The 512,110-nt window shown below is 31.3% G+C and overlaps 8 protein-coding genes and 1 long non-coding RNA gene across 42 annotated transcripts; 4 read left to right on the top strand and 5 right to left on the bottom strand.

Moving 5' to 3' along the window:
- The first annotated feature begins 2,443 nt into the window (after positions 1-2,443).
- LOC130893129 (patched domain-containing protein 3) lies at positions 2,444-17,606 on the top strand. Its single transcript, XM_057798943.1, has 16 exons — positions 2,444-2,650; positions 6,631-6,904; positions 7,460-7,674; positions 9,395-9,576; positions 9,632-9,819; positions 9,931-10,089; positions 10,170-10,370; positions 10,428-10,559; positions 12,408-12,714; positions 12,897-13,116; positions 13,943-14,152; positions 14,220-14,430; positions 14,488-14,757; positions 15,648-15,801; positions 15,854-16,090; positions 16,152-17,606. Exons 2-16 carry the CDS (start codon positions 6,631-6,633, stop codon positions 16,363-16,365), a joined length of 3,174 nt encoding a protein of 1,057 aa, XP_057654926.1. The 5' UTR covers positions 2,444-2,650; the 3' UTR covers positions 16,366-17,606.
- A 32,745-nt stretch (positions 17,607-50,351) lies between these two features.
- On the top strand, positions 50,352-89,551 carry LOC130892778 (dorsal-ventral patterning protein Sog). 2 transcript variants are annotated; one of them, XM_057798387.1, is made up of 10 exons: positions 50,352-50,645; positions 74,902-75,005; positions 77,261-77,393; positions 84,134-84,202; positions 84,275-84,581; positions 84,643-84,964; positions 86,876-87,266; positions 87,323-87,804; positions 87,865-88,539; positions 89,244-89,551. In XM_057798387.1, exons 1-10 carry the CDS (start codon positions 50,528-50,530, stop codon positions 89,436-89,438), a joined length of 2,796 nt encoding a protein of 931 aa, XP_057654370.1. In that variant the 5' UTR covers positions 50,352-50,527; the 3' UTR covers positions 89,439-89,551. The 2 variants fall into 2 exon arrangements, with proteins under 2 accessions (XP_057654370.1, XP_057654371.1); XM_057798388.1 differs by having other exon boundaries at positions 50,368-50,645; positions 84,137-84,202.
- A 5,228-nt stretch (positions 89,552-94,779) lies between these two features.
- LOC130892245 (Ca(2+)/calmodulin-responsive adenylate cyclase) lies at positions 94,780-189,860 on the bottom strand. 11 transcript variants are annotated; one of them, XM_057797507.1, is made up of 24 exons: positions 189,583-189,860; positions 162,079-162,454; positions 161,745-162,021; positions 159,866-160,015; positions 159,352-159,470; positions 158,316-158,427; positions 146,910-147,196; positions 146,704-146,848; positions 137,945-138,127; positions 131,250-131,327; positions 130,328-130,408; positions 125,093-125,278; positions 115,112-115,390; positions 114,650-114,906; positions 113,601-113,841; positions 113,002-113,383; positions 103,806-104,111; positions 103,523-103,745; positions 102,305-103,465; positions 102,016-102,222; positions 100,404-100,539; positions 100,316-100,336; positions 99,992-100,250; positions 94,780-99,071 (listed from the first exon to the last, which is right to left on the bottom strand). In XM_057797507.1, exons 2-24 carry the CDS (start codon positions 162,354-162,356, stop codon positions 98,737-98,739), a joined length of 5,703 nt encoding a protein of 1,900 aa, XP_057653490.1. In that variant the 5' UTR covers positions 162,357-162,454; positions 189,583-189,860; the 3' UTR covers positions 94,780-98,736. The 11 variants fall into 11 exon arrangements, with proteins under 11 accessions (XP_057653490.1, XP_057653491.1, XP_057653494.1 ...); XM_057797508.1 differs by having other exon boundaries at positions 113,002-113,368; XM_057797511.1 differs by having other exon boundaries at positions 137,945-138,103.
- On the bottom strand, positions 187,693-192,172 carry LOC130892246 (uncharacterized). Its single transcript, XM_057797519.1, has one exon. It carries the CDS (start codon positions 192,104-192,106, stop codon positions 191,531-191,533), a length of 576 nt encoding a protein of 191 aa, XP_057653502.1. The 5' UTR covers positions 192,107-192,172; the 3' UTR covers positions 187,693-191,530.
- Positions 192,173-193,103: 931 nt separating this feature from the next.
- LOC130892822 (inositol polyphosphate 5-phosphatase OCRL) lies at positions 193,104-212,506 on the bottom strand. 6 transcript variants are annotated; one of them, XR_009059113.1, is made up of 17 exons: positions 212,194-212,390; positions 211,946-212,126; positions 211,759-211,893; positions 211,610-211,698; positions 211,426-211,547; positions 211,174-211,344; positions 209,444-209,606; positions 209,213-209,385; positions 208,980-209,127; positions 207,141-207,267; positions 206,826-207,088; positions 202,899-202,995; positions 202,161-202,372; positions 199,168-199,339; positions 198,960-199,087; positions 196,959-198,892; positions 193,104-196,725 (listed from the first exon to the last, which is right to left on the bottom strand). XR_009059113.1 is itself a non-coding variant. In XM_057798473.1 (17 exons), exons 2-17 carry the CDS (start codon positions 212,263-212,265, stop codon positions 198,644-198,646), a joined length of 2,502 nt encoding a protein of 833 aa, XP_057654456.1. In that variant the 5' UTR covers positions 212,266-212,359; positions 212,468-212,482; the 3' UTR covers positions 193,104-198,643. The 6 variants fall into 6 exon arrangements, 4 of the variants coding, with proteins under 4 accessions (XP_057654456.1, XP_057654458.1, XP_057654455.1 ...); XR_009059112.1 differs by having other exon boundaries at positions 193,104-198,085; positions 198,318-198,892; XM_057798473.1 differs by adding an exon at positions 212,468-212,482 and having other exon boundaries at positions 193,104-198,892; positions 212,194-212,359.
- Positions 212,507-212,867: 361 nt separating this feature from the next.
- On the top strand, positions 212,868-238,219 carry LOC130893051 (uncharacterized). The gene is made up of 7 exons (XM_057798818.1): positions 212,868-213,011; positions 213,071-213,192; positions 214,933-215,079; positions 215,255-215,425; positions 219,131-219,343; positions 237,277-237,394; positions 237,909-238,219. The coding sequence occupies exons 1-7, from the start codon at positions 212,900-212,902 to the stop codon at positions 238,217-238,219; spliced, it is 1,194 nt and encodes a 397-aa protein (XP_057654801.1). The 5' UTR covers positions 212,868-212,899.
- On the bottom strand, positions 228,463-436,523 carry LOC130893243 (CUGBP Elav-like family member 2). Of its 17 annotated transcripts, none has more exons than XR_009059173.1 (10): positions 357,210-357,469; positions 355,329-355,540; positions 355,067-355,254; positions 305,224-305,531; positions 299,632-299,714; positions 289,869-289,917; positions 256,295-256,474; positions 255,729-256,235; positions 245,428-245,861; positions 228,463-228,708 (listed from the first exon to the last, which is right to left on the bottom strand). XR_009059173.1 is itself a non-coding variant. In XM_057799175.1 (9 exons), the coding sequence occupies exons 3-9, from the start codon at positions 355,234-355,236 to the stop codon at positions 245,590-245,592; spliced, it is 1,569 nt and encodes a 522-aa protein (XP_057655158.1). In that variant the 5' UTR covers positions 355,237-355,254; positions 355,329-355,540; positions 357,210-357,469; the 3' UTR covers positions 242,237-245,589. The 17 variants fall into 17 exon arrangements, 9 of the variants coding, with proteins under 9 accessions (XP_057655158.1, XP_057655154.1, XP_057655156.1 ...); XR_009059174.1 differs by having other exon boundaries at positions 357,339-357,469; XR_009059175.1 differs by having other exon boundaries at positions 355,329-355,433; positions 357,339-357,469.
- Positions 251,772-265,125, top strand: LOC130893244 (uncharacterized). Its single transcript, XR_009059179.1, has 2 exons — positions 251,772-252,081; positions 264,984-265,125. It is a non-coding gene; the product is annotated as an uncharacterized LOC130893244 (long non-coding RNA).
- Positions 436,524-447,401: 10,878 nt separating the features above from the next.
- Positions 447,402-457,444, bottom strand: LOC130892595 (uncharacterized). Of its 2 annotated transcripts, none has more exons than XM_057798070.1 (5): positions 457,166-457,444; positions 456,882-457,109; positions 452,715-452,912; positions 452,304-452,657; positions 447,402-447,746 (listed from the first exon to the last, which is right to left on the bottom strand). In XM_057798070.1, exons 1-5 carry the CDS (start codon positions 457,386-457,388, stop codon positions 447,451-447,453), a joined length of 1,299 nt encoding a protein of 432 aa, XP_057654053.1. In that variant the 5' UTR covers positions 457,389-457,444; the 3' UTR covers positions 447,402-447,450. The 2 variants fall into 2 exon arrangements, with proteins under 2 accessions (XP_057654053.1, XP_057654054.1); XM_057798071.1 differs by having other exon boundaries at positions 452,304-452,645.
- Positions 457,445-512,110: the final 54,666 nt, after the last annotated feature.

The raw sequence follows: 512,110 nt of genomic DNA, 5'->3' as shown, positions 1-512,110 counted from the left end.
GTTTTGTTATCATTTATATGAATCATGACACCGTGTTTGGGGTAGGTCTGAAATTCGAAACGTGCTAATAAAAAACAATTACATACTTTTTATTCTTTATTTATATCTAAACGAGCTCGACAAAAATAAACCACAGAAGAGTTGAATCGATTACTGGTATGCAATTATAAAAATCGATTATGATTATAGAATAAAAATAGAAATAATTCATTATAATTAAAAACTAGTTTTTTTTTTAATACGTGTATCATTAATTCTTATTTTTTTTTAATCAGATTCTTAGTATGAATAACTAGTATAAATGTATAAATAGATCCAATTCAATCAGGTATACTATTCTAAAAACAGATTTGTATTGAGTATTGCCTATCTATAATTAGGAAAAGATAAGTTCAATGCACTACGCGTTTATTGTTGATATGAGACGATAAAAAAACATTATTTTATTGATCAGTAATGAGGCATATTAGTTTTTAGAATTATTAAATAAGGTTCACTGTAAAAAACTATATCTAGAAGACATTATAGTTTTCATTCTTCATGATTATTAGATATTGGTACTTAGATGTCGATACTACCGTAAATAACTAGAAATTTTTATCCTTTTATTGTTTTCATGTGTAATTATTGATAAAATATCATTTTTTATTAATTCTTGAAAGGTAATATATACTGTTAGCCGTATATTATTTTAGTTTAATAAATATATAGTCTTAAATATAAAAATTCCATTTAGATATTAGTTCTTCTATTAATTTGGTGATGGCGCTACAATAGTAATTGAAATGGGCATTTTCTATCCCCTATTAAATAAATTCTGTATTTAGTTCATCTATTAATACTTAGATGGTGGTGTAATCAGAATAACATATGGGATACATTTTGTATTAATTCAAGTACGATTTTTTGTGTAACTGAATCAATCATTAAAACTTGCATTGTCTCCAAATTAGGTAAAGACATTGTGGTTTTTGTTTTTATCTTTCGTATATTTATAAATAAGTTTCAAACAATTAACAATCGAAACCACATAAATTTATTGATATATTAATGTATTTAAATAATCACAAGGTTTACTAGTCAAATTAGGATATTTGTTGTGTACAATTTGTCCTTAATACACTTCCATGTATTTTGATGATTATGTTTCACAATACAAACATGGCGATTAGATTATAATAGTATTCAAATTGATCTCTTTTGATAAGTTAAATGACCATATTTTTTTGATATTAATCTTAGTCAAAAAAAAATTATTGTGAACAGGAAATACATTACAGGAAATAATATTATTTTTATTAGGGAACAGACTTTTCTATAATACTATAATCGTAGTAAAAAAAAGAGTTCTTGGTATTAGATTTTATCTGCAGGTGTTCCTAAGTCGTACAAATCTGGTTTTTGTATTGAAAAAGACATTGAAAGAAAGTTGAATATAAAACGTATCGTAAATTAACATCGAAGGGTCACTATTCTTTGTAAAATGCTTACCTGTGTCTTTTTACCTGCGCATCCCTTACTTATAAAATTGAATTGGGATTTCCAATAAGAGGGTTTTTATAGTACTGCATTCCTAGATATTTAAATGTCCTACTAGTAGATTTCATTTATTGTAAAGCTGATTTAGAAATTAAAATTTCATATACGAGGGTTTTAAAAAAGTTTTTTCTACTTAAATTTAAAAAATAATTACAATTTGATTATACAGGGTGAGTCGTACGATCTCTAGTAGGTAAAAGGTGACATTTTTCAAATCTCGTAGCTATTTAAAAGATCTAAAATCACTTTAATAAAATTTTAGAGTTTTTAATACGAAAAAAAATTAACGGTAACAAATTCATTCTAAAATTCTAGTTTTTCCGTATGATCTAGTTGATGTTTATCAATATATGATACATCCTGTATATTCCACTCGAATTTTTATAATTCTCGCTGTCTACAGTGAAATCAAAAGTGCTCTTCGCATCAGCATTGTCGTAATCATCGAAGAAGAGAGAGAGAGAGAGATAGATAGAGCAGTGTTGCCAGAGCTAGTACAATTGTACAATTTTAGTGTATTTTATACGCTAGTACATTTTTCCTTTTTTCTAATACATTTTCCCTGCGTTCGCAAATATAAAGTTATTTTATATTTTCGTTTAATAAAATAAACTAGAAATTGTACTAGATTGTAACAATAATTTATATTTAGATCGTGAGATTTTTGTACTGCATTGCTAATTTTATCGGTAAACTTTATATAAATTTTCCATCCTTAAAATAATAATTGACACAGTCTATAACATTTTTGGAAAAAAAAAATTTAATTTAAACTTATGTTTATACATCTTTCTATAATTTTATTAAATTTGTTTGAAGTTGGTACAATCTAGTACATTCAATTTTTACATTCAGCTTTTAAATTGTGGCAACACTGGGGATAAGTGAGACTCCAAACAAGTGGGACTCTGAGTAGTATCTAGTATGAAGAAGTTGCTGTTGGTTAGTAGTACGAGCACGATCTACCGGGCGAGCGAAATATACGGCATATATAACAGGTGAAACGTGGGTGATTTTTTCGGTTTTTTTTTTTCGTTTATCGAGTCAAATAAGTGCGTTTTGTATACCGTGGGTTTCGATACTTACTTAGGATTAATATTTTTTTTTAAAGGTATGTAATTTTTAATTAATTTAATTGAATTAGGGCACGGGAGAAATAAGGATAAAATAATGAAAGGGTATTAAAAAAAATACGATTTTATTTATAAATAAATTTTATTTGTAATTAACTTGATTATAATTTTGAAAATCGTTTATTAAAAAAGAGATTTTTCAAAATATTTCTTAGTTTATAACAATTTATTAAATATAACTCAAAATTTAAGTGAAAATTGTAGCTTTTTGGCGGTTTTTGTACCTAAAAACAATCATTAATCACTGAGGACCAGATCTGGACAATTTGGATCGGATTTGAAACCAAATTAACCCCATTTTTCTAATTAAAAACTGTTTCTTATTGTATTAAACATCCCTCGAATGATCAGCGTTAGAATATTTATATATTATGCAATTTTAATCTAGTGAAAGTTATACATACGTCATACAGTGCGAAAAAAATTATATTACGAAAAATTCTAAACGTAATTTAAGCCCTAAGCGAGTTGGCCAAGAATTAATGAAGGCAATAAGATGGTGACTGGATATTGTACTGTACAAATACTACGAATAGTGTAAAAAAGAAGAAGAGACGCTCGAAAATATGTCCTGCGGGTGCCGAATGTTGGGGGACGACACACTAGATTGCATCGAAGATATAGAAAGATAATACAGTGGTTATCTAGTTATCCACGACCAATTTAAATCGAGGTTACTTAACCTAACCTTAAAATTTTCTAATTTCCTTAAATAAATACCTGGTACCTGACTTCCACGTGACGTATGAACCTGAATAGGTGTAAAAAGTTGAATTTATATCATTAAAACGAATTTTGACAGTGTGATTAATTGAATAATGTATCGTGTTTATGTAATAAACGTTTCACTAGTGAATAATGACCATTTAGTTGGATGAATTTCCTGCTAGACCATCAAGTTTATTCAACTCAATTATGAACCCTTCTCGTGTATTATTTTTAGTATATTACGTAGTTACAGGGTGAAATAATTGATTTGGTTCGAAACACGTTTTTCTTAAATTATTTTATTATCATTTTAATCGGATTTTTTATTGGGGTTATTTAACGATTATTGGGGACATACTGTATATACATCGGAGCAGTAGATCTAGACTGTATCTGACCACATTAAATAACGATTTCGTTGTTTTTTTGTTTCTAATCTAATTATTGTTTTAATCACATATACCGTTTTGAAAAAAAAAAACAAATTGCAACACCGAGCAAATATTATTTTCTCCGAGATAATTAGTGAATGTAGTTATTCCGAAATCGATTTTAACGATAGATCGTAAACATTCTCTTTCGAGATTAAAAATATTCGTTCCTTAAATCTCATTTTTTCTTGTGTAGATTCGGTTTCGAAGAAATTTTGAACTTTCTCTGTAATTTGTACAACAAAATTCAAAAATTATGATTCACGATTATCCACATTCTTTTTAAGAAAAAACGCGCTCGAAAAGTATGTCGAAATTAGCATACGTACCAAATTTTCAGTCTCAAATTAACTATAATATTACTAATTAAATCATATCAATTATTAATTTGTTATATTAAATAAAATCCCCATTTTGTGGGCAATAATATTAATATGCTTGATATGTGCTATCTATAATAACCTTGGTTAACAATTATTGATTCAGTTCGTCAAACTTCACAAGTTTTAGGAAAGGATTTCGTAAAACATAACCAATAAAACGAAAGTGAATTAAACCGTGTCGCGTTCTGTCGACGAGTTTATTATTTTCACTCGATTACTTAAATTATATGGCCTATTATTGTCGTAGTGTCATAAAAAGTGATAAAATACTTTCTAAATCCTCCCTGTATTATTCGTATTCGAAGAAAATAATATACTGTTATTACCAAACTAACGTTCCCATCTCTAGTTATTATATTTTTATTATTTAGACCCTAGCAACACTGCAGACGATGTTTTGTCTACCGGTCAGCGTTGCCCAATTTATTATTTGAATCTGCGTGATATAATTTAAGATCATACGCTTCCTGTTAACTTCAAAATGTCATACTTTTCTTATTATTATATATAAAACGATAATAACTGTACGTTAAGTATTTACAGCAATTGATTGTTGCGAAAAAAATTTAATTAGGCAACCAACATGTCATGCTTGTAAAGACTTCGAAATAATTAAGGGGTGTAACGGTTTTAAGGTTATTTATGGAAATATAGATTAGGTGAAATTTTATTACGAAAATAGAATGTGTGATTTTTGTTATTTATCGAGTTTTATTACGATTTTTGTAAAAGTAGAAATATATTACTAATTTAATATATTTTCATAATCGCGGCCATGTTGTATAGATTTTTTTTATATTAGCTGTCAGTTTGTACACGCCCACATATTGCCAACTCAAAATGGCTGACGCAGTTATAGGGTGAAACGATTTACTATATGCACGTAAATCGTTAATTTATAGCAGGCAGTTATCATTATAATAGATTTATTGAAATAACTTATACAAATTGAGATATTTATTACAGTAAAGTTTGTTTATTATACAGTCCTAGACTACGAGGAAAGTTGTTGGTTGAAATGTGCTTTCAAGGTAATTTTAAATTAGTTTTATCGTGAACTATATAATTAGATATTATTTTATATTAAAAAAAAAGAAATAAATGTGCTTTTATATTGTTATAAAAATACTTCCAAATCATTTTTTCGTAACTATCACATTTATATTATACAGAATGTCTCTTATCATTATGGTCGGACATATTTGATTGGATTCATTCTTGGAACGGTCTCGACATGATAATTATAGAAAAAAATTAACTGAAATGTAGACAAAAATGTCGTATAAACAAAACTATGATAATGAGAACCTTCGCGTCCTAGATTTCAATGAAAGTAACTATCAGCATTCAAATACGTTTTACCCGAAGGATATTTGTGATACGAATTAATTAGGTACGTGTATACAGATGAGAATGTTACAAAAAAAATAATATTTTTTCATAAATCCAAGGTAATTTACCCAATAACTAGTTTTTAATTGTAGATTTCCTAAATTTGAGGTTAAACTAAATACGTATTTGATTCAAATATAAATGTTTCCGTATGACGTTTCTTTTTTGGCCTCTGTATACACGCCTAACCGATTATATTCTGTAACTGTGTTCATGATTGTAGTTTAGATTCTTTTTGTGATGATTTTAGTTTTAACATGGATAAAAACAAAAAACTAAGGGTTGAAACATCTAAATATAAGGGGAAGTTTAAAAACTCCCTTTAACCAGTGTCACACACGACACTGGTTGGTTGAAATGGGTATAATTTCAATAGAAATCGCCCAAGCAGGAAAACAATGACACTTATATTTATTTTATTACTTTATGGTTACCAAATCGTTTAAAAACGTGTTTTGATTAATAATTTTCAATTACTAATATTGAAATAATCGATGTATTCGTTTGGAATAATAAGATAATGACGATAAAAAAAAATAGAGATGGATACGTTACAACGATATAAGGACGCACCAACTCTAGTCGAGTAAATGAAAAGGTAGTTCGAGTACAGGTTACCTAACCTAAATTTATTTCTCTACCTGTATAATAAACTTAGCAATACGGTTCACGCTGGTATTACGGATAAATTTTCTTGCTTTTACTTTTATTTTACATAAATATGTCTTACTATATTCACTTCCTAGATATTAGTAGGTCTTATAACTAGGTTAGTGGCAACCATCAACTCAGTGATATAATTGCAGTTACACTTAACGTGGATTCCGTCAAACTTTATTTAATTAATGAAATAATTAATTTATAAAAATCTATAATCACGTTTACTACTCTTTTAAGGATCACCCTGTATGTTTTATTTAGACAACAAACTAAATTAAAACTGCATAAAAAGTTTAACACATTCGTACAACGTTGCCAGTTCGATTCAAGTTAAAATTTAATCGGACAATAGACCTGTCAAATTCTATCGAATTTTTTTTTTAGATGGTCGGAATACGTGTAGTGGACAAAAATTTAAATAGAGCTTTCTATAAATTGGGATATTTAGTTGGAAAACATCCTGGTTATTTTCTCATCATTCCAATTCTTCTAACTCTACTCGGTATGACTGGATACCAAAGATTACACAATAATATCGATCCTGAATACCTTTTCAGTCCATTAAACGGACCAGGAAAATACGAACGAGCTGTTGTCGAAAGTTTTTTTAAAGTAAACTATAGTAGTCGATTCAGCGTGTCGAGAATAACTAGAGCAGGTAACTTATTAAATTTAATACGATTTTAAAGTTTAAATTTTCGAACCACCCTCGTATATTAACTGTATCTAGTAAAATTAAACACTTATTAATTTTCATAAAGTAATTACACTGCAACTTATTAAATTTAATACGATTTTAAAGTTTATATTTTCAAATCACCCTCGTATATTAACTGTATCTAGTAAAATTAAACACTTATTAATTTTCATAAAGTAATTACACTGCAACTTATTAAATTTAATACGATTTTAAAGTTTATATTTTCAAATCACCCTCGTATATTAACTGTATCTAGTATAATTAAACAATTATTAATTTTTATAAAGTAATTACACATTATTATTGAACTAATTGTATAAAAGTAGTACAGCATCTGGTAGACGTTCCTATAGAATTTTTCTTTTTGTAAAATCTAACATTTTGAACTAAATTATGTCGACTAATATACTTTATTTGTAATTTTTATTTAGAAATAACCAATTTAAAAATAACATTTATAAAAAAACTTGCAGGATAACAATTAAAATGTGAATTTTTTCATTTCGTTTTTAGGTCGTTTTGGAAGAGTGATTCTAACCTCAAAAGATGGCGAAAAAAATATGCTACGAGTAGACGTTTGGAGGGAATTGAGATTATTAGATGGTTATATACAAAATATGACAATTTCATACGAAGACGAATACTTTACATATCAAGATATATGCGCTAAATGGTTAACAGATTGTTTCAATAATGATATTCTCAATCTAGATTATATAATGGAGGATGTAAGTACATTTTTCTCAATACCACGATATAAATAATTTTGTTTTCAACTTGGAATTAGGTTATGTAGTGAAAAACGTGTTTATTTACGCAATTAATTTAATATTAGATTCTAACCTTCAAAAAGTATTTAAATTTTTAGATATTGCTATCAATCTATCAAAAAATTGTGTTAGAATTATTAAGTTTATTTAATTAATTATCAACTTATTATGAAAATCAATTTAGGTCATTATCAAAATTGTTTCTAAATCAAAGATTTTACTTACTTGTACAAATACCTATTATTCAGTTATAATAATTACCACTTGAAGGCAAAATAAATAAAATTCAGTTTAAATTTCAACTAATTTTGTCTTTGGGACACTTTGAAATCTATCTTTTCAGTATTAAAACACTTATTACACATTTCGAACCACATAACCTCAACTATTTTTGCAATCTACTCTGCTAAGATTCTTCTGAATTAAAATATATACATCACATTATATCACAATTAAAATAATCACAAATTGAACTTGAAAAACATAAAATATATTAATATCTTATTCCCATTTAAATTATTATGCTGGACTCGTTGATTAAAGTTAATTCTGGGGTGTGTTCGCATATTTCCCGCGTGTTTGAATTGCGACGTTGACTAATTGTGTCGAACAACAATTTAAAATTCTGATTGACATCAGAATTTTGTTAACGATATTTCACAATACGAAGATGTTCCAAATAATGTATTATATTAGTTTCATTTGTGATTATAAATCGATTCAAGTTCTAGTACAAAAAAATAATAAAAGCGTTAAATTACTTGAATTACACAGGGTGTAAAAACATTTCAATCAAAACGATTTCTCTTGTTAACTAATTTTTTTAATGACAAATATGTCATTTACTATTTTCTTTTCTGTAAAAGTGAGAAAGTTATTGTAATAAAACGGATAGAGTACGGAATTAATAAACATTTCTATAGTTGACCTTCTTTACTGAATTACTATTAAACAATACGATTCATAATAAATCGGTAGCGTTTCTTTTATTTCAACAAAGTTGAATGAAATCCTTTCTAAATTTTCATGAATTTAATAGAAATATGATTATTTCAAATAGGTTTGGCAACACTGCACAAATGATATTTCACGCATTGAATTGACATAAGTTTAAATGTAACAGAGATGTTGGTTGCCTAGTAATCAGGCTATTTTATATAAACATATTTAGGAAATTCCCATATTCTAGTCAATGTTTGACCTTTCGTAATATATTCATTCACGATATGAACCTTGAACCTCAAAGTATGTTATTTTCTCTTAAAATTTCAAATTAGAAGATGTGTGAGAATAATAAATAATCGTGAGAAAGCGTCGTGTTAATGACAATGATATTGTTTATGAATGGAAGAAAGTGTAAGCTTTGTTTTTAAAGACAACGCTTATTACATATTTTTCCTTTCTACTATTTAACGTGAAGTTTGCCTTAATCACATGTTGAACGAGATCTTCTTTTATTTATATATTTTGATTCTCACGTTTCACGTTAATAATTCATGATACTCTTCTTCTTTTTTTTGTTTTTGTGAATCATGGCGTATATTCAATGTATACAAGGGGCGTTTTAAAAGTATATAAAAAATTTACATAATAAATCAAATGAGGATGAGTATGTTTAGATGGGGGAGAGTAGTTAATTAAATAGTTGTGGTATATATTGAATTTGAATATGTTACAGGTTGAAAAAAAAGCTATTAATTTGACTTTTCCGCTAATGTTTAATCCTGTTACTTGGGACGCCCATGCGTTTCCGGTTTTTTTCGGCGGTACGGAAGTTAGCGAAGACGGACTAATAATAAGTGTACCTTCTGTACAACTCGTTTATTTCGGAAACGCAGACACAAAAAAATTAGATAAAATGTAAGTATGTAAAATGTTGTTTGAGAATTTTTTTTTATTTTTATGGTTTTGTTAGTGGTGCAGTATGGGAAGATGAATTTCTAAATTTGATTGAAAAAATCCAAGATAAAGAGAATGTATTTAAACATATCAGGATAGCCAGATTCGCTTCGAGAACTTTGGATCACGAACTCGAAAAAAATGCTAAATCTGTGATGCCTTATTTCACTTCAACGTTTGCTATTATGGCCATATTTTCAGTCGGTGAGTGAAATTATTCAAATTTTCTAAATTTCCCGTATTTCCATACTATTATCAAAGTTTGGCAACGTTGTCTAACTATATTTATTAAAATTGAAATTATTTCTGTTACAGTGACGTGTATGATGTGTGATTGGGTGAGATCTAAACCTTATTTAGGACTTTTAGGGAACTTGAGTGCCGCTATGGCAACACTGTGCGCATTTGGAGTATGTATGTACGCCGGAGTCGATTTTATAGGGCTGAATTTAGCGGCGCCTTTTTTAATGATTGGTAAGTAGCTCGATTAGAGGAATTATCGTGTGAAGAGAAGCGGTGTTGCCAAGAATATAAAATTTACCGAATTTCTTTAGGAATTGGTATAGATGATACGTTCGTGATGTTGGCGGCGTGGAGGCGTACTTCTATCAAATCACCTGTACCGGTACGAATGGCGGAAATGTTGAGTGAAGCAGCCGTATCCATCACGATCACATCAGTTACAGATTTCTTCAGTTTTTGGATCGGTATATTCAGTCCTTTCCCTTCGGTTACAATTTTTTGTATTTATTCAGGTAAACAAAACTGAATAATATTTTTTTTTATTGAAATTAAAATATTCTTATTTCCAGGCGCCGCTACCGTGCTTCTTTTTATTTGGCACTTGACGTTTTTCGCGGCGTGCGTCGCCATTTCCGGATACTGCGAGCAGAAAAATTTGCATTCCATATTTTGTTTTCGAGTGTTACCGAAATCAAAATCTCGTAAGTAAAATTGCATATTTTTAAATATACCCATTTTTTTGTATATAAAAAAAACTTGACAACACTGCAATTTGTTATAACTACAACAGTTCATGTTTTAACGGCGCCATTTAGTTTACATGTTGCCAAATTCGAAGAATAATTAAATTTGATCATATTGCTGTTATAATTTTATTACGTCATTTATTTTACTATTTATTAATGTCATTCCACTCCTATTTGAAAAATTTTCTATTTTTATATCATCGAACATTTGAAAATTCGATAATTTTTTTAGCTTGGCAACGCTGTAAATGTTTCTGTCTATTATAAACACGTCACTTTATATTGTAACCAAGCTGCCGTATATTAAATGTTGCCAAATTTATTTATAATAATTCGAATTCATCAAACTGCAATATTATTTTAATAATATATTTTTTTTTTCAAATATTCTACTACTTTTTATGTCGTTCTATTCCTGACACATAAATTTTCGATGTTCTATTTTTATATCATCGAACTAAACTGTATATTTCAAACTTCAATAAATTTTATTGCTTGGCAACGCTGTAACCACTTTATGTTGTAACTGCGCTGTCGGATATTAAATGTTGCCAAATTTATTTCTAATAATTGGAATTCATCAAACTGCAATATTATTTTAATTATATATTTTTTTCTCAAATATTCTACTACTTTTTATGTATCGGGAATTTATCTATTCCTGATAGATAAATTCCCGATGCTCTATTTCTATATAATCGAACTATACTGTATATTTCAAACTTCAATATATTTTATTGGCTTGGCAACGCTGTAACCACTTTATGTTGTAACTGCGCCGTCGGATATTAAATGTTGCCAAATTTATTTCTAATAATTCGAATTCATCAAACTGCAATATTATTTTAATTATATATTTTTTTTTTTCAAATATTCTACTACTTTTTATGCCATTCTATTCCTGACAGATAAATTCCCGATGTTCTATTTCTATATCATGGAACTAAACTGTATATTTCAAAATTTATTATATTTTATTGGCTTGGCAACCCTGTAATTGATGAATTCACGAATTTAGGTTTTAACTGCGCCGTCGGAGTTTACACGTTGCCAAACTTGATAATTCGAATGGTATCACGTTTATAGTTATGCAATTCCTCTTAGATAAATTGGCGACGTTCTACTTTTAATTCATCGTTAGTAAAATACGTTTATATAATTTCCTATACATAAAAAAATGCACTGAAAGTTTGTAATAGTAACGAATACATTAACCTAAAAATAACCAGTAGAAATGTATGTTGAAGAAACAGGATAGTACTTAAGTTGATAACATATTTCATAATGCACAGAATATGATTTTTTTTTCAGTATATACAGTTATTAGTAACTTGAAAACAAAAAAAAAAAGTTAAAATCGGAAGGATTTTAAATAATTTTGATAAAAATAACATATGTTTATAATTTATGTAGGAATTTTGAAACCGATGCCACGTCCGTTAAGAATAGAAAGTGAACCATCAGGTTAAAATTAACATTCCCAACATATATTTATTATTCTATTAAGTAATATTATTCACGATAAATTAATTAATATTGTCCTAGTCCCCATTACTAATTAAAAAAAATAATAAAATAAATATATTTAACCAATTAAAAAAAATCAGAATATCAATTTAAAATATTTACGGAATATTTCTAATAGTTGGCAACAACGCAATAAAGTAGATAGTTATGATGACGTATATCAGACAAAGATAGAAAAAGCGCATGTTTGGAAAATAAGATCTTTGTTTATACAGTGCGTCCTATTAGAATTAAAAATAAAAATATGACTAATAGTTTTTTTTTGTTCTCGTACAGACAAAAAGAATTTCCTGTATCGTTGGTTCTGTAGCGGAGGAGTCGATCCGGACGACATCGACAACCCGGAAGATAATAAAGAACACGGCTTCATGGTATTCTTCAGAGATTATTTCGGAGCAATGTTGAACAACGGATGCGTAAAATTTTTAATAATCGTTGTTTTCGCAGTGTACTTACTAGGAGCGTGTTACGGTATAACTAAAATTCAAGAAGGTCTCGAAAGAAGAAAAGTGGCTAAAAACGATTCGTACGCTATTGAATTTTTCGATAGAGAAGATGATTACTACAGGGAGTTTCCTTACAGGTGATTAATAAAAAAAAAAAATAAAAAAAATAGTAGTGGAGGCGCCGGGTATCGATCCCGGTACCTCTCGCATGCTAAGCAAGCGCTCTACAATCTGAGCTACGCTCTCTGTTTAACATATCAATATAGAATTAATCGATTAAATCGATTCAGTCGAATGTAAGGAATGTTTAATTTTTTAGGGTACAAGTTGTGATTTCCGGTCAGTACGATTATTCTGATCCTAAAATACAAGGGCAAGTCGAAGAGTTGACGCAAACATTCGAAAATACTTCTTATGTGTCAAATACTTTATATACGGAATCGTGGTTGCGCAGTTTTCTTCAATACATCGAACGAAATCAGGATTATCTTAATTTAACGATTAATACGAAAAAAGCGTTTACAGATGCTTTGAAAGAAGTGAGTTATTATTTAAATTTAATTTTGTATATTATTGTCGTGTTATTTTTTAAAAAAAATATTCAACATTGATTTTTTCTAATTTTTATTATAACTGAAAAAAAAATTTAATATACGAGGTGTGTTTGTAAAGTAATGACATGGTTTAATAATTTTTCGAACAATAATACAAAAAAAAGGGAATTAAATTGAAATTTCGTATTTTTTCGTAAAGTTTAAAGATTTAAAATAATATTATACAGGGTTATTCCATATTTTCATTAATTTTAGAACCTTGTACCGGAAGATCCGGAATCGCGGATAATATTTTATAAATTTATTTAAAATCTACTACGAGGCGAAAAAAAAATATAAATATATATACAGGGTGTATTAAATTTATGATAAAATTCAGTAAATACGTTATTTTTAGAAATATGAAGAATAATCGTGATTTTTTCAATTATATGAAATCAAATATGTTTTTTTACGTTATACAGAGCGTTTTAGAAAGTACGAACTCGTTTCTTTAAAAAAAATTGAATTAACTCAGGGTGGACCAAAACTATAAAATTTCATTTTGTTTCTCATTTCGAACGGAACGCCCTGTATTTTATAACAGAAATAGATTAGAATCAACTACTACAACATTTTTTTGAGATGTAAACACTTTTAAGTTTAAAAAAAAAAGTATTTTCGTCCATATTTCGATCAAATCGACGTTTTATACAATTTCTAGAATATTCGATTTCTCGGAAATCTCCATATTCGCCGTAAACAAATGAAACTTCAGTATAGATTATAACAGGACCGGCTTAGGGGTTAAAATTTAATTTTTTCTTTTTAGTTGTGGTTAGCTCCCAGTAGTTCTTTCTCTCTAGACGTCAAATTCGACGAAAGCGGCGACAATATAATAGCGATGAGATTTCTAATACAAGCCGTCAATATATCCGGTACCGAACACGAAAAAGAAATGGTCAGAGCGTTACGAAAAATATGCGACGAGAGTCCTTTGAACGCAACAGTTTTCAATCCTTATTTCGTCTATTTCGATCAGGTACTAATACAATACCCGTCGAGTGGTATAGACGGACGTGAAATTATTTTTTTTGTCTATGTTCCAGTTCGAGTTGGTGCGACCTCTATCGATCCAAAATATGATACTGGGAGCTATAATAATGATGTTGGTGACTTTTATTTTCATTCCGAACGTCCTGTGCTCGTTTTGGGTGGCTTTTTCCATTATATCTATAGAAACTGGGGTCGTGGGTTATATGGCTCTTTGGGGCGTCAATTTGGATTCCATATCGATGATTAATTTGATAATGTGTATTGGTGAGTAGGTAATTTCGATCGATTTAACGTATTTTGTATTTTTTTTTTCCTTTTTAGGTTTCAGCGTCGACTTCACCGCCCACATCTGCTACGCTTACATGTCTTCCAAAGGTCGAACTTCGGAAGAGAAAGTTAAAGATTCTCTGTACGCGTTGGGTCTGCCCATATTCCAAGGTTCCATAAGTACCATATTGGGGATGATTGCCCTGTTATTGGCGAATAATTATATTTTTTCCGTTTTTTTCAAAATGGTGTTTTTGGTGGTGTTCTGCGGCGCCATGCACGGTTTATTTTTGCTACCTGTTTTGTTGTCCTTATTTGGACCAGGTGAGGACATCGTTCATTTCCAATATCCCATTTTTCATTTTTTTTCCACTCCGCTACATTCCATATTCAATCTTATTTTAACTATTTCAATTTAATTCCATTTTATATCATTTTTTTGTTCAATTTAGATTCTTTCAAGTACATTTCAACCCATTTGGTATAATTTCAACCCATAAAGTTCCTTTTCACTCCATTTTATTCAATCGAATTCCGGTTTAATTCACGTTATTCAATTTCAATCGTTGATTTCATTTAATTGGTTTCGTTCAACTGAATTTAATTAGTTTATGGAAATTTCACGCCCATTTTATTCATTTTTACCGAAATTTTCCTTCACTTCATCCAGTTTATTTCCATTTTACTCCAATTTTTCTAAATTTTATTGAATTTAGCCCCATTTTACCCCCTTTTCAGTTTTATTCCACTTTATTCTTTGTTTGACTTCATTCAGCTCCATTTTATTCTAATTTGACTCCATTTTATCCAATTCAGCTCCATTTTATTTTAGTTTTACTGCATTTTATTGTATTTTACCCATTTTTCTTCAGTTTGCTGCAGTTCTACTACACTTCAATTAGTTTATTCTTTGTTTGTTTGTTTGATTCCAGTTTTACTCCATTTCGTTAAATTTTAAACAGTTTATTACAATATTATTCGATTTTATTCAATTTTAAGTGCATTTGGGCCAATTTTATCCAATTTCGGTTCAATAATTTCTATTTTTCTTCCTTTAAACCCATTTTATCTTCTTCCAATCTGAATTCTTTTAATTACTTTCCAATATTTCACGTTTCTTATCATTTCCTTTTCAATTATTGTTATTCCACCTTTGTTTTCAAACCGAAACAGCATATATTATAATAGCGTTTGAAATTGTATTATTTTTTCAGGTTCCTGTACAAAATACAGACCGGAAGACGATATTAAATTGTCCAAAATAGAACAATCACTGCCACATCCGTATTGCATTCCCCATCCGCAATTTACCTTGAACGGAAACAATTTGGGAAGCGCTTTAAAAGGAAATACGCCGATTTTGGAAAAGTAAGTCATATCTACATGAATATATCACATTCGTAACTATCCATTTTTCCAGATACTCAAACAAAAATTCAAAACTCTACCCGGACACGGATAAAGATCTCGGTTTAGGCACCTCCGAAGAAAATTCCAGTGAATCTTCGATACATTCGCAGAAAAAATCGGACGACGCAGCTTTGGAACGTCGTTACAGAGACGCTTGGAGAAGGAACTCAGAAGCAGCCATCTCGGGATTCAGAAATTCCCAAGTATTGGACATATTCGGTACAGATTCCGAAGCCGAATATTTCAGGTAAAAACGCATAAAAACATCGTAAATAAAATTGATTTTATCTATTTTATATATTGTTTAGACGTAAAACTAAAGTTGCGGAAGCAACTAATCGAACCCTAGTTGATAAACACACCAGATATGAGCCGAATAGAAGATATTCACCTCCCCAAGAAAGATATCAACCTAGACCAAATAATGACCTAGTCAGATCTAGTTCTTATCATAATATTATCCATCCTAGGTTTTTAAAAGAATCAAATACTAGATTTGTTAGAGAATCTAGGTTTTCATAGGTTTAAAATACCTAACTGGAAACTGAAGATTTGTTTTAGTGATTCCAAAACATTTACTTATTACAAATATTCGTATACTGTTATTGTAGTTCCAGTTAATTCATTGTTATTTATTCAATAAATGTACATATTTTTTAATTAACAATAGTTTAAATTGTGTTTTTTCTTCACAATTTACGTTAAATTGATATTATTACTCTAAAAACAATAAATTTAATAATTTTGTTTCGTTTTTTATCTAGTGGCTCAAATAATCGTGAAATAAGTTTTTAGTACAAACATTCCTGCACCTTGTTACTTTATTTCATAAAAAAATCTCCCATAAATTTGTTCTAATATCATTATTTCGTGTATATTACTTGACATGATCAAATCATATAATAAAACTGAACAAACACTATAAATTTCTCTATCTAAACAAATTTCTTATAAAGTACTTACCGAAAACATATAAAATATTAATAATTAAATCATAAATGAACCGTATAATACTAAATTATATTCAATATAAACACAAATCAACCATTTTGACAAATATTAACTATATACCACCTTACCAAGCATCTAATGTTATACTAACGTTAAATACAGAACTTTCCGGAAGCTGTCATCATATAACAATTAAATCACCTATCAACTGATTACTGATCTTAACCCAAAACGAACGTCACCAGTTAAATTTTAAATTTATAACTCGTAATTTTTTGTCATTTTTCATATTTCAATTGATTTTTTCATAATAATGAATCATGAATAGGCGTATATGGGGTATAAATAACTTTAATAATTAAAAATAAAAAAACAAAAAAAAACGCCTTTTACTGATTATAGTTATCACCTAATCACTTCGTTGACGTTTCGAACGACATTGAGCATCAGATCGATCTGATCCAATAAGATCAATAACAATAATAGCGATAATAATTAATCTAACAATGAAAATGAACTTCAATTTAAAAACAGTTTTAATATTATTGTTTATGATATATAAGTATATAAAAACTGATTATAGTTGAAAAATAAACAGGGTTATGGAATGTATTTTACAAAAAAATTTCACAATACTAGTTTTATCTTCTACTGACAATAACTTACACTGAAAAAAATGTTTTCTAATGTTAAGTTTTCTCTATTATATGAAGCATTGCTCAAATAATGTTTATAATGTACCTGTAGTTAGTAAGTTTGTACAGTTTTGTAAGATATTTTTGAAATTATACAAATAAATATTAAAAAATAAATTGATTTGTTTTTATTCCTTCACTGACATTCTATGATTATAACAGGGTTGGTTTCGAAACAATAGGAAAGTTAGTTTCGAATCTTTTAAATATCAAATACAAGGTTCCTGTGTTATTGTAACTTTTTTATCATGAAATACACCCCGTATAAAGGGTATTCTTAGATTTATTTACTGTTTCATAGCCGAAAATTTTGTTTATGAATATTTTTCAATATATTGTGGACGTGGCAACGAATCACCCTATATACTGAACTAATAATTAATGGCGGTTCAAGTCATTATTATTTTTAACTATTCTGTAACACGACATATGCGTCAATACTCAGAATAATCGTTTAAAAATTGATTGAATTGTATTCAAGAGGCCTGAGTATTTTTTAAATGACTTACCATCCTACTCAATATTAAATTATACATTCAGAAACGTTTATTTGACGCTAAAAAAAGTTATATAATACTATTTAGGTTATAATTGCTGACATAAACAATAAAGTTTACGGAGCTAATGCTATGCTGCCAAGTTTAACTGCATTTCAGAGACATAAATAATTATTGATAAGTTATTACCAAGTGAGAACTTTCGAGTACACCCACTACTTATTTTGTTCTGAGGAGTTCGATGGCGTTTGGAAACAAAATCAAAATCATAGAACTATAGTGTGTATTTTATTGTAAAAGTTCGTGCACGAGAAAATAATCATAGATCTACACGTTTAAAAAGTGACGATTCCGAAAGAATTCTATACTGTATTTAGTAGACGTCAAGTGGGATTTTCCATTTCCCACGTTTCAATAACAGATGTTCTAATATCAACGGCGATGATCTCAATAGACTAATCGTCCGTGAGACGTTATTCAATGTCCAACATTGTTAGTCACCATGATTGATGGGTTTGTTTCGAGAAAATTAAATATTCAATAGTTATTTTAATAAAAAAATAATTATCTGTGTTGGTGGGACGAATTTATAACAATACAGTATTTATTTCGATTGTTACCTTGGTTGCTGATAATTTGTTCGAGAGCTGGCAACACTGACGTTACCAAGTTCAATTCGAAATGTCATTGAGTGTAAACAGTGTAAAAAATCGGTTGCAGAATATTAGATATTTCATTCCTCAGTAATATAGTAAATTTCACGAATCTGTTATGGGATTTCATTTTATTTTTCATTAATCAAGAGACAACTAGAAGAAATACTACCTTTTCTTTTATTAAATTGAATATTTCGTATGATTTATAGCTGTAACAAATCTAATTAAACTTAATTTACCTCTACAGACGCCCCCTACTGGTCGATACTGCGCCAGAAAAAAAGTATAAAATTTAAATAAAAAGTAGCCGGACCGATGGCGAGTGTTATTTGAACAGGACCGGACTCAGATATAACGATATGAATTAATTCAAAATTAAATAAAATAATTTTCACACGTTTAATCTATCGCAGTGAATTATTAACATTGGACTACTACGTGAAATTTACGAGGGGTGTTTAAAAAATTTCAACGTGATATTAAGATATTAATTTTATTGTTTTTGAAAAACTATATGCTTACGCAATTTGAAGAAAAGTTGGACGATCTTTCGGGACATTGAGAAGAGGCTTTTGTTATGTTCAAAGAACGTATTTGCTATGTACTATCTGAAGAATTATGTATATGTAAGTTATCTGTACTTTGGGTGCCGCGTTCGCTTACTTTAGACCATGAGTACATAAAAAATAACAAAATAAGTCGGATTTATAAATTTGGATGGAAGGTGGATCCGCTACAACACCTCTGAAACGAAAAAAACAGTCAAGACAACGGATTGCAAAGGAAAAACTTGACCTTCTTTGGGTTAATCATACCTTGTTTCTCAATTAGATAGGAAACTTCTCGAATAACCCTCGTATATACGTACTTACATAGAAATTACGATTAAACATAAAAATTGAAATTGAAACTTTCAAAATTTTTATTATTTCACATAAAGTCCGGCTCTGATTTCGTGGGGTATGGGTTCGATAAAAAAAATTACGATTAATCATCATTTAATTAAATACTACAAAGATAAGTGTGATGAAGACGGGCCATAAACACATAAATCTACGAGAAACTTGAATGAAATTATTGTTTTCTAACACCCACAAAGGTACATAGGCGTCTGCTTTTTAATTTCATTGCCACTAAATTTTGACTTGTTAAAATATGAATTTCATTTAATAATTAATTAAAATTAATATAATAGATCCAATAAATTTATGTTCAGCAGTGTATTAATCATCTAAAACCCATTTTCCACTCGCTCATCGTTGACAATAGAAATTGACGTTAACCTCTACTGTATTAATTTTTCTATGAATGGATTTGACCTTGAAATGAAAATCGATTCTTTAATTCGAGTTATCCTTTTGTGAAAACAAACTCGTTACTTGAATTGTCGTTGAACAAAGAAAATTTTAAGTAATTTTCTTTGGAAAATACTGAAGTTTATTTATTTCTAATTAAATTTCTTATCGATTATATAGAAATAGTTTACGGAAGTCATTGAAAATTACTAGATGAAAAATATATATATATATAGAAAAAGGCCGGAAAATAAACAAAAAAAGAAGAATAGGTTAATTTTCAAATTGTTATAAGATAAAACTAAAAAAATTAATAAGAATTCGTTTTTTTTTATGTATCGATAAAATATTCTGATTCTTTTATTAACAACGTCGAAAAAAATGTGTCCTTGAATATATCCTTTTAACATATACATTCTCGATGACCAATATTCATAACTCTTCATCAGAAACGTACATAATCCTTCTGATATTACCACAAAAAAAATAACGTCGCTACGGGACAGTGTTGAATGGGACGTTCTCGGAAGATAACAAAGATGACCGTAGACACCTCGTGGACCTCCTGTGGATGTCCGTCGGGACCCGCCTACCGCGATTTTCATATAAATCTATCCTTCATTTGCTCATTTTTATCGGACGCTAATACGCCTACGATTGCTAGCGAATAGGGTGATCCTTTAACGTTAATGATTATTTTTAAATCACTTTCCAAACAATCAAAACATAATACAAATACAAAAAGAATTTTTCTATTGCACAGTGTGTACCGGCCCTTATATATTCTTATTTTCGATATAATTGTGTCATTTACGTTGTTGTCAGATGTCTTCTTTCATAAATATAATCAACTTTAATTAACGTATTTACAACATCATAATATCTCCTCTGAATTTGTTCGGATTACAATCATTCATACGTCAATTATTCCGACCAATCACGTCTTGCCCCTATTATAACTTTCCAGATTCCTACGCCTCACTTGCAACGTTAATATTATATATTTTATTACTATATATATATATATATATATATATATATATATATATATATATATATATATATATATATATATATAGTAATAAAATCTTTTTCTAATTGATTTATTTAATTTTTTGTAAATAAATTAGTGGTAAAAATAATAATTTCCGGCACTGATTTCACGTACCTTATGGTATGGCGCTGTTCTTTACAATTCACGAAGCGAGACAAATAGAGAAAAAGAGAAAGAAAGAAAAGAAATGCCGTCGCGTTATAGCAACGAAAACAGGCATAACCTGTCATTTTATTCGAGATAAAATCTTAAACGAATCCTTTTTTGCTCACTTTTATTTATGTAACACCATGAAATAAATTCCTGGGCTATAGAAACCAGCCGGAACGCGCGTATACCGAGATGGACAGACACACATTCGAGATTATAAAATATCAGAAGCGCTGCTGAAACATTTAAATACGGGAATATACGTAAAAAAATATTGTGGTACGAAGATTCCTCATGAGCGTACAAATCAATAGTTTCGAAATATTATTAATAGCTTGGTATTTTGTTTATTTGAAAAATATAATGATTTTTACTGTTCGTATTTCTACGTAGTTAACTTTTATTAAAATATCAACACATTTGTAATGTTTATGATATTCTAACTATTTACTTTTTTTTTATTAGTTTGTTAATTATTAAATAATAGACGGCGCCATTTCTAGCAACGGCAGGCGGCAGTATACCTGTGATGAGAGGCTTTACGTCATTTAAGTTATCTATGATTTAATGACGCACCGTTCTGGAGATTTCCGGTATACGGCGACTATCATACAGCAGAACACACATTTCTTCTTTTTCTAATTTATTCGAACTGTGGTTATTCTTCTTTTTCTGATGATAATCCAAGAAGTGTCCACAAAATTGTTAATAATTATCGTTTAGTACGGGAGCTTCGCTTATAAAATAAACAAAAATTACGAAGAAAATGGATTTTATCACAGATAGTTTTAACATCAGAAATATACAAGGTATGATGAAAAAATTGTTAATAATTATTGTTTAGTACGGGAGCTTCGCTTATAAAATAAACAAAAATTACGAAGAAAATTGATTTTATCACAGAAAATAGTTTCAACATCACAAATATACAAGGTATGATGAAAAAATTGTTAATAATTATTGTTTAGTACGGGAGCTTCGTTAAAAAAAATTAAATATTACGAAAAAAATTAATTTTTTTCACAGAAAATAGTTTCAACATCACAAATATACAAGGTATGATGAAAAAATTGTTAATAATTATTGTTTAGTACGGGAGCTTCGTTAAAAAAAATTAAATATTACGAAAAAAATTAATTTTTTTCACAGAAAATAGTTTCAACATCACAAATATACAAGGTATGATGAAAAAATTGTTAATAATTATTGTTTAGTACGGGAGCTTCGTTAAAAAAAATTAAATATTACGAAAAAAATTAATTTTTTTCACAGAAAATAGTTTCAACATCACAAATATACAAGGTATGATGAAAAAATTGTTAATAATTATCGTTTAGTACGGGAGCTTCGGTATAAAATAGTTAAAAATTACGAAAAAATGATTATTTTTTCACAGGAAATAGTTTTAACATCAGAAATATACAAGGTATGATGGAAAAATTGTTAATAATTATCATTTAGTACGGGAGCTTCGTTATAAAATAATGTAATACGAGGTATGATAAAATATATGTGAGTTTTGATGAATAAATACGAATATCAATATTTTTGTTGGTGAATAAATTGTCAAATACATAATTCTCTAATATATGAAAGAAAATTTATAATACTTCGTCGCCTTGTAAAATAATCTAGTAAAATCGACTCATTTTATCATTATTATTAATTAGAGATATATTAACTCGTTCAGCGCGCTCTTTCTATAGCTCAAGTTATAGTACAGGTGATCAAAAACATTGTTATATATATATAATTTGATAAATTTAGTACGTTCAGTTCGGTAAAACGCGTTGTATTGTGGTTAGATGCCGAGTAATATATTATAAATCGACTGCATCAGTTCCAATCGTCGGCCAACAGAAGTGGTTTACCTCGTGCGGGTAAAACAGTCCCGTACTGGCCCCAATAACTCATGATTACAATTTTTTTACCATTGCTAGTATCGAAATTGTTTTAATTAATCTCCCGTTCTATAAATACTGGTAGTTGTAGATAAATACTAATTTATTTATCGTAGCGAATAGAATTAATCGGTTCGTGGCGTCTTGCAACACCGCACAGAAACATTGTAAACAAAAATCGGTCTCCTCTTTTATCATTACCAATTCAAATTCGTATAAAACTTATATACTATTTTAATTTTCCCAGGAAATGCGTCTGTTGTATTTAATTGACGGTGTTTTTATTTAATATCGAGCGAGATCAGATGGCGACTGGTCTCGTCGAAACTACAGGAAGTAATATTCGATTCCGATCCCTATTTTTTTTTCTTTTTAAAAATTACGTTTCAGCATTTCACAAGATTTGTATAAACAACATAAATTCGGCGCCGAGATTTCCATAATTTTTTTTATTTACAACAATTAAATATAGAATAAACTTGAACATAAAAAACCTACTAAATATTATTTTAATATCGTTTCTATTTGCAAAATTCACCTGACGTAAATAATTAATCTCAAAAACCAAAAAAAAAACATTCAGAAGATCTCGGATGGTGTGATTCAGCCCCCCCCCCATGCATCCGCTACTGATTTTCTATTGTAGACAATCCTTATTTCCGTTTCTTGTAATGGTACAAATAATTATTACCAGTTGTATTTAAAGCACCGCATTCCGTCGAATTTCATTCATTCATAAAAAAAGTCAAATACCTGCTGTGAAAGGTGTGATATTCTACAAGAAATCGGCACCTAAGTTGATGGAAAAAAATCTGTTACAACACTGTTGATGCCTAAATTACCAAAATTTCGTTTTACAGTCACCGTACCTAACCTAACTTATGAATAAACATAGACGTACTGTTAGAATCGATTTAGGGTATAAATATGTAAAATTGAACGAATTATTAATGGAAATTCAATTATTTTGAAACAAAAAAACAAAAAATGTGAATCAAAAAATTTATCTAACGTATTTCTATTTGTAATTATTAATTAGGAAAGGATGAACCCTCGTTTTTTTTTAAATAAATGATTATTTTCGAAAATGATGGTTTTAGAGAAAAAAGTTTCAAACAAAAAATGAAGCTAATAAAAAGCTCTACAAAAAAGATTATGTACATTTTTTACGTAAAATTATTATTTTGGCTGGTATGACCCAAAATATCTCGGCAAAAGTCATATTGATTAATCTAACCTAACTTTATCTCTTTAATGTGTATGAGCAGGTTTTTTATGATCAACTGATATCTTTTTCGAACTCCTCGTATCAAAAAACCACTTTATACAGAAATTCAACAAAATCTGAAATGACTTTTTCTTCTATTTTGAAATCTGAAATTTTTTTTCATAACTTCTAACTTTATGCCAGATAACTTGCTTTGTATAATCTGGACTGAGCTGTAGTATTTTTTCTATGATAGTATCGACGTTCCTCTTTCGATTTTCTTGTATTACAACGTTGCCAGTTCGCAACTGTAGGTACTACAAATTTATATAGTGTAATTTTTCGAAAAAACATTTACTTCAACTTTCACCCTGTATATTTTTGAAAAGTATAGATTTTAAGTAATATAATATAGATATTCACTTAGATGGACATTTTCTCAATTGATTTATGTCAAAAATAAATCGATATTCCGAATAGTTTCGAAAATATAGAATTTTTTATACAAGCATGTTAATTTTTTTTTGAAATTTCTAGATTTTTTGACATAATAGTTGAAAATACGTTTTAATAGTGAAAGTATGGTAAAAATCATGGGATATTATGTATTTTTTTCCGAAAAATCCCAAAATCGTGTTAGTTTTCAGAATAAATGTATAGTTTTCCGGAAAATTCAATTTTCATCACTTTTCCTCAATTTTCCGACTATAATAATTTTTTCTTTCGAGTAACTGATATCTTTTTCGAACTCCTCGTATCAAAAAACCCGTTTATACAGAAATTCAACAAAATTTGAAACATTTTTTTTCTATTTTCAGATCAAATTTTATTTCATAACTTTATGCCATATAACTTGCTTTGTATAATCACGACTGAGCCGTAGTATTTTTCTATTATAGTATCGACGTTCCTCTTTCGATTTTTTTATATTACAACGTTGCCAGTTCGCAGCTGTAGGGACTACAAATTTATATATTGTTATTTTTGCGAAAAAACATTTACTTCAACTTTAACCCTGTATATTTTTGAAAAGTATAGATTTTAAGTAATATAATATGGATATTCACTTAGATGGACCTTTTCTCAATTGATTTATATCAAAAATAAATCGATATCCCAAATAGTTTTGGAAATACAGAATTTTTTATGCAAGTATGTCGAACTTTTTGGTAAATTTCTTCTGGAATTTTCGTTATAACAATAAAAAAAACACGTTAATAGCGAAAATATGCGAAAGCTATTATATTTTTTCCATAGCACCAACGTTGCTATTCCGATTTTTTTGTATTACAACGTTGCCATTTGATAACTATAAATATTATAAATTAATATAGTGTAATTTTTGTTCCCCCCCTGTATACTTTTTGTTTCACATAAATATAACGATAAACCTTCGAAATTTATGTTATAATTAAATTACAAATTATTCAGTACGCTACTGAGTACTAGGTATCGAAATAACAATGAAATGTGGTTACTAATGATTCATCTAATTTCTAATTCCTAGTAGACCGCTTGGCGACAAGTTCTTTTACGAGAGAAACAAATTCCGATTACGATTAGGACCAGTTTTTGGAACGAGTGTCATTCTTAAAATTTCTACGCCACTTTTAACCAACGCCGAACCTTTTTGTTTACAAAAAGAGACGGTGTGAGGTTCGAAATTGAAATGTAAAAATCTATTTTAAACACCTTCAACAAAAACTAAATATAATTGAATAATTTTGAACGAATATATAATAACTTTATTATCTCTTAAGTTGATTTTAAGTTGGCAACAAGTAAAATCTCTTTGGTGTACGTACAGTGTTGCCTATGTGACTTTTACGTTGTTAGTTGAATCCATCCAAATTTTTTTAATCTCCTTCATTAATTATAGAATAATGATGAGGATTTAGTATTTATATTTATTTCTATATATTTCACATTATTTTCTTATTATAATCTCCAGTGTAAATTGTAATATTTTCCCTACGTATTTTTTTTTAAAACGCATTGTTTCTAGTAGAACGTCTACTGTCAAACAAATTATACTTCACCTATCAGTAACAGTGTTGCCAGATCTTGTTATATGAATAATGACCTTGTAAGAAAGCTGACTGTAATAAAAAAACAAGCAGTCTTCAGCAGAAATATAAATGCGCATTGCCAACGAATTTATCTGATGTATCTCTACACCCAAATGGATTTTAGAGATGAAATAAAAATTTTAAAATAATTTATGTACAGAATACACAGTATAATCTTTATATACATATGAATACAGAGTGATATATACAATATACAGAGTGAGATTTCTATAACTGGAAATTTTTAGATGAAGTTTTATTTATAACCTAGAAATGTCTCGACAGGAATTTCATTAACCTAACTTAGCTACCAGAATTCTTCTTTTTTTATGTAAGCAATGATTTGAAGATGTAATGATTTAGATATATTTAACAGAATTAATTTACTTTCAAAGAAGAAACAATGAATAGGAGCATTAAAACTTATTTAACTTCACAATCTCCTTCAATTAATGTTCTGTTTGAATATAGTTACAATTTTTGAACTTAATTGGCGCAGTCATTAGGATAGATGTGCAGTAAGAAGTTTTTCCAATCGAATGATGAAGAAAAGCTTCGAAAAACAATCTAAAAAGGAAAAATAAAAACCAAAACTCGAGTTAGAGTCACTCTAGGCCCCAAGGATGATTCTTCAGAAGCATGGAAGACAATAAAGACTTTATATTTCAGTCAATTGATGCTCTGTTTGAATAAACTTTTAATTTCATTGTTATATTGGTATATGTGAATCAATATTCAAAGTTTTTGAAATTAATTGGCGCAGTCATTAGGATAGATGCACAACAAGAAATTTTTCCAACGGAATGATGAAGAAAAGCTTCATAAAAGCACGAAATACGACGAAAGCCTTACATTGAACATAAACATACATACTTTTATCTTAATCAGTTATCTGTATTACGTATATAGCAATACATAACCTCACTTTTAACCTGAATAATTACGTGAACGTGTACGCCTATGTATTTAAAATGTGTGTCTAACCCACGACATCCGGTCAATCTATGAAGGCGGCAAAAAATTCTTAATAGCTCCCACCTCCGTTTATTGTACATTTCCAAAAATGCAAATGTCTCTTCGAGAGAGGATGAAAATAATTTACCGATTTTATTTGATAGAAAGTCTTAAATATGGCGTCGTCTGACCATTTGCGAGAAACTAATATGTACACGGCTGTTTGTATCTTTATATTTTTCTTTTCATTTTTTTCGTATTTCATCTGTGACATACTCTTAAAGAAAATACGTAGGCAGACCTGTACACGTACTACGTGCTTTAGAAAATATTTTATTAATAATATTTGAATAAGTTCACGGATAATTTAAATTTCGGTTGATCGACAATGGAAAAATCAAAATAAAATCCTCAAATTCGACCATAAAAACATAATTTAATTTTGTTAGTATTAAAGATTCAGCATCTTGGGATGAAAGATTTATATATATCACAAAAGTTTAACCTTAAATATTCATAGGCGTACTTGAAAGTTTAAAAAAGGGAACAACGACGAATCGGGAAACATCTAGAATAATCCAGTTAGGTTTAGAACGTCATAATAACACAGTGATGTCAAAATGGACTCGAATTGTGAATATTTTTTAGTATATAAGGTTATTTTTATAAATAAATAAAATAAATCAAAAACGTGCAATTCTAGTCGATTAACAAACACGTAGGAACGTTCGATTGAATAAGACGAAATTTATTATATATAGAATGATTCTAATATCAATTGGTATACAAAAACTGATCTACATCGACCAAGAAGTGCTGTCGAAGAATCTATAATCAATTTTACGAATTTTTTTATTTATTTTGTAACGTGGAGGACTCACTACCACCCCCTAACTAGGTTGTTACACCAGAACGTCGTTTAAAAAAAAACGATAAATCAAAAACGTGCAATTCTAGTTGATTAACAAACACGTAAGAACGTTCGATTAAATAAAATGAAACTTATTATAGATTGACTGTAATGATATCAATTTTGAATGATTTAATATTGATTAGATAAATTCGATTTGTATTCGATGCAAATAGGTATACGAAAACTGATCTACATCGACCAAGAAGTGCTGTCGAAGAATCTATAATCAATTTTACGAAATTTTTTATTTATTTTGTAACGTGGAGGTTTCACTATCACCCCCTAACTAGGTTGTTACACCAGAACGTCGTTTAAAAAAAAACGATAAATAAAAAACGTGCAATTCTAGTCGATTAACAAACACGTAAGAACGTTCGATTAAATAAGATGAAACTTATTATAGATTGACTGTAATGATATCAATTTTGAATGATTTAATATTGATTAGATAAATTCGATTTGTATTCGATGCAAATAGGTATACGAAAACTGATCTACATCGACCAAGAAGTGCTGTCGAAGAATCTATAATCAATTTTACGAATTTTTTTATTTATTTTGTAACGTGGAGGACTCACTACCACCCCCTAACTAGGTTGTTACACCAGAACGTCGTTTAAAAAAAAAACGATAAATCAAAAACGTGCAATTCTAGTTGATTAACAAACACGTAAGAACGTTCGATTAAATAAGATGAAATTTATTATATATAGAATGATTTTAATATCAATTGGTATACAAAAACTGATCTACATCGACCAAGAAGTGCTGTCGAAGAATCTATAATCAATTTTACGAATTTTTTTATTTATTTTGTAACGTGGAGGTTTCACTATCACCCCCTAACTAGGTTGTTACACCAGAACGTCGTTTAAAAAAAATGATGAATCAAAAACGTGCAATTCTCGTCGATTAACAAACACGTAAGAACGTTCGATTAAATAAGATGAAATTTATTATATATAGAATGATTTTAATATCAATTGGTATACAAAAACTGATCTACATCGACCAAGAAGTGCTGTCGAAGAATCTATAATCAATTTTACGAAATATTTTATTTATTTTGTAACGTGGAGGTCTCACTACCACCCCCTAACTAGGTTGTTACACCAGAACGTCGTTTAAAAAAAATGATGAATCAAAAACGTGCAATTCTCGTCGATTAACAAACACGTAAGACCGTTCGTTTAAATAAGATGAAACTTATTATAGAATGACTGTAATGATATCAATTTTGGATGATTAAAATTGCATATTAGAAAGAAACTACACCCTGAACAGAAGTTGGGGTATTTAGGTAAATTATTTTTTTTAACGCGTCTCTTCTTGTTAATCGTAAATACCTAACTCACGGTCCTATTCATATATTGAATGGTAATTCACTTTTATATATTGATTATAGAGGATACAACAAACCGAAAAATTCTATAGAAAAACCCATAACCGAAAATAAATAACGTCGGTTCTCACCCTCGACAACAGGTACCTAACATACGCCACAATGAATCTTTTAATACGGAATTATGTGTGTAGAGTATTTATTGTAGTATACTTTTACTATTTTTCAACATAATCGTGCAGAATACAAAGAAATTTCGACAATATCCCATAAAGTTGGCGCCTGCAAGGCTGAACTTGTCTGGTTATTTGTCAAAGGAAAGGTGTTAGTTATTGGAACCGAATATTTACCTTCCTTCAATACAACTGTGATTCAATATACGTGACACGACAGAAATTATACAACTAAGTACCACCCAAACGGAAAAAAATTATGTCCAATTCGTTTGAAACACTTCCGACTTTAATTTATTGAAATCTACAGTGACTCACAGCACAAAAACCAAAAGATAAAACAAAAGAATCAAGGTCATGCAATTCGTCACATGATTTGCACGTCTGGACAAACGTTGCGGACGGGATAGCGGCCGGCGCGGCTACGACAAGTCTCGACGCCTGTAGGAAGCGCACAAAGAGACTTAATTGGCGCAGTCATTAGGATGGATGTACTACAAGAAGTCTATCCGATAAATTGGTAAAGATCTTCGAAAATAAGAAAAAAAAACATAGAAGAAGGAGAACTAAAAACCATTTACCACGTTAGAGTTACTTAATGAGTCTACAAAAGCATGAAAGACAATAAAAACGTCATATTTCCGTCAATTCATTCCCTCTTTTGAATAAATTGAAATTTTATTGTTATATTTGTATATGTACATCCATATTCATAGTTTTTGAGTTTAATTGGCGCAGTCATTAGGATAGATGTGCAGGAAGAAGGTTTTTCAATCGAATGATGAAGTACAGCTTCGAAAAACGATCTAAAAAGGAAAACTAAAGACCAAAACTTGAGTTAGAGTTACTTAAGGCCCCAAGGAAGATTCTACAGAACCATGGAAGACAATAAAGACTTCATATTTCAGTCAATTGATGCTCTGTTTGAATAAACTTGAAATTTCATTGTCATATTTGTATATTTACATCCATATTCATAGTTTTTGAGTTTAATTGGCGCAGTCATTAGGATAGATTTGCAGTAAGAAGTTTTTCCAACCAAATAATGAAGTACAGCTTCGAAAAACCATCTAAAAAGGAAAACTAAAAACCAAAACTTGAGTTAGAGTTACTTAAGGCCCTAAGGAAGATTCTACAGAACCATGGAAGACAATAAAGACTTCATATTTCAGTCAATTGATGCTCTGTTTGAATAAACTTGAAATTTCATTGTCATATTTGTATATTTACATCCATATTCATAGTTTTTGAGTTTAATTGGCGCAGTCATTAGGATAGATTTGCAGTAAGAAGTTTTTCCAACCAAATAATGAAGTACAGCTTCGAAAAACCATCTAAAAAGGAAAACTAAAAACCAAAACTTGAGTTAGAGTTACTTAAGGCCCTAAGGAAGATTCTACAGAACCATGGAAGACAATAAAGACTTCATATTTCAGTCAATTGATGCTCTGTTTGAATAAACTTGAAATTTCATTGTCATATTTGTATATTTACATCCATATTCATAGTTTTTGAGTTTAATTGGCGCAGTCATTAGGATAGATTTGCAGTAAGAAGTTTTTCCAACCAAATAATGAAGTACAGCTTCGAAAAACCATCTAAAAAGGAAAACTAAAAACCAAAACTTGAGTTAGAGTTACTTAAGGCCCTAAGGAAGATTCTACAGAACCATGGAAGACAATAAAGACTTCATATTTCAGTCAATTGATGCTCTGTTTGAATAAACTTGAAATTTCATTGTCATATTTGTATATTTACATCCATATTCATAGTTTTTGAGTTTAATTGGCGCAGTCATTAGGATAGATTTGCAGTAAGAAGTTTTTCCAACCAAATAATGAAGTACAGCTTCGAAAAACCATCTAAAAAGGAAAACTAAAGACCAAAACTTGAGTTAGAGTTACTTAAGGCCCTAAGGAAGATTCTACAGAACCATGGAAGACAATAAAGACTTCATATTTCAGTCAATTGATGCTCTGTTTGAATAAACTTGAAATTTCATTGTCATATTTGTATATTTACATCCATATTCATAGTTTTTGAGTTTAATTGGCGCAGTCATTAGGATAGATTTGCAGTAAGAAGTTTTTCCAACCAAATAATGAAGTACAGCTTCGAAAAACCATCTAAAAAGGAAAACTAAAGACCAAAACTTGAGTTAGAGTTACTTAAGGCCCCAAGGAAGATTCTACAGAACCATGGAAGACAATAAAGACTTCATATTTCAGTCAATTGATGCTCTGTTTGAATAAACTTGAAATTTCATTGTCATATTTGTATATTTACATCCATATTCATAGTTTTTGAGTTTAATTGGCGCAGTCATTAGGATAGATTTGCAGTAAGAAGTTTTTCCAACCAAATAATGAAGTACAGCTTCGAAAAACCATCTAAAAAGGAAAACTAAAAACCAAAACTTGAGTTAGAGTTACTTAAGGCCCTAAGGAAGATTCTACAGAACCATGGAAGACAATAAAGACTTCATATTTCAGTCAATTGATGCTCTGTTTGAATAAACTTGAAATTTCATTGTCATATTTGTATATTTACATCCATATTCATAGTTTTTGAGTTTAATTGGCGCAGTCATTAGGATAGATTTGCAGTAAGAATTTTTTCCAACCAAATAATGAAGTACAGCTTCGAAAAACCATCTAAAAAGGAAAACTAAAAAGTGTTAGAGTTACTTAAGGACCCAAGGATAGAATAAAAGAAGACGAGGAAGACCCTCAAGGGATTGAGTAGACCAGATGTTCAAAAGTTTCTGTATATTGGAAATACTAGTTAGGTTAGGTTCCTAGAGCTTCGATAGCACTTTTTAGTGGATATAAATCAGTTTTTTACAGTTATTAGATCCGCCATAAATCAAATTTAACTTCTACATAGTTCTAACTAAACTAATTGATTAAATCAACCGAAAGTAGTCGTTCCAAAATGAATTTTACGATTTTTAGTGTTGTGTACGATTCCCAGATATGATTTTTAACCGAATTAATATCTACAGGGTCCACCGAAAACATCAACAGCGGATAAAACGGCATTTCGTTTTAAAACCCCTGAAAATTTCCATCGGTTTCACTTAAATGAAAATTAATTGTTTTAGTTGACTCAATACATATTTTTAACTCGTACTAGTGGCGATTGACTGTAATTATTCACGATAAATTGACTTATAATTTCAACATGACATCACATCTTTTATTAAAACAATTTTAGAATAATTGAAAGTGCAACAATTGATTTCGATACGAAAATATAACAATAACTATTCAAATAATAACAATATAATCAACCTTGATTATACAGTGTGTTCAAAAACTGAACTGATCACTAATAAATCGATTGGATGATTGGAAATGGATTAAAAGAATTAAACGGACCTTCGAGAACACCACTGAGCCCCCACCGACACAGCACCGGCCGGCTGTAGGACCACGGGATTAACGCGTCACGCTGTCAATCCGATGTTGTAGTCGGTTTGCGGCGGTAGACGGCCGAACAAAGGACGAAACTTCGGAATGCGATTTAACAAATGACAAATGCATTTCTCGCTTCACAATCGATTCTCTTTTTCTCTATTTCATCTGACGCACACAAAAGAGCTCGCATCACACTTTTAGGTTAGGTGTATGACAATGGCGAGCGGGCGCCATCTTTCATTCACGTTTTTCTTTTTTTTTTTTATATCGTGTCGGTCGTTACTGAATATCATTGTGTTTCTTTGTAATGGAAATAAATCTACCAAACCCCGTATAAAACTAATAAATGAAGAATTTTTATTAATAATAATTTAGTTTTCTAAATTCGGTCATTTTTGTGCAACTAACATTTTAGGTTGTAGAATGTGACACCCTGTATTGTTAGAAGTAATACAAAGGACTTTCCGGATATAAATTAGAATGTATATACATTTCGAGATGAAAAGGTTCGTAGAGGGCCGAGTTTTGTTGTACGACAACGTGAATCACCGACACAAAATGTGGCAAACATAAATTTTAAAGGGATTTAAATTTGTACTCGAAATTTGTAGGTGTACCGTTTGTTGTGTAAATTTAATACCCCGAATATTGCGATGTTTCATCCACGTTAATATCCGCCCTACTCAATTTAATGCTGTTTCAATCTTTTTTCCCCAATATTATGATGTTTGTACCACGTAAATATCGTATTTACTCAAAATGTAATGCTATTTTTAACTATTTTCCCAATTTTGCGATGTTTGTCCCACGTAAATAACCATATTCCTCAATTTAATGCTGTTTCAATCTTTTTTTCCCAATATTATGATGTTTGTCCTACGTAAATAACAATATTATTCAATTTAATGCTGTTTCAATCTTTTTTTCTCAGATTTTTGATGTTTGTCCCATGTAAATATCGTATTTACTCAAAATGTAATGCTATTTTTAACTATTTTCCCAATTTTGCGATGTTTGTCCCACGTAAATAATCATATTCCTCAATTTAATGCTGTTTCAATCTTTTTTTCCCAATATTATGATGTTTGTCCCATGTAAATATCGTATTTACTCAAAATGTAATGCTATATTTAACTATTTTCCCAATTTTGCGATGTTTGACCCACGTAAATAATCATATTCCTCAGTTTAATGCTGTTTCAATCTTTTTTTCCCAATATTATGATGTTTGTCCCATGTAAATATCGTATTTACTCAAAATGTAATGCTATTTTTAACTATTTTCCCAATTTTGCGATGTTTGTCCCACGTAAATAATCATATTCCTCAATTTAATGCTGTTTCAATCTTTTTTCCCCAATATTGCGATGTTTGTCCCACGTAAATAACAATATTACTCAATTTAATGCTGTTTCAATCTTTTTTTCCCAATATTATGATGTTTGTCCTACGTAAATAACAATATTATTCAATTTAATGCTGTTTCAATCTTTTTTTCTCAGATTTTTGATGTTTGTCCCACGTAAATATCGTATTTACTCAAAATGTAATGCTATTTTAATCTATTTTCCCAATTTTGCGATGTTTGTCCCACGTAAATAACAATATTCCTCAATTTAATGCTGTTTCAATCTTTTTTTTCCCAATATTGCGATGTTTGTCCCACGTAAATAACCATATTTTTCAATTAAATGCTATTTTAATCTATTTTCTAAATATTGTGATGTTTGTCCCACGTTACGAAGAACTCAACGTACTACAACAATTTTCGTGTTCACGCTGTATATTTAATATAAATACTGACATACCAATTAGCTGCAACGGCAAGTACCAAAGTACTGAATCATGTACCAACAAGATTACAGATAGAAAAAGGTAGAAAAAAAAGTGGGGATTTAATGATGATTGATGGCGTAAACGAACTGCGTCTCGGAATTGAAAAAAAAATCGTTTAATGACTAAATATAACATTAAATATCACCCCAAAGAATCCAGATTTATTTAACCTTGTCTGACCATTTGCGGTTTATTTATAATAATTAAGAGTCTAGACCTGGAGACGAGTTCGATTTAATGACGAGAATTGTGCTACTGGGGTATTTTATATAAAATAAACGTAACATCAGTTTTATTATTATTATTTTTTTTTTAATGTGGGGTTAAACACTGATTTACCTCGCTCAGAAAAACCGGAAAGAAGAAACGCGAATGATTATTCACATAACACTTAAATTGCTGTCACTTTTTTATGACTAATCGAAATGTTATAAAATTTTACGCGGAGTATTTTCAAAGTTGGTACTTCTTAAACGTCATACGCATTTGACAATGACAGCGTCATCTGTATGTCAGACACACGAATCATTATTGAGTGATGCGCGGTTTCATTTTTAAATTACGAGGTGTGTTCGATAATATTTGATTAGAATATAATTATTTTTGCTTTTCTGACTGGACTAAATTCGTAAAACAAAATTAACGACTCTTTCGCTTATTAAAGAAAGTTTAAATAAATAAATTTACGTTAAATAGGATCAAATAAACCGAATTATTGACATTCGACATCCTGTATAGCCCGTATCTATGGTATACACCCAATAAATAAACAGGGTGAGTCCAATTTACATAAAAGAAAATTATTAATGTAATTTTAAGGCTAGCCTTGTTCATAGCTCACGATAAAGTGATTCCAACGAAGGACATTCGACATATTTCAATGGAATGTTACTTTTACAAGGTGGTACTATTAAAATAAAAATAGATTGTAGTATTTACAGGGTTAAATCGAAAGTAATACCTTCTAAAATAAATATTATTTCGACGGGACGTCTGTATTAGTCTGGTTGGGAGCCAGGGATAATTAAATGGTATTATTAATTTGAGAAAAAAAACTATTTGATGAATTTTGGCGAGCTTCATTGGCGCCAGGGCGCGTATCAAAAGTATTAAATATTTTAGTTTGATGTGTTTTTTTTTAAATACAACATGTCTCGATAAAAAAAATCAAATTGGATCAAAATTGAATGGAAAAAGAACACAGAGGCGTGTACTTATTTTGGGGAGGAGAAGAAGAGGTTTTTTTTGATACGAGGAGATCGAAAAAGGTGTCAGTTACTCGGAAAATTTATAAAAATTGGATTTTCCGGAAAACTATACATTTAATTCGGAAACTAACATGATTTTTGGATTTTTCGGAAAAAAATACATAATATCCCATGATTTTTACCATACTGTCACTATTAAAACGTATTTTCAACTGTTATGTCAAAAAATCTAGAAATTTCAAAAAAAACTTTGACATGCTTGTATAAAAAATTATATTTTTCCGAAACTATTCGGGATATCAATTTATTTTTGACAAAAATCAATTCAGAAAAAGTCCATCTAAGTGACTATCTATATTATAATCCTTGAAATCTATAGTTTTCAAAAATATACAGGGTGAAAGTTGAAGCAAACGTTTTTTCGAAAAATAACACTGTGTAAATTTGTAGTACCTACAGTTGCGAACTGGCAACGTTGTAATACAAAAAAATCGAAAGGGGAACGTCGATACTATCATAGAAAAAATACTACAGCTCAGTCGTGATTATACAAAGCAAGTTATATGACATAAAGTAAGAAGTTATGAAAAAAAAATTTCAGATTTCAAAGGGGGGCCTTTTGCCCTACAAATAGACAAAAAATTTTGTTAAATTTCTGTATAAAGGGGTTTTTTGATACGAGAAAATCGAAAAAGATATCAGTTACTCGAAAAAAAAAATTATTATAGTCGGAAAATTGAGGAAAACTGATGAAAATTGAATTTTCCGGAAAACTATACATTTAATCCGAAAACTAATATGGTTTTTGGATTTTTCAGAAAAAAATACATAATATCCCATGATTTTTACCATACTGTCACTATTAAAACGTATTTTCAACTGTTATGTCAAAAAATCTAGAAATTTCAAAAAAAAATTTGACATGCTTGTATAAAAAATTCTATATTTTCGAAACCATTCGGAATATCGATTTATTTTTGACAAAAATCAATTCAGAAAAAGTCCATCTAAGTCACTATCTATATTATAATCCTTGAAATCTATTGTTTTCAAAAATATACGGGGTTAAAGTTGAAGTAAATGTTTTTCGAAAAATAACACTGTATAAATTTGTAGTACCTACAGTTGCGAACTGGCAACGTTGTAATACAAAAAAATCGAAAGAGGAACGTCGATACTATCATAGAAAAAATACTACGGCTCAGTCGTGATTATACAAAGCAAGTTATATGACATAAAGTAAGAAATTATGAAAAAAAATTTCAAATTTCAAAGGGGGGCCCTTTGATCTGAAAATAGAAAAAAATTTGTTTCAAATTTTGTTGAATTTCTGTATAAAGGGGTTTTTTGATACGAGAAAATCGGAAAAGATATCAGTTACTCGAAAAAAAAATTATTATAGTCGGAAAATTGAGGAAAACTGATGAAAATTGAATTTTCCGGAAAACTATACATTTAATCCGAAAACTAATATGGTTTTTGGATTTTTCGGAAAAAAATACATAATATCCCATGATTTTTACCATACTGCCACTATTAAAACGTATTTTCAACTATTATGTCAAAAAATCTAGAAATTTCTTAAAAAATTTGACATGCTTGTATAAAAAATTCTGTATTTCCGAAACTATTTGAGATATCGATTTATTTTTGACATAAATCAATTCAGAAAAGGTCCATCCAAGTGACTATCTTTATTATATTCCTTAAAATCTATAGTTTTCAAAAATATACAGGGTGAAAGTTGAAGCAAACGTTTTTTCGAAAAATAACACTAATAAATTTGTAGTACCTACAGTTGTGAACTGGCAACGTTGTAATACAAAAAAATCGAAAGGGGAACGTCGATACTATCATAGAAAAAATACTACAGCTCAGTCGTGATTATACAAAGCAAGTTATATGACATAAAGTAAGAAGTTATGAAAAAAAAATTTCAAATTTCAAAGGGGGGCCCTTTGATCTGAAAATAGAAAAAAATTTGTTTCAAATTTTGTTGAATTTCTGTATAAAGGGGTTTTTTGATACGAGAAAATCGGAAAAGATATCAGTTACTCGAAAAAAAAATTATTATAGTCGGAAAATTGAGGAAAACTGATGAAAATTGAATTTTCCGGAAAACTATACATTTAATCCGAAAACTAATATGGTTTTTGGATTTTTCGGAAAAAAATACATAATATCCCATGATTTTTACCATACTGCCACTATTAAAACGTATTTTCAACTATTATGTCAAAAAATCTAGAAATTTCTTAAAAAATTTGACATGCTTGTATAAAAAATTCTGTATTTCCGAAACTATTTGAGATATCGATTTATTTTTGACATAAATCAATTCAGAAAAGGTCCATCCAAGTGACTATCTTTATTATATTCCTTAAAATCTATAGTTTTCAAAAATATACAGGGTGAAAGTTGAAGCAAACGTTTTTTCGAAAAATAACACTAATAAATTTGTAGTACCTACAGTTGTGAACTGGCAACGTTGTAATACAAAAAAATCGAAAGGGGAACGTCGATACTATCATAGAAAAAATACTACAGCTCAGTCGTGATTATACAAAGCAAGTTATATGACATAAAGTAAGAAGTTATGAAAAAAAAATTTCAAATTTCAAAGGGGGGCCCTTTGATCTGAAAATAGAAAAAAATTTGTTTCAAATTTTGTTGAATTTCTGTATAAAGGGGTTTTTTGATACGAGGAGTTCGAAAAAGATATCAGTTACTCGAAAAAAAAATTATTATAGTCGGAAAACTGATGAAAATTGAATTTTCCGGAAAACTATACATTTAATCCGAAAACTAATATGGTTTTTGGATTTTTCAGAAAAAAATACATAATATCCCATGATTTTTAGTATACTTTCACTATAAAAACTATTTTATCGAAAAATCCAGAAATTTCAAAAAAAACTTTGACATGTTTGTATGGAAAATTCTATATTTTCGAAACCAATCGGAATATCGATTTATTTTTGACAAAAATCAATTCAGAAAACGTCCATCTAAGTCACTATCTATATTATAATCCTAAAAATGTATAGTTTTCAAAAATATACGGGGTTAAATTTGAAGTAAATGTTTTTTCGAAAAATAACACTGTGTAAATTTGTAGTACCTACAGTTGCGAACTGGCAACGTTGTAATACAAAAAAATCGAAAGAGGAACGTCGATACTATCATATAAAAAATACTACGGCTCAGTCGTGATTATACAAAGCAAGTTATATGACATAAAGTAAGAAGTTATGAAAAAAAATTTCAAATTTCAAATTTGATCTGAAAATAGAAAAAAAATTTGTTTCAAATTTTGTTGAATTTCTGTATAAAGGGGTTTTTTGATACGAGGAGTTCGAAAAAGATATCAGTTACTCGAAAAAAAAATTATTATAGTCGGGAAACTGATGAAAATTGAATTTTCCGGAAAACTATACATTTAATCCGAAAACTAATATGGTTTTTGGATTTTTCAGAAAAAAATACATAATATCCCATGATTTTTAGTATACTTTCACTATAAAAACTATTTTATCGAAAAATCCAGAAATTTCAAAAAAAACTTTGACATGCTTGTATAAAAAATTCTATATTTTCGAAACCATTCGGAATATCGATTTATTTTTGACAAAAATCAATTCAGAAAAAGTCCATCTAAGTCACTATCTATATTATAATCCTTGAAATCTATTGTTTTCAAAAATATACGGGGTTAAAGTTGAAGTAAATGTTTTTCGAAAAATAACACTGTATAAATTTGTAGTACCTACAGTTGCGAACTGGCAACGTTGTAATACAAAAAAATCGAAAGAGGAGCGTCGATACTATCATAGAAAAAATACTACAGCTCAGTCGTGATTATACAAAGCAAGTTATATGACATAAAGTAAGAAGTTATGAAAAAAAAATTTCAGATTTCAAAGGGGGGCCTTTTGCCCTACAAATAGACAAAAAATTTTGTTAAATTTCTGTATAAAGGGGTTTTTTGATACGAGAAAATCGAAAAAGATATCAGTTACTCGAAAAAATAAATTATTATAGTCGGAAAATTGAGGAAAACTGATGAAAATTGAATTTTCCGGAAAACTATACATTTAATCCGAAAACTAATATGGTTTTTGGATTTTTCGGAAAAAAATACATAATATCCCATGATTTTTACCATACTGTCACTATTAAAACGTATTTTCAACTGTTATGTCAAAAAATCTAGAAATTTCAAAAAAAACTTTGACATGCTTGTATAAAAAATTCTATATTTTCGAAACCATTCGGAATATCGATTTATTTTTGACAAAAATCAATTCAGAAAACGTCCATCTAAGTCACTATCTATATTATAATCCTTGAAATCTATTGTTTTCAAAAATATACGGGGTTAAAGTTGAAGTAAATGTTTTTCGAAAAATAACACTGTATAAATTTGTAGTACCTACAGTTGCGAACTGGCAACGTTGTAATACAAAAAAATCGAAAGAGGAGCGTCGATACTATCATAGAAAAAATACTACAGCTCAGTCGTGATTATACAAAGCAAGTTATATGACATAAAGTAAGAAGTTATGAAAAAAAAATTTCAGATTTCAAAGGGGGGCCTTTTGCCCTACAAATAGACAAAAAATTTTGTTAAATTTCTGTATAAAGGGGTTTTTTGATACGAGAAAATCGAAAAAGATATCAGTTACTAGAAAAAAAAAATTATTATAGTCGGAAAATTGAGGAAAACTGATGAAAATTGAATTTTCCGGAAAACTATACATTTAATCCGAAAACTAATATGGTTTTTGGATTTTTCGGAAAAAAATACATAATATCCCATGATTTTTACCATACTGTCACTATTAAAACGTATTTTCAACTGTTATGTCAAAAAATCTAGAAATTTCAAAAAAAACTTTGACATGCTTGTATAAAAAATTCTATATTTTCGAAACCATTCGGAATATCGATTTATTTTTGACAACAATCAATTCAGAAAAAGTCCATCTAAGTCACTATCTATATTATAATCCTTGAAATCTATTGTTTTCAAAAATATACGGGGTTAAAGTTGAAGTAAATGTTTTTCGAAAAATAACACTGTATAAATTTGTAGTACCTACAGTTGCGAACTGGCAACGTTGTAATACAAAAAAATCGAAAGAGGAACGTCGATACTATCATAGAAAAAATACTACAGCTCAGTCGTGATTATACAAAGCAAGTTATATGACATAAAGTAAGAAGTTATGAAAAAAAAATTTCAGATTTCAAAGGGGGGCCTTTTGCCCTACAAATAGACAAAAAATTTTGTTAAATTTCTGTATAAAGGGGTTTTTTGATACGAGAAAATCGAAAAAGATATCAGTTACTCGAAAAAATAAATTATTATAGTCGGAAAATTGAGGAAAACTGATGAAAATTGAATTTTCCGGAAAACTATACATTTAATCCGAAAACTAATATGGTTTTTGGATTTTTCGGAAAAAAATACATAATATCCCATGATTTTTACCATACTGTCACTATTAAAACGTATTTTCAACTGTTATGTCAAAAAATCTAGAAATTTCAAAAAAAACTTTGACATGCTTGTATAAAAAATTCTATATTTTCGAAACCATTCGGAATATCGATTTATTTTTGACAAAAATCAATTCAGAAAAAGTCCATCTAAGTGACTATCTATATTATAATCCTTGAAATCTATTGTTTTCAAAAATATACGGGGTTAAAGTTGAAGTAAATGTTTTTCGAAAAATAACACTGTATAAATTTGTAGTACTTACAGTTGCGAACTGGCAACGTTGTAATATAAAAAAATCGAAAGAGGAACGTCGATACTATTATAGAAAAAATACTACGGCTCAGTCGTGATTATACAAAGCAAGTTATATGACATAAAGTAAGAAGTTATGAAAAAAAAATTTCAGATTTCAAAGGGGGGCCTTTTGCCCTACAAATAGACAAAAAATTTTGTTAAATTTCTGTACAAAGTGGTTTTTTGATACGAGGAGTTCAATTACTCGAAAAAAAAAATACCTACTATTACCATAGTTTTCGAAAATCGGTAAAAATTTAAACAACTTACTTGGTTATCAAGTAATACCGAATGTTTCCCATTCAGTCAAAAATTCAACGACCCCAATTTGATTGCTCAACAATAAGAGTCATTTCATACAATCTCGGCATTCAAATTTAGTACACGAACGTCAAAATTTTCGTAATTTCTATCGAGTTTAAAACCCATTCGGTACTTTGCATGGCGCCAAGAAACGATATTCCAAATCATTCATAACGCCATTAAATATCATTAAATGACACATACAAACATATATTAATAAATTTTCTTGTTACATTAATATTTGACCTTTGATCCTAGTTTGTTCTATAATTATTACTAAAATTCGTTTTATTGTTACAAAATTAATTTCATACGAATACTTATTATCGAGATATCAAATTTATGACTTATTAATATCTATCTAGCTTGATAAGAGATTTTATTATATAATCTTACGTCGAGAATTAGACAATACCCACCGTGACATTTGTAAATTATTTTGATGTACGTCAATAAATTAACGCAGTCACGTAATTAGTATTATTATTATTTGTTAAACGTTTTTTCTTGGGTTTCTCGTATAAATAATCGGCAACTACTCGCCACATAATTTAAATTTCATTCAATAGCGTGTGCAAAATATTTTTTTCGCTAAAAACTAAACGTAAATAGACGATTACAACACCGGACCTTTCCAGAAACGAACCGAGCATCTTACGCTCGATACATCACCGGAATTTGGATATGGGGATACTAGAATATCCCGCCTATAGTCCGGATTTATTACCAAGCGACTATCATGTTACCAAACTAGCCAATTATAGTTAGTTTTAAGAAAAATTGACTTTTTTGTATTCAGTTGAACAAAAATTGGCTTTTCTGAACTTAATTTTATCGAAAATTTGGTTTTACGATAATAATTGGCATTTCTAAGCTCAATGTTGACGAAAGTTGTTGGGTCTGAGTTGAATTTGACGAAATTTAGCTTTTCTAAGTTCAATTTGACTTCAATGGCCTTTTCTCAGCTCAATTTTGTCAAAAAATTGCCTTTTATGAGCTCAATTTTTTAAGAAAATTGGTTTTTATGTACTCAATTTTGACGAAAATCAGTTTTGCTGGTTTCAATTTGTAATAATTTGCTTTCCCAAACTTAATTCTGACAAAAATTAGTTATTCTATATTTAGTTTCGACAAAATTTGACTTTTCTGCATTCAATTGAGAAGAAATTGGCTTTTCTGAGCTCTATTTGACAACAATTGGCTTTTTTGAACTTAATTTTGTCAAAAAATTGCCTTTTCTGAGCTCAATTTTGACAAAAAGTATGTTTTTTGAGCTGAATTTTAACAAAAATTAGTTTTTACGAGTCCAATTTGACGATAATTGGGTTTTCTGATCTCAATTTTGAAGAAAATTGGTTTTTATGAACTGAATTCTGACGATAATGAGGTTTTCTGAGTTCAATTTGTAATCATTGGCTTTCCCAAACTCAATTCTGACAAAAATGAGTTATTCTATATTTAGTTTTAACTAAAATTGACTTTTCTGCATTCAATTGAGTAAAAATTGGCTTTTCTGTGCTCTATTTGACAACAATTGTCATTTCTGAGTTCAATTTTGACAATAATTGGGTTTTTTGAGCTCAATTTTAAGGAAAATTATCTTTAAATTGGTTAATTTTGACAAAAATTGGCTTTTCTGAGCTCAATTTTGATGAAAATTGTCTTTTCTGAGCTCAATTTTGACTAAAATTAGCTTTAAATTGGTTACTTTTGACAAAAATTGGCTTTTTTGAGCACAATTTTGATGAAAATTGTCTTTTTTGAGCTCATTTTTGACAAAAATTATCCTCAAATTGGTTAATATTGACATACATTGGCTTTTTTGAGCTCAATTTTGACTAAAAATAGCTTTAAATTGGTTAATATTGACAAAAATTGTTTTTTTTGAGCTCAATTTTGACTAAAATTAGCTTTAAATTGGTTAATATTGACAAAAATTGGCTTTTTTGAGCTCAATTTTGACTAAAAATAGCTTGAAATTGGTTAATATTGACAAAAATTGGCTTTTTTGAGCTCAATTTTGACTAAAAATAGCTTTAAATTGGTTAATATTGACAAAAATTGGCTTTTTTGAGCTCAATTTTGACTAAAATTAGCTTTAAATTGGTTAATATTGACAAAAATTGTTTTTTTTGAGCTCAATTTTGACTAAAATTAGCTGTAAATTGGTTAATATTGACAAAAATTGGCTTTTTTGAGCTCAATTTTGACTAAAAATAGCTTTAGATTGGTTAATTTTGACAAAAATTGGCTTTTTTTGAGCTCAATTTTGATCAAAATTAGCTTTAAATTAGTTAATATTGACATAAATTGGCTTTTTTGAGCTCAATTTTGACCAAAATTAGCTTTAAATTAGTTAATATTGACAAAAATTGGCTTTTTTGAGCTCAATTTTGACCAAAATTAGCTTTAGATTGGTTAATTTTGACAAAAATTGGCTTTTTTGAGCTCAATTTTCACTAAAATTAGCTTTAGATTGGTTAATTTTGACAAAAATTGGCTTTTTTGAGCTCAATTTTGACTAAAAATAGCTTTAAATTGGTTAATTTTGACAAAAATTGGCTTTTTTTGAGCTCAATTTTCACTAAAATTAGCTTTAGATTGGTTAATTTTGACAAAAATTGGCTTTTTTGAGCTCAATTTTGACTAAAAATAGCTTGAAATTGGTTAATATTGACAAAAATTGGCTTTTTTGAGCTCAATTTTCACTAAAATTAGCTTTAGATTGGTTAATTTTGACAAAAATTGGCTTTTTTGAGCTCAATTTTGACTAAAAATAGCTTTAAATTGGTTAATTTTGACAAAAATTGGCTTTTTTTGAGCTCAATTTTGACCAAAATTAGCTTTAAATTAGTTAATATTGACATAAATTGGCTTTTTTGAGCTCAATTTTGACGAAAATGAGCTTTAAATTGGTTACTTTTGACAAAAATTGGCTTTTTTGAGCACAATTTTGATGAAAATTGTCTTTCCCGAGCTCAATTTTGATCCCCAGACCTTCAATGCATCAGGACTGATTTCTTTGGAGAAGTGCAACCCTTCCGAATAAGCTACAAAGGCAAATCTTTCCATAACACTTCAAGCTAACCAGGAACTTTGACATAAATCTCTGAACGTCACCGGATTTCTCCAAGAATCTCGTTAACCAAGACTTAAATCTACTCACGATTTTCATTATGCTTCTTATTTATCTTTTGTTTGTCGTTTTTCCTTCCTTCTGTCACATCTTCTGTTTGTTTCTCGTTGATCAGTTTTCCGAAATGTTTTTGATTCGCGTTTTTCCTGCAAATTCTTCGGAACGTTTTCCTCGTCGATCATACCAGATCTAATTAATTCACTCAATGAAAATGATTATTGAGAAAAATTATGTGAGAATGATCGGCGTTTTTAAATGAATGGATTATTTTTAGAAAGACGATTAATAGCATTGCGATGAGTCACACTCTCTAAAGCATTATTCAATCACATAATTATTACGAATTATTCTTTTCTGCCAGATGTGCGCTTTAACCGAAATCTACAAATACGAGGGTTGTCTACGAAGTTTCCACAATCGAAAATGTATTTGAGAGTCGCGGCGCCAGAAACTGCAATCTCAGCAGCCCTGTGCCGTTTTAGGACAAACCTAGCGCTGCCTAGAACAACCGTTAAAATATTTCGAATTCGAAAGCTCAATGTTTGATTTGATTTTTTTGCTACTAGGGGACTGAAATGTCCAAATATAAAAATAAATAGTTTGATGTTCGTATTTTGGCCGGCGAATTTATTAAATAAATAAAGTTTTTTTTTTCTTTTCGAAATGGATGTTTCCATAAATCATCTTTTCCGAAAATCTGCAATTTTTCATTTCGAGCGGCAATATTTTGACAAGTTATGTCTTGGAATTTTGGAATGAAATCAAAAACGAAAGTTTCGCAGTAGCGCGAATTTATATTATTAAATTCAAATAAATTATATACGACAACGTAAATACGCGATTAAAACTTTTTATATACAGTGTGAGTAGATTTAAAAACACATCCGCTCTATATATTTCATCCCCCGTATAATATTCAGAAATATATGAAATAACTTTGAAAACATTGAAATTGTCTACATTTATTTTGGTTAAAATTGACATTTCTGAGTTTTTCGATTTTATTGAAAATTGTTTTTTAAAACCGTTGTATTCGAAATTTGGTTTTTCCAAAAATAAATTATTCAATAATTCGGTTTTCTGAGTTACGTTTGGCCAAAAATGTTTATTTGTTCAATTTTTTTTTGAAAATTTTTCTTTTTTGAACTCAATTTTGACAAAAATTGATGTTTCTGTTTTCGGTTTAGCAGAAATCGCCTTTTCCGAACTTAATTTTGACGCAAAATATATTTTTATCAGTTTTGATAAAAATGGCCTTTACTAGGTTTCAAATCATCAAAAGTTGGCTTTTTTGAGTTCAATTTTGACAAAATTATCTTTTTATTGGTTAATTTTGACAACTCGCATTTCTGAAATCAATTTGACGAAAATTGGCTCTTCTGAACTTAGATTTCAGGAAAATTAGCTTTAAATTGGTTACTTTTGACAAAAATTGGCTTTTCTGAGCTCAATTATGAGAAAATTAGCTTTTCCTTGGTTAATTTTGACGAAAATTGGTTTTTCTCAGCTCAATTTTGCCCAAAATTGTCGTTTCTGAGCGCAGTTTTGTCGAAAATTGGTTTTTGCGAGCTGAATTTTGACGAAAATTGGTTTTTCTCAGCTCAATTTTGCTCAAAATTGTCGTTTCTGAGCGCAGTTTGGTCAAAAATTGATTTTTGCGAGTTGAATTTTGACGAAAATTGTCGTTTCTGAGCTCAATTTTGCCCAAAATTGTCGTTTCTGAGCGCAGTTTTGTCGAAAATTGATTTTTGCGAGTTGAATTTTTACAATAATTGTCGTTTCTGAGCGCAGTTTAGTCGAAAATTGATTTTTGCGAGTTGAATTTTGACAAAAATTGTGGTTTCCGAGCTCAATTTTGCCCAAATTTGTCGTTTCTGAGCGCAGTTTTGTCGAAAATTGATTTTTGCGAGTTGAATTTTGACAAAAATTGTCGTTTCTAAGCTCAATTTTGCCCAAATTTGTCGTTTCTGAGCGCAGTTTTGTCAAAAATTGGTTTTTGCGAGTTGAATTTTGACGAAAATTGTCTTTTCTGAGCTCAATTTTGCCCAAATTTGTCGTTTCTGAGCGCAGTTTTGTCGAAAATTGATTTTTGCGAGTTGAATTTTGACAAAAATTGTCGTTTCTAAGCTCAATTTTGCCCAAAATTGTCGTTTCTGAGCGCAGTTTTGTCGAAAATTGATTTTTGCGAGTTGAATTTTGACAAAAATTGTCGTTTCTGAGCGCAGTTTTGTCGAAAATTGATTTTTGCGAGTTGAATTTTGACAAAAATTGTCGTTTCTAAGCTCAATTTTGCCCAAATTTGTCGTTTCTGAGCGCAGTTTTGTCAAAAATTGGTTTTTGCGAGTTGAATTTTGACGAAAATTGTCTTTTCTGAGCTCAATTTTGCCCAAATTTGTCGTTTCTGAGCGCAGTTTTGTCGAAAATTGATTTTTGCGAGTTGAATTTTGACAAAAATTGTCGTTTCTAAGCTCAATTTTGCCCAAATTTGTCGTTTCTGAGCGCAGTTTTGTCAAAAATTGGTTTTTGCGAGTTGAATTTTGACGAAAATTGTCTTTTCTGAGCTCAATTTTGCCCAAATTTGTCGTTTCTGAGCGCAGTTTTGTCGAAAATTGATTTTTGCGAGTTGAATTTTGACAAAAATTGTCGTTTCTAAGCTCAATTTTGCCCAAATTTGTCGTTTCTGAGCGCAGTTTTGTCAAAAATTGGTTTTTGCGAGTTGAATTTTGACGAAAATTGTCTTTTCTGAGCTCAATTTTGCCCAAATTTGTCGTTTCTGAGCGCAGTTTTGTCGAAAATTGATTTTTGCGAGTTGAATTTTGACAAAAATTGTCGTTTCTAAGCTCAATTTTGCCCAAAATTGTCGTTTCTGAGCGCAGTTTTGTCGAAAATTGATTTTTGCGAGTTGAATTTTGACAAAAATTGTCGTTTCTGAGCGCAGTTTTGTCGAAAATTGATTTTTGCGAGTTGAATTTTGACAAAAATTGTCGTTTCTAAGCTCAATTTTGCCCAAATTTGTCGTTTCTGAGCGCAGTTTTGTCAAAAATTGGTTTTTGCGAGTTGAATTTTGACGAAAATTGTCTTTTCTGAGCTCAATTTTGCCCAAATTTGTCGTTTCTGAGCGCAGTTTTGTCGAAAATTGATTTTTGCGAGTTGAATTTTGACAAAAATTGTCGTTTCTAAGCTCAATTTTGCCCAAATTTGTCGTTTCTGAGCGCAGTTTTGTCAAAAATTGGTTTTTGCGAGTTGAATTTTGACGAAAATTGTGGTTTCCGAGCTCAATTTTGCCCAAATTTGTCGTTTCTGAGCGCAGTTTTGTCGAAAATTGATTTTTGCGAGTTGAATTTTGACAAAAATTGTCGTTTCTAAGCTCAATTTTGCCCAAATTTGTCGTTTCTGAGCGCAGTTTTGTCAAAAATTGGTTTTTGCGAGTTGAATTTTGACGAAAATTGTCTTTTCTGAGCTCAATTTTGCCCAAATTTGTCGTTTCTGAGCGCAGTTTTGTCGAAAATTGATTTTTGCGAGTTGAATTTTGACAAAAATTGTCGTTTCTAAGCTCAATTTTGCCCAAAATTGTCGTTTCTGAGCGCAGTTTTGTCGAAAATTGATTTTTGCGAGTTGAATTTTGACGAAAATTGTCGTTTCTAAGCTCAATTTTGCCCAAAATTGTCGTTTCTGAGCGCAGTTTTGTCAAAAATTGGTTTTTGCGAGTTGAATTTTGACGAAAATTGTCTTTTCTGAGCTCAATTTTGCCCAAAATTGTCGTTTCTGAGCGCAGTTTTGTCAAAAATTGGTTTTTGCGAGTTGAATTTTGACGAAAATTGTCTTTTCTGAGTTCAATTTTGCCCAAAATTGTCGTTTCTGAGCGCAGTTTTGTCAAAAATTGGTTTTTGCGAGTTGAATTTTGACGAAAATTGTCTTTTCTGAGCTCAATTTTGCCCAAAATTGTCGTTTCTGAGCGCAGTTTTGTCAAAAATTGGTTTTTGCGAGTTGAATTTTGACGAAAATTGTCTTTTCTGAGCTCAATTTTGCCCAAAATTGTCGTTTCTGAGCGCAGTTTTGTCAAAAATTGGTTTTTGCGAGTTGAATTTTGACGAAAATTGTCTTTTCTGAGCTCAATTTTGCCCAAAATTGTCGTTTCTGAGCGCAGTTTTGTCAAAAATTGGTTTTTGCGAGTTGAATTTTGACGAAAATTGTCTTTTCTGAGCTCAATTTTGCCCAAAATTGTCGTTTCTGAGCGCAGTTTTGTCAAAAATTGGTTTTTGCGAGTTGAATTTTGACGAAAATTTTCTTTTCTGAGCTCTTTTTTCACGAAAACGAGCTTTTCTGAGTTTAATTTGACAAAAATCGGATTTTCTGTAACCCAAATGTCTCAATTTTGAGTTCTTCTTCTCGTTTCCATGTTAATAAATTACGTTAGGTTAGTTTTTTCCACGTGTTTGTGTATCCCATTTTTCCTCACGCGGTTCCTTGATTGTTTCATATCGTTTCTAAATTTCACTCCCAACACCTCCTTATCGCAAACTACTCCGGTATTTGGTTTCTTCGAACGCTTTTTCGACGTCAACAAAACCGAAACCGTCTCGATTTAAACACGCGATCCCCATAAAACAAACACGCCAATAATTTCCGACGATCACACTGTATATCTTTCGCATTAACCTTTTTTTTTTATTGTTTCTCCGTAAATATCGTAGATAAAACGTTAAATCGCAAGGATTAAAATTAAAAACCCGCAGCGCTATTATTTTATCTGTTTTTCTGTCGAAATCGAAACACTACGTCCTTTCCTTCGACCAAACCCATGACCCCATCCGCACCGCCCCATTGGTCCATCTTCTAACGCTGTCCCATCGTCCATCCTGCCGTCGCTATCCTCCAGGACCAAAGGAGTAGGGAGGAAAAACACAAACTGATGATCGGATTGACTCAGACGTTCGACGATGTGTTTCAGTTCACTTTCCGAGGTGTCGGCGCGCGGTTACGTCGAAAATTTTTTGCTGTTACATAAAAAACGAAACTTCGTTAATATGATTTTGATTTTTTATTTTTGACGAACGAAAATTGTGCGGTGTGTGTGCAGTGGATAAACTATTTAAAATATATTTATTTATATATATATAAAAAAATGAAGGTTATATTATTATTTGTGTTGTTTATCGCCCTTTTAACCGGCTTGGGGGAAGCCAGAATCAAATCTCCTTTATTGGACGAAGATTTACCCAGATCTAGGAACAAAGCTGCCGGTTAGTCATTTTTTTTATATATAAAAAAATTTTTTTTTAAACGTACCAAACATTTACGTATTTTTTTTTTAATTAATTAATATCTGAATTAATTTAGATTTCATGTTAAAATATATATAATTAATATACTCAATTATCCAAAGGGCTATTCGATGAATTATAACTATTCCTATCGTATTTAATACTATAATTTATCTACAACTTTCGAGAAAAAACATTACGATAAAATAATTAATTAATAACTTTGATTTATCTCGATTATTTTCACAATTTGTCTTGTTATTTATGTTGTCGTCGGTACCTGTATTTGATTTCCAAAAACACGATCTACAAGATACTGTAAATCACTTAATCGCTTTTGTACATTTAAACGTTCAAATTTCTTGATTAAATTTTGAAAATACATCGACTTTTAGTAATTTTTTTTTTTAAACGAATTTCAGTAAAAATATATTTGCACTATATTTTTTTTTAACTAAAATAGACTTTAATGCATTCAGTTTAGGAAAAATGGGCTTTTCTGAGTTCAATTTTAACGAAAATTAGGTTTTCTGAGCTCAGTTTTGTCCAAAATTGTCGTTTCTGAGTTCGATTTGGCAAAAATTGGTTTTTTAATTCAATTTTGACAAAAATGAGTTTTTCTAAGTTCGATTGCATTTTTTTGGACTCAATTTTAACTCATTATATTTACTGGGTTCAATTTGACAATAATTTGCTTTTCCGAACTCAATTCTGACAAAAATTAGTTATTATAAATTTAATTTTAACTAAAATTGAATTTTATGCATTCAGTTTAGCAAAAATGGGCTTTTCTGAGTCCAATTTTTCCCAAAATTGATTTTTGCGAGCTGAATTTTGATGAAAATTATCTTTTCTGAGCTCAGTTTAGCGAAAATGGGCTTTTCTGAGTTAAATATTAAGAAAAATTGATTTTTCTGAGTCCAATTTTTCCCAAAATTGATTTTTGCGAGCTGAATTTTGATGAAAATTATCTTTTCTGAGCTCAGTTTAGCGAAAATGGGCTTTTCTGAGTTAAATATTAAGAAAAATTGATTTTTCTGAGTCCAATTTTTCCCAAAATTGTCGTTTCTGAGCGCAGTTTTGTCGAAAATTGGTTTTTGCGAGCTGAATTTTGACGAAAATGGTCTTTTTTGAAATCGATTTGACAAAAATGAGTTTTTCTAAGTTCGATTGCATTTTTTTGGACTCAATTTTAACTCATTATATTTACTGGGTTCAATTTGACAATAATTTGCTTTTCCGAACTCAATTCTGACAAAAATTAGTTATTATAAATTTAATTTTAACTAAAATTGACTTTAATGCATTCAGTTTAGCAAAAATGGGCTTTTCTGAGTTCAATTTTGACGAAAATTGATTTTTCTGAGTCCAATTTTGCCCGAAATCGTCGTTTCTGAGCGCAGTTTTGTCGAAAATTGATTTTTGCGAGCTGAATTTTGATGAAAATTATCTTTTGTGAGCTCAGTTTAGCGAAAATGGGCTTTTCTGAGTTAAATATTAAGAAAAATTGGTTTTTCTCAGCTCAATTTTGTCCAAAATTGTCGTTTCTGAGCGCAGTTTTGTCGAAAATTGGTTTTTGCGAGCTGGATTTGGACGAAAATTGATTTTTCTGAGCCCAATTTTGCCCAAAATTGTCGTTTCTGAGCTCAGTTTTGTCGAAAATTGGTTTTTGCGAGCTGAATTTTGAGGAAAATTGTGTTTTCTGAGTTCGATTTGACAAAAATTGATTTTTTAATTCAATTTTGACAAAAATGAGTTTTTCTAAGTTCAATTGCATTTAATACTATAATTTATCTACAACTTTCTAAAAAAAAAACATTACGTTCAAATTTCTTGATTAAATTTTGAAAATACATCGACTTTTAATTATTTTTTTTAACGAATTCAATTCTGACAAAAATTAGTTATTCTAAATTTAGTTTTAAACGAAATTGACTTTAATGCATTCATTTTAGCAAAAATGGGCTTTTCTGAGCTCAATTTTGCCCAAAATTGTCTTTTCTGAGATCAGTTTTGCCCAAAATTGTCTTTTCTGAGCGCAGTTTTGTCAAAAATTGATTTTTGCGAGCTGAATTTTGATGAAAATTACCTTTTGTGAACTCAGTTTAGCGATAATGGGCTTTTCTGAGTTTAATATTGAGGAAAATTGGTTTATCTGAGCCCAATTTTGCTCAAAATTGTCGTTTCTGAGCGCAGTTTTGACAAAAATTGGTTTTTGTGAGCTGAATTTTGACAAAAATTGTCGTTTCTGAGTTCAATTTTGCCCAAAATTGTCTTTTCTGAGATCAGTTTTGTTCAAAATTGTCTTTTCTGAGCGCAGTTTTGTCAAAAATTGATTTTTGCGAGCTGAATTTTGATGAAAATTACCTTTTGTGAACTCAGTTTAGCGATAATGGGCTTTTCTGAGTTTAATATTGAGGAAAATTGGTTTATCTGAGCCCAATTTTGCTCAAAATTGTCGTTTCTGAGCGCAGTTTTGACAAAAATTGGTTATTGCGAGCTGAATTTTGACAAAAATTGTCGTTTCTGAGCTAAATTTTGCCCAAAATTGTCGTTTCTGAGTTCAGTTTTGTTCAAAATTGTCTATTCTGGGCGCAGTTTTGTCAAAAATTGATTTTTGCGAGCTGAATTTTGATGAAAATTACCTTTTGTGAACTCAGTTTAGCGATAATGGGCTTTTCTGAGTTTAATATTGAGGAAAATTGGTTTATCTGAGCCCAATTTTGCTCAAAATTGTCGTTTCTGAGCGCAGTTTTGACAAAAATTGGTTTTTGCGAGCTGAATTTTGACAAAAATTGTCGTTTCTGAGCTCAATTTTGCCCAAAATTGTCGTTTCTGAGTTCAGTTTTGTTCAAAATTGTCTATTCTGGGCGCAGTTTTGTCAAAAATTGATTTTTGCGAGCTGAATTTTGATGAAAATTACCTTTTGTGAACTCAGTTTAGCGATAATGGGCTTTTCTGAGTTTAATATTGAGGAAAATTGGTTTATCTGAGCCCAATTTTGCTCAAAATTGTCGTTTCTGAGCGCAGTTTTGACAAAAATTGGTTTTTGCGAGCTGAATTTTGACAAAAATTGTCGTTTCTGAGCTAAATTTTGCCCAAAATTGTCGTTTCTGAGTTCAGTTTTGTTCAAAATTGTCTATTCTGGGCGCAGTTTTGTCAAAAATTGATTTTTGCGAGCTGAATTTTGATGAAAATTACCTTTTGTGAACTCAGTTTAGCGATAATGGGCTTTTCTGAGTTTAATATTGAGGAAAATTGGTTTATCTGAGCCCAATTTTGCTCAAAATTGTCGTTTCTGAGCGCAGTTTTGACAAAAATTGTTTTTTGCGAGCTGAATTTTGACAAAAATTGTCGTTTCTGAGCTCAATTTTGCCCAAAATTGTCGTTTCTGAGTTCAGTTTTGTTCAAAATTGTCTTTTCTGAGCGCAGTTTTGTCAAAAATTGATTTTTGCGAGCTGAATTTTGATGAAAATTGTGTTTTCTGAGCTCAATTTGACAAAGATTGTTTTTTTCATTCAATTTTGACAAAAATGAGTTTTCCTAAGTTCAATTGCATTTAATACTATAATTTATCTACAACTTTCTAAAAAAAAACATTACGTTCAAATTTTTTGATTAAATTTTGAAAATACATCGACTTTTAATTATTTTTTTTAACGAGTTTCAGTAAAAATACTTTTCTTCATCCTTCCACAATATTTTTTTTTTAATATCTGTGATTGTAGACAAGATTTTTGGCTTCGTTTCAGAATTATAAGTTTCAGATAACCCTCGTACGTATTTAGTTTCCCCTCGTAATATAAATATTACATAATTTTGTTTAACAATCCGATTATTATAGTACATAGACACACATATATTTATATATATATTAAATATGCAATAATTTAATAATTTTAAGAGTACGAATAGAATGTTTAGTTTGATAAGATTAAAAAAGATAAATTTATTTTTCTTTAAGAGCGTGGCGTCAAAAAGATGAATTAGCGCTTAAAAAAAAAAACTAAACGAAAAATATATTCGATACAAATTTTATTCCTATTGAACCTGATTGACAAACAAAAAATTTTCAAATGACGTATGCCACCGGATATAAGTCCGTGTCTTTTGGCAGCAACGCCAAAAACAATCCAACTAACACCTGATTATTTTTCGAATTATGTAATTTTAAGTATCGCGTCATTTCCTTAATAAATTCGGATATACCGAATGAATCAAATTATATCATCCTAACCAAAAATCGTTTTTTGTGAAACAAAACGATTCGCCGTTCCGTTAAAACAACGCAGAACTGTCAATTGTCGAAGCTACGTCAATCACAGAACGACGAATCATTCTCCTACAATCGAAACGTTTTCGAACAGTCAAAACATCGATTCGACGGATCGTTTTCATCGGTAGATCAGTGATTGACAGATAATTGACGAATCTCAATACAGGACGTCACCAACGATGATTTGAGTTGATATTTTAGAACAGGGATTTCCCGGAAAGGCTCAGCAAGGAATAGGATTATGAAAACTGACTTATGAGACACCCTGTATAGTATTAAACCCCTGAAAATCTAATTTTTCTTTAATTAAAAGTTAGAGGAGTAATATTCCATGGAATTTATTATTGAATTAATTATTTTTGAATATTTGGAGACGGCGGAATTTTTTTTTTGTTACGTATTGTCATAAAACCAAATTCAAAGCACAATTATATGTAATTAATTCAAATTTTTTATTATTTAAACAAATCAAATTATATAATTCAAACTATAATTATATAGGGTGGGACAAACCTTGGCGTTAAATAATAATTTAAACAATAACACGTTTTAAATTCATTTTTTTTTTTGGTATTGTCTTTTATCAAAAAGTTGTTTAACGAAGTGTGTGATTTATCTATTTTCATTAATTTGTTTCAAGTGTTCTGTTTACCTAATTTCTAAATAACTAAGTGTCTGGCCTACATTACAAATTACGTCATTATATGGATAATACACTTCTTCGGAATACCCCACCTCTTCTCCGCTCGTAGAAATATACAAAAAAACAAACAAAATGAATAATTACAATTTGCGATATTTTTTTTCGGAATGTTTCTTTAAAGCGAACGGTTTTTATGACCTGTACAACGATCTATATATCCCCTAGGTCATAAAAATTCGTTTTAGATTATATTGGGTGTCCCTGTAAAAGTTACGGATCGTTAACCATTGGGCATGAGCCGCCCCTGGCTTTCAGATTATTTATTTTATCAAAACACACTGAACGGACGTACGTAATCGTCCAATAAATTTCGCAGCATTATTTCGACAAATTCTAACCAAAAAAAGTCAAATTGACAGTAGAGAAAGTTGGTTATCGTATTAAATAAATACGAGGGTTGTACTGAATACGTTTATTCGATAATAAATTCTGCAGAATCAGTTTCTTTTTGATTAGATTTTAAAATCGTTCGGTTCGCAGTAAGTGACTTATTCAAACGTCCATCTTGATTGTTTATATACGTCGAAAATACATCTGGTTGGAATTACGGTCGAAAATTTGTAAATAAAACGCTTCGACTGCAATAAATCATAAAAAGTATTTGACTTTGTACGTGACAAAACAAAACGTCAACCCTGCTATAACCGTAAGCTGAATTATGGGGTTTTTATAAAGGTGGGTTTTTACCAAAGTCGAAATTCTTCGATACCAACATCGGTATATTGAAATTTCTAGACGGAATGTCGTAGAAAGAAAAAACTATAAGAAAAAATTGATAATTCACCAGATTAATTTAAAATATTATTTACTTTATGTCCTAAAACCCAATATACGAGGGGTATTTAAAAAATGTGATGAATTTTCGAAAATTAGTTCGTAAATTTTTATGAATTAATTAATTATATGATACGAGGTTGGTGTGAAAAGTTTACGATCTCAATCTGAAGATGCCAATTATTGAAATTTCGGCCATTTTGTCTGTTTGACGATCGTATATTGTAATGAACTAAAATTTGTTAATAACGATGATTGAAAAGTGATTGAATAAAATGTACGGAAGATAAATCTATATTTGTCGAAATTATTTAGTCCAACCCTGTATTAGTGAATAACCTTTACGTTTTTTCGAACGTCCTTGACTAATTTTACGGTAATACACTCCACAACTTCATGATTATCATCGAGTTATCACCAATTTCGCAATAAAAGTTCAATAAATCGATTAGGTATAAACAAATAAATATTTTGTACGCTTTCAATTATTTCCACCTTAGTTAGTATGTAAATTTTCATTACATAATGTTAAACTGTTGAGTTATTTACACCAAATTTCATAATACAGATTTTAAAGACGATTTATAAACGCCGTATTCCAGATTAATTTTGACATACTATATATAGATATAGATGCAAATTCTGCGAGCCAACCCTGGAGAAAGCAGAGATCTTAAGTACTTCGAAGAAATACTCTTTGGAAAGATTAGATGCGAAGTCGAAAAAATATTATTTTAAACGTAAAAAATCTTCATTTTTGATTGTAGAATAGACTTGCTGTACTCAAAGTCTAAATCCGACCCTGTATTCGAGATCTAACAAGAAATTTTCATTTAATTCAATTGTCCACTCTGTATCACATATTTTATATAGGAATAAAGTCAAAAAAATATTATTTTAAACGTAAAAAATCTTCATTTTTGATTGTAGAATAGACGTGCTGTACTCAAAGTCTAAATCCGACCCTGTATTCGAGATCTAACAAGAAATTTTCATTTAATTCAATTGTCCACTCTGTATCACATAATTCATATAGAAATAAAGTCAAAAAAATATTATTTTAAACGTAAAAAATCTTCATTTTTGATTGTAGAATAGACGTGCTGTACTCAAAGTCTAAATCCGACCCTGTATTCGAGATCTAACAAGAAATATTCATTTAATTCAATTGTCCACTCTGTATCACATAATTCATATAGAAATAAAGTCAAAAAAATATTATTTTAAACGTGAAAAATCTTCATTTTTGATTGTAGAATAGACGTGCTGTACTCAAAGTCTAAATCCGACCCTGTATTCGAGATCTAACAAGAAATATTCATTTAATTCAATTGTCCACTCTGTATCACATAATTCATATAGAAATAAAGTCAAAAAAATATTATTTTAAACGTGAAAAATCTTCATTTTTGATTGTAGAATAGACGTGCTGTACTCAAAGTCTAAATCCGACCCTGTATTCGAGATCTAACAAGAAATATTCATTTAATTCAATTGTCCACTCTGTATCACATAATTCATATAGAAATAAAGTCAAAAAAATATTATTTTAAACGTGAAAAATCTTCATTTTTGATTGTAGAATAGACGTGCTGTACTCAAAGTCTAAATCCGACCCTGTATTCGAGATCTAACAAGAAATATTCATTTAATTCAATTGTCCACTCTGTATCACATAATTCATATAGAAATAAAGTCAAAAAAATATTATTTTAAACGTGAAAAATCTTCATTTTTGATTGTAGAATAGACGTGCTGTACTCAAAGTCTAAATCCGACCCTGTATTCGAGATCTAACAAGAAATTTTCATTTAATTCAATTGTCCACTCTGTATCACATATTTTATATAGGAATAAAGTCAAAAAAATATTATTTTAAACGTAAAAAATCTTCATTTTTGATTGTAGAATAGACGTGCTGTACTCAAAGTCTAAATCCGACCCTGTATTCGAGATCTAACAAGAAATTTTCATTTAATTCAATTGTCCACTCTGTATCACATAATTCATATAGAAATAAAGTCAAAAAAATATTATTTTAAACGTAAAAAATCTTCATTTTTGATTGTAGAATAGACGTGCTGTACTCAAAGTCTAAATCCGACCCTGTATTCGAGATCTAACAAGAAATATTCATTTAATTCAATTGTCCACTCTGTATCACATAATTCATATAGAAATAAAGTCAAAAAAATATTATTTTAAACGTGAAAAATCTTCATTTTTGATTGTAGAATAGACGTGCTGTACTCAAAGTCTAAATCCGACCCTGTATTCGAGATCTAACAAGAAATATTCATTTAATTCAATTGTCCACTCTGTATCACATAATTCATATAGAAATAAAGTCAAAAAAATATTATTTTAAACGTGAAAAATCTTCATTTTTGATTGTAGAATAGACGTGCTGTACTCAAAGTCTAAATCCGACCCTGTATTCGAGATCTAACAAGAAATATTCATTTAATTCAATTGTCCACTCTGTATCACATAATTCATATAGAAATAAAGTCAAAAAAATATTATTTTAAACGTGAAAAATCTTCATTTTTGATTGTAGAATAGACGTGCTGTACTCAAAGTCTAAATCCGACCCTGTATTCGAGATCTAACAAGAAATTTTCATTTAATTCAATTGTCCACTCTGTATCACATATTTCATATAGAAATAAAGTCAAAAAAATATTATTTTAAACCTAAAAAATCTTCATTTTTGATTGTAGAATAGACGTGCTGTACTCAAAGTCTAAATCCGACCCTGTATTCGAGATCTAACAAGAAATATTCATTTAATTCAATTGTCCACTCTGTATCACATAATTCATATAGAAATAAAGTCAAAAAAATATTATTTTAAACGTAAAAAATCTTCATTTTTGATTGTAGAATAGACGTGCTGTACTCAAAGTCTAAATCCGACCCTGTATTCGAGATCTAACAAGAAATTTTCATTTAATTCAATTGTCCACTCTGTATCACATATTTTATATAGAAATAAAGTCAAAAAAATATTATTTTAAACGTAAAAAATCTTCATTTTTGATTGTAGAATAGACGTGCTGTACTCAAAGTCTAAATCCGACCCTGTATTCGAGATCTAACAAGAAATTTTCATTTAATTTAATTGTCCACTCTGTATCACATATTTTATATAGGAATAAAGTCAAAAAAATATTATTTTAAACGTAAAAAATCTTCATTTTTGATTGTAGAATAGACGTGCTGTACTCAAAGTCTAAATCCGACCCTGTATTCGAGATCTAACAAGAAATTTTCATTTAATTCAATTGTCCACTCTGTATCACATATTTTATATAGGAATAAAGTCAAAAAAATATTATTTTAAACGTAAAAAATCTTCATTTTTGATTGTAGAATAGACGTGCTGTACTCAAAGTCTAAATCCGACCCTGTATTCGAGATCTAACAAGAAATATTCATTTAATTCAATTGTCCACTCTGTATCACATAATTCATATAGAAATAAAGTCAAAAAAATATTATTTTAAACGTGAAAAATCTTCATTTTTGATTGTAGAATAGACGTGCTGTACTCAAAGTCTAAATCCGACCCTGTATTCGAGATCTAACAAGAAATTTTCATTTAATTCAATTGTCCACTCTGTATCACATATTTTATATAGGAATAAAGTCAAAAAAATATTATTTTAAACGTAAAAAATCTTCATTTTTGATTGTAGAATAGACGTGCTGTACTCAAAGTCTAAATCCGACCCTGTATTCGAGATCTAACAAGAAATATTCATTTAATTCAATTGTCCACTCTGTATCACATAATTCATATAGAAATAAAGTCAAAAAAATATTATTTTAAACGTGAAAAATCTTCATTTTTGATTGTAGAATAGACGTGCTGTACTCAAAGTCTAAATCCGACCCTGTATTCGAGATCTAACAAGAAATATTCATTTAATTCAATTGTCCACTCTGTATCACATAATTCATATAGAAATAAAGTCAAAAAAATATTATTTTAAACGTGAAAAATCTTCATTTTTGATTGTAGAATAGACGTGCTGTACTCAAAGTCTAAATCCGACCCTGTATTCGAGATCTAACAAGAAATATTCATTTAATTCAATTGTCCACTCTGTATCACATAATTCATATAGAAATAAAGTCAAAAAAATATTATTTTAAACGTGAAAAATCTTCATTTTTGATTGTAGAATAGACGTGCTGTACTCAAAGTCTAAATCCGACCCTGTATTCGAGATCTAACAAGAAATTTTCATTTAATTCAATTGTCCACTCTGTATCACATAATTCATATAGAAATAAAGTCAAAAAAATATTATTTTAAACGTGAAAAATCTTCATTTTTGATTGTAGAATAGACGTGCTGTACTCAAAGTCTAAATCCGACCCTGTATTCGAGATCTAACAAGAAATATTCATTTAATTCAATTGTCCACTCTGTATCACATAATTCATATAGAAATAAAGTCAAAAAAATATTATTTTAAACGTAAAAAATCTTCATTTTTGATTGTAGAATAGACGTGCTGTACTCAAAGTCTAAATCCGACCCTGTATTCGAGATCTAACAAGAAATTTTCATTTAATTCAATTGTCCACTCTGTATCACATATTTCATATAGAAATAAAGTCAAAAAAATATTATTTTAAACCTAAAAAATCTTCATTTTTGATTGTAGAATAGACGTGCTGTACTCAAAGTCTAAATCCGACCCTGTATTCGAGATCTAACAAGAAATATTCATTTAATTCAATTGTCCACTCTGTATCACATAATTCATATAGAAATAAAGTCAAAAAAATATTATTTTAAACGTAAAAAATCTTCATTTTTGATTGTAGAATAGACGTGCTGTACTCAAAGTCTAAATCCGACCCTGTATTCGAGATCTAACAAGAAATTTTCATTTAATTCAATTGTCCACTCTGTATCACATATTTTATATAGAAATAAAGTCAAAAAAATATTATTTTAAACGTAAAAAATCTTCATTTTTGATTGTAGAATAGACGTGCTGTACTCAAAGTCTAAATCCGACCCTGTATTCGAGATCTAACAAGAAATTTTCATTTAATTTAATTGTCCACTCTGTATCACATATTTTATATAGGAATAAAGTCAAAAAAATATTATTTTAAACGTAAAAAATCTTCATTTTTGATTGTAGAATAGACGTGCTGTACTCAAAGTCTAAATCCGACCCTGTATTCGAGATCTAACAAGAAATTTTCATTTAATTCAATTGTCCACTCTGTATCACATATTTTATATAGGAATAAAGTCAAAAAAATATTATTTTAAACGTAAAAAATCTTCATTTTTGATTGTAGAATAGACGTGCTGTACTCAAAGTCTAAATCCGACCCTGTATTCGAGATCTAACAAGAAATTTTCATTTAATTCAATTGTCCACTCTGTATCACATAATTCATATAGAAATAAAGTCAAAAAATATTATTTTAAACCTAAAAAATCTTCATTTTTGATTGTAGAATAGACGTGCTGTACTCAATGTCTAAATCCGACCCTGTATTCGAGATCTAACAAGAAATTTTCATTTAATTCAATTGTCCACTCTGTATTACATATTTCATATAGAAATAAAGTGATTTGGCATTAAATACTTTTATTTAAAATGGAGTTAAATTTTTGGTAAAAACTTCTGAGTATATTTTTTGAAAAATTTCAAAAACTGCGCATCAAAATTTGATCAAAAATAACAAATAAGATCGAATTAACGAATAGGTTGATGGGTTACGGTACAGATAACTTATCAGAGCTATTGTTAGAGATAAAATTAGTCATTTCTTATTGATTGAATAATCGAGAATCGTTTTCGAAATTGCCACATATTTACACAACTTTGAATAATGACAGGCGCCATGTACACTTTAATACCTATATAGGGTGACAAAGAAATGAAAAAATACCCTATTTTTACGTAAGAAATTATAAAAAAAAATTAACATTTTATGAGTAACCTCGTATACTACTGAAAAATTTTGATATCTGATAACTGCATTTTAAGGTTAGGACCATTCAGAACCTTTTATGAAGAATAACTTTTTTTCGAAAACTTGAAAATAAAAAAGATATAATACGTTTGTGAAAATAAGTACTTTCTGGACAACCCTGGTAGCCTCATCAACAAAATCAACCTGCCTAAAATGACTTTTAAGCTCAATAAGTCATATCAGAGGATAAACTATCAAAAATGTTTTAAATTCCGTCAACAATTGTCTCATGATTTAATAAAATACAAAATGGTGACGACGCCAGCTTTTCCTTGTGATGTAAATATAAATTTGAAGCATTTTACATCCCTCTATCTAATTATTATATTATAATTAACTAAACGAAAACGGAAAATCAACATGACTACAACATTACGTTAAGATTTTTTTAATAAAAACGTTCCCAAAACTTTAAAATAACCTCAAACAATTACGCATCGTTCACAACCATCTTTATATATCATAAACTATTCGCATTAACCTGTTGTTTGGTTGTGATGTCAATAAAGACCTCGAAAATTTGACAGACGCCGTCCTTCCGCTGATTAATAATGTCAGTTATAAAACATAATCGAATTGTTTTGACCAGAGTTTCGATTATTTTTAGAAAATGTTGAACTATAAAAGCACCCAATAAACATCAAAATATTTCACACAGCCGTACATTTTGATTTAGGTAGTGACTACTCGTCCGTTCACATAAGAATGTAACTCAATTTATCGATATTATTTGTCAATCGGCAATAGGCGATTTTTCGCGAACAAATTTTATACAACGGTTTTTTATTATTAGAAAACAGGTCCGTATTATGAATATTTGGAAAAATATATACCGATTGGTAAAAAAAAAACAATTTTAAGTATGTCGAGTCGATCTATAAGAAATTTTTAGAGGTTGTGTTATCTCTACGACCTTAATTAAATGCTTTTATCTTTGCAATCCTATTTTCTATTGATTGTGAATATTCGAAATGACTCGATTTTGAATAGTCGTTGGAGTAGTAGTCATTTCGTTTGTTTTATAATGTTTTGTGTTGAGAAAGGCGAGTAGATGACCTCAATCGAGTGCAGCCTCAAATAGAACCCGCGACGGCTAGCGGCGCGACGCTACACTTCAAACTATATTTTTGGTTGTGGCCCGTCCAGACGCTCTTGCCGATGTTCGAACGAAAAACCGCCAAAGCGAATTTCTAAAGAGGTATTATATCCTATTAAAATTCTTCGAACCGCCAACTTTTGTTGACGTCCCGAATATTCCACCAACGATAAAAAATTTGAAAACGCCATATTGAAAAAAACGTTTTAAATCGTAGATTTATAGGTTATAACCTCCAAAATCGCACGGTTTGTAGGCGTATTTGGTAGAAAAAGACGATTTACTGTTAATAGTCTAATTCTAAAAGATATATCGCATCCATGTTTTCAAAATGTGTACGTAAAACGTGCAAACACCTAAATAAATATCTCACATAGAATATAATCTTCAATTTGTGCCACTCTTGAGCATCAAAACAACTAAAAAGATCATCATTGCAATTTAATTCAAAAATTTCAAATGATAATAATAAATTCAGTCAACGTATGATACTATACTATGAAAGAAATAAACATATTTATCAATTTTTGAGGTTATGTACGTGGTTAATGTGAAACAACGCCTAAAAGCGAAATTAATGATGTTTTGATACTTATTATGACAACCTAGAAGTTTTAAATTAACGTAGAGACGAATAAATATCGTTTTTTTTACGAATTATTGTCTTAAACTCACTTTTAAGTTTTTACTTCGCTGCTTATATACCCCTACATCTCGTCGAAACTTATATCGAGTTGAAATTTATCTCGTTGTATAATACAGTGTATTTAGGCGATTTGAACGTATCGAAAATCGTTTTTTTTTTGTTTTATCACTTCAAAGAGACCGAATTAACATAACGCGACCATCGAACCGACTTAAAAATGTCGGAACACTTATTGTTGAATGCTAATGTGCAAGGAGTTCCGCCTTTAGAATGAAATTATCAATGTGGGCGTTTGTGTGAGACATGTAAAAATCTCATCCATTGTTGAACGACGAAAAATAGCGAACGGTTTTGCTGTCACGCTCATTTTAAAATAAGATGGGAGCGGTGGACGAAATGTCACCGAAGCAGTGTCAAAAGCGATGTTTTTAATCGAAAAATGTATAATTTCGATCCATTATAATAGATAACAGTCGAGAAAACATGAAATCATACAAGTATCAAGCGTTTTAACGATAGAGCGAAGCCTGAAGTATGGTTAACTTATGGTAAGATATAACGGATCGTGTTAGTCTTGATCAAGTGTTTGTACAGATTCCATATTGTAAAAAAAACGACTTTACCGCACTACAGGCTTCATTTGCACACGCCCATAACCTAACTTTTGCTTTTTTCCCGTTCCAAGAGTGGAATTTTTATTGGAGTCCGGCCCTGCTATCTAATACTCTGTAATGTAATTTTCCATTTAAATTTCATTTTTATCGGAGTCCGGCCCTGCTGTCTAATACTCTGTAATGTAATTTTCCATTTAAATTTCATTTTTATCGGAGTCCGGCCCTGCTGTCTAATACTCTGTAATGTATTTTCTTATCTTTATTCGTGATAATTTAAATATTCTACTTGAATTTTTGTAGAGTTTTTAATTGTATAATAGTATGAAATATGTTTAATTTTCTATATATTACATTAGACATTCCATATTTAGAATTTAATGATGTTATTATTAAAGTTGACGTCTTGAAAAAATATGAGTTTTTAATGAAAATAAATCTCTATTTTTAATTAGACCCTGATTAGACTTGTCCTTTTAATTTAATTTATTAAATTGAAATTTATCGAGGTTAAATAGATGGATTTCTTCGAATTTATTAGTAACAAATTTATATACATGGTATAGTTCTAAATTAATGTAATTTATACTTTATTTTTATTGTAACTTTCTATCATATATCGACACATTCAGTCTCTTTAATTTGACAGTTAAACAATCACTTGATCAGTGAGTATCGATAGAACTGATAAACTTTGTGTTTTGTACTTCTTTCTGATGTATTCTGTGTTTTGTGTTTTGACAGTTGAGAGAATGAATAGATTTGTGATTGTTAAATTCCATCAACTAGATCCCTAAAGTCATTATTATACATTAAAAAAATATCTGTCGAGTACATTTTCCTATGTATAAAAATTTCATATTAATAAATCAAAAAATAAAAAAAAATCCCTCGCCAAGGTGATTCAGTTAATAAATAAATGAACGAGAAGAGAACGAACAATCAATTAATAATTTAATTAGTGATAATTATTATAAATAAACACGAATTTTGTCAAAATAGGCTGCGACGTATGTTTTTTATATCAAAAATGACTAGTTAAAACCTGTATCTTCGATTGAACTCCTATAAAAATCACATTTGTTGCTAAAAAACTTCCAAACCGCATCTACTGAATTTAAAACAAGGTTGACTATTAACCGTCAGTTGCACCATAACACTAACCAAACAAAAAATTTAGTTTATACCCTATGCTTGAAATAAAATAAAATTACGAGAATTAAATAAAATCAAGTAGACTTTAGAATTCTAATTAAAATTTTCTTTTTGATTATTAATTAATCTTTATATGAATTTAATAAAAAAAAAAACAATTTTGGAGGTTAGCTTAATCTATTTCCAATTTTTCCTAGTTTTATGTGAAATTTCACAACAACCCCTATATAAATGAAGGCCACGGCTACACAGGTTTGTCCAGACACGGTAGACATTCGAAAGAATAGGCTTCAGACTAAACAACTGACGGTCATTAACCTTTGCGGTATGCTTACTTCATCTGTAAGTAAGTTAGTCTTGTTACTTAACAGGCACACCTCGTATATTAATAAATATTTGAGAATCCCTTTAAAAATGATATATACTCTAATTTTTAGACCATTTTATAAGTTTTTCATATTGATTTTTGGTTTGTTTTTGTAGAAAATTAGTTGAAAAAAACATGTAAAAATTAAAGTTTCGACCTATTTCGGTGTTTAAAAAAATAAATTTAATTTTATGTTTAAATTCAAAGTAGAATAATAAACTCACATGTTATGGTGCAAACGGCGATTTAATACCGGATTTTATGACATTTATATAAAGGATAATAGACAAGTGTTTGTGGTAGAACGGAACGAATTTTTTTTAAAGAGCAACGGATGCAAAATATCTGCCTTTCCGACTATGAACGTAGATGATTTACTATATTTTTATCAAAAATAAAAGCAATAAGAAGATGAGATATTCACAGTATTTATAAAGAGCTGTTTATTTATCGTCTATCTTAAAGTATATTCACGAGTAAATTACTTGCTTTTAAGTTTTGCAATACCTAGTACATAATATCGTTTAATAATGTTTTCAAGGATTCTATATCACTGAAATAATGCATTTATATGTATTAATATTAATAATACGATGTTAAATGGAAATATTAACTATATTTAGCAGCTCTTCTTCTTTTTTAGTTTTTTGCAGTTTGCACCTTTATGGTACTACGTAATTAATTGATAAATCAAACTAGTGCATTTTTTTATTTTATGGCAAAGTTTGTTTTTTCTATAAAATAATGTTAGTTTTTTTAATTTTGGTAGCAAATAATTATACATAGATGGATAAAAAGAGAAATGGAAACATAAAACTTGCATTAAAAGTAGACGGTGACTTACGTCACTGTACAACAATATGACTTACGTCAGACCAGTGACGTGTCATTGAAAATTACTATAGTCATATACAGGGTGTTATCAAATTAAAGTATAAAATTTATTTAATTCGCTTTTATAACTTAATTAAAAATATTATAAATACAGTTATGGTGATTAAGCTATAGGAATGTTATGAAAAATACGGGGGTTAATCGTAAATTTATTTACGATGATACAAAATTGTTTTTTATACAAAAGATACACAAATAGAATCCCATTACCGAAAGTTTCGATACATTAACTACCAAAACCGTGTTAAAAAAAAATAAAATACTTTTTTTTTGGCATATTGCTAATTTAATGTAACATATCATATTATAAAAGTGACTTCAAAGACGATCCCAAAATTTATTTATGCGTAAAACTTCTTTCATCTTCCTTTCTTCAAAGTTCATTGTCCTGACAGAAATAACTGATCTGAATTAATAGGGTGATCCATCTAACGAGTTTTTAACTATAATTTGACCCCATTTGAGATAAAACGTAATTTTTTTATCAGTTCCTAGTTGTAGATTCGATAAAGAACCAATACAAATCGTCAATTGGATTATATCTCTTGAATATGACAGTAAATTATACCCCGAGGGATGTGCACTTACTGAACATGTATTTTATGAAGGTTTTTCTATGGAATAACAGAAAATACACGTTGTAGATTCGATAAAGAACCAATACAAATCGTCAATTGGATTATATCTCTTGAATATGACAGTAAATTATACCCTGAGGGATGTGCACTTACTGAACATGTATTTTATGAAGGTTTTTCTATGGAATAACAGAAAATACACGTTGTAGATTCGATAAAGAACCAATACAAATCGTCAATTGGATTATATCTCTTGAATATGACAGTAAATTATACCCTGAGGGATGTGCACTTACTGAACATGTATTTTATGAAGGTTTTTCTATGGAATAACAGAAAATACACGTTGTAGATTCGATAAAGAACCAATACAAATCGTCAATCGGATTATATCCCTTGAATATGACAGTAAATTATACCCTGAGGGATGTGCACTTACTGAACATGTATTTTATGAAGGTTTTTCTATGGAATAACAGAAAATACACGTTGTAGATTCGATAAAGAACCAATACAAATCGTCAATCGGATTATATCCCTTGAATATGACAGTAAATTATACCCTGAGGGATGTGCACTTACTGAACATGTATTTTATGAAGGTTTTTCTATGGAATAACAGAAAATACACGTTGTAGATTCGATAAAGAACCAATACAAATCGTCAATCGGATTATATCCCTTGAATATGACAGTAAATTATACCCTGAGGGATGTGCACTTACTGAACATGTATTTTATGAAGGTTTTTCTATGGAATAACAGAAAATACACGTTGTAGATTCGATAAAGAACCAATACAAATCGTCAATCGGATTATATCCCTTGAATATGACAGTAAATTATACCCCGAGGGATGTGCACTTACTGAACATGTATTTTATGAAGGTTTTTCTATGGAATAACAGAAAATACACGTTGTAGATTCGATAAAGAACCAATACAAATCGTCAATCGGATTATATCCCTTGAATATGACAGTAAATTATACCCTGAGGGATGTGCACTTACTGAACATGTATTTTATGAAGGTTTTTCTATGGAATAACAGAAAATACACGTTGTAGATTCGATAAAGAACCAATACAAATCGTCAATTGGATTATATCTCTTGAATATGACAGTAAATTATACCCTGAGGGATGTGCACTTACTGAACATGTATTTTATGAAGGTTTTTCTATGGAATAACAGAAAATACACGTTGTAGATTCGATAAAGAACCAATACAAATCGTCAATCGGATTATATCCCTTGAATATGACAGTAAATTATACCCTGAGGGATGTGCACTTACTGAACATGTATTTTATGAAGGTTTTTCTATGGAATAACAGAAAATACACGTTGTAGATTCGATAAAGAACCAATACAAATCGTCAATCGGATTATATCCCTTGAATATGACAGTAAATTATACCCCGAGGGATGTGCACTTACTGAACATGTATTTTATGAAGGTTTTTCTATGGAATAACAGAAAATACACGTTGTAGATTCGATAAAGAACCAATACAAATCGTCAATCGGATTATATCCCTTGAATATGACAGTAAATTATACCCTGAGGGATGTGCACTTACTGAACATGTATTTTATGAAGGTTTTTCTATGGAATAACAGAAAATACACGTTGTAGATTCGATAAAGAACCAATACAAATCGTCAATTGGATTATATCTCTTGAATATGACAGTAAATTATACCCTGAGGGATGTGCACTTACTGAACATGTATTTTATGAAGGTTTTTCTATGGAATAACAGAAAATACACGTTGTAGATTCGATAAAGAACCAATACAAATCGTCAATTGGATTATATCTCTTGAATATGACAGTAAATTATACCCTGAGGGATGTGCACTTACTGAACATGTATTTTATGAAGGTTTTTCTATGGAATAACAGAAAATACACGTTGTATATTCGATAAAGAACCAATACAAATCGTCAATTGGATTATATCTCTTGAATATGACAGTAAATTATACCCTGAGGGATGTGCACTTACTGAACATGTATTTTATGAAGGTTTTTCTATGGAATAACAGAAAATACACGTTGTAGATTCGATAAAGAACCAATACAAATCGTCAATTGGATTATATCTCTTGAATATGACAGTAAATTATACCCTGAGGGATGTGCACTTACTGAACATGTATTTTATGAAGGTTTTTCTATGGAATAACAGAAAATACACGTTGTAGATTCGATAAAGAACCAATACAAATCGTCAATCGGATTATATCCCTTGAATATGACAGTAAATTATACCCTGAGGGATGTGCACTTACTGAACATGTATTTTATGAAGGTTTTTCTATGGAATAACAGAAAATACACGTTGTATATTCGATAAAGAACCAATACAAATCGTCAATTGGATTATATCTCTTGAATATGACAGTAAATTATACCCTGAGGGATGTGCACTTACTGAACATGTATTTTATGAAGGTTTTTCTATGGAATAACAGAAAATACACGTTGTATATTCGATAAAGAACCAATACAAATCGTCAATTGGATTATATCTCTTGAATATGACAGTAAATTATACCCTGAGGGATGTGCACTTACTGAACATGTATTTTATGAAGGTTTTTCTATGGAATAACAGAAAATACACGTTGTAGATTCGATAAAGAACCAATACAAATCGTCAATCGGATTATATCCCTTGAATATGACAGTAAATTATACCCTGAGGGATGTGCACTTACTGAACATGTATTTTATGAAGGTTTTTCTATGGAATAACAGAAAATACACGTTGTAGATTCGATAAAGAACCAATACAAATCGTCAATTGGATTATATCCCTTGAATATGACAGTAAATTATACCCTGAGGGATGTGCACTTACTGAACATGTATTTTATGAAGGTTTTTCTATGGAATAACAGAATATACACGTTGTATATTCGATAAAGAACCAATACAAATCGTCAATCGGATTATATCCCTTGAATATGACAGTAAATTATACCCTGAGGGATGTGCACTTACTGAACATGTATTTTATGAAGGTTTTTCTATGGAATAACAGAATATACACGTTGTAGATTCGATAAAGAACCAATACAAATCGTCAATTGGATTATATCCCTTGAATATGACAGTAAATTATACCCTGAGGGATGTGCACTTACTGAACATGTATTTTATGAAGGTTTTTCTATGGAATAACAGAAAATACACGTTTTTAGAAGGAATTCATGTTTAACTTTTTAACTACTTATTTTTTTAATTGATTTATAACTTAGACTCATAGTAATTATCAAAAAAAAACGATTTGTCATGTAAAACTTTTTGTATAATTAATTTTTTCATTATTACTTATCGATTATAGTTGTTTTTTCGATTAATTTGAAAAAATGTATTGGATTTTGGACTCGATTAACTGAGTTTTGAATTTGCGATTTTTCGATTTCGTGATTTTTCGGCGACGTCATAAACATTCCACATCTTGGAATATTATAAATGATAAAAACAAGTCAATGGACTGGTAATGTTCGTACAAGGACGTTTTATACCATCTGGAAACCTTCTATATATACGTGGGTGGTATAAATAACGGTATACGGTTTATAATTTTATTTTCATAGAAAAAATGATTAAAAAAAAGTCAAATTTTCGCGAGAAATAATTTATTTTGGACTATATTACATCCCGATGTACATCGAGTACTTTTTTGACCAAAAATTTTGACGAAGTTTCTCTTTCTTTTTGATTCGAGTCCAAACAACTTTTAGAACCGTCCTCGTACATGTACAAATAATAAAAATGTTTCCCGGAAGGAGATTCGATCGTCCCCCCAGGAAGAACCCACTTATTATCATTATTAATAATTATATATTCCTGTGGTGATTGTTTGGAACCCATGTTGGATATTTATCTAGAATTATTTCCAAGTTTTATCAGTTTTAATTCGAATTGTCGTGAGATTAAGATAACCAAAGATAGCAAACGAATATACGACACGTTCGGTCTTAATATTTCATTATTTGAACTTTGAATTATATAAAATGCACTCAAAATAATTAAAACATGTTAAAATTTTGTATTGGAAAGACATAGTTCAGTAAAAATATTCACGACGTCAAACCTCGTTAAACTAGCTCTAAAATTGAGGTTAGAAACCTTATAAATCCTCTAAATATTGACCTTATAAATCCTTTCAAGGTTTTTTGGTACCTTGGAATATCCTAACTCGATGGAAACATCTTCGAAATGCCGTTTTTGTTCCGATGGTGAGTGAACGTGGTGGCGTCCATCTTGTTCACGTCGACGATCATCCAGGACCGGCCTGTGGATTTTCTTCAACATTTCCGTTAATAATATTTCAAACTTAATTGTCAAATAAAGACATTTTTTGAGATATAATTATGGAATTTTAATAATTAGGAGATTAGTTAAAAAATAATCAATCAGGTGATCAAATTTATTTATATCTAATACACAAGTGGCTCGATTACAACAAGACGACATATTTTCGTTGGTTGCATAATTTAAAATTGTAATTTGTAAATGGGTTAATGAACTTTGGAATATGAAGGTCGCAATTCTTGTGGATTTTGAAGATTTAATCGTTTTATCTATTGCCTATTCGTCTATGGTCTCGAAATTTGTCGAAATTTTGCGGGGTGGATTATAAGAAACCGAGATTTATCGTCTTCAGATATGAAAAATACTTATTCTTGTCTAAAAATGCTTTCCGTAATTGTGTTTACAAAAAAAAACTTCCACGAATTGGTTAACCACTCTCCATATTCACCAGATTTACCATCAAGCGACTTTTTCCGTTTAAAGTGTCTGAAACTTTCTATACACCCCTCGTAAGTTACATTGTACCATTAGTTTCGTATAAAAACATTAAAAACATTTTTTTAATAGTAAAATTTAGTTGTAAATAATCTAGAAAATAAAATATTGTAGTTTATATATAAAAATTCTAGTCGAGTTCCAAAATATGTCAATACTGTTGTAAATACGTCAATGTCATCATAAAGTTTGACATTATCAACGATGATGTGTCGTTTGAACCGACTCGTCGCGTTTAAAGTGTTCGGAACTTTCTATACACCCCTCGTAAGTTACATTGTACCATTAGTTTCGTATAAAAACATTAAAAACATTTTTTTAATAGTAAAATTTAGTTGTAAATAATCTAGAAAATAAAATATTGTAGTTTATATATAAAAATTCTAGTCGAGTTCCAAAATATGTCAATACTGTTATAAATACGTCAAATCTGTCAATGTCATCATAAAGTTTGACATTATCAACGATGATGTGTCGTTTGAACCGACTCGTCGCGTTTAAAGTGTTCGAAACTTTCTACACACCCCTCGTAAGTTACATTGTACTATCGGTTTCATATACAAACTTTAAAAACATTTTTTTAATACTAAAACTTAGTTGTAAATAATTTAGAAAATAAAATATTGTAGTTGATATACGAGAAGTGGAATTCTATTTTTAACAAATGGCAATACTGTTATAATTACGTCAAATCTGTCAATGTCATTATAGATATTTGACATTACCGTATTCGGTTGTTCGAAACAATCAACTTTCGTGATAAAAACAAAGTGTATTGATCTTAATGGAACCCCCGTACAAACTTATGAAGTATTTTACAACATTCTAATGTTAAGTATTGAAGCGAAATGATTCTTATACGGCGCTTCTAGATAAAATATAACTCCCCAGAGTAGAACAGGTTTCCAATATTTTTTCAACTCGTCAAATATGGAAAACGAGCCTGTCCGCTCAATATCATTGACTAATAATTTCAGTTTACTTCTTTACTTATTGTTTCTTTTTGTTTTCGAAAGAAATCACCTCGGTAGCGATGACACATTTTTTTTATCGGTTACTTCGTCATGGAATTAACGAAACTCCTTTCGTTATCAACTTTTTCCGAATTAATTATTCTTCGCGTGCGTTTCGACGGAAATTTTTTCTCTAAGTGAAGCAAGGCCGTCGTCTCGATCTCCCCGTTTGAAAAATGTGCCACAGCTAACTTTGATTTTGAGTGCATAGCAATGACCAGACGGAATTCTTGAAATAGCGATGATCTTTTCATAGTAGGCAAACTACTTCTGTATTTGGTTAACTTTAACAATAAACTGCGCACAATGATATTACTATATAAGCGCAAAGGCCTTCTCATTATATTACGAGGATCGAACCGAAAGTTTAGCAAATCTACTAAGCGGTAACTAATGATTAAATAATGCAGTTTCGACGGTCTAAAACAGTATATTATAATCGATTTCGTGGGTTTTTAACTTAATAAATACAAAAAGTAGTTGTGTAAACTTGGAAAGTATACGATAAAATTGAAAGTCGAGTTGAATTAATACGTCGATTACGAGACAAAAAGTCTAGCTGGTTTGTTGGCGACCGAAATGTTAGCAAAGGTCATTTTGAAATAAAATTAGTATGTACGTAAGTGCAAGCTGCATTGTTGTGTGATAATTATAAACATTAAAAACCGACATGATCATGAACGTCACCGCCGGAAAGTGTACCTAGATAATACAATTATAATAATAAAATAACAAATTAGTTATTATCAAGTTTTAACATAATTTGAATTGACAAAATGAAATAATTTAATCAAATGAATTTACAAAATATTTATTAAATATTCCGAGTACGCTCCTGTGTAATTTAGCTTTATTTATAAGTCTTTTACATAATTATACAGTATGTCAGTTTTAAATGACATTAAATCGATACGTCATCGTTTAATATACGGGGGTTGATGCTGAATTACTTGGGAAAAGTAAATTTGGGTTAGAATAAACTTTTTCTAGTATTTGATCGTCGAGCGCTGCTCAACACGATCCATTTAGCATCCTCGAATTTGGAATTTATCTATGAACGAGTTGAAAATGAAGGAAAGTTATATTTTTTTATTAATTCGTTTAAATCTTGCGATATTTTTACAAAATTTTTGTTTTGGTATCAAAATCTTAACGGAAAATCGCATTTTTAAAAATTTTTTTATAACAATTTTAATTTGTACGTAATTTTTAGATTGTAAATTTAATATTTTTTTAAATATATATTAAAATGAATCTGCTGAATCGATTTTTGTTTCAGAATGTATATTTGGTAAACAAATAAGGGAATTGGGATCGCAATGGATACCAGATTTGGGAGTTCCCATAGGAGTTTTATACTGCATGAAATGTGAATGCGTACCGGTGAGTTGAATCAAATATTTTCCATATTTCAAATACAAATTTCCCAACAATATTTCAAACAAATCTATTTATTTAAAATACATATTAATTATCTTCGATAGGACACTCTGTATATATTAAAAATTTTTCGTACCTTTACATTCATTCATAAACGTCTAATTTCGTAAAATATAATTCTATTATAAACTATCAGATGGCGTTGTCTAAATGTCAAATCTAGTAACAAACTTGTATCGATTATATCTATGATATTATAATCGATTTATGTCATCTAATATTCAATATACAGAAATTGCCCGACTAAATACGTATTTATTATCTTCAATAAGACACTCTGTATATATTTACAATTTTTAGTACCTTTACATTCATTCCTAGGAGTTTCGTAAAATATGATTCTATTATAAACTATCAGATGGCGTTGTCTAAATGTCAAATCTAGTAACAAACTTGTATCGATTATATCTATGATATTATAATCGATTTATGCCATCTAATATTCAATATACAGAAATTGCCCGACTAAATACGTATTTATTATCTTCAATAAGACACTCTGTATATATTTACAATTTTTAGTACCTTTACATTCATTCCTAGGAGTTTCGTAAAATATGATTCTATTATAAACTATCAGATGGCGTTGTCTAAATGTCAAAATTAGTATTTAAACGACTTGAATCGTTTATAAAATCATAGATGGCTTCGTGAAACTAACTGAAATAAATCGATTATAATATCATAGATGGCGTTGTGGAAACGTCAAATTCAGTAGAAAGGTTAGTACAAATTAAGTATAAAATAATTTGATATTTATTGTTTTTTTTTTCTACGCATCTGACTACGTATATAAATATGACTTTAAACTTAAACTGACAAACTCTAAAATGATTTCAAACTATTTTAATATAGATATCGACGTACAACATCGAAGATGTTTCTATTGTATAATATAGTCCAGTCAAATTATTCAAGTAAATTAATCGGTGTGTCTGACATTTTACTGGGAAAATATAAATATGGATACAGAAATTACAAGGAAATTAATATAAACATGACTATATTGGTATGTTGTACTTTCCGTTGCGTTGAGTAGATAAATCTTCTAGTTATTTTTCTCACTGATATGAAGGTCATATTGTGTGAAAATATGCAGTTGAATAATTCATTAGATTTTAAAATTCTGTAGCGCTAACTGGTGTGTATGTGCACAAACGGTGTCTGCGTCTTTTATGTCTTTCAGAAAAATTGTAACACCTGTACGCGATTAAAAAAAAAAAAAACGATGCGTCATTTTCGTAATATAAAACTAATACGTATTACGAAATTATTTCAATTAGATTCAATTTAAAAATTGATTTATATCTATAAAGGAAACTGCATTTCCAGGTATTTTGTTATAATACAGGGCGAGTCATTACTATCTAAATGTCCCTAATAGGTAAACCATACAATCATACAGGATGTCACAAAAGTAGTTGAAACAATTAGATTTTCGATATTGTAGGTAATATACAGATTGTCTCCATTAAAATAACATATCAAGTACTAGTGACAGGTACTTCTGGATTGCTTGTATACGGGTAGATTTCGAATTTTAACCATTCATATTCATTGTTTACGTTGAAAATCGATATACGAGGTTGGTTCCGAAAGTACTTGGCCTTCTTTTCTCAGCGATGTTTAATAAGTTCGATACCGTTTTAATAATAAGAATCGTCAAGTTCCTAGGAACAGTAAATAATCCGAGGAAGCTAAATCTGGTAAATAGGGTGCGTGAAGTAGAAATTCATTGATTTTGGTCGTTTCAATAACAGATTTGGTGCAAACAAAACTTTATTCTCAATCGAATGCGGACGTTTTTCTTTCCATGTTTACAAATTCACTAAAAACGTTCACTATTGATGGCATATAATTTCGGGACCATCCTCGTACACCGAAACTGAAAAGCCCCTTCGTAAAAAAGGATATAATCCTTTGGGATTACTTCCTTTTTATGTAAGTAGGCCTTAAAAGCGGGTTTGTCGATTTATTTAAGTCGGTTTCATGAAAAATTCAAGTAGGTCGTAGAAAATTCGGCAACATTGCTTTTAGGAATTGAACAGTGTCGAAATCTTCGATTAAATCCACGAAAATACGATTTTTCAAGGTTTATATCTAGTCATTTATAACTTTAAAAGGTAAATAATTCAGGATCTACTATATAAATATTCAACAGACAAGAGAAAGGACATCCTGAATATTTGATATTTCAGTTTCAGAGAAAACGGAGGATCGTGGCTAGAGTCCAATGTAGAAACATCAAAAACGAATGTCCTGAACCGACCTGCGAAGATCCCGTTTTATTACCGGAGAGATGCTGTAAAACGTGCCTTGGCGATAATAAAAGTAAGTCTGAATTTCACAACTAAACCGCACGAGATTAAATATAAAAATGTTTCAAGTTACGTGGATCCGATTTGAAAATATGAAAATTGTATCTATGATTATAACCCTAAAACAGAAATTTTTTGATGATACCTCGTACATAAATTACGCCAAACTAAATTAGTATATTCGGAACAATTCGTTTATCCCCCGTATTCGAATAAGGTATCGTTGATATCAATGGCGATAAAAATGGTTGGCGCCAAACAATTTCGAACGTAATATGCAACAAACAATTGGTAGGAAACGCGCCCACAAGATATTTCATTGTTCTAAATAAATAGCAGTCTAGATATTTTATGAAATAATCCGTAAAATATCTCTATAAATAACATAATATTATGGCGTTTGTAAGTAGAATGTAAATATGACTGTGTGTACGCAGACCTCACATCTAGACAGAAAGAGAATTATTTTGTTGTAGAACGTCTGTAGAGAAATATTTATACTGGCGCCACTTATTATAGCAAACATCATGTTCGTAGTGCGTTTCTGTGTGTTTTTAGCTAAATAAATAAAATTTTATTAAATCAAAATTATACTTATATACAACAAGTTTAGTTTTACGCTACGTTAAATTGAGAGAATTTCGTTAATGTCGCATTTTGAAAGACAAAAATTATTGTATAAAACATAAAAATACGTCGAATCGTATAATTAAAACCCTTTTTTATCAAAAAAAAACTTCTTATAATGAGATAATAACCTTAAAATGCGTCTCTGAATCTTCTATAATTGACCTTGACATGAAATTTGTGGGCTTGGGTGCGTAGACTTTACGTTTATTTTGTACCTATTTTATATTTAAATTTTTATTTTAAAATTTTACGTAATTTTTATCTAATATTAAAAAAAATATCTATCAAAAATGTTAATTAGAATATTATAAATCTGTAATTAAATTGTTTAGTAGTTGTTGAATTTTGTGACTTTTATACATAACCTCAAATATGAGCGTTATTACTTTTTCGAATTAAAGATTGTTATAAAACTGATTAAAGTCCAGTTATGTTTATTTACGTTAAATGTAATTGTGTAATTTTAAATATTTCACTAGCGAGTCGTCGCTCGTTTCAGTTGTTTATTTCAAATAATCGGCGCCTTCGTAAGATTTAGATTACACAGACAATTCAACGAATTTACAAAAACAAACTATCAGTACGTTAATCGTTAATTTCAGACATTTTATTGCTACGTCTATTTATATTTACGGTTTTGATGAAAGTAAACTACCGAAATTTTGTAAATAATACTCACTATATACGTAATTCATACAGGTCAATATTAATTGTTATCATTTTTTACTAATATTATACCGAAAAGCTTTCGATTGGGATAAATGTCCTACGACACTCCCCAAGCTTTTAGAATAATGACATGTCCTGCAATTTTCCAATTTCCAATAATCATTTTGTTAAATCATATACAGGGTGATTGATTAATATGATAAAATTCTTCTTCTTTTTCCATTGAAATATCAATTTGAAAATTTGACGGATTATAATCGTCATTGATCTTCATATTATATACAGTCTCACAGGGTGTTCAAAAATATACGTGCCATATCAAAGTTAAATTTTTTTAAATGAAACTTGTAACAAGTTTAATACCCTGTATAATGTAAAATGAAGTCAATAATGGATATCTGTTGAGAGCAAAGCATTCGAATAGTAATGAAAATTCTGTAGAAATATGTATTTCGTTAATATTAATTGAATCTGATACAGGATGAATCAAATTACTAATATATTATTTTCTCGGTTTGTTAAATGAATCACACTGTATTTTATGTGAGCGAATTTTTAGAATGTGAAGACTAATGATGGAAAACTTTATCTCACTACTGAATCGCCCTGTATATCGTTTGAACACCATTTGTATACAAATTGGCTAAGAAAACTAAGGTCACAAAATCAGTCTAATAGAATCTTTTATAATAAGTTATTTTATTTTAACGTACCTAGGTAGTATATTTTGCGATAAGTATTAAAAAGTTAAGTAATTATTTTTCATTGTCTGATATGGGTACAATGACAGCAATTTGCAAGGCCATCTGGATAGAGTAATAGATTAAGGCGCCAAGTCTCGACCTACATACAGAAAAGTGTTATTATGTTGACTACACTTTTATGCAATGTTACTACGTTTGAATAATCGACGTACGAACGATATCAGCTTGCCAAATTGAAAACATATACAAGATAACAAAACGGATTAAGTTACAGGGTGAAAAAATAAATAAAACTCACAATTATTTAACGAAGAACGCGATAGACAAAATTGAAAATTAAAAACGAAGACGAAATCGACGTCACACTATTTACAGTGGTTGACGTTTACTAATTAAAAAAGAAGAAAGAATAATACATGATTAATATATTACCGAGTATTTTCAGAAATAATATTTACTTTTTGTATACTTATATACATGTAGAACTGACTGGAATGAACTCGATCCATGCATCAGTTATTTTTAGGCTCGACAGATAATTACTTTATCGACCCTGTATTCGACCGAACATATTTAATTAAAAATTACTGGCAATGTCTTTGTCTAGAATGACGTTCGCCATTTTGTGAACGTATTGTTTACAATTACAATATTAATGGGTTAAAAAATAGTGTTGATGTTATAATTATATAAATTAGTTTATTAATAGTGAAACTAAATTTTCAAATACTCCACGTATCATCATCATCAAGGAACAACATATTTCAGAATTCTATGTATTTAAATAATGTTTTTTTGTACTTTTCGTTTGTCTATGACATTTATTTCATTTCATATTTGTCGGTAATGCAGTTTCCATTATAGTTTTCTTCTTTCAATGAATGTAACTATTGTCGTCTTCCGTTTTTTGTCCAGATACAAAAAGTTCATTTCGCCGTGTTATCATTTCAAATAAATATTTCGAGAATACTAAATGCGGATATATAACCGATAAGGTGATTTCCACAGGCAGGCCTCGATCCTAGCTTATAATATAAGATAGTTGTGCTAAGGTGTGGGCGCCCCATCTTACCGAACACACACCTACACTAGATGGCGCCACAGACATATACATTTTTCGTCTGCATGACTCATACACGTAGATATGATAATTTACTATTAGAATATTGGATTTTATTACATAAAAGTACGGTAATATTTAAATTATTGATATTTCGTTTTCTGTAAATAAATTATATTTTCTAATATTACAAATTTTACATATATGTATTATTTTTCTTGTGTTTTGGTCTATGCGCGCCGATGTTTGTTTGGTACTCCCACTCAGTACGATTTTTAAAAGGTGAACACATGATTTTCAGACGAGCTGTCTCTAAAGAAAAAACGAAATTGGGTTCAATTTTAAATGGAAGACTACAAAACAATGAACTAACATAGTTTAGGTGTTATTAGATTTTTGTTAATAGCACATATACATATATAATGATATACGAGGGATGTCTGGTATATTATACGAGGGTGTTTCGCAAAATTGTCGTAAAATATCTCGTGGAAAGTAGCTTATATTATACGAGGGTGCTTTGATAGAATGTGTATAAGTGATAAAAATGAAGTTTGTTTATAAAAGAATCCATATTTATCGAAATGGAAGTAACAATCGTTCAATTATTATCAATTCTATATTGTATTATAATTTTTCTTTGGAAATCGAGTTTCGTCATCTTGAGTAGACGTTTTTTTTTTTTAGATTTTTAGATAATAAAGATTATTTAAAAACCCTAAACCGTCTGGACAAGCTCGTAATCCTAATTTTAAAAATCTATTTTTGGAAATTCCACGAAAAACGGCGAAAAAAAAAAACATTTACTTGGCAAGATTCGGATTTTTTCATCGCTTCGATATTGAATTATTTATTATCGAATCTTTCGGCGTCGCCGTCCAATAAAACACCGACAACATTTAATTTTTCTTATATATAAAAGAAAAATGACGAATTATGAATAAAATATTGGTTTTTTAACCTTATATACGCCCGAATTATTCGTTATTAAATTTCGTATAGTTGCAAGAGGGGTGTTTTTCCTTTCCGATGTTCTAAACGTCACGTAAAAGATCTGTAATTAAATCTGGCGAATAGGGTGGTTGAATATGTGACCTGGTGCATTGTTTTGATTTTTTTTGCTCGAACGTTGCAATTTTTATTAACAGATGGCGTTTAAAATAATATAAAGTGTTACAAAATTGTACGTAAACATTTTAAGTAATAAAAATGATTATTTCTATAAAAGGAAAACAGAAAATCAGTTTCGTCATTATTCGACGACGTATCGCGAAACTTCAACTTTCCAAAAACGTAGTTATCAATAAAATATGGCGATACCAATTTTATATCGTACCAGACTGAGTATGTATATATACTTGAATCGATTCTAGCATAATCAATGAACATGTGGACAAGCTGTTCAGATGAATACCATCTTAGTACGACCTGAGTGGCGCCCACAAAATGAGATAGTACTTTCTGACATAGACGTACGAAAATTATTTACCTAAATTACAAAAATCGAACTAATCGAACGATTCCATAATGGTACGCGGTTCGTTAATGTCAGTTTCCTGTCGAATCCTGTCCACAATATTCAAAGTTACAATACAATAGAATTTAGTAAATACGCCATTGTCATCATTTCTTCTAATCCTAACCATTATTTTCTTCTTTTTTATCAATTACTTCCAATATCGTGTGGAACTTGCTTTATAAGAAATGACAATTGACAGTGACAGATGTTTCACGTCGATTTTTATAATAACGTTTTGATTTACTTCGATTTGATTAGTTTTTTGATTTTTTAGTCACTTATTTTATAGAATTTATCGAATTTTTCCCCTACATAAACCAACGAATAACTTTGATTACGTTATTCGTTCGAAATGATTCCAAAAAATAGGTCAAATTGCAACATAAGGTAATAATCAACGAAGCTGGATGCCTTATATGCACTTGGTAGTTGATTTTTGAAACTTTCTCATCTCTGACCACGCAAAAACTGAAGTAACATATAGAGATGGCGTTTTAACGTTACGTCCAAACCTTTAAACTAAATAAATTACAATCATCGAGATGAAACTTGAAGTTTATCGATATATTCGATACTAAAACAAATTTAAAATGATAAAGATATTATTATAAATACGTTTCACGATATAAAAATTGAATTTATTATCCATAATACCGATAACAGTTCTTTTGGAACTTAATACGAATACCACCTCTATATTTGGTACGGTCACAATCTAGCGAGACGCCCTCGCGCTCAACGGTCCATTCAGTGTGTCTTTTTCATTGATAGGAAAAATTATACACTAATGTTTATTAACTCGAAAAGAACAGGGGCGTACTTAGCTAATCAGCTTTTATTTTCTATATTTTTCATATTGCGATATGGGGGTAGTACAAGATGAATAAATCCGATATGAGGTACTTAATTTACCATATGAGGTAATACGAGGTATATAAATCCAATATAAGGTATTTAAATGAATTGAAAGTACTTATAAATGTTATGGGGTGTAAAAGAGGTGCCATATGGGGTAATATTATGTGAATAAATCCGATATGAGGCAATTAAATTAATTAAAAATGTCTATAAATGTTATTGAGTGTCAAAGAGGTACCATATGGGGTAATACGAGGTATATAAATCCAATATAAGGTATTTAAATGAATTGAAAGTACTTATAAATGTTATGGGGTATAAAAGAGGTACGATATAGGGTAATATTATGTGAATAAATCCGATATGAGGCAATTAAATTAATTAAAAATGTCTATAAATGTTATTGAGTGTCAAAGAGGTACCATATGGGGTAATACGAGGTATATAAATCCAATATAAGGTATTTAAATGAATTGAAAGTACTTATAAATGTTATGGGGTGTAAAAGAGGTGCCATATGGGGTTATATGATGTGAATAAATCCGATATGAGGCAATTAAAATGAACTCAAGATATATTAAAATAAAACTGATGGGAAATATTCATGATGGAGACGTTTAAATGTTCCCAAAGTGACGTTTGATATTGATATATGTGCTATAGGGGCTAATATCTCCGATATGAGGTATCTAAATGGATTAGACATACCTAAAAATAAGTTTGAAGTTAAATGGGGGTCGATATAATTATATTAACTCGATGTGGGGTATTAAAGTTTCCCTTAAATTGTGTTGAATATAAAATAAGTGCTGTATGGGGTAACGGGCGTTACTTAAATCCGATATGGGGTAATTAACTCAATTAGAAATTAGTATAAAAACCATTTTTGATATGGGGGTAGTTGGGCGGTCTTGAGGTACCTGACGATTATTTACAGGGTGATTAATGGTGAAGAAATATTAATAATAAATCGATTTTGATTGAAAACTTCGTCGAATGCTTTATTATAATCGATGAAAATCAAATTAATAGACACGCGATATTCTCTGGAACTTTGTCCAAATATCGAATTGGCGGATTTGTCGAATTGGAAACGATTTCGTATTTTTTACAGTGTTGTCGCGTTTATTGACATGTTACACCACTGTAACATTATTACGAATGTGCCAGTTTCAATCCTCACCATATTCGATGGGTAGTATTGAACTTTTAATTAACATCATATATGACCGCCCACTTTTCAACTGATACACCTACAAATGGTCGTAAAATTAATTTTTTCGACTTTTTTTTTTTTTTTTTTATTTTACCAGATGAACCCGACGTTATAAAAGATATCGTCCCACAAAACGTCGCCGAAGAAGAAGAGAAAAGAATCAACCGTAAGTACTTTCAACTATTACGTAAAACCGAGAATATACAGAGTGTCTTTATTGGGCGTTGGTTTTTAACAGATTTCGCGGCCCTTCTCACCGGCAGATCGTCTCTGGACCTCCGAAACGACACGTCGCCGAAAGATTTGAATAAAAGCACCGTGGTGGCGACAGGAAGATTCACGTTCCACAAAAGGAACCTCCATTATTCGTTTTATATATCGGAAAAGGCGGCCAGACCTAGATCGTTGCATTTTATGGACAATCAAGGCAACATCCTCGAGGAGTTCACTTTATCTCACGCCGGAGGATTGGTCAACAGTCTTTATCAGAACGCTACGAGAAAAGTTTGCGGGATATGGAGAAGACTCCCGAGGGATTACAGGAGGTTCGTAATAAACAAGCAAAAAAAAATGTAAATTTCCATTTTTTTTTTTTTTTTTTAATAGATTATTGAAACAAGAAAAAATGTACGTGGTTTTAATATGGGGTACTAAAGATACGGAATTCACCCTTAGCGGAAAATTAACTAAATACGTAGCGCTCGGTAGCGAATTATTCAGTTCGCTTTTGGAACCAGCTCCCGGTACCGACTCGACTAGAATGGCGGGTTCGGGTGGTACCGCTATAGTATCGACATCGTCAACACCCTCGCCCTCCGTACATATCGCTATAGTATTTAACGGCTTATTCGACGATCGAGAATCCTCGGGGGTGCCCATAAACGTAATGCTGGCCGTCGACGAAAAAAAACAAATCATTCTCGAAGGGGTAAGTCAGTTTTTTTTCTTTCCCCCCAACCTACTATATCGATATAATGGTTTCTGTACCTTATGTCGATATTTTTTTCTTAATGTAACGATAGGTGGCGCGATCACTGAATAAAAACTATTTTTATTTAAATTACGATCAAAATTAATTTTAACATGTAACTATAATTAAATAGTTATTTAAAACAAGAATTTTTGTTATGTATTTACAATATCATTACATCGAATTAAATACAACTTTTAATTCTTCGAGTAAAACCGTTTCAAACTATTAAAAACAGATTTCTATAGTTCACTTTAACATCCTTTTATTATTAACCGATAGATGGCACTACCGTATTTTGTTATTATTCAACAAAAGTTTTCTGTACGTAATTTGTAGTTACATCACTAGATGGTACAAGTAATTTTAAATCAAATTTTTCACGTTACGTAGGCGTAGGTGTAAATTTTAAATAAATAAAATTTAATATTAAGGACAGAGAAAAAAAAGAATAGTTTAGATTTTGTATACTAATATTTTATTATCGACTGTAGTCATTTAAAATTTTTGAACGCTACATATTTCGTTCTATTCGAGAGAGGTCATTCAAATAAGACGGACGGAAGACTGAACTGAACGATCATATGATATCTCGTCCGACAGGAGCGGCGTTCTGGTCAAATTGTGAATTATAATTTACCGTCTAAAAGCGGACTGTTTTAAAACTAAATTCCCATATGAGATGGTACTTCTTACCTCTACCCTTCATAATTGATAGTTTCATGGTCCCGTATTGATCCTGAATTGGTTGAAAATCGATTATAATTCAATATGATGATAAAACTGCTTCAAACTTTAAAAAATAGATTTCTATAGTTCACTTCAACATCTTTTTATTATTAACTGATAGATGGCACTAATATATTTTGTTATTATTCAACAAAAGATTTCTGGGCCTAATTCAAACACGCTTTGTAGTCACACCACTAGATGGTACAAGTAATATTAAATCAAATTATTTACGTTAGGTAGGCGTAGGTGTAAATTTTAAATAAATAAAATTTAATATTAAAGACAGAGAAAAAAAAATGATAATTCACAATAATTAATTAACATTCAGCGTTATCTCACAGTAGTTTTTCTAGGTTTGTATTTACAAAATTGTTTTGTACCTCGTGAATAGTTTAGATTTTGTATACTAATATTTAATTATCGACTGTAGTCATTTAAAATTTTTGAACACTGCATATTACGTTCTATTCGAGAGAGGTCATTCAAATAAGACGGACGGAAAACTGAACTGAACGATCATATGATATCTTGTCCGACAGGAGAGCCGTTCTGGTCAAATTTTGAATTATAATTTACCGTCTACAAGCGGACTGTTTTTAAACTAAGTTCCTTATACCCCTTCATAGTAGTTCACTTTAACACCCTTTTATTATTAACCGATAGATGGCACTACTATATTTTGTTGATATTTAATAAAAGATTTCTGTACCTAATTCAAACACGCTTTGTAGTTACGTCACTAGATGGTATTAGTAGTATTAAATCTAATTTTAAATAATAATTGAATCTTTCTTTTATCAGACATTCGAATTACCTGTAAAAAATATAACGTCACCGAGAAATAGATCTTTAATATTTAGAGTATTGTGCATTGTGTGTGAATGATTTTATTATTTTTCTGTTTAAAAATGACTTTAAATAGGTTAATAATAATATTTCCATATGCAAACTACTTTTCGTATTACATATACGGGGTGGGGCGTAGCTTATTAATCGAACCATCGTTACTAAAAAAAATATACACATGCGCTAAAGTTTAGTATTTCGATATTAAACACAATGCCCACAGTTCTATTTGATTCATAACCTATAAACTCGTTAAATTTCGCACCTAATTTAACCTAACCTCAATTTCAGAATATAAAAGTGAATTTGCCGGCACCGGATTTGAATTTCGTTGAAATAAGCACTCCGATATCCCTATCGGAACTACGTTCCTTATCTAGAGGTAGAATACTGTTAACAGTATCATCAGTTTCGGATCCGAATAATTTACGACTCAGCGGTAGCGTTATAACGAAGGTAACGTGCGAGATCTTTCAAACGATCTTGACAGGGGAAAAAGATCTAACCTCAATTACCAGCGGTTTAGCTTGGATGTACCTGAATAATCAAGGGGCTCTAATATACAGTATCCAAGTGGATAGTATGGATCAAGAGCAATTCCACACAGTTACTTTGACCGATACCACCGGAAAGAAAAAAGCGGAAGTTCTGACGCCGGCTTTTCACGACGGATGGGCAAACGGTAATAAACTTGATTTGATTTAAAGGTAAACGTGTATTATTTTTCGTTGATTTTAGGTACGGAAGATAGGATGGTTCATAAAATTTTAGAGCCTCTATATAACAGTAGATTAGATATGAGAATAGCCGTGGGTAATGGTAGTTTACACGGGCATCTTAATGCTAAATTAGTAGCTGACGCTAGAGACGCTCCGGCTCCGTTGTTGCTTAAAAGAGAAAATTTCAGTCTACCATCATCGGTAGTGGGTCTTGCTTGGATTTCTGTTGATACCGATTGTCATATACATTACGACGTTTCCGTTTCCGGATTGGGACACGAAAAAAAATTGCAGTTATACTTGGAAATGTACCCAATTATAGCACCCGGTGCACCGGTTCTGATTAAAACTTTGGAAGAATTCATCGGTAATCAAGTAGAAGGTAGCCCCATAGACGTTCTTACCAAAGAAGAATTAGATATGTTAGATAGCGGAGTAAATTTCGTTAAATTAAAAGATTCTTTATCTAATTTAGTATTATTATCAGCGACATTAACAAAGGTAAAAACATCAAAATTAATATTTTAATCAAATTTACTAACATCGTATATTAAATTATAGGTCAAGTTGCCGATATCTTGCAGGCCTTCCCATAGAGATAGAGATAACATAGTTCCAGTTATAAACGATATACCGGATGGAGCTCATCCAACGGAAGATTGTTTTTTCGAAGGAAAATTCTATAAAAGGGATAGCACTTGGGTATCTAAGAATCCTTGTCAGATGTGCTTCTGTCAAGACGGTCAGGCGTCTTGCGACCGTATGACTTGCCCGGATTTAACATGTACCCCTCATAACAATCTAACAACCCCCGGAGAATGTTGTCCCGTATGTGGGGACACGGAATTATTGAAAAGCAATAGAAAATGCGTTTTCAACGGTATGACTTACTCTTCCGGTAGTAAATTCCATCCGTTTCTAATACCGATCGGCTTCGACGACTGCACCATATGCACTTGTGATCCTGTTGATTTGGAAATAAAATGTAGAAGAATTGAAAGTAATTCAGCCAAATGTGGTAAAGGAGCTATTACGACACCGGAAACTTTAAGCGAAGACGATATTAGAAAGTGGTCTATAAAACGAAAAGAAGAAGTTTCGAATACGGAATTAATCATAAAAGAAGGTGGTTGTAAAAATTATAATAACCCCGAGAAGCCCTACAAAAACGGCAGTTCTTATCACCCCTATATAGCGTCGCTCGGAGAATATAAATGTGTCACCTGTAAATGTCAGGTAAGTTTGAAATTAAATTCACTGATAATTCTGTCATTTTACCTTTGTATAAACCTCTGAGATATAATCCAATTTTTCAATACAATAACCGTATTTAATATAACCACTATAACTTAATTTATAACTACTACACTTTTAAATTCAACATTTACTATAAATTGCATATATTACTGAGAAATAAAAACGTTTACAACAAAGTTTTTTCATTACATAAACAAACAAAACAAATATGCTCTGGTTAAGACAGTTCTTCTTTTTTATTGAATTGTGTGGCCTCTTATATTCAAAGAATTGCTTAGATTTACGTAATGTATTTTGTGACAATAGTGAAATAGATCATTATCTATACAGCGTTGCCATGAGTTATAAAACCTATGATGTTTTAATAAATTATTTATGTTTTTATAATAAATAATTTAATTTCTCACTTCTTAGACCTATTTTATATAGTTTTGTTGATAAATTAACTAGATTATGTGTTTCTTTTAAATTATTTATATGTATTACTGGAGAGTGATTATTTCATAAATGATATTTAATCAAACTACATTGTGTAGTTGCCACATTTTACAACTTTACTGCTATATATTTTGGTAATTATGAGTTGCTAAATTAAAATTGAGATCGGACAACACTGTAAATATGTCAAAAGAGGATTATTATTATTATTTGATATATTTTAGATAATTATTCATTTTTTTTAGAATGGTACACAAACTTGCGCCAGAGAACGATGCGAATGGAAAAATTGCAAACTGGTTTTCGATTTACGAAAAACTAAAACAAAAAACAACAAAAAAATGCCTGTAACTTTCTCGGACTACTGTTGTTCTTTAAAAGAATGCCGGAAAATTAGGCACAAGAAGAAAGTGGAAGAAAGGGCTTCTCACAAACAATGAAAGACGGTTTTTTTTTAAAAACACTTTCTCATGTTTTGGAATTATTTATCCTAAGTTTTGGAAATTCTTAAAAGGTGGATTTTTTGAGTCCTTGTTACCCCTTAACCAAAGAAGACTGAGGCAGCTTAAGAATGGCGATGATGAAGAGAGAGAGAGAGATAACGACAGATAGACAGCTGCCAAAAGTATTTATTTACAATTAGGTTTTATTCTTAAGGGTAGGAATATGTAGAGAATCAGTCATAAATAAACAAAAAATCAATATCCAAATTAAATCACGGATGTTATTTTCATAACAATAAATATTCTCAAAATATGTTTTATACTTCTCTTCAAATTTTTTTTAATCGAGACATTTTGGAATGACGTTGTAGTAGGCGGAGCAATTACCGCCATCTTGACATTACGTGTTAGTACATTCAGTATGCAGCCAGCAGAGGTAGCGTGCACTTCGTTGCTATTGTACTTTGTACATAATGGAGTATTTCAAGTGAAAATCGAGTCAATTGCAAAGTACTGTGATAAGGTTTTAATTGTAAAAAAATTTACACGTGTGGCGGAACACTCGACGAAAAAATTCTGTTTTTCTCATACTCAACAGATCTGCAATAATCTTGACGTTACTAGTCATGAAGACTTGGCAACGCTTTATCTTTGAAATATTAAAAACGTGTAAATAATTGAATGTTTTTCTGTGATTTAATACTCAATTTCCGAAAATAATTTATAATTTTGTGTTTATCAATCGAAATATCAAAGTTTAAATTATTATAAAAAATTTCAAGTAATAATAAAAGGTTTTCATATAACCTCAAAAATTTGACGAATTCTTGCAATATTTCTCCCTTGTATATTTGTATATATAGTTCAAGCACTTGAAAGCAAAGTCAAATTATAAAGTTCGATATTTTCTTTGAGAATTTAAGGCATATGAGATTTTATTTATTTATATTTTTGTAATATTTTTCATAAGAACGATTATTTGACTGTGCTTATATAATTAACTATTTATTTGACAAAAATATTGTTTGTAAATGATTCCACAGTTTGTACAATATAACTCAAAGGGATTTAATTAAAGTACAGTCTTGCAATAAGACAAAATGTAACATTGATCCTATCCAATATACTATATCATTAAAAGTATAATTATTTTTGTGTTGAAAAAGTCTGGCAACAATCAATGAGCTATAAAAATATGTCTGCAATATCAAATCAAACTAGATCTGTCAATTCAAGGATTGGTATAGAATCGATTATAATTGTGACTCACATTATTGTTTTCACATCGAGACGAATTAATTTATTTCAGATCTTTGAGTTATACTACAAACATTTGAGAGAATTTTTTCTCAATACTCATTATATTAGAGAAGAAGGCTGAAAAGAATGTTTTTCGGGGAAAGTTCAAAGATATCTTGGACTGTATAATATTTATACTAATTAATTTTCACTAATAAGATTTTATATAAAAATTTTAAGTGACGTTTATCGTTGAGTTTTTCCCGCGTTTGTGAATGATATATATCTAAATATTATCAAAAGAAAAATTAAATGGTGCCAAAATTGGATATTAAGATTATCTTAATGTTGTCAACAATGAATTAGTAGATTCTTCAAAACTTTTCCAAATTTGATGAACATAATATAAGAAATTGAGGTTAGGAACTGTTTAAATCATCACAAACAATTTCAATAGCAAAAACAATCTAACTTGAAAGGTAAAAAATTATCTAAATGTAATTTCTGCGAAAATTTACTTTTTTAAACTACCTGGTAATATTTTCCTCGAAAATTGTGGAGTTTCTACTAATACATAACTTAAATTAAGGGTTTAAGGTGCAGTATTTTCATTTTTAGTCCTCAAACAAATTATAATTTTCTAATTTGACCAATTTTATATCGATTTATTAACTCATTTCTTAAGAAACTAATATTTGTATAATTAGTTTTTCAATGAATCAATAAACTTAAATTTGGAAACAATATGCAACAAAAAACATAATAAACAAATACATTTCTATTTATAAAATACTATTTACCTTTTATTATCATTATTCTTTTCATCAAAATGATGTATATTATCAACATAATTGACAGAGACAATTGACAACGTCTTCTTTTTTAACTAGTTTGACGTTGAGATATTCGTAATCGCGTTATAAAACAAGAAGATTTAAGTTCGAGGCCATAAAATTTAATGAATAAGAAGAAAAGAGAAGTTGGATACGTAATGTTTCCAATAGGTAAATCGAGATAAAATTAAAGTTTGGTATTTCCGTGTGGAAAATTTGATTTCTTATATTAGTTGTATATTTTGTATATACGTAAATTGTATATAAATTTAATTTAATAATGGGTGCATTAGTTTTAATCGAAAATAATTGAAACCGATTTTGGCAACCATTTTGATTATTAGTAGAACATATCATATTTAGTGCCATTATTAAGACAAAACTTCAAGTACTTAAACTCATAGACGTATGATGATGTCATTAATTTCTTCTTCTTTATATAATTATTGAATTATATATGTTCCAAACTACCCATGATACGTCTGTGATTGATTTGACGCAATATTAATATTACTAATGGAAAATTATAGTCTATATTAAAGCATTTGTGCGGGGTTGCCAATTCGAAAAAATCGTTTACAAAAGTAATAAATATAATAAAAACAATAAACATTTTTATTTATTTTATAACACGGCACATATGTCGTTTTGTGATTATTGATTGATTTTTGGTTTTTCACAATACACTGAGAAAAATTAAATAGGTTAAAACACTTTCCATTGATATTATGGAAGCATTCGGTATAAAAAAATTATTGCGAGCAATATTTTTTGAATTTTCGATCGATTTAGTGACCAAATCTTTCAATTGAAATTGAAATATTATACAACAAAAAATCCTTTTCAATATGGACCAGATTTTTGAATGAAAATGAAATTAAACAAATTATTATCAATAAAATTATTGGAATACTTGCCAAATATATAATTTTGATTCAAATTCAAGTAATCTTTCATATACTAAATTTTAGTTCCAAATTCTTGATATTAAAAGAAATATTTAAATTATGGCAACACTGGTAATGGTTGTTTGAATCCATAACAGTAACCAGACAATGTTGCCAATTTTTATACTGTTACAGCAAACTGAGAAATATTTGATCTCGTCGAAAATATCAAAATGAATTATGTTTGAACTGGATCATTTGAATAATTCTGAAAATTTCATAGATTATTTAAATGACAATTATAATCTGCTCATTGGTTAGAAGTAGATAGGGAGAGCAGTCGCAAGCAACCCCTTTTTGTAGTTATAACCTCATATCAACTTTCTAGTAACTTTTAAATATCATAATATGCATTTATATCGATTATAAATTAAATAGAAGCTTAAATTATTATGATTCATAGAAATTAGAAAGTATTATAAGTGAATAAACTAGTTGGGTTAATTATTTTGGTACACCTTGTATATAATTGTTTGGAATCTCCCTATGCGATACTACCAGTATTTTGGTAAATAAGAAATAGTATTTTCACTAGAAATTGTGATTTTTTTATTAATTATTTCTGAATAGAAATAAATAAACGGTTTTTTTTTTCTATAAAAAAATTGCCCCGGGCGCTTCGTAATTCACGACTGTCCAGTCACACCAAACATTGAATTTCGGTATAAATAGTCACTGTAAATATATTTTTTAGTTTAAGTAGATAGTAAATAATTATTACGACTAACTTAAGATTTAATATTCGCTGAAATGCATTTGAAAACAGGTCAGTTACGTAACAAATTTGGAATTGGGAGTAATTTGAAAATTGGGAATTGATTACCAACAATAATAATCTAATTTTGTTTCGAAATCGAAGTATCAAGTTAACTGTTAATTTTAATTTAGGAAAAAGTATTTTTTTAATGTCGTTGACGCCTTCTAATGTCGTTATTCAACAAAATGATACCTATTTTGAGAAATTCGTTGCTGAATTTCCAATTTTTAACATTACATTTAGTACAATTTTTTATGTTACTGAAACATTCACAGAAATTTAAATGAATTATGCGAATGCAGTAGTTAAACAGTAAAGCTGTCAATGGGTATTTATATAATCGCTTTTTTCTTGTAATAACATTATTGAACATACAGATAATTTTGTTATTTCAGAATTAAGTTAAAATAAATATTCCGATTTCTATGTGTACCTGCTAGCTGGAAGAATATATGCTTCATTAATACATTCTTTTGTGTTTGATTTAAGAATATATACCCAACATAAAAATTAACACTATCCAAATTATGTTCAAAAAACACGAAATTTAAGACCTCTAGGATTTTTTGACAAGAAATGCCACAACATCGCTTGTAGATCAGCAGATTTATCTCAAACGAATTAAAAACTTGAATCGAAACTTTCAAGATGACTAATATAACGAATACTAATGTATATCTTAGGTTTTCGAGGTAAAAAATGTGTTTTACGTTACAAAAATTAAATAATTTTATGCTATCAATAATAACAAAAGCTTTTTTTTTTATATTTTCAGCTTGAATATGTTTTACAAAATTAGAATCATGAAATATCTATGAAGACCTCTTAATACTTAACTATAATATAAAGCATGCTAAACTGGATTTTATTTATGGAATTAATCACTGAGAGATTCAATTTTTTCCATAACGAACACTATAACAAACAACTCTTAACAGAAACCACTTTAAAACACAAAATGACACAATAAGAAATTAAATTATTCATCTACTTTTAAAATCTTATAACTAATTTCATTATTTCTCAAAAAAACTTTGAATATAATTTACACCATCAGTAACGTTATAATAACCGCGTTTTACTAAAAAAAGCCGGGATGTCAATATTCGTATCGATAGTTGATGTTCATATTGTACAGTGTTGCCTATTTTTAAAAGATGTATTTCATCACATTTAATGTGTTTGAAATGTTGTTATAAATCAATTAGAGTCATCGCTTTATATAAATTGATCAAAAATAAAGCAGAATCACAAAAAATTAATAATGCATTAAATAATATGATACATTAATATATTGAAAATTGAAAAAAAAATTACGTCTGGCAACTTTGTTTCTAAGTGACGTGTACCATTATAAAGAAGACTTTACCATCAATCAATATGTATATAACAAGATTCATATAAAAATATATGGTGTTATATCCGAAAAGCTGTAAAAATATTAAAAAGATATTACAAGAAAAACCATTAATCATACTTACCTACGGGAAACTGTTTTTATGTAAGTTGCAGATGTTTTACAGCGTTGCCACGTTGTAAATTGGCGAGGACAAATAAAAAACGATTTGTTGAATACCGTAATTTTTTATTATGTATTCAATAATCCTTAAGCATTCAATAAATTATTAAAACATTTCTCTTAACATACGCTATATATATAATATTTATACAGGGTAAAAGTAGAAAAAAGTTTATTAATACAACAAATACAATTTACGATTATGTATAAACAAAAATCAAAATACGACCATGAAAATCCGTCTAATTTCCCAATTCTTTGATCGTTAATTGAGGAATTGATAGAATTTTTCATGTAGTATTTATAAAAAATGTAACATCAAGATTTATATTCGAACATTTAAGAAAAATAGAAATATTTGTATATACACGCCACCAATATCATTCGAGCATGTTTATTCTAATGAATGGTGATCACAGAATAAATTTAGTGTATAGTCACAGAAGTTGAAAGTAAACCTAAGTCGAAAACAATGATGAAATTGCTTCCAAATCCACTATATTATCCAGATCTAGCCCCCATCGAAAAAACAATAAGAAACATTAATCAAATTATGAAATTATTGTTAAAATAAAGATGACAATTAAATGAAAACGGTGTAGAAAGCATTGGACTGGTGGTATCACTTTTTTTAGAATGAAATTTGGTTAAAAAAACTTGTTTTTTTGTTAACTAAACCGAGGATATAACGATTAAAGAGTATTATAATTTTTTAAATAACAAAATGGAACTTTTGGGCTGGAATTTTCTACAAAATCAATTTTTAGTAACAAAAACATAGGTCTACATTTTTTTTTATTTATCTGTAACGTATACACTACAAAATCAACTATTTACATCATTTCAAACATACCAGTTAATGCAGATTTAAAAAAAATTGAATTAAACACGTAATATATTTATTATTATTAATAGTACAGGAAGATTGTATGAAATTCTAGTTTTATTCTAAAAATTTTCACGTCTTTTTCACGTCTAAATTCAACTGTCAACGATATTCAATCATAAAAAGTCTTTAGAGCAGTTTCAATGCACTGCAGTAACCGTATAGGTAAAGACCAATTTATACGAAAAAGAAGAATAATGTATCTAACGTCAGAACAATTCTGGTGTATTTCAAAATATTTATAAATATGTATCCGTATATGTAAAGGCCAATTTATATGAGAAAGAAGCAGAATGTATCTAACATCATTACAATATGTTTTTATTGTTGAATCAGTGTTGTCAGATGACACAATAATAATCAGATTTTGATATATTTCTATTGAGAAAAAATAATCTATCAACACTATTTGATAATTTTAACATAAGTGTGTAGTACTTAAAACTGTGTATTTTCCCGAAAAAATTCTGTTCCCAGATTATAACAGAGCCCATGGAGAAGTTGCGTATTTTTTTTTTTTCTTTTCGTTCCATTGGTATAAAAATGGTTGTTAATGTAATAAAAGTGATCAAATCAAATTGAAAAAATGTAATATATAGTTTATATCAAATATTGTTGTGACTACAAATTCAATTTATAAGAAAATGTTTCCCGAAATTAATATCTGATAGATCTGGCAACACTGCACCATGATATCATCGATGGCACCTGGTAACAACGAGTTGAATACGACGCGGAGCAGACAATTTATTTTAAAATTATAGTAACGTTGTAAATTATTAGATATATGTTTGGAATGATGTATTAACTGGTAATAAATTGAGCTGTAATATTTCCGAATCTACCGTAGTTTGAGTTTATGTTGTATTATACAGTGTGAATCAACCAAATATAATTGAATCCTAAAAAAGTATCTATAATACCTCAATTTTTAATTCCAAAACGTATTTACTGAATCAACCTTCAGCTACAACAATTTTTATACAGGAAAGACGTTATGAGAAATTGTATTTCAGAATATTTTTAGAAAATTATCGAAAATACTATTCCATTAAGTTGTTACACACTGTATAAAAGATGTTTAGATCAAAATTATAAAAATGACAGACTGAAAAATGTTTCAATCATCCCTTAATAATTTCAATTTTATAAAAATGAATAAGAATTTGATTTAAACAAAAAAAGTATAAGTACAAAGAAATACATAATAAGCAGATAATGGATGAACATAACAACTACACTTTAAGTAAATATTTGTAGAAAAATTTATAAAAAAAAAATGTATAGTCAAGATTCTAATTTTTTTTAAATAAACAATAATTAGACATTATTTAAATATGTATTGAGTTTTTACGAGTTTCATAGTGGAAACGACCATATAAAATCTGAATTATATCTATAATATTGGCTATGGATTTATTAAATATATTTTTTTGTCCACAATTACGTATTTATGTTCCTAAAAAAGTATTTTAGTTTGCTACGAAAAGTAAAATTAATTTTACATCTACGTTTCCACACTGTATATAATATTTCTTGTAAAAAAAATTTTTGAGTAATTTTTAAATTAATAAATTTTTAATTACAGTAACTAATATCATAATAATTTTGGCAAATATACAATAAAAATATTCAAAACAGAAAAACTATTTCATTTTTTCAAAATTTCAATAATAAACAAATATTTAAACTTTTCGAGTATTCCCATCCTATTATATAAAAAATTTTGAAAAATACCTTAAAAAAAACATTTAGTAGGGTCACTCTGTTTATATAAATTAATTCTTAAATAACACGTTTCATTTAAATTCGCCCTGTATACTATTTCCCCGAAAGAATTAATTCCTCGCAGAAAAAAAATTCGACCAATTTTATGGAATATGTCAGTAGACTACCAGCAGAGGCAGTTTTATCGATTGCATCTGAAGACAGCTTTAGAGAGCCATATTTAAATCAGATCGTTAGTAATTCAATGTAAAAAGCACCATTTTGAAATATCTATACCACAAATAATATCCAGTATTAACTTTTCATTTATATAAATAATATTGCACTATTTACGTAAACAACATAATCCATTCTAAAACTATTACTCAGACACGGATAAAAAGAATATCCAAAAGTAATAATAAACCTGAGTAAGTTGGAAAAAAAATGGCCGACATAAAGTGTAAAAAACGTGTCTAGATGTAGCTAAAAAAAAGTTTCTATTGCCTCGCCATCACATTACTTTTATAGTCCAGGAAATAAATTACCAAATTTACAAATTTCTAAACAGTTTGACGGTTTAAGATGCAGTAAAGTGCATTAGATTCGGGAGACAAAAGAAATGAAAATTGCATTTGTAAAAACGAATAATGCATTTTGAAAAGTGCATCTCGAATGATTTAAAAATTATAATCTCGGGAAATATTACCGGAAATGAGTTCAATTTCACAACATGGGGGTTTTCGAAGTAGTTAAACACGAAAATAAGGACAGAAAAGATCTATGAGGTACCTGGTGCCAACGGTGGACGACATCTACGTCGTCTACTAAAATCCCGTGGAGATTCGTTATGAAAGTTATCGAATATGTATAACATGGGAGTTTTCGAGGTCACTGAACAAGAATATCACAACAGAAAAAGATCTACGAGGTACCTGGTGCCAACGGTGGACGACATCTACGTCGTCTACTGAAATCCCGTGGAGATTCGTTATGGAACTGATCGAATATATATAACATGGAAGTTTTCGAGGTCACTGAACAAGAATATAACAACAGAAAAAGATCTACGAGGTACCTGGTGCCAACGGTGGACGACATCTACGTCGTCTACTGAAATCCCGTGGAAATTCGTTATGAAATGGACCGAATATATGTATGTACAACGACCTCTAAAACCCCCTGTCAAAATTGAATTTTTTAACCATTCAAGATGCACTTCTCATTCATAATTTTTTTTTGCACAAAGTTTCCTTTCCCCGAATCGAATGCACTTTGTTGTATCTTAATCCGTCCAACTCAGATATTCCTGAGTTTTGCCTCTCATTTCCTGGACTATCAATTAAAAAAACGTACGTTTTTTTATATATTCAGTCTCCGATTCGATATCAATTTATATATATAAAATTAAACGTCGCTATCGGCGTCCGTTTCGTTTTTCGGTTGACCGAAATTTCTGGTAATACTTTCGCTCATCGATCTAATATTTGCCAAATGTACGTCGTCAGTCGGTACCGAAAAATAATTTAATCTATCTAAATCTGGCAACGCGTTTAAATCGTCATCGGTACGATAGCAGTTGTCGTATTCGGAATCGTAGAGGGCGCTGAGCGAATCTAACGACATCATGGCGTCCGAATCGAATATTCTCGATGACGCTCGTGACGACATTGAAGTATTGTCGTCCATATCGGGATCGTGATTCGGGTCTATATATGCGGAATTTACGTCGCTTAAAGCTCCTAAATAGAAAAATATTAATTGTTTATAATATAAAACGAATAAATAATAGAAATCTTGAAATTCTTAATATTCAAACGGGACGTTAAAATAACGACAACGTTGTAACAGGACGAAATGTGTCATGTGTCAAGTGAATTCAAACATTTTGAATTTGTGATTTGTTCGGTGTTTTCAAGTTTTAATTAGATTTATTAGTGTTTTTCAGTGAGTTAAATGTGTTGTCTTTTTTAATAGTGTTATAGGATGAGGAATTTTACTTACCAAACAAATTCACATATAAACGTATATGATTATATTTTTAAGGTTAGCATAAAGATTCTTTAATGTATCATTCAAAATATCGGTTTTGTACCTGATATTTAGTAAACTGTTGTTATTTTACAACTTTCGAATATGTAAAGTAATGGTTTTATACAATTTTTTATATTGGGAAGTAATTATTTTCTCTTAATATCAATATATCGTGGAAATAATATTTGAAGAGATTTTTTTTTTGTAATAGTCCAGGAAATATATTCTTTATTGTGTAAAAAGTTACTAAAAATAGTTGATATAGTGAAAATAAAAGTTTTATTTATTAAGAAAATATTATGTTTTTTTTATCTTAACAGATAATATAATGTATTAAAATTTAATTCAACATAAATATCCTTTTAAAGTCCTTAAAAGGAATATTAGCCATTCTTGGGAAGCTTTTCTGATCTTTTACTTAGATTTTTATGTATTAAAATTTAATAGATCTTTGTAAAGTGATTCATCATAATGTACTGGTATAAAAATCAATTTTTATATATCCTAAAGCTTTTAAAAGTTCAATAACGTTTTTTTATAATAATTACTAAAATAATCATTATTTTGCAAAAAAATACTTTTCTATCAAGTGTAAAGATCATCAAAGTAAATTTTAATGAAATCTTACCTTCTGCATCCGTTAGCCCAGTTTCATTGATCATGGAAATATTTTCTAAAGCTGGATCGTCTGTAGTATAACCAGTAGATTCTCTATCATTCAATAATGGTTCCGAAGCACCGCCATCCTCGTCTTCAGACCATTCAGAAGGACTTGCTTCTGCAGCGGTAGACGTCCTGTCCTGTCTTTGAGGTTCTAAAACGATATTTTCAAGATTTCGTAGTTTTTCTTGAATTTTTTCCTCCAAAAGCCGTTTCACTTCCGCTTCCTTAAAATAAAAATATATAATTTAATGAAATATATAATAATTTTTAATAATTAAATATATATTACCAATTCTCTATCCACCGAAAGCTTATGGAATAAAAATAAATTCATATATCAATAAAAAATATTAATTTTGATGGTTTAATGTTTATACCTTTGCGGCTTCTTCTTCCATTAGCCTTTCTTCGCGTTCGAAGCTTTCTAAATCGGTATCGTCGTCCTGTCGATGGATTTCGCGCATATCACAGTCTAAATCAATATCTTCTTCTTCTTCGGCAGTACGTGGACACCTGTAGAACGATTATTTTCATTTCATTTACGATTATTGTCGTACTACCCTCGTATATAATTTTTTTAACTGTTGTAAATAATAATAAGAAAGATTTTATTTTTGTTTGATAAAAAAAAAATGTGAAAAACGACAGGCAGTTGAAACTGAACGTGTATGGATCCCTTTTAATTGCTTAAACTCGCCGTTTTGTGCTGAAAGGGTGGTTAATGAAAAATGATTTGCAAGCGTGATTGGTGCTTAGAGCTGAGCAAGCAGCATGGATGTTAGAATATCTAAATGATTGTTAATATTAAAATCGAATGTGTTATTGAAAAAATGTTAATATACATATACAAATTATACAGGGTATATCGAAATGAGTTGTCGTATAAACCGGACTAATTTTTGAAAAAATTTATTAAATTTTTCCTAGTTTTCAATATAAAGAGCCATTTTAAAGTTGAGGTATCGATTAAAATCGATAATAAAGTGAAATTTTGTTGTTGCTACCTAAAAAGAAAATTCCTGAAAGTTTAGGTCGTTAATTATATCTTATACTGAGGTATGTAAATATTTCAGCTTGTAAAAATACAGAAAGTGATTTTTTTTTTAATTAAATGCTCTGCATAGGATTTTCAAGCTGTAACTCAAATCTTGATATAGTACGGGCCTTTAAACTTGATTTTTCCACGAAATAATTTTTATCGAAAATATTTTCTTTTAAATCAATTTCTTATAGCATCTTATAACCTCGAAGAAAACGAAAAAACAACGTGGAAATTACTGATAGACATAAAAAAGTTTCAAATTTTTTTGAAAAATTAATACCGGTTGATTTCGGTTCGCGTACATTACCCTGTACATGGTTAGTAACTGAATTATCTGTACTGAACACACTATTTACACTGGTACTACACCAACACACACACAATTACACCATCTAATATGAACGTTTCGTTAACCAAGTTGTCATCTTCAGAGACTAGAGATGAACTATTTACTTTGAGGATCTGAAAATGATAACTAGGTAATCGAAACGCTCATATTAGACTGTCTAAAACGAGTTTCGATAACCTAGTTGTCATCTTCAGATACTAGAGATGAACTATTTACTTTGAGGATCTAAAAATGATAATTAGGTAATCGAAACGCTCATATTAGACTGTCTAAAACGAGTTTCGATTACCTAGTTGTCATCTGCAGAGACTAGAGATGAACTATTTACTTTGAGGATCTAAAAATGATAATTAGGTAATCGAAACGCTCATATTAGACTGTCTATACAGAGTTTCGATAACCAAGTTGTCATCTTCAGAGATTAGAAGTAAACTGTTTACTTTGGGGTTTGTTTACTTCTAGTTTTTGAAGACGATAACGTGGTTTTCGAAACGTTCATATTAGATGGTGTAATAGCGAGTGTCGTTGTGCGTGTACAGGGTGTTGAGAGTATGAATTCGAACTTGGTAAATTAACCGTGTGACGCGTAATTTAGTACCTGTCGAGAGGTGAGACCTTGGCCAATTTAACGGCGTCTTGTCCGGGAGTTCCGGGCGAAGCGCCCCTTTTAAGCGACCCTTCCTTGCTGCTTGCTCTCGGCGAAGGTGACGTGTTGTTGGTGCCGTTGTTGGCTCCTCGTAAACCTAAAGCGAGCGCTTGAATTGCCGCCAGACCGACTTGATGATTGTTATTGTTAGGCGCGTACCTTTACAAAATATCATTAAAAAGAAAATAATAAAAATATAATCAACGATAAAATATAAAAAAGAGAAAAAAACGAAACTCACCTGACTAACGGTTCCAGCGCTAGTTCTTTCAATTCCAATTTCGGCGGTATGTTTTGCAGCAAATTTTGTTCGTCTAACAATTTTTGAATTTCCCTTTCGAACGGTATGTTACTGATTTTACCGACGGGGCTTTTTACTTTTCTCAAATCTTTCTTGTCAGTTTGACAGCTACCGTCTTTTTTCGTGCTCTTTTCGCTGCTCGCCGTCGCAGTTTTATCTTCATCATCTTTCGACGATAATAATTGTCGTATTTCGTCGGTTTCTTTGAAACTGGGCGACCTTTTGAACGAAGACGTTAATTTGTTACATTCCAAAATCGAATCGCTATCGTTTCTAATTCGGTGTCTATCCAAATTATTCGATATCTTTTTCGAGGCGGTACTACCGCCGCCTCCTCTGGCACCTCCGTTGCTGCTGATGCTTCTAAATAACGGTTTTTGATATTCGAAACTGGCGCAACTTTCGCCCCTACAACTTTCTTCTCCGTCCAATACCGGCGGACTGGTTACTACGGAGGAATCGACGGTATTGCAAGCACCGGCTAATGCTAATAAAGCCGTAGGCGGCAGATTGTTCCTTTTAACGTCGTTGGCGGTATTTCTTAGAGAACAATTCGGCGGGATGTAATCTAGCGAAGCTCTAGGGGACACTTCCGGCGACGATAGAGGATTCACTTGAATATCCGAAGGGAATAGAAATTGTTGGGCGTCGGCGGGTAGAGGTGGCGATACGCAGGGACTAGCGTCGGCGTCGGTGGTTCTGCTGTAACTTTCGTCCGAACTACTTATGCTCGGCGAATGATTCAAAGAACTAATTTCGTCGGCGGAAGAATGGATCCTTTGCGGTATACCCGAAACGAATACACCCCCCAAGCTTTCGTCTGAATAATGACGTTGCAAAGGGTTGTGGCGAGTTTGGATTTTATTTCTAATCGGTTCCGGTGGCGGCGTCGGGTGTTTCCTGTGGTGTTTATTGGGCGATTCTTTGGCCGGTACTTTCGGTAGGGGTTTCAAATAAGGTTTGGTATTATCGACCGGTACCGGCCATGGTGGATTGTATCTCATTTCCGGCGTACCTTGTCTTTGATTATTGTTTTTGTGCGGCGGTAAAGGAGGCGGCGGTAGATTCTCTTCTAACGGTAACGATTTCTTTTTACCGCTTCTGAAAATTATTAATAAAATCACAACGCGAATATATTTGATAATCGAAAAATACTACCTGAAATTTGGCAACAGCGGTTCGTTTTCGCAACTATTTACGTGATGTGAGGCGGCGGTTTCTCGTAGAGGCGGTAATCTCATGACGTTCCTCGAAGTTGTATAAGAATCTTCCCTTATAGATTGACGGGGTTGTACGGGATTATGTTTGGGGCGATTATTTAAATCGCTATGATGTAAAAGGGCGAGCGGAGTGGCTACCCCACCGTACATATTATTAATACCTACAAAAAAAGCGAATATTTGATAAAAAAAAATTTACTTTCGACTCGATTTATACTCACTATTCAAATTATTAGGAGTCGATCGGATATTATTTAATTCTTCTACTCTCAAAGTTCCCGGTTGTTTTCTGTCTATCAAAAAATATGTCGTCATATCACCTTTACCTTTAACTTTGACTTTACCGCGACATTGAAATTCGTAAGGGTACGATCTGAGTACTTGGAATACTTCTTCGGTAACTTGAGTATGGTTCGGTAGTCCCGTCGAATCCATACGACTCGCTACGTTTACCGTATTACCCCATATGTCGTATTGGGGTTTACGAGCCCCTATAACTCCGGCTACTACCGGACCGATATTGATACCTACGAATATTGTTGAAAATGGATGTTTATCGCTATGAAAAAGTCGTTTGGTATATAAAAAAGAAGAAGAATCGTGAATATAACGAAGATTTTGACATATGATGATTGAATTTACAAAAAAGAAGAAGTATTCGACGCGTTGATGACAACTACTTACGAAACAATGTTTATACCAACGATTTTTCTTACAAATGGTTGTTTTTCCTCATAAAAAAGACAGTTGGTATATAAAAAAAGAAGAATCGTGAATATAAAGAAGATTTTGATATATAATGATTGAATTTACAAAAAAGAAGAAGTATTCGACGCGTTGATGACAACTACTTACGAAACAATGTTTATACCAACGATTTTTCTTACAAATGGTTGTTTTTCCTCATAAAAAAAGACAGTTGGTATATGAAAAAAGAAGAAGAATCGTGAATATAACGAAGATTTTGACATATAATGATTGAATCTACAAAAAAGAAGAAGTATTCGACTCGTAAAATGATAACTACTTACGAAACAATGTTTATACCAACGAATTTTCTTACAAATGGTTGTTTTTCCTCATAAAAAAGACAGTTGGTATATAAAAAAAGAAGAAGAATCGTGAATATAAAGAAGATTTTGATATATAATGATTGAATCTACAAAAAAGAAGAAGTATTCGACTCGTAAAATGATAACTACTTACGAAACAATGTTTATACCAACGAATTTTCTAAACAAATGGTTGTTTTCCTCATAAAAAAAGACAGTTAGTATATGAAAAAAGAAGAAGAATGGTGAATATAACGAAGATTTTGACATATGATGATTGAATTTACAAAAAAGAAGAAGTATTCGACTCGTAAAATGATAACTACTTACGAAACAATGTTTATACCAACGAATTTTCTTACAAATGGTTGTTTTTCCTCATAAAAAAGACAGTTGGTATATAAAAAAAGAAGAAGAATCGTGAATATAAAGAAGATTTTGATATATAATGATTGAATCTACAAAAAAGAAGAAGTATTCGACTCGTAAAATGATAACTACTTACGAAACAATGTTTATACCAACGAATTTTCTTACAAATGGTTGTTTTTCCTCATAAAAAAGACAGTTGGTATATAAAAAAAGAAGAAGAATCGTGAATATAAAGAAGATTTTGATATATAATGATTGAATCTACAAAAAAGAAGAAGTATTCGACTCGTAAAATGATAACTACTTACGAAACAATGTTTATACCAACGAATTTTCTTACAAATGGTTGTTTTTCCTCATAAAAAAGACAGTTGGTATATAAAAAAAGAAGAAGAATCGTGAATATAAAGAAGATTTTGACATATGATGATTGAATTTACAAAAAAGAAGAAGTATTCGACGCGTTGATGATAACTACTTACGAAACAATGTTTATACCAACGATTTTTCTAAACAAATGGTTGTTTTCCTCATAAAAAAGACAGTTGGTATATAAAAAAAGAAGAAGAATCGTGAATATAAAGAAGATTTTGACATATGATGATTGAATTTACAAAAAAGAAGAAGTATTCGACGCGTTGATGATAACTACTTACGAAACAATGTTTATACCAACGATTTTTCTTACAAATGGTTGTTTTCCTCATAAAAAAGACAGTTGGTATATAAAAAAAGAAGAAGAATCGTGAATATAAAGAAGATTTTGACATATAATGATTGAATCTACGAAAAAGAAGAAGTATTCGACTCGTAAAATGATAACTATTTACGAAACAATGTTTATACCAACAAATTTTCTTACAAATGGTTGTTTTCCTCATAAAAAAGACAGTTGGTCTATAAAAAAAGAAGAAGAATGGTGAATATAACGAAGATTTTGACTAGAATGTTTTTTCTATAGTTAATTAATCGGTAATGAAGATTGGGAAAAATAGTAGCGTGTAAATAAATCAGGCTTAAACCGTTGGGCCACGATCAGTTGTTATAAAAAGAAGAAGAGAACAAAAAAAGAAGAAAAATCGTGTTAATTAGAGGGTGAGTCAGCTCGTAGATTGATGGGAATCGTTTCCCCAGGAGTATCCACAGCTTTCAAAGTCGTTTTTGGTGGTAATAAAAACCATTCGCAACAAAGAACAAGAAAACTGGGAAAAGCCGAAACCAACAGTGAAAAAAATAAAAAGAAAATAACGAAAAAAAAAAAGAAGAAGTGTCACCTATAGGAAGGTCTAATACTATTAGTGGATAAATAAAATTTTAAGCAGGGACAGTTTTAAGAAGTGCATCAACTCTTTGAGGTTTTGGTGTTTTCCATTAAAACAGAAGAAGAAACTGGGAAAATACGTGTCAATAGCTCAAAAAAAGAAGAGGATAAAAACTCTGAAGTTTATTGGAGAGTAAATGAAAGAAAAATTCACTCTAGTAAGAAAAATAGAATCAAAAAAAGAAGAAGGATGATTTTTGAAGGGTCTGACTACACCGATACACAATTAGAACATTAAAACAGAAGAAGAAACTGGGAAAATACGTGTCAATAGCTCAAAAAAAGAAGAGGATAAACACTCTGAAGTTTATTGGAGAGTAAATGAAAGAAAAATTCACTCTAGTAAGAAAAATAGAATCAAAAAAAGAAGAAGGATGATTTTTGAAGGGTCTGACTACACCGATACACAATTAGAACATTAAAACAGAAGAAGAAACTGGGAAAATACGTGTCAATAGCTCAAAAAAAGAAGAGGATAAAAACTCTGAAGTTTATTGGAGAGTAAATGAAAGAAAAATTCACTGTAGTAAGAAAAATAGAACCAAAAAAAGAAGAAGGATGACTTTTGAAGGGTCTGACTACACCGATACACAATTAGAACATTAAAACAGAAGAAGAAACTGGGAAAATACGTGTCAATAGCTCAAAAAAAGAAGAGGATAAAAACTCTGAAGTTTATTGGAGAGTAAATGAAAGAAAAATTCACTGTAGTAAGAAAAATAGAACCAAAAAAAGAAGAAGGATGACTTTTGAAGGGTCTGACTACACCGATACACAATTAGAACATTAAAACAGAAGAAGAAACTGGGAAAATACGTGTCAATAGCTCAAAAAAAGAAGAGGATAAACACTCTGAAGTTTATTGGAGAGTAAATGAAAGAAAAATTCACTGTAGTAAGAAAAATAGAACCAAAAAAAGAAGAAGGATGACTTTTGAAGGGTCTGACTACACCGATACACAATTAGAACATTAAAACAGAAGAAGAAACTGGGAAAATACGTGTCAATAGCTCAAAAAAAGAAGAGGATAAACACTCTGAAGTTTATTGGAGAGTAAATGAAAGAAAAATTCACTGTAGTAAGAAAAATAGAACCAAAAAAAGAAGAAGGATGACTTTTGAAGGGTCTGACTACACCGATACACAATTAGAACATTAAAACAGAAGAAGAAACTGGGAAAATACGTGTCAATAGCTCAAAAAAAGAAGAGGATAAACACTCTGAAGTTTATTGGAGAGTAAATGAAAGAAAAATTCACTGTAGTAAGAAAAATAGAACCAAAAAAAGAAGAAGGATGACTTTTGAAGGGTCTGACTACACCGATACACAATTAGAACATTAAAACAGAAGAAGAAACTGGGAAAATACGTGTCAATAGCTCAAAAAAAGAAGAGGATAAACACTCTGAAGTTTATTGGAGAGTAAATGAAAGAAAAATTCACTGTAGTAAGAAAAATAGAATCAAAAAAAGAAGAAGGATGACTTTTGAAGGGTCTGACTACACCGATACACAATTAGAACATTAAAACAGAAGAAGAAACTGGGAAAATACGTGTCAATAGCTCAAAAAAAGAAGAGGATAAACACTCTGAAGTTTATTGGAGAGTAAATGAAAGAAAAATTCACTGTAGTAAGAAAAATAGAATCAAAAAAAGAAGAAGGATGACTTTTGAAGGGTCTGACTACACCGATACACAATTAGAACATTAAAACAGAAGAAGAAACTGGGAAAATACGTGTCAATAGCTCAAAAAAAGAAGAGGATAAACACTCTGAAGTTTATTGGAGAGTAAATGAAAGAAAAATTCACTGTAGTAAGAAAAATAGAATCAAAAAAAGAAGAAGGATGACTTTTGAAGGGTCTGACTACACCGATACACAATTAGAACATTAAAACAGAAGAAGAAACTGGGAAAATACGTGTCAATAGCTCAAAAAAAGAAGAGGATAAACACTCTGAAGTTTATTGGAGAGTAAATGAAAGAAAAATTCACTGTAGTAAGAAAAATAGAACCAAAAAAAGAAGAAGGATGACTTTTGAAGGGTCTGACTACACCGATACACAATTAGAACATTAAAACAGAAGAAGAAACTGGGAAAATACGTGTCAATAGCTCAAAAAAAGAAGAGGATAAACACTCTGAAGTTTATTGGAGAGTAAATGAAAGAAAAATTCACTGTAGTAAGAAAAATAGAACCAAAAAAAGAAGAAGGATGACTTTTGAAGGGTCTGACTACACCGATACACAATTAGAACATTAAAACAGAAGAAGAAACTGGGAAAATACGTGTCAATAGCTCAAAAAAAGAAGAGGATAAACACTCTGAAGTTTATTGGAGAGTAAATGAAAGAAAAATTCACTGTAGTAAGAAAAATAGAATCAAAAAAAGAAGAAGGATGACTTTTGAAGGGTCTGACTACACCGATACACAATTAGAACATTAAAACAGAAGAAGAAACTGGGAAAATACGTGTCAATAGCTCAAAAAAAGAAGAGGATAAACACTCTGAAGTTTATTGGAGAGTAAATGAAAGAAAAATTCACTGTAGTAAGAAAAATAGAACCAAAAAAAGAAGAAGGATGACTTTTGAAGGGTCTGACTACACCGATACACAATTAGAACATTAAAACAGAAGAAGAAACTGGGAAAATACGTGTCAATAGCTCAAAAAAAGAAGAGGATAAACACTCTGAAGTTTATTGGAGAGTAAATGAAAGAAAAATTCACTGTAGTAAGAAAAATAGAACCAAAAAAAGAAGAAGGATGACTTTTGAAGGGTCTGACTACACCGATACACAATTAGAACATTAAAACAGAAGAAGAAACTGGGAAAATACGTGTCAATAGCTCAAAAAAAGAAGAGGATAAACACTCTGAAGTTTATTGGAGAGTAAATGAAAGAAAAATTCACTGTAGTAAGAAAAATAGAATCAAAAAAAGAAGAAGGATGACTTTTGAAGGGTCTGACTACACCGATACACAATTAGAACATTAAAACAGAAGAAGAAACTGGGAAAATACGTGTCAATAGCTCAAAAAAAGAAGAGGATAAACACTCTGAAGTTTATTGGAGAGTAAATGAAAGAAAAATTCACTGTAGTAAGAAAAATAGAACCAAAAAAAGAAGAAGGATGACTTTTGAAGGGTCTGACTACACCGATACACAATTAGAACATTAAAACAGAAGAAGAAACTGGGAAAATACGTGTCAATAGCTCAAAAAAAGAAGAGGATAAACACTCTGAAGTTTATTGGAGAGTAAATGAAAGAAAAATTCACTGTAGTAAGAAAAATAGAACCAAAAAAAGAAGAAGGATGACTTTTGAAGGGTCTGACTACACCGATACACAATTAGAACATTAAAACAGAAGAAGAAACTGGGAAAATACGTGTCAATAGCTCAAAAAAAGAAGAGGATAAACACTCTGAAGTTTATTGGAGAGTAAATGAAAGAAAAATTCACTGTAGTAAGAAAAATAGAACCAAAAAAAGAAGAAGGATGACTTTTGAAGGGTCTGACTACACCGATACACAATTAGAACATTAAAACAGAAGAAGAAACTGGGAAAATACGTGTCAATAGCTCAAAAAAAGAAGAGGATAAACACTCTGAAGTTTATTGGAGAGTAAATGAAAGAAAAATTCACTGTAGTAAGAAAAATAGAACCAAAAAAAGAAGAAGGATGACTTTTGAAGGGTCTGACTACACCGATACACAATTAGAACATTAAAACAGAAGAAGAAACTGGGAAAATACGTGTCAATAGCTCAAAAAAAGAAGAGGATAAACACTCTGAAGTTTATTGGAGAGTAAATGAAAGAAAAATTCACTGTAGTAAGAAAAATAGAATCAAAAAAAGAAGAAGGATGACTTTTGAAGGGTCTGACTACACCGATACACAATTAGAACATTAAAACAGAAGAAGAAACTGGGAAAATACGTGTCAATAGCTCAAAAAAAGAAGAGGATAAACACTCTGAAGTTTATTGGAGAGTAAATGAAAGAAAAATTCACTGTAGTAAGAAAAATAGAATCAAAAAAAGAAGAAGGATGACTTTTGAAGGGTCTGACTACACCGATACACAATTAGAACATTAAAACAGAAGAAGAAACTGGGAAAATACGTGTCAATAGCTCAAAAAAAGAAGAGGATAAACACTCTGAAGTTTATTGGAGAGTAAATGAAAGAAAAATTCACTGTAGTAAGAAAAATAGAACCAAAAAAAGAAGAAGGATGACTTTTGAAGGGTCTGACTACACCGATACACAATTAGAACATTAAAACAGAAGAAGAAACTGGGAAAATACGTGTCAATAGCTCAAAAAAAGAAGAGGATAAACACTCTGAAGTTTATTGGAGAGTAAATGAAAGAAAAATTCACTCTAGTAAGAAAAATAGAATCAAAAAAAGAAGAAGGATGACTTTTGAAGGGTCTGACTACACCGATACACAATTAGAACATTAAAACAGAAGAAGAAACTGGGAAAATACGTGTCAATAGCTCAAAAAAAGAAGAGGATAAAAACTCTGAAGTTTATTGGAGAGTAAATGAAAGAAAAATTCACTCTAGTAAGAAAAATAGAATCAAAAAAAGAAGAAGGATGATTTTTGAAGGGTCTGACTACACCGATACACAATTAGAACATTAAAACAGAAGAAGAAACTGGGAAAATACGTGTCAATAGCTCAAAAAAAGAAGAGGATAAACACTCTGAAGTTTATTGGAGAGTAAATGAAAGAAAAATTCACTCTAGTAAGAAAAATAGAATCAAAAAAAGAAGAAGGATGATTTTTGAAGGGTCTGACTACACCGATACACAATTAGAACATTAAAACAGAAGAAGAAACTGGGAAAATACGTGTCAATAGCTCAAAAAAAGAAGAGGATAAACACTCTGAAGTTTATTAGAGAGTAAATGAAAGAAAAATTCACTCTAGTAAGAAAAATAGAATCAAAAAAAGAAGAAGGATGATTTTTGAAGGGTCTGACTACACCGATACACAATTAGAACATTAAAACAGAAGAAGAAACTGGGAAAATACGTGTCAATAGCTCAAAAAAAGAAGAGGATAAACACTCTGAAGTTTATTGGAGAGTAAATGAAAGAAAAATTCACTGTAGTAAGAAAAATAGAATCAAAAAAAGAAGAAGGATGATTTTTGAAGGGTCTGACTACACCGATACACAATTAGAACATTAAAACAGAAGAAGAAACTGGGAAAATACGTGTCAATAGCTCAAAAAAAGAAGAGGATAAACACTCTGAAGTTTATTGGAGAGTAAATGAAAGAAAAATTCACTCTAGTAAGAAAAATAGAATCAAAAAAAGAAGAAGGATGACTTTTGAAGGGTCTGACTACACCGATACACAATTAGAACATTAAAACAGAAGAAGAAACTGGGAAAATACGTGTCAATAGCTCAAAAAAAGAAGAGGATAAAAACTCTGAAGTTTATTGGAGAGTAAATGAAAGAAAAATTCACTCTAGTAAGAAAAATAGAATCAAAAAAAGAAGAAGGATGATTTTTGAAGGGTCTGACTACACCGATACACAATTAGAACATTAAAACAGAAGAAGAAACTGGGAAAATACGTGTCAATAGCTCAAAAAAAGAAGAGGATAAACACTCTGAAGTTTATTGGAGAGTAAATGAAAGAAAAATTCACTGTAGTAAGAAAAATAGAATCAAAAAAAGAAGAAGGATGATTTTTGAAGGGTCTGACTACACCGATACACAATTAGAACATTAAAACAGAAGAAGAAACTGGGAAAATACGTGTCAATAGCTCAAAAAAAGAAGAGGATAAACACTCTGAAGTTTATTGGAGAGTAAATGAAAGAAAAATTCACTCTAGTAAGAAAAATAGAATCAAAAAAAGAAGAAGGATGATTTTTGAAGGGTCTGACTACACCGATACACAATTAGAACATTAAAACAGAAGAAGAAACTGGGAAAATACGTGTCAATAGCTCAAAAAAAGAAGAGGATAAACACTCTGAAGTTTATTGGAGAGTAAATGAAAGAAAAATTCACTCTAGTAAGAAAAATAGAATCAAAAAAAGAAGAAGGATGATTTTTGAAGGGTCTGACTACACCGATACACAATTAGAACATTAAAACAGAAGAAGAAACTGGGAAAATACGTGTCAATAGCTCAAAAAAAGAAGAGGATAAACACTCTGAAGTTTATTGGAGAGTAAATGAAAGAAAAATTCACTCTAGTAAGAAAAATAGAATCAAAAAAAGAAGAAGGATGATTTTTGAAGGGTCTGACTACACCGATACACAATTAGAACATTAAAACAGAAGAAGAAACTGGGAAAATACGTGTCAATAGCTCAAAAAAGAAGAGGATAAACACTCTGAAGTTTATTGGAGAGTAAATGAAAGAAAAATTCACTGTAGTAAGAAAAATAGAACCAAAAAAAAGAAGAAGGATGACTTTTGAAGGGTCTGACACACAAACAGAACATTAAAACAGAAGAAGAAACTAGAAAAATGCCGTAAGCTACAGGAAAATCAGAGGGGAGATGAGGTGATGGATGGGTGGTTGTTTTTGGACACTATAAATCGAATATTTTGTGATATTATGGGGTGATGTACAGATGGGGATGCCCGAAACGCCATTTTAAGTTTGTTATATGTTGAAAAATGTCTACTTACCGACTCTCAGCATAAAATTATTATAAGAATTTTCATTAATGTTCAAAAGTCTGTCCCGCATGGCGAAAACGAATTCCACTAAAGTACTGAGATGCGTACCGGCCGTATGTTCATCGTCGTCCAAAATTCTCAGATCGGGCATCAAACCGACGGCCGCCATATAAGTAGAACCTACAGTTTTAATTTTATCAATAGCTTTGAACCTTTCTTCGGATAACAAATCGTCGAAATCCGCTATGATTTCGTTGAGTAAACGAAGGCATTCGACACCCTGATTATTCCCGTCTAATTCCGTATAAAATTCGTGGTAGTTCGTAATCGAAGCGAAGACGACTCCAACGCGCGAGTAGCTTTGATGGTAGAGTTCCTGCGATAGAGTAGTCTGTAAGAAAATTTCGAGGGGGTGGGTTTTAAACCTCGGATGTGCAGTCAACATTTCCTTTTGAGGGATGAACAACGTTCTCACGTAATAAAAAACGAAATATTAAATTTTAATATATAAAAAGAAAATTGTTCAACCTCCGAAGAACGACGACAACGAAACTAATAACACAAATGTTGTCTACACGAACACAATCGACGTTTTTTCTACGACTTACCATGTTATTTCGAAATTGATTATCTAAAAAGTGCGTGGCGACGTGCGCCGGAAGTAAATTGAACAGTATCCTTTTATTCGAATGTTGCAAAGCGTCCATTTCCCTTTTTTCTTCGTTGGCTTGAATCTGCCACAAGAAATCCAATCTGGCCGTCCATTCGACTTGTCTACCGTGCAGTAGAACCGCCAATACGAACATCAACACTTCCACAACGCTCAAAACGTGAAGCGGAATTATCGAACTGTAAAAAAGTTCCTTAACTAACTTTTAAATGTTTTAACAATTTCTATCAACCTTGGCCTCGCATTGGTTCGACTTAGTTCATTTTGAAAGTCGGAACGGTGCCTTACAAACCAAAAATTAGACAAGTCAGAACCTGCATGTACCGGCTGATTTGTTTATAATTGTAGTTTAGTCCCATGCGAGGGGCTGCGAATTATGTTCGTCCACGAAAATGCGGCAATGAAGAAAAACGTCAAAATCAACAATTAAGGGGTTGAAAAGTACATAAAAAGTTTTTGGGGCTATGAAAAGGGATGTTTTGGACTGGCGACGTGGTAAAAATTGAAGGCTAAGGAATTTTAGAAAAGAAAAAAATACAAAATCAATTTTCGGGGTGATATATCTCGGAAAGGGGTGGATTGAGACAACCCATCTAATCTAGCCTCCTGAATTTTGTCGCGTATTAAAAATCCCGTAACGATATGGACTGCGAAGCAGGTCCTGTTCTTTCATAATCTAAAACTTGACGTATACGGAATTCTCAAAAATATTATTTACATGTTATACGTCCAGGATTTGTTATTATGGTGTTTATAACTATTTTACAGTATGTTATTACTGTTTTTTTATAAAAAATTTGCACGAAGACCTATTTATTTGTTTACTTTCTAAAACCGAATTATCGAGAAATCCTTTTTGTATAAATAGACGCTTGTTGATCCCGAAAACATCGGGATAGACAAATAAATAGTGTGTTTAAATAAATTAGTATAGTAAAAAATTAGATTTTTAGTGCAAGTTTAGTGAATAGTAGTAGTAGTACTCACCTTACTCTAATATCGTAGCAAAAAAACAGCTCAATATGAGATAATTCGATATGCAAGATGTAAACGGTTGACATTACGACAAGTAAGGAAGCCTTAAGTAATATAGGTAGCCTTAAAAAAATAGCCACAGCCAAATATCCAAGGGCACATGATAGGACGATGTATTGAGGTAAAGGGCAAGCCCTGTGGTCCCTACCGTCTAAAGTGATGTTTACAGTAGAATGAGGTATGCAATTTGTATCCGGCAGACAAGTAAACTAAAAAAAAAAAAAAAGTAAAAATATACATTTCAATTATGAATAAAGAACAAGCTCGCGAAATGGGTCCTTAGACCGGCCCTGTCCTGCTACAATGGAATTTTAAAATTCGGCGAATTCGCGCGGCGCCTTTGATCAACTTTTTATTATAGAAAACGGTTTATTAGAAAGTAAAAAGATATTGTACAGATAGTTTTCAACTTACCACATTGACTTGTGCAACCGTATACACTAAAATGATGGTGAATACTGTAATGGCTAATCTGAGAATGAAACTCTGCGAAATATCCCATAGTATCCAACGTAGTCTTACTGCTAATAAAAGCATGAGTACTACCGCTATCCATACGAAAGAAACGAGAAATAAAATGAAGAGAATGGTGGTTCTTGGTAGTACTATAGCTTGGAGGGTGCTTAGAAGTACTAGTAGAACCAAGGCACAGGCTAAAGTCGAGCTGTAACCCACATCTACGTCGTGGTGGTACTTAAAGAAAAATATCGATGTTTATAATTCATATAAAATCAATTCCGATATCATGAATTGTATTCCAGATTGTTTTAATAAAGATAACTTTCGAGGTCAAAGGGCAATGAACTCTAAAAAGGAAGTAATCGTTAGAAACTGTCATTTTATTATCCCAAATTATTTTTTTTTTCGAACAAAAAAACCTTTTATGCAAAAAATTATTTTTCAATTTTCAAATCACATTTTGTTTCATAACTTCTAACTTTATGTTATATAACTCGCTTTGTATAATTATGAAATAGGTGTCGTATTTTTTTTATGATAGTATTAACGTTTCTCTTTCGATTTTTTTGTATTACAACGTTGCCAGTTCGCAACTGTAGGTACTATAAATTTATTAGTGTTATTTTTCGCAAAAATGTTTACTTCAAGTTTCACCTTGTATATTTCCTAAAAATATGAAATTGATGAATACACACATATGAAGTCACTTAGACACACATTTTCTTAGTTGATTCATGCAAAAAACAAATCGATATCTCATATAGTTTCCGAAATATTAATTTTTTTATACAAGCATGTCAGAAATTCGTAATTTTTTTACCAAAAAAAAATGAAAATATGGATTTATAGAGAAGATATGTGAAAAATTATGTTTCCTTATGTATTTTTTCCAGTAGAAACCAGAAATTTCATCAATTTTCAAATCGAAATTATTGTTTTCCGGAAAATTGAGGAACAAAAACGATTTTTTCAATTTTCAAAACAAAAATATTAAATTTGATTTTAAAAATTTTAATTTGATGCTTTTTAACTCGCTTTGTATAATCACTAGGAAGTTGTTGTATTTTTTTAAAATAGTATCAACGTTTTTCTTTCGTTTTTTTTTGTATTACAACGTTGCCAGTCTACAACTGTAGATATTATGAAATTTTATAGCGTTATTTTTCAAAAAAAAATTATATCGACTTTCACCCTGTATATTTCCCACAAATATAAAAATGGAGGAACTTTATATGAATAGTAATTGAGATACATGTATTTTCAATTGATTCAAGCAAAAATCAAATCGATATCTTACATAGTTTCCGAAATATTAATTTTTTTATACAAGCATGTCAGAAATTCGTAATTTTTTGATAAAAAAAATGAAAATATGGATTTATAGAGAAGATATGTAAAAAATTATGTTTCCTTATGAACGTTTTTTTTGTATTACAACGTTGCCAGTTCACAACTGTAGATATTATGAAATTTTATAGCGTTATTTGTCAAAAAAAATTCATATCGACTTTCACCCTGTATATTTCCCACAAATATAAAAATGAAGGAACTTTATATGAATAGTAATTGAGATACATGTATTTTCAATTGATTCAAGCAAAAATCAAATCGATATCTTACATAGTTTCCGAAATATTAATTTTTTTATACAGGCATGTCACAAATTCGTGATTTTTTTTTCCAAAAAAAAACAAAAATATCGATTTATAGAGAAGATATGTAAAAAATTATGTTTCCTTATGAACGTTTTTCTTTCGTTTTTTTTGTATTACAACGTTGCCAGTTCACAACTGTAGATATTATGAAATTTTATAGCGTTATTTGTCACAAAAAATTCATATCGACTTTCACCCTGTATATTTCCCACAAATATAAAAATGAAGGAACTTTATATGAATAGTAATTGAGATACATGTATTTTCAATTGATTCAAGCAAAAATCAAATCGATATCTTACATAGTTTCCGAAATATTAATTTTTTTATACAGGCATGTCACAAATTCGTGATTTTTTTTCCAAAAAAAAACAAAAATATCGATTTATAGAGAAGATATGTAAAAAATTATGTTTCCTTATGAACGTTTTTCTTTCGTTTTTTTTTGTATTACAACGTTGCCAGTTCACAACTGTAGATAATATGAAATTTTATAGCGTTATTTGTCAAAAAAAATTTATATCGACTTTCACCCTGTATATTTCCCACAAATATAAAAATGAAGGAACTTTATATGAATAGTAATTGAGATACATGTATTTTCAATTGATTCAAGCAAAAATCAAATCGATATCTTACATAGTTTCCGAAATATTAATTTTTTTATACAAGCATGTCAGAAATTCGTAATTTTTTGATAAAAAAAATGAAAATATGGATTTATAGAGAAGATATGTAAAAAATTATGTTTCCTTATGAACGTTTTTCTTTCGTTTTTTTTGTATTACAACGTTGCCAGTTCACAACTGTAGATATTATGAAATTTTATAGCGTTATTTGTCACAAAAAATTCATATCGACTTTCACCCTGTATATTTCCCACAAATATAAAAATGAAGGAACTTTATATGAATAGTAATTGAGATACATGTATTTTCAATTGATTCAAGCAAAAATCAAATCGATATCTTATATAGTTTCCGAAATATTAATTTTTTTATACAGGCATGTCAGAAATTCGTGATTTTTTTTTTCCAAAAAAAAACAAAAATATCGATTTATAGAGAAGATATTTAAAAAATTATGTTTCCTTATGAACGTTTTTCTTTCGTTTTTTTTGTATTACAACGTTGCCAGTTCACAACTGTAGATAATATGAAATTTTATAGCGTTATTTGTCAAAAAAAATTTATATCGACTTTCACCCTGTATATTTCCCACAAATATAAAAATGAAGGAACTTTATATGAATAGTAATTGAGATACATGTATTTTCAATTGATTCAAGCAAAAATCAAATCGATATCTTACATAGTTTCCGAAATATTAATTTTTTTATACAAGCATGTCAGAAATTCGTAATTTTTTGATAAAAAAAATGAAAATATGGATTTATAGAGAAGATATGTAAAAAATTATGTTTCCTTATGAACGTTTTTCTTTCGTTTTTTTTGTATTACAACGTTGCCAGTTCACAACTGTAGATATTATGATAGGTTATAGCGTTATTTGTCAAAAAAAATTTATATCGACTTTCACCCTGTATATTTCCCACAAATATAAAAATGAAGGAACTTTATATGAATAGTAATTGAGATACATGTATTTTCAATTGATTCAAGCAAAAATCAAATCGATATCTTACATAGTTTCCGAAATATTAATTTTTTTATACAGGCATGTCACAAATTCGTGATTTTTTTTTCCAAAAAAAAAACAAAAATATCGATTTATAGAGAAGATATGTAAAAAATTATGTTTCCTTATGAACGTTTTTCTTTCGTTTTTTTTGTATTACAACGTTGCCAGTTCACAACTGTAGATATGAAATTTTATAGCGTTATTTGTCACAAAAAATTCATATCGACTTTCACCCTGTATATTTCCCACAAATATAAAAATGAAGGAACTTTATATGAATAGTAATTGAGATACATGTATTTTCAATTGATTCAAGCAAAAATCAAATCGATATCTTACATAGTTTCCGAAATATTAATTTTTTTATACAAGCATGTCAGAAATTCGTAATTTTTTGATAAAAAAAATGAAAATATGGATTTATAGAGAAGATATGTAAAAAATTATGTTTCCTTATGAACGTTTTTCTTTCGTTTTTTTTGTATTACAACGTTGCCAGTTCACAACTGTAGATATTATGAAATTTTATAGCGTTATTTGTCAAAAAAAATTCATATCGACTTTCACCCTGTATATTTCCCACAAATATAAAAATGAAGGAACTTTATATGAATAGTAATTGAGATACATGTATTTTCAATTGATTCAAGCAAAAATCAAATCGATATCTTACATAGTTTCCGAAATATTAATTTTTTTATACAGGCATGTCAGAAATTCGTGATTTTTTTTTCCAAAAAAAAAACAAAAATATCGATTTATAGAGAAGATATGTAAAAAATTATGTTTCCTTATGAACGTTTTTCTTTCGTTTTTTTGTATTACAACGTTGCCAGTTCACAACTGTAGATATTATGAAATTTTATAGCGTTATTTGTCAAAAAAAATTTATATCGACTTTCACCCTGTATATTTCCCACAAATATAAAAATGAAGGAACTTTATATGAATAGTAATTGAGATACACGTTTTTTTAATTGATTCATGCAAAAATCAAATCGATGTCTCACATAGTTTCCGAAATATTAATTTTTTTATACAGGCATGTCAGAAATTTGTGATTTTTTGACCAAAAAAATGAAAATATGGGTTTATAGAGAAGATATGTAGAAAATTATGTTTCCTTATGAACGTTTTTTTTGTATTACAACGTTGCCAGTTCACAACTGTAGATATTATGAAATTTTATAGCGTTATTTTTCAAAAAAAAAATTATATCGACTTTCACCCTGTATATTTCCCACAAATATAAAAATGAAGGAACTTTATATGAATAGTAATTGAGATACATGTATTCTCAATTGATTCAAGCAAAAATCAAATCGATATCTTACATAGTTTCCGAAATATTAATTTTTTTATACAGGCATGTCAGAAATTCGTAATTTTTTTACCAAAAAAAAATGAAAATATGGATTTATAGAGAAGATATGTGAAAAATTATGTTTCCTTATGTATTTTTTCCAGTAGAAACCAGAAATTTCATCAATTTTCAAATCGAAATTATTGTTTTCCGGAAAATTGAGGAACAAAAACGATTTTTTCAATTTTCAAAACAAAAATATTAAATTTGATTTTAAAAATTTTAATTTGATGCTTTTTAACTCGCTTTGTATAATCACTAGGAAGTTGTTGTATTTTTTTAAAATAGTATCAACGTTTTTCTTTCGTTTTTTTTTGTATTACAACGTTGCCAGTCTACAACTGTAGATATTATGAAATTTTATAGCGTTATTTTTCAAAAAAAAATTATATCGACTTTCACCCTGTATATTTCCCACAAATATAAAAATGGAGGAACTTTATATGAATAGTAATTGAGATACATGTATTTTCAATTGATTCAAGCAAAAATCAAATCGATATCTTACATAGTTTCCGAAATATTAATTTTTTTATACAAGCATGTCAGAAATTCGTAATTTTTTGATAAAAAAAATGAAAATATGGATTTATAGAGAAGATATGTAAAAAATTATGTTTCCTTATGAACGTTTTTTTTGTATTACAACGTTGCCAGTTCACAACTGTAGATATTATGAAATTTTATAGCGTTATTTGTCAAAAAAAATTCATATCGACTTTCACCCTGTATATTTCCCACAAATATAAAAATGAAGGAACTTTATATGAATAGTAATTGAGATACATGTATTTTCAATTGATTCAAGCAAAAATCAAATCGATATCTTACATAGTTTCCGAAATATTAATTTTTTTATACAGGCATGTCACAAATTCGTGATTTTTTTTTCCAAAAAAAAACAAAAATATCGATTTATAGAGAAGATATGTAAAAAATTATGTTTCCTTATGAACGTTTTTCTTTCGTTTTTTTTGTATTACAACGTTGCCAGTTCACAACTGTAGATATTATGAAATTTTATAGCGTTATTTGTCACAAAAAATTCATATCGACTTTCACCCTGTATATTTCCCACAAATATAAAAATGAAGGAACTTTATATGAATAGTAATTGAGATACATGTATTTTCAATTGATTCAAGCAAAAATCAAATCGATATCTTACATAGTTTCCGAAATATTAATTTTTTTATACAGGCATGTCACAAATTCGTGATTTTTTTTCCAAAAAAAAACAAAAATATCGATTTATAGAGAAGATATGTAAAAAATTATGTTTCCTTATGAACGTTTTTCTTTCGTTTTTTTTTGTATTACAACGTTGCCAGTTCACAACTGTAGATAATATGAAATTTTATAGCGTTATTTGTCAAAAAAAATTTATATCGACTTTCACCCTGTATATTTCCCACAAATATAAAAATGAAGGAACTTTATATGAATAGTAATTGAGATACATGTATTTTCAATTGATTCAAGCAAAAATCAAATCGATATCTTACATAGTTTCCGAAATATTAATTTTTTTATACAAGCATGTCAGAAATTCGTAATTTTTTGATAAAAAAAATGAAAATATGGATTTATAGAGAAGATATGTAAAAAATTATGTTTCCTTATGAACGTTTTTCTTTCGTTTTTTTTGTATTACAACGTTGCCAGTTCACAACTGTAGATATTATGAAATTTTATAGCGTTATTTGTCACAAAAAATTCATATCGACTTTCACCCTGTATATTTCCCACAAATATAAAAATGAAGGAACTTTATATGAATAGTAATTGAGATACATGTATTTTCAATTGATTCAAGCAAAAATCAAATCGATATCTTATATAGTTTCCGAAATATTAATTTTTTTATACAGGCATGTCAGAAATTCGTGATTTTTTTTTTCCAAAAAAAAACAAAAATATCGATTTATAGAGAAGATATTTAAAAAATTATGTTTCCTTATGAACGTTTTTCTTTCGTTTTTTTTGTATTACAACGTTGCCAGTTCACAACTGTAGATAATATGAAATTTTATAGCGTTATTTGTCAAAAAAAATTTATATCGACTTTCACCCTGTATATTTCCCACAAATATAAAAATGAAGGAACTTTATATGAATAGTAATTGAGATACATGTATTTTCAATTGATTCAAGCAAAAATCAAATCGATATCTTACATAGTTTCCGAAATATTAATTTTTTTATACAAGCATGTCAGAAATTCGTAATTTTTTGATAAAAAAAATGAAAATATGGATTTATAGAGAAGATATGTAAAAAATTATGTTTCCTTATGAACGTTTTTCTTTCGTTTTTTTTGTATTACAACGTTGCCAGTTCACAACTGTAGATATTATGATAGGTTATAGCGTTATTTGTCAAAAAAAATTTATATCGACTTTCACCCTGTATATTTCCCACAAATATAAAAATGAAGGAACTTTATATGAATAGTAATTGAGATACATGTATTTTCAATTGATTCAAGCAAAAATCAAATCGATATCTTACATAGTTTCCGAAATATTAATTTTTTTATACAGGCATGTCACAAATTCGTGATTTTTTTTTCCAAAAAAAAAACAAAAATATCGATTTATAGAGAAGATATGTAAAAAATTATGTTTCCTTATGAACGTTTTTCTTTCGTTTTTTTTGTATTACAACGTTGCCAGTTCACAACTGTAGATATGAAATTTTATAGCGTTATTTGTCACAAAAAATTCATATCGACTTTCACCCTGTATATTTCCCACAAATATAAAAATGAAGGAACTTTATATGAATAGTAATTGAGATACATGTATTTTCAATTGATTCAAGCAAAAATCAAATCGATATCTTACATAGTTTCCGAAATATTAATTTTTTTATACAAGCATGTCAGAAATTCGTAATTTTTTGATAAAAAAAATGAAAATATGGATTTATAGAGAAGATATGTAAAAAATTATGTTTCCTTATGAACGTTTTTCTTTCGTTTTTTTTGTATTACAACGTTGCCAGTTCACAACTGTAGATATTATGAAATTTTATAGCGTTATTTGTCAAAAAAAATTCATATCGACTTTCACCCTGTATATTTCCCACAAATATAAAAATGAAGGAACTTTATATGAATAGTAATTGAGATACATGTATTTTCAATTGATTCAAGCAAAAATCAAATCGATATCTTACATAGTTTCCGAAATATTAATTTTTTTATACAGGCATGTCAGAAATTCGTGATTTTTTTTTCCAAAAAAAAAACAAAAATATCGATTTATAGAGAAGATATGTAAAAAATTATGTTTCCTTATGAACGTTTTTCTTTCGTTTTTTTGTATTACAACGTTGCCAGTTCACAACTGTAGATATTATGAAATTTTATAGCGTTATTTGTCAAAAAAAATTTATATCGACTTTCACCCTGTATATTTCCCACAAATATAAAAATGAAGGAACTTTATATGAATAGTAATTGAGATACACGTTTTTTTAATTGATTCATGCAAAAATCAAATCGATGTCTCACATAGTTTCCGAAATATTAATTTTTTTATACAGGCATGTCAGAAATTTGTGATTTTTTGACCAAAAAAATGAAAATATGGGTTTATAGAGAAGATATGTAGAAAATTATGTTTCCTTATGAACGTTTTTTTTGTATTACAACGTTGCCAGTTCACAACTGTAGATATTATGAAATTTTATAGCGTTATTTTTCAAAAAAAAAATTATATCGACTTTCACCCTGTATATTTCCCACAAATATAAAAATGAAGGAACTTTATATGAATAGTAATTGAGATACATGTATTCTCAATTGATTCAAGCAAAAATCAAATCGATATCTTACATAGTTTCCGAAATATTAATTTTTTTATACAGGCATGTCAGAAATTTGTGATTTTTTGACCAAAAAAATGAAAATATGGGTTTATAGAGAAGATATGTAGAAAATTATGTTTCCTTATGAACGTTTTTTTTGTATTACAACGTTGCCAGTTCACAACTGTAGATATTATGAAATTTTATAGCGTTATTTTTCAAAAAAAAAATTATATCGACTTTCACCCTGTATATTTCCCACAAATATAAAAATGAAGGAACTTTATATGAATAGTAATTGAGATACATGTATTCTCAATTGATTCAAGCAAAAATCAAATCGATATCTTACATAGTTTCCGAAATATTAATTTTTTTATACAGGCATGTCAGAAATTTGTGATTTTTTGACCAAAAAAATGAAAATATGGGTTTATAGAGAAGATATGTAGAAAATTATGTTTCCTTATGAACGTTTTTCTTTCGTTTTTTTGTATTACAACGTTGCCAGTTCACAACTGTAGATATTATGAAATTTTATAGCGTTATTTGTCAAAAAAAATTTATATCGACTTTCACCCTGTATATTTCCCACAAATATAAAAATGAAGGAACTTTATATGAATAGTAATTGAGATACACGTTTTTTTAATTGATTCATGCAAAAATCAAATCGATGTCTCACATAGTTTCCGAAATATTAATTTTTTTATACAGGCATGTCAGAAATTTGTGATTTTTTGACCAAAAAAATGAAAATATGGGTTTATAGAGAAGATATGTAGAAAATTATGTTTCCTTATGAACGTTTTTTTTGTATTACAACGTTGCCAGTTCACAACTGTAGATATTATGAAATTTTATAGCGTTATTTTTCAAAAAAAAAATTATATCGACTTTCACCCTGTATATTTCCCACAAATATAAAAATGAAGGAACTTTATATGAATAGTAATTGAGATACATGTATTCTCAATTGATTCAAGCAAAAATCAAATCGATGTCTCACATAGTTTCCGAAATATTAATTTTTTTATACAGGCATGTCAGAAATTTGTGATTTTTTGACCAAAAAAATGAAAATATGGGTTTATAGAGAAGATATGTAGAAAATTATGTTTCCTTATGAACGTTTTTTTTGTATTACAACGTTGCCAGTTCACAACTGTAGATATTATGAAATTTTATAGCGTTATTTTTCAAAAAAAAAATTATATCGACTTTCACCCTGTATATTTCCCACAAATATAAAAATGAAGGAACTTTATATGAATAGTAATTGAGATACATGTATTCTCAATGGATTCAAACAAAAAACAAATAGATATCTCTTATAGTTTCGAAAAAATAAATTTTTTTATACAAACATGTCAGAAATTTCAAAAGAAATTATCAAAATCGAGTTTGACCCTGTATATTTTCTACAAATATGAATCTGAAGGCTCCAAAAATTTCTTCACTCACTTGATCTTCTTTATGTCTATCCTTAAAACAGAGAGTGACTAAGTTGACGTGCGTCGATTTTTCCCTATCGATACTCCTTGCCTCGATGGCCTGACCCAAATATTTATTCACCCTATTCGAAGGCTGGTGATAGACGCTGGAATGTCTCTTCTTAAAAGGCCTCTTAAATTTTTCCGTCACCTTATTCTAAAACAGAAGACGAATTAGTCGATAAACCATTAGCATATTGCAGAATTAACCAACTAAAAAAAAAAAATTGTTTCAGTACTAATTTAAAAGTGTAATTTAACAAACAAAATTTCTGAATATATTTTGAACATCTACTTTCTTTTTTTTTAAATTGGTCAAGTCTTTGAAAGTATTTGAAAGCAAAAAAAGCGTGACTACAATTTTACTGCGAGATGTATGTGCAGAAATATTTTTTGTGTCGAGGGATCCAAGCGATTGAACTAGCAACAACAAACCAAGCCGAGGTTATTAGTGCATTTTTTCAATATAAAATTTTATAGTATGTGCAGTTTTTTTTTAAATATCCTTTCATCAAAATATTATTTAAGATATATATGAATTCAAATAATTGTTTTATTGAAATTATAAAGTGACAAAAGTTATTACTAAATTTCTATAATTTATCATAATTTCTAATAATAAGCGCGGTTGCCAGACTAACTATTTTTCCTTGTAACTAATATTTTTAAAACGAAAAATTAATTTAATAGAAAACACTAAGTCAAAACGAGATTTACTACACATTAGGGTTAGTAAAAAGGCATTTTTTTTTATACGTAATGTGTCGTATTATACAGTGAGGAAAAAAAAACGACATTTTCGTTATTTTAAGAAATTCTGATTTTTATTTTTAAAAATTAAAAACTGGAATTTATACCAGGGTTAATTCGAGTTGGCAGGATTGTAGGACCATAAAAAAGATACCGTCAGATGTAGTTATACAGGGTGGCGCAATAGAACGTGTATATTTTTTTCGCGAAGGGGAGGGGGAGGCATGAGTCGTTTCGACGAAAAACGTCTCGCTTTTTGTGTTCGCACTTTTTACGACAACGATCGTTCAGCAAAGGAATTATTGGCCATTTCTTCTTTGAACAACTAATTTCTCTAAGGGGTGATATCCCTTGGCCCCCGCGTAGCCCCGACTTGACGTTTATTGATTTTTTTTTGTGGGGACACGTCAAACATGAAGTCTACATGAACAATCCGAGGAAAATCGGTCAGCTAAAGGAAAATATCCGCCAAGAAATGGCAGCAATTACCCCAGATTTATTTTTTTTGCCTATACTTAATAAATGCACGTTCTATTGCGTCATCCTGTATATAATCCAGTTACAACAAGCCGTGATTCGGTTAAATTGTTCAAAATATAATTACGAATGAAATTTTTAAATCCCCCACCATTCCAATGTGTGTAAAAAAATTAACTAAAGGTCGAAGGTAAAAAAAATTATTATTTCTTCATTTTTAGCAAAATTGTAAGTTTTATCAAAAAAATACCTCAGACGAAAATTGTAGATTATAAAATTATCTATAAAAAACGTACCGAAATTTTTTTTCTACGAGCCACCGTTTCTGAGATATAACGATTCAAAAAGTTGTAAAGGTAAAAAAAATTAGTTTTTCGCGATTATCAGCAAAACGGTGAGTTTTATCATAAAAATATTTCAGATGAAAATTGTAGATTATAAAATTATCTATAAAAAACGTACCGAAATTTTTTTTCTACGAGCCACCGTTTCTGAAATATAAGGATTCAAAAAGTTGTAAAGGTAAAAAAAATTAGTTTTTCGCGATTATCAGCAAAACGGTGAGTTTTATCATAAAAATATTTCAGATAAAAATTGTAGATTATAAAATTATCTACAAAAAACGTATAGATACTTTTTTTCTTACGATCCACCGTTTCTGAGATATAAGGATTCAAAAAGTTGTAATGGTAAAAAAAAATTAGTTTTTCGCGATTATCAGCAAAACGGTGAGTTTTATCATAAAAATATTTCAGATGAAAATTGTAGATTATAAAATTATCTACAAAAAACGTATCGATACTTTTTTTCTTACGATCCACCGTTTCTGAGATATAAGGATTCAAAAAGTTGTAATGGTAAAAAAAAATTAGTTTTTCGCGATTATCAGCAAAACGGTGAGTTTTATCATAAAAATATTTCAGATGAAAATTGTAGATTATAAAATTATCTATAAAAAACGTACCGAAATTTTTTTTCTACGAGCCACCGTTTCTGAAATATAAGGATTCAAAAAGTTGTAAAGGTAAAAAAAAATTAGTTTTTCGCGATTATCAGCAAAACGGTGAGTTTTATCATAAAAATATTTCAGATGAAAATTGTAGATTATAAAATTATCTACAAAAAACATATGAATACTTTTTTCCTTACAATCCACCGTTTCTGAGATATAGGGATTCAAAAAGTTGTAAAGGTAAAAAAAAATTAGTTTTTCGCGATTATCAGCAAAACGGTGAGTTTTATCATAAAAATATTTCAGATGAAAATTGTAGATTATAAAATTATCTATAAAAAACGTACCGAAATTTTTTTTCTACGAGCCACCGTTTCTGAAATATAAGGATTCAAAAAGTTGTAAAGGTAAAAAAAAATTAGTTTTTCGCGATTATCAGCAAAACGGTGAGTTTTATCATAAAAATATTTCAGATGAAAATTGTAGATTATAAAATTATCTACAAAAAACGTATAGATACTTTTTTTCTTACGATCCACCGTTTCTGAGATATAAGGATTCAAAAAGTTGTAATGGTAAAAAAAAATTAGTTTTTCGTGATTATCAGCAAAACGGTGAGTTTTATCATAAAAATATTTCAGATGAAAATTGTAGATTATAAAATTATCTATAAAAAACGTACCGAAATTTTTTTTCTACGAGCCACCGTTTCTGAAATATAAGGATTCAAAAAGTTGTAAAGGTAAAAAAAATTAGTTTTTCGCGATTATCAGCAAAACGGCGAGTTTTATCATAAAAATATTTCAGATGAAAATTGTAGATTATAAAATTATCTATAAAAAACGTACCGAAATTTTTTTTCTACGAGCCACCGTTTCTGAAATATAAGGATTCAAAAAGTTGTAAAGGTAAAAAAAAATTAGTTTTTCGCGATTATCAGCAAAACGCTGAGTTTTATCATAAAAATATTTCAGATGAAAATTGTAGATTATAAAATTATCTACAAAAAACGTATCGATACTTTTTTTCTTACGATCCACCGTTTCTGAAATATAAGGATTCAAAAAGTTGTAAAGGTAAAAAAAAATTAGTTTTTCGCGATTATCAGTAGAACGGTGAGTTTTATCATAAAATATTTCAGTTAAAAATTGTAGATTATAAAATTATCTACAAAAAACATATCGATACTTTTTTTCTTACGATCCATCGTTTCTGAGATATCATCATTCGAAATGGTGTAAAAAAATGAAATTGATCAACAACACGTTAGAACCAGTTGAAACTGTCGAAAAAAACTACTGGAGACAATTTTTTGCATAAAGAGATTGCAAAAAATTCGGAATGCATTGTTTTTTGGTATATACAGAGCGTCTAATGTTGAATCACCAAATAAAGATTTCCATACGATGATACATCGCTTTTGATGCACTCAGAATGAAGATTAAGAAGAGAAGGTACGAATCTGAGTAATGGATTGTTATCCGGACTCTTCTTCATCGAAAAGAACCATTTTTTATAGATTTGCTGAATTTAAACGTCGTCGTACAGACACCGATGATGTTGAACGTTCTGGTTGTCCAAAAACAACGACGTGTTGATGATTCAAGGCTGTATAAATCAGTTTTTTTGCGTCGATATGTGACATGGATCCATCACTTCACTCCCAAATCAAAACGATCATCATCTGAATGGATTACAGCCGGTGAACCACGTCCAAAGACATAACAATCAACTGGGTCCATTAATTTGGGAATTTCGTTCGTCGATTATCTCCAAAAGGTAGAGATAATTAATAGCGAACGCTACTTAGAGTTATTGGATCGTTTTAATGTAAAAAAAGGCTTCAAATGTCCACGGTTTCACCAGGAAAATGCGCCGATTCACAACTCGATGGCAACGGTGATCAAATTGCTTCCTCATCCACCGTATAGTCCAGACACGGTCCACAGTGACTCTCTGCACGACATCGAGGAGTTAGAGAAGCCTTAGAATGATTATATTGTTCTGGAGGGTGATTAAATTGATGAATAAAATCGATTATTGGCAAAAAAACTCGATGTTTATACAACTTTTACATTGTAATATCTCAGAAACGGTTTCTCGTAGTAAAAAAACTGTTTTTCTTATTACTTTTTACCTTTAGTAAAATTTTTTCCGTACACGGGAATGGTGGGGGAGCGAAAAATTTATTTACGATTATATTTCGAACAAGTGGTGTCTAATTTGACCGGACTAATAGACGATTTAAATCAGGATTTTATATTTCGAACAAGTTGTGTCTAATTTGACCGGACTAATAGACGATTTAAATCAGGATTTTATATTTCGAACAAGTTGTGTCTAATTTGACCGGACTAATAGACGATTTAAATCAGGATTTTATATTTCGAACAAGTTGTGTCTAATTTGACCGGACTAATAGACGATTTAAATCAGGATTTTATATTTCGAACAAGTTGTGTCTAATTTGACCGGACTAATAGACGATTTAAATCAGGATTTTATATTTCGAACAAGTGGTGTCTAATTTGACCGGACTAATAGACGATTTAAATCAGGATTTTATATTTCGAACAAGTTGTGTCTAATTTGACCGGACTAATAGACGATTTAAATCAGGATTTTATATTTCGAACAAGTTGTGTCTAATTTGACCGGACTAATAGACGATTTAAATCAGGATTTTATATTTCGAACAAGTTGTGTCTAATTTGACCGGACTAATAGACGATTTAAATCAGGATTTTATATTTCGAACAAGTTGTGTCTAATTTGACCGGACTAATAGACGATTTAAATCAGGATTTTATATTTCGAACAAGTTGTGTCTAATTTGATCGGACTAATAGACGATTTAAATCAGGATTTTATATTTCGAACAAGTTGTGTCTAATTTGACCGGACTAATAGACTATTTAAATCAGGATTTCTTGGAATAGCGAAAACACAAATTTAAAAATTCTCGGGAATGAAAGAAAAGATCAAAAAAAAAATTAGAATAGAAAACCAAAGTGAGTTTTAACTCACGTTAACGTCGTTTTCTTGACAGGGAGCGATCTCTTGACGGGGTGAAATTTCTCTATGAAGAACCCTTTGTAGTTCTAGCACCTATAAGCCACATTTAAATACTAAACTAGCTAGAATCGAAGCAATACTACTACTATGGTTAAAAAAACATGTAACATTGAACGTAATCGGAAAAATTTCGTTGAAAATTTCCCAATTATCGTTTAATACTAATTGTATATCCTTCATCCATCAAATGTACCCTTAGGGAAGGAAGAGAATGCTCAAGATTTCCTAATTAATTCGCTTGCAAGTTTTATAAACAAATTTTCAGTTCAGGTCGAAAACTTTTCGTTCAATTCTCGTATTTTTCATTATTTTATTAATAAAATTGGTGTACCCCTCGTAACGAAAGGTGTCAAAATTTTAAAAGCAAATCCCGTTGTATTCGGGGATGTTTTTTTGTGAAAAAAACATTTTTAATTTCAACCAAAAACCTCAATTTTTTCATTTCTCAATACGAAATCCTCTACCTTCCCATAACCACATAAAAATTCATTAAAGAATATCCGTAATTGTTATTTTTCACCCTTAAAACTATTTTCACACGACAAGCCCAAAAAACTCTCGTTTCATGTCGTGAAATTTCCAAAATTTTCGGGGCAAAACGTGAAAAATCATTTTTACGTTTAAAATGGCTTCACCCCCGTTTTACCCCAGATGAATGGAAAACTTATGGAGCTAATATTCCAAGGGGTGACTCCCTACATTGACAATCGAATAATTAACGGCAAATTTTGCATAAAATGACATTTTTTGAGGTTTTTTTTGGTCCGCTAATTTTTTTTTCGCGGAGAAAAAATTTCGAGGGTGAAAAATAAAAATAACGTGAATAAGAGGGGTGTGTGTGTGCCGATTAAGCTTTACGGTGTTTGGAACTCACTTTGCTGGTACTCTGCGCCTGGGCGCCACCCTCGCAAGTCGAAGTATCGGCGTGTAGGGCCCTTTGGAGGTCTAGTACCTACAAACCCACAATTACAACACCACGGGGTGTTTTTTTTTTCTACTCTTTTATTATCTGTGTTTGTGTTGGGTTTACTAAGGGTGAATTTTGAATCTACACTAAGATTGCTTCGAAATAATTACGTTTTTTCTATAGACATAAACTTGACAACACTGGAAAATTGATTTTCATTTTTATATTTACGATTTTTGTTTTATTTCGAAGCAATACCAAAAATTCGTGAAAACTACTTGGTGCTGTGCAATTTGGTGAGTCAACTAAACAAATTCGAGACATTTGACACTGTCTATACAAGAAATTAAAACAGATAAATTAAAAAAACTCAATAAAATTTTGTTTATAAAAAATAAGTTCGCGTAATTTTGAAAATTTGAAGAGTACCCCCAAAACTCTCTCGTGATAGTGGGAGATGAAATTTTCAAAATTCCCACCCGCGAACCTAGTTTTCGTAGTGGGATTGTGGCAAAATTAAACACCAAAGTGTACTAATTCTAATATATTTTTACATTAATTAATTGGGAATTTCGGTGCGTTTTATGGAATATATTTTGATAAAATAACGTCGATATTTTTACCTGTCTAATTTTAAAACAGTAGAGACCTAAAATCAAGACGATTTAGAAACATAATCATAGCAAAAGGTGTGAAAAATAAGAAATTAAATTAATTTTTTTTTATTATTACGATGAAGTATTCGAAAGATCGGAAATATATTAGAATTAGTACACTTCGGTGCTTAATTTTACCACAATCCCACTAATAAAATCCTCTTAATACATGTATACAGGGTGTACTATTTAAAAATCACGTTTATAGGTTGTTTTGAAAAACGCTGTGATTTTATCACTGTTATTTTGCGATTGTATAGACTGTCCCTAAATTTGTTACAGTTTATATACAGAGCGAGACTAAATTAAAAAGTAAATTCATTATTTTGTAAATAAGTTGATTTCTAAAATATTTCTAAAAAATGCTTCAAAAAATATTATTTTTTCGATATTAAATTGAAAAAAAAATTCAAAAAAAAGTTTTTAAATCGTATTTTATTAATACCGAAACTACTAAAACGTGAAAAATTAATTTTTTCATCCCCCGGAAACCCCCAAAATATCAACAATCATTATAATATTTCATATAACCAATTAACTAATTGAAAAAATATAATTTTTTGAAGCTATTTTTTTTTTGGAATTTTTTTTTAAAAATACGTATATTTACTTACAGTTTTAGAAGTAGTTAAAGACAGATAAAGACACTTACCGCATCCTAAAAATGCAAAACAACACCGTCATGCAATAATTACAACATTCAGCGAAAATATAATAATCAAAATGCAAAATTAAATAAATTATTGACATTCCTTAATTTTTATTCAAACTATTTACATCAAATTTCAATGTTAGCAAAATGGATTCTACTCAGGTACGTTTAATTATAAATAAAAAAACATTTTAGACCTAAAATGGTTTCGTCGAGATGTCGCCGGCTACTTTGGGTACTCAGTTAAAAAAATAGAGATGAGGAAAAACGGATAACGCTATAAATAAGTAACTGTTTACATCTAAATTTTTTTATTATCAATATAACGAGATCGTGGGCATTCCTGGGTCATGTCGTGTTGATAAAGCGCCGTTTCGACGAGACAAGACACTAGTACACACCAGAAACAGCGATTATTAACCGTGTTTCGTGGGTTTCATAGCGTGCAAAAGATTGAAACGGTTACAGGGTTCAGCAATTTAACTTTTGCCACGGACAAATCGCGACATATTCTCTAGATTTAGCGACGTGCCACTTTTTATTAGTTGGTTTTCGTAGTTTAGGTACTTTTTAGACTACCCTCGTAAAGCCGATTTTGAAATAGAATTCCAAATTCGTTCTGAATACGTATTAGATTGTATTTAGCTAATGTTGAGTGTAAATCAGTGGAAAAACGTGATTTGGATGAATTAGAAAAAAAAAAGGGGGGGACCCAAATTCCTCCGATTTTATTGCGAGCGTCGTAAAATAATTTTCAGATTGTTTGTATCCGTATTTTGATTTGAACGGTAATAAAATCGAACGGGAACCAATTAAACAGAAATTATCGGAATCGGCGATAATTTTTTTTTTAATTAAAATGCGGAAATTTCTTCCGAATTTCATATTTTCCACCGAATAATAATCGAAATACGTAATTTTTCGAGAAACAACATTTTCTTTATTAATATTTTTATAACGGAAATTGTAGTTAATTTAATAATTTGTATGAAAAAAAAAAAAATTGACATAAACTTCAACTGTCATTATTTTGAAACTACAAAAATTTCCAATGTAATTTTCCTTTCAAATAATTTGAAGTAGTTTCAAACTTCAATAGACTCTTGACGCGTTTCCCAAAGCTTCAATAGACTCAAGGCGCTTTCCTCGAAGCTTCAATAGACTCAAGGCGCTTTCCTCGAAGCTTCAATAGACTCAAAGCGCTTTTTCTAAGGATTTAATAGATTCGAAGCGCTGCCCCAAAGCTTTAATTGCCTTTGGAGCGTTCACCAAAGATTCAATAGACTCAAGGCGCTCTCCCCAAAGATTCAATAGACTCAAGGCGCTTTTCACGAGCTTCAATAGACTCAAAGCGCTTTTTCTAAGGATTTAATAGATTCGAAGCGCTGCCCCAAAGCTTTAATTGCCTTTGGAGCGTTCACCAAAGATTCAATAGACTCAAGGCGCTCTCCCCAAAGATTCAATAGACTCAAAGCGCTTTTCACGAGCTTCAATAGACTCAAAGCGCTTTTCACGAAGCTTCAATAGACCCAAAGCGCTTTTTCTATGACTTTAATAGATTCGAGACGCTGTCCCAAAGTTTTAATTACCTTTGGAGCGTTCCCAAAGCTTCAATAGACTCAAGGCGCTTTTCACGAGCTTCAATAGACTCAAAGCGCTTTTTCTATGGCTTCAATAGACTTAAAGCGCTTTTTCTATGAATTTAATAGATTCGAGACGCTGCCCCAAAGTTTTAATTACCTTTGGAGCGTTCCCAAAGCTTCAATAGACTCAAGGCGCTTTTCACGAGCTTCAATAGACTCAAAGCGCTTTTTCTATGGCTTCAATAGACTTAAAGCGCTTTTTCTATGACTTTAATAGATTCGAGACGCTGCCCCAAAGTTTTAATTACCTTTGGAGCGTTCCCAAAGCTTCAATAGACTCAAGGCGCTTTTCACGAGCTTCAATAGACTCAAAGCGCTTTTTCTATGGCTTAAATAGACTTAAAGCGCTTTTTCTATGACTTCAATTGATTCGAGGCGCTGCCCCAAAGCTTCAATGGACTCATTGCACGATTCCCAAAGTTTTTATGAACTTATGGCGCTTCCCCAGAGCTTTAATGACCTTTGGAGCGTGCTACAAAGCTTCAATGGACTCACGGCATGTTCCTTAAAGCTTCGTTGGACTTATAGCGCGATTCTTAAAGTTTTAATGAACTTATGGTGTATATTTTTAGTGTCGAAAAGAGCAGAAAGACACAGGGAACCAAATCTGGGGATTACGGAGGCTGAACTTTAATTCTCGATTCCGGTTTGGCAAAAAAATTGCTTATATGGATAAGGAAAGTTGTTTTTTCATTTTTGCTTCGGAATATAGTAAAATTATCACTTTTACGCGGTTTATTTTAAACGTTTGTCACTATTAAGATGTATAATTTCAATAAAACCTATTTTTGTACCTCTGATAAGGGTTAGTAATTAAATTCGAAGGCGTTTGTGTGAAGTGTTTGACATCGACTTAATCTATACATCGAATTGAAAACCGTATGAATAATTTTTAGATCTGAGAAATTAAAAAAAAAAAAAAAAAACAAAACATCAATTTTTCCGGAAACGAAATTTGAGTTTATCTTTTTTATTTTTGGTCGTACAAAAAATTTGTAGACATCAAAGTTGTAGGTAATTTCGTTTCCTATAACATGACGAAATTAGATTTCCCAAAAAAAATGTTTTTAAGCCTTTAATTTTCAAAAAATTGATAAAAAATTTGTTTATGTGAAAAGTGTAGTAAAAATAACTGAATCAATTTGATATTATATCAAATTATTGAAGAAACGTTCACGGAAAACATTTTTTTTTCGAATTTCCGAAACTTCCATTATAACCGAACAGGACCGGCTTGGCGATTCGTGTCGTGGACCATGCAAAGTTACTCGTACGGTTTTCGATACTATTAACACACTCTCTATCTCTATATATATATATAATACGCAAGTGCTAGTGCCGTTTAAAAATAAAGTGCTTTCGGGTGATTTAGACGCACCAAATCCGTTTGATCGGAAGCCTGCAAGCCAACACAATAAAATCAAGTGCGACTTGTGCTTTAAAGTTCCAAGTGCATTGTTTTCTTAGTGTAGAAACAGTAATATTTCGTCGTAGCACGTCGGGGTTCCAAACAACCCCTATTCTGTATTACTTTCGACTTATTATGTGTATATGAAATAATTATAATTTATTTCGAAATGTAAACTAACTTTCCGAGTCTCTTTAACGATTTATTTACGATAATACAAAATTTTTTTGTGACGCACCCTTTTTTTTCGGTAGTACTACCCTTTTAACTATACTCATATCGTCCCTTCGGACAAAAATAAAATAAAATGTTTACTTTTTGACATTGGGGGTGAGTTTTATAACGAAAAAACGTTTTTACCTACCGAAGAAAGGGTGCGAAAACTCGAGGGGATGCATAAATAATTAAATGTTAAAATCAAAGAAAACGACGTAGCAAATGACTTTGTAAATCATGAAATAATCATCTGCAAAGTTGCCAAGTGCAGTAGATCGTGGAAACGACTTCGAACTTTTTCAAAATCTCGAAATAATTTTCAAATCCTCCTCGTATATTTCACAGATGTTGTTGATATACCAAGCGAGAAGACGTTTACTTTCTACGTGTCCCTCGTACATACGGAATCCACACGATATTAGAAAATTGAAATTTATAATTTTAAATGAATGTAATTGAGGAATTTTATTGAAAAAATTAAGTGCTTGTTGTCGTTTCTTCGTGTAGGAATTGAAATTGACATTCCTTGGTAATTAAAAAGTTCTCGGTGTTGTAATTTCTGCTATAAAACGAGTTTTTTTTTTAAATATCGAGTGAATTAGTTAATTGTACTTTATATAAATTTTGTAATTACTAAATTATTTATCGTAGTTTATTTTTGCATCCGCAAATCAGATATTGAAAAAAAATGAGGCAATTATTAAATAAAAGGTTCGAAATCGTGTTTGAATTAACGAAAATTCGTAATCGGTAATTTTTTAGAATTTTTTTTTTGCTTTTTGAATACGATCTGCTGAAGCTAGACGCGAATTTTGAAAATATCGCGGATTTTGATATTTTTAAAAGGAAAACAAACATTTTCGAAATTTTCTTACAGCCGATTCTTTTTATTTGAAGAAAAAATGATGAAAAATCAATTAAAATATTTCGAAATCGTGTTGGAATCGTCGAAAATTCGTAATCGGTATTTTTTGACATTTTTTTTTCATTTTGAATACGAAATGCTGAAACTAGAAGAAAATTTTGAAAATATCGCGAATTTTGATATTTTTTTTAAAGGAAAACAAACATTTTCGAAATTTTCTTATAGTCAATACTTTTTATTTGAAAAAAAAATGATGAAAAATAAATTAAAATATTTCAAAATCGTGTTTGAATTATCGAAAATTCGTAATCGACGTTTTTTTGACATTTTTTTTTCTTTTTGAATACGATCTGCTGAAACTAGAAGCGAATTTTGAAAATATCGCGAATTTTGATATTTTTTTTTAAGGAAAACAAACATTTTCGAAATTTTCTTACAGCCGATTCTTTTTATTTGAAAAAAAAATGATGAAAAATCAATTAAAATATTTCGAAATCGTGTTGGAATCGTCGAAAATTCGTAATCGGTATTTTTTGACATTTTTTTTTCATTTTGAATACGAAATGCTGAAACTAGAAGAAAATTTTGAAAATATCGCGAATTTTGATATTTTTTTTTAAGGAAAACAAACATATTCGAAATTTTCTTACAGCCGATTCTTTTTATTTGAAAAAAAAAATGATGAAAAATCAATTAAAATATTTCGAAATCGTGTTTGAATCATCGAAAATTCGTAATCGGTAATTTTTTGACATTTTTTTTTCTTTTTGAATACGATCTGAAGCTAGACGCGAATTTTGATAAATAATAACAAACATCTTTGAAAATTTCTCTTTTTATTCTGAAAAAAATATGCAAAAATTCTTTAATCGGTATTTTTCAACATAAAAAAATTTTATCCCCAAGAAATAGGCATTGCACTTTGAATTAACCAAAAATTTTCTATGAAACTTTTAGAGGAAATTTTTAAAAAACAATTTTGTACCTGGCACTGCACTTTCGAGCTATTTTCATAATAGTTTTAAATGTATCTCGAAATATATTAATCCCGATATTTTTTAAAAAATTTCGAAAATTATTTTTTTCGACCTTATAACGACCGCGACGCAACCCAGACCACCACGTACGTTTCGATCTTAATAACCACACAAAAATCGCCTCATTTTTTTCCATATATATAAATATAAAATTATTTTAACCGTAAAAATAAAAATTCGCTCACCTTCCTAGCGTTTGTCGCTTTGAGATCCGTCTGCAACGCCATATTAGAAAACGGCACTTCCATGGAATATTTGATGGAATGGAGCAGCTGCACCACGACGTTGGAGACGTTCTTGAAGGATAATTTCCTTTTCTGCGCGGCACCCAAAGCCGATCGAACCTGCAGCGTGTTGAACAACATTGGCTGAAAATAACCACCGGGAGGTGCCGGGGAGGGTACTAGGTTAGTCACGAGGGGTTAGATCCATCATGCGAACGGGCAAAAGCACTTTTAGCGACCATAAATTCCACGGAATGGTTCATTCAAACACATATAGGTTAATTTAATTACGTAATTTAATACATTCGAAACGAAAAAAGTCGATTGAGTTTGTAATAATGTTTAAAACAAGTCGGATATTCACGATTTTATCATTATTTCATTAAATTATATTTAGATATTCACCATTTGAATAATACGTGATGTCAGCGAAAAATTTGAGCGTTTCGATGGTTTTTTTGATACTAAAAGTTTCGAATCTCGTTCTTCAATGTCGACATCCGGTAAAACGATCGATAAAATGTGAATACGGACCTGTACGTGTAAGTAAAGTCTAACAAAGTAAACAAGAAATTAATCAGTTACATTATAACTACTAAAACAAAACATTCGATAATAGGAAACGATAATTTATTTGAAATTTAATTGGGGATTTTCAGTATTTTTAGCCTACTACAAATGGTGGTTTTTTTGGTTTTTTTGATACTAAACGTTTCGAATTTCGTTCTTCAATGTCGACATCCGGTAAAACGATCGATAAAATGTGAATACGGACCTGTACGTGTAAGTAAAGTCTAACAAAGTAAACAAGAAATTAATCAGTTAAATTATAACTACTAAAACAAAACATTCGATAATAGGAAACGATAATTTATTTGATATTTAATTGGGGATTTTCAGTATTTTTAGCCTACTACAAATGGTGTTTTTTTTTTGGTTTTTTTGATACTAAACGTTTCGAATTTCGTTCTTCAATGTCGACATCCGGTAAAACGATCGATAAAATGTGAATACGGACCTGTACGTGTAAGTAAAGTCTAACAAAGTAAACAAGAAATTAATCAGTTAAATTATAACTACTAAAACAAAACATTCGATAATAGGAAACGATAATTTATTTGAAATTTAATTGGGGATTTTCAATATTTTTAGGCTACTACAAATGGTGGTTTTTTTGGTTTTTTTGATACTAAACGTTTCGAATTTCGTTCTTCAATGTCGACATCCGGTAAAACGATCGATAAAATGTGAATACGGACCTGTGCGTATATGTAAAGTCTAACAAAGTAAACAAGAAATTAATCAGTTACATTATAACTACTAAAACAAAACATTCGATAATAGGAAACGATAATTTATTTGATATTTAATTGGGGATTTTCAGTATTTTTAGCCTACTACAAATGGTGGTTTTTTTGGTTTTTTTGATACTAAACGTTTCGAATTTCGTTCTTCAATGTCGACATCCGGTAAAACGATCGATAAAATGTGAATACGGACCTGTACGTATATGTAAAGTCTAACAAAGTAAACAAGAAATTAATCAGTTACATTATAACTACTAAAACAAAACATTCGATAATAGGAAACGATAATTTATTTGAAATTTAATTGGGGATTTTCAGTATTTTTAGGCTACTACAAATGGTGATTTTTTTGGTTTTTTTTGTTACTAAACGTTTCGAATTTCGTTCTTCAATGTCGACATCCGGTAAAACGATCGATAAAATGTGAATACGGACCTGTACGTATATGTAAAGTCTAACAAAGTAAACAAGAAATTAATCAGTTAAATTATAACTTCTAAAACAAAACATTCGATAATAGGAAACGATAGTTTATTTGAAATTTAATTGGGGATTTTCAGTATTTTTAGGCTACTACAAATGGTGATTTTTTTGGTTTTTTTTGTTACTAAACGTTTCGAATTTCGTTCTTCAATGTCGACATCCGGTAAAACGATCGATAAAATGTGAATACGGACCTGTACGTGTAAGTAAAGTCTAACAAAGTAAACAAGAAATTAATCAGTTACATTATAACTACTAAAACAAAACATTCGATAATAGGAAACGATAATTTATTTGAAATTTAATTGGGGATTTTCAGTATTTTTAGCCTACTACAAATGGTGGTTTTTTTGGTTTTTTTGATACTAAACGTTTCGAATTTCGTTCTTCAATGTCGACATCCGGTAAAACGATCGATAAAATGTGAATACGGACCTGTACGTGTAAGTAAAGTCTAACAAAGTAAACAAGAAATTAATCAGTTAAATTATAACTACTAAAACAAAACATTCGATAATAGGAAACGATAATTTATTTGATATTTAATTGGGGATTTTCAGTATTTTTAGCCTACTACAAATGGTGTTTTTTTTTTGGTTTTTTTGATACTAAACGTTTCGAATTTCGTTCTTCAATGTCGACATCCGGTAAAACGATCGATAAAATGTGAATACGGACCTGTACGTGTAAGTAAAGTCTAACAAAGTAAACAAGAAATTAATCAGTTAAATTATAACTACTAAAACAAAACATTCGATAATAGGAAACGATAATTTATTTGAAATTTAATTGGGGATTTTCAATATTTTTAGGCTACTACAAATGGTGGTTTTTTTGGTTTTTTTGATACTAAACGTTTCGAATTTCGTTCTTCAATGTCGACATCCGGTAAAACGATCGATAAAATGTGAATACGGACCTGTGCGTATATGTAAAGTCTAACAAAGTAAACAAGAAATTAATCAGTTACATTATAACTACTAAAACAAAACATTCGATAATAGGAAACGATAATTTATTTGATATTTAATTGGGGATTTTCAGTATTTTTAGCCTACTACAAATGGTGGTTTTTTTGGTTTTTTTGATACTAAACGTTTCGAATTTCGTTCTTCAATGTCGACATCCGGTAAAACGATCGATAAAATGTGAATACGGACCTGTACGTATATGTAAAGTCTAACAAAGTAAACAAGAAATTAATCAGTTACATTATAACTACTAAAACAAAACATTCGATAATAGGAAACGATAATTTATTTGAAATTTAATTGGGGATTTTCAGTATTTTTAGGCTACTACAAATGGTGATTTTTTTGGTTTTTTTTGTTACTAAACGTTTCGAATTTCGTTCTTCAATGTCGACATCCGGTAAAACGATCGATAAAATGTGAATACGGACCTGTACGTATATGTAAAGTCTAACAAAGTAAACAAGAAATTAATCAGTTAAATTATAACTTCTAAAACAAAACATTCGATAATAGGAAACGATAGTTTATTTGAAATTTAATTGGGGATTTTCAGTATTTTTAGCCTACTACAAATGGTGGTTTTTTTGGTTTTTTTGATACTAAACGTTTCGAATTTCGTTCTTCAATGTCGACATCCGGTAAAACGATCGATAAAATGTGAATACGGACCTGTACGTATATGTAAAGTCTAACAAAGTAAACAAGAAATTAATCAGTTAAATTATAACTTCTAAAACAAAACATTCGATAATAGGAAACGATAGTTTATTTGAAATTTAATTGGGGATTTTCAGTATTTTTAGCCTACTACAAATGGTGGTTTTTTTGGTTTTTTTGATACTAAACGTTTCGAATTTCGTTCTTCAATGTCGACATCCGGTAAAACGATCGATAAAATGTGAATACGGACCTGTACGTGTAAGTAAAGTCTAACAAAGTAAACAAGAAATTAATCAGTTAAATTATAACTACTAAAACAAAACATTCGATAATAGGAAACGATAATTTATTTGATATTTAATTGGGGATTTTCAGTATTTTTAGCCTACTACAAATGGTGTTTTTTTTTTGGTTTTTTTGATACTAAACGTTTCGAATTTCGTTCTTCAATGTCGACATCCGGTAAAACGATCGATAAAATGTGAATACGGACCTGTACGTGTAAGTAAAGTCTAACAAAGTAAACAAGAAATTAATCAGTTAAATTATAACTACTAAAACAAAACATTCGATAATAGGAAACGATAATTTATTTGAAATTTAATTGGGGATTTTCAATATTTTTAGGCTACTACAAATGGTGGTTTTTTTGGTTTTTTTGATACTAAACGTTTCGAATTTCGTTCTTCAATGTCGACATCCGGTAAAACGATCGATAAAATGTGAATACGGACCTGTGCGTATATGTAAAGTCTAACAAAGTAAACAAGAAATTAATCAGTTACATTATAACTACTAAAACAAAACATTCGATAATAGGAAACGATAATTTATTTGATATTTAATTGGGGATTTTCAGTATTTTTAGCCTACTACAAATGGTGGTTTTTTTGGTTTTTTTGATACTAAACGTTTCGAATTTCGTTCTTCAATGTCGACATCCGGTAAAACGATCGATAAAATGTGAATACGGACCTGTACGTATATGTAAAGTCTAACAAAGTAAACAAGAAATTAATCAGTTACATTATAACTACTAAAACAAAACATTCGATAATAGGAAACGATAATTTATTTGAAATTTAATTGGGGATTTTCAGTATTTTTAGGCTACTACAAATGGTGATTTTTTTGGTTTTTTTTGTTACTAAACGTTTCGAATTTCGTTCTTCAATGTCGACATCCGGTAAAACGATCGATAAAATGTGAATACGGACCTGTACGTATATGTAAAGTCTAACAAAGTAAACAAGAAATTAATCAGTTAAATTATAACTTCTAAAACAAAACATTCGATAATAGGAAACGATAGTTTATTTGAAATTTAATTGGGGATTTTCAGTATTTTTAGGCTACTACAAATGGTGATTTTTTTGGTTTTTTTTGTTACTAAACGTTTCGAATTTCGTTCTTCAATGTCGACATCCGGTAAAACGATCGATAAAATGTGAATACGGACCTGTACGTGTAAGTAAAGTCTAACAAAGTAAACAAGAAATTAATCAGTTACATTATAACTACTAAAACAAAACATTCGATAATAGGAAACGATAATTTATTTGAAATTTAATTGGGGATTTTCAGTATTTTTAGCCTACTACAAATGGTGGTTTTTTTGGTTTTTTTGATACTAAACGTTTCGAATTTCGTTCTTCAATGTCGACATCCGGTAAAACGATCGATAAAATGTGAATACGGACCTGTACGTGTAAGTAAAGTCTAACAAAGTAAACAAGAAATTAATCAGTTAAATTATAACTACTAAAACAAAACATTCGATAATAGGAAACGATAATTTATTTGATATTTAATTGGGGATTTTCAGTATTTTTAGCCTACTACAAATGGTGTTTTTTTTTTGGTTTTTTTGATACTAAACGTTTCGAATTTCGTTCTTCAATGTCGACATCCGGTAAAACGATCGATAAAATGTGAATACGGACCTGTACGTGTAAGTAAAGTCTAACAAAGTAAACAAGAAATTAATCAGTTAAATTATAACTACTAAAACAAAACATTCGATAATAGGAAACGATAATTTATTTGAAATTTAATTGGGGATTTTCAATATTTTTAGGCTACTACAAATGGTGGTTTTTTTGGTTTTTTTGATACTAAACGTTTCGAATTTCGTTCTTCAATGTCGACATCCGGTAAAACGATCGATAAAATGTGAATACGGACCTGTGCGTATATGTAAAGTCTAACAAAGTAAACAAGAAATTAATCAGTTACATTATAACTACTAAAACAAAACATTCGATAATAGGAAACGATAATTTATTTGATATTTAATTGGGGATTTTCAGTATTTTTAGCCTACTACAAATGGTGGTTTTTTTGGTTTTTTTGATACTAAACGTTTCGAATTTCGTTCTTCAATGTCGACATCCGGTAAAACGATCGATAAAATGTGAATACGGACCTGTACGTATATGTAAAGTCTAACAAAGTAAACAAGAAATTAATCAGTTACATTATAACTACTAAAACAAAACATTCGATAATAGGAAACGATAATTTATTTGAAATTTAATTGGGGATTTTCAGTATTTTTAGGCTACTACAAATGGTGATTTTTTTGGTTTTTTTTGTTACTAAACGTTTCGAATTTCGTTCTTCAATGTCGACATCCGGTAAAACGATCGATAAAATGTGAATACGGACCTGTACGTATATGTAAAGTCTAACAAAGTAAACAAGAAATTAATCAGTTAAATTATAACTTCTAAAACAAAACATTCGATAATAGGAAACGATAGTTTATTTGAAATTTAATTGGGGATTTTCAGTATTTTTAGCCTACTACAAATGGTGGTTTTTTTGGTTTTTTTGATACTAAACGTTTCGAATTTCGTTCTTCAATGTCGACATCCGGTAAAACGATCGATAAAATGTGAATACGGACCTGTACGTATATGTAAAGTCTAACAAAGTAAACAAGAAATTAATCAGTTAAATTATAACTTCTAAAACAAAACATTCGATAATAGGAAACGATAGTTTATTTGAAATTTAATTGGGGATTTTCAGTATTTTTAGCCTACTACAAATGGTGGTTTTTTTGGTTTTTTTGATACTAAACGTTTCGAATTTCGTTCTTCAATGTCGACATCCGGTAAAACGATCGATAAAATGTGAATACGGACCTGTACGTATATGTAAAGTCTAACAAAGTAAACAAGAAATTAATCAGTTACATTATAACTACTAAAACAAAACATTCGATAATAGGAAACGATAATTTATTTGAAATTTAATTGGGGATTTTCAGTATTTTTAGGCTACTACAAATGGTGATTTTTTTGGTTTTTTTTGTTACTAAACGTTTCGAATTTCGTTCTTCAATGTCGACATCCGGTAAAACGATCGATAAAATGTGAATACGGACCTGTGCGTATATGTAAAGTCTAACAAAGTAAACAAGAAATTAATCAGTTACATTATAACTACTAAAACAAAACATTCGATAATAGGAAACGATAATTTATTTGATATTTAATTGGGGATTTTCAGTATTTTTAGCCTACTACAAATGGTGGTTTTTTTGGTTTTTTTGATACTAAACGTTTCGAATTTCGTTCTTCAATGTCGACATCCGGTAAAACGATCGATAAAATGTGAATACGGACCTGTGCGTATATGTAAAGTCTAACAAAGTAAACAAGAAATTAATCAGTTACATTATAACTACTAAAACAAAACATTCGATAATAGGAAACGATAATTTATTTGAAATTTAATTGGGGATTTTCAGTATTTTTAGGCTACTACAAATGGTGATTTTTTTGGTTTTTTTTGTTACTAAACGTTTCGAATTTCGTTCTTCAATGTCGACATCCGGTAAAACGATCGATAAAATGTGAATACGGACCTGTGCGTATATGTAAAGTCTAACAAAGTAAACAAGAAATTAATCAGTTACATTATAACTACTAAAACAAAACATTCGATAATAGGAAACGATAATTTATTTGATATTTAATTGTGGATTTTCAGTATTTTAAGGCTAGTACGAATAAAAATACAAAAAATTATCAATTGGAAAAAGATTTGAGATGCAAATACAATAGATAATAGATTAGAAAGAAAATGTGATAAAACATAATAAAGATGCCCAAATAATACTAAATCGGGAGTATCTGGTGGCTGCCAATGAATAAACGACTCAACGTCGTATTTATCATAAGATTTTACTGGAAAAGGACATCAAGAAATAGTCGAATTAGTATGAAAAAATCCCGTAAAGGACTTTGAACAAAGAGAAAGAAGCGGAACTAATTATTTTTTTTTATATCGATTTTGTAGCTGATTAATTTCCATTGTACTTTGTTAGATTTATAACAAGCCGCGTACTAAAGCGAAAAGCAACATAAATAGTGTACTAGGTCTTACTCAGTAGTTGGTGCAGTGGAAATATGTGGCAGGCGAAAAAAAAAAACATACAGGGTTATTATAAACGACGGAACCAATTTTGAAAATTCAGTTTTATCGTTTCATCAAGCGTTTAGGTTAATAATTTATTTAAAAACCGATTTTTTGAAATTATAGGAATTTTGAAAAACGGATCGATTATTTATTATAACCCTCGTATAGATAAAACCAGTGGTGTAGGTAAAAAGAAAATACGAAATTAATTTTTTTTTTTTAAAATCGTAGTATAAAATATATTATATACAGGGTAGGGTGTATAAATAACGTTTTCTAAAACGTAAAATTAAAATATACGAGGTCTGATTAATAATAAATGGAAATATTAATATAGGATGTCACTTGAGGGGTTGTTTTACGACATTTATGATTTTAATTCAACTTTTTGCAAAAGTACGAGTTTTATTTTAAAGCAAACTAGATTTTTTCACACAATTTCTTTAAAAACGTCTCAAAACTTGTAAAAAAATCGATTTTTTCAATCGCCCCCGTATATTTAAGATCCATATGTGTGTGAATATTGCGTTTCTTTGCCTACACCACCGATACAATCGTTCTTTGTTGAACAATATAGGTAGAAATGACACAAAAAGGAAAACAAAGCATCGTATACCGGCGAACGTATTTTCCACGGGATTTTCCGAAGTTTATTGTGGAAATACATAACGAATGAAATTTAACCTAGAGGAAAATACGTTTGCACGTTTCAATGATGCCTTTTCGCGAACACAATTTTCACATAAATGATTAGAAAACGCCTCTAGGTTTATTATTACGAGGGTGGATCGATAAATTAAATTACACGTATATTCTTCGACGAAAAGGCGTTTCCGTCTCGACGTTTTAACGGAAAAAAATGAAATACCTTTCGTCTTCTGGCAGGAGGTACTATAAAATAAGTGGTGACGCAATGATCGCGCAGGTACTGGTTCCTCAAAGTACCATTACCGGGTTCGACTTCGTATTCGTTGCCCAGATAATCCAAAGTGGCTTGTGTGACGTGCACCCTCCTATTAATAATTAAACGAATGAAAAAATATAAACGGACGGACGTATTTGATTTAGTCGTACCCGGGTTCTCCGCCCGCTTCCATGTTATTGGCGAGCGTGACGTCGTTGGACCAAACGTCGTACTGCCATTTTCTGAGTCCGAGTACGCCGCATAATACTCTGCCCGAATGTATTCCAACTCGCATGTTCAATTGGACGTCGGTGGCTTCTACGACGCTGGCGATAGCGTCGATCATGTCCAAACCCATTTCGACGGCGCAATGAGCGTGATCCGAACGCGGTTCCGGTAGTCCAGAAACGCAATAATAACAATCGCCGAGGATTTTTATACGCAAACAGTGATTATCCTGGAATTATTAAGGAGATGTGCGAAAAAGTGTTTTTGGTCCGGTCAAAATCGATTTCGGTTTTTTTTTTTTTTTCAAAAAGGGCGGTTTCTGATGTCAATTTTTGATTTATTTTCGAGAAAGGGCAGTTTTTTTAATAGAGAAAATGTCGTTTTGGTTTGGAAGAAGGGCAATTATGAAGGGAAATTTCGAAAAAGGCAATTACTTAAGACGAATTTCGATTTTTTTTGGAAATAGGGCAATTTATGGAAAAAAATTTCAATTTCTTTTTTGGAAAAGGCAATTTTTTAAGACAAGTTTCGATTTTTTTTAAAAAAGGGCAATTTCTAAAGGCAAATTTCGATTTTCTTGTGAAAAATGCAGTTTCTGAAAGAAAATTTCAACTCCTTTTTTTGAAAGGGCAGCTTCTAAAGACGTAATTCCATTTGTTTTTGAAAAAGGGCAATTATGAAGGAAAATTTTGAAAAAAGCAATTTCTTTTAGACGAATTTCGATTTTTTTGGGAAAAGGGCAATTTCTAAAGGCAAATTTTGGCTCCTTTTTTCGAAAGGGCAGCTTCTAAAGACACAATTCGATTTGTTTTTGAAAAACGGCAATTTCTAAAGGCAAATTTCGATTTTCTTGTGAAAAATGCAGTTTCTGAAAGAAAATTTCAACTCCTTTTTTTGAAAGGGCAGCTTCTAAAGAAATAATTCCATTTTTTTTTTTGAAGAAGGGCAATTATGAAGGAAAATTTTGAAAAAGGCAATTTCTTAAGAGGAAATTCGATTTTTTTGAAAAAGGGCAATTTCTAAAGGCAAATTTTAGCTCCTTTTTTCGAAAGGGCAGCTTCTAAAGACATAATTCCATTTTTTTTTGAAAAACGGCAATTTCTTAAGACAAATTTCGATTTTTTTTGAAAAAGGGCAATTTCTAAAGGCAAATTTCGATTTTCTTGTGAAAAATGCAGTTTCTGAAAGAAAATTTCAACTCCTTTTTTTGAAAGGGCAGCTTCTAAAGAAATAATTCGATTTGTTTTTGAAAAAGGGCAATTATGAAGGAAAATTTTGAAAAAAGCAATTTCTTTTAGACGAATTTCGATTTTTTTTGAAAAAGGGCAATTTCTAAAGGCAAATTTTGGCTCCTTTTTTCGAAAGGGCAGCTTCTAAAGACACAATTCGATTTGTTTTTGAAAAACGGCAATTTCTAAAGGCAAATTTCGATTTTCTTGTGAAAAATGCAGTTTCTGAAAGAAAATTTCAACTCCTTTTTTTGAAAGGGCAGCTTCTAAAGAAATAATTCCATTTTTTTTTTTGAAGAAGGGCAATTATGAAGGAAAATTTTGAAAAAGGCAATTTCTTAAGACGAATTTCGATTTTTTTGAAAAAGGGCAATTTCTAAAGGCAAATTTTGGCTCCTTTTTTCGAAAGGGCAGCTTCTAAAGACATAATTCCATTTTTTTTCGAAAAACGGCAATTTCTTAAGACAAATTTCGATTTTTTTTAAAAAGGGCAATTTCTAAAGGCAAATTTCGATTTTCTTGTGAAAAATGCAGTTTCTGAAAGAAAATTTCAACTCCTTTTTTTGAAAGGGCAGCTTCTAAAGAAATAATTCGATTTGTTTTTGAAAAAGGGCAATTATGAAGGAAAATTTTGAAAAAAGCAATTTCTTTTAGACGAATTTCGATTTTTTTTGAAAAAGGGCAATTTCTAAAGGCAAATTTTGGCTCCTTTTTTCGAAAGGGCAGCTTCTAAAGACATAATTCCATTTTTTTTTGAAAAACGGCAATTTCTTAAGACAAATTTCGATTTTTTTTAAAAAGGGCAATTTCTAAAGGCAAATTTCGATTTTCTTGTGAAAAATGCAGTTTCTGAAAGAAAATTTCAACTCCTTTTTTTGAAAGGGCAGCTTCTAAAGAAATAATTCGATTTGTTTTTGAAAAAGGGCAATTATGAAGGAAAATTTTGAAAAAAGCAATTTCTTTTAGACGAATTTCGATTTTTTTTGAAAAAGGGCAATTTCTAAAGGCAAATTTTGGCTCCTTTTTTCGAAAGGGCAGCTTCTAAAGACACAATTCGATTTGTTTTTGAAAAACGGCAATTTCTAAAGGCAAATTTCGATTTTCTTGTGAAAAATGCAGTTTCTGAAAGAAAATTTCAACTCCTTTTTCGAAATGACAGGTTCTAAAGACATAATTCGATTTGGTTTTGAAAAAGGGCAATTATGAAGGAAAATTTTGAAAAAAAGCAATTTCTTAAGACAAGTTTCGATTTTTTTTGGAAAAGGGTAGCTTCCAAAAGTTAAATTAGATTTTCTCTTGAAAATAGGGCAATTTATGGAAAAAAATTCCAATTGATTTTTTGGAAAAGGCAATTTCTCAAGAAAAACGTCGGTTTTGTTTCAAAAAATACAGTTTTTTAATACAAATATTGTTTTAGTTTAGAAGAAGGGCAATTATGAAGGAAAATTTATGAGTTTCCTTTAAAAAAGACAATTTCTTAAGTAGAATTTCGATTTTTTTGGAAAAGGGCAGTTTCTCAAGAAAAAATTTTTTTTTTGTTTCAAAAATGGCAGTTTTTTAATACAAATGTTGTTTTGGTTTAGAAAAAGGGCAATTTTGAAGGAAAATTTTGAAAAAAGCAATTTCTTAAGACGAATTTCGATTTTTTTTGAAAAAGGGCAATTTCTAAAGGCAAATTTCGATTTTCTAGTGAAAAATGCAGTTTCTGAAAGAAAATTTCAACTCCTTTTTTTGAAAGGGCAGCTTCTGAAGAAATAATTCGATTTGTTTTTGAAAAAGGGCAGTTTTCCAAGAAAATTGTCGGTTTTATTCAAAAAGGATAGTTTCCATAGACAAATATGAGTTTGTTTTTGAGAAAGGGCAGTTTCTAAAAGAAAATTCCGGTTTATTTTTAAATAAGGGCAATTTCAATAGACAAAATATAGTTTCTATTTAAAATAGTATATAAACCACGTATATATTTTTTATTTATATGCAAATTAGAATATAGAAGAGAATATGGGGACAAAAAAAACAATATAAATATCGGAAAAAGCTGGAGGCGTTCTATGCGAATTATTATACCATAGAACTCTAATTTGACTGGACTATTTTTGTGTCTGAACTTTGTATATCAAGTTCAAGGCGAACTATTGAAAAAAAAAACTGAAATCAATTAGAAACATGTAAAACAGTTGATGAAACTCGTTAAAGTTTATGGGATTTATCTAATTTTAGAAAATAATTCCGTTTGGAAATCGGGAAAATAACGGAACTTAAACGGTTTCCATCGAAGGTTAGATAAGGGTTCAATTTGTATAACGTTATGGAACTTATAGTCCAAGGGTTTTTGTGTAAAACCATGTTAATGGTTACCAGTCGTTGCATCAAAAAAAAACCTATCTTGGTCTTTTTTGACTCCTATTTGTCCAGAAAAACCCTCAGTTAGTTGTGGAAGATTCGTATTTTATCCCAGAAGTGTCCGCGCTTGTAGGGACTCAACGAAACTAACAAAGCACTCGTCCTTTATGAAAAGGGCAGCTCTCAAGGACAAATATCGGTTTGTTTTTGACAAAGGGCAGTTTCGAATGACAAATTTCGGTTTATTTTTGACAAAGGGCAGTTTCGAATGACAAATTTCGGTTTATTTTTGACAAAGGGCAGTTTGGAATGACAAATTTCGGTTTATTTTTGACAAAGGGCAGTTTGGAATGACAAATTTCGGTTTATTTTTGACAAAGGGCAGTTTCGAATGACAAATTTCGGTTTGTTTTTGACAAAGGGCAGTTTGGAATGACAAATTTCGGTTTATTTTTGACAAAGGGCAGTTTCGAATGACAAATTTCGGTTTATTTTTGACAAAGGGCAGTTTGGAATGACAAATTTCGGTTTATTTTTGACAAAGGGCAGTTTCGAATGACAAATTTCGGTTTATTTTTGACAAAGGGCAGTTTGGAATGACAAATTTCGGTTTATTTTTGACAAAGGGCAGTTTGGAATGACAAATTTCGGTTTATTTTTGACAAAGGGCAGTTTCGAATGACAAATTTCGGTTTGTTTTTGACAAAGGGCAGTTTGGAATGACAAATTTCGGTTTATTTTTGACAAAGGGCAGTTTCGAATGACAAATTTCGGTTTATTTTTGACAAAGGGCAGTTTGGAATGACAAATTTCGGTTTATTTTTGACAAAGGGCAGTTTCGAATGACAAATTTCGGTTTGTTTTTGACAAAGGGCAGTTTGGAATGACAAATTTCGGTTTGTTTTTGACAAAGGGCAGTTTGGAATGACAAATTTCGGTTTATTTTTGACAAAGGGCAGTTTGGAATGACAAATTTCGGTTTATTTTTGACAAAGGGCAGTTTCGAATGACAAATTTCGGTTTGTTTTTGACAAAGGGCAGTTTGGAATGACAAATTTCGGTTTGTTTTTGACAAAGGGCAGTTTCGAATGACAAATTTCGGTTTATTTTTGACAAAGGGCAGTTTGGAATGACAAATTTCGGTTTATTTTTGACAAAGGGCAGTTTGGAATGACAAATTTCGGTTTATTTTTGACAAAGGGCAGTTTCGAATGACAAATTTCGGTTTGTTTTTGACAAAGGGCAGTTTGGAATGACAAATTTCGGTTTATTTTTGACAAAGGGCAGTTTGGAATGACAAATTTCGGTTTATTTTTGACAAAGGGCAGTTTCGAATGACAAATTTCGGTTTGTTTTTGACAAAGGGCAGTTTGGAATGACAAATTTCGGTTTATTTTTGACAAAGGGCAGTTTCGAATGACAAATTTCGGTTTATTTTTGACAAAGGGCAGTTTCGAATGACAAATTTCGGTTTGTTTTTGACAAAGGGCAGTTTCGAATGACAAATTTCGGTTTGTTTTTGACAAAGGGCAGTTTGGAATGACAAATTTCGGTTTATTTTTGACAAAGGGCAGTTTCGAATGACAAATTTCGGTTTGTTTTTGACAAAGGGCAGTTTGGAATGACAAATTTCGGTTTGTTTTTGACAAAGGGCAGTTTGGAATGACAAATTTCGGTTTATTTTTGACAAAGGGCAGTTTCGAATGACAAATTTCGGTTTGTTTTTGACAAAGGGCAGTTTCGAATGACAAATTTCGGTTTGTTTTTGACAAAGGGCAGTTTGGAATGACAAATTTCGGTTTATTTTTGACAAAGGGCAGTTTGGAATGACAAATTTCGGTTTATTTTTGACAAAGGGCAGTTTGGAATGACAAATTTCGGTTTATTTTTGACAAAGGGCAGTTTGGAATGACAAATTTCGGTTTATTTTTGACAAAGGGCAGTTTCGAATGACAAATTTCGGTTTGTTTTTGACAAAGGGCAGTTTCGAATGACAAATTTCGGTTTGTTTTTGACAAAGGGCAGTTTGGAATGACAAATTTCGGTTTATTTTTGACAAAGGGCAGTTTGGAATGACAAATTTCGGTTTATTTTTGACAAAGGGCAGTTTCGAATGACAAATTTCGGTTTGTTTTTGACAAAGGGCAGTTTGGAATGACAAATTTCGGTTTGTTTTTGACAAAGGGCAGTTTGGAATGACAAATTTCGGTTTATTTTTGACAAAGGGCAGTTTCGAATGACAAATTTCGGTTTGTTTTTGACAAAGGGCAGTTTCGAATGACAAATTTCGGTTTGTTTTTGACAAAGGGCAGTTTGGAATGACAAATTTCGGTTTATTTTTGACAAAGGGCAGTTTCGAATGACAAATTTCGGTTTATTTTTGACAAAGGGCAGTTTCGAATGACAAATTTCGGTTTATTTTTGACAAAGGGCAGTTTCGAATGACAAATTTCGGTTTATTTTTGACAAAGGGCAGTTTGGAATGACAAATTTCGGTTTATTTTTGACAAAGGGCAGTTTGGAATGACAAATTTCGGTTTATTTTTGACAAAGGGCAGTTTGGAATGACAAATTTCGGTTTATTTTTGACAAAGGGCAGTTTCGAATGACAAATTTCGGTTTATTTTTGACAAAGGGCAGTTTCGAATGACAAATTTCGGTTTATTTTTGACAAAGGGCAGTTTGGAATGACAAATTTCGGTTTGTTTTTGACAAAGGGCAGTTTGGAATGACAAATTTCGGTTTATTTTTGACAAAGGGCAGTTTGGAATGACAAATTTCGGTTTATTTTTGACAAAGGGCAGTTTCGAATGACAAATTTCGGTTTGTTTTTGACAAAGGGCAGTTTGGAATGACAAATTTCGGTTTGTTTTTGACAAAGGGCAGTTTCGAATGACAAATTTCGGTTTATTTTTGACAAAGGACAGTTTGGAATGACAAATTTCGGTTTATTTTTGACAAAGGGCAGTTTGGAATGACAAATTTCGGTTTATTTTTGACAAAGGGCAGTTTCGAATGACAAATTTCGGTTTGTTTTTGACAAAGGGCAGTTTGGAATGACAAATTTCGGTTTATTTTTGACAAAGGGCAGTTTGGAATGACAAATTTCGGTTTATTTTTGACAAAGGGCAGTTTCGAATGACAAATTTCGGTTTGTTTTTGACAAAGGGCAGTTTGGAATGACAAATTTCGGTTTATTTTTGACAAAGGGCAGTTTCGAATGACAAATTTCGGTTTATTTTTGACAAAGGGCAGTTTCGAATGACAAATTTCGGTTTGTTTTTGACAAAGGGCAGTTTGGAATGACAAATTTCGGTTTGTTTTTGACAAAGGGCAGTTTCGAATGACAAATTTCGGTTTATTTTTGACAAAGGGCAGTTTGGAATGACAAATTTCGGTTTATTTTTGACAAAGGGCAGTTTCGAATGACAAATTTCGGTTTGTTTTTGACAAAGGGCAGTTTGGAATGACAAATTTCGGTTTATTTTTGACAAAGGGCAGTTTCGAATGACAAATTTCGGTTTATTTTTGACAAAGGGCAGTTTCGAATGACAAATTTCGGTTTGTTTTTGACAAAGGGCAGTTTCGAATGACAAATTTCGGTTTGTTTTTGACAAAGGGCAGTTTGGAATGACAAATTTCGGTTTATTTTTGACAAAGGGCAGTTTCGAATGACAAATTTCGGTTTGTTTTTGACAAAGGGCAGTTTGGAATGACAAATTTCGGTTTGTTTTTGACAAAGGGCAGTTTGGAATGACAAATTTCGGTTTATTTTTGACAAAGGGCAGTTTCGAATGACAAATTTCGGTTTGTTTTTGACAAAGGGCAGTTTCGAATGACAAATTTCGGTTTGTTTTTGACAAAGGGCAGTTTGGAATGACAAATTTCGGTTTATTTTTGACAAAGGGCAGTTTGGAATGACAAATTTCGGTTTATTTTTGACAAAGGGCAGTTTGGAATGACAAATTTCGGTTTATTTTTGACAAAGGGCAGTTTGGAATGACAAATTTCGGTTTATTTTTGACAAAGGGCAGTTTCGAATGACAAATTTCGGTTTGTTTTTGACAAAGGGCAGTTTCGAATGACAAATTTCGGTTTGTTTTTGACAAAGGGCAGTTTGGAATGACAAATTTCGGTTTATTTTTGACAAAGGGCAGTTTGGAATGACAAATTTCGGTTTATTTTTGACAAAGGGCAGTTTCGAATGACAAATTTCGGTTTGTTTTTGACAAAGGGCAGTTTGGAATGACAAATTTCGGTTTGTTTTTGACAAAGGGCAGTTTGGAATGACAAATTTCGGTTTATTTTTGACAAAGGGCAGTTTCGAATGACAAATTTCGGTTTGTTTTTGACAAAGGGCAGTTTCGAATGACAAATTTCGGTTTGTTTTTGACAAAGGGCAGTTTGGAATGACAAATTTCGGTTTATTTTTGACAAAGGGCAGTTTCGAATGACAAATTTCGGTTTATTTTTGACAAAGGGCAGTTTCGAATGACAAATTTCGGTTTATTTTTGACAAAGGGCAGTTTCGAATGACAAATTTCGGTTTATTTTTGACAAAGGGCAGTTTGGAATGACAAATTTCGGTTTATTTTTGACAAAGGGCAGTTTGGAATGACAAATTTCGGTTTATTTTTGACAAAGGGCAGTTTGGAATGACAAATTTCGGTTTATTTTTGACAAAGGGCAGTTTCGAATGACAAATTTCGGTTTATTTTTGACAAAGGGCAGTTTCGAATGACAAATTTCGGTTTATTTTTGACAAAGGGCAGTTTGGAATGACAAATTTCGGTTTGTTTTTGACAAAGGGCAGTTTGGAATGACAAATTTCGGTTTATTTTTGACAAAGGGCAGTTTGGAATGACAAATTTCGGTTTATTTTTGACAAAGGGCAGTTTCGAATGACAAATTTCGGTTTGTTTTTGACAAAGGGCAGTTTGGAATGACAAATTTCGGTTTGTTTTTGACAAAGGGCAGTTTCGAATGACAAATTTCGGTTTATTTTTGACAAAGGGCAGTTTGGAATGACAAATTTCGGTTTATTTTTGACAAAGGGCAGTTTGGAATGACAAATTTCGGTTTATTTTTGACAAAGGGCAGTTTCGAATGACAAATTTCGGTTTGTTTTTGACAAAGGGCAGTTTGGAATGACAAATTTCGGTTTATTTTTGACAAAGGGCAGTTTGGAATGACAAATTTCGGTTTATTTTTGACAAAGGGCAGTTTCGAATGACAAATTTCGGTTTGTTTTTGACAAAGGGCAGTTTGGAATGACAAATTTCGGTTTATTTTTGACAAAGGGCAGTTTCGAATGACAAATTTCGGTTTATTTTTGACAAAGGGCAGTTTCGAATGACAAATTTCGGTTTGTTTTTGACAAAGGGCAGTTTGGAATGACAAATTTCGGTTTGTTTTTGACAAAGGGCAGTTTCGAATGACAAATTTCGGTTTGTTTTTGACAAAGGGCAGTTTGGAATGACAAATTTCGGTTTATTTTTGACAAAGGGCAGTTTCGAATGACAAATTTCGGTTTATTTTTGACAAAGGGCAGTTTCGAATGACAAATTTCGGTTTATTTTTGACAAAGGGCAGTTTCGAATGACAAATTTCGGTTTATTTTTGACAAAGGGCAGTTTGGAATGACAAATTTCGGTTTATTTTTGACAAAGGGCAGTTTGGAATGACAAATTTCGGTTTATTTTTGACAAAGGGCAGTTTGGAATGACAAATTTCGGTTTATTTTTGACAAAGGGCAGTTTCGAATGACAAATTTCGGTTTATTTTTGACAAAGGGCAGTTTGGAATGACAAATTTCGGTTTATTTTTGACAAAGGGCAGTTTGGAATGACAAATTTCGGTTTATTTTTGACAAAGGGCAGTTTCGAATGACAAATTTCGGTTTGTTTTTGACAAAGGGCAGTTTGGAATGACAAATTTCGGTTTGTTTTTGACAAAGGGCAGTTTCGAATGACAAATTTCGGTTTATTTTTGACAAAGGGCAGTTTGGAATGACAAATTTCGGTTTATTTTTGACAAAGGGCAGTTTGGAATGACAAATTTCGGTTTATTTTTGACAAAGGGCAGTTTCGAATGACAAATTTCGGTTTGTTTTTGACAAAGGGCAGTTTGGAATGACAAATTTCGGTTTATTTTTGACAAAGGGCAGTTTGGAATGACAAATTTCGGTTTATTTTTGACAAAGGGCAGTTTCGAATGACAAATTTCGGTTTGTTTTTGACAAAGGGCAGTTTGGAATGACAAATTTCGGTTTATTTTTGACAAAGGGCAGTTTGGAATGACAAATTTCGGTTTATTTTTGACAAAGGGCAGTTTCGAATGACAAATTTCGGTTTATTTTTGACAAAGGGCAGTTTCGAATGACAAATTTCGGTTTATTTTTGACAAAGGGCAGTTTGGAATGACAAATTTCGGTTTATTTTTGACAAAGGGCAGTTTGGAATGACAAATTTCGGTTTGTTTTTGACAAAGGGCAATTTCTAAAGGAAAATTTCGGTTTATTTTTGACAAAGGGCCGCTTTTAAAGAAAAATTCTGGTTTACATTTATAAAAGGACAGTTTTTCAAGACAAATGTCATTTTTTTTAAATAGGGTAGATTCCATAGAGAATTATTGTTTTTATTTTTGAAAAAGAGCAATTTAAAAAACAAATTTTGGTATATTCTTGAAAAGGGACGATATCTAAAGACAAATTTTGACTTGTATTTAGAAAAACAAAATAATAAAAGCAAAAATCGATTTGTTTTCAAAAGTTGTATCTTCTGAAGAGAAATTTTGGTTTCTTTTTCGAAAAAAGAAGCTTCTAAAAAGAAATTTTGGTACATGACAAATTTCGCTTTGTTTTAAAGGGCTGTACCTAATGTCAAATTCCAGTATGTTTTTGAAAAAGGGCCGCTTCTAAAGACATGTCTTTTTTTTGAAAAAGGGCATAATCTATAGAGAAATATTAATTTTTTTTTTGGAAAAAGGCAATTTTGAAAATAAATTTTGGTATATTTATGAAAAAGGGCAATTTATAAAGACGAATTTTTGTTCTTTTTGCATAAAACTGTTTTCTAAAAACAACTGTCAGTTTGTTTCTGAAAATTGTACTTTACAGAGACAATTTCGGTTTTTTTTTAAACAGGGGGATCGCGTAAAAACAAATTTCGATATATTTTCGAAAAATTAAGACCTTTTGTGTTATAACAATAATAATATATTGCGATTTATTACTTTTGAATCAGCAATCACTCATTAGAAGTTTAAATATACAAGAAAACTTCCACCTGTCACCATATCTAGCATTATACAGGTTTATAAAAAAAACATCAGCTCGAAAAAACAGACAAATTCGGTTTGTTTTTCGATTAAACAAGATTTTATCACCTCAAATTTATTCTAATTAGTTTTAACAGCATTCAAAGTTGTTAAACATGTTGAAAACCAAAAAAAATAGTGACTCACACTCGATGCAAATAACAAATGATAACAAGCCGCCGTACTAAACGAACTTGTGCGTGTTTTTTCCCAATTATAATCGGTCTTAATGGTGGAAATGGCGGTTTTACATCATCCTTTTTTTTTTCGCCATAAAAACGCTATAAATGAACGTATCGGTGTTGAACACCAATTTTCTTAATCACGAAAAACATTTTTGCAGATTAATGCAGAATTTAATAGATTTTTTTCTAATGAGATTTATCTTTTTCAATCCTCGAGCGAATTTAGAAGAAAATGCAACACAATCGTTAAAAAAATATTCGTAAAAGTTTAACTTACATTAGCAAGTTGATCGAAACGTCCGAAAAGTTCATTAAGCAGTCGTACCAATTCCTGCGCTGTACATTGAGACGCCAAAACAGTGAAACCAACTATATCGGCGAACAATATACTAGAATAAAGAAAAATTTGTCGAAATGACACAATTTTGCCAGAAGTTTTGTAAAAATATCAAACTACGACGTCAAAAAACGTTTATATCGTCGAATAAAATAAAATTTGACTCAAACTCATGATTGTCACGTTTGTAAACAATTCGAATAGCCCTCGTACGACAACACACGTCGTTTTGTCAAAAATAATATCAACGATCCTCGTATAATTATGGATTGTTTGAAGTTACGTCCATTTTCTCGCATTAAACGTACAAAATGGCGCCCACTGTGCTGATCGTTGCGAGCCAGCTCCGGTTCGAAGACGCTCGCAATCGGCTAGTGTGACAAGGCCTTTATCAAATAACGACGTCAAAAAACGTTTATATCGTCGAATAAAATAGAATTTGCCTCGATCTCATGATATGTCACATGATTTTAGACGTTTTTCACGTTTGTAAACAATTCGAATAGCCCTCGTACGACAACACGTCACTTTGCCAAAAATAATATCAACGATCCTCGTATAATTATGGATAGTTTGAAGTTACGTCCATTTTTTCGCATTAAACGTACAAAATGGCGCCCACTGTGCTGATCGTTGCGAGCCCGCTCCGGTTCGAAGACGCTCGCAATCGGCTAGTGTGACAAGGCCTTAAGTGTTTAGTGACGTGATTTGGCCTCGAAATATAAATCATGGAGCTATTCCCCATAAATTACCCACACTTTATAATTGATTCTAGAAAATAATTTCGTGATTTTTAAATATTATCAAAATGCTATGAAAAAAAAAATATTTTCAAACGATATACCCTGTATAATGTGTTTGTTATTGATAAATAATAATTTATTAGAAAGTTTTTAATCGTTATTTTTAAACAATTAGTGCAATAATTCAAGAAACGTCGTAATGAAAATGAATTTTAAATATTTCGAAAACCTACCTGACATTTTCATGTTTCTGTATATAAATTTTATGGAATTGCCCTTCGACTGGAGAAATTATATCATTTTTCATTTCCATCGCCACGTGTTGGGGTAATACGGACAAAAGGAGTCTTTCCTATCAATAAATAATAAAACAATTAAATAAATTCTAGTGTAGATTCAACAATTTTTTTACCGATTCGGCAACACTGTTTTCTACAATTATCGATACACAGACGCGCCATATGACGTCACGTTGGAATCAAATATCAAGTTTTATTATGATACCAAATATTTGATTCGAAGACATGTCTGTGTACGAGGGTGATTCCAGAATTACCTGACCCGACGATACTTTTTTTATTATAAGAATCGACAAGCTTTCCAAAAAATAAGTTCGGGAACAGAGAATAATCCGAGGGGCTTAAATCTGGCATCCATCTTGCCCATCTCTAGATCAGGCCAGGTATTTCTGGGACCATCCGGATAATATTGTAGAAAGTGCGTGGAAAAGTTGACGAATAATTTTACCAGTTTTTCGTTTTCATCTTCCATTTCCAATCTGGCGGCTATGCAATTCCTTGTATCCAAAAAGGCTTTTCTCTGCGCGTGTTCCATCAAATTATGCATAAAAACACCGACAATGTTTACGCATAAAAAAATTACGACGTTTGCAATCAGCTGCAACGAAAATTAGTCATAAACAAACAATATTTCAATCTAAATCGTTTTATTTCGGTTATTAAGGCGGTTTTACGCCAAACGGCAAAACGGCAACATCGTCGACGACCGGAAAGATCGAAATATTCAATTAATTTCAATAGATTTTTCGTAATTTTGTTTTATCCAAACAATTTTCATAAAGCACGCCTACGGTACAACGGATATTACTTTTTATCCAATGATACCAACATACGAATGGCAATTTTGACATTTAACAGGTGTACCAACAACAACAATCAAATTTCCCCATTACACAGTATGCTTTAATGTCGATAAAGTCTATTGTACGCTACCAGGAATTAATTAACGAAACCGGACATGTCGGGAACAATTAATTCCATTGAAATTAATTGCAATCTGTGGAGAGAGGATTTCTTGTTGACCCGGAAGGAAAATCCGTCCAATAAAGAGGATGAGAAACATCTTAGTCGAGTGCCAACACGTATAGAACACGGTCGAAAATGCCGTGTTCAATATTTTTATTTCCGATCATAATTTACAACTTTAACAGACTATTTTATACATAGATACGAATTTAATATACAGGAAGTCCCATTTAAAGACTTTGGTTTCCAAGGAAAAATCGATATTTCGAAATAAGTCTTAAAGAAGCGTTTCCAAAAAGAATTATTTATGACACACCCTATATATATATATATATATATATATATATATATATATATATATATATATATATATATATATATATATATATATATATATATATATTCGTTGATTATCGAAAAGCAAACACAAACAAAATATTATGATTAATAACGTCGTTTCTGATGATAATTTGTTCAAATTCGAATGTTTTTATATATGGACAATATAGCTTGTTAATTTCATGTTTTATTTGTTACACTTGAATAATTATTTCACTGCGTTAATGTATGGAGACGAAAAACCTTCATTCGAAGTTGAAAATATCGACAAACAAACTAATCAGAATTTAAATTCGCTTGTAAATAAACACAAAACAATACTATTTGCGTAATTGTATATTTTCTTTGAAATAGACGTTAACAACGATAATTTTGGATTCAACTTTTGTAATTTACAATTTTTTCGATCGGGATAAAAAAAAATCGACACTAGAATATCGCAAAACAACCGAACACAACCTCAAAATGACGTTTTTATGCTTTTAAAATGTCAAATGTCAAACGTCAATCGATTCGCATCTCCGCTGTTCAAGCTACAAGGTCAGTCTGTTGTTTCCAGATTTTACCGAGAGCCTCTAAGTGGCGTTCAAGTCTAACTAGATCTCGGAGAAACTCGAGGAATGGTTGAACAGTTAGAAGAAGACTTAAGACAGGTAAACTTGAGTCGAAACCACCAGCTACTAGCCCCAAATTAACCCCCACCCCTACCCAACTGATGATTAATGGGGATCCGGTCTGTTTTAAAAGTATGTCTGCATGGTAGCGATGGAAGACTAGAGAAGACCTGGAGAACCTTTTGGAGGAGGTGGAGCGGGAGGATTAACGGACTTAGAGGACAATACCGCGTCGAAATTGGACTTAAATCTAATTGGGATGAAGATCGGGCTGAATTTGATGCACCAGCGACGAAATTAGACTGAAAATCGAAACAAAAATGTTTGTGATCGTTCAAAATTCCTTTGGATCGATATTTTTTGCTTACGATTGTAGTTTTTTTTTGTTTATGTGTGGAGATATCTTACCTGTTGCCATATTAGATCGTGGAATTCCGTCGAGAAAATGGCGGCCACGGCCATGTGAGCGGCGCACAATACGAACCCGAATACGGCGGCGACGTAACTCTTCAAAGGCATCATGGCGTAAGCTAGAAACACGACGAACACCACTTGCCAGGTACCTTCTGCGGCCACTTTGGCGGCCGATAACGTCGGATAAAGCGGCAGAGCTAAAGCGCAAAAAGTCGCCAGGAAAAATAGAACGACGTAGCAGACCCATAAAAGATAAGCGTCTTGCATGAATCTACGATTATAAAATATACAATAATCGATACGTAATTTCGATCGATTAATCGATTACCTTGTGTGCAAAAACCCCAATAACAACGCAAAAAGTACACAATGCGCGGCATGGTATACGTTCTGCGCGGTGGCCGCTTGCGCATACCCCAATCCCAGGTTGGCCAACAGAAACGTCAATACGACGAATAACGCGACAACGGCCGCGACGCTGCTATGTTGCAATTTACAGATGTAGCGTTGGTACAATTGTTCGAGTTCGTCGTTTTCGAAACGGTGCGGATTCAACAATCTCGATAAAATTCGAGGAGAAGTCATGGCTTTTACACTGTGATCCATTTTGGTTGTTTTGGGGTTCCGGTGGATACAATAGGGGAAGTTTCACGAAAGTTTGACGATAATGGATTGTTCGGGCGGTCTTCGACGGCGTGCCATTGCTGGAACAAATAAAATAAGACCCGTTCAGCATTAAGGAGAAAAATTAAAACGATTAATAATAGTGGAAACAAAGTTGAATTGACCTAGAGATGGCGGTAGTCGTCGCTTGGGAAAATATCCCAATCAATACACGGGATAAGTTTGAAGACGTTTAGTATCAGTTTGGCGACGATCGATATGAAATCTGGACTAAATTCTACTCTTGTTGATACTATTCGTTCGTTATCAGCAGTAAAATATTGGGTAGCAAAGTTTAAACGAGACCGTACGATTTGCGAAGACCAACAACTCAGTGATCGACCAAAAAACTTCTAGCCACTTTTGAGTATACTTGTTTATTGCTAGCAACTGTATCTTGAAAAAGATGATTGGTATGGTCCACAAATGCAAAATCCAGCTCTTTGCGCTAGCCTTCAATCATCTGTATACAAGAGAGATACATTTTGAGGTTTATTGGTCATTAATTACCATTTCGAATCGGATATCTAGATCCTTCATGCTGTTCTTGATGAGTTGGTACGACCATCTTAACCAGACAATTACTAGTAATAGTTTTTCTTTAGACAACAATTCCAAGATAATTAAAGATCACTTTTAGGCTTCTATTATAAATATTTTTGACTTTTTTCTTTAAACAATGAGTCCACGATGATTTTTGATCACTTTTAGGCTTCTATCATAAATATTTTTGACTTTTTTCTTCAAACAATGAGTCCACGATGATTTTAGATCACTTTTAGGCTTCTATTATAAATATTTTTGACTTTTTTCTTTAAACAATGAGTCCACGATGATTTTTGATCACTTTTAGGCTTCTATCATAAATATTTTTGACTTTTTTCTTCAAACAATGAGTCCACGATGATTTTTGATCACTTTTAGGCTTCTATCATAAATATTTTTGACTTTTTTCTTTAAACAATGAGTCCACGATGATTTTTGATCACTTTTGGGCTTCTATTATAAATATTTTTGACTTTTTTCTTCAAACAATGAGTCCACGATGATTTTTGATCACTTTTAGGCTTCTATCATAAATATTTTTGACTTTTTTCTTTAAACAATGAGTCCACGATGATTTTTGATCACTTTTGGGCTTCTATCATAAATATTTTTGACTTTTTTCTTCAAACAATGAGTCCACGATGATTTTTGATCACTTTTAGGCTTCTATCATAAATATTTTTGACTTTTTTCTTTAAACAATGAGTCCACGATGATTTTTGATCACTTTTGGGCTTCTATCATAAATATTTTTGACTTTTTTCTTTAAACAATGAGTACACGATGATTTTAGATCACTTTTAGGCTTCTATTATAAATATTTTTGACTTTTTTCTTTAAACAATGAGTCCACGATGATTTTTGATCACTTTTGGGCTTCTATCATAAATATTTTTGACTTTTTTCTTCAAACAATGAGTCCACGATGATTTTTGATAACTTTTAGGCTTCTATTATAAATATTTTTGACGTTTTTCTTTAAACAATGAGTCCACGATGATTTTTGATCACTTTTGGGCTTCTATTATAAATATTTTTGACTTTTTTCTTCAAACAATGAATCCACGATGATTTTTGATCACTTTTAGGCTTCTATTATAAATATTTTTGACTTTTTTCTTTAAACAATGAGTCCACGATGATTTTTGATCACTTTTAGGCTTCTATCATAAATATTTTTGACTTTTTTCTTTAAACAATGAGTCCACGATGATTTTTGATCACTTTTGGGCTTCTATCATAAATATTTTTGACTTTTTTCTTCAAACAATGAGTCCACGATGATTTTTGATCACTTTTAGGCTTCTATCATAAATATTTTTGACTTTTTTCTTTAAACAATGAGTCCACGATGATTTTAGATCACTTTTGGGCTTCTATCATAAATATTTTTGACTTTTTTCTTTAAACAATGAGTCCACGATGATTTTTGATCACTTTTGGGCTTCTATCATAAATATTTTTGACGTTTTTCTTCAAACAATGAGTCCACGATGATTTTTGATCACTTTTAGGCTTCTATTATAAATATTTTTGACGTTTTTCTTTAAACAATGAGTCCACGATGATTTTTGATCACTTTTGGGCTTCTATTATAAATATTTTTGACTTTTTTCTTCAAACAATGAATCCACGATGATTTTTGATCACTTTTAGGCTTCTATCATAAATATTTTTGACTTTTTTCTTTAAACAATGAGTCCACGATGATTTTTGATCACTTTTAGGCTTCTATCATAAATATTTTTGACTTTTTTCTTTAAACAATGAGTCCACGATGATTTTTGATCACTTTTGGGCTTCTATCATAAATATTTTTGACTTTTTTCTTCAAACAATGAGTCCACGATGATTTTTGATCACTTTTAGGCTTCTATCATAAATATTTTTGACTTTTTTCTTTAAACAATGAGTCCACGATGATTTTTGATCACTTTTGGGCTTCTATCATAAATATTTTTGACTTTTTTCTTTAAACAATGAGTACACGATGATTTTAGATCACTTTTAGGCTTCTATTATAAATATTTTTGACTTTTTTCTTTAAACAATGAGTCCACGATGATTTTTGATCACTTTTGGGCTTCTATCATAAATATTTTTGACTTTTTTCTTCAAACAATGAGTCCACGATGATTTTTGATAACTTTTAGGCTTCTATTATAAATATTTTTGACGTTTTTCTTTAAACAATGAGTCCACGATGATTTTTGATCACTTTTGGGCTTCTATTATAAATATTTTTGACTTTTTTCTTCAAACAATGAATCCACGATGATTTTTGATCACTTTTAGGCTTCTATCATAAATATTTTTGACTTTTTTCTTTAAACAATGAGTCCACGATGATTTTTGATCACTTTTAGGCTTCTATCATAAATATTTTTGACTTTTTTCTTTAAACAATGAGTCCACGATGATTTTTGATCACTTTTGGGCTTCTATCATAAATATTTTTGACTTTTTTCTTCAAACAATGAGTCCACGATGATTTTTGATCACTTTTAGGCTTCTATCATAAATATTTTTGACTTTTTTCTTTAAACAATGAGTCCACGATGATATTTGATCACTTTTGGGCTTCTATCATAAATATTTTTGACTTTTTTCTTCAAACAATGAGTCCACGATGATTTTTGATCACTTTTAGGCTTCTATCATAAATATTTTTGACTTTTTTCTTTAAACAATGAGTCCACGATGATTTTTGATCACTTTTGGGCTTCTATCATAAATATTTTTGACTTTTTTCTTTAAACAATGAGTCCACGATGATTTTTGATCACTTTTAGGCTTCTATCATAAATATTTTTGACTTTTTTCTTTAAACAATGAGTCCACGATGATTTTTGATCACTTTTGGGCTTCTATTATAAATATTTTTGACTTTTTTCTTTAAACAATGAATCCACGATGATTTTTGATCACTTTTAGGTTTCTATCATAAATATTTTTGACTTTTTTCTTCAAACAATGAGTCCACGATGATTTTTGATCACTTTTAGGCTTCTATCATAAATATTTTTGACTTTTTTCTTTAAACAATGAGTCCACGATGATTTTAGATCACTTTTAGGCTTCTATTATAAATATTTTTGACTTTTTTCTTTAAACAATGAGTCCACGATGATTTTTGATCACTTTTGGGCTTCTATCATAAATATTTTTGACGTTTTTCTTCAAACAATGAGTCCACGATGATTTTTGATCACTTTTAGGCTTCTATTATAAATATTTTTGACGTTTTTCTTTAAACAATGAGTCCACGATGATTTTTGATCACTTTTGGGCTTCTATTATAAATATTTTTGACTTTTTTCTTCAAACAATGAATCCACGATGATTTTTGATCACTTTTAGGCTTCTATCATAAATATTTTTGACTTTTTTCTTTAAACAATGAGTCCACGATGATTTTTGATCACTTTTAGGCTTCTATCATAAATATTTTTGACTTTTTTCTTTAAACAATGAGTCCACGATGATTTTTGATCACTTTTGGTCTTCTATCATAAATATTTTTGACTTTTTTCTTCAAACAATGAGTCCACGATGATTTTTGATCACTTTTAGGCTTCTATCATAAATATTTTTGACTTTTTTCTTTAAACAATGAGTCCACGATGATTTTAGATCACTTTTAGGCTTCTATTATAAATATTTTTGACTTTTTTCTTTAAACAATGAGTCCACGATGATTTTTGATCACTTTTGGGCTTCTATCATAAATATTTTTGACTTTTTTCTTCAAACAATGAGTCCACGATGATTTTTGATAAGTTTTAGGCTTCTATTATAAATATTTTTGACGTTTTTCTTTAAACAATGAGTCCACGATGATTTTTGATCACTTTTGGGCTTCTATTATAAATATTTTTGACTTTTTTCTTCAAACAATGAATCCACGATGATTTTTGATCACTTTTAGGCTTCTATCATAAATATTTTTGACTTTTTTCTTTAAACAATGAGTCCACGATGATTTTTGATCACTTTTAGGCTTCTATCATAAATATTTTTGACTTTTTTCTTTAAACAATGAGTCCACGATGATTTTTGATCACTTTTGGGCTTCTATCATAAATATTTTTGACTTTTTTCTTCAAACAATGAGTCCACGATGATTTTTGATCACTTTTAGGCTTCTATCATAAATATTTTTGACTTTTTTCTTTAAACAATGAGTCCACGATGATTTTAGATCACTTTTGGGCTTCTATCATAAATATTTTTGACTTTTTTCTTCAAACAATGAGTCCACGATGATTTTTGATAACTTTTAGGCTTCTATTATAAATATTTTTGACGTTTTTCTTTAAACAATGAGTCCACGATGATTTTTGATCACTTTTGGGCTTCTATTATAAATATTTTTGACTTTTTTCTTCAAACAATGAATCCACGATGATTTTTGATCACTTTTAGGCTTCTATCATAAATATTTTTGACTTTTTTCTTTAAACAATGAGTCCACGATGATTTTTGATCACTTTTAGGCTTCTATCATAAATATTTTTGACTTTTTTCTTTAAACAATGAGTCCACGATGATTTTTGATCACTTTTAGGCTTCTATCATAAATATTTTTGACTTTTTTCTTTAAACAATGAGTCCACGATGATTTTAGATCACTTTTGGGCTTCTATCATAAATATTTTTGACTTTTTTCTTCAAACAATGAGTCCACGATGATTTTTGATAACTTTTAGGCTTCTATTATAAATATTTTTGACGTTTTTCTTTAAACAATGAGTCCACGATGATTTTTGATCACTTTTGGGCTTCTATTATAAATATTTTTGACTTTTTTCTTCAAACAATGAATCCACGATGATTTTTGATCACTTTTAGGCTTCTATCATAAATATTTTTGACTTTTTTCTTTAAACAATGAGTCCACGATGATTTTTGATCACTTTTAGGCTTCTATCATAAATATTTTTGACTTTTTTCTTTAAACAATGAGTCCACGATGATTTTTGATCACTTTTGGGCTTCTATCATAAATATTTTTGACTTTTTTCTTCAAACAATGAGTCCACGATGATTTTTGATCACTTTTAGGCTTCTATCATAAATATTTTTGACTTTTTTCTTTAAACAATGAGTCCACGATGATTTTTGATCACTTTTGGGCTTCTATCATAAATATTTTTGACTTTTTTCTTCAAACAATGAGTCCACGATGATTTTTGATCACTTTTAGGCTTCTATCATAAATATTTTTGACTTTTTTCTTTAAACAATGAGTCCACGATGATTTTTGATCACTTTTGGGCTTCTATCATAAATATTTTTGACTTTTTTCTTTAAACAATGAGTCCACGATGATTTTTGATCACTTTTAGGCTTCTATCATAAATATTTTTGACTTTTTTCTTTAAACAATGAGTCCACGATGATTTTTGATCACTTTTGGGCTTCTATTATAAATATTTTTGACTTTTTTCTTTAAACAATGAGTCCACGATGATTTTTGATCACTTTTGGGCTTCTATCATAAATATTTTTGACTTTTTTCTTTAAACAATGAGTCCACGATGATTTTTGATCACTTTTAGGCTTCTATCATAAATATTTTTGACTTTTTTCTTTAAACAATGAGTCCACGATGATTTTTGATCACTTTTGGGCTTCTATTATAAATATTTTTGACTTTTTTCTTTAAACAATGAATCCACGATGATTTTTGATCACTTTTAGGTTTCTATCATAAATATTTTTGAATTTTTTTTCTAAACAATGAGTCTACGATTATTTTAAATCACTTTTAGGCTTTTGTTATAAATATTTTCGACTTGTACGTACTACTACCGTTACATAGATTCAAATCATGTTAGATTTAGTCTAAATATAACCTTATCGTGTTGGTAATAACGCCCTATACCTAATTTATCTATTGGAATCATGCAAATGTTTATCAACGTAAAGTTAATAGTCTAAAATCCAATGTAATTATGATGAGAATCTTTATTTCAACCACGTTAGGAGCATAACGGTTAAAAATAGTTATGAATGACCGTCAGTGATTGATTTTCAAGCTCGAATTGTTGGCATGCTTACAAATATTTGTGTAATAATTCAAAAATTTGATAGCTAATTGTTTTTCAGACGGAACGAAAATACTCTCTCATCGATATATCGATATTTTCATCAATATATACTGACGAAATCTTCTTCTTTATATCAAATTACGTTTATATGTATTCACATCCTCTTGTTAACTTCCATTTTCACGGCCTTTGTCAACTGATATCAATCAAAGCCACTGTTTACATTCAGAGGTCAGTCGGCGTTGTGCCACAGCCACGTAAACGTGTCCGCCATTATGGCTGCTCCCTTCAAGTGAAAAACTTCATGATTGATGGTGTTTCAATGTTCGAGCTTTTCCACAGATATGACAAACGTCTCAATGTCTTTCGGAAATAAAATTATTGTTTTATACGAACTTGCTTTTTATTTATACCCTGTCGGAGATTGAGAAAAAAAAAACGGTTCTCGTATTTGACGATAACGAATTCTCTATAAAGCCGGATCTGATGTAATTAAAATCATTTTTTATCGAGTAGTTCGATTGAATGAAACATAACCTATACACGAACTATAAATAAATCTGGTATCATTATATCACAGTCAAGCCATAAAAAGTGACACAAAATAATTGCTTCTACAAATCAGTCAATACCTCGTACGATAAGAATATGCGTATATACGAGGTCTGATCGGAAAATATGCTATTGAAATTTTTTCTTACGAGGATGGTCCCTGAAGTGTTATTTTGTATTGGTATGAAAAAGGCTGTAGAAAATCGTCCTTGAAAAAATACTAATTCAATTATATCCCCTAAGGAAACTTAATTGTATCCAAATGAACACGAAATTTTTTTATAAACAGTAAAAACTCGATTATCCGGCCCTCAATTATATGGAATCGCGATTATCCGCCCCTCGGTTATATGGAATCGCGATTATCCGGCCCTCGGATAACGAATTCGCGATTATCCGACCCTCAGTTATACGGATTCGCGATTATCCGGCCCTCGGTTATACGGAATCGCGATTATCCGGCCTTCGGTTATACGGATTCGCGATTATCCGGCACTCACTTATACGGATTCGCGATTATCCGGCCCTCGGTTATAAGGATTCGCGATTATCCGGACTATCAATTGAGTCACTTGTGATCAAGGCTTTCAGATTATGTCGGATGACGAAATATTGCAGATAAATAAACAGGAAGGAATACAAAAAGATAAAAATCGTGATTTTCGATTATCCGATTCCCCAACGACAACAATTAGTCCGGTTAATCGAGTTTCCGCTACATTTTTATAAAAAATTCTTTTTTTATTGATTTTTTTCGGGTTTTTGAAAATAAAAGCTGTACAATCAATTATTTAGAAAGCTCTATAATTTCAAATTGAAATACATCCCATTAATTTTAATATAAAATCGAGCCTTATAATTAATTAGATTTGTATACGAACTAAATTATATCGACGATGCTTTTAGAAACAATGGGAATTCCAAATTTAATAAATTCCTACATTAAAATTCGTTTAGTTCAGATTTACATGGATCCTATACAAAATAACGAAATATACTACTAAATTTTGAGATATGGCAACACCGATGGTGAACGAGTGGTCATACGAGTGTTATTCGAGTTGTTTATAGAAATTCGAAACATCTTTCGACGCGGATTAAACTAACGATTCGACTTTCGGCGTTGAAGCATCATTTCGAACTACCCAGTTTCGCTGGTTTTGAATTTCCTGAAGATCGACGTTAAAACTCGAGTGACAACCCTCGTATACTAAAATATCTGTCTGGAATTTTTCTACGAAATATTATTTTTTGGATAACAAATCATTTCGAATATAAATTTAAATATCTGTAATAATATTTTATTGAGATTATCAAAACCCTTCGTTAATAACATTTCGGTTTCGTAATACCAGGCATGTCGTTTGCGTTTGTCGTTTATTTTTTTATATTGTTCGGTTATGAAAACAAGTTATTTACAGTAATCATTCAAACCTAGAAATCCGTCATACAAACTCGCCGTAAAACTGCGAGAAACAAGTGTCTTTGCTTCAGACAGTTTTTGCCAAGTGCCTCAAAATATTCCACCAAGAAAACAATTTAACGAAATTGAATCAATCTCGTATAGACCCAGCGGTAACTGTTTCAAATAATACATAGATGACGCTATATTTTTGACAGGCGGACAGGACCGGATCGAGATTTATAAGGCCCGGAGCTAAAGTAACGAAGGAATTCGTAAAACCGAAAAAATTGGAAAAAATTATATCAATAGTTTGTCAAATGATGGGGCTCTTTTATTTGGCGATAATGGCAGCTGGATTATCCTTTATTGAAGAAGTTTCAGACGAAAATGAATCATTAAAAAGCGAGGAAAAACTTGTGAAAAAAATTTAAACGATTCATTTTTGGTAACCCTCGTATTATATAAGTTACATTTTTGGTAAAAACTTTAAAGGCAACCCTCGTATTATATAATAAACGGTAGTAGTTCTTCGTATCCGCCTTATTCACCAGTTATTGTTGATTTTGATATCATGTTACACAAATTCAAAATATAAATTAATTTGTGGTGGAATGTATTGAGGTTGTTGATAGAATGAATAACAAGCCGTCATGTCACTTCGAATGTGCCGAACTGATATACGACAACACCAATAAATTTATAAAGAGAGACTTATTGCAATAAGTCTGCTAGTTGAAGTTGGCAATTCAAAAAAAAAAATTACATTATAATTTATCGCCGTAGAAATGTGGGTTGTGGATACTAGAATTAATTGATGCAAATGAATGGTTATTATTTTAAAATCGAGTTCCACAAATGGAATTTTGTTAATTTGTATCAGTGGTACCGAAAAATTTTCCCCCGTGAAACATCTTCAAGATAGTACTGGCTTCGATAAACCTCCTGCTACGTATTCCCGAAACTCGTCAACAAATCTAAAAATTAATAGAATTCACCTGGACTATTTTTAGTACAGACAAATTAGGTGATTTTAAATTGAAACCTTTTGGTTTTGATTTTTCAGATTCTGGAAAGTTTTGAAATAATGAATAAGTTTAGCAAATCTTAAAAAATTTACGGGTACGGTTTTCGAAATTTTAGAATTTGAAACTCAAAAAAATTTTGGAACGCGAATAACTCGCAAACTATGAGGAATTCCAAAAAAGTGTCGAAACAAAAAATGTAAAGTACAAAATTCTCTACAAAAAAGTATCTCAGGTATTTTTACATAACCTCAAAATTTCCATAATAAAATGGGTTTTAACGCTCATATATATTTTGAATCACGAATAACTCGAAAATTATTAGGAATTCGAAAAAACTGCTTTAACAAAAAATGTAAAGTACAAAATTCTCTACAAAAAAGAATATCAGGTATTTTTACATAACCTCAAAATTTCCATTATAAAATGGGTTTTAACGCTCAAAAATATTTTGAATCACGAATAACTCGAAAACTATGAGGAATTCGAAAAAACTGCTTTAACAAAAAATGTAAAGTACAAAATTCTCTACAAAAAAGAATATCAGGTATTTTTACATAACCTCAAAATTTCCATTATAAAATGGGTTTTAACGCTCAAAAATATTTTGAATCACGAATAACTCGAAAACTATGAGGAATTCGAAAAAAGTGTCGAAACAAAAAATGTAAAGTACAAAATTCTCTACAAAAAAGTATCTCAGGTATTTTTACATAACCTCAAAATTTCCATTATAAAATGGGTTTTAACGCTCATATATTGAATCACGAATAACTCGAAAATTATGAGGAATTCGAAAAAACTGCTTTAACAAAAAATGTAAAGTACAAAATTCTCTACAAAAAAGTATTCCAGGTATTTTTACATAACCTCAAAATTTCCATTATAAAATGGGTTTTAACGCTCATATATATTTTGAATCACAAATAACTCGAAAATTATGAGGAATTCGAAAAAACTGCTTTAACAAAAAATGTAAAGTACAAAATTCTCTACAAAAAAGTATCCCAGGTATTTTTACATAACCTCAAAATTTCCATTATAAAATGGGTTTTAACGCTCATATATATTTTGAATCACGAATAACTCGAAAATTATGAGGAATTCGAAAAAACTGCTTTAACAAAAAATGTAAAGTACAAAATTCTCTACAAAAAAGTATCTCAGGTATTTTTACATAACCTCAAAATTTCCATTATAAAATGGGTTTTAACGCTCATATATATTTTGAATCACGAAAAACTGGAAAATTATTAGGAATTCGAAAAAACTGCTTTAACAAAAAATGTAAAGTACAAAATTCTCTACAAAAAAGTATCCCAGGTATTTTTACATAACCTCAACATTTCCATTATAAAATGGGTTTTAACGCTCAAAAATATTTTGAATCACGAATAACTCGAAAACTATGAGGAATTCGAAAAAAGTGTCGAAACAAAAAATGTAAAGTACAAAATTCTCTACAAAAAAGTATCTCAGGTATTTTTACATAACCTCAAAATTTCCATTATAAAATGGGTTTTAACGCTCATATATTGAATCACGAATAACTCGAAAATTATGAGGAATTCGAAAAAACTGCTTTAACAAAAAATGTAAAGTACAAAATTCTCTACAAAAAAGTATCCCAGGTATTTTTACATAACCTCAAAATTTCCATTATAAAATGGGTTTTAACGCTCATATATTGAATCACGAATAACTCGAAAATTATGAGGAATTCGAAAAAACTGCTTTAACAAAAAATGTAAAGTACAAAATTCTCTACAAAAAAGTATCCCAGGTATTTTTACATAACCTCAAAATTTCCATTATAAAATGGGTTTTAACGCTCATATATTGAATCACGAATAACTCGAAAATTATGAGGAATTCGAAAAAACTGCTTTAACAAAAAATGTAAAGTACAAAATTCTCTACAAAAAAGTATCCCAGGTATTTTTACATAACCTCAAAATTTCCATTATAAAATGGGTTTTAACGCTCATATATTGAATCACGAATAACTCGAAAATTATGAGGAATTCGAAAAAACTGCTTTAACAAAAAATGTAAAGTACAAAATTCTCTACAAAAAAGTATCCCAGGTATTTTTACATAACCTCAAAATTTCCATTATAAAATGGGTTTTAACGCTCATATATTGAATCACGAATAACTCGAAAATTATGAGGAATTCGAAAAAACTGCTTTAACAAAAAATGTAAAGTACAAAATTCTCTACAAAAAAGTATCCCAGGTATTTTTACATAACCTCAAAATTTCCATTATAAAATGGGTTTTAACGCTCATATATATTTTGAATCACGAATAACTCGCAAACTATGAGGAATTCGAAAAAAGTGTCGAAACAAAAAATGTAAAGTACAAAATTCTCTACAAAAAAGTATCCCAGGTATTTTTACACAACCTCAAAATTTCCATAATAAAATTGGTTTAAACGCTTAAAATCTAAAAATTAATAGGATTCACCTGGACTATTTTTAGTACAGACAAATTAGGTGATTTTAAAATGAAACTTTTTGGTTTTGATTTTTCAGATTCTGGCAGGTTTTGGAATACTGAATAAGTCTAGCAAATCTTAACAAATTTACGGGTACGGTTCTCGAAATTTTGGAACTTGAAACTCAAAAAAATTTTGAAACGCGAATAACTCGCAAACTATGAGGAATTCGAAAAAAGTGTCGAAACAAAAAATGTAAAGTTCAAAATTCTCTACAAAAAAGAATATCAGGTATTTTTACATAACCTCAAAATTTCCATTATAAAATGGGTTTTAACGCTCAAAAATATTTTGAATCACGAATAACTCGAAAACTATGAGGAATTCGAAAAAAGTGTCGAAACAAAAAACGTAAAGTACAAAATTCTCTACAAAAAAGTATCTCAGGTATTTTTTCCTAACCTCAAAAGTTTCACCGTAAAATGTGTTCATGTACTCAAAAACATTTTGAATTGCGAATACCTCGAAAATTATGAGGATTTCGACTCAAACTGCCAGGACGAAAAATGTTAAGCATAAAATTCTCTACAAAAAAGTATCCCGGGTATTTTTTCCTAACCTCAAAATTCGTGGAATTCGAAAAAAAAGCGCCAGATCCAATGCTTACTAATTAAATAAATTGACAAATTTCTTAATAAAAATAAAAAGTTAACAATTCCGAATAATGATGTTTTTATTAAAATTGTCTATTGGAGAAAAATCAATTTGATAAATTGGAGAGCGTAGAGCGATCATTTCACAGCCGGCCGATCAAACAGTCTCAACGACCGCTGCATCACCCACCACCTCTTACACCTGAATTGGTTCCGATTTCGAAATGGAGGAATTTATTGGTTAAATCGGTTACTCCAAAGGGGACTTTTTGTATCAGTGATCGATTCAGAGTCGGCTCTAATGAAACACGTATTCAAAAAAACAACTTTTAAAACTATATTCAAAGTTTTTGCTCAATACGATCCGAATATACAACTGAAGACGACATTAATATACGAGGGTGGTCCCAGAAGTAACTGGTCTGACATTTAAAGTTTGGAGACGCTACAAAAAAAAAACTTCGTGAAGATATTTCCATCCAGGGGTTTGGAAATGGATGAAACGTGGGTCCATCACAATAAAAACAATGGACTGAAATGGAAGAATCAGCTCCGAAGACGGCAAATACCGTTCCATCAGCAGGCAAGGTCATGGCGTCGGTTTTTTGGGATAATTTCCATTGACAATTAACATCGAGTATTATTGGAACGTTTCGGCGAAGAAATCAAGCAAAAACGGCCGTATTTGGATAAAATTTGTAAAATTATTCGATGATCAAAGATTTTCCAACAAAAAAAAGTTATTTCGGCAGTTAATGCCTATTTTGTGGAAAGGATTGTGCTGATGAGAAACATTTAGCGTAGAAACCGTTAATAATTTCATATACAGATTTTGCGACGCCTTTTCTGTCAGTCTTCAAATTTTGAGTTTTAACCTCAATTTGTGACATATTTAATGACATAACCCTATACTTTTAGTTATATCTTCCAAAATATTGATTTTAGAGCCTCAATAATACTATTTTTCGATTCAGATCGAATCATTTTATAATCTGTGTTATATTTAGTCCATCGGTTCTAATATTTTTTGAATTATAGGCCTTCAAAGTTGATAGTTATTAATTTAATTTCAAATTTTGTTATTTTAACTTTAACCTATTATATCTCGAAATTTTAAACCGTTTGCAATCTTCTGATTTTTCTACTCATAGATTGATCTTTTCAGAATAATCATGTATAATTTGGGTTCAATATTCACATTTTTGCCGATTGTACGATTTTTTAAATAAAACTGTTTTTCGAAAATTCTAACCTTCTTTTTGAAGATGAATTTCTCATTTTTTTTTAATAGAAACATTAAACAAATATAAATACTATCACTGATCAATCTCAAATAAGATAATCTGAAACTAAAATTTATTTTGCAACTTCAAATTTTGAGTTTTAACGTCAATTTGTGACATATTTAATGACATAACCCTATACTTTTGGTTATATCTTCCAAAATATTGATTTTAGAGCCTCAATAATACGATTTATCAATTTAGATTGAATCATTTTATAATCTGTGTTATATTTAGCCCATCGGTTCTAATATTTTTTGAATTATAGGGCTTCAAAGTTGATAGTTATTAATTTAATTTCAAATTTTTCTATTTTAACTTTAATCTATTATATCTCGAAATTGTGAACCATTAGCATTCTCCCGATTTTTTTACTCATAGATTGACTATTTGAGAATAGTCATGTGGAATATGAATTCAATATTCACATTTTTGTCGATTGTACGATTTTTTAAATAAAACTGTTTTTCGAAAATTCTAACCTTATTTTTGAAGATGAATTTCTCATTTTTTTTTAATAGAAACATTTAAAAAATATAAATACCATCACGGATCAATCTCAAAAAAGATAATCTGAAACTAAAATTTATTTTGAAACTTCAAATTTTGAGTTTTAACCTCATTTTGTGACATATTTAATGACATAACCCTATACTTTAGGTTATATCTTCCAAAATATTGATTTTAGAGCCTCTATAATACTATTTTTCAATTCAGATTGAATCATTTTATAATCTGTGTTATATTTAGTCCATCGGTTTTAATATTTTTTGAATTATAGGCCTTCAAAGTTGATAGTTATTAATTTAATTTCAAATTTTGTTATTTTAACTTTAACCTATTATATCTCGAAATTTTAAACCGTTTGCAATCTTCTGATTTTTCTACTCATAGATTGATCTTTTCAGAATAATCATGTATAATTTGGGTTCAATATTCACATTTTTGTCGATTGTACGATTTTTTAAATAAAACTGTTTTTCGAAAATTCTAACCTTCTTTTTGAAGATGAATTTCTCATTTTTTTTTAATAGAAACATTAAAAAAATATAAATACTATCACGGATCAATCTCAAATAAGATAATCTGAAACTAAAATTTATTTTGCAACTTCAAATTTTGAGTTGTAACCTCAATTTGTGACATATTTAATGACATAACCCTATACTTTTGGTTATATCTTCCAAAATATTGATTTTAGAGCCTCTATAATACTATTTTTCAATTCAGATTGAATCATTTTATAATCTGTGTTATATTTAGTCCCTCGGTTTTAATATTTTTTGAATTATAGGCCTTCAAAGTTGATAGTATGTATGTAATTATTAAAGGGACGAATATAATAAATATTTTAACCCAATATTTGTTCAAAAATTTATGTTTCAGACCTCGTATCGGCTATATTTGAAATAATAAGCATCTCTTCCAGTTATTTTCACAAAATCTGTGCAAAAACGTGTGGCTAAGTGTATAACTTTCAACTATACAAAGTCTGCCTTCTACTTAATATTTGATTTTATCAGTATTCAATAGGGAATATCAAAATTTAACGAACTTGCAATATAGTTCAGAATTTGTGTTATTAAAGAGGTTAGGGAGTTCGAAATATGAAACAAATTTCGACTATCAATATATATACGAGGCGTGAATGAATGAAATTTAACCACTTTAAGGACCTGACACGTATCAGAAATTATTTATACATAATCATATTTACTTCCACATAAAAACGTAATTATATGTATGAACGGACTATATTTAATATGATATTATGCAGTAATAAATAAAATATATAATATTATGTTATATTTTCGATTTTTATAATGTCGAGACGGTCCTGTTTCAATGAAGCCATCACTGAACGTCACATGGTTACCATAGAGAAAAGCACCATGTTTTTATGCTTAAATGAACATTTGAATAAAAAAAAATCGGGTGTATTTATAAAACAGATGATACTAGGTCACGCTAGTTGTTTAAGGCAGATTTTCGATTATTTTAGAGACGTCAAATAAACAATTCGATTTACATATATAAACAAAAACAAATTTCTTTTTTATTATTATATAATAATTATTTAATTAAACAGCTTTGCCATATCTGTTCACATGTACGTGGTACACGTTTATGACAGCACGAGATATATCACGCAGCGTTGCCAAGTTTTATTTTTTTTAATATATTAACTACTAGAGGAATGTATACGAAGATTGCTACTAAATTTTGAGATATGGCAACACCGATGTACGAATATGAATATAAATATGGCAACATTATGAATGAAACAGTCCCCGTCAAGGCTAAGGATGTCGTAAAAACTATTACAGCCACGTTAATTTTTTTTTTAAATCAATTTTCCGATCGTTATCAATCCAATAATGGCGAATCGAATTTAATTAGAATTTATTATAAGATGACGTATAGAAAAAAAAAATCTAATCAAATTTTATAAAAACCTCGTTGACAACTTATCGTTGTAAAGATACTGTCAACATAGGACAGACATCACAACACTAGGAAAATAGATCGAGGGAACATCAATGCGATATCTAGCTTTTCCTGATTAGATTTTATAATTTAGATCGAATAATTTGAATGCAAAACATAAATAACCTAATCTAACCTCACAATTTGTACAAATATCGTAAAAAAATGATATTAGATATACGAACGTGCTCTGCGCGTTCTTTCCATGAACAACGATGACCCACGTTCTATTTTCTACGACCTACAAGCAATTTTTTTTATTATTTTGACGAATTATAAAATAAAAATTACCAAATTTCAATTTAACGCTTGTTCACGTCAACTTTGACGCACGTAAATCTAAAAATAATAAATATTTAAACGAAAAGAGAAAATACGTGGGCGTATACTGGCACCTGTTAATCGGTTGTTTGATAAGTAGTCGAAACGCGTCGTTTAATTCGAATTAATCCGAAAATTTCGTTTTTATAGTCGCTAAATTGAAAACTGAATTTCAACAACGTATATAAAGAGTGTCCCAAGTTGTAGCTTTACGTTCACGAATAATTTATTAACCAGACCTCGTATATAAAATAGAATATTTGCCATTACGTTTTATAGTCGAGTCTAGACATTCAGACGCCTTGCTTTTGTGAAAAGGCTAATGGATGATGGTATTTGAATGATTTATTTTTGTTTCCTCGATTAGGATGGCAATTTACCGATAAATGTTAGGTTAGGTTAGTTTTTAAACAATTTTTTCATTACGTTTACCTCACAACGTATATTTCTACTTTATTTGAATGAATTTTAAACGTTTACACACATGCACGTCTTTAGTTAGTTAATCGTTTATTCAATTTAGTGTGAAAATAAAAAAATTTCCATGGACAGAAGCAATCCGACTGCCATCGTTAAAACTTCCTTGAAATAAGGTTAATAAGAATGTTTTCATAACGACAGATGGCGTTGGAGTAGAAAAAATGTTTAGTTTTATATTCAAATCTAGAGATATTTCCAGCAACGTTGCCGACGTTTAAATATTTTATAAATATACACTTTTGTTAAATAAATTACGTCATAAACTATAAAATCAATGAAATAAACCGACTGTTATCAAAAAAGAAGAACAAAGTATTGAATTATTAATTTTTTCTTACGTAATGGCAACGCTGTATCGGTAAAATCGTAAACTACGTCGTCGTCCGCCATTTTGTGTAAAACAAGTGTATGCGTTATACGCAGCGATCAAATTATGACGTGCGCGTGAAATACTAAACGCGACGTTGCCGCATCGGCGACACAGAAATAATTGTTTATATGCACAAAGGTCTAAATGTATTTTTCTTTTAATGATCCAATATGAATAATAATATCAATTTAACACATTAACTCAGTTGATTTTTGTTTTGTTTTTTATCTATAAATAAATCTAATAGCAAATGTATAATAATCCCATACAAAACATGGTTTTTTCATTACTTGATTATCGATTTTACGTTTAATTATAATATGTAAATAATATTAGGTATACACTGCTCAAAATAAAACAAGTTTTAATAATTCAATCAAGAATAAAATAAATATCTCTTAATATGAAACAAGTCTACGACATTTGGCAACACTGGATTCAGTATCTGACGAAGATCGATTGCTCATAGAAATGCAAATTTAATTTAGTCATGATATAATTAACATTTAGCGTTATATATATACAGTTTGTTGCAAAATTTATTTCAATTTAATTAATTCGAAACATTAAGATAAATAATTATAAGTGAAAATCAATGATTTTTACACATCTTTAGATTCGTTCAATACATAATACTGAACAAAACATTTATGTGGTTACGGGAAAATAATTTGCGATTCTGTTAATAGACGGCGTTGAAGTTGTACGAACTATTCCATGAAATGTTTGACAGTCACTATTAATGGCTGCCAAATAAACTTTAAACATATGCATATATAGATAGTACAGCCATCTCTAGGTCAGGCCGGATACTTCTGGGACAATCCTCCTATGAATTTCCGATCAACGGGTTTACGCACCGTCTTTGACGGAAATACCCGAGGAATGAATGATGTGATTAATGGCGTTGTTGCCGATAACTACGAACTCGGTTTTCGTTTTCAAGTTTAAAACATTATTGATAGTAGTTAATATTTTTACAGGGTCACTCTCTATATTATTGTGGTTTTATATCTCTGTTCGCTTTTAGTACAACCGTTATTGTTGATTTAAAAATAGAAATTTACGTTTTTTTTTCCGAAATTAGTCATCAAACAATTTACAGCATTTTAGAATTCATACTGTATTAATAGCGTTTATTTTCGGTTATTTGTCATGTCCACTTATTTATATCGCTGATTATACGGTTCACGAATAATTTATAATGTACAGAGCGTTCTGGAAATATGAGACCACAAATATTTAATATAAAAAATTGTTTTCTATTATAGAAAGTGAAAAAACAAAACTTTGAAATTGAATGTGATAAATTTTATGTAATAGTTATCTTTATTATACGAGGGTCGCACCGAAAAAACTGTATATGTTTACATTAAACATAATAACTTTATTTGAGGGGACATTATGTATAATATTTGCCTTGTTTTTACCTCGTTCGCCTACGTTATGTAAAATAGTCGCCAACTGAATTATAAATATTGAGAATATAAAAAGTATTCGCGTTTTTTTTCTTACAAAAATAAATATATTCAAAAATAATAATTGGAGTAGCAGTTGCAGTTGTATCGGTGTCACAACCGCAGCTGTTTCGAGAAAATACCAAAACTCACTATTACCAACCCAAAATCGATTCAAATTTAAATAGAAAACAAAATCCCCTATTTCGATAATTTTTTTTACGAATAAATATTTGTTTTAAACCACAATTTGAGTTTGTTTCATAAGATACTTTAATTGGGGTTAATCATAACGATGATTTAGGTCACGTTTAAAAGTATATACCGGGTGTCCCTAATAAAATAACTGTGATTCATATATAATAAACCGATTCTCCCACTTCGGTGAATAGTTTTGGATAGTATGGGGAACGTTAGTTTGTGTTAACCGACCAAAAATTTTGAAAACGAACGCGTTTTAGCTAAGAATCCATCCGTGTCGAAGCTGTGGCCACGCAGTCTTCGTAAAAGACTCCAGTCACTGCTTTAACTTGTAGTACCCACTCTTTAATGTATTAGAGCGAATTTTCTGGCTGAAAATGCACACAAAAACAACCCTAAACTTCCATACACGTGTTGTTTCCAACTCTGGTACCAATTCTGGAAGTTTGAAGATGTTTACCTCGTTAAAACTGCGGTACTATGATGCCAAATCAATTCCCTCTCGATTTACGAAACAAACGGAACCAAATCTGGGCTGTACAGAGGATGTTAACTGCCAAACAGACTCCAGTCACTGTTATAACTTGTGGTACCCACTTTTTAATGTATTATATCGAATTTTTTGACTGAAAACTCATTTTTAATGTTACTTGATTATAAAATATCAAAATGCTACGTTTTAAGTAGCAAAAACAACCTCAAAATTCGATATACGTGTTGTTTCCAACTCTGGTACCAATTCTGGAAGTTTGAAGATGTTTACCTCGTTAAAACTGCGGTACTATGATGCCAAATCAATTCCCTCTCGATTTACGAAACAAACGGAACCAAATCTGGGCTGTACAGAGGATGTTAACTGCCATACAGACTCCAATCACTGTTTTAACTTGTGGTACCCACTTTTTAATGTATTATATCGAATTTTTTGACTGAAAACTCATTTTTATTGATACTTGATTATAAAATATCAAAATGCTACGTTTTAAGCAGCAGAAACAACCTTAAAATTCCATACACGTGTTGTTTCCAACTTTGGTACCAATTCTGGAAGTTTGAAGATGTTAACCTCGTTAAAACTGCGGTACTATGATGCCAAACCAATTCCCTTTCGATTTACGATACAAACGGAACCAAATCTGGGCTGTACAGAGGATGTTAACTGCCAAACAGACTCCAGTCACTGTTTTAACTTGTGGTACCCACTTTTTAATGTATTATATCGAATTTTTTGACTGAAAACTCATTTTTATTGATACTTGATTATAAAATATCAAAATGCTACGTTTTAAGCAGCAGAAACAACCTTAAAATTCCATACACGTGTTGTTTCCAACTTTGGTACCAATTCTGGAAGTTTGAAGATGTTAACCTCGTTAAAACTGCGGTACTATGATGCCAAATCAATTCCCTCTCGATTTACGAAACAAACGGAACCAAATCTGGGCTGTACAGAGGATGTTAACTGCCATACAGACTCCAATCACTGTTATAACTTGTGGTACCCACTTTTTAATGTACTATATCGAATTTTTTGACTGAAAACTCATTTTTAATGTTACTTGATTATAAAATATCAAAATGCTACGTTTTAAGTAGCAAAAACAACCTCAAAATTCGATATACGTGTTGTTTCCAACTCTGGTACCAATTCTGGAAGTTTGAAGATGTTAACCTCGTTAAAACTGCGGTACTATGATGCCAAATCAATTCCCTCTCGATTTACGAAACAAACGGAACCAAATCTGGGCTGTACAGAGGATGTTAACTGCCATACAGACTCCAATCACTGTTATAACTTGTGGTACCCACTTTTTAATGTACTATATCGAATTTTTTGACTGAAAACTCATTTTTAATGTTACTTGATTATAAAATATCAAAATGCTACGTTTTAAGTAGCAAAAACAACCTTAAAATTCGATATACGTGTTGTTTCCAACTCTGGTACCAATTCTGGAAGTTTGAAGATGTTAACCTCGTTAAAACTGCGGTACTATGATGCCAAATCAATTCCCTCTCGATTTACGAAACAAACGGAACCAAATCTGGGCTGTACAGAGGATGTTAACTGCCAAACAGACTCCAGTCACTGTTATAACTTGTGGTACCCACTTTTTAATGTACTATATCGAATTTTTTGACTGAAAACTCATTTTTAATGTTACTTGATTATAAAATATCAAAATGCTACGTTTTAAGTAGCAAAAACAACCTTAAAATTCGATATACGTGTTGTTTCCAACTCTGGTACCAATTCTGGAAGTTTGAAGATGTTAACCTCGTTAAAACTGCGGTACTATGATGCCAAATCAATTCCCTCTCGATTTACGAAACAAACGGAACCAAATCTGGGCTGTACAGAGGATGTTAACTGCCATACAGACTCCAATCACTGTTATAACTTGTGGTACCCACTTTTTAATGTACTATATCGAATTTTTTGACTGAAAACTCATTTTTAATGTTACTTGATTATAAAATATCAAAATGCTACGTTTTAAGTAGCAAAAACAACCTTAAAATTCGATATACGTGTTGTTTCCAACTCTGGTACCAATTCTGGAAGTTTGAAGATGTTAACCTCGTTAAAACTGCGGTACTATGATGCCAAATCAATTCCCTCTCGATTTACGAAACAAACGGAACCAAATCTGGGCTGTACAGAGGATGTTAACTGCCATACAGACTCCAATCACTGTTTTAACTCGTGGTACCCACTTTTTAATGTATTATATCGAATTTTTTGGCTGAAAATTAATTTTTTTCCCCTCAACCCACAGTTTACTCGGTCTCCAGGTTTCCGAGTTATATTGGAAGATCCTAATTTCATCGAAAGTCTTGTTAACTAATTTTTCGCGTTTCTCATTTTGCTGCATTTGTATAATTAATTTTATACACACCGTTTTCGTGTTATAGAGTGTTTTCGAGACGGTTTATTATTTTGTGTTAAATAAATTGCAATATTGAGGGAAATGAATACAAAACGAACATCGTTTGCAATCTATTTTTAGAATGTTAGATTTAAACAGATCTCGACACCACTATTCAAATACTTTTTCAGCAAACGTACAAGTAAACAATTTAAACAATCTCATCTATTAACAGAAACGTAAATAAAGTAAAACATTACGTATAATTGAGTGAATTCTCGAAAATTTTGGTTTTATTTCAACGACAATTAAAAATTCGGACAAAAATGTGTTTTTTTTTTGGAAACTGTCTATCAAAACTGCCAAAAGCTTTTACCAATGTGCCAAATATCAAATTTATACGAGGATTGTCCCAAAAGTACCTGCCCCAACAAAGAAAACACGAAAATTTTGTGTATTTTTCGACGTTTCAGCTCCGTAAACTTTTACAAGGGATGTTCGATAACTTCGATAACGTTTTTATATCAAGCTCTTCAAAATAACCATTAACCGACGGTATCATTTATTTATTGTTTTATACATACTGGAATTTTCGTGCGAAATGTCAAAATTTCTAACCTCAAAACGAGAAGTTTCGCATCTCGTCGAGAGATGACGCCAAATACTCCAGTAACAAATGTCAGTGTTGTTACTATGTTAATAGGTTCGGAAAATCGTAGTTTTCCCGTAATTGTCTCCTATTTCAATTTTCGGTTCGGTTCCTTGTTGCTCCTTTGTCGGTAAATATCCTTTTTCTCTATTAGAAATTTTTATTGCTTGTCAAATTGGTAAACAGAAAATTATTGCCGCAACAATTACGTTTGTTTAATTTTTTAGTTAACACATTTAAAAAAATATCAGAATACAAACAAAATATTTTAGTCAGATATGTACGAGGGTGGTTCAAATAAAAGAAAAACCCCTCAGCAGATTTTCTGATGCTTTTTTCGTACAAATGATTCAACCCCCGTATTTCTTTCGCATATTTCAATTGATCGAATTAATGATAGTCGCACGGCGGTAAATCCGGACTAAAAGGAAAACGTTTTAGTGTTTTTTTTTTAACCAAATCGCGTGCAAAATTCCCAGCTTGTGAATTTCTGTTCAAAATTGAGTCTTGACATTCTTTTGTGCATTTTTCGCGCGGTTCATTTGAAAATTTGAATCAATTCCACAGTATTTTGGAAAAATATTATTGATTTTTTTAAATATAGACGTTTTTTAAGTATCAAAACATAAGTTAAAAAGTAATTTGTATATATATAGTTAATTTAGGCAAGAAAGTCAAATATTCCAATTGATTTATCGTTCCAAACAAAATGATTAATAGATTTGACTCGTAAAACCGATAGAAAACTGCACGAAAATTATTTTTAGAAGGCGTTTTCTGGAGTCAAAGAAGATCTGTTTAAAAGTACATTGACATTTCATTAATTGATGTCTCAATTATTAACGCCCATACTAAAATACCGATCAAATTTTATTAGACTGAGCTTGAATAGAAAATTCGTTATTGCTAATTGACTTTTGAAAGCTCGGCTTTATTAGATTTCAAATATAAACTTGTTGAACTACAAATTTTGACATTGACAATTTGTTTTCTCGACGGCGTTGCCAATTTGGTCAATTTTTATCGTAATACCGGAACTTGCAGCTCAACTCTTGTTAGTACGGCGGATTACCTACCAATTCGACGTTTTGACTGTTCAAAAACGTTTTTGTTTGAGCTGATGTGTTGGAGAATGATTCGTCTTTTCCCATTGGTTCCTTTTAACATTTACGTTGTTCTAACAGAACTGAAAGCGAGTTTATCGGCGCAATACTTTTGGTTTTTTTCATATTTAACTATAAACTGCGTTGAATTATCTCCCAGTGTATCTCTCGGTCTTCTCTTATTACTTTTTCAGCTTTTTTGTTCCAAGTTGGAAGTTTTTTTTCTGTTTGCTCCAAATTCTTGTTCTAAATCGTTTTTTATTTTGTTTTTTCTACCACTTTTAACATAAATTATCGTTTGGTCTACTTCTGGTGCCTTCCCTAATTCTAGTTTCCGTATTTCTTGGATTTACGCACGACACCATCAATCATAAAGTTTTTTCCATACACACGACTCATTCTCCGATGGATTTATGCACCACTACGGCCTCCAACATGTAGAAAACGATTCACACTCGTCGGGAGCATCAATAATGGCTGTAGCACAACGCCGACTGACGCCTGAATGGAGTTTGTAGTGCGAGAGCTTCGCAGTCGTCTACAACGCATGCACGGAGCAATCGGAGGTTGAAAAAAAAACGTCCCTCGTATATATCCTGTCCCAAATCTCGTCCTGGTTTCTATTTTTGTTTCTTAACTGATCTTTAAGTTCTGTTCTTGATTATTTTTTTTTTAATTTTTCTTATTATGATTGTAGATAAGTGGAAAATACGTTGAATGTTGGTAGATTTAATTGAATCAATTAAATGATTTCAAAACAATTAAAAACATTCTTGAAATTCTACACACCCTTTCCAAACCGATACAAAACGCATAAAATTCCGACTACTTTCTAAATCCATTGGAAATACATAAAAAAAATGTACATCAATTAATACAAAACGCTTGTAAACAACCAGTAAACTATAAATAACTTCATTTTATGAAGATTTCTTGGATTATATTTATAGAACGACTTGGAAGTTTTATTTAATCATTGTTTAATTCAATTAATGCGACGTTTTCTTGTGAAAATACCGCGACAAAAATTATACATTGGGAACGTGGCAATGAAACACCAGAATGTACTAATTCTAATATATTTCCGGGATTTCGAATACTAATGCATTCATGCAGTCTGGGAAATAATTAATTGAGGTTTGTAGTGGCTTTAAGTTGTATAAATTGTAAAAATCTAATGAATTTAACATTTTTACAAGAATTTACACAACTTAAATCCACTACAAACCTCAATTAATTATTTCCCAGACTGCATGAATGCATTAGTATTCGAAATCTCGGAAATATATTAGAATTAGTACATTTTGGTGTTTCATTGCCACGTTCCCAATAAGAAAACGATCATAATATAAAGATTTTGTCGTAATTATTTTTTTTTCAAGTATTTGTAGGCGGTTGTTGAATTAAAATTGGAATAATACACGGAAATGTTTGTTTTTCAAAAAAAAAAACTATAACAGCCACTGTTTTTCGATGATTTTCTTCGCTTCGCTACAGAAGGAATTTCGAAAAAGTCGTCGAAAATCGGCTGATATTGCATGTGCATTTTTGAACATCGAATCGATAGCTAATCCGCCGTACTAACACAAAAATAAAATTACGAGGTCGACGTTTTTCTACACCTAAAGATTCGACAATAGTTTGAGACGCATTCAAAAGTGTATTTCGAAAAATAATAAAACCGTATCGAATTATAAATATATAAAATTTGATAAAATAATTTTGGAGATAATCCAGGACACTTTAACTTGACACGAATTTCCGAAACGCGCAAGGCGAAGTTCTACTTGGGACCGTCACGTTTGATGGACTTGTCACAAACTATTTTCGTAATCGGGGGACCTTGACATGCACACGTTTCGGAGTTTCACCTACGGACTATTTGTTTTCAATAACATATTATCTGTTCTGTCATATTTTTTTATTTTATTTCAAACGCAGTGATAATCCACCTCAACGTATCCGTGGATTTTGTCGGTTTTTTACTTTCGGCGTTCGAATTTGATTGTCAAAGTTGTTAACCTTGAATTCAAGGGTTCTAATTAACTTTAAACAAGTCGTAATGTACGATTAGATAACGACGAAGATTAAAAATGCATGTAATGAGGTTACGAAGGTTATTTTTTCATGAATTTTTCATAAGCTTGTCATATTAACAACGGCGAGTTTACTGGAATATTTACCATCCGTAATTTTGTTATTTTTCAATCTTTTTTTCTTCGAATTTCAATTATTTTTTCTTACAATGAATATTAACTTTTTTTTGTTTCGCCCTGTAAGTAACATTAACGATCCGCCGCTCCTCTATCATTTTCCATAATCCAATTTCGTATTTTCTTTCCATCAATTCCATTTTCCATATTTTTAGCTTTCGAATCTAACGAGATTTATAGTTAGAAATTTTGTAAATTCATTCACCAACACGGTGGTTCCAGTTGATGCTTCATCACCAAAATTCGAAACGTTTTGATCGACATTTTGTTGTCGAAAGTAAAAAAAAATGATGGCACGAAAATGTCAAATTTAACATACACAAATCAGTGTTGCCATAACTCAATATTTAACTAAGAATATAATTAAACTATATACAACATCGATAAAATCACCAATATACCGAATAACGATTAGTTTTACGAGGGTTGTTCGATAACTTTTCAACATCAATCTGAATATTCAAAACTCGAAATAACCAGTTTAATTTTATACGAAAATGACAGATATGACATGGCGTTTCGCGTTGTGTGACGTCACGCTACCATACGCTACACTAATTATTTACCAGAAATATTATTAATCTTTTAATAAAAAAAATTTTTTTTAATGTCAATAATTATCCTATTTATTCAACAAAAAATCTATATTGAGTACGGTCCTGTACATATTCCATCCGTCATTCTAGTATGAATAAAGTTCTTTCAAAAACAGGAATTATATAAATAAAAACGTAATGTATAACTGTATTATTCAAGAACGATTTATTTAAAGTTTTAATCTTTAATCTTCATTATAATTAAAAGTATATTTGTATTTTGATATGAAATAGGTTTTTAACGACGTGGGTGTAAATAGAGCTTAACACTACTGTGTACCCAACTATAATAATCTATTGTTTTCTTTGAAATAAAAATGATAGTTTCGAGATAATGACTCCCACAAGAAATGATTGTTCAATATATGCCACTGTGGCAGTAATGGATTTTAAAAATAGTTTTTACTTTCCAGTTACGAGGATGATTCTAACCTAGATTTGAATACGTATAATTTGAAAACTAACCTTTATAAACCCATGGAAGATAATGCTTCTTTCACATACAGCCAAAGCTGTGGAAAATTCACGAATAACAAAAAACTTGGTTATAGTAAAAACAAAATAAAGCAAAAAAAAACAGAGGCGGGTGTGGGTCAAAACAAACAAAATTCACTTGTCTCACATCACGCAGTCACTTTATTTACGAAAATTATCACTGAAACAATAATCCAAACGTATAAAATATTAATTTTTCATAAAAAAATGACAAGTATTATAAGTTTTCCGTCAAAATTCGAGGTTGGAAGACAAAGGACGTAATATTACAAAGTCCAAACCTACGATTGCTCGTTGAAAAACAAACTGAATGATGTTGAGAACACGGAAAACCAAAAGCCGGGTGAATGTGTGCTAGACAAGGAAGGCACTTCGACATGCGTATTGAAACACGAAAAAAGTCGTTAAATGCTTATTGGTATGAGTAACACCATCTACGGATGAAAAGAGGAAATTTAAATTACAGAAATTCAATAATATTAATAATTATACCGAATTAGTATCAATAATATATTATTTTTATTAATATTAAAACGGTAATGCAAGGGATATCACGTAAAAATTACATGTATTAAATTAATAAACAAGTTAATAAGTAATCAGTTAGTTTCCTTTATACAGGACCGGTTTTAGAAACAATTTATTTTTAAAAGAAAAAAAAATTAATGTAAAAAATATCGAGCTGATAGTTGTCGGTTTTTTGACAGGTCAAAGATAATAGGAAACATTTACTATCCCCAAAAAATAGCTATAAGATATACAGTCTTGTACAAAATAATTTCAAGGTATAGATACAGTAAAGTGAATGCAAAACGAAACAATGTAGAGTAAGGGGGGAGAATGCGGTATAAACCAGAGATACTAATGCCGTAATCCGCCATTTTAATCTTAGTTTTGGCGCCATATTTGAAAAAATGATAATAATTTAGAGGCTTTAGACGTTACTTCTGGTTTTACATCAAGAAAACTTTTTTTTAAATCTGTAATAACTCGATAATACTCTTTTCACATTATAAAATTATAATCATTAATTATTATTTTGGCACTATTTATGACAACAACCCCTTTTTGGAACAAAATACATATTTTTGTGAAAATTGCCTAATTTTCACATCATAATTTCAAGCAAATACTTGATAACTCTCTAACTCATGCAAAGATCAAAATGGAGGCATTCCTCGAACTTTAAATGTCGCTCACCTATTATTCTCTCCTCCAAATTTATTATACGAAAAGAGAAATGTTTTATTCTGAAATCTTGTGCATCCATGGAGAGCCTCAATTTCTTCAATCGCAGTTCGGAGGTTGGGAAAGGTGCGTGAGCCTCTTGATAAAAACGCGATCCTTGAGAGGGCCCTACAAGAAAAAATTATAGGGTATCCGGTCACCTGATCGTCACGTCAACCTTTCATATAACATCTGCCATACACATAACGTGTAATTCATCGAATCTCCAACACGCATGAAATGACAAATGTTTGTTAGGTGAGCCTCAAAAAAAGACACACACACACCTCAGGCAGGTTTAATTCTTGTTCAATGAAGATGTGAGGAATCTGGTCGTTTCAGTATGTGCAGTTGCTTCATTCGATTAAAAAATAGAATGCAGGAATTGTGGATAATCCTAACTGCATACGAGGTACCATTCCAATTGAAATCATTCTCGAAATGCAGACGGTAAACTCGAGTGTGTTTTAGAATTTGTCTTAAAGGACAATCGTATATTTGTTTTCAGATTGGTTCTGTTAGATTAACACCAGCGCCACTTTTTCCATATTTTCGATAGTTGTTACACAGTGCATTGGTAACAGAGTCCGTTTATAAGAATTTCTGGTACTGTCCGGTAAACAAAAAACAATGAAAATAAGCATAAAATCGAAATTTTAATTAAAATTAGATTATTATAAATTACAAATATTTATTCTTGAGAAGTTGACCATTTATTATGTCCTTCATAGTTTTCAATTGTAAGTGATTTGCACCTTCTAATTTTCACACTGATGCTTTCTTCTTCACCTTTTGCAGATAATATTTCGATTCTAGCGACGGTTAACAAATCGGGGTTATTATTATTTTCACCTTTAATCACATCAATTTCGTCTCCTTCGCCTACACCGATACTTTTCTTGGGAATCTTTTCGCCATTCACCCGTATTTTACTTTCGTAGAACATCACTTCTAGTTTATTTCGAGAAATACCGAGTCCCGCTTTCAATAAAGTATCGACTCGCATTGAGGGGACGTGTACTAACATTGTTTTGGTATGTTTATCTTTGATATCGTTGAAAATATCTTCGTCTTTAATTTCATCGCTAGTTTCACTTTCGGATACCCGTTGTGGGATTTTATTTTTGCTTCCTTTACTTCTATATCTAGTGAAGTGAATGTTGGGATATTGGGAAGTTGTTATTTCTGGTAACTGTTGGATAGAAATGTTATCTTTCATTAAATGTAGAATTGTTCTTTTGCATAATCTTCGTATTAAATAGGACATTATTTACCAAATAAAGTATCTTATTTAATTTTACCATAACCAAATATCAATGATATAACCTCTGAATGTTTGTTATGACTTTAAAAGGATCGACCACAGAATTAGATATTAATCGACATGGAAATGTCATATAGAATTGAAATTTAAATATAATTTTTGGTTCTATTTCCATTTTATTTACGTATTTAATATTAAAAATATTCAATTGAGAATATATATATCTGAATTAAAGAATATAGACATCTGTATTTGTTAAATTTCAAGCAAAACGTTTTTAGACAGAACGAACGTACTTACTTTTTTATTTAGATGTAATTTAAGACATGCTTTGTGCAATTTCTCGATATTTATTTCTATGGTACGTCAAATCCTCTTCTTTTACACTAGTGTAGTGTCTCATGCATTGAGGTTATACAGCCAGTAATGAATTTCTATTACGTATTAATTTCTATTTATCTTTCATTAATTTATCGATTTTTGTGATGTCAGTTCGTCTTTTTTTTTATTAGTATAGGGTCTCAAACAATAAAGTTCTGTTCATTGAAATAGCAGTCTTTGGTCGGGTTTTTTGAAATTTTTTAGATGTGTACATTTACTTGACATTTGTTGACATGTTTACCAATATTAAGTACATCGCTTCTTCACTCGCATTAAGACCTAGATGAGTTGCCAGTCTTCTGATAGACTTTAAATAAAGGCGATTTAGAAACAAAAATTAATCTTCTTTATTAGTATAGCGTCTCAATTAACAAGATTATACAAGCAGATAATAAATCTATCAATTTCTATGGTACTCCAATAAATCTTCTTCTTTATTAGTGTGGTGTCTTTAGCAATGAAGTTATACAAACAAATAAGCTGTTCAAATTCGATGCTGTCAATTCATCTTCTTTTTGATTGGTGTAGTGTCTTGATTATCAAGGTTATACAACCAGATAATGAAGAGTCTGTATGATCGTAATTGCTTGGTGATTGAGGATGGGATAAAATGAAAGACTTAGATTGTAAATTTTTATTATAAAAATATCTCTAGAAATATTGAATTGATTTAAATTAATTTAAAAAATACATTTTCAATTAATGATATTACGTCAACTAAAGAGAGGCTTTATCATTTCCACTTATTATGTAAGTTTGCTATTTTTTATGTCTATTAGTGTATTTTTTTTATAAATAATAATACTAATGAAGTACATTAAAAAAATCTAATGAACATTAAGCGAAATCTACAGGTATGCTGCCTGTTCTAAGCTACAGCCACATTTTCACCCCCTAATCTCCCCCATTTCGTGAAATTAATTAAAAAATCGATAAAAATCTACCAAAAAAATATGAACACCTTTCTCTTTCTACTAAATTTTTTAACGTAAACGCGTCCTTGTCTACGATTTATCCGATCATAATTATGTTTAAGTTGGACGATAATTCAATGTTGCCAAGTGTTCAAATTTTCCGATATTTACGGATTTTGAAAGCTAATTAACATCGTTGTAAAAAGGTTCAAAATTTAAGAAAAAAAAATTGAAATAAAATGAAAGGTCGATAAATTTTGTTTAAATATCGTTTCATGTTGCCAAGTTTTTGAAGTAATCGTGATTTTAATGATTTTGAACGTTCAATGACTTCATTATTTTGACAATTAGACAATTTCTATTATATAATTATTATTTTTACTTCAAATATCGACAAATCGACCACTTTTTGACAAAATTTCCAAAATTTCTTGGATTTTTACCATTAAGGTGATTTTTTTTGAAAAAAGAAGAAGAATAACGATATAAACCCTTAATTACTTCAGAAAAGAAAATTTTATCAAATCTTAATTATCATTTTGATTCAAATATGGACAAACACTTCGAAAAATATGGAGATTCAAGAAAAAACACCTAAAATAAAACAGTAAATCGATTGTTAACAAGACTTTGTTCCAATGTTGACAAATTTTTTAAAATTTCTTGGTTTCTAAGGATTTTTAACATTCCTTGACACCAAAGTGAATTTTTTTAAAAAGGAGAATAACAATTTAACAAAATTTGATCAAATTTTGATTCAATTATGGACAAATACTTTGAAAAATGTTCAAATTTGAAAAAAAAACGCTAAATAAAATATTAAATCGACCATTTTTTGACAAAACTTCATTTCAGTGTTGCCAAATTCTTCGAAATTTTTTCGTTTCTGGGAATTTTAAACAAATCTCATCCCAAAAGCGATTTTTTTGTAAAATGAGAAAAATAATGATTTTGAACTTTTAATTACTTCAAAAACTTGAAAATTGGATTATTTTTTAAGCTTTTATTATCATTTCGATTCAAATACCGACAATTATTTCGAAAAATCAAGAAAAAAACTCAAAATCAAATAGTAAACCGGCCATTCTTCAACAAAGTTACGTTGCGACGTTGCCGGATTCTCCAAAATATCATGGTTTCTAAAAATTCCAAATACTTTTCACCATATTTTGAGTCTAAACCTTTTTTTTTAGAAAAAGAAGTAGAATAACGATTTTATAACCTCAATTGCTCCATAATTTTGACAATTTCAACAGATCCAATCATCATTTTGATTTAAAAACCCACAAAAACTTTTAGAATTAACCCCTATCGACCATTTTTTAACAAAGCTCCGTTGCGACGTTGCCGGATTCTCCAAAATATCTTGGTTTCTAAAGATTCCAAATACTTTTCACCATATTTTGAGTCTAAACCTTTTTTTTAGGAAAAGAAGCAGAATAACGATTTTATAACCTCAATTGCTCCATAATTTTGACAATTTCAACAGTTCTAATCATCATTTTGATTTAAAAACCCACAAAAACTTTTAGAAATAACCCCTATCGACCATTTTTTAACAAAGCTCCGTTGCGACGTTGCCGGATTCTCCAAAATATCTTGGTTTCTAAAGATTTCAAATACTTTTCACCATATTTTGGGTCTAAACGATTTTTTTTTTAGAAAAAGAAGTAGAATAACGATTTTATAACCTCAATTGCTTCATAATTTTGACAATTTCAACAGTTCTAATCATCATTTTGATTTAAAAACCCACAAAAACTTTTAGAAATAACCCCTATCGACCATTTTTTAACAAAGCTCCGTTGCGACGTTGCCGGATTCTCCAAAATATCTTGGTTTCTAAAGATTTCAAATACTTTTCACCATATTTTGGGTCTAAACGATTTTTTTTTTAGAAAAAGAAGTAGAATAACGATTTTATAACCTCAATTGCTTCATAATTTTGACAATTTCAACAGATCCAATCATCATTTTGATTTAAAAACCCACAAAAACTTTTAGAATTAACCCCTATCGACCATTTTTTAACAAAGCTCCGTTGCGACGTTGCCGGATTCTCCAAAATATCTTGGTTTCTAAAAATTCCAAATACTTTTCACCATATTTTGAGTCTAAACCTTTTTTTTAGAAAAAGAAGTAGAATAACGATTTTATAACCTTAATTGCTTCATAATTTTGACAATTTCAACAGATCCAATCATCATTTTGATTTAAAAACCCACACAAACTTTTAAAAATAACCCCTATCGACCATTTTTTAACAAAGCCACGTTACGACGTTGCCGGATTCTCCAAAATATCTTGGTTTCTAAAGATTCCAAATACTTTTCACCATATTTTGAGTCTAAACCTTTTTTTTAGGAAAAGAAGTAGAATAACGATTTTATAACCTTAATTGCTTCATAATTTTGACAATTTCAACAGATCCAATCATCATTTTGATTTAAAAACCCACACAAACTTTTAAAAATAACCCCTATCGACCATTTTTTAACAAAGCTCCGTTGCGACGTTGCCGGATTCTCCAAAATATCTTGGTTTCTAAAAATTCCAAATACTTTTCACCATATTTTGAGTCTAAACCTTTTTTTTAGGAAAAAAAGCAGAATAAAGATTTTATAACCTCAATTGCCTCATAATTTTGACAATTTCAACAGTTCTAATCATCATTTTGATTTAAAAACCCACACAAACTTTTAAAAATAACCCCTATCGACCATTTTTTAACAAAGCTCCGTTGCGACGTTGCCGGATTCTCCAAAATATCTTGGTTTCTAAAGATTTCAAATACTTTTCACCATATTTTGGGTCTAAACGATTTTTTTTTAGAAAAAGAAGTAGAATAACGATTTTATAACCTCAATTGCTTCATAATTTTGACAATTTCAACAGTTCTAATCATCATTTTGATTTAAAAACCCTCAAAAACTTTTAGAATTAACCCCTATCGACCATTTTTTAACAAAGCTCCGTTGCGACGTTGCCGGATTCTCCAAAATATCTTGGTTTCTAAAAATTCCAAATACTTTTCACCATATTTTGAGTCTAAACCTTTTTTTTAGAAAAAGAAGTAGAATAACGATTTTATAACCTTAATTGCTTCATAATTTTGACAATTTCAACAGATCCAATCATCATTTTGATTTAAAAACCCACACAAACTTTTAAAAATAACCCCTATCGACCATTTTTTAACAAAGCCACGTTACGACGTTGCCGGATTCTCCAAAATATCTTGGTTTCTAAAGATTCCAAATACTTTTCACCATATTTTGAGTCTAAACCTTTTTTTTAGAAAAAGAAGTAGAATAACGATTTTATAACCTTAATTGCTTCATAATTTTGACAATTTCAACAGATCCAATCATCATTTTGATTTAAAAACCCACACAAACTTTTAAAAATAACCCCTATCGACCATTTTTTAACAAAGCTCCGTTGCGACGTTGCCGGATTCTCCAAAATATCTTGGTTTCTAAAAATTCCAAATACTTTTCACCATATTTTGAGTCTAAACCTTTTTTTTAGGAAAAAAAGCAGAATAAAGATTTTATAACCTCAATTGCCTCATAATTTTGACAATTTCAACAGTTCTAATCATCATTTTGATTTAAAAACCCACACAAACTTTTAAAAATAACCCCTATCGACCATTTTTTAACAAAGCTCCGTTGCGACGTTGCCGGATTCTCCAAAATATCTTGGTTTCTAAAGATTTCAAATACTTTTCACCATATTTTGGGTCTAAACGATTTTTTTTTAGAAAAAGAAGTAGAATAACGATTTTATAACCTCAATTGCTTCATAATTTTGACAATTTCAACAGTTCTAATCATCATTTTGATTTAAAAACCCTCAAAAACTTTTAGAATTAACCCCTATCGACCATTTTTTAACAAAGCTCCGTTGCGACGTTGCCGGATTCTCCAAAATATCTTGGTTTCTAAAAATTCCAAATACTTTTCACCATATTTTGAGTCTAAACCTTTTTTTTAGGAAAAGAAGCAGAATAACGATTTTATAACCTCAATTGCTCCATAATTTTGACAATTTCAACAGTTCTAATCATCATTTTGATTTAAAAACCCACAAAAACTTTTAGAATTAACCCCTATCGACCATTTTTTAACAAAGCCACGTTACGACGTTGCCGGATTCTCCAAAATATCTTGGTTTCTAAAGATTCCAAATACTTTTCACCATATTTTGAGTCTAAACCTTTTTTTTAGAAAAAGAAGTAGAATAACGATTTTATAACCTTAATTGCTTCATAATTTTGACAATTTCAACAGATCCAATCATCATTTTGATTTAAAAACCCACACAAACTTTTAAAAATAACCCCTATCGACCATTTTTTAACAAAGCTCCGTTGCGACGTTGCCGAATTCTCCAAAATATCTTGGTTTCTAAAGATTTCAAATACTTTTTACCATATTTTGAGTCTAAACCTTTTTTTTAGGAAAAGAAGCAGAATAACGATTTTATAACCTCAATTGCCTCATAATTTTGACAATTTCAACAGTTCTAATCATCATTTTGATTTAAAAACCCACACAAACTTTTAAAAATAACCCCTATCGACCATTTTTTAACAAAGCTCCGTTGCGACGTTGCCGGATTCTCCAAAATATCTTGGTTTCTAAAGATTTCAAATACTTTTCACCATATTTTGAGTCTAAACCTTTTTTTTAGGAAAAGAAGCAGAATAACGATTTTATAACCTCAATTGCTCCATAATTTTGACAATTTCAACAGATCCAATCATAATTTTGATTTAAAAACCCACAAAAACTTTTAGAATTAACCCCTATCGACCATTTTTTAACAAAGCTACGCTACGACGTTGCCGGATTCTCCAAAATATCTTGGTTTCTAAAGATTTCAAATACTTTTACCATATTTTGAGTCTAAACCTTTTTTTTAGGAAAAAAAGCAGAATAAAGATTTTATAACCTCAATTGCCTCATAATTTTGACAATTTCAACAGTTCTAATCATCATTTTGATTTAAAAACCCACAAAAACTTTTAGAAATAACCCCTATCGACCATTTTTTAACAAAGCTACGCTACGACGTTGCCGGATTCTCCAAAATATCTTGGTTTCTAAAGATTTTCAATACTTTTTTTTATAAAATTTGCAAAATCCCACCGAATTTATGAAAATATATCAAAACGACCCCATTTACTTTCGTAACCTCAATTACGTGATTGTTTTCTGTATGAAAGCGGCGAAATGGATCATTTGGGAGGAGCGATCGAGGAACTCAAATCGTTGACTAAAAAATTATAAACGAAATTCGATTTTCCTCTCGAAGCTTGCGGTTTCGAATTGCGTATTTGATCGCGCAACAAAATATCACCGAAAAGCGAGGCAAGAGTTTTGGCGTCGTAACCGTTGTCGTTGTGATATTTGAGGAAATCCTGCAGGAACATGCAGACGTAGAGGAACACGTTCCGGTGAAGATCCGGTACTTTTTGTAGAATAATCTGCAAAAATTCAACGTTTTTCCTCGAAATCCAGTTAAATTAAAGAGAAAAAGAAAAAAAAAATCACCTGTTTGCAATTTTGGTAATTACTAGCGGCGGCGATGCAGTTATCGTGCAATTCGTGCGGTATCACGGGGTCCTTGGTGTAGGACAGAAATAATAGTAAAGTTTCCGCTGCCGCTTGTACACTACCGGCTAAATAAAGAAACGTTAAGAAACAATACGCACAATAATAATAAAAAATCATTTTTTTTTTTTCAATTTTCAAAGGATACGGAAAGGATCTAACGAACCGAAATCCAACCAATCTCTTATTCTAATTATTTCTTCGTGAAGGGCGCTAGATTCGAACAGTTCTTTGGTTTTCATTCCGTGTCGGTATATATGATCGATCAAGAACCACAATTCCCGAGGAACTGAATACAAAACGGCCGATTCGCCCTTTTCCTATAAAAAAAAAAAAAAAGAAAAACGTTAATGAAAACGATCCATTTTTAATCATAATTATTGTTTCGAAATCATCTCCGCCCTAGAGCCGGTCCTGCTTGCTAATAGTTTCGTTTCATAGCAGGCGGTTTATTTACATTGTTTGTTTTGAATAATTTTTTGTGTTTTGTTTATTTTTATAGAAATTCTAAGAGTTTCGTTCGGATATATATGTCAGTTTATAATAAATAGTCGTAGTGAACCGAACTAATTAGCAAAATAATCGAAAAATTTTAATAAAATAATTAAGTGATAAGTGAATTATTATAAGTTAGTTAAGTGTAGTGTATAGTAATTAAATAAATGAACAATTTAAAAGACAGGGTATACTGATTAACCCCACGAATACAAATCGTATAAATTAATTAGTAAATTTGTTCAAAATAGTTATTACGATCAAAAGTTTATTAAACGATAATTTTTTTTATTGAAAAATCGACTTGAATTATTAAATTTGATATAATAACATGCTAATGGACGTTTTTTTCGTATATTTATTATTAAAAAACATTTTATAAACACAAATAATTATAAAACACAAACTTCATAAAGAAAAACTTTTATAATTTTTAGGTTATATTCTTAGTTTCATTGTATATTTCAATTATTTCTCGTATATTTTATTTTTAAATATTTATTGATGGAAAAATATACAAAAAGCTTCTATACATTCATTTTTTTTTCGAATTTACATTCTAAAATATCAGAATAAAATTGCTTTGTTTTTAATCAATTTTTTGGTTTAAAAAAAAACTGTTTTTGTGATAATCAAGACAAAAATATCTAAATAGTTTATGTAGTGAAAAAATTCTTAATAAATAAGCTCCTGGGTGTGTTCAAACAAGTCGAATAATTAAAATTAAGTTTGGGATGTGTACCAATAAGTCAAATGTTCGGAATAAGTTTATGGATGTGGACCAACAAGTCATATTTTGATAATTTTCATTTTTTCAAAAGAATTTTCTACTGAAAGAGACTTGAAATCGAAACGATTTATCAAAAAAATCATATTGAAGGTCCAAAAGCTATTAAATTGAAGAAAATCTTGATAAATGATCTCCCGATAAGTGCAAACAAGTTATATTTCGAAATTGGTTGAAATGTTTATTTTAACTGTTTTTCGACACTAATTTTTAATCAAAATGGACCCATAACGAAGATGATTTATCAAAAAAATTAAATTTGGACGTTCAAAAAGTGAAAAATTGAGAAATTGTTGAAAAATTATCACCGGATGTGAGCCAACAAGTCAAATGTTCGGAAAAAGTTTATGGACGTGGACCAACAAGTCATATTTTGATAATTTTCATTTTTTCAAAAGAATTTTCTACTGAAAGAGACTTGAAATCGAAACGATTTATCAAAAAAATCATATTGAAGGTCCAAGAACTATTAAATTGAAGAAATTCTTGATAAATGATCTCCCGATAAGTGCAAACAAGTTATATTTCGAAATTGGTTGAAATGTTTATTTTAACTGTTTTTCGAAACTAATTTTTAATCAAAATGGACCCATAACGAAGATGATTTATCAAAAAAATTAAATTTGGACGTTCAAAAAGTGAAAAATTGAGAAATTGTTGAAAAATTATCACCGGATGTGAGCCAACAAATCAAATGTTCGGAAAAAGTTTATGGATGTGGACCAACAAGTCATATTTTGATAATTTTCATTTTTTCAAAAGAATTTTCTACTGAAAGAGACTTGAAATCGAAACGATTTATCAAAAAAATCATATTGAAGGTCCAAGAACTATTAAATTGAAGAAATTCTTGATAAATGATCTCCCGATAAGTGCAAACAAGTTATATTTCGAAATTGGTTGAAATGTTTATTTTTAACTGTTTTTCGAAACTAATTTTTAATCAAAATGGACCCATAACGAAGATGATTTATCAAAAAAATTAAATTTGGACGTTCAAAAAGTGAAAAATTGTTGAAAAATTATCACCGGATGTGAGCCAACAAGTCAAATGTTCGGAAAAAGTTTATGGACGTGGACCAACAAGTCATATTTTGATAATTTTCATTTTTTCAAAAGAATTTTCTACTGAAAGAGACTTGAAATCGAAACGATTTATCAAAAAAATCATATTGAAGGTCCAAAAGCTATTAAATTGAAGAAAATCTTGATAAATGATCTCCAGATGTGTGCAAACAAGTTATATTTCGAAATTGGTTGAAATGTTTATTTTAACTGTTTTTCGACACTAATTTTTAATCAAAATGGACCCATAACGAAGATGATTTATCAAAAAAATCATATTTGGAGATCCAAAAAGTAAAAAGTCAAAGAAACCCTTAATTAATAAGCTCTAGATGTACTATAACAAGTCAAATATTTAAATTCGACTTTTTGGATGTGTGCCAACAAGTCATATTTCGATGAATATCGAAAAATGGTAAAATGTCAATTTTTATTTGTTTTTACATGATAATTTTCAATCAAAATACATAAAATTCATCAAAAAAATCAATTTAAAAATTTCAAGAAGGTAAAAAATTGAAAAAAATTCTTAATAAATGCGTTCTGGATGTGATCAAACAAGTCAAATACTCAAAATCAAATTAGGGAAGTGTGCCAATAAGTCAAATGTTTGAAATGAAATTTGGGACGTGTACTAACAAGTCATATTATGATAAATACTGAAATAAGTTAAAAAAAGACCTAAAATGAAGACAATTAGGAAAAAAAATACAAAAATATCTAAAAAGTAAAAAAGTTGAACTGTAATTTTGAACAACCTACAAAAAATCGAAACGAAATCGTTTTTTACTTACCGCTAAAATCCACTGCTCTGCAGGCACCTGCATGATCGGTATTGGGATCCTGCACAGTGACGAAATGGAAGCCGTAAAACTGGATTTTTGACAATCGCCGCTCACGGTTATGAATATATCTTTGCCGCCTTTCAAATGCAACACTAGTATGTCGTATATTTTGGGTAAATCGGTTTCTAAACTGACCTCCAATTTCACGTCGCATTTTTCACCTATCAATATCAATACTTATCAGCTCAAAGTAAATCGAACAAACGAAACAAACAAAATGGCCGATCAAAAACGATGACATTTAGAACGTCACACGTCAAATTACGTCACCGATTCAAAGGTTATGTTAATGGTTATAAAAAAGAAAAATAAATTTAATGAACAGTGTTGCCAAATTTATAATATTCCCTAAATATAGAGAAAAAAAATTTTTTTCAAAAGATAGTATTTTAGGCACTATAAAAAGAGAAGAAATAATTATTTAAAATACATTTAGGGGAAAAATTATAAAAGATTACAAGAAATATAGTCGCGAAATGAATAAAAATGAGAGTTTTAAGGGGACTGAACTGTAATTAGAGGTTATGTTTAATATATTTTATATTAACTGTCGATTTGGCATATTTTTGTTAAAAATCAATTAATAAAATCACTTTATTATCCTCCTATGGTTTATTAGGAATAATTTTAGTAGTTACGAGTCACATTAAAACAATAATCGATTAATTTAGAATCACCTTTTCTTACCTGGATTAATGCTACCGGAATAAGGAATTATTCTCAACCAATTTTTACAATAACTATTCTCATCCAATTTTTTTATAAATTCGAATTCGGCTGGTACCTAAAATAGCATTTCATTCAACTATTTAAGGGATAATATCAACGTTTTATCGAAAATTATTTACATTTTTGGTTTTCCTTTGTTTGGAACGTCAACTGTTCAATATTAGGTTATGATATTGCTTATAAAAAAGAAGAATTCCACATAGAAACCGAAATGACAGGTTTACTAAAGAAATAAGAAATCTAGGTTATGTTATTGCTTATAAAAAAGAAGAATTCCACATAGAAACCGAAATGACAGGTTTACTAAAGAAATAAGAAATCTAGGTTATGTTATTGCTTATAAAAAAGAAGAATTCCACATAGAAACCGAAATGACAGGTTTATTAGAGAAATAAGAAATCTAGGTTATGTTATTGCTTATAAAAAAGAAGAATTCCACATAGAAACCGAAATGACAGGTTTATTAAAGAAATAAGAAATCTAGGTTATGTTATTGCTTATAAAAAAGAAGAATTCCACATAGAAACCGAAATGACAGGTTTACTAAAGAAATAAGAAATCTAGGTTATGTTATTGCTTATAAAAAAGAAGAATTCCACATAGAAACCGAAATGACAGGTTTACTAAAGAAATAAGAAATCTAGGTTATGTTATTGCTTATAAAAAAGAAGAATTCCACATAGAAACCGAAATGACAGATTTATTAAAGAAAGAAGAAATCTAGGTTATGTTATTGCTTATAAAAAAGAAGAATTCCACATAGAAACCGAAATGACAGGTTTACTAAAGAAATAAGAAATCTAGGTTATGTTATTGCTTATAAAAAAGAAGAATTCCACATAGAAACCGAAATGACAGATTTATTAAAGAAAGAAGAAATCTAGGTTATGTTATTGCTTATAAAAAAGAAGAATTCCACATAGAAACCGAAATGACAGGTTTACTAAAGAAATAAGAAATCTAGGTTATGTTATTGCTTATAAAAAAGAAGAATTCCACATAGAAACCGAAATGACAGGTTTACTAAAGAAATAAGAAATCTAGGTTATGTTATTGCTTATAAAAAAGAAGAATTCCACATAGAAACCGAAATGACAGATTTATTAAAGAAAGAAGAAATCTAGGTTATGTTATTGCTTATAAAAAAGAAGAATTCCACATAGAAACCGAAATGACAGGTTTATTAAAGAAATAAGAAATCTAGGTTATGTTATTGCTTATAAAAAAGAAGAATTCCACATAGAAACCGAAATGACAGATTTATTAAAGAAAGAAGAAATCTAGGTTATGTTATTGCTTATAAAAAAGAAGAATTCCACATAGAAACCGAAATGACAGGTTTACTAAAGAAATAAGAAATCTAGGTTATGTTATTGCTTATAAAAAAGAAGAATTCCACATAGAAACCGAAATGACAGATTTATTAAAGAAAGAAGAAATCTAGGTTATGTTATTGCTTATAAAAAAGAAGAATTCCACATAGAAACCGAAATGACAGGTTTACTAAAGAAATAAGAAATCTAGGTTATGTTATTGCTTATAAAAAAGAAGAATTCCACATAGAAACCGAAATGACAGGTTTACTAAAGAAATAAGAAATCTAGGTTATGTTATTGCTTATAAAAAAGAAGAATTCCACATAGAAACCGAAATGACAGATTTATTAAAGAAAGAAGAAATCTAGGTTATGTTATTGCTTATAAAAAAGAAGAATTCCACATAGAAACCGAAATGACAGGTTTATTAAAGAAATAAGAAATCTAGGTTATGTTATTGCTTATAAAAAAGAAGAATTCCACATAGAAACCGAAATGACAGATTTATTAAAGAAATAAGAAATCTAGGTTATGTTATTGCTTATAAAAAAGAAGAATTCCACATAGAAACCGAAATGACAGGTTTACTAAAGAAATAAGAAATCTAGGTTATGTTATTGCTTATAAAAAAGAAGAATTCCACATAGAAACCGAAATGACAGATTTATTAAAGAAAGAAGAAATCTAGGTTATGTTATTGCTTATAAAAAAGAAGAATTCCACATAGAAACCGAAATGACAGATTTATTAAAGAAAGAAGAAATCTAGGTTATGTTATTGGTTATAAAAAAGAAGAATTCCACAAATATAGCGAAATAACAGGTTTGTTAGAGAAAGAAGAAGAAATATCAACATCACCTCTTGACACATAGGTTATGTCATTAGTTAGGAAAAACAGGACTCAACAAAAATGGGAAAGAAGAAATTTGGGTTGTCATTGGTTATGAAAAAGAAAAATCATCAAAAATTGATGGTTTATTAGAGAAAGAAGAATTTTAGGTTAAGTTATTGGTTATAAAAAAGAAGAAGAAACATCAACATCATCTCTTGAAAGAAGAAATTTGCTGTTACACCCTGTTGAAAGTAAGGGGTTACGAAAAAGAAGAATTCGTCGAAATGACAGAATTATAAAAGATAAAAAGAAGAAGAAATACAAATTAAATCAAAATCAGACACAACGAGCGGCAACAGCTGTCGTGAAATAGTAACATTGATGCCAAATCGGGATTATTTTCCTTAAATTTAGAGACTATTATTTAAAAGATGATTTTTTCACGCAGATTAAAAATAGAAATTCTAACCTCACTTATTAAATCGTGTTAGAAGACGAGTTAAATGTAAAAAAAAGGTTACGCCCTTGAAAGTTAGGTTAATGTATATGAAAAAGAAGAATTACACGCAGATCTCTAAATGACATATTTATAAAAGAAAAAAAAGAAGAAGAAATAGTAAATAATTTTATACGAAAAAAGAAGACGTTGTTGCCAAATTGGAAGGATTTTTCTTAAATTCAGTAACAAATATTTGTAAACCGATTATTTTACGTTAAATTAAAAATAGAAATTCTAACCTCACTTATCAGATCTTGCTAAATAGAAATTGAACCAAATCAAGTTCAAAGTTTATAAAAATGTTATAAAAAAGAAGAATTCCACAAAGATCTCCAAATGACATATTTATAAAAGAAAAAAAGAAGAAGAAATAGTAAATAATTATATAAACAACATTAGCATTGTTGCCAAATTGAAAGAATTTTTCTTAAATTCAGTAACAAATATTTGTAAACCGATTATTTTACGATAAATTAAAAATAGAAATTCTAACCTCACTTATCAAATCATTCTAAACAGAAATTAAATCGAAAAAACGTCATATGCCCTTTTGAAAGTTAGGTTGATGTATATGAAAAAGAAGAATGATTCCACGAGGATCGCGAAATTATTTATTAGACAAGCAACAGCAGCAGTGATGCCAAATTGGGAGATTTTTTTTTTAAATTCAGAATCAAATATTTGTAAACCGATTATTTTACGATAAATTAAAAATAGAAATTCTAACCTCACTAAATAGAAATTGAATCAAATCAAGTTGAAAGTTAGGTTATAAAAAAGAAGAATTCCACAAAGATCTCCAAATGACATATTTATAAGAGAAAAAAGAAGAAGAAAAAGTAAAAAATGAATATTTTCAATAATAAAATTGATTAATAAAAATTGGGATTAGTGTAATTAGATTTTTTTATCGAGAATTTTTTCTTGTTGAACAATTTTTTACTAAAATTCCAAAATTTTAAATAATTTTTATAAAAATCGCAAAATAACTAAATAAACTTTTTTTTCATTCAATTTTTTTCAATCTTTATCCATATTTCATTAAATAAAAAAAATAGTTTCAATTAATTTGTTTTTTCAAATAATTCCAAATCTAACATAAATCCAAAAATATAATTTTCAATTTGTAACAAAAATGATTTATGAATCTCCCTGTACAACACGACGAAATATCAATTAAAACAAACAACATTTATTAAAAAAAAAACAATTAATTCCATAAATAAGTGAAAACTCACCATTCCGGTATTCGCTATGGTAGTTTCCCTGCTTTGTGTTTCCCGGAACTTAATCAAATCGTATACAATTTCCGTTGGCTCGACTGTCACTTGCGGTAAATACTCGTTTTCATATTTATCCATCTTCTTGAGTAATTCTTCGTGTATTTTCCTGTATTTCAAAGGATCCACTACGCTTATTTCAGATTTGAAAAGGGCACTAACGGGTTTATGGTCGCTTATACGCAAATCCATATGACTCCGATACTTCACTTGGTATATACCTGAAACATATATCGAAATTACGAAAAAAAAACGGAAGAAACGGCCATTCACCTCTTCCTCTCCATAGTATTCGGTCAGTCCATGCTGGTGGTCTCGCCTTTTCGCTAGTATCGAACGTATCCGTGTTCAAATCGTACTTGTACGTAGGTGGAAACGTGATATCACCTTCTTGATAATCCTGAAACCGAAACCCGTAATGAACACACTGTACCACTACACCAACACTCGCAATTGCACTTAGTTTACCTTCAGTCTCCGAAGACGATAATTCAATTCGTTTCGTTTACCAAGTTATCGTCTTCAGAGCCCCAAAGTACACAGTTTACTTCTAGCCTCTGAAGACTAAAACTTGATGATCGAAACGCTCATGTCAAGTCAGTGTAATTGCGAGTGTTGTATTAAAATAAACGATTCTTATATGCGAAATTAGATTTGTATACGAAAAAAATAAATATTTGTAATTGAATTCACGCGGTTAATAGTTTTTTTTCTCACACTGTATGTTTAAAAATCTCTAAAAGTTTTTTTCCGATTCATTTATCGGGATATTCGAAAATTTTATTTGTCATAACCTCAAATATCGTTTTATGTAATAAAAATCGACTCGTACGAAATGATTTACACAATTTTTTTTTGTTTATTAAACGGAAACACCTGCGCGATTCGAATGTTTGTCACAGACTAATTTTAAATATTTGAATGCAAATAATAACAATCGTTATTCATTCCATTATCTTGTATTTACCACCATAGTTTTTCGTTTTAAATGTATTGTTATTGTTGAATAATCCAAATCGTTTTGTACAAGGTCGTCGAGGACGATTGTTATACGAGGGATGATCGAATGGTATTCAACTGTCAATTGAAAAAAAAATTTTTATTTTTGAAAAAATAAATGCAATTCATTGCTTGAAATCAAAACCAGAATCATTAATGAATAGTTCAAATTGTCTTTAACGAAATCACTGAAATGATACATAAGAAATTTGATCGTTATACGAGGGGTAAACAAAAATAATTCGAATTTTCGAATTTTGGCAATAAAAACTGAAATTATTTGTTGGAAAATATAAAAAAAAAACATTATTATTGATTAGTCAAAATTATTCATTGAAATGATGCATGAAAATTGTGATTTTTATACGAGGAATAAACAAAAATAATTCGATTTTTGAAAACTGGAATTAGTTGTTTGAAATTGGAAAAAAAATCGTTTTTTAATAATCTAAATTGTCCTTTAAAAAGTCATCGAAATGATAAATAAAAAAAATTTGATCGTTATACGAGGGTTAAAACAAAAGACATCTAATTTTAAAAAAATTGCCACTAATTACTTGAAATTGAAAGCAAAATCATCATAAATTAGTTAAAATTCGTTTTAAAAAGTTCAATGAAGTGATACACGGAAAATTTGATCGTTATACGGGGGATAAACAAAAATAATTCGATTATAAAAAAAAACAGGAACTAGTTGTTTGAACTTATTATTATAATCATTATAAAATAGTTTAAAGTGTCCTCCAAAAAGGTTAATAAAGTGATAAATAAAAAAAAAATTGATCGTTATACGAGGGATAATCAAAAAGAAACCTATTTTTTTCAATTTTCACTAATTAAAAGCGAAAAATCATCATAAATTAATTAAAATTGTCCTTCATAAAATCATCGAAATTATATATATAAAAAAATGTTTTTATTATACGAGGTATTATCAAAAAATTCATTCAATTATCCATTCGAAACTCGTTACTGAATTTTTTTTGTGATATTATCGAAATGAAAATCCGAAAACCGAAAAATAACATCAACATACGAGGTATAATCACAAAATATGAAATTTTTACCAAAAATTTCGGATAAATTAAATAAAATTTAAACGGTTTTACTCACCAAAAGTACATTTCCCTTTTCTTTTTGTTGATTCAATTGGTCTACTTTCAACAGGTCGGGCATTTCGTTTCTCGTCAATAGAGTTTTGACTTGGGAAGTCGTAAGATCCGTTATACGGTAATTTAAATCTCCCAACCAATATATTTGTCTGAAATTAGCATAAATATATAGAAGACAGACATTAGGCAAAAAATATAACGCCAAATTAGATAAATACGAAGAAAAATACACACTCGTGATCTTTGATGGCTTGCGGACTCCTCTTGAAATTCATCCTGGCGTTTATATCCTTGTAATCCTGATTTCTTCGTTCGTATTCCTCGACGTGAGCCGCCAAATGACAATTCACGAAGCACAACGACGTATTATGTAGTTCCAAACGTACCCCGACGCCTCCTTTATTACCCTGAAAATCGAAAGGGGTAATATCGAAACGTCGTACGTTTATTCGATTCGAAATTTACCATTTTTCCTAATAAACCCGTTCCGACAGTGTCTACTGATATATTTCTTACGTAATGGTAATGCTGACTGTTTACCATGACTATTAATTGCATACCGACTAGTCTTGTTAATCCTACCAATTTGTATTTGGCTTTAGGATGAACGCCATCGGTGACGAATTTACTGAAAATGTTATTTTTTTCATATTATGACGATTCGAAGCGAAAAAATCACGATTGTTAGTAATTTTTTTTAATAAAATGTTGCTAATTAGACTTCAAATCTGACTAGCAACAAAAAAACTGTATTTTTATCAATTTCTGATAATAAATTCCAGTTTGAATATAAAATTTGCTATAAATTTGATTTAGTTTTGTCTCACCCTGTAAACATAATTTGAAACAAAAAATAAATCATATAATTATAATTTTTGACAATATTTGATTGATTTTTTGATATATTTTTTTATTTTAATACAATTTTTACTTTGTTTTATCATGTTTTATGATGAATTTTAGTGAAAATATAATTTTTTTTCAATAAAATAAATTAAAAACACAAAAAAATTTCATGAAACATGGAACTTCATCCGTCTGTTTCTATTTATTGTTAAATAAACTCCAATTTTGTCTATAAATCAAAATTTAGTGAAGAAAATTTACAAAAAAAAATGTTTTAGTTTTGTCTCGCCCTATAAAAAAGATTTTACATAGACAAAACTTCATATAAACGCGATTTTTCATAATATCTGACTGATTTTTAAAAATATTCTTCATTATAATAGATTTTTGAGCTTAAAATCACATTTTATGATGAAATCTGGTAAAACCGTGATTTAGTTCTGTCTCACCCTATAAAAAGTATGTAAAACAAACAAAACTTCATTTAACCACGATTTTGATTCAACAAAACAAGCGAAATCAACAGAAAACTTCATGAAACCTCAAGAAAGGGTTTCAATTTGCCTATAAATTAAAATTTAGTGGAAAAATTGATTAAAAAATGATTTAGTTTTGTCTCACCCTATATAAAGAATGTAAAACTTGGAAAACTACATATAACCACGATTTTTGACAATATCTGACTGATTTTTCAAAATATTCCTCTTCATTATACATTTTCAGTTTAAAATCACATTTTACGATAAAATTTTGTAAAAATATGATTTACTTTCGTCTCACCCTATAAAAACAATTTAAAACAACCAAAACTTCATATAACTACGATTTTGATTCAAAAAAACAAATTAAATCAACAGAAAACTTCATGCAACCTCAAGAAAGGGTTTCAATCTGCCTATAAACTAAAATTTAGTGGAAAAATTGATTAAAAAATGATTTAGTTTCGTCTCACCCTATATAAAGAAGGTAAAACTTGAAAAACTTCATATAACCAAGATTTTTGACAATATCTGACTGATTTTTCAAAATATTCCTCTTTGTTATACATTTTCAGTTTAAAATCACATTTTACGATAAAATTTTGTAAAAATATGATTTACTTTCGTCTCACCCTATAAAAACAATTTAAAACAACCAAAACTTCATATAACCACGATTTTGATTCAAGAGAACAAACTAAAAACCTCATAAAAACCCCCATGATAGGATAACCTGTGTATAAAATCAAATTTAGTGGTAAAATGAAAAGAAAAAAAAAGAAAAATGATTTAGTTTTGTCTCATCTTATAAAAATAATTTCAAAAACACCATGGAAACCAATTATATATCAATTAAAAAAAAAAACTTACTGCCATTCGGCTTCCCTGGGTGTATCGTTGAACAAAAAAGCCTCTTTACTCAAATCAATTTCTTGAAAACCGATTGCATATAAATCCGGGGGATCTTCGTCACAACTTAACCAATTTTTTAGAGACACACTCGGCGGTTGCCCGTTCACATTCCAAGTACCTACGAAAATTCTAAAACGACGAAACTATTTGATTTAAAAAAAAAATACATTCAAAATACCAATTTTACATAAAATATAACAAATCACTTACGTAAATTCTTGTTTTTGTGTAAATTCCGGTTCCTTCAACTTCAACTGATATTTGAACATAGATTCTCTGTTAATAGACGTTTGTCCTTGAGCTATTTTTTGTCTCGTAACAGGAATATCGTCCTGGAATATTAACCGATATAAAAATTTGGAATTTTCGATAAAAAAAATCACGAATTAACTACCTGGTCGATATCTATATGGCGGCTAGACTGGCTCATTGTACCTAAGTATTTATCTAACCATACAAATATCGGTTTGTTGTACAAAGAAACTGAAATTAATTCATACCGTAAATACAAACAAATATTGAAAATAAAAATTAAGTACATACGTTCTTTTGATCGGATTACTTCTGAAGCAAAATTAGAACTTTCTACGCCAATTTCAATTTTGAAAGCTCTCCTAATTTTCTTATAAGTGATAATAAAAATAATATGATTTTGACTGTCTTCTATCGGTTCCGTATCTGAAAAATTGATTAACAAAGTCGTAATTTTATATAATTATTTCATAATTACCACAAGAGAAAAATTCATCTATAGGTGTAACTGTTTCTATAGAAAGATCGGATATACTTGTCGGTTTAATTTTTGATGAAATCAAAACGAATAAAGCGAATGATTTGTTGTATTCCACTAAAGCTAATATCCGATTTTCGTTTGACCAAATCTCGTCGAGCGTGTAGACATTTAAATGTATCTAACTATAATTAAAGAAATATAAACTTAAATATGATATACACAAATTAAGTTATTGTAAAGGATACACTTTTTACTACCTCTGCAGACAGAAACTTCGCCTGCACAATATTGACGACATCTCTATGAACGGCTAACATAATATTTATATATAAAATTAAATCATTTTGCGTAAATATTTGGTTTTAAATTTAAAAATATGGGCGATACTTTCTCAAATGTCATAAACATAACCTAAAATTGTCATTGATTTTGACTGCAAAACAGTGTTGCTATATTATTCATTTTATAATATGATATTTTTATTTAATTATGATATAATTTTTATTACTCAACTCATACCTTTCGAAATTACATCAAAAATTATTTTTAATACACAAAAATTGACTAGTTGGAAGATTTTGATAAGTAACCAAATCGGATTTAACACGGTTATTGTTCAACAGATGACGCAGGCAGTAATATGTTTTAAAACCTTCAATTTATTAATAATACAAAAACGAAATATCTAATTTTTATTAATTACAAACAATATTAAAACATAAAATATATTTTTGTTTATATTCATAATTTAATACGAGAAAATTTTTTATTTAATATAACCACAGAGTTAATACTAATAGTAAATAGTATTAATTCTGTGGTATAACTTGGTGTTTAGTGACTAAATTAGTTTAGGTTTGCTAACCTGTCAAGTTTGAACTAAAACGAAAGCCTACTTAGTTTTATTTTCTAATTATTACTTATTTAAGCTTCATTCGATAATATATAAAGATGACGGACTGGTTGCATTGTAATAAATGTTACATAAAAGTACAACCAGACATTAAGATGTTTCTAGTAGAATGTGCTCATATATTTTGTGAAAAGTGCATAAAAAGAGTTGGTAAGTTGTTAAATTATTATTGTCCCATTTAATTTATACGTAATGTCGTTGTTATTCAGGTGATGAAAAATGCCTCATATGTCAAAAATCCAATAGTTTTATACTTATTGATAAAGATATGAATGCATCTGTTCAACCCTTCTTCATACCCGTTGATGTTCAAATTAAAAAAATATTGGAGGTAATTTTTCTAATTTATATATTTATATACAATACAGACTATTCACCAAGATGTCGGATTGAATTTGACTAACATTGTTTAATATATTTTCAATATAATATTGAAGATTCGTTCTAGTAAATAATTTTATATTTTTATTTGAGTATTTTGTTCTAATATGAACAAGTTATAACGCAAATTATATACAAAAACATTTAAGTCTAAATTACGTTATAAAAAGCAAAAATATACACGAAAAAAAGTTTTTAATCAGATTTTTTTTAAATACGTTATTAATTAACCTCCAAATTTCAATTTAAAATTTACGTTTAAACATTGAATCTAATATAAATATTATATAAGTAATAGTAAGGCGTCGATTTTTCTGTTGAATTCCCTAGTAAAAATATTATTTTGTATCTATATTTGTCACAGTCTAAATATGCTTTTTCAAATTTTTATTAATCAAAGTCCCTGTATTGGAAAGTTTGGACACGAGCTAAAACGCCCCCTCCAAGAAGAAAATGGCGTCCGCGCTTGCGCGCGGCATTCGTTTCTCCTATAATGTGATCTGGCGAATGTAAACAAAACAGACGAGACTTGCATTTGTTTGGGATTTCATTATTTACGTCTATACATGTTATTTCCCTCATAAAACTTTAATAATTTGATTATACATCACAATAATCAATAACATTGTTCGATCATTTTAACAGACCACACTATTTCGCGAGCTTTTATTATTAGAGCCGTCATGAATTTCTTATAGTCCAGGAGCAATCGGCGTATGAGTACCGAAAACGATTCCACCTTAATTTTTTTACACGATCCTCTTCAAATTACCTTACTGATGATACAATGTTGCCATTGGGCAAATAATTGCAAGAAATAGTTATTCATTATATTCTTTAGTGAAATACAAATAAAAATATCTCAAGTTAATATTTATAGAGATATGAATGCCGAGAAATATTAGACCTATGAAAAATATATTTTTTTTTTTCGACTCTTCATACAATAGTTGATAATATTCCTAATAGAGATTTAAAAAAATTTCAGTCTTCACACCTATTTTTTAATTGTTAATTTCGGCGCTAATAAGAATACGTTCCTCACCTTTAAGTATCGCCGCCTCTCTCTAACGCATGCGCTGCATTGGCCTTTCTATGTGCCGAATCATTATTTATCATTTATCTTAAAAACTATCAACTTTATCAAAGTTGTTAGAGAGAACAATTAAATTGTTCACAACTTGTTTTCAACAAATTTTTTTCTGGAATCAATTTCAACAAAGTTATAAGAATATTAAAAATTTTATCTAGTTGAAGAGGATCGCATAAAGGTACTAATGCGCCGATTGCTCCTGGACTATTAGCTCGAGGACAATCAATCGCTTAAACCACATCTCGTGTCTGTTAATTTCACAAAAGCTCCCTCTATACTTATTTAACTGTTACTTCGTAGCAGATATCTTTTTGCAGTTTCCTATAATACGAAACAATAATTTTATTCGGTTTGGAGCTTTACATATAGATGGCGCAACTGAAAACATTTTAATATTTATAGTATTAGTGATGATTAGACGGTTCTTTAAATGTATATAATGTGAATAAATATGAAATTATTTACGTGAAACCAAAATATTTTGCTTCAAATTCTTTCCGATATGTACAGATTGAATTTTTTTAATTTTGTGAATTTATATTACCACGATGGAAACAACTAAGAAAAGGAAATGGGTTATAGCAGTTATGTTTGCAGGTTTACAATTTTCAAATGATGCACAAGCAACGTTTGAATCAAGCACAAACTGAAAAATATCAATACGCTAAAGGACAATTATTTTCCTGTTATAATAAATTAAAAGGAATCATGAGTGAGAATAAAATGATGAGGAATATGTTACTGGTAATTTCTCATCACGATATTATTAATCATCACATTTTCCAATCGTTTTTTTTTTAAATTATTTTTCCTAAATTTGAGGTTAGGTTTCGGTAATTTCAAATATAATCACTCATTTTACTTTGTCAAAATTCTGTTCTCTCTAAATTGAGGTTAGGTTCGATTCTAACTCTTTTAGAACAACAATAGAAGTTGTCATTCAAACGCAGGCGCTTTTATGACTAGTACGCCATCTGTTACTAACGATGGCATGTCAACATTTACACCTATCGTTCCTAATACTAAACAAATACCTGGATATGCCCAAAGATTACAGACGTTTGATATCAGAAGAAATCCCGATCAACAAGTGAGTCAAATAATTGTTTTTAATGTTGTTTTGGTGTTATAATGAGTTTTTTTGCTACTGTTTTTAAATTGTTCTTATTTTTTAAGTATTCAACTTTCAAAAACTGTCGTGGAAATACATTGAACGATTGGTTTTCGAATTTTCGTCACTATTTTCGAAAATATTTTATTGGTTATTATTGATTTTTACAATTTTTCATTTCTTCAAACGTTTTTGGTGTTAAATTGAATTTAATGACGTTGTTTTTATTTTTTATTCACGCGCACAAAACATTTCGAAAGAAATTTTCATAAAATTAAATCTGGAAAACTCATTTCGTTCATTTTTATACAATTTTGTCACAATCAATTTTATAATTTTCCAACCCACCCTGTATATTATGATTGTTAGTTTTAACCAACACTTCCATCTTGTCGTAAATAAAAAAAAATTCTCTCGCATTTAGATTAATGATGGATATGAAAAAAAAAACACCTTGAAACATCGTATAACCTCAAATATGACCGAATTTAACTATTAAATATTACGCGTTTCAACGTTTGCATCAGTTTTTTATTTCTACCCTTTTATGGACGTTTTTCGTTATGTCAATGCCGCCTAACAGAATAGATACCGTAAATTCACCATAAAACGAAATTAAAAAAAAAACTACCCGAGTTGTTTTATTCAATTCAACATTCGTAATGAACCCTTAAATCCCTCGTAATCTATTTATTCTGGAAGGTATAAAAACAAAAAGCCCGTTATAATTGATTCAGAATGAAACACGTGTATAAATTGGATTTTATTATGGATTAGTAGCTTTGATACTAAATTTCGCTTTTATATATTTTTGCTTTCATTCGAAAAGCACCTATTGAAAAAAAAAGAGAGAAATCTAATTTAAAACACAATAATACCACCTCTACAGTTATTTAAATATGGGACGACGTTGTTTATATTTATACGAAAGTATGCAACCGGGTATACAACATGTCGTACACAAATTCAGACATCGAATGTTTAAAATAATTAATAAGTGATAAGTTTTCAATTGTGAAATATCTTTTCTCGTTTTCCCGATCTCATTTTTCATCTCGTCTAGTTTTTCTAGATGCGAAGAATCGTATTATAGTGATCATTTTAAATTCGTTTTGTTTGAATTAAGATGGTATCGGTGTTTTCGTGCTTGGATTGCAGGAAACAAAATACGTGACGCTTTTTTAATGGTTTCCTTAAGATTCACTAAGGTGTTAGAACGTTGTCGGCGTTGCCAAATGTATATAAAAATATATGTATGTATAAAATAAAACGATTTAAAAAAAATAATCGTTGGTCAAATGGTCAAAATTTTTCCGTGAAGATCAATGTAATTTTATGCATTCATTTAATATTAGTTGATTGACATTATATTTACTTGTTGTATTCAATATTTTTTCTACGGTTGTTTCGTTGTTTTTTGACGTTATTTGAGGCTCTAATTAGGCAAATTCGAGAGATAACAACAAATATTGTGTGTCGTCGAAATGCATGTTTAAAAATTTGGGTTTTAGCTTACGAGGGTGAGAGAAAATGTGTTTCATTTTTCTTTTATACCAATTCGAGGTGTATTCTAACAAAACACAGATATAACAAATTTTGGAATTATTAATCACAATTTATACAGTTTACGTGGGCGAGAAAAAATGTATTTTGTAGAAATTTGTCTTTCCTTCTCTTATAATTGCAATTCAATATACGTTCTTCTGAAATTTTATAGAAATGACGATAACTAAATATATTGAAAAAATTTATACTAAAAAATGCCAATTATAACTTACGAGGGTGAGTTTTTTCAAACATTTTTACATATATTCGCGAATAGTGTACGAGGGTGTGAAAATAAGTGGTTTTAAGAAAATTTTTTCACATTTTTTTCTCGTATTTCCAAGAAAAATCAATATCTGATTGTATTAATACAATTTACACAGAAAAATTTCGTATCTTCTCTACGAGGGAGATAGAAAATGTATTTTTCACATTTTTTCATTCTATTGATACATATCTATATATATTTTGATAATATTTTTACGAAATGCCAATAATCAAATGAATTAATATACTTTTCACAAGAAATATCGCGTATAACCTACGATGGGGGGGGGGCGAGAAAATGTGTTTTTATACGATTTTTTAATTTTTTCTCTTTCTGTGAATGCAATTTAAGATTCTTTTTAATGAAATTCGTAAAAAAATACCAATCGCTCAATGTATCAACATGATTTATATAAAAACTTCGTTTCTAATTTACGAGGGTGACGGAAAATGTATTTTTTATAACATTCTCCCACCTTTTATACTCCTACGAATAAAATTCGAGATGTTTTTAGTGAAATTTCCCAAAAATACTAGGAACTAAATGTTTTAACACAATTTGTACAAAAATTTTTGCATCTAGTTTACCAGGGTGGCAGCATATATATTTTTTAGAACATTTTTTCATCTTTTATCTTCGTATGATTGAAATTTAATAAGTTTTTTAGTGAAATTCCTAAAAAAATACCAGCAACTAAACGTTTTTTAACGCAATTTATATCAAAATTTTCGCTGCTAATTTACGAGGGGGACAGCAAATATTTGTTTAGAAGATTTCAACACTTTTTCATGTTGTGTTACATGAATTTTAAAGAAATTTCTAATAACGTCAATAACTAAATTTATTAACATTATTTATGCAAAAAAATTTCATATCTAGCTTACGAGGGCGACATGAAATGTATTTTTTATGACATTATCCCACCTTTTATTCTCGTACGAATAAAATTTGAGATGTTTTTAGTGAAATTTCCCAAAAATACTGGGAACTAAATGTTTTAACACAATTTGTAGGAAAATTTTTGCATCTAGTTTACGAGGGCGGCACCATATGTACTTTTAGAAATTTTTTCACATTTTATCCTCGTAAGATTGAAATTTAAGAAGTTTTTTGGTAAGATTTCTCAAAAATACCAGCAACTAAAAGTTTGAACGCCATTTAAATCAAAATTTTCGCTGTCGGGGGACAGCAAATATTTGTTTAGAAGATTTCAATACTTTTTCATGTTGTGTTGGATGAATTTCAAAGAAATTTCTAATAACGTCAATAACTAAATTTATTAATATTATTTTTGCAAAAAAAATTTCACATCTAGCTTACGAGGGTGACATGAAATGTATTTTTTATGACATTATCCCACCTTTTATTCTCGTACGAATAAAATTTGAGATGTTTTTAGTGAAATTTCCCAAAAATACCAGCCTCTGAATGTATTCACATAATTTATACAAAATTTTTTGCATCTAGTTTACGAGGGCGGCACCATATGTATTTTTAGAACATTTTTTCACATTTTCTCCTCGTAAGATTGAAATTTAAGAAGTTTTTTGGTAAGATTTCTCAAAAATACCAGCAACTCAAAGTTTCTTAACGCAATTTATATAAAAATTTTCGCTGCTAATTTACGAGGGGGACGGAAAATGTACTTTTTAGAAAATTTACCCTTCCAGTGACCGCAATTCAAGCCGTGGATCAATAAAAACACAAAAATATATTAATACAAATATTACTAACAAATTTCTTTTTTAACTTACGAGGGCGAACGAAAAAGTCGTACAATTTTTTGACCTTTCATCTTCCTGTTTCTTCATTTAAAATTAACAATAAGATTGAGTTTGTTCATAAAAGAAATTTGTTCGTATAACTTTCAGAATATTAATAGAAATATTCGTCCGAATGTAAATTTGATATCGGAAAATGCTGCCGCTATGAACGATGACGTCATATCGCAAGATTACGGAATCGATGTTTCGTTACAACTCCAAACACCGATTCTCGATAAAAATAAAAAAATTCACGGTTATCCCCGCATATATCACGGAAGGGGTGGTTCGAGAGGTATGCCGATACCGCACAATCAACCGGTAAGTACAAAATAATCAAATTTTATCGATATTTAATTGGTGTTATTAATAAAAGTGCTCCAGGCGGCCCCCAGGGGGTCTGGTTTAAATAAATTTTTCTTTTTCAACGATCAATTTAACGGATTAACTTCCACCTCTCCCACGAGGGAGAAAATTGATCATTTATTCATCGGCGTTTTTCAGTTTTTCTTCGATTTTCCCCCAATGTGTGTCGCGTTATTTCAAATTCGGGTCAGTGAAAATTTTATTAGATTATTTTCTATACATTTCGTTTTATATCATTTTTTCCGCGAATTATTCGAAAATATTCAATGAATATGGTAGAATGGACGCGTTAAATTCTCGATTTTTCGTTAGGTGAAGGCGTCTCTCGAAAATCTAGCGACAATTTATAGCTTTACGGGTGATCAACGCGCGTTATGCGTGAAAAAAATCGACGAAAATTATCAAATCATGGGTTAAAAATAAATATGGCGGCGGAAAAGCATTTTTTTGAGCGTTTTGGCGACATTTTAACGTGTCAATAAACAAAATTGTAGATTTTGTGGTGGATTTAACGAGTTTTCGCGTGTCCTTTTCGCAGCCCAGATCTATGTCCAACTGATTTCTTTTTATGGTTTTTTTTTTTTCAAAAGTAGAGTACCGAAATAGTACCTCTTACAGAAAGTTCTAAGGGGCAGGTTTTAGGAACTCTAACAGCGATGTTTTTTCAATACAATTTCGAAAATTCACAAATTTATGTATTTCTTTTAGTAGATTGAAAATTTTCCGTTCAAAATTGTATAAAATAATCGTATATTAATTTATTTCAATTTTGGAAAATTCGGGTCCTTCCTCAGACCCGCCCCTTCACGTTATATCACCCTTAAAAATGGAATTTTCATTTTCTTATTAATCGCTACCTTTTAAGGGTGATATTTTAAAAATTCTTCGTTATTCATCGCCTTTTTTATATCTTCCTACCAACTACATTAAAAAATTGTTGGTTGAAAACACTTACACACCATTCACTATTACTTAACAACTAATTTATTCAAATTAACTAGTTACTTCAGTTGTCACTGTTTTTCTATACCATAATCACATTCTGGAATATCGTATTTCCGGGAAATCTCTAGTTTGCCGTAAATAAAACCCCGGCGCGTTCACCAAACTTTAGTTTCGACAACATTTTAGAACAGGACCGGCTTCATGCTCTACATCAGTAAACGAAATGTATCACTTGTTAATTTTTTAAACGCGATTGTTTATCATGCATAAAACCCTGAAGGAAACTCTTTTAAAGTATTCAATTTAGGCGCGTTACTCCATATAATCCATTTTGATATTAAGAAACAACTTTTCTAACTATAGTCAGTTTTCAGCACGATTCCGTAACTAAGGAAACAACCCTCGTATAATTTTATATTCGTTTCAATATTCATGCGATAAATTACTCCGTATTCCTCCTATTGAATGAATCAAAATTTATTTTCGAAGACATTTTTCTATCATAGAACAAGATTAGATCGAAGCGATAACATTCCGTATTAAGGAAAACGGTTTTCCAATGACAAAATTCCAATATTGAAGTATCTATGTCCTTTCCGTGAATATGCAATAAAAATTTTTATGTTCAAACATAAGAAATTATCTTTGAATTGCCAGTTGTAAAATCAGGATTGGATATTCCGGTTGAAAAATAGTTTGTAACACAATTTTCGGTCCACCCAACCGTGTAGGGGGGCCCAAAATATGACAATTTACCTCTATACCAAGTTGCTTTCTAAGTGGCGTTGAAAATTTCGAATTTTTTTGGTTTAAAAATGCCCAATTTGGTTCACGATATGGAGTACCTCAAGTAATGGTTTTAGAAAGTTAATTGGGGGTTAATTAGGGATGATTTAATCTCTAAATATCGCAGGTTTTCCATTTCTTAGTTGATTTGAAAACTTTTATTCATAATTTTTCATAAAACTTGTATCTAATAATAGTAATTCCTATATCGGGGCCAAATTAGTCTCAAGATGAAAAATTTCCCATTTCTCTATGTTAGTTTTACGAAAAAGTTTGAAAATCACCACCAAATAACTCCCAGAATGGGTTAATCGCCTTTTATATACCATTACTTTTCATATTGAAGGGTTCGAAATTGTTATTCGTAAAAAAGTTCCCAGTGGTCGACCAAATGTGGTGACAACAATCCAAAAAGTGCAAGATGGGTGCTCAAAATCGTACAAAAACAACCTCGTTTCCATCGAATGTTTACTGAGAACCGGTTCCAAAGAAGACAATCAATTTTTCGCACCCTATTCGCCAGATTTAAGCCCCTCGGATCATTTTGTCTTCCCAGACTTGCAAAAATGGTCGAAGATTTCCCAACAATCAACAGTTAATGATTTGGACATCGCTGGGAAAAGTATTTGGAGCTGGAAGGAGAGTTTTCGTGTGTCGGATACTTTTGGAACCGTCCTCGTATATACAAACGAAGTCTAATTTGAAAATCAAATTGTATTTCGTCGCCTCGTTGCAACGGTTTTCCAAAAAAGAAACACTTTGTTGCTCAAAGTTAGAATTATACTCTTAGCGAAAATATGAGCAGCGGGAAGTCGTAGATTTTATAACCTGGGGAATGAATAATAGTCGACTCGTCCGACACGAACAAGCAACAACCGACGACAACCGAAACTATTAAAACAAACACAGAGTAGTACAAAAAAAAAAAAACATCGTACGTTCGTTTCACTACATTTGCATGTGTGGATTTCGTTTTTTCCTTTTGGTTACCGAGTCGAAACGAAAACGGATGTTTTCTTTGTTAAGATTTAAAAACCGTCAAAAAAATTGACGTTTCGACTTATTTCGATCATTTATTTCTATATTTTAAAAGTCAATTTTTATCGGAAAAAAGACGATGACAAATCAATTTTACAAAATTTTCGCCCCTTCTATCGCCATGCGTTTTTTCCATTGATCCAACCAGTGCTGGAAGTCTTCTTTGGTGAGGGTCTTCAGGAGCTCTACTTTATCGCTTCCATAAACTCAAATCAAAGCAGATCTTTTTCTATCTTTTCAAGGAAATCTGACCAGACCCGTTGGCGCAAAAAACTTTTGGTCGGGAGTACCAGCTTCGCATAGACTTTTGTCACGTGTAATTCCTCGTCTAATTTTTTTATAACCGTTTCTTTATCGGCGGATGCTTTGCACGCTCAATTTGGTTGATTTTTGTCACTGTTTCCGGAGTTGAAGCAGTCACAGGGCGACTTGGGTGGTGGTCATCTTCAGTACCTTCACTAAAACCCTTACGCCATTCAAAAACACGTTCACGACATAGAGAATTGTCCCCTTAGCCTTAGCCACCACCAGATTCGATCACCTCTTTGATTTCGCGTAGCTAGTAACGGGATTTACTACGGATTCAGGTTATTGAAGCTAATTAGTGTTCGTTGGACACAAAACCGGGGGTTGTTGGCCTCTTAGAAGCTTCACCTGGACCTTCGTGATGGAAACTCTGGGTAGAGACCGGTTGGAAGTCGAGGTAACCTTACGATCAGGAGCCTTGACCATTTTTTTACCTCAGCACTACTGATGTTGCGGGGTTTAAGCCAAAAACACGAATTAAACCCTCGATATCGATATTTTAGGGGTAGTAGGTGCCGTGATTCCAATTTGTTCAAAGTCCTCGGGAAGAAAAGGACGATTTTTCTATTCCATACTAAAAATAGTCCTTTAAATCTTATATACTTGGTTGAAATTTATGAAAACGTTCTCATTTCGTTCGAGATTTTCGAATTCTTACTATTCCCACGCCCCTTGTATGTTTATAATTATTTACGTAAGTATCTAAACGTGTCGTTTGGTATGTTACGGAAGTGTATCGCTTTCAAAGACTTGAAAAATGCTAATGAGGGTTAGTAACGGCCAACAATAACACTTATTCTTATTACGCGACGTAACTATTGAAATTTAAATGTTTTTGCATATAGATCGAACAAAAAAAATTAAAACGGAATTTGAGATATCCTTATATAGAAAAAAAAAACGAATCGTTATTCGTTAGTTTCGCTATAAATTTTTGAACGGAACCATAATATTTGACATTTGACATTTGACAACCAATTAATATGGCGATCCATCGATACTTCAGACAAAAAACGAGTCAACTGTCTTTACTTCGATGATCCTTTGCGATTTCAAGTTTTGTGATCTTTTGTGTGTGATTTTTCCAACAAACACTTGTCGAAAATTGGAAATAATAAAGTGGCCGTGGACACCTCGACCGGATTCATCACATTCCCCACAAATTTCTGTTTAATCACAGAGTCAAAAAAGGAGCTTATTCAGAATTTTCTTCCGGGACAGTTGGTTTCCTTCAAAGCAGTCAACTATCCCACGGAAATGTTAAACTCACTGGAATGGCCTGAATCACCACCTACTGAGTGTTGGTGTTAGTTCCAGATATTCCAACTTGGATTGTGCAAAGGAACAAGACTGGCTGTGGAAAAAATGATGAATACCGTAATCAAAAATCTTAAAGGGAAAATACCAAGGAGTGGATGTCTTGATCTCGATGATTCCAACGGACTTACCATTCGATTTTGAACGTTTACAATTTCCGGTACGTCTGGAGTTTGCGATCACCAGAAATAAATCGCAAGGCCAGTCGTTTGGTTTTTCCCGTTTCGAGTATAAATAATTATAATAAAATAATATTTTTATTTGTTTTAAATAAAAAAAGAATTCCTTTTATATATTTGAAGTTTTTTTGAAAAAATCGACTATTTCTTAATTTTTTTTAATTTTTTTGTAATCTTATCGAGTTTCATTGATACTTCGTCGTCTTGTGTGGAACTAGATCCCTTATTTTCTATTGTTTGCATCGTAATTTTTTCTCGAATGTGTGTCAATTCGACGAGACCTCAACTATTTCCGATCTAACTTTAATTGTTAAACAAAAAATAGTTAAAAATTAAAAATTCACTTTCAATTTTCTGAAAACCTCGCGTGGAAATTTAAATAGTCAAAAGGTCGTTAATAAAACGTGCAAAAAGTGCGAAAACATAAATACACAATCGATTGCCGGCGCTGGCAACGGTTCTGTCATCGAGCACAGACCGGACGGGCAATATGGGATTATTTATGGTCCAATCAATCATTAACGATGCTAGATTAGCGAATATATTTTTGGTGAAAAAGGTCGATAATTCAAATACGAAACACGGGATAGAAATCGATCCAAATTAACCGACGATAGAAAAAAATATTCAAAAATGTGTCAATTTTTGTAAAAAAAACTCTTCCCTGTACAGCCGAAGTTTACCAGTTCGGCGAAGCTACTTTTTCATGGTCAAAAGTGAAAGTTTGTTGAAACGGAATCAACGTTTTTTCAAAATATTGACACTTACGAAAGTAAGTTTCGAAAAAACCTCGACAAAATGGCTGAGTCTAGAAAATATAAGATCCATGATTATTTGTATCTTGATAGTCCTGTCCTGTACATTCCCTCTTCATTTCGAAAAAAAAATTATAGAAAGTTAGTAAGAAATATGATGTTGTGGAAGTTTCCGAAATAACATTTTTATTTGCCTTGTATTTTCCTTGAAACATTGTGTGTAAATGTACTATTATTTTTTTTTTTTTCGAAAAATACACGAAACCTTAAAAGGACATTTATATTCAAATGGATAGATATATATGTAAACTGTATAAATTCAACATTCTAAAAACGAGATAAACCACAAGTTTGAGAAAGAATGACAACAACAACAAAAAAGTTATTGGAATAGTATATTTCGCAACTAAAATCGGACACGTCATGCGGATTGATACAAGTCGTCCTATTTTCCGTACACGTCCCATGTATTAGGTTAGGAAGTAGATTCAAGATCATCGAATTAAGTGTCAAAAAATGTCAATTGTCACTCGTCAGTCATAAATCAGATAGATAATCAGTCTATAACGTCAAAATTTTGGGGTTACTTTCCCTACAAATAGCAAAAGCAAACACCAAGTTGCCAAATCTATTCGATAGAATGTATCAGCATTAAAAAATGGATTATAGGAAAATATTCCCATTCGAAATGTCAAACAGCCGCTTCGCATAACCTATTAATAACAAAAACTTATCGGAATGGTTATTTCAATCGATAGTTTTCGTATTAAACTCCGAGAGAAAGAGAGATAGAGAGCGGGAAAAAGATGGAAGCAATTAAGAAGGTTATTTATTGGTTTGTTATAGTTTTCATCGTAAATTTCGACATTACGTTCCGTTAAAGAAAAGAAACTATTTTAATTAAACTTCTAAAATGCAATCTCTACTGTAAATTCTATTCAACGCTTTCACGAATAGTTCTGACTTTTCGATATTTTATCGCCAAAAGGTAAAAGTCGTCGTATCGAAACATTGAGCAACAGAACTTTAGCTAAAAGACCTTCCGTCACCCCGAGGTTAATACACAAATCAATACGTCAACTAGTTTTGTTCATTACGAAAAGTTCCTTAGTTATTTTATCATTTAACGACGGGATCCTGACAGGATATCGTTCCTCCTTTCTCTCCTCTTAATTCTACGATAGATTTCAGTATATGCCGAAGAGGGTCCGTCTGATTTGACGTAGCTAGCACCGGACCCAACTGCAACCGCAGTTCAACGACTTTTCGGGGTTTTGGTCTCTTATCAGGGGTGGAGGTCGAAGTAACCTTAGGATAAGCCTTACGCCTTAGTTTTCCTTCTTTATTTTTGCCATATAAGCTTCGACATTGGAAAAAATCGACGCTTGTTTGCTCAGAGCCCTCGGGGGGACGAGAAGTCTCTGGAATTTCCTCGTACAATCTTTTGCTCTGGATATCTTCCGCATTTCCACGTAGACGCTCCCGCTGGCTCCTCTAAGCAACGTCAAGATCCAGCGTTTCTTTAGGGGGTGCCATACACCAAAATATTGATGAATTGTTTACTGTCTGTTACGTGGATTTATTGGAAGACTCTGGAAGATGTGCACCAGCAACTTTTGTGAAGATTCGTCAAGTTAAAACGGAGTTTTCTCAAAGAACATCGGATTTTGGTCAAGTGGGGCACTATCTGAAGGCCTATAAGCTCAACGGCTGCACGTCTACGAACTATGAACTCTAAAGCAGAGCTTGTTAGCCAACCGATAGAGGAGGATTTAGTAATGATTTAATGACGGTGAAAAATAAACGAGGAACATCAGGACTAAATATATTTTTGGTTGAAAGGATTTGAATAATTACACGAATAGTTTCAACAAACAAAAACATGTTTATGTTAAACATAGGGCGCACATTCATCAGTTGATGATAAACCCCAAAACAATATTATTCAAACATGAATAATGGACGCGTACATTCAAATAACTGCCGTACCAGGAGGCGTTACATGCACAAAACGGTTTAATGTGTGTTTATGTGAAATTTTTTTTTAAATAATTGTTTGTTTACATTACACAATAATCTAATGGTTAATGTTTTATGACGGGAGAGAACAATGAACAATTTTGAATCGATAATATCGTTATAATTAGGAAATAAATGCGTTGTACGAGAGTTGCGAGGGAAGTTTTCGACGTTTACTTTGAGTTTTTATTTATTTGAAAGACTTTATCCCCTAATTATCAACGATTTAATTCCCCAATATTGATATCTCAATAAAGTGAATACGGTTCTGTGTATATATCTCGACGAATCCCTCGGTTGCCAATTATTTAAACCATAAAAAAACTTGCTGCATCATTAACTGCTTATGCGTTTGAATCGAAATCTAAATAAATATTCATTCGCAAGTATTTTGTGGTAAATATGGATTTTTATTAATTTGAAATAAAAAATTAAAATAAGTATATTTAGTGTAGGAAGCCTTAAAGATACTGCAATTCTCGTATAATTGGCAACGTTGCGTGTTAAGTAAGCAGTCGCGACTCATGCAATGATATCGCGATGACGTAAGGAGTGATGGTACCGGTCTAGTACAGGGTCGGCTTAGAACAATTATACATTTGGATTTTTTAATTTTTTTTCTGTTTTTTCACACTAACATTACGTACTATTATACAAAAAACAATATGGTAATTTCGTGTGTAAAATAGATCGTCTATTTATGATAATTAACTTTATAAAATTATACGTTTAGGGAAAAAGTGAAGTAATATTAGAAAATTGTTATTCGTGACGCGATATCAGATCGAGATTATCCTGTAGTGTATAAAAAATCGGCAAAATATACACGGTGTAGTATCAATAGATTGAAATTTTAATTTAATTCGAAAGCAGCTATCGATTTTAATGGACAGAAATCATAAATGGTTTAAAAACGATTGTTGTTGGTTTATAATGGGTAGTTTGTCACAGTAAGGCGATAATTACATTAGAATTTATAAGGTAGACATCGGTAGGTAACCTTGGACGTTATTAGTAGGTTACATTATCGAAATTGTTGGTAATAAAGAATACATAAGTATTATTTTACCTTGAAGTTTTTTCGTATTGGAAACTAGAAAGTGTGAGATATCACTAAATGCTATAAACAAAATCCGACAACGTCATTTTCCTTTATACAGGGTGGGCCATAGAGGCGTACGATTTTACAAACTCCCTCGCGTTTGAACGCGTTATAAGAGGGAGTTGCGCGGGTGGTGGGGATGAGTAGCTCGGTTCTCGGAAATTTTTACAAAAATGTCGATTCGTTTGACTCTTAATCAGAAGAAACATAAGTCACAATTCAAGAAAAGACACGAAAGTTGGCGTTCTTCAAAGAACCTTGGAAAATACTGCTTTGGGGTTGAAGCAAAATCGATTTGGAATGTCTCTCTTCTAACTTTTTTTCATCCATTTTAATCGTATGGTGCTAAATCGGGCGAATAAAGTGGATGTATATAAATATTTATCGCTAATTCATTTTGCAATCTTTCTTTTTATAAAATTTGGAACTTGGATCTCCTATACGCCTGCTACAAATGATTAAACGACGCGCCTCGTATAATTTATAAACGTTTTCACTCGTATTTAAATGAAACTAATCTTTTAGTACCCATCTTATACTTATATTGGTCGCGTTAAGCTGATGAGACCCTACGGCAGCTAAAACACGTACGATAATTGGAAAGAGGTTTAGAAAAAAAAAAACTAATAAATGTCAAAGTGGTGTTTTATTTTTCGCAAAATTATAAAATGTGTCAGTATGTCAAATATATATTTTTCAGCATTTGAATAGTGGTGGTGGTGGTGGTGGTATGCTTTATAAACGGTCTGAAGACGTGACAGCCTCTCAACATTTAGCCCACAATCGACGTCTCAATATGGTTGGCGTTCATCGCGACCATATGCAGCAGCCCAACACCGCCAATTCGATGAGGGAACTTCACGGTAAAAGGACCTAAGACAGAAATTATTTTGAAATATTTTTCATTTAAGTGTTAAAAATCGTATTTTCGTTTATATAATTGGACGATTAGAAGGATTCGAATACGTTTTATTACAAGGTGCGATCGATAAATAGTCGTGAAACGACAAAATAATCGTTTTATTATTTATTATAGAACGTCCGAGATAATATAGATTCGATCAAATATTTGTCCCAATATCCTGTAAATGTGTATATGGATATTAATTACAATCTAACAAATATTGGAAGTTGGAGTATATTATAGTTTTGTCCAATTTATACATTGCCGATTGTTATTACGTTTACCGAACGGAAATTCCGGATACAATGTGTATAGTCGAACTTCAATTTTACGAAATTAAATTACACGGGGGGTAGAGTCTCTCCTATAGCGGTATCTATCGGTTTTTATGTTATCGTCGATGTTTCCCGCAATTAACTCTGTTTTTCATCTTATTACGTACGAGTTAATTTCAAATCTTTTTTCATAGAAGATTCCAGTTAAAAATTGGCTTGGTTTCGATACTTATTCGATCTTTAATCGAAATATAAAGATCGAAATAGATTGAAAAGTCAATTTTTACCTGTTTAAACAAACGATTCCTTAAGAATTACATCGATTTTTGACAAAATATGATGGTTTTCTCGCGGAATTTGCCATATGTTCATAATACACTGTTTTTTTTTGTTTCTTAAGAAAAGACACGGTTTTTTACACAAAATTTTCACATAATATATCGTTTTTCATACACATTTTTCTTTAAAAAATACATTCAAATGATCAAATTTACTGTTTTTTCATTCTGTACACTATTTTTTCTTACATAATTTACTGTTTTTGTCAGAAAATCTTGTTTTCTTTCCTCAAGTCGATGTTTTTACGTAAAACAGTGTTTTTTCATTCTGTACACTGTTTTTTCTTACATAATTCACTGTTTTCTTTCCTCAAGTCGATTTTTTTTATATAAAACAGTGTTTTTTCATTCTGTACACTGTTTTTTCTTACATAATTCACTGTTTTCTTTCCTCAAGTCGATTTTTTTTATATAAAACAGTGTTTTTTCATTCTGTACACTGTTTTTTCTTACATAATTCACTGTTTTCTTTCCTCAAGTCGATTTTTTTTATATAAAACAGTGTTTTTTCATTCTGTACACTGTTTTTTCTTACATAATTCACTGTTTTCTTTCCTCAAGTCGATTTTTTTTATATAAAACAGTGTTTTTTCATTCTGTACACTGTTTTTTCTTACATAATTCACTGTTTTCTCTCCTCAAGTCGATTTTTTTTATATAAAACAGTGTTTTTTCATTCTGTACACTGTTTTTTCTTACATAATTCACTGTTTTCTTTCCTCAAGTCAATTTTTTTATATAAAACAGTGTTTTTTCATTCTGTACACTGTTTTTTCTTACATAATTCACTGTTTTCTTTCCTCAAGTCGATTTTTTTTATATAAAACAGTGTTTTTTCATTCTGTACACTGTTTTTTCTTACATAATTCACTGTTTTCTTTCCTCAAGTCGATTTTTTTTATATAAAACAGTGTTTTTTCATTCTGTACACTGTTTTTTCTTACATAATTCACTGTTTTCTTTCCTCAAGTCGATTTTTTTTATATAAAACAGTGTTTTTTCATTCTGTACACTGTTTTTTCTTACATAATTCACTGTTTTCTCTCCTCAAGTCGATTTTTTTTATATAAAACAGTGTTTTTTCATTCTGTACACTGTTTTTTCTTACATAATTCACTGTTTTCTTTCCTCAAGTAGATGTTTTTACGTAAAACAGTGTTTTTTCATTCTGTACACTGTTTTTTCTTACATAATTCACTGTTTTCTTTCCTCAAGTCGATTTTTTTTATATAAAACAGTGTTTTTTCATTCTGTACACTGTTTTTTCTTACATAATTCACTGTTTTCTTTCCTCAAGTCGATGTTTTTACGTAAAACAGTGTTTTTTCATTCTGTACACTGTTTTTTCTTACATAATTCACTGTTTTCTTTCCTCAAGTCGATGTTTTTACGTAAAACAGTGTTTTTTCATTCTGTACACAGTTTTTTTTTTTCATATAATACACCTTTTTCATGACAAAACACTGTTTTTTGTGTAATACGCCGTACTTCCATACAATACACTGTTTTTTTTAACGGTACACTGTTATTTTCGCAAAAGAACTCGACTTTTTCACATAAAACACTATTTTTCAACAAGACTGATTGTTTTTTCTCATAAATTACCCAGTTTTTCTACAAAATACACTGATTTTCTTACATAACCCTATTTTTTACATAAAGTACACTGTTTTTTCTCACACGAGACACCATATTTTCACTTATTACACTAATTTTTCACATAATACACTATTTTTCTTAAGGAAAAACCGAATTTTTTACACAAAACGGTACTTATCTAAATATCAGATCAAGTTTTTATACGTAATACTTGAGTTTCTAACATAATATACCGTTTTTTATATTCCAAATTGAACTTTTAATACTAATCGTATCATTAAACAAAAATATCTCGTCGCTTTGATCAAAAATTCAATAAATATTCAATTTTTTGTATTTGTTCCAGTAAGAATTCCAAATGGGACATCCTTTATAAAATATCACCTTCGATTCAAATCCTTCTAATAAACAAAACGAATTGTTAATAAAAGCACATATTCAACGTTGTTTCCCAATAAATTTGCAAGTTCATAAAGAATTATCGATCTTTCAATTATTATTATTATTATTTTTTTTTATTCGTTGTGTCTTGGGAATTGTTTCGTAATAATGGATGGAATTATCGATTATATTAATAATGGAACTCGTTCCACTTATTGAATTTCGTTCGTTTCATTGCCGTCGAAGACTAATGGAAATATTTACTCGGTTCCTTCGAGGTGGATTCATTAAAGTGTCCGACAAGATCATTAAAAAAATATTATTTAACCATTAGGTTTCTATATTTCGGTCGGATATTCCATCAAATGGGAAATACTATTCATATTTTTCAAAAGAATATTGAATTGCATTAATTTTTCTGTCTCGCAATTGACTTTTTTAAAAAAATTCATCTTCTGTTCATTCATTCATCTTAATTTTCGATTTAACCCTTGTATAAATGATAAATAACTCATTATACAGTGAAAAGAATAGTTTTTTTTTTTGAAAAATATTTTACCCTGTATTATTTTTTTACATACCCGTTTTTTAAATTTCAATTTTGTGTATTTATTTTCCTTAAAGGAAATTTTTCGGCAACCCTCGTATGGTAAAAAACCCATTAACTGAATTGAACTGTTTTTGAAGAAAATACAATTTCAAAATAGAAAAACGATCAAATGTATAAATTTTTTCATGAGATCATTTTTCTAATTTCAAATCTACCCTCGTATAAAATATATATAAAAAACCTTGTTGATTTTTCTCATCGAGAATCTTTTCCGGCGACCCCCGTATGATAAATTTTTCATCAATTTTGAATTATATCGTAAAATAAATCAGTTTTTGGAAAAAATACAATTTCAAAATAGAAAAATTCCAAACCTACCCTCGTATAATGTATAAAAAAAACTTTTGTTGAATATTTTTCATCGGGAATCTTTTCCGGTGACCCTCGTATGATAGAAATTTCATCAATTTTGAGTTATACCGTAAAAATTCAATTTTTGGAAAAAATATAATTTTAAAGTAGAAAAATTCCAAACCTACCCTCGTATAATGTATAAAAAAAACTTTTGTTGAATATTTTTCATCGGGAATCTTTTCCGGTGACCCTCGTATGATAGAAATTTCATCAATTTTGAGTTATACCGTAAAAATTCAATTTTTGGAAAAAATATAATTTTAAAGTAGAAAAATTCCAAACCTACCCTCGTATAATGTATAAAAAAAACTTTTGTTGAATATTTTTCATCGGGAATCTTTTCCGGTGACCCTCGTATGATAGAAATTTCATCAATTTTGAGTTATACCGTAAAAATTCAATTTTTGGAAAAAATATAATTTTAAAGTAGAAAAATTCCAAACCTACCCTCGTATAAGATATAAAAAAAACTTTTGTTGAATATTTTTCATCGGGAATCTTTTCCGGTGACCCTCGTATGATAGAAATTTCATCAATTTTGAGTTATACCGTAAAAATTCAATTTTTGGAAAAAATACAATTTCAAAATTGAAAAACTCCAAACCTACCCTCGTATAAGATATAAAAAAAACTTTTGTTGAATTTTTTTCATCGAGAATCTTTTCCGGCGACCCTCGTATGATGAAAATTTCATCAATTGTGAATTATACCGTAAAATAAATCAATTTTTGGAAAAAATATAACAATCGAACGTTGTTTTTAATGACATAGATATTTACGATATATAAAATGAACTTTTCACAATCATTATTTTCCATCAACGAATCAACTGTACAAAATATTCATATTCAGCTTTATATCGGTAGCAGATCACAAATTTCTATCATCAGCTATCGGCCCTATACAAACACAATATGTCTGTATGCATATATATCAAAATATAAAACTTTTGTTCATCGAACTTTGAACTTTAATTGAAATTCCGTATATTTTAAATACTGACAGGGTATTTATTCGCAAAAAAAATATATACGGACATATCGAATATCAAAATAAACTTTTGTTTTAAACAAAAATCAGTACGACGTAAATTTATATTCGAGTTTTTTTTTTCGCCCATTCAAAGACAACATTTTCTATTTTCGAATTAACCCCGTATATAAATTTCCAAATCAAATCAACAGACGTTGCATGATTTACTCATTTAACAACATTTTACAGATTTTTAATAAGATCAACGTATTTAAAAGTTTTTCTATTGAGAGATAGATGGCGGTAACTGTATTAAAAATTATTAACGCCACTATATATGTTCACTAACTTCAAAAAAAAAAAACGAAAATGGAATAAATGTAAATCCGGCAAGATATTTGATGAATCTACGTATACCAATACGTGCTTTTACGATGAACTTATTTCTAAAATAAATCTTATAAATTCAATTATCGACAAACATTTGACGGATTGTTAAAAACTATTGACATTATTAGGGTTAGTACAATATTTATTTACATTGATAATAACTGAAATATAGTTCAAATGTCCCCCGGCTATCTCGTCATTTCTCTTTCCTCTAGTTCTTCATTTAATTTCCAAATATTATAATAGCGAAACGTGTGTGCCGTTTAGTCTCTGGGCCAGAGTTCAATTTACACAAAATGTATCATATCATAATTAAAACACATATAACTGTCCCGATATTTAAATAAATTACCTTTCTAAAGACTAGTAGCTGTCACCAGTGTTGCCACATTTATGTTTCCAATAAATAAAATATAATTATTGTGATTAAAAAGTTGTTTTTTGATTGGTTTTATTTAGAATTTTGGATTTGGATTTTGGAAACTTTTGAGTGGAATTTTTCGGGAAAATATACCATCTTTTAATATATAACCTCAAAATTTTGACGCGAGTTTTTAATATTTTACCCTCTACAGATTGAGGTTAGAAATTCAAATTTTTTTCTTGAAATTCCTCCACAAAAAACTGTCAATTTTCAATACATAACCTCAAATTTTTACGACGTCATTTTGCTTAAAATTTTTGACGCGAGTTTTTAATATTTTACCCTCTACAGATTGAGGTTAGAAATTCAAATTTTTTTCTTGAAATTCCTTCACAAAAAACTGTCAATTTTCAATACATAACCTCAAATTTTTACGACGTCATTTTGCTTAAAATTTTTGACGCGAGTTTTTAATATTTTACCCTCTACAGATTGAGGTTAGAAATTCAAATTTTTTTCTTGAAATTCCTCCACAAAAAACTGTCAATTTTCAATACATAACCTCAAATTTTTACGACGTCATTTTGCTTAAAATTTTTGACGCGAGTTTTTAATATTTTACCCTCTACAGATTGAGGTTAGAAATTCAAATTTTTTTCTTGAAATTCCTCCACAAAAAACTGTCAATTTTCAATACATAACCTCAAATTTTTACGACGTCATTTTGCTTAAAATTTTTGACGCGAGTTTTTAATATTTTACCCTCTACAGATTGAGGTTAGAAATTCAAATTTTTTTCTTGAAATTCCTTCACAAAAAACTGTCAATTTTCAATACATAACCTCAAAATTTTTGTGTAACAGCCAATCTCAACTTATTATTTCGTATAAACTTGTTTCTGATTAGCGATTTGAATGAATTTTAAAAATTAGATCATCAATTGGCTCAGTAACTATATTTTTATAATCAAATTTATTTTATTTTTAACCAAAGTTTCTAAAGAATAGAATTTCAAATTTATTGTTTCAATATATAATCTCAAATTTGCTTCCGGATTGATAGGCCCAGTAACTAAATCCGTTATTACCGATTTTTAATATTTCAAAATCAATTTTTGGAATTTTTATTTCGAAATTCGAATTCGTCTAATAGGGAATCGAAAAAACCCAATCGGTTAATACATAACCTTAAAATATTGACTTATCATGTTACGTAAATTGTTTAATTTCAATATTTTCTCGAAAACGATTAAAATATTTTTCGGATTGGCCCCGCGACTATATTTGTTAATATTTATTTTTGTTAACGTTTTTCAGTTGATCAATTTTGGCACTTGAACGTTTATTTACAGAGCCCGTGAACGTGTGCAGGCTTTTTATTGAATTTCAGTCTTTTTTTTATTAGCTTTTAATATTCCGAAATGTAGGACACGCATTTTATGATCAAATATTACAAATTCCTCTTTTTTTATATATATATATATATATATATATATATATATATATATATATATATATATATATAAAACGATTCCATTTTTGACGTACAACAAAATTATTACCAATATTACTTCGAGAACAAAAAGAGCATCGACACGTAAAATTAAATCAACAAAAAAGTTTTTTTTCTTTCATCATCGCTCTTTTTGTTAAATTCTATTCTCGACTCGCGTGTAAGTGAAATAAGTTTCGTAGAATTAGTAGAAACACGGCGTCTGATTGAGATAGCGTCTACCGAAGGGACATTCGACTTCCGTTCATCCTATCGTATAAAAATATCTGATAAGGGAACGGAGATAAGGTACAAAAGGGTTGAAAATAATTTATTTGTACGCTGGTATAGTGGAAATAAAGGTTAGAGGTAATATCGTTTTACCAGGGACTAACTATATTTAAGGAAACCACTTCAATTTCCGTTAGTTCAAAACTAATTGAATTTTTATAGACAGATATCGATCGCCTTGAAACCTTGACCTTTTTTAACAATCGACTACCAATCCTTTCTATCCTGAGCTTGGTTCCTCAAACTCCAAACCCTAAGCTGAATCAGATCCGCCTCAACTAGCAAAAGCATCGTCCTCCAGGAATTCCATATATGTTTCTACGCGGGTATCGATCAGGAAGCATCCTCTTCACCTGTTCCACGCCACCAGATCTGGCTCGCCGTACATCTGTCCCAGGTTAGCAGTCCTCCATCGTTTTCGCAAACAGGGTCAAAAATCTTTCTTCCCAGCAGTTCAAAATCGGATCACTAGTCGTTTCAGTCCATGTCTCGGATGGAGAAACATCTGTATCTTCAGTTATCAAGTTATTTGAACTAATGGCGCACACAGGGAATCGATGTTTTGGTTCTCCCAGAGGATCTAAGCGGTTTCCTGTTCACTGATTTTGAGTCCTCCCGCTCCAGCTGCTCGTTGTAACTCCCCAATCGCAAATTTTTCTCTATAAAGGTGTGAATTCAGAAATTTGACGTGCTTATCGATTCGTTTTTGATATGAATGAATTGAGAAAACGTGTGTCCAAGTGACTGTTTCCATTTTTCAGGTTCACACTGTATAGTACTTTATACAGGGGTGAATTTATAGTGAAAATTTGATATCGTTTCATTTTTTTTTTTTTGAAATAAACGAGGTTTTCCTCAAATATAGTTAGCAGAGGCGGAGCTAGCTTAAAAAAAATGTTAGTAGATGATAGCCACTTACTGTAGATGAAGACAAAACATTAGTAGACAACAGACAGAAGCCACGCCACGTCACTCATCAGACCGAGGTAGATAAAGTAGAAAAAAAACATAATAATAAAAACTGGTAGACACTAGATGTGATTTACAGCACTATAGCACTAAAAAAAATTACAGCAGCGCTACACTAAATTAAAAAAAAAAAAAAAAAGGTTGTAAGTATCACAAATGGCGGTAGAACGAACGCAACTCGGTTTTTCCATTTTGTAAATGAATTAAATCGACCTCTAACTACATTTTTTTATCAAGAATTTTGTTTACAGCTACATTTTTTCAACTAGATTTATTATAAAATTTATTTCATGATATTTTTCAATTATACCCAACTTACGACTATTAAATATTGGCAAATTGAAAGTTTAGGGACTCAAAGTACAACTGCGAATAAAAAATTTGATGTCGAAGCATAAATTTCTGCTTGGAAAATGCTTGTTGTGTAGTCCAGTCCGTCATTTGCGGCTTAGTATTGAAGCTAAGCTATTTCGTTGCCTGTCCCAAGTTTGGTCGTTATTTAGAGACGGTTTTTCTTTGGCGATCCCGTCTCTGAACATTCTAGTACCACGCGGATATGTTGGAGATCGAGAATCACTTCTAGTACAGCTGTTGGACACGATTTCTTGGCACCGGTTGCACGTACGTAAGCCAGTCTGTACCTTCGAGAGATTGTCCACCCTGCGGAGTTCCAGCAGTTTGTTCCAGAAAAGTTTTTACGTATTGAAAAATGTAAAATATTGATTCGTACGTTGTTATATTATTAACCAGACGCGTTTTAAAACCACTCGAAATTCCAAACGTATCCTTGATACATAAATACACGTACACCTTTTTGAAAAAAAAAAAAAAAAACTCGATTATGACGCGATATCTCGATGCAACCATTTATTTTGTCTTCGAGATATTTTACTTGTATTAAATCGGATTCTTGGCAAGAGCACAATTAGTTATTTCATGAAACCGAAACACGTCAGATAATTAGTTCATTCTAAAATAAAACCGTGCAACGAATTTTCGGTAATGAAATTTTGAATTATTAGAAAAATCGAAAAACGTTTCGGCCCATTGTCCACTTAGAAATCGTCACAAACATTCCACTTCCAAATCATGGAATATTAAGGGTTTTTTGCGCGATTTGGGGTGAATTGGTAAGGCTCGGATAACAGAGCTGCCATAGTGGCCTCAACGGCCGAAAAGGTGCTGCAAGATCCAGCTCGTTTGAGTAGGAACGGCGAACTCACCGATGGACCTAGAACCCATCATTGGTGTAGCTTCAACGGTCCAAAAAATATAGTAAATAGGCACGAAATCCGATTAGTAACTGGATACTGTCGTTTAAGAAGCCCTTTCCACACCAAGGGCATCACGGACGATCCTTTGGTGCATGTCCTTGCCCGCCCACAATGTACTCGATTAGAAAGAGCTACAACATTAGACAACCACGTCCAAATAAATGTTAGATAACCTAGCTAATCTCAAACAACTTTATTCAGAGCTCTGGTTCATTATTTAGAGTAGATAGAAACGATAAATGAAGCAGGTATTTGGGTACAAGGATAATAAAGTCAATTCTGTCATCGCATGTAACGTTTTTTTTGTTGGCGTGACCACTGGAAACGGAAAATTGGTTCTATATGATGGTACAGAGCAAACGGCGTTGATTATTTCCAACTGAATCACCAGAAAGTACTGAAAAATCCTCTATATTTCTAGTTCATTATATAGGACAAATCAATCTTCCAAAATTATGCTGCCATCGTTAATAGAAATGACGTTATTTTGTAAAAATTAATTGGAGTTGGAGTAACTGTCTCACTAAACATTCTCACCCTATATTTGACCTTCGGATTTCCATTTAATCCATTTAGCGGAAAAAATATTGATACTAATCTCGGAATATTTAATTTTCATCGACCCGGTATAAAAAATTTGCTACCAGATAGCACCGTTTCGTAGACAACTATCATTATATCATTAATTAAAATTATTAAGTTCCCAAAATATTTTTTTTCAATTAAAATTATATACGTCGTAGAAAAAATATATAATACAATACGTTTTATTACATTTTATTCCTTTTCAGTGATATTAATATTTTATTCAATGTTTAGTACACACTTAACATTGTGCGCTTCAAGCATCGTAATAAAATCATTTTTAATAAACTAGTTTGTGAAGTTGGCAGTTATTCAAAAAGCTGTCAAAAGGTTCTATTAGTTTTCGTCTGTCTTCGCTCATTATGTTTGTCTTGCCCATTTTTAAAATCGGTCGTCGATCATAAACGCGCGTACAAATTATTTCCGAAAGGTCACAATTTTCCAAAAAATACAAATTCAACAATATAAACATAGTTATCATTAACTTAGAAATTTCAAGTTGGCAACATTGGTTTAATTGACATGACAGCATAGCAGCTGTCACACGTGTCAAATTACGTGGTACGTTCTTTATACCATACCTTGTATAATAATTTATGATATTTTTATGCAAGAAAAACTTTAAAATCTATTTAATTTTTCGTTATAAGTTGGCCCCAATTACGAGTTTACAAATTTAAAAAAATTGTAGTGAAGAATTTATTAATTTTTTTTTTAAATGGGACATTCTGTATATTTATCGAAAATATGTCCGTATATATGTCGAAATTTATGAACCACCTAGTAAGTTCTATATTTGGTTTAAAAATTATAGTGCGGGATAAGTCGAAAAAATTATATTGGTACTTATAGAAGACGAAAATTCTGGAATATTTTCATAAAAAGTTGTAAAAAAAATAATTCTTGTACTGAAAATATCGAAAGAAATGAACTTAAAGACGTACACAAGCCGAAAAGTTGATTTTTCAACCGAAAATAATTTTAAAAAACCGAAAAAAAGTTACGTAAATATTATCAACCGTTCGAGAAATGATTTGTGAGTGATTTTCGTCAACAAATGCTTCTAAATATCCTTAATTTCAAGTCTCTTCTCTTCTGAAAATATTTTTTTTAAAAAAATTGACGTTTCTCTAAGTACGCCCCTGGTTAGTGCACCGTGGCACGGTAGTACACTCGTAAGACGTCTATTTTTAATTTCGCATGAATCACGGAGTTAATTCAAGAACAATACTGTCGTAAATTACGAAAAAAATTCTTGTGTCAATCAAAAAAAAAAAAACCAAAATGTTGGGTTTCGAAACAAAATTAATTTTAAGCGCGGAATTATTTTATCGTAAGCAATTTAACGATTAGAAATTTCTCTAATTGACGATCTATGTATAAACTAACAAAATTTAACGTAGATTTCATTAGATTCAATTGTAAAATTAGTATAACATTATTTCTCCATTAAAGGAGTATAAGGACGTAGTTTCAAAGTTTATAGTTTACCGTAATTTTCCACGGCGGAATCATTATTTCGCGCATTCAGCACTGGAAATGTATAAAAGAATTTAGTTGTAATCAAATAAAAAATTTTTATAGTCTCGTAATAAAATTCGAAATTAAAAACTAGAATAAAAGTTATGAGCAATAGAATATTCCGTTTTATAAGGGTCGGTTTTAAATAATTTCATTATAAAAATTTGTATACCGATATTATTGAATTTTTAATTCTCAGACATTTTTACATATTTTTTCATAAATCGTCTTGATTCTACGTCAATTTCGATCTTTATCAAAATATGACTTGTCCGGACACATCCCAAACTTTTTTTAAGAATTTGACTTATTTGATCACATCCATAGTTTATTTATTGATAATTTCTCCGATTTTTTACTTTTTGGACCTTACAATATGATATTTTTTTATAAATCGTCTTGATTCTACGTCAATTTCGATCTTTATCAAAATATGACTTGTCCGGACACATCCCAAACTTGATTTTAAGAAATTGACTCATTTGTCAAGAATTTCTTCAATTTTTTTTAATCCTTAGATCTTTTTATACGATTTTTTTGATAAATCGTATCATTTTAAGGTCTATTTCGATACAAAATTAATTTCGAAAAACAATAAAAATTGACGTTTCAATCTATTTTCGGTAATTATCAAAAAAATGACTTTTTGGCATCCATTCATAAATTGTTTTCGAGCATTTGACTTGATGGCACACATCCAAAACTTGATTTAAAGTATTTGACTTGTTGGCACACATCCAATCCTATGTTTTCAAGAATTTCTTCAATGTTTTCACTTGTTGAACTTTCTAAGTTGATTTTTTTTGATAAATTGTCTTCATTTTCGGTCTATTTCGATTAAAAACAAGTTTGAGAAAACAGGTAAAATTGAAGTTTCAATATAGTTCGACCTTCATCAAAGTATGACTTGTTGGCACACATCCATGAATTATTTTGTAGGATTTGACTTGTTGGCACACATCCAAAACTTGATTTAAAGTATTTGACTTGTTTGCTCACATCCAATGTTCAGTTTTCAAGAATTTCTTCAATGTTTTCACTTTTTGGACCTCCAAATATGATTTTTTTGATAAATCTTCTCCATTTTCGGTCTATTTCGATTAAAAACAAGTTTGAGAAAACAGGTAAAATTGAAGTTTCAATATAGTTCGACCTTCATCAAAGTATGACTTGTTGGCACACATCCATGAATTATTTTGTAGGATTTGACTTGTTGGCAGACATCCAAAACTTGATTTAAAGTATTTGACTTGTTTGCTCACATCCAATGTTCAGTTTTCAAGAATTTCTTCAATGTTTTCACTTTTTGAACCTCCAAATATGATTTTTTTGATAAATTCTCTTTATTTTCGGTCTATTTCGATTAAAAACAAGTTTGAGAAAACAGGTTATAATTGAAGTTTCAATCTAGTTCGATCTCCATCAAAATATGACTTGTTGGCATACATCCATGAATTATTTTGAAGGATTAGACTTGTTGGCACACATCCAATGTTCAGTTTTCAAGAATTTCTTCAATGTTTTCACTTTTTGAACCTCCAAATATGATTTTTTTGATAAATTCTCTTCATTTTCGGTCCATTTTGGTTAAAAATAAGTTTGAGAAAACAGTTAAAAATTGACGTTTGAACCTGTTTAGGTAATTATCAAAATATGACATGTTAGCACACATCCATAAACTTTTTTCAAACATTTGACTTGTTGGCACACATCCCAAACTTAATATTAATTATTCGACTTGTTTGAATACACCCAGAGCCCATTTTATAAGAATTTTTTCAATTTTTCACCTTCTTGGACCTTTCAATTTGATTTTTTTTGCCAACCACAATCTTTGAGGAATAAAGTATGACTCGACCCTTGTTGTATTAGAGGGTGACTGTGTGTGATACATATTAAAAAAAACCGATTTAAACCGCCAATAATTCATAGAATTATTTTTATATTTAGGTGTTTGTTGCAAGTTAAAACTTTATAAAATTCAAATCGACGGATGTAGCTGTAAATTTTTTGGAGTTGCGTTCGTTTCCCGCCACTTACATACAGTCCCTGCGGTGGATTAACACAAACAGCGGTTGATATATTTTTTTTTGGTCTGTACTTTGGTTTAATCATTAACAATAAAAAATAAAGGTACAATTCAAAAAAGTTCATGCTCCAGATGTTTCACTTGTTCATATAAATTAAAAAGAAAAAGAAACGGATATTAATAATAATAATAATAAAAACAATAACTATTCGTCCGACTAACGTGAAAATAAGCCGGCTGGAAAAATAGTCACTACCAACAAACTAGGTAGACTCCAAAACAAAAACGAAATTAATCACTCAACGTTATTTTCACATATATATGGCCTAGATTTTTTTCAAAATTTTTTTATATATGTAAATAAACAACATAGGATGTGCTTTACGCGCTAGAAGCCACGAACAACATAAAAATAAAAGAAAAACTTCGTCGAACCAACACGACATAAATAAACCCCATTAAAAGGAAAAAAAAACAAGAAAATAAAAGAAAAAATCGGTTTAGATTAAACGGAGTTCTGTGAAATAATGTTAGCGGTAAGCTAATTTTTTAAACGGTAAAAATAACAAAAAATACCATCAACTTTTTAATATATACAGGGTGTTTATACGAGAAAACATAGAAAATGACGACGAACATTTTTTTTTCGTTTTTTTTTAACATTCTCTAAACATTTACAATATTTTTGGATGAGGTAATTTTTCTTTAAAATCAAAGCTTTTAATAAAAAAATTCAATAAAATCAATTTTTTTATTTATCGATATTTTTTCCTACTCAATTTATCAGTTTCAAAAAGAAACTTTGAGATTATTTTTTTTTAAATATGCAGAATTTACAAGAAAAATTTCGAAAATAAAAATACCAATACTTTTGAATATATACAGGGTGTTTAAACGAGAAAATATAGAAAATGGAAACTCGAAATTTTATTTTTCGTCTTTTTTTTAATATTATTTAAAATATTTTTGGATGTCGTAATTTTTTTCCAAAATCAACAGTTTCCCTAATAAAATTCAATAAAATCAATTTTTTTAATTTATTAATAATTTTTTCTATTTAATTTATTAATTTAGAAAAAATTTAAGGTGAAATTTTTTTCAATACATTCGAAAATAAAAAGAATTGATATAAAATAGGTGGGGAACGTTGAAAAATATCCGTGGTTAATCGTAAAGAAATAAATAGATTTTTTTTAATTTTAACGAAATTATTTGGATAGATTGTGACAATTGAAATTTATCAAAAAAAATTCATATACAAATGGATCAAATAAATTTTGTCCCTTTGTATAGAGTTTATTTTAACAAAAAACCAGAGCCATGATGGTCTCCAAAAATTGCAAAAAAAATATTTTATTCTAAATGATTGATTTTAACCTAATAATGATTCTGGGAATTAAATTATTTTCCATTTATTTATTAGAATTACGTCGTTTACGATTATATTTTTAAGAATTATTTAAATTTTTTTTATATATGTTTTGACCCCCTTTACAACAAATTATCATATTTAAAAGCAACTAAAATTTCATAAAACTATAAAAAATGATTTATTTTTGAAAAATTATTTACGTTTTATTGATCACAATTTTTTTAAACGAAAAAAAAACTGGGAGAAGCGAAAAATTTTTTTTTCTAAATTTAAAAGCCCCATTTTTTGTGAATATAATAAAATTTGTATTTTCATATAAATGGACGACAAACTGTACAGTTTGAAATTTTCACATATAAACAAACGATAAACAACAACAGGGCGAATCATCAGGTACGTACAGGGTGTTCCAAAGCAACAATACAAATTTATATATTTTTAATGGAACCACCAGTGTTTCATTTATTTTTAAAGTATTTTTTTCAAAAATTCCGTTTTATATTCATTTTTTTATCATTTTTGATAATAATTATCCGAAATAAATTTAATTAATATTCGTTTTATTGCAATTTATTAACAATTTAAAAATTGGACGTGAAAAAGAGAAAAACGAAAACGCGAATCAATTATTTGAAATAGTAAAACTCCCCTTGGGTTTTTATTATTAAAATTATAAGAAAAAAAAATTTTATGTCAATTAATTAATTGTGAAAAAAGTCATATAAAAGAAGAAAAATTGAATTAAACACATTAGCGCCCCCTGATTTTTATTATTTGAATTATAAAAATGTGATTTTCATTTCAATCAATCAACAGGGTAAAGTTGGGCAAAAAAATAGAAAAGAATGTACGCCCCCTCGCGTTTTTCTCACTGAAATTATGAAAAAATTCTTACTATTTCAAAAAATAAAACAAATATAGAGAGAAAAATATTTGGAAGGGAGTAACCCCCCTGAGGGTATCATTATTGGAATTGATTTCATTTTAATGCCCTTTGCTTTTTATTATTTGAATTATGAAAATTCGGAAAAGTCTTTTAATAATTTAAGTGGCCCCCTATTTTTGTTATTGAAATTATAAAAACGAATTTTAATTGCAATTAACGAAAAAAAAGTAAAACTCGATGAAAAATTGGGAAAAAAAATACAGAAAAGGCAAAGTTTCTTGTCACATTGATGCTTTTTTCCAAATTACAAAAATACGATTTTTTATTGCAATTAATTTAGGTCTAAAAATTAGAAAAAAATGAAAAAAAAAAAAAAAATGAACCAAGTATTCCATATTTGAAATTAGGGGAATAAATACGAATTCGATTAGAGAGGAATGTAAAAAGGCGAAGTTTTCTGCCACATTGAAGCCCCCCCCCCCTATTTCTATTATTCAAAATTCGGGAAATGATGAAAAACATTCTATTTTTGAAATTGGGGGAAAAATATGAATTCGAATGGAGAAAAAAGCAAAAATATATTTCAAATAGATCAACGCCCCCCTCCCCTGTTTTTCCCACTGCAATTATAACAATAATTATTAAAAAATATGATAAAAAATGTAGATTAATTTTAAAAATTTTAGCAAATTCGATTAATAAACTTTAAAAATAAAATTATATAGTTTCGTATTTTGTTTCGGCCCACAATTTTTTTTTCAGTCGTATGTTTTTTTTTTTGGCGTTTCTAGCTGACGTAAATTTTACTGGCCATTCACTTTACCAAACCGCTAGCATTTTGTTTTTTTTTTATTTTTTTCAATTTTTTCATTTTTTCGATCAAAATCTCCGTTTAATCCAAATAAAGTCGAACATCCTCGTCATATACATAATTTTGAATTTATAAAGCGGCGTTTCGACCGCAGTTAACTATTAAAAATATCTCACAGTTCATAAAAATAGCAGCTAGATCCTGAGACGCACTGCACTGGCACTGTGCTGGATAGTAGACTAGTCGGACAAAGCCCCCCTTAATACCTTTTCATATGACGAAATGTTTGAAATAATTCCCGGGCGTTGTCTGACTAGGTTTCCTTTCCTCTTCTTTGGCTAGTAAGGTTTCGAGGCATCCTTGGCTCTTTTCAATTGTACTTTTAGCCTTTTGGTGCCTATTTGGAATCCGTTCATCGCCGATATGGCTTGTTGGGCCGAATGTCCGTTATCGAATGACACGAAACCGAAACATTTCGACAGATTCGTCTGTTTATCTATAAACACCTTGGCAGATATGACGGGACCGAAAGGAAGAAACGTCGACGCCAGGTCAGTATCGGTAAATTCTTGGGGTAAATGATAGATGAATAGATTGCAACCGTCCGGACCTGAAACAAACAGAATTTTATCGTTATTATCACTATAGTTGTAAAAGTAACGACATTTTTCGCGAAAATTTCTCGATTTTAACAAATCGGGACTATAAGTAGGTTGTTCCATCGTAAATCGTGCCGTATCGAGTCTTTTTGATCTATAAACAAGTTTCGTCGTGTTTTTTAGGAGGTTATTACAAAATTATTTGTCCATAGCTCGTTGTTTTCGTGTCTGTTACTTTTCCAAGTTTTCCGAGTTTTCTTCGTCACCACTTCCCTTACATTCGAAAGGAAAAATCACTTTGACGAAATTTAATTTTTTCAAAAATTCCGACTTATATTTGAATCACCCCCGTATAATTGCTAACCAAGTGTAAAATGAATGAACTAAATTAATTTTTAATTAGGGTATACAATGGAAATAACAAAATTTCGTAAATATTAAACTTAAATATATAAATTATATTTATTAACAAAAAGCTTTATCAATATTAATAACGTTTATTATTAGTCCGGGAGCCAGGTGAAAATTCGGTTAATAATTTCGAGATGTATTAGAGGTTATGTAATAAAGCCTAGTGAACGTCAGCTGCGGCTCGGCGGGTGGGATGAGATGAGAAAAACCAAAAAAATTTAGTAATTTCCTCATAGGAAAACCTGGACTTAACTCCTACGTAAAATTTCCAAAATATCACATCTACATATAAGCTTTCATCAAAAAAAAAAAAATTATTTAACGGGAAAACACTGAAAATATAATTTTTTTTCATGTTCTAGTCAGCTGATTATTTTGTTTCCTCGAGATATTGGAAATTTTTAGTTGGCTAGATTTGTCGTGTATTTCTGTATCTGGCTCCCGGACTATACGTTCAACACTTCGTATAAAGCAATTAAACGACTTGTCTACCAACATTGCATTAAATCATAGTAAACAACCGTATAGTATAAGTGAGAATCATAATTTTATTTTCGACTAGGCTGATTGATACTGACAAATTTAATGCTTGACGTGGGCGAAAGTTTTCTGCTCGAAATATGTTAATTTCGTAAAAGACGCGCGCCTTTAGAATATGTCGAATTTTTCTTTTGAATATATTCAAAAGAAACTCGTTCCGATTTTTCTTTGTAAAACATCATGTACGTCTGAATCATAAAAAGAAAATAAAAAGAAAGAAAAAAAATGAAAAAAGCTGACGCCGTCAGGTGCGGTTTTCGTCTAATCCAAACCTTCCAATTTTGCTGTTCCATTCAGCGGTCCCATCGACTCAGATGCCGCTCCAATAAAAACGGCCTTTACAAGGGAAAAAGATGCCATCTCCAAGGACGATATTAATTTAGCATAAACATTTCGATTTTCCTACGAAGGCGACATACTAATAAGAAAAATGTGTTTCTTTTCCATGAAATTATTATAAAAAATAAATACGTCAAATACGGGGCGTCCGCCAAAAGATCAAGAACAGAACAAAGTCTAAGGCGCCTAAAATTTCGGAAAAAAAAACAATTTCTATACAGTGTATGAGATTATTAAAGGTATTAAGTAAATACAACGCGACTGAATCATTCCAAGGGGTTGATTAGGGGTGAAATCCACTGTTTGCTAGAACGAGAATTTTCCACAATAACTACAATTTAGTAGAAAACATATTTTTGGTTAAGTATTTGACTTCTCCTTGAGAATGACATAAAAAAACTTCTTCTTCTTCTTCATTATCGTACGTTAGGATTTAGTGTTTGCATCAATGGTTGTCCAATTGCAGCTGGGATGATGAAGACTACTTTTCATACCATCTTGTAGATGGTCGAGACGTATTCGGTTTTTCTTCCTTTGCAATTTTTCGTCCGTTTCACTACATCCTGGATTATCACATATTCCCCTTAACCTAACCTAACTATTACTGGTCTCACACAGTATATTCTGATTTTGCTCCTGGTAGTCATATATTTATCGCATCTTTCTGGTATCCTGATATCACTGACGCCGTTGTTGTTTGACTTTTCTCTTCATTTAGATTTCTACTACTATTTCTGGTATCCTGATACTAATCCATAACATACTATCTTTATTTATTTGCTGGTTTCACACAAGTCTCGTATATTCTGATTTTGCTCCTGGTAGTCATATATTTATCGCATCTTTCTGGTACCCTGATATCACTGACGCCGTTGTTTTTGACTTTTCTCTTCATTTAGATTTCTACTACTATTTCTGGTATCCTGATACTAATCCATAACATACTATCTTTATTTATTTGCTGGTCTCACACAAGTCTCGTATATTCTGATTTTGCTCCTGGTAGTCATATATTTATCGCATCTTTCTGATATCCTGATATCACTGACGCCGTTGCTGTTTGACTTTTCTCTTCATTTAGATTTCTACTACTCTTTCTGGTATCCTGATACTAATCCATAACATACTATCTTTATTTATTTGCTGGTCTCACACAAGTCTCGTATATTCTGATTTTGCTCCTGGTAGTCATATATTTATCGCATCTTTCTGGTACCCTGATATCACTGACGCCGTTGTTGTTTGACTTTTCTCTTCATTTAGATTTCTACTACTCTTTCTGGTATCCTGATACTAATCCATAACATACTATCTTTATTTATTTGCTGGTTTCACACAAGTCTCGTATATTCTGATTTTGCTCCTGGTAGTCATATATTTATCGCATCTTTCTGATATCCTGATATCATTGACGCCGTTGTTGTTTGACTTTTCTCTTCATTTAGATTTCTACTACTCTTTCTGGTACCCTGATACTAATCCATAACATACTATCTTTATTTATTTGCTGGTTTCACACAAGTCTCGTATATTCTGATTTTGCTCCTGGTAGTCATATATTTATCGCATCTTTCTGATATCCTGATATCATTGACGCCGTTGTTGTTTGACTTTTCTCTTCATTTAGATTTCTACTACTCTTTCTGGTACCCTGATACTAATCCATAACATACTATCTTTATTTATTTGCTGGTTTCACACAAGTCTCGTATATTCTGATTTTGCTCCTGGTAGTCATATATTTATCGCATCTTTCTGATATCCTGATATCATTGACGCCGTTGTTGTTTGACTTTTCTCTTCATTTAGATTTCTACTACTATTTCTGGTATCCTGATACTAATCCATAACATACTATCTTTATTTATTTGCTGGTCTCACACAAGTCTCGTATATTCTGATTTTGCTCCTGGTAGTCATATATTTATCGCATCTTTCTGGTACCCTGATATCACTGACGCCGTTGTTTTTGACTTTTCTCTTCATTTAGATTTCTACTACTATTTCTGGTACCCTGATACTAATCCATAACATACTATCTTTATTTATTTGCTGGTCTCACACAAGTCTCGTATATTCTGATTTTGCTCCTGGTAGTCATATATTTATCGCATCTTTCTGGTACCCTGATATCACTGACGCCGTTGTTTTTGACTTTTCTCTTCATTTAGATTTCTACTACTATTTCTGGTACCCTGATACTAATCCATAACATACTATCTTTATTTATTTGCTGGTCTCACACAAGTCTCGTATATTCTGATTTTGCTCCTGGTAGTCATATATTTATCGCATCTTTCTGGTACCCTGATATCACTGACGCCGTTGTTTTTGACTTTTCTCTTCATTTAGATTTCTACTACTATTTCTGGTACCCTGATACTAATCCATAACATACTATCTTTATTTATTTGCTGGTTTCACACAAGTCTCGTATATTCTGATTTTGCTCCTGGTAGTCATATATTTATCGCATCTTTCTGATATCCTGATATCATTGACGCCGTTGTTGTTTGACTTTTCTCTTCATTTAGATTTCTACTACTATTTCTGGTATCCTGATACTAATCCATAACATACTATCTTTATTTATTTGCTGGTCTCACACAAGTCTCGTATATTCTGATTTTGCTCCTGGTAGTCATATATTTATCGCATCTTTCTGGTACCCTGATATCACTGACGCCGTTGTTTTTGACTTTTCTCTTCATTTAGATTTCTACTACTATTTCTGGTATCCTGATACTAATCCATAACATACTATCTTTATTTATTTGCTGGTCTCACACAAGTCTCGTATATTCTGATTTTGCTCCTGGTAGTCATATATTTATCGCATCTTTCTGGTACCCTGATATCACTGACGCCGTTGTTTTTGACTTTTCTCTTCATTTAGATTTCTACTACTATTTCTGGTACCCTGATACTAATCCATAACATACTATCTTTATTTATTTGCTGGTCTCACACAAGTCTCGTATATTCTGATTTTGCTCCTGGTAGTCATATATTTATCGCATCTTTCTGATATCCTGATATCACTGACGCCGTTGCTGTTTGACTTTTCTCTTCATTTAGATTTCTACTACTCTTTCTGGTACCCTGATACTAATCCATAACATACTATCTTTATTTATTTGCTGGTTTCACACAAGTCTCGTATATTCTGATTTTGCTCCTGGTAGTCATATATTTATCGCATCTTTCTGATATCCTGATATCACTGACGCCGTTGTTGTTTGACTTTTCTCTTCATTTAGATTTCTACTACTCTTTCTGGTACCCTGATATTATTTTTTTGTTTCCCGTCCGGTATCGTGTTTCAAAAAAAAAATTGCGACCCTAATCAACCCTCCAAAATAATTCGATCGTTTTCTACTTATTTATAAATTTATTTCATTTGTCTGCATAATGATAATTAACCGATTAGATCGTCAAGTTTGGTTGTAATTTCTAAACCGCCTTTATGGGGATTGTACCGTATTTTAATTTCCCTATTCTGAATCCAGAATTCGCGTTTTTCGAACCCTCCAACGTAATACAATTTCGGGTTTATGTTTTACCACTTCCAAACACCAAATCGCGGTCTGTAATTCGTAATTTGAATTGATTTCTCTCTATAAAAGGCAAATTTTAATTACGGCTACGTAATTTTTTTTTTATTTATATTAATATCATCTGGAAAATAATAATTTTCGGATATATTGGGGCTTGGTTTCCACGAGGTTTACAATTTTCATATTAATCACCTTTCGTATGGACTCGTGTCATCCAGATTCATGTAAATAATTGTTTTTTCATCAAGATAATCAATCACGCATCGCTAATACGTCAAAATCCATTCGAATGTATTTGAACGGCAATGGATTGATGAATTTTCGACGAAATTAATCACTTACGACAACGTTTATTACGAAAACGTATTTTTCTATAACGATTTAATCCGTACAAATTACCCACACTGTATTATCGTTTTTTTTTTTTTTAAATAAAATCCGTGCGATCGAAACTCGATTTTTTTCAACTTAACCTCAAATTCATTTAAATACACCGCCGAGTTGTTGCAGCTGCCGAAATTTCGTCTGATATACTATAACCCCATTCTAGAATATCCGATTCTGGGAAATCTCCAGTTTGATATAAACAAACAAAAAGTTTTACTTAAAAAATTGGAACAGGACCGGCTTTACGACTTAAATCAGCGGGCGAATTCTTGATAATACGTTTAGAAATTCACTCAAGGGTTGTTTGCAAGTTTTTGACGGTGGATTTGTCGGTTCTTGGAAGATTTAGATGGTACGAATGTTTAATAATTATTATTTAGTACCTACAGGGATTGAAATGATTAAATATTCGCAATAACTTTTCTATAATCACATTCTTACGTATTTACGTCACGAATCGTCGACTTCCATTTACATACATCCTGTATATATACATACTTCAGTCATTAAATAACGCTTAGTCATCGCAACCGTCAATATCCGATTCCAATAAGACACAAAAATATTAAAAATATATTTGATGATACGATTTATAGTTTTACAGCTCCAAAATAAACCGCGTTTTCGAAAAATACGAATCGAATAGCTAAAAGTTATTTCGATTTATAGTTAAGTAAGTATTGTACTGCGCTGATACGATACAATATTACCGAAACCGGTCATATAGGTATCGGTGGTTTTCGACGTTTTTTTTTTTAGAGAAAACGAACCGGGAAAGTTTCTTTTCGAATAATTAAAATTCGTATCAATATCGTAGGTGTTGGTTGTTCGATGCGCGCTTCGCTGTATTTGAAACAAATCAAACATTACATATTCATGCGGCGTTATCAAAAAAAAATTTAGTGACGAGGCAGTTATACCGTACCTATGGGTATAGAGGTCGAGTAGAGGTCGAACACCTTGGTTGGTGTTTGTGGATATCGCAAACGCGACAACTGTACGTATTAAGAAACACAAACAATCGACGATAAGCGCATATACATACTACTATCTACTTAAAAAACAAAAAAAATTCAAACTATAATGAATATTTCCAACTATTTTTATCACGAGAATAATAGGTATTGTTTGCGAAAAATCGGGTAGTAACGCGAAGTTTATTTGTAAATTCATTTATCGAGCCCCCCATTTTTTAATAATAATTTATTTATTTATTCAAAATTATCAAAAAGTAGCTCGATTTCAAGTTATTTCTTATTTTTTTCTTCTCGTTATCTTGTCCCCCTTTTGACTATATCATTACGTAATTGGAATACGAGGGTTATCTGAAAAATTTTATACCTAACAAAAAACATTTATTATCATAATTATTTTTTGAGGTAGCTCCAAAACATGTAATTTGACGCATCAATCGTTTCTTCAGGTGTACAAAAACGTTTATTTTCCATAAGAAGAAATCATTTAGTGTTAGTACGGCGGATTACCTGCCAATTCGACGTTTTGACTGTTCAAAAACATTTTTATTCCCGATTCCGAAACAGTCCGTTTCAACATTGCTCTAATCTCTAAAAGAACGGAGAAGACGTATCCAGTTATTTAGACGACCAATTGCTTCGAAAAATACAAAGAAACACCTCCTAAGACTCCATGGAGAGACCATTGGACAAGTGTCTTATCTAAAGATACCTGGACGCGCTCGTCAACCAGCATTGGGACCAAAAACTCTAAATCAGATCAAGAATTGAGCCAGCGCGGGAAATTCTGAATAAGATGAAGACACTTCTGGCTAAACGCAACCTCAGCCTGGAGCCTAACCAGACCAGAATGCTTAGTAGTTACATTATTTTGGACAGAGAAGAAAATTCGTTCGAAAAGTAAGCCTACAGGCTTATGCTGTAGATATATTGGACAAAAATACAGATCCAGCAGCAAACTTTAAGATTAGGAAAAATATTCTGGTCGAGTTTGCAAATTATGTAGCGAATCATCTATAAGAGAAATTTTGTACGTGTACCACACTTTTCCTTAGTCACATGTCGCGTAAATTAATGTTTTACTATACGGTTTGTCCGGCGTCAAAATACTTCGAATCCGGCGACTTGGCAGGACGAATTTCTCAATTCAATTTTCGATATAAAACGGCGTGACTATTTTTTGTTAAAATTGTAATTCTAAACGGCCAAAACAGATATAAAACAGACGTGCTTCTAAAAATAGTAAATCTAAGTGGATACGCAGATAAAATGAATTATGATAATTAGAAACAGTCAATAAAACATGTTGTTGCACGTTATAAAACCCGCTTTTACGTAATTTTTCAATTAGATCGTAGTTTATTGGGCTCCTGGTAAACGGCCAATTCTCCAAAACACTAACCGGCACAATGGACAGTTCGATACATGCCAGTAAATTAAAATTGGAGAATCCACTTTTTAATAACACGCACAGACAGAAGGAAACGAAGAAGAAATAAAAAAAATGAAACTAGAGTCGATGTTTATCGAAAAAATAATGTCTTCTAAATCGTTTCTAGTTTTCAATATCTCCTGTTATTTTTTTCTCATCTCCCATGTCTCTTCCTCAATCTATTCGTCGTTCTCGACCGAGCACTGTAATTTCGGGAATCGAATAAAGTCGTTGAGCACGTAGACCTTCCGATTGGCGCTTCGGCTTGAACCTCTTGATGTCCTTTGGGCAAACTATAAGTGTTTAACAGTTTAATTCTCCTCCTTGCACCAGCGGCACTCCGCATCATTCGCGATGCCCATGGTGTGGAGATGGCGTCTTTTAGCTACACCAAGGATGGGTTCCGGATCCATAGGTGAGTTCGCAGATAGAATTCGTTCCTCTTGGAATAGAATCTTGTCAACGTCATAGCTACAGACGTGACCAAACTTTTGGTGCCATTTTTGGTTCCGATAACATTACAGTTTCCTTTCCCTATGATCCCTAGTTTTGTCTTGTGTTTTCAAAGAGGTTGTGACTCCGAGGACCAGCTCTCATTCCAGCGCTTTGGTGGTCTACTTGTATTGGGTCTCTCTTCCTTTGCGATTTTCGCCAGTCGATCGTCGTCCATTCTATTGACATTATTATTTTTTTGATATCCTTTCACAAAGTTTTCGTTCCCGATGTAGATATTTCCGATAAACGCGTCTATTTCTAATTATTCCCCGACCAAATCGAAACCATTGGACTGTTAAGTGATAGCACACAAGTGACGGAGATCGGGGAACGCATTATCTTCGAATATAATTATTCGAATGTACAGATATTCCACAGAATTGAACACAACTCGATAATCGTATATCCGGACACAAAAAAAAGGACTATTAGATAAACTATTCGTTCTCTATTATTAAATGTGAGTAATAATCTTCCAACATCTATCGATGCGAGTACATCATACACCGTACGTACGTTTCCTAAATTTTCCGAAGAAAATTTTTGCCAAAAACAACCAACTGGTTTTCTCAAAGTCCAATAGGAAACTTCTATTCTATTCCCGCATTAATTTGAAGATTTTTCCGAAAAGTATCTCGCCTTCCTTGACAATTAACCCAACGCCAACTTTCTCCCGGATCCCTCCTCATCTATCGACGACCAAAAGATGTCCGTGGATGGGGAATGATGGTTAACAAATTCTGGTATAACTCCAGCTCTGCAGACGACATTTTTCCTATATAATATCGATTTATGCTTGGAAATATAAACGAACGAATTTTATATAATAAATTACATCGACAAATTATTTAACGAGTGCTTTTATCCTACCGACTGCGCCAGTTCTTCATTATTTTTGTCTTAGATAATCCATAATTTTAGCGAATGTAATTTAAACGGCTACTACAGAAGATTAACTCGGTGAGTTTTATGCGAGTCGTTCGTAATGAATGCAGTAATTCGGATTAGGTCGTCATGACTAATAGAAGCGAAAGAGAATATTATATAGTATCCCTTTTGTCTGTTATATCTCTCCATTTTAGCGGTTTAGGAATTAATACAACGTAACGTTGTAATTGAAATAATGATTTTGATGTAGGAAAATTATATGGGAAACCGCGAGTTGTACCGACGAAATAAAAAAAATATAAATAAACGGCGTGGTATACTCGATACCGACATATTTCGGACGAATTTGAATAAGATACGGGGTGGCGAATTCATTTTCATCGATTTCCTTTCTTTTGGAAACTCCCCATAATAAAACTACCAGTTCGAATGCGAAATAATCCAAAATAGATCGGGAAAAAGTTGGGGAAAATAATTTTTCGAAAATTTGACGAAAATTCCCGTTAAAACTATAATAAACATAATGGAAACAATTTCGTAATCGCAATGAGAGGTTTTTAACCACTGACTAGTTTCGACGTTATCGCGTCTCATCAGATTGGTGTAACAAACGTTTAGGCTAGAGACCCGAACGTTACCCGACGGCGCCATCCTCACATCTACTTTCGAAATTCAATCGGCCGTTCTTCAAATGAGAAAACAACTACTTTCCTGGCTAATACCTCGACGAATTTCGAAATTACCTCTCCTTGGAATCGATAAATTCGATTTTTTTCAATAGAATCGACGTAATATATTAAAATTAGTCTATTTTGAACATTTTTATAAATTTTCGTAAATACCGATTCGACTTACCTTCGATTTGTTTTCCCGCCGCCGCCAGCGCAGCCGCATTAATCGTAGCGTTACTAATCAACGATCCGTACGACGATAAATCGGGCGTCGAGATCGCCGCTGGATGTAAACTCGCGTTAAGCGTCCTTTCGACCCCCGCGCCCTTACCCAACAAACTGGCCATACACAGAGGGGCGGTAGCCGCGGTAGCCGGTTGCGACATAGCCGCCAGAGTCACCAGATTTTGCATCCCTATCGGAGCTAATAGATTATCCGTACTATTGAGGAATTGTTGTTGTAATAAACCGGCGCCGCCCATAGCTTGAAGTAGTTGCAACGACGCCGTTTCCGTCGGTAGGACCGGAGAAAATTGCTGCGGCGGCGAAGCTAGAGTCGGAGCAGCGAGAGCGTTCCAAACGTTAGCTTGCAACTGTTGTTGCCTTTTCATTTCCTTTTCTTTTTGCGTATCGGCGAATTTCACCACCAACGGCGCCGAACAACCTTCCATCGTTTGGGATTGGTGAAGACCTGCAAGAAAATTTTTGGTTTTTCGATATATCGAACGATTTTATTGTTTGTCCATTTACCTTTTATGGCACTTAAGGCGGACTGTTTCGAAGCGAAAGTGACGAAGGCGCAACCGCGAGAATTGCCGGCCGGATCTCTCAAAACGGTGCATTCTTCGATGGTGCCGTATCCGTTGAAGATGGCGCGCACGTCGTTTTCGCACAGTTTCTTACTCAACATACCGACGAATAATTTTCGTTCTGAAAACAACATAAATGATTAAAACTCGCTGCTTATATACAGCCATCTATCGGTCAGTAGCTCAAACTTATTGTCGGTAATTTTTTTTTATATTCATTAACAATTAGTTCTGGTAGGTGCGCGTTATTACGTAAAAAACTTTTAATTAAATTAACTATTGTTAATGTAATCGTTGTTTATACGCGACTTTGGCACACATTTCAAGGTAAATGTGAAGAATGTGTATTGAAAGAATGTTTTATCATATATCTTATTAAATAATTATATTCGTTGTTGTTGAATCCTTACTAATAAATACTAAACAGATCAAGATAAAAAATTCTTGGCCTTTCGATGTCAAAATATTTTATTACTTCCCTTAATTGGAGACATTTATTTACAGCCAACTTGCAACGTCTCTAGATTTTCTTCTTGCTCTGCAAACCAGACCTCCGCAGCTTTTATTACCTCCTAGTTACCGAAGAAAATTTACGACCTTTTAGTTGAGGAAAGAGAAAATCTGGTGAATAAGGGGGGTGTTCTAGTAATTCAAACCCTAAATCACGAATTTTTTGCATGGCAACATGAGATTTGTGTGCAGGGGCGTTGTCCCGCAAAAAAAACTCCTTTGGATACCTTTCCGCGTCTATTCTCTTTTAATTTTTTCCCGTAGTAATGTCGAATAGTAATCTCCAGGTATTGTTCTACCCTTATCCAAAAAATCAATCATGATTACTCCATGGCAATCCCAAAAAACCGAAGCAACAACTTTTCCAGCAGATTTTCTGACACGAAACTTCTTAGGTCTTGGAGAACCAGAGCGTCGCCATTCCATCGATCGTTGCTTTGTTTCTGGATCGTAGAAATCTACCCAAGACTCATTCATAATAACAATTCGGTTTAAAAAGTCTACATCGTTTTCAAATCGAGCACAAATCGAACGCGATGCTTCTATCCTTCCACGCTCTTGGTCAACGTTCAAACATTTGAGAATCCATTTTGCAACAAGTTTTCTCATGTCCAAATCGACTTGAACTACACGATGAACGCGTTCATATGAAATATTCGGTGCTTTAGATCAGATCCGTTTTAGCCCAAGACACAAAAACTGGCCTTCCCGATCGGTCGTCATCTTCAATGGAAAATTCATTCATGGAATCTATCTTCGTATGAAAAAGAAAAAACTGATGGAAGGCAACGTCGATGCGGATACAATCGCTAGAATCGGACCGGCGAATTAACCAACGGGTCCAGAATCCATCCTTGGTGTAGTTTAAATGGTCTACTGGTAAAGCGGGCTCGGTAAAGATGATAGAGACAATCCAAGGTTCAATAGATGGAAAAACAACTTTCCTAATGACGTCAAAGGATTCAAACCGAAGCTCCTGATCGGATTCTTAAAGGAAATCGGCGTTTGGTAATGCCAAATGGAGCCTATCTGAAGGCCTACGTGTTCAACGGCCCCTTAACCGCCCGCAATGTAACTAACTAACAAAAAAATAACAAAAGTAGTGTTTAAAAAAAAGATGCAATCCATTTAGATTGATTAAGCGACAAAAAAATGATGGTTATACGTATTTTTATTATTTCTTATTGATAATCAATCATCTTCTTGGTCTATTTTTATATTTATATCAATTATCTCAAGTGCAGCTCGTACGGCCCTTCCTGCACCAAGAAAATTTATTTTTAGTATCCATTTAATGCGGTTGTTTCCCAACCAGAATCCCATACGGCGATAAGTGAAGCCGGCAAACGTTTAACGCGACACATAGTCGTCGAAATTTTCATATATTTATCGAGAGACACATATTTTTCTCAAAAATAAATAAATTACGTGTTGCAGTTATTCCACCGTGTGACACATGTTAAAATAATAAACGTCTCGCCACCCCAAGCGCCACATTAAAACCCTCTGAGGGAAAATCAGTTTAGAGCCTTTCAACATCTCTAGTACAGGTAACCAGCCGCGTTCCTGGTACCTTTAGAACGTTGCAAACGAGCCTTTGGTTAGACCTGAACCCTTCTGTAGTATCAGCCGCAGAACTGGAGAAATCACTGGAAAAGAAGTTAGATAGGATGACCAGAATAGATCTGTTGAATGTTTCAAACTAAGTATCAACAATATTAACGGGAGTCTCGATGGAAAGACGTTAGATTACGGCGTGCAATATCGTAGCAAGAAAAAGGGGACCCAATATCTGCTAAGACAAGCTAAAGGTTAATCTAGTCTTTTTCAAGTACCATACACGTTGCAGCGTGTAGATGTTTTCTTGTCCAAAACTTGTAATCTATTGTCTGAAGACACCCCTCTTCTGCACGACGAAAAACTGTTACCGCACCCTGAATGTCGCACCGTTATCTCATATTCCGTAGCCAGGAATGTAGTTTACGCCCTGGTCGATCTTTCCCGTCAGTATGAGCTTGAGAGTTGATAATTTCGGTCTATCAGTCCATTCCAAGTATTTATATCCAGTAATATGATAGCATGGTCTCTGGTATATCCATCTGTGGTGATTTTATGAATCAGTTTCTCGTTGTTGTCTTCTATAAAGATCGAGAAGAAGTTTATGAAGCTGCGGGGGCCATTTCGGAGGGTACGTTCCGGATCCATCTCGCTCACCAGAACAATAGTTTGTTTGAGGGCGAGCCGGCTCCAAAGGAACCCCTGCAGCTTAATATATCTATTAACAAGATCACGATAGAATCAAAAGACAATACTTTCAAGGAGATTTATTCGAGTTTCCTCGAATTATACAACGGACGCTTATGTGCGGAGCACATTCAACAGTTTTTTTTTTTTTTGTAATTTCTGCGAGATCTCTTATTACAGTTAGATAAGTCTGCTTATAAGGCCGACGGATGTACGGAAGAAATAACGTAAATAAGTAGATCTCATTGAAAATGTGTCACAGATGATGCGAAAAGAAATAAAATTAAAGATATATTTGTATCGACTTTGTTATTTAGGTAAAAACATATTCGGAAATATCCGTAATCCTCATTCCCGAATTTATAATTTGTAGAAAAACGGGTATACGTCGCATTATTAGATATGGAGAAAGCTTTCGGTAAAGTCCACTTCATATTCGATTCCGACATTGATATGGAACAACTGGAACCAAATGTCGACAAACTCGTAGAACGAGGCCATTCAATTATATAAAAAAGAAGAAGTTGACGGGTGAATTTGGCACAACGGAAATTAGATTCCTTAGAGAAGTGTCATATTTGAAAAGATTTGACAGTTGAAGTCATTTGGTGATGGTACAGGGTCGGATTAAGCTCGGGGGGGCTATAACTCCGGGCCCCATCATTTGGAAATCATTCTATATATTAATTTTTTCAATTTTTTCATACAAAAGTGGGCCCCGGCTTATTTGAGAAAGTGAAATACCAGTAAAAACAACAACACGCCAGGAAAAATGTTTAAAAAACGTCGTGGATCGAAGCGAAAAATTCGACGCCACATAAATGGGATTGATAATTTTTTATAAGCAATTATCTAAATAATAAAATTAACTTTAAGGGTGGAAAGGGAATGCGCGGCTATTGGAATTGAAGCCATCGTCTTTTTTACTTAAACTATTCTCGTAAAATCAGCGTATTGCACGAACGAGGATGTTTCAAGAAAGAAAAACATGACCCGACAAAAATTGTGTAACGCACATTTCGAGAAACGTAAACAAAGTACAAAAAACGAGTTTTTTATTCTCGTTAATTGATTTACGGTTTCGTCACATGACTAAAGAATACATGCTAGTATTTACTCAACCTTGAAAATTGAAAAATACCGCGTATATACGAGGGTCGATAATAGTTATACGAAATTTCCTAAATGGGGACTTCACGGACAGTACAAACTTATTTTACTATGTTTTAACAATTTAAAACTTTATTTCTTAATAAAAATCTCTCTTTCCGCTCATCCCGTAAAGGTTCTATCGGATTTAGGTCAGGACTGAACGCTGGCCACTCCATAACCCGATAACCGACTTCTGCAATATAATCTTACATGCATAAAGGTAAATTCGTCTTTAATGTAGTCGACGTAAGGCTGTTTCAACGATACGATTCTTTCCACGACTCGCGCGAATCCTACTGACTGCGCCAATTACGTTTTTTCGCTATGAAACGCTACATATAATAAATTAAACGCTTAAAATGATTCCCTGGTCCCATAAAGGTAAATTCGTCTTTAATGTAGTTGACGTAAGGCTTTTTCATCGATACGATTCTTTCCACGACTCGCGCGAATCCTACTGACTGCGCCAATTACGTTTTTTCGCTATGAAACGCTACATATAATAAATTAAACGCTTAAAATGATTCCCTGGTCCCATAAAGGTAAATTCGTCTTTAATGTAGTCGACGTAAGGCTTTTTCATCGATACGATTCTTTCCACGACTCGCGCGAATCCTACTGACTGCGCCAATTACGTTTTTTCGCTATGAAACGCTACATATAATAAATTAAACGCTTAAAATGATTCCCTGGTCCCATAAAGGTAAATTCGTCTTTAATGTAGTTGACGTAAGGCTTTTTCATCGATACGATTCTTTCCACGACTCGCGCGAATCCTACTGACTGCGCCAATTACGTTTTTTCGCTATGAAACGCTACATATAATAAATTAAACGCTTAAAATGATTCCCTGGTCCCATAAAGGTAAATTCGTCTTTAATGTAGTCGACGTAAGGCTTTTTCATCGATACGATTCTTTCCACGACTCGCGCGAATCCTACTGACTGCGCCAATTACGTTTTTTCGCTATGAAACGCTACATATAATAAATTAAACGCTTAAAATGATTCCCTGGTCCCATAAAGGTAAATTCGTCTTTAATGTAGTTGACGTAAGGCTTTTTCATCGATACGATTCTTTCCACGACTCGCGCGAATCCTACTGACTGCGCCAATTACGTTTTTTCGCTATGAAACGCTACATATAATAAAATAAACGCTTAAAATGATTCCCTGGTCCATCACAGCCTATTTCTTTTTTGAATAATTAAAAAAAAAAAATAGTTATTTCTTCATAAATCCTAATAGGATTACGAACCCACAAAGGATCAACAACGGATGAATCGTTTGTTTCCCAAGAATATTTATGAACGAAAATTATTCAGAATTAATTTGGAAAATGATCGACAAAATTGATGGGAATCGTTCCGACAAACCTGCTACTTTGTAGATAAATAAATGTGTAATACGCTTTAAAATTTTAAAGTGGTTTTTGAAGCGAGATAAAGCGATTGAAATATATTTTCATAAATTATTATTTTAAACAACAAAATCGAAATTTGCGAAAGCCGATTTGAACTTTGTTTATAGAAAATCCGCATCAATAACGAAAAGCGTTCGAAGTAGATTTTGATTTTTTTTTTTTTTTGGTTATCTTTGACCACATTTTGAATTACTTCAGTTGGGCCTTTGAAAGAATTTCTGCGTTTGGGCGAACCACCAACATTTCTTAAGATATCTCGAAACGTAAAAACGATATCGTCTTGCAGATTTCGCTATTCCGATATTAATTTAGTTTACTTTTGAAAAACATACTTTAACTTTTATGAATATATGAAAATTGTTTAGAATTTATATATTTTGTATTGCTGGATAAAAATTCTTTCTAACAACACCAAGTTTATGAAAATCGGGTAAGTGGAACCGGATTTATAAGCATTTTTTCAAAACAAAGTTCCCACTCTCCCCCAGCTCGTATTTGTAGAGATAAACTATATCCATTGGAATGAAAAATGTTGAAAAAATCGACTAACTTACTTCGACAACCTTACCAATTACAGTGTTACGGCTCGATACAAGTTTCGACGAGATGTATATAAGCAGCGAAGCCATTATAGTAAACTGGGAAGTTAAAAACAAGTTTTTTTTTCAATAAGCTTGAAACAATAATGAATAAAAAATAGTAATATTAATATGAAAAAAAGTGTACGGGAAATAATAAATCGTCCCACGTTTTTTTTCATAATAATACTATTATTCATTGATTATTGTTTTAATCTTATTTTAAATATTATGATGTATTTTAAAGGCGTGTTTTTTCGTATTTTTAAATATATATATTTAATTTTTTATTTTCAAACAGGCCCCCTTCAATCTGAATGTAATTTCAATTAAAAATTGATTTAAATAACTTTAGTGTATTTTACGAATATTTTTTTATATTTTCGGAAAAATTATGAAAGAAATTCAACGTCATCGGCAACAAATTGACCGTACCTAACCTGTAAAATTCGACTTAACCTATAAATCACTCATAATTTAACCAATTCCCCCCCCTAACCTAACTTAAACAATATAAGTTTTCGTTTTTTTTTTATTTTTATAATTTTTTTCGTAAATCCGCCGTAAAAACGAAGATTTCAGAAAGAAATTCTTGACTAATTAAACATTTATATTGTACTTGACCATATTTTCAGTCCCAGATGCAAATATTCGAAAACTAGGAAATATATTATAGTTAGTACACTTTATTGTTCAATATTACCACAATTCTACTACGAAAAATAATTGATTTACCGATAATATAAGACACCCCTCGTAATTTGTGTTTATTTAATATTTGACATAACCCTCGTATGAAACCAAAAACGAAGTTTGTATTTTCAATTGTCCAATTGATTAATTACAACAAAACATGCAACTCTGGTTGTAATAATTATATTAATGAAATCGTAAAGCCCTTTGGAGTATGCGTTGAATTATTTGTTTCGAGTTATTTTTGAAAATTAACTAGTCAATGGCTATTTAATTACGTAGTCGTTAGTCATTTACGACGAGGTCATTCCAGGAAATGTAAAAACTCGTTCTTGATGAGAAATCGACGATTGGGGACGTCGCCATTAATATAAATAGATTTTAGAAAACAATAAACTAAGAAAAATTATTTATCTCGGTGGTATCGGTTAAAAAGAAAATGTACACTTATTCGAAAATAAAAAATTATACGATAGGTGCTTTTATCACAGACGTAGTCAACTTTTAAATATTTATAAGGGTATTATATGCCGTTGTTTGGGGTATACAATAGGCCGACGCATTTCAATTTCAAATGAGGAAGAATACACTCAGGGACATTTTTAACGGCGTCAATAAAGTCGGTGAATTATGATTCGGAAATTTTTTTGCTGTGACTTATATTCCCTCGAAAAAGTAGTTTACATAAATAACTTTATATTTTTCGAAAATAAAACACCAGAACACATAAGTCCCCACTTTAATATACCATATCTCGGAAAATAACGCGGTGTGTACCGAATTTTTACAAGACACTCGAAACAGAAATTAATTTAAAATTTTTTGAAACAACGTATTCACGTAGAATTTTTATTTGAATCACATCGATGATTTCTTAATCTATTTCGTATATACTGAGATGTCTGTCCTAACTAAATGCCAAAACTGATTAATTTCGAACCAGCACTACATACAAAAACATCACGTGGAAATTTATTCGATTTTATTAAATTTTGAAAAAAATTTTACTTAGAAAACAACTGAAGTTCTAAATAAGATGCTTACCCACAAATTTGGAATTTTCTTCAAGGTTTTGAAAAAATCCATGTGGTTTAATATAAATTTGAGTATGAGTATTTTTGGATTGATTAGGAAATTGCTTTATAGAGAAGCCAGGTTTGTTGGATTTGGCCCCGATGTAGGAATTACTCCTCTGCAGGGCTGGGATTGTGGTGATTGGTTTTGATTATGCCGTCTAGGACAAAGTAGAAACGATTATCTCCAATTTTGAATACATATATTGTAATATTTTTGTATTTTTTTTCGTTATTTTTCCTTGTTGGGGGTCGGGTATAACTTCGTAAGTAAAACAGTGTCTAATAGAGTGAATGTATGTTTAATTCACGTACGTACGAGGGTAACATTATATTTTCACGTCATTTTTCACTGATTGTGTCAATAAAAAATCAAAAAGTCCAAATAAATGTTTCTAAACCCATAGATAACGAAAGTAGATTCGAAATGATGAATCATTTGGACTCTCTTGTCATTTAAAGGATATAAAAACTAGTATAAAAGTTTAGGTTTTGTCATTTTTTTCGAAATAAAAACAAATCTGATAATACGCATCCCCGAATCAACGAATTTTGTAAAAATTAAAATATTTTGTATATAAAATTTTATGTTATCTGTTTTCTGTCATTCGAAACTGAAATTATGTTAAAATCAAGCAGGGTTGGACTCCAAAAAAATGAAAATTTAAATCGAAAATGTTTTATTGTTGTTTTTTTTTATTTAGGGACATAATATATAAAATTATATACATTACGACCTAACCTATAAAAAAATATATAATTTATGATGCAATCAATAAAAATTCACCGTCATTCAAATTAGATATATTGAAAAAAACAATTTGAATAGCAACAAGAATCAACTAACTAATTTTTTTAATATTGTTTCATACTTTTTATAAATATTTTAACAAAATAATGGAATTTTACAAAGATATTCGATGAATATTTTTGGATTGATTAGGAAATTTCTTTACAGAGAGCAAGGTTTGTTGGATTTGGCCCCGATGTAGGAATTACTCCTCTGCAGGGCTGGGATTGTGGTGATTGGTTTTGATTATGCCGTCTAGGACAAAGTAGAAACGATTATCTCCAATTTTGAATACATATATTGTAATATTTTTGTGTTTTTTTCGTTATTTTTCCTTATCGGGGGTCGGGTATAACTTCGTAAGTAAAACAGAGTGAATATCTGTTAAATTCACGTACGTACGAGGGTAACAATAAATTTTCACGGATATTCACGTCAATAAAAAATCAAAAAGTCCAAATAAATGTTTCTAAACCCATAGATAACGAAAGTAGATTCGAAATGATGAATTATTTGGACTCTCTTGTCATTTAAAGGATATAAAAACTAGTATAAAAGTTTAGGTTTTGTCATTTTTTTCGAAATAAAAACAAATCTGATAATACGCATCCCCGAATCAACGAATTTTGTAAAAATTAAAATATTTTGTATATAAAATTTTATGTTATCTGTTTTCTGTCATTCAAAACTGAAATTATGTTAAAAATTCGTTTTTAATCAAGCAGGGTTGGACTCCAAAAAAATGAAAAATTTAAATCGAAAATGTTTCATCTTTTATCGTTGTTGTTTTATTTATTTAAAGACATAATATATAAAATTATATACATTACGACCTAACCTATAAAAAAAAATATAATTTATGATGTAACCAATAAAAATTCACCGTCATTCAAATTAGATATATTGAAAAAAACAATTTGAATAGCAACAAGAATCAACTAACTAATTTTTTTAATATTGTTTCATACTTTTTATAAATATTTTAACAAAATAACGGAATTTTACAAATAATTTCTATTAAAAAAGCAATTTTTTAATTGAAATTTGTTCATGATTATTCGTTATATAATATAAACGTTTCCCAATACGTTTCCAAATAGATTCTATCGTTAAAAAAAAAAGAATTTTACGAAACTTAAATACTCTATATGCTAGTAAGTATGTAAAGGTTACTACAAGTAAAAGTTTTACAATAATGGTCGGGGTATTTCTTAATGTTTGTCAACTCCGAACTACCGACGGAGATTACTCGTTTTACGGCCGACGTTCATAAACTCTACATTGTTATACGATCTACTTAAAAGAAAGTTTTCCATCCATCAACCGATAATTTCAAGTGACAATACAGTAATTTAACGATCCAACGTGTAATTTATTACATTTTTTTTATTTTCTATCGGTTCAATATTCACGTCCAACATTATACGATGTATAAACACGATTCAACTTCCGTGGTAGTTGCAATGATTCAAAAAAATAATTTGGAACCCAAAATTCTCGCCCAACACTTCACTTTTCGTAAGGGATAGTTACGAGGGAGCCCAAGCAAATATTGACGCCTCGAAAACTCATCTGAACCAAAGTTTTAAGAGTGTTATGGGGTCTTAACCCATGATGGAATGTAAAGATCGTATATTTGAACCACTCCAGTGGTACAAAATCAAAGAATTGAACCTAAAACTGATCCCTGAGGTACGCCATCACCAACTGTTATATTCAAAGTGAGATACGAACCATGTTGGAGAACATCTCGGATGCCACGATCAACATAGTCGAAGGCCTTAGCGAAATCACTAAAAACCGAGTTGTAATCAAATTGTTGAGCTTTCGGGATTTCAAGTTTTCGACACCTTTGTGCAGGGCAACAATTATAACCCCTTTTCGTTGATTAAAACTCGAAACTTAGCTGACAACCCATCGATGTCGCTGGAAGTCTTGGGTCGAGGGTCATTTTTTTAAATCTCATAATTTTTTTTCGGTTTGAATTAATTTCTAATTTCAAAAACGTCATTTTGACTGGACAATCTGATTTAGACCCACTTGTACAACGTCAAACGTCACATCAAACCACAAACTTCCGGTTTAAACGTTTTACCGGCAATTTGGGTGTAGTTTAAATTTCGTTTTAACACGAAACAAACTTTTTCGAAGATTGTATGAACCCGAACATTATCGACGGACGTTTTTTAAATTCGTTGAAGTTCTACCTTTGTATTTCTTCAAGAAGTTAACCACGATCGTTACGAACGAAAGTTTGGTTATATTTGTGACAACTGACAGTATTGAAAATATTGATTTAAACTATAGTTTAATCTCCAGTCTCCAGTGTCAACCTACTGAAATATACTTTCTGATTAACTTGCAAATACAAAACGTCAACGTTTCTTTCGTAAACACATAATTCTCGAGTCAGTTGAAATGTTTATTACTACAAAATGTATACAATCACTTTTACTTACTGGTGTATTCGTGTTAAAGATGGGAAAGTAAATGAAACGTTATTTTGTAACGGAAGGAATGACCCCAATACAAAATATCGAAAACGATACCTAAATGCGTTTTTAATGATATATTACAATTATTTTTAAATTATCGTCACATTTAAAAATCGATTTTTCAAATTTTTGGTTCAAACGCCCCGCTAAAACGCTCATTATCAATACGGCGGTGCCTCCAAGTTGAATGTTTACTATTTAGTGACGTCATTCGTAACTGATCCGTCGTTTTTCTAACCCAGTCTTCACAATACTACTTTTATCGAGAGAAACGATGAATTAATTCAAAATTTTAATTTTACTTAAGTCGGATTCTTTTCCCAAGTCACTTCAATGTTTAAAATTTATGACACCACTCAAGAAATCGCGTAACTGACGTCAATTGCGTGATACAGAGATATCGGAAGACGATGTGTTTACAATTATAACCACGAGAAAGTTTTTTTCAAAATGGGCGCCGCGGTTAATCAAAAACAACAACGTGTCGATGATTCAGAACAGTGTTTGGGCGTGTTTACACGTAATAAATCAGATTTTTTGCGTCGATATGTGACAATAGATAAAATGTGAACCAATCACTTCACTTTTGAATCAAAACGATCATCATCTGAATGGATTACAGCCGGTAAACCGCGTCCAAAGACATAACAGTCATCTGGGAAGGTTATCGCTTCATCAATTTGGAATATCGTTTATCGACTATCTCCAAAAGGTAGAGACAATCAATAAAGGAGAGTACATAGAGTTGTTGGATCGTTACAATGTAAAAAATGCCTCAAATGTCTAGGAAAATGCGTCTATGATTGAATTTAACGAATTACACTTCGAATTGCTTCCTCGTCCACCGTATAATCCAGATCTGGACTCCAATGACTCAAATGAAAAAGCAATTTTGATGCAAAAGACAAATCCTTCTACAAACACGGCATCGAGAAGTTAGAGAAGCTTTAAAATGATTGAATTGCTCTTGAAGGAGATTAGATTGATAAATAAAATCGATATTTAGCAAAAAAAAAAAAAATTCACCCATTAAAAACAGTAATTCGATTGTCTAAATTTCAGAAACGACACCAAATTTTTCTATTACGTCCAAATTTTGAAATATGGGTTAATAAAATATTAGTTTACGGACGGTTCCGACTAAGGAAGACAGAATTATAACGATTTCTCTATCCTCCGAGGTTCCAGATCGGTTCCGCGCATTCTCGAGCATGCGCAGTATACATAAAGTGCCCCGAACGAAAGAGAAAACGATAAAAACTTATAAAAACGATAAAATTTATATATATGAAATATTAATTAGTAAAAACACCGTCTTTTATGTACTTTAACCCCATTTTTTATTATATATATGGTGGTGAATATACTATTAAAATAAAAAGTTTACTTTTGAGTACCACTGACATTCAGAAAGTCGCGACATAGTAGATGTATAAACCATTTTATAAAAAAGAAACCAAAATAATCGACATTTTACACACGACTGTGGAATAGATGGGTATTAAATAAATGCGTAAAAAAATATTTGTCCCGACATTGAGTTTCGTCCATCTTTGAATATTTTTACTGCTAGTTGTGTGGATAATTAGAAAAATAAACTCAACAACGAGGCGTTGTTGTTATTGGGATTGGTAAAAATGAAATTCTTTCAAGAGAACAATGTAAAGTATTATGTCATCGAGTTGTAATTACAAATATATATACATAAAAAATCACTAAAAGTGAAATAATTTACGATCAAACGTCTATTTTCGAAAAGTCCCAAGGTACTAAATCTGACTCACGAATTAAAAGCGATTCACGACACAAACTTAACCAGATCATCGTTTCGAGAACATTTCTGACGTCTTCAGTGCTTGGATTTAATGGAATTTATTGATGAATTATTTTAGTCACCCAAATAAAAAATTAATTTACAAAAATTCTCAGTTTTTCCGATTTAAACTTCTCCGTTTTTGTATTGATGCCGATTCTAATAAATGAGAATCTGTACTGGTGTTTACGTGAAGATTTTTGTGTGAATTTTTTCCAATAAAATCAATTGTTATAAAAAATATACTTCATACGCGACACGATTTTTTTTTAATATCACATCAATATCAAATGAATGACATTATAGAATACAGAACGTGCGATATCAAATTTCAATTTCTAGTTTAATTTAATGTGTAATATAATACCAAAAACACTAAGCCGCCCATCTGTTTAATGGCCTATGTTAGAGTTACAATTATTTAAAAAAAATGAGACATTCAAGGTTCATTTCAACGACCAATATGATTTAGAAGTTTTAAAAAGTATCCCTGATCATAGAGATTTTTTTATCTATATAAATAAGAAGATTCGGGAGAAAAATTAATAAGCTCAGATCATAATTTCTATTTTTTTTATTGAATATTGTGATCCTGAATGTCATGAGCTGATAATAATTATTTTGGTTCAACCCCCGTACATATTGATTCATAGAAATCTAATTTTTTTAATAAATAAATATCCAAGGATGATTCTGGTGAAGAATGAATAATTTTAGGACACGATTTACATTTCTTTTTTGGCAACAAAGTGATCCTGAATGTCATAAACTGATAATAATTATTTTGATACAACCCCCGTACATTTTGATACTATAAAATCTAATTTTTTCAATAAATAAATGTCCAAGGATGATTCTGGTGAAGAATGAATGATTTTAGGACACGATTTACATTTTTTTTTTCGCCACAAAGTGATCCTGAATGTCATAAGCTGATAATAATTATTTTGATACAACCCCCGTACATTTTGATACTATAAAATCTAATTTTTTCGATTAATAGATATACAAAGATGATTCTGGTGAAGAATGAATAATTTTAGGACACGATTTACATTTCTTTTTTGGCAACAAAGTGATCCTGAATGTCATAAACTGATAATAATTATTTTGATACAACCCCCGTACATTTTGATACTATAAAATCTAATTTTTTCAATAAATAAATGTCCAAGGATGATTCTGGTGAAGAATGAATGATTTTAGGACACGATTTACATTTTTTTTTTCGCCACAAAGTGATCCTGAATGTCATAAGCTGATAATAATTATTTTGATACAACCCCCGTACATATTGATTCAGAGAAATCTAATTTTTTCAATAAATAAATGTCCAAGGATGATTCTGGTGAAGAATGAATGATTTTAGGACACGATTTACATTTTTTTTTTCGTATCAAAGTTGTCCCGTATGTCATGAGCTGATAATAATTATTTGTAAACAACCCCTGTATATATTGATTCTGAAAAATCTAATTTGTTCGTTTGATAAATATACAAAAATGATTCTGGTGAATAATAAATAAGTTTAGGTCACTATTTCTATTTTTTTTCCTATCAAAGTGGTCCTGAAAGTCATAAGCCGGTAATAATTATTTTGATACAACCCCCGTACATATTGATTCAGAGAAATCTAATTTTTTCAATAAATAAATGTCCAAGGATGATTCTGGTGAAGAATGAATGATTTTTGGACACGATTTACATTTTTTTTTTCGCCACAAAGTGATCCTGAATGTCATAAGCTGATAATAATTATTTTGATACAACCCCTGTACATATTGATTCAAAGAAATCTAATTTTTTCGATTAATAAATATACAAAGATGATTCATGTGAAGAACCAATGATCTTAGGTCACGATTTCTATTTTTATTTTCGTAACAAAGTGGTCCTGAAAGTCATAAGCTGGTAATAATTATTTTGATACAACCCCCGTACATTTTGATACTATAAAATCTAATTTTTTCAATAAATAAATGTCCAAGGATGATTCTGGTGAAGAATGAATAATTTTAGGACACGATTTACATTTCTTTTTTGGCAACAAAGTGATCCTGAATGTCATAAACTGATAATAATTATTTTGATACAACCCCCGTACATTTTGATACTATAAAATCTAATTTTTTCAATAAATAAATGTCCAAGGATGATTCTGGTGAAGAATGAATGATTTTTGGACACGATTTACATTTTTTTTTTCGCCACAAAGTGATCCTGAATGTCATAAGCTGATAATAATTATTTTGATACAACCCCTGTACATATTGATTCAAAGAAATCTAATTTTTTCGATTAATAAATATACAAAGATGATTCATGTGAAGAACCAATGATCTTAGGTCACGATTTCTATTTTTATTTTCGTAACAAAGTGGTCCTGAAAGTCATAAGCTGGTAATAATTATTTTGATACAACCCCCGTACATTTTGTTACTATAAAATCTAATTTTTTCAATAAATAAATGTCCAAGGATGATTCTGGTGAAGAATGAATAATTTTAGGACACGATTTACATTTCTTTTTTGGCAACAAAGTGATCCTGAATGTCATAAACTGATAATAATTATTTTGATACAACCCCCGTACATATTGATTCAGAGAAATCTAATTTTTTCAATAAATAAATGTCCAAGGATGATTCTGGTGAAGAATGAATGATTTTTGGACACGATTTACATTTTTTTTTTCGCCACAAAGTGATCCTGAATGTCATAAGCTGATAATAATTATTTTGATACAACCCCTGTACATATTGATTCAAAGAAATCTAATTTTTTCGATTAATAAATATACAAAGATGATTCATGTGAAGAACCAATGATCTTAGGTCACGATTTCTATTTTTATTTTCGTAACAAAGTGGTCCTGAAAGTCATAAGCTGGTAATAATTATTTTGATACAACCCCCGTACATTTTGATACTATAAAATCTAATTTTTTCAATAAATAAATGTCCAAGGATGATTCTGGTGAAGAATGAATAATTTTAGGACACGATTTACATTTCTTTTTTGGCAACAAAGTGATCCTGAATGTCATAAACTGATAATAATTATTTTGATACAACCCCCGTACATTTTGATACTATAAAATCTAATTTTTTCAATAAATAAATGTCCAAGGATGATTCTGGTGAAGAATGAATGATTTTTGGACACGATTTACATTTTTTTTTTCGCCACAAAGTGATCCTGAATGTCATAAGCTGATAATAATTATTTTGATACAACCCCTGTACATATTGATTCAAAGAAATCTAATTTTTTCGATTAATAAATATACAAAGATGATTCATGTGAAGAACCAATGATCTTAGGTCACGATTTCTATTTTTATTTTCGTAACAAAGTGGTCCTGAAAGTCATAAGCTGGTAATAATTATTTTGATACAACCCCCGTACATTTTGTTACTATAAAATCTAATTTTTTCAATAAATAAATGTCCAAGGATGATTCTGGTGAAGAATGAATAATTTTAGGACACGATTTACATTTCTTTTTTGGCAACAAAGTGATCCTGAATGTCATAAACTGATAATAATTATTTTGATACAACCCCCGTACATTTTGATACTATAAAATCTAATTTTTTCGATTAATAGATATACAAAGATGATTCTGGTGAAGAACCAATGAGCTATTGATTCCATTATTTCAGAAATTATTGAGAGCCGCTGGTTTTGAATACAAATTATACGGAAAACGTTTTTATGTGTTTGTCTACTGGATTTGAGGCGAGTTTTTTTTCATAAAGCTGTTTCTTTTTCATCTACTGTTACTCCGATCTCGACTAGTAGATATTATATATATTGTTTCTTTCTGAATTTTTTTCTATTCAACAGAATCTACGAGAAACTTTATTTAATTACAAGTCAACCTTTCAACTATTGGAGAATCGAATAAAATCGTTCATTTTCACATGGAAACGATTCGATAAATCAACTTGGATATATTTGTAAATGATCAAATTTTGTTTGTACAAAAAATGAATGAGTACCTTTTCAGTTTTCGTAATTCAACGACTACGTACAATCTAAGGTAAATACAAATGTCTAACGGACATTCTAAAATACATAAAGATAACTAAACACATTTTTGTAGACTTTACTTCGCTATCGGGGCGTTGATAAAATTTTATAAAAACGTAAAAGTAAAAACTGAACGAGAAATAAAAGTGTGTATCTGTCCCAACGGTAAACAAAATTTCCAAGAACGAAAACACGTAAAATGTTTCAATGATAAATGCTTTATATTGTCATTGTCGCGTTGATTGTAATGGACTTTATTTATTTATATAATTCTCAAACAAAAGAACGTCGAATGTCTACTGAAAAATGGACGACGAACTTTCGATTATTTACATTTCTTTTATCGTCCATACTAATTTTAACTATATCTTGAATATTAAAAATTAAACGAAATCAACTCCTAGTTATTTCATTTTTCAATGGTTGGTAGAAATAGTTCTGTATTTGAATACACTGTTTACACCAACACTACACCGTCTAACAGAGACTGCAGTTAAAACAGAATCAATTTCCATAATAAAATCACACATAGAGACAGAATATTATCGTTGAATCACCCTGTATAAGGTAGAATTAACTCTTCGGTTATTAAGATGATATAAAGGTGTATGCAGAGTATAAAATTTTTTTTGATTACTTCGCTTTTTGGTCTGCGATCGTAAATGTGATGACACGCGAAAAATACCCTCTAATCAGCATTACCCTTTATTCGGTTTTTCTGATTATTTCGAATCAATATAAAATCACGTTTTTGTTTCTGGTAGTCCTTAGTCATCATTATCACGACCCGAAACGAAGAAATTACATAAATTCGAGTGGCTCCGAGCGAATTTTCAAATAGGCAAACATCGATCCTTTTTTTTTCACGAAAAATAATATTTAATTTGCGTTTTAGGCATTGTATTAACATTATTTTAATGACTTATTTATTTATATCGCGACATCCTAAGTAGTTACTCACTTTTAAATATTAAGAAGTATTTTATCAACAAGTAATTGCTAGTTAATGACCATTTCAAACAAGTTAATTATAGTAGTCATAATGACTTGTGTTTCAATGATAAAATTCATTATATGTAATACATTTTTCTTGTATTTATTATATTAAACAGAAGCAATTTTATTGTATTGTCTAAATTCAACATCTAATAAAAGTAAAATTATAATCACTTATGTATATATATATATATATATATATATAAAAATAAGAAAAAAACTCGTGTCTTGATTCAAATAAATATAAAATCATTCGAGTTTCCTTGGAATTACAGTATCACGTGATGAATCATATGTACATAATATTATTAAAAAAAATTATTCAATTGTGACTTCGTAAACGTTATTAATTATTCATTGTTTTAAAAACAAAAGAAAATGTTATTTTTATCTATTTATTCGTAGACGAGTTGTATTTTTCAAATCGGCACATTTCGCTTTTTATTAATCCATAAGTAACTAATTGTTAATAACATTTGAAATAACGTAATTATTTATTTTAATAACTCGGCCGTTTTTAGGCGCTTAAAACGTAACATAACCTCTAATAAACAGCCATTTTGAATCATTTCGTATACAATCCGTAGAAGAAGAATAAAAAGAAATCGATCATTTAAAAGTTTTAGAATTTTCAACTAGAAAAAATCGTTTTCCATATAAAAATATTGTACTTTCGACTAACCTGGCATAGCATAAGGTGCAGGCGTAGGAGCGGGCTGCCAATAAGAAGAACTAATAGCAGGATAAGGAGCCATAACGCCGTTTTTCATTCGACTCTTCATGACACAAGTCATCTAACAAATATCACTAATAACATCACAACATGAAACAAACACCAGAAAAATTTTCATAAAAATATTTACACGATAATTATATATATATTTTTTCCAAATTGCAATCAGTCAATCAAACATCGATGCACACCTATTTACTCAACGCGCAGGATACAAATGAGTCGCGTTTGAAAAACAAAACTGTGTCGTCGTCCGCCGTCGTCCTATCGCTCAACGCGCCGCAATTCGTCTGAGTCAAGTAGGCCTAGTATAGCCGGCAGTCATGGCTAACTTATGTATTATGAATTGGGTGTGCGGGATGGGCATGGGTTGTTTGGATTTGCGGTAAAAGTGGGAAAAATAAGTAGAGAATAGAGGTCGGCGTGATGCCGCCCGTCGAACGTCATTTGTCACGGCGACGTTCAGCAACGGGCGCGTTCTTTTACCTGTTAGTACGGGCGATCACACCGAAATAATTGATTATACATATTATAATTTTACAGTTGAATGAAAAACAAAACTATTTGCAGTTGTAGAAAATTTTAACCAAGTATTTCTTTAAATATTGTTCGTTGAAAAAAAAAAAAAGACTTTTGGAAGCTACTCTACTGAATTTATACATTCAAATCAGGTTTATCCAGTTTTTTTCGTGTAATTTCGGATGTAACTGGTATATATTTGGGATATGGTATATGGATTCAGCAAAATTTTGTTCTTTATTGTTCTTCCTTAACGACGATATTATATTCCGAAACAAAATCAAAAGTTTTTTCTTTTCGAAATGATTTTATTTTTATTTTTTTTCCTTGTACGACTATGAAGTCAAAATCGAATTAAAACATTATTAAAACTTGTATTTTGTTCAAATTTTTTTCAATAAATTCCACGTGTAAAAAAATTCTATAGGTTAACAACGTTAATTTTGAAACTTATAAACAATGATAATTTTTATTCATTCCAATCACCCGTACTAAAATATAAACAGATTATAAATTCGACATTCGAGTGCAATTACGGTACGATAACGAGTTGTCGCGTCGTCGTACTCGATTCAGTACGGCACCAGTAAGTATCATCGACGATTAAAATTATACAGGTATCTGTTATACCGACTGTAAAAGATGGTAGTCGAACTGCGCATTTCCGATTACTCAGTACAACTATGTCTCGGTTAACGTTTTTTTTATTACCGTTTCGTAGTACCAATTTCTTTAATGCGTTAGCAAATAACGATATTTCAACCTTGGATGCAAAGAGGTCGCCCTGTATATACGAAATTACTCAACGCGTTGCCAAATATTGATAAAAAGATGTTTAAATAAAAAAAAAAACCTTGAACGGAGTTTTTTATGTACAAAAATATGAATAATTAATTGTATAATACGAAATCTTCATTGTTAATTGTTTTTTTAATTATCCATATAGATTTCCCTATAGTTTATTTCGAGGAACGTGACTTGAAACTTCGGCCATATTATCGTGGTGGACAGATTTCATTTAATTTATGTGTATATAGAATTGATTATTTAGAGCGAGTTTTTGATTGAAATGAATGTCTTTAGTCAAAAAAAAAAATGAAAATAAAACATTACTAATAATAATAATTTTAATATAAATAACGCAATATAAGACAATATGGCGGCTAGTTGTGACGTCACCCGAATTGACCTATACTTTTAATTGCGACAAAGTCCAAAGATTTATTTCCGCGATATAATTTTGGCAACATCGCAATCAACTGCACCTTACAGCATCTTTCTATTAACCCACTAACGTGGTATATCGTCGCATCGTGCCGTTACCGAGACTTGGCAGCATAAAATGTAGATGAAAGATCGAAACGGTTGCGGTTGTGCATTATGATAAATTTTGTAATCGCTTATCTCTTCATCAGTAGCTATCTCAACCGGCTTCAATAGCACCGTTCATAAAGATGTCAACGTCAACTTTTACTTAAAAAAAAAACAGTTTTAAATATAATTTTATTTCCAAATAACGTATATATGTAAATAAATTTAGTCGAATATATACTTTAGTTTGAAACTAAATTAAATGTCAAATTTTATGACTTATCCACGTGATGACGTAACGAAGTTACAATTGGTCGTTTTTGATGTTCGAATTACGCGTAGTTTGATTGTAATAGTTGACGTCGTATTCGTAGAGGGCGTTAAAATATAATTAGATAGATAAATAGTTTCTACAAGGTGAGTCGGAAATGTTTAAAATATTGATATTTAAATTAAATAGAAGACTGCGTAGTTTGAACGGTAATTATTGACGTGTTATCCACCAGAGGGCCTTAAATTGATTATATTCATAATATCAATAAGATTTCGTTGGTTATTATGTTAAACAAATTCAAAACCGGCTAATTATGTACTTTTATTGTGACATGCAGAATTGAATCACTTTCACGGTAAAAAATTCGAGCGAAACAAAAAATAACTACTCGAAGTTGTGTTCGTGTGCTTTATGTGTTGTGAACGGGAGGCGGAAGTTGCCGGGATTTTATGGAGTTTTTTATATTTCGCAGTAAAGAGTAGTGAACGTTGTTTTTTGTTTTTTTTTATTTTTATTTTTAATAGGAACGGGATAAAAAGAGAATACGAATTTTTTCGGTACATATTGTATAGAGAAATGTTGTATATATGAATATTGAACGTAATCTACAAAGGACAGATAGGAAATTTCCCATAAAATAAAACTTGTAATGCTATTTCAAGTTTCTCAAGGGTTTTTAGAGGTTAACTTTTGGTTTTAACTCTTCGGTGGCCAATATATAACAGTAATCGTGACGCAACTCGAAGTTGTCGTGCATTAGAGAGAACTACTTGTTATAGAACCTTCTGGATGTATAATCGTGCCGTTAAATTACATATACGAGGCACATAGAAGAACGGAGGATCAGTTTTTTTTACTATCGTACATAACGTGATTTTTTTTGGTCGATTCTTTGATTAAAGTGAAGTTGACGAAGCGTGAGGGTTTATTTTTGACTAGTAGGGATGTTTTGAAAGGATATAACTTACAAATGAATCTTGTTTTATAGCCGACTGAAACGTACAGTTGAAATTGTAATGAAAATCACTCAAATTTATTTATTAGATATATCGAGATGTAACGGAATAAATCATTTAATGTTGTAATCAAATTATTTCGTATTGTTACTGTAATATTTTATCAGAAATGTCGGCCTTCGAAACAGTTGGAAACTATCATTAATTTTACTACAATTAAATGGAAAATTTAGCGTAGTAAGGCATAAATTTATGATGAATTTGCTCGGAGTTACATAATATTACTCCTTATAATTGGTATATTAAAACAAGAAATGGTAATTAGAGATAATGGATGTCTCCTTAAGAATATATTCGACGTAGGAATTATTAGAGAAAAGATATTTTTCGAAAACTAACGCCTAAAACTCCATCCTACTTATTAGAATCGAATCAGCATTAAAACAAAAACGGGGAATCGTTATTTTCACCATAACGGAGCGAAATATTTGGAGAAAAAAAATCGCCTGGATTCAAATCTAGAGAATACGGTGGCAAACATTTTCATTGCTTTCGAAAGGTACTTATAGAATTACCCTCGTATAATAATAATCGGTTTTAATCGTTTACCACTATTCCAATTATTGGCTGAAGTATTTTCGTAGAAAAAAAATTATAATTAGCGGTGTTTTTTTGACTTAAAGTTCGGTAAGTTTGAACGACGACAATTGCGCGAGGAGCATGCGCGAACGAGGCGTACAAATAGAAAGTTTCGAAGGGGAGACAAATATTTAGGTGTTGTAATAACTTTTTATTAATAATTGCTTTCGGTTAAAGCTAAACATTCATAATATTCCGCGTATGTTTTCGAATGATATATCTAAACGACCATTTTCGATAATGACCGACGATTTGCATAAACCAATTTCAAAGTTTTGTCTGCAACGTCTCTTGTTCGAGTATGTGTGTTATTTAAGTGTGTACGTGACAAATTTTGTCGAAATTTACTGCAGTTTCGTATGGTATTTGTATAGTGGATGATACCATTTTTACAAATCGGTATAGTACGGTAAATAAAGGTCGAAAATATACCGATCCTGAAAAGATTGTTCGAGGGATTGATTTTTTTTTTATTGGCAGGTATTACAGTCCTCAAATTACTTATCGGAAAAAAACACGTGGAAGGTACCGGGAGAATGGCTCAAAGTTTGCGTTTTTCTCCAATAACTGGCGAAATATGGCACTTGGGGGGTTCTATTTGGGCTTAAAATGAAGATTAATTCGTTGTCTATAAAAATGGTTCTAATGATTTTTTTAGCAACATCAATATTTTTCGCGAAAACGGGCTTTCGAAAAAATTCTGACACTCTGAAAATAGTGCAGTTTCTGTTCGAATTTAAGGCCGAGGAGTTTAAAAATTTCCATCTATTTGGAGGCGTGGATTTTTTCCGTATTTCGTAAATAATAAACTTGAAATGTATATCAGTGAAAAGATCAGAATTTTTGGTTTTTTGAAAACTATTCTTGAAATGAAAAAAATCGAGGGTGAAGACAAAATAAAACTACGGAATTTGAGGAAAAAATGGAAAGAGGTACTAAACTAAAAAGGAGACATTTTCAAGTTTTTTAAAAACTCTAAAAAATCCAAAAAAAAAACGATCTTAAAAAATACGTTTTTTGTTAATATACCCGGATGTTATGAAATTAATTTTCATGAATATGTTTAACACTTTTCAAGGCCCCAGAACTTTGAGCAGGATTTTCAGTATAAAAAACAAATTTTTCGAAAAAATAATCGGTATGACGTAATAGCTACGGATTTCCCCTTTCGAATGAATGCCCCAGAATCAAAAAAGATTCAAGTGAATAACTATTATTAACAAAAACATGATTTAATTGGATAATAATCGGGAAAAAATCGAGGAAAGACAAGTTTGAGCAGGATTTTCAGTATTAAAAACAAATTTTTCGAAAAAATAATCGGTATGACGTAATAGCTACGGATTTCCCCTTTCGAATGAATGCCCCAGAATCCAAAAAGATTCAACTGAATAACTATTATTAACAAAAACATGATTTAATTGGATAATAATCGGGAAAAAATCGATGAAAGACAAGTTTGAGCAGGATTTTCAGTATAAAAAACAAATTTTTCGAAAAAATAATCGGTATGACGTAATAGCTACGGATTTCCCCTTTCGAATGAATGCCCCAGAATTCAAAAAGATTCAACTGAATAACTATTATTAACAAAATCATGATTTAATTGGATAATAATCGGGAAAAAATCGAGGAAAGAGAACTTTGAGCAGGATTTTCAGTATAAAAAACAAATTTTTCGAAAAAATAATCGGTATGACGTAATAGCTACGGATTTCCCCTTTCGAATGAATGCCCCAGAATTCAAAAAGATTCAACTGAATAACTATTATTAACAAAATCATGATTTAATTGGATAATAATCGGGAAAAAATCGAGGAAAGACAAGTTTGAGCAGGATTTTCAGTATAAAAAACAAATTTTTCGAAAAAATAATCGGTATGACGTAATAGCTACGGATTTCCCCTTTCGAATGAATGCCCCAGAATCCAAAAAGATTCAACTGAATAACTATTATTAACAAAAACATGATTTAATTGGATAATAATCGGGAAAAAATCGATGAAAGAGAAGTTTGAGCAGGATTTTCAGTATAAAAAACAAATTTTTCGAAAAAATAATCGGTATGACGTAATACCTACGGATTTCCCCTTTCGAATGAATGCCCCAGAATCAAAAAAGATTCAAGTGAATAACTATTATTAACAAAAACATGATTTAATTGGATAATAATCGGGAAAAAATCGAGGAAAGACAAGTTTGAGCAGGATTTTCAGTATAAAAAACAAATTTTTCGAAAAAATAATCGGTATGACGTAATAGCTACGGATTTCCCCTTTCGAATGAATGCCCCAGAATCAAAAAAGATTCAAGTGAATAACTATTATTAACAAAAACATGATTTAATTGGATAATAATCGGGAAAAAATCGATGAAAGAGAAGTTTGAGCAGGATTTTCAGTATAAAAAACAAATTTTTCGAAAAAATAATCGGTATGACGTAATAGCTACGGATTTCCCCTTTCGAATGAATGCCCCAGAATCAAAAAAGATTCAATTGAATAACTATTATTAACAAAAACATGATTTTATTGGATAATAATCGGGAAAAAATCTATGAAAGACAAGTTTGAGCAGGATTTTCAGTATAAAAAACAAATTTTTCGAAAAAATAATCGGTATGACGTAATAGCTACGGATTTCCCCTTTCGAATGAATGCCTCAGAATTCAAAAAGATTCAACTGAATAACTATTATTAACAAAAACATGATTTAATTGGATAATAATCGGGAAAAAATCTATGAAAGACAAGTTTGAGCAGGATTTTCAGTATAAAAAACAAATTTTTCGAAAAAATAATCGGTATGACGTAATAGCTACGGATTTCCCCTTTCGAATGAATGCCCCAGAATCCAAAAAGATTCAACTGAATAACTATTATTAACAAAAACATGATTTAATTGGATAATAATCGGGAAAAAATCGATGAAAGACAAGTTTGAGCAGGATTTTCAGTATAAAAAACAAATTTTTCGAAAAAATAATCGGTATGACGTAATAGCTACGGATTTCCCCTTTCGAATGAATGCCCCAGAATTCAAAAAGATTCAACTGAATAACTATTATTAACAAAATCATGATTTAATTGGATAATAATCGGGAAAAAATCTATGAAAGACAAGTTTGAGCAGGATTTTCAGTATAAAAAACAAATTTTTCGAAAAAATAATCGGTATGACGTAATAGCTACGGATTTCCCCTTTCGAATGAATGCCTCAGAATTCAAAAAGATTCAACTGAATAACTATTATTAACAAAAACATGATTTAATTGGATAATAATCGGGAAAAAATCTATGAAAGACAAGTTTGAGCAGGATTTTCAGTATAAAAAACAAATTTTTCGAAAAAATAATCGGTATGACGTAATAGCTACGGATTTCCCCTTTCGAATGAATGCCCCAGAATCCAAAAAGATTCAACTGAATAACTATTATTAACAAAAACATGATTTAATTGGATAATAATCGGGAAAAAATCGATGAAAGACAAGTTTGAGCAGGATTTTCAGTATAAAAAACAAATTTTTCGAAAAAATAATCGGTATGACGTAATAGCTACGGATTTCCCCTTTCGAATGAATGCCCCAGAATTCAAAAAGATTCAACTGAATAACTATTATTAACAAAATCATGATTTAATTGGATAATAATCGGGAAAAAATCGAGGAAAGACAAGTTTGAGCAGGATTTTCAGTATAAAAAACAAATTTTTCGAAAAAATAATCGGTATGACGTAATAGCTACGGATTTCCCCTTTCGAATGAATGCCCCAGAATCCAAAAAGATTCAACTGAATAACTATTATTAACAAAAACATGATTTAATTGGATAATAATCGGGAAAAAATCTATGAAAGACAAGTTTGAGCAGGATTTTCAGTATAAAAAACAAATTTTTCGAAAAAATAATCGGTATGACGTAATAGCTACGGATTTCCCCTTTCGAATGAATGCCCCAGAATCCAAAAAGATTCAACTGAATAACTATTATTAACAAAATCATGATTTAATTGGATAATAATCGGGAAAAAATCTATGAAAGACAAGTTTGAGCAGGATTTTCAGTATAAAAAACAAATTTTTCGAAAAAATAATCGGTATGACGTAATAGCTACGGATTTCCCCTTTCGAATGAATGCCCCAGAATCCAAAAAGATTCAACTGAATAACTATTATTAACAAAAACATGATTTAATTGGATAATAATCGGGAAAAAATCGATGAAAGACAAGTTTGAGCAGGATTTTCAGTATAAAAAACAAATTTTTCGAAAAAATAATCGGTATGACGTAATAGCTACGGATTTCCCCTTTCGAATGAATGCCCCAGAATTCAAAAAGATTCAACTGAATAACTATTATTAACAAAATCATGATTTAATTGGATAATAATCGGGAAAAAATCGAGGAAAGACAAGTTTGAGCAGGATTTTCAGTATAAAAAACAAATTTTTCGAAAAAATAATCGGTATGACGTAATAGCTACGGATTTCCCCTTTCGAATGAATGCCCCAGAATTCAAAAAGATTCAACTGAATAACTATTATTAACAAAATCATGATTTAATTGGATAATAATCGGGAAAAAATCGATGAAAGACAAGTTTGAGCAGGATTTTCAGTATAAAAAACAAATTTTTCGAAAAAATAATCGGTATGACGTAATAGCTACGGATTTCCCCTTTCGAATGAATGCCCCAGAATCCAAAAAGATTCAATTGAATAACTATTATTAACAAAAACATGATTTAATTGGATAATAATCGGGAAAAAATCTATGAAAGACAAGTTTGAGCAGGATTTTCAGTATAAAAAACAAATTTTTCGAAAAAATAATCGGTATGACGTAATAGCTACGGATTTCCCCTTTCGAATGAATGCCTCAGAATTCAAAAAGATTCAACTGAATAACTATTATTAACAAAAACATGATTTAATTGGATAATAATCGGGAAAAAATCTATGAAAGACAAGTTTGAGCAGGATTTTCAGTATAAAAAACAAATTTTTCGAAAAAATAATCGGTATGACGTAATAGCTACGGATTTCCCCTTTCGAATGAATGCCCCAGAATCCAAAAAGATTCAATTGAATAACTATTATTAACAAAAACATGATTTAATTGGATAATAATCGGGAAAAAATCTATGAAAGACAAGTTTGAGCAGGATTTTCAGTATAAAAAACAAATTTTTCGAAAAAATAATCGGTATGACGTAATAGCTACGGATTTCCCCTTTCGAATGAATGCCCCAGAATCCAAAAAGATTCAATTGAATAACTATTATTAACAAAAACATGATTTAATTGGATAATAATCGGGAAAAAATCTATGAAAGACAAGTTTGAGCAGGATTTTCAGTATAAAAAACAAATTTTTCGAAAAAATAATCGGTATGACGTAATAGCTACGGATTTCCCCTTTCGAATGAATGCCCCAGAATCCAAAAAGATTCAACTGAATAACTATTATTAACAAAAACATGATTTAATTGGATAATAATCGGGAAAAAATCGATGAAAGAGAAGTTTGAGCAGGATTTTCAGTATAAAAAACAAATTTTTCGAAAAAATAATCGGTATGACGTAATAGCTATGGATTTCCCCTTTCGAATGAATGCCCCAAAATCCAAAAAGATTCAATTGAATAACTATTATTAACAAAAACATGATTTTATTGGATAATAATCGGGAAAAAATCTATGAAAGACAAGTTTGAGCAGGATTTTCAGTATAAAAAACAAATTTTTCGAAAAAATAATCGGTATGACGTAATAGCTACGGATTTCCCCTTTCGAATGAATGCCCCAGAATCCAAAAAGATTCAATTGAATAACTATTATTAACAAAATCATGATTTAATTGGATAATAATCGGGAAAAAATCGATGAAAGAGAAGTTTGAGCAGGATTTTCAGTATAAAAAACAAATTTTTCGAAAAAATAATCGGTATGACGTAATAGCTACGGATTTCCCCTTTCGAATGAATGCCCCAGAATCCAAAAAGATTCAACTGAATAACTATTATTAACAAAAACATGATTTAATTGGATAATAATCGGGAAAAAATCGATGAAAGAGAAGTTTGAGCAGGATTTTCAGTATAAAAAACAAATTTTTCGAAAAAATAATCGGTATGACGTAATAGCTATGGATTTCCCCTTTCGAATGAATGCCCCAAAATCCAAAAAGATTCAACTGAATAACTATTATCAAGAAAAATATGATTTAATTGGATAATAATCGAAAAATATCGATGAAAGACAAGTTTGAGCAGGATTTTCAGTATAAAAAACAAATTTTTCGAAAAAATAATCGGTATGACGTAATAGCTACGGATTTCCCCTTTCGAATGAATGCCCCAGAATCCAAAAAGATTCAACTGAATAACTATTATTAACAAAATCATGATTTAATTGGATAATAATCGGGAAAAAATCGATGAAAGAGAAGTTTGAGCAGGATTTTCAGTATAAAAAACAAATTTTTCGAAAAAATAATCGGTATGACGTAATAGCTACGGATTTCCCCTTTCGAATGAATGCCCCAGAATCCAAAAAGACTCAATTGAATAACTATTATTAACAAAAACATGATTTTATTGGATAATAATCGGGAAAAAATCTATGAAAGACAAGTTTGAGCAGGATTTTCAGTATAAAAAACAAATTTTTCGAAAAAATAATCGGTATGACGTAATAGCTACGGATTTCCCCTTTCGAATGAATGCCCCAGAATCCAAAAAGATTCAATTGAATAACTATTATTAACAAAAACATGATTTAATTGGATAATAATCGGGAAAAAATCTATGAAAGACAAGTTTGAGCAGGATTTTCAGTATAAAAAACAAATTTTTCGAAAAAATAATCGGTATGACGTAATAGCTACGGATTTCCCCTTTCGAATGAATGCCTCAGAATTCAAAAAGATTCAACTGAATAACTATTATTAACAAAAACATGATTTAATTGGATAATAATCGGGAAAAAATCTATGAAAGACAAGTTTGAGCAGGATTTTCAGTATAAAAAACAAATTTTTCGAAAAAATAATCGGTATGACGTAATAGCTACGGATTTCCCCTTTCGAATGAATGCCCCAGAATCCAAAAAGATTCAACTGAATAACTATTATTAACAAAAACATGATTTAATTGGATAATAATCGGGAAAAAATCGAGGAAAGACAAGTTTGAGCAGGATTTTCAGTATTAAAAACAAATTTTTCGAAAAAATAATCGGTATGACGTAATAGCTACGGATTTCCCCTTTCGAATGAATGCCCCAGAATCCAAAAAGATTCAATTGAATAACTATTATTAACAAAAACATGATTTAATTGGATAATAATCGGGAAAAAATCTATGAAAGACAAGTTTGAGCAGGATTTTCAGTATAAAAAACAAATTTTTCGAAAAAATAATCGGTATGACGTAATAGCTACGGATTTCCCCTTTCGAATGAATGCCTCAGAATTCAAAAAGATTCAACTGAATAACTATTATTAACAAAAACATGATTTAATTGGATAATAATCGGGAAAAAATCTATGAAAGACAAGTTTGAGCAGGATTTTCAGTATAAAAAACAAATTTTTCGAAAAAATAATCGGTATGACGTAATAGCTACGGATTTCCCCTTTCGAATGAATGCCCCAGAATCCAAAAAGATTCAACTGAATAACTATTATTAACAAAAACATGATTTAATTGGATAATAATCGGGAAAAAATCGAGGAAAGACAAGTTTGAGCAGGATTTTCAGTATTAAAAACAAATTTTTCGAAAAAATAATCGGTATGACGTAATAGCTACGGATTTCCCCTTTCGAATGAATGCCCCAGAATCCAAAAAGATTCAACTGAATAACTATTATTAACAAAAACATGATTTAATTGGATAATAATCGGGAAAAAATCGATGAAAGAGAAGTTTGAGCAGGATTTTCAGTATAAAAAACAAATTTTTCGAAAAAATAATCGGTATGACGTAATAGCTACGGATTTCCCCTTTCGAATGAATGCCCCAGAATCCAAAAAGATTCAACTGAATAACTATTATTAACAAAAACATGATTTAATTGGATAATAATCGGGAAAAAATCGAGGAAAGACAAGTTTGAGCAGGATTTTCAGTATTAAAAACAAATTTTTCGAAAAAATAATCGGTATGACGTAATAGCTACGGATTTCCCCTTTCGAATGAATGCCCCAGAATCCAAAAAGATTCAATTGAATAACTATTATTAACAAAAACATGATTTAATTGGATAATAATCGGGAAAAAATCTATGAAAGACAAGTTTGAGCAGGATTTTCAGTATAAAAAACAAATTTTTCGAAAAAATAATCGGTATGACGTAATAGCTACGGATTTCCCCTTTCGAATGAATGCCTCAGAATTCAAAAAGATTCAACTGAATAACTATTATTAACAAAAACATGATTTAATTGGATAATAATCGGGAAAAAATCTATGAAAGACAAGTTTGAGCAGGATTTTCAGTATAAAAAACAAATTTTTCGAAAAAATAATCGGTATGACGTAATAGCTACGGATTTCCCCTTTCGAATGAATGCCCCAGAATCCAAAAAGATTCAACTGAATAACTATTATTAACAAAAACATGATTTAATTGGATAATAATCGGGAAAAAATCGAGGAAAGACAAGTTTGAGCAGGATTTTCAGTATTAAAAACAAATTTTTCGAAAAAATAATCGGTATGACGTAATAGCTACGGATTTCCCCTTTCGAATGAATGCCCCAGAATCCAAAAAGATTCAACTGAATAACTATTATTAACAAAAACATGATTTAATTGGATAATAATCGGGAAAAAATCGATGAAAGAGAAGTTTGAGCAGGATTTTCAGTATAAAAAACAAATTTTTCGAAAAAATAATCGGTATGACGTAATAGCTACGGATTTCCCCTTTCGAATGAATGCCCCAGAATCCAAAAAGATTCAACTGAATAACTATTATTAACAAAAACATGATTTAATTGGATAATAATCGGGAAAAAATCGATGAAAGAGAAGTTTGAGCAGGATTTTCAGTATAAAAAACAAATTTTTCGAAAAAATAATCGGTATGACGTAATAGCTATGGATTTCCCCTTTCGAATGAATGCCCCAAAATCCAAAAAGATTCAACTGAATAACTATTATCAAGAAAAATATGATTTAATTGGATAATAATCGAAAAATATCGATGAAAGACAAGTTTGAGCAGGATTTTCAGTATAAAAAACAAATTTTTCGAAAAAATAATCGGTATGACGTAATAGCTATGGATTTCCCCTTTCGAATGAATTTTAATTCATGAAAAAATACCAATTTTTACACGAGTTATTAAACAATTTATCCGTACCCGCCATATTCCGGCAATTATTGACGAAAAACGGGTTTTTGACACCGTACAATCGAGCTAGAGAATATTACCTAACCTCAAACAACTACGTAATCTCGAAGATAAACAACTTAGGATGCTTTAGAAAACAAAACGTGTAATAAATAGTATTATTAACAAAAATAATTTTTAAAAGTGTCATAATCATAAGAAAATTCTCTTACAATAATAAAAAAGATTCGAAAGAAAAGACAATAAAAACAAAAGGAAATATCTCCGTTAATTAGTAGAAAAGCATCCTCTCGTTTCCGTCCTAACGATGAAAAGTAATTTGATCTCGGTAAAGAGGGTGAAAAGTTAGATTAACCGAGCTTGAAAGAGATCTTAGTCTTAGTTAAAAGGACGACGGGACTGACTGTAGGGGGTCTTGTGACAACTTTCGAGTTTGATTTGGTTTTATCTCCATACCGGTAATTGCGAAAATATGACGATCTCCAAAACAAAATTAAAACGAATATTTCAAATATACTTATATATTATGAACCGTCAAATTAACTGATTCGGGGGTTAATTTCGCTTTAGATACGAGATTCAACGTTCCAAATAAACGAAACACTAAAATATGATACAATCTAATATGGGACAAACAAGTAGATAACTTCTAATAAGAATATAACTGGTCAAACTTGTAATTTATCAAATTTTACGTAATAATCTATTTGAGATGTGTTAGTATGGCGTGATGATGTAATTAATTATCATTTTTCAACGATTCAAATCCCGAAAAACGAATAGTAAGTTCAAGCTTTGCTCTATCGGAAATATGAGACAATTGGCAACGCCAAGAGTTTTCGTATGATGAATTTCGGAAAATACGAAAAAAATCAACCCTCAACCCAAAATCCTTCGTTTTCCGAGGTTATTGTACCCGAATGCGACTTCCTAGAGATCGAACACCCACCATACATCCCTGATCCGGTCCTATCCGACTATTTGTCGTCCGCAAAGGATGAAAGATGCTGGTACAAAGAGAGCTAAAGGAAAAATATTTTCTCAAAAAAAACCTACTAATTTTGATTTGGTAGGCGCCGTAGAATGTTTAGGATGAAATTTTAACGAAACGTTTTCTCTAATTTCATTCCTTTCCGACTTTAATCATTATTTCCTTTTATTGCGGTAACATTATGTCCGAACTACTGTCAATGTCCGGCACAAAGATAAAAACGAATATTCTTTTGTCTGTTCTCCAGACTAGCACCGACATCGTATCAGTTTTTCAAAGGGAAAACGTGATAAGCCGTAATTTGTTTTCGGTTCATGTCCAACAAATAGCGAATGAAATCTTTCTACGATTATTCGACCAATACACGGTATTTTTTCGAATTAAAGTGTGTATTTTTAATTAATAGTAATTTACGAAAGGGCAAATAACTTTTTTTCACCAATTAACGCCGCTATTAATATTTATATACGAGGTTTGGCTATTAAATAACGAACTTTTGGTTAGGATTTTCTGGCACCGACTTCGCAAAGACTTTTGTCAAATGTAAAATTTTTTTAAACGTTTATTTATCGGCATTTGCAGCATCGACAATCATTCGACGATCTGCACGTTCAATTTGATTGATTTTTGTCACTGTTTTCGTAGTTGAAACAGTCACAGGGCGACTTGGACGCTGATCATCTTCATTGTCCTTTCGGCTCTCACTAAAGCGTTTACACCGCTCAAAAACACGCTCACGACATAGGGAATCGTCCCCATAGGCCTCTTGCGACAATTTATGGTGCACAAATACTATAAAAGTGACGGAAACTCGTCTACGGCGCCCTCTAGTCTGGTTATTTAATAGTCAGACCTCGTATATATTTTTTTTTGTTTGACGTGGAGCTGCGGAAATAAATAATAAATATTTTTAACGTTAAAACTCACCGTTTCTGTTCTCGCTGTCGGCCGGTTTCATCTGAATTGGATGATGCATCTGAAACAGACATTTAAGTGAATTAGTGAGGATTCACAGATTTACAGGATACGCCAACTAATCCTTACTGCAGGTGTACGGAATCCATGCGGACTTTCTGAATATACAGTGTCGAGAAATAATATTGATTATATTTGGTTTTTCTCTCGGAAAACTGTATATTTTCAATTATTATTATGTCGAAATATCAAGGAATGTAATAAAATTTTTGACATGCTTGTATAAAAAATTCTGTATTTCCGAAACTATTCGGGATATCGATTTATTTTTGACATAAATCAATTGAGAAAATGTCCATCTAAGTGACTATCTATATTATATTCCTTAAAATCTATAGTTTTCAGAAATATACGGGGTTAAAGTTGAAGTAAATGTTTTTTCGAAAAATAACACTATTAAAATTTGTAGTACTTACAGTTGTGAACTGGCAACGTTGTAATACAAAAAAATCGAAAGAGGAACGTCGATACTATCATAGAAAAAATACTACGGCTCAGTCGTGATTATACAAAGCGAGTTATATGACATAAAGTAAGAAGTTATGAAAAAAAATTTCAAATTTCAAAGGGGGGCCCTTTACTCTAAAATTAGAAGAAAAAATTTTATTAAATTTCTCTATAGAGGAGTTTTTTGATACGAGGAGTTCGAAAAAGATATCAGTTACTCGAAAAAAAAATTATTATAGTCGAAAAATTGAGGAAAACTGATGAAAATTGAATTTTCCGGAAAACTATACATTTAATCCGAAAACTAACATGATTTTTGGATTTTTCGGAAAAAAATACATGATATCCCATGATTTTTACCATACTTTCACTATTAAAACGTATTTTCAACTATTATGTCAAAAAATCTAGAAATTTCAAAAAAACTTTGACATGCTTGTATGAAAAATTCTATATTTTCGAAACCATTCGGAATATAGATTTATTTTTGACATAAATCCATTCAGAAAAGATCCATCTAAGTGACTATTTATATTATATTACTTAAAATCTATATTTTTCAGAAATATACAGGATTAAAGTTGTAGTAAATGTTTTTTCAAAAAATAACACTATATAAATTTGTAGTACCTACAGTTGTGAACTGGCAACGTTGTAATACAAAAAAATCGAAAGAGGAACGTCGATACTATCATAGAAAAAATACTACGGCTCAGTCGTGATTATACAAAGCAAGTTATATGGCATAAAGTTAGAAGTTTTGAAAAAAAATTTCAGATTTCAAAGGGGGCCCTTTGATCTGAAAGTAGTAAAAAAAATTGTTTCAGATTTTGTTAAATTTTTATATAAACGGGTTTTTTGATACGAGGAGTTCGAAAAAAATATCAGTTACTCGAAAAAAAAATTATTATAGTCGAAAAATTGAGGAAAACTGATGAAAATTGAATTTTCCGGAAAACTATACATTTAATCCGAAAACTAACATGATTTTTGGATTTTTCGGAAAAAAATACATGATATCCCATGATTTTTACCATACTTTCACTATTAAAACGTATTTTCAACTATTATGTCAAAAAATCTAGAAATTTCAAAAAAACTTTGACATGCTTGTATGAAAAATTCTATATTTTCGAAACCATTCGGAATATAGATTTATTTTTGACATAAATCCATTCAGAAAAGATCCATCTAAGTGACTATTTATATTATATTACTTAAAATCTATATTTTTCAGAAATATACAGGATTAAAGTTGTAGTAAATGTTTTTTCAAAAAATAACACTATATAAATTTGTAGTACCTACAGTTGTGAACTGGCAACGTTGTAATACAAAAAAATCGAAAGAGGAACGTCGATACTATCATAGAAAAAATACTACGGCTCAGTCGTGATTATACAAAGCAAGTTATATGACATAAAGTTAGAAGTTATGAAAAAAAATTTCAGATTTCGAAGGGGGGCCCTTTGTTCTAAGAATAGAAAAAAAAATTGTTTCAGATTTTGTTGAATTTCTGTATAAAGGGGTTTTTTGATACGAGAAAATCGAAAAAGATATCAGTTACTCGAAAAAAAAATTATTATAGTCGGAAAATTGAGGAAAACTGATGAAAATTGAATTTTCCGGAAAACTATACATTTAATCTGAAAACTAACATGATTTTTGGATTTTTCGGAAAAAAATACATGATATCCCATGATTTTTACCATACTTTCACTATTAAAACGTATTTTCAACTATTATGTCAAAAAATCTAGAAATTTCTAAAAAACTTTGACATGCTTGTATGAAAAATTCTATATTTTCGAAACCATTCGGAATATAGATTTATTTTTGACATAAATCCATTCAGAAAAGATCCATCTAAGTGACTATTTATATTATATTACTTAAAATCTATATTTTTCAGAAATATACAGGATTAAAGTTGTAGTAAATGTTTTTTCGAAAAATAACACTATTAAAATTTGTAGTACCTACAGTTGTGAACTGGCAACGTTGTAATACAAAAAAATCGAAAGAGGAACGTCGATACTATCATAGAAAAAATACTACAGGTCAGTCGTGATTATACAAAGCAAGTTATATGGCTTACAGTTAGAAGCTAAGAAACAAATTTCGTATTTCAAAGGGGGGCCTTTTGCCCTACAAATAGACAAAAAATTTTGTTAAATTTCTGTATAAAGGGGTTTTTTGATACGAGAAAATCGAAAAAGATATCAGTTACTCGAAAAAAAAAATTATTATAGTCGAAAAATTGAGGAAAACTGATGAAAATTGAATTTTCCGGAAAACTATACATTTAATTCGAAAACTAACATGATTTTTGGATTTTCCGGAAAAAAATACATGATATCCCATGATTTTTACCATACTTTCACTATTAAAACGTATTTTCAACTATTATATGCAAAAATCTCTAAAATTTCTAAAAATTTTTCAAAAATTTTGGCATGCTTGTATAAAAAATTCTATATTTTCGAAACCATTCGGAATATAGATTTATTTTTGACATAAATCCATTCAGAAAAGATCCATCTAAGTGACTATTTATATTATATTACTTAAAATCTATATTTTTCAGAAATATACAGGATTAAAGTTGTAGTAAATGTTTTTTCGAAAAATAACACTGTGTAAATTTGTAGTACCTACAGTTGTGAATTAGCAACGTTGTAATACAACAAAATCGAAAGAAAAACGTTGATTCTATCATAGAAAAAATACTACAGGTCAGTCGTGATTATACAAAGCAAGTTATATGGCTTACAGTTAGAAGCTAAGAAACAAATTTCGTATTTCAAAGGGGGGCCCTTTGATCTGAAATTAGAAACAAAATGGTTTCAAATTTTGTTAAATTTTTGTACAAAATAGTCTTTCGATAAGAGGACTTCGAAAAAACACATCGGTTGCTCGGAAAAAATCTATTACAAGCGGAAAAATGAATAGATTTTCTGGAAAATTAAATTGATTCAGAAATTGATATTTACCCAGATAACTTTTATAGAATATATTCAATTTAACATAATTTTTCAAATTATTTTTTTTTCACGAAAAAACTTCCCGAAATTCCTTTGTTAAAAGCTTGATATTTTGAAAAAAAAAATTACCATTTTCAATTAACATCTCACATTTTCCAATATCATCAATACCAACACACTTTTCATAATTTTTATTTTTATTTCTACAATCGTATCACCAAAAAATAACTTCACATTCTAAGCAAAGAAAATTGGAAAAATTATTCACACTGACAGGGTCGGGTCGAATTAGAATATAATAGGTCATAATTGATTATTATTGCTGGCATTAACTAACCCACAATCAACCCCAATCATCCCCAATCTTATTATAATTGACTTAAAAGTATACATTATATATACGAGGGTGGTCCAACAAAGACCATAAACTTTTCCCAACGATCTTCAATATGTTCGATACCCGTCAAGTCCCCGGGGAAAAAAAAATAATCCAAGGGGCTAAATCTGGCGAATATGGTTGCAATAACGAAATTTGCGAGATTTCTAGGCCGTTTTTGCTTGACGTTTTCGCTCAAACTTTGCAATAAAACTCGCCGTTGATTAATAAATTTTTACCAATTTTCTTTAATAGATTAACAAAATTTATTTACCTTATCACTTTTCCTTTAATATAACACTTTAATAAAACTTTAATAATTCCCAAACCGACTTTTTTAAATCGCCGGCATCCATTAAAGAAACATTATCTTCGTCATTATGCGGCAGCATCAATCCTCCGCATCCAACGGGATAACCCCCGGAGAAAGAAAAAAAAAAAAAAAGGGTTCAATAATGTAAAACAATTACGAGCCTCGGCGTGTTTCTCAAGTCTTCGTTAGTAAGATTGGACTGCGCCGAGTATTACATTCAAAAATTAAAAAAAAAAACGTTTTTTTTTTTTAATTTTACGAGAGTAGTTCCACATAGTAGCGTCCGTAGACGCGTTTTCGGTATTACAAAACTATTTTTATCGAATTTCAACAACAATTTCCGAATTCGTCGCAAGACGCACCAGGAATTCTTAAAAACGGGCTCTGTTGTCGACGCGCCGCCGAACTAATTTAATTTTACAAGGGAAAAACTCTTTTAAAATCAAATTTTCTTATATATACACCGACAAGATTTTATCTTCGCTATCGATAGAATCGAAAACTACTTTCGATTCATTTTATTTTCGGCGAAGTCAGCAGAAAGAAGCTTGTTTTTCACGAATAAACGCGTGCAATTCGTCATCGCCTTTTCTTTCTCATTACTTTTCGTCCCTGACCTCGTAAATGGAGTGAAATCCCGATCCTTCAACAGTGACACTCAAATTAATGGAGAACCGACCAGGTTGCAAATCCACGCAAATTTCGCAAACGGCGGAGATTGAGAAAAACGAACTGGGAAAAAAATAAATGGATTCAGAACGGCGGCCCTTGTTAATTTCGTATTTGTACATACATTTTTTTATTAAAAAATTGCACATTTTCGGAGAAAAATCGCCGATCAAAGTTTTCAGCAATTTACGAAAGAAATCGTTAACAAAAGGAGTTTTTTTCTTACAAAACTTCTTGTCTCCGCATCAACTGATGAAAATACTGCCCGAGTTACCTTCCAACTTCCCAAATTTTGCAAACATGGCAACACTGATGAGAATATGTCAAATCTGACACTGGCATCGTAAAATTTGACGAATTTTTATTGGCGAAAGTACCCAGAATGTGGATTAAATCGAATAAGAATACGCCGAGCAACTCGCCTCGACTTTTGGTGATGAAGCACCATCTTGACCAACCGTGTTTAGCTGGTTTTCGTCAAAAGTGCGATAAGCTCAATCACGTTGCTTCAAAAAACCGTCTATAAGATCTAGACAGACGACGAATCACGGATCCCTGGATCATGGATAACTGGACGTATCGTCTCTGTTCCATCGGCGCACCAGCTTTTGTTTGCTACAAGTGTAGAAGAAAAAATCGAAGAAACCAATCGCAGAATCGTCGAAGCGACCTCCAATTCATTACTCGATTCGATTAAAAAGGTTTTTGGTCTTTCAAAACATCGAATTGATGAATATGAATGAAGTTTTTCTACACCTGAAGAAAATGCATTCAACCAACGATTGGTTGAAACTAAAGTCCGGTGTATGTGAAGCAAATTCAAGACTTTAAGTTCTAAAAGAACAGTTGTTTTAATCCTCGGTACGATACGTCAACTAAAATATTGATCCGTGGCTTAAACGTTCCGAATAAGCCGAATTAGCCATGGGACTACGCCTCACGCGAATTTTCCATTATTCCAGACAGTGCAGGACGTTTTTTCCGTTCGAAACGCGCGCTGATTTTCATTTCACGTCATTCAACTGATTCAAGAAAAATTTAGGAATCGCACGATGCAAGATACGTCGAATAATGTGCGTGGTCTAACATCGATCACACCAATACTTAGCAGACGGTCATATCGAACGAAATTACCAACTTAAACCAACTGTACAGTACGTGGAAACAACAAAAATCCATTACTATACACTTGATAAATTTTGAGATCCGGTTATAGTTTTTCCAAGCTTCTATATAAAGCAACGGCTACACTGGTTTGCCTACAAACATGGTTTGGTAAAAATTCGACCGTTTGAAATGATTTAAAAGTATATTAAACCTTTTTATGACTGGTTCCTTGTAATTTCGATACAAATCTTCACTAAACTACTAAACTAAACACTAAACTATCGATTTCGATAATTTGTCTAGTGTAGAAGAAAAAATCGAAGAAACCAATCGCAGAATCGTCGAAGCGAGCTCCAATTCATTACTCGATTCGATTAAAAAGGTTTTTGGTCTTTCAAAACATCGAATTGATGTATATGAATGAAGTTTTTCTATACCTGAACTAATGTCCGGTGTATGTAAAGCAAATTCGAGACTTTAAGTTCTAAAAGAACAGTTGTTTTAATCCTCGGTACGATACGTCAACTAAAATATTGATCCGTGGCTCAAACGTTCCGAATAAGCCGAATTAGCCATGGGACTACTGACTGAAGATGTCGGGAAAAACATTAGAGACTCAGGGTGTCTTCATAACTGGTCTAAAAACACCGACACCAAAAAAATCTGCGTCCACGTACAAAAATATGTTGAATGTTTCAAGTTTCTATAAATTTTTAATCGCTTGTTTAAGTTTGGAAGCCTGTTTATGACCCCAACTATCTACTTTTTGACTTTTCTTTGTCCTAATTATATATTTGTTCATTAGGAATCACCAATAGTTAATTTATTGTTTCTAATTGCGGAGTAATGAATCTTTGACATTAATTCACGGGTGCGTATGTCTGTTTGTTGATTTTCCGTTCCTCTAAATCCTCATAGACACATCGACCAATTTGTCAAATTATAATTAATGTCTAAATTGTCTAAATTTGTTCGGATATACTTATCATCAAACATCTCAAATACCACTCGTATAACAACGACTTCCGAACTTTATGTTGGTAATACCGAATTTGACGTATTCACATCGGTGTTGCCACATCTCAAAACTCGATTAGAAACCTTGGAAAAATGTCTAAAATGAATTGTTTCGATATTTTCAACCACGAAACTATCATATAAAAAATTCATTTCGAAACAAGATATTTTCCCATTATTATAGTCGTTATTTCAGCTTTGCATGTTTATCTTCTTTAGTACTTGTTCTAATATTTTAGTATCTGACTCGACCTGACGTTTAGACCCCTCGAGACTTTAGATGTTAGATGGTTTGGAAGTAGCAACTCGACGGGAGTATACTAAAAATTGTTAGGGATCCCAACAAGATTCTACGCGAAATTTTTATGTAAATAATGATTTAATACGAAACTTTATATATTCAACGTTGTTTTTATCTATTACCTAAGTTTTTTTTGCGCAATACGTAACTTCTTCAGGAGATTCTTAATTACCAAGAGGAAAAATCTCTCGGAAATATTGTTGTACATTTGCGTATGGAATATCTTCTTTAAAAATGAATTCCACGTGTCCTATTTAAAGGAAATTAAAAGGATTTTTAGTATAAAGGGTAATAACTGGATTTACCACTACATATTTGAATCAAAACGTTAAATTTCATCGAATTGAGTCGTCTCTGTAAAAGTTACGGATTGTTAACCATTGGGCGAGAGCCGTCCCTGGCTTTAACATAATAGTGTAGAATTATTTATTCCCTCAAACATACTACAATGAACAAAACGTTTTCATCCATTAAAAATTCATAATATTCGAATGTATAATATTTAAATACGAGGTCTGGCTATTGAATAACGAGACTGCGCGTCTAGAGGGCGCCCTAGACGGGCGGGGTATTTAAATATCTTGTCTATACACGTCCCGAAACACGTTTCAGTCACTATTGGAATATAGCTGCAACGTTAAATTGAAAAAAACTCCAACTAAATGATATAAATTGTTGCAAAAGTCCTACGGGGATAATTTCCTGTGTCGTGCGCGTGTTTTTGAGTGGTTTAAACGCTTTAGTGAAGCCCTGAAGATGACCAGCGGCCGGATCGTCCAGAAACAGTGACCAAAATCAACCAAATTGATAAATAAATAAACTGTTAAAAAGATTTTAGTTTGTGCGAAGTTGGTGCCAAAAAATCTGACTCTTAGACCAAAAGATCTGATTCCAAACGGACCCGATTTGAGTCTATGGAAGCGATAAAGCAAAAAACGACACAACTCTTATCAGATCGTCACCAAAGAGGACTTCCAGCACTAATTCTGTGTACGAATTTGGAATAATTTTTATAATAAAACCTTTTTTTCGTAAACAGTTTCGTTATTTATTAGCCAGACCTCGTATAAGTTGTGATTTCGAAATTTTTAATGTCTATAACTCGTATGGGAAAATTTTTTTCATGTAACAGCACAATTTTAGTTTTATATTGATAAAAAAACTGTCTAATTCGAAAGTTTTTTTTAATTCAATTTGTTTCGGTTTTTTGAATTTATCCAGGATTCAATCCTGCTTCATATTTCCTAGATTTTTGACAATTTTCTTGCGTAAATTTTCCAAAAACGTCTCTGTCCGTTCGGTACCCCAACGATTGTCTAGATTACGTGTTTACGTTACAAAGAGGGCGGTATTCACCCAATGATTTAACGCAGCAGATCTGCCTAGTGAAAAGTTAGTTTTTTTCCCTTTTTTTCCTCTTTAGAAAACCCCGAACGATATTTATTACGATGCGTGACAGTAGAGGTTAATCGAGAGAACACGGTATACACACCGCGATGATAGGGAATTGAAAAAAATAAATAAAAATAGTTAATTAAAGCGTCAATCTCGTAAACCTAACTGTATAATAACCTGTATCGGAGTATAAAGCTTCGTCATTCAACCATATCGTACGGAAAATTACTCTCATTCAAAATATCGCGAATGTGTGCCCGTAATCCGTACTCCAGACTCTTCCCATCCATCACCCAACACTTGATACGACATTCGGAAGCCGAGTGTCATTGGCAAAAGCCCACTTCAATAGCTCCACACACAATGCAATGTTGCCGCACGACAAATTTCGATAAAACTAAAACGTATATGACGAATTCGTGGTATTCTATTCTCTGTATACTAAAAGTGGCTATTAAATAACGAGACTGTACGCCTCACGCGAATTTTCCGTTATTCCAGACAGTGCAGGACGTTTTTTTCTGTTCGAAACGCGCGCTGTTTTTCATTTCACGTCATTCAACTGATTCTAGAAAGATTTAGGAATCGCGCGATGCAAGATACGTCGAATAATGTGCGTGGTCTAACATCGATCATACGAATACTTAGCAGACGGTCATATCGAACGAAATTACCAACTTAAACCAACTGTACAGTACGTGGAAACAACAAAAATCCATTACTATACAGAATGATAAATTTTGAGATCCGGTTATAGTTTTTCCAAGCTTCTATATAAAACAACGGCTACGCTGGTTTGCCTACAAACATCGTTTGGTAAAAATTCGACCGTTTGAAATGATTTCAAAGTATATTAAACCTTTTTATGACTGGTTCCTTGTAATTTCGATACAAATCTTCACTAAACTACTAAACTAAACACTAAACTATTGATTTCGATAATTTATCTAGAGAGCGAATAAAAAAAAAAAGCCAAACATAGAATTAAAAGCTAGTCTGGTACGATATGTTCAAAATTAACTATCAAAAACTCCCTGTATTTTGTTGATTTCGATGTATATTATCATTTTTTATATACGAAATTAAAAATGACGTATTTGACTTACCCCGTTCAAAGTCTTCACATTATGCAGAGCGTCTTGTGCCTGAAGGGCGGCTTTCCTTGTGAAAAATGTCACGAAACAACAACCTGCAACAAATATTTTAATTTTTGTCATTCAGTTACTCGGAAAATGAAAAAAATACGAATATCATATCAATTTCGTATAAAAAATCCCCACGCAGCAAGCTATTGCCAAGTTTGAACATATTTCGCCTTGTATATTTATTATTTCATGAATCTACGAAGGTTTCTACTTAAATTTTAGAAATATGGCAACAGCGAACATATCAAATCTGACACTGTCATCTTAAAGTTTGACATTTGACACGAATCGTGTGATATACCGAGAGGTTGAGGCATATTTTGGCGAACATTCAATATTTCGAATGTCAAAATGTCGATTTTTTCGCGTCGAATACCACATTTGACAATCGTCGAAAATACCTTCGAACCAAAACGTTTTTGAACAGTCAAAACATGGAATTGACGGGTTCGTAACCCAATAATTTCTTCTCAATTCCGTAAATCGAAGATAAATTGCGAAATCGACGTTTTTCTACACCTAAAGAAGCGATCGGAATCGAATATTTGTTTCCGTTTCAAAATTTGAGTAGCGATCCGTTACATAATCGATTCACATATCGATATCAATTTGGGAGATAAATTTCTATATGTCTAACATGATCTTTTGATCGGATTGCCGTTCCTATTTTCGGGAACGGCAATCTTTTATTGTTAAACTACTTTTCGTTATATTCCGAGCTGGTTAACTTCCATTTCTGTAGATTCTTATTCCCTCGTCGATGCCCGTAATCAATTAGGATATCCTACCAATCAAAATCGTTACCTTTCTGACAAGATGCTGACCTAATTTATCCCCCCGACGAATCGGGGCTGCTCGGGATCACAATAGAATCCCATTTGTACATTATTATATGTCATTTATATTTTTATTTTTTATTTGTATTATCGAAAGGAAAACTAATTTAACTTGGAGAGATTAAAACGTAACCGAAAATTCAATGAATGATTTAGAGAAGTTCGATTCTACCGTCGGATTCCGCCCTGTCATTTACTTTCGACTCGAAGGAGTAACTCCTTACCAACTTCGCAAATTTTCACAAATTTTCAGGTTAGATTCGTTCTGGAAGGCTGGTGATTTATTTAATCGAACTTCCACGCCTTCCACTTCGGCCTTTTTGTTAAAAATAAATCGAAATCATTCAGTTTAAAGGATATTGAAAAGGGGAGTTTCGCTCCACGTGTATTTTCCTACTAAAATGTATGTTAATTTGGATTTCTTACTAATGCAGATTTAAATTTAAATATTCGAATGGAAATAAGCTTTTTTATTCTTACACCCGGTAGATATCCGATAAAAACTTTCTAGAGGGACGATTATGGGGATACATCCGGGGATATTCGATACGGCCCCTTTCATCTTGAGATATAATTTTCATTATTCGTTATAACGAACGTAATACGACACTTTTCGAAAACGGGAACCAGTTCATCGGCATTTTTTACAAAATATAACAAAATATATTTTTGCTACGTTCGATACCCTTGTTATAAATAACCACCCGGCCATTTTTTACAGTCTGAGAACAAAAAAAAATCCGAGAGGTTTAAATCTGGTCAATAGGGTTCATGAGGTAGCAATTTTGGCGAATACGTTGAGATAAAACTGGCCGTTGATAGTTTTTCCTTTTCCAAGGTAGTTAATGGAAATTATCCAACGCGCATTCCAAAAAAACCAACGCCACGACCTTGTCCTTAGATGGAACTGTCTTTGTCTTCTTTGGAGCCGGTTCTCCATGTCTGAGGATCGGTCCAGGTACTTCTGGGATGGTCCTGATAATTTTTTCTGTATGTTCTGAATCATCATTGAATTCTGCATCATTGTACGCATTTTTCAGATCAATAGAGAGTTTCAAAACAAAATATCTTGTGCTTTATTACACCCATTACCTAAACGGATGTTTCGTATAAAATCTCTTCCTTTACAAACGATCGAATCGAAAGGGCGTTAAAATAATTGACAATAACTTCCTAAAACTCGAAAAGCTTTTCACAAATCGTCCAATCAAAACCCAATTATACAAATTTCTCACTTATTTCCCCTCGAACCCAAAACTCCATCAATATATATCTCTAACAATTCCACCCTCTCGCCCTTAACCCTGCAATTCCGGAACTTTTGGAACTCCTTTCCACCCCGAAATTGTTACATTACCGAAACCATTGACTTGCGAACACGTCTAAAGTTGTTCACAAACTCCATTGTACTTCCAGGTAACGCCGTTCCGATTTAACCGGCCAACTTCCAAACTTACAGGGACGGTATTACGTAATTTAATGTAGTCCAGTTGTCGAATCGCAAATTTACTCTAAATCACCGTCTTTATTACCAAAATTCGTTTTACTAAATTTGAGTTGGCAACACTGATCCAATTGACATCTCATTTAGCAGCTGACAGTTTAGTTTGACATTCCGAACTTTCAGCACTTCATTGTTCCTTTCTCGTTCCAATATGAGGAAGCCGCGTGCAATCCATCACCATAAAGATGGCCTCTAACGACAATCAATTGTTTTAGACATCAAGGATAACCTTTAAACAGATCCTGATTGGAAACGTGTAAAACATCCAAATTTTCCTTTGAAGTTTCTTAATGTTGTGATGAATATATATCCTTGGGTGGTTTCATGGTAATAAAGCGAGAAACTAAGCTCTTTCTCTATCCGCTTTTTGATATCCACCAATTTACAAGATATAAACTGCATCGCACCAATTTACAACCCCTATGCATCCGAGTTGAACTTTTTAATTAAAATACTGGGAGTTTGTTAGGCGAGTTCCGAATTTGATTCAGGCTTTTTCACGAAAATCTGTTTTTCCTCATCACAATCACAATAAAAGTTATTTACGGGATCCACTGAAATTGTCGACTGTTGACAAGTCTATTTATAGTCCGGTGAATAAATCGGTTTTTCGTTTTTGATTTGTGTCGGTGTTAATTCTTCTTGAGTCATAAATTTTTCAAAACAAATTTACTCAACGGTCGTTATCATAACAATAAATCGATCGAAGTAGCATTTTGAAACTTTGTCTAGTGCTATTTGAGACTTGTCATTGACTGAGAATAACATTAAATGAAAAATAACAATTCAGTAGACTGATTATTGTCACCCCGCATCCACCAAATATTGAAAAGTGTTCAAATTATGGTGAACGCGCCACGCCGTAACTCGTTTGGCATAGTTTTTCACAATTCGAAATTGTTTTATTTCCTGGCAAAGCTAAATATTGAGGGTTTCTTTAATTTCTTATTTTTTAGACCTTTTCATAAATTAATGCATCTCGATTTTAAGTCTTTTCTATTTTAAAATTAGTTTTCGAGTGTTCCGTGTACTGAAAGTGACAGTTCCGTATTGCAAAACACTTTCGGGACGCTCTGGAGTAAACAAATGTCACTCTATGTTGACAGCTGACAGTTTCACTTCGATGATTTCGCAAATAATTAATAAATTAATATCGACATAGCAAATATCATCAAGTACATTATATGGTTCAATAAATAAAAAGTTTATAATTCTCTATTATTTATTTGTAATTGGAAAAGTTTTTTTTAATAATTTTTGAAAGAAAGTAAGAAAATATTTTGATAAAGACTTAAAGAAAAGTCGCAACGTCAATTGTCAAAACAGAATAGACCTAAAATCGAAACCAATTATACGCATTAATATACAGGGCGGTACTTATGAATTCTACTTACAATATAAATAGTCTCAGTAGAAAAATTGGATTTGTAATTTACGATATTTCAATAACAAATCGTGTGTAATCGATTTGTTTGATTCCTGGTAAAAAAACAATATAAAAACGGTTTGTTTTGAACAAAATTATTGAAAATATTCATGAAAAATTCTATTTAATTGTGAAAATAATTTCTATTCGACATAACGGTGGAAAAATGTGAAGAAAATTCGTAAAATACCCTACATTTTATCCTAAGTATCCTTTTTAGTTAGGTTAGGTTAGGTTAGGTTAGGTTAGGTTAGGTTATGTTAGATAATTAGTTAAATCGCTTGTAATGAACTTCACACGGTTTATTATGAATGTAGATGGATCGGATCTATCTATATTGGAAAACAAGTATTAGGATTTTGAAAACGAAACCACGACTAATGAATAAAAAAGGAATTAGTACGTAAACATTTAATGAACGTCGAAGAAACCACATATATTTTGCTTGTCCAATAATTAATTTACCAGTCGCATCGTGTTTTCCGTGATTTATCTTTTCGCGTATCGATTCGAGGACAAATAAGAAACGGAAAGACACCACCGCCGGTAATGACCGTTATATTTGAACACGTTCAACGGCCAAATAGAGAAAACAGTTTTTTTTTTTCGTTCCTTAGGACCTTACGACGTGCCAAACTCCAAATTCCAACCGAGATTTAGTAAACGAGATCGAGGAAAATCCGTTTAAAATCTCGCGTATCAAAACATTCCACCAGGTTATGATGTAAACACAAAAAAAAAAATAAGATACCCACTGAAATAAAACACATTTAGAACCGATAGATCAATTACAAGATTTCATATTCACTTTGAGGCGAATAACGGAAAAAATTACAGATACAGACGCGGTGCAACAGTTGATTTCGTTAACTATTCGGTAAAAACGCTGCCGAAACTGTTTTAATGTCGAAAATTGCTTACAAAGATGTTGCCTAGGGGGAAAACTCAAGTGTATCGATTTAAAAACGGCGATTGATGACAAACCTCGTTCTGGACGTCCATCTACTGCCCGAATCGATGAAAATTCCAGTGGTTGTGCGTACAGACAATTTGATCGACTGTCTAGAATCTGTTAGTCAGTTTTTGGTTAAAAATAACGTCGCCCCACGCACCTTACTCGCCCGACTTGGCTCCGCGCGACTCTTTCTTGTTTCCGAGCTTGAAAAGTAGCGTGAAAGAACGTCGATTCGAAGACATCAACAAAATAACGAGACTGGAGCTTGCACTCATCTCTAAAGATGAATTCAAACAGTAGAAACACCGTCGAAACAAATATATTACTTGTAATCGAGAATATTCCGGTTATTTTTCGGTGTCCCCTCGTATAGTTTAGAACACATCGAAATAAACAGAGTTAGCGGAAAGACAAGTAGTTTTGTTACTTATCGAAGAGGAGTTTTAAGCGTGTTAATGGCTGATTCAAGTGAAGAAACAAATAAAAAAAAAAAACATATACAGGGGATACTATAGATTGAGATCAAGAGGAGTTACGGAACGAGGTAGATAAACGTACAAAAAAGATGGAAGTGGTGAAAATATCGAACAATAATTGTGCAATATTTCAATTCTGATAATTAATACGCGTACAGTTCGAGCCGCGACATTTGGCAAGCGGTAAAACACGTCTACAACCCAAATATGTTAAAATCTGACGTTATTTTTCGTTTTTTCATAATTTTTCGTGATTTATTCCAATGGAAATAGAGGAAACTTCATGTTTCCGATACGTCATTTAAAAAGAAAATAACAAAAATGTAAAAATCTAATTTGGAAAAGATCGGATTTACCTTTACTGGCTCCGGTGGCTTTATCCCTCAATACGTTTATAGAATGTACTCTGCCGTATTCTTCGAACATTTTCCGGAGTTCAGTTTCATCCATAGAACGAGGCACTTGTCCCACAAACATTTTTATAGTGTCGCTGTCCGGTTGTTCCTGTTGTTCGGCCCCGACGATTTTCGATTGGGCTTGCGACGCCACCACATTCGCGTTTGTTGCATTCAACAAATTATTATTGTGACTACTGATGTTGTTGTTGTTGTTATTGGCTTGGTTCGTTAAATTGTTGTTGTTGTTGTTGTTCATGACCAGGGAACTGCAACCGAACAAAAACGTACCGTTACATAACATATACAAGAAATCGAAATCGGTTTTTATATTAACAAATAACAAATTGGTACTGAAAACAAACATTCAGAGCAATTTCGACGACTTGTAGAGGCTGCTCTGGTGCAAATATATGATGAGGATGAACCAGAACGGGTCACCGCAGATGATGTATTCAGAGTTGGAAAGAAGACGTGTCCAAAATAATTTTAACCGCTATGAAATAACTCTCGTCGTAATTTACGCAAAAGCTTACAGACTTTCCCCTAGTATATATAATCTTTTATATATTAGGCGAAAGAGGACAAATAACAGATCAACTAATGTACCAATTTCGTGAAAATAAACAAACTTTCCAACTCATTAACTGCGCAAATCCTGCGATGAATTTTGTATTAGCGTTTGAACAGAAATTTCGTGTTTACTAACAAGAAAGCGTTTTGCCACTTGGTGTTTACCTAAAACTTTGGAAGTCGACTACATTAGCGTAGGGTTCAGATTTCGCAAAAATTTCATCTGAAAACAACTAAATGTTATCGTTTTGTGTCGAGAAAAGATTCAATTAGTAATAAAATCTATAATTTCTTTATCTAAACAATTAATTTCAAAAAAAATGAACTAATCCATCTCCTCAACAGTTTTTTACGCCCTTATCGAGTCGCACCCCTTCTGGGGTACGTGTGGTAACTCAGACTAAACAGCTGGGATCACCGTAAGGACTTTAAAAAATCCTGAACTCTTCCTTCTTATTTATCTTTAAAGCCGTTTGTCTAAATCGTAAGCACGTTTCCGCAGTTTCCGCTAGGAAGCTACCTACTCCACATTCGGGATTAGTTGATGGCTCAATAGTTCACAAAGCAAAAAAAATGCGCAATCACTTGCCAAGCTACTATCTAGAATTTGTTGTGGACGATTCCTTGAAATTGGTTCTTTATCTAAACAATTAGTTTCCAAAGAACTGAGCTAATCCATGTCGTCAACAGTTTTTTACGCCCTTATCGAGTCGCACCCCTTCTGGGGTACGTGTAGTTACTAAAAGACTTCCTTCTTATTTATCTTTAAAGCCGTTCCCGCAGTTTCAGAGAGGATTATCCACTAGGAATCTACCTACTCCACATTCAGGATTAGTTGATGGCTCAATAGTTTACAAAGCAAAAAAAATGCGCAATCACTTGCCAAGCTACTATCTAGAATTTGTTGTGGACGATTCCTTGAAATTGGTTCTTTATCTAAACAATTAGTTTCCAAAGAACTGAGCTAATCCATGTCGTCAACAGTTTTTTACGCCCTTATCGAGTCGCACCCCTTCTGGGGTACGTGTGGTTACTAAAAGACTTCCTTCTTATTTATCTTTAAAGCCGTTCCCGCAGTTTCAGAGAGGATTATCCACTAGGAATCTACCTACTCCACATTCAGGATTAGTTGATGGCTCAATAGTTTACAAAGCAAAAAAAATGCGCAATCACTTGCCAACTGAAATCAAATCGATACAATTTTTTGTGTATATTGAATTTCATCTTGATTTATGTTTATATTCCAGTTTCGGCCTACAATTTGTAACAATTTTTTGGTGATAAAGCGTTTCTCTTTGTCTCTGTCTCTACTATCATCAGTTTACCTTTTACTGCCCCTAAATTGTTGATGGTGAACGTTTAAAAGAACTAATTTTGTGCAAAAATGCAAATCACACGTGGAGGTTTACGTTGGACGATTTTTTACGATTTAAAAAAAGGTCTTATCCAATAAAAATGCATATAATCGATTCGTGCAATCTATCAAAGAAGACTTCTTGTAATTGTACAAAATTCAGTGATGAATTTCGGAAAAGACAAACAAATATTGCTATACAATCGATTTTGCATCAACATTTAAGTTCCTGAAGAAAAAACTGAAATTTTGACTGAAGAAAACAACGAATTGATTCCTTAGTGAGCTCGACTCGTAAATCTAGTGAAAGATTTAAATGTGGAAATAAGTCAGTTTGATCAGGACGTAATTAGACCTCAAAAATATACGAAAAAGTACAAAAAGTATACGCCCCGAGTTTACGAAACGTTTCTTACACATTTACAGAACAATCTGTTGGAAAAAAATACTTAAAATGAAGTTTTTGACTGTTAATAGTCTTCGTATTTGTTTATATTCAATTTATTTACCAGATTTAGCACCATGTGACTCTGTTTTTCACCCCAAACAAAATTTGGTAACAGGGAAACGTTTTGACGTTATTCCTGACATCGATGGTACCAGTATCAACCAGTTGGAAGGTATTCCCAAAGAAATTTACCAGAAATGCTTGCAGTTTAATGTCGGAGTGAGGTATTATTTAGAAATTTGATGTAATGACTTCAATTGAATATGTTACGCGGTTAATTACATAATAATTGTTTTTTTTTTCTATTAAAAAGTCCAAAAAGTCGATAAAAATTTTAAAATTGAGACGAAACTGACAATGCGGCTCAATTAATTAACAATTTTTTCGATTTTTCTTCTTTATTACTTATTAGATAAATTAATGAAAGAATAATTCGGAATAATAACTTTTTTCATTAAAAAGTTTCAAATTCAGTGACGCCGAAGACTTTAATATCAATTAAAACAACTTCCATTTCGAATTTTTGCGTTCATTTATCACGAAAGACTTTTTTTCAATTTTCTCGTGTAATTAAAAATAATTCATGCCCATCTTGCATCATTCAAACGAATAGCAACATCTAAACGTACTAATTTGAAAATAATCCAACCACCCCCCTTTATCTACTCTTTGTTAGCACCGCGAATAAATAAGACGTAAACCCCGTTTTATAAAAACCGATAAATCACGATTTTTTACCATATACATCGATAATTATTCAATCAACTAATAAATCGTGTGACTGACACACAGATGGCGCTGCTACTGTCAAATCCATATGACGTTTACGAAGTACCAACTTTCGAAAATGACATTTCGAGTAATCGCTCCATCGAAAAGAAGTTTTGGCGGGCTTAAGGTCCTTACGTGTGTTATATTTCGGCCGAATCTAGTCGGAACAAGTTAGAGATTGATTAGAGGCTGACCGCATACCATACCGCACGAAGATAATCCCCCAAATGTTCCCCAGGTTTCTATTTGGGGAATGTTATAGGGGAAAATAAGCAACAACAATTTTGTTTGGTCTGTGTTTAGAAACCTTCAATTTAATATTCATTTTTTTTATTGTGTTTAGTTTTTCGATTTTTCCGTACGTTGAGCTGAGGTTTAGAGACGAATTTAACGACCATATCGGAAGGAAAAAATTTTTATATTGTTTCTTCCATTGAAATCTACGCCAATGATCTTGAACAGCCTCTAGACGTTGCTTCCCAAGGACTGTATAAACTACCTGAAGTATGCTTGTGTTTTGAATCAAATTATATCTCAATTCCCTAAGCAGAAAGTTTTGATTTAAATGTTTAAGTCCTTTAACGACTTCTAGAAAAGGCAATAGTTGAAACAATAGCGAAGTAATTACTTATTTAAAAGACAGAAATAAAATACGCATTTTTCGAAACGAACGCCCCAATGAAAACTCAAATTCTAGTTGTATGTTAAAATTAAATTACAAAATGAATCGTTCATTTGTTACAATTCGAAACTTTTCACATAAATAATAAAAACTTCGTTCCTTATAAACAGTATCTAAAACCGGAATCTCTCCATCTCGAAAACATTTCGCAGACCTTTCAAAACTACATCGACGATGTCCCTTATCGCTTATAATGACTTCTCCAAGAGCTATTAAAACTCATACACAACCTCCTGTCCTTTGTATTGCCTTTCTCGGGAGAAGTAAAAAATCAGCGGCGCCACCGCAAAAATGAAAAATGATACAAAGATAAGGACAAAAAAAAGTTAAAGATCGACAAAAACTCGAAAAAATCATCGAAATCAGCCGAGGTTTCACGACTCCAATACTCCAATCCACAATCCTTCGCTTTCCAAAGTTATTGTACACGAAACTGGATCGAATATCCACCCAAACTATTTTTTGTTTGAACCTAATGGTGAAATTAAAAGTTTAAAGAAACATTTTGACTTCAGACGTTTCTAGAAGTGTTTGGAAATATATATAACATGTTATAAACATGAGGATTCATTGCCAAGAAGCTCCAAGCCCATAGGAACATCAGCTCGAGGCAAATAGTGGATGTTCCTTAGTAGATCAGGACCCAGTACAACTACCAAGAGTTGAACAGTTCAAGAGGTGGACCGAAAGCAGAGATTCCACTCCAATAACCACAATAACCAGCTGATGGACTACATCATCAAGCGTCCAAGGTTGAAGAATCAACAAGACCACCACTAACAGTAACAAGACGTGGATAAGCAGGATCTCGATGAAGAAAATAAGAAACTAGTGGAAGTAACAGCAGAAAAGACTGACGAACCCATCGGACGATATAAGGAGGCGGTAGGTCGAGACAGCAACAATTTTTGAAGGGTTAGTACTAGGGATCCACACAAACTATAAGTTTAAAGAAACATTTTGACTTCAGACGTTTTTAGAAGTGTTTGGAAATATATATAACATGTTATAAACATGAGGATTCATTGCCAAGAAGCTCCAAGCCCATAGGAACATCAACTCGAGGCAAATAGTGGATGTTCCTTAGTAGATCAGGACCCAGTACAACTACCAAGAGTTGAACAGTTCAAGAGGTGGACCGAAAGCAGAGATTCCACTCCAATAACCAGCTGATGGACTACACCATCAAGCGTCCATGGTTGAAGAATCAACAAGACCACCACTAGCAGTAACAAGACGTGGATAAGCAGGATCTCGATGAAGATAATAAGAAACTAGTGGAAGTAACAGCAGAAAAGACTGACGAATCCATCGGACGATATAAGGAGGCGGTAGGTCGAGACAGCAACAATTTTTGAAGGGTTAGTACTAGGGATCCACACAAACTATAAGTTTAAAGAAATATTTCGACTTCAGCTTCAATCAGACGTTCCTAGAAGTGTTTGGAAATATATATAACATGTTATAAACATGAGGATTCATTGCCAAGAAGCTCCAAGCCCATAGGAACATCAACTCGAGGCAAATAGTGGATGTTCCTTAGTAGATCAGGACCCAGTACAACTACCAAGAGATGAACAGTTCAAGAGGTGGACCGAAAGCAGAGATTCCACTCCAATAACCAGCTGATGGACTACACCATCAAGCGTCCATGGTTGAAGAATCAACAAGACCACCACTAACAGTAACAAGACGTGGATAAGCAGGATCTCGATGAAGAAAATAAGAAACTAGTGGAAGTAACAGCAGAAAAGACTGACGAACCCATCGGACGATATAAGGAGGCGGTAGGTCGAGACAGCGACAATTTTTGAAGGGTTAGTACTAGGGATCCACACAAACTATAAGTTTAAAGAAACATTTTGACTTCAGACGTTTCTAGAAGTGTTTGGAAATATATATAACATGTTATAAACATGGGGATTCATTGCCAAGAAGCTCCAAGCCCATAGGAACATCAGCTCGAGGCAAATAGTGGATGTTCCTTAGTAGATCAGGACCCAGTACAACTACCAAGAGATGAACAGTTCAAGAGGTGGACCGAAAGCAGAGATTCCACTCCAATAATCAGCTGATGGACTACATCATCAAGCAACCAAGATTGAGGAATCAAAATGACCACCACTAGCAGTAAAGAAAAAAATAATGAACGAAAAAAGGTGTCAAGACGTACTAGGGGTAGTTTCTTTTTATGTTAGTCTAAGAACTCGCGGATCAAAAGCTCGAGGCAAATAGTGGATGTTCCTTAGTAGATCAGGACTCAGTACAACTACCAAGAGTTGGACCAAAAGCAGAAACCTCTACAAGATTTTTCAAGAGTCGAGTTTCCACTCCAATAACCAGCTGATGGACTACACCATCAAGCGTCCATGGTTGAAGAATCAACAAGACCACCACTAGCAGTAACAAGACGTGGATAAGCAGGATCTCGATGAAGAAAATAAGAAACTAGTGGAAGTAACAGCAGAAAAGACTGACGAATCCATCGGACGATATAAGGAGGCGGTAGTTCGAGACAGCGACAATTTTTGAAGGGTTAGTATTAGGGGTAGTTTCTTTCTATGTTAATCTAAGAACTCGCGGATCAAACTACGATTATTTCTTCTTGTACCTTTTATTAAAATGATAACATACGTCTCTGTATGAATATAGCAATTTCATACGATATTATCCTTAAGTTTGAAAGGGCCTGTAGCGGATAGGAACTGACAGAAAGTCACGATTAGAAAACCGGTTTTCCGGTTCGCTCTACCCGGGAATTTGCATTGAGCGCCGCGTCTTTAGCGACTCCAGAAGAGTCCTCAAGAGTGTTTTGTCGAATTGTTGCGTCGAAGTCTTTGAAAAAAAAAAAAAAAGTATTTTGGAATGTCGACACCCCCTTCCGATCATTCCGGACGATCTGTGTACGTAATTATAAACATTAGAATAATTTTATTTCGTTCGTAAAGAAAAATGAGGTAGTTAAGAACCTTTCCATCATCCCTTTACTCAAATTTCCTATTATTTTTCCCCGCATCTTTTCGGGACGTAATGGCCCAAGGCACACGTTTCGCTTCTCAAAGAGATACACCCGCGCCTCCAGGTTATACCGTGCATATACATGAGTAAGACAAAGTGAAATCCTGACACCATATTAATGTTTTTCCTCACAGATGCTATATAACAAACCCCTAAACAAGAAAAAGATTTTTCCGTTGGAATTTATGACTAAAATGTAAATTTTCTTAATGCGTTTTTACTGCTATATAAATTTGCGTTTCGGCCGAACAATTATGGAAATTCATTTTCCATTCACTATAAAGTAGATCTAATATTTAATTACCTACGAGGAACGTTCCAGAAGTACCCGCTATCACCTAGAGTCGACGGCCATCGATTCTACTCTGAATGAGACTCCGTATTCAAAATTTGAATGGAATGGAATGTTTCCATCGAGTGTTTTACAGAAACGAGCCAAATTTTTGCACCGTTTTATACCAATGGATGAAAAGATGGTACGTCTGGTGGTAGTTTTCCCAACCAAAACGTTTTGAGGATCATCGAAGCGGCTGCAGCTTCTAGAATTGTTCCTAAAAGCTTCAGGTTCAACAGGAGCTTTTCTATCGAGAAAAAACTATCTCGGGAGGTTAAATATCCCGCAGGGAAGGAATAAATAAAATAAAACTAATGAAATAAAAGATCTAGTAGCTCATGGATGGTTTCCATGATAAAAATTCCGAATCTCAATCTTTCCAGATGGTTAAAAGTGGTAATGAATTGTTGTGAAGCATTTTCTTGGATTCCTGACCCAATCGAAGCGGCTGCAGCTTCTAGAATTGTTCCTAAAAGCTTCAGGCTCAACAGGAGCTTTCCTATGGGGAAAAAACTATCTCGGGAGGTTAAATATCCCGCAGGGAAGGAATAAATAAAATAAAACTAATGAAATAAAAGATCTAGTAGCTCATGGATGGTTTCCATGATAAAAATTCCAAATTTCAATCTTTCCAGATGATTAAAAGTGGTAATGAGTTGTTGTGAAGCATTTTCTTGGATTCCTGACCCAATCGAAGCGGCTGCAGCTTCTAGAATTGTTCCTAAAAGCTTCAGGCTCAACAGGAGCTTTCCTATGGAGAAAAAACTATCTCGGGAGGTTAAATATCCCGCAGGGAAGGAATAAATAAAATAAAACTAATGAAATAAAAGATCTAGTAGATCATGGATGATTTCCATGATAAAAATTCCGAATCTCAATCTTTCCAGATGGTTAAAAGTGGTAATGAGTTGTTGTGAAGCATTTTCTTGGATTCCTGACCCAATCGAAGCGGCTGCAGCTTCTAGAATTGTTCCTAAAAGCTTCAGGCTCAACAGGAGCTTTCCTATGGGGAAAAAACTATCTCGGGAGGTTAAATATCCCGCAGGGAAGGAATAAATAAAATAAAACTAATGAAATAAAAGATCTAGTAGCTCATGGATGATTTCCATGATAAAAATTCCGAATCTCAATCTTTCCAGATGGTTAAAAGTGGTAATGAATTGTTGTGAAGCATTTTCTTGGATTCCTGATCCAATCGAAGCGGCTGCAGCTTCTAGAATTGTTCCTAAAAGCTTCAGGCTCAACAGGAGCTTTCCTATGGAGAAAAAACTATCTCGGGAGGTTAAATATCCCGCAGGGAAGGAATAAATAAAATAAAACTAATGAAATAAAAGATCTAGTAGCTCATGGATGGTTTCCATGATAAAAATTCCGAATCTCAATCTTTCCAGATGGTTAAAAGTGGTAATGAATTGTTGTGAAGCATTTTCTTGGATTCCTGACCCAATCGAAGCGGCTGCAGCTTCTAGAATTGTTCCTAAAAGCTTCAGACTCAACAGGAGCTTTTCTATCCAGAAAAAACTATCTCGGGAGGTTAAATATCCCGCAGGGAAGGAATAAATAAAATAAAACTAATGAAATAAAAGATCTAGTAGCTCATGGATGGTTTCCATGATAAAAATTCCAAATTTCAATCTTTCCAGATGGTTAAAAGTGGTAATGAGTTGTTGTGAAGCATTTTCTTGGATTCCTGATCCCCCAAGTAAGAATCTGCCGGGTATTTGGACACTATGAAGAGCTAATCATACGGTTAAACGGATTGTTTAGCAAAGAATCGATAAAATCAAAAATCTATCGAGGAGATTATTAGAAATTGTACTCGAAAAACTTTATTTTGGATTGGAAAGATGGAAGGTACTTGAGCTGCACTACAGCTAGAATTTAACCATTAATATAGTTAAGATATAGTGTAGTGAAGGCTGGTGGAGTCGAGTAAAGTCAAGGTCAGTAAATAGTTGGATATTTGCTAGTCACAGTCTAGTCCAACTTTCCGGAACATAAAAACGTTTTTCCCCCCAAAATAATACATTAAACGATAGCTAAAAATGAACCACGTCAGTGGAAATAAAATATTTTTCCGAAAAATTAATGTTAGAAGTTGGAGGAGAGTATTATCGTTTTTTTATTGGCCCATTTGTGTGTAATACAGCCGCGGCCGAACTCTTAATTGGTTCTGTCCACAGCAGTAGGTCCCGGAAATACTGACAAAAGCGCACAACGCAATTATTTTTATTGCGAGTACAAATATTAACTCTAGCGGAACGAGTATCCCTCCGATACGTTGTATATATATACGATGTCGCAAGAAAATCGACAAAAACGGGTCTCCTTTATTTAAAAATTTGTTTTAAAATATATCAAAACGTTGCTCCAATCCATGATCTTCCCTTCTTACTTTTCTTTCCTGCCGTGTTTGTCCCATATTACTCTGATTTTTTGGTAAAGAAAACGAAGTAGCTGCTTTCCATTTCGATCTTTTTGTATTGAAAATTGGAAATTAGTAACACTATCGGCTTAAAAATGTTCATCCCCGCGCGGGTATACGACATGTTGCGGCCGGTCCGTAATCGATTATATCAGAGTATCGGCCCGCCATTCACCGATTCCCCTTTCGCGCTCCTCTGCCTCCCACGAAATCCCCTTTTATCTCCCTTACCTATGTTCTACATCTCTTTTCACCGGCGACTCATTCCCCCCTTATTCCCGCTCCGTTCCCCAAGTAATCCGATCTTGAGACGAACGTGTTGCCCGTATTCAAACGGTTCCTTATCGGTTTTTCAGGACCGGATTTATCCCAATGTCGTTCAGACTGTACTAGATCGTATGTAGCTTTTCATTGGGGAGAGCCAGCTAGATAAATGGATAAATCTTTCATATCCTCTACATAATTTGGAACTTTTTCAAAAGCACTCCACTACAAAGACTTCTTGGATTACATTTTTGGTTCCAGGTGTTCAAATTGCTCTTTTTCCAATGTTGGTTCCGTTTCCTACTCGGAGACTCGAGGTAAACTGTCCCTGAAGACGATAATTTGGTTATCGAAACCGAATGTTGATGTTGGTTCCGGAAATTCCAACTCTAGTTACAAAACTCGTGATTCGGACGCATCAACCGCCTTTCCAGGTGTAGAATCTGCAGTAATGGAAAGGAATCATTGGATTCGATGTTTGGATTGTTCGAAAACGTCTTTGTTTGAATCGATGTGTGAAAACTCGCGTTGTCGAGGTGGAAAATGATCCGTCTCGTTCGGAATGTCCAGTTATTTCGAAGAAACAGGTTTCCAAGTGCTTGATGATGATGATTCCTCCAGTAGTTTGTTCGAGGTTCAGGCTCAAGCTGCGTAGTTGAATTTTTTTTCAACAAATCGGCACAACAGTCGATTTTACGGAAAATCAGCTCGAGAATTGAAGCAAAAACATCGCAATTTATGTAAAAAGATAATTTCGAAACTTTTCGGGAATTTTTTGTAAGAAATACTTGGAATCCGTTTGGACAGGAGATTTTCTTGGAGAAAAAATTTGGAATCCACTTGGATAGAAAATTTTCTTAGAAGAAACACTTGGAATCCATTTGAACAGAAGATTTTCTTGGAGGAAAACACTTGGAATCCATTTGGACAGAAGATTTTCTTGGAGGAAAACACTTGGAATCCATTTGGACAGAAGATTTTCTTGGAGGAAAACACTTGGAATCCATTTGGACAGAAGATTTTCTTGGAGGAAAACACTTGGAATCCATTTGGACAGGAGATTTTCTTGGAGGAAAACACTTGGAATCCATTTGGACAGAAGATTTTCTTGGAGGAAAACACTTGGAATCCATTTGGACAGGAGATTTTCTTGGAGGAAAACACTTGGAATCCGTTTGGACAGGAGATTTTCTTGGAGAAAAAATTTGGAATCCACTTGGATAGAAAATTTTCTTAGAAGAAACACTTGGAATCCATTTGAACAGAAGATTTTCTTGGAGGAAAACACTTGGAATCCATTTGGACAGAAGATTTTCTTGGAGGAAACACTTGGAATCCACTTGGATAGAAAATTTTCTTAGAAAAAACACTTGGAATCTATTTGGACAGAAGATTTTCTTGGAGGAAAACACTTGGAATCCATTTGGACAGAAGATTTTCTTGGAGGAAAACACTTGGAATCCATTTGGACAGAAGATTTTCTTGGAGGAAAACACTTGGAATCCATTTGGACAGGAGATTTTCTTGGAGGAAAACACTTGGAATCCGTTTGGACAGGAGATTTTCTTGGAGAAAAAATTTGGAATCCACTTGGATAGAAAATTTTCTTAGAAGAAACACTTGGAATCCATTTGAACAGAAGATTTTCTTGGAGGAAAACACTTGGAATCCATTTGGACAGAAGATTTTCTTGGAGGAAAACACTTGGAATCCATTTGGACAGAAGATTTTCTTGGAGAAAACATTTGGAATCCACTTAGATAGAAAATTTTCTTAGAAGAAACACTTGGAATCCATTTGAACAGCAGAATTTTTTGTAAGAAATACTTGGAATCCGTTTGGACAGGAGACTGTCTTGGAGAAAACATTTGGATAGAAGATTTTCTTGGAGGAAACACTTGGAATCCATTTGAACAGAAGATTTTCTTGGAGGAAACACTTGGAATCCACTTGGATAGAAAATTTTCTTAGAAGAAACACTTGGAATCTATTTGGACAGAAGATTTTCTTGGAGGTAATACTTGAAATCCATTTTGGGCAGGAAACTACTCTGACAGCTACTCACTCGGGTGATGCAGAGCCTCGACTGATCTTGCATACCGAGAACAAATCGTATCGAAAGTTTCAGAGGTAAGTAACTGGATCAGAAAATTTTTGGTAGATAAACTTTATTTACTAGTTGTTAATCTTAATTTATATTGTAAAGGAATATCTATTTTTTTTTGTTTTAAACAATCCCCGAAGCTCTGCAAACTTCCCCTTTTATTTTTTCCATTTCTTCGGGTATGGGGACTAAGTTTGGAGCACCTGCTCTAAAATATATCTCTTTCTCCCGTAATTCCATTAATGAAAAACAAATTACCATCAAGTTTCCTAATAATTTCTCACCGCTCTGAGATGGAGCGACAAAAAAGTTGATTCATATACTTTTAAAAGTTTCTGAATAAAATAGTTAAGTGAATTAGGAATAAAATAGTTAAGTGAAGCAATTTCTTTGTATATACTGACGGGAACGTGTTTAATCTGTCGCCGATAAATACCAGGTTCACGTGGATTGGACTAATTATCTAGTTAGTAAAGCCGGGTTTACACACGTGACAATTTCTCACGTGTGCGAGTGTCGGTGCTAATTGATCCGCATAACTGCGGAAATTTCTCGGAAACTGAAACAATAGCCTTGAATTTCCCACGTGGTCTCCATTAAGGAACAAGATGGACGGAAGAGACAAGCTTGATTATATAGAATGTCACATAAATTTGAGTTTAATCTGAGTGTTGTCAGTCGGCGATAAAACACTTCGACAACGGCACTTCGATTCGTTGAAAAATATATTTAAGCGACTGTTTATATTGGATTCCTTCGGATATATAGATATAGGGCGGAAAAAAACTTGGTAATCCGCGGTTATTTGCTACAAAGGTGTAGTCAAAAAATCACAGAAATTTCGTGACGAATTTTATATTTCCGAATCCTTTTTAGCACGATTTGATTGAGAAAACGTTTAACTAAGCGATTGTTACAAAGGATTCCTCCATACAGACTGAGTTTTTTGCTTATTGAACGAAGAAGTGGGGATTTCCAAATAAATAAAACGTTTCTATTGTTTGGGACATTCTGTATAACAAGAACGACGTGACGAAATACTAAAAACCGCTGAAATCCGACTGATTATTTTTTCTTTTTACGCGTATTAAAAAAAAATGACGAATAAGTTTGTACAACCGGTATAAAAATTGTTTTACGTTGTTTAAATATTTTTTTTTACTTACTATTTTTCTCTAAACAATTCATCCTTAAGCTCGGCTTTGATATGTTGTCTGAAATAAAACGGAATGTCCAACATAATTGTAAAACAAAAACACACACGAAAATTTTCTTTAAAATCGAAATTTCAATCGAAAGTTCGACGCAAACTAAAAGTTCAAATTCGACCTATTCTGCTACCTACTGGAAACATTCTCGTTTTTTTTTCGTCAAATACTAAAAGTTTTTTTAAAAAAAAAAGCACAAAAAGCTTGCTAGCACGATAAATATTGGCATTACTAAATTTGAGACCCTCCAAAAATACAATTTAACACGTTGACTGCCGTGGCAAGTTTCGGAATTTGATTTGATCGTATTAAATCGCTAAAAACGATACTTTGCATACAGGGTTATCACCAAAAGTTATATTCGAATACGGGAAATTGAAGAAAAAAATAACAGAAGTATTAATATATAAACAAACATCTAATTTGGATTCGAATTTTCGGATGCCGTAGAAGTTTGACACTAACAAGCTTATTGATGCTTCCTCCGGAGCTACAACAAAAGTTTTCGCTCGAATTGTTATGAAGGTTCGCGATAACCTTGAACAAGTTTACGTAGCAGCATTTAGCGCGGTTCTTATACTACGAGAAAACTTTTAAAAAACTATTTCGATATCGAATTGCCGACGCCATTGGTTGCGGAAACGTTCGAGTGTTTTGTTCTTGTTCGAGAAAATGGAAGAGCGATTTTTATGTCGTTAGTGTCGGATTGCCATTATGGAAATTGTACATTTTTTATTTTCGAAATCACCGCAGACGGCGAAAATAAGTAAGAAAATTGAAAACGTTCTTGTTGACAGACGAAAACGTCCTACCATCGGGGAAATAAATTCATTCGTCGTTGTTAAAAATGTTCGATGCAACGGGACGAATGAACGCGGAAAAATTTGTTATAGTGGAACAAATATGATGGAAGAAACAACGACAAATAACTATCGCGATAATTTGGATTCGGACGTAGCTCGAAGGATAATTGTCCGAGTAAATCATTGGATTGAACATAAACAAGAGAAAAAATCAAAAACGACACAGCAAAAACTTAACCTCAAAGCGCTGGATCAAACGATTTTCGTAAAAGTACACAAGGAGGTACCAAAGAATAGAATTGACGGAAAACGCTTTGAAATCATCGAATTAACAAACTAAGAGTGTGTAAAATCTGTTCTGTTGCAAGGATTCACAATCTAGAAGCGTTTACAACAGACAAAAGGCAAAGATGCAGACTTGCACAAACGTGGAGAAGAACTATTGAAAAAGAATTGTTCAACTCGTAGAAAGAGGCTGGTAGAAATAGTCAAAAATAAACGACTGCTGGTGCCCTGGTGTCCATGATGATGATGATTATATCCAAACATTGGAAAATATATGATAAAAATCGAATGAAGAAAGTGAAATCATCGATAAAGTTAAAGAAAACTTGTTCGATGTTGGAATTCAAATAACAGGATAAATAATTTTGTATACAGATTCGAATTATCCAAGTTTTAACAATCGAAATAATAAAATACGCTGGATTATAATTGAACATTATTTTTTTCGAAATTATTACCTCGGATTTATGGTTGGATAAATCTATTAACGAGCAAATTATTTGGTTCGTTTATTGGTTGTATTTTCAGTCTTAACGCTAATTGTCAATTTCAAATGTTTAAATCGTTTTTACAAACATTTAATACAACTAACAACATGGAAACTTTCATCAGAGATAATTCGAATTATTACTGTCGCTATTATAAAAGCGTGAGGTGCTGACCAAGAGATGGCGGTAGTTGCTTGAAAAATACCCCAATGTAGACAGCATAAGTTTGAAGACGCCACGTTGTTTGGTATTTCATTTGAAAGCCTTTAACCCAAAGTCCGTGAACCAGCAGACGTAATAGACATTTCAAAAAGTGCAGTACATCGTATTTTAACTGAAAATTTGGACATGGGAAAGCTGTGTGCAAGATGGGTGCTCACAATGGAGCAAAAACAGCGTCGTGAAGATGTTTCGATCCACCATTTCACATCCAAAATGGACTGAAAAGGTAGGAATCTCGGATCCAATGAAGGCAAAGACCGTTCCGGCTGCAAACTAGGTCCCAGCGTCGGTTTTTTTGGGATAATTTCCATTGACAATCAACATCGAGTATTATTGCAACGTTTAAACAGAGGAAACAAGCAAAAACGGTCACATTTGGTTAAGAAAAAGTATTGTTTCACAATGACCAGGCACCAGCTAACACGTCCGTTATTGTAACGGTGAAAATGAATGAATTATACACCCTATTCGCCAGATTCAGTCCCCAGCTTGAAGATTCTTATTATACAAACGATATCGAAGTTATTGACATCGCTGGAAAAACTTTATAGAGCTAAAATGAGGAGTTGAACCAGGTAGATATGGAACCATGTTTAAACTAACTTTAGGTATCGTGGACATTAGATTTTGGTCTGGTTTTTGAATACTTTACGTCATTTATTGTTGGTTTATCATACACAACATTTCTCTCATTAAAAATTCAGGTTTTAGTTCCATAGAGTTCATGGAATTACAATTTTACGTTTCTTCTTATTAACTTTGTTTTTTTTTTTACAAAAAAATCGTTTTAATTAAGTTCAATTTTGTAATAAAATGAATAGAAAAATAAAAAATTGTATCAGCACGACTTGAACCTGGGACCTCTCGCATGGGAGCCTCGTATTCTAACCAGTACATTATACAGACCTTAATAATACGTTTTTCGTTCAATATTGCGTAAAAATAAGTTTTATGCGCTAGAAAGTGTGTCTGAAATACGTTCGGTAATAAAAAAAAGTATTTTTTATAATCAATTTCGTTATTTAATAGCCACAACTTTTATTTGCGACAATTATTTAACTTTCTAAAACGTTATCTACAATTATTTCAAATTATTCGTCTTCTTTTTTATCGAGAAACCATAGATAAATATATAATTTATTAATATATCTATATTGGATCGGTACTTGAATCAAATATTATAGAAATGAGCAATGAATTCTCAATTTTATACATTCAGACGTTTGAATCAACTCCGAGATGGGCGAATTTCCTCCAAATGGAGTATTCATCGATGATTGAGACACAGACAAAGATAGATACACAAATGTACAGGAACGTATTAGCATTATAGCGATTTCCAACAAAATCTTTCACAATTAAAATGAATCCCGATCGATTCAAATAATTAATATTATAATATATACCGAACCGAATAAACAGAAACCGGATGCGGTTAAATCACCGCCCGCGGACTTACTTGGTCTGAATGAAAGCTTTGAGATAAAGTTATCAGGCACGTCTTTCGGTTGAAATACCCAAAGTGGAAAATCGATCGCAGATTTCCTAAAAGTTTTCCAATTCCGTTAATGATGTCATTACTCGTAGTAATGACATCAAATGTTCGACGACTTATTCAATATGTTTCGCTTATTGGGTTTTTGAAAGTGTTTTCAGGGTCGTATTCAGATCCAAAACAAAATAACCGTAATAAAAATTGCATTTGTCCCAATAATTGGTCAGTTATAAATAGTAGGTTAATACGAGGGCGGTTCAAATATTAATCAACAGTTTGGTACGCGTTCTACGACAACCGGAATCACACACACACAAAATTTTGGAACACGAACACTTCAAATATCCCAAAAAAACGACGCGATACGTTCCCAAACTGTTGAACAAACATTCATGCGGTTTTTGTTGCAATACGAGGTGGATTGGAACGGTTTTTCACTACAGACGAAACGCGGGTCTAAAATGGCGGAGCAAGAGGCGTCAATCAAAGCAAAGATGTGTACTGCGTTCTGGAATCGACGTGGAGTGTTGTACGTTGACTCCTGCGCACACAACAATAACAAAACTGGAGTGGGAGATACTAGAACATACCCCCTTTAGTCCGGATTCAATATCATGCGATTACCGCGTGTTTGGATCGCTTAAAATGCCCTAAGAGGATTCTAGTTGCACGAAAAATAGTTTTCCATAAAAATAGACTATAAACTATGATTTAGGCAACGTGGTGGTTATTAAAAGAACGTTTGTTTCGATAAAAACGTTTCCAAAACAGTATTCCTCTTATATAGTGATAGCCCCCGTATATATAAACTGATAAATAAAAGTCTCGAGGTTAGTATTTCGGTTGAGCAACATTGTACATTTATCAATCATATTTTTTTTTTCCCGACGCCGTTGAACGGAACGCAGCATCTGTTGGGTAAATAGCGAGGACGTCGGGCGTCGAAAAGCGCCGTACCGTCGCAATAGGACCTGTTGAGTTTTAATCGGGATGAACTGTCCGGATACATATTTTGAATACATAGTAGGTCATTAAAGATACGTGTGTCGAATACGGGAACGCCCTCTGGCGTTGGAATCTCGACGTATTTCCCTTTTTTTATTTTTATTTTTTTTTTTTTTCGATAGTATAAATACCCAGAGTTATAAATTCAGTTTTCTATTCGCGTCTATTCCTTTGATCAGAATCGCGTTGTCCTGAGAAATAAACATTTTTTTTATACTTTCTTTTCAAACTTTGTCTTTTAACTTTGTCTACAACTTTTGTATTTGAACTTTATCTTCAAATTTTGTCTCCAAACTTCGTTTTTAAACTTTTTCTCCAAATTTTAACTTTAAACTTTGTTTTCGAACTCTATTTTTAAACTTTCTCATTAAACTATATCTTCAAATTTTGTCTATAAGCTTTGTCTTTGAACTTTTTCTCCAAATTTTGCCTGCAAACTTTGTTTCCGAAAATTGTTTTTAAACTTTGTCTACAAATTTGGTCTTTAACTTTGTCTAGGAACTTTGTCTACAATCTTTGTCTTCAAACCTTGTTTGTAAACTTTGTTTTTCAACTTTTTCTTTAAAGTCCGTCTTTAAACTTTGTTTTCGAACTCTATTTTTAAACTTTATCTTCAAATTTTGTGTCAAAGCTTTGTCTTTTCTTCAAATGTTGTCTTTAAACTCACTCTTTTATCTTTGTCTTCAAATTTTACCTTTAAACTTTGTTCCTAGATTCTGTTTTTTAACATTCTTTTCATACTTTCTCTTCTAACTTTGTCTTTGAACTTTATATTCAAATTTTGTCTCCAAACTTCGTTTTTAAACTTTTCCTCCAAATTTTGTTTTTAAACTTTGTTTCCAAACTAGGTCTACAAATTTGGTCTTTAATTTTATCTTCAAACCTTGTTTCTAAATTTTGTATTTAAACTTTGTTCCTAAACTATGTTTCAAACATTCTTTTTACACATTCTCTTCAAGCTTTGTCTTTTAACTTTGTCTACAACTTTTGTCTTTGAACTTTATCTTTATCAAATTTTATCTCCAAACTTCGTTTTTAAACTTTTTCTTCAAATTTTGTCTCTAAACTTTCTTTTTTGATCTTTTTCTCCAAATTTTGCATGCAAACTTTGTTTCCAAAAATTGTTTTCAAACTTTGTCTACAAGTTTGGTCTTTAACTTTGTCTACGAACTTTGTCTACAAACTTTGTCTTTAAACCTTGTTTCTAAACTTTGTATCTAAACTTTTTCTTTAAACTTTATCTTCCAATTTTGTTCCAGAGTTTTTATTTTTATCATTGTCTTTAAATTTTGTCTCTAAGCTTTGTCCTTTAACTTTGTCTTTAAACTTTGTCTACAACATTTGTCTTTGAACTTTATCTTTAAACTTTGTTTCTAAACTTTGTCTTTAAACTTTGTCTTAAAATTTTGTCTTTAAACTCTGTTTTTAAACTTTGTCTACAAATTTTGTCTTTAATTTTATCTTCAAACCTTGTTTCTAAATTTTGTCCTTAAACTTTGTCCCTAAACTATGTTTCAAACATTCTTTTTACACTTTCTCTTCAAGCTTTGTCTTTTAACTTTGTCTACAACTTTTGTCTTTGAATTTTACCTTCAAATTTTGTTTCCAAACTTCGTTTTTAAACTTTGTCTACAAATTTGGTCTTTAACTTTGTCTAGGAACTTTGTCTACAAACTTTGTCTTCAAACCTTGTTTGTAAACATTGTCTTTCAACTTTTTCTTTAAAGTCCGTCTTTAAACTTTGTTTTCGAACTCTATTTTTAAACTTTATCTTCAAATTTTGTGTCAAAGCTTTGTCTTTTACCTTTGTCTTCAAATGTTGTCTTTAAACTTACTCTTTTATCTTTGTCTTCAAATTTTACCTTTAAACCTTGTTCCTAGATTCTGTTTTTTAACATTCTTTTCATACTTTCTCTTCTAGCTTTGTATTTGAACTTTATCTTCAAATTTTGTCTCCAAACTTCGTTTTTAAACTTTTCCTCAAAATTTTGTTTCCAAACTTTGTCTACAAATTTTGTCTTTAATTTTATCTTCAAACCTTGTTTCTAAATTTTGTCTTTAAACTTTGTTCCTAAACTATGTTTCAAATATTCTTTTTACACTTTCTCTTCGAGCTTTGTCTTTTAACTTTGTCTTCGAACTTTGCTTTAAGACTTTGTCTTTTAACTTTATCTAAAACTTTTGTATTTGAACTTTATCTTCAAATTTTGTCTCCAAACTTCGTTTTTAAACTTTTTCTCCAAATATTGCCTGCAAACTTTGTTTCCGAAAATTGTTTTTAAACTTTGTCTACAAATTTGGTCTTTAATGTTATCTTCAAACCTTGTTTCTAAATTTTGTCCTTAAACTTTATCTTCAAATTTTGTGTCACAGCTTTGTCTTTTAAGTTTTTCTCCAAATTTTGTCTTTAAACTTTGTTTTCGAACTCTATTTTTAAATTTTACCTTCAAATTTTGTTTCCAAACTTCGTTTTTAAACTTTTCCTCCAAATTTTGTCTTTAAACTTTGTTTTCGAACTCTATTTTTAAATTTTACCTTCAAATTTTGTTTCCAAACTTCCTTTGATCAGAATCGCGTTGTCCTGAGAAATAAACATTTTTTTTATACTTTCTTTTCAAACTTTGTCTTTTAACTTTGTCTACAACTTTTGTATTTGAACTTTATCTTCAAATTTTGTCTCCAAACTTCGTTTTTCTCCAAATTTTAACCTTAAACTTTGTTTTCGAACTCTATTTTTAAACTTTCTCATTAAACTATATCTTCAAATTTTGTCTATAAGCTTTGTCTTTGAACTTTTTCTCCAAATTTTGCTTGTAAACTTTGTTTCCAAAAATTGTTTTTAAGCTTTGTCTACAAATTTGGTCTTTAACTTTGTCTAGGAACTTTGTCTACAAACTTTGTCTTCAAACCTTGTTTGTAAACATTGTCTTTCAACTTTTTCTTTAAAGTCCGTCTTTAAACTTTGTTTTTGAACTCTATTTTTAAACTTTTTCATTAAACTATATCTTCAAATTTTGTCTCTAAGCTTTGTCTTTTAACTTTGGCACCAAATTTTGTCTCTAAACTTTGTTTTAAAACATTTAATTTAAACTTTGTTTACAAATTTGGTGTTTAACTTCATCTTCAAACCTTGTTTCTAAACTTTATCTTTAAACTTTGTTCCTAAACTCTGTTTTCAACATTGGCTTCAATATTTGTCCTCGAACTTCGACGTATATATATTTATTTTTCGAATAGTATAAATACCAAATTATAATTTCATTTTTCTATTCCTCCGATCCGAATCGCATTGTGTCGTCCTGAAAATAAATGGAGTCGTCTTTAGAACAATCCGAGTTCGATGAACTTAAAACATGGAAATTCGTCCGGATACGACGTAATCCTTGAACGTTCGTAGTAGGATTCGAAATGCTCGGTGAGTAATATCAATCATCTTCATCGAACTTCGGGGTAGTTACGATATAGACAAACAACAGTTTGTGCTTGTATCGATACAACGCGTGCGCTTTTGTACATAACTTGCAGGCAATAAATAATATATAGAGATGTGTGTGATACCCCATAAATATATGCGAAACAGTTATTTTCAGTATTTTCCAGTCCAAACAGGACTAAATCTCGAGCTGCGCAGCAAATTGGATATTCAAATTGAGGCGTAGTAATTTTCACGTATAAAAACTTACGAAACACCCCCTGTATATATAATCCCAATATTTGACAAACGAAATTTGCGAAATATGCGAAAATATTGTTTTTTTTTTTTTTCGAATATAATTTATAACGTATAATAACTGGGATAGAGTCGAAAATGGTCGAGCTTTAAAGCTTCCCATCTCTAGTATAAAGCTCGAATCTTTCGAGTCTCATCTCGCTTCGTCCTTTTCTGATCGCGTTATGCGACCACTTCGACATGCAAGCTCACCCCCTACTCAATTTCCTCTTATGTGGTACCATGAAGTGCGGACTTGAACGCCGGCCTAAATATTCCACCACAACACAATTCGTCTGATTAACAGAGATTAATATTTAAAAACGATTTTTCAAAACCTAATCCGTAAAAGACGTATTTATATTTTGAAATTTTGAAATTTCGAATAGTGATATTGAAAATTAAAAATTTCTTATCGATGTTTCTAGTTTTTAAACTACCAAGAAAGATTTTTCAATTTTTAATGAGTTTATTCGTCTATCGCCCCTCGTATATGGAAAAAAACTCCATATCGGAAAATCCAGAGAAAGTGATGTTGTACCATTAAACATATAGATTGAGGTATAAACCCCGGGGGAATACCGGACTACAGGGGGAGTAGTTAGTTAGTCTGGGGTTGCATTTATTAAGTGAAGCGAAAGTTGCGGTGTTGCCGGATTTAAAGGGGTGAATTTACACCAAGATTACGTCCTTTGATCTTGGTTGTAAATGTTTTGATATCGAAATAGACTTCGCAAGACGTTTCGACATAAATTCGACATTATTAAAATTTCAAAATGGATTTCAGTAAGCAATTGTACTACGGCGAACAAATCGACTTATTATTTATAACCGCAATGTTTGATGTAATTATTCGAATGTGTTTTATTTGAGAATGGTAAAAACCCTTTTTCGCTTCCCGGGAAGTCGAGCTGTCCCGGTTCCATGTAGCTCCGGGTTAAAATCAGATTTGCAGCGCCGGCCGGCCGACTGACTGACTGAATTGTTTTCCAAATATTAACTCCGGTAGAAAAGGTTCTCTGCTTAATTATTTGTTTAGAGAGAGGTTATCTTACGTGTGTGCTTTGCTGGCTAATAATATATTGCTGATGGAAAACTGGAAATTTCCTTTTGGTATGTATGTATGTGAACATTGAATTTTCGTAATCAAAGTTTTTTAATTTTCGTTTATGTATGAAAGGAGGGCATTCAGACGTACACGACTGGAAAGGTTATTTATTATATAAAAAATAAACCCTTACTAATCCCCGAGATATAACGTTATTCATATACGGTGAAGAAAAAAATGATGTGTCTGTTCATTTGGGTGGATATACAATAAAAAAATTGTGTTCGAATTTTGTTTTTGAAGTTTGTCTTCAAATTTTGTCTTATTAAATTTTATTTTTGAACTTTTTCATTAAATTTTGTCTTCAAATATTGTATTTGAGCTTTGTATACCAACATTCTTTCTTTTCTTTCGTCTTTTAACTTTTTCCTCAAATTTTGTCTTCGAATTTGGTCCTTTATCTCTGTCTCCAACTTCTGTCTTTGAACTTTATCTTCAAATTTAGTCTCTAGATTTTGGTTCTAAACTTTTTCTCCAAATTTTCCCTTAAAAATTTGTTTTTAAATTTTGTCTACAAATTTAGTCTTTATCTTTGTCTACAAACTTCAAACCTTGTCTCTAAACTTTTCCTTTAGATTTTGTTTCCGAATTCTATTTTTAAACTTTCTCTTTAAACTTTGTCTTTAAACTTTGTCTTTAAACTTTGTCCTTTAATTTCATCTCCAAATTTTGCCTTTAAACTTTATCTTTAAACTTTGATTATGAACTTACTTTTTAAACTTTATTTTTTAACTTTCTCTTCAAACTTTGTCTTCAAATATTGTCTCTAAATTTTCTCTGTTAAGTTTGTCCCCAAATTTTGCCTTTAAACTTTATCTTCAACATTTTAAATTTTATTTTCAAACTTTGTCTTCAAATTTTGTCTCTAGATTTCGTTCTAAACTCTTTCTGCACATTTTGCCTTTAAAATTTGTTTTCAAACTCTCTCTTCAAACTTTGTCTTTAAATTTAGTCTTTGAACTTTGTATTTAAACTTTGTCTTTAAACTTTGATTATGAACTTCCTTTTTTAAGTTTTTCTTCAAACTTTGGTATTAAATTTAGTTTTCGAACATTTTTTTTCAACTTCATCATCAAATTTAGTATTCAAACATTTTCTTTAAACTTTGTCTTCAAATATTGTCTCTAAATTTTCTCTGTTAAGTTTGTCCCCAAATTTTGCCTTTAAACTTTATCTTCAACTTTATAAATTTTAATTTCAAACTTTGTCTTGAAATTTTGTCTCTAGATTTCGTTCTAAACTCTTTCTGCACATTTTGCCTTTAAAATTTGTTTTCAAACTCTCTCTTCAAACTTTGTCTTTAAATTTAGTCTTTGAACTTTGTCTTTAAACTTTGTCTTTAAACTTTGATTATGAACTTCCTTTTTTAAGTTTTTCTTCAAACTTTGGTATTAAATTTAGTTTTCGAACATTTTTTTTCAACTTCATCATCAAATTTAGTATTCAAACATTTTCTTTAAACTTTGTCTTCAAATATTGTCTCTAAATTTTCTCTGTTAAGTTTGTCCCCAAATTTTGCCTTTAAACTTTATCTTCAACTTTATAAATTTTAATTTCAAACTTTGTCTTGAAATTTTGTCTCTAGATTTCGTTCTAAACTCTTTCTGCACATTTTGCCTTTAAAATTTGTTTTCAAACTCTCTCTTCAAACTTTGTCTTTAAATTTAGTCTTTGAACTTTGTCTTTAAACTTTGTCTTTAAACTTTGATTATGAACTTCCTTTTTTAAGTTTTTCTTCAAACTTTGGTATTAAATTTAGTTTTCGAACATTTTTTTTCAACTTCATCATCAAATTTAGTATTCAAACATTTTCTTTAAACTTTGTCTTCAAATATTGTCTCTAAATTTTCTCTGTTAAGTTTGTCCCCAAATTTTGCCTTTAAACTTTATCTTCAACTTTATAAATTTTAATTTCAAACTTTGTCTTGAAATTTTGTCTCTAGATTTCGTTCTAAACTCTTTCTGCACATTTTGCCTTTAAAATTTGTTTTCAAACTCTCTCTTCAAACTTTGTCTTTAAATTTAGTCTTTGAACTTTGTCTTTAAACTTTGTCTTTAAACTTTGATTATGAACTTCCTTTTTTAAGTTTTTCTTCAAACTTTGGTATTAAATTTAGTTTTCGAACATTTTTTTTCAACTTCATCATCAAATTTAGTATTCAAACATTTTCTTTAAACTTTGTCTTCAAATATTGTCTCTAAATTTTCTCTGTTAAGTTTGTCCCCAAATTTTGCCTTTAAACTTTATCTTCAACTTTATAAATTTTAATTTCAAACTTTGTCTTGAAATTTTGTCTCTAGATTTCGTTCTAAACTCTTTCTGCACATTTTGCCTTTAAAATTTGTTTTCAAACTCTCTCTTCAAACTTTGTCTTTAAATTTAGTCTTTGAACTTTGTCTTTAAACTTTGTCTTTAAACTTTGATTATGAACTTCCTTTTTTAAGTTTTTCTTCAAACTTTGGTATTAAATTTAGTTTTCGAACATTTTTTTTCAACTTCATCATCAAATTTAGTATTCAAACATTTTCTTTAAACTTTGTCTTCAAATATTGTCTCTAAATTTTCTCTGTTAAGTTTGTCCCCAAATTTTGCCTTTAAACTTTATCTTCAACTTTATAAATTTTAATTTCAAACTTTGTCTTGAAATTTTGTCTCTAGATTTCGTTCTAAACTCTTTCTGCACATTTTGCCTTTAAAATTTGTTTTCAAACTCTCTCTTCAAACTTTGTCTTTAAATTTAGTCTTTGAACTTTGTCTTTAAACTTTGTCTTTAAACTTTGATTATGAACTTCCTTTTTTAAGTTTTTCTTCAAACTTTGGTATTAAATTTAGTTTTCGAACATTTTTTTTCAACTTCATCATCAAATTTAGTATTCAAACATTTTCTTTAAACTTTGTCTTCAAATATTGTCTCTAAATTTTCTCTGTTAAGTTTGTCCCCAAATTTTGCCTTTAAACTTTATCTTCAACTTTATAAATTTTAATTTCAAACTTTGTCTTCAAATTTTGTCTCTAGATTTCGTTCTAAACTCTTTCTGCACATTTTGCCTTTAAAATTTGTTTTCAAACTCTCTCTTCAAACTTTGTCTTCAAATTTTGTCTTTAAACTTCATTTTCAAATTTTGTTTTTGAACTTTGTCTACAAACTTTGTCTTCAAACCTTGTTTTCAAACTTTCTCTTTAAACTTTATTTTCAAATTTTTTCTCTAAACTTTGTCCTTTATCTCTGTCTCCAACTTTTTTATTTGAACTTTATCTTCAAATTTTGTCCTTTAAACTTTATTTTCAAATTTTGTCTTCAAATTTTGTCTCTAGATTTCGTTCTAAACTCTTTCTGCACATTTTGCCTTTAAAATTTGTTTTCAAACTCTCTCTTCAAACTTTGTCTTCAAATTTTGTCTTTAAACTTCATTTTCAAATTTTGTTTTTGAACTTTGTCTACAAACTTTGTCTTCAAACCTTGTTTTCAAACTTTCTCTTTAAATTTATTTTCAAATTTTTTCTCTAAACTTTGTCCTTTATCTCTGTCTCCAACTTTTTTATTTGAACTTTATCTTCAAATTTTGTCCTTTAAACTTTATTTTCAAATTTTGTTTTTTGTTTTTAAACTCTGTCTTCGAACTTTTATTCTAAACTTTCTCTTTAAACTTTGTTTTCAATTTTCTCTTCAAACTTTGTCTTTAAATTTAGTTTTCGAACATTTTTTTTCAACTTCATCATCAAATTTAGTATTCAAACATTTTCTTTAAACTTTGTCTTCAAATATTGTCTCTAAATTTTCTCTGTTAAGTTTGTCCCCAAATTTTGCCTTTAAACTTTATCTTCAACTTTATAAATTTTATTTTCAAACTTTGTCTTCAAATTTTGTCTCTAGATTTCGTTCTAAACTCTTTCTGCACATTTTGCCTTTAAAATTTGTTTTCAAACTCTCTCTTCAAACTTTGTCTTCAAATTTTGTCTTTAAACTTCATTTTCAAATTTTGTTTTTGAACTTTGTCTACAAACTTTGTCTTCAAACCTTGTTTTCAAACTTTCTCTTTAAATTTATTTTCAAATTTTTTCTCTAAACTTTGTCCTTTATCTCTGTCTCCAACTTTTTTATTTGAACTTTATCTTCAAATTTTGTCCTTTAAACTTTATTTTCAAATTTTGTTTTTTGTTTTTAAACTCTGTCTTCGAACTTTTATTCTAAACTTTCTCTTTAAACTTTGTTTTTCAATTTTCTCTTCAAACTTCGTCTTTAAATTTAGTTTTCGAACATTTTTTTTCAACTTCATCATCAAATTTAGTATTCAAACATTTTCTTTGAACTTTATCTTCAAATTTATTATATAGATTTCGTTCTAAACTCTTTCTTCAAATTTTACCTTTAAAATTTGTCTTTAAACTTTTTTTAAAAATTTGGTATCTAAATTTGTCTTCAAACCTTGTTTTTAAACTTTCTCTTCAAACTTTGTCTTTAAATTTAGTCTTCGAACTTTTTCTTTCAACTTTATCCTTAAATTTAGTCTTAAAATTTTGTCTTTAAACTTTGTTTTTAAACTTTGTCCTTTAATTTCATCTCCAAATTTTTCCTTTAAACTTTGGTCTGCAAACTTTGTCTTCAAATATTGTTTCTACATTTTCTCTTTTAAGTTTGTCCCCAAATTTTGCCTTTAAACTTTGTCTTGAATTTTTTAAACTTTATTTTCAAACTTTGTTTTTGTTTTTAAACTTCGAACTTTTTTCCTAAACTTTCTCTTCAAACTTTGTCTCCAAATTTGGCCTTCAAACATTTTCTTTGAACTTTATCCTTGAATTTTGTCTCTAAATTTCGTTTTCAAGATTTGTCTTCAAACCTTGTTTTTAAACTTTATCTTTAAACTTTGTCTCCAAATTTTGTCCTTTAAACTTTGATTACAAACTTTGTTTACAAACTTTGTCTTCAAACCTTGTTTCTAAACTTTTTCTTTAAACTTTGTTTCTGAACTCTGTTTTTTAAACTTTCTCTTTAAACTATATTTTCAAATTCTGTCTCTAAATTTTTTCTTTGAACTTTATCTTCAAATTTATTCTCTAGATTTCGTTCTAAACTCTTTCTTCAAATTTTGCCTTTAAAATTTGTCTTCAAACCTTTCTAAACTTTGTTCCTATACTCTGTTTTTAACTTTGCTTTTAAATTTTGTCTCTAAACTTTCTCTTTTAACTTTGTCTCCAAATTTTGTCCTTTAAACTTTGTTTACAAACTTTGACTTCAAACCTTGTTTCTAAACTTTTTCTTTAAACTTTGTTTCTGAACTCTGTTTTTTAAACTTTCTCTTTAAACTATATTTTCAAATTCTGTCTCTAAATTTTTTCTTTGAACTTTATCTTCAAATTTATTCTCTAGATTTCGTTCTAAACTCTTTCTTCAAATTTTGCCTTTAAAATTTGTCTTCAAACCTTTCTAAACTTTGTTCCTATACTCTGTTTTTAACTTTGCTTTTAAATTTTGTCTCTAAACTTTCTCTTTTAACTTTGTCTCCAAATTTTGTCTTTTAATCTTTGTTTCCAAACTTTGTCTTTAAACTTTGTCCTTTAATTTCATCTCCAAATTTTTCCTTTAAACTTTATCTTCAAACTTTGATTATGAACTTCCTTTTTAAACTTTGGTCTGAAAATTTTGCCTTTAAACTTTGTCTTCAACTTTTTAAACTTTATTTTTAAACTTTGTTTTTGTTTTTAAACTTTCTCTTCAAACTTCGTCTTCAAATTTAATCTTCAAACTTTTTCTTTAGCTTTATCTAAAAATTTTGCCTTTAAACTTTGTCTTCAACTTTTTAAACTTTATTTTTAAACTTTGTTTTTGTTTTTAAACTTTCTCTTCAAACTTCGTCTTCAAATTTAATCTTCAAACGTTTTCTTTAGCTTTATCTAAAAATTTTGCCTTTAAACTTTGTCTTCAAATATTGTTTCTAAATTTTCTCTTTTAAGTTTGTCCCAAAATTTTGCCTTTAAACTTTGTTTTTTTATTTTCTCTTCAAACTTTGTCTTCAAATTTTGTCTTTAAACTTTGTCCTTTATCTCTGTCTCCAACTTTTCTATTTGAAGTTTTATCTCCAAATTTTGCCTTTAAACTTTATCTTCAAACTTTGATTATGAACTTCATTTTTAAACTTTGTTTTTATTTTTAAACTCCGTCTTTAAACTTTTTTTCTAAACTTTGTCTTTAAACTTTGTCTCCAAATTTGGTCATCAAACATTTTCTTTGAACTTTGTCTTAGAGTTTCGTCTTTAAACTTTCTCTTTTAATTTTGTTTCTAAATTTTTAATGTGAACTCTGTCTTTAACTTTTTAAACTTTGTTTCTATTTTTAAACATTTGTTTCTAAACTTCCTTCTCAAACTTTATCTTTAAACTTTTCTTTTGGAATATATATATATATATATATATATATATATATATATATATATATATATAATCAACAAGTGACAAAACTCGTTGTTATATAACTATTATTTCACTCGAAGAAACGGTGGTATTTATTTCGAAAAGTGCCTAGTGGCGGAACCGCAGCTAAGCTGGAGCTCATTTCAGGTTAATTTTCAACAAACAAACTTAATTTGAACAAACAAATGGATCTCGAAGAAGATCTTGAGAAACCGCGACAATGGAAACGATCTTCAACGGCGCCGTCGCTTTATACAAAAATACAAATCAGACAAAATTCGTTCACAATTTTTTATATAACCTCACTTTTCAACCAGAATTATTAATATCCACTAAAATTCGTTTCTCGTTGTTTACACACAAGATTACTCATATTAGATTTGTTACATGTTTACTTATTAACGTGTTATCATATTAGTTTTAGCAAATACAGCGGCGTAGCAGTATTTTTCATCCAAAACAAACATTTTATTAATAAAAAATGTTTCAAAAATGATATTCGGAACCGATTTTTTGAATCTATTTTGATAATTTGAGATCGTTACGGGATATACCGTGAGATTAATGGATACTAGGACATCAGGGTTAATGTAGAATATAAATATTTGTTTGTCTACGGCACTGGCACGCGCTTTTATCGTTTCGTAGCCGAAGCAGGCAACAAGTTTATCTTATCTCTAGCAAATATTATTTCAACCTACTAATTACGTACAGGTTTTATATTATAACTATGGTAAAAATGATTCTCGTTTATATACACGGCGATCCAACAATCTCATTTTTAATAAAGCACGCAACTTTTCAAAGTCTCCCGACTCGGAGAGGGATCCGCGGGAAAATTCTAAAGAAATCTTTCAACGTCCCACAATATGACACTTTCCAGAAGCCCCGTAATGATCTGATTTATCTTGCGTCTCCTTATAAATAGTCTTAATATTTAAGATTGGGAGATATAAAGAGAAAACGACGAGGGAAAAAAATATTTCTCCTGTAAATATAAATTTTGTTGTTTTATATCGTTACGATGATTTTGTATTATGAGTTTTTTGTACTAAAAACTTATTATTTTTCCAAAAAACCTCGATATTTAGAATCGTTTGAGCGAGAAAAATCAAATCCAAGTGTGTTCGAGATCGATTCCACACCGTTTTAAGATGATGCACTCTGTAGCTATATTAGAACCTGAGATATAGGTCTTTGAATGTAGAAAAATTGCCAAAAACCTACAAAAATCCATAACTCCACGTTGAACATCCGCGCCTAGCTCCTCTCCAACTCGACCGATTTAAATGGTCAAAAGCTCAAAAGAAAGAGGATATTGCAGCGAGTGTTTTTAAACAAAAACGAACTCTGTAGCTATATTAGAACCTGAGATATAGATCTTTGAATGTAGAAAAATTGCCAAAAACCTACAAAAATCCATAACTCCACGTTGAACATCCGCGCCTAGCTCCTCTCCAACTCGACCGATTTAAATGGTCAAAAGCTCAAAAGAAAGAAGGTGTTTTAGCGAGTGTTTTTAAACAAAAACGAACTCTGTAGCTATATTAGAACCTGAGATATAGATCTTTGAATGTAGAAAAATTGCCAAAAACCTACAAAAATCCATAACTCCACGTTGAACATCCGCGCCTAGCTCCTCTCCAACTCGACCGATTTAAATGGTCAAAAGCTCAAAAGAAAGAAGGTGTTTTAGCGAGTGATTTTAAACCAAAACGAACTCTGTAGCTATATTAGAACCTGAGATATAGATCTTTGAATGTAGAAAAATTGCCAAAAACCTACAAAAATCCATAACTCCACGTTGAACATCCGCGCCTAGCTCCTCTCCAACTCGACCGATTTAAATGGTCAAAAGCTCAAAAGAAAGAAGGTGTTTTAGCGAGTGTTTTTAAACAAAAACGAACTCTGTAGCTATATTAGAACCTGAGATATAGATCTTTGAATGTAGAAAAATTGCCAAAAACCTACAAAAATCCATAACTCCACATTGAATGTCCGCGCCTAGCTCCTCTCCAACTCAACCGATTTGAGTGTTCAAAAACTCAAAAGAAAGAGAATATTTCAGCGAGTGTTTTTAAACTAAAACGAACTCTGTATCTATAATAGAACCTGAGATATAGATCTTTGAATGTAGAAAAATTGCCAAAAACCTACAAAAATCCATAACTCCACGTTGAATGTCCGCGCCTAGCTCCTTTTCAACTCGACCGATTTAAATGTTCAAAAACTCAAAAGAAAGAAGGTGTTTTAGCGAGTGTTTTAAAACCAAAACGAAGTCTGTAGCTATATTAGAACCTGAGATATAGATCTTTGAATGTATAAAAATTGTCAAAAACCTACAAAAATCCATAACTCCACGTTGAACATCCGCGCCTAGCTCCTCTCCAACTCAACCGATTTAAATGGTCAAAAACTCAAAAGAAAGAGGCTATTTCAACGAATGTTCTTAAACCAAAACGAAGTCTCTATCTTGAATAGAACCGGAGATATTGAGGATAGAACGTGCGTATGTGAAAAACTTCCATAAGTAATGTACAAGGGGAAATCGCATTCGAGTATAACTTGAGAATGGTGAAAATTAGATGAAATCCAATGGTTGATGGCTGATCTGTGCATCAATACCTTTCATTGAAAAAAAAAATTAAGCAAATCGGTTAGGTAGAACGCCTGAACGGCCTCGGAATGGAAATCATTAATTTTTTTTAATATATAAGCAGGTACAAATAAAAATAATCGCGTGGTAACAAATCGGGACTATAAATAGGTTTTCGTCGCCAACATCCCCGGTAAGGTAGTTACATTTAACTACGAAAACGATGATAATGACATCGATCCTAGATTGCACGAATTGAATGCGAACTTTCTTTTAAAACATTCCGTATAATATCGTTTCCGAAACCCATCATGCTTCACCGGTGTTTTGTGTACATACTAACGACGACAAAGAACGTATGCATGAAAAATGGGGTAGACATTTGCTACCACCGTGAGGCATAACGACGCGTTTACTTGTCGCCCTTAGATATTTTCGTACCTTTCTGTGATTTACGAGGCGTCGCGGAAATGTATTAGAAAAAACAGCAAACAATTTAAATCAAGTTTGATTGATGATTGTTTGTCCGTCCAATTATTAAAAAAATTTCATTCCCCCAAACACATTTCGGAATTTATTTATATAACATAGAGAATCCATCGCAGCTTAGTTTGAACAAATCCAATTAGATTCATTATTATCTCCAATAGATCTGACAACCCCGTTTTTTCCTACCCTTTTCTAATTAGATCCTCATCATTATTTAACGTAATATCATCACAACAACAAAAAATTAAACATTCGGTGTATGTGCAATGTTATGATCTAGTCGCTTGGTCCGGAGTAAATTCAAAATTAATGGGAAACGTAAATGTACGCCAGATGGTGCTACGTTCTTGTTTAGAGTGTTTCGTTATACCAACATCTATGAATTTTCCTAATACATTTCCCTGTACGAGGAAACACCAGCTTTTGAATACTCTGATAAAAACGGCGTTGAAAATATAATTTCCAATACATTTTTTTGATATACACCTTTTCTTAAAACAAGATAAATGTTTTTTTTTTTTTAATCCAAAATAAATCCTCGAGGTGATATACGGGGTTTTTTCGAAAGATACGTAAAGAAATAACGCGATTACGCTTTATAACATCGAAGATAGTCACAAGGTACTAAATCGGGTAAATATCTGTCGTGGTGATTGAGTGTCTCAACGTAAAAACTACACCCTGTGGTCGGGGAAGACAAATTCCTTGTCAACAATGCCCCTAGGATGTTTTAGACTGTACATCGACCCTCCCAGCGTTTATTCCTTTTTGATTTTTGATCTGGAGTACATAATTTGTTAATTTCAAGTTTTTGTATCGGGATTTCGTAAGCGATTGCTTTGGGCATTAACGGAAATACTTTTTTGACGTTACTGTAAACAAATCGGTATAACATTTACCACAGAATTGTTTTTTTACTAAAAATTAAAACGATTTATAGATAATTAAGAATTCTAGTGATATAAATGTTTATTTCAAGTTACTGGGTAAAAATTTTGGGTCTAGAAAGTTTCTAAATAGTTTTTATCAAAATCAATTAGATATTTTCAACCTTGGAGTTTGATTGTGAGATTTGAATTTTTTTACGAGCACTCCTCGTATATTATGTTCGTGTTTAGACGATTAAACAACGAATCTTCTCGAATATAGTGAAAATAAATCACTCAATATCCTATTTGAGAAAGGACAACAATTTAGAGCGGTGGGCATTAACTGATAGCGTCCTAATGTCAATTCGTCCTTCCAGATTCAGTCCTGACGTTTGTCCAGGATTATTTGCAAAGACTATGATGGTGTTTAACTTTCGGTGATTTCCGAACTACGTTCAAACAAAACGCTCCATCTCACTTGTCGGCTAAACGTCATGGATTTTCAACAGTGGAAAGCGGATTTTCAACGGAATAGACGCGAAATTGTAGTTTCTAATATGGAAATTAGGATTTTTTAAGAATTCATTAAAACCTCGCGCAAACTATTCAAGTGTCGTTGATCTCGTAAATTCCATTTTACGCCCTATATGCAACCCCGCGGCGAAACGTTATAAATATGACAAAAGTTAGGGTTGTAGATTTTTGGATTACGGCGACAAACTTTTATATCCGAAAAGACCTATTCTATCATCGATAAATTCTTGTTGAAAAGTTTCCAAAGAATTTCCGCACCCCCTTAACCTTTTATTCATCATTTTTAAAAACGTTAATTGAAAAAATAAATCACAGAACAACAAATGAACAAAACGAACGCGCATCGAGCGCAGAACATTCAGTTCTGTGGCAATCGAACGCAGATCGATGGTATGAACCTCAAAGAAGAGTTCTATGGTACATAAATAATAAAAACCTAACCTAAAACGTAATTTATTCAAAGTCTATTCATTATTAAAAGGTTGATTCGTGATTCATTATTCTATATCATCGATAAATTCTTGTTGAAAAGTTTCCAAAGGATTTCCGCACCCCCTTAACCTTTTATTCATCATTTTTAAAAACGTTAATTGAAAAAATAAATCACAGAACAACAAATGAACAAAACGAACGCGCATCGAGCGCAGAACATTCAGTTCTGTGGCAATCGAACGCAGATCGATGGTATGAACCTCAAAGAAGAGTTCTATGGTACAAAAATAGTAAAAACCTAACCTAAAACATAATTTATTCAAAGTCTAGTCTTTATTAAAAGGTTGATTCGTGATTCATTATTCTATATCATCGATAAATTCTTGTTGAAATGTTTCCAAAGGATTTCCACACCTCCTTAACCTTTTATTCATCATTTTTAAAAACGTTAATTGAAAAAATAAATCACAGAACAACAAATGAACAAAACGAACGCGCATCGAGCGCAGAACATTCAGTTCTGTGGCAATCGAACGCAGATCGATGGTAGAAGAGTTCTATGGTACAAAAATAGTAAAAACCTAACCTAAAACGTAATTTATTCAAAGTCTAGTCATTATTGAAAGGTTGATTCGTGATTCATTATTCTATATCATCGATAAATTCTTGTTGAAATGTTTCCAAAGGATTTCCACACCTCCTTAACCTTTTATTCATCATTTTTAAAAACGTTAATTGAAAAAATAAATCACAGAACAACAAATGAACAAAACGAACGCGCATCGAGCGCAGAACATTCAGTTCTGTGGCAATCGAACGCAGATCGATGGTAGAAGAGTTCTATGGTACAAAAATAGTAAAAACCTAACCTAAAACGTAATTTATTCAAAGTCTAGTCATTATTGAAAGGTTGATTCGTGATTCATTATCTGGGTCTCTAATTTTTACCTCCCAACATCTTCTTAAGACTAACCTATAATTCTAAGCCTCATTTTTTTTTATTATCAGAGTTGTTCGAAGACTTGCCCTTCTCCAAATGAATCTGGGGGTGTGTAGACGAACTCGGTGTACATGTCTGACTGGTAGGTCTTGTAGACACCGCTCTAGGTGATATTAGACAGCTCGGAATCCAAATTTGAACGAATCTGGACCTTGTTAAAGATTAGAAGCTGTATACATTTTTGATTTTAAAGTTTTTGTGAAATTCCCAACAAACGAAATTGTGGTTATGGTGATGAAAGTTAAGAGCGACAAATTTCTGTACCTAACCTCGAAGAAAGTTTTTATCAAGGTCGCGATACGTTTGAGACGATTCTGTTTTTATTATGACGAAATAAAAGTTCGAATAATTATATTTATACATATTTTATGATGAATTTGACTCGCTTTTTGGTTAATGTTCGAAATTATTTACGTCACGATTCGTTATTTTCAGATAAAATTTGTTTATTTTAGGAGATAATATACAGGTACACGTTGATACCAGATGTTATATTAATTTCGTTTTTAAAGAAACTCTGTGTCGCTTTTATTTTTCGATACACGGTCGTAAGAAATATTTTTAGAAACTAAAATGAACCGGCGGAATTTCAATTAAAGTAAACGGACGAATTTAACCAAGATCAAGATACAACGATCAGGTGCGATTCGGAATTTATTCCGAAACGAAATTGATATTAAATCGGAAAAAAAACGGGCAGGATTTTCGATTAAAAAATATTAGAAATAAAAAGGACACACACAGTTTATTATACATTAATCGCCAGTCGGTAATTTTGTCTAAAATGATGCCAATTATTCAACATATATTTGTATCAACAAGTATTTAATAAATCTTTCAAAATAATTGCTAGGAACTAGTTAATTTCTACAACAAAACATTCAAACTTACACGTATGTGGTACGGATTATTGTGTTTTTAAATTATTACAGCAATATATAAATTCCGAGCTTAGTAAAACGAATTGGCAGAAAGTCAAAAAACTTTAGTTATAATTGCAAGGCAAACGACACTGTCATCATCTACTTTGTGCCATTTATCAGATTTATCACTAAGAAAAACTGTTATAATCAAATAAATATTCGAGGAGAATTAAGAAAACACCTAATAGATCTGATAGATGATGCGTTTAGTTCTGAAATATGGCAACACCGATGAGAATATGTCAAATCTGAAATTGTTATTCAAAAAATTGAATTGAATCGAAAATTTCATCGTGCTATTATTTTTTTTTAATTAAAGCAGTTAAAGATACGCCCGCGGGCCGCTTTAGGGCCCCTGGGCCGTATCAATAAGGCCCGCGATCGCAACGCCTCACAGAAAGAAGATTCATGATTTTTAGAACATTTATTTTTGTCGAGAACCATAGAATCTTCCATCTTAGAGTTTAGACCACATAAAACGAGTGCGTCGTCGCGACGTGAGTCAATTGAGTCGAGTAATCGAAGCGATACGGTTGGAGAAAGATTTTAATTGTTTTTCAGTCAAAAAGTGTACTAAAAATTGAATTGAATCGAAAATTTCATCGTGCTATTATTTTTTTTTTAATTAAAGCAGTTAAAGATACGCCCGCGGGCCGCTTTAGGGCCCATGGGCCGTATCAATAAGGCCCGCGATCGCAACGCCTCACAAAAAGAAGATTAATGTTTTTTGGAACATTTATTTGTGTCGAGAACCATAGAATCTTCCATCCTCGAGTTTAGACCACATAAAACGAGTGCGTCGTCGCGACTTGAGTCAATTGAGTCGAGTAATCGAAGCGATACGGTTGGAGAAAGATTTTAATTGTTTTTCAGTCAAAAAGTGTACTAAAAATTGAATTGAATCGAAAATTTCATCGTGCTATTATTTTTTTTTGAATTAAAGCAATTAAAGATACACCCGCGGGCCGCTTTAGGGCCCATGGGCCGTATCAATAAGGCCCGCGATCGCAACGCCTCACAAAAAGAAGATTAATGTTTTTTGGAACATTTATTTGTGTCGAGAACCATAGAATCTTCAATCCTCGAGTTTAGACCACATAAAACGAGTGCGTCGTCGCGACTTGAGTCAATTGAGTCGAGTAATCGAAGCGATACGGTTGGAGAAAGATTTTAATTGTTTTTCAGTCAAAAAGTGTACTAAAAATTGAATTGAATCGAAAATTTCATCGTGCTATTATTTTTTTTTGAATTAAAGCAGTTAAAGATACGCCCGCGGGCCGCTTTAGGGCCCCTGGGCCGTATCAATAAGGCCCGCGATCGCAACGCCTCACAGAAAGAAGATTCATATTTTTTAAAACATTTATTTTTGTCGAGAACCATAGAATCTTCCATCCTCGAGTTTAGACCACATAAAACGAGTGCGTCGTCGCGACTTGAGTCAATTGAGTCGAGTAATCGAAGCGATACGGTTGGAAAAAGATTTTAATTGTTTTTCAGTCAAAAAGTGTACTAAAAATTGAATTGAATCGAAAATTTCATCGTGCTATTATTTTTTTTTGAATTAAAGCAGTTAAAGATACGCCCGCGGGCCGCTTTAGGGCCCCTGGGCCGTATCAATAAGGCCCGCGATCGCAACGCCTCACAGAAAGAAGATTCATATTTTTTAAAACATTTATTTTTGTCGAGAACCATAGAATCTTCCATCCTCGAGTTTAGACCACATAAAACGAGTGCGTCGTCGCGACTTGAGTCAATTGAGTCGAGTAATCGAAGCGATACGGTTGGAGAAAGATTTTAATTGTTTTTCAGTCAAAAAGTGTACTAAAAATTGAATTGAATCGAAAATTTCATCGTGCTATTATTTTTTTTTGAATTAAAGCAGTTAAAGATACGCCCGCGGGCCGCTTTAGGGCCCCTGGGCCGTATCAATAAGGCCCGCGATCGCAACGCCTCACAGAAAGAAGATTCATATTTTTTAAAACATTTATTTTTGTCGAGAACCATAGAATCTTCCATCCTCGAGTTTAGACCACATAAAACGAGTGCGTCGTCGCGACTTGAGTCAATTGAGTCGAGTAATCGAAGCGATACGGTTGGAGAAAGATTTTAATTGTTTTTCAGTCAAAAAGTGTACTAAAAATTGAATTGAATCGAAAATTTCATCGTGCTATTATTTTTTTTTTAATTAAAGCAGTTAAAGATACGCCCGCGGGCCGCTTTAGGGCCCCTGGGCCGTATCAATAAGGCCCGCGATCGCAACGCCTCACAAAAAGAAGATTCATGTTTTTTGGAACATTTATTTGTGTCGAGAACCATAGAATCTTCCATCCTCGAGTTTAGACCACATAAAACGAGTGCGTCGTCGCGACTTGAGTCAATTGAGTCGAGTAATCGAAGCTATACGGTTGGGGAAGGATTTTAATTGTTTTCCAGTCAAAATGGGTCTATTAAACTACTGTTTGTAAAGAGTTTAATTTGATACGAATCATAGAATTTATTTTTTAGTAGCTCTAGCATTTTTTGCCTCTCTAACTGATAAATAAAGCGTCCGATTGTCCTTTTGGAGCACGTCCAGCTTTTCCCATGGAAAGTCATTAAACCTTATACAAGATTCAAATCCGTCATCACGAATCCAACGGACTTTTTGTTGTTAAAGTCAACAACGATTTCGGTTTTTACCCTGGAAAATACGCGTAATTTCTTTCATCCTTCGTTGTAGCCGTTCGGGATTTCTAACGTATTTTTTTCTTTCTTTCGAAACGGCACAGAAAAAACACGCAAAAAATCTTTTATTCTCAACGTGGCAGTATTACAAACGTTGTACGTATGTATTTTTAAAGTAAAAACACGACAGACAACAATAAAATTCATTCGTAATAAACAACATTTATAATATTGTGAACACGTACATCGTTTTAATTTATTTAGATCATTTATAGATTAATTCGGGGTTGAAATCATAAAGAGAGAATCTACCCCAATGACACAGAATCCTTACCGACGATGTAAAAAAATATTTTCGGGGATAAAATCGCAAACGTGGGATATCGACGAAATCCCGAGGTTTTATACGGATTTCGTGTTTTTTGTTTTATTGCTGGAACATTGAAAAACATCATCGTGAGATAGAAAAGAAGGGATTATTTAAGAGACCTCAATTCGGCATTGTACCGATAATAAAACTTCATATAATCGAATTATTTAATTACGTAATTGATTTAAAACAACTTTTTTCGTAATAAAAACCGATTGCCAGTAATGTGTGCTTGTAGGGTTAGATAAAAACTATTTTCATCTTTAATTTATCAACCAATCCTTTTCTATCGATGATAGAAACGTTATTTTGGTCTAAAATAATGATTTTTTCGATTAAAGACGTAGTTCGAGCCGATGCCTTGGCAAGATAAGACCGTTTCCGGGAGATCGGCAGCTAGACCAAGGACTACAACGACAATAAACGATAGATTCATAACGTCGTCAGCTTCTGAGGCTCGCGACAGCCCATGTAAGAGTCCCCAGACTGTCTAGGCAAACCAATCATGGCTCAAGCCTGGCTGAACTCTTGGTAACTCCAACTCCAAGCCTCGACCAGACTTGTAAACTAACCTTGGACTTCTCTAAGTAACTAAGCCTGGCACAAGCTTGCCAACCAGTCTTGGGTCTATCTGGACAACCAGGAATAGTTCGGGGTTGCAAACCATGCGAGGGACATTGTTATCATTCCAGAGTCCCGCCAAGTCTGTGCCAAGAACGGCTTCCAAGCTAGGGCCAGAGTTGTACATACTTGGACCTATATTGGAGATTTGATGTGGTACAAAACACACTTGTAAGCTTCTGAAGCTCGTGATAAGAGTCTCCAGACTGTCTAGGCAAACCAATCATGGCTCAAGCCTGGCTGAACTCTTGGTAACTCCAACTCCAAGCCTCGACCAGACTTGTAAACTAACCTTGGACTTCTCTAAGTAACTAAGCCTGGCACAAGCTTGCCAACCAGTCTTGGGTCTATCTGGACAACCAGGAATAGTTCGGGGTTGCAAACCATGCGAGGGACATTGTTATCATTCCAGAGTCCCGCCAAGTCTGTGCCAAGAACGGCTTCCAAGCTAGGGCCAGAGTTGTACATACTTGGACCTATATTGGAGATTTGATGTGGTACAAAACACACTTGTAAGCTTCTGAAGCTCGTGATAAGAGTCCCCAGACTGTCTAGGCAAACCAATCATGGCCCAAGTCTGGCTGAACTCTTGGTAACTCCAACTCCAAGCCTCGACCAGACTTGTAAACTAACCTTGGACTTCTCTAAGTAACTAAGCCTGGCACAAGCTTGCCAACCAGTCTTGGGTCTATCTGGACAACCAGGAATAGTTCGGGGTTGCAAACCATGCGAGGGACATTGTTATCATTCCAGAGTCCCGCCAAGTCTGTGCCAAGAACGGCTTCCAAGCTAGGGCCAGAGTTGTACATACTTGGACCTATATTGGAGATTTGATGTGGTACAAAACACACTTGTAAGCTTCTGAAGCTCGTGATAAGAGTCCCCAGACTGTCTAGGCAAACCAATCATGGCCCAAGTCTGGCTGAACTCTTGGTAACTCCAACTCCAAGCCTCGACCAGACTTGTAAACTAACCTTGGACTTCTCTAAGTAACTAAGCCTGGCACAAGCTTGCCAACCAGTCTTGGGTCTATCTGGACAACCAGGAATAGTTCGGGGTTGCAAACCATGCGAGGGACATTGTTATCATTCCAGAGTCCCGCCAAGTCTGTGCCAAGAACGGCTTCCAAACCTATGTAAGCTCAGATATAGAAGACTGAGGTAGCGTTTAGTTGTATCAAGGCTTCAACTTGTGAAAAGGCATCGTAGGTAGCTTTTATCAGACCGTATAACAATGGGAAACTGTTTTAATCACGGATACCACTCGGACGACCGAGATAAAGTATGTAGATGATCAAGGGATGGTGATGGGACTCGGAGATACATCGACGAAGTGTTTCCAGATTAAGTTTGTTCCGTTTATTGGTGATTGATTGGGAATTATAGTTCCGGATTGACCTGCGCCATCCCAAGAAGCATTTGTAGGATTTTTAATCTAAAATTGGATTCCTGGAAGTGTTAGAGCCGAAGAAATGCGTTGATTTATCATTTTTCTGTATTCTTTTCTGGATAATTTACGATATATTTGCGGTAGCTTTTTGTAGATTTCAAAAATATAAACACCGATTGTAAGTGACAGTTATCTAGTCGGTAATATTACTAATTATGTTAAAATATGACATAATTAGATCATCTCTAACTGATGATAATAAAAACAGTAAACAAACAATTAAAAATAAAGAGGTTTACATATTTCAACATATTTTAAGGTGACGAACGACACGACAGTTGCTTTTTGCTGCCAACAAATTACCAGCTACTACATATATTAACACGTTCATTCATAATTTTTTTCTGGTATTCCGTATGTTACGAACGTAGAGAAATATGGAAAGAATTATGATGGAAAAACATTGATTTTCATTTGTGTGGAAATCAAATGATGCGATTCGTGATTCAAAGATCCTGCATCCAATTTTCGAAGGATTTTTTTCACATTCCGATCGGATTACCTCCAAAACATGAATACCCCAACCACTTAACGTTGGATTTAGGGTGGTTCTGAGGAGCCCCGGATCGATTTTAATCCCAGGTTCCCCCAACACCAGCCAGTCTGCAGCCGGAACGGTCTTTGCCTTCATTGGATCCGAGATTCTACCTTTTCAATCCATTTTGGATGTGAAATGGTGGATCGAAACATCTTCACGACGCTGTTTTTGCTCCATTGTGAGCACCCATCTCGCACACAGCTTTCCCACGTCCAAATATACAATACTGAACACACCACCAGGTTCACCTTCAGTTTCTGAAGACGATAACTTTGTTATTGATGCGGAAGACCCAAAAATTCCAACTTAATTTGAGATTTACGGTACTTTTTGAAATGCCTACTATGTCTTTTAGTTCGGGCACTTTCAGTACCGCTTTGGGGATCTTCTTCAACATCTGTGGAGGCGATTTGACTAAAAGTTTGTAGGGAAAGCTATAAAAAAACGTTTCGTGGCGCTAAAGGAAACTATTTTCCATCGACATTAAGTATTTAAGAAAATGGAGCTCGAGATAATGGAATCTCCTTGTCGGCCGTTAAGGGAAACTTTTTAGAAAGTAAGTAAACGTAAAATTGTGAATTGCTTTATGCACTTCCGGCTTAGATAATTTCGGATATTGATAAAAAGATTTGAAACCGTTGAATGAAATTCCGATTCGACGCATGTACATTTTCGACTAAAATATAAATCGACGGTAATCTTTTGATTGCGTTTTCGTGTTTTTTGGAAAGACTCTGTACAACTTTCTGTCGTAATACATCGTATGCATTTATTTGAATCGAAAAGTTCCCGCAAAGTTTTTCTTTGCTCTTTCGAAGTTATTACCCGAAGAAAAACTTTTCGGAAAGAGCGAATGAGGATTAGGATAGTTTGCATTCAAATCATCTCGATATGCTTTTCGGTTTATTAGAGAAAAGGTCGAGAATTTGGATTTTTTTATCCCCTTTTTATTTCTATTACAATTTTCTTGAGAATATCAAGCCAAAAGTCGAATAATCTACGAAAATTTTTACGTTTTATCAATTTTTTTCTATTACAACAAATTTTATAATTTTGAAATTTCTCAAAATTTGAAACCCCACAATACTTATTCCGTTTTACGACTTGTAAAAGTTCCTCAAGATTTCCAGCCAAGTTTTACGAGGGTCGCCACTAAAGTTTTGAAATAGACAAATAAAAATTTATAATTCGATATGTTTTTATTGTTTTTCAAAATACGAGTACCTCCGATAGGCTATACAATATAAAACAATAATTTTATTACCAAAAGATTGGTAGAAAGTCATATCTGTAGACCTTGAAACGTCCTTGACCCCCTCCAACATGCACAATCGGCACCATTCACGTACAACACCATCACTCATGAAGTTTACGTGGCTGTAACACAACGCCGACTGACGCCTGATTGGAGTTCGTCTGCAATGCATGCCCGTTTTGTTATACCCGCGTTGCGTCTGCACGGAGCGATCGGAGGTTGAAAAAAATTTATTTTTGATCCGCAATAAAAAGAAGAAATGATTCGCGAACAAATTTTTTCGGATTCGGTTTATCTAACTTTCAATAGACGCGTGTATAAATTTGATAGCTGCGGCATGATTAGTTTTTGAATTATAGCGTTTTGAATGGTGGTCGGTTCCGTTATTTTACATGGAAGACAAGATTCAAAGCTGGCGTTATATAATATTCTCAAAAATATCTTGAAAATTAAGTAAATTTTGAAAAACAGCAAAAGTAACGGTCCCGTTTAAAGAAAAATAGTTTTGTAACGAAAAACCGTCAATTCCAAATCTCAGGGTACGAATTTTGTGCTGATGAGAAGATTATTAGAAAAACTGAAACCTAATTTGGTTTGGTAGCCAAATTGAAGACATTTGGAACGCAAACAGACAAAAAAGAAAGGAAAAGTCGGTAGAAAATGAAACAAAGTAAAAAGACATGTTTAATAACACATATAATATAGTTTTTTTTTTATTTTCATTTTGACAATATAAAATTTGCGTCCCTCTCCAGTCCACGACTCATTCTTCAATGGATTTCTCCTACATTTCGATCTTTAGCCTGGAGAAAACGAATCGCGACGTGTTTACGTGGCTGTAACACAACGCCGACTGACGCCTCAATGTAGTTCGTCTACAATGCATGCCCGTTTTGTTATACCCGCGTTGCGTCTGCACGGAGCGATCGGAGGTTGAAAAAAATTTAGAATTTTTTGAATTATAGCGTTTTTAATGGTGGTTATTTTACATCGAAGACAAGATTCAAAGCGTGGAAAGTTGTAAAAAACAGCTGGCGTTATATAATATTCTCAAAAATATCTTAAAAATAGGTAAATTTTGAAAAACAGCAATAGCAACGGTCCCATTTAAAGAAAAATAGTTTTGTAACGAAAAACCGTCAATTCCAAATCTCAAATTGATCAGGCTGTGCACGAATTTTGTGCTGATGTGAAGATTATTAAAAAAACTAAAACCTAATTTGGTTTGGTAGCCAAATTGAAGACATATGGAACGCAAACAGACAAAAAAGAAAGGAAAAGTGATTAGAAATATAAAAATGAACGACTCAATTATTATATGGGGCCGTTACACTAAAATAAACTCCAAGAAAAATCCGTGACATCTCAATTATTTTGAAACTAAGACTCAGACTAAGACCTCATCAACTTTTTTTTTTGGCCGCTTTCTCGGTAGACAATTGAAAAGGATTCGCAGTATCGAATTAGTTGAACGGATAACTCGAAGTAAATTGTGTGCAATGAAACAGCTGCGGCTATTTTTATACTGCAAGACAACGATATTGTTTCGCAAAGGCAACAACTCGGTATTTTTTTTTTTTTTCGTTTTGGATTTAGAAAATATTTCCATCTAGACAATTACGGTCTATCTTTATAATCGACACGCGTTTATAACAGATTCTATTACGACATTTATATACATCGATCAGAAACTATTAATGAAATAATACGAGGGTCGTTACTAAAGTATTCGCAATCGGATGCGGTTGGTTCAAACATTTAAAATATCCCAAAACTAATCAGACCTCGTAAAGTTTAGCGAACTGTTTTGAACTATGAGGATTCGTTTCTGTGTAAATTTGGGAATTAAATATATGTAAAAATCGACAAATGATCCGCCAGCAATGATCTAACATAAAATCAAACCTCGAGTATCGATTTTTGGTCAATTTTCGAAATGAATCAGAGTCGAAGGCGTTATCTGAAACGTTAAATGAGTTTGGTTTGTTTATAGACGGTTGCGTGTATCGAAGAGTTTACTTGATACGAGGTCTGGCTATTAAATAACGAGACTAGTTACGAAAAAAAGGTTTTAATATAAAAAGTATCGCATTGATCGAAGTAATGCTGGAAGTCTCTGCCGTTTTTGGATTTACCGCCTCCATAGACTCAAATCGAAGCTCCGTCGACGCAAAAACTTTTGGTCTAGGAGTCAGATCGTTTTTGGTCATTCCGGATCGAATTTAATGACATCTACGCATTCACAAATCAAAATTTTCACGAGTAAAATACACAAAAACTATGAATTCGGCGCTTGCACATTTTCTACGATCCGTTTTACCGAAAAATAATCTGATTCGCGCTTATTTTTGGCTACGAAATTTATCCAGATCCGAAACGTCATTAAATGATTCATAAACGATAATTATCGTATATAAATCCCCCATGAACAAGATAAATAGTAAAGGTATTACGGGGGTGGTTCGAATATTAAAGAAAAATTCATTACAGACTTGAGATTCGAGACGAGAAAGTCCGAAGGGCGCGCCAGTTAAAGCGAAGGTTACCGAACAGCGAAGTGTGCACAGTAACCTGTCTCCGCGACGAATCCGCAGCGGGATTTTGTTACAAGACATCTTAAATGTCGAAAAAATTGGTTCAGGAAAACTTGGAACATCCTCAATATAGTCCCGATTTGTTAAGTCCATTGAAATAGATACTTGGAGTACTTCGATTCCAGATAAATGCTGATGGTTACTTGTCGAACCGAAATATTTTCACGAAAGCTTCTGGAGGGATGGACAAACTGTGAATATCCGCTACTATAGCCTTAGATTTTGGAAATTTGCAGTTCGTTTTGATAAAATTCACCAGGTTTCCAAGATTGGCATACAATTGAATCAAAACCAGCACCAACAAGTAAAATAGCGAAAAAAGGAAAGGAACCATCTAATGGGGGGAATTTTGGTGGAGTTTTCTCGAGTTTAGACAGCGGATACATTCTTCTTTTAGCTGCAAACGTGTTTAAATAAGTCGTGGACTTGTTTTAATCAAAGCATACAGTTTGAGGACAATTCGAGGAAAAATTTCGGCTGGATGTTAATCGAAATCTGATCCGGAGCATCGTCGTTTACTGGTTGAGGAAATATCCGCTACTATAGCCTTAGATTTTGAAAATTTGCAGTAAGTTTTGATAAAATTCACCAGGTATCCAAGATTGGCATACAATTGAATCAAAACCAGCACCAACAAGTAAAATAGCGAAAAAAGGAAAGGAACCATCTAATGGGGGGAATTTTGGTGGAGTTTTCTCGAGTTTAGACGGCGGATACATTCTTTCTTTTAGCTGCAAAAGTGTTTAAATAAGTCGTGGACTTGTTTTATTTGAAAAATATAGTTTGAGGACAATTCGAGGAAAAATTTCCGCTGAATGTTAATCGAAATCTGATCCGGAGCATCGTCGTTTACTGGTTGAGGAAATATCCGCTACTATAGCCTTAGATTTTGAAAATTTGCAGTAAGTTTTGATAAAATTCACCAGGTATCCAAGATTGGCATACAATTGAATCAAAACCAGCACCAACAAGTAAAATAACGAAAAAAGGAAAGGAACCATCTAATGGGGGGAATTTTGGTGGAGTTTTCTCGAGTTTAGACGGCGGATACATTCTTTCTTTTAGCTGCAAAAGTGTTTAAATAAGTCGTGGACTTGTTTTATTTGAAAAATATAGTTTGAGGACAATTCGAGGAAAATTTTCCGCTGGATGTTAATCGAAATCTGATCCGGAGCATCGTCGTTTACTAGTTGAGGAAATATCCGCTACTATAGCTTCTGATTTTGGAAATTTGCAGTTAGTTTTGATAAAATTCACCAGGTATCCAAGATTGGCATACAATTGAATCAAAACCAGCACCAACAAGTAAAATAGCGAAAAAAGGAAAGGAACCATCTAATGGGGGGAATTTTGGTGGAGTTTTCTCGAGTTTAGACGGCGGATACATTCTTTCTTTTAGTTGCAAAAGTGTTTGAATAAGTCGTGGACTTGTTTTATTTGAAAAATATAGTTTGAGGACAATTCGAGGAAAATTTTCCGCTGGATGTTAATCGAAATCTGATCCGGAGCATCGTCGTTTACTAGTTGAGGAAATATCCGCTACTATAGCTTCTGATTTTGGAAATTTGCAGTTAGTTTTGATAAAATTCACCAGGTATCCAAGATTGGCATACAATTGAATCAAAACCAGCACCAACAAGTAAAATAGCGAAAAAAGGAAAGGAACCATCTAATGGGGGGAATTTTGGTGGAGTTTTCTCGAGTTTAGACGGCGGATACATTCTTTCTTTTAGTTGCAAAAGTGTTTGAATAAGTCGTGGACTTGTTTTATTTGAAAAATATAGTTTGAGGACAATTCGAGGAAAAATTTCCGCTGGATGTTAATCGAAATCTGATCCGGAGCATCGTCGTTTACTGGTTGAGGAAATATCCGCTACTATAGCCTTAGATTTTGAAAATTTGCAGTAAGTTTTGATAAAATTCACCAGGTATCCAAGATTGGCATACAATTGAATCAAAACCAGCACCAACAAGTAAAATAGCGAAAAATGGAAAGAAACCATCTAATGGGGGGAATTTTGGTGGAGTTTTCTCGAGTTTAGACGGCGGATACATTCTTCTTTTAGTTGCAAAAGTGTTTAAATAAGTCGTGGACTTGTTTTATTTGAAAAATATAGTTTGAGGACAATTCGAGGAAAAATTTCCGCTGGATGTTAATCGAAATCTGATCCGGAGCATCGTCGTTTACTAGTTGAGGAAATATCCGCTACTATAGCTTCTGATTTTGGAAATTTGCAGTTAGTTTTGATAAAATTCACCAGGTATCCAAGATTGGCATACAATTGAATCAAAACCAGCACCAACAAGTAAAATAGCGAAAAATGGAAAGAAACCATCTAATGGGGGGAATTTTGGTGGAGTTTTCTCGAGTTTAGACGGCGGATACATTCTTCTTTTAGTTGCAAAAGTGTTTAAATAAGTCGTGGACTTGTTTTATTTGAAAAATATAGTTTGAGGACAATTCGAGGAAAAATTTCCGCTGGATGTTAATCGAAATCTGATCCGGAGCATCGTCGTTTACTAGTTGAGGAAATATCCGCTACTATAGCTTCTGATTTTGGAACTTTGCAGTTAGTTTTGATAAAATTCACCAGGTTTCCAAGATTGGCATACAATTGAATCAAAACCAGCACCAACAAGTAAAATAACGAAGAGACGAAAGGAACCATCTAATGGGGTGAATTTTGGTGGAGTTTTCTCGAGTTTAGACGGCGGATACATTCTTTCTTTTAGTTGCAAAAGTGTTTGAATAAGTCGTGGACTTGTTTTATTTGAAAAATATAGTTTGAGGACAATTCGAGGAAAAATTTCCGCTGGATGTTAATCGAAATCTGATCCGGAGCATCGTCGTTTACTGGTTGAGGAAATATCCGCTACTATAGCCTTTGATTTTGGAAATTTGAATGAAAAATTTCGGCGGCGGTGTATAGTTGTGACGGCCAGAATCTTTCGGCTTGTATTCGAACCACCCTCGTAATATGATTAATATCAAATGTATATCCGAGTCTTTTAGATAACTACCAACGACGATTACCTCAAAAAAAAGAATCCGAAAGAGGTGTATAAATATGAAAAATTTGAAATTTATAACTACTCTCCGTAATGGTACTTATAGGTTATATTTAGGAGCTCTTAATAAAAGCTACTTACAATTTCTGTTGCCAAATGATTAAAAGAGATCAAAGAAATTGTCAATTTTCAATTTATTACCGTCGATGTCGTTTGAATGAGAATTTAATATCATGTATTCGACTACTTGGCATACTTCGGTTGGTTCTACAAATATTTTGAGGTTAAAAAAAGAGAGAACGGGAACAGAAAATAATACGAGGGGGTTAAATCTGGTGAATAGGGTGCACGAATCAAACTTATCAATAATTTTGACGATCGCAATAACGGATATGTGAAACAAACACTTTTAGCCAAATTCGGCAGCGGATTTGCCTCCTTCGAAGTCGCTTTTCCCTTTACGGACAATTATTTTGAGTGTAAAGTTATGGATCCACGTTCCATCCATGATTTTGAAACGTTTTCTACACTCAAATCCAATTTTGATCTTGTTTACGTAGGACAAACATTTCGATATTTAGAACACAGATTAAAAAGTCATAAATACTATAAAAAAATCGTTGGATAGCGAAAATATTTGCTAATCGAAGGATTTCTGCGACTAAAGTCGTAATTTGTGACATCTAGTCTTGATTCGGACGAAAAATTGGCTTTCAGTTTAACTGTTTCAGCAGTTAAATGAGACTCGCCGCTAACCATCTTGAAGATAATTAACAACGCTTCGTTGCATCTCTATTAATACGGTTTTTTTTTTCTTTTATTTTCCCACCATCAAATTAAACGTCTCCTGCTTTTGAACATCGTAAAGTATTTGAAACTTTAATTAAGGATTAGGTGAGATGTAAACGAAAAGTCAAAAACCTCAAACTGTCTATAAGACACTCCCTCGCAGTTTAAATGATAATAACGAAAATTTTATGGCCAAAAACACGTCGAAAATTGTTCTCAATATACATAATCGATCAAATGAAAATCAAAGAGTGTGTTTTGATGTTTGTAAATATCGAGATTTAAAGCAGCGATTGAAAGTCATGAAGAAACACTTAGATTTGGAAAAAGATGGTCAAAAATTAAAATTTTAGAAGATCCTCGATTCTAACTTGCTTCAGAAGATGTTCAAAAAGGTTGTCGACGATGAACACCATTCAACAGAACTTGATTTTGTTGTTATTTCGTTGCAGTCTAGTATGGAGATGGTCTGGCCTAGAGATGGCGGTAGTTGGTTGAAAAATACCCCAAACCGAACAAGCAACGATCGTTCCAGCTGCAGGAAAGGTCGTGGCGTCGGTTTTTTCGGAATAATTTCCACTGACTATCTTGGAAAAGGAAAAAGCGAAGCATTTGGTGTTTTTTCCATCAAGACAATGCACCAGCTCAAACATCACTAGTCGCACCGGTCAAAATCGATGGATTAAACTTTGATTTGCTACCTAATGCACCCTATTCGCTAGATTTACCTCCCTGGGATCATTTTAGGTTCCCAGATTTGCAAAAATGGTCAAAGATTTTCCAATAATGAAGAGTTGATGTCCCCATCGCTGGGAAAAGTGTATGGAGGAGCTGACGTTGAAAAAGTCGTAGAAATAATTGAAAAAAAATGACTAACTATCTAACTATCTCGATGATCTATCAATTTACGTAAGCGTTCGGGTTTTTATCATGAAAAAAAACAGATTTTTTCTAGATAAAATCTTACCTTTTAGTGACAGCACCGTTGGCGACTTGTTTCAAATAGGGATGCATCCTATTTACGTTGGAATCCAATATAGAAGAATGATTAGGGCTGATAGGGCCTACGACGACACTAGCGCCACCACCAGCCGATAATTTTTCGCTATACGCGTCCATTTGGTGCAACATTCTCATTCGATACCGATCTCACGACTGGATAATAAAAAAAAAAATTATATCACCTGTTCCTCTCCTCTTTATAGATAAGATAAAATTATTTAATTCACCTGTTATCGTACAACAACTGCGAACTAACATCTACGTTCCGTCCGAGGCCGGTTTCACACGACACAAGTCACCTTTTCAGCCGATCTGTCACTGTCATCGCTGGTCTACGAGAATTTTCCAAAAAAAAAAAATATTTTTCCTTTTTATTTTTGTTTTAAAACAGTACAAACACGTAGAACAAGCGTAGGTATCACACAATTTGGGTTAGGGCCTGAAATTTGAAGCACAAATAGAAAAGTTATAGTCCATTCATCAAACACGAAAGCAAAGTAAATTGAATCAAAAAATACTCTTTTTTGGAAGGTTTATCAACAAATTTAACGACTAAATTTTGTATTCGGACGTAGATAGACATTTTGCTTCCCTTATTAATCAACTGCTTCATTCTATACAAGGGTAATTCGAGTGGTGAGGGGTTGTCCGAACCAAAAGAAGAAAAAACTGCACAGCACGTACATCAGATCGAGATTTAAGCCTTACAATTCGCAAAAAGACGTTAAAAATAACTGAAAAATATTTTAGAATCGAACGTCTTTTATTTTTATTGTTTTCATCCATGTAATTTGTTTCGTGAGCTAAATGAATGGACTATAATTTTTTGCGAGTCAACGGAGACGAATACAACACATTCCGCCATTGTTTTTTGATATAAAATAACCGAAAATAATTAAAAAAAATATGTAGAAGCTGTTTTAAAACAACATATAACTTAATTTGGACAAATTTCTATTTAAAAAACGAAAATAAAGATAATACGGGAAATTATGCTAAAAAAAAAACATTTTTGAGAATGAATGTGATAAAATTGATGGGGTAACTTCTTTATTATAGAGAAAGGAATTAATAATAAAACTGATAAATTTATTTTGTTTCCAAAATGGCGAAAAATGTAACATTTAAGCTTAAGGCCGAGCAAAAGTTTGAAAAAATAAGTAAAAATGCTGTAATTACTGTAATTTTGATTTTTCAAGTGATAAAAGACAATTTTTCATATTCGAAACATAACCTGTATTGAATTTAAACTTAAACGTACAGGGTAGTTCGAAATTATAATTTTTCAAGTTTAATCTGTTTTACAGATCGAAATTTTGTTATTATTATCTCGAAATATATTTGGAACAGTTTCTAATCCAATTTTTTCACCATACATAGTAGAAAATTACAATTTAGTCCTTAAAATTATCACTTATTTGTATATAGAATGTCTCACGGTTTTATCCCAAAAAATTTGAGTGTATTTTCCCCATGGACAATATTTCACTTTCCATTTGATAAATTGAAGAAGAAAAAACAATTTTCCAATGAAAATTATGTCTCTAAATTGATAATGATACTACAGAAGTAAAATTAAAAGAGGGAAACTTTTTGAGAAACGAAAAAAATGAAAATTATTGTTGTGCGATTTAAAAATTTTTCGAAAAATGTCGAATTTATCTTATTCCGTTTCCATATTTGTTGTCCTCTCTGTTTCTTAAGCGAAAACTGCTTCATTATAATAATCTGTTTATATACAGACTTAGATGCAATGTAAAACCGTACAGAGTTGTACTTAGGACGCGTAATTTTCTCAAATGTAAAGACGGTTTTAAGAGATCTTTGGATCCGTATCGAAACAAAAAATTCCATTAGAATCTTCAAAACGATTCAACAAGTGAATCGGTTTTATCGTTTACCACTGAAAAAAACTCCACAAAAATCTTTAAAAACTTCGAGTATCTAGAAACAAGATTGTTTATACGAAAATTTCAAAATTTTCCAAAAAAAAAGTGAATTTTTTTCGTCTGTTTTGAAAATTTGAAACGATTAAAAATATATCTCGAAAAATAATGAAAATTTTCAACAAAAAATGTCAATATATACGATATAAACTCAAAAATAACATTTTTTTTTTTGGTAGGAAAATAATTAAGAGCCGGGAATATCTAGAATCGACGGTTCTACGTTTAAAATTAGACCATCCCACACTGATAAGATCACTTTACATAAAATATTCCGCACTTTTTTCACACCTTTTCATTAAACAAACATAACGGATGCATCGCTACAGAAATCAAAACAAAAGATTTACGCGACGTCGTTTTTATAAGAATATCGGGCGTCGTTTCGTGTCGCCCAACGCTGGTGTACTGTTGCCCGTAATTTCTCCTATATAGCAGCAGGACGTCGCGACGGTGTGTCATGGAAATGGACGAGAACACGGCGCTTGCGTCCAACTTTTCTTTCGAGTTCCGTCCACGGGACAGTTTAGATTCATATCGGACGTCTTCAGGTATCGAGGAGTCGATTTTTAATGTACGCACTCGGAAAATATCGAAACCTTTTCCCGAAATACTATTAACGACTTTTCTCGACAAGTTGCCGGTACAATCGGAACAAAATATCGAATCTAACCATACAAATTTGATACTTTCGTTAACGTTCCGTCATTAATTCAACCAAATGCAGTCAAATAATGACTTTTCGTACTACAATCGCTCGATAAACATCGACATTATCCAAAAGGCAACTTCCTTATTTATTAATTCTATGGAAATCGATTCTGGTCGAACCGAACAAGGAAAAATTCATTAATTGGACTACATATTTTACGTTAATACTCCGGAGGAAAAAGTAGTCGAAAAATTTGCTTCTCAATTTTACGTCTTGGACATTGAGCATCTTCTTAAAGTACTTTATGACAATCACCAACATTATTTGATTATCTTCAAATCTGGAAGAGTTTTTCGTTGGTAACAGAATCTATTCCTGCTTTGAGTTCTGTTGGTGTTGACCCATGGATACTTATTGAGTCATCTAACCATATGTCTGGCTTTTCCGGACTTCCTTGTCTTAAAGGAAGCTTTCATAAGGAGCTTTTAAGGATTCTAACGCGCATTTTAGTTTGTCGCCTTGGACTAGAACCTTTCAAACTCTATCAACAAACTGTTGATAACCTTGAGGTGATTCACACGGATCGCAAAGCTCAATTCAATAGATTATGTGATTGATATAAAGAAAAAGCTTCAAATTGAGTTTCTCATAAAGGATTAACCTTCACATAGCTGGATCTTCAACAGTTTCCTCGTATGGATCTACTCCGAGATCTTAAATTTTCCCGGTGGCGGAAATAAAAGTTTTCTTCGGATCTTTTAAGATGTCGAACTTGAAATTTGTTAATAAACGAATAGTTTTAACTGGAAAATAAGTTGGATAATAATCTATAGTCCGTTCATCTTGGTTCGATCAATATTTCTTTCTTCATCATCATCTACAATTTCTACCAGATCTACTGTTGACTTATTTATGTGATTATTTCAAAGTGGAAGATCTTGATATAAAGAAAAAGCTTCAAATTGAGTTTCTAATAAAGGATTAACCTTCACATAGCTGGATCTTTCACAACCAAGAAGAGATTCAACAGTTTCCTCGTATGGATCTACTCCGAGATCTTAAATTTTCCCCGTGGCGGAAATAAAAGTTTTCTTCGGATCTTTTAAGATGTCGAAATTGAAATTTGTTAATAAACGAATAGTTTTAACTGGAAAATAAGTTGGATAATAATCTATAGTCCGTTCATCTTGGTTCGATCAATATTTCTTTACGAATCCCCGCGCGGGTTTCTTGTCCAATTGAATATAAACTCAGTGGTTTGTTTTTTAATGAATTCCTTTTTTTTCTCCCGCTACGCTATGAAGTTAATGAGTTAACTAGCGACGTGTGAACACATTAACGCATGAATGCCGTTGAAGCGTGTCCCTAGTTATGACGTTTATGTTTTACCGTTTAAATTATCACTTCATTAGGTTGATTGCCATATCGAGTTGAAAAAAAAACCGCCTGCTAGGGGTGTATTGTTAGCAAAACGATTTTTTTAATTATAGGTTGACCAGAATCTCGTTTAATAAAAGAGAGTCATCGAGAATCGTCGGTTTTGCTCGATTTCTTTGCTGAAACGTCGCAAATACTCCCCGTTGATAGTTTTTCCTTTTCCAACATAATATATGAAAATTTTAGAAGATCCTCGATTCTAATTTGCTTCAGAAGATGTTCAAAAAGGTTGTCGACGATGAACACCATTCAACAGAACTTGATTTTGTTGTTATTTCGTTGCAGTCTAGTATGGAGATGGTCTGGCCTATAAATGGCGTTAGCTGGTTGAAAAATACCCCAAACCAAACAAGCAACGTTCGTTCTAGCTTCAGGAAAGGTCGTGGCGTCGGTTTTTTCGGGATTATTTCCACTGACTATCTTGGAAAAGGAGAAAGCGAAGCATTTGGTGTTTTTTCCATCAAGACAATGCACCAGCTCAAACATCACTCGTTGCACCGGTCAAAATCGATGGATTAAACTTTGAATTACTACCTAATGCACCCAAAAAACCGACACTTGCAGATGGAACGATCTTTGTCTTCTTTGGAGACGATTCTTCCTTCCCAATCGATTGTTTTGCAAACAAATACTGATCAACGTGGTGTCTTCAAACTTATACCGTATAGATTGTGGTACTTTTCAAGCAACTACCGCCATCTATAGTTCGAACGAGGTACAGTAAAAAATTCAGTTGTTTCGGAGTAATTAGAAGCTTCGATTTTCCTTCTAATTTAAGGATCTTTTAAAAGCAATGTCCAACTTTGTTTATCTTTCAGCTCGAAATATTTTACTCTGTCGTAATTTTCTCGTAACCGGAAGCGATCCCGGAAGGGAGTTTGAAATAATATTGCTACACAAATGGTCCCCCAGGTCAACACAGAAAGGAAATTCTGTCTTGAAGATTTTCATTAATCTGTCTTGATACGCGTTACCTACGTAATTAAGGTACTGATTTAATTAAAAAATGCGTTACCTTTATACCTTTAAAATAATTTTTTAACGACGAATTTTCGTTTTAACGTCTTTCGATGAGGTTTCGCCATCCGCCCTCATAATTTAAAACAATTGCGGAGCGCGAAAACTCCGGAAGGAAGTTCGAAAGCTTTGTTTGTACTTTGTTCCGGAAATATAAGGATAGTGGTCCTCGGAACGTGTTGGAACAGAGTTGAAATCTACTAAAGATTTCGTTACGTTTAAAATATTTACCCTGTGAATTCTTTATCGTTAAATATTTATTCTGATCTCGAGGGAAGTTTCATTTTGAGGGATGTAGCCGAAGCCGTCGAGATGAATATTTAAAATCTCGAAAATTCAATAATAAATCATTTTTTATTTTCCATACATAATTTTCTAACCAAACAATTATTAGATTAGGAATTAGATGCGTATTAGTGGATAAATTGATGCAAAAATCCGACTCGATTCGCTTAAAAAATTCTTAATTGATCCTTATGTCTATCTAACGTGAATTATCTATTAAATAGTTCCTTAGGCCGTTCCTGCGTGGATAAATTTTCATATTTAGACGTACATTGATCGATCTATTTATATTTGGAGTTGTTAAATTATTCGTGATACCAAAATTGCTGTTTGTTTCAATATTTTATTAGCGCCACATCGAATTTGAATAACATCCCTTTTTTTTCTCCCCAATAACTCTGAAAATATCTGTCATTCAACATTCATACCAATTATCCAACAAGAAATTAAACGAAAACTAATGAAAATCGATGAAAATCTATCGATATTGTTGAGGAAAATCAATGGAAAGTCATGAAAACTGCAAAAAACTTGAGAAATTGAACGAAAACTAATGAAAATCGATGAAAATCAATGGATATTGTTGAGGAAAATCAATGGAAAGTCATGAAAACTGCAATAAACTTGAGAAATTAAACGAAAACTAATGAAAATCGATGAAAATCAATGGATATTGTTGAGGAAAATCAATGGAAAGTCATGAAAACTGCAATAAACTTGAGAAATTGAACGAAAACTAATGAAAATCGATGAAAATCAATGGATATTGTTGAGGAAAATCAATGGAAAGTCATGAAAACTGCAATAAACTTAAAAAATTAAACCAAAACTAATGAAAATCAATGGATATTGACGCAAATTGTTGTGAAATTTCATAAAAAAGCAATGAATACTGCAAAAAACTTAAGAAAGCAAGCGAAAACCAACGAAAATTAATCGAAAACTTTTGTAAATAAATAAAAATCAATTGATATTGAAGGAAATTGATGATAAAAATTAATGGAAAGCCATGAAAACTGCAAGTAAATTTGAGTAAGCAAACGAAAAATAATGAAAATTTGAGGAAAACTAATGAAAATCGATGAAAATAATTCGAAATCGAAAAAAATTGATGAGAAATTGGCGAAAACTCAATGGAAAATCATGAAAACCACAGAAAACTTGAAAATCAATCGATATTGAAGGGAATTGATGAGGAAAATCGATGGAAAGCCATGAAAACTGCAAGTAAATCTGAGTAAGCAAACGAAAAATAATGAAAATTTAAGGAAAACTAATGAAAATCGATGAAAATCATTCGAAATCGAAAAAAAATGATGAGAAATTGGCGAAAACTCAATGGAAAATCATGAAAACCACAGAAAACTTGAAAATCAATCGATATTGAAGGGAATTGATGAGGAAAATCGATGGAAAGCCATGAAAACTGCAAGTAAATTTGAGTAAGCAAACGAAAAATAATGAAAATTTAAGGAAAACTAATGAAAATCGATGAAAATCATTCGAAATCGAAAAAAAATGATGAGAAATTGGCGAAAACTTAATGGAAAATCATGAAAACCACAGAAAACTTGAAAATCAATTGATATTGAAGGGAATTGATGAGGAAAATCGATGGAAAGCCATGAAAACTGCAAGTAAATCTGAGTAAGCAAACGAAAAATAATGAAAATTTAAGGAAAACTAATGAAAATCGATGAAAATCATTCGAAATCGAAAAAAAATGATGAGAAATTGGCGAAAACTCAATGGAAAATCATGAAAACCACAGAAAACTTGAAAATCAATCGATATTGAAGGGAATTGATGAGGAAAATCGATGGAAAGCCATGAAAACTGCAAGTAAATTTGAGTAAGCAAACGAAAAATAATGAAAATTTAAGGAAAACTAATGAAAATCGATGAAAATCATTCGAAATCGAAAAAAAAATGATGAGAAATTGGCGAAAACTTAATGGAAAATCATGAAAACCACAGAAAACTTGAAAATCAATCGATATTGAAGGGAATTGATGAGGAAAATCGATGGAAAGCCATGAAAACTGCAAGTAAATTTGAGTAAGCAAACGAAAAATAATGAAAATTTAAGGAAAACTAATGAAAATCGATGAAAATCATTCGAAATCGAAAAAAAATGATGAGAAATTGGCGAAAACTTAATGGAAAATCATGAAAACCACAGAAAACTTGAAAATCAATTGATATTGAAGGGAATTGATGAGGAAAATCGATGGAAAGCCATGAAAACTGCAAGTAAATTTGAGTAAGCAAACGAAAAATAATGAAAATTTAAGGAAAACTAATGAAAATCGATGAAAATCATTCGAAATTGAAAAAAAATGATGAGAAATTGGCGAAAACTTAATGGAAAGTCATGAAAACTACAGAAAATTTGAGAAAGTAAACGAAAAGCAATAAAATTCAGTAGCTCCAATCCCTTACAACCCACTCTATATTTTAGTAATCAAAGAATGTATATGAATAATACCGACGAGGATTTTTTCACGGGAGAAGGTTTGTCGATGGGAAAATTTAGTATAAAACAGTCATTAGGTTTTAATAATCGGTATGAATATCATCAACGATTCCGGAAATTCCAATAGATGTAAAATTCTGTTCGTAATGCACACAAAATTATTTCTACGATCACAATATTTATGAATCGCGTAATTTGTATATCGAAACATACTTTTCGATGTAGCTATGAAATATTCCTGTGGTTTCATTATAATCTCATTATATCTGTCATTCAGCATTCATTCCAATTATCCAACAACACTGCTAACTAACAAATAACTCTTCTTCTCTATTTTTGATAATTTTCGTCCTTTCATTAACACCTCGGCGTATTATGGTATCTACAAACAATGGATGAACTGAGGTAGCTGGAAAATGTCGAGTATGTGTATTCTGGTGATCTAGAATGCTTTTGTTCTCTCCCGATGTTCTTTTGTCGGGGCGTGTGAATCCCTATTCCAGTGACGTACGAAAAGGCTGCTCGTTAACCAACACAATAAAATTAATTTTTAGACCGACGACGTTGACGAAATTCTACGAAATACAAAACGGGATTATCCTTACTCAGATAAATTCGTTTTTTATCGCTCGACGTTTCGATCTTCAGCAGGACCAAAGGATAATCAAACCTCCACTATTGGAACGATTAAACCTCCAAGGATGTGCTGTTGGTTGGTTTCAATGGTGCTGCTTTGTCGAAAAATGATTCAAAGAAATGATTTGAAATATTTGAAAAAAAATTATTTCCCGCCACTGTATTGCTAATAGTGTAACCACTCCAGTGGATCGGAAGGATACGTTTCTTTGTAAGAAGGACTATATAGGACATTGTTATCCTTTGTCGAAGAATCACGCACAATGCAGGAAGTTCTGTTCTAAAATTGAATGAAATGGTAATTAAATAGACTTGTACACGTTCAATTCAAAAGATAAATATAACGGATAATTATTTATTATACAGGAAAAAACGATAATTTAATATTTTTCCATGTGGAATTTGAATTTTTAACATACGAGGATGGTTCCAGAAGTACTTGGCATGACCTAGAGATGGCGGCATATATTTCAAGTTAGAAGACGCCATCTTGTTTAGTATTCGTTTGGCAGTTGTCAATGGTGAACGAGACGACATTTTGATACCTGTCAACAGACTGAATACGCTGTTTAATCTGTTGACGAGCGTTTCCATAACGAACTAAAATCTAATACCTGTTTTATACTAAATTCTCCCACCAATAAACCTTCTCCGGCGGAAATTAATTCTAGCGGGAAAAACTACTGAAAAAACATCAAAAATTTGCTCTGATATCTTCAAATCTTGTAGGATTGGAAGGAAGAATTTAGTAGAATAGGTTTAAAATTGGTTTATAAATCCAACTATATAATTATTAAGGATAAAATACCAAATTTGGTATATGTGTATATTGGACAGACTAAGAGATCCGTTGATGTCAGGTTTAAATAGCACATAGTTAATTCGAAATTATTGGATGTATTGAAAGTGCTGTAAAAGTGGCTTGAATAGGGACAAAAATTAAGGAAAAACTGATGAAAATAAATAAAAATTGAAGAAAATTGATGAGAAATTGATGAAAACTCAATGGAAAGTCATGAAAACTACAGAAAACTACAGAAAACTTGAAAATCAATCGATATTGAAGGGAATTGATGAGGAAAATCGATGGAAAGCTATCGAAACCCCAGTAAATTTGAGTAAGAAATCGAAAACTAATGGGTACTTGATAAAAACTAATGAAAATCAATGGATATTGATGAAAATTGATGAGAAATTGCAAAATAATAAATAGAAAGCAATGAAAATCGCAGAAAACCCAAGAAAGCAAGCGAAAACCAACGAAAATTGAGTAAAAACCGAAGAAAATAAAAGAAAATCAATGGATATTGTTGAGGAAAATCAATGGAAAGCCATGGAAACTACAATAAACTTGAGAAATTAAACGAAAACTGATGAAAACTATTGAAAATCATTCGAAATTGAAGAAAATTGACGAGAAATTGGTAAAAACTTAACGGAAAGTCATGAAAACTGCAGAAAACTTGTGAAAGCAAACGAAAACCAATGAAAATTAATTAAAAACTTTTGTAAATAAATAAAAATCAATTGATATTGGAGGAAATTAATGATAAAAAATCAATGGAAAGCCATGGAAACTGCAGTAAATGTGAAAAAGCAAACGAAAATAATGAAAATTCAAGGAAAACTAATGAAATTCGATGAAAATAATTTGAAATTGAAGCAAATTGTTGAGAAATTGATGAAAACTCAATGGAAAGTCATGAAAACCACAGAAAACTTTAAAATCAATCGATATTGAAGGGAATTGATGAGGAAAATCGATGGAATGTCATGAAAACTGCAAGTAAATTTGAGAAATTAAACGAAAACCAATGAAAACTATTGAAAATCGATGAAAATCAATGGATATGAACGAAAATTAATGAGAAGTTGCAAAAAAATAAATGGAAAGTAATGAAAATCGTAGAAAACCCAAGAAATCAAGCGAAAACCAACGAAAATTGAGTAAAAACCGAAGAAAATACAAGAAAATCAATGAATATCGTTGAGGAAAATCAATGGAAAGCCATGGAAACTGCAATAAACTTGAGAAATTAAACGAAAACTGATGAAAATAAAAAAAATCAATGGATATTGTTGAGGAAAATCAATGGAAAGTCATGAAAACTGCAATAAACTTGAGAAATTAAACAGAAACTAATGAAAACTAATGGAAATCATTGAAAATCAATGGATATTGACAAAAATTGATGAGAAATTGCAAAAAAATAAATGGAAAGCAGTGAAAACCGCAGAAAATCTAACGAAACAGCAAAAATCCAGTAAAAACTGATGAAAATTAATCGATATTGAATGAAATTCATGAGGAAAATCGATGGAAAGTCATGGAAACTGCAAGTAGATTTGAGCAAGCAAACGAAAACTGATGAAAACTTAGTAAAAAGTAATGAAAATCAATAGATATTGACGCAAATTGTTGTAAAATTTCAAAAAAATTTCTGGAAAGCAATGAATACTGCAAAAAACTCAAGAAAGCAAACGACCACCAACGAAAATTAATTGAAAACTTTTGTAAATAAATAAAAATCAATTGATATTGATGATGAAAATCAATGGAAAGCCATGGAAACCGCAGTAAATTTGAAAACGGAAACCAAAACTAATGAAAATCGATGAAAATCATTCGAAATCGAAAAAAATTGGTGAGAAATTGGCGAAAACTTAATGGAAAGTCATGAAAACCACAGAAAACTTGAGAAAATACACGAAAAGCAATAAAATTCAGTAGCTCCAATCCCTTACAACCCACTCTATATTTTAGTAATCAAAGAATGAATATGAATAATACCGACGAGGATTTTTTCACTGGAGAAGGTTTGTCGGTGGGAAAATTTAGTATAAAACAGGTATTAGATTTTAATAATCGGTATGAATATCGTCAAAGATATAAGATTCTGTTCGTAATGCACACAAAATTGTTTCTACGATCACTATTTTTAGATAAACATCTATCGGAAACAAATACGAATATTTATAAATCGCCTAATTCCTATAACGAAACATACTTTTCGATGTAGCTATGAAATATTCCCGGTTTCATTACAATCTTGGGTATACGGTACATACATTTACCTACGGATCCTGAACTACTGTTGCATTTATGTTAGATAATAAAGCAAGGATTTATCCCCCTTTGTGTGGTCTCTATCCCGTTGGTATAACGTTGGCCGAGCTAAGATAATTCCATTAAGGTACAGAATCAAGTTCATTAGGTCTGTCTTATGATATATATATATATATATATGACAAAGTATGTGGGCGTTTTATGTATATTGCATACACAACGTATCGTACAAAGTTTAAAATAAGTACTCGGAATAGAAAAGAAAACAAACGACAAGAATTGAGTTCATAAATAGATAAATAGTGAACATAACCTCGAAATTTTGTTTTTTTTTTCGTTAATTTTTAACTTTCTTTCTCTTTTTGTCTTATCTAACAATCTTTTTCTGAGGCGTCCTTTCATCATTAATTCGCTTCAGATCTAATATAAGCTACTGGATCCGATTATAACGTTTTTTTTGTGCTTTTCTTTGTAAAGTTTACTTATTAATTCTAATTTTCAAAATGTATCGGAGTTTTTGTTTTTAAGCGAAAGATATCGATGGAAATTGATGAGATACGGAATCGAAATCAATGGTTATTGAAGAAAGTTGAGGAAAATTCATGGAAAGCAAAGAAAACCGCGGGAAATTCAAGAAAGTGATGAAAATCGATTAAAGTGAATTGATATTGAAGCGAACTGATTAGAAATTGGAAACAGATTGAGAAAAAGCGATGGAAATCGCGGAAAATCTAAGAAACCGAAGGAAATTCAATGAAAATTTAGTAAAAATTAATGAAAATCGATGGATTTGGAGGTAATTCAAGAGGATTTGAAGAAAAATTACAGAACTACAGAAAACTCAAAGAAGCAAATTGAAAATTTAGTGAAAATTTATGAAATGAAGAAAATTGATGTAGAAATATTAATGGAAAACGATGAGAACCGCGACAAAATTCAAAAACAATTGAAAAAAATGATAATTTAACAGACAATAATGAAAATTGGTGGATATTGAAAAAAAAACTGATTAAAAACTGGAGAAAAATCAATGGAAAGCAATAAAAATCACATAAAAGTTGAAAAAGCAAAAAAATCCAATGAAAATTAGTGAAAACTAATGGAAATTTATTAGATATTGAAGAAAATTGTTGAGAAACTTTAGAAAATTAAATGGAAAGCAATGAAAACCGCAGAAGACTCAAGAAAACAAACGAAAACTGATGAAAATAAATGGAAATCAATGGAGATATTGAAGGAAATTCATAAGAAAATCAATGGAAACTTCAGTAAATTTGAGTAAACAAACGATAACTAATGAAAACTTGATAAAAACTAATGAAAATCAATGGATATTAACGAAAAATAATGAGAAGTAGCAAAAAAATAAATGGAAAGCAGTGAAAACCGCAGAAAATCTAACGAAACAGCGAAAATTAAGTAAAAACTGGTGAAAATCAATCGATATTGAATGAAATTGATGAGGAAAATCGATGGAAAGTCATGGAAACTGCAATAAACTCGAGAAAGCAAAAGAAAACAAATGAAAATTTAGTAAAAACTAATGAAAATCGATGAAAATTGATGGATATTGACGCAAATTGTTGTGAAATTGCAAAAAAATAAATGGAAAGCAATGAAAATCGCAGAAAACCCAATAAAGCAAGCGAAAACCAATGAAAATTGAGTAAACACTGATGAAAATCAATGAAAATCAGTGGAAAGCCATGAAAACTTGAGAAAGCAAACGAAAACTAATGAAAACTAATGAAAATCGATGAAAATCGACGGATACTGATGAGAAATTGCAAAAAAATAAATGGAAAGCAGTGAAAACCGCAGAAAATCTAACGAAACAGCGAAAATCCAGTAAAAACTGATGAAAATTAATTAATTAATCGACATTGAAGGAAGTTGATGAGGAAAATCGATAGAAAGCCATGGAAACTACAAGTAAATTTGAGTAAGCAAACGAAAAATAATGAAAATTTAAGGAAAACTAATGAAAATTTAGTAAAAACTAATGAAAATCGATGAAAATTAATGGATATTGACGCAAATTGATGTGAAATTTCAAAAAAATATCTGGAAAGCAATGAAAATCGCAGAAAACCCAAGAAAGCAAGCGAAAACCAATGAAAATTGAGTAAACACTGATGAAAATCAATGAAAATCAGTGGAAAGCCATGAAAACTTGAGAAAGCAAACGAAAACTAATGAAAACTAATGAAAATCGATGAAAATCGACGGATACTGATGAGAAATTGCAAAAAAATAAATGGAAAGCAATGAAAACCGCAGAAAAGTTGAAAAAGCAAAAAAATCCAATGAAAATTAGTGAAAACTAATGGAAATTTATTAGATATTGAAGAAAATTGTTGAGAAACTTTAGAAAAATAAATGGAAAGCAATGCAAACCGCAGAAGACTCAAGAAAACAAACGAAAACTGATGAAAATAAATGGAAATCAATGGAGATATTGAAGGAAATTCATAAGAAAATCAATGGAAACTTCAGTAAATTTGAGTAAACAAACGATAACTAATGAAAACTTGATAAAAACTAATGAAAATCAATGGATATTAACGAAAAATAATGAGAAGTAGCAAAAAAATAAATGGAAAGCAGTGAAAACCGCAGAAAATCTAACGAAACAGCGAAAATCCAGTAAAAACTGATGAAAATTAATTAATTAATCGACATTGAAGGAAGTTGATGAGGAAAATCGATAGAAAGCCATGGAAACTGCAAGTAAATTTGAGTAAGCAAACGAAAAATAATGAAAATTTAAGGAAAACTAATGAAAATTTAGTAAAAACTAATGAAAATCGATGAAAATTAATGGATATTGACGCAAATTGATGTGAAATATCAAAAAAATATCTGGAAAGCAATGAAAATCGCAGAAAACCCAAGAAAGCAAGCGATAACCAATGAAAATTGAGTAAACACTGATGGAAAGCCATGAAAACTTGAGAAAGTAAACGATAACTAATAAAAACTAATGAAAATCGATGAAAATCGACGGATACTGATGAGAAATTGCAAAAAAATAAATGGAAAGCAATGAAAACCGCAGAAAATCTAACGAAACAGCGAAAATTAATTAAAAACTGATGAAAGTCAATCGATATTGAAGGAAGAAAATCGATGGAAAGCCATGAAAACTGCAAGTAGATTTGAGTAAGCAAACGAAAAATAATGAAAATTTGAGGAAAACTAATGAAAATCATTCAAAATCGAAAAAAATTGATGTGAAATTTGCGAAAACTTAATGGAGAGTCATGAAAACCACAGAAAACTTGAGAAAGTAAACGAAAAGCAATAAAATTCAGTAGAAATTAACGGAAATCTTCTCAATTTCTTGTTGTATGCTCGGAAATTTTTCAAATGATATGTACCATTAGTTTGTCGTTGAATTTTGAAATTATTCAAATTATATAACATGTTTGTAAGCATTTTCCTTCCATATTCCATCCACTCTATCGCAATTCACCCTTTTTTTGTACCTTTATACAAATCTCCATCATTCTCAACCCACGCGTTTTGGGGGTTTTCCATTATTTTCGTTATCATCCCTTATTTCAGATATACGTTCCAATTTATTATTTCGCGTTATAGTTTTTGACGAAATATCGTTAAAATTAAATTCGTATTGTCAAAAACATTTATGCAAACTTGCCAAATATATTTAACGACAGGCCTATCAGTCCCATTCCATAGTCCAACCTTTAATTTTCTATTTAAATCCGTTTCAATGCGGTATCGACATCGATACAAATGTCAATCTATACAAAGACGTAGAAATAGTTAATCGCGGCCCCAGAGAGACTTTTGGTGATCCGGAATCAACGATTGTAGCCAAGCAAAATCATTTACAACATCAAATCGAATGTTACGTCTCGGCAGAAACGTCCACGCCTTTTATTGCACACCTTTAGATTCTAGAGCAAATTTAGTCTAAAGATTTGAAAATTATTATCAACTTAAAACCGTTTAAATGTATTTTCGACAATTTTAAACGAGAAAATAGAAACGGAAACATCGTTTTTAAGTTTCAACTTCTTCAGCTTTACCTAACAAACTCACTTGTCGAAATAAATCAAATTATTGCACGCCATTAACAATTTAAAACACGTAAAATATTTATTTCTCTTAGATCTATATCAAACAATAAAAGTTACTTCAGAAAACATGAATTTATTCAAGAAAATCGCACTCCAAACTTCTAATGACTTTTCAACGATCTTTTATGTCTTTCCAAATTTCTAACGCAGTTTAAATAAAACTGTGTGTCTATAATTGTTATAAAAGGGACAGAAACCGCCCCCGTGACCGTCCCAATGTCTCATTTTCCAAAGTTTATCTAAAACTTACTGCTACTGCCCACCAACTGTCAAAGTCTCTGCTTTATGTCCTGTTTTGAGACCCCCTTGAGTCTAAGACATCCCTGTTTCGGCGTTTAATTTCGACATCTCTTATAACATAACCTACCGGCGGCGTTTCGACGACCAGCGTTCCGACGCCGGGATAATCAATCTACGATTCACCTGAATCCCCTCGTTCCCTAGAATCGCAACAGGCGAAAAGATATTTCCTATCCGCCGTCGCTAATTGCACTGGATAGCAGAGATTAGGAACAAGAGAAAAATAAAAAAAAAAAAAAAAAGGAAATGACTTAAAATCTCGTGTTTTTCCTTCCTTAACGATAAGGTTTCACAAAAGACGAATCGTTTGATATAGAAATTTCGATTCGAAAACACGCAAATTTTGGAAAAAAAAGAATGCCAAACAAAAACTGTACGTCGAATCGATGTTTTGACTGTTCGAAAACGTTCCGGTTTGAGCTGATGTATCGGAGAATGATTCGTCTTCTGAGATTGGTTTCCTCGAGTTTTCCAGCAACAAAACGCTGGCGTACGGTGACCAAAAGTCAGTGTCACAGACCTTAAGTTGATCCAAGTAGTTCCAAAAGAAATTATTCAACGATTGCCACGGAATCCGAATTCATTCGGCGGTTGCAGATGTGCTGGTCCGTTTCCTCATTCTTACAATTAATACTTCTTGATTTAATTTCAACATTCTAAACCCTTCAAACAGATCCGACTTTAGAAATTCCACAATATCTATAAACGTCGAGAAGTAGCCAATTTTTAGTTATGGAAATCTTGTTATACTAATAGAAATATGTGTCGTTTTAATTTCCAAACATAATTCGACGAAAATTAGTGATGGAAAATCGTCCATACAGTGGAAAGCGTCCTCACACCAAGAGATATTCTGCTATCCAGTTTCTGGTGATATTAAATTTGGATTTCTCCACTTTTTCATCTCGATATTGATTTCCATGAGTCGACTGTTTATTCCAGGAGGTCGTCCATGTGCTATCCACTTCTCGAAAGATGTTTTCCCTTTAAAGGTTAAACAGAAATGGATAGAGGACACCTCCGAGGATTTTCTGTACATTTGAAAGTTCGTCGTCGATTCTAACTGCGGCCGATTAGTTCCAGTACGACTTTCTACGAAAATTAGTGATGGAAAATCGTCCATACAGTGGAAAGCGTCCTCACACCAAGAGATATTTCGCTATCCAGTTTCTGGTGATATTGAATTTGGATTTCTCCACTTTTTCATCTCGATATTGATTTCCATGAGTCGACTGTTTATTCCAGGAGGTCGTCCATGTGCTATCCACTTCTCGAAAGATGTTTTCCCTTTAAAGGTTAAACACAAATGGATAGAGGACACCTCCGAGGATTTTCTGTACATTTGAAAGTTCGTCGTCGATTCTAACTGCGGCCGATTAGTTCCAGTACGACTTTCTACGAAAATTAGTGATGGAAAATCGTCCATACAGTGGAAAGCGTCCTCACACCAAGAGATATTCTGCTATCCAGTTTCTGGTGATATTAAATTTGGATTTCTCCACTTTTTCATCTCGATATTGATTTCCATGAGTCGACTGTTTATTCCAGGAGGTCGTCCATGTGCTATCCACTTCTCGAAAGATGTTTTCCCTTTAAAGGTTAAACACAAATGGATAGAGGACACCTCCGAGGATTTTCTGTACATTTGAAAGTTCGTCGTCGATTCTAACTGCGGCCGATTAGTTCCAGTACGACTTTCTACGAAAATTAGTGATGGAAAATCGTCCATACAGTGGAAAGCGTCCTCACACCAAGAGATATTCTGCTATCCAGTTTCTGGTGATATTGAATTTGGATTTCTCCACTTTTTCATCTCGATATTGATTTCCATGAGTCGACTGTTTATTCCAGGAGGTCGTCCATGTGCTATCCACTTCTCGAAAGATGTTTTCCGTTCAAAGGTTAAACACAAATGGATAGAGGACACCTCCGAGGATTTTGTGTACATTTGAAAGTTCGTAGTCGATTTTCTGATCTGTATCGAACCAATACTTCGAGTTGTAGCTCTAAAATCGAATCGAAAAGCTTTTGAAGCCTCTTGATACCAGAGGATCGTTCAAAATTGTCACCACCGAACCATGTGAGATGTCTACGACTTCTTTAATCTTTCCTATAGCCGGAATAACTTGATATCAGTTCAAAAGCCGGTTCTGATATACTCGGAAACGTCATAATTGTTTCAAAAGTTTTGTCGGATTCCTCGACGCTTCGCCGCTCGCTTATGGCCCTCAATGGTGAAAATTTCAATTGTTAATTAATTCTGGTTCATTTTAATTATATGATGTTATAATTAGGGGTGTTTTGATTTTAATAACTTTGGAAGCGTATATTTGCTTCACGAGCAGTTTTGTTGTTAGTTTTAGTTTAACAACGTTGATTTTTGGAAGACCGCCGAACGAATATTTATCTATGGAGAAACAAGGAAATTCAGCTCGGAATAATCGATTTTGAGCTAAAGCGTCACCCACAGTCAACAGATATTTCGCACATCCAAACATATTTCATTTAATATCCTCGAGATCTCAGCCAACTTACTTCCGAATCTATTTTTTTGGATTCTTTTAATGTTTTCGTCGGTGGTGACGTCCATTGCGTGTACTCATTCGAATTTGGCAAATCGATTCTCTACAATCGATTCAACCATTCAAATTTCAGCTGTCAAATGTAGGCACGCGTCTTTTTTAGGTTAGTTCCAACCGAAAATCTATTAAATTTAATATATTAGCGCCGTCTATTGATAAACTTTTTATTCTAATAGATTTTTTCAAAAAATTATAGTTCAAGGTGACGATTTTGTTGTAATTTTCTCAAATTTGGAAGTTAGTTAATGAAATGCTACAAAACTCGCAACTAATAACTTCGAAAGTTGAAAATTCTTTTCGATAACCGACTCATTTCGTATTCACTGTCGTTCATGGCCAATTTCCAACAATTCGTAGCGTTATAAAACAAAAATTCAATCGGAACATCGATTGTACATTATAAGTCGAAGACGATTACGAACGACAACAAAAATATTGTATCGTGACTGAAATAATAAAACATTATCAACAAAATATTCATTATCGTCTCCCATTGGATTTTCCGTTGAGAACCATGACACAAAATTGGTACCATGTAGATTTTCCGGTGCGAAATTGAAGCGTTTCCATCAGATTTAAGAATTTTTCACGAAATATCGTCAAGTGTTTTGACATCGATATATATCGGGGCAGTAATAACGCCGCAATTCTCAATATATTAAAATTAGTACACTTTGATGTTTAATTTTGCCACAATCCCACTAAGAAAACGCTTATAATAATCTAGCCGCGCGAATACTTCGAACTAATTCTTATTTAAACATATATTCGTGATTATAAACGTCGATTGTATGTTTATTATTCGTTTCCAGTAAATTATAGGGTGTACCAAAACTTTTTATACAAAAATTGATGTTTAAAATCGACATAAATCTTTGAAAAATAGTTTTATGGTGGATTTCGGGACGTAAACCAAAAAAAAATTAACATTTTCGAACTTTATACGTTTCCACAAATAATTTTTCTCGATGTACTCGATTAAATCGAGTGAATGTTATGTTCAGGTTAGCCCGGCAATTTCTTAACAATTTATTTAGGTTCACGTAATCCTACGGCGACACGCATATGGGATTTAAAATTTATAATCCGCATTATGGGACAAATGAGGGGTATTACGTAAAAACGCCATAAAATATTGATAATTCCTTCCTGTGGATTAATCATTTATGATGCACGATTCTAGGTCGTTATATCGATTTAGACGGAAAATAATGGAAAAAGAAAGTGAAATAGAAGCGTTTCCAAGGATTTCCGATAGTAACAATGTCATATCAGTACGTTTATTTTGAGTAAGAACCTCCCAAATGGACGAACCCAACCAGGATTAGCCGATCAAGGTAATTCAGACAAAGTCATCGAAATATCTGAAAGGAAAAATGAAAATACCTTTTTGTATCTAAAGAATGAGAATTTTCGAGTCACGGAACACCCTGTATAACAACTTCTCGATTTTCCATCGAAAATAACGCACATTTCATTCTAAATTGTTTTTTCTCGGTTATTAAAGACTATTTCATTTAAAAACTAAGTTGAAACGCTCGATATAGTTGACGTGTAAACGGTTTTACGAGGGGGTACCGAAAAATAACCGATCGCCGTTCTTTCACGCTCCTTTTCAAGCTCGGAAACAAGAAAAAGTCGCGCGGAGCCAGTTCGGGCGAGCAAGGTGCGTGGGGCGACGTTATTTTTAATCAAAAACTAGCTACTAACAGACTGGCGACAGAAATCAGTACTACGAAAGCTCCTTCCATGCCAATGCCATTCCGGTTACTTTTGGTTACCCCCTCGTATATATATATATGAAGAAAATTTATGGAATTTTCATCGTTTCAACCCAACATCGACTGATCACCCGCCGGTAAATAATTTGTGTCGATCTTATCCTTTTTTTTTTTTTTTTTTCAATACAAATAGGAAAATACGTCCGAGTGGGAATCGATCTGTTTCCAATTGACAGTGCTGCCAATACAAATAACGAAATGAATCGACAACTGAATTATTCAATGATATCAATGCCATTCACCTGGAAACCAATTGAAAAATTAATATTTCACCAGAAAACTACTTCGCGGTCTTGTTGCTAAGAGGTTTACGGAAAAACGAGTGAGTAGCACGTGGGGTATTGATTCTACAGGGTGTTTCAATTTCCAAACGCCGGTTGTCCGAAAAATATCGATAATGAAATGTTGTTTAGTTTATAGATTTCTGACGAGCGTTTGACTCGATCAATAAAGAAATTAATGCTGTGAAAAACTAAATAAATTGATCATAATGATGGCGTGGTCTATGGGGACTATTCTCTATCTCGCGCGCGTGTTTTTGAAATGGTTTAGTGATGGCCTAGAAGATTAACAGCGCCCAGGTCACTGTTGCCAAACAAATTTTGCGTTCGGATCGTCGAATAAGCATCTGGACGATCGCCGAGACAGTTAGAAAAAGTCTGTGCGAAGTTGGTGCCAAAAAATTTGATTCCTGACCAAAATCTCTTGCTCCAAAGGGTCTGCTAGGATTTCCCAGATCGGTGGTGAAAGATAAAAAGCTTGCAATCAATGAAAAACATGAAGAGGAAGATATAATTCCAGGAGGTAGGAGCAGAAGGAATGGAAGATGAGCGGAATGGAATAGTTCGATTATTGGCGGACGCGTTTCACCATCCACCAAAAATTTTTGTTTGTGTTTTGTCGTCGAAAATTCTCTATTTGTCCAGGATGGTTCCAGAAGTACCTGGCCTGACCTAGAGGTTCTACTCTTGTTCGTTTTTAACAGTAAAATATTGGGTAGCAAAGTTTAGACGAGACCGGCGACTCAGCGGTCGATCAAATGAGGTGACGACTCCCGGAAATGTTGAATAAATCGTCGAGATGACATAGTAGGCATTCCAAAAAGTGCTGTACATCGTATATTAACAGAAAATTTGGAGATGTGCGCAAAAAAGCGCCGTGGAGATGTTTCCATCGACCTAGGGTGCATCATTTCACATCCAAAACAAAATAACAATCGAAACAATGAACTGGAACCGGGTCCAAAGAAGGCAAAGATCGTTCCAGCTGCAGGGCAAGTTGTGGCGTTGGTTTTTTTTTTGGATAATTACCACTGACCATCTTGGAAAAGGAAAAAGCGAAGCATTTGGTGTTTTTTCCATCAAGACAATGCACCAGCTCAAACATCAGTCGTCGCACCGGTCAAAATCGATGGATTAAACTTTGATTTGCTACCTAATACACCCTATTCACCAGATTTACTTCCTTGGGATCATTTTAGGTTCCCAGATTTGTAAAAATGGTCAGAGATTTTCCAATAATGAAGAGTCGATGTTTTCTAGTTAATGTCTTAACGATTCTTATTATAAAAAGGGTTTCAAACTTATTGAACGTCCCTCGTAAAAGTTTTTGGAGCTAAAACGTCGAAAAATAAACAAAATTTTCGAGTTTTCTTTGTGTTTCTGTCGCGAAAATTAGAATTTTCTTATTTCTATATTAGAAAGTCGGTGTACTAAAATGACCGCATCTTTTTTCGTTTTAAAAAAATAAAAAAAAACAAACCTAAATAAATCTTTTTACGTCGACCTCTCAACATCCCATTTTTCTTTCGAACTACTAATTGTCTGACGGCTCTATTTCTTCTTCTCTTCTTTAATTATTGTCCCATGTAAAAAGTGACGCAAGATTGTAAGCAGCCATTCGAAAGAACAGGTCAGTATTCAGGAGAAATTGACGAATCGTAAATGTATTAATAAAAACGAATTTGCGTACAATATTAAAAAAATATAGATCGATGATATTAACAAATATATTATTTAATCGTACTAAAATCGATTGTTTTATTTTATTTCGAGGAAAGTACAATTTTCTTTCGAGTCGTTCCTGTATTTTCTTTTTCAACTCCTCGGGAAATTCAGGAAATGTCTGTTCGACCGACCGAGCCGGATTTACGAGTACAAAAACGAATTTACGACGCATTTTCTAACCTCAAACCTGCCCGCCTCCCTCGCACACACGCCGTCTTAATTAAACCGACCCCGCCGACTAGTTCGTTATGTTTCGTCATTGCCGACTACGACCTTTTGTTTTAAGTAGACAAAACGACCCGGTGACAATTGTGAATGGAGGTTATTGTTTTCGAAAGACGAAGACAGAGATAGAGAGAGCAACAGAAAGGGACAATAGCCGAAGGTTGAGTTTTACTTGAAACTCAAACTTTACCTACGGGTTTCGAAAACTTTTACCGGTACATTGTTGATATACACGCGCTTATTCGAAAATAATTAATTAGATAAATCAAATAATCGATTGTATTTGATGCCGAAACCGTTTCTTTTACTAAATATTACAATTTAAACGATTCAGTAAGTCCTTAACCTCACAAATAGAATGATTATGATAAATAAAAGTTTGGAGCGACATATATTTGTAAAAAATTCAACGAAACAATAAGAAAAAATCGAGCAACATATAACCGGAAGGACACTCGAAAAATTCACGTTTTCTACAGCCGAAAGTGTTTCAATATGGCCGTGATAAATGGGGGCAGTGTGTAACTCGGGAGCCCTTAACCGACTCGACTCTAAACGAGCACAGATTACGATTATGACGTACTAAAAAGTTTTTCTTGACGTCTTCAACAACTTAAATAAAAAAGAGAAAAGTTTCGGTGTCCTTTTAGTTTTATCTTTCCGTCTCGTTTTTGTTTATAGTTCGTACGTACACCACCGGTCAAAAATTTTATCTTGATGAAAATAACACCGTCTTCATAACCGAATTTGGCCATTTTCGATCGATTTCTTCGCCCAATCGTTGACAGTTGTTCTTTTTTCAAAAATCATCCCAAAAAACCGGCGCCGCGACCTTACCTGCAGATCCAACGGTCTTTGGCGATGTTTTGGAGGCAGATCTAATAGAAATTGTAGTATTTTAGAAAGGGACAAAGCAAAATATATCAAAAAAACATATAGTACGATCTGGCCAGCCTCTAAACTTATCTTCCAGCATCCAGCATTCCCCCAACTAGAGATTTAGCCATCGCAATCACCCGACCTCAATCCGATCGAGTTATTGTGGAATAAATATGATCAAATAACTCAGAAAGCTATGCCTTAGAATAGATGATGATTATTTGTTGGAAAATACCGAAATTCTACGCGTCTCAAACCGCTCCATCTTCAGCTTGTATCGATGATATTAATCGTGGAAAGTTTCCAAACGAAAAAAAAAAAAAAATATAAAAACGTATTTTTTCGCAGTATATATTTCGAGTTATTACTAATTATTAATTAAATTCGAAATAGGAGCAGCACATGTGGCGCAGTCGGTTCGGATAATTTTCTATTTAATATAAATCCTCAAAATGGCTGTAAGCGTGACAAATTGAGATGTTTAGAGAGTAAATTTTCGCCGCAACAAGATTAATGCATCGAGCGTGTCGGATCAAGAAAACCACGTGACGCAACGTGGAAATATTCTCGCGTTGGCTCGCCCAAAGATTTCTCAAACAAATAGAGAACGTTTTAGCATAAAAGACAAATTTATACTAAATTGGGATTCGTGGAAGCGTCGGCGATATTCATACTGAACACACTGTATCGCTACGCCGATAGTCGCGCCGTTTTGAGCGTTTCGATAATCAAATTATCGTCTTCAGAGACTGAAGGTAAACTAAGTACATAATATCGTATTTATGGACAAGTTTTTCGATGTCTGTTTGGAAGATTTTCGTTTATTCTTTTAGGTTTTTAGTGGAAAAAATGAAAAACAGTCGACGCATAAAATCTTTCGCGTCGTTTTTTATGAAAAGAAGGTTATCGAAAAACTTGACACTCCCCTTCATTATTTGAATAATATACTTGTTGTTGGGAGCTTTTCCAGTCGGTTTTCCCGAAGGAGAAAAAACGACTTGAGAAAAACCGAAGCCACTTTTTTTACGGTTTCGTGCCTAAAAGCCGAAAATGGGTATATTCGATTTGAATGTGTCATTTTGGGAATAACGCAAAATGGGGTAATTCCGTCGGGTGCGATGAGGTATATTTTTTTGTTTAGCATGCCTAAATCTCGACGTATCAAATCAATAAGAAAATAAATGAGATTCGCCGAATATGTGGTATCGGAATGAAAAATCGAGAAAAAAAAATTGTTCAAACGGGTGCCGTTGTGCAGTGTTATATTTTCCACGGGTTTTTAATTGGAAATTGGAACAAAATCGGGTTGCTTTATCGATTAAAACATCCCCCTTTCGATAACTGTATCAATTATTCCTATTTTGGTAATAAAACAATATTTGTGAGGTTATGTTTGGTGTAATGAAGCCCATTCTAACGCCAGACCATTACAGGCTACAATTAATATCATAGAAATGTAATTAACTAGACATGTACACCTTAATGTTTAGAATAATAAATTAAATCGAGGAAATTCAATGCTTGTTACATGAATTATTAAATCGTGATAAAACCTTATTTTATACACCTTGTATATGCGAATATTAAATTTATATTTGTTTCCCTTTTTCTTCTTCTTCAATATGACAATTATCTAAGACGAATAATCGCAGTATTAATAAATCTATGACGTCAAAATCTTGATGTAAATTTCACGCAACTTCCAATTTATTTTTGGAAATTTTTTTTCTGCATTAGATTTTCAATAAAATTTATTTCGCACACTTAGAATTTGTTCAAAACACACACTAAAAAAAAATCGGCCTTTCAAACAATTTTTTTTTTGGGGAATAATTAAAAATACCAAAGAAGTAAGAATCTAAGGCATGAACGGTCAACTAACTTTGAGGTAATTTTTTGCGTAATACTCTAAAAAAGCTTCGTAAATCATGAAATTGTTCAAAAATCTATCGAAATAACCTTCCCAAGACACCAGAGTATACCGGGAAACTAGGAAGCATCAGCCTTGATGTAAATTTCACGCAACTTCCAATTTATTTTTGGAAATTTTTTTTCTGCATTAGATTTTCCATAAAATTTATTTCGCACACGTATAATTTGTTCAAAACACACACTAAAAAAAAAAATCGGCCTTTCAAACAATTTTTTTTTGGGGAATAATTAAAAATACCAAAGAAGTAAGAATCTAAGGCATGAACGGTCAACTAACTTTGAGGTAATTTTTTGCGTAATACTCTAAAAAAGCTTCGTAAATCATGAAATTGTTCAAAAATCTATCGAAATAACCTTCCCAAGACACCAGAGTATACCGGGAAACTAGGAAGCATCAGCCTTGATGTAAATTTCACGCAACTTCCAATTTATTTTTGGAAATTTTTTTTCTGCATTAGATTTTCAATAAAATTTATTTCGCACACTTAGAATTTGTTCAAAACACCCACTCAAAAAAAATCGGCCTTTCAAACAATTTTTTTGTAGATTAATCAAAAATACCAAAGAAGTAAGAACCTAAGGCATGAACGGTCAACTAACTTTGAGGTAATTTTTTGCGTAATACTCTAAAAAAGCTTCGTAAATCATGAAATTGTTCAAAAATCTATCGAAATAACCTTTCCAAAACACCAGAGTATACCGGGAAACTAGGAAGCATCAGCCTTGATGTAAATTTCACGCAATTTCCAATTTATTTTTGGAAATTTTTTTTCTGTATTAGATTTTCGATAAAAATTATTTCGCACATTTAAAATTTATTCAAAACACACACTCAAACACGGCCTTTCAAACAATTTTTTTGTAGAATAACCAAAAATACCAAAGAAGTAAGAACCTAAGGCATGAACAGTCAACTAACTTTGAGGGAATTTTTTGCGTAATACTCCAAAAAAGCTTCGCAAATCAAGAAATTGTTCAAAAATCTATCAAAATAACCTTTCCAAAACACCAGAGTATACCGGGAAACTAGGAAGCATCAGCCTTGATGTAAATTTCACGCAATTTCCAATTTATTTTTGGAAATTTTTTTTCTGTATTAGATTTTCGATAAAAATTATTTCGCACATTTAAAATTTATTCAAAACACACACTCAAACACGGCCTTTCAAACAATTTTTTTGTAGAATAACCAAAAATACCAAAGAAGTAAGAACCTAAGGCATGAACGGTCAACTAACTTTGAGGGAATTTTTTGCGTAATACTCCAAAAAAGCTTCGCAAATCAAGAAATTGTTCAAAAATCTATCAAAATAACCTTCCCGAAACACCAGATTATACCGGGAAACTAGGAAGCATCAGCCTTGATGTAAATTTCACGCAACTTCCAATTTATTTTTGGAAATTTTTTTTCTGCATTAGATTTTCGATAAAAATTATTTCGCACATTTAAAATTTATTCAAAACACACACTCAAACACGGCCTTTCAAACAATTTTTTTGTAGAATAACCAAAAATACCAAAGAAGTAAGAACCTAAGGCATGAACGGTCAATTAACTTTGAGGGAATTTTTTGCGTAGTACTAAATTCCAAAGAAGCTTCGCAAATCAAGAAATTGTTCAAAAATCTATCAAAATAACCTTTCCAAAACACCAGAGTATACCGGGAAACTAGGAAGCATCAGCCTTGATGTAAATTTCACGCAACTTCCAATTTATTATTTGGAATTTTTTCTTTTTATTAGATTTTTAATAAAATTTTTTTCGCACATTTAGAATTTGTTCAAAACACACACTCAAAAAAAAATTCTCCTTTCAAACAATGTTCTCGTAAATTTTTAGTCGGTTTTTTGTAGAATAATTAAAAATACCAAAGAAGTAAGAACCTAAGGCATGAACGGTCAATTAACTTTGAGGGAATTTTTTGCGTAATACTCTAAAAAAGCTTCGTAAATCATGAAATTGTTCAAAAATCTATCGAAATAACCTTCCCAAGACACCAGAGTATACCGGGAAACTAGGAAGCATCAGCCTTGATGTAAATTTCACGCAACTTCCTATTTATTTTTGGAAATTTTTTTTCTGCATTAGATTTTCAATAAAATTTATTTCGCACACTTGGAATTTGTTCAAAACACGCACTCAAAAAAAAGCGGCTTTTGAAACAATTTTTGGTCGGTGTTTTTGTAGAATAATTAAAAATACCAAAGAAGTAAGAACCGAAGGCATGAACGGTCAACTAATTTTGGGGGATTTGAAACGAACAAAAAATATTAGAAACGTTCATAATAGTCTTTGGTTAACATAATGTTTGATAATTTTGGGTATAAATATGCCAGGAAATTGTTAAAAAATCTATCAAAGTATACCAGGAAACAAGGAAACATTAACCTTGACAAAACAGGGGCAAAGACTCATATTTTTGACTAGATCTCTACAGTAACTTCATAAAAAGTGAAGGATACAGAAATACTCCAGAAATAAGAAATCTGAAGACGAAACTGCAGATTCTTCGAGCAAGCCATAGAAAAAGCAAAACATGTCCCGTCCATTTCATCAATGGGTTCAAGTATATAGAAGGATTTGTGCTAAAAACTTAAGAAATGGAAAGCGAAGACCTCCAAAAATGAGAACCTACGTATTTTCTTACACGGATAGGTGCAAACCAATCTCCATTATTCCGTGTAGATTTCAGGAACAATTCCAAGCCGCTACACGTAATTTATAACCATGAAGGTATGAAGGAATGAAGCTGGTATACAAGCCATAACGGCCGAAAAGGTGTGTCATAGGCTAGTGCTGGAATGCAAGAAATTCTAGTGAATGACACCTGCAAAATCTAACTCGTTTGGATGCCCGGTCGATCGGACAACAAAAGCAAATCGACGAATTTACCAATGGATCCAGAATGCATCCTCGGTGTAGCTAAAAATGTTGCGTTTCTCAACGGAAAAGGAAAAGGGCAGACAGATAAACCTTGTGTGCTGTACACTAAGCAACTGGTACAATCAAATAGGCCCGAAATCCGATTAATGAGCGCGGTTTAAACATTTAGGCATCTCAAAAGACACGACGGGCCCTATCTGAAGACCTATGTCCTTTATCCTAAGAATGAAGTGCATGGGTAGATCTAGAGTTGTAATTTTAGTACCATTAAACATTATATTTTAAAAATTTATTCAAAATCTGTTGAAACAATTTAATTTCGAAGATATTTGAGTGAGTAGAAACATTTTTCTTTCTCAATTTAAAAACAAGCGAACGGCATTCGTCCCGACTAGGCTAGCAGCTTCGAAATGTCTCTTTCACGGTAAACAATATAAATTAGAAATTTTCTTCTGTTTTTATATCTGTTTACCGTGTTTCTTGTTTGATTTCATAGCATTATTTAAAGAGACGCAGCTACAATAATCAACTCAACACTGATAAAAAAAAAAAGAAAAACACGACAATAAATTGATTCGAATCTTACACCAAAGTGAGTCTAACTGATACACAGATGGCGCTGCCGCTGTCAAATCCACATATGACGTTCAAGAAGTACCAACTTTCGAAAAATTTTAGAACATTTCGATTAGTCAATAAAAAGTTACAGTCATTTGAGTGGGGTTAGTTTTTAACAATTTATTGTGTAATTTATTATGGATTCTTGATTAAAAACGTTGAAACTTCGTACAGATATTTGTGGAGCTTGATTCCTTGGTGACGTTTATGAAGTACCAACTTTCAAAAAACTATGTTTAAAATTTTAGAACATTTCGATTAGTCAATAAAAAGTTACAGTCATTTAAGTGGGGTTAGTTTTTAACTATTCAGTGTGTAATTTATTATGGATTCTTGATTAAAAGCGTTGAAACTTCATACAGATATTCGTGGAGCTTAATTCCTTGGTGACGTTTATGAAGTACCAACTTTCAAAAAACTATGTTTAAAATTTTAGAACATTTCGATTAGTCAATAAAAAGTTACAGTCATTTAAGTGGGGTTAGTTTTTAACAATTTAGTGTGTAATTTATTATGGATTCTTAATGAAAAGCGTTGAAACTTCGTACAGATATTTGTGGAGCTTAATTCCTTGGTGACGTTTATGAAGTACCAACTTTCAAAAAACTATGTTTAAAATTTTAGAACATTTCGATTAGTCAATAAAAAGTTACAGTCATTTAAGTGGGGTTAGTTTTTAACTATTCAGTGTGTAATTTATTATGGATTCTTGATTAAAAGCGTTGAAACTTCGTACAGATATTTGTGGAGCTTAATTCCTTGGTGACGTTTATGAAGTACCAACTTTCAAAAAACTATGTTTAAAATTTTAGAACATTTCGATTAGTCAATAAAAAGTTACAATCATTCAAGTGGGGTTAGTTTTTAACAATTTAGTGTGTAATTTATTATGGATTCTTAATGAAAAGCGTTGAAACTTCGTACAGATATTCGTGGAGCTTAATTCCTTGGTGACGTTTATGAAGTACCAACTTTCAAAAAACTATGTTTAAAATTTTAGAACATTTCGATTAGTCAATAAAAAGTTACAATCATTCAAGTGGGGTTAGTTTTTAACAATTTAGTGTGTAATTTATTATGGATTCTTAATGAAAAGCGTTGAAACTTCGTACAGATATTCGTGGAGCTTAATTCCTTGGTGACGTTTATGAAGTACCAACTTTCGAAAAACTATGTTTAAAATTTTAGAACATTTCGATTAGTCAATAAAAAGTTACAGTCATTTAAGTGGGGTTAGTTTTTAACAATTTAGTGTGTAATTTATTATGGATTCTTGATTAAAAACGTTGAAACTTCGTACAGATATTTGTGGAGCTTGATTCCTTGGTGACGTTTATGAAGTATCAACTTTCAAAAAACTATGTTTAAAATTTTAGAACATTTCGATTAGTCAATAAAAAGTTACAGTCATTTAAGTGGGGTTAGTTTTTAACTATTCAGTGTGTAATTTATTATGGATTCTTAATGAAAAGCGTTGAAACTTCGTACAGATATTTGTGGAGCTTAATTCCTTGGTGACGTTTATGAAGTACCAACTTTCAAAAAACTATGTTTGAAATTTTAGAACATTTCGATTAGTCAATAAAAAGTTACAATCATTCAAGTGGGGTTAGTTTTTAACAATTTAGTGTGTAATTTATTATGGATTCTTAATGAAAAGCGTTGAAACTTCGTACAGATATTCGTGGAGCTTAATTCCTTGGTGACGTTTATGAAGTACCAACTTTCAAAAAACTATGTTTAAAATTTTAGAACATTTCGATTAGTCAATAAAAAGTTACAATCATTCAAGTGGGGTTAGTTTTTAACAATTTAGTGTGTAATTTATTATGGATTCTTAATGAAAAGCGTTGAAACTTCGTACAGATATTCGTGGAGCTTAATTCCTTGGTGACGTTTATGAAGTACCAACTTTCAAAAAACTATGTTTAAAATTTTAGAACATTTCGATTAGTCAATAAAAAGTTACAGTCATTTAAGTGGGGTTAGTTTTTAACAATTTAGTGTGTAATTTATTATGGATTCTTGATTAAAAACGTTGAAACTTCGTACAGATATTTGTGGAGCTTGATTCCTTGGTGACGTTTATGAAGTATCAACTTTCAAAAAACTATGTTTAAAATTTTAGAACATTTCGATTAGTCAATAAAAAGTTACAGTCATTTAAGTGGGGTTAGTTTTTAACTATTCAGTGTGTAATTTATTATGGATTCTTAATGAAAAGCGTTGAAACTTCGTACAGATATTTGTGGAGCTTAATTCCTTGGTGACGTTTATGAAGTACCAACTTTCAAAAAACTATGTTTGAAATTTTAGAACATTTCGATTAGTCAATAAAAAGTTACAGTCATTTGAGTGGGGTTAGTTTTTAACAATTTAGTGTGTAATTTATTATGGATTCTTGATTAAAAACGTTGAAACTTCGTACAGATATTTGTGGAGCTTGATTCCTTGGTGACGTTTATGAAGTACCAACTTTCGAAAAACTATGTTTAAAATTTTAGAACATTTCGATTAGTCAATAAAAAGTTACAATCATTTGAGTGGAGTAAGTTTTTAACAATTTAGTGTGTAATTTATTATGGATTCTTGATTAAAAGCGTTGAAACTTCATACAGATATTTGTGGAGCTTGATTCCTTGGTGACGTTTATGAAGTACCAACTTTCGAAAAACTATGTTTAAAATTTTAGAACATTTCGATTAGTCAATAAAAAGTTACAGTCATTTAAGTGTTGTTTTCAAAACAATGGATTCAAAACAATTTCGTGTGTTAATTTATGAAAAAAAATACTGTACAAGCTCAGCAATGGTTTCGGAAATGTTTTCCGGACCATGCTCCATCGAAAAAAATTATTTGTTGAATTGAAACGTCGCCGTACAAAATGTGAACGTTCTGAGCGTCAAATTGAAGTGGTTACTCCAGAAAACTCCAAAAATTGGTTATATCTAGTCGTAAATTGATATAGATATACCACAAGGTAATATTTGACCAACAAAAAACGTTTTTAAAGGCGTTTATTCACACTTGATCAAAAACAACAACGTGTTGATGATTCAGAACAGTGTTTGGGCGTGTTTATATATAATAAATCAGATTTTTTGCTTCGATATATGATAATTGATGAAACTTGGATCCATTACTTCATTCCAGAATCAAGATGATCATCATTTGAGTGGATTGTAGCCGATGAACCACGTCAGAAGCGTCCAAAGGGACAATAGTCACTTATAGCTTCATTATTTTAGAATGTGGAGAGATAATCAAAAGCGAATGCTACTTAGAGTTGTTGGATCGTTTGAATGTAAAAACCAAGGAAAAAACTGCCTCGAATGTCCACGGTTTCACCAGGAAAATGCACCGATTCACAAGTCGATTACAAGATTGTTGAATTAAACTAATTACACTTTTTCATCAACCATATAGACCCGATATAAACCTCAGTGACTACTGATTTCAAAAAAAATGTTCTCGATAAGAAATTTTGAGGTAAAAGACAAAACTTTCAACAAGCACTGCATCGGGACGGTAAAGAAGCGTTGGAATGTTGTATCATGTTGGTTTTTCCTAAAAAGTGTATCTTGTACATCAGAAAGTATCAAATTAATTGTCTGCTATTAGAATCAACGAAAAACTGTCTCAAATGTCGAGTAAAACCACTGTTTCAATAAGAAAATGCACCGATTCACAAGTCGATTACTAGCGCGGCTTCGGGAAGTTCAGGAAGCGTCGGAATGATGTGTCATGTTGGTTTTTCCTAAAACGTGTATCTAGTACATCAGAAAGTATCGAGTTAATTTTATTTTATTAAGATTTTAGGGAAGTTACGAAAGAAAATTAACCTTAAATTCCCAAAAAAAGTAGTTTGGAATTTCCTGGGTCAAGTATCGGTTAATCGGGAGTTAGAGGACTATTTTTTTGTATATGAAATTTCAATTTTCAATAACGGTAGATATTTTATACGTATATTGTAGTTAATATTTTCACAAATGAATATTTTCTGGATAATACAACTTACGAACATATCTAAAACGTAATTTTCTTTTTTTTTTTTTTTTGTAATATCCATATCCCGAACGACATTTTCACCCTTCGCTTTTCAAGCATACGAAATTTAATCAACAATGTCTCTCTGGAAAATTAACAAAACGACGACAGACGTCATCTAACTTTTCCACACGCGGAAATCGCCGTCGTTTCCCGAGCGCTTCCATACATCGACAGCCGGTGCGTTAAATTCGACGTGTTACACACCGACTACACAATACAGAATATATTTTAAGAAAATTGTTACTAAGAAAACACCTTTTACATTCTCATACATCTTTCTATTCGTAGTTTCGAGCTAAAGTGGGATATACGGTGTAATCTCGCGTAAAACCCGCTTAAATTTCCCGACCGTCGCCTCCATTTTGTAGATATGACAGTCGGTTCGGTGTTATCGTGTAAGGACACGAGACAATCCACTCATCCTCGGATAATAAATAAGAAAAGATATCCATCCTTTAGTCCCTTCAAGACTACATATATATATATATTTATACGATTATAGTCAAATAAAAATACGTGTGTGATTTTTTTCGAAAAAATTTTTTATCCGGAGATAATTGGTATTGAAATTAAAAAGTTGTAGCTTAACATACACGTAAACTTTCGAAACTTTATCATAATTCATATCTTCTCAATTCCCTATGTGATTTACATCGTTTTCGTGCGCGGGAAATACGAGGGTCATACCAAAACTACTGAACGTTTATTGAAAAACGCCGTAAACAATGGAAAATCGCTACGTTCGGCAACATCGCATCTATATATTTTCCCGATTGTTTTCTTCAAGAATTTTCAATAATTTGACGTGTCGTTTTATTCGGAAACGTTTCATTATTTTAATAAGATATTTTAGAAGTTTTCTCCCTTCTCATAAGTAGTTACTTTTTAGTCATCGACGCGCAATTCCCCCGATTCCCAATGGAAATTATTCGGGACAACTTCACAACTCCGCAACTTCTCAGTTTCGAGTTCTCTCTCGAGATTCGGTCGTAGAACGGCTGCTGGATTAGCGGTCGGAGACAATTAGACATGCCCTAAGATTTTCTTAGTCGAATTGTTACGTTCAACATTTAGTTTTTGCAATAATATAATGGACGTAGAAGGGGGCACCGTTCAGAAGACATCTTCGGGTTGAGGTCTGAAGCTTTTCTATCAATTCACGCCCGTGAAAATATGGATACACTTAAGTGGAAAATATGTCGTAGTTCAAATCAACCATCTCAAACAAAAACTGGCACCGCAGTTCGGGATTTGGTCCAGGTCTGGATAGAAAACATCCCGAATTCGCTTATTGGGCGTTGAGAATCGAATCGGTAACGTCCTGGTACGGTCACGTGATCGATTTAACCAAGGCAGCTTCCCAAGTAATGATTCGTGCGTTATCAAAAAAGTTTTACCGGTGGCGTACCGAAAATAACAGTAACTCCAATTTATTTTCGATGTTTTCCGATCAATTTTATCAACTGGAAACTCCGTTTTGCGGTCGCCAGCTATATGTTCGGTACGGAGATATTAGGCCCCAAATAAATCGCGTATTTGGTAATTTGGCGGCGGCGGCTAGGACCGTCTGCGGTTATGAAGCGTATATAGAAGACGGGGAATAGAAGAGAAACTAAAAGGGACGAGTTAATAACTTGTTAATCTGGAAACAGTGCGCGAACGGTCTTAAGCTATGATTAAGTTACTTAACGAGAGAAATTTCGAATTAGAGAAAGTAACTACCACACCTGCTGCCGCGTTTTCTCCGGTATTACCGGGATCGCTACATGCAATTTGAATAATGAACTCAAAATACACAATTTCCGGTGAACTTATAGAAAAAATTTCGATTCAAAGATTACAAATAGACTATTGAACGTCGTTGGGGAAGCTTGTGAAGCTAGCTAATTTAGGACCCGTAAATATTTGATGTAGGACTCAAATTTCGAAGGTAATAACCATCAAATAATAATTAAAGTGGTCACGAAATAATCCGAAAAACCTCCCAAGAAGATAAGTTTGTTAATTTTATGTTGCTACAAAAGTTTCTTAATCGCAGAAACGGCTATCGAAGAAAACAACGAGAAAACAGAAGAAATTGCACCAAAGACCGGCATTTCCGATCAAATCTAACAGATAATTAGACTATTTACTATTATTGTTGGATCGGCGACAATTTTCCGTTTTGCTCAACGACTTTTTCCCATTTTTCTTCCAGCTTCATGATTCCGCGCTCTGGCAAAAAACTGAACCAGGTGCGATTGAAGGTAAAACAGATTTTTGACGATTCCGGTCGATTTTTCTTTGATTTCTTCATCAAGTTTCATCAATTGTTGAAGGAAACATCAGAATTCATCGTCTGGTTTCTCAAAAAACATGTAAAACTAGCTAATTTCACCAAAAATAACAGTATGAGTTTTTTTTGTAGTTTTCAAGCTTTCGATGTTGTTTGTGCCGGTTAATTTTCCTCGTTTTCGAACTATGTTACTGTACAGGACTCATTTTTCATCACCAATGATGATTTTAAGTGTTGAAATTAACCCACAACTAATAATTTTAATAAAAACAAACCAAAAAAGCGAAAAGTAGAAAAAAAAAACAACCAAATTATGTGTTTTCCAAAGCTATTATATATTGAACACCCACCATATAGTCCCGATCTAGTCTGTTTCGAGAAATTTTCATTCGCAAAGCTGAAGGAATCGGCGCGAGTGATTTTTCACGCTCAAACATCCAATTTGACCGTACTATAAACTGTTTATCGGGAATATATTGAAAATTAGTAAGAAGTCATATATTTTACGTTCAAATTAATTTCGAAATTAGGAATCTTAAAGCCGTAAGAAATATATGGCACCATAAAACGAACCATCGAACTAATTAAACACCACTTAGTAACACATAAATATACCTCAAGTTTACGTGTCTTTAAACCCGATTCAAGTTAACAACTTCAACCTTATCGAAATTTCCCGGTACCGTTGATAGAATCCCTTCTAATTGGTTCTATCCTAATTAACCAATAATTTAACTTCCAACGTTTTAATACGTTACTTTACTACTATTGTAAATATCCGATGGAGTCGACGTTTCGAACGATCATTGCGCTAATTCGATTCCGACGAACTTTTTACAGCAACTGATTCCCGAAAATTACCTCCGGTCGAACGTTTCGTCGCTCAATCGCTTCTTTAAAGTGCCGCGTTACTCAGTGTAATTACGTGGAATTTGCATGAAACAGAAAACACTTTCCAATTTGAAAACAACACATGGTTTTATGGTTATTCTACAGTTTTACACATGGAATTTATTGTCGAAGTTTCGTTGCGTTTTTATACGATCCCTGTATACAAATTCCGAGCGACGTAGCGTCTAATTTTGATAAATTCGGAAACTATGAATAATCCGTTTTGTTTCTAATACAAATTTATCTACAAAAGTCCGTCACTTATAAAAATATAGTGGGAAAACTAGGAAAGAAATAAAAATTGGCGCAAACAACAGGATAAAAGAAAGGAAAACAAATATCCAAATCCAAAGGATTGAAAGGCTTGATGATGATCAAGTCCATGACTAGAGGGTTTATTTGAAAATATGAAATTGAAAAAGCAAAAAGTCTTTTAGAAGTAGGTTGAATTAACATTGAAATAGCGAAAACAACATGTCGATATCTCTTTTCGATCCCGATATATATTAAGAAATGTATAAAATGGACAATTTTTCTTCAAATGTTTATTAGACTGCTGCAACTGGAAGAAAAAGTTCTTACAGTTGCCTAACCGAACTAAATCAAACAGTTTCCATATTAATCTAGATATAAACTTAATTTTCCTAACAATAACAACAAATCTAACCTCTAAATGCGTACAAAATGTCGTACGTCATTTTCTATATACAAAATCATTTTTTGACGGATGGATAAGACATTAGTCTTAATTTTTACCATCGAAATACATCGTATTAGCTGTCATTTGTTGGCCTAACCGAACTAAATCAAACAGTTTCCATATTAATCTAGATATAAACTTAATTTTCCTAACAATAACAACAAATCTAACCTCTAAATGCGTACAAAATGTCGTACGTCATTTTCTATATACAAAATCATTTTCTGACGGATGGATAAGACATTATTCTTAATTATTACCATCGAAATACATCGTATTAGCTGTCATTTCTTGACCTCACCGAACTAAATCAAACAGTTTCCATATTAATCTAGATATAAACTTAATTTTCCTAACAATAACAACAAATCTAACCTCTAAATGCGTACAAAATGTCGTACGTCATTTTCTATATACAAAATCATTTTTTGACGGATGGATAAGACATTAGTCTTAATTATTACCATCGAAATACATCGTATTAGCTGTCATTTCTTGACCTCACCGAACTAAATCAAACAGTTTCCATATTAATCTAGATATAAACTTAATTTTCCTAACAATAACAACAAATCTAACCTCTAAATGCGTACAAAATGTCGTACGTCATTTTCTATATACAAAATCATTTTTTGACGGATGGATAAGACATTAGTCTTAATTTTTACCATCGAAATACATCGTATTAGCTGTCATTTCTTGACCTCACCGAACTAAATCAAACAGTTTACATATTAATCTAGATATAAACTTAATTTTCCTAACAATAACAACAAATCTAACCTCTAAATGCGTACAAAATGTCGTACGTCATTTTCTATATACAAAATCATTTTTTGACGGATGGATAAGACATTAGTCTTAATTATTACCATCGAAATACATCGTATTAGCTGTCATTTCTTGACCTCACCGAACTAAATCAAACAGTTTCCATATTAATCTAGATATAAACTTAATTTTCCTAACAATAACAACAAATCTAACCTCTAAATGCGTACAAAATGTCGTACGTCATTTTCTATATACAAAATCATTTTCTGACGGATGGATAAGACATTAGTCTTAATTTTTACCATCGAAATACATCGTATTAGCTGTCATTTCTTGACCTCACCGAACTAAATCAAACAGTTTCCATATTAATCTAGATATAAACTTAATTTTCCTAACAATAACAACAAATCTAACCTCTAAATGCGTACAAAATGTCGTACGTCATTTTCTATATACAAAATCATTTTTTGACGGATGGATAAGACATTAGTCTTAATTTTTACCATCGAAATACATCGTATTAGCTGTCATTTCTTGACCTCACCGAACTAAATCAAACAGTTTCCATATTAATCTAGATATAAACTTAATTTTCCTAACAATAACAACAAATCTAACCTCTAAATGCGTACAAAATGTCGTACGTCATTTTCTATATACAAAATCATTTTTTGACGGATGGATAAGACATTAGTCTTAATTATTACCATCGAAATACATCGTATTAGCTGTCATTTCTTGACCTCACCGAACTAAATCAAACAGTTTCCATATTAATCTAGATATAAACTTAATTTTCCTAACAATAACAACAAATCTAACCTCTAAATGCGTACAAAATGTCGTACGTCATTTTCTATATACAAAATCATTTTTTGACGGATGGATAAGACATTAGTCTTAATTTTTACCATCGAAATACATCGTATTAGCTGTCATTTCTTGACCTCACCGAACTAAATCAAACAGTTTACATATTAATCTAGATATAAACTTAATTTTCCTAACAATAACAACAAATCTAACCTCTAAATGCGTACAAAATGTCGTACGTCATTTTCTATATACAAAATCATTTTTTGACGGATGGATAAGACATTAGTCTTAATTATTACCATCGAAATACATCGTATTAGCTGTCATTTCTTGACCTCACCGAACTAAATCAAACAGTTTCCATATTAATCTAGATATAAACTTAATTTTCCTAACAATAACAACAAATCTAACCTCTAAATGCGTACAAAATGTCGTACGTCATTTTCTATATACAAAATCATTTTCTGACGGATGGATAAGACATTAGTCTTAATTTTTACCATCGAAATACATCGTATTAGCTGTCATTTCTTGACCTCACCGAACTAAATCAAACAGTTTCCATATTAATCTAGATATAAACTTAATTTTCCTAACAATAACAACAAATCTAACCTCTAAATGCGTACAAAATGTCGTACGTCATTTTCTATATACAAAATCATTTTTTGACGGATGGATAAGACATTAGTCTTAATTTTTACCATCGAAATACATCGTATTAGCTGTCATTTCTTGACCTCACCGAACTAAATCAAACAGTTTCCATATTAATCTAGATATAAACTTAATTTTCCTAACAATAACAACAAATCTAACCTCTAAATGCGTACAAAATGTCGTACGTCATTTTCTATATACAAAATCATTTTTTGACGGATGGATAAGACATTAGTCTTAATTATTACCATCGAAATACATCGTATTAGCTGTCATTTCTTGACCTCACCGAACTAAATCAAACAGTTTCCATATTAATCTAGATATAAACTTAATTTTCCTAACAATAACAACAAATCTAACCTCTAAATGCGTACAAAATGTCGTACGTCATTTTCTATATACAAAATCATTTTTTGACGGATGGATAAGACATTAGTCTTAATTTTTACCATCGAAATACATCGTATTAGCTGTCATTTCTTGACCTCACCGAACTAAATCAAACAGTTTACATATTAATCTAGATATAAACTTAATTTTCCTAACAATAACAACAAATCTAACCTCTAAATGCGTACAAAATGTCGTACGTCATTTTCTATATACAAAATCATTTTTTGACGGATGGATAAGACATTAGTCTTAATTTTTACCATCGAAATACATCGTATTAGCCGTCATTTCGTGGCCTAACCGAACTAATTCAAACAGTTTCCATATTAATCTAGATAGAAGCCTAATTTTCTTAGTTAATATCAACCTTTAAAAGTATGTTTTTCTAATAATAATAATTTACATGTTTACGTGTAGAAAATTGACGTCCATTTTGAATAATTGTCTTAAACCAAAATGGCATCTCGATATGATGTAATAACAAGTTATTTCGAACGGTTTCATAATAAAATTATGAAAAATCTGTTCGTTATATCGTATACGTGAAATATTCTCAAACAAAACAAAGCCATATAATTGAAATAATATCGATTTATGTGTAAATTTCGGAATGCCCATTTTCATTACGGAAGTAATACCGGAATGGGGGTCATTAATTCCGGCTGACCGACAAACTTTTTTTTCGGTGTTCGTTACAAAGCTTCATTCTCATTTCGAACGAAAATTGATATAGAAACAACGCCGGCATGTATATAAATCATCATAAGGCGAAAATACGATTTTTAAAACCAGAAATTCAAATTAAAACACGGTTAGGTTTATAAATTCCCGTACTTAAGTAGCAACCCTCGTATATAACTGCGCAATTTTTACTCACCAGTTGTAAGCCGTGTCTCCTAAAAAGGGCAAATTTTGAAGATCTGACAAATCGCAGCAACTGAAAAAAATAAAAAACGAATCGTTTTAAATTCGACCGTTAATTCGGAAAGGTCACTCTAATAGGTCACTGTGTATATATACAACAACAGCGTCGATGGCGACGACGATAACGAATACGACGCGAGGGTGGGAAGACGTCGCGACGTCGACGTGATAATTAAACCACAAATTAATCACTAATTAACTGCTAGAGGATTGTTAGAGGAAATGAAACAGTCTCCGAATCGATCTGAGTGGTCAGTTACGAATTTAGACATGGAGGATATTTGTTTGTTGGAGCCAACATTATCGGCTCTATATTTAGCTAAATACCAATCGGAAATTCTTTAACCGATGAATATTTCATTCCAAAAGTAAAGCACGAGATAATATTTGGACCAGAGAGTTTTTTAATTAATCGAATTTCATCAAAAATTGCTCGAAAAGTACCCCAATGTATACGGCATAAGTTTAAAGACACCAAGTTGTTTGGTATTTGATTTGAAAGCCTTCAATCCAACAAATATCGAATCTGAACTAGATTCTACTCTAAATGGTATCGATTATTCGTAAAATATTGGATAACAGAGTTCAAAAGTTGATGGTAATCATAATGCTAACCATATTTATCCATTCCCGAATCTTCCTCATCCAATCGGTCGATTTTGGGGATCTTCAATGTCCAAACTTCAACTTTGTACAAAAGAACAAATCAAATATCAAATTTAATCACGATTTGTCTCATTTTCAAGTTCTATAGTACAAAATCCTGCTTCCAAATTCCTGGTTCCAGTTGCTGGATGATTCAGCTTCGAAGATATCACGCCCGAAGCTTCTTTGAAGACTTTATCTGAATGTAGGTTCGATTATACGTGGAAATTATTACGGAAATTAATTCCAGAAGTATCTAGCATGACCTAGAGATGGCGGTAGTTGCTTGAAAAGTACCCCAATGTATACGGCATAAGTTTGAAGACACCACGTTGATCAGTATTTGATTTGAAAGCCTTCAATCCAACCAATATCGAATCTGAACTAGATTCTACTCTAAATGGTATCGATTATTCGTAAAATATTGGATAACAGAGTTCAAAAGTTGATGGTAATCATAATGCTAACCATATTTATCCATTCCCGAATCTTCCTCATCCAATCGGTCGATTTTGGGGATCTTCAATGTCCAAACTTCAACTTTGTACAAAAGAACAAATCAAATATCAAATGTAATCACGATTTGTCTCATTTTCAAGTTCTATAGTACAAAATCCTGCTTCCAAATTCCTGGTTCCAGTTGCTGGATGATGTAGCTTCGAAGATATCACGCCCGAAGCTTCTTTGAAGACTTTATTTATACGTGGATGTCCAATAAACTAAACTAAACATATTTTTACCTGAACACTGGCGGGTCCGAAAGGAAAAAGCTGTTCTGATCGAAGATGTTGTCTTCGAAATATCTGTTATACATTCCAGGCCACATAATTTTTTTTTTTATTTGAATTCTGTTTAAATGATCACGAAAATTTAGATACACAAACACAAATTACGACTTGGACTTACGCGACACCGACACTAAAATTTTATTTGACAAATCGACATTATTATGACAATGTCGATTTTTTTCGTATCCAGTTTCAGTTTAAACGTTGACGTCATTTAGTTGTAGTCACGCAAATATGACAGATGTCAATATTCAAATAATTAGAACGGAAAAGGAAGCAGGCGGAGGAGGTTTATAAACCGTGAAAGGGACAAGGATGGAGACTAGGAAGATTGGCAGATGACAGATAGAAAATTCTAAAGGAAATGAAAGTATTTATTGAATAGATCAGAAAATCGTGGAAGAAACTGGATGAAGATGACTTGGACTTGATTTCTAGTAACTAAATAATGGATATTACCACCAATTACTCCAAGCCGCTTTAAATCTTCCTATTTTCTTGTGTTTTTATCTAATTTTGTTTCTCGTACCGCACAAACTTAACATTTCTTGAATTTTTTTCAAACTTTTCCATAGTTTGTGCCCGTTGTACCTGGTGAAATTGATCCTCCGTAGTTTTTATCTTGCTTGCTACCTCATGACTTGATTTCGCTTCTATTATTTATTTTTTCGTTTTTTTCTTTGTTTTCATCGACTTGATTACTAATTTTACTTATCGAACATCCCTTGTAAAAGTTTATGGAGCTAAAACGTCGCAAAATAAACAAAATTTTCGTGTTTTCTTTGTTGCACCAGATACTTTTGGGACGATCCTCGTAAAACATCAAGTAAATATTCTCCGAAAGTACATCTGGACATTTCGATCGATCTTATCAATTCACTGAGAATTTCGTGGCGTTTTTCATCCGAGGAAAAGATAAATGAATGGCCAAGTTTTCCGGACATGCAAAAGTCATTTATAAAATTCCGATATGAAACTAAATTTGACAGATCGTACGGTCCAGTTTATTTTTAAAAATGACTAACGCCGTATACGGACGCGTCCGGCGTTAAAATGAATTTTTAATATTTCTGCTGAACTACGAATTTGCGAACTTTATCGATGGAATTATTAATATTTCTACTGGTCGTAAATTCTGACTAAAAAAAAACGATATTAGCAATGAAATCATTGGTTACGAACCCAAATAATCGATTGTTCTTCGATTTAGTTAACGATCCGTCACCTGTCACGATCTTGTCAACGTCATTCGAAGCACGGCTGCCACAACTATTTGTCAATGTTTGCGAACGGAAATCTAAACTCCACGTCAAAATAGGTTTCGTGGAATGTTATGTGTGGTCAGTTCTGCTGTGCGGAGGGGGAATTTGGACCTTGAAAGCTCAAATGATCAAAAATCTTGAGCCATTTGAGATGTGGAGGACTTGAGGACTGACAGAATCACCAACGACGAAGTACCAACACACAATTGGAACTAATATCGAGTATGTTTCAATGTCACATGATTATGTGGTTCAAGATGGTGCCTCATGACCAAAAGTCGAAGTGTAGTTGGTTTAATCCACGTCGAACGATTCATGTTTGAAATATAACTAGTTTGAAAACACTTTTTGAATAAGTTCACGATTTAAAATGTCGAATTTAATGATATCGATGCCAGATTTTTGAAAATTTGTAAATAAAAGTGGAAGGAACGAATTTGGTGTGACTTGGATCGGTCTAGTGCTTTCCGTGCTGATCAAAATTCAGATTGAAAATCTAACCTAAAAGACATTTTTTTCAACGTAAATAGAAAAAAGTTTTATGAAGTTTTTATCGAATAAATTTCCACAAAAGAATACGAGTTGGTAAGAAAAAAGTTTTGGAATAAAAAACGAATTTTGAAATATTTAAATCAGTTCGTATATATTTATAGCATATAATAAATTAATAACCTCTAAGATAAAGTAAAAAAATTATTGGAAGACAATTGAAAATAAAATTTGAATGTTCCCCATCATTTTCGTGGACGAAAAAATTTTATTCAAGGTCAAAGGTAAAAAAAAATTAGTTTTTCGCGATTATCAGCAAAACGGTGAGTTTTATCATAAAAATATTTCAGATAAAAATTGTAGATTATAAAATTATCTATAAAAAACGTATCGACACTTTTCTTTCTACGAGCCGCCGTTTCTGAGATATAAGGATTCAAAAAGTTGTAAAGGTAAAAAAAAATTAGTTTTTCGCGATTAACAGCAAAACGGTGAGTTTTATCATAAAAATACCTCCAATAAAAATTGTAGATTATAGAATTATCTACAAAAAATGTATTAATACTTTTTTTGCTACGAGCCACCGTTTCTGAAATATAAGGATTCAAAAAAATGTAAAGGTAAAAAAAAAATTAGTTTTTCGCGATTAACAGCAAAACGGTGAGTTTTATCATAAAAATATTTCAGATAAAAATTGTAGATTATAAAATTATCTACAAAAAATATGTGAATACTTTTTTTGCTACGAGCCACCGTTTCTGAAATATGAGGATTCAAAAAGTTGTAAAGGTAAAAAAAAAATTACTTTTCCGCGATTATCAGCAAAACGGTGAGTTTTATCATAAAAATATTTCAGATAAAAATTGTAGATTATAAAATTATCTACAAAAAATATGTGAATACTTTTTTTGCTACGAGCCACCGTTTCTGAAATATGAGGATTCAAAAAGTTGTAAAGGTAAAAAAAAAATTACTTTTCCGCGATTATCAGCAAAACGGTGAGTTTTATCATAAAAATATTTCAGTTAAAAATTGTAGATTATAAAATTATCTACAAGAAATGTATCAATACTTTTTTTGCTACGAGCCACCGTTTCTGAAATATAAGGATTCAAAAAGTTGTAAAGGTAAAAAAAAATTAGTTTTTCGCGATTATCAGCAAAACGGTGAGTTTTATCATAAAAATATTTCAGTTAAAAATTATAGATTATAAAATTATCTACAAGAAATGTATCAATACTTTTTTTGCTACGAGCCACCGTTTCTGAAATATAAGGATTAAAAAGTTGTAAAGGTAAAAAAAAAATAAGTTTTTCGCGATTATCAGCAAAACGGTGAGTTTTATCATAAAAATACTCCTAATAAAAATTGAAGATCATAAAATTATCTGCAAAAAACGTATCAATACTTTTTTCCTTAGGATCCACCGTTTCTGAGATATAAGGATTTAAAAATTGTAAAGGTAAAAAAAAGTAGTTTTCCGCGATTTTCATCATAACGGTGATTTTTATCATAAAAATGTTTCCAATAAAAATTGTAGAGTATAAAATTATCTACAAAAAATGTATCAATACTTTTTTTGCTACGATCCCCCGTTTCTGAGATATAAGGATTCAAAAAGTTGTAAAGGTAAAAAAAAATTAGTTTTTCGCGATTATCAGCGAAACGATAAGTTTTATCATAAAAATATTTCAGATAAAAATTGTAGATTATAAAATTATCTACAAAAAATGTAGGAATACTTTTTTTGCTACGAGCCACCGTTTCTGAAATATAAGGATTCAAAAAAATGTAAAGGTAAAAAAAAAATTAGTTTTTCGCGATTAACAGCAAAACGGTGAGTTTTATCATAAAAATACCTCTAATAAAAATTGAAGATCATAAAATTATCTATAAAAAACGTATCGACACTTTTTTTTCTACGATCCCCCGTTTCTGAGATATAAGGATTCAAAAAGTTGTAATGTTTCAGATTTACTGTCGGATTTAATGGCTATAATGAGAAATGCTGGACAACATCGTCGAATTTTAGCAACATCTTCGTCAATTGATAACCTCTTACAAATATTCACAACAAGTCTCGGTTCATTTCAATATTGCAAAAAAAGTTTACTGCTGAATATGGTGAAACCATTAAATACAACAACTTTTACAACTTTTTGAATCATTATATCTCAGAAACAGTAACTTGTAGAAAAAAAAGTATAGATACATTTTTTGTAGATAATTTTATGATCTACAATTTTTGTCTCAGGTATTTTTTTGATAAAACTTACCATTTTGCTGAAAATTGCGAAAAACTCACTTTTTCAAACTTTGACCTTGAACAAATTTTTTTTCGTGGAGCGTCGGAGCGTGGAGGTTGAATTACCTTTTTATTTTGGTTTAACCTTCAAGAATCACTTCATTTATTTCCTTTTATCTTTTTTTGTCGAAAACTTTCGCGTAGTTTTTTTTCTCTACTTTCCACAGCTTTATTGACTTTCTTTCAGATCTGCCATGGCATTCTTCTACTTTTGGTTCTCATCTATCCTTATCATTATTTTTTCTTCAATCATATTTTCACCGTTTTATATTTATTATTCATTTCGTTTGTCTATTTCTTATTTTCATCAAGCGCGTCTTTGTTTCTAATTCGTCCATGTTTTGATGCAGGATCTGTTCGTCCTCTGCAAACATAACATCCTTTCCAATATCCTTCATAGATTTCTCATATTCAATGTATCGAAAGCTTTTTCTAGATCAATGAAACGCTCGTATAAATTTCTTTTCCTTCGCGTGGATTTTTCGAATTGAATATGTTGTTAATCGTTTTTTTTTTTTAATAATCCTGCCAAATATTTTCGCGTATTTACAGTAATAACTAAGTACGAAACAAATCATCCACAGCCGGTATTTCGTAACAAAACAAAAACAAATCGTTTCGGGATTTTTATTTCTACGACCCCAATATTTTACTTTGAGGTTGTGAGTTGTTAACGGCAGATTATGAAGTTACAAACAACTGCGGGGCGTTCCATATTTTGTAAACTTGTCGATACCAGCTGGCGTTTCTTCGTCTATTTTGAACTTTAGCTATAAGTTGTTATTGTTCCGGCTCGAAAATACTTTCCTAAATCAGAATATAAAAATTCTGTTTCGAAAACCGTCGATATTTTATAGTTTTCTAAATTATAAACGTGCGAAACGTATGCTGTCTACAATGGGGTATTTTTCAAGCAACTACCGCCATCTCTAGGTCAGTCCAGGTCCATATTTCGATCGGTTTTATAGAAAACTTGTCAAAACTTACAACATTTAAGTATTTTTTGATACCACTCTTAAATAAACATTCTAAATATATAAAACGAAAGTGATTCGTGATTTTTGAGGTTATCTCATTGGTGCATCGCGTTATTCATAGTCGTCTAATGAGTCTTGACTGGATTTCAACCCTGTCTGGTCACTATCGATACGATTTTAAGCCCGAGCTCCAATTTGGTCAGCGATTAATTAACGATTTGCTCAATTAAATCTTCTCGTCAATTGCGAACTGCTAACTTTGCCAATTTCAACTTATCGTTAGCTTGAAATAATTATCCACCGTATACAATTAGGGTTTTGAAAGACTAGATCTGATATTGGTACATCGGGAAATTCTGACCCTTCACCTCGATTGTTTAATGATTCAATTATAACAATTTATTTCGCAAAAAATTCTCATGAAGAAAACTGCAAAAAGTTGTAATCCATATATCGTTCATTTCCAAACTAAATCCTCACAACCATTTGAGGGTATCTAAAACAACCCTTCATCAACTAAATTTTTCTTATTGTCACTCCTTTTTTGTTATCTTTTCACCCCATTAGAGTTCCAGTCCTTTCTATATCAAATTTTCACACTGTATTTTACGATTTATTTCCCTAGAATATTTCGTGAGGTCCCTATAAGGACCTTATCAGGTAATTCTGCAACTTGGTGAGGTATATGTCAGATTAACTTGACAAGGATCTGATGAGGATGTAACGCAGATCAGTAATAGCGTCCTGGTCAAGATTTTCCCATAATATCCTTATCAGAATTGCCTTAAATGGTCCTGATTATGAGAATTTCCTCGCAAGATCCTTATCAGAATTGCCTTAAATGGTTTTGATCATGATTTTCTCATAATATCCTTATCAGAATTGCCTTAAATGGTCCTGATTATGAAAATTTCCTCGTAAGATCCTTATCAGAATTGCCTTAAATGGTTTTGATCATGATTTTCTCATAATATCCTCATCAGAATTGCCTTAAATGGTCCTGATTATGAGAATTTCCTCGTAAGATCCTTATCAGAATTGCCTTAAATGGTTTTGATCAGGATTTTCTCATAATATCCTTATCAGAATTGCCTTAAATGGTCCTGATTATGAGAATTTCCTCGTAAGATCCTTATCAGAATTGCCTTAAATGGTTTTGATCATGATTTTCTCATAATATCCTTATCAGAATTGCCTTAAATGGTCCTGATTATGAGAATTTCCTCGTAAGATCCTTATCAGAATTGCCTTAGATGGTTTTGATCATGATTTTCTCATAATATCCTTATCAGAATTGCCTTAAATGGTCCTGATTATGAAAATTTCCTCGTAAGATCCTTATCAGAATTGCCTTAGATGGTTTTGATCATGATTTTCTCATAATATCCTCATCAGAATTGCCTTAAATGGTCCTGATTATGAAAATTTCCTCGTAAGATCCTTATCAGAATTGCCTTAGATGGTTTTGATCAGGATTTTCTCATAATATCCTTATCAGAATTGCCTTAAATGGTCCTGATTATGAGAATTTTCTCGTAAGATCCTTATCAGAATTGCCTTAAATGGTTTTGATCATGATTTTCTCATAATATCCTTATCAGAATTGCCTTAAATGGTCCTGATTATGAGAATTTCCTCGTAAGATCCTTATCAGAATTGCCTTAGATGGTTTTGATCAGGATTTTCTCATAATATCCTCATCAGAATTGCCTTAAATGGTCCTGATTATGAGAATTTCCTCGTAAGATCCTTATCAGAATTGCCTTAGATGGTTTTGATCATGATTTTCTCATAATATCCTCATCAGAATTGCCTTAAATGGTCCTGATTATGAAAATTTCCTCGTAAGATCCTTATCAGAATTGCCTTAAATGGTTTTGATCATGATTTTCTCATAATATCCTTATCAGAATTGCCTTAAATGGTCCTGATTATGAGAATTTCCTCGTAAGATCCTTATCAGAATTGCCTTAGATGGTTTTGATCAGGATTTTCTCATAATATCCTTATCAGAATTGCCTTAAATGGTCCTGATTATGAGAATTTCCTCGTAAGATCCTTATCAGAATTGCCTTAGATGGTTTTGATCAGGATTTTCTCATAATATCCTTATCAGAATTGCCTTAAATGGTCCTGATTATGAGAATTTCCTCGTAAGATCCTTATCAGAATTGCCTTAGATGGTTTTGATCATGATTTTCTCATAATATCCTCATCAGAATTGCCTTAAATGGTCCTGATTATGAGAATTTTCTCGTAAGATCCTTATCAGAATTGCCTTAAATGGTTTTGATCAGGATTTTCTCATAATATCCTTATCAGAATTGCCTTAAATGGTCCTGATTATGAGAATTTCCTCGTAAGATCCTTATCAGAATTGCCTTAAATGGTTTTGATCATGATTTTCTCATAATATCCTTATCAGAATTGCCTTAAATGGTCCTGATTATGAAAATTTCCTCGTAAGATCCTTATCAGAATTGCCTTAGATGGTTTTGATCATGATTTTCTCATAATATCCTCATCAGAATTGCCTTAAATGGTCCTGATTATGAGAATTTCCTCGTAAGATCCTTATCAGAATTGCCTTAGATGGTTTTGATCATGATTTTCTCATAATATCCTCATCAGAATTGCCTTAAATGGTCCTGATTATGAGAATTTTCTCGTAAGATCCTTATCAGAATTGCCTTAAATGGTTTTGATCATGATTTTCTCATAATATTCTTATCAGAATTGCCTTAAATGGTCCTGATTATGAGAATTTCCTCGTAAGATCCTTATCAGAATTGCCTTAGATGGTTTTGATCATGATTTTCTCATAATATTCTTATCAGAATTGCCTTAAATGGTCCTGATTATGAGAATTTCCTCGTAAGATCCTTATCAGAATTGCCTTAAATGGTTTTGATCATGATTTTCTCATAATATCCTCATCAGAATTGCCTTAAATGGTCCTGATTATGAGAATTTCCTCGTAAGATCCTTATCAGAATTGCCTTAAATGGTTTTGATCATGATTTTCTCATAATATCCTTATCAGAATTGCCTTAAATGGTCCTGATTATGAGAATTTCCTCGTAAGATCCTTATCAGAATTGCCTTAAATGGTTTTGATCATGATTTTCTCATAATATCCTCATCAGAATTGCCTTAAATGGTCCTGATTATGAAAATTTCCTCGTAAGATCCTTATCAGAATTGCCTTAGATGGTTTTGATCAGGATTTTCTCATAATATCCTAATCAGAATTGCCTTAAATGGTCCTGATTATGAGAATTTTCTCGTAAGATCCTTATCAGAATTGCCTTAAATGGTTTTGATCATGATTTTCTCATAATATCCTTATCAGAATTGCCTTAAATGGTCCTGATTATGAAAATTTCCTCGTAAGATCCTTATCAGATTTGCCTTAGATGGTTTTGATCATGATTTTCTCATAATATCCTCATCAGAATTGCCTTAAATGGTCCTGATTATGAGAATTTCCTCGTAAGATCCTTATCAGAATTGCCTTAGATGGTTTTGATCAGGATTTTCTCATAATATCCTTATCAGAATTGCCTTAAATGGTTCTAATCAGGATTAAATCATAATATTGTGATGCAAGGATTCTAGATATGTGACAACCTGTGACAAGGACGAGGGGAGGGATTCTAAAGTCCTAAAATGTGTTTTTAACAAGATTTTGTTCACTTTTTGACTTGGTTGTAGAGTTTCTGAAAAGTGAAGATCCTGATCAAAAGAAAACCTGCGTATTTGAGAGATTTTTTCAAAAAATTCAATGACATCAACTTCCAATTACTTTACATTCTCAAATTAATGAAAACGAAGAGTGTTATTTCAGCTTTTCTTGGTGAATTGAAATTTATGAAAAAAAATATCGATCGGCGTGAATTTTCACTTTTCAAATCGAAATTTGGTTGAAAAAGAAGAAAAAAACTATTCCACGTAGTCCGATCATTTATTAACATCGTCGAAATTATATTTAAAAAAATATATTTCAACTCTATCATAGAAAAAAATCATTTTATATCAGAAATTTTGTTTTTTTCGCTTTGAATCAAATACCCTGGTAGCAAATTCGACATATGGGGTTCGAAAGAATTTTTAATTTTGCAAATTTTCGTTTACAACTTTCATTAGGGTACCTGCGTTGATAGCTGGAATCGAAAAATAAGGTATTGGAATTTTTTAATTATCTGGATAGCAACGAAAATAACTCCGGTAATTTTAGAGATAAAAAAGTGGAAATTTTCAATTATCATGTAGGCGGAAGCTGAGGCGGACAAATAGTGTGTGGAGATGGACACGACAAACAATATAGAACGTAAATTATACAAATTTACGAAAAATTTAGAAAATTTAAGCGTATGGATCAGGATTTGAGCGTCATAGAAGATTTCTTGGTGTATAAGAAGCCTTTCGGCGAAGATCTTTCTCAAAACCAACAAAACTAAGAAGTCTTCTCCCAAGACAGTCCCTAGGAGATTGATGGAAACACCTGGTGCTAAGATATTTCATTTAAACTTGGAATACCACCAGTAACTAGTCTTTTTTATCTTTGAATACTTCCATATCCAATCTACCAGAAAGTACAGACATTTTGTGGGGTAAATTGTAACTAAATCACTTAATCCAACTCGTATTTATCAATTCCAAATAATATTTCATCGATTTCTTCATTATTTGAGCTAAAAATATTCAATCCGGTGCTCATAGAGCCTGTTAGTTACAAACTTGGTAGATTTCAATCAATCAGATTTAGAACGCCGCAACTTTCTTGCCTTATCATCAAACTTCCATTTAATACGAAAATTATCCCGTCATCTCTAAGATATAGTCAAAAAAAAACTCGATAATCCTCAAACGACATTTATTATCCTTCGTAGTTTGAATTTACTCGGAATTAGGTTATGTCACTAGAGTTAATTACTTCTTAAAGAATACGCGATCCGAAATCGAAAAATAGAAGTTAAATAATGAAATCTGATGATTTATTTGATCGATAATTAGGTAGATTTCTTTATCCATTTTGTATTCCGTCCAGATGTACATCATTTCACTTTATAACGTTTAACAGGTTTAACTAGTTTCATTAATTTCTTGAAAACCTTGTTTCGTCCAAAATTCATGTGTTTACGAAATATTGTCTCTTTAAATAAACAATTAGACTCAGATCGGGGCATCTAGTAGGCAATATCTCGAACCAACTCCCACCGAACTGATTATTTACAGACAGAGCAGCCGTAATGTTGAATAAAAACGTTCTGCCGAATATCCGAAGCTGATTTAATGTTATCCTTTAAGAATTTAGAAGTACTGTACCTACCAGTGGTCTTTTTATCGTATTTTATCGTACCTAAAATACCGCTGATTAATTTCATGTTTAGCTTGTTATATTTCAAGTTATTTATTTCGGAAACGTATTTATACAATTTTTAATTATTCCTCCGCCCTTCCTTAACTCTCGGCTAATCTTCATTGTCTACAAATATGAACTGAAAGCAAGATCTCCTCGAATCCTACCGGTTTAAACTTGTTAAAGTAGTATTAAAGTTTTTCGAAGTTGTGCACAACGGGGGAGGACGACGGTAAGCTAAATTCAAGTCGTGAGTTCAACCGGAAGTTAAGCCGAACTTTCGAATCTCCTTATGTGTATAACGGTATGTCGCAGCACCGTCTCCAGGGGTTGATATTATAACCAATACCCCTACAAATAAGTAATCGAGTCGAATTATGTAACAGGGATCTCGATTATCACAATTTAAAGTTTCATATCGATTAGTTTCGATTTTTTTTTTGTTAGTTATAGTGAAAATACAAGTTTCGAAGTCAATTCCGAATGCCGGGAATTCTTTTATGTATTCGTGTAGACGTTTATTGCAAAATATCATAAAAGTATACTTCAGTAAACTAAATTAAAAGCTATTGCATGTTTTTGAGAACATTTTGAGTGGGTTGTTGTTTGTCGTTCGAAGAATTTAGTTTCCGAAGTTGAAATTTTCATATTATTCGACTGACTGACAAGTTTCGAGATAACCCTCGTAGATATACATAGAAATCGTGTCTTATATTGATTTCGGAAAATTAATTTTGGTTTTATTCACGAATTAAGTTGAAAAAAATTCGGTTTCCTTGGGAAATTTACGATACGATTTCTGGACTTTTAGCAGGGCAGGTAGCTTTTCATTCAAGTTTACCGGTTGAGGATATAACCACGAAACTGTTTAATCTAAGAGGGTCAAGTCGTAAAACTCCCTCGGTCCGATTCCCTTTCTTTATTAGAAATCTTTTTTATACATTAAATCATTTGAATTAACGATAATATTTAAGTTTCCTTGGAACTACCTAAGTTTTGAGATATGGCAACACCGATGTTGATATGTCAAATCTGTCATAGTAAAGTTTGACATTTGAGTTGTTTACATGATGAATTTCGACTGATGGGTGACAGGTGACGGATCGTTAATTAAATTAAACAACAATCGATTATTTGGGTCTTTCAAGACGATTTAAATCGATCAAAAGTACGAACGAAGTACTTGTTTTGTTTTTTTTTGTTTATCTAGAAGATACGATGATTATTTTTTTTTTCTAATACTTAGTATTGCATTTAATATTATACAAGTAACGGATAATTTCTAAGGAAATATGGAAAAAGCTTTAATAAAATTTCAGTAACTTAAGAGTGCTAATTTTTGAAATGAGTTATTTTATTAGCAAACTTCGACTTGGAAACTTTTTAATTTTTAAATTGAAATATATTATTATATTAAGCAATGCGGCACCCAACTTTTATATCTTTCACAACATTCTTTAAAGGGGACGAGATTAGGCCAAGGGTTTACAATATTTCGAGTGACATTCTGATTAACGTTTCTTATATCATAAAACCTTCTTCTTGTATTTTTTTTTTAGTTGTGTCCTACAGCTTTCTAGCGCTTTTTTATGGAGGTCTATGGATGTGAAACTTGAGGAAAAACATCTTTACTGTCATTAGGTGGTTTTAACGATGTCTCCGGCAACTCTAGCTTGAGTCATAATACTCCAAGTCCACTTTCCAATTGACCAGGTCTTGGAAAATTTATTTTTCATCCAGATTTTCTTTTATCATCTATTATGTCTTGGATAATGGTTTCTGGAGACTAAATTTCCTCAAAAAATAGTTTCTTGTTGATTAATCTTTCATTCACTTTCCATTTTCCAGCAATAAGTTTGTGAAAAAAAAATCGTTAATTTCGAGATGTTTTCAACTACAAGTTTGTGATAAAAAACGTTAATTTTGAGATGTTTTTAACTTTTCAACTACAAGTTTGTGAAAAAAAATCGTTAATTTTGAGATGTTTTTAACTTTTCAGCTACAAGTTTGTGAAAAAAAATCGTTAATGTTAAGATGTTTTCAACTACAAGTTTGTGAAAAAAGATCGTCAATTTTGAGAATTTTTTCAACTACAAATTTGTGAAAAAAAAATCGTTAATTTTGAGAATTTTTTCAATTACAAATTTGTGAAAAAAAAACGTTAATTTTGAGATGTTTTCATCTACAAGTTTGTGATAAAAAATCGTTAATTTTGAGATGTTTTCAACTACAAGTTTGTGAAAAAAGATCGTTAATTTTGAGAATTTTTTCAATTACAAATTTGTGAAAAAAAACGTTAATTTTGAGATGTTTTCATCTACAAGTTTGTGAAGAAAAATCGTTAATGTTGAGATGTTTTCAACTACAAGTTTGTGAAAAAAGATCGTTAATTTTGAGATGTTTTCATCTACAAGTTTGTGATAAAAAATCGTTAATTTTGAGATGTTTTCAACTACAAGTTTGTGAAAAAAGATCGTTAATTTTGAGAATTTTTTCAATTACAAATTTGTGAAAAAAAACGTTAATTTTGAGATGTTTTCATCTACAAGTTTGTGAAGAAAAATCGTTAATGTTGAGATGTTTTCAACTACAAGTTTGTGAAAAAAGATCGTTAATTTTGAGATGTTTTCATCTACAAGTTTGTGATAAAAAATCGTTAATGTTGAGAATTTTTCAACTACAAATTTGTGAAAAAAAACGTTAATGTTAAAATGTTTTCAACTACAAGTTTGTGAAAAAAATCATTAATGTTGAGATGTTTCCAGCTACAATTTTGTGAAAAAAAATCGTTAATGTTAAGATGTTTTCAACTACAAGTTTGTGAAAAAAGATCGTTAATTTTGAGAATTTTTTCAACTACAAATTTGTGAAAAAAAAACGTTAATTTTGAGATGTTTTCAACTACAAGTTTGTGAAAAAAGATCGTTAATGTTAAGATGTTTTCAACTACAAGTTTGTGAAAAAAGATCGTTAATTTTGAGAATTTTTTCAACGACAAATTTGTGAAAAAAAATCGTTAATTTTGAGAATTTTTTCAATTACAAATTTGTGAAAAAAAAACGTTAATTTTGAGATGTTTTCAACTACAAGTTTGTGAAAAAAGATCGTTAATTTTGAGATGTTTTCATCTACAAGTTTGTGATAAAAAATCGTTAATTTTGAGATGTTTTCAACTACAAGTTTGTGAAAAAAGATCGTTAATTTTGAGAATTTTTTCAATTACAAATTTGTGAAAAAAAACGTTAATTTTGAGATGTTTTCATCTACAAGTTTGTGAAGAAAAATCGTTAATGTTGAGATGTTTTCAACTACAAGTTTGTGAAAAAAGATCGTTAATTTTGAGATGTTTTCATCTACAAGTTTGTGATAAAAAATCGTTAATGTTGAGAATTTTTCAACTACAAATTTGTGAAAAAAAACGTTAATGTTAAAATGTTTTCAACTACAAGTTTGTGAAAAAAATCATTAATGTTGAGATGTTTCCAGCTACAATTTTGTGAAAAAAAATCGTTAATGTTAAGATGTTTTCAACTACAAGTTTGTGAAAAAAGATCGTTAATTTTGAGAATTTTTTCAACTACAAATTTGTGAAAAAAAAACGTTAATTTTGAGATGTTTTCAACTACAAGTTTGTGAAAAAAGATCGTTAATGTTAAGATGTTTTCAACTACAAGTTTGTGAAAAAAGATCGTTAATTTTGAGAATTTTTTCAACGACAAATTTGTGAAAAAAAATCGTTAATTTTGAGAATTTTTTCAATTACAAATTTGTGAAAAAAAAACGTTAATTTTGAGATGTTTTCAACTACAAGTTTTTGAAAAAAATCGTTAATGTTGAGATGTTTTTAGCAACAGTAAACAGAATCCATCTTTTCGTTTTGCCGTTTTGTTATTTATCAACAGAAACTGTAATTCAGATCGCACCAAGAGGTTGTTTTGAATATTTCATAAATAAGAAATCAATATTTTTGGGTATATAGTTAAACAAAATTAAAAAACGATTTTTCGATTCCTCAAAATCGAAAACTTTTTTATGCGTTCATAATATCGTAAACAGCTGATAAATTTGAGGTTATCTTTTCTTTATTAGTACTTCCTAGTTAAAAGGGATCCGGTTCATAATAAACTTTCCATTTTGAAATATTTCATTATTATTTATCTGTATCTGACGTTTCCAAACGCGGCCTACTGCCTAAAAATATCGAACTTTGTGGGATGAAACTTTTATTTCATTAGCAACTTTTGAAAATAGAAATTTCGTTTTAATGAGGCAACTTTGAGAAGAGAGATACTGAATTATTTTACCTTGACAATTTCGCTTTGCCATTGAAGCGGAATAAATTCACTGACATTCAATTAATTATTCTTACTTATTATGAAGAAAGTAGGTTATTTTATAAAAAACAAATCTGTCTTTGATATTTTTGATTAATACAAATAAATCACCTTCATAATTATGGTTAAAATTTGGAAAACTCGAAACGACCTTCTAAACTCCATCAAAGTGACATCTTTTCAATATACCGAGCCGTAAACTTTTATTAGCTCACCCTATACACCCTCTTTGCAATGCAAATCTCATATGGAAATTGCAGATAGTTTTTCAAAAGGGCCATTATAAGGGACAGTTGCGGATATGTCAACACACTCCATATTGTTTTGGTAGCTTCGCAAACTATATGAATATGCATGACCTTAACCCATCGATTACCTATCACATGCATTAGATAAGGGATGAAAGCTTTAAAGTGGTGCGCGTTCCCAATTTTTCCAAAGGAAAATCACACTTTAATCTTTCGAATATCAATATTTGTACGATTCCGATACGTAATATTGGCAATTAACCAGAAAATCCTACTTATAGTTAAGTAAACGTGCCATTTTGGCGACGCTGTTGCCAAATTTCGTATTTCAGACAGTTGTGTCTGCATCCACACGTTTTTAGAATGAATAATCGATACAAGGCTTCAAGAAAAACCTTTTTTGTAGATTACGTAACGGAAATTCTTAAAAACGGGCTCTGTTGTCGACGCGCCGCGCTCCGAACTACCGCGCCTCGGATGCTGTTGGGATAATCCGCCATTTTGTAGTCGGACGAAGCAAACGAGTCACGTGGGGGGATGGACACTTACGGAAAAGATTGTACTAGTTCAGAGCGCTTTTTGAAGATGTTGTAAGCTTCTAATTCATCACACAGATTGGAAATTACGAGAATTCTGTTAGTTATTTGATTATTACTCGACAGCGACCGTCGAAGACTTCCATCAAGCGTGTTGTATGATCCTACCAGTGTCTGGGGCGTCATCTTGTGAGAATCTTTGATTTCTTAGGACATAACCTCAAATGTAGGTTAGTTGTGACGTTTTCCTAACCTAATCTAATCTAAATTAATCATTAAAGTGTCTGGATTGGTTGGAGAGAATTGTTTTGGTTTTCTTTAGATTTTTGTCATTATTTATTCGTTCTAATCTATCAAATTAGTAAATAGAGTTATATATGAAACGGTTTAATCTATCATCTAACTGACATAACTCGGTCGGACTCCGTTACATCCACTTACATTTATATAAATCAATCAAACTCTAATTCATCAAAATTATGTACACTCCATTTGGTGTAGAGACGTCCGGGGCAAATGGAATTGTTTTTATTCGATTTGGATCGTGTTTTGTCAGGGAGAAAAATGTTGGAGAAGTTGTAAGTTACAAGGAGTTCATTTAGTATGGAAAGAACAATTTATAGCTGTCATTTGAATTGCAGGGAAAGAGATCGTTCCCCAGGGGAAAACACTATTGTATTTTTTTTTACCTTTCGGAAATTGGAATAATATAATATATAAATTTCGCGAAAACAAAATTTATATAAATTCCTGGTTACTTCGCTTGAGGTGATGGAAGAATTTTTTCCTTTCCAACGTTAGAAGACAAAAATTTATCCGATTTCTGGTTTTTTTTTGTTAAAAACTTTATTTTAACTAGACTTTTACCTTTTCGTTAATGTTGAGATGTTTTCAACTACAAGTTTGTGAAAAAAAATCGTTAATGTTGAGATGTTTTCAACTACAAGTTTGTGAAAAAAAATCGTTAATGTTGAGATGTTTTCAACTACAAGTTTGTGAAAAAAAATCGTTAATGTTGAGATGTTTTCAACTACAAGTTTGTGAAAAAAAAAATCGTTAATGTTGAGATGTTTTCAACTACAAGTTTGTGAAAAAAAAAATCGTTAATGTTGAGATGTTTTCAACTACAAGTTTGTGAAAAAAAAAATCGTTAATGTTGAGATGTTTTCAACTACAAGTTTGTGAAGAAAAATCGTTAATGTTGAGATGTTTTCAACTACAAGTTTGTGAAGAAAAATCGTTAATGTTGAGATGTTTTCAACTACAAGTTTGTGAAAAAAAAAATCGTTAATGTTGAGATGTTTTCAACTACAAGTTTGTGAAGAAAAATCGTTAATGTTGAGATGTTTTCAACTACAAGTTTGTGAAGAAAAATCGTTAATGTTGAGATGTTTTCAACTACAAGTTTGTGAAGAAAAATCGTTAATGTTGAGATGTTTTCAACTACAAGTTTGTGAAAAAAAAATCGTTAATGTTGAGATGTTTTCAACTACAAGTTTGTGAAAAAAAAATCGTTAATGTTGAGATGTTTTCAACTACAAGTTTGTGAAAAAAAATCGTTAATGTTGAGATGTTTTCAACTACAAGTTTGTGAAGAAAAATCGTTAATTTCGGAAATTTGGATAATATAATATATAAATTTCTCGAAAACAAAATTTATATAAATTCCTGGTTACTTCGCTTGAGGTGATGGAAGAATTTTTTCCTTTCCAACGTTAGAAGACAGAAATTTATTCGATTTCTGTTTTTTTTTTGTTAAACACTTTATTTTAACTAGACTTTTACCTTTTCGTTTTTTTCCATTAGAAGAAATGGTGCAAATTTTGATTAAATTTTGAATCGTGTTTATTATTTAGTCTATATAAAAAAATCTACTGTATATATGGCGAATAGAAAGGAGGAAAAAGTCAATTTTCTTAGGTGGAAAAAAGAAAATGTAGAAAACAAATGACGTTATAACTTTCCATATCTAGAAAACTTCATTCGTCATTTCGAAGATTTGGATCAATTTTTCTCTGTTTAAACCTCGTGGAATTTGACGTGAAATATTTTGTTTTAACACGTTGACTGCCGAGGCAATTTCCACGATACCATTTAATCGCATTAAATCATTAAAAATGGTAATTTAAATAAAAAATTATCGTTGAAAGGTATAGAAAATGTAGGATTTTGAAAAAAAAAACCTTTAATACCTTAGTTGATGTGAAAAAAAATTCTTATTATGAGTTATTTTGTAGTTGGCAGTCAACGTGTTGAATATAAATTATTTTTATGATTATTAATAGTCCATAAGCTTTCTTCTGTTCGAAAATTTACTCTTTCAATTGTATAAATTTAAAAGACTCATCGCATGTTTTGCAATTTACAGTTTATCCAAAGTTTTCTCGGTAATCTCTGTTTAATACACAGTGAACCAAGTAAATCACCCCGCAATTTTAAATATCTTCACAGATTTGTTTGAAATTTTGACAGAAGCTCAAAAATGATGCGAATAACAAACCTGATTTGGTGCCAATGTATGTTTCTATTCCAGGGGTGAATGACACCCTTATTCGGGGGTGGAAATTTAAAATTTCAAAATAACACCAGGAATCGATAGAAAATTGAATTTCATGAAGAAAATGTGGAATGAAGTTTTCTATTTAACTCAATAATTTCTGAGTTATTCGCGATTGAAAATTTATGAAAAAAAAACACGTTTTTCACGAAAAACTCGAAAATTGCGCATTTTCTGAAAAAAATTATTCTTATCAAAATTAAAGCTTATAAAAAAACAAAGAAATTAGTCGGTTTAAATTGAATTTTTCAAACAATATTCAGCAACTTATGAGGCACTGAAAGCCAATTTTGTCTTTTTCGTAAATTGATGCAGAGGTTTGAGCTCAAATAACTGAAAAACGATCAATTTTTCATAAAAAATTGTAATAAACATTTTCAAAGTACTTTTTCAGACATTTAAAATGAGTTTTTACAAAACCGTCTAGCTTGAAAATTAAGCGAGTTAAGACGAAAATAAGTTGAGTAACTCGAATTTCAAAAAAAAAAAAATGTCGATAAATTTGACACCACGTGCGGCAAAATAAAAATTAATCGTAACCCATGTAAAATTATTTTTGTTTAAGCCCTAACAACACTTTCCGAAAGTTTGAATGGTTTTGAACACGTATATTTTGAAAAAAGTTGCTTAATGTGAAATTTTTTTTTTTTTCGATTTAAAAAAAAACGTTATTTTTTCAAAATATCTAAAAAACTATTGGATCAACGAAAGAATTTTTTGGAACTAAAATTCAGCTTTTATTTTACTGAACATTTTGCTTTTTTTTAAACTTACGTAGCTTGAAAATTAAACGAGATATAAGCGTTTAAAGTATCGATTCCAATGCTAAGGGATAGTTACCCTTTAACATCAAAATTCTCTAAAAAAAAGTGTCTAAAAGGGTTGCAAATGTCATGGTTTTGTAGCTTATGAAATTCCCTACAAAATAATGTATATTTGAATGCAAAAATCTTAAATGAAAGCCGAGTTATTATTTAAAAAAACCGAATACATTTTTTGGAGTATTTTGTATAATTGTCCTCCTGTTGACCAAGAAGAAGAGAAAGTTGATGAAGAAGAAATAGACAAATTAGAAAGTTAAAGTTAAATTATTGATGTATACTTTAAAAATCATGTTAATTAATATTTATAGGGGGTAAAAAATTGTAGAAATATTTCATTATATCAGAAGCAACATTTTATTAACGAAATCCATTACTATGGGCTTTCAAAAAATTTTTCCCTAATTTTTGTAATAAGGGGTGGTTTTTAAGGGTTGAATTAAATTAAAAACTCAAGTATCAAGTTTGTTATATTTGAATTATATTAAATTTCTACTCAAAATCGAAAATAAAATGATTTCAAAGTTTCAACCGTTTTTTAAATAAATATTAAATATTAGGGTAGTTTTTAAGGGTAGTTACATAGAAAAAAATAGAAATATTACTTACATTGTAAAAAAACAACAATAATTTCACATATTTGAACATACTGAGCCCTACAACTGCATCCATTTAGTAATTTGCAATTTTTTCCATTCTGAGGGGTGGTTTTTCGTGTTTGCATTATTAAAAATATTGAGGATCAAATTTTTTATACTTGAAGAAAAAAAATTCTCCTATTACGATCGAAAATTTAAAAAAAATCATGTTTTTACCACATTTTTTAAATAATTTCGGTATGAGGGGTTGTTTTTAAGGGTAGGTGAGCTGTAAAATATCAAAATATCAAAGTCACGATATAAAACAATCAAAATTTATTATATTTGAACATAACTATACCCCATTACCGCTTTAATTCATTAGTTTTCAATTTACTGGAGTAAGGGGTGATTATTACCCCTTAAAAATAAATTTACAACTTCGCGACAAAGTCACGTTTGAAGAGGAGGTTAAGATGAACTAAATTCCAAATTTTCAATAAAATCGATGAATTCAGAATTCTGTAGTTTCTTTTTGAATCTCCACGCACCAATAAAATATTTCCTTTCAAAGGTATTTACGTTATTTACCATTTTTTGGGTTATAACCCACGAATCAAGGCCACACGTTCTTCTTCATAACCTAACCTATACATCATTTCCGTTTTTATTTTCTTTTCAATTAAAACGACAATAGTGTATATTCGAGAATGCTTGGAAAGGAAAATCGATAATTTAAACGATATTACAAGAAAATTCCATCTTGGGGTTGAGATGCAATAAAAGATCCCATTATATGGAACATAATTGTTTGGCGAAGCGCTAAAATTTCACTGAGAGAAGGGTCTCTCTTTTACTATAATAAAACAATCGAACTCAGCCAAATAATTGGTGGAATAATCGTTTTTAGAAGAGACGAAGCAACAGTGAGTTTCTAATAATTGATTTTTGTCGTTATTCCATCTAGAAAAATCACCAAGGGCCAATTAATAAGACTAAAAATAGTATAGGCGCTATTTAATTAATACGTAGTAATACATCGACAAAATATTAAAATACTTAACGCGTTGTTTTGTTGATACATCTGATCGCATCGCTGTTCCGAGACAGAACGAAGTTACGCCGATAGGTTCCGAAGTAACATGCGTTTCATTCAACAAAACGTATCTTAAAAGACGTCCAATTGCAGAGAGGATGCTATAAAATCTGACAACTACAAATGACATAACAAAATGTTAATCGGTCGTTTGTATTGAAGATTTTCTCAAATTTTCGACCATCGTGGTTTTTATAGGTTATAAATATACGAGGGCTTCACTAAATTAAGATTTTTTTAAGTAGCGACTGAATTACAATATAAAAAAGTTTTTTTTTCTTTTGAAACAAATTAAAATCACGAGAGTCAAGTTGAATATGTTTTTTGTTATTTTTGTTTCGTGGATATTATAACTTTATACAGGGTGTCCCACGACGAGTTAAATCTATTTGTTTATAAGGCAAAATACTTATAGTAGAATCATGAAAATTTCTACGTTTGGGTTTTCGGATACGATCTTTTTAACTAAAATATTTTCAAAGATGGCCGACTTCCGGTTCTACCGGAAGTCGACTGTAACTTTGTTATTTTAAATGGAACACCCTATATATTAATACATTTTTGAAATCTGCGTGAAATTTTAGTATACTTGGGTCTTGAAACTTTTTTCTAAAAATACATACTTTTTGAGATATTAATTTTTTTGTTAAAAATTTGACGGTTGCATAAATTATTTTTTTACGAGGATACCCTTAACGATATGTAAATGGTTTTTATTAGGTTGCTTTTAGCAAAGTTAGACGTATTTGAGGCTATGTTTAAAAATTTTTCATTTTATACAGGGTGTGTATAAAAAGTGTTCAAAGTTTAACTTCATAAATATCAAATTTCTTTATTTTTTTAAATAGAACCACCCAGTTTTTTCTATTTTAATTAATTCAGGGATAAAAAATAAAGAAAATTCATGTATAATTTCCTATACCTAAACCTTACCGTTATCCAGATATTAAATAAAAATACCTGCATCTCTAAAAATTTACAGAAAACATTTAATATCTGGATAACGGTGAGGTTTAGGTATAGGAAAGTAAACATGATTTTGACTTATTTTTGACCCTTGAATGCATTAAAATAGAAAAAACTGGGTGGTTCTATTTAAAAAAATGGAAAAATTTGATATTTATGAAGTTAAACTTTGATCACTTTTTATACATACCCTGTATAAAATGAGAAATTTTTAAACATAGATTCAAATACGTCTAACCTTTCTAAAAGCAAGCGAATAAAAACTATTTTCATATATTCAAGGGTATCCTCGTAAAAAAATAATTTATAAGGGTCTGCAACAGTAAATTTTTTTACGAAAAAATCAATAACTAAAAAAGTATGCATTGTTAGAAAAAAGTTTTCAAACAAAAGTATACTAAAATTTCACGTAGATTTTAAAAATTTATTAATATACAGTGTGTTCTATTCAAAAATTCAAAGTTACAATCGACTTCCGGTAGAACCGGAAGTCAGCCATCTTTGAAAATATTTTAGTTAAAAAGAACGTATCCGAAAACCCTAAAGTGGAAATTTTCATGATTCTACTATAAGTATTTTTCCATATATACAGATAGTTTTAACTCGTCGAGGGGACACCCTGTATATATTTCAAATTACACTACAGTGAACCAAAGTACATGCGAGAGTGTTTGTAAATGAGATTCAAACTAACGTATTGCACATAATTAGTTTTCAGTTTCGTGATTTCGATATGACAGTCTCCCATTTTCCATAACGGAAAGGGCTTCCATCTAATTTTCTTCTTACTTTATTTGATCTTTGGAAGCCTTATAATTTCCAGAGCGGAATCTCTGTTGTGTGAAATATGGTTAGTGAAACTGAAGTGCTATTTCGGTAGCACATATAGAAAAACAAAAAACGAAAAAGAAGAAGACATATACTTTAATGTCACGTATACGAACAAGCGTTTACTATCGCAAACTTCATTATGGATACCTTGAATGAAATATAATTTAAACTACGGGTTGTTTATTCGATATTAAACAATTAAAATTGTTTAATACGTGTATCTAGGGTTCAATTTTAGTTTCGATGTTGTTTAATACGTTTAATTGAAAAGAGAGGGCGTATAATTTAAGATACTAAACTTCTTAATATCATCAGCTGTTTGTCAGTTGTCAGTTGTCACTCAATGTCATTCAACGACGCCTTGATATGTGTCAAAAATGAAGATTATCTTTTAAGGATTATTAAATTTGCACAATTTAAACTACGGGTTGTTTATTCGATATTAAACAATTAAAATTGTTTAATACGTGTATCTAGGGTTCAATTCTAGTTTAGATGTTGTTTAATACGTTTAATTGAAAAGAGAGGGCGTATAATTTAAGATACTAAACTTCTTAATATCATCAGCTGTTTGTCAGTTGTCAGTTGTCACTCAATGTCATTCAACGACGCCTTGATATGTGTCAAATATGAAGATTATCTTTTAAAAATTATTAAATTTGCATAATTTAAACTACGGGTTGTTTATTCGATATTAAACAATTAAAATTGTTTAATACGTGTATCTAGGGTTCAATTCTAGTTTAGATGTTGTTTAATACGTTTAATTGAAAAGAGAGGGCGTACAATTTAAGATACCAAACATTACAACTTCTGTTTATCATCAGCTGTTTGTCAGTTGTCAGTTGTCACTTAATGTCAATCAACGACGCCTTGATATGTATCAAAAATGGAGATTATCTTTTAAGGATTATTAAATTTGCACAATTTAAACTACGGGTTGTTTATTCGATATTAAACAATTAAAATTGTTTAATACGTGTATCTAGGGTTCAATTCTAGTTTCAATGTTGTTTAATACGTTTAATTGAAAAGAGAGGGCGTATAATTTAAGATACTAAACTTCTTAATATCATCAGCTGTTTGTCAGTTGTCAGTTGTCACTCAATGTCATTCAACGACGCCTTGATATGTGTCAAAAATGAAAATTATCTTTTAAAAATTATTAAATTTGCACTAATTGTAGCTTTTTTTGATCAATTTTCTTATATATAGTTTTTGATAATTAATTTTTAGTGCCAGCAGATGTGATTAAATGATTATTTCGATTCAAAAATAGTACAAAACATCATAATTTCTCATTTTTTTTTCTATCTCTGTATAATCCCATCCATTAAAGCGTATTTTATATGTCAAAGACAGTATTTATTTCTTTTTGCGAGATATAACGTCAAACAATAAAAAAAACAACTTTCTATTTTATATCCGATAAAGCAAACAAACCAATTCACAGACCATTCAACTCATAAACATGAAAATTCGAAAAAATAAATCCTCAGATCAGACCGTCCAACCTGGAATTGTGTTCAGATACAAAAGAACATTCGGAGTGGCCATTGTTCCCTTTTGATTGATACCGAGAGGATCGAACCAGTCGGCCCGGGTGATCCAGCTCCTCCATTGTTTTTCTCGATTGAATTGTCCCCTCGATAAATTTATGGAGAGAAAAAATCTTGGATACAATAGAAAACTTATTTATTTCAATGAAAATTCGATACGGGATTTTCTATTTTCGTGTCCAGTACACCTTTCAGCGAAAATGGATATTTTCGGTCAATCGTCCTTCATACAAAAATAGACTGCGTAAAAACCAGTCGCACCTCGTATAAAATTCAGGCAACTTGATAAATATCTATATACGAAGGATGTAATATACTTTCGGCATATTTGCAGCCGAGTTATTTCAATAAGGTTTCAGTAAACAAAGGGTTTTATCTTTGAAGGAATATAAACTTGAGGGGAGAAACATCTACCCTTGAAATCTCGTTTAATCCTAGTGCTAATAGGATTTGGAAGCCATTCCAATATCTACTTAAATCACAAGAAAAATCTCTTTTGAGAAAGAATTTAAAACAAGCTTTTATCGTCTCGAAAGAAATTTCCGAAATCAAACGTTGCGTCTATTTTGTTTATTCTGTAATATACAATTTTGATTTACATCGTATTTTAATTGAGATATTGTATCATAACTAGTAAATTGAATCCACTAGGTGGATATCCATAAGAAACTACTAAACCCTGACGACGAAGTTCTGGACTGGTGTTCAACGTAGATAATCAGCTACAACACTGATCAGTTTGGACGAGTTAAGAGGAAATTAAGAAGATGATTCATTGGAAAACGAAGCTCCACCAGATCAAATGCAATCTTATTTCCATCTTGTTGTATTTTGGTGCAAGAAAGATGTTTTAAAGCCATCTGGACATCAATCTGAAGTGATAAAATACTTCTGGGTGCATCAGGTGCATTTTTCCAAAATTGGAACGTTAGAAAATTCAAAAAACAGATCAGATATAAACCAAAATCATCAAACGAGATAGTTTGGACAAGTCAAGAGGAAATTAAGAAGATGAATCATTGGAAAACGAAGCTCCACCAGATCAAATGCAATCTTATTTCCATCTTGTTGTATTTTGGTACAAGAAAGATGTTTTAAAACCATCTGGACATCAATCTGAAGTGATAAAATACTTCTGGGTGCATCAGGTGCATTTTTTCAAAATTGGAACGGTAGAAAATTCAAAAAACAGATCAGATATAAACCAAAATCATCAAACGAGATAGTTTGGACAAGTCAAGAGGAAATTAAGAAGATGAATCATTGGAAAACGAAGCTCCACCAGATCAAATGCAATCTTATTTCCATCTTGTTGTATTTTGGTACAAGAAAGATGTTTTAAAACCATCTGGACATCAATCTGAAGTGATAAAATACTTCTGGGTGCATCAGGTGCATTTTTTCAAAATTGGAACGGTAGAAAATTCAAAAAACAGATCAGATATAAACCAAAATCATCAAACGAGATAGTTTGGACAAGTCAAGAGGAAATTAAGAAGATGAATCATTGGAAAACGAAGCTCCACCAGATCAAATGCAATCTTATTTCCATCTTGTTGTATTTTGGTACAAGAAAGATGTTTTAAAACCATCTGGACATCAATCTGAAGTGATAAAATGCTTCTGGGTGCATCAGGTGCATTTTTCCAAAATTGGAACGGTAGAAAATTCAAAAAACAGATCAGATATAAACCAAAATCATCAAACGAGATAGTTTGGACAAGTCAAGAGGAAATTAAGAAGATGAATCATTGAAAAACGAAGCTCCACCAGATCAAATGCAATCTTATTTCCATCTTGTTGTATTTTGGTAAAAGAAAGATGTTTTAAAACCATCTGGACATCAATCTGAAGTGATAAAATGCTTCTGGGTGCATCAGGTGCATTTTTCCAAAATTGGAACGGTAGAAAATTCAAAAAACAGATCAGATATAAACCAAAATCATCAAACGAGATAGTTTGGACAAGTCAAGAGGAAATTAAGAAGATGAATCATTGGAAAACGAAGCTCCACCAGATCAAATGCAATCTTATTTCCATCTTGTTGTATTTTGGTACAAGAAAGATGTTTTAAAACCATCTGGACATCAATCTGAAGTGATAAAATGCTTCTGGGTGCATCAGGTGCATTTTTCCAAAATTGGAACGGTAGAAAATTCAAAAAACAGATCAGATATAAACCAAAATCATCAAACGAGATAGTTTGGACAAGTCAAGAGGAAATTAAGAAGATGAATCATTGGAAAACGAAGCTCCACCAGATCAAATGCAATCTTATTTCCATCTTGTTGTATTTTGGTACAAGAAAGATGTTTTAAAACCATCTGGACATCAATCTGAAGTGATAAAATGCTTCTGGGTGCATCAGGTGCATTTTTCCAAAATTGGAACGGTAGAAAATTCAAAAAACAGATCAGATATAAACCAAAATCATCAAACGAGATAGTTTGGACAAGTCAAGAGGAAATTAAGAAGATGAATCATTGGAAAACGAAGCTCCACCAGATCAAATGCAATCTTATTTCCATCTTGTTGTATTTTGGTACAAGAAAGATGTTTTAAAACCATCTGGACATCAATCTGAAGTGATAAAATGCTTCTGGGTGCATCAGGTGCATTTTTCCAAAATTGGAACGTTAGAAAATTCAAAAAACAGATCAGATATAAACCAAAATCATCAAACGAGATAGTTTGGACAAGTCAAGAGGAAATTAAGAAGATGAATCATTGGAAAACGAAGCTCCACCAGATCAAATGCAATCTTATTTCCATCTTGTTGTATTTTGGTGCAAGAAAGATGTTTTAAAACCATCTGGACATCAATCTGAAGTGATAAAATACTTCTGGGTGCATCAGGTGCATTTTTTCAAAATTGGAACGGTAGAAAATTCAAAAAACAGATCAGATATAAACCAAAATCATCAAACGAGATAGTTTGGACAAGTCAAGAGGAAATTAAGAAGATGAATCATTGGAAAACGAAGCTCCACCAGATCAAATGCAATCTTATTTCCATCTTGTTGTATTTTGGTACAAGAAAGATGTTTTAAAACCATCTGGACATCAACCTGAAGTGAGAAAATGCTTCTGGGTGCATCAGGTGCATTTTTTCAAAATTGGAACGGTAGAAAATTCAAAAAACAGATCAGATATAAACCAAAATCATCAAACGAGATAGTTTGGACAAGTCAAGAGGAAATTAAGAAGATGAATCATTGGAAAACGAAGCTCCACCAGATCAAATGCAATCTTATTTCCATCTTGTTGTATTTTGGTACAAGAAAGATGTTTTAAAACCATCTGGACATCAATCTGAAGTGATAAAATGCTTCTGGGTGCATCAGGTGCATTTTTCCAAAATTGGAACGTTAGAAAATTCAAAAAACAGATCAGATATAAACCAAAATCATCAAACGAGATAGTTTGGACAAGTCAAGAGGAAATTAAGAAGATGAATCATTGGAAAACGAAGCTCCACCAGATCAAATGCAATCTTATTTCCATCTTGTTGTATTTTGGTGCAAGAAAGATGTTTTAAAACCATCTGGACATCAATCTGAAGTGATAAAATACTTCTGGGTGCATCAGGTGCATTTTTTCAAAATTGGAACGGTAGAAAATTCAAAAAACAGATCAGATATAAACCAAAATCATCAAACGAGATAGTTTGGACAAGTCAAGAGGAAATTAAGAAGATGAATCATTGGAAAACGAAGCTCCACCAGATCAAATGCAATCTTATTTCCATCTTGTTGTATTTTGGTACAAGAAAGATGTTTTAAAACCATCTGGACATCAATCTGAAGTGATAAAATGCTTCTGGGTGCATCAGGTGCATTTTTCCAAAATTGGAACGTTAGAAAATTCAAAAAACAGATCAGATATAAACCAAAATCATCAAACGAGATAGTTTGGACAAGTCAAGAGGAAATTAAGAAGATGAATCATTGGAAAACGAAGCTCCACCAGATCAAATGCAATCTTATTTCCATCTTGTTGTATTTTGGTACAAGAAAGATGTTTTAAAACCATCTGGACATCAATCTGAAGTGATAAAATGCTTCTGGGTGCATCAGGTGCATTTTTCCAAAATTGGAACGGTAGAAAATTCAAAAAACAGATCAGATATAAACCAAAATCATCAAACGAGATAGTTTGGACAAGTCAAGAGGAAATTAAGAAGATGAATCATTGGAAAACGAAGCTCCACCAGATCAAATGCAATCTTATTTCCATCTTGTTGTATTTTGGTACAAGAAAGATGTTTTAAAACCATCTGGACATCAATCTGAAGTGATAAAATGCTTCTGGGTGCATCAGGTGCATTTTTCCAAAATTGGAACGGTAGAAAATTCAAAAAACAGATCAGATATAAACCAAAATCATCAAACGAGATAGTTTGGACAAGTCAAGAGGAAATTAAGAAGATGAATCATTGGAAAACGAAGCTCCACCAGATCAAATGCAATCTTATTTCCATCTTGTTGTATTTTGGTACAAGAAAGATGTTTTAAAACCATCTGGACATCAATCTGAAGTGATAAAATGCTTCTGGGTGCATCAGGTGCATTTTTCCAAAATTGGAACGTTAGAAAATTCAAAAAACAGATCAGATATAAACCAAAATCATCAAACGAGATAGTTTGGACAAGTCAAGAGGAAATTAAGAAGATGAATCATTGGAAAACGAAGCTCCACCAGATCAAATGCAATCTTATTTCCATCTTGTTGTATTTTGGTGCAAGAAAGATGTTTTAAAACCATCTGGACATCAATCTGAAGTGATAAAATACTTCTGGGTGCATCAGGTGCATTTTTTCAAAATTGGAACGGTAGAAAATTCAAAAAACAGATCAGATATAAACCAAAATCATCAAACGAGATAGTTTGGACAAGTCAAGAGGAAATTAAGAAGATGAATCATTGGAAAACGAAGCTCCACCAGATCAAATGCAATCTTATTTCCATCTTGTTGTATTTTGGTACAAGAAAGATGTTTTAAAACCATCTGGACATCAACCTGAAGTGAGAAAATGCTTCTGGGTGCATCAGGTGCATTTTTTCAAAATTGGAACGGTAGAAAATTCAAAAAACAGATCAGATATAAACCAAAATCATCAAACGAGATAGTTTGGACAAGTCAAGAGGAAATTAAGAAGATGAATCATTGGAAAACGAAGCTCCACCAGATCAAATGCAATCTTATTTCCATCTTGTTGTATTTTGGTACAAGAAAGATGTTTTAAAACCATCTGGACATCAACCTGAAGTGAGAAAATGCTTCTGGGTGCATCAGGTGCATTTTTTCAAAATTGGAACGGTAGAAAATTCAAAAAACAGATCAGATATAAACCAAAATCATCAAACGAGATAGTTTGGACAAGTCAAGAGGAAATTAAGAAGATGAATCATTGGAAAACGAAGCTCCACCAGATCAAATGCAATCTTATTTCCATCTTGTTGTATTTTGGTACAAGAAAGATGTTTTAAAACCATCTGGACATCAACCTGAAGTGAGAAAATGCTTCTGGGTGCATCAGGTGCATTTTTTCAAAATTGGAACGGTAGAAAATTCAAAAAACAGATCAGATATAAACCAAAATCATCAACTAAATAGTTTGGAAGAGTCAAGAGGAAATTAAGAAGATGATTCATTGGAAAACGAAGCTCCACCAGATCAAATGCAATCTTATTTCCATCTTGTTGTATTTTGGTACAAGAAAGATGTTTTAAAACCATCTGGACATCAATCTGAAGTGATAAAATGCTTCTGGGTGCATCAGGTGCATTTTTCCAAAATTGGAACGTTAGAAAATTCAAAAAACAGATCAGATATAAACCAAAATCATCAAACGAGATAGTTTGGACAAGTCAAGAGGAAATTAAGAAGATGAATCATTGGAAAACGAAGCTCCACCAGATCAAATGCAATCTTATTTCCATCTTGTTGTATTTTGGTACGAAAGATGTTTTAAAACCATCTGGACATCAATCTGAAGTGATAAAATGCTTCTGGGTGCATCAGGTGCATTTTTCCAAAATTGGAACGGTAGAAAATTCAAAAAACAGATCAGATATAAACCAAAATCATCAAACGAGATAGTTTGGACAAGTCAAGAGGAAATTAAGAAGATGAATCATTGGAAAACGAAGCTCCACCAGATCAAATGCAATCTTATTTCCATCTTGTTGTATTTTGGTACAAGAAAGATGTTTTAAAACCATCTGGACATCAACCTGAAGTGAGAAAATGCTTCTGGGTGCATCAGGTGCATTTTTTCAAAATTGGAACGGTAGAAAATTCAAAAAACAGATCAGATATAAACCAAAATCATCAACTAAATAGTTTGGAAGAGTCAAGAGGAAATTAAGAAGATGATTCATTGGAAAACGAAGCTCCACCAGATCAAATGCAATCTTATTTCCATCTTGTTGTATTTTGGTACAAGAAAGATGTTTTAAAACCATCTGGACATCAACCTGAAGTGATAAAATGCTTCTGGGTGCATCAGGTGCATTTTTCCAAAATTGGAACGGTAGAAAATTCAAAAAACAGATCAGATATAAACCAAAATCATCAAACGAGATAGTTTGGACAAGTCAAGAGGAAATTAAGAAGATGAATCATTGGAAAACGAAGCTCCACCAGATCAAATGCAATCTTATTTCCATCTTGTTGTATTTTGGTACGAAAGATGTTTTAAAACCATCTGGACATCAATCTGAAGTGATAAAATGCTTCTGGGTGCATCAGGTGCATTTTTCCAAAATTGGAACGGTAGAAAATTCAAAAAACAGATCAGATATAAACCAAAATCATCAAACGAGATAGTTTGGACAAGTCAAGAGGAAATTAAGAAGATGAATCATTGGAAAACGAAGCTCCACCAGATCAAATGCAATCTTATTTCCATCTTGTTGTATTTTGGTGCAAGAAAGATGTTTTAAAACCATCTGGACATCAACCTGAAGTGATAAAATGCTTCTGGGTGCATCAGGTGCATTTTTCCAAAATTGGAACGGTAGAAAATTCAAAAAACAGATCAGATATAAACCAAAATCTTCAACTAAATAGTTTGGAAGAGTCAAGAGGAAATTAAGAAGATGATTCATTGGAAAACGAAGCTCCACCAGATCAAATGCAATCTTATTTCCATCTTGTTGTATTTTGGTGCAAGAAAGATGTTTTAAAACCATCTGGACATCAATCTGAAGTGATAAAATGCTTCTGGGTGCATCAGGTGCATTTTTCCAAAATTGGAACGTTAGAAAATTCAAAAAACAGATCAGATATAAACCAAAATCTTCAACTAAATAGTTTGGAAGAGTCAAGAGGAAATTAAGAAGATGATTCATTGGAAAACGAAGCTCCACCAGATCAAATGCAATCTTATTTCCATCTTGTTGTATTTTGGTACAAGAAAGATGTTTTAAAGCCATCTGGACATCAATCTGAAGTGATAAAATACTTCTGGGTGCATCAGGTGCATTTTTCCAAAATTGGAACGGTAGAAAATTCAAAAAACAGATCAGATATAAACCAAAATCTTCAACTAAATAGTTTGGAAGAGTCAAGAGGAAATTAAGAAGATGATTCATTGGAAAACGAAGCTCCACCAGATCAAATGCAATCTTATTTCCATCTTGTTGTATTTTGGTACAAGAAAGATGTTTTAAAACCATCTGGACATCAATCTGAAGTGATAAAATACTTCTGGGTGCATCAGGTGCATTTTTTCAAAATTGGAACAGAAGGAAATCCAATAATCGACACGACCGAGTGTAGATTCGCTCCAAGGCGGTCCAAACTGTGCCGAACGTTTAGATTCTGTGATAAATATTTGTTTGTCGTGATTTTAACTTTGTTCATTATTCGATTTAATTTCTAAATTCGTTTGGAAATTCTTTAGTGAAAATATGGAATCGATGGCGCGGTTCGCTCTACCTTTTAGAGAACAAAAACAAACCGCTCCGAAACGTTATTTTCGATACTATCTGAGAACCTTAGTGTAGTAGGTTAATTTAAAACCACAGGGGATCGTGTTCACGTCTCAATGTTGCCATATTTTCTACGCCACTTTAGATAATAAAGGAATTTCGGACTTTGATAATGTGCTCGATTTCGATAAACAGAGAATACGAATGCAGAGATTGTCGATATGATCGAATAGAATAGCAAAATATAAATAAAATCGCACGGGAAAATATCGAAAATATAATTTTACGTTTATACGATTCACCTTCAAAATTGTTTTTTCTTTAAGGTTAGTTTTTATTATACTGCGACTGGTACGCAGCCGCACTCGATTGGAAATTATCCCACGCGCTTCCTAAACAAACTTTTACTGCAGATGGAACGATTTTTATCTTTTTTAGAGCCGGTTCTCTGTTTTCAATCCATTATTTGATTGTTTTGGATATGAAACACTCGATGGAAACTTCTTCACGTTGCTTTTTTACCTACAGCTTTATCGTGTCAAAATTTTCGATTAATACGCGACGTACAACACTTTTTGAAACGCCTACTACGCCTTCTAGCTCCAGTACTTCTGGTTTGGTCGATGACTGCGATGCCGGTCCTTGCAGGTCGTACGACCGGATACTTTTGGAACTACCCTCGTACAAACAATCGATGATTAGTAATTAGTTGATATGAATGTATATCTAATGCAATTAATATAACAATATTCGAACAAACCCGACGTCTATTCTGTGTCACGCAGTATTTGGTTCGACATAGTTACGTCAAGAAAATTAACTGGAATTGTTGTGGGTTTGGGGTGGAATGTTTGCTATTTCATCTGCTTTCAAAGGGTTAATTTTGATTTTGAGGGCTTGTTCGTATTGGTAATTAGAAAGTTCGGTTTATATTTCGGTTCACAAATATTTTTTCCACAAAGTTTGGATGTATAACACAAAATACGAGGTCGAAATTATAAAAAAAAACTCACTAATATCTTTGAGTAGTACTTTTGGTTTCATTTTTACTGACCAGATGATTTGGCGCTTTCTAATGTTAGATGCTAAACGTGTCTGAACGGACTCAACGTTATACACGCCCAATAGATCTCCCGATTTGGTACCTCGGGACTTTTTCATGTGGGATTATATCAAATCTAAAGTTTACACAATTGGAAGGAAATATTTGTGACGAAATGGCGATTTTAGTATTGAGATACCGTTAAGGACATTATGTATAATATATTATTCGTTGAGCAACACTGCACATATGATAGAAAGTCTTTCCGTCGATAAATCCATTTGGTGGAAGAAATTGAAATTTTGTCAATGCCTGAAATATTTAATATCCGATGTGGGACAGGAATTGGAATAGATTATTCTCAAATTTCTCATCTCTCGAGGTAAACACGAGAAAAACGACATAAATATTGACTGGTTTTCACAATTTTTCGTAATTCGATCGATGCCCCTTCATATTTTCTCATTTTCTAATATAATCGGAAATTATTTCGTTATGAAACGCCTATACAAAAAAAAATCCGTTGTTGTAAGTTCTGGAAACCTAGCAGGCCGTTCATTCTAAACATTCCCTACAGGAAATGTCTAAGAAGCGTCCAAGATTAAATTAAAACTTGCCGTAACCAAAATACCTCGATTCCCTAGAGACATATCTGCCGATAAAGATCAAAATCCGAGGAAAAAATTAGTCTCCAGAAAGTTACGTATAAATCTGTCCCAATCCTAAGCTCGACAGGTGAAATTATGTTCAGTCGCCCTGAGGGCCTGTACAACCGGCCCTTGCCGACTTTCCAACGTAAATTAATTGTGAAAATGTCAAGAGATATTCCCAGGACGCGAAATTTCGCGTAAATCAGCAAGTTCTAGCTCTCAAGCCACAATAAGACCTCCAGCCGCGTGTTTGGAATATCTACAAAGGGATTTATAGATAATGCTCCGGAAAGCTGTCGCTATTTAGGGCTCTATGAAGTTAAATCAACGATTTAAGTACATATAAATTATTTATATATCTTATTATCATTTCTAATATATATTTTCAACCTTTACGCACAAAAAAACACAGAATAACGTACCAGTCTAGTTGAATCAATCAATTTTATTTGATATATTCCATCTTGTATTAATATTCGAACGTAATACAAGCTCAAAACAATTTTCCATACATTTATTTGAGGTTAATGGCTAAAATGGATTCACACTACGTTCCTTGAAGAGGTTTTTTGAGTTTCGAATGACGTATGGCGCTCAAATGTCACTATTACATCGAAAAAGTTTGTATCAATTTACCAGATTCAATCCGAGATAAATTTAATCGCACCTCGTATATAATCAGAATGTTTTTGTGAATTCCCATGAAATATACGTTACAAAAAATCCTTACAACGTTTTAAAAACAAATATTTCGCCATAATATTATCCCAGACGATTAAAAACTAATCAAAAACATACGTCAGAAATCTATGTAGAAATTTGACATATGACAGTTCGTTGAATTGGTTGAATCGAGGTTCGAATGACGTATGGCGCTCAAATGTCACTATTACATCGAAAAAGTTTGTATCAAATTAGCAGATTCAATCCGAGATAAATTTAATCGCACCTCGTATATAATTAGAATGTTTTTGTAAATTACCTTGAAATATACGTTACAAAAAATCCTTACAACGTTTTAAAAACAAATATTTCGCCATAATATTATCCCAGACGATTAAAAACTAATCAAAAACATACGTCAGAAATCTATATAGAAATTTGACATATGACAGTTCGTTGAGTTGGTTGAATCGAGTTTTTTCTAACAAATAACCATCTCAAATGAAAAAACGGAAAGTTTTGCTTAAGAAATGTTGTATTTGACTTTAAAAAATTTTTAAAAGTGAAACGCGGTTAAACTTTTAGATATATCATAGTTACCAACATAACCGGTAAATAAAAGCGTTATAATATTGAACTGTAGAAGTTATGTGGAAATTTGACATATGACAATGCTGTCATTTTCACGCGCGGTGAAACATCAGGATGGATTCTTTGATTTCAGGTATGATATTATAGTTGGAAAATTCAACTTTACGATTTATTATGAAAAAAATACGAGGTATTCCTGAAAAGCTTCAAGTATTAACAACCAAATGATAATGTAACTGACTGAACTAGAAACTAGTAGCATCCACTGTTATTATATTTATGTAGAGGTTATGTATTAAATAAGTATCTTCAACGTAAGTTTATTTTGGGTTGAGGTTTTAGAACAGCAGAATTGCTGTTTTTTGCTTCAAATCTTCCCCCGTAGACTTCCATAGTCAGTTATCACATACTCGGTGTTATTTATTTGATTCGAATGTTTCCTTTTTAAGTACAAACATATTTGATACACCTCGTAAACATTCAGAGTCAGTTTTAGTACAAATAATATTTCTTCTTCTCTTTTCCGAAGTATTTTTTGTTCTCTGGATTGTTTTCCATGTTTTCTTTCCCATTATTCACTTGCCCAAAATTTCTCCACCGGAAAACTTTTTTTATTAGCGGGATACGAATTGAGGTTATGAAAATAGTGTTAAATCGAAGGGAAAATCAGGGAAAGGGACGTCCAATTCTTTTATACAACTCAGATATTGTTAAAAAATATAAAATATGTTTATTTAGATCTTAGAACATGCTGGAAAATTCTAAAAGTACCACAATTTTGACATTTTGAAATTCCTTGTCCAAATAACTATGAAGTTGGCTACGAAAAAAAGTTTGGTGTATTATACTCTGCGGGAATTACGAATTTTATCATTTTCCGAAATATTTCTCTCGCTTTATAAATAATTAAAGAAGAAACTTTTTGAGAAATAAAGTGCGAAGCTACCTTTTAACTAATTTATATTTACCTGTTCGGCATCTTAAATTCATTCCTTCCTTTATACTTTTACGAAACTTGTGTCTCAAAAATACTTCTTGAAACTTATTTTTTTTATCAATGTACAAGGCGAACCAATATTATTTATTAATAACTGGATTTTAAACTACCATTTGAAGACCAGGAACGGCTTTTGCCCAATGGTTAACAATCCCTAATTTTTACAAGGACAAACTGTACAATTGGACATTTAGTCGATATTTAGTGATAGTAAAAAAGGTTATTTTGATTAAGAAAAACATCGAAAAGAAAATATATAACCCAAATAATACCCCCAATTAATTTATTCAGAAATTGACGAATGATTTGGACGAAAATTATTTATTTTTATGTGGTTGCCATGTTGAATCTTGTATATTCGAAGCAGCAATTTTTTTAAAAACATTTTTCCATATTATACGAGGTCTAGCTATTAAATAACGAGACTGGTTATGACAAAGAGTTTTATTATAAACACGTTCGTTTCAAACCGGTACTGCACAAATACAATAATAGTGACGGAAACGTGTTTTGGCATGTGCATAGACAAAATATCTAGATACCCAACGCACTAATCCTTTTTTACCCCACCCGTCTAGGACGCCCTCTAGACGTCCAGTCTCGTTATTTAATAACCAGACCTCGTATAATCGAAATCATTTCGAGAATTGAATTTTTTTTTCGAAAATATAGTTTTTTGAAGGAAATTAATAGTTTTAATTCATCCGAAAATGATTTTTTTTTACCCCACCCGTCTAGGACGCCCTCTAGACGTCCAGTCTCGTTATTTAATAACCAGACCTTGTATAATCGAAATCATTTCGAGAATTGAATTTTTTTTTTCGAAAATATAGTTTTTTTAAGGAAATTAATAGTTTTAATTCATCCGAAAATGATTTTTTTTTACCCCACCCGTCTAGGACGCCCTCTAGACGTCCAGTCTCGTTATTTAATAACCAGACCTCGTATAATCGAAATCATTTCGAGAATTGAATTTTTTTTTCGAAAATATAGTTTTTTGAAGGAAATTAATAGTTTTAATTCATCCGAAAATGATTTTTTTTTACCCCACCCGTCTAGGACGCCCTCTAGACGTCCAGTCTCGTTATTTAATAACCAGACCTCGTATAATCGAAATCATTTCGAGAATTGAATTTTTTTTTCGAAAATATAGTTTTTTGAATGAAATTAATAGTTTTAATTCATCCGAAAATGATTTTTTTTTACCCCACCCGTCTAGGACGCCCTCTAGACGTCCAGTCTCGTTATTTAATAACCAGACCTCGTATAATCGAAATCATTTCGAGAATTGAATTTTTTTTTCGAAAATATAGTTTTTTGAAGGAAATTAATAGTTTTAATTCATCCGAAAATGATTTTTTTTTACCCCACCCGTCTAGGACGCCCTCTAGACGTCCAGTCTCGTTATTTAATAACCAGACCTCGTATAATCGAAATCATTTCGAGAATTGAATTTTTTTTTCGAAAATATAGTTTTTTTAAGGAAATTAATAGTTTTAATTCATCCGAAAATGATTTTTTTTTACCCCACCCGTCTAGGACGCCCTCTAGACGTCCAGTCTCGTTATTTAATAACCAGACCTTGTATAATCGAAATCATTTCGAGAATTGAATTTTTTTTTTCGAAAATATAGTTTTTTTAAGGAAATTAATAGTTTTAATTCATCCGAAAATGATTTTTTTTTACCCCACCCGTCTAGGACGCCCTCTAGACGTCCAGTCTCGTTATTTAATAACCAGACCTCGTATAATCGAAATCATTTCGAGAATTGAATTTTTTTTTCGAAAATATAGTTTTTTGAATGAAATTAATAGTTTTAATTCAACCGAAAATGATTTTTTTTTACCCCACCCGTCTAGGACGCCCTCTAGACGTCCAGTCTCGTTATTTAATAACCAGACCTCGTATAATCGAAATCATTTCGAGAATTGAATTTTTTTTTCGAAAATATAGTTTTTTGAAGGAAATTAATAGTTTTAATTCATCCGAAAATGATTTTTTTTTACCCCACCCGTCTAGGACGCCCTCTAGACGTCCAGTCTCGTTATTTAATAACCAGACCTCGTATAATCGAAATCATTTCGAGAATTGAATTTTTTTTTCGAAAATATAGTTTTTTGAAGGAAATTAATAGTTTTAATTCATCCGAAAATGATTTTTTTTTACCCCACCCGTCTAGGACGCCCTCTAGACGTCCAGTCTCGTTATTTAATAACCAGACCTCGTATAATCGAAATCATTTCGAGAATTGAATTTTTTTTTCGAAAATATAGTTTTTTTAAGGAAATTAATAGTTTTAATTCATCCGAAAATGATTTTTTTTTACCCCACCCGTCTAGGACGCCCTCTAGACGTCCAGTCTCGTTATTTAATAACCAGACCTCGTATAATCGAAATCATTTCGAGAATTGAATTTTTTTTTCGAAAATATAGTTTTTTGAATGAAATTAATAGTTTTAATTCATCCGAAAATGATTTTTTTTTACCCCACCCGTCTAGGACGCCCTCTAGACGTCCAGTCTCGTTATTTAATAACCAGACCTCGTATAATCGAAATCATTTCGAGAATTGAATTTTTTTTTCGAAAATATAGTTTTTTGAATGAAATTAATAGTTTTAATTCATCCGAAAATGATTTTTTTTTACCCCACCCGTCTAGGACGCCCTCTAGACGTCCAGTCTCGTTATTTAATAACCAGACCTCGTATAATCGAAATCATTTCGAGAATTGAATTTTTTTTTCGAAAATATAGTTTTTTGAATGAAATTAATAGTTTTAATTCATCCGAAAATGATTTTTTTTACCCCACCCGTCTAGGACGCCCTCTAGACGTCCAGTCTCGTTATTTAATAACCAGACCTCGTATAATCGAAATCATTTTGAGAATTGAATTTTTTTTTCGAAAATATAGTTTTTTGAATGAAATTAATAGTTTTAATTCATCCGAAAATGATTTTTTTTACCCCACCCGTCTAGGACGCCCTCTAGACGTCCAGTCTCGTTATTTAATAACCAGACCTCGTATAATCGAAATCATTTTGAGAATTGAATTTTTTTTTCGAAAATATAGTTTTTTGAATGAAATTAATAGTTTTAATTCATCCGAAAATGATTTTTTTTTACCCCACCCGTCTAGGACGCCCTCTAGACGTCCAGTCTCGTTATTTAATAACCAGACCTCGTATAATCGAAATCATTTCGAGAATTGAATTTTTTTTTCGAAAATATAGTTTTTTGAATGAAATTAATAGTTTTAATTCATCCGAAAATGATTTTTTTTTACCCCACCCGTCTAGGACGCCCTCTAGACGTCCAGTCTCGTTATTTAATAACCAGACCTCGTATAATCGAAATCATTTTGAGAATTGAATTTTTTTTTCGAAAATATAGTTTTTTGAATGAAATTAATAGTTTTAATTCATCCGAAAATGATTTTACGGATTCTGAATTTGACTTAGAAGACGATTTAAAAAGCAATATGGCAACATCGCTTGTTTTTTTTTGACGTTCAGAGATCAGTGAACTGTTTATTTTTTTTTTTGGTTCAAACTCTATTCAATTTGAAACTAACGAAATTCGATGATTTAGGTTTTAAACGAAACATTTCCGAAGTACGTTTTGTTTAATAAAATAACGTATAGATGGGGTGTTTACACTAACCTTATATTTTTTTTCTAATAGCACAAAAGCAACACAAAATCAAGACGGACACATGGGCAATACAAAAAAGACAATCACTAACATATAAAATGCTCAAAAACAAACACAAAGAAGCACATAAAAAATATGAACTAGATAAAACACGAGGCCACCGATAAAAGTCACACAAAATATCTGAAGATGTTAAGCAAGCTTATTCCGACGTTGGTATTTCTTCGAGTGTTATCTGGATACAGGGCAAATGTTTACTATACCGTACTGATAAAAACGAGCAAAGATTACAGGTCCGTAACAAGATAATTGTAAAACAAATTGAACGTTGCTTTCGATTTCGCTACAGTTTAATTGAATTGACACTAAAAACTCGGTAATTTCTATGGAAAACTGTCGCTTATTCATTAGAAAGTAGATTTCATGAAACAAAGAAGAGCTGGCAACACTGTAAATCGCTCACCATCAGTGTAAACTGACCAAGAATAATAACACTTAGACTGAATACAGAAAAGATCAAAAAAGTGATGTTGATATGTTGAGGGACCAAATTAAGTGATTAGTGGTGAAAACGTGGAAAGCAAACCTGCAAAAAAACTCAAAAAATTATATTTTTGAGCTCAAATATTGACGTTCATAGGGATACGGAATTTGATTAGGAAAAACGTGAATGTGTGTGAAAATTCTGGAAGAAAAAGTTAATTATTGAATGTGTGGACATTGTTGTCAAGTTTCCACAAGTCAAAATTGATAATTTCTTATATTTTTAGTCAATTTTGTGTGCGCAGTTTGTTTTCTCAGTGTTTATTAATGTTATAAACACATTTTAAAAGAAAAACTTATTTGTGGACAAATTGAACTGTGAATTTATTCAAAATATTTTGTTTTATAATATGAAAAATTGAAGAATTTGATGTTTTTTAGAAAAAAATTAACGAAATTTGAAAGGCCGTATTATTAATTGATTTCCAAACGACGAATCTACAAGTATTCGAAAGCTCGGGAATATATTAGAGTTAGTACACTTTGATGTTTAATTTTACCGCAATAAAAGTCAAAATTATCAATTTTTTTGTCGATTTTTCTCAGTATTTCCTGATATTGTAAAAATTTCGATGAAAAAACTTATTAAACAAATTGAACTGTGAATTTATTATGAATTATTATGAAAAATTTAAGAATTTGATGCTTTTTAGAAAAAAAATTAACGAAATTTGAAAGGCCGTATTATTAATTAATTTCCAAACGACGAATCTATGAGTTTTCGAAAGCTCGGGAATATATTAAAGTTAGTACACTTTGATATTTGATTTTACCGCAATAAAAGTCAAAATTATCAATTTTTTTGTCGATTTTCCTCAATATTTCCTGATATTATAAAAATTTCGATGAAAAAACTTATTAAACAAATTAAACTGTGAATTTATTCAAAATATTTTGTTTTATAATATGAAAAATTGAAGAATTTGATGTTTTTTAGAAAAAAATTAACGAAATTTGAAAGGCCGTATTATTAATTGATTTCCAAACGACGAATCTACAAGTATTCGAAAGCTCGGGAATATATTAGAGTTAGTACACTTTGATGTTTAATTTTACCGCAATAAAAGTCAAAATTATCAATTTTTTTGTCGATTTTTCTCAGTATTTCCTGATATTGTAAAAATTTCGATGAAAAAACTTATTAAACAAATTGAACTGTGAATTTATTATGAATTATTATGAAAAATTTAAGAATTTGATGCTTTTTAGAAAAAAAATTAACGAAATTTGAAAGGCCGTATTATTAATTAATTTCCAAACGACGAATCTATGAGTTTTCGAAAGCTCGGGAATATATTAAAGTTAGTACACTTTGATATTTGATTTTACCGCAATAAAAGTCAAAATTATCAATTTTTTTGTCGATTTTCCTCAATATTTCCTGATATTATAAAAATTTCGATGAAAAAACTTATTAAACAAATTAAACTGTGAATTTATTCAAAATATTTTGATTTATAATATGAAAAATATAAAAATTTGATGTTTTTTATAAAAAAAATTAACGAAATTTGAAAGGCCGTATTATTAATTAATTTCCAAACGACGAATCTATGAGTTTTCGAAAGCTCGGGAATATATTAAAGTTAGTACACTTTGATATTTGATTTTACCGCAATAAAAGTCAAAATTATCAATTTTTTTGTCGATTTTCCTCAATATTTCCTGATATTATAAAAATTTCGATGAAAAAACTTATTAAACAAATTAAACTGTGAATTTATTCAAAATATTTTGATTTATAATATGAAAAATATAAAAATTTGATGTTTTTTATAAAAAAAATTAACGAAATTTGAAAGGCCGTATTATTAATTAATTTCCAAACGACGAATCTATGAGTTTTCGAAAGCTCGGGAATATATTAAAGTTAGTACACTTTGATATTTGATTTTACCGCAATAAAAGTCAAAATTATCAATTTTTTTGTCGATTTTCCTCAATATTTCCTGATATTATAAAAATTTCGATGAAAAAACTTATTAAACAAATTAAACTGTGAATTTATTCAAAATATTTTGATTTATAATATGAAAAATATAAAAATTTGATGTTTTTTATAAAAAAAATTAACGAAATTTGAAAGGCCGTATTATTAATTAATTTCCAAACGACGAATCTATGAGTTTTCGAAAGCTCGGGAATATATTAAAGTTAGTACACTTTGATGTTTAATTTTACCGCAATAAAAGTCAAAATTATCAATTTTTTTGTCGATTTTTCTCAGTATTTCCTAACATTATAAAAATTTCGATGAAAAAACTTATTAAACAAATTAAACTGTGAATTTATTCAAAATATTTTGATTTATAATATGAAAAATATAAAAATTTGATGCTTTTTAGAAAAAAAATTAACGAAATTTGAAAGGCCGTATTATTAATTAATTTCCAAACGACGAATCTATGAGTTTTCGAAAGCTCGGGAATATATTAAAGTTAGTACACTTTGATGTTTAATTTTACCGCAATAAAAGTCAAAATTATCAATTTTTTTGTCGATTTTTCTCAGTATTTCCTAACATTATAAAAATTTCGATGAAAAAACTTATTAAACAAATTAAACTGTGAATTTATTCAAAATATTTTGATTTATAATATGAAAAATATAAAAATTTGATGCTTTTTAGAAAAAAAATTAACGAAATTTGAAAGGCCGTATTATTAATTAATTTCCAAACGACGAATCTATGAGTTTTCGAAAGCTCGGGAATATATTAAAGTTAGTACACTTTGATGTTTAATTTTACCGCAATAAAAGTCAAAATTATCAATTTTTTTGTCGATTTTTCTCAGTATTTCCTAACATTATAAAAATTTCGATGAAAAAACTTATTAAACAAATTAAACTGTGAATTTATTCAAAATATTTTGATTTATAATATGAAAAATATAAAAATTTGATGCTTTTTAGAAAAAAAATTAACGAAATTTGAAAGGCCGTATTATTAATTAATTTCCAAACGACGAATCTATGAGTTTTCGAAAGCTCGGGAATATATTAAAGTTAGTACACTTTGATGTTTAATTTTACCGCAATAAAAGTCAAAATTATCAATTTTTTTGTCGATTTTTCTCAGTATTTCCTAACATTATAAAAATTTCGATGAAAAAACTTATTAAACAAATTAAACTGTGAATTTATTCAAAATATTTTGATTTATAATATGAAAAATATAAAAATTTGATGCTTTTTAGAAAAAAAATTAACGAAATTTGAAAGGCCGTATTATTAATTAATTTCCAAACGACGAATCTATGAGTTTTCGAAAGCTCGGGAATATATTAAAGTTAGTACACTTTGATGTTTAATTTTACCGCAATAAAAGTCAAAATTATCAATTTTTTTGTCGATTTTTCTCAGTATTTCCTAACATTATAAAAATTTCGATGAAAAAACTTATTAAACAAATTAAACTGTGAATTTATTCAAAATATTTTGATTTATAATATGAAAAATATAAAAATTTGATGCTTTTTAGAAAAAAAATTAACGAAATTTGAAAGGCCGTATTATTAATTAATTTCCAAACGACGAATCTATGAGTTTTCGAAAGCTCGGGAATATATTAAAGTTAGTACACTTTGATGTTTAATTTTACCGCAATAAAAGTCAAAATTATCAATTTTTTTGTCGATTTTTCTCAGTATTTCCTGATATTATAAAAATTTCGATGGAAAAACTTATTAAACAAATTGAACTGTGAATTTATTTAAAATATTTTGTTTTATAATATGAAAAATATAAAAATTTGATGTTTTTTATAAAAAAAATTAACGAAATTTGAAAGGCCGTATTATTAATTAATTTCCAAACGACGAATCTATGAGTTTTCGAAAGCTCGGGAATATATTAAAGTTAGTACACTTTGATGTTTGATTTTACCGCAATAAAAGTCAAAATTATCAATTTTTTTGTCGATTTTCCTCAATATTTCCTGATATTATAAAAATTTCGATGAAAAAACTTATTAAACAAATTAAACTGTGAATTTATTCAAAATATTTTGATTTATAATATGAAAAATATAAAAATTTGATGCTTTTTAGAAAAAAAATTAACGAAATTTGAAAGGCCGTATTATTAATTAATTTCCAAACGACGAATCTATGAGTTTTCGAAAGCTCGGGAATATATTAAAGTTAGTACACTTTGATGTTTGATTTTACCGCAATAAAAGTCAAAATTATCAATTTTTTTGTCGATTTTTCTCAGTATTTCCTAACATTATAAAAATTTCGATGAAAAAACTTATTAAACAAATTAAACTGTGAATTTATTCAAAATATTTTGATTTATAATATGAAAAATATAAAAATTTGATGCTTTTTAGAAAAAAAATTAACGAAATTTGAAAGGCCGTATTATTAATTAATTTCCAAACGACGAATCTATGAGTTTTCGAAAGCTCGGGAATATATTAAAGTTAGTACACTTTGATGTTTAATTTTACCGCAATAAAAGTCAAAATTATCAATTTTTTTGTCGATTTTTCTCAGTATTTCCTAACATTATAAAAATTTCGATGAAAAAACTTATTAAACAAATTGAACTGTGAATTTATTCAAAATATTTTGATTTATAATATGAAAAATATAAAAATTTGATGCTTTTTAGAAAAAAAATTAACGAAATTTGAAAGGCCGTATTATTAATTAATTTCCAAACGACGAATCTATGAGTTTTCGAAAGCTCGGGAATATATTAAAGTTAGTACACTTTGATGTTTAATTTTACCGCAATAAAAGTCAAAATTATCAATTTTTTTGTCGATTTTTCTCAGTATTTCCTGATATTGTAAAAATTTCGATGAAAAAACTTATTAAACAAATTGAACTGTGAATTTATTCAAAATATTTTGATTTATAATATGAAAAATATAAAAATTTGATGCTTTTTAGAAAAAAAATTAACGAAATTTGAAAGGCCGTATTATTAATTAATTTCCAAACGACGAATCTATGAGTTTTCGAAAGCTCGGGAATATATTAAAGTTAGTACACTTTGATGTTTAATTTTACCGCAATAAAAGTCAAAATTATCAATTTTTTTGTCGATTTTTCTCATAATCCACTGATGTTATAAACATTTTAATGAAACAAACTTATTTGCAAACACACTAGAAGCAGATTTATAAATTAGATTTAATTCAGTCCGCTATTACATTGTTTTCCAAACAACGAAAATTACAAAAAAATATTCATATTGTTCGTAGTTATAATAATATGCAATTCGTCCTCTCCGTAAATTCATATACAAGTCCACTCTCAGCTCCTTTGAAGCCAGACAACGAACCCATTGAAAATAATTCTATTCAGTTTCGTTCAGTAAATTATTTTCCTCTTTCTAGGTCTGCTTCGCCTCGTTCTGTTACCATATTAAATCTACTCAAATATGATTTTTAAACGTAGGCCAGATTTTGGACTTCCTCACACAAAAATATAAACGCGGCGTGGTCTCAAATTGGCCGTACCGAGAACCAAATCATCGTTTTCGAAAACAATCAAACCAGAAAAGTAAATATGAAAGTTAACCTAACTTTTTATTTGTATTTTCTTTAATAGAAATTGTATGGAGACGAAGGCGATTCATTCGGAAATTCTATCGATTAATCACGTTGACTTTAATGGACCATTCGCAATGAAATTAGCTGCGAATAAATAGCGACAGCTACCGGTGGAATTTGTATCCTTCAAGGACAAATGAGATTGTTTCACGTTCTACAATCAGATAGCTAATCTTAATGTTAGTTCCTTTTAATTTACATCCCGCCGAAGCTTACGAAAACAAAGATATAAGAAAAAAAAGTATCGGAATTAATTTGTTAGTAATTTTCGTTTGTTTATTCATTTTTGACACTAATTATAATAAATCTTACGATATAGGAAACGTCATAAATTAGCCTATATAAAAAGACAGCTGATCCACGTCGAAATGGCGGCCGTGGGGTAAACAATCGTTGTTTTATGATACTTTTTAGATTTGTGATAACCCAGTAGCAGATGTAAGGTACGAGAGTAATCTCGAAGCTTTAGTTGGAGCTGATCTAGGAGTTTTAGTCATTATCCTGCTTATTTTCCACACGTTTCCAATATACTTGATATATAGTAGTGAAAGTCACGTTTCCGGAACGAAATTTCTCACTTTCTCAACCAAAAATTCTTTGAGAAGCCATTTCTCGATAAAACTGGTGATAATAACGTCTAAAATCCATCGAATAACTTCGTGAACTATACAGAAACATATTACAAAAGATTTTGTTTACCCCACGGTGGCCATTTTTTATAATTTTGACAATTCCTTGGATTAAAACAATTAAATCATTTTGACGGGAATATTAGCTTCCAGGATGTAGATAAATATTGGTTTTTGCGTTATATTTCATGAAATGAAATGACAAATTTGTTATTTAATATTAATTTTCGACCTGTGGAATTTTTCGAAAAGTTTTTTTTAGATGTACGCTACTGAAGCATAGTTTTCCCTAACCAGTCGCGTCTGGGAAATCATCTCAAATCAAGATGAGAATTACGAATCGTTTTGTATATTTTTTTGACTGGAAATCATTGTATCTGAATCTGAATGTTCGAAAATGCTTGAATTGAAATGTTATTTGGAAAATGCGACGTCGAACAGATGCGTCGTTGCGCTCGCCGTCATTTTGCTCAATATAATCCAAGAACAGATTCTAAAAATTATATTTTTTTTTTCTTTCTATCACAATTTTCGTATAATGATAAATATAAGATATAAAATCACATACTAATGTTAACAAATTGCTGAAGAAAATGAATTATCTAATTCATAGTTTCAAATTATTTTTGAATAACCTGTATATAAGCTAATATGGGAATTTTATTGAAGGTTTCGTAATTTTTGATATCAGTTTAGTTGGAAAGGGAGTTTTTTTCGAAATTTTACGACCAAATTTAAAGATTTTGATATTTTAATATAAAATTGTATACCGGGGGTAAAAGGAAAGATATATCTTCAATAATATCAATTAAAATTATTAAAAAAACTTCGAAAATGAGAGTTGTTTCTGAAAAATTGAAATTGATGAAAAAAAATTATGCAAGAATAATGAAAAATTATACAAAAAGCATAATTATCCGAATTAAGATTCTAAATAATTACGAAACTACCTGTATATAACCTAGAATCAAAATTTTGATTACGTTTTCGTAATTTTTGATATCAGTTTAGTTGGAAAGGGAGTTTTTTTCGAAATTTTACGACCAAATTTAAAGATTTTGATATTTTAATATAAAATTGTATACCGGGGGTAAAAGGAAAGATATATCTTCAATAATATCAATTAAAATTATTAAAAAAACTTCGAAAATGAGAGTTGTTTCTGAAAAATTGAAATTGATGAAAAAAAATTATGCAAGAATAATGAAAAATTATACAAAAAGCATTATTATCCGAATTAAGATTCTAAATAATTACGAAACTACCTGTATATAACCTAGAATCAAAATTTTGATTACGTTTTCGTAATTTTTGATATCAGTTTAGTTGGAAAGGGAGTTTTTTTCGAAATTTTACGACCAAATTTAAAGATTTTGATATTTTAATATAAAATTGTATACCGGGGGTAAAAGGAAAGATATATCTTCAATAATATCAATTAAAATTATTAAAAAAACTTCGAAAATGAGAGTTGTTTCTGAAAAATTGAAATTGATGAAAAAAAATTATGCAAGAATAATGAAAAATTATACAAAAAGCATAATTATCCGAATTAAGATTCTAAATAATTACGAAACTACCTGTATATAACCTAGAATCAAAATTTTGATTACGTTTTCGTAATTTTTGATATCAGTTTAGTTGGAAAGGGAGTTTTTTTCGAAATTTTACGACCAAATTTAAAGATTTTGATATTTTAATATAAAATTGTATACCGGGGGTAAAAGGAAAGATATATCTTCAATAATATCAATTAAAATTATTAAAAAAACTTCGAAAATGAGAGTTGTTTCTGAAAAATTGAAATTGATGAAAAAAAATTATGCAAGAATAATGAAAAATTATACAAAAAGCATTATTATCCGAATTAAGATTCTAAATAATTACGAAACTACCTGTATATAACCTAGAATCAAAATTTTGATTACGTTTTCGTAATTTTTGATATCAGTTTAGTTGGAAAGGGAGTTTTTTTCGAAATTTTACGACCAAATTTAAAGATTTTGATATTTTAATATAAAATTGTATACCGGGGGTAAAAGGAAAGATATATCTTCAATAATATCAATTAAAATTATTAAAAAAACTTCGAAAATGAGAGTTGTTTCTGAAAAATTGAAATTGATGAAAAAAAATTATGCAAGAATAATGAAAAATTATACAAAAAGCATAATTATCCGAATTAAGATTCTAAATAATTACGAAACTACCTGTATATAACCTAGAATCAAAATTTTGATTACGTTTTCGTAATTTTTGATATCAGTTTAGTTGGAAAGGGAGTTTTTTTCGAAATTTTACGACCAAATTTAAAGATTTTGATATTTTAATATAAAATTGTATACCGGGGGTAAAAGGAAAGATATATCTTCAATAATATCAATTAAAATTATTAAAAAAACTTCGAAAATGAGAGTTGTTTCTGAAAAATTGAAATTGATGAAAAAAAATTATGCAAGAATAATGAAAAATTATACAAAAAGCATAATTATCCGAATTAAGATTCTAAATAATTACGAAACTACCTGTATATAACCTAGAATCAAAATTTTGATTACGTTTTCGTAATTTTTGATATCAGTTTAGTTGGAAAGGGAGTTTTTTTCGAAATTTTACGACCAAATTTAAAGATTTTGATATTTTAATATAAAATTGTATACCGGGGGTAAAAGGAAAGATATATCTTCAATAATATCAATTAAAATTATTAAAAAAACTTCGAAAATGAGAGTTGTTTCTGAAAAATTGAAATTGATGAAAAAAAATTATGCAAGAATAATGAAAAATTATACAAAAAGCATAATTATCCGAATTAAGATTCTAAATAATTACGAAACTACCTGTATATAACCTAGAATCAAAATTTTGATTACGTTTTCGTAATTTTTGATATCAGTTTAGTTGGAAAAGGAGTTTTTTTCGAAATTCTACGATAAAATTTAAAGATTTCGGTATTTTAACATAAAATAGTATACAGGGGGTACAAGAAAGAATATATCTCAAATAAAATCAATTAAAATTATGAAAACAACTTCAAAAATGAAATTTGTTAATAAAAAATGAAAATTGATAAACAAAATCGTACAAAAATGATTAAAACTTATACAAGAAGCAAATTTATCCGAATTGGAATTTTAAATAATTTTGAAACTACCTGTATATAACCTAGAATCAAAATTTTGAATACGTTTTCGTAATTTTTGATATAAGTTTAGTGGGAAAGGGAGTTTTTTCCGAAATTCTACGATAAAATTTGAAGATTTCGGTATTTTAACATAAAATTGTATACAGGGGGTACAGGAAAGAATATATCTCAAATAAAATCAATTAAAATTATAAAAAAAAAAACTCAAAAATGAGATTTGTTTCTAAAATATGAAAATTGATAAACAAAATCGTACAAAAATGATTAAAACTTATACAAGAAGCTAATTTATCCGAATTAGAAAGTCGAATAATTTCCAAACTACCTCTATATAAACTAGTAAGAAAATTTGACGGCTGAGTATTTTTGAAAATCACTTAAGTGCGAAAAGAAAAATTCCACAACAAATTTAAATGTACAGGATGTTTTAGTTCCGTCAGCTCCATCCATTATTCAAATTTTAATTATTTGTCACCCACATTTTCTCTTTTCGTTAATTGAATAGAATATTTCCAATTCTGCCGACTAACATTCACAAAGACAAAAACACTTAATACCTTTTCGTACGGCTTCAGTTTCGAATGAGGTATTATTTCATTATTATGTACAAAAGACCTTCCATTGTCCCCGCTTTGTCCTTTAATTATTGAGGTACATTTCCTGAAAACATGATTTTAATATTCCGTGACTCTCGATTGTTTCCACTGCTGAATTATTTCATTATCTGCTGTCGTAGGAAGTCAGATATACGTTAAATGAACCCTTTTCCGTGTTGTCGTTTGCTTGATTAGAGACTCCACATTAACATAACGCCGAGATTTCGAAATCGATAAATTCGTAAACGCACTGTACAACAAGCTTCGGAATAAAAGTTTTTCCATGTAAAACAAACATATAAAGGAGAAAAACCAGTGGATCTCTTACTAAATAGAAGAGCTTGATTAACATCCTTCTTTTAAAGGAAAACTTCCACAATTAGGAAAGAAAAGTGTCGTTAAAAGTAAAATAAGTATCTGGGAAACGCGTTTGCCTCCTGTCTGCTACGAAATACGGATTACGAAACTATGTTTGAATTTCCGCTTCCAAATCATTCAATAGTATTAGAAATTCTTAAAAACGGGCTCTGTTACCGACGCGCCGCGTTTTGAACCAACGATATCTGTACCTCAATTACCCTCGTATGAAAAAACGATGCAATTATAAAATAATTGTATTGAAGTATTTTATTTACGAATAATTAATGGAAAAAATGAATCTTCAGCCATCACGTTCGCCTTCTACGTCTTCTTTTATCTGACTCAAAGGTTTAAGTGTTTCGAATAGATCTTTTGGCATGAAATAACTCGTTTTCGAATCTTGCGTTTGAATCGAATAATCGATTGGTCGATCGGTGTATTTTCGATCTTTTTTATCGATGTATTTCCTTCTTATAAGATCATCGAATAAAGCGACTTCCGCTTCGTATACTTCCTCGATGAATGTTTTTTTGGAGATACCTTCTTCCGTTTTGAAAGGTTTTTTGTTGTAATCGCATATACCCAACGTCACCATTCCTAACATACGCATTTTTTTATATTTAGAATGGAAAAATTGAGTTAAAATGCGAGGGCTGCTACTTGAGTTTTGAGATATGGCAACATTGATGTGAATATGTCAAATCTGCCGTTGTCAGTGTGCCGATCGGATCACTTCGGCTTTTGGTGATCAAGCACGATCCCGAACCATCGTGTTTTGACCAATTAAAATTATGAAAACAACTTTAAAAATGAAATTTGTTTCTAAAAAATGAAAATTGATGAAGAAAATCGTACAAAAATGATGAAAAATTATACAAGAAGTATAATTGTCCGAATTAGAATTTTAAATATTATTGAAACTACCTGTATATAACCCAGAATCAAAATTTTGATTACGTTTTCGTAATTTTTGATATAAGTTTAGTTAGAAAGGGAGTTTTTTTCGAAATTCTACGACCAAATTTAAAGATTTCGGTATTTTAACATGATATATTATAACAGGGGGTATAGGGAAAGATATATTTAGAATAAGAGCAATCAAAATTATGAAAACCACTTAAAAAATCTAATTTGTTTCTAAAAAATGGAAATTGATAAACAAAATCATACAAAAATGATGAAAAATAATACAAGAAACATAATTATCTGTATAAGAATGTCAAATAATTTTCAAACTACCTCTATATAACCTGGAATCAAAATTTTGATTACGTTTTCGTAATTTTTGATATAAGTTTAGTTAGAAAGGGAGTTTTTTTCGAAATTCTACGACCAAATTTAAAGATTTCGGTATTTTAACATGATATATTATACAGGGGGTATAGGGAAAGATATATTTAGAATAAGAGCAATCAAAATTATGAAAACCACTTAAAAAATGAAATTTGTTTCTAAAAAATGGAAATTGATAAACAAAATCATACAAAAATGATGAAAAATAATACAAGAAACATAATTATCTGTATAAGAATGTCAAATAATTTTCAAACTACCTCTATATAACCTGGAATCAAAATTTTGATTACGTTTTCGTAATTTTTGATATAAGTTTAGTTAGAAAGGGAGTTTTTTTCGAAATTCTACGACCAAATTTAAAGATTTCGGTATTTTAACATGATATATTATACAGGGGGTATAGGGAAAGATATATTTAGAATAAGAGCAATCAAAATTATGAAAACCACTTAAAAAATGAAATTTGTTTCTAAAAAATGGAAATTGATAAACAAAATCATACAAAAATGATGAAAAATAATACAAGAAACATAATTATCTGTATAAGAATGTCAAATAATTTTCAAACTACCTCTATATAACCTGGAATCAAAATTTTGATTACGTTTTCGTAATTTTTGATATAAGTTTAGTTAGAAAGGGAGTTTTTTTCGAAATTCTACGACCAAATTTAAAGATTTCGGTATTTTAACATGATATATTATACAGGGGGTATAGGGAAAGATATATTTAGAATAAGAGCAATCAAAATTATGAAAACCACTTAAAAAATGAAATTTGTTTCTAAAAAATGGAAATTGATAAACAAAATCATACAAAAATGATGAAAAATAATACAAGAAACATAATTATCTGTATAAGAATGTCAAATAATTTTCAAACTACCTCTATATAACCTGGAATCAAAATTTTGATTACGTTTTCGTAATTTTTGATATAAGTTTAGTTAGAAAGGGAGTTTTTTTCGAAATTCTACGACCAAATTTAAAGATTTCGGTATTTTAACATGATATATTATACAGGGGGTATAGGGAAAGATATATTTAGAATAAGAGCAATCAAAATTATGAAAACCACTTAAAAAATGAAATTTGTTTCTAAAAAATGGAAATTGATAAACAAAATCATACAAAAATGATGAAAAATAATACAAGAAACATAATTATCTGTATAAGAATGTCAAATAATTTTCAAACTACCTCTATATAACCTGGAATCAAAATTTTGATTACGTTTTCGTAATTTTTGATATAAGTTTAGTTAGAAAGGGAGTTTTTTTCGAAATTCTACGACCAAATTTAAAGATTTCGGTATTTTAACATGATATATTATAACAGGGGGTATAGGGAAAGATATATTTAGAATAAGAGCAATCAAAATTATGAAAACCACTTAAAAAATCTAATTTGTTTCTAAAAAATGGAAATTGATAAACAAAATCATACAAAAATGATGAAAAATAATACAAGAAACATAATTATCTGTATAAGAATGTCAAATAATTTTCAAACTACCTCTATATAACCTGGAATCAAAATTTTGATTACGTTTTCGTAATTTTTGATATAAGTTTAGTTAGAAAGGGAGTTTTTTTCGAAATTCTACGACCAAATTTAAAGATTTCGGTATTTTAATATGATATATTATACAGGGGGTATAGGGAAAGATATATTTAGAATAAGAGCAATCAAAATTATGAAAACCACTTAAAAAATGAAATTTGTTTCTAAAAAATGAAAATTGATGAAGAAAATCGTACAAAAATGATGAAAAATTATACAAGAAGTATAATTGTCCGAATTAGAATTTTAAATAATTTTGAAACTACCTGTATATAACCCAGAATCAAAATTTTGATTACGTTTTCGTAATTTTTGATATAAGTTTAGTTAGAAAGGGAGTTTTTTTCGAAATTCTACGACCAAATTTAAAGATTTCGGTATTTTAACATGATATATTATACAGGGGGTATAGGGAAAGATATATTTAGAATAAGAGCAATCAAAATTATGAAAACCACTTAAAAAATGAAATTTGTTTCTAAAAAATGGAAATTGATAAACAAAATCATACAAAAATGATGAAAAATAATACAAGAAACATAATTATCTGTATAAGAATGTCAAATAATTTTCAAACTACCTCTATATAACCTGGAATCAAAATTTTGATTACGTTTTCGTAATTTTTGATATCAGTTCAGTTGGAAAGGGAGTTTTTTTCGAAATTCTACGACCAAATTTAAAGATTTCGGTATTTTAACATGATATATTATACAGGGGGTATAGGGAAAGATATATTTAGAATAAGAGCAATCAAAATTATGAAAACCACTTAAAAAATGAAATTTGTTTCTAAAAAATGGAAATTGATAAACAAAATCATACAAAAATGATGAAAAATAATACAAGAAACATAATTATCTGTATAAGAATGTCAAATAATTTTCAAACTACCTCTATATAACCTGGAATCAAAATTTTGATTACGTTTTCGTAATTTTTGATATAAGTTTAGTTAGAAAGGGAGTTTTTTTCGAAATTCTACGACCAAATTTAAAGATTTCGGTATTTTAATATGATATATTATACAGGGGGTATAGGGAAAGATATATTTAGAATAAGAGCAATCAAAATTATGAAAACCACTTAAAAAATGAAATTTGTTTCTAAAAAATGAAAATTGATGAAGAAAATCGTACAAAAATGATGAAAAATTATACAAGAAGTATAATTGTCCGAATTAGAATTTTAAATAATTTTGAAACTACCTGTATATAACCCAGAATCAAAATTTTGATTACGTTTTCGTAATTTTTGATATAAGTTTAGTTAGAAAGGGAGTTTTTTTCGAAATTCTACGACCAAATTTAAAGATTTCGGTATTTTAACATGATATATTATACAGGGGGTATAGGGAAAGATATATTTAGAATAAGAGCAATCAAAATTATGAAAACCACTTAAAAAATGAAATTTGTTTCTAAAAAATGGAAATTGATAAACAAAATCATACAAAAATGATGAAAAATTATACACGAAGAATAATTATCTAAATTAGAATTTTAAATAATATTGAAACTACCTGTATATAACCTAGAATCAAAATTTTGATTGCGTTTTCGTAATTTTTGATATCAGTTTAGTAGGAAAGGGAGTTTTTTCCGAAATTCTACGACCAAATTTAAAGATTTCGGTATTTCAACATAAAATAGTATACAGGGGATATAGAGAAAGATATATCTTGAATAAGAGCAATCAAAATTATGAAATAAACTTCAAAAATAAGATTTGTTTCTAAAATATGAAAATTGATGAACAAAATCATACAAAAATGATGAAAAATTATACAAGAAGTATAATTATCCAAATTAGAATTTTAAATATTATTGAAACTACCTGTATATAACCTAGAATCAAAATTTTGATTGCGTTTTCGTGATTTTTGATATCAGTTTAGTAGGAAAGGGAGTTTTTTCCTAAATTCTACGACCAAATTTAAAGATTTCGATATTTTAACATGATATAGTATACAGGGGGTATAGAGGATATAGGGATTCGTTTCTAAAAAATGAAAATTGATAAAAAAAATCGTACAAAAATCATTCCATTAAACGTAGAACGGCAAATTCTGAATATCAAACCAACATTTGTTTACTCGAAGTATTCGAAAGAAACCAATCGCGGCGAACTCTCAAACATAATTTCAAACAAAAACGTTTATAAACAATCGAAACATCGATATGATGGTTCATCCGCCTTATTTAACACCCAATAATTTCTCCTGAAGACCTGGAGAAGCGACTGATACGTTTTTGTCTCGAAACTCAAGCGGCACCCCTCGTAACTGAATCTATACCTTGTTTATACTGTTCCATGTCTATGAAACCGGTGCCCATTCTATCCATCAGGTTGAACAGTTGCGCTATATGCGTAACTTCGTATAATAAAGGCGGAGGACCGGCGCCCGATCTGTACAACAAACATTTGTTCAACAATTCTAGAATGAAATAAATCGGATTGTCAGGAGCCGCTCCCAGAAGTTGTGCTATAATGAATTGAAAAAAATCGAATATTCTGTGTACTCTCAGATAATGTTGAGCTTTTCTCATAGTCGTCGAATTACTATAAACGAAGGAATCCTTCTTTTCGACGCCCGTTTCCTTTTCCGTTTCCACGAATTCGTCTTCTTCTTCGCATTCTTGATGAATACCTCAATAAAGAAATAGATTTGTTCCTTTTAACTTCTACACACTGTATATATACTCACCCATCAAATATTGTAGATTAAATTTATTTGGGACGATATCCGTTTTATCTGTTAGTGTTTCCGTACTAGTTTTGATTCTAGTTTTCGAAGATTCCGTGGTGGAAATACTGGATTTCGATACAATACGAGAAGGAGTCTTCGTCGACACATCGAGCTTCGTGTCGGTTTGTCGAAGTTTTTGTTGACGTTGATACAATTCTGGATAGAAAATTGAGAAAAAAAACATTGATTAGAGACATATCTTGAATTAAAATATATAAAAACACTATAAATATAATCAGATAGGGCAGGTAATTACCGCGTTTTGATCTAACTTTATGTGTAATACTAGAAATTCTTAAAAACGGGCTCTGTTACCGACGCGCCGCGTTCTGATGCAGATTTTGATCGTAGCGTTAGTAATAAAAACCCTCAATTACACCTACGGGTACATGAGGTGAGGAAATGCATAAAAAATATTGAAATAACTGTTTTTTCTAGTAAAAATTCCGATTGTCATGATGGAACTTCAAAATTGATGTTTATTGTTGAGTTTATTAGACTTGAAAGTGTATGAAACAGAAACGAATTTGATTTATCGCTGTTTCCGTATTGGTTAAGATGAATTTACGCGGAATTTACATTATCCTTTTCTCTCAAGGCCATAAAGACATTAAAAAGCGAGATTTCGCGGTTCGAATCATCCCCACGCGTCTTAACATACAATTCCGGTTTATATTCGAACCACCCTCGTATGAAAAAACGATGCGATTATAACATAATTGAATTTTATTTATGAATAATCTATAAAAAAAACATCGAAAATGAGAATTGGTTCTAAAAAAAAGAAAGATTGATAAACAAAATCGTACAAAAATGATTAAAAGTTATATAAGTAACAAAAATATCCCAATTAAAATTTTAAATAATTTTGAAACTACCTGTATATAACCCAGAATCAAAATTTTGATTACGTTTTCGTAATTTTTGATATCAGTTTAGTAAGAAAGGGAGTTTTTTCCGAAATTCTACGACCAAATTTAAAGATTTCGGTATTTTAACATAAAATAGTATACAGGGGGTATAAGGAAAGAATATATGTTGAATAAGAGCAATCAAAATTATGAAAACAACTCCAAAAATGAGATTTGTTTCTAAAAAATGAAAATTGATGAACAAAATCATACAAAAATAATGAAAAATTGTACAAGAAGTATAATTATACGAATTAAAATTTTAAATAATTTTGAAACTACCTGTATATAACCTAGAATCAAAATTCTGATTACGTTTTCGTAATTTTTGATATCAGTTTAGTAGGAAAGGGAGTTTTTTCCGAAATTTTACGACCAAATTTAAAGATTTCAGTATTTTAGAATAAAATAGTATACAGGGGGTATATAGAAAGATATATCTTAAATAAGAGCAATAAAAATTATTAAAACAGCTTCAAAAATGAGATTTGTTTCTAAAAAATGAAAATTGATGAACAAAATCATACAAAAATAATGAAAAATTGTACAAGAAGCATAATTATCCGAATTAGAATTTTAAATAATTTTGAAACTACCTGTATATAACCTAGAATCAAAATTTTGATTACGTTTTCGTAATTTTTGATATCAGTTTAGTGGGTAAGGGAGTTTTTTTCGAAATTCTACGACCAAATTTAAAGATTTCGGTATTTTAGAATCAAATAGTATACAGGGGGTATAGGGAAAGATATATCTTGAATAAGAGCAATTAAAATTATGAAAACAACTTAAAAAATGGAATTTGTTTCTAAAATATGAAAATTGATGAACAAAATCATACAAAAATGATTAAAAATTATACAAGAAGTATAATTATTCGAATTAAAATTTTAAATAATTTTGAAACTACCTGTATATAACCTAGAATCAAAATTCTGATTACGTTTTCGTAATTTTTGATATCAGTTTGGTAGGAAAGGGAGTTTTTTCCGAAATTCTACGACCAAATTTAAAGTTATTTCGATATTTTAACATAAAATAGTATACAAGGGGTATAAGGAAAGATATATCTTGAATAAGACCAATCAAAATTATGAAAACAACTCCAAAAATGAAATTTGTTTCGAAAAAATGAAAATTGATGAACAAAATCATACAAAAATGATTAAAAATTATACAAGAAGTATAATTATACGAATTAAAATTTTAAATAATTTTGAAACTACCTGTATATAACCTAGAATCAAAATTCTGATTACGTTTTCGTAATTTTTGATATCAGTTTGGTAGGAAAGGGAGTTTTTTCCGAAATTCTACGACCAAATTTAAAGTTATTTCGATATTTTAACATAAAATAGTATACAAGGGGTATAAGGAAAGATATATCTTGAATAAGACCAATCAAAATTATGAAAACAACTCCAAAAATGAAATTTGTTTCGAAAAAATGAAAATTGATGAACAAAATCATACAAAAATGATTAAAAATTATACAAGAAGTATAATTATACGAATTAAAATTTTAAATAATTTTGAAACTACCTGTATATAACCTAGAATCAAAATTCTGATTACGTTTTCGTAATTTTTGATATCAGTTTGGTAGGAGAGGGAGTTTTTTCCGAAATTCTACGACCAAATTTAAAGTTATTTCGATATTTTAACATAAAATAGTATACAAGGGGTATAAGGAAAGATATATCTTGAAAAAGACCAATCAAAATTATGAAAACAACTCCAAAAATGAAATTTGTTTCGAAAAAATGAAAATTGATGAACAAAATCATACAAAAATGATTAAAAATTATACAAGAAGTATAATTATACGAATTAAAATTTTAAATAATTTTGAAACTACCTGTATATAACCTAGAATCAAAATTCTGATTACGTTTTCGTAATTTTTGATATCAGTTTAGTAGGAAAGGGAGTTTTTTTCGAAATTCTACGACCAAATTTAAAGTTATTTCGATATTTTAACATAAAATAGTATACAAGGGGTATAAGGAAAGATATATCTTGAATAAGACCAATCAAAATTATGAAAACAACTCCAAAAATGAAATTTGTTTCGAAAAAATGAAAATTGATGAACAAAATCATACAAAAATGTTTAAAAATTATACAAGAAGTATAATTATACGAATTAGAATTTTAAATAATATCGAAACTACCTGTATATAACCTAGAATCAAATTTTTGATTACATTTTCGTAATTTTTAATATCAGTTTAGTTGAAAACGGAGCTTTTTTCGAAATTCTACGCCCAAATTTAAAGATTTAGGTATTTTAACATAAAATAGTATACAGGGTGTATAGGGAAAGATATATCTTAAATAAGAGTAATTAAAATTATTAAAACAACTTCAAAAATGAGATTTGTTCCTAAAAAATGAACAAAATCTATAAAAATAATGAAAAATCATACAAAAAGCATAATTATCCGAATTAGAATGGATAGGGCAGATAATTGGGGTCATCTTTTCCAAAATACACGCCAGACTATTAGTCCTTTGCCTTAGATCAAAATCGACAGGGTTAAAGAGAAACCAGGAAGCTTTAATATCGCTTAGAATGCTCAAGGATGGTTCTAAGGGGCTGACAATCATTTCGATGGTATGAATGATAAAAATATAAGCTCAATCTCCGCTGGGAGAAATTGAAAGCATTCGATGTATCAAAACTATGTAGCTGATGCTGATCTAACAATCAAATGTCCATCATAACAGAAGAATACTGAATATCGAAGTATTTTCCCTTCCTCCAAGGGACGCGATACAACGTGCGCAAGTACGTCAAAAAATTGGACAACGGAGAGCTAAGTCTTGTCGTTATAACCCTGGAAGTGGGACCTGAAGAAATTTGGACAGTAGTTTATGGGTCCTTGTGGAAAAGATCGATGCAACCAATTACTCGAATCAAAAAGTCATTACCAGCAACAATGACGTGAAAGATGAGGAGGATAGACATGTTTCAACAGGTAATTCCTTTACTAGATTGATGAATTTAAAAGAAAACTTTGTTGTTTCCGATAAAAAAAGATACGTTGCTCGAATTATTCGAACGAAAACGATTCCTGAAGATTTTTTACGGTTGTACAAGACAGATCTTCAAATCCTTTCGAATGGGGATCGGAATTTGGTCAATGGAGAGCTCAGTTATGATCCTGAGGAAATTTGGACCGTAGTTAATTGGTCTTGTGTATTTTTTTACCTTTAATCCTTTTATTTTCTTCCTCCAAAGCGTTCTGTAGAGATGTTAAATTCCTCATACCAAATCCGGTTACCAAAATAGAAGGAACCTCTTTTTTAACCTCCACTAGCTTATCATAGCTCCCTACTGTTACCACGGTAGAAAATAGATCTTCGTTCTTCAAGGTTCTTCTATGGAACTCACCAAGACTTTCGTGTTTCGGAGGTCCGATTAGATCCGAAATCGTACCTTCAAGTAAATAACGAAATTACGCGTCACATTTGATTTTGGCGTTATCGACTTACGCGGTTTTTCATCTTCTGTCTCTTCCAAGGGGGTTACGTCGATTAGATCTTCCTTCAAAGTTGTTTTACTCGAATCTTTGATTTCTTGATCAGTGATACTTGTTTTTGAATGTTTTTCGAGATGATCTCGGGATTTATTTGATACCGGGGACGTTTTTATGTTAACGGATGTTCTGGGATGGGTACTTCCGGAACTTGATTTAGATAAATTAGAATCCGACATTTTTCTACAGGATCGACGTGTTTAATTATTCTCGATCAATGTCAATTAATGACATTTAATCGAATATCACATATTTGTAATAACATAATTGTCATATGGTGAGGAGAGTACGATTTCCGTGGTCAAAATGAAACGAAATCGAATGAAATATTTTCGATATCTCGATTCATTTTCGAGATATCGATACTTGAAGTCACAACCGAACGTTAGTTTCAGATTCGAATTTAATACTTCGTTTATAATTAAGATTTTATCACTTTAAATTCAATACGAATCTTGTAATTTAACTGAAAAAAAGTTAGGTTAGGTTAGGAGTATCGATATCTCGAAAATGAAACGAGATATCGAAAAATTCTTTTTTATTTTGGGTAATTTATACAAAATGGCATATCACATTGTTTGTTTCACTAATTTTTTTTGTTTATTTATCGGTTAGGTTACGACTTCAAGTATCGATATCTCGAAAATGAAACGAGATATCGAAAAATTCTTTTTTATTTTGGGTAATTTATACAAAATGGCATACCACATTGTTTGTTTCACTAATTTTTTTTGTTTATTTATCGGTTAGGTTACGACTTCAAGTATCGATATCTCGAAAATGGAACGAGATATCGAAAAATTTTTTTTATTTTGGGTAATTTATACAAAATGGCATACCACATTGATTATTTCATTTAGTTTTTTTTTGTTTATTTATCGGTTAGATTAGGTTACGAATTCAAGTATCGATATCTCGAAAATGGAACGAGATATCGAAAATTTTTTTTTTATTTTGGGTAATTTATACAAAATGGCATACCACATTGATTATTTCATTTAGTTTTTTTTTGTTTATTTATCGGTTAGATTAGGTTACGAATTCAAGTATCGATATCTCGAAAATGGAACGAGATATCGAAAAATTTTTTTTTATTTTGGGTAATTTATACAAAATGGCATACCACATTGATTATTTCATTTAGTTTTTTTTTGTTTATTTATCGGTTAGATTAGGTTACGAATTCAAGTATCGATATCTCGAAAATGGAACGAGATATCGAAAAATTTTTTTTTATTTTGGGTAATTTATACAAAATGGCATACCACATTGATTATTTCATTTAGTTTTTTTTTGTTTATTTATCGGTTAGATTAGGTTACGAATTCAAGTATCGATATCTCGAAAATGGAACGAGATATCGAAAAATTTTTTTTTATTTTGGGTAATTTATACAAAATGGCATACCACATTGATTATTTCACTTAGTTTTTTTTTGTTTATTTATCGGTTAGATTAGGTTACGAATTCAAGTATCGATATCTCGAAAATGGAACGAGATATCGAAAAATTTTTTTTTATTTTGGGTAATTTATACAAAATGGCATACCACATTGATTATTTCATTTAGTTTTTTTTTGTTTATTTATCGGTTAGATTAGGTTACGAATTCAAGTATCGATATCTCGAAAATGGAACGAGATATCGAAAAATTTTTTTTTATTTTGGGTAATTTATACAAAATGGCATACCACATTGATTATTTCACTTAGTTTTTTTTTGTTTATTTATCGGTTAGATTAGGTTACGAATTCAAGTATCGATATCTCGAAAATGGAACGAGATATCGAAAAATTCTTTGGGTTTATGTATGTCAGAAAATTGAAATAATGATTGACTGAATATTATAATAAATATGACGCAACGAAATAACAAACTACCTTAATAATATGATGATAATTAGTTTTTTTAATAATTTTCGGAAGATAAAATTTGTCGTTTCGACTTTTTTTAAGTTATATTAATCAATAAATCACCAACATCATCAATATCAAAATAAGAATAGAGAAATTGATTTTTTCTTAATCCTTACATCTTAAATTTGTATGATTAATCAAATTATTTGTTGTTTTATCGGAATTTACAAAATAGATCGAGTAATTTCACTTAAATGATTTAGATCTTTTTTATCATTTATAGTTTTTTAGTTTTTATGTAAACCATTTCAAAAAATCATACAACAATAATGAAAAATTGTACGAGAAGAATAATTATCTGAATTAAAATTTTAAATAATATTGAAACTACCTGTATATAACCTAGAATCAAAATTTTGATTACGTTTTCGTAATTTTTGATATCAGTTTAGTTGGAAAGGGAGTTTTTTTCGAAATTCTACGACCAAATTTAAGGATTTCAATGTTTTAGCATAAAATAGTATACAGGGGGTATAAGGAAAGATATATCTTGAATAAGAGCAATCAAAATTATGAAAACAACCCCAAAAATTAAATTTGTTACTAAAATATGAAAATTGATGAACAAAATCATACAAAAATAATGAAAAATTATACACGAAGAATAATTATCTGAATTAGAATTTTAAATAATATTGAAACTACCTGTATATAACCTAGAATCAAAATTTTGATTACGTTTTCGTAATTTTTGATATCAGTTTAATTGGAAAGGGAGTTTTTTTCGAAATTCTACGACAAAATTTAAAGATTTCGGTATTTTAGCATAAAATAGTATACAGGGGGTATAGAGAAAGATATAGCTTAAATAAGAGCAATTAAAATTATGAAAACAACTTCAAAAATGAAATTTGTTTCAAAAAAATGAAAATTGATAAAGAAAATCATACAAAAATGATGGAAAATTATACAAGAAGTATAATTATTCGAATTAGAATTTTAAATTTGCTGGACTCATCAGTTCTGTCATTACTCATCAACTCTTGAATTTAAACGGTACTACGTTCGTTGTTGTACAACTTAAACGTGTTGTTTTTGTCTTGGAAGACAATTCGTTTCCAAAAATTCAGATCGCGATAGACAAAATCACGTTTAAACATAATTCTAGATTGTTTGCCGAATCAAAAGGAAGTCCCCTTAAAAAATTAATCAACGCAACAAATCGAAAACACTTTTACTTCAACTGAACTCAAATCGATTATCGAATGATCTGTCACTAACAATGACAGTGACATTAGGTAAAATTGAATGTTTTTTCGGTGTTTTGTGGTCGCATTGTACATATTAACATTTAAAATTCAAATTAAAATCAAATAATAATGTACATATGTTTGTTATTGTTTGGTAATCACTAATACTAATAATTATATCAAAATCCCTTGCTCGTTGATTCATTTATTACGATTTTCCCTCGGTTTCGTCGGTCTAATTTATTATGGATATTTCATTTTAATTTGCTGTTTACATTAGATATCAAATCAAACAATAGAGAATATTAACTATATTAATAAATTCTGGAATCTATTTGTTTAAACAAAGCAACGACAATCCTATAAAGTTTGATTTAATAATTCATTTCCATGACCTCGCACTTTCAGTCAAAGATCATCCAGTATCTTCTTCAACATGCATAAACGTTTTAAGGCGACGCCATCTTGAAGTTGTTCGTTCTGTATTCATTTCCATATCGAAAGTTGCGTTTTTAGTGTTCCATGTGGGGAAAGTGACAGTTCCGTACTGCAAAACGCTTTCGGGACGTTCTGGAGTACACAACTTTAACAGTTGACAGTTGACAGTTTCATTTCGATGATTTTGCATTTGTTTTATCCGAAGTTTTGTGTAAATTAATGGATAACAATGAATGATGATGGAAAAATGTTTGTAATTACAATTTACACCGAGAAAAAAATTATTTTTATACTTATATTCCGTCAAATCTTTCTAAAAGGTAAAATTTTTCTGTATTTGCTGTTTATTTTGTCAGTTTTGGTATCAAAATAGCAAACGAAGATGTATCGTCTTTATTATACTTTCCTTTTGATCGCTTGTATCGAGGAATTTTCCCGAGAGAAAACAAATACAAAAGTTTTTCCGTATTTTTTTCCCGTTTGAAAAATATTTGCCGCGTATCCTCATGAGGATTTCAATATTTTCTTTAGATTTGACGCCGCAATTCAATTTCCAGATTATCAAAGTTACATGAAATTTTCCAAAGCGATCGAAAATGTTTTCTCGGGAGTTTTCCCGTACTCTTTTCATCGACAGGTGTGATGAATCAATGGATATTGTTGATTCCCTTGAAAAATATTTCCATTATCAATCAGAAGTCGTTGTTTTTCAAATAAATATGTCAAAACGTCGTTTTCCATTGAATAATGTATTAAAACTAATTTATCTATGAATTCGAGTATTGATTACACTGAGAAACAGAATTTTTAAACGTGTTTAACCCCACCAACTTAATCAAATCTCGTTTTATAAACCAACTCGCTTAAAAACTGTTTGTACTTTTAATTTTAAGGTTATGTAACAAAATTTGACAATATTTCACGTATTTGTCTATGGTCAAAACTTGTACTAACTGTCTTCATATTGTTTCGTTATGTGGAACGCGCCATATTGTGCATTATCTAATTAACGTAATGTGTTTATGTAATGGCACTTTCAGTACATACACGTGGAAGATACATTAATTATTTATTCATTGAACCGAGCTAATTCGTTGATGAATTCAGTTTTATCAACAAGGCATTAATCGGTAGTTGATTTATAGCCCTAAGGTTTTTCAATCGACAATATTCGGTTTTTAATTGCTTGTAGTGGAAGTTTGAAACATATTTCTTTATTTTGGGACAGTCTGTATACTTAGTAAAGTACCTTCGGGTAGTTTAGTGTCTTTATTTTACTCTAATTCGAAAGAAAATATAATTTTGAGGTTAGGTTAAGTTGGGATTCTGTTTTTATATGATTCACGGTTTGTTTGTAACTTGACGTAAAATTCGAGGTTAGTTTTAGATGACATTTTTTGATTTTAAATCTTAAATTTCATAAAAATATTATAGAAAATATCAATTTTTAGACTTTTAATAACCAAAAATAGTGTGTACTTGGTTTTATTATTAGATATTTTCTTCGGTAATTGAAATATATCAGTATATACGAGGGTTGCTACTGAAGTTATGAAATAGACAAATAAAAACCAATAATTCTAATTTGAAACGACTTTATCGTGTTTTAAAATATTCCCTATTAAGATAAATACGGTTTTTAACAAAATTTGGTACCTCAAAAACATGTAATTTCAAAATTAAACTCTCGATTTATTTTTTATCGGAATAAATTAATTTACGATATAAACTCCCCTGTATATGTTAGGTAATCTATTTTATACGCACTTCTGGAACTAACATCATATTAATCACGCTTTAAGTAATACATAAAAAAATTTTCCCCGCCATTTACTTGTGTTATAAATACATTATGCCTTTTTGCTTTATACATAATATTCCGGAGAAATTTTTATGTATTATATTAATTAAATATTGTTTATAATTATAATGACTAGCTTTTACCCGCGGATTCGCTCGCATCGAATCCATTAAATAGGGATCAGAAATTATAATAGAAAAGAACGAACTCTGTAGCTATATTAGAACCTGAGATATAGATCTTTGAATGTAGAAAAATTACCAAAAACCTACAAAAATCCATAACTCCACATTGAATTTCCGCGCCTAGCTCCTCTTCAACTCAACCGATTTGAGTATTCAAAAACTGAAAAGAAAGAAGATGTTTCAATGAGTGTTTTTAAACCAAAACGAAATCTGTATCTATATTAGAACCTGAGATATAGATCTTTGAATGTAGAAAAATTGGCAAAAACCTACAAAAATCCATAACTCCACATTGAATTTCCGCGCCTAGCTCCTCTTCAACTCAACCGATTTGAGTGTTCAAAAACTCAAAAGAAAGAAGATGTTTCAATGAGTGTTTTTAAATCAAAACGAAATCTGTATCTATATTAGAACCTGAGATATAGATCTTTGAATGTAGAAAAATTGCCAGAAACCTACAAAAATCCATAACTCCGCATTGAATTTCCACGCCTAGCTCCTCTTCAACTCAACCGATTTGAGTGTTCAAAAACTCAAAAGAAAGAAAATATTTCAGCGAGTGTTTTTAAATTAAAACGAAATCTGTATCTATATTAGAACCTGAGATATAGATCTTTGAATGTAGAAAAATTGCCAAAAACCTACAAAAATCCATAACTCCGCATTGAATTTCCGCGCCTAGCTCCTCTTCAACTCAACCGATTTGAGTGTTCAAAAACTCAAAAGAAAGAGGATGTTTCAGCGAGTGTTTTTAAATAAAAACAAAGTCTCTATCTTGAATAGAACCTGAGGTATTGAGGATAGAACGTGCGTATGTGAAAAACTCCCATAAATAATGTACAGGGGGAAATCGCATTCGAGTATAACTTGAGAATGGTGAAAATTAGATGAAATCCGATGGTTGATGGCTGATCTGTGCATCAATACCTTTCATTGAAAAAAAAAATTAAACAAATCGGTTGGATAGAACGCCTGTACGACCTCGGAATGGAAATCATCAATTTTTTTAATATATAAAATTATAAAATTTTAATTAATAAAGATCTACTGGAATATCGGGAGGTATCTCTAACAATATTAGAGGGTACGTGTGTCTAATTACACCCCGAATCAAAACAACAATCTCGTCAGTAGTTCTGGTTCAAAACCACCGAAGAAATTCAAACGAAGGCTGCAGGTATTTCGATTCCGTGCAACCTGGAAGGACTTAAACAATAAATTGCGAAATTTCGGCGATAAAACTTGTTTTGGACAACGCTTTTCGAGGTAAAATCACCTCAAGAACAACGATGAAGTCCGACGACTTCGCGGGAGGCTTCAAGAGAAACGACACAAATAGAACATCGGAATGAATCGAATTTCGGATTTCTCCTTCAAACGTTGATTATGCTACAAGTGGTTAATTTCGGGTGTATTCAAAATCAATGTGTTATAAATTTTCAATAACCCTCCTTTGATTAATGGTGTGCTAGGTAGACATATACATATTTTACATCCACTCTCCTTCCGACGGCGAACAGGGGGTGAGTTGGGTTGACATTTTACCTAATAACACGTTCAATTTTATATACTGGTCCCGTTGAAAAAGTCATACGAAAAGAAAATTTTCAATCAATTTTTCACTTGCACAAACGCTGGAAATTTGTTTTAAAAATATACGAGGTTGGTCAACTGATGTTTACTAACGATTCTTAATGAAGATCCAAGGGTATAAATCACAAAGTATCTGATCTGGTGAACTTGGAGGCCATCGATCGAGTACCGGCGAGTTAACAAGCGTCGATTTATTAGCGTAAACTTTAGATTGATTTGGCATTTTTTCTGGAGATCAATCCGGTAGGTAAAAATTCACGACATCGTCTCCAACATCTCTTCAACGTGTGCGGAGTTGCTGCGACCTGTTGGAACCATTAAAATGTTGCAATCGCTGTATTTGTACATCCCATTTCGATGTGGTGGTTTCTGATGTTGGTATTTTGGATTCTTCGCCAATTCTTGATCGTCCAAAGGCACCGGAGCATTGAGGACTCCCACTGTTGTCGGACTGGTGTCCATCGATTTATTGCTGCGACCTGTTGGAACCATTAAAATGTTGCAATCGCTGTATTTGTACATCCCATTTCGATGTGGTGGTTTCTGATGTTGGTATTTTGGATTCTTCGCCAATTCTTGATCGTCGAAAGGTACTGGAGCATTGAGGACTCCCACTGTTGTCGGACTGGTGTCCATCGATTTATTGCTGCGACCTGTTGGAACCATTAAAATGTTGCAATCGCTGTATTTGTACATCCCATTTCGATGTGGTGGTTTCTGATGTTGGTATTTTGGATTCTTCGCCAATTCTTGATCGTCCAAAGGCACCGGAGCATTGAGGACTCCCACTGTTGTCGGACTGGTGTCCATCGATTTATTGCTGCGACCTGTTGGAACCATTAAAATGTTGCAATCGCTGTATTTTTACATCCCATTTCGATGTGGTGGTTTCTGATGTTGGTATTTTGGATTCTTCGCCAATTCTTGATCGTCGAAAGGCACCGGAGCATTGAGGACTCCCACTGTTGTCGGACTGGTGTCCATCGATTTATTGCTGCGACCTGTTGGAACCATTAAAATGTTGCAATCGCTGTATTTGTACATCCCATTTCGATGTGGTGGTTTCTGATGTTGGTATTTTGGATTCTTCGCCAATTCTTGATCGTCGAAAGGCACCGGAGCATTGAGGACTCCCACTGTTGTCGGACTGGTGTCCATCGATTTATTGCTGCGACCTGTTGGAACCATTAAAATGTTGCAATCGCTGTATTTGTACATCCCATTTCGATGTGGTGGTTTCTGATGTTGGTATTTTGGATTCTTCGCCAATTCTTGATCGTCGAAAGGTACTGGAGCATTGAGGACTCCCACTGTTGTCGGACTGGTGTCCATCGATTTATTGCTGCGACCTGTTGGAACCATTAAAATGTTGCAATCGCTGTATTTGTACATCCCATTTCGATGTGGTGGTTTCTGATGTTGGTATTTTGGATTCTTCGCCAATTCTTGATCGTCGAAAGGCACCGGAGCATTGAGGACTCCCACTGTTGTCGGACTGGTGTCCATCGATTTATTGCTGCGACCTGTTGGAACCATTAAAATGTTGCAATCGCTGTATTTGTACATCCCATTTCGATGTGGTGGTTTCTGATGTTGGTATTTTGGATTCTTCGCCAATTCTTGATCGTCGAAAGGTACTGGAGCATTGAGGACTCCCACTGTTGTCGGACTGGTGTCCATCGATTTATTGCTGCGACCTGTTGGAACCATTAAAATGTTGCAATCGCTGTATTTGTACATCCCATTTCGATGTGGTGGTTTCTGATGTTGGTATTTTGGATTCTTCGCCAATTCTTGATCGTCGAAAGGCACCGGAGCATTGAGGACTCCCACTGTTGTCGGACTGGTGTCCATCGATTTATTGCTGCGACCTGTTGGAACCATTAAAATGTTGCAATCGCTGTATTTGTACATCCCATTTCGATGTGGTGGTTTCTGATGTTGGTATTTTGGATTCTTCGCCAATTCTTGATCGTCCAAAGGCACCGGAGCATTGAGGACTCCCACTGTTGTCGGACTGGTGTCCATCGATTTATTGCTGCGACCTGTTGGAACCATTAAAATGTTGCAATCGCTGTATTTGTACATCCCATTTCGATGTGGTGGTTTCTGATGTTGGTATTTTGGATTCTTCGCCAATTCTTGATCGTCGAAAGGTACTGGAGCATTGAGGACTCCCACTGTTGTCGGACTGGTGTCCATCGATTTATTGCTGCGACCTGTTGGAACCATTAAAATGTTGCAATCGCTGTATTTGTACATCCCATTTCGATGTGGTGGTTTCTGATGTTGGTATTTTGGATTCTTCGCCAATTCTTGATCGTCCAAAGGCACCGGAGCATTGAGGACTCCCACTGTTGTCGGACTGGTGTCCATCGATTTATTGCTGCGACCTGTTGGAACCATTAAAATGTTGCAATCGCTGTATTTGTACATCCCATTTCGATGTGGTGGTTTCTGATGTTGGTATTTTGGATTCTTCGCCAATTCTTGATCGTCCAAAGGCACCGGAGCATTGAGGACTCCCACTGTTGTCGGACTGGTGTCCATCGATTTATTGCTGCGACCTGTTGGAACCATTAAAATGTTGCAATCGCTGTATTTGTACATCCCATTTCGATGTGGTGGTTTCTGATGTTGGTATTTTGGATTCTTCGCCAATTCTTGATCGTCGAAAGGTACTGGAGCATTGAGGACTCCCACTGTTGTCGGACTGGTGTCCATCGATTTATTGCTGCGACCTGTTGGAACCATTAAAATGTTGCAATCGCTGTATTTTTACATCCCATTTCGATGTGGTGGTTTCTGATGTTGGTATTTTGGATTCTTCGCCAATTCTTGATCGTCCAAAGGCACCGGAGCATTGAGGACTCCCACTGTTGTCGGACTGGTGTCCATCGATTTATTGCTGCGACCTGTTGGAACCATTAAAATGTTGCAATCGCTGTATTTGTACATCCCATTTCGATGTGGTGGTTTCTGATGTTGGTATTTTGGATTCTTCGCCAATTCTTGATCGTCCAAAGGCACCGGAGCATTGAGGACTCCCACTGTTGTCGGACTGGTGTCCATCGATTTATTGCTGCGACCTGTTGGAACCATTAAAATGTTGCAATCGCTGTATTTGTACATCCCATTTCGATGTGGTGGTTTCTGATGTTGGTATTTTGGATTCTTCGCCAATTCTTGATCGTCGAAAGGTACTGGAGCATTGAGGACTCCCACTGTTGTCGGACTGGTGTCCATCGATTTATTGCTGCGACCTGTTGGAACCATTAAAATGTTGCAATCGCTGTATTTTTACATCCCATTTCGATGTGGTGGTTTCTGATGTTGGTATTTTGGATTCTTCGCCAATTCTTGATCGTCGAAAGGCACCGGAGCATTGAGGACTCCCACTGTTGTCGGACTGGTGTCCATCGATTTATTGCTGCGACCTGTTGGAACCATTAAAATGTTGCAATCGCTGTATTTTTACATCCCATTTCGATGTGGTGGTTTCTGATGTTGGTATTTTGGATTCTTCGCCAATTCTTGATCGTCCAAAGGCACCGGAGCATTGAGGACTCCCACTGTTGTCGGACTGGTGTCCATCGATTTATTGCTGCGACCTGTTGGAACCATTAAAATGTTGCAATCGCTGTATTTGTACATCCCATTTCGATGTAGTGGTTTCTGATGTTGGTATTTTGGATTCTTCGCCAATTCTTGATCGTCCAAAGGCACCGAAGCATTGAGGACTCCCACTGTTGTCGGACTGGTGTCCATCGATTTATTGCTGCGACCTGTTGGAACCATTAAAATGTTGCAATCGCTGTATTTGTACATCCCATTTCGATGTAGTGGTTTCTGATGTTGGTATTTTGGATTCTTCGCCAATTCTTGATCGTCCAAAGGCACCGGAGCATTGAGGACTCCCACTGTTGTCGGACTGGTGTCCATCGATTTATTGCTGCGACCTGTTGGAACCATTAAAATGTTGCAATCGCTGTATTTGTACATCCCATTTCGATGTAGTGGTTTCTGATGTTGGTATTTTGGATTCTTCGCCAATTCTTGATCGTCCAAAGGCACCGGAGCATTGAGGACTCCCACTGTTGTCGGACTGGTGTCCATCGATTTATTGCTGCGACCTGTTGGAACCATTAAAATGTTGCAATCGCTGTATTTGTACATCCCATTTCGATGTAGTGGTTTCTGATGTTGGTATTTTGGATTCTTCGCCAATTCTTGATCGTCCAAAGGCACCGGAGCATTGAGGACTCCCACTGTTGTCGGACTGGTGTCCATCGATTTATTGCTGCGACCTGTTGGAACCATTAAAATGTTGCAATCGCTGTATTTGTACATCCCATTTCGATGTGGTGGTTTCTGATGTTGGTATTTTGGATTCTTCGCCAATTCTTGATCGTCGAAAGGTACTGGAGCATTGAGGACTCCCACTGTTGTCGGACTGGTGTCCATCGATTTATTGCTGCGACCTGTTGGAACCATTAAAATGTTGCAATCGCTGTATTTGTACATCCCATTTCGATGTGGTGGTTTCTGATGTTGGTATTTTGGATTCTTCGCCAATTCTTGATCGTCGAAAGGTACTGGAGCATTGAGGACTCCCACTGTTGTCGGACTGGTGTCCATCGATTTATTGCTGCGACCTGTTGGAACCATTAAAATGTTGCAATCGCTGTATTTGTACATCCCATTTCGATGTGGTGGTTTCTGATGTTGGTATTTTGGATTCTTCGCCAATTCTTGATCGTCCAAAGGCACCGGAGCATTGAGGACTCCCACTGTTGTCGGACTGGTGTCCATCGATTTATTGCTGCGACCTGTTGGAACCATTAAAATGTTGCAATCGCTGTATTTGTACATCCCATTTCGATGTAGTGGTTTCTGATGTTGGTATTTTGGATTCTTCGCCAATTCTTGATCGTCCAAAGGCACCGGAGCATTGAGGACTCCCACTGTTGTCGGACTGGTGTCCATCTACGGAATAAGCTCGAAAAAATGTTTAAAAACGAAAGTTAGGTAACGGAAAACTTCCAGAAACTAAAGGTGGTTACTGATTGGGAGTTCCCTTTGGAAAATTAGATAGTTAAATAGTAAAATTAGAGTTTTATCGACAGTTTTTTTCCATATCTCATATCTCTCGTATATACTAGTAATTTGAGACTCAAAAACAATGTTCGGTGTGGCTGTATAAAGTGATGGGAAGTTATTTTGTAGATAGCTATGAATATACGAAGTTATTTTACATAAATGTCTATTTGAAATGTCCCACTTCCTCCCTTCGACCGCAAAGCCTTTAAGACGATTATTTTGGTTCTCTAATGATGCATCTCAAAGTTGTGACAGGTGGTTGTCATGGCAACTCCCTCTTAAAATAACTTTTGCTTACTGTATAGTATTTGTTTTGTATTTAATGAAATAGAAAAGTTTTTTTTTGATTTTATCGATTTTTTTTATGAAAATGTGACTGAATAATTATAATTTGGACTAAAAAACACTCCGTATTTTTTTTGTTTTCGAATATCTCACGAGTTTTCATGATAAAATACCTGAAAGTGACTAGGAATTTCGAAATTTGTCTATTTGGCGTGAATCGCCTGTCGGTTCACGGAAAATCGAGAAAAATTCTTGAAATTTTGGAAAACTATACATTCGATTCAAAAACTAACGTGATTTTTGGGTTTTTTCGGAAAAAAATACAAAATATTTCGTGGATTTTCAACTAATATGTCAAAAAATCTTGAAATGTAACAAAAAATTTGACGTGCTTGTATAAAAAAATGAATATTTCCAGAACCATTTGAGATTTTGATTTCTTTTTATCACTAATTAATTGAGAAAACGTGTGTCTAAATGACTGATCACATTCGATTTCTTCAGCTCAATATTTGAGAGAAATATACAGGGTGAAAGATGGAATAGTTTTTTTTTTCTAAAATGACATTATATAAAATGATAGCATCTATAGTTCCGAAATGGCAACGTTGTAATTCGAAAAAATCGGAAAATAAACTATGATAATAACACAAAAATAATTCTACAACTCTTCTGTGATCATACAGGGCGAGTTATTTAATAAAAAGTTAGAAGTTAGATAACTTAACTTGAAAATAACTAAGAATTTCAAAATCTGTCTAAATGACGTGAATCAAGAAAAATTCGTGAAAATTCGGAAAACTATACATTCGATTCAAAAACTAACGTGATTTTTGGGTTTTTTCGGGAAAAAATACAAAATATTTCGTGGATTTTCAACTATTATGTCAAAAAATCTTGAAATGTAACAAAAAATTCGACGTGCTTGTATAAAAAAATGAATATTTCCAGAACCATTTGAGATTTTGATTTCTTTTTATCACGAATCAATTGAGAAAACGTGTGTCTAAATGACTGATCACATTCGATTTCTTCAGCTCAATATTTGAGAGAAATATACAGGGTGAAAGATGGAATAGTTTTTTTTTCTAAAATGACATTATATAAAATGATAGCATCTATAGTTGCGGATTGGCAACGTTGTAATTCGAAAAAATCGGAAAATAAACTATGATAATAACACAAAAATAATTCTACAACTCTTCTGTGATCATACAGGGCGAGTTATTTAATAAAAAGTTAGAAGTTAGATAACTTAACTTGAAAGTAACTAAGAATTTCAAAATCTGTCTAAATGACGTGAATCAAGAAAAATTCGTGAAAATTCGGAAAACTATACATTCTATTCAAAAACTAACACGATTTTTGGGTTTTTTCGGGAAAAAATACAAAATATTTCGTGGATTTTCAACTATTATGTCAAAAAATCTTGAAATGTAACAAAAAATTGGACGTGCTTGTATAAAAAAATGAATATTTTCAAAACCATTTGAGATTTTGATTTCTTTTTATCACGAATCAATTGAGAAAATATGTGTCTAAATGACTGATCACATTCGATTTCTTTATCTGAATATTTGACAAAAATATACAGGGTGAAAGATGGAATAGTTTTTTTTTTTGGAAAATGACATTACATAAAATGATAGCATCTATAGTTCCGAAATGGCAACGTTGTAATTCGAAAAAATCGGAAAATAAACTATGATAATAATACAAAAATAATTCTACAACTCTTCTGTGATCATACAGGGCGAGTTATTTAATAAAAAGTTAGAAGTTAGATAACTTAACTTGAAAGTAACTAAGAATTTCAAAATCTGTCTAAATGACGTGAATCAAGAAAAATTCGTGAAAATTCGGAAAACTATACATTCTATTCAAAAACTAACACGATTTTTGGGTTTTTTCGGGAAAAAATACAAAATATTTCGTGGATTTTCAACTATTATGTCAAAAAATCTTGAAATGTAACAAAAAATTGGACGTGCTTGTATAAAAAAATGAATATTTTCAAAACCATTTGAGATTTTGATTTCTTTTTATCACGAATCAATTGAGAAAATATGTGTCTAAATGACTGATCACATTCGATTTCTTTATCTGAATATTTGACAAAAATATACAGGGTGAAAGATGGAATAGTTTTTTTTTTTTGGAAAATGACATTACATAAAATGATAGCATCTATAGTTCCGAAATGGCAACGTTGTAATTCGAAAAAATCGGAAAATAAACTATGATAATAATACAAAAATAATTCTACAACTCTTCTGTGATCATACAGGGCGAGTTATTTAATAAAAAGTTAGAAGTTAGATAACTTAACTTGAAAGTAACTAAGAATTTCAAAATCTGTCTAAATGACGTGTTTCAAGAAAAATTCTTGAAATTTTGGAAAACTAAACATTCGATTCAAAAACTAACGTGATTTTTGGGTTTTTTCGGAGAAAAATACAAAATATTTCGTGGATTTTCAACTATTATGTCAAAAAATCTTGAAATGTAAAAAAAAATTCGACGTGCTTGTATAAAAAAATGAATATTTCCAGAACCATTTGAGATTTTGATTTCTTTTTATCACGAATCAATTGAGAAAACGTGTGTCTAAATGACTGATCACATTCGATTTCTTTATCTCAATATTTGACAAAAATATACAGGGTGAAAGATGGAATAGTTTTTTTTTTTGGAAAATGACATTACATAAAATGATAGCATCTATAGTTCCGAAATGGCAACGTTGTAATTCGAAAAAATCGGAAAATAAACTATGATAATAATACAAAAATAATTCTACAACTCTTCTGTGATCATACAGGGCGAGTTATTTAATAAAAAGTTAGAAGTTAGATAACTTAACTTGAAAGTAACTAAGAATTTCAAAATCTGTCTAAATGACGTGTTTCAAGAAAAATTCTTGAAATTTTGGAAAACTAAACATTCGATTCAAAAACTAACACGATTTTTGGGTTTTTTCGGGAAAAAATACAAAATATTTCGTGGATTTTCAACTAATATGTCAAAAAATCTTGAAATGTAACAAAAAATTCGACGTGCTTGTATAAAAAAATGAATATTTCCAGAACCATTTGAGATTTTGATTTCTTTTTATCACGAATCAATTGAGAAAACGTGTGTCTAAATGACTGATCACATTCGATTTCTTCAGCTCAATATTTGAGAGAAATATACAGGGTGAAAGATGGAATAGTTTTTTTTTTGGAAAATGACATTATATAAAATGATAGCATCTATAATTCCGAAATGGCAACGTTGTAATTCGAAAAAATCGGAAAAGAAACTATGATAATAACACAAAAATAATTCTACAACTCTTTTGTGATCATAAAGGGCGAGTTATTTAATAGGAAATTAAAAGAAAACTTGTTTGTTTCAAAATGGACCCCCCTTTGTTCTAAAAATCGAAAAAAATATGTCAGCTTATGTCAAATTTTTGTAAAAAGGTTCGGGGAGTTGAAAGTTACTTCAAGAAAAAATTATTATAATCGAAAAATTCATTAAAATCCATAAATCTAACAAAAAATTTTGAAAAAATCAAAATATTTGTTTTAAAAATTCTTTATTATATAATTAAGTAGCGATACAAAACTAAAAATGTATTTACCAAGGATATCTCTTAACGAAATTAGTTGCGAAAGGATATGGAACCGCTTGACGTAGTCGTTGTTCCGTTTTCCAAACGCCCACTTGAAAAGTCGGCACCGGGTCATAAAAAAAGAAGGATCTGTCTACCAGCATCCGATTTCCATCTCGACGAACATTTCCACGTTGATTATATCGAAAATTCCAAGGATATTCCAACGAACAAAGTTGGCGCCTCGATCCATCCGAAACTGCAGAAGACGAAGCCGACGAAGAAGCTTGCGGCGCATCACGAACGGTACTCCTTTCGATATTATCAAAATAACGTATCGGTTCGTCGATATCTAGGAAATCTAACAAAACCTTCACGAAATGCTGGGAATTTCTCGTGAAAACGTCGAAATTTTCTTTCACCCAACCGTTCGATGGTAAATCGTCGTTGACGAATCGATCCATTTGTTGTTCGGTAACATCGGTGTAGTCCAAAAAAGTTATTTCGTTAGGAGTGTCCGTATTGGTTTCGACGACAATACCTTTCCTACAAAAAGTGTATTCGACATTAAATGCCAATATACTCAAGTTCCATATCGGATGTCTGGTTCTCCTTCGATCACCGTAAGCCAGCAACAACACAGAACTCATCCTCACTATTACCAACGAACCAATGAACTTATTTTTTCGATTAGATTCCGAATTACCAACATTTCCTTCATTATATTCATAGTACAGTGAATAGAAGTACGAAAATTACCTTGTTAAATATCCTGGTAACGAGGTTTTGTTTTTTTTTAGACGTTTTCGCTTATGAAAAATCAAAAAAATATCCAGTGTTTGAGGTTAATTCGCGCTAAATCCCTCAAAAAATCGAATTATTACATTGGAAAATGGTTAAAACGCTTCGACTGGGATAACGGTTGATTTCAAATACCAATTAAATTGATTCCGTTGACTGGACTATTGGAAAATCATGCTTACTACATACATTTCGAATCGATAAAATTCCGAAAGTTCTTTGCAACATTCAACAAACAAAAATTTTATCTAACTGACAACAATTCTTAAGGTGGAATTAAAAAGATAAACGTATCAAAACATAGAGGTGGGAATGCCTCAATGCAGTTACAAAATAACAGTTTGATAAATCGATTCTAGCGGACTGATATATAGTCCCGATTTTGCACCGACAGATTACTATTAATTCAGATCCGTATCGGAATTCTTGACTGTTTATTGTACGACGGTATCCGAAGGCGATGGTCTGTTTTATTTAATTAATTATTCTTCAATTAACAGTTTGATATTACCTAACGGCAATTTTCATTAGATCCAGGGTGACAGCTCGTACTTGAAAACAATGCTTCTCCATTAAACTAAAATGGCGTTGGAGATTCGAAATGTTGATAACTGTAACTAGATGTTGAAATCGCTAGTACACATCGTAGATAGAGACTCGGAAAGGAAATTAACCGAAAGTCAGGTTAATTCGATCAACATTATTCAGAATAATTTATTTAAAATTTAATTCCAAAACTGTTGATCGGGAAATTTTGTTTCAATGGTATTGTAAACAAACATAATTCGGTAAAACACATACAGTTTATCATCAAAATATCGATCGGACTCTAATTCGAACCATATTGTTATGAATTTGCATATGGTGAACGTTCCGGTCGTCCAATTTATTGGAAAACATCAAAAAAATCTTGTAGATTCAACAACAACGACTGTACTATTCTAAAATTGAGTACAAAGTCACTTATTTTTCCCGGAGTATAACTAAAATTGACTTTTAACACTAAATATCGATTAGTCAAATAAATATTCGAAAGATTATCATCAAAATATCGATCGGACTCTAATTCGAACCATATTGTTATGAATTTGCATATGGTGAACGTTCTGGTCGTCCAATTTATTGGAAAACATCAAAAAAATCTTGTAGATTCAACAACAACGACTGAACTATTCTAAAATTGAGTACAAAGTCGCTTATTTATCCCGGAGTTTAACTAAAATTGACTTTTAACACTAAATATCGATTAGTCAAATAAATATTCGAAAGATTATCATCAAAATATCGATCGGACTCTAATTCGAACCATATTGTTATGAATTTGCATATGGTGAACGTTCTGGTCATCCAATAAATTGGAAAACATCAAAAAAATCTTGTAGATTCAACAACAACGACTGAACTATTCTAAAATTGAGTACAAAGTCGCTTATTTATCCCGGAGTTTAACTAAAATTGACTTTTAACACTAAATATCGATTAGTCAAATAAATATTCGAAAGATTATCATCAAAATATCGATCGGACTCTAATTCGAACCATATTGTTATGAATTTGCATATGGTGAACGTTCTGGTCGTCCAATAAATTGGAAAATATCAAAAAAATCTTGTAGATTCAACAACAACGACTGTACTATTCTAAAATTGAGTACAAAGTCACTTATTTTTCCCGGAGTATAACTAAAATTGACTTTTAACACTAAATATCGATTAGTCAAATAAATATTCGAAAGATTATCATCAAAATATCGATCGGACTCTAATTCGAACCATATTGTTATGAATTTGCATATGGTGAACGTTCTGGTCGTCCAATAAATTGGAAAATATCAAAAAAATCTTGTAGATTCAACAACAACGACTGTACTATTCTAAAATTGAGTACAAAGTCGCTTATTTATCCCGGAGTTTAACTAAAATTGACTTTTAACACTAAATATCGATTAGTCAAATAAATATTCGAAAGATTATCATCAAAATATCGATCGGACTCTAATTCGAACCATATTGTTATGAATTTGCATATGGTGAACGTTCTGGTCGTCCAATAAATTGGAAAACATCAAAAAAATCTTGTAAATTCAACAACAACGACTGGAATATTCTGAAATTAAGTACAAAGTCGCTTATTTTTCCCGGGGTATAACTAAAATTGACTTTTAACACTAAATATCGATTAGTCAAATAAATATTCGAAAGATTATCATCAAAATATCGATCGGACTCTAATTCGAACCATATTGTTATGAATTTGCATATGGTGAACGTTCTGGTCGTCCAATAAATTGGAAAACATCAAAAAAATCTTGTAGATTCAACAACAACGACTGTACTATTCTAAAATTGAGTACAAAGTCACTTATTTTTCCCGGAGTATAACTAAAATTGACTTTTAACACTAAATATCGATTAGTCAAATAAATATTCGAAAGATTATCATCAAAATATCGATCGGACTCTAATTCGAACCATATTGTTATGAATTTGCATATGGTGAACGTTCTGGTCGTCCAATAAATTGGAAAACATCAAAAAAATCTTGTAAATTCAACAACAACGACTGGAATATTCTGAAATTAAGTACAAAGTCGCTTATTTTTCCCGGGGTATAACTAAAATTGACTTTTAACACTAAATATCGATTAGTCAAATAAATATTCGAAAGATTATCATCAAAATATCGATCGGACTCTAATTCGAACCATATTGTTATGAATTTGCATATGGTGAACGTTCTGGTCGTCCAATAAATTGGAAAACATCAAAAAAATCTTGTAAATTCAACAACAACGACTGGAATATTCTGAAATTAAGTACAAAGTCGCTTATTTTTCCCGGGGTATAACTAAAATTGACTTTTAACACTAAATATCGATTAGTCAAATAAATATTCGAAAGATTATCATCAAAATATCGATCGGACTCTAATTCGAACCATATTGTTATGAATTTGCATATGGTGAACGTTCTGGTCGTCCAATAAATTGGAAAACATCAAAAAAATCTTGTAGATTCAACAACAACGACTGTACTATTCTAAAATTGAGTACAAAGTCGCTTATTTATCCCGGAGTTTAACTAAAATTGACGGGAACATATATGAAATTTAAAAATAAATATATAGAAAGAATCCTCTCCGAAAACTTTTCCATCAATTTAAAAAGTTAAAACTTTCTAAAACAACTGTCATTCTTAGCTTGTAAAAAGAAGCTTCACCTGGCGAACTATATGAAAAGACTTGAGTTTATGACCTTCCCCACGTTATTCTATTCTGAAAAGCCGCGGAGTTGGGGGTAGGAAGTTGGCGTCCAACTTCTACGATAAACTTTTTCTAATAAAAATTTATAATACCATTAAGTATTCCGCCAAACTTCAGCGCTAATTTAATTACCTGGACCTTTTCTTGTTGGGGTGATCGAGAAAGAAATTGTTTATTACGAACAGTGACGGATTTCCGAAGTTTCACTCAAATAAATGACGGTCCAAAAGGTGATTCCAAAGTCAAAATTCGTCACGAGCAATTATCTTTTTCTAGTAAATCAAATTTAATACAAAACTGATGAAGCGCGTGCTGGTAAACCTTCTTCGTCGGTCCTGGACGCTTGGAGCATCAATAATTACAGAAAAACAAAGATCTTTAGGTCTCTCAAGACAATTATGTTTCATTCCTACATCAGTAGGGACCTAACCAAATTGTCTATCATCTTCAGATGTCTATTAAAACTCCTGAATGCTCAATAATGTAATAGTGATTCAACATCCACCATATTCGCCTGATTTTGCGTTGTGTGTCAACATTTCACCACTCGGGATGATATAGACCAAGGAATTATTTATCTTTGGCTACGATTATCAAGATATTTCCTTAATTGAGGAGGAAAAAACAAAATTTTCATAATATATTTGAAATTATTGATCTAGAGTGTTCCGAGGCGTCGTATCCTAAAACAGGACAGTGAAAGGTAGAAATGACGAAGAGAATATATCCTTTGGGAGTAATTTTCTCTTATGACCGCAATTGTCCTCCTCTTATAGAGAAACTTGCCGATGTTCAATACGCCGTAACGACCTCGTTTTCCCATAAAAAAATGGAAACTGTCGAAATGATCTTGTGTCAAATTGTCTGTTTTACTCCAAAAAAAAAAAATAGCCGTAGATATAAAATAAGATATACGTCGCTGTAACCAAAATTTCCACTCAATTCCAAATAAATTATCGAAATTATTTTGAAAATAAACAACCGGAAACTTTTGTTTTTGTGTTTACATAAGACAAACGTCTCGATATATAGGAAACAGACCTATGAATCATAAAAACTCGACTTAATTATAATTTAGAGTATTAAAAACGGAAAATATCGATTAAAAAATTGAGAAATTCTCTAATATCGCCAAGTAACGACGTTATCGTTAATTAATTTAATGAAATAACTCAACTAAGTGTCCTCCCTTTATTTCGTCCATTAACTAACATCCTAGTTTATAATAGAACCGTCGTTTCGACGAAATTGAGTAGCTAATTCAATATTCTATTAAATAGAGTGTTATTACATTCAATTATAAGTTAAATAAATCGATTTGAAGCAAGAACGATACCGAGTAATAAAATATACAACAAAAATTACGTCTTATATATCAATAATATGAAAAAAAAACGTTTTTTATATAAAAGGAGATGAAAATCCAGTTTACGATTGATTGTGCCTCATCAGCAGAAGATTTAAAACCACCGGGAACCGGATTTTGTCAGTTCTCGCGAATTATTTGTATCTTTTCGTTTAAGAAAGTTTATCATGAACAATTTTAGTTACTAAACATTGATAAATAACTTATAACTCGTCTTCTTTTTAATTTCTAAAGTACCGGGCTGCATCAACGAAGTACTTCGTTAAAAATTGACAGAATGGATTGTCTTCCCAGCAACCAATACGTCCTCTTGTAACTAAAGCCTAGTTTTTCCGGTTTATGTGAGGTTTCCGGCGTAATTTCCCATTTAGTGCTAGCCCCAGATATTTTTTTTGTATGATTTCCCAATTTTCCTTTAAATTATTGTAAGTTTCTTCTTGTTCTATTCTTATTTAGGACTACAGTTTTGTAAATTCAGATCAGTTCAGTTTATATTCGAACCTTTCGCGCCAAATGTCAAATGTCAAATGTCTAAGGCATAAACATAGCGGACGTTCGATGGTTTTTCTGGTTTGTAAATCATCATATTTTATAATTTTCAATTTTAGTTACTGTATATGTCTGGAAAACTAAGAACGTTACTAGACTTTGATAAATAACTTATAACTCGTCTTCTTTTTAATTTCTAAAGTACCGGGCTGCATCAACGAAGTACTTCGTTAAAAATTGACAGACTGGATTGTCTTCCCAGCAACCAATACATCCTCTTGTATCTAAAACGTATTTTTTCCGGTTTATGTGAGGTTTCCGGCGTAATTTCCCAATTAAGAGATATTATTAGTGAATAAGAACCACAATTTTGTACATTGATTCGTTCAGATCAGTTCGGTTTATATTCGAACCTTTCGCGCCAAATGTCAAATGTCAAATGTCTGAGGCATAAACATAGCGGACGTTCGATGGTTTTTCTGGTGTGTAAATCATCATATTTTATAATTTTCCCTGTGATTGAGTCAAAGCTTTCTAAGGGTTGTTAATCGCTTTCATAGCATTTATAATCGAAGAGTGTATGTGCTTTGAAGAAAGCTTCTCGGCGATCACTCAATAAATGATTAAAGTCGAGCTTAAAAAAAAGTATAAAGGGTATTGTGTCGTGGGTCTTAACTGACATTGTAATGAAAGGGCGGACTGGGGACGGGAACGAAAGCTGAAAGACCCTTTGTAAAAGTTTACTGCAAATTTATTAAAATTTGTAGTAATAAAGAAAACATTTCATAACGGGCTTGAAGCTTTTAATAAAAATATCCCGAATACTCTTACTAAACACACGCGGAAAGTTATTTGATTACCGGGGAAGGCCGGAAAGTGGTGGTTGGACATATTTCCAGGCCGGTATTTCGATATTTTTCAACAAAAAATCGATGTACATTCAGAAATGAACCAAAAAAAGTCCAAATAATATAAAAATCGATTAACAAATATCATACCTGAACACATACCTGCAGCTAATACTTGTTTATTTACGTATGTGATTGAGGATTTGTGGCAGGCCCCGAAATCCTATAATTAACAAAATATTTTGTCGTTAATCCGGGATTCATTCAACAATTCGATTCCGAATATTGCTTTTCGCATAAAGGCATTTCTATTATATGTATTTGTTTGAACGGTGGACGGCGAATATGGTTGGATATTACGGTTAATGGGAACCGAATGATTGAAAATGAAAAGCCGTGATCCCTTTCGAATTAAAGCTACAGGTGTATATCGAAAAGACTCGTTCGAGCGAAATAAAGAAGACGGAAGCGCTTCGCTAATATATTAATTAAAACAAACAAAAGATGTGTATATATGTCTTAATGAGCGTATCGGGGATGTCTGCTAGAACGCACAAAGGTGATATTAGGATGCGCCTTTGATTAATAATCTCACTTTGGCGAATAGAATATATCTGAGCAATAGACATGATGAATTTAGGTGTTCAAGATGGAATCCAAAACAAACGGGGATAGGCTGTATATGATTACTATCCCAATTAACGGAGTTAGATGGCGTAATTTGTTTTCTCTCATAAGTTGGGAGAGGAAACTCGCTAAAATTCACGCTTTCTCATTATAAAATACCGGGGTTATCTAGAAAGTTTCAAAGAATTCGAATTACGACAGCCAAACTGAAATATCGATCTGTCTACCCGCATTCGTTGTTTTTTTTTTATTTCTGAGGCTTCTGACGATCGATTTACGAATCTTGTATCGCGAGATTCGCTAAAATGTACGCTCATTATAAAATACCGGGGTTATTTAGTAAGTTTTAAGTAATTCCGACCGCAAAACTGAAATACCGATTTGTCTACCCGCATTCGTTGTTATTTTTTTTATTTCTGAGGCTTCTGACGATCGATTTACGAATCTTGTATCGCGAGATTCGCTAAAATGTACGCTCATTATAAAATACCGGGGGTATTTAGAAAGTTTTGAGTAATTCCGACCGCAAAACTGAAATACCGATTTGTCTACCCGCATTCGTTGTTTTTTTTTTTATTTCTGAGGCTTCTGACGATCGATTTACGAATCTTGTATTGCGAGATTCGCTAAAATGTACGCTCATTATAAAATACCGGGGGTATTTAGAAAGTTTCAAGTAATTCCGACCGCAAAACTGAAATACCGATCTGTCTACCCGCATTCGTTGTTTTTTTTTTATTTCTGAGGCTTCTGACGATCGATTTACGAATCTTGTATCGCGAGATTCGCTAAAATGTACGCTCATTATAAAATACCGGGGTTATTTAGTAAGTTTTAAGTAATTCCGACCGCAAAACTGAAATACCGATTTGTCTACCCGCATTCGTTGTTATTTTTTTTATTTCTGAGGCTTCTGACGATCGATTTACGAATCTTGTATCGCGAGATTCGCTAAAATGTACGCTCATTATAAAATACCGGGGGTATTTAGAAAGTTTTGAGTAATTCCGACCGCAAAACTGAAATACCGATTTGTCTACCCGCATTCGTTGTTTTTTTTTTTATTTCTGAGGCTTCTGACGATCGATTTACGAATCTTGTATTGCGAGATTCGCTAAAATGTACGCTCATTATAAAATACCGGGGGTATTTAGAAAGTTTCAAGTAATTCCGACCGCAAAACTGAAATACCGATTTGTCTACCCGCATTCGTTGTTTTTTTTTTATTTCTGAGGCTTCTGACGATCGATTTACGAATCTTGTATCGCGAGATTCGCTAAAATGTACGCTCATTATAAAATACCGGGGTTATTTAGTAAGTTTTAAGTAATTCCGACCGCAAAACTGAAATACCGATTTGTCTACCCGCATTCGTTGTTATTTTTTTTATTTCTGAGGCTTCTGACGATCGATTTACGAATCTTGTATCGCGAGATTCGCTAAAATGTACGCTCATTATAAAATACCGGGGGTATTTAGAAAGTTTTGAGTAATTCCGACCGCAAAACTGAAATACCGATTTGTCTACCCGCATTCGTTGTTTTTTTTTTTATTTCTGAGGCTTCTGACGATCGATTTACGAATCTTGTATTGCGAGATTCGCTAAAATGTACGCTCATTATAAAATACCGGGGGTATTTAGAAAGTTTCAAGTAATTCCGACCGCAAAACTGAAATACCGATTTGTCTACCCGCATTCGTTGTTTTTTTTTTATTTCTGAGGCTTCTGACGATCGATTTACGAATCTTGTATCGCGAGATTCGCTAAAATGTACGCTCAGTATAAAATACCGTGGGTATTTAGAAAGTTTCAAGTAATTCCGACCGCAAAACTGAAATACCGATTTGTCTACCCGCATTCGTTGTTTTTTTTATTTCTGAGGCATCTGACGATCGATTTACGAATCTTGTTTCCCGAGATTCGCTAAAATGTACGCTCATTATAAAATACCGGGGTTATTTAGAAAGTTTTGAGTAATTCCGACCGCAAAACTGAAATACCGATTTGTCTACCCGCATTCGTTGTTTTTTTTTTATTTCTGAGGCTTCTGACGATCGATTTACGAATCTTGTATTGCGAGATTCGCTAAAATGTACGCTCATTATAAAATACCGGGGGTATTTAGAAAGTTTCAAGTAATTCCGACCGCAAAACTGAAATACCGATTTGTCTACCCGCATTCGTTGTTTTTTTTTTATTTCTGAGGCTTCTGACGATCGATTTACGAATCTTGTATTGCGAGATTCGCTAAAATGTACGCTCATTATAAAATACCGGGGGTATTTAGAAAGTTTCAAGTAATTCCGACCGCAAAACTGAAATACCGATTTGTCTACCCGCATTCGTTGTTATTTTTTTTATTTCTGAGGCTTCTGACGATCGATTTACGAATCTTGTATCGCGAGATTCGCTAAAATGTACGCTCATTATAAAATACCGGGGGTATTTAGAAAGTTTTAAGTAATTCCGACCGAAATACTGAAATATCGATCTGTCTAACCACATTCGTTGTTATTTTTTTTATTTCTGAGGCTTCTGACGATCAATTTACGAATCTTGTATCGCGACATTCGCTAAAATGTACGCTCATTATAAAATACCGGGGGTATTTAGAAAGTTTTAAGTAATTCCGACCGAAATACTGAAATATCGATCTGTCTACCCACATTCGTTGTTATTTTTTTTATTTCTGAGGCTTCTGACGATCGATTTACGAATCTTGTATCGCGAGATTCGCTAAAATGTACGCTCATTATAAAATACCGGGGGTATTTAGAAAGTTTTAAGTAATTCCGACCGAAATACTGAAATATCGATCTGTCTACCCACATTCGTTGTTATTTTTTTTATTTCTGAGGCTTCTGACGATCGATTTACGAATCTTGTATCGCGACATTCGCTAAAATGTACGCTCATTATAAAATACCGGGGGTATTTAGAAAGTTTTAAGTAATTCCGACCGAAATACTGAAATATCGATCTGTCTACCCACATTCGTTGTTATTTTTTTTATTTCTGAGGCTTCTGACGATCGATTTACGAATCTTGTATCGCGACATTCGCTAAAATGTACGCTCATTATAAAATACCGGGGGTATTTAGAAAGTTTTAAGTAATTCCGACCGAAATACTGAAATATCGATCTGTCTACCCACATTCGTTGTTATTTTTTTTATTTCTGAGGCTTCTGACGATCGATTTACGAATCTTGTATTGCGACATTCGCTAAAATGTACGCTCATTTTAAAATACCGGGGGTATTTAGAAAGTTTCAAGTAATTCCGACCGCAAAACTGAAATACCGATCTGTCTACCCGCATTCGTTGTTTTTTTTTTATTTCTGAGGCTTCTGACGATCGATTTACGAATCTTGTATCGCGAGATTCGCTAAAATGTACGCTCATTATAAAATACCGGGGGTATTTAGAAAGTTTCAAGTAATTCCGACCGCAAAACTGAAATACCGATTTGTCTACCCGCATTCGTTGTTATTTTTTTTATTTCTGAGGCTTCTGACGATCGATTTACGAATCTTGTATCGCGAGATTCGCTAAAATGTACGCTCATTATAAAATACCGGGGGTATTTAGAAAGTTTCAAGTAATTCCGACCGCAAAACTGAAATACCGATTTGTCTACCCGCAATCGTTGTTATTTTTTTTATTTCTGAGGCTTCTGACGATCGATTTACGAATCTTGTATCGCGAGATTCGCTAAAATGTACGCTCATTATAAAATACCGGGGGTATTTAGAAAGTTTCAAGTAATTCCGACCGCAAAACTGAAATACCGATTTGTCTACCCGCATTCGTTGTTATTTTTTTTATTTCTGAGGCTTCTGACGATCGATTTACGAATCTTGTATCGCGAGATTCGCTAAAATGTACGCTTATTATAAAATACCGGGGTTATTTAAAAAGTTTTGAGTAATTCCGACCGCAAAACTGAAATACCGATTTGTCTACCCGCATTCGTTGTTATTTTTTTTATTTCTGAGGCTTCTGACGATCGATTTACGAATCTTGTATTGCGAGATTCGCTAAAATGTACGCTCATTATAAAATACCGGGGGTATTTAGAAAGTTTCAAGTAATTCCGACCGCAAAACTGAAATACCGATTTGTCTACCCGCATTCGTTGTTTTTTTTATTTCTGAGGCATCTGACGATCGATTTACGAATCTTGTTTCCCGAGATTCGCTAAAATGTACGCTCATTATAAAATACCGGGGTTATTTAGAAAGTTTTGAGTAATTCCGACCGCAAAACTGAAATACCGATTTGTCTACCCGCATTCGTTGTTTTTTTTTTATTTCTGAGGCTTCTGACGATCGATTTACGAATCTTGTATTGCGACATTCGCTAAAATGTACGCTCATTTTAAAATACCGGGGTTATTTAGAAAGTTTTAAGTAATTCCGACCGCAAAACTGAAATACCGATTTGTCTACCCGCATTCGTTGTTTTTTTTTTTATTTCTGAGGCTTCTGACGATCGATTTACGAATCTTGTATCGCGAGATTCGCTAAAATGTACGCTCATTTTAAAATACCGGGGGTATTTAGAAAGTTTTAAGTAATTCCGACCGCAAAACTGAAATATCGATCTGTCTACCCGCATTCGTTGTTATTTTTTTTATTTCTGAGGCTTCTGACGATCGATTTACGAATCTTGTATCGCGAGATTCGCTAAAATGTACGCTCATTATAAAATACCGGGGTTATTTAAAAAGTTTTGAGTAATTCCGACCGCAAAACTGAAATACCGATTTGTCTACCCGCATTCGTTGTTATTTTTTTTATTTCTGAGGCTTCTGACGATCGATTTACGAATCTTGTATTGCGACATTCGCTAAAATGTACGCTCATTTTAAAATACCGGGGTTATTTAGAAAGTTTTGAGTAATTCCGACCGCAAAACTGAAATACCGATTTGTCTACCCGCATTCGTTGTTTTTTTTTTTATTTCTGAGGCTTCTGACGATCGATTTACGAATCTTGTATCGCGAGATTCGCTAAAATGTACGCTCATTATAAAATACCGGGGGTATTTAGAAAGTTTCAAGTAATTCCGACCGAAATACTGAAATATCGATCTGTCTACCCACATTCGTTGTTATTTTTTTTATTTCTGAGGCTTCTGACGATCGATTTACGAATCTTGTATCGCGAGATTCGCTAAAATGTACGCTCATTATAAAATACCGGGGGTATTTAGAAAGTTTCAAGTAATTCCGACCGCAAAACTGAAATACCGATTTGTCTACCCGCATTCGTTGTTTTTTTTATTTCTGAGGCATCTGACGATCGATTTACGAATCTTGTTTCCCGAGATTCGCTAAAATGTACGCTCATTATAAAATACCGGGGTTATTTAGAAAGTTTTGAGTAATTCCGACCGCAAAACTGAAATACCGATTTGTCTACCCGCATTCGTTGTTTTTTTTTTATTTCTGAGGCTTCTGACGATCGATTTACGAATCTTGTATTGCGAGATTCGCTAAAATGTACGCTCATTATAAAATACCGGGGGTATTTAGAAAGTTTCAAGTAATTCCGACCGCAAAACTGAAATACCGATTTGTCTACCCGCATTCGTTGTTATTTTTTTATTTCTGAGGCATCTGACGATCGATTTACGAATCTTGTTTCCCGAGATTCGCTAAAATGTACGCTCATTATAAAATACCGGGGTTATTTAGAAAGTTTTGAGTAATTCCGACCGCAAAACTGAAATACCGATTTGTCTACCCGCATTCGTTGTTTTTTTTTTATTTCTGAGGCTTCTGACGATCGATTTACGAATCTTGTATTGCGACATTCGCTAAAATGTACGCTCATTTTAAAATACCGGGGTTATTTAGAAAGTTTTAAGTAATTCCGACCGCAAAACTGAAATACCGATCTGTCTACCCGCATTCGTTGTTTTTTTTTATTTCTGAGGCTTCTGACGATCGAATTACGAATCTTGCAATTATGCAAAAGACATTGTAAGAATTTTTTCCAAACGAACCGTTTATTCTGGGAGTTGGGAAGTAACTACACGTAAAAAATTAAAAAAAAAAAGACTTTATAACATTCTACATACAAATAATTAAATTAAAACAAACAATTTGTTGGAATTTTCGGTCCACGCACCCACATTACTTTTCCCCGTTTCAAACCCTAACCTATAAAATAACAGGAGCTTTCTTTTTTGACGCCTATCATTGTTAAAAAACAAAAGCTGCAAAAAAAACGGTCGGCACACAAATTAAAAGTTATTGACGTGCCTATCAATTAAGCCCCGTTCGAATGAAAATTAAGAGATGACATTTTTAATATCCAGTCGGAATATTTGACATTGAACAGATGCTTTCATCTCTAGAGCCGTTCTTTGAATACTTTGTTTCATTTTGTACAATCAATTTATCGCATATTCCTAATTCGTTCGAAATGCCGAAAAGTTTTTTCCGTTGACGTTTTGTCACTAATTAAATCATGATATTTGACATTTGACTTTTGACATTTGACAAGCAGAACCTCAGATGGAGACGCGGAACGTTTTATCTAAACGACCCGACCGTGGATCGACACTTTCGGTCTCAAAGAGCTTGAACGTCGGGTTAAAACCGTAAAAGACGATGGACTATACTAACTACCAGTATATTTAATGAACAAAGTGAAAATTGTAAAGCAGAATTATTTACGAGACGCCTTCTGTATTTAAACAAAAAAAGTCTGCGTTAATGTACCCCGTGGGACTCTAAATTTTAATCCGGCGTTCCCGTCGAACGCCCCTGGCGTTTAAATTCATTAGACCTCGTTGTCAGCGAGAAGGGAACGAATTTAGGAGAGGGAGAGGACCAATTACTTTTTTATTCGATTCCGGTGATCGAATCATACGGACCATTTGCAGGGTGTGAAAAATGACCTGTCGTTTCCCTTCGGGACTCACACTATTTTAACTGCGCACCTCGGTCAACGCTAAAAACTGCAAATTTCAAAAATAGTTAACGCAGTATAACAAACTAAAGATGAAATTAATCAGGTGAAAAAAGGCAAGTACCATGAAGGACTTCTCTGATCCTTCGACGAACTTATCAGCCATTATAGCTTGTAGCTCGGCTTTCAAACTGGACAAATTGTTGAATTTCTGTTTGATTCTGCTTTAAATTTGTCCCGATACCATTTAATAGCATTTCTATCCATTTCTTGTATGGTTTTTTCGATTCGAATCACTTCTACGCCAACTTTTTCGATGAAACATCCTCGTAGTATTCAGATTAGTTTTAGTACCCCGAACCACTGCCCCAAATGTGGTAATCACCCACGGATCTTTGGGTTACAACCCCGATTCATCCCTGCGAAGCTTCTGGACACCATCTGGGCGTAAGAGTTGTTAATTTCAACAATGTAATTATTTGAAATAACGAAAATTTCCTTTCAATTTCTCGAAGTGAAATCATAGCGAAACTTTTAACAAACGCGAACGTCGAAAATGATATAAAACAACCTCTTCAATTGTAGAAATATATCATTGAGTCGGTTCATCGAAATCGAATAGAAAAATATAACAACTTCAACCACAAATAAGCGACTGAAACTACTTTTTCCATATCCTATTGTGGATGTGAATAAACTGAAAGTAATTGGATATTTCGTGAGCATCTCTATTCGTGGTTTATAAGTTGCCAAATCTATCGAAATTTCAGTTTTCCTTGATAAAAGATAGATTTTAGAGGTTATAACCCGTCTGAATTATTCTTACGGTTTTGTTTTTGTAGATCTACAACACAAACAATGTTGTAAATATATTTCTGTTGAGATTCTTTTTTATTAACAAAAAATATCTCGTGTTTACTTGAGATACCCTGTATTTTTATTTAAATACGAAACATCGTTGATAAATACCACATATACCGAAATAATATCGGCTAACGTACATTTGGCATCAGCGCTTTTACGACTTGTATATAACGGAAACTCAGAATACCAGCACAGAACATGAACATTTGACAGAATGCCAACTGCATGTATAGGCATTATTGAATTCCATAAATCTCTCTAATGAACAGATTCATTTCGATATATAGAGCGTTGTAGGTTATGTTGAATGGATCCTAATGTATTATTTTCACATTTAAAATTGCGGAAATTATTTTTACGAAAGGCTAACGAAGTATATATTTAAAGAATATCACGTGGGTGGGGGGGTAATTTACGTCAAGTGAAGATGGAAAATTTTACTACTACGATTAAAACAAGTTAATAAAAACCAAATCGAGGTCACAGAACGACTTAAGAAAGAAAAAATATAACTGGATGTTATCAAATTGTTTCATTTTCAAACCAATATGACGTTTATGAAGTACCAACTTCCAAAAAACTATGTTTAAAATTTTAGAACATTTCGATTAGTGAATAAAAAGTTACAGTCATTTAAGTGGGGTTAGTTTTTAACAATTTAGTGTGTAATTTATTATGGATTCTTAATGAAAAGCGTTAAAAATTCGTACAGATATTTATGGAACCAATTCCTTGGTGACGTTTATGAAGTACCAACTTTCAAAAAACTATGTTTAAAATTTTAGAACATTTCGATTAGTCAATAAAAAGTTACAGTCATTTAAGTGAGGTTAGTTTTTAACAATTTAGTGTGTAATTTATTATGGATTCTTGATTAAAAGCGTTGAAATATCGTATAGATATTTGTGGAAGTTAATTCCTTGGTGACGTTTATGAAATACCATCTTTCAAAAAACTATGTGTCAAATTTTAGAACATTTCGATTAGTCAATAAAAAGTTACAGTCATTTAAGTGGGGTTAGTTTTTAACAATTTAGTGTGTAATTTATTATGGATTCTTAATTAAAAGCGTTAAAAATTCATACAGATATTTGTGGAGCTTAATTCCTTGGTGACGTTTATGAAGTACCAACTTTCAAAAAACAATGTGTCAAATTTTAGAACATTTCGATTAGTCAATAAAAAGTTACAGTCATTTAAGTGAGGTTAGTTTTTAACAATTTAGTGTGTAATTTATTATGGATTCTTGATTAAAAGCGTTGAAATATCGTATAGATATTTGTGGAGCTTAATTCCTTGGTGACGTTTATGAAATACCATCTTTCAAAAAACTATGTGTCAAATTTTAGAACATTTCGATTAGTCAATAAAAAGTTACAGTTATTTAAGTGGGGTTAGTTTTTAACAATTTAGTGTGTAATTTATTATGGATTCTTAATTAAAAGCGTTAAAAATTCATACAGATATTTGTGGAGCTTAATTCCTTGGTGACGTTTATGAAGTACTAACTTTCAAAAAACTATGTTTAAAATTTTAGAACATTTCGATTAGTCAATAAAAAGTTACAGTCATTTAAGTGGGGTTAGTTTTTAATAATTTAGTGTGTAATTTATTATGGATTCTTGATTAAAAGCGTTGAAATATCGTATAGATATTTGTGGAAGTTAATTCCTTGGTGACGTTTATGAAGTACCATCTTTCAAAAAACAATGTGTCAAATTTTAGAACATTTCGATTAGTCAATAAAAAGTGACATAAGAAAACATAATCGTACCATTAAAATGTTTAATTTATTTCAGAAAACAAAGTGACAATTGAATTCTCTTGTTTATAACAGTTGATCTGTTGTTTTTTTTTTCTGTTTTAAAGTAGGTGATTGAAAAAACATTCGCAATATGTTTAAGTCGGAGCTTAAACTTCGAGACCGAACAGGAAGTTTTTTATAATACCTTAAAGTAATATTTTAACAGGAAAGTTTTTAGATGGCCTTCGATAAGGAAAAATTGATTGAAACCAGAACCTTATTTATGTATAAGATAAGTTTTTGAGACTTTAATGGAATTTAAAATAGAGCTTAAGATGTATTGTGCAAAGTCGACTTTAACATTACGTTTTTTTGTCAATTCCTACACTTTCTGAGTTGTTAGCTTTAAATTAAATGTCGCAAATACGAAACGAGATAATAAAAAGTTTTCCAATATACTGAATATACAACAAAGGAAACAATTTTCTTAACGTAAATCTCCTTTTAGTACCCTTTTTATAATAAGAATCGTCAAGCCACTGGGAACAGAAAATAATCCGAAGGGGCTAAATCTGGCGAATATAATGCATGATCAGCATCATAATTCACTAAAAACGTACTAAACTATCATATGAACTAGTTAAATATAACTTTTTTTGAGCCTCAAGACCCATTTTTTATGTTTAATTCGAAAATATTAATCATTTTCGTGCACGCTGACCCGGAAACAAATTCTCATTGTCACTTATATTAATTCCAGCTTTCATTATAAAATTTTTCAACCCCTCCGTAATATATCTAATCGTTTACTCTCTTTGTAGGTTATATTTATGACAAAGAAAAACACTCCAATAATGTTTGTAGTCCCATTTGCCCTCTGAACAAGAATATGATGACAATATTAATAAAAAGGGGTTTTGTTTTGTTTAATTAAAAGTACCCCGTAGAGTAATAATACATGCTATAAATTTGATGAGTTCGTAGTCATTTTCCGTCCCAAAAATATTAAAACAGGCGTGTCATTATTGTAAACATTACCTCGAAATACGAGGGTTTTATATTAACAACCGATTGCGCATTATGTCTACGCATCTTGTCAAGTTCAAGGTTTGCCACTCCCACTACCCCGCCATTACGTTACGTCACGATTGTTGCCATGTCAGTCAGTAATTCCGTCCACTCAGGGCCGGATTGAAATAATATCTATACATTAGATGTTTTGTTTTGAAGAACTAAGACAATTATTCACGATGAAGACGAATCAAGAAGAAGCCTTTATGTCTATTGGAAGAGGTATTTTGTAAACTGTAATTCGAAATCAATGCGGAGGTGGCAAAACTGTATAAAGTACGACGAAGACTATCTAGAGAAACTGTGAAAAATTTCAGCTCTGTAATTTAATAATAAAATTTTTATATCAAAATTTCGATTTATAAATAAACATGTAACGAAATATCTACAAAACCCATCTCGTCTCTTGACCTCTATATGTTAATCGAGAAATTATCGCAGTACCAACTGTTCGAGACAAATATCCCCGTTCGTTTTCTTGATGCTGATAAAGCAGATCCCAGAAAAACCGATTGTGTCTACGCATCTTGTCAAATGACGTCAGTTTAATGTTTGCCACACCCACTACCCCGCCATTACGTTCCGCTGTCTCGATTGTTGTTATTTCAGTCAGTAATTCCGACTACTCAGGGCGGGATTAAGATTTATAAGGCTCGGAGTTAAAATAATGATACGGGCCCCCTTAAGGAACTCGGAAACCTGGAAAAATTAAAAAAATAATATCGAAACGTCAGATTTGTGGTATCAACACATTAAAAAAATATAGAATGTTCTCCAACTGATGGGGACCTGACCTCTATATGTTAATCGAGAAGTTATCGCAGTACCAACTGTTCGAGACAAATATCCCCGTTCGTTTTCTCGATGCTGATAAAGCAGATCCCAGAAAAACCGATTGAGAAGAACTAACATCGGTAACGTATGCATTCGCGATGCCCCGCATGCACTTCAGATAATGTAGGAAATAATTTTATCGGTTAATGGTGGTCAGTCGCGTTTTGGATGACAGTGGCGTTACAAAAAATATTCCACCAGGGTAATTGACGTTTCTTACGTAACTAATTTTAATTTTAATTATTTCAAATCAATCGATGAATAATAAATGAAATATGGTTTTTGGAAATGGATTCGAGAATTCATTCTGTATATTCTGAATAAATATTTGTATAAAATCTAGTATTTATCTATTCTTGTGTACATAAAATCAATTCTAATTAGAAGAATGAAGGAAATTCGAAAATGATGCAAACATACGAATGTTTCCGGCTATCCGGATCGCGAAATTCCCCATGGACTTCCGGAAGAAAATTCCATACATACATACAGGATATTCCTACAGGAAGATTTGATTCGACATATATTTTATTAAGTGGAATGAGTTCCTGGTATTAAACGGAGTTGTATCTACTTTCTAGAAGGTTAAATATTAATTTTTTTGTTCCTACGACAACCCTTTCGTTTCTCAGGTACAGATCTTTTGCTGTGCAAGGTGAAAGGACACCAAATATGAGAAAAAAGTCTTGGAGAAACCCACAGGTTATAACCCACCACTTAGACACACCAAATATGAGAAAAATATGAGAAAAAAGTCTTGGAGAAACCCACAGGTTATAACCCACCACTTAGACACACCGAATATGAGAAAAATATGAGAAAAAAGTCTTGGAGAAACCCACAGGTTATAACCCACCACTTAGACACACCGAATATGAGAAAAATATGAGAAAAAAGTCTTGGAGAAACCCACAGGTTATAACCCACCACTTAGACACACCGAATATGAGAAAAATATGAGAAAAAAGTGTTGGAGAAACCCACAGGTTATAACCCACCACTTAGACACACCGAATATGAGAAAAATATGAGAAAAAAGTCTTGGAGAAACCCACAGGTTATAACCCACCACTTAGACACACCAAATATGAGAAAAATATGAGAAAAAAGTGTTGGAGAAACCCACAGGTTATAACCCACCACTTAGACACACCGAATATGAGAAAAATATGAGAAAAAAGTCTTGGAGAAACCCACAGGTGATAACCCACCACTTAGACACACCAAATATGAGAAAAATATGAGAAAAAAGTCTTGGAGAAACCCACAGGTGATAACCCACCACTTAGACACACCAAATATGAGAAAAATATGAGAAAAAAGTCTTGGAGAAACCCACAGGTTATAACCCACCACTTAGACACACCGAATATGAGAAAAATATGAGAAAAAAGTCTTGGAGAAACCCACAGGTTATAACCCACCACTTAGACACACCGAATATGAGAAAAATATGAGAAAAAAGTCTTGGAGAAACCCACAGGTGATAACCCACCACTTAGACACACCAAATATGAGAAAAATATGAGAAAAAAGTCTTGGAGAAACCCACAGGTGATAACCCACCACTTAGACACACCAAATATGAGAAAAATATGAGAAAAAAGTCTTGGAGAAACCCACAGGTTATAACCCACCACTTAGACACACCGAATATGAGAAAAATATGAGAAAAAAGTCTTGGAGAAACCCACAGGTTATAACCCACCACTTAGACACACCGAATATGAGAAAAATATGAGAAAAAAGTCTTGGAGAAACCCACAGGTTATAACCCACCACTTAGACACACCGAATATGAGAAAAATATGAGAAAAAAGTCTTGGAGAAACCCACAGGTTATAACCCACCACTTAGACACACCAAATATGAGAAAAATATGAGAAAAAAGTCTTGGAGAAACCCACAGGTTATAACCCACCACTTAGACACACCAAATATGAGAAAAATATGAGAAAAAAGTCTTGGAGAAACCCACAGGTTATAACCCACCACTTAGACACACCGAATATGAGAAAAATATGAGAAAAAAGTCTTGGAGAAACCCACAGGTTATAACCCACCACTTAGACACACCGAATATGAGAAAAATATGAGAAAAAAGTCTTGGAGAAACCCACAGGTTATAACCCACCACTTAGACACACCGAATATGAGAAAAATATGAGAAAAAAGTCTTGGAGAAACCCACAGGTTATAACCCACCACTTAGACACACCGAATATGAGAAAAATATGAGAAAAAAGTCTTGGAGAAACCCACAGGTTATAACCCACCACTTAGACACACCGAATATGAGAAAAATATGAGAAAAAAGTCTTGGAGAAACCCACAGGTTATAACCCACCACTTAGACACACCGAATATGAGAAAAATATGAGAAAAAAGTCTTGGAGAAACCCACAGGTTATAACCCACCACTTAGACACACCGAATATGAGAAAAATATGAGAAAAAAGTCTTGGAGAAACCCACAGGTTATAACCCACCACTTAGACACACCAAATATGAGAAAAATATGAGAAAAAAGTCTTGGAGAAACCCACAGGTTATAACCCACCACTTAGACACACCGAATATGAGAAAAATATGAGAAAAAAGTCTTGGAGAAACCCACAGGTTATAACCCACCACTTAGACACACCAAATATGAGAAAAATATGAGAAAAAAGTCTTGGAGAAACCCACAGGTTATAACCCACCACTTAGACACACCAAATATGAGAAAAATATGAGAAAAAAGTCTTGGAGAAACCCACAGGTTATAACCCACCACTTAGACACACCGAATATGAGAAAAATATGAGAAAAAAGTCTTGGAGAAACCCACAGGTTATAACCCACCACTTAGACACACCGAATATGAGAAAAAAGTCTTGGAGAAACCCACAGGTTATAACCCACCACTTAGACACACCAAATATGAGAAAAATATGAGAAAAAAGTCTTGGAGAAACCCACAGGTTATAACCCACCACTTAGACACACCAAATATGAGAAAAATATGAGAAAAAAGTCTTGGAGAAACCCACAGGTTATAACCCACCACTTAGACACACCAAATATGAGAAAAAAGTCGTGGAGAAACCCACAGGTTATGGTTTGGAGACGTTGGCCCTTGGGTAGAAAGTCTTGTCCTTCTTGTATCTTTTCCTTAGTTACTAGCCCTTTATATTCCTTTTTTTGGTAGTAAATAGTGTAATCCGAAGGGCACACTCTTTCAAAATCGATTTTCATTCGAAAGTTATAATTTATTTTTGTTTTATCATCAACAGAACAAATCGATGGCGTACACTAATAAATTCCCAATTATTAAATCATATTCTTACGAGAAACCGGGCACGAATGATGAATGGCCATAATAAATTTCCCAACTTTCTCGGGAAAACAGAACAAAGATCCAAAAATTTCATTGTAGCATGAAACCGAACCAGTGGAGTCTGGAAAATTCGGAGAAAATTAGCATAGTCTCGTTTCTTAGATGATTGAAACTCCCAAAAACTCTAAAACGGAGTCGTTTTTCTTTGGCGAAAGTTTTGTTGTAAAAGTGAAAGGAAAGTGTGCCGCTTAATCAAAGTTCTTTTTTTTTATTCGTATTGAGACAATAAGTATTCCGGCGAAGGTGATTCAACTTGGCCCTTAGAGCTTTACGGTATGAATATTGAACAAGATACAGAGGCGGATACAGAGCTTTTCAAAGTTTAGATACCTTTAGATAGAATGGAATTGAAAACTGCCCGGACAAGTTTGAAGACATTTGGTCGTTGATTAAGTAAATAACCTCAAAAATTCATCGACGTCTCTTAACGAGATAAAAAAGTCTGCCGACATTTTGTATAAAATCTTATTTGCGCCACGAGCGAACGCCCTTTATTCTAGTGATAATTATTATCAAATTTTCGAATATACTTTACGCTAATGATGAAAAGGGGCCGTAATAAAATTAGTTTCGTTAAGGGAAAAGATAGACTCGGTGAATCACGTTGTAAGGAAGGAATAAGGTTCTTTTTGTTCAAATAAATGATAGATTTATTCTGGAACTACTAAATTAGAACGTCGTCTAATAATATCGGAAAAAATTCCACCGTCAAATATTTATTAGAAGCTAAAGTTGACGTAGTTTGATGGTTTGGCTTGTAAAGTAACCCCATGATGCAGTATGGAGAAAAAAATAAGCCTTAACTGTAAAAAAAGGTCTTGGAGGAACAATTGGTTAATTAGATTCAGTTACATGTTTGGAACACGCGATGTTTTTGGTTTGGAGACGATGAGTCTTTGGTATGAAGCTTTTTGACCTCATCAAAAAGGCGTAGTTGGTTCCGGTTCTCATCTAATAACTCTAGTTCAACCATACGTGGTTGGGACTCCAAATCTAGCTCAAGGTACGCTCAAAAGTACCATATTGAGATTTTTCGTATAAATAATTGCAATATTTCCGTTACTTTCGGGAAACTTTGAGTGTTTTTCCAAGTGTCTCGTATAAGCAGCTTGAAAGCGATAATTTTTTCCATAAATTTCGTCCCCGTAGCAGTGTTACGAGCAGGCACGTTATTGTGCACGTGGAGTGGAAAACAGTGTAAGATGTATTATAACAACAGAACGCTTCGACGTATCTTCAGTAATCCCCACCTCTACGTGTTTTATTCTATGTACATATATAGAGGAAAAACTTGCTACAAAGTGTTTTTCTTTCCTAAGTAAACATGTCGTCGTAATGCTTTCGGAATGAAATATAAACAGATTGCTGAATTTTCATTTTGAATAGTGTTAAGGATAATGTTTTAGGTACATATTTTTTGGGAAGTGATGGATTATAGGCGTATCGATGATAGAAAAACAAACAACAGGTGTTCGAAAGTACACGTTCTTTATTAATTTTCATTCCGACCAGAATATTTAACTAAATATAAATACGTGGAATAAATGATATTTATTTAACATCAATATCGACGTTTCCTTTCATAATTACAAATTATTAATTTTCTTATATTGTAAAAACACAAGTTTTAAGAATAAATTTAAAAAGTAAAATATTCAAAAATACGGATCTGGCGGACAATGTTGGTACGTATGACGTCATAGTAATACAGTCGAAACAATTTAATATAACATGATTAAATGTGCAAATTTTATCTCGTTTAAGAATAGTATATATATTTTTGCATAATATCCTACTTTTTTTGATACAATAAAATTTATTTTGACTTTATTATTATTAATTCTGTCGTACCTTATTCGCTTGACAGACTTTATTTCCGTTTAGTTTTCCGTCCGTCTCCTTTCAATGACCCATCCTAATTATCAAATATGATGGAAACAATTTAATATAACATAATTAAATGTGCAAATTTTATCTCGTTTAAGAATAGTATATATATTTTTGCATAATATCCTACTTTTTTTGATACAATAAAATTTATTTTGACTTTATTATTACCAATTCTGTCTTGACAGACTTTATTTCCGTTTAGTTTTCCGTCCGTCTCCTTACAATGACCCATTCTAATTATCAAACATGACAGATTAATTAAATAATTATAACAAATCGATTAGTAATTAGTAAATTTTTTTAACCGATGCGTGTATAATCATTAGAAATATGTAAAGATTAAATAATTCAATTCAACATAGTGAGTGAATTGAAAAATAAATGTCGTATACTATATCTGTCAACGAAAGCCAGGACCGTCTTTAAATTTACGAAACTAAATTATAAAAATCGTTTTGTATACGTCAAATTCGTTTTAATTGAAATTTATAATGAGCCCCAATGATTTCGTAACAATAGGGATGTTGAAATTATGTACACTTCAGCTCATTTCAACCGTAACACGATTTTAATGAGACGCAGTGTCAGAAAACTGAATTATAAGATCCCAGCTAAGGTAGACGGACGTAAATTTTATGCAAAGTCATCTCGATATGGATTAGGGATGCAAGAAATGTTTTTACATTAAATATTTATTGTACAAAAGACCTTTAGACATAATTTACTGATTTATAATAAAGAAATAAAAGGAGAACTATTTGAGATTACATCGCACATCTTAAAACGTCGTGTTGGGTTCGTGAAAGCCAAGCATACGAGGGGGTGTCATAAAATAATGAGGAAGGACGTGGGTATGTTGGTTTTTCCTAAAACAAGCTATCAGATATATCGGAGTGGTTTAAGTTGATTGTATTTTATATGTTTGGATAGATTCGTGATTATTTTTTCGTTTTTGCGTAAACTTCCGTTCTAAAAACTTTTTATACTCCGAGCAATCAATTAAACGATTCTTATTCCACTCAACTTGTTGCATTTACATTCATAACGACCAAGAAGTTGATCAAAAATATTCATAAAGTGGCGTAATTATTCATGATATGTGGGATCCGGCAAATTGCCAACTGGGTGTTTATGTTTCATTTAAATACAGAGCTCGGCTCCAACATTGCAAACTTGATGTTTATTAGAGGAATATGTCTATATTCCGCTGAACATTATTACAGCTGCAGAACAGAATAGTGTAGAGTTTTATTGAACTAAATTAGAGCATTAACTACGAAAAGGTCTTCTGTCATAAAATAACGTATAAATATACATTAAACGCATTATATTTGTGGTAAAACCCGTGCCGAACGCGCCATGTAACCTAAAATGTTCAATACAGAACAAATTCCTTCAATAAAACGATAATCCTTCCACGCATGACTGATCCGATACATGTTATAGGAAAAACCGAAAACCTTCTACTTGCTTTTTATCCCATACCCATTCGAGGCGTTTTCCGCGGACTTGTAGCTAAAGCGAGGCTAAATCAGGGCTATACGGTGGCTGTTCTATCTCTGCGAAGCCATATTCCTATGAAGTAGCCTTGGAAATCACTGTTTTAAGTCTTATTATAATGATTAACGTCTCCAGTGAAACAATTTTTGCGTTTCTGGATATAATGGTCGCGAATTCTTGGTAATCTTTCTTTGGTGGAACATTTTATGAAAGCGGAAACTCAATTTGAGACATTTTTTAAAAGAATTTTAATGATTTGGAATAGCTGACGCTTACATAAAGATTTTTACGCATTCTATGCGGTCAAGAACTCGTTAAATACAATCCCGGATGAATTCCGAATTATTTTAGGACTGATCGCATGCGCACTTTCAAAATAGTCGCCGGGGGGGTTCCAAAACTAGTGACAAGTTGATTTAAAAAAATTGATTTAAAATATTGTTCATTCCGACATATTTTCCGACGAATATTAAATAAAATTTCGATCCACGGAACTGGTAAAATAATAATAATGACGCAGCTATCTGGAAATTTGTGTATATCCACATCTGTTATCTACAAATTGCACTAATAAAAGGTGAAATATCTCGTGGAAAATGACACTTATTTCTCCGTAGCGCGTCCCTTTATTAAGTTTCATTGATTTGATATGGAGAATCAGTTTATTTCATTACATTTTCATTCGTATCAGATTTCCTTTGGGGAAAAAGTGAAGGGAAGGAGACGTGATTCAGTGTTTTGGGAAAAGTCTACTAGATTAACGGTAATGTAAAAGGGGGCGAATATATAATAACACCCCCGGTGTTTTTTTATTTTCATAAAAAAAAACATGTATACAGGGTCCTTCACGACGAGCGGAATCGAAGTTTTCTGAAACTTTCTTTTATACCGAAAGTGGATCCAAACTTCGTTATTTTGAATAGAATGTTATGGTTTCATTCCGACGAGAATATTTAACTAAATATAAATACGCGGAATAAATGATATTTATTTAACATCAATATCGACGTTTCCTTTCATATTTACAAATTATTAATTTTCTTATATTGTAAAAACACAAGTTTTAAGAATACATTTAAAAAGTAAAATTTTCAAATTACGGATCTGGCGGACAATATTGGTACGTATGACGTCATAGTAATACAGTCGAAACAATTTAATATAACATGATTAAATGTGCAAATTTTATCTCGTTTAAGAATAGTATATATATTTTTGCACAATATCCTACTTTTTTGATATAATAAAATTTATTTTGACTTTATTATTACCAATTCTGTCGTACTTTTACCAACGTACTTTATTCGCTGGACAGACTTTATTTCCGTTTAGTTTTCCGTCCGTCTCCGTTCAATGACCCATTCTAATTATCAAATATGACCGAAACAATTTAATATAACATGATTAAATGTAAAAGGGGGCGAATATATAATAACACCCCCGATGTTTTTTATTTTCATAAAAAAAAACATGTATACAGAGTCCTTCACGACGAGCGGAATCGAAGTTTTCTGAAACTTTCTTTTATACCGAAAGTGGATCCAAACTTCGTTATTTTAAATAGAATGTTATGGTTTTTATTAAATTTTCGGAATCTACGTAAAATTTCAATACAACTTTATATAAGGCATAGTATGCCTAAAGTCCACCATTTTTTAATTATTTCACATTTTCGAAATTTTTGAACACATGCAGCCCTCAACTAAAAAATTTATATTTCTAAGTTTAAGTGAGTCACGTCTAATATTTTTGGGATTTGAATAAATAAAACATATAGCTTTCAAAATCTGTGAAAACCTTGACAAAAATTTATACAGGGTGTTCAGAAAATGATGCCGAATTCCGCTATTTAAAAACTATGAAAATTACATTTTTTTGAAGTTTCTACTAAAACTGTTAATTCAAGATATATGAATTTACTAACAAAGTACCCTTAATTTAATCCGTAGAATCCAATGGTGAAGAAAAAAATGGGGGTTGCCATTCGAAAAAATCAAGTTTTCGAAGTTTTTAGATAACAAAATTCGACGCCATTTTCTGAACACCCTGTATAAATTTTTGTCAAGGTTTCCACAGATTTTGAAAGCTGTAAGTTTTATTTGTACAATTTCCAAAAATATTAAACCTGACTCACTTAAATTTAGAAATATAAGTTTTTTAGTGGAGGACTGCATGTATTCGAAAATGTGAAATAATTAAAAAATGGTGGACTTTAGGCATACTATGCCTTATATAAAGTTGTATTGAAATTTTACGTAGATTCCGAAAATTTAATAAAAACCATAACATTCTATTTAAAATAACGAAGTTTGGGTCCACTTCCGGTATAACCGGAAGTTTCAGAAAACTGAAATTATTTTAGTTGAAACAAGCATTTCGTAAAACCCATACAAGCAAATTTTCAGAACACTAGTCGCAGTACTTTTCCATATATATATCGATTCAGCTCGTCGTGAAGGACTGTGTATATAAGAGAATGCTTGAAAAACACTATTTTAATTAGTATAGAGAATTATCTATTTTTGTTATCGAATATTTTTGACATTCACGTTCTTTTGCTAATAAATCGACGTTTCCAAACTCCTTTTTTCTATAGAGAATAGAGAAAATTAATTCCGACAGACTTAATCGTGCTCCAAATATTCAATAAAAATGATTTAAATGACTATTATGTTGAAAAATAATATTTATTCAATGAAATTTCGCCTAAATGCTAGATTTTTATAATGCACACATGTACATTTGGTTGCCTATATCAACAATCGTATGTTATGAAAATAAAATGTTTCATTATAATATTTCTTTCTTCGACGTTTTAGAAATAAATAAAGAAAATTAATTCTAACACATTTAGAGGTGTTCAAAATATAAAATAGAAATGATTTTAATGACTATTATGTTGAAATATAATATTTATTCAACGATATTTCGCCTAAATGCTAGATTTTTATAATGCAACCGTGTATATCTGGTTGCCTATATCAAGAATCGTATGTTATGAAAATTAATTCATTCCGTTTAAAATAACGAAATTTGGGTTTCAGAAAACTGAAATTATTTTAGTTGAAACAAGCATTTCGTAAAACCCATGTAAGCAAATTTTCAGAACACTAGTCGCAGTACTTTTCGATATACAGATTCAGCTCGTCGTAAAGGACTCTGTATATAAGAGAATGCTTGAAAAACACAGTTTTAATTAGTAAAGAGAACTTTCTATTTTTGTTATTTAATCTTTTGAACATTCACGTTCTTTTGTTGAAAATCGCTAATAGACGTCGACGTTTCCAAACTCCTTTTTCCTTTTTCTGTGGAAAATAGATATTTTTCATTCAAAAGAGAGATCAGATTTGTCGTTTCACAGGAAAGGGGAGTGAATGAATGAAAAGGGTACAACGTCGTTGGATTGTTATCTCGGAAAAGATATGTACGATTAGCGTGCATTTATAAGGAGCTCCTTATATATAATCCTAGGGGAATTTCGAATGAATTTATGTCTCAAAATAAATTATGTAATACTTAACAAGTACACGTTTATTTCATAATCTAACAAATTAAAATTAAAATTTATCAGCTGACATATGATGCAATAGCATACAGGGGGAGACATGTAAAATTATGGACATTTTTTTTATAGGAGGAAGCTGGTCCTGATCCCTACAGGCTCTCCTGGTTGGAAAGGAGGAAAAGCGAAGGATCATTCGCCAGAAAGAAAATAAAAAGAAACCTCTACTAAGCAAAAACGGTTCTTGTCGTTTTGGGGATTCTTTTTGTAAGTTTTTTTTTTTTGTTTAGTTTACTAAAAGTTAGTAGAACGAGAAAAAAAAATACTTTCCATTCAAAGAGACTTCAGTTTTAACGAGCATCCCTGAAAGTATAGTTTTTGAATAGTTCTAACCTAACATAACATAACATAACCTAACCTAACCTAAACTGATGGTGAGATTATTGAATTAATTTATGCTTGGTTAAAGTTTTGTATAATAATTTGTCTTATTTTTTTTCGTATCAATAATTTAATTGATTAATTTCAGTTTTTAGACTTTTCAAAATTGCAGAATATTAATTATTAAACCTGGTATATCATTTTTTTTAAATTTGACTTTTTATCGTTTTTTTCATTATCATACATTGAATAGAATATAAAATTAACTTTTTATGAATGAAATATTTTTCTAATTATCTATACCCCAACTGCGATACCCAAAACTGGAATATTTGCATCGAAAGGTACCGCCAAATAAAAATTTCTCCTAAAGGTAACGCGTTACACAAGATTTTGTGTAAGGTTAGAGAAATCTAATTACGTGGACTTTAGTTTCGAAAATTTTTTGATGACATCCTTTTTGTGAAATTAAAAACCATAAATCGCTTTGTTAGGTTCACTTTACCTAAACCTATATAATATTAAGAAAGTAAATATATAAACAAGTGTAAAATGTGGTTAATGAAATTTTTACGAGTTGCACATAAAATAAAATGTTTCATTATAATTTTTAATTTTCCTTCAACGTTTTTCATGCTTTCACCTGTGGTTTGTCGTACTAAGTAAATGAATACAGAAAATTAATTCCAGCAGACTTAGATGTGCTCAAAATATTCGATAAAAATGATTTAAATGACTATTATGCTGAAATATAATATTTATTCAACGATATTTCGCCTAAATGCTAGATTTTTATAATGCAAACGTGTACATCTGGTTGCCTATATCAAAGATCGTATACTATGAAAATAGAATGTTTCGTTATAATTTTTCTTCAACGTTTTAGGAATAAATGAAGAAAATTAATTCTAGCAGACTTAGACGTGTTCAAAATATACAATATAAATGATTTTACTGACTATTATGTTGAAATATAAAATTTATTTAGAGATATTTCGTGTAAATTCTAGATTTTTATAATGCAAACGTGTACATTTGGTTGCCTATATCAAAGATCGTATACTATGAAAATAAAATGTTTCGTTATAATTTTTCTTCAACGTTTTAGAAATAAATAAAGAAAATTAATTCCAGCAGACTTAGATGTGCTCAAAATATTCGATAAAAATGATTTAAATGACTATTATGCTGAAATATAATATTTATTCAACGATATTTCGCCTAAATGCTAGATTTTTATAATGCAAACGTGTACATCTGGTTGCCTATATCAAAAATCGTATGTTAATGAATGAATCAACTAACTTGGAGGCTGACTAACTAAAATTTTATAATGAAATACAAAAATTAAATTATAAGGGTGAAAATAAAATGTTTCATCATAATTTTTCTTCGAAGTTTTAGAAATAAATAAAGAAAGTTAATTCCAGCAGACTGGACGTGATTAAAATATTTCATAAAAATTAGTGTACGAGGGTGGTTCAAATATAGATTGGAATTTTTAAACAAAAGCACGAAAGATTTAATATCTTGAAAGTGGATATTAGACTGGTCTGTTAGGAAGGGTAGAGGAGATCCGGAGTGGTGGTTAAATGTGACGGACAGAAAAAAATAATAAAATTTTTCGTCCATTAAAAATTATTTTATTTATAGTAGGTTTCATTTGAGAAAGAAAACAATTAAAAAAAATACTGTAGCAACACCTCGGGCAATAAGTTTCCTTATTTCGGCCAACTTAATATTAATAGTAAATGAATAATTCTCCCTTGGTAACGAGAGAAAATCTTGAGGTTATTACCTAAAGAATTTTCTCGGATATTATGAGAGAAAATTAGATTCACGTCTGCAACAAGATATTTTTAAACCTCGCAGCTATTTAGATTTTGTTTACTCTTCTTCACAAAAATATTTGATAAAATATTCAAAACATTTTCGTTTATCGATGATATTACGTTATATAAATAAATGTTTTTTATTCACGACTGTTGTCGCCATTATACACAATCCGTTTTTGATCATTTTATTATATAAAACACCGCTAAACATAAAAAAATTGAATTTTCCTAGAACAGATTCGAACCCGGGACCTGCATTTTGAATGGACAGAGCATTATCACCGAGCCACGTCGGATGACCCATCAATACGAAGCTTTGGCAGTTCAAAAACGTTTTTCTGGTGGTGTACCATACAGAATTGACCGTTCTACGATGGTCTAATAGAAAAGTGGCGGAAAATCAGACTTTGTGTCTTCAAATTACATGAAAATTCATTTTACTGTGTCAAAAATTGGTTTTTGTGCGTGCAAGTGGCTAAAAAATTGAGTTTTCTTAGTTAAATAGCGTCGAAAAGTGTTTTTGACAGTTCAACGCGCCAAATCTAGTGAAAAATTAGACTTTTATCGATATGAATTGGGTAAAAATACACTTTCCCCAATCTAATCACCCCCAAAATTGTAATTTTGACCGATACCGACATCTATAAATCACAATACTAAAAGTTATAATCCCCCGACCGGTTTACATGTTGTTAGATCGCTTCAGAACCGTCCAACTATTCCCAGTAACTAAAAAATCGAATCGGTTGATAATTGGGGCAGTGAATGAAACCGAAAATCAACGTTTTCGTTGCCAGCGGTGGATCGAATAGGCAGGAAATGAATAAACGCGAAAAGTGGCGGAAAATCAGACTTTGTGTCTTCAAATTACATGAAAATTCATTATACTGTGTCAAAAATTGGTTTTTGTGCGTGCAAGTGGCTAAAAAATTGGGTTTTCTTAGTTAAATAGCGTCGAAAAGTGTTTTTGACAGTTCAACGCGCCAAATCTAGTGAAAAATTAGACTTTTATCGATATGAATTGGGTAAAAATACACTTTCCCCAATCTAATCACCCCCAAAATTGTAATTTTGACCGATACCGACATCTATACATCACAATAGCAAAAGTTATAATCCCCTCGACCGGTTTACATGTTGTTTGATCGCTTCAGAACCGTCCAACTATTCCCAGTAACTAAAAAATCGAATCGGTTGATAAGTGGCGCAGTAAATGAAACCGAAAATCAACGTTTTCGTTGCCAGCGGTGGATCGAATAGGCAGGAAATGAATAAACGCGAAAAGTGGCGGAAAATCAGACTTTGTGTCTTCAAATTACATGAAAATTCATTATACTGTGTCAAAAATTGGTTTTTGTGCGTGCAAGTGGCTAAAAAATTGGGTTTTCTTAGTTAAATAGCGTTGAAAAGTGTTTTTGACAGTTCAACGCGCCAAATCTAGTGAAAAATTAGACTTTTATCGATATGAATTGGGTAAAAATACACTTTCCCCAATCTAATCACCCCCAAAATTGTAATTTTGACCGATACCGACATCTATACATCACAATAGCAAAAGTTATAATCCCCCGACCGGTTTACATGTTGTTAGATCGCTTCAGAACCGTCCAACTATTCCCAGAAACTAAAAAATCGAATCGGTTGATAAGTGGCGCAGTAAATGAAACCGAAAATCAACGTTTTCGTTGCCAGCGGTGGATCGAATAGGCAGAAAATGAATAAACGCTATCAAATTGTATTCTGGTGTTTTTTGAGGTTTTTCCCATCAATAATCCTGCACCTTCGATCACTTCTTGCGAGAGTTTTCAGGCCCGCAAGATTTCCTTCGCCATTACAGCGATTTGAGGTACAAACTTCAAGGTTTAACGACCGTATTTTTTATAGTTAGCTCTGGGACTAATGGGACGGTATACAAAAAGTTATTTTGAGCTTTTGTTTGCCCATTTAATTTATTGAGTACTGATTTTTTAAAAGGAGCACGTAAAAAACGAGACGAGACGTTACGTGCTTTTAATTTCTTGCAATTGCCGATGTTCCATAAAGTAAATTCAGATTACGATCATGAATAATAATCACGCAAATAAAGGAATCGAAGAAGGAGAAAGAAAACAAAGTAACGATCTCATTTGAATTCACTTAGGGCTCTAACAGTCGTTAACATTTCCAGAAAGGAATCCCAAAGAATGTTATTTAATTCAATTACGTATTCAAGATGCATTTCACAATTAAATTACCACTTTTTCAATAAGACATTTCACAGAATTCACGTGTGTTAAAAATTCCATTTCATTCAAAAAGTTTTTATAATAAAAGTTGAATTTCTTATTTAATTACCCAGTCGTAAAAAACCGACCTTCGGAATATTAGTTATAACTAAAATATCTACTGATATGACAGAAATTTATTTATTTTCTTTTTCCAATATTATATAAATTGGTCTTGTGCTTTGTGGGTATTCAGTAACTAAAAATCTTGAATAAATCGTATCGAGAAAAGCTTTTCGGGAAACGTATGGTTCTAAATATGATATAAAAGAAAAATTACATCTTTGACAAAATAAACGAAGTCATTTTATTATAAAAGTCCAAAAGATCGATCAATATAGATTGAGTTTCAAAAGAAAAGACATTTAATTATGTGAAGCAATTTATTTTCCTAGCCCACCGTCTCCTGTTGGGCCCTTCTTGCAACAACTTCATGCAACCATTAAAGCAGTGACGTAGATACTAGGAGCAGGCAATTTTCACAAGTTTATATAATCGCATTATATCATTGAAGATATCAATTTAAATAGTTATTTTTTAGTTGGCAGTTAACGTTTATACTAAACTATCAACGAATATATCTTTTAAATGAATCTGTTGTTTATATTTTAATATAACTGAAGCTTCGTAGATCAATATATTTATCAGAATGTTGAGGTTCAAAATTATAAAATATTCACCGAAATAGTTTCACCTACATGTTAGATTTTTCATAATGTACAAAAGTATATTTGGTTGCCTAAACCAAAAATCGTTAACGAACGAATCACCTAGCGACAAAGTTCTGTACTAAAATACATCGAAGACTGTCATTACAGATTTCTTCTTATTTAATTATTCCACCCGTTGCAGATACCAACAATCTAAGAAAACAGCTGATCTATGTCAAGATGGCAACCGTGGGGTGAACAATTAATTTTCACGTATATACCTGTGTTAGTTTTTTTTTGTTTTCTTTTTTATAGTAAAAGTAGTTTTGTGTTGCTTATTGATTTTATGGTGTTAGTGGAGTCTATAAATATTTTTATATCAATTTCAGTGGAACTAAAACAGTTGGAACCTAGTGTTTTTCCAGTTTTTTTGTGAAGTGAAATTTCAAGTAATATACAAAATTTTGAAAACACGTGTCTGCTTTTTCTTTAAATTACAGTAATTTTTTAGACATTGTTTTCAATTGTTGCATTCAAGTTTAGATATATAGTGTATCAAACATGAATGAGTAATTTTTAAAGTTGAGAATGATAATCCAGTGGCAGATTAAATGGTTAATGGATTTGTCTTCATTTGTCTTTTTCTAATGAGTTCATTATTTCTGTTACAGTTTTTTTATATGTTAAGCCTTATTTGTTTTCTCAATAGCCTTATCTAATGAGCTCTTTATGTTGTTGTTTTATTTTTGTTTGTGTCAGCTTTATGATTTTTTTATTCTTTTCTCCTGTTTCCTTGGCTGCTTCTTCACATTGTTCCATACTTACCTTACAAGGTTTCTCAGAAACATTTCTAAAGTGTATATTAGGTTGAAATTCACGAAATTGAGGTTGGGTTTTTGTTTCGGAAATAAATTAATTTTATACAAAATCGAATCAATTGATTTGGGTGTAAGGTTTATAAATAAACAAATAATAAATTTCAAATACATTTATTTAAACATTTTATACAAATTTGTGATAAAAACAATGATAAACATCTAAAACATTAACTAAGGCTCACAAAGAGCTTTAAATGATCTATTGCCAACAAAAATAGGGCATTTATATTAATATTATTTTATTATAAAAAAACAATTAGAATGTATTAAAATATAATTTATAATTACAGTTAATCATAAGACATTTTTTAGAATAATTCTGTTAATATTATAAGTTTTTAGAACTTATTAGATATTTCAATCGGGAGGGTGTTGGACATCTCTGAAGGGCAAAAAAACGTTTTTTTTTTAGTGATGCTTTTATATATAGGGAGATACTATAAGACAATCATTTTTATTTGCCATTCAAATGTGAAAATTTAAACTAAATTTGCAATAATTGTTTTGATTAACATTTTTATCCTTTTTCTCACGATTTAGTAGCATTTAAAAGATATTTTATTTAAATTAACGGTATTCGATGAAAAAACGAAGTAAATTTGTCAATTGTAATTGAAAACAGATTTAAATATGTGTTTTAGTTTTGAGATGGGTTTTTAGATGGCATTTTAAGTTTGCCTTATTTACAGTTTGATAGAAACAAATTTGGCATTTGTGAATTTTATAAGTAATCGATTTCATTAATATTAAATTATTTTTGTGCTTATTTAATATATGAGCGTCCATATCTCTTTTTCTCATAAAAAATGTCTGACAAAGTTGACATTTGAACGGTTTTTCATTATTATGAATTCGTAAATGTTTATTTAAATCTCCTTTACGATTAGTAGAATAATTACATTTAGTACAAAGGTTTTCTTTTTTTATATCTATTTGTTTTTCTAATTTTTTTATACATTTGTGATATTCCAAGCTACTTTTTATAACAGTTTTAAAAGCGCAATATTCGCATTGAAATATTTTCCTTGTCAAAATTTTAACTTTGTTAGGATGTTTTGTAACAAAATGATTATCGAGACCTAACTTAGTTCTATAAACAATTTTACATTCAACACACAAAAATCTACTCGTTTCGTGTATTTTCGAATGATTTTTAAGATTATTTTTGAAATAACCCTTATATCTACATATATTACAATAAAAAATTTCATTCATATTCTCTTTTTCGTGTTTACTTAAAACGTGTCTCTTCAAATAACTCTTAGATTTACTCATATAATCGCAATAGGTACATTTGTGTTTTTTCTTCTCTTCAACATCTTCCACTCTATAAACATGCAAAACATTAGGCGTTTTGTGGGCTTAGATGAATAACGCAGTTCAGTTAGTTTATAATAAGTAGTCGTAGTGAACAGTCCGAAATAAGAAAGTAATCGAAAAATTCAAATAAATTAGTAGTAGTGATAAGTGACTTACTATAAGTCAGTTAAGGGTATTAGTACTCGGTAATAGAACCTCAAACTACCTCACAAAGTGAAGGAAAAGTGACGGTAGTACCAGGAATTGTATGATACTTCCAAATCAGTACAAAACGGAACCTTTTTGGTGGAAAATACACCAATGGAATGTAGGAGGATGATGATTACATCGATTAAGGTAAGATAAGGGTTGATCTATCGGGACTTTGCGCCACACTACCCCACTGATTCGACTAATAGCAAAAATTTGATAATTTCAATAGAAAAATAGTAAAAAAACAAATTAGAGTTACCCAAAAATGCTTAAAACTTTAGACATATCTATGATTATTGACGCTTTAGTTTAAATGATGATAAAAAATAAAAAAATTAAGTTTTAGAGTAGCCAGGGACGTAATAAAATGTTTTTTCGTGACTTACTTTTTTTTCCCTTCGAATCTGCGTCTACAATATTTTTCGTGCTGCTCCAAATATTCCTTAGAGGTCAAACCACATTCGCAATATTTACAAATGAAAAATTCGTCAACTTTTCTCGTTCTTACAGGATTTAATTTACATTTAACCTCGTGATTATCCCTATAATCCCCGTTAGTGAATCCGATATGGCAATATTTGCAAGAAAACGATGCAATTTCGTCTATTTGTTCAATTGGTTCGAAATAACTCTTCGTATTAATACCCAAATTTTTGGCAAAACTATTACCGTAATAAATCAACAATTCTTCCCCCGGGAATATATCTTTCGACGTTCTATAGTACAATTGCCTTTTATATTGATAAGCTATCAAATTCTGTTCCGAAACGTTACGAGCACAATTAACATAACGCAAATAATTCGAATATTTTTCATCGCTACCGTCAATCTGAAAGGAATTATTTAAAAATCGACCAGAATCCTAGATATCCTACTCACTAAATACCCGTCCCTCAATTTCCAAGCATAACCTTTAAAAGTGTCTAATTTCGTCGCTTTTCCTTGATAAGGACCCATACGTATTCCTTTTTGCACAATTTTTAATGCGAAAACGCCTAAACCGTGAATTTTCGAAGGTCTAACTTCCAAAATTCCCTTAGGAACTGTTTTTATAGCACGCATTTCGACACCCATTGGTACCGGATTATCTTTTAATATAACTAGCATACCGCATTTCGAACAATAATCCAGATAATCTTCCTCGCAATTATCACAAACTATTAAAAAAATATATTTAATCAAATTTGGTTAATTTTTAAGTACACCCCGTATAGTACTTACAAACATAACGATCGATTGTCGTTTCTTCTTCTTCGAAATAATTTTTTGCAGAAACGTTTCGTTTTGGATACTTTCGTACTGCGAATTAAAAAAAAAATTTATACCCAACCCATAATAAAAAACTTTATGATAAAAAAAAATTCTAAAAGAAACTTTCGTATATTTAGAGTAGGACATATTTTGTTTTAAACATGTAAACAAAAAGAATGTGGCAACGCTGTATGAGTAATGAATAACAGTTTCGATATAAAACCTTTTTTTATCAACTCAATCTCTTCAATTTTTTTTTAAGATTTATCTTGATTTTAAATCTTTTTTCTATGAAAATCAGTTTAAAATAATATTTGACGCTTCAACCTACTCAACTGATTTTCATACAAAAGAGACCTGAAATCAAAACAAATCACGAAAAACTTTTTCCCATATTCATATAAAATGTCTTTACCAAAAAGTCATAATAAACAACAAATCCAAACATGAAAATAACGAATTTCAAATCAAAAAAATTATTAATTAAAAATATCAACTAATATTCAACAGTTGACGAAATTGAAGACTTACGGGTAACATCCGTGACAGATTTATGTTTTAACTGTTTTGGTACAAGAAGTTTTTTATTCTTTTCTCGCATAAAATCAGGTTTGGGCATAGGGTTATCTAGGAGTAATATCCTTTTTCAGTATACGAATTTAATGAAACAGATTTTCTTTGTAAACTTACCTTCCCAATAATCTGGAATATCCACATAATTCCGGGTCATTTGCAAGTATCTTCTTTTCATGGAGTCGGCCAATTTCCTCCATGATTCTGATGTAAAATACTTGCTAATTAACTGTTGCACGGCTTTAGATTCTCCTCCGAGAAACTCATTCATATTTAAATGTTAATTGGTGCTATATTGAGAATTATTAAAGTACTTTTACGGTGAAAATCGTTCAAAAATATTAGTAACTCA

This window comes from Diorhabda carinulata, chromosome 4 (genome assembly GCF_026250575.1).
Source record: "Diorhabda carinulata isolate Delta chromosome 4, icDioCari1.1, whole genome shotgun sequence".
Classification (NCBI taxonomy): Eukaryota; Metazoa; Arthropoda; class Insecta; order Coleoptera; family Chrysomelidae; genus Diorhabda; species Diorhabda carinulata.
The sequence above is the reverse complement of the archived record's forward strand: the minus strand, read 5'-3'. Positions and strand labels throughout refer to the sequence as shown.

Excerpts from the sequence above, each read along its gene's own strand:
- LOC130892595 (XM_057798070.1), bottom strand. The coding sequence starts at position 457,388 with ATGTCGGATTCTAATTTATCTAAATCAAGTTCCGGAAGTACCCATCCC. Across the intron at positions 452,913-456,881 it reads AGAAAATAAAAGGATTAAAG|AATTGTATCAACGTCAACAA; the intron begins GTAAAAAAATAC and ends TTTTCTATCCAG. Across the intron at positions 447,747-452,303 it reads CATGGAACAGTATAAACAAG|GAATGGTGACGTTGGGTATA; the intron begins GTATAGATTCAG and ends TGCGTATGTTAG.
- LOC130892822 (XM_057798473.1), bottom strand. The coding sequence starts at position 212,265 with ATGTTAGCCGTTCATAGAGATGTCGTCAATATTGTGCAGGCGAAGTTT. Across the intron at positions 212,127-212,193 it reads CTGCAGAGGTAGTAAAAAGT|ATACATTTAAATGTCTACAC; the intron begins GTATCCTTTACA and ends AATTATAGTTAG. Across the intron at positions 202,996-206,825 it reads CCATAGCGAATACCGGAATG|GTACCAGCCGAATTCGAATT; the intron begins GTGAGTTTTCAC and ends ATGCTATTTTAG.
- LOC130893243 (XM_057799170.1), bottom strand. The coding sequence starts at position 355,236 with ATGAGAATGTTGCACCAAATGGACGCGTATAGCGAAAAATTATCGGCT. Across the intron at positions 256,475-289,868 it reads CGACAGCGAGAACAGAAACG|AACGAAAATTATTCGTCGGT; the intron begins GTGAGTTTTAAC and ends TGTTGTTTTCAG. Across the intron at positions 245,862-255,728 it reads GGCGGGAAAACAAATCGAAG|GTCCGGACGGTTGCAATCTA; the intron begins GTAAGTCGAATC and ends TGTTTGTTTCAG.
- LOC130893051 (XM_057798818.1), top strand. The coding sequence starts at position 212,900 with ATGACGGACTGGTTGCATTGTAATAAATGTTACATAAAAGTACAACCA. Across the intron at positions 215,080-215,254 it reads TGATGAGGAATATGTTACTG|AACAACAATAGAAGTTGTCA; the intron begins GTAATTTCTCAT and ends TAACTCTTTTAG. Across the intron at positions 215,426-219,130 it reads GAAGAAATCCCGATCAACAA|AATATTAATAGAAATATTCG; the intron begins GTGAGTCAAATA and ends TATAACTTTCAG.
- LOC130892246 (XM_057797519.1), bottom strand. The coding sequence starts at position 192,106 with ATGTCCTATTTAATACGAAGATTATGCAAAAGAACAATTCTACATTTA.
- LOC130892245 (XM_057797507.1), bottom strand. The coding sequence starts at position 162,356 with ATGGATCACAGTGTAAAAGCCATGACTTCTCCTCGAATTTTATCGAGA. Across the intron at positions 146,849-146,909 it reads GAAGCGGGCGGAGAACCCGG|GAGGGTGCACGTCACACAAG; the intron begins GTACGACTAAAT and ends AATTATTAATAG. Across the intron at positions 138,128-146,703 it reads CTCCTGCCAGAAGACGAAAG|CCAATGTTGTTCAACACGCT; the intron begins GTATTTCATTTT and ends GGTTATTTTCAG.
- LOC130892778 (XM_057798387.1), top strand. The coding sequence starts at position 50,528 with ATGAAGGTTATATTATTATTTGTGTTGTTTATCGCCCTTTTAACCGGC. Across the intron at positions 75,006-77,260 it reads TGAAATGTGAATGCGTACCG|TTTCAGAGAAAACGGAGGAT; the intron begins GTGAGTTGAATC and ends TTGATATTTCAG. Across the intron at positions 84,965-86,875 it reads AACAAATCATTCTCGAAGGG|AATATAAAAGTGAATTTGCC; the intron begins GTAAGTCAGTTT and ends CCTCAATTTCAG.
- LOC130893129 (XM_057798943.1), top strand. The coding sequence starts at position 6,631 with ATGGTCGGAATACGTGTAGTGGACAAAAATTTAAATAGAGCTTTCTAT. Across the intron at positions 10,371-10,427 it reads AATTTTTTGTATTTATTCAG|GCGCCGCTACCGTGCTTCTT; the intron begins GTAAACAAAACT and ends TCTTATTTCCAG. Across the intron at positions 10,560-12,407 it reads GTTACCGAAATCAAAATCTC|ACAAAAAGAATTTCCTGTAT; the intron begins GTAAGTAAAATT and ends GTTCTCGTACAG.